This window comes from Manis pentadactyla, chromosome 10, assembly GCF_030020395.1.
Source record: "Manis pentadactyla isolate mManPen7 chromosome 10, mManPen7.hap1, whole genome shotgun sequence".
Taxonomy (NCBI): domain Eukaryota; kingdom Metazoa; phylum Chordata; class Mammalia; order Pholidota; family Manidae; genus Manis; species Manis pentadactyla.
In genome coordinates, this window is record NC_080028.1 from 22854947 (window position 1) to 23344804 (window position 489858).

At 37.8% G+C, this 489858-nt stretch overlaps 2 protein-coding genes, 1 long non-coding RNA gene and 1 pseudogene across 6 annotated transcripts; 1 reads left to right on the top strand and 3 right to left on the bottom strand.

Moving 5' to 3' along the window:
• Positions 1 to 105306: 105306 nt before the first annotated feature.
• NEDD1 (NEDD1 gamma-tubulin ring complex targeting factor) lies at positions 105307 to 142640 on the bottom strand. Of its 4 annotated transcripts, none has more exons than XM_036891372.2 (15): positions 142535 to 142640; positions 140212 to 140355; positions 137721 to 137815; positions 133740 to 133856; positions 130583 to 130723; positions 122408 to 122637; positions 120808 to 121009; positions 120230 to 120425; positions 117008 to 117136; positions 114628 to 114675; positions 113518 to 113720; positions 112460 to 112613; positions 111412 to 111568; positions 107253 to 107319; positions 105307 to 106814 (listed from the first exon to the last, which is right to left on the bottom strand). In XM_036891372.2, exons 2-15 carry the CDS (start codon positions 140345 to 140347, stop codon positions 106710 to 106712), a joined length of 1980 nt encoding a protein of 659 aa, XP_036747267.2. In that variant the 5' UTR covers positions 140348 to 140355; positions 142535 to 142640; the 3' UTR covers positions 105307 to 106709. The 4 variants fall into 4 exon arrangements, with proteins under 4 accessions (XP_036747267.2, XP_057342478.1, XP_036747268.2 ...); XM_057486495.1 differs by lacking the exon at positions 142535 to 142640 and adding an exon at positions 142192 to 142301 and having other exon boundaries at positions 120230 to 120395; XM_036891373.2 differs by lacking the exon at positions 142535 to 142640 and adding an exon at positions 142192 to 142301.
• Positions 142641 to 173168: 30528 nt separating this feature from the next.
• Positions 173169 to 451554, bottom strand: CFAP54 (cilia and flagella associated protein 54). The gene is made up of 68 exons (XM_036891466.2): positions 450570 to 451554; positions 444029 to 444134; positions 440112 to 440255; positions 436451 to 436622; positions 432490 to 432548; positions 425713 to 425856; positions 423923 to 424036; positions 423701 to 423802; positions 418727 to 418925; positions 415363 to 415544; positions 415114 to 415279; positions 414020 to 414105; positions 405201 to 405335; positions 404359 to 404509; positions 389644 to 389720; positions 384032 to 384160; positions 383550 to 383676; positions 376306 to 376392; positions 376085 to 376206; positions 367876 to 368052; positions 364366 to 364458; positions 363920 to 364105; positions 356447 to 356583; positions 352760 to 352907; positions 350418 to 350573; positions 349429 to 349551; positions 343798 to 343926; positions 342007 to 342121; positions 340577 to 340666; positions 339788 to 339914; positions 328644 to 328755; positions 328201 to 328298; positions 323824 to 324054; positions 321569 to 321711; positions 320479 to 320660; positions 318739 to 318966; positions 310422 to 310645; positions 310194 to 310329; positions 306598 to 306706; positions 295555 to 295707; positions 293618 to 293812; positions 291870 to 291957; positions 291347 to 291556; positions 288406 to 288472; positions 286287 to 286469; positions 284038 to 284124; positions 279218 to 279340; positions 275001 to 275054; positions 270658 to 270865; positions 262423 to 262502; positions 260688 to 260857; positions 250864 to 250969; positions 248595 to 248742; positions 247612 to 247769; positions 247255 to 247434; positions 247018 to 247144; positions 242055 to 242210; positions 240613 to 240718; positions 239576 to 239669; positions 234220 to 234315; positions 233544 to 233685; positions 223536 to 223709; positions 221864 to 222087; positions 216926 to 217096; positions 206883 to 206989; positions 203160 to 203301; positions 195581 to 195655; positions 173169 to 173447 (listed from the first exon to the last, which is right to left on the bottom strand). The coding sequence occupies exons 1-68, from the start codon at positions 450974 to 450976 to the stop codon at positions 173310 to 173312; spliced, it is 9615 nt and encodes a 3204-aa protein (XP_036747361.2). The 5' UTR covers positions 450977 to 451554; the 3' UTR covers positions 173169 to 173309.
• LOC118915532 (uncharacterized) lies at positions 200337 to 203311 on the top strand. Its single transcript, XR_005026103.1, has 3 exons — positions 200337 to 200402; positions 202137 to 202243; positions 203207 to 203311. It is a non-coding gene; the product is annotated as an uncharacterized LOC118915532 (long non-coding RNA).
• Positions 313487 to 314212, bottom strand: LOC118915498 (translationally-controlled tumor protein-like; annotated as a pseudogene).
• Positions 451555 to 489858: the final 38304 nt, after the last annotated feature.

Below are 489858 nucleotides of genomic sequence, written 5' to 3' on the forward strand. Positions count from 1 at the left end.
GAACTGCTTTGGCCATGGAGAAGAAGAGATGGTTTCCTGAAAAGAGTGAAAACATGATTAAACTTGATTTCAGTAGGAGGGGAAAAACTCCAAGGCTTTCTACTGTATCACTAAAATCACACACATTTCATCATACAGTGCAATGGTTAACAGAGGTGTTAGTACCACACAGGTCTTGCTGGTAGCCCACCTTGCTACTTGCTAGTTCTGAAGTCTAAGACAAGCTCCTCTGTTATAAAATGGGGATAATAATGGCTCTTACTTGGTATGGTTATTATGTAAGGCACATAGTACAGTACCAGGACCATTGCAGGAAGTCAGTAAACACTACAGTATCACTGTGGTGGTGTTATCATCATTATACAGTAGGCCAATGCACCAAAAGCCATCATACTTAATTTCTTTTACAATATTTTATAATTCAGACTTTTAAAAATAATCCAGAATGTTTTCCAAGTGAGTTAAAATTAGGGTTTACTTTAGTTGATGAAAAATATTGTGTGCCCAAAATACAAAGTTCTGTTGAGCTATTCCTCCCAGGTTTCTGGCTGACTCCAGAGCTCACTATATCAATACTTAAAAAAAAATTAATGTAAAAGGAACCCCTTTTGTAAAGTAGAATCCCAGGACTATTTGATGAGTGTAAACCTTAAAAGCCATTTAGACTCACCACAATTCAGATAAGTGTTGATAAAATGTAAGGCTTAGGTTTTGTAGCTGGATTTGTTTGTTTTGTTTATGAGGTTAACTGTCTTTAGCAACTAAAATAAACTTAATTGTGCGCTTAATTGAATTTATACAACTGACTTTATTAAAGGATAGTGTCCATTGCATTCCTAGAGTTAGTAGCTTTAAAAAAAAAAATCACATTAACAACACAGGTAGCTTTCCTTTACAAAAAGCTATAAAATTCAAAGCCCTAAACTTGTAAAATAGAGAAACGGTGCCTATTAGCTCTTCAAAAGAGTTTGTTTCACAAAAAATAGCTGTCTTTCAAAATCAAGCTTTATGTGGTATTTTAAACAATTCAGTGATAAGAAATTTGAATTGCACAGACCACAGACACTGAAAAAAATTAAACATGCAGTTTCTGGAGTAAATAAAAGGCTCACTTTTTTCACTTGATAACATTATTTTAGTGCATCTTCTAGCAGATTCCTATAGTTTAAAATAATAATCAGTTTGGATATATTGGTCTTTATAATTTTAAAATGGGCCTGGTGATCATGCATACTTCACTACAACTGATATAAAAAAATGCAGTACCCTGGCAGCTTGCATTAAGCATCACCCAGAAAAAGTATAATTAGCATTTCTGTGCTAATTAAAAGTGATTCTGGGTTAGTTCCAAAATCATGCTTTTAAATAGCTCATGTCTCAAGAGAACAAAGTTGGGGGGGAAAAAAGCATTTAAAATGGAAAAACCCTACTCAAACTTTCTTAACTGATTCGGATTTGTAGCTGTTGTTATTTACATCTCATTATAATGGATGACTTCTTTTAATCAGTTTACCATTTTCACTTTCCCCACTTTACAAGCAGTAGGGAATTCAAGATGTTTTTCTGCATCTTTAAATTCTTTGACCGTCTGCTTTCACACAAAACTGATTTAGGAATTTCTAAACAGAGAACATACCATGAAAGAAAGAAGTAATTCAGGATTTGCAGTTTCTGTTTTGTACAGTGCAGCGTACACAGTGCACTCGGCCACTTCAGCTTCTACTAGTGAAAATTTTAACAAATGCCACCTCCCTAATCCAACGGTTTTTCAAGTAAACAGATGATTGCCATTGATTAAATACTTTTTTCAAACATACTCCAATTATTCAAAATCACAAAGGTTGATTTTAAATATTGTGTGTTAAATCTGATTTTCTTTCCAGATGAAATGTCGGAGAATCACTAAGAGGTGGGGAGAGAGGGAAGCTATTGTTCCACCACATTCCATTCCTGTTAAATCAACTTGATATACGCGATAAATTAAGTTTGCACTGCAGGTCAGTGAATTTCTATTAACTACTTATTATGGAAGAAAGGAAAGCAGCCCAGTCAAGAACTCTTACACATCAGCCAAAGCAAGTTGTCACTCTGTTTAACTTTTATAATAAATGTTCCTCCATTTCACACATGTGAAAGAAAAACATCATTTGGCATGTAAGCTCTTATTGCCAGCATACATTAAGGCAAAGAATCAGCCTAGATTACTCCTCCTGATTTAAAAGGCTAGGAAAAATTTTCTGGATTTTGCTAAAATTTGGGGGATTTATAATGGAACCATTTTAAATGAGCTTCTAGGGATTCTGACAATGTGGCAACCTTGCTCAGATTTGTTACAGCTGTCCTCCCAACTCTAGTCTATCCACTTTCTTGGGTCCAACAACTGTTGAGCGGAAATGAATTCTCCCCTCAGAGTAGGTACCCAGATGAGAAAACGGTTCAAGTTCTCCATATAGGGGCTAAGAGATGATAGGAGACCAATCTCAGAGTGTCCCAGCAAAAAGATCACAACTCCTAAGATCCTAGAAAGAGCTTGGCCCACAGAACTCAGACTATTCTAAACCCCAAGAGACTCAGACAAGAAGTAGTAAATCAGTGGTTAAGAAATAACTAAGGAGGTAGGTCCAGTGTTCCTTGTCTCTAGACATGCAAAGTCTAAGCAAAACTGGGGCAGGAGGCTTCTTTCCGGTGCCACCGTGGGAGACTGCAGCTGCACCAAACACCCAGAATGTAAAGACTGCATTGCTGGCCATCTCTTGCTTCCTGGAGTGCTACTACTTCAGGTCGCCAGCAACCAGACCTAACCCAGTGAGGATATCAAAAAATGAATGAAAAAAATGAATGAACACATTATATATATTTAAATTATAATGAAGCCAGAGAGAGTAAGATCATTCAGAGCAAACAGAACATATGCCTAAGAAATAGATTTGCTATTTTTTGTAAAGAAATATATAGTAAGAGCAATCACAATTAAAGTGAAGAACAAAAATGAACTTTCTGGAGAAAAATCAAAATGAAGACCATGATTTTGCAAATAAACAATGTAACAGATAAATGTGAAGAGTGAATGTTCACTGTTAAGATCCAAATTAAAGACTTGAAAAATCAAGTGTAAGAAACATCTCAAAACTCGAAGTAGAAAGACATGAAAAAAATATATAAAAAGATAGAAATATGAAGAGATGAAAAATACAAAGCATTAATAAGGGAAAGGAAAAAACATTGGAAGACAAAGCCAAGAAATTAGCCTTTTTTGCCATTAGGCAGGAAGAGATGACACAGATACAATGTTTAAACAAATAATAGAAAAAATTTTCTTTGAGCTTAAAAAAGAATTGAGTCTGCAGAATGATGGACAAGGTTCAAGCATAGATTAATAAGGAAAGACAGATATAAGACTATTCTAATAAAATTCATGAATTCTATGGACAAAGAGAAAATTTTACAAACTTCCAGACAGAAGCAAAGCAAAACAAGTCACCACAAAAGAGAAAGAATCAGACAGGCATCAGACTTCTCATCTGCAACACTTAGACCTAGAGGATAATGAAATTAAATCTATAGATGATTGAGAGGGAAGGACTGTAAGAATTTTGACAGGAAGAGATAGAACAGAAGGTAGGAAAGGGGGTAAATGGCATTGTTCAAAAGCTCACTTTATTGGGGTGGGCTAAATGGAGGTGAACACTGCCTCTTGGTAAGGAAATTAACTATCTTATTTTTAAAATAATATTATAGAAATACATGTAAGATTATAAGCACAGGGAAAGGAAAGTTAATTGTTGACGGACTGAAGTAGTGCAGTTCTTCCAAATAAGCAAGAAAATGATCAAACTGATTAAAATTAGGATAAAGGAAAAGCAGAACATAAATCATAAAGTAAGAAGAGTAGAATAAAAATAAGTCCTTATACCACAAACAAACAGACTGAATTTTCCCATTGCATAAGACTGTCAAATTGGACTAAAAGGGAACATGTTGATTTATGCAGTTTAAAAGAAAAATATTGTACAACAAAGTGATTAAGAAAGGCTGAAAGCAAATGTATGGACAAAGACAAATGGAAATATGACACTAATATTACACAAATGGAATTTAATATTAAAAGTCCTAGCCAGGAAATAGAGAGTCATTAGGTTTTGATTAAAAGCATATTAAGAAGATATAATTATAATTCTGTATAAGATAGGAGCTAAATATAAAAAGCAACAATTATTAGAAATGCAAGACCCTGGTAAAAATAAAATTTTAGCTTGAAACATCAATATATCTTTTTGAGCATTACACAACTCTAGTTTACAAAAAAATAAGAAGATCAGAAAGAAACTGAGTAGTGCAACTTATAAACTTTACATAATAAGTCTATGTTATTGGACTGAATTGTGTCACCACCACCCCCCAAATTCCTATGCTGAGTTTTAACCCCAAACTGCAGAATGTACCTGTATATGAAAATAGGACCTTGAACAGATAATCAAAATTAACTAAGGTCATATGGGTGAGCCCTTATCCAATCTGACTGGTGCCCTTACTAGAAGAAATTTGAATGCAAAAACAGACACGAGTGATGTGTGTGCACAGAGGAAAGACCAGGTGAAGACCCAGCAAGAAACCTGCCATCCACCTGCCAAGGAGAGAAGACTCAGAAGAAACCACACCTTGGCTCCAGAACTGGATAAACCACACCTTGGATCCAGAACTGTGAGAGAGTAAGTATCTGTTGCTTAAGCCACCTAATCTGTGGTATTTTGTTATGGTAGCCTTTCTAAACAAGCACGATCTATACTGAATCTCTTAATTCTCAAATAGTATGCATGTGTATGTGCATGTGCATGGGGGCATGTGTATGCTGGAAAAGAGAAATCTCCATGAGTCATCTATAAAATTTATCATATACTTAACCACAAAGAATACTCTTAATATACTAAAAAGGACACAAGTTGCATTCCCCAATTGTAAAATAACGCAATTAGAAATAAAACTAAAAAGTTCCCTCCAAAAAATATATAACTACCTGGATATTAAGACACACACTTTTAGAAAATTATTGAACCAAAGAGAAAATCAAAAGGGAAGTGACAAACTATTTTGAAAGCAATGAAAACAAGAATACTTCATTCTGGAATCTATGGGAACAGACTTTTAAACCTAAGGGAAAGAGATCCATTAGCACAGAGGTTTGAAAGAATAAAAAAATTTTAAAAACTATCCTTAGAAAGAAGCACAGAAAACTGAGGGATTCTCAGCTGAGTTTTTCAAACCCAAAGTTTTTAAGTGGGGGAACAATTGGCATGGTACAAAATAACATTAACATCTCATAATCACCAAGATGACCAAAACACCAGCACAATTATAAATGCTCTGCTGAACAAATAATTTCAGTGTTACTTAGCTACTGCAGGACAAAGAAAATGAAGGCAATCTCACCAGTTGAATCTAGCTTTACAGTATTAATAAATTGTCATGAGATAGTAGAAGAAAACCCACCAATATAATGTCACCTAAAAACTGGTCTGGGTTATCAGGAAGACACATAATGCCACAAAAAAGTGTCTATATAAATATCTACCTATATATATATAATTTTAATACAATTTCAACTAGAGTTCCAATATGACTTTTTTTTATTTTGGCTATAATGATCATACATTTTCTATGAAAGGATAAATACTTATGAACAGTAAAGAGAAAATAGACAAGGATAAAAGAAGATTTAGTTTATCAGATACCAAAACATGCTATAAAGAGAATATGGCATTAAATTAGAAAATTGAATCACTGGAACATGATAAAAAGTCAAGAATAACATGCTAGCATACGAGGATTTAATATATGACAAGGGTAGCATTTCATGTCAATGAGTAAAAACTTCTGGTTACTCATCTGAACAAAAAATTGTTTGGAATACCATCTTATACTAATTACTAAAACAAATTTTAGATGCATTAAAGAAAATGCATAAATAACATAAATGCATAATAACATAATGCATAAATAACATTAAAATATTAAAGAACACTATTTCAAGAAAATCTAGGAGGCTATGTATATTATTGAGTAATAGGGGAGACTGCCCACATGCAAACTGGAAACTGACTTTCTATAAAAGATAAAATAGCCATATTTGGCTAAGTGAAAACTAGACATTTTGATGGCAAAAGCTATCCTAAACAAATCCAATAGACAAACATCACATTTGGGAAAAAATTTCAAAACAGTGGAAAAACAGTTAATACATGATGTGTACATAGTAAGTTCCTACAAATTAACAGGAAGGTAAATAGTTTTCCCCCACAGGAGGAGAAAATTCACAGAAAAGCTGACATAAATGGCCAGAAAATATTCAAACGTGTTCAATTTAAGTAGTGGTACAGGAAATGTAAGTTTCCTTTCTTAATGATACATAAAATAATTGTGTCTTGACTGAACGGAATATGGTTTTACACCAATACTATATCCCTCAAAAAGTGCTTTTAACCCGAGTCAAAAATGGTACATCCAATTAAAAAGCAGAGCAGAGCTTTAAAAATCAGTCTTTTTCACATTTAAGTGAATTCGAAAATAAAAGTATGCAGGAGTAAAAATGGACCCATTAGAACAGTCATCTAGTATACAAATAATCTAACTGTTTTATTCTTGTAAAGGGATTGAAGGCAAAGAGGTTATCCCTTGAAATCTAAATTGGAAGGCAATTTACATGAGTATTTCACTGTTTCTTCTGCAACCCTTAGGCAGACAACCAAAGCAAGACAAGGAAGAGTTTCTTCAACCTCAATTACCATCTCACTGGCAACCTCCAGTCCTGATGGAAGATCTTTTTCTTTCTTCTAGAGGGAACAGGCCAGGAAGGCAGTATTTCTCTGTGTTGTAAAATAACTGAATACCCAGAGGAGACCAAAATTTGACCATGGGGCTTACTAAAGTAGAACCCATAGTTTGAATCCCAGTAGACCCATTTAAAATAGCAGGTCTTTCTGATTTCACCTGGGACTTTCCATAAATCAGCACTTAGCAACATGAAATCTTACCTACACAAATGTCTCATTTGCTTTAAAAATAGTCCCCTACAATTAATATGTACAAACAGAATGTATTTATTTAGAATCCTCCAATGGCCAAAACACTTCCACTCTTAAAATTTGAATACTCAGATGATTCTCAGACAATCTAAAGACAGTTTTTCTACTCATGACTCCTACAGTCATATTTCTTTCTCTATCCCCCTTCCATCATACTGACCAAGATCTCCTAATCTAAAAAGGAAAGAGACTAGACATCTGCGAGTAAAATTGCAATATTTCCAGAATCTCTCTCCTGGCCTTAGTCCATTTCCATATCAATAGGTGTTTACAAAAGGTGGAAAGAAGCCGGTCTCTCTTCCCCTCTGCTGTGTAATTGGTCTGATGCCTGTCAGTCACTGGGGACCCATCCACAGAGTTCCTCCCAGAAGGGGAGGACGGAGAGGCAAGTGTGGCCAGGACAGGAGAGGAACAGGGAGTGAGAGTGGCTGCCAGAGAGGGATGAACGGAGCCAGGCCTCTTGTAAGGATAAAAGAGTTTCTCCCATTTTATCCTTTCCCTAGACCTTTTTCAGCTTCACCGATTTCACTAGTTTATTTACCCCGGGCTGGGAACATGCTTCCCCTGGAGCTACAACATCTATCCCCACAAAGAGAAAAGCAAATACTCTGGCTGAAAAGACCATTGGTTAGAAGTCACCCTTAAATTTTGCTCCATATTTTAATGGTCTTACTAAAGGCCTGGTGTTGGCTCTGGAATATACAAAATCAGTATGTAACCCAATTCCAGAGCAAGGATGACTTATGATCAGGAAATATATCAGAGAATAATATATAGAATGTAGTACTTCTAATTGGCCCCTCAGTATATGCTATTTCCAAATATATCATTTAAACGAATGTCTTTTCTTCTCCAAGTGCTGCCCCCATCTGCTCTCCCCAACTTCCACTGCCATATATGCAATATCCAAGCTTTCCTTGGTGAACAGGACATTTATCTTCATCACCATCCTAGCCCCTCTTCAGTAGAATCACAAATATGCTATCATAGCCCATATAGAACTTGGAAAACAGTTCTTCACCCATTTAAAGCTCAATTATCTCAGTAACTATTCCTTACCAGTACACATTATCTTTAACTCATTTCCTTGCCTACTTTTTTCTAATGCTAATTGCTTTAGGAAAGATCTAGGGAAAGGTTCAAGCATACTATAATGTGTAATTTAATTTTGAAGAAGATTTTTAACTTCTGTGGCTTGATAAACATTTAAAACTTGGATGTTTTTAAAAGAGGATCAGATAATAATAATAATAAGGGAGAAATGTGGGATTCACATATAAATCAAGTGTAAAAATCTAATGAATAATCATATCTGACTTGATTGTTTATAGTTCATGATGCGTGATCAAAACTGAAAGTTTCTGTGATATGACTACCCTTGCACTGTTCACCATGTAAGAACTTATTCACTATGTAAGAACTTGTTCACCATGTAAGAACTTGTTCGTTATGCTTCAGAAGATTGGAGACTGTTGAGAATTAGGCTTGGGGTGGATTAATGATTGTGCATTGAGTCCCCCATACAGAATTTTATTGTTGTTAACAACCATTTGATCAATAAATATGAGAGATGCCCTCTCAAAAACAAAAAGAGGATCAGCACTTTTAAAATATTTGTCCCCAAAAAAGTTCCAAATTAGAAAATATGGTTTGTATTAAAACTGGGTCTTTTAGAAATAATACCTGTTACTTATATTGTCTGAAGTATGTTCCAGGAAGGGATTGGAGTAGGAAGATCAAGTAAAAAATAAGGTAATATTCAGTGACAAGTAATGGGAAGAGCTTTTTAAAATGGCCTGCGAAAGAAAGCCCAGGATCAGCCTAAGCCACATGATAAACAGTCATTTTCATTAAATGGAGTCAATCACAAGGAAAAATAAATAAATATAAGGAGCAAAGCTGAAAGCTGCATAGAGAAAGGTAGTTTTCCTTTTGATTTTGAGGCATGGGAGAGAAGAACTGAGAACCTAAGATTTACTGAGCCCAGGGACTCTGTGTGGTTGTGCAAGCTATGAACTGTGTACAAGGCTCCCAGTGAAGGTGTTGAGTAGGGCTGAATCCAACCTGTGTTCCCTGATATGGGGCAACATATGTTTGGAGAAAAGGGTAGTTTTTCTTGTCTGAAGGTAAGGGTCTGTCTGGGGGGACCATCTTTCTCTAATTTGCATGTGGTGCTTTAAAAACGGTTTCCAAATTCCTTGGTACTCCTCCAATCAGGAACTGGGCTCTATGGTCCATCGTCTCTGAATGTAAGCTTTTTACTAAGGGACAGACAAAGTGGCAGCTTCCTCTCCCTTTTTTCTGAAACATTCATTTTTGGAACCTAGCCACCAAGCCCTGAGGAATTCCAGGCAACATGGAGGTGCCACATGCAGGTGGTCTGCCTGTCGGTCTCAGCTAAGATCCTGGCTGATAGCCAGCATCAATCAGCCAACATGTATGATGTGAAGACACCTCCAGATGATACTCAGTTGTCATGTCATCTCCAGCCTTCCAGTCTCCCTAGTTCATGTTCCAGACATTGTGGAGCAGAGGCAAGACATTCCTGGCCCGTAATGTCCATGAGCAAAGTACATGGTTGCTTTATACTACTCTGCTTTGGCATGGTTGGTTATGCAGCAATAGATAACTAGGGCATCATCTACGAGGATCTTTTTCTAACTCACACAGAGGCTCTGAACAGACTAGCAGCAACCCTGACTTAAGCTCCTTCTAAATGCTATGCCAGGCTATGGCTACCCAATTGGATCCTCAGGCATGTGCTATCATATTCCCATTTCATAGAGCCAACTCCCCTTACTCTCTGAAGCTCAAAGTCCTCATGTCTTTTTTTGGTGTACAAGGCTCCTAGCTTATCTCTCTTGACTCATCTCTCTCCACTCCCCACTCCCAATCCCACACCAAGTTCCAACTACACTTCACACTTCTCAGGACACAGTTCCCTCTTGTCTCTGGGTCTTTACATATGCTGATGCCTCTACCTGAAATATCTTTGCTCCTTTCCTACCCTCCAAATCTACTGCTGTATCTCACCTTCCAAATTGGCTTTCAAAGCCAAAGTTGTCAGTAATGCAGGGGTTTCTACACTCTTTCATTCTGAACTCACCATAACTGAAAACTTTTTCCACCAAACACCATTCTCAATGGTTTCCCCTGCAGTGGAGCTTCCAGATAACACCTCCCTGTCCACTAGAAATGCCTGCCAGCAGTAGTGAGGGGGACATGGCTGCAAGGATCACCACCTTAATTTAACTTGTCACCATGTAGTGGACTCAGATGAAAAGTTTGGAGATTCAGACTCACAAAAGAATGATGTAAATTCCAAAAGCCATGAAGTCAATTCTACCCTATTTAAGCAAGCACATGCATCACAAAGGCTTCAGGATGTATAAATCTCTTACTGGCGAGAACCTTAGAGTAAGCAAAAGTAGAAAGTAGTCTAGAAATCACATGCGGCCTTCATTTCATTTGGCCTAAGAAGAGGCCAATGAGGTGGTGGTGAACTAGCAGTAACAAAACCCACAGTCTAAGCTGACTGCAGTGGGCAATTGAGATGACTGAGCTCAGAATTAAGACTGGAGGTTTAATGAGAACAGTTTAAAAGCTGTGAGAGGGAGCAATTCATTTCTTTCTGATGATTTTTTGCACTCTTAATTTTGGTTTCTTAAAACCCCACTATGAAACAATTAAAATAAAAAGTGATTGGATTTGAGAAAATGATAGCTTTGACTTTAAAAAGATGTACACATAATGAAGTGAATGGTCTCAAATAAAATTTTTCACATATTATGAAATGAGACAGCCCTAATCTCTCAAATAACAAAAATCAGGCAAAAGTGATAGAATGTGAATGTCAAAGAGACTCTCAGGAATAACTGGGAAGCTGATAGACACCCTGGAGTTTCCAAAATGTTTTTTAAAAACCTGAACACATTCTTTGACACATTACAAAATCCATGGCATTCCATGGGAAAATAAATGTTTATTTCCAATATAAGCTTTGAAATTCATAAATAAAAGCAGACAGTCTCTTTTCCCCAATGCTGAAGGCACTGGCATGCTAACAAGCATTTCAATGAAAAAAGATATGTATCTCTCTGAGTTAAAGAAAGTGATGTCTGTCTATCTCATTTTTCCCAGTCCATCTGCTTTTTCTTTTTTATACTGTCATCTCTATTTTCTGTCTAACCTATCTCTCCTTTTTATTGCATTACTGAATTTTTTTTGTTCTTTCTTTTTCCTTCTCACTATAAATCTCTTTCCAATCAAATGACCTATTCACTGTAGCCCTACTCTGTGCAAGTCAATTTGCTGGGCCTCAGGACAAATATGAATATAGCCTGGGGTTCTTGTCAGATTGGAAAGTACAATGGAGCTAAAAGATAAGGCTGAAAACCCAGAGAGCTGTAATACAAGGCAAGTTGCCTGTAAGTGCTAGAGTGTCTCAAGGGCTGGGCCTTGGAAGACAAGCAGACTCTAGCAGGAGGTAAGAACATTCAGTCAGGGAATATTGCACATGGGGAGAAGAGCAAGTATCTCTGCAAAGTTCAGCCCAATAAACTGTTTAGTCTTTTGTGGAGGGTTCACATAGTGATCAGTAAGAGACAGGGTTACAAAAGCAGATCAGATCCAAAGTTAGGTGACTTTGAATGACCAGCAAAGGGATTTAGACACTACCGTCCACCACAGAGGGCCAATGGTGTTTCAAAATCCCTATCCTCTCATTCTAGCTATAGGAAAAAATGGAAGTTCCAATGGCCACAATGCTCACCTGATCCTAATCTACTTGATGATATAATTGGCCTACTGTGTACACTTGCTAGTAATGAGCCATAAATGTTGCTATATAAAGAGCTCTGCCAGCTGCCTGCTGGGAAGGTGGGGGTGGAGGGGTAGTGGGGGTGGGAGGGTGGGAGGGGTGGGAGTGTGGCAGGGGCAGACTTGCCAGATACAGATGTGATTCTAGCACACAATCTGCCACAATGAGAATAAAGCTTGGTGTAAACCCTTTACCCACAACATTCTATTGTCATTATTTGGTCTCACTGAATCCAGAGAGAACTTGCCTGGAGCTCAGACCCTCCAGTGCAATGCTGGCCAACTGTTCTCTGGTTATTTGTTATATTTATGGAATATGTGACAGTCTTAATTCTACTCTCTATTATAAAAATAGGTGAACTAAGGTTTTATATTCATCTTTTTAAGTCACATATATTGCTTGGGTTTTTGTGAACAAGGAACCAAAAGAAAATCATGCTGAGTTCTGATTCTTTAGAAAAATGAGATTTTGAAGATTATCTTTCATATAAAAAGAAAAATTATTAGATAAATCCAAGTCCACTATAAAATCCAGGAAATACATCATTTGGGGTATCCAACCTACTCAATAGAGGTCTTCAAGAATTATAGCTTAGAGATTCAAGATGACGGCATGAGAGGTGAGAAAGAGAACTCCTCCCAAAAGCACATATAATACAAAAATATAGTTAATACAACTAATCCTAAAAGAACAACAGGAAAGAAGGCTGCATCAGACTGCATACACCTGGAGAAGAGAGCAGACCTCACCAAACAGACAAATGTACCAAAGCCTTGATCCGGCTGGACACAAGCCCTTCCCTCACCCCAGCTCAAGGGCAGGAGGAAGAGAAACGGTACAGGGAGGGGGTGGAAGCCTAAGGCTGCAGAATAACCAGCCCTGGAGATCTGCTTTGGGAGCACAAACCTATATTGCATGGTGCTCTGCAGATTAGCCTGCAGGGGGTTGGAAAGCAAAGACAGGTGGAATACTTGGAGAGACTGAGACTCCAGCAGTTTGTGGAGGACAGGGATACACATCCAGCTGCTCTGGGAGAAACAAAAGGCAGGCAGTCTGAGAGGCTTCCTAGCAGCCAGAGGGCTGCTGAAGGGGCGGAGTTTTCATGGAGCTTGCTATGCGTGAGAAGGGATAGGTGGAAAAGGTTGTCCACGCTTGCCTCTTCCCAACAGGTTGGGAACTTTCAGAACCTTCAGGTGCTCTATCCCCCTGGCTGGCTACTCAGCTCCAAGGCCCCCCACTGTGATACTCAGCCTGCTGAGCCTTCCTCCTGCCCTGCCAGCACCAGCTCACAAACTGGCAGTCCCTTCCCTGGCATCAAGCCAGCCAGAGGGAGGTCCCTGACTACAGGAGCTACAGAGGCTAACAACTGTGTGCTAGGCCCACTGGTTCTGACAGATGAGACAAGCATTGCAGCCAGGAATCAGGAAAGAACTCTTTCCTTCCCCAAGGCAGCAGTACCACTCCCCTGTGAGTTCTGATTCCTGACATCATTCCAGGGGCTGAGCAGCTCCAGAGACTAGAGCTTCTGGGCATTAGAGGGCAACACATACAAATATGAAACATCAGAGGAACCTGGTTCAAACAAAAATCTCAAAACACCAGAAAAAAGGGCAAATGAAACTGAACTCACCAATCTTCCTGAAAGAGAGTTCAAAATAAAAATGAAAAACATTCTCATGGAGGTACAGAAAAATATTCAAGAACTCAGGGATGAATTTCGGATGGAGATTCAATCATTAAAAAATTCCATATCTGAAATGAAACAGAATGGAGGGATTTAAAAGCAGATTAGATGTAGTAGAAGAGATGGTAAATAGAATAGAAATTAGAGAAGAGGAATAAAAGAAGCTGAGGCACAGAGAGAAAAAAAGGATCTCTAGGAATGAAAGAATATTGACAGAACTGTGTGACCAATCCAAACAGAACAATATTTGAATTATAGGGGTACCAGAAGAAGAAGAGAGAGGAAAAGGGGTAGAAAGTGCCTTTGAGGAGGTAATTGCTGAAGACCTTCCCAATCTGGGGAAAGAGATAGTCTCTCAGGCCGTGGAGGCCCACATATCTCCCATCACAAGTGACCCAAAGAAGACAATACCAAGACATAAAATAATTAAAATGGCAAAGATCAAGGATAAGGACAGACTTTTAAAAGCAGTTAGAGAGAGAAAAAAGATCACATACAAAGGAAAACCCATCAGGCTACCATCAGACTTCTCAACAAAAACCTTACAGGCCAAAAGGGAGTGGCATGATATATTTAATGCAATGAAGCATAAGGACCTTGAACCAAGAATACCATACCTGGCAAGATTATCACTTAAATTTGAAGGAGGGATTAAACAATTTTCAGATAAGCAAAACCTAAGAGAATTTACCTCCCACAAACCATCTCTACAGTGCATTTTGGAGGGGCTGCTATAGATGGGAGTATTCCTAAGGCTAAATAGCTTTCACCAGGGGAAATAAAACCACAGCAAAGAAAGTGGAACAATTAATTTCTAGGCAGATGCAAAACCAAATCAACTAGCCACAAAGTCAATCAAGGGAAAGACAAAGAGTACAGAATATGATACCTAATATATAAAGAATGGAGGAGGAAGGAAAAGGAGGAAAAAAAAGAAGAACCTTGAGGTTGTGTTTCTAATAGCATACTGAGTGAGTTAAATTAGACTGTTACATAGTAAGGGAATTACCCTTGAACCTTTGGTAACTACGAATCTAAAGCCTGCAATGGCAATAAGTGCATACCTATTGATAATCACCCTAAATGTAAATGGACTGAACGCACCAATCAAAAGACACAGAGTCACTGAATGGATAAAAAAACAAGACCTGTCTATATGCTACCTACAAGAGACTCACTTCAAACCCAAAGACATACACAGAATGAAAGTAAAGGGATGGAAAAAGATATTTCATTCAACTAATAGTGAGAAAAAAGCAGGAGTTGCAGTACTTGTATCAGACAAAATATACCTGAAAACAAAGAAAGGCACAAGAGACAAAAAAGGACATTACATAATGATAAAGGGGTCAGTCCAACAAGAGGATATAACTATTATAAATATCTATATACCCAACACAGAATCACCTATGTATATGAAACAAATGCTGACAGAATTAAAGGGAGAAATAGAATGCAATGCATTCATTTTAAGAGACTTCAACACACCACTCACTGCAAAGGACAGATCAACTAGACAGAAAATAAGTAAGAGACAGAGACACTGAACAATGTATTAGAACAGATGGACCTAACAGACATCTACAGAACACTTCATACAAAAGCAACAGAATACACATCTTCTCAAGTGCACATGGAACATTTTCAAGAATAGATCATATACTAGGCCACAAAAAGAGCCTCAGTAAATTCAAAAAGATTGAAATTGTACCAACCAGTTTCTCAGACCACAAAGGTATGAAACTAGAAATAAATTACACAAAGAAAATGAAAAAGCCCACAAACACATGGAGGCTTCACAGGGTGCTCCTAAATAACCAATGGATCAATGACCAAATAAAAACAGAGATCAAGCAATACATGGAGACAAATGACAACAATAATTCAACACCACAAAAATCTGTGGGACACAGCGAAGGCCATTCTAAGAGGGAAGTATATCACAATACAGGCCTACCTCAGGAAAACACAATCCCATATGAACAGTCTAAACTTACAATTAATGAAACTAGAAAAAGAAGAATAAATGAGATCGAAAGTCAGTAGAAAGAGGGACATAATAAAGATTAGAGCATAAATAAATAAAATTGAGAAGAATAAAACAATAGAAAGAATCAATGAAAGCAGGAGCTGGTACTTTGAGAACATAAACAAAATAGATAAACCCCTAGCCAGACTTATCAAGAAAAAAAGAGAATGGGACTAGTACAATCATTGTGGAAAGCCATATGGAGGTTCCTCAAAAAACTCAAAATAGAAATACCATTTGACCCAGGAATTTCACTCCTAGGAATTTACCCTAAGAATGTAGGATCCCAGTTTTAAAAAGATATGCACCCCTATGTTTATCACAGCACTATCTAGAATAGCCAAGAAATGGAAGCAAACTAAGTGTCCATCAGTAGATGAAAGGATAAAGAAGATTTGGTACATATACACAATGGAATACTATTCAGCCATAAGAAGAAAACAAATCCTACCATTTGCAACAACATGGATGGAGCTAGAGGGTATTATGCTCAGTGAAATAAGCCAAGCAGAGAAAGACAAATACCAAATGATTTCACTCATCTGTGGAGTATAAGAACAAAGGAAAAAATGAAGGAACAAAACAGCAGCAGAATCATAGAACCCAAGAATGGACCAACAGTTACCAAAGGGCAAGGGACTGGGGAGGATGGGTTGGAAGGGAGGGAGAAGGGGAAAAAGGGGCATTACGATTAACACACATAACTTGGGGGTGGGTCACGGGGAATGCAGTATAGCACAGAGAAGATAAGTAGTGACTCTATAGCATCTTACTACACTGATGGACAGTGACTGAAATGGGGTATGTGGTGGGAACTTGATAATGGGGGGAATCTAGTAACCACAGTGTTGCTCATGTGGTTTTATATTAATGATACCAAAATTAAAAAATTTAAAAAAAAGAATTACAGCTTAATACTTCTGATTTAAATGAAGTCCAACTGGCAGCCCTTGAAATGGCTTTTTCTGATTCCTAGCTAAAATACTTATAAAATGCAGAAAAATATAAAACCCATACCACCATCAAAAAAAAATGAGTTAGAGACAACATTTTACTAGACTCTGAGAATTATTTCAACTAAATATGGCTCACAAACATGGATTAAAATGCATGCTTGCAGGGCCTCAGAAACCCTGGTCTGAAGGACCACAAGCCTGAGCAGCCAGAGGCTGTTTTCCCCCCTCTGCACCACCTCTGACTCACCAATCTTTCTCTATTTCTTCAGACTGAAACTCCCAGAAACTAGACAACAAATGATCCATTACTTCCTTTATATTGCTGCACACCGTGGAAGACCTCTTCTCTTCCCCAAGGGCATTTGAAAAATCATATGGAAAAAGAGGAGAGAAAATAGCCAGTATCTCAGAGGAGGAGCACACTCCTGAAAATGCTTCACTTAGAGGAATCATAAGAAACTCTACAGATTAGTTTGGCAGCTTCAACTGGATGCCATCCAAGAGGCTGGGCCCTCTAAGATACCCCGGAAGAAACCATTAGAAAGAGAGGGTCAAGAACATAAGATGACAAGTTGAGTTTTGGAAACTTGAGTATAAAGGAAACTGCATGGACCTAGGAAGATTTTCAAGAACACTAAACTGTAATAACAAAATTAAAACTCATATTGAAGCTGGCAAAGAGTGGACTTTACACTGCAGAAAAATCAAACCAGAAAGAGGGGTGGGGAGAAAGTGAGTACCAGGTTCTCCTTAAGTGCCAGGAAAGAAGGCAGAATAAGTAACAGCCTGTGATTAGTGTGGCACTAGAGTGGTAACTGGTGCAAACAGTGGCCTGAGAGAGCAGCAACGTAGTCCTATGAGTGCTGGCTCTTCATGTGCATGAAGATCCTGTAAATGGAGCAGGAGTTCAATCAGGCAGCAAAGAAGTTAGGAAGGATGCTGATGACGACCTTAGTAGGAGTGTGACAAAACCAAAGGTATAACCTGAACCTGAGAGAGGTTACTTCCTCTAAAAGGTCTGTACTCAAAGCCACGTTTGGTCTTGGCTACAGCCCAGAAATTAATGGTATATCATGGTGAGTGAGCCTACACACACTCCAGGGCTGAAATCCTGGATCCATCACCACGTGACCTTGGTCAAGTTATTTCTTTTTGCCTAAAAAATTAAAATTATAATTAAATTATATGAGAGAATAATCATCATTCTTTTCCTCATGGGAATGAGGAAAAAAGCAATTTGTCACATAATAAATGCCCAATAAACCAGTTGTTGTCTTGCTGTTGTTATTCAAATCAGAGGAAAGGGTTACCTACATGGCCCTAGAGATGAGGAGAAGTGTATCAAAATAATTAAAGAAGCTAAAGAAATGCAAACTTCAAACAGGCAGTTTTGGAATTATGCACAATACTAGGGGAGTGCAAGATCCCACCTACTCAAATCAAAAGAAGAACTGCATAATTTAAGCCAGAAGGAACTAATCCCACCTAAAGGCAATGGTTAGGAGTCTCCTGCTGTCATAACAATAACCATGCTTTCACACCAGACCCTATGTATCCTGATCAAAATCTCTAAACAATATGCTTTCTCAGCCAGTTGATGGAACACAGCAACCAGCTGTTCCTTAACTGTATCTCCAACTTCTCGGCAATGGCAACAATTGATTTTAAATAATAAAATCTAGAGGGTAAGTGTCTTTCCCCTCCAGGAATGTTTGTGTTAAATAAAAAAGTAAACCAGACCTACAGAAGTAATACTTTTGTGGCAACTTTAGGAAAAGGTTTCTAATCATGGGACAATGCTTACACATGTAGTATGTAAAAAAGTTTAATGTTAAAGAGCATATGGCATATCAGTGAATATGACAAATTAGCCTTGATATTCCAATTTAAAAGGTATAATTGAGTAATAGATTTTAGACTTTTACCTTTGAGTGTAAAGATTTAGAGAATTTAATCAAGTTTATAAGTATTGGAATGGTTAGGAGAGCATGTGATTCATTATTTAAGGTTAATTTATTAGATTTACTGGAGTTGTTAAGATTTGGCTGGTAGGTCAATTATTTGAAAAGCTTAAAAAGAAAACTGAATGTATTAAATGTATAAATGGATTTTAAATACTTAAGGGGATTTTATTAACTATGTTGTAATGGGACATGCTTGGGAGTTAAATGTGCTCAACTTAAATTGATCAAACATTATTATTCAAAGGCTCCCTTGAAAGCAATTGTTAAAATTTACTAGAATCATAAATCAAATAATAAACTATGTAAGGTGAACTTAAAGGTTTGAGAAAAACGATTGCGAAAAACTGCAGCTTTAATAAGTGAATATTAGACTAAAACTTTGAAGAACAGCATAGCCTTTTTTCTCAGCACAAAAGCAGCCCTCAGACATAAAAAAAAAAAATCACAATTAACAAGGAGAGCCCACCTAAAAATCATTTTTCTGGAAACAAAACCCCTATAAATGCAACAGAAGCAACAATAAGACATGATCGAAAATTACTAAGCAAAGCTAGAAAAAAAATGACTTGAGTAGGCAGACCAAATGGGCTTACTATATTTTAGGAATTACATTAAGAATTAAGATTACATGCTAGAAAACAAACTCAAATTACAAGGATAAAGAAAATAAAATCATATTACTCTCCACACAGAAAAAAAACAAAACAAAAAAGGTGATCCGCAAGGGAAAAAAAATCAGGCTAGCTTCAGACTTCTTCTCCTCATAAGAAAAGGCTGGAGGACAACAGTTCAAGAGCTACAGGGTTTGAAGGGAAAAGGTTACTGTCTAAGTATTTTCTACTTCACCAACTTGTTATCCATGTATGAGGCAACTGACATTCTCTGATATGTAAGAGCTCTAAAAATATACTTGAAGATACATTCCCATGAACAAAGACAAATTAAAAATCGGAATCTAGAATCAGGCAGACATGAATAAGAGGACTGTGGTGAGCATTACGCACGAGTTAGAGTTAGGTTTAAAGAAGTGCACATGCTTTTCTCAGGCCAAATAGCACTAAACAGTCATTTAACTGCTTCCTTCCCACTTTCCCAATGCATATAGGGAAATTCTTTATCAGCAAGCCCTGCATAAGAGGAACAGTATTCACGTGGCAGAACTTAAAAAACTCTCTCATCCACTGAAGATAAAGCCAATATGAAAGAAGTCTTAGGATGTGTTCCATTCACACTGCCCCCTCCTAAGAAAGAACAGCAAGCCCAGGATGGAAGTGCAAGAAGCCCTGTATGAACATTAGTGATATTCCTTGATGCAGGCTTGGGCTAGCCTTGGCACAATGGGGGGCCACCTGCATGCCATTTCGTCCACATCACGAATGGAAAGCAGGCTGCCCCAAGACCCACATCTTCCCTTGGGGTGATTTCATTTCAGTCCCTGATGTGCCTCCCTCAAGTTGGCTTCCCCTAGGAACCCAGTCCATTCCAAAGCCTAAGTGCATTGATGGGCCTGTTCTACTTCCCCCCAGAGGTAACTCGAGGATGTGGCTGGAAATGTCTTCCACTGTTTCCAATTGTCCATTGCAATTAAGAAGATCCCTCATGCATCTGTTACCCACGGAGGCTGCTCTTCTCAGAGCACAGAGAGGACTTCGATGGGCAATGCTCCCATTCTCCACAAGCCAGCCACTTTTTCCACTACCTTTGAAATCAGATTTTTGTGACTGAGTTTTTCCATTTTATGTGAAAGACACCATTTACATGCATATGTGTACACCTTTAAGAAGTCAAAAAATATTTTTAAAATTGTAAACAGCTTCTCTGGGAAACAGAACAACAACACAAACCTCTATTATACTCCATTAAGAATAAATAACCAATGGAATTTTTATTCATCCACTTTACAAATATTATTTTTGACCTACAATGTAGATACTGCAAGGACTACTAAAATGAATAAAAGCTTGGTCCCTGCTCTCATGTACAGTAGAAAGAGGTGAGCAAAAACAATTTGATGCACTATGATATGAATTGTGATAAGAGTGGTACAAATAATGGAATATGATAGCTCACTGAAGGAAAAGGAATTTCAAAAGAATGAGCAATAAGCTTCATGAGGGGGTCAGCATTATAAGAAGCATAAACAGAAACAGTTCAAGAGTAGACAGAAGGAAGGTTGGGTTTCAATTTTTGCTTTTTTTTTTAAAGTAACCTAAAAAGCCTCATGCACTATTTGGTAAAAATTTAGTGCATTTTCTCAGCACAAAAGCAGCCCTCAGACGTAAAAAAAGAAATCACAATTAACAAGGAGAGCCCACCTAAAAATTATTTTTTGGGAAACAAAACCCCTATAAATGCAACAGAAGTAACAATAAGACATGATTGAAAATTACTAAGCAATTTAATAAGAGTCAAACTAAAGACTTAGTTTGACTCTTTTCGTTGCAAATCTTAGAAATCCAATTTGAACTTTTTGGCTTAGAGAAAAAAAGAAATGTATTGATTTTGGGGGGTAAGAACACTGGAGATGGTTCAGGTAATCACAGAAAGGGTTAAGGCCAAAGACCTATTATGGCGGATCTGGTTTATATCAAATGACCATCCAGGACCAATCAACAGAAGCTGAGCCTGTGGACATGTTTAATAAATGTGGTAGCTTCTCTACAGAGACCCACAAAGTTGAAATAAAGGAAATAGGGTTTACAAAAGGAGAGAGAAGACCATAAAACCCTGCAAACTCAGCTGTGTAAACTTTGAGTTCTTTATCTTGAGTTCTTTATCTCAGAAAGAATTCTTTCTGAGAATTATTCAGTATCATAAACAGATGGCTGGACAGCCAGCCGTCAGCCTGTTTCTATTTCAGGTTAACAAGCACCACAAAAATCAACAGAACAACATGTACTGTAAAGGGGAAAAAAAGAACACCTCTAGGCATTGTTGATAATCCTAATACTGAAAGTACAGAGAAATCTCAGGTACAAATTTTTCAGGAATCACCAAAAATAATAGGCTTTTGATGTGATCTATATCCTGCAACAACATTTAAAACAGATATTCACACCTCTCTTCATTTCACCAGTTCTATAACCAGGTCATGAAAAACACAGTTTCACACTGGCCTCTTCACTGGATGTCTGGACAGTTAAACAAAATTTTATTTAACATCCATTTCACGTGGTTAAAGACAACCGGCGTGGCTCCTAGCGTTTCATTGTTTCCAGGCCAAGACCTCTTATGAATAACTAAGATGCTCAGTGAGGAAGACTGATTAAACTGGGGTCTTCAGACCCCCCAGAAAACACAGAGCCTACTTATATTCACTTTTATAGAGTAAGAGGGCCATTAAAAGGTTTGCGTATCAGGGAACAGCAGGTTTTGCTCTGATGAATACCAGCAGTCGTATAGGAACATCCGTGGTGGGTAGGAGCATCCCTCTGAGTTTTCCTGACAGTTAAAGGGCTGAGGATCGGCACACAGCACCACAAACAACGCTCGGGTTGTTCCCACAGCCCTCCAAGTACAGTTGACAGATTTAGCAAATAAAAGTTTAGGACATCCAGTTAAATTGAATTTTACATAAACAACAAGTAATTTTTTTCAGTAGAAGTATGTCCCATACAGTACTTGAGATACTTCTACTAAAAATGTGATCATTGTCTGAAATTCAAGTTTAAGGTAGGAATCCTGTATTTCATCTCCTCCAAGGTCTCTTTGGTATTGCTTTCAGTCCTCTTCCTGAAAACCTAAAAGGTTTCAGCCTAAACAGCTTCCAAGAATTAAATGTCATCACGTTTTTTATCCATACCTTATAAGCACTTGACCTCTGCCATTTTATAATCACCAAATTCTGAATTCAGAGAAGACCCAAGGAATGATAGAAAAGAGGGAATGCAAGTAATAAATAAATAAGTTTGTTTTCTCTTTCAAATAATAACCTTTTCCCCTGTGCCACTCCACCCCAAAAGTAGTGGCAACAGTGTTGCTAGTGATGGGGGGGCATCCATCATAGGTGCAGGTCACAGTGCAGTGGGAATCTCCCACAGAGGCATGATACCTGGGAAGGTAACTGTCAATGCCAAATGCATACTGGTCAGGATCCATGTGGCAAAATGCCGCTGCCATGGCTGTCCTCTATCCATATATTCTGACCATGTGCACATCCTTTTGACAGGCACACTGCAAAGGGAGGAGGCCATATATTATCTCTCAACATCCAGAATTTAAACCTACCCTTGCAATGTCAGGTCTGGGAGGTCCTTGTATTAAACACAAATCATAAAATACTTGAAGAATGAACACAAAAATCATAACTCATCCTTCAACTCAATGCCTCTACTTGTCACTTCTATTTGAGAATTTTTACTTGTTCTTATTGAGGGCAAGGTATGTGTCGGGAGGTAAGAGGGTTATGTTTAGCCAAGAAAAGTAATATAATTCCAGGATGGGGGAACAAAAGCATCTCATCAATGACCCTAGCAAATAGATTTAAAAACAAACCCCCAGGTCAGATTTGTTAGGTGGCCACAAATCTGACTGCTGGGGTCCCAAAAAAGTGACTGATAAATAAAAGGAATGAAATCAGGCATCTATCCTGCTTTTCCTGTACTTTCTGGTGACACTTCCTGGGTTTCTGGATAATCAAACAGTTAATGAGAGAAATTTCTTCTTTTTGGAAAATTTCCACTAATAAATTCAGAAGGAATGAGAGAACTAGAAGATCACCTTTTGCAAGCCCTTAAATGAAATAGTGGATCTAGACAACAATAATAAAAGAACATAAACTTGATAATGGAGGGATGAGGCTGCCACACGTGTCCTTACTCATGGATCTTAGCATCCCCTGAAATGAAACCACCGGACCCTATGGCTCCATGACCTGAAGCAACAAAAAGTACAGTGAGCTGCCCAGGAAAGTTTCCTACCTAAGAGTTAAACTCAAACCTAACTGAAGCTCAAGACCATTCTATCACCCTCTCTACTTTTGCATATATCTGAAGGTTTTAAAAAACAGGCATTCAGAATGTCCTTGGAAACTGCCTCAACCTTTGTTTTAAATCTTTCTAAGATGCATTCTTAGTTCCCTTTCTGGCCTAAGTACATTCACCATGCTGCACCCAGCTGAGTCTTTCTTTGGTGACTAAAGTCATCATTTCAGGCTTATTAAAGTAAACTTCAAGTAGGAGTTTCCATAGCTACTGATTTAAATCATGTAAAGGAGATTGAGCAGTACCTATACGAATCCCAGAACAATTATTCATTGATCATAAATGGTTTTCAGGATCTTTCATATACTAATTATTGCCACCATCTATTTTCTTGATATCTGGTCTTTCCGATGAAATTTCTAAAAAAATATTCACAACTATATAGTGAGTGGCGATGGGAACTGGGACTACTAAAACACTGGTTAGTTGGATTCTGGTTATAGGCGGTAAACCACCTTACACAAAAGGACTTATGGCCGAGAATGGGAAGCTGGTTAATGAGAACATTCTGAGAGGGTGCTGCTCATCACACTGTGCAGGCCAGACTCCCGGATGAAACAGGACCAGTCGTCTGCATGCAAAACCAGGTGAGGTTAACTTCAGACCTCATGAAGATAACAAGCATATGCGAACAATGGGCTGTATTCACACACAAACGTAAAGGAAAGAGCAGGGTTCTAGAAGAAACACTTGTTCTTTCTTACAGAAATTGTGGCTGAAAACCTGTAGCCTTCAAAAGTAGAGGGCTGTGCTTCCGGTTTCATCTGCATTGCTCTTTTTCCTCCATCCTCACCATCCTATTCTCATTCCACCTTGGTCCATAGGGGTGTAGCTGCGTTTGTTATCAGTGCCCTTCTGTTAAATCTCTCTTAATGCACTTCAGAGTTCAACACTTTATGTGTTCTCATTGTCCATCATTTTGAGGAAGATACTTTGCTTCTGCCAATATCATCCGTACCATGCTGGCTGCCTACCTTCTGTGTAAACCCCTGGCAGACATTGTTTGTCTCTTAGTTTATGACGTGTTGTGACTTATTGCCTGTCTACTCTCTGAGTTCACAGTGGGGCTGTTCTGTAACTTCTGTCTGCCTGTGGCAAAGGAAAGAGAAGGGCTTGTTTGCTGTTTGTTTTTATGTTTTATTTGTGGGGAAGACAATTTCCTGACTGGAGTGCTTGCTGAAAACTGACTTCTTCCTCCCTTGGCTTATTTCTGATCCAGTGCCATTTGTCTTGGCATCCCATCTCCCCTCTCACTACCCTGGTGGGGAGGTATATGTTTCTTACTGTGCCATGCCCAACACAGAATAGACTCAATAGTAACCTTCCTGAGGTTGGTTTTGCTATTTAAATTTCCACAGACAAATTACTGCATCTTGGCTCATGGATAGAAGTAGAGATTAAGGCTCTACGAAAGAAAAGGAAATTCTACAAAACCCAGAGCTGAGTTTAATAGAAACGAATCCCTGTCACTGTGATTTTGGCCCTCTTCTGATAAAACTGAAATGAAGATCTCTTGCCTCTTTCTTCCTTAAATACTCTTTCTCCCCAAATCTAACCCCATTTCCTGGATACAATAAAAATTGAAGATTAAGATCACCAAGCATTGCTACTCAAGAAGCACAATAGGTAGAGGACTCAAGGTAAAAGCCTGAGAAAAACCTGCCATCTCCTGAAAAGGGTACGGTAAATTCAGAGGGAGGAGATGTAACTGATAATGGGTACCCTCTAGAGAAATGAGGGCAAGTAACAAGAGTCCAGAAGAATAACTAAAGACTTCATAAGAAGGCAAATCATTATACTGCAGATAGAGGAGGACAAGAATCTAAAATAAAAATGAAAGAAGTCCGAAACAAGACAATGGGTTCAAAACCAGGGACAGTCAACAGCCCGCTAACTATACTGAGAAGAAATGGTGGGAATGGGGAGGCAGACTAGTGAATGGAAAGTCACCCTAATACTGAGAAAGTTACTTTTCCCTAATCATCTAAGTCTGGCCACAGGAAGAAAAGACACTCAGAAGAAACTAGATAGATCATTCTCTTCCAGATGACAAAAAGGACGCTAAAGAGAGAAACAGCTCACCTTGGACTTACAGGTAGAAGCAGGATGAACTAACCAGCATCCATAATTAAAGAGGACAGAACCCAGAGAGAAGCTGTGGGCTGAAGAGGAGATAAATCTATGCTACGGTCAGTGCAGCAGGTGCAGGACGTAATGTTCTGAACTTGATGGTGGTGGGGCAGCAGGAAGAGGAAGTGGCAGGAGGTTGAACAGAATCCAGGCAGCTGTATTTATTCGGGGGAGGCCCTCAGGCCTCCTCACTCCAGGAGACCTCAGCTGGGACCCAAGCTTTCAGGCTGTGCTGAGCTATGGTGGGTGGAATGGGGGAGGGAGGTACCGCTGACATGGAGGGAAACAGTAGGAACAAGGTGGCCCAGGCAGATCAATTTTGAAGGAAAAAAAACCTTTCCTGACTTCCTAAAGTGAAAGAATTTGAGGTTATCTAAGAATCTAATGCTACCATCTGCTTGAACCTAGACTGATGGCCAACATTCTTCTAATAAATAGTTACTTATCTCCTACTATATTCAATGCACCAGCAGTCAAAGTAGAAATCAAAAGAAAATAATCAAGGTGACATTGAAAGGAATGGACTAAAAGAAGAATTAATTTCTAAGTTGGAATGCTGGTAGCCTCAGGTTATAAACAGTACTGGCCTTTATCATCTGATATAAATACAGATTCTATTCACCCACGCATATAGCCAAGTATTCAACCAACAACTTGCTGAACATCTACTGTATGTCAAGATTTGTACCAGATAGTGGGAACAGAAAGATGTCAGACATGATTCCTGACATGAATAGCTCTGCCCAGTAAGAAACAAGGGAAAAAAGTTAAAAAACCAACAGTATAGTACAACATAAGCACAAATTAGGTAGATGTTCAAGAAACTATAAGAGCCCAGGGATGAGATAACACTTTACCTAAAGATGGTAAAAGGGGTGTAAGGCATTCCAATCAGAGGGAACAGCATGTGCGAAGACTAGGATAAGAGAAACAGCATGGCATATTCACTGAGGGGCAAGTAAGTTCCCTGTAGCTGGAGTCTTGGAAGAACCAGAAAAATGAGCAGATTAGATAAAAGGAGGGCTTCTCAACCTCAGCACCACGGATGTTCCAGACTGTACACTTCTTTGTTGTGGGAGCCTGTCCCATGCTTTGCAGGATGTTTAGTGGCATCCCTAGCCTCTGCCCACTAGATGCCACCGTCATACCACCCCCCCCACACACACACACAACCACAGTGACAATCAAAAATGACACCTGGAAGGCAAAATTGACCTGGCTGAGAATCACTAGATCAGAGAGGGTCAGTTTATGAATGGCGTTATTGTCTTCTAAACACTAGAAATCATGGAAGGAATTGACATGATCGGAGAGGAACGTGAGGCATATCACTTTTGTACAGAAGATCTGCGGAAGGACGAAGCCAGAGTGAGGAGCCTGGTGAGCAGCAGCTACTACAATAGTCCAGGCAAGTCTGGGATGCCAGCCTGAACTGAGGCGGTGGCAGTGGCAGTGGGAGCAGAGAAAGGAGGGCAGAAGGCAGAGGGAGAAGATAAAATGATGACGTGTCTTCCTGCCCTCTCCGGCAAAATGATCACTGAGGAGCAAACAAGCTAAATCTTGAAGTGATTATAACTAGTAAATAGATTTACAATGTTAGTGATAGAAAAATGAATACTTCATGAAGCTTTCCTGAGAAAACATTACTGCTTTTTCAAAAATCACTTTACATTAAAATTAATACATTCATTTATTTAACAACACTGTTCACTTCTGGGCTACCAGAAAACAGGAGAAACTGTGTAAACATATGTAGGGTTACGTGTATGGAACAAAACCGTGAGACTCGGTGGGGTGGTGGCCCGTGGAATCTGAAGAGACCTCGATCTTCTCTCTCTTACGGCTGCTTCAGAACCTAACCCCATCCCAAGGACAAGAAAAAAATAAAACTTCAGCCAAACAACACTGTCTTTTTCAAGGAGATACTCTTTCTTGTACACACCCAAGCATATACTGTTTGTGAATTTATATAGTATTATTTGTCCAATAATTGGAAAGCGTCAAAGCATTACAGGAGCCAATTAATTGTGTTTTCTCTGAGAGCAGCTTTACATGAGAAAATTAAAATGCTTTTGTAGGGACAACCGTCAGATTGTGACATACAAGAACACTGACCACAGTCTTCATTCCTGCTGAGATGTTCAAGTGTCAAGGCAGACAAGGGCAGCTCATCGTGGTGCCATCACACCCGCACGCCCTGGGCTGTCACTCAGAGAGCACGCCCGCCAGGCCTCCCGACGCGGGTTCCCGCCTTCTCCCAGCACTCACCCTAAATCTCACAGCCACTGTCTTCTCCGTCTCGGCTCTGCATGACCAGAACACAAAGCCCCATGTTCACAGATGCTGTCATCCAAATTGAAATCAGAGTGAAACCCCTGACAGTGAGTTAGCCAGCCTTGAATATCACTCAGGTAGGAGAAGCATTGAATTGGCTAAATTAACATTTTCCTCCTTCAAAGTCTGTTTTATTCCCCTACCTCTTCTATTTCATTTTCAACATTCAGGTAACTGACTTATTAACCAATCTCTCTGGAGACTGCTGGTCTTTCCAAGGAGACTGTTACTGAAAAAGCTTATTCTGCTCAAACTTACTATTACTGGAACACCTCAGGAGACATAACATTTATAAACTTCCTGTCACCGAATGTGCTTTCGGAAGGCATTCATTTTAACTTAATTTGCAGGACTGAAAGTCTCAAGCTCACATGCAATATAAAAAGTGACTTTTTTACCTATTACCCATGATCATTTTGCCTTCTGCCAATGGTGTAAAGTTGAAAGAACACTGCAGAACTGGAAACCTTCATTTGTAGTTAAACAATGAGCTCTAAGACAGCCATTACCTGGACGGCAATCTTTTCTCTCCCCCTCTCAGAATCTAATATGCTATCAATATAGCAAACTACTGCTTTTCTTCAGGTGATACACTACTTTAGCACCAATGAATACTTCACAGAGATCTTTGAAAAATGTAGTTTAAGGATCATTTTTTCCTGCCTCCTAATCTTCATTTGTTTTTCTAATATTTATATGAGTTCTTTATTATGTACAGAAAACCAAAATGCTTACCCCCAGAAAACTGCTTATAAAAGTAATTTGTAATTACTTACAAAAGTAAAAGTAATTTACGATATGGTAATGGATAAACTAATCAAATGACTCACATGTCCTTCTCCTAGTAGATATTACCAATTTACAACTAAATACTTTTAATACCATTAACATCCTTAGTGGTATTTACCCCAGATTCCTGAAAAATAAATTAATAATCTGGGCAATCTTGGCCCATCTCATCTCTGGGCTGAGGTCACTGCCACCCACCTGGGACCAGAAGTGACAAATAATGGAGTAGACTGCCTTTGAGTAAGACCTCAAAACTGTGAAGTCACTATCCATTAAACTACATGGATAAGTTAGGATCATATATTTGGGATGAGATACAGGATCCTTTTCCACTAAATTTGAACCACTGAACTGATCTGCTTAAGCCAGATGGAATCACCTCATTTGGATATTAATGTTGTATTCACTCTATTGCTCCCCTGAAACTATTTTTGGGAAGATCTCCAATGGCCTCATTTTGGCTAAATCGACCCACAGGACACTTTAAAGTCTTCACCTTAATTGATCTCTATCTTTTCTCTCCTTTCATTCTCTTTTTGGGCTACTTTTATGGGAGGCTTCTTTAACTTTTTATCCCAATTATTACAGTGAATGTTTTATTTGAGCAATTATCTCTGATTTCCAACTGTTCTTTGTTCTTCTATTTTTCACATTCATAGCATCTTGTTCTCCTTTCATATAGGCAATAGCTTCCAATACCTTCTTTAAATCTCTTGTCATTGTTGTTTTTAAATTATCCTCCATACTGTGAATTCTCTGCTTCTTCAGGGGTCAGTTTTTTATGATTATCTTTTGCTGTCTCTTCTATCCTGTGAACATTGTCAAATACAAGGCTGTCTAGAAGCACAATTTGTCAACTTACAGGTTTCCCTTTAGGGTGACAGGGTGAGTAGGTGAAAGCCAGCTTTATTTATGTGCCATCAAAATGACAGAATATGAAGGGCTTTATTCCAGAGTGGTAATACTCACACTAACAGTCCATGTTTTTCTGAAACATTCATTCAATGTCTTCAGAAAAAAATACTCTAGGCTTTTGTTTTGTTGCCATTGTTTTTGCCTGGAGGAAAATATTTGGTTGCTAGACTTTCTGAAGAAGAAAGTAGACTATGTGTCCTTATTTAAACAAGTCTTTAAATATAAACCTTCAATTCTCTGCTTTCTGTAGACTCTCATTTCCACTCTGTTATCTGCTATCTCTGAGCTTGAAGTCTAGATTCTTTGGGGGATATTTTGGGCAGGCTGGCTCCTTTCTCAACTGCAACCTCCTCTGTAATTATTATGGCTGGAGATTTCTCCACTCTGCTCCAATCTTCACTTTGCTTTCTAGAAGTGGAAACAGCATATTTGTCTTTTGTTCCTTTAAGCTGAGGACTTCAGTATTATGTCTTTCCTAACTATTCCTCAGTCCAATATGAAATTTGAAATCCACGAAGTCTTATCCAGTTATTACTAAGTTCCTTATATGTCTATTCTCTCATTCAAGAGGTCACCAGCCTATATATCCTTAATAATTTTTCAGAAATCATTTATGCATGATAGTTTTTCTGAATTCTCATATATTGAGAATGTTTTCCTGTTGCTTTCACACATTAATAAAAACTTGGATGAACACTTTGGTCAAAACATTTTTCTCATGATTTAATTACTATCTAGTGCTTCATATTATAGAGATTACTCTATCACTATCTGTGATCTATCATGTGATTTGGACATGAAGTCTGAATTCAGCTTGATTTTTATTCCTCTCTACAAAATCTTTTGGGTATTTGAAGTTCTGCATCAGTGTTTTTATTTGTCTTTAAAGGCCAAACATTTTTGCCAGGACATGTCTGAAAGCAAGCCTTATTCTGTTTATTTTCTCCGGGAATCAATCATTAAGTGCTATGCTGACTCAGCCTTTCTTCCAATGGGAAAGTTTTCTTCATTATATCTTTTATTATTACTTCAATTCCATTTGTGCTAACTTTATCTTCAGGAACTCCTGATTTTTCATGATTTCATTATCTATTCTCTGCCTTCCACATTGATCAACTTGGCTATTATGTTTATCTCTTTGATCATTTCCCTGCATTCTAAAGGAACCTCTCAATTTTCTCTTCGTGATGACTGATGCAATTTTTTCAGTATCATTTATATTCTTTCTTCCTTCCAAAACGATTTCAAAAATATTCTTTTGTTTCCTTTAACAGGTGATTTTCCAAAGTATACATTCCATCTGTATCTTCAAGGCAATGGTCCCCTTCTCTCATGTGGCAGAAACTTTCCAAAGCTTTATGTGCTTGTTTGAGTGTTTATCTTTACTAACGAGTCTTATCCAGTTCCTCTCTTTTGATGGGTAAATTGCAAATATTTCCCTTAATTCTGACCTCTTCCCAACCCCCAATGAACACATTCAGCTGTCCTTATTACATGGATGCCAACAGAACTCCCCTCTCAGATCTTAACACGAGAAAAAGAAAGTGATGATTTATACACACATGGACACACACACACATAATCCTTGTGGTAGACTGTATTTCATTTTCCAAGATGACCATGACAATATCTACCCTCCCACATGATCTTTTGCAATGTATCCTTACCAACCCTCACAAAGAGGTGGAGTCTAATACCTCTCCTTTAAATACAGGCTGGCCTGAGGGATTGACTTAGGCCAACAGAATGCAACAAAAGTGACCACTTCATGATTTCTGAAGCTAGACTGTGTCAGAAACGGCCATGTAGCTTCCATCTGCTTGCTCTCCAGATTCTCCCTGGAAACCAGCTACTGTGCTGTGAGAAGCCCAAGCCATGTGGAAAGGCCATATGTGCGTGCTTTGGTTGACATTTTCAGATGAGCCCAGCCTTCAAGTCATCCCAGCCCAGGTGCCAAACACAGGAGTGAAGGAGCCTTTGGACGAATCCAGTCCCAAGGCATCTGAAGGCCCCATTCATTGTGGAGAAGAGACTAACCATCCAACTCACTGTCTCACAGAATCAGTGAGCATAATTCAAAGGTTGTTGCACTGAGTGTTGGAGTAGTTTATTACACTGCAATAGATAATGAGAATAAACTTCCCATCAAATTTCTTACATGACTTAGCCATTTATATAATATAATTTTGATAGGCTGAGAAGGAATCAGCTCTTGGTCCTGCTGTTTGATATACTATTATTACTAGAATAATTCCTTTATTAATATATTTCATTAGATTCTGAGAAAGAATAAGGAAGGCTTTGATGTCCCTTCTTATCTCCACTTCTTTCTATGGCTGACTTCACATCCAAGAAGGCAATGTTCCCCTTCCTTCCTGCTTCAGCTGTCAGCCCTTGGCATGACTGAGGAGGAATGGGAAGGCAGAAAGATCATGCCTATCTCAGAAAAGAATTCCCACATGCAGTACTAAGGAGTATTCAGGTTTTCTGCTGGTAGGGACCTCACGGGATATAGAATAGCCAGGGTGAAGCTCTTTTCCCATCTTTCCCTCTCTAGCCCTGCTAATCTGTTTCGAAGTTGCAAAATATACCCATCACTACAGTTGTTTCGTTCCCATCCCAGCTTCACTGTGTTAGTGAAAACAAGCCCCAGCAACTGAAAACCACGGGGCTTCAAGATGGGTGGGGAGTTTTGTTAAAGCAAGATGACCTTACATGGTGAAGAAATTGTTTCCATTATTTAAAATGTTTAAGGCACCTGATTGAACAACGTATTTCCTCCTTAAGGACATAAATTTTGTCATATTAGATCACCTGCGAAGTAAACATAGCTTGGCATTCTGTCTCATACATGATGCCAACCCAATACAAAATGCCAAAGGTGTATCACAGGGCAATATGATTCATTCTTGAAAAAAACATTGTGTTTCTCAACAACTCATAAATATATTACACCTTCTGGGAGCCATAATTATTTTCAACTGTATCTTGAGAGCGACTTGTTTCAAAAGTTTATGACTCACTGTGAAAACTAATGTTTTTTCTAGTTGTCCTAAATTTCTTCTCTTCCATGCTTCAAAGAGTCCTCCCCGCCCATTCTTGTGCTTTGGAATTTTGGCGAACACAAACATATTGATGCTTTTCATGACTTTTTCGACTTTGATCATCTCCCCATGCAGTCTTCATCTCTGTGAGCTGAAAGTCTTAATCTTCTTAGTTTGACCTCATGTTTTCAGCCCACATATTCCCTTAATTCTTTCATCTTCCCTTTGCTGGTCCTTCTAAGAATCTTATTTCTTTGTTAAGGGGTACTAACCACAGACACTATTTCAAGAGCAGGTGTTCCCAGCCTTATCTTTAACTCTCTCCAGTGGGCTGTTCAATCAAGCATGCTTACATGTTTTCAGGGAGTGGGGGGCAAACAGGAAGGGGGAAATATTTCAAAGTCAATGTCAGAGCACAGTTTGGAAATATCTTGTCACCTGAACAATGCAAGGGAAAACTACTCCCTCGGCTCCTCAGTATCTATTCAGACTTGAATGGCATGATTTCCAAAGCATGTGGGAGCTAAAGAGGTAGGCACCATAGGAAAATTAAAAGCCTATTTTTATACACCATGTTCAGTGGGGTGGGGGAGACACAAAAAACAGAAAAGCAACAAATATTGTACAAGGAGAAAAAATTAAAATACGATGGCAGCTTCATTTTGATATTTTGGTTCTTAGAAGCTGTTGTTTTTATAGAAATGGGGGAAAATAAACAAATGGAACAGAAGGTGTTATACACAGGAGGAATATAAACACAGACTTATGGTATGTTAGTGTTTAGAGGCAAATTGCAATGTTCCAGCACAATAGGGGGGTTCTAATATGGACCAACGGGGGCTGTGCTATGATATCTACCTGGGGGGCTTGTTACAAAAGCCCCTAGAGACCTTCCTGCTGGAAATCCTGATTCAGTAAATCAAGAAGAAGGTGTGGGAAGTCTGTATATACATATTTTTTAAATCATCAGGGTAATTGGACATATAGGTAGGTTTGTGAAATACTAGTCTAGACCAGTGGTCTAGGCTTTAATTGTTTGGGTTGTTACTGCTTTTTGTTTTAGCAGCAAAACCCTCCTCTGAAATGAACTCATACATGGAACCTAGACATAAAATCCATAAGTGTGGTTGCCCCAGTGCAGTGGACGTGGCAAGGCTGAGACTGGCTTTTCAACTAGACCTCCTCCCTCTCTAAAGGACCCAACAGTGTCACCAGGGAATTCTAGAGGTGACATAGACACAGCTTGAAGATGACTGCTCTTGTGTTAGTCCTTAATTACACTGATGCAGGGGCTGGAGGCCAGAGAGGCAGCATATCCACCAAGTACACAGAGTAAACTATAGTGCAGGTCAACTAGAATCTAGAACAAAACCCCAGGCCGGGTGTACAGCCACTCCCTGGGTGCCCTTCAGCAGCCTCTGAGCACACCAGGGTGGGCGCAAAGGCCCCTGGTCGGCCCCCTCACCAGCACCAGACCACAGTCCTCCCTCCTTGGTGGCTTCAGCCCAGTCTCCCTCCCGGAAGATGGGGCCCATCTCTCACCCAACGGTTGCCCTTCAAGGAGTCAAAGGGCCTGCATGCACGTATCCTCCCAAGGAAGGCCACCCCAGGGGCGACTCCAGGATTTCCTGTGGCCTCCAACAGCAGGGGCTCTTGCTAAACCAGGATGAAAGCGAAGCCCGCACTTGAATCCTGCTCACAGTCCCTTCTGTTAGTTACCTGCCTCCCTGGGATCAACTACCACTAGTTCTCTTTCTTTTTTTTTAACAGAGTATGTGTGTATCTAATGCAAATATGCTATATATATGTAAGTTATAAGTGAAGCATAATAAAACAAATTCCCCAAAACTCCTACCTAACTTGACAAACTTCCAAAACAACTTTCTATGTGTTCCTCCCCAAAGCCAATCTGGGGCTCCCACCCTTCTACAGCTGCATCTATAGTCCTGAACTTTGGCTCTTTATCCTTCTTTCATATTTACATAGACTTGCAGCAAATAGCTATACAACTAAATATTCTATTTCGTTTTGCTTGATTTTGAGCTTAAAGTAGCATCATACTGTAGTGAATCTTTGGCCTCACTTTTTGTATCATGATTCTGCCATTCACTCATGTTGATGTGTGTAATTCATTCATTATTCACTGCTGTCAGGTACCCCACATAATGGGATTATATAAATATTCCACATTCATTGCTAAACAAATAGTTGAGTGTTTACTATGTCCCAGGCATTATTCTAGGGGCTGGGGGTGAAGCAGTGAACAAAACAGACACAATCTCTCCCTTAAGTAAATAATAGAAGAGACATCTAATGCTCCACTACAAGTTATTGAAAAATTAGTTAGGAAATGGAAGTGTAATAAAGCAAGAAAGGACTAGGGCAGAGGGGGGAATATCTACAAACTCCCCTGAAAAGAGAACCCTATAAGGGAAAGCATTATAACCTCTGACAGCTACTACTAACAACAGATTAAGAGCTTAGAACCTCAGAAAGCAGTTCACAGCACTGCCACACATGCAAGAATTAGCGGGGCGCCCACAGCTTCGAGCTTTACTGGGGACTAGGGACTTTTCAAGACATCAGAAATCAAATTATTGATCATTTCACGGCCAAGAAAATAAAAGACAGCCTATTGTAGTAAAGAGAATAGAGACTTGGAAATCAGGAAAACTTGTTTAGCCTCCTGACATGGCACAAATTAGTAAAACAACTCTCCTTTTGAGCTGCGCTTTGCAAGTCTGTGAAATGGGAGTATTTATAATTCTGAGCTCATAGGCTATGGTAGTGGTGAGAACACCTTGCCAGTGATAGTTACGGCTCGCTTTGTTTACCTCATGCCAGGCACTGCGCTGGAGGCTCTGGCAGACCTCATCTCCCTGAGTCTAAGGTGGCAGGTGTTCTCTCCATGGCAGACAAGTGAACAGACGTGCCCAAGTTCCCACACTGGCAATCCACGATTAGAGCTCAAAATATGTCTGGCCCCAAACTTTGTTTCACCAGTTCCTAGATGTCTGCAGTGTGCAATTTCCTTAACCTTTCCAAGCATGGGTCTCCTCCTCTGTAAATTGCAGATACTAATAGTAACTACCACGTAGCATTGCTGCACACATTAAACGAGGAAATCCATGTACAGTATTCTCAAGAAACATTCAAAGGGCTCAAATAACCTTCATAGCTCTTACTACCACCACCACCACCACTACTTTCCTTGTGCTTTGGTTTTTTTAATTCCCTGCCTCATGAAGGACACCATCATCTGCCCAGCTGTTCAAGCCAAAAGCACATAAACAATTCTGGATACCATCCTCTTCCTCGATCTACACATCCATTCACCAAGGCCGGCCTGTTCCCCACTTCTTCCCATTTCAATGCCACCTCCACCACCTTGGGTGAAGGCCACTGTCATTTCTCACCTATTATCTCAAGGTCCTCCCTACTGATCTCCCTCCCACCATGCCGCCATCCTTTCAGATGCAACCTCCCCACTCCAAACAGAGTGACTTACGAGGACAAAAATCTTATCACCAAACTCTTCTGCCCAGAACTCCTGATGGCTCCATGTGTCCTTCAAGATAAAGACTTAACTTAGCACACAAGGCAAGGTTAGCCCTGTCTGGCTTAACTCCTCTCTCTGATCTCTCTGATAATAATAATCATCATCAATGTTATTTGCGCTGTGCTAAGTGCTCTACACACATTACCTCTTTTAACCCTGACAGCCCAGGCTCTGACTTTTCAGGACCTCAAATATGAATGTCTTTCCTGTATATGAATAGTTAGGATTTATAAGAGAATCCCAGTCCTGGCCCCACATCCACCAAGTTCAGCAAAGAAATCCACCCCCAACTACTCACGCGTTTATCCTTCTCAAAATTATAGGCCCAGAACCAAATGCTTGATTTTGCCAAAGACACAGCAAAGACTCAGCCCTATCTGAGGGAAGAAGAGCAGGTGAAGAATACCTGGATCTTATTCTCAGCGGGATATCAACCAGGTGTCCAGAATACATGGCCTATGACCTTCAGCTCAATGGGAGAAACTGCCCATTAGGGGACTACTTAAGGCCTCTGGGGAAAAATCACACTAGACATATGCATCCTCTCTCAAAGCAAACAATGCTGTTCCGGCGAAGTTGAGAATGTCTCTCTTTCCCGCCCAATATACTCAGAACCTCCTAACTCCCATTTTTCTTTTTAGACCATATGCCTCAGTGGGCTCTGTCTGGTGACACAGCCTCCACCATCTCCCAAAAGCAGACATCTGCCCTGCACCTTAGGACCACTCAGCTCTGAAATTGTAAGGCTGACTTTTGGGGAGATTCCTCCTCCATTCACATTTGCTTCATTGACAGGATCACCCTCAGCAGATTCCTGAACTGAAGCTTCTGAGGTTTGAGCCCCTGGCAGCCTAGAGACAACCCATATCTTCACCACAGTCTCTCCAACTCATTCATTTCTAAGCTTTTGAATATTCCCGACAAAGTAGCATTTCCACATGCAACATCTTCTGTTGTAGGATGGCATCCTCTGGAGTGTCATTTGCCTGTATTGCCTTTTTATCCCATTCAGTAAGGCTAAGTGGAATTCATAACAGCTTTAATTTCTTGAATTGGCCCCTTTCGTCCCTATTTACAAGCAAGTCTAGTATTGATTACTGAAATTGAATGTCTCTTTTCCTTTACTGTCCCTTTGTTTTCTGGCCAAGACATCTGTATTTCTAACTTGTTCTTCTAAAGAGTCTAGTGGGATCCCCCATACTGTGGGAGAGCTGGTAAGTCCATGAATGTTGAGTCTTCCACTAGGCTTCTTTGTTCAAACAAATCCCGTCTATCTTTTCTCTTTACTCTCCTTAATGGAATAATACCAGCTAGGAGGTATGCTCTCATCAGTCAACCAACCAACCCAGATTCAGATTCCACCTACCAACATCCAGCTGGCCCCTGTTAATGTCTCCTCTTTTTTGTGCCATCCTTATATTAATACATTTATTAATTCTATACATTTCTAGAGTATACAACCCATTAGCACCACATCACCTTGAAATTCATCTAGTAATCCCTTGAGCATCTCACACTCATCTCCCTGGTCCTCTCTCCTCAAATCTGTCCAGATTACCTGTAACCAGTTGGTATAGCTATCAAACAACTAACCCAGACTAACTCCTTAAGGGAGAGGAGAGAAGTCCATTCTCAATGACTTTTGGAGTGAATTCTGTAACTTTGAGAGTTTTTCTTAATGCTCTCACAGATACTGTCTCTCATAATATTGGAGTCACTCCAATTATCTATTATCTTGCCTCTCTTCTCCAGATATTTTGGGTCTCAGCCAGTATTTGAAGCAGTCCATCTCTGCCATCCAGCACACATCACTGAAAGCCAGTGCTTGGAAGGGACACAGGGAACTCAGCCACCTTCCCACAGTTTGAAGTCACCCCTGAAGCTCTGAATGAGAAACAGGGTAGATCCCTATCTCAAAGGGGTAGAGGCTGGGCCAGGGGTGCCCAAGTCCTCTCCTGAACTCACCTGAACTTTCCACTCCTTCCATGGGGAGGGGCAAACAAGGGAGCATCAGAGGCTAGGTAGGAACTCCACTGGGTGTTCCTGCAGATGGAGGAAATGTCAGGCAAGGTGAGCCAGTGTTTTCACCTAACCACACTTAATCACATAAGAGTAAAGGGGTAAATGGAGTTGACTGATCTAGGTGCACATCCCTGCCTGTCGAATATCACTATGTCTGCTGGGTTTTCCCTTTCATTCTTCAAATATGTAATTATTTTTTAGTGTTCTGTTGATACAGGAAACCATTAAAGACATCAGATCTGGGAATTTGTCCATTTGAGCCACCACCATAACTCAAGAGCCTAGCATAGCGCCTGGCACATTATTAATGTGCCACTTCATTACTTAAATGAACAGTTCAGATCAAATAGCTTTCATTCCAAAAAGAATAAAATCACTTTTACCTGACATATGCAAATTACTGAGGCTGCAGTACACACTTTGATTGTTATTTTATTATTTGGAGGCCCAAACTGGCCCAATATTTGTTGAGAGCCCCCCTTCACTTTGTGTCTGGAGACGGAAGCAGAGACTGTGAAACGGCAGGTGTTAAAGTTAATAAAAGAAACGACTGAAAGCAACGAGGCATCTGAGTGTTTTCTTGCTGATGCTTGTATTGTTTCAGAATATTCCTAACAATCTAAGATTCATTCATGCAAAGAAAAACTATATTTACAATTACCCCAAATATGCCTCCCACAGTGTTCCCACCATTTCTCCAAAATAAAAGCTCCATCCCCTTTCCCTGTGAAGCATGTGCCCTTTTGAATGGTAAAAATGGGTTTTGTCACTGCTCAGCACTTGACTGCTGGTTTTAAATTTAAGTTGTGCTTAGGATAAACTGTGCATTTTCATATCAAATTTGAAAGGGTGTTTCAAAAGGAGTTTATGGGACAAACTACACACAGCCATGCAATAAGATAAAGCTTCTGGAGAGCCACTTAGTTATGTAAAATAAAGCATATTTTAGAAAATACAAGCATAAAACTTGGATGAAAACAAAATGAAAATCTCAATTAAATACAGGGACTCTTCACTTAACATCCCATTCATGTCATCTGACTTACGTGAATTTTTCATATAGCTGAATTGATCATTTTTTAAGACTTTCTTTAGAGTGAGAGTTCTAAAAGCATCACATAAGTCCCTGCTTTCCAAGTATGTATATGTGTGTGTGTGTGTGTGTGTGTGTGTGTGTGTATACTTACGAATCCTCTTACGTTCTCTCTCTGCTGAGAACTTCTCCATGGCCTACTTAATAAGTTCTTACAGGGCTGGGAGGGGAGTATTCCTTGACCTAGCATTGCCCTCTGGCTACCATCCTCATCTTTACTTCGTACCTAAGTTTCTTTAAAGTGTGGTCCACGTTCACCTTCACTTTTGTTCCTTCCTGATTTGCTGAAGAATGACGCTATTTCTGCCAGCCTACTGACATGCACCTGCAAAAGTCCTCTGTTCTTGAACTCTCTGACTTTAATCAGTGAAGCTCCCTAGAAACTCTTTCACCAGACCCTTGACAATTACCTTCCCTGTTGTCTTCCTATCGGTCTGGCCATACTTCCCAGTGATCCTCACCAAAGCCTTGGTTTTTCTGGGGTTCTCTTCTGACTTTCCTACCTTGCCTTATTAAGCAAGTCCTCTCCCTCCCTGGCCAATTGCATCTTGATGAGTCCCAAACCTCTCTCTTAGCCCAATTTTGACATCTCTGCTTGGACACAGGTGTCTCAAGCTAACAGGACCCAAACTGAACTCACTGTCATCTCCAGATCTGCTTTTTCTCCTGTCCTCCCCATATCCAAAGCCAGAAGCCTGACTTCCATGCTTGCAGTAACAGGTCTAGGACTTCTAGATATGAGTCAGCTCTTGTCTCTTCTTTATCCCTGCTGTCTATGTCTTAATCCAGGTCACTATCCTTCCTCCTTGGAATTGTTGCAACAGCCTTTTAACTAATCACTTTTTCCTTCTCATCTTGACAATTTTACATCTACGCTCCTGCCACCAGCAAAGTTATTAAAGATCTAAATTGGATTATGTCACGTATACTTAAAAATCCTTCTCTGGCTTTCTAGCATGTGTGGAATAAAGGCCAAGGTCAACTGAAGGACATTTGAAGTCCACCTTGATTTGATCCCTGCCCATCTTTTCCCCATTACTCGCCACCTATCCCCACCTCAGAATCTATCTTTCAGCAATTTATACCTGCTTATAGCTCCCTAAGCACACATAACCACAAAGAATTTGTTTCATGATACACTTGAGAAACATCACATTTCTTTATTTTTCTAGATAAATTTAAAATGGGCTCAGCCTTTCCCTGCTAGTATTGATGAGAAATCCAAGCTTGGGGATTAAAGTACTGACCCTCGGGTGCCCTTCTGCCACTGAGCTCTGTAAGGATGCCAGGGCTCCCACAGGAAGAGGCCCTGTCCCAGGTCCACCTGGATGCCCTTCTTGTGTCTGTGCTTCTGCTGCTTAGTGTCTCAGTAAGGGCTACACAGGACCTGGTGCTACTGATCCCAGAGGGAGAAATAAGGAAGGCACAGACACTGCTGGCCACTGTTCCACGCAGTTTGCATATATTTACTCCCATAATCCACACTGCAACTTTATGAGGTAGGCACTATCCTTACCAGCCCCATTTTGCAGGTGAGAAGTCAAGACACAGAGCTTGAGGAACTTGCCTAGGTGAGTGGTGGTGCTGGGATTTGACCCATCAGCCCGATTCCAGACTCCTCCTCTCAACCACTGTACTCTGTGCCCTCTCGCAGTGCACCTCTCCATGGCCTGCAGGATGGCCACAGAAGCACTTGGTCATTGCTCCCAAGGCCCACTTACTGACCGGACCCACCCAAGCACCCATGTGCTCCTTTCCTGCCACATGATGCTTTCATATTCTGTACTTACAGAAATACCCAAATCCCTCTCTCTTTCTCAAATTCTAAGAAGCTACCTCACCCCTCTTGGATCACTTCCCTTTTCAAAGTACGAAGGACGTTCTCCCTCCCCTAGGAAACACTCCACATGAAATCCTTGATGGCCCTACCTTCTGTCCCACGGTTCCAGACATCCGGCTCTCTGCTCGCTATGCTCCCCTTACCTTTGCAGAGCAGCCCCCTGCCTCCTGCTGTTCCTTAACACACAAATAAGTTCATATTTCAAGGTCTCTGTACTTGGCCGCTCACTGTGCCTGTAAACTCTCTGCCTAAGATTGGCCTTAAATCACAAGGGCAGCAGGGCTGTTCTTGGGGCACAGGAGTGAGGCTGAGGAGATGTGTGCCAACACTTCGAGCCTACTGCATTACCGGGAATAAAGCAGAAATGAACAACTTCATAACTTACACTACCCCACAAATCTTGCTGTTCTCTCCCTCTGAAATGCCTCCTTCTACCCGAGAAGGGGAACCCTGTGAAACTCTTGTTCCTTATCCAAAATACAGCTCCTCAAAGAAGTTCTCCCTGCCCGCAGTTTCTTTTTTGGGGTGTGATCCATACCTTGCACATATTTCTATTGTTGTGCTTGCCACCACACACTGTAATCTTTTTAATATTTTTTATAGTTGTCTCTTTTATAAAACTGGGCTCCTCAGGCATAGGAACTAGACCTTATATACACTCAGTACCCCAGTTGCTAGCAAGATGCCTAGAAAATTAATAAATACCTGTTAGTCTGGGGAGAGGAAATCCCAGGGCAAAATACCTCTAAAAACCGAAATCAGTCAAAGGGAGAAATAAAGTTTAAAACCCATTTATTGCTCACAAACTGCAGTCGCGGGCAGTCATTCTCCTCTGCTCTGGAGGAAGCCAGCAAACAAGCAAGCCAGTCCCCTCCCCTTAACCTCTCAGGTTCAGACACACCCTCGGTTGCCCAGGTAATTATCCATTGATATGGAGATGACCTTCTCTCCACCCCTGAGGATATGCAAATGTACTAAAGCCAGGCGGGATATTCTGGAAATGTTACAATTTTACCCACAATACCCCAAATTGCTTGATAACTGAAACTGGCCATAGGTCAACATTGTACCCCTCATTATTTTACCACTGCTCACCCTTCACTGCTACCACCTGGCTCCAAGCTCCAGTCTTGCTTCTCCTGAATTAGTGCAGTGACCTGCCTGCTGGCCACAATGCTTCCACTCTTATACCCTTATAATTTATTTTCAACACAACAGCCAGTATGATCCTCTTAAAATATAAAACAAAAAATGTCACTCAAAACCTCCCAGCAGTCTCCCACCTCAATCCAAAGGTCTATAATGGCCTGCGAAATCCTATAGGATCTGTGCCCCTTCTCCAAAATGCTCTGACCTCACTGCCGACAGTGCTACTCATCTCTCCAGCCACACTGCCTCCTGTTGTTCCTCAGGCACACCAGGTATACTCCCACCTCAAGCATGTCTACTTCCTGTGCCCTCTGCCCAGAATATTCTTCCCCATATATCCTCATGGCTCACTGCCTCACTTCCTTCAACTCTTTATGTTAATACCACCTTCTCACCAAGGCTTTCCCTGATCATCCTATTTAATATGCCTTGCTTTATTCTGCTTTATAGCATTTTTTACATTCTACAAAATATAACATAATGTATATGTAATACACTGTAGTTTAATTAACTCATTTATCTTATTTATTGCCTGCCTCCTCCATACAGGATGTAAACTCCACAATGACCTGGCACATAGCAGTCCCCCATTACACCTGTGTTGTATGGCTGACTCAGGGACCAAGGAACTCAGCATCCAGTCTCATCTCTGCCTCTAACTGGACAAGGCATTCAACCTAACTGTCCTTGAATGCCTCAGCTCTGAAATAAGGCTGGACTGGAAGATCACTTAGAAGGAAATTTATAGGAGAATAAGAAAAGAAGATAAAAAATTTTACATTTTCATCTTTTGCACTCTTAAGGGAAAAGTGGAAATCAGGATAAAAATATCAAACATTTTTTTGTCCAAAACAAGTGCATAAAAACTTGACTGTGTTGATATGATGGAGAAAATGTGAACTATACGCTTTCACAACCTTCCTTCTGAGGAGAAGACTGAGTCTGAGCTGATCCAACAATGGAAGAAGGAAAATTGGCAGAGTGTAATTAATTAATTTCACTAGAAAGGAAGAGTTGTAACTGCTCTTGGGAAAAGACTAATGATCCAAAACTGACAGGAAGTAGCTCAGTGTGAGAGGGGATGGAGATGAGTGGCATTTTGAAATAAAGTATAAAGAAAAGGCACAAAGAGAGGGAGATAAACCTTTGAAATTTTGAAAAAAATCTTATATTGCAATGGAAAATTCGGCATTGCCTATAGCACACCCTTCTGGATTATATGATTGCGGGCTTTCATTGCCATTAAGCTATTTTACACCTTTGCAAATTGTAGATAACTGATGATAATTCAAAATAGTTCTTATCTGTAGACATGTAAATTTTATCTGATAGAAGTTCAATTGACTTCACTCTCCTATTGAAAAATACAGTCTCACCTCCATTTGTAAATTCAATATTCCTGATCCATAAATATATCCATTCTTTGGATTATTTTGAACTGGTTATAACATCTTACAGGTTCCCTCATTAATGAGTTAAAAAATCTTTAACAAATGTTCAATTTATATCTGAATGAGAGTCATGACTTTACCTTTCTAAAAGAAATCCTTTAATTAAATGGGTGAAGATAACTTTTAAGATGTTTCAGTTTGTATTATGCAATATGATCAAGAGAATACAATGAAAATTTAGTTCTGGTTTTTATTTTTTTTATGTGTCACTGTGTGAGAATGACCTCAGCGTGGTGAAATTGTGTTCAGATAAATGGAAATGATACAATGTCACAGAGTTTTAGAAAATTGACACTCCCAAACTTGTTTCACTGCCTTCAGATCCTTCTCTTTCAATCTAGCCTGGATAATTTTGCCAAAATGACCTAAAAAACTACTTTGATAATGTCTCTCCTGGTGAAAAACCATAAGTGGTTCTCTATTGCCTACTGGAGGAAGCTCAGAGGACTTCACCCAATATTCAAAACCCAGACTGTGATGAGTCTTAAGTACACTCCAACTTTCCCTGCCCTGACCCCTCACATATAGGAATCTAAACACTTTCACTCAAAACCCAAGAGCTTGCCCCCTCCCGGGTCATGTATATGACATCTCTTCCCCGCTTGGTGGAACGCCATTCATTCATCCCTCAAGGTTCAGAACATGTTTTACCTCTTCAGAAACCTATCCCAGAATGACTTTCTCTTTTGAATACACTGAACAACTTACCTATTTTCTCATTTATCATATATCATTCCAGTGCTTACATGAATGATCTTTTATACACATCTAATTACACTGTAAGCTGATGAGCACACCACACTTTATATTTTGTCTTTATTCCTCATGGATTTAACCATTAGGCATGTGGTAATAAGAATCTATTGATCCTCATACATAAGAATTAGCCTCTAAGAGAAATCTAATCCTTTGCACCAAGAGTGGCCTAATATTTGATGAGGATCCATACAAATGCACTGCACACATACCACATACACATGCATGCCCCCACCACATATGCACCTACACACACACACACACACACACACACACACACACACACACATGCACAACATACAACACACAACACAGTGAGAAAGTGTCACAGATACTCATCACCAGAAATCCTAGCCCCAGACTCTGGAATCTTTCCCAAGTTTCTGCAAATATCTATTCACCCAAATTCTCCAGGTGATTCCAACCTGAAATGCATTCAAGGAATTACACCACATCCAGAAATCTCCTGATCAGATCACACACACACACACACACACACCACACCACCCCAGCCAACTTCCTTCCAAGGCTTTCTAGGAAGGAATCCTCTATTCTGCTCCTATTTTCTGACTTGGTCCCAGGTGCCTCTAAGATGTTGCCACCTGTGCTGTTTGCCTGGAACTCACTAAGCTCCTGCCCTGACTCTTCTAGGCTCCACACTGGCCAGTGGCAAAGCTCCTTCACTTATGCAAATCCCTGCTGGGGGAGCCAACTGCTGACCTTAATACATGCAGGGCATTAGCTAGACCCTGGGTGAAATATAATAATGAATAAGACATTATCCTTGCCCTCTAGGTGCTTACAGGCTAATAATACCTATAGAACTAATTAACTTCAAAGGGGAAAAAGAGATACTATCTTCAGATGTCTCATTTTTGCTCACATTCAGGTTAGACAAAGCTACATGGATTGCCTGTTGGTCTTTGCAAACGAATACCAAGGAGAAGCCACTGCCAAATCAATACATTTTAATTGGAAGTGTTTATGAAACCCAGGAGAGTTTCCTAAATGTATTAATTGCTTCCCAAGGAATTATAAAATTCACAATTACTAGAACCATGAAAATTAATACAATGACAGCTCTAAAAGATTCCTTTGTAAACTGTCGCTGAATACATGAAAATAAACCAATTGACCTTTTAAACAGCTTTTTTAAAAAAGTTCTAAATGATCAGTTTACAAGAATTGTTTGCCTTGAGACTAACCAACTTACTTAGGGCAGTATATTAACACATTGCAATTCATTTAAAAGAGATTTTATCAACTGTATCATTAGTTTTAGAAAAGTTATTTCAACAAAGAAGGCAACTGAAAGGTTAGATGCAAATTATTCTCCCTTTCCTCCCACATGCTACAATATATTAACACAGGTAAAAAAAAAATTCTCTATTAGTTATGAACTTAAACTTAAAAAAGTAGTTTGAAGTAAAATAGCAATTAACTATATTCTAAGATTCTTTTTCATTTAAAGTTTCCACTGAATCACATCAGAAAATATGCTGAGGACAGGTTTTCCATAAAATGCCATAAAAGTCTTTCTCCATAAAAAGCTTTCGAAACTTGAAATTACATCCCCTAGAAAAGAACCTTCTTGTTTGCATAGTCACTCATGCAACAAACATTTCTGAGCAGTAGCACATATGCCTTTCACTGTGCTAGGCACTGGGAAACCAAGGCAGAAAGACCCAGGCCCCGGCCTCAGCAAGTGCACAGTCTTAGGAGAATAGGAGTACTTGCTCCGCGATACTGGGAAATGGGAGCCTAAGTGAAGGGACACTTGAGTGTTTATGGAGGATAAAGCCCTGTGACTGAGAACTGGAGGGTAAACGTGACACTGCCAGGCAGTCAAGAGGGGCAAGGGCATTCCACCAGAAGGACCAGCTTGGAGAGAAGACCCAAACACCTGAGGAAGTGCGGCAGGATCAGTGAAGAGCAAGCAGCCAAGACCAGACCTCACAGTTTGGGGGCTGTCAGACATGTGGGGCTCGATAAGCAAGCAGAGGCCAAATGAAAATCATGATGATTTTGAGCACTGACTGTGTGCCAGGCACAATAAGTGTTTCATGTGGACTATTGTATTATTTATTATTGTAAGATAATCTCTCTTTGAGGTAAATACTACTATTATCCTAAGTTCACTGATGAGGAAAGTGGAGCACAAAGAGGTTAAGTCACTAGCTGAAGGCCTCACAGACAGGCCATGGCTTTGAAACCAGGCATTCTTTCTCTCAAGTCCACAAGCTTAACCACCTTTCTAATCCTGAGGGACCTTGTACACCAGGCACAGGAGGTGAGAAAGTATGTTTTAGGCAAAGGGAAGCCACTGATGGATGCTGAGCATGGGAGTGACACCCCACGCTCAAATGTGTGCAGTGACATGACCACTCCGGTGATTTGGAAGATAGATTTTTCAGTTTTGCTTGTTTGTGTGTTGGGGGCAGGGAGGAGGCAAGAGGGGGGTCAGGGCACAAAGTCCAGAATCCCAGTAACAAACTGAATGTAATTCTTAGTTAAAGAGAAAACAGAGGGCTGCCTTGGGTGGCTGCAGTGGAGACAGAGGGGAAGGATACACAAGATATTTAAGAGAAGCCCTGGGGTGAGAGAAGACTTGGCAGTACTGATGGGCACTGGGAGCAGGACAGCTGTAGACAAGTATTAAGCAGAGAACACCACTTTCCCACCCCTGATGTTTCCTGAAACACGGAAGGACATCAATTAATATAAAACTCCTGGCCCCTCTCTGCCCTCTTACTTCCAGCCCCCTTGAGCTATAGCAATTTATCTGAATCAACAATGGTGAATCTGGTAGAGAAAGGAGACATGTATACCAGACCCTTCCTCCTCTGTCCACCTAGAGACCAACTTGCCCTTGGGAAGCACGCATTCTATTCTGCATTTCCATGGAGCAGGGAGGCTTGCAGTTTTAGGAAATAACCTCCACCTTCCCAGTAACTGGTCATTAACCAGGCACTCTGAGAAATAAAACAAAATGGTGGCAGTTGGGGTTGCATAAGTCACAGGCTTTTGGGGGAGCCTATAATTTGGGACTGTTTGGTGGTCAGCAGCTTAGTTGGTCCATGAGGTTGGTTTTGACAGTTGTGGAGTTGGCTTTGAACTGCTGGGCCTGAACAAGAGTCCATGTATGGTTTTCCCCTTGGCTGATCTTTGCAGGTTGTGGCAGCTCAGTCCACAAGCAAGTGACCTTCTCTAGAGGCCGAATGGCACACGCACAGGACCCGACCAAAGGGAAGAGCCTCAGTGCCTCAACAGGCCATGGAGGGGAGGGGATGGAGGATGGGGGGTGAGTGCAAAAATACTTACTCCTTTTAAACTGCAAGCAGCTGTATATGGCTGTATACAGCAGATATCCATAAAGTTTCAGTTTATATTTTTCGTGCCTTACCAGTAGGGAAAGGGCAAAAAAAATAAAGAGGTTTCAAATACCCAGGATAAAAAGGGGGAAAGAAACGACTCTAATAAGATCCAGAAACAGGCGCAACATGCCTACACTGCAAATTTTTATTCTTTTTATGAGGGCACCAATGTCTCAAATAGCATATTAAAGGGAGGATACATGCATGTAGGTGGCATTTTTCCCCAGGTAAGCGAAATACCCAGTGCTCAAACTAGCTGACCTCTTGGTGGCATATTTTTCTCAGAATGATTATGGTCACAGATTATGTGTTTTAGACCCCTGACAACAGCCAACCGGCTTTCTGATGAAGCCAAACTCTTTCTCCTCTGGGTCCCCTACTAGTTACCACTGTGTTCTGCTCTAGCCTTTGACAACTCTAAGTCCTAGGCTCTGAGAACAAGGTTTTGCCCAGGATACAGGATAACAACTTATAGGGTAGGGGTTGGCTTATTTTCTAAGCAATGATCTTGAGTATCCCATTAACTCTTTAGATTCCTGAAGTGTGATGCTCATGGATATGTGGAATTCTATCAAGAGAACTTCCAAAGCACAGAGGGATTCCCCTAATCTCACTGGATTCCACCTGGGCTACATAACCTGGAAAATCCCCAGATCTATCAAGAATCAAGAATACCTCTCATGAAGACTGATCAAAATAGCAGACTGAAGAGGATGGATTATGGATTTCAATTTCCATGGACTTTTATGTCACAGTGGCAATTTGATTTTGGATTTGAATTCCTCTGGATTTTATCAAGTCTTTAGATTTTAATTTCTCCCTAGACATTTTATAGGGAATTGATGCTAATTTTGGAGGCATCTTTAGACTACTGGGATTTTGACTTTTTGAAGTGTTATAACATTGTCATTTGATCTCATGGCAGGACATGGGTAATATGTCATCATCATGTATAATGGAAAATAGGCTAAGGGGTGAACAGTCAGCCTTGGGAACTGAAGAGCCTAGGAGTTAAGGGACTTGTCTGGTCCAGTTCAGAGCCTTTTTAGAGTAAATCCTCACTGCCCACCTGCGGTTCCAGGTTGACACCCACAGAAGCAATGGTAATCACAGAAGGACAGGCTGTAGGCAGGTGGCAGCAGGTTCATCTGACACGTTGCTCCCTTCCTCCCTGAGCAGGAGAGCCCCGCAAAATGCTTAATGATACAAAGAGAGCAAAAAGACAGCATTGAATAGGAAGGGAATAAATCTTCTTCACTCCTAATGTTTCCCTTTAAGTGAAGGACCACCAATTAGTATAGCAAACCTGGCATTAGTCCACCCCTTTACTCTTTTCACCTCAATCTCATCATAGACCTAGCATCAGAATCTTCTGGGGGTGGGTCCAGGCATCAGTATGTTTGAAAAGCTCTCCAGGTGATTCTAATGTGTAAGCAAGGCTGAGAACCAAAGAACTAAATGCTCTCTAAAGATACCTTCCAACTCTTCAAAAAATAAATTACTGTGATCCTGCCAGAAGTTAGAGGAAATGACACTAAGGCCCTTGGGACATGCTTTCTAGTAGCCCTGAGATTGAAATGCATGGTGTGCAATCAACCTTCTAATGGAAAAAAAATACATGAGCTTCATGTATTGGTCCCAAGGCTTGCCTCTTAGGGCTCCCCTACAGGGTCACTAGCACACAATCAATGGTAGAACTGTTCTGAACTGTACCTCGAGAGGGAAATAATCAGGAACAATCCAGCTACACCACAGCCTAATCACAATGACTGATATTTCTAGGGCTGTGTTAATCAAGTCTTCGTGTGGACAGACCCTTACGGTCAAACCAATTCTAGAATGATTCGCCTCCATGGCTGGAGTCTTTTATAAACTGAAATTCTCCAGCCAGCCTTCCTCTCACCTAAGTGCAAAATCCCTCCTAATGGTAGCATCTGTTGTCTGCAGCAAACAGAGTTGATTACAGATGCTCTGTATGGAATTTAAGTTCTTTCTCATGCTACTCAGGAGGTGACAGTGTGATGAGGAACAGTGACTCTTATAATTAAAAAAAAAATTCTGGCTAAACAGTGAGTGCAAGAATAAGGTAAATGATATATTGCTGTATAAAATATTAATATTTGTTAGGTTTTATCTCTTTCTTCAGTACTAAATATGGCCAATAACCATACACGCACTGTCTCTTACAGCTACGGAGCAGGTGTGCAGGTAACTGGTTACCAAGCAACGTATTGGCTGGGGATTAGAGCGCACAGTTGCATGGGCATAACTCTGAATAATGCAGACCTTGTTAAGTGATACATTTTTCATTAGCCTAGTATCACATCAAGTTCTATACCCTTTATTTTCTTCTTTAATCTGGGGAACATACTCCTATTAAGAACCTTGAAGAAATCTCACCATCAGATATTTCTTTTTTATTAAAAACAATGAAAAGAAGAGATTCATTATATCTTATCCATCAGACTTGGTATCTGCCTAAACATCTGTTGTTTTGTTGTCGTGTTTAGAAAGAATAATTATCCAACAGACCTTATAAGAAATGAATTCCAGTGAAATGAATGAACTTTACTAATGACTTGCATTTATAGCTCCTCAAGGAAAAAGTTACCTATTCTCATAATCCTGTTTATTCTTTTAAAATGAAAAGGTCTTTGGTGGTTATTTTAGATCTTAGAGGGTTTTTAAAAACTCTCAACAGCCTTCTGATCCTTAATAAATATGATCAAAATATATTTAAAATGCTTGTAGTTCCTCAGTCCTTAAGTATAGAAAATGCCTCTGCTCTTTACCTTTATTTTCATAATTTAAATACTAGCCTGCATGAAGAACTCAGAGTAGCAAATTTTTTGCTTACAGGAAAGTTCTCTGATACTTGTGATGACATCATTTTTTCTTCTTCTTAAAAATCACAATTAAATGAGGAAGCAGAGTTAACAGCTAAAAACAAGGGAGGAAGGGAGGAAGGGAGAAAGGAAATGAAAGGGAGGGAGAAATGAAAGTATTCAAAAGGAGTCTCTAACTCCCCCATTCTTTGGAAACATTAAAAAAGTAGGAAATCTTATTGTATATTACCCTTCTATATATTCCATAGTACTGCTCAGTTTTTAAAGGCTTCCTTGCATTTGTTTATGTGATATGTCTACTCTAGAGAAGATACTTCTAAATGGAAAGGGTATATGAAGTGATTTTGGTGCAAAGGAACAAAGTAAATATTCCTTGCCCTTAATTTTAGGGTTATGTGTCCATGACATTAATTTTTTCACAAGAAATGGACAAACATATTTTTCTAAACCTGAAAAGAAGCCAATGGGGTTTTGAGTACCAAGGAAGAAACATTTTAGCCCAGTTCTCAATAATGATGTCATAGTTAGGAATATAGAGAAAAATACAGTTTACACAGCCTTTTGGAGTTCATGCAAGGCTGTATACAATTGCTTGCCTCAGAGAATGGAGCAGTGGGAACTTGCTTCTGACCTGGTGGTTTATTGAAGCTCAAACTGGCAATTTTATAAAATTTCCAGCAGCTTTGTAACTGTGCCTATTATTTATGATTCAGCATCTTCAAATTCATCTAAAGTATACTTAACAGGAGCAGAACACTAAAAAATGACTAAGTAGACAGCTTCAAATTTCTTAGAGAAAGGAGCTATGAAAGCTATGCCATCTCCCCCTGTCTGCTCTCTTTTTAGGAAAGAAGTAAATTTTCTCCATATCTAGAATAGAACAAGGAGTCAATACATTTCTTGAAATGAAATGGACATGTCTTTTATTCACATTTAAAATTTATCTATTAATACCAACCTGTATCTAAATAAGTATCTAGAATCCGTATGCCTTCAAAAGGGCAAAGTGAAATAGCTGCTTTTATTTCCCAAGATGGTACCATAAGATACACATAGAGTAGCCCCCCTTATCCACAAGGGATACGTTCCAAGACCCCTAGTGGATGCCTAAACCGGGGGTAGCACCCAATCATATATATACTATTTTCTCTTCTACATACATACCTATGATACATTTTAATCTATAAATTAGGAGCATAAGAGATTAACAACAATAACAGTAAAATAAACCATTATAACAATATACTGTAATAAGTGTTATGTGAGTATGATTTCTCTCTCTCAAACTGTCTTACTGTGCTGTACTCATCCTTCTTATGCTGACGGGAGATGAGAAAATGCCTCTGTGATCAGATGACGTGAGATGAATGACGTAGGCACTGTGACCTAGAGTTAAGCTACTCCTGACCTTCTGACACTATCAGGAGACTGATCTGCTTCCGGACCACAGGGGACTCTGGTGATAAAGCCCAGGAAAGCGAAACCATGGATCAAGGGGGACTTCTCTAATAGTGTTTTCTCCACCACTGTTTTTTTTTTTTTTCCTGGTCTACCCAATTCTTTCCTGACAGGATTGTTGCCGCACTTTCTGGATGTGAAAAGGCCTGTTGACTAGGAAGTCATAAGAGTTGTTTTTAAAACACCACCAGTAACTATACACTACAAGATCTGTTTGGCTTTCATTTTGTTCTATGACTTTTCTGTTAAAACAGATATTGTTGTCAACTTCTCTTTACTATTTTGTGCAGTGGATTCAAGCATTATACCTATGCACAGAGTCTTCTTATAACTTTAGGCTAGTATAATGGTAATTTCCTCATAAATGTCATTTTAACCTAAATCACACTTGAAAGATACTCATTAAAAGAAATCATAACTTCTCATCACAGGAATTGTGTTGATTCAAAAAACACATAATCTGTACTCAAAAAAACATACATTCCTGCCTCTGCCCCCACTCATATAAATTATGTAATAATCATGTAATAATGACAAGCTAGGTAGAATTTTAAAACTAAATATTTCTAAAAGCATTAATCATCTATCTAGTATGACTTGACTGGTTATAGTCTTTATTACTATAAGGCATCTTTGTAAAATTGTTTGCCTAAGGCTGTCTCCATTTTCCAGAATTAGGTAATAAATGAAAGGGAGAGAAGATGGTCTGGAAGCCTATTTTCTTTTGTAATCTTTCATTTATATTTATAATTGCTTTTTTCTTCACAATGAAAAGATACCAGAATTTTAATTTGCAATATGTAAAATTTAGTAATAAATTCATATTTTATATCAATTTAAAAACAAAAAAAATACACGTGTGAGAACCAAAATGAATTAATGGCACCCCCTGTTAGTCCATCTGATCTTTTGAATCACCTGTTCTCTTCTTCCTGTCCCCCTGGAACTGCCTGAGAGTCACAGGCAAGTGTTTTTGGCTTTGTTCAGCAAAGAAAATGCTGGGGTTTGCCTTGAAATCTGAATTTATTAGAAAGTACAGACCTTCTACTCCAAACATCATTATCACCTCTTTTCCTCAAAAAAGCTTAAATGAAATCTAAACACTATTCTCAGAGTGGCCACCTACATAATTATATTTTCCATTTATTGAATTTTCTTATGCTGCTTGAATCTTTTCAGAAGTAGGGTGGGCCAAAATTGTGTTACTGAGAGAAAATTTATTAGAATGTCTACTATTCCCATTTTTAAAATGTCAGCCTCCTGATTCATTACCTTTGGTCAATTCCCCTCTGCACTTGAACATGGTAATTAGCAAAGTCTTTCTTAACAAAGTCTGCCAGGGTTTTGAGGGGCAGCAGTTTGGGAGACAGGCGGGATACAGGCCTGTGGCGAGGGCTCCTGAAGGAAGAGGTGGCTAGATAAGGTCACAGGACCAATGAATCTTTGAGAGAGGAGTGTAGCTCACCACCCTTACCCCAAACAGGCCTGGAGGGCCTGCGTGCTGACTACTGAGACAGGAGGGCTCCCCTGAGAAATGGGGAACCATATCAGAGTCCTGAGTCACCCCTTTACACTACCAATAGCACTATTTTGTCTTCTACTAATGAATATCTGGGCTATTAGGATATGTCCGTTTCTTTATCAACTGTAAGTATCTTCATATGTGGGTATCTAAGGATATACATAAAAGAGAACCAATATTTCTCAAGTACATTCTTATAGCTGATGCTTCACACGCATTTTCTTATTAATCCCCTCCACACCCATGTGGTTGTACTCTAGTCCATCTAGTGTATAGGAGACACACAACACCACACTCAGAACTTAAAAAGGTAAAGTAAGACCCCTGTGCAAAGGAACACACTCACAAAACCTGGTCTTGGATTCAAATTGAGGTCAGATCCCAAAGGTCCTGTTCTTTCTGCAATACCGTGGTGGCTGGTGAGATACAGATTTCCTCACAAGCTGAGGAAACTGAATTTGGCATTGAATAGCACCATCCAGCTCTTACCTCTGAAAATAGTTTTGGCAGCTCCTCAAGTAACTGATCTGTGTTTTGTTGTGCAACATTCATTTCTGTTTGATAACATTTCCAATATTTAAGTGCACTGAAGATTTTGTTGATCTGCTGACATTTAAATTAGTTTTTGCATGTCTTTCCTTCCAACAATTTCAGGTCACTGAATTTCAGAGCAGAGTCATAATTATAAAGAAGAGTTTCCTCCACATGTAAAAAACTACAATATTATATACAGAAAAAAGGTCAAGGATGAAAGTCCTGAAACTATATACTTCTCAAAGCAGAGTCCAACAAACTCCTATATCAGAATCACTCTGGGAGGTTTTAACATGCAGGTTCCTGACCCTCATGCCAGAGGTAGTGATTCCAGATATAGGCCCCTGTTACCTACATTTTAAACACAAAATTTCAGGAACCACCACTATTGACAATACACAGTGACAGAAGTATTTTTAAATCCAAACTGTGGAAGTTTTCATACCCCAAGAGTTCCAAAGAGGACCACTTCTAGTTACTGAGGTCTTAGATTTGAAATGGACATAGTTGAAATTGATTAGACACTCTATGTGCAAATGCATTATTTTTATGGAAAAAAAATGACTTCACATATGTCATTGTCAGTATGAAGCATGGAAAACCAGACTAGACTACTCACATCTTCACCACAAATCAACAAATTAGCACATACAAAAACTAAGAAGGGCCTCTGGGTCTATGGCAACTGTCCTACTGCCCTCCACCTCCCTTTCTCTTTGTATTAACCTTATTCCTTATTGCATGATTATAGGTCCTTTTGTCCCCAACCCTTGATGTTCCACTGCGATTATATTCAAAACCCAACATACCAACACAAAAGATTTTCTGTGTTATATATATATGACATGTCAGCCATTCCTCATCAGGCCCCTAACAACGTTGCCCGCGCCTCCCCTCTCACCATTCTTCGCTTCTCATTTCACTGTGGGGTAAGTCCCTACTGGAATTCCCTGACCCACACTGCATCCTTCCCTTTTGGTAAAGTGACCCTCAACCCACGGTCTTCTTTACCTGATTAATATCAATTTTCCTCTTAAGAATTGCGTCCTCCTGGAAGCCTTCCCTGATGCTCTGCAACCCCACTGTGCATTGTCAGGGGTTCTTATTTCTGACTATAGATCAGAATCACCTGAGGAGCTTTTGATATAAACACAGCCCCTCCAACTCTCATATGGTCACTGTTTGCATGCTGTATCATTTTTCCTACTTCTACTTTTAACCTAGTTGTATCTTGAATCCAAATTATGTTTTCTGAAGACAGCATATAGTTGGGTCTTGTTATTTTATCACATCTAACAGCTTTGCCTTTTGATTTGAGTGTCACTCCATTCACATGTGATAGGGTGGATATGTTTTTCCATTTAATGTAATGGATTTATTTGCTTTAAGATTTCATATTTTAAAATTTCCATGCAATTTTTGAAATCATTGGATTTATTTATTTTCAGTATGGCTCCTCTTTATTTCTCTGTTTTTCATTTACTGCCTTCTGTGTTAACTACTTGTAAGGATACCACTATAGTTTTTCTGCTGACTTTTTAGCCATTTGTTATTGTTGTTATTTTCTTAGTAGTTAGTTGCTGTAGGGTTTATCCTATGCATCTCTAATTTATCACAATCTACTTCAGGTTAATATTCACTAAATTCTGGCAAAATATACCAACTTTGTTTCAGTACAGCTTCATTTCTTCCTCCATACTTTGTGCTATTATTGGCAGATGTAATCTTTACATGTTATAAACCCAACAGTATAATGTTACAATTATTGTTTTAAATAATCTTAAAGCTTTAAAGAAATTAAGAGAATAGAAAAACAAAATATACAGATATAAACATATCCTACATTTACCACTTCGAATGCTTTTCTGTAGTGTTTTTTAAGCTTTAAGTTGCTGAGGCATCCATTTCAAAAGACATCCATCTTGAATAACCATATTGCCAGCTGCATGACACAACTACTAGCAAAACAACCAGATAAGGAAGGGGGCTGCCCGGCCCGAGCCGTGAAGGTCCGTCTTTCAGAAAGCCCTGATAAGCTAGGTAACTGCTCACTTGAGTGATTCCACTTCTCCCTTCCCACGCCCTAATACCTGCTCTTATGCTCTAAATTAGCCAATAAAGAGTGAACCCTCACAACCCTAGACATCCACCCTCAAACTCGAATAAAGGCAGAGCTCCAGGTGTGCTCTATCCTTCCTTCTCTCTCTGTCTCGGTGTGAGTGTGTGTCTGTGTGTGTGTGTGTGTGTGTGTGTGTGTGTGTCCTTCTCTACCTGAGACCACTGTGTGGCCCTCGGACATGCCATGTACCCTCCATGACCTGTGAATAATGAATTTCTCAGAGTTCCTGATGGTTTCTGCTGACATGTATCCTGCAATCATAATATGAACCACAAGAGCCAATCCAGTCACAACATAAATATATTTAAAAATATAAAATTGTATACACACATAGTTGACCTTGAACAATATGGGGATTAGGAGCATGTACCCACTGCCCCCCACCACACACACACACACAGTCAAAAATCTGCACACAAATTTTGACTCCACAAAAACTGAACTACTAATAGGCTAGTGTTGGCCAGAATTCTTACCAATAACAAAAACAGCTGATTTACACATAGTTGGTATAAGTGTCAGAAAATGTATACTTACAATAAAGTAAGCTGGAGAAAAAATGTTCTTTTCAAATTCTCACAAATCTCAAAAAGTTTTCCAAGATATATTTTTTAATCTATGTATAAATGAATGTAAGCAGTTCACACCCATATTGTTCAAGAGTCAAGAGTCAACTGTGTATGTACACATACACACACATTTATATATACCTCCCAAAAAACTCAAGCTAGTCCACAACCTAATACTTTTTCACTTGGCAAAGTTTTATATATAAACTATAAAAAACTTCTAGTATTAATAAATATAAGCAAAAATAAACCTCATTGGTACAGTATAAAGAAAATGTAACACAATTTTAAGAGCTTTTTTTAAAATGTTTCCTATACTGATAATTATAGAATGGCTCTCTGATATAGAAATGTGTAAGAATCAGTGATTACAGACACATTGAAAAGAGAAAGATGGTGGCATGAGAGGTGAAATAGAGGTTTCCTCCTAAAACCACATATAAAAAGAAAATATAATTAATACAACTAATCCTGAAAGAGCAACAGGAGAGAGGGCTGTGCCAGACTGCATACACCTGGAGGAAAGAAAAAACCTCATGGAACAGGGTAACGTACCAAAGCCATGGTCTGGTGGGACCCAGGCCCTTCCCCCACCCCAGCTCACCAGCAAGAGGTAGAGAAACGGAGTGGGGAGGGAGTGGAGGCCTGGACTGCTAAACACCTGGCTCTGGAGATCTGCTCTGGGAGCAAAGACATACATTTCATGGTGCTCTCGTGATTAGGGAGGTTGGAAAGCTAAAACAGGCAGAATACCTGGAGAGACTGAGATTCCAGCCACTGGTGGAAAGCAGGGATCCATATTTGGCTACTCTGGGACAAAAAAACGGCGGGCAGTCTGAAAGACTTCCTAACAGCAAGAGGGCTGCTAAATGGGCAAGGATTGTACAGAGCTTACTGCTAAGGAGAAAGGACAGGTAGACAAAATTGTCTGGGTGCACTCTGCCCAGCAGGTTGGGAACTTTCACAACCTTCAGACACTCCAGCCCACTGGCTGTCTATGCAGCTCCAAGCCCTGCTCCATAATACGCAGCAGCCTTCCTCCAGGCCAGCCCCACCTGGCTTGAAAACCAGCAATCCCTACCTTGGTGTTAGGCCAGCCAGAGGGAAGCCCCGCCTACAAGAGCTAAAAACACAAAGCATAGAGGCTTACACCAATGTGCTTGGCCCACTGGTTCTGGCAGAGGAGACAGGCATAGCAGCCGGGAAGCAGGAAACAGCTCTTTCCTCCCCTGAGGCACCAACACCACTCCCCTGTGATCCCCAACATTGCTCCAGGGACAGAGCAGCTCCAGAGAGTAGAGCTTATGGGCACTAGAGGGCACCATATACAAATATGAAACACCAAAGGAACCTGGTTCAAAGTAAAATTATGAATACAACACGTGAGACAGATTCAAATGAAATCAATCTCATGAATCTTCCTGAAAGGGATTTCAAAATAAAAATCATAAACATGGTCATAGAGGTACAGAAAATATTCAAAAACTCAGGAACGAATTCCAGGTAGAGATCCAATCATTACAGAACACAGTCTCAGAAATGAAATATGCAATGGAAGGTTTCAAAAGCATATTAGATATGGTGGAGGAGATGATAAATGAAATAGAAATTAGAGAAGAGGAATACAAACAAGCTGAGGCACAGAGAGAAAAAAGGATCTTTAAGAATAAAAGAATATTGACAGAACTGTGTGACCAATCCAAAATGAACAATATTTGCATTATACAGGTATCACAAGAAGAGAGAAAAAAGGATAGAAAGTATCTTTGAGGAGGTAATTGCTGAAAATTTCCCCAATTTGGGGAAGAAGACAGTCTCCCAAGCCATGTAGGTGCACAGATCTCCCAACATAAGGAACTCAAGGAAGACAACACCAAGACATATAGCAATTAAAATGGCAAAGATCAAGGATAAGGACATACTATTAAAAGCAGCCAGAGAGAGAAATAACATGACATAAAAAGAAAAGTCCATCAGGCTATCATCAGAATTCTCAGCAGAAACCTTACAGGTCAGAAGGGAATGGCATGATGTATTTAATGCCATGAAGCAGAAGGGTCTCAAACCAAGAATACGTTATCTGGCATGATTATCATTTAAATTTGAAGGAGGCATTAAACAATTTCCAGATAAACAAAAGCTGAGAGAATTTACCTCCCAGAAACCGTCTCTACAGTGTATTTTGGGAGGACTGCTATAGATGGAAGTGTTCATAAGGTTTAATACCTGTCACCAGAGGTAATAAAACCACAGCAAAGAAAATAGATCAGTTAATTACTACGAAAATGCAAAATTAAATCAACTATCCCCAAAATCAATCAAGAGATAGACAGAGTACAGAATATGATTCCTAGTGTATAAAGAATGGAGGAGAAAGAAAAAAGAGGAGAAAAAAGAACCTTTACATTGTGTTTGTAATAGCATACTAAGTGAGTTAAGTTAGACTCTCAGATAGTAAGGAAGTTAACCTTGAACATTTGGTAACCATGAATCTAAAGCCTGCAATGGCAATAAGTGCATATTGTTGATAATCATCCTAAAAGTAAATAGTCTGAATGCACCAATCAAAAGACATAGAGTCACTGAATGGATAAAAAACAAGACCATCTATACACTGACTACAAGTGGCTCACTTTAAACCCAAAGAAATAAACAGACTAAAAGTGAAGGGATGGAAAAAGATATTTCATGCAATTAATAGGTAGAAAAAAGCAGGTGTTGTAGTACTTGTATCAGAGAAAATAGACTTCAAAACAAAGAAAGTCACAAGAGACAAAGAAGGACATTACATAATGATAAAGGGGTCAGTCCAACAAGAAGATATAACCATGATAAATATCTATCCATCCAACACAGGATTACCTACATATGTGAAACAAATACTAACAGAATTAAAAGGGGAAATAGAACACAATGCATTCATTCTAGGAGACTTCAACACTCCACTCAATCCAAAGGACAGATCAACAAGACAGAAAATAAATAAGGACACAAAGGCACTGAACACCACATTAGAAGAGATGGACCTAACAGACATCTACAGAACTCTATACCCAAAAGCAGCAGAATACACATTCTTCTCAAGTGCACATGGAACATTTTCAAGAATAGATCATATACTAGGCAACAAAAAGAGCCTCAGCAAATTCAAAAAGATTGAAATTGTACCAACCAGTTTCTCAGACCACAAAGGTATGAAACTAGAAATAAATTATGCAAAAAAAATGAAAAAGCCCACAAACAATGGAGGATTCACAACATGCTCCTAAATAACCAATGGATCAATGACCAAATAAAAACAGAGATCAAGCAATATAGGGAGACAAATGGCAACAATAATTCAACACTGCAAAATCTTTGGGATGCAGCGAAGGCCATGCTAAGAAGAAAGTATATTGCAATACGTGCCTACCTCAGGAAAGAACAATCCCATATGAGCAGTCTAAACTCACAATTAGTGAAACTAGAAAAAGAAGAATGAGGCCCAAAGTCAGTAGAAGGAGGGACATAATAAAGATTAGAGAAGAAATAAATAAAATAGAGAAGAGTAAACAACAGAAAGAATCAATGAAAGCAAGAGCTGGTTCTTTGAGAAAATAAACAAAATAGATAAACCCCTAGCCAGACTTATCAAGAAAAAAAGAGAGTCTACACACAAACAGAATCAGAATTGAGGAAGGAAAAATCACTACTGATACCACAGAAATACAAAGAATTATTAGAGAATACTATGAAAATTATATGCTAACAGACTGCATAACCTAGAAGAAATGGACAACTTTCTAGAAAAATACAACCTTCCAAGGCTGAACCATAAAGAAACAGAAAATCTGAACAGACAAATTACCAGCAAGGAAATTGAATTGATAATTGAAAAACTACGTAAGAACAAAAGCCCCACACCAGATGGTTTCACTGCTGAATTTTATCAAACCTTTAGTGAAGACCTAATACCCATTCTCCTTAAAGTTTTCCAAAAAGTAGAAGAAGAGGGAATACTCCCAAACTCATTCATTTGACAAAATGTAACATCCATTAATGACAAAAACTCTCAACAAAATGGATACAGAGGATAAGTACCTCAACATAATAAAGGCCATATATGACAAACCCACAGCCAACATTATACTTAAAAGTAAGAAGCTGAAAACTTTTCCTTTAAGATTGGAAACAAGACAAGAATGCCCACTCACCCCACTTTTATTCAACATAGTTCAGGAGGTCCTAGCCAGGACAATCAGACAACACATAGAAATATAAGGCATCCAGATTGGTAAGGAAGAAGTTAAAATGTCACTGTTTGCAGATGACATGATATTGTACATAAAAAACCCTAAAGAATCCACTCCCAAACTACTAGATTTAATATTTGAATCCAACAAAGTTTCAGGTTACAAAATTAATACACAGAAATCTTTTGCATTCCTATACACTAATGATGAACTAGTAGAAAGAGGAATCAGGAAAACACTTCCATTCACAGCTACATCAAAAAGAATAAAATTCCTAGGAATAAACTTAATGAAGGAAGTGAAAGACCTATACTCTGAAAACTACAAGACACTCATGAGAGAAATGAAAGAAGATACCAGTAAAGGGAAACACAAGCTGTACTCATGGATCGGAAGAATTAAATCGTCAAAATGGCCATCCTGCGTAAAGCAATCTACAGATTCAATGCAATTCCTATCAAAATACCAACAGCATTCTTCAATGTACTAGAGCAAATCACTCTAAAATTCATATGGAACCACAAAAGACCCTGAATAGCCAAAACAATCCTGAGAAGGAAGAATAAACCTGGGGGGCTTATGCTCCCCAACTTCAAGCTCTACTACAAAGCCACAGTAACCAAAAAAATTTGTTACTGGCACAAGAATAGGTCCATAGACCAGCAAAACCGACTAGAGAGCCCTGATATAAACCCAACTATATATGGTCAATTAATATATGATAAAGGAGCCATGGACATACAATGGGGAAATGACAGCCTCTTCAACTGGTGCTGACAAAATTGGACAGCTACATGCAAGAGAATGAAATTGGATTATTGTTTAACCCCACACACAAAAGTAAACTTGAAATGGATCAAAGATCTGAATGTAAGTCATGAAACCATAAAACTCTTAGAAGACAGTATAGGCAAAAATCTACTGAATATAAACATGAGCAACTTCTTCCTGAATGCATCTCCTCAAGCAAGGGAGACAAAAGCAAAAATGAACACATGGGACTACATCATGCTAAAAAGCTCCTGTATGACAAAGGACACCATCAACAGAACAAAAAGGCATCCTACAGTATGGGAGAATATATTTGTAAATGATATATCCAACAAGGGGTTAACATCCAAAATATATAAAGAACTCACATGCCTCAACACACAAAATGCAAATAACCCGATTAAAAAGTGGGCAGAGGATATGAAGAGAAAATTCTCCAAAGAAGAAATTCAGATGGCCAACAGACACATGAAAAGATGCTCCACATCACTAATCAACAGGGAAATGCAAATTAAAACCACAATGAGAAATCACCTCACAACAGTAAGGATGGCCAGCATTGAAAAGACTAAGAACAACAAATGCTGGGGAGGATGTGGAGAAAGGGGAACCTTCCTACACTGCTGGTGAGAATGTAAGCTAGTTCAACCATTGTGGAAAGCAATATGGAGGTTCCTCAAAAAACTCAAAATAGAAATACCATTTGACCCGGGAATCCCACTCCTTGGAATTTGCCCAAAGAATACAAGTTCTCCAATTCAAAAAGACATATGCACCCCTATGTTGACCGCAGCACTATTTATAATAGCCAAGCTATGGAAGCAACCTAAGTGTCCATCAGTAGATGAATGGATAAAGAAGAGGTGGTGCATATACACAATGGAATACTATTCAGCCATAAGAAAGAAACAAATCCTACCATTTGCAACAACATGGATGGAGCTGGAGGATATTATGCTCAGTGAAATAAGCCATGTGGAGAAAAACAAGTGCCAAATGATTTCCCCAATTTGTGGAGTATAACAACGAAGCAAAACTGAAGGAACAAAACAGCAGTGGACTCACAGACTCCAAGAAGGGACCAAAGGTTACCAAAGGGGAGGGGTGTGGGAGGGTGGGTGGGTAGGGAGGGAGAAGGGAATTGAGGGGTACTACATTGAGTACACATGGTGTGTGGGGATCACGGGGAAAACAGTGTAGCACAGAGAAGGCAAATAGTGAATCTGTGGTATCTGACTACACTGATGGACAGTGACTACAATGGGGTATGGGGGGGTCTTGATAATATCGGTAAATGTAGTAACCACATTGTTTTTTCATGTGAAACCTTCATAAGAGTGTATATCAGTAATACCTTAATAATAAATTAAAAAAAAAAAAGAATCAGCAATTACAAAGGTTTCCCTTTCTTTCTGACCCTTGGTAAGGATGGCCTATCCTTTACCCCATGCCTGTTGCCTTCTAGTTCTGCTCCAAGGATGAATCAGCTTTCCCAAGAAATTCCTGTTCAAGAATTTCCAAACTGACTTGAGTCTCATTTATTCTCATTAGACAATGAGATTACTTATGCAAATTAAGGAATGCATTAAAAAAAGAACCTCACATTATCATAAATTAGAATACCAATCAAAATGAAATACACAATAAGCATATACATTTTGCATCTATTTATATTTCTGTAATAATTGTGTGCTCTGACCTCTGATCTTCTTCACCTACCTCAAAAGGGCTCCCTCCATCCTCTCTGGACGGCATATATTCGTAGGAAAAAAAAAAACAAACCTTAGAGCTACATTTAAAATGCACAATTTATCAATGGCCAAAATGTGAAAAGGGTAGTATTATGTTCATTCTGCCTCCACCTCTAGAAGGATGGGCAAGATTTACATACTGCTTAACTTCCTTGTGAAGGATTTTTATGCAGTAATTTAGTTTTGTTCAGCTCTAAGTCTTAACAAAGTCAGATTCTTGAATAATTGGCTACAAGGTTATGCGCTCAGTTTTAGTCCCTGTATCACACCCCATAATCTGTGTCTATGTCACCAGAATAATGTGGAGTTGAAACAAGGCTAATAACTGTACATGCTATCATGCTCCACGTAAAGTGACGGGCAGTTGGTACATTCCAAAGTATTGCTTTGATGTTCTTGTCTCCCTCTGCTCCAACACATTTTGAGAGATGGGAAATCCAAGTTGCCTGGTTTGATCTAACCTAACGATTGCATTGTTTAATTACTGTTTTATCCCCAAAGCATGATAGAGGGCATATTTCCGGTGTGGGAGGAGAAGGAACAAGGTATTGCTGAGGGAGCATTATTGTGCACCCACTGTTCTCACTTTTCCTTCCCTCCATAAACAGTGCTTGAGGCCCAGGAGAACCTTCTGACCTACAGGAGAGGCACCCAGAATCCCTTTACTGTGACAGTTAATGAGCATCCTCTCCAGAGAACACACACAGCAGGCTGCTCCAGATTAAAGATGTTCTTACCCTCACACAAATGAAGACAGCACAGCTTTCACGAAAAATGGCAATAAGGAAAAGAATCAGCCAACAAAACAAAGTCAGGCAATGCCCACAGCCTCCAGCCAATGAGTAAGGAATCCTGCTGATGCTACCTGCCATCCCTTCAGTGGTCAGGGCCTGTGATAAAGACTGATGAACAATTTAAAACTGATCTTGGCTACCTGTCCAGCCTCAGCTGCATCCCCACTTCTTTGTGTGTGGCAGCCTCCTACTCTCCCTGGCCAATTAGGATCTTCATTCTGGTGCCCATGATCTCCCATTTCTCTCTCTGTAAAAAAAAAAAAATTACCTGTATTTCTTGTCCCTATGTGACAGGTTCACTTCCTGAATCAGGATACTTATAGCTGATGGTTGCTCCAAGGAGTCTCCCTACCTAAGATACATGACTATTTTTAAAAGGGGTCTGTAATACCTTTACACAAAGACATAAGCAATATAAAAGTTCGAGAGAACCCAGCATGATGTGCTCAACAGGGGGAGAAGAAGAGTGTGTTCTGGGTCTCTCCAATCATCCCTTATATGCTTACACGGCATAAATGACACCCTGGTGCTGGGGTACTGCTGTCCTCCTCATATGCCCCAAGGCCGACCCATTTACTTACCCACTGCCGAGATCCCAGGAGGTTAAGGGGCCAAAGGAAGGCTGAGTGTGAACTAATCAGAGCACAAACAAAATGGCATGGTAACTGCTAATGTATTATCTACCCTGTGTGTGCTCCATTAAATTCAGTTAAGTGGCACAACTTTTGCCAGACATTCTTCGAAACTGTCACATAGCACAAATACCACACACTCCACAGTGTAGCACGAAATCCTGCCAATTACTCCCTGTGTCACCTCTGGCAGGCAAGTGCCCACTCAGAACCTCAGGTTCCCCAGAAATAAACTAGAGGTAACAATATCCGCCATCCAGGAATGTTCTGAGAAATAAAAGAGATGGTGCTTGCGAAAGTAGCATGGCACATAGCAAGACCCAATAAAAGCTCATCATCTTTACCCCAATTTCGAGATTCAGTTCTTATATAAACCCTTTTTAGATGAACCTGGATATCCACAAAAACACATATTTTTCTTCTCTCCATAACCACTCACCCTCCTCCTTGCACTGTCCGCCCTGCCGCGTGAGGAGGCCAGTCCAGAGACTTCCCTGGGTTCTTTCCATGGTGTCCATGGCCACGGACATGGAAGGTCTCATGTGAGCTCACACTTCATCAACAAGAACCTTCTAGAACAGCCTCCTCGCTCTGAGTTGGCACTGTGATTCCTCCACTCGGGCAAGGACAGGACCCAATCCACCAAAAGCTTCCCGCCCAACTGACAGAAGCACTAAACATATAAAACTGTTGCAAGACAATGTGAGGCCGTATATTTTTAGTGTTACATTACAGAATCTAAGTAATAACAATGATAGCTAACGTGATGAATGCTTACAATGAGGAGTGAGTGCTTATAATGCCACTGTTTTCGGTACTTATGTATATGTTTATATGGTGCTACTGTTATCCCCATTTTATAGATCAGGAACTGGAGGCAGAGAAAGTTTAGGTAGTTTCCCAAAATCATGCACTGGAAGGGCTACCATGGTCATTCAATCCAATAGAAACTACATAGCACAAGGCTTAGAGTATTGGCTTAGTGTGAGATTTTCTTAAGGGCAGGAATCACATCTTCTTGATCTTTATTTCCATGGTAGTCAGTTCATGAATGTGTGTTGATTAACTGACCGAATGAGTGAGAGAAGTGTTGTTGAATCAGATGGGGCTTGAAAAGTAAACTATAGAAGAGCAAAGCAAAGGCTACTCGCTGCGAGCACAGCAGGCCACGCCTGGGAGGCCGGATTTAACCTAACGAGAACCAGGACCTAGATGAGGACTGACCGAATGAAGCCCCGCGTGGATGGATGAGATAAAGAGAGATCATGCGGAGGCCTTAAAAGCTTAAGCAGGAAGCAGAGAGCCGACACCATGGGCAATAACGAATACCTGTAAGTCTTTGAGGAGTAAACAATTTGAGAAAAATGGCATTTAGAGAGACTGATCTGGAGCGAGTGAAACATTGGAAAAGGGTAGAATGATCCAGGTGTGCGATCACAAGGGGGTGAGTTTGCCAAGTGGCTGAATTAGAAGGAAGAGATATAAGAGCCACAGCCCAGGGAGGAAAAACAATTCAACAATGACTGAGTGTCTTTTATGTGCCTAGAAAGGTTCAGGGAGCTGATGAAAAAAAGAACAAAACATGCTCCTGGGTGGCTAACCACCTAAAAGAAGGAAATGAAGTTGAGAGAGATCTGCCAAAGCAGCATCCAGGTATGGGACCAGAAGTGGTGCCGTCCCAGACCTCAGATCAGAAGGGCGCGATACTGGTTACAGATGTGTAAGGTTGGGGGGTGGGGGACAGCTCACATCTTCTCTAATCCCTACATACATATTTATCTCCCTGATAAGATTTTAAGCCTCTCCTAAAAAGGACCCATATCATTTACATCTTTAAAGACACCGAGGACAGTACTGGAAATAAAGAAATCATATGATGAATACCTATGATCAACTAACTAAATGTCACGAAATCCAACAGGAATTTATTTTTTAAATTATTGCAATAACCTCATCTCTCTCTATTCTCTCATTATCATTTTAGAGTCCTTCCCACCTTTCCTCCATTCCTTCACAATTACCTCTCTACTCCTGACGGGATTTGCTTCCTGCTGCCCCAGCCATCTGGCACACTGTTTTTGAGTTTCAGAGCCTCTATCAATTTAGAAATATCATCTTTCTTATAGTTTCAAAAAAAATAACATGAGGAAAAAACTGTATATTAAAGCTGAGAAGTATTTTAGGAAATACCACATGATAAGAGTTAAGAAGGTACACCATGTTGGCATCAAAGCTTCGGAAGTCCAGGGACTCAAATTCCATTATTGACTTTCTGTCTCACACCCCTACGTTTCCTTTCTTAGTGTCTGAAAGTGTTCCATCTGTAAGTGAAAAGTGCTCTGGTCTGACAAATTCTCACAAAGAAGAAATCCAGAACCCAGCGCGAGCATCAGCACAGAGTGGGATTAATGGAAAAACTCCCTAATGGGTAAGAAGTAACCCTCCAGCATACCATCTTTATATGGCATCTTTGATTATAAGTGCAGCACAGGAAAGGCAGGTGCCAGGAGAATAACAGGCTGCCTGCTCACTAATGATCTATAGATACACAATGGGGGACAAGATGCCAGTCAAAAAGCTGATGACGTTCCTCAGAGCAACACTGCCCACTGCAATGATTCCACAAACAAAAGAAATGTGGACCAATGACTCTTGAAGAGATGAAATATGGGTTTCAATTCTCTTACGAACTCCAGTTGATTGACAGTAACTGCCCAGAGCCCAGTGCTAAGGACTTTGGGGCTGCTCCTGGACTCATTAGGAATACAGTGCTGAACTGACTGGTGATACCAAGCACAGGGAAGGCAGAGGTAATGATATGTGTGCTGTTAGGCTAGATCTGGTCATGGCGTATAGTCACCCTGATAGCATGCATAGTCTAAAGGACTGAGTGACATTAGGCTGTAAACCTTCTAGAGAATGCCAGTTAATCTAATCTGTGTTTCCTAAACCATTACTAGGTGTAGGACACCATACATCACACAGGAAAACCTTGTAGTGGAGGAGAAAGAGTACAGGAGAGAAAATCAAAAGATGCACAAGCCTACTGGAAGCAAGCTCCACAATGCTGGGCAAGACGCTTTATTCCCTTGGATTTCCATATGTTCATCTGGAAATGTGTGAAGGGCATGCACTGCCTGATAAAAAATTTAATGTTATTTTTTTTAGTTGCTATATTTACTATCTTTCTTCACCAAAAAAAAAAAAATTGGATCTCATTGAAACGTTTGTATCATTTTGGGGCAAACAAGTCTACCCTGAAGATGAAATGTGTGAGTGATCTTAACCATTCCATCTATATATTAAATATTCTTAAATCTAAACTTCTATCTCCTTATAAATCATGCTACATTTATCATCCTCAAATGCCATTGTTGAGAAATATAAGTAACACTGGCACTGGCTAGTGAATGACTGGCTGTAGGGTAAGTGCTGCGAGTGCTGCTGGAAAAAGGAATTTACTTTGGTTCCCAGATTTCAAATTTCATTGATGGGAGGGTGAGAAAGAGGGAGAAAGGACCTGAGGAGAAAAGACTCTTGGTTTCAGGTATTTTTATCAGGAGGTGCATAGGAAATATCTGAATAAAGCTGTCGAGTTGGATATGTAACTCTTAGGATTGGGAGAAGAATCTAGGCCAGAGATAACATTTGAGAGTCATTGATATATTGATGCTAATTGATATAATGAGAATGGATTAAATTAACCAGGCAGGAGAGAATGCAGAATGAGTAAAACAGTTTGTGTAGGATGAAAAAATGCCAGAATTTAACTGCAAAGCCGTAGGAGATGCCCGAAGAACCCCAAGAAGGGACAGTCCATGGGATGTCACAACAACCAGGAGTGAGGTTTGATAGATGCCAATGGAACAGAGATTTTGATGAATTCATGTCAACTAGCAGAAAAGTCCAGAAAGGTACTACAAAAAGGTCCAAATGATCTGGTGATTAAAGGACATTGGGGCTGTTAGCAAGGACTCTTTCAGCACAAGAGAGTAAGCAGGTGCAAACTGAAGAAAAGAAAATATTATTTTACTTTTATCTGAAGGAGGATGCAGGATTGTGTGGGAAGATCACGAATGATGGAAGATGAAAACCTAATTGTAAGTGCAATAAATTCTGAGCACTTGCTGTTTCCATTGGCTACAACTGTATAAAGGTGGGCTATCCTCTATTTACTGGCATGAGTCTATCAAAGGTTGATCTCAATTGACTCATTGCTGGGAGAACTGAGACCACACTAAGAAGAAAATAACTTAGCATCTCAGAAAGGGGAGCCTTCTAAATCCCATTCCCTGGCCTGCTGTGTTACATCTGTCAGATTTTAAAACAGTCATTCAGCCCCTTTGTTGATCCATTTCCTTAGCTGTGGAATGGGAAAATAATTCCCTTTTAATTGGATCTTGAAATGCTAAGGACTTTTCAGACTGCCTGAGACAGTACCCAAGACTCTGCATTGTTTAGAGACAGTATCAAAGCTCAGAAATTTCCCAGCTAATTTGTCTTACTACTGAAAGAGCCACTTTTCTCTTCATATGAAATCTACAATAATAGGTAATTTCTTCTTGCCAGTTTGTTTTGCTTTGGACCCTAAACTAACTAACTCCTTGTGTCTACAATATGCAAAGTTAAGTGGAGAACTGAGGAAATGATCCAGAGAATTCAGCTCCCAGTTTGAGGTTTGCCTCAGACTATACATTTCAACCAGAAAACTTTATAAAACTAAATTCCTACTCATAGACTAGGGCATAGTTTATTGGGTCTGTGCAGGTTCATTTGAATTCTCTGTTTCTTTCCACTTGAATTTCAGCCTCCACCAATTTGTGTGCCCCAGGAGCTGTCGTTAACAGCCATATATCCTCTTTTGTAAGTAAACCTCAACTGTCTATTGGAAATTTCCACTTGCATATCCAGCCATCTCACCAAATGCAACACACCTGAAATCAAAATCATCAATCTCTCCTCCAAAGCTGGCTCCTTCCCAGACTCTCCTATTTCTGTAGGTTGACATCACTCTCCTTGTCACCCTGGCTTAGGTCCTCAGCGTCATCTCTGTGCCCTCCCTCTGCCTTGTCTTCTGTCTCATTCCACAAGCCTTAAAATTTTCCACGGAAATGCTTGACCCACCTGCCCCTTCTGGGTCCCAGCGTCTGTGTACTTCCCATGTGCCAGACACTGCTGATTACTAACCTCACCTCACTTCATCCTCATGACAAACCAATGAAGAGGTTGATGGGATTTTCCCCATTCTGTAGATGAGAACAATTGTGGGTCAGGAGGCTAAGGGAATTGCTAGGGACTGATTGTCTATGTTCCCCCAAAATTCCTTTGTTGAAGTCCTGGCCCCCAGTGTGACTATATTGGAGAATGGGGCCTGTGAAGAGGTGGTCAAGGATAGATGAGGTCATAATCTAATCATGCAAGTGCCCTGGTAAGAGAAGAAACAACACTGCTCCCTCTCCATCATGTGAGGACACAGCAAGGTGTGTCCCTCCACAAGCCAAGAAGAGATCCCTCACCAGGAACTGAATCAGCCAGCACACTGACCAGCCTCCAAAACCATGAGAAAATGTTTTTCTATTGTTTAAAGGACCAAGTCAATGGTAATTTGCTAAGGCAAGCCAAGCTAAGACAGGGACCATGCCCAGCCAATACACTACTAGGGGACAGAAGTAGGGTTCAAAGCCAGGACCACCTCTCTCCAGGAAGCATGTCCTGAGCCACCGCCCTGCACAGCCCCCAAGCCAGGCGCCTAGCTCAGGCCCTCGTCACCACACAGGAAAGGCTGGGCAACTACCTTGGTGACCCCCTTGCTCCAAGTCTTCCTTGTCCTCCTCCAGTTAACCTACGCAATGTCAGATTCATTTTCCTCAAACACTCACTAGGTCAGATCATTCCTCTGATGAAAATCTTTCAGTGGCTCCCCACTGGGTACAAAGTAAGATTTAGTCTCTTTAAGCCTCCATGTTCTCTCCTGGTTGGCCCTAGTCTTCTAATCCAGCCCCAGGTCCCCTCACTGCCCACCCCAAAGGCAGCCATTCTGCTTATCAAAGTGGCATGAATTATAAGTCTGTGAATTCCAATGAGGGCAGGAACTATGTTAGTCTCATCTCTGTATGACCAGTTTCTGGCACACAGTGAGTGCTCAGTGAGTGACTGACTGAATTGGTGCATGCTCTACACGTGGCCTAGATAAGCTCCCAGTTCCGCAACCACAGTTCACTCAAGAGGACCAAGCTCAGATCCACCTCCATGGTGAAGGCCTCTTCCAGCCATCCCAGCCCAAAAGGATCTCACCCTTCTTCAGGCCCCTCGTCAAGGACTTTCTATCCCTATAGTTCACTTGACACACATCACTTACTCGCATGAACCAATATGATTATCCATGTTGAAGAATGCTCATTTTTGCAATTTGTAAAGGCAAAACATTGATTACAATTTGTTGCAGAAACTACCAGCTGCCTCCCAAAATCTCTTCTGTCACCCTTCTTTATCATAAAAGCTCTGATCTTTTGCTGCCCAGCTGAAAAAAAAAATATGTCTCAGCCTCCTTCTCAGTTAATTATGGCCACAGGAGTAAATTTTGGTCAGGGAAGAAGAGGTATACCTTTCTCCTCCATATCCTCAGTCCCATTGCCTGAAATTCAGATGTGATTCTGGTTCTCTAGCAGCCATATTGGACCATGAGGACAAGTACATGCTGGCAAGCACCTGTGTATCTACCAGCTTCATGGAGCTGTTAAAGCACCTCCACACTGCCTGCCTCTAGCCTTCCTTTTCATAAGAGAGAAATGAACTTATATCTTGTTTGCATCAGTGTTATTTCACTTTCTCTATTTAATCAGTAAAGATTGAAGACCCTAAAAATGCCTCTTGTGAATAAATAAAAATATGTAGATATGAAGGTAATTACAAGAAAAGAACTAGGTCTACCTATCTACCTACCTCCCTATCTATTTTGGAGGAAAATAAGCCATAAATGTGTTATGATTTTTAAGTAAAAGAAAGGATTTATGTATTATTTATATAAGAAATGACAAAAAATTTTAATCATAAAAATGCTAATGATTTCTACTTTGTATATACTTCACCTCCTCAATAATCTTTTAAACTTCCCAGATGCCGAGATAAGAACTGTTATTTCCTCCCTAGCATGTAATAGGTCCTAACATTTGGCTAAAATCTATAGGAGTTTTAAACACTGAATATCTGTACAGAAACCTAAGAGTAAATGGTAAGGTGGGGGTGGAGCTTAAAAAATGAAATCCCTCATCCTCAATAACTTTATAATATTTTATAGTCCAAAAGGTTGCCATTTCTCTTATCAGCCTTAATATAGAAGACTTTACACTCAATTAAGTATTAATATGTTTGACTTGTCTTACAGCTCCTACTCCCCAAACTCCCACCAACTTTAATTCACTTTTGTTAAAAAATATATATTTGAATTCAAAAATGAGAGGGAAATGGTGATGGTGAAGCTCCACTGTAAGAGAGGCTGAAGGGAGCAAAGTAAAAGACATCAAATGGAATTTCTTTATAATACATTGGTTAAGAGATATAATTAATTCTTATCCATAGATTTACCAGGTTCAAACTTACCCTTACCCTGCATATTTAGTAGTTATGCTCCAGAAGGTAAGATTTCTTTCTTGCCACCAGCGGTGAAAATCTATCCCTACTTTGTACTTTTCACCAGAAGATTTTGTTTGGGGCCCATCAAGAGGTAATAGAGCGCAGCACAGGAGTTTATTGGAAAAACCAGCTTTTGTTTATTTCATAATTATACACTTGACATTTGGAAACTCCTGCTTGTTACTAATCGCTTAATTAGGTGCTCCAAAGTTCATAAAAAATCATAGGTTTAACTTCAACTTAAAAGATCCTTTAACTCTTCTTGCTCTGAAATTCGATCTCATCCACTGTACATGCAATTACAGCCCTGACAAATGACTGCTGACCATAATAGACCTCATTTAAAGGAGAGAAACCTAAACATGCAATGACCTGATTTTTTTTTAAATCTGCGTCCATGGAAAGAACAGATAAATCAATAAAGGAAGGAAAAAAAATCATTGACTTTACATTCAGCAAATCATTAAATAAACCTGCATTAATATAGATTTACATAAACAGCCTGAATGCTGAGTGACCTTCAGGAAAATTACTATTAAGACAAACCTTTGCATATCTCTTCAGAGATTGTTTGACAAGGGAATGACTCTCAATTGCATGTCTTCATTATTTCAGGATTTTTCCTGAACTACAGATATCTCTTAGCTCAAACAAACAGCCTTTTTAAAGAATTTTGACAGTTGACAAACACACATACATACACACCCAAAATAATTACGTGTAGGAGTGAAAACTAGAACACACTATTTTTTTTTTCTTATGAACAATCTATGATATTTAGAGAAAACAAGGGTAACTTTAATGGTGAAAACACTTTTGATTACAAAGAATATCATTAAAGGGCATAATATTATTCCAAGTCAGTATTTCCTAAAATGAGTTTCTCAAAACCCTGATTCATCCACGTGCTTCACAAAAAAGAGCTCTGTGGTCAAAATAACTGTAATATGATACCTTCTAGATCCTCTTAGATATTCCATAAGCATATTTTAAAGGCTCTGAAAAGCCCTGCAATAAAGCAACTTACATGTGACCAGATATTTTTTCCCCAAAGTAACTTATTTACTATTCCACTTCAGGAGTCCATGCTCTAAATTAATAGTCTCAGACTGGGTTTTTATTATGCATTATAATCCTCAACTGAATGCTATTTATCATGAAGGTCATTTACCAAATGTTCAGTATGGTTAAGGCACTATAAGGAACCAGAGATGACTAAAGTAGAACCTTTGATCTCCAGGAGTGTATACTGCAGTAGAAAATTTAACATGCATATCCCAAACTAAATGTATCATGGTAAATGGTATATGCAGGCAACAACTGACACAGTTAGTTGAAAGGGGAGCTTTCAGAGTCTGTGGCATTTCAAACTGAATCTTAAATTTGGGAAGAAACGGGGTTTGGGTATATGAGGTACAAAGATAAAGTGGCAGGAAACCCAAGATGTGCTGGTAGAGATTTTAGGTAAGGGTCCTACAGGCTAAATGGCTGGAAACCTCCCCAGCACGTTTAAGGTCAGATTATGGGGGGAGCTTGAATGCAAGGCTGAGGAAGTAGGACTTCATACGTGGGCAGTGTGGATTAATTGCGAAGGTAATCTGGTTAAAGCTCTGTGCAGAACGGTTTGCAATGCTGCCCTCAGTATATGTGCAGCAGCCTGCGGTGTCTCATGCTCTCCTTGGATCACAGGGATATATAATTTAAGACCTTAAACAAATCTGTATTACAAAGGTTCAGAGAGCTATGCATTTTATCAAAAATGTTCACAAGCAACCAAGAGACTAGAAAATTATGGTTTGGGAACAACAGAGAAAGGTGATAAATTTCCACTGTCTTTCATAAATCCAACCTGATGGCAACACAAACAGGTAAACCTGAAATATCACCCTGCGTGATCCCTCTCTCGCCTGGGGGAGTAACCATGGAACCGCCCAGCAGAGCCAGAGACCAATTTCACCACTGCAGCTTTTATTGGTTTCAAGAGGCTACCTTTATCCCTCAAAAAGCCACACACCAATAAAAATTTATATGAAGCACAAGTATTTCATGTGAGGAACATGTGGGTTAAAAGCAAACAAACTGGCAACTTCATACACTTAAAGACTAAAACAGGAAACGCACAATTTGATCTTTAAAACCCAATGACTATTTGCTTTAGAAAACAGTTTTACTACTGCAATTGCCTTCGTATCTACTGGGGTAGTTCAGATAACTCAGAGTCTATAATGATGCTTGCTATGAGGGCAAAAAAGGTTGAAATGAGACATGGAGAATTTTCTTATAATTATAATAAAATATAGGTAATCAGTACCCATGATACCCAGGATGGCTGTCTTCCTATATGGGACATTTCACTGGGAAATGAAGCAGTTCTATTTATGAAGCACTCTATGGACTTTTAAAATAACTGAGCACAGAATATGTTTGACTAATTACAATGGTTGGTATAAACAGGGAGTTGGGTTCATCTATACTAAGTAACTAATGATCACTTTTTCTCTCCTAGTCCTTTTTGCTACAAACCTTTCTGAAATTAACTAATCCACACCCCCTGCTTTATCAAGCCAAATACCAAAGTGATTCCAGACTGGCTACATCCCAATCACCTGGAGAGCTTCTGAAAAATGCAGATTCCTGGGCTGCTTCCAGCTCCCCATCCCCACTCCCCATGACCTTTCTGATTTTCTGAGGGTCTAAGTAGAACTCCAGAGCTATTTCGTAATGACCCAGGTTTTAAAAATCACTAATCTAGATGATAGTCTGATGTTTCTTAGATGTTGCACAATATCAGAAGGCCCATAAAATATCAGGATTTTATGTCATGGCTGTGACAGGGAGGGACTGTGTTGAGTGGATTCCAAACTCTATTTCCTCTTGTTCCTGAGCACAGAGTTGGACTACTCCCAGCCTCCCCTGCAGCTAGGGGGGTCATGTGACTGAGCCTTGACCCTTGGAATGTGCACAGAAGGGCTGTGTACCACTTTTGATCCTGGCCCCTAAAAACTTTGCCAGAGACTCTTCCAGGTTGACTGCCTTTCTTTGTTTGCCAGTCAGGTTCCTCAGAGTCAGTAGAAACTGTAGGATTCTAGAGGAATATCAAAGCCACCAGGCAGAAAGAGACCAGGCATCTGCATGAGTGTATGGAGCACAGCAACCACCCTCCCCACCCCACCACTGACTCCCATGGCATTGAGGTGAATGAGAAATCAACTTTTATTAGGATGAGCTATTAAGAGGTAGGGACTCCTTGTCACATCCATTAGCTTACCCTTACTATGACAACCCCCTTAACATTTTTAGTGGACTTTGCTGTTGATTAAGCATTTCAAAATCATAAAGAAATAGACTCAAATTTTAATATATAACTAGACAAGTTAGGTATTAGGCATAGCATCTAAAAGGCATAGGACCAGAGGATAGATTTAAAGAGAATTCTGATATGAGCTTATTTTCCTGTGGTTTTCTTCTTCCTTCTAAAACTGGAATACAGGGGAAAAAAAGAAAAAACAAACACCTGGCTAATTGAGAGTTCCAAGTAGTCAGATTTCAATTTAATAAGGTTTTATAACAGTTACAGGAATAAAAATGAAATATAGCAACTCATAAACCTGAATCTTCAAAGACCAAATGGATACAAAATAAAAACCTGTGAAAATTTAAGACTTAATAGAACCACACAACCTAAGGAGTATTTAAAAGGTCATGGTATTTATTTACTTTTGAAAAAATCTGTAGGAAGAAATTCTGCCACTGAGCTCATCATTGTCATCACCTTGGAGGTGGTTTTTACAGTATAATGTGGAGAGGACAAGGTTAGGAGTTCGACAGAGCTGGGTTTATATCCCAGCAGTTCTGCCTCGTACTTGGGGAATCCTGAATAAACTCTTAAGGATCCCTCTCTCCACCTGCACAATGGTGATGATATTACCTACTTCATGGGTTGTTAGGGAATTTAAATGGGCTCTAAGGCAGTATATGGCACACTGTAAATGTTTAATACTTGCTGACAGTAATATAGGATTAAGGTAATACTGCAGTATAGTCACCCCCATTATTGCTGCTGCTGTCCATCTATAGCCACCTTTCCTGCAACATATCTTTTTGTCAACCAGTTATTGACTATATGCATAAGGAAGATCTTTGAGAACTCAGAAGCCACAACTAGTTAATTTTTATCCCAAAAGACAGATGAAGCTGGTGGTGGCTATGCCTAGCATTCCAGAGAGGTAAATACTATTCTTGTAAACTACTATTTGTTTGCTAATGTCTGTTTTTTAATCCTCTTCTGCCAACCGTGAAGAACAGTAAGTCCTGGTAGAGAATGGCTGGGCTGCCTGTCACGGTCATCCAACCTCTGAACTCTGTGAACTGCTGGAGCCCTTCCCATCTCAGCCCCCCTCAAAAATGCATGCCCACTAGAAGGAGCAGAGATCCCGTGGTGGGGGGGCACCACCCTCCCTCTACCTGGCCAGCCCCAGACAGCACTGGGATCCCGCCACCTCATTTCTTCTGATAAGCTACTGAAGAAATCCTCAGTTTTCTAAGTCTGAAAATTGAAATCAGTTCGGGAACTTGTCAACTCTGACAGCAGAGCTTTAGCATTCAGTTCAAAAACAATCTGCCTGTACTTTATAAAATCCATCTTCTGACTTCAGAGCAGTAGGACTTTTCAAAATCTTCACTATGTTGGGAATTAAAAACTTCAGTTTTTCTTCTTTCCAATTAAACCCAGTTCTTTTTTTTTTTAATTGTTTTTTTTTTTCTTCCTACCCTAGTTCTTCCCACCCTAAACTGTCTATTTGAGCAAAAAGAACCCATTCCTACATTTCAAAAGGCAGGGCTGAGACTTTTGTGTCATATGGGCCTTCCTCATTAGCAAAGGCTGAGGACAAACAACAGCCAACACCCGCGGCACTAATCTCAAATCAACCGTTCCAGCGCCAGGACTCGCTACTTTTGAGGTTTTAGAAATAATACACAGCAAGCCCAGTGGAAGAAATCACTCCATATCTGAAGTTACAAAAGCCACACCAGGTGTCAGAGAACTCCACCAGAGGCTGTATGGAGAGGTAAAACTACCAGGACCCAAAGGGATAGGATAAGTCAAAACCCTACATGCAACAGGAAACCAAGAGGAAAACCACGATCCAATGACAGAAGGCAGAGACCTGTCATGCCCGGGAAACTACATGGTGAAATTCATTCCTGACATTTCATTCACACAAGAACAACAGGACCCTGAAGTTAAACAATGACATTCCGAAAGGAAACACCCCCGCAGATGACACTGCTTGCCTAGTTCAGCCTCCAGGGCATACACCTGAACCAGAATTTCATCTAGTTCAGGTGCATGTGGGAGGAGGGGAGGTGAGAAGAGGAAGACAGGGAGACAGCACAGCACGCAAGAGGGGAGAGCGCCGATATCTAAGCAAAGGGAGGACACGGTGACAGTTCTGCTCCTTCCCGAAGGACTTGAACCTTCACTTCATAGATTTTTTTTCAGTGACATCTGAAAGGTGCTGCAATCAGCCATTCATCTGGGTTCCGTTTGGCCTTTAAAGGTAATATTTCAACTGAGAGTTCAAAGCTGGTGGGGGTCAGAGATGTTTTCATGAAAAGAACCAGGCCAGACAGTTCCTATTGTCAAGGAGACCCTGTCAAAGAGGAGAAGCACTAAAATTAGCTCCTCAGTCTAATTCTGTCACTCAGGCCCACAAGCACCAGGTTTCTAGATTATTCCATTCTTCCTAGCAAGAAGGTACCGAGGGGACACAATTCTTTAATTCCATAGAAATCTAGTATCTCTGGGAGGGAAGAGGTGAGAGGGAAGGGGTGTGTGTCTCAGAGCTGTTTCCATTTACTGATATTGGAAATAAAGGAAAATGCTTTGGAGTGATGAGGAACTCAAGAAAAATAGAGCTCCATTAAATCCGAAAGGCAGGCTCTATGGTTTAGTTGCTATTTTCTGCCTCATTGCCTTCCATGTGAATGAAGATCATTAATAATTATTTTTATTAAAATTTAGTTTAAATTTGTTTCAACAATGAGTTTTAAGTGATTGTCACTAACATACTATATTAGAAATCAATTCCTAAAGTATAAAAAGCGACAGAAAAAACATCTCATTTTACAATCTAACAAAACACACACACATCCACCTGCACAAACTTCACTCTTGTTTTCTTCTTTGGATAATAAACCCAACTGCTTGCAATTTCAGGTGATACTGAACAGCCCATCCACCTTCCCCTTACCCCAGCACATTGCAGAACTATTTCAATAAGATGATTATACACATATCTTATTTCCCACCTGAAACATCAGATCAGAGAGGCTGTGTTTCCCCAGTGAGTCTCCGAAACACAAAAGAGGATGTTTACATTTTCAAAGCAATTTACCAGAGACAAAAATTGAATACCATGGCATTTAACTGGCATCTTAAAAAAGAAACCCTCTCTGAGAAGTACAATGAACCTCATGAGATCACCGACACAAATCTTCTATTTGTATGTTCACATATTTTTATAATTTTGTTCACCAAAGAACAGTTGAACATATTCCAGTCCATGCACTTAGTGAAAGAGATGCTTCCAACCAAACAGGCCTTTTATGAGGCAGTCCCCAAGGTTTTGACAACCACCCACACTTGCCTATCCCAACCTCAGTAATCAAGAGACTCTGTTTCTTGCATCTTCTTAATTTAAAAAAAAGTTTCTCCTATTGAATGGAGTAGAGCGCCACACTAGTGTCAGCTAGTTTAAAATCTTTGAAGAAAACTTCTATGCCTGTGAGTAAGATACTGCCAGCTATGCTTCCACACTAAGAGGAAGTGTGAAATAAGAAGAATGATTTTTAAAAAAAGAAAGAAAAGAAATTATTCGTCAGCAGCCAGTGGCTTTGACACTGTGCACAGCAGCCCTACGAGGTCAAAGGCAGACATAGTTTAAAAACTAGTGGGTCACTTTTTTTTAAAAATCCTACTCTTTGACATTTGTTTCACTGCTGGGAAATGAGTTCTCAAGCTATCTGTTGGCCTACTGATTCTCCTTACCGTTGCAGTGAGAGGTCAGCACAAGAAACCTTAAATGTACGGGGCTCTCTGTCCTACTTCTGCTTGCTTTGACTTGACTCTCAACTACCAGATAGCTACTAACTAACCATAAGTAGGATTTTTAAGGCACCATTTAGTTATGAGGTGTCACTTGACACAAATACGTTAATGTAACTGTCAGTAATTCCACATTAACAGTTAGAGTTCTCTGATTGCAAGCAACAGAAAATTACTCTGGCTAATTCAAGCAGAAAAAGACTGTATCAAAGAAATATAGTAGTGTCACAGAATATATAAAAAGGCTGGAGATCTAGCACAGAAAAAAAATGGGAGCCCAGAAAGGTCTGAGGAGGTCTAGCTAAAAGGAACAACTTGACAGTCTTAACTATCCATTGCTACTGGAATGAATGGGTTCCAGTCACTCTCGAAGACTGTTGCGTATCACAACATCACCAATGTTTCGGAGTCTCAGAAGGGAAAGGCCAGTCGGCTTAGATTAGGGATTCTCAACCTCTGTGCTGCTGACATTGTGGACAGATAATTCTTTCTTACGGGGCTGTCTTATGTGTCATAGGATATTTAACAGCATTTTTGGCCTATACACACTAGATGCCAGTAGCATCTCTTTAATTGAGGTGACCAAAAATGTCTCCAGACATTGCCAAATGTTCCCCAGGAGGCAAAATTATCCCGTTGAGAACCACTGGCTTAGACTGAATCACAAAACTTCCCACCTCATGGCTTAGAAAAGGCCAGGTCCCTCGATGTACAATCCCATAAGACAAAAGGCAGATGGGAGTCTCCAGAAAGGAATTTAGGACAACACTCCCACTGGTAGGGGGATTAATGCTTGCCAGTCCATTCCAACACAGTAAGCAGAAAGTTGAAGAAGTTTACAAGGTTAAGTTTTCCAGCCCACGTATTCAGAGGACAAGAAAAAAATGCAGAAATTAAGAAATTCCTAAAGCAGATTGTGGAAAAAATAATCCCTCAGAACGCTGTATGAGTCCTTCTTCAACAATGCTGTGATAGTTAGCATTCGTGTCCTGGAAGAGCATAATCCTAGCAAAGTGGGTATTCTTTTCCATTTTCCTTCAAATTCTCCATGTTTCCCTGTTTTTAAATCCTGCCAGATCTTTTTCCAACTCTTAGTATCTATGGACTTGTGGTAATTGACATGGCTAATTTAAGGGAAACTGATTCCAAATCCCAGAGAGCACCCAATGCATCTCTGTATTAATTAGCTGGTTAACTCTGTGGTTCCAGCACGGTGCTAATGAGGCCAAAGACATGGATCCAATCCTCATGCCATATGGGCTTGTTCAACAGCCAGCCTGGAGCCCCATTCCACCCAGCCAATGGATAGAGAGCTGTGCATGGCTACTGGCAGGGAGAGGGGTCGAGAGAGGATGGATGTGTCCAGACAAACACATCTCCACTGTTGTAACACCTGTATGGCACATGCTCCCAGGAAAAGGGTTCTCTCCTCACGGAACACAGAGCCCCGCACACACCCAGCACGGCACCTCTTTCCAAACGCTCCAACAACTAATGACACATCTTTCCCTCTCTCCTTTCCAGGTCATACCTACTCATATTAGGTTCCTTTGCTGCTTCTTTTCCCTTCTGTTCATTAACATTGCTTTAAAATTGGAGTGCAGAACTTCATCACCAATCTGTACTGACTCCAAATTCCCTGATCCTACCAGCAGCAGCAAGACTGGGCTTGTCTCTTCTTCCATTATTATTTCTGACAGCCCCAAAGAAATCACTTAATATTCATTTCAGTCTCCTTTTTCAGACCGTCTTAAAAATCAATTTCAAAATTTTTCTTCTTGATCCTGCCATTTAGCACTGAAATGGCCCAAACTGATTACTTGGGAGCATTAGCGTTTCCCCCCGCTCTTTCCAGGATGTCAGCTTCACTTTGTGAGGCTGTTCTGGAATGATTTAAGTTGGCTTTCATTTCACAGTTGTTGTTTTTCACTGTGAAACATTACTTTTTTTAGCTATATTTGTAGAACAACTTCCAATTATCCTTTAAAAAAAAAACAGAAGTAAAGAATAGGCAAAACACATCAGCTCAGGAAAAACATCAGATTCAATGGGTGAAAAAAAGAAAAAAGACTTAAAATTGCAATTATTCTAAAACCTTCAAGAGTGCACTTTAAAGCCTCTACTTTCTAAATAGTAAATCAGTAACAGTAAATCATCTTACTTATTAATAAAAAGGAGACAATAAAATAGCCATTCACGATAAGATGCTGGAAGCTGCAAGGAAGCCAAGAACAGGAAGAAAAGAGTGGAAGGGAAGAAAAGGAAAGAGCAGCTTTTATAAAGAAGAAAAAGTTCTTTGTTTTTGCTGCCATTCTGTGAACAGGCTAGAGAATTCAGGTCATTGTTACTGAGGCTGCCCTTCTTCCTTGCTATTGTTTTGATTTTTTAGGTGGTCTTTAATTCTGTAAGCATTATTAGAGAACTGGAGGGGTCAAAATCCACCAGGAGGACCAAGATGGGGGGAAACCTAACTAAATGAAACATGTCCAGAGTGTTTCATTCCTTAGCCTGTAATCTCTCTTCTTAGTGAACACAGGATGATTTTTAAAGTAAGGAATGTTACAGTCGTGACATTAAAAAGAAGCTCTGGACCATGCAAAGCAGTCCTCCAGCTTGGTAACTGTAAACAATTTCTGTGCAAACCTCTAAAGAATCCCTCTGCTCTATTTGTAATTCCACCAGCTTGTTATTTATATTATTACCACACGCTCACATACCTCCCCCTACCATGACTCTGGCTTGAAAAAGAAAAGACCTGCTAAAATGATGAGGGAACAAAAGCCATGGACATGAACTGCAAGATAGAAAACAATTGGATTTTTCTCATAGGATCAGAGAGTCAAAAATCATTCTTTCTGGGACTAGAACATAATATTGGGACTTAAAAGTGTCACCTTAGGAATAACAAACACCAGAATGTGCATCCAGCCCCCTACCACTTTCTGAGGCTGAAGATAAATTATAGGAACCCATCCACATCACAGCACATGTAATCAAACAGGCTTGGAGAAGACACAATGTGACTGTGGAGACTGTACCCTGTACCTTTTATGCCTGCCAAACATGTGACCCTTCTCTGCAGAGCAAGTGTCCTTCTAGTGCCACCAGGAGGTCACCTACATTAAACACCATCGGACTGCCCTGGCTTTTAGGCTCCAAGGCCAGCAGCCCCACTTATGCACATCCAGGGATGACTACTTTTTGAGGGTCTTAAGTGTCACTCAACTTCAATGGTAGAGGATCTCATATAGGACAGTGAACATTTACAGATGAGTAAGTGATGTTGTACGATACATAAATGGGGGACAGTTCAGGGAAGGCATATTTTAATTTTAGATATCTCTATTCTGCTGAAGCTTTGCGTTCCTGACCCTTCCACTTCAAATGTTCTATTTCAATTCCTTCATTTGAATCTTTTCTACAATGCTTTTCTCATATTTATTATCTAATTCATAAGGATGGCAGCACCAAAAATCTCAAATATTTATGATAAATTTCTTGAAACTCACCTGTCAGCTTATAGTAGCACCTTCATTCCCCTAAGGAAATGCTGCCTTGGAGACACACCAGACAAAAAGCACTTTGGGTTTTTAAACCTTCATGAGTTTGGTATCTTTAACTGGGAGTGGATCCTAGTCAACAATTTCATAAGCTAACAATTCACCCATGTTTGGGGAAAGCCTTTTTGGTGTAACAGTGGTCTAGTTACTACAACAGAACAGAAACAAAGTATATCAGATGTGCCTCTTCACTACTGAATGTCTTCCATAATCTCACTGGGGAGACAAGACTAATAAACAAGGCCAAGGAATAAATCGTTAAACTAAACTTCAGTTTTTTAATTGAAATAGAAGAGGAATAATTCATGAATTTGCTAATTAGACCTTGGTCCCACACACATTAGCCCTGAATGACTCATCCATGGCTTACCCTGACTTCAGGGCTATTTCATTAAGGTCTGTGTTGATTTTTCTGCATGGTTAGCTGACACCATTTCCCAAGCATTGTTTCTTACAGAACACGCTGTTTTGCTGGTTGTTTTAGCTCTTTCCCATTTTATATGAAGCACACATGAGAGTTAAACACTTTCAACACCTGTCCTGTATTAGTTCCCAAAATATTCCATGCCAACATGGAAATAAGTTTCCAAAACCTAAAAAGTACTTTCATAAAAACAGAAGTCAAGCAGGTTTAAATACTTACAAACAGTCCCTCTCACACCCTGTTGCCAGTGTCTCTGTGTATGATGTCAACAAGAAAAAAAAAAAACAAAACAAGAAAAGAAAGCTAGCCCAAAGTGAGAAGCAAGTGAAAGCTTGAAAGAAAACACAGGAAAGAAATATATTGTAGTACCCCCTTATCTGTGGGGGATATATTCCAGGACACCAAGTGGATACCTGAAACCTCAGACAGTAGTACAAAACCCTTTATATATGGTGTTTTTCCTATACATACATATAATAAAGCTTGATTCATAAGTAGGCACAATAAGAGATGAACAATAATAAGAAAATAGAACAATTCTAACAATATACAGTAATAGAACTTACGTGAATGTGGTCTCTCTCTCCCCCAAAATATCTTATTGTCCTGTCCTCACCCTTCTTCTTGTGGTGAAGTGAGATGAGAAAACACCTGTGTGATGAAATGAAGTGAAGTGAATGATATAGGCATTGTGACATAGTGTTAGGCTACTACTGACCTTCTGATGCCATGTCAGGAGGACCATCTGCTTCTGGACTGCAGTCGACCTTGGGTAACTGAAACAGAAGATCATGAAACTGTAGATAAGGAGGGCTGCTGTGTGTAAATAATTTGCACAAAAGCTTAGTTCTCCATCTTCTTAGATTTTAGCTTTACAGGATTCAATTTCACACTGAACAAAGCAGAGATGGCTGAGACAAAGGAGGGAGAGAGTGAATCACTTAATGTACATTCTAGAAGAAAATAACTCTATTCTTTTCTGAGCAAATTCATGTCAACTTCCTCTCCTCTGCAGATGAACAAAAGCTTTTTATAAAAAAAAGTCACCATAAATTTTGATGTTGTGAAAATAAATCCCCCAGATGTTTTGTGTAGCTTCAGGTATAAAAAGCTTCCAAAGCATTTACTCTGCACAAAATAGTAGACTCTACAAGAATACATTGTGTGATAAATCCAAAATAATATTATATGGAAGATACAGCATATTCCACACTTTTTTTTTTAGGAAACCTGACACATTGAATATAATCTCTTGGGAATACAAAGCTATAAAATAGTAAATAAACTTATAAATGTGTTTTAAAAATTAAAGGGTGCTGCTTGAATCTGTCTGGAGTTAATACTTAAAACTGGGCAGAATTAGAAATATTTTTAAGTCAGGAGTAAGTTAGCAACTTGTATTTAATTCATTTTATAAATACCTAAAAATATTATAAATGTCAAGTAATTGCTGGAAACAATAAATACTGTAACACCTAAAGTAATATTAAAACATACTAAGTAAAAAATTTCACATTTGAATCCCAGGAATCACGATTACAGACTAGGGAGTCCTTTACTTGGCAGAACTGAAGGAACTTTAAAAATAATTTTTTTTTTTTGAGACAGCTGTGCCCTCTGGAGGTGGCACTTAGGAATTGAATAAATCTTACCTAAACCGGTAACAATGTCTTCTCTATAGAAATGAACACGCACTTGGAAATGCAAAGACGGCTTAGAAGTTTTCGTTCATGTTCCTTTCTTTGTGTCAAGCACAAATTTCAATGAATATTAATTTAGAATTTCAACTTAGAAGTGTTCAAATGGGCACAAAACATTTTGGTAGGAGGGATTAAGAGCCTGTGTTCAATATCTGGAATACAATGATTAGGGACATTATAAAAAGAAAGAACGGTAGCTGGCAATCAAATATTCTTCAACCTGTGAACTGCATGGGAATAGATGCCTTTACCCTCTTCATACCGTACTTCCCAGAACTCGGAAGAGAACCGAATTACCTAGATTAGCAAATGCATTTGTCCTATCTCCTCAGAATAGTTCATCACCTCTCCTTTATTTTTCTTTGGGCCTGTTTTTCTACTTCATTCCTAATAATAGGAGCTAAATTTCTCCCTCTAGGGAATATATTATTCCAGTGGGAAAAGTAAGAGATAAGTACTTCTTGTAGGAGTTATAAGAGACAGAAAATAATAAAGTTGGCTTTGTGTGTTTGGAAAACCAATAAACCAAAAAAGAACACAACCCCAGAAGTAGTACATACTTAATGTGAAAACTAGAACAAAGCCACCACTTTTGAAGATAGAATGAAGCCTCCTCTTGATTGTAAAGTTGCCTTGAATGGGGGTGAATATTGTGGTTTTTTTAAAAGAAGTGGGGACAAAACTAGAAGAATGAATAAGGCTGCGGCCTGGGGAAGGAGCATAATTACTATTCGTGAGAACGTCGAATGCACCCAGTATCAGTGGGAAGCGATTCTCTGAAGCAAACATGTTGCCCGGTGCGTGCTAAATGCCCAGCCTGAGGTTGCCAAGCCGGACTGGAGTGAAAAGTTCTGGAAAAGGGAAGCAAAGTCGGTCTTCCTCACTTTTAGTTAATTTGGGCCACACTTGCATCACAGGTTCTGGCTATCAGTCCAATGGCACCTTCACTCCCCAACTTCACGTCCTCCCTCTTCCCCAAAGGAAAGCCAAAGACCCAGAGTTACTAAAATCTCGCCCTTGCAGGCTTCCAGCTGCCCGCTGCCTCTGGTTCCAAGCCACTGGCGACTCCTCCAGTTCTCCTGCCCCTTGGGTGCGCCCCTTCTCCCCAGGGCGCCCCCACGCAGAACGCCATTCCTCACAGACGCCCACAACAACGCACACAGGTGGCATCCAGGTCCCGCCGAGGGAGCGCGCTCAGCACCCCAAAGTGCGACTCAAACACGTACGGACGCGCGAGCAGCAAGGGGAAGACGCGCGCAGCCCGCGGGTGTGCCCAGTCCATGCCCCGCGCGTCCGCTCGCGGGGCCGCTGCACCTCTAGTGCCGACAGAGGGCGCCCGAGGCCCGAGGCCTGCGCCAGGGCCCCCAAGGAGCCAGGGAGAGGGCACTGTGGGCTGATGGGTAAGGGAAGCTGGTCATGGGTCACAGGAGACAAGTTTCTTAACTTCTCTGAACCTTGGGCTCCTTATCTAATAAAGTGGTGATAACGCTAATCTCTAAGCCACAGTTGTCAGTTGTATTGATTCAGATACTCATTCACTCATTCGCAGCAAGCCCTGTGAGGTCCCCGATGTTCCAAGCACTGTAGAGGCACTAGGGATACCCTAACAATTGGACCCAACCTCTCTGACCTGTTGGGGTGTACTTTGAGTGGGATTAACCTGGGGCAGCACAAATGAGATCGCGCACACAGACCTCTTAGCCAGCTCCTAGCACAGGGCCCACCCAGCCTTTGGGAAATGTCCGTGCGTATTATTGCGGTGCCTGTGTCTGCATCAACTCCACTCTCCTCCTGCAGGAGAGAGGGCTGGTTCATTCCTGCGTTCCCTAGACAGAGCACAGACTTCCTTATATTAATTGCTCAATGAGAGTTTGATGAATGAATGAAGTGACAGACTGAACTCTGCCCTTCATTCTGCAGGAGGGTGGAAGTAATGCAAGAGCTGCCATCCCTGAGGCAAATATCGCTGGGCTGTTCTGGAGCCTAGGAACAACCTTCCTTCTGGGAAGGGCCTCGCAACTTTGTCAGACTCACCACTTCCCGGGAGAAAAAAGTTCAATCTCTCCCACTAAAGGAGGGGTGGGCCTACCCAGGGATCTCCCTCCAGCCCAGATCCTCCTCATTAAAAGCTTCCAATGGCATTTTGGGTGTTTGCTATCCCCTACCCATTTTATAGGCATATTTAGGAGTTCCCAATGGTTTCAGGGACCCAAAAAAACTTTCTCTCAGAATTTTCCCTCAAAGGAACTGATCAGAAATGTTAACTTACATCACCAAAGGTAGTCATGTCCTTGTAAAAACAAATCCCAGACAAATGGGAAAGTTCTTCTCAACTCTTTCTCAAAGGTGTTTTAAGGTTTGAACTCTTCAAAACACACCTGACTAGGAGCAGGGTCTGTTTACTTTTCCTGCATAGGCCAGCTGAGACTGATTTTTTTCTCTTAAATAAGTTTCAGGATGATGTATTAGTCCTCCATTGCTGCATAATCAATTACCACAAACTTAGTGGCTTAAAACACTCATCATCTCAGTGCATCGGCCATTCGGGCACTGGGTTCTCTTCTTCAGGTCTCACACAGCTGAGCTAAAGTTGTTGGCTGGTTCTGTCCTCATCTGGAGGCTCCAAGAGGGAAATTTCCCCTCCCAAACTCCCTTGGGTTGTGGCAGACTCTGCTCCTTGTGATTGCAGGACTGAAGTCCCACTGCCTTACTAGCTATTAGCCAAGGACCATTGTCAGTTCCTAGACACACTCTCCACATGATCCCCTCCACAGACCTTCTCATAGGTTCATTGTCTCTTTGAAAATTGATCTGATTAGATCAGACCCACCTAGATAATCTCCTTTTTTATTAACTCAGAGTCTATGGATTAGGAACCTAATAATGGGAGTGATATCCCATCATATTCGTAGAGGAGGAAGATTATACAAGTGTCTAAGTTCAGGCTGCTGTAACAAATACCATCGACTAAGTGGCTTAAACAAAATACATTTATTTTTCACAGTTTAGAAGAGTGGGAGGTCCAAGATCAAGGAGCTGCATGATTCAATTCCTAACCCTCTTCCTGGTTTGCACATGGATACCTTTTTGCTACATCCTCACATGGCTCAGAGAGAAAGATCATCTCTCTTGCATCTCTTCTTATAAGGGCACCCAAAATGAGGGGCTCCATCCTCATGACCTAATTATCTTCCACAGGCCCCACCTCCTAATATCGCATGGAGGATTAGGGCTTCAACATGTGCATTTTACAAGGACATGAACATTCAGTCCCTAGCAACAGAATATACGTACCAAGAAGGCGGCAATCTTACAAGTCATCTTAGAATTCTGCCTACCACAGAAGAAAATAGAGGAACATAAACCAAGAAAATACAAAGCTATGGGAATGTGCTTATTTACAGACATCCAATTCCTATTTAAAATAACTCATGTCGAAAGGCCAGGGGTACCTGCGGGATCCAAGGGACACCTCCTTCCATCTGCCTCGAGCCCCCAGCCCTCTCCAACTTTCTCATCCCCCCTCTGCTCTTTGCATGAGGGGAAGTAAGAAGCAACACTGCGGCTCAGAGGATAAAGGGCATTTCCTGAGGGCCCTGGGGAAAAAAAGATACTGATACCCACCCCGTGGTGCCTCTGACCTGGCAGCATGGCAGCAAGTAGAAGTGGAGGGGTCAAGAAGACATTCCTGGGTTCAGAGCCCAGCTCTGCCACTTATTCACCTTATAACTCTCAGTCAAGTTAATGACTCTCTGTTTCTGCATCTGTAAAATGAAAATAATAAGATTTCCCTCTGGGTTGTTATAAGCATTGGATGAGATGATGTACATCAAGCATGTAGCACAGCACCTGTGTGGTACGAATAAAATAATTGAAAAAACATAAAACCTACCTAGGAAGCCTCCTGGCAAGAGAGGAGTTGCTATTCTCATAGTGTCTAGGTGCCCAGAACAATGCTGAGAACTGTGGGATTTATAGGCAGCCAGAAATCATGATGTCTAACCTTGAGACATATGCAATCAAGCTGAAAGACAAGGTAACTTACCCAGCAAACAGGTACATATTCACAGAGAGATGGTGAGCGTAAGAGTTTTCCTTCTTAAGAAAGATTTTTTTGCCCAGTACCTGCAGCAGTTGGCCTCCCCAGGTATTCCAAGTCAAGACGTCAGAGGTCCGTGTGGCCTTAGAATCTGGCCTTGCCATGACTAGAACCCTCATGGTGACCATATCTAAGATCCCTGAAGTATAACACAGACAGAAAGCTACCCACAGGATCCTCAATTAGGGACACTCAGAATGCTCAGCTGACAATCATGGATGGCTCCATTTACTTCTGCCAAATAAGGGTAAATTTGAAATGAGACTGCCTTGGAGGAACTGATGGGAACAGAGACTGCAAATGGTGCTGTACTGTTCTCCTATGGCTGCTGTACCATTTCCCTCACACTTTGTGGCTTCAAACAACACCCATATATTCTCTTATAGAAGTCCAAAGTCCAGATCATTCTGTCCTGTGCTTCTGCTCTCACATCTTCTCTTAGAGAGTGATCCGGACCCATGAGATGCTGGAAAAGGCAAAGAAATGGGTTTGGTGCCACTGGTCCTAGATTTTACAGGAGGAATGCAGTCCTGCTGACACCTTGTTGTAGCCCAGTGAAATTGACTTTGGACTCTATCCTCTGCTTCCACTATCACATCTTCTTTGACTTCGACTTTCATGTCTCCCTCGTCCACCTGGATAATTCAAGACACTCTTCCTATCTGAAGATCCTTAACCTAATCACATCTGCAAAGTCCCTTTTGGCAGGGAGGGTAATATGGTCACAAGTCTGGGGGGTTGGGATGTTCAGATTTTTGAGGGGCCATTGTTTTGCTTACTACCAATACCTATCTCCCCAAGTCAGATGCCTCTGATCCTCAGATGTGAGTATATCTGCCTTCCCCAAATGACCCCGGAGAAACTACTCATCTCTAGCTATTTACCTGATCTAGCCAACAAAGAACTTGAAGATTAAACACATTTTCATAAGGTAAATTTGCTGAAGTTTGGTGAGAAAAAGATACTGTGCTTTCATCATTACAAGAGAATAATTGATCACTGAACTCTGCTTTTAAATACAACTGATAGGGCATCATTTAACAAGACTTGAAGACAGAACCTGTATTTTAGTAATGTTCTAACATTTTTCACTTCAAATTTTGCCAACTGTGCTGATCACTAACACCTATATTCCCACTACTTTGTTTCTATTATTTAAATTGACTTGATACTGCATGGTTTTTTTTGCAGTTCAGTGACAGGCACAAATTATTTCACTGTTACCATGGTAACTAAGAGACATCCAAATAGAGAAAAAATTAAGATAAAAATAAAAGGGGGAAGGAATTGTCCAAACTGGCATTAATGAATCATTGTTCAAGTGTAATCAGGGGTCAATTGGTCAAATTCTGGGAGTTTTTTTAGTAAGGACCCCTGAATCAGTCAGCCAGCAGGGGAAGTCACCCGTGTGAACAAGAATGCTTGGCTCCAGCAAGAAGCAATGGTTCAAAGTTTACAGAACCTTCTACTCTCCCTTCCTTATGCATCCCTTTTATTTGGATAATCTCCTTTGTTTTTCATCTCTTCCTGCTTTTCCCCTTCTGAACACATTAGTTACTATGGAAACACTGGTGTGAATGTCAGAAAGCTCCGCTCAGAAATGCTTCATAAAGTCAATTTATAGAATGATCTGACATTTATCTCATGTTTGAGAAATTTAAAGAGTTTGTGATATTCATGACCATGGATAGAGGTGGGTGGTAAACACTGTGCTATATATGGATTTTAAATTTTGTTTTGTATATACTGAGAAGACATCAGGTTTTGTCTTTTAGGAGAAGAAGAGCAACAAAAACCGGAATCTGGTTTGGGATTTGAAATCGCTTTCATTTTCCATCAGTTCAGGAAGGATTTCCACTTTCTAAGTTTGTAATGCTGACTGGAATTTCCTGTGCCAACATAATGCTTTTTGAAAAAATTATGACTGGCTTATTTTTTTAACTTTAACCTGACAATAAGAAAATGGTATTATCCATAATAATGTATGCAGGGCAGCAGCAATAGTAGTTACAGGCACAGGAATGTTAATATCCCACACTGTAAAAATTCTTACTTCACTATGGGGAATTCTAGCAAATGCTCCCCTATGGGATAATAACAGCTATCATTTACAGTGCCCTTACTATGTGTCAGGCTCCGTTCTAACTACTTTACATTTATTAATTCATGTGAACCTGGTAGGGTAGGTGCTATCATTACACTTCTTTTACATAGGAGGAAACTGAGGCACAAAGAGACTAAGTAACTGATTCAAGTAAGTGGTGGAAGCAAAGATTCAAACCATGGCAATTGGGCTTATATTTTTAACCATCATGCGGAATTGCTTCTTTATGAAAAAACAAAATCACATTAACAACATGTCCAGATAGAGAGCTTTGAGTTTTCAGTTCTGGACTAAAAAGATAATCTAGGCATCCATTCGCTGTATTGCCTCTCTGACACCCTTGCCTAAAGCCTTAAGCTTGCCACATTGTTGCTGAAGATACATTGAGTTTCTGGTGATGACAGTTTGATGATGAGTTCTGTTTAAATTTGACTTTAGACTTACAGGTTCTTACACATTTTGCCACATGTAAGAGAGTAATAATGTTTAGCTACATGATCAGCAAGAAAGCCATATATAGCTGGAAAGATATTAACATTAACTCTACTGTATCCCATCAAATTTTAATTACAAAGAAAATCCAGCATCAACCTGTGGATCTGCATTTATTCTTTGCCACCCAACATCTCCCATTTCCTCTGGCAACAGCTCCCAGTTTTTGAGAAAGTCACACCACATGGTTCACTAGCTTGAGGCCCCTAGGCAGCTTGGATCATGTGGCCCAGACCTAAGCCAATCAGCACATCTCTCAGTGATTGGTTCAAAGATCAACATGTGACCAGATTGGAGCCAATGAAAGGCCAGAAGATGTTTGCTAAGACCGCCCAAACAGGAGGAGGGGTTCTTTTCTTTCCCTGGCAAACTTGTGTGGAATGAGTTGCTCTAGCCGTATCTGTATCACAAAAGGGTTAGTGTAGAGCATACAGAGGCCACTAGACAGAGACTGAAACCTTTGGAACAATAAATGTGAAATATTAAGAGAAACTCAGCGGAATGGCATCATTTGAGTCCTGAATAGAGACAGCCGAGTCCAAAATCCACTAGTCTGGCCAATTATTGAACCATCAGCCACTCCCACCAACCCACCTTTTTCTTTTAACTCTAAATACATTTGACTAGCTTACCAAAAAAAAAAAAAAAAAAACAGAAAAGGCCTAATAGACAAAACATGAACATCTGTGTCCTTTGAAGGTAGATACTGTATCTTGTTCACTGTGTTTGTAAACAAACATTCCCTTATCAGATATTCCAAAATCCATAAACCTCTGAAAACCAAAAGCCCCTTTGTAGCTCATCTGGTGAAAAGACAGACATGCCCTGTATGGACATAAGGCTACTCATCACCCTCACTTATCCCATTTAATGTGAGTATTCCTGTAGTTTGCTAAGGAACAACTAATGTGTGTGATTATGCAGGATGCTACCACTAGGCCTGCCAAAAGCATCTGACTATAGGAGGTATATAAACTCTTATCTTTATTAAATCAAAAATTGTGAACTCCAGAGCCCAACAGCTTCAGATAAAAGACTATGTACATTTGGTGACAGGATAAACTGAATGAATGAATGGATTGAATAAGTAAGTGGTTAATCTCTGAATAGGATGGAATCTGAGTTAACTAATACTATTGTTCAGAACCACAAGATGAAAACATCCATCACCCCAAAATTGCATTGAAGGTAGAAATATGTTTGCATGGCAGACAACAAACCAGGCATCAAATCAAACTTCAAATTCATAGCACCAAAATAAAGTGAAAAATCACAAGCTCAGAATGAAAAAGAAGCTGAGTGTCTCATAGAATAGCATCAATAGCTTTGAGAGCAGAATCTGGAACAAATATAGAACCTTCTGCCTGACTCCATACAAAGTTACACTACACTATACTTGCTATAAACACTAACTCCAAGATATAAAACATTGTGATGCTGAGCACATGGGGTTATAACATTGGCTAAATGTTGTAATCCACACTCCATGTCCATGGATGATTTATTCTAAATCCTTCTCCCTGAGTACTCATATGATATATATATATATGCTTTAGTGTCATATTTAAGAATTTTTTTTTTAAAGAAATTGTCAAAGGTCAGAAAGATTTGCCCCTACAGTCTCTTCTAAGAGTTTTAAAGTCTTAGCTCTTAAATTTAGGTCTTTTGAGTTCTCATTATAAGTTAATTTTTTAAATAATGTGAGGTAAGGGTCCAACTTCATTCTTTTGCATGTGGATATCCATCTGTCTAAGCACTATTGAAGAGACTGTTCTTTCCCCCATTTCCACCTTTGTAAAAAATCAGTTGACCAGAGATATATGGAAACTTACCTCTTACACAGATTTCTCCTCTGAGCTCAAAACCCATGTGTACCCACCTCAACATTCCCTAACATTCTCTTGGCCTCCGGCCTCTCCAAACTTACTTATATTCCTCTGCTCTTCCTGGACACCACTATTCATCAAGCTAGAACCATTTCTCTCTCTTTCACTTTCTATAAACAATTCCTATCAACTGAGTCTCCATAATGTATCTTGAATCTGTCCAGTTCTTTCAAGATCCTCTGCCATTTCCTAGATCAACTTACTAGGAGATCCCTGCACCATTCAAGGTTCTCCTAACTAGACTCATCTTCCTGCTTGCATTCTTATACTCTTTCAGTCTATCACTCAGGTACTTTTTTAAAAAACACAAATAAAATAATCTCTTTCTACCTTCCCATTCCTGCTCCAAGGCCACCTTGTTTATTAAAGTTGCTTCAATTTCCTCCCATTATTCACAGAATAAAGACCAAAATGGTAATGTGGCCTGCAAGCTTCTGCAGAAAACATTCTGCAGTTTCCTCTCCAGCCTGACCAGATACTACATTTTACACTTCAAATAGGTTAACTCCTACTCAGCCTTCAGGTTTCACCTCAAATGTCACTTATTCAAGCAATCTCTGCTAGATCAGATCTCCTTGCTAATTGTTATTATAGCATACTGTACATTTCCTTTATAGACCTTTTCACAATTTGAAATTATGTATCTGTGAGATTGTTTTATGTCTATTCCCTATTAGATTTAAAGCTCCATGAGGTCCATATTTTCTAGCTTGGAAATTTCAAGACCCTGCATCATCAATCTGTGTGAACTTAGCCACAACTATTCTCCTTCACATTCCCATACTCATATTTTGATGACACCCTGGAAAAATTCTCACTGTATTCTGTTCACATTGTTGTCTTACTATTTCCCTTCATCTTCCTTCTACTATTTATTATTACTATAGCTGATTTTCACTCTTCAGTCATTCATGTAGGTTTAATTTATGAGGTATCTACTATGTGTCAAGACCTATACTTCAGATATACAGGACTAGAGATACAGAACAAACTAAGCCATGATTCCTGATACACAGAAAGAAAGGAAACAGGTCTATAAACAAATAGCTACAACCCCAAATAAAAGCTGATATGAAAAAGACTTCTAAAAATTATCATGGGAACAGAAGTTTTGCTTTCTGAGAAAGTCATCAGTACTACAGAATGTATAATTTTACCTAGGTCTTGAATTATGAATAAGAGAGGGAAAGGAGAGGTTTTCATGGATAAGCATTTATACAGTAGTTAAGTCATGCTGAAAGAGGGTGACATGCTTGGGAGCAGCAAGTGGCCCGAGTTGTCTGGCACACAGGGCTTGGGCAGAGAGTGAGACTGAAATGTAAGGTGTGCAGACTAAAAGCCCATGCCATTATATTTTGGACACAGTTTTCAAACACAGTATTGAGCAACTGTCTCTTTCCCCTACACTTTAGAAGTGTAGCTTTCTAACAAAACATTTATTTGAGAAATGTGTTATAAAATAAAAATCTCTGGTGGAAAGATTCTAGGGTGGCCCCAATGAATCCTGCTCCCTGCTGTTCACACACACCCTGTATAATCCCTTATCCTTGAGTGTGGGTGGGATTTGTAACTTACTTGGAGCCAAAACAATATGATAAGATGAAGAAATTTTGCTAATGTAATTAAGGTCCCTAAATCAGTTGGTTTTGACTAATTGAAAGGGACGTTATTCACGGTGGAGGAGGAAAGGGCTGACCTCTTCTAGTGAAATCCCTCAAAAGAAAGATTAGATGCTCCCTGAAGCAAGAAACTCCACTTTTGAGAATGAAGTAAACAGCCATGTTGGAGAAACCAACAAAGATCTCCATGTAGCTTTCAGCTGACAGCCAACAAAAAAGTCTCAGTCATGCAGCCATAAGGAAATGAATTCTGCCAACAACCTGAATGACCTTGGAAATGAATTCTTACCCAGCCAAGCCTCCAGATGAGAATGCAGACCTGGCCAACATCTTGATGGTAGCCCGGGGAAGACCGAGTTGCACCATATCAGAATCCTAACCTGGAGAAATTATACAATAATACAGTTAATAAATAATAAATATGAGTTATTTGAAGCCGCTGTGATAATTCGTTATACAGAAATAGAAAACTAACAGACTCTAAGCTAGTGGAGATGGTGTTGATGTTGTCAGGTGTTTTTCCATTTTTGTCACATTAGCATAAATATCTAGGGGACAACTGAAAGAACACATTGGTTAGAACAAAATTTAAATGCATTTCTAGCCAATTTCCCAGTAAAGTACAATGACAATGGAATGCTCCAGCTTGATTTGCTCTACTTTACACTAGGATCTGTAACTTTTTTTTTTTTTTTTGGTTTTTAGGCTTTCATTCTTAGTAGTTTCTTCAACTTTTAATGAACCAGTTACTCTCAGATGAAGGAAAGGGAAAAAAAGGTACAGAAACAGCAGCTTTGAGAACCAAACCACAACCATAAAGAAACACATGGAAAAACACACTTACTACGCAAGACACACCACCACACAAAACAGTCCACAGTCTGTTTTGAGCCAGTGAACTCCTTGCCTCTGCTGTTTGAGTCAGTATGTTCCCATAGGAATAATTTTATAATAGGGATTTGATGGCCCAGCTTCAGATGAGTCATTGTTATGACTGATATGGTCAATTTATATATAATAAAAGCAAAGAAGGGATTCAGAGTCTCTACAATAATTTAAAATGAAAATATTATGTGTCAAGTTATATAAGATAGGCCTACAAACCCTTAATCTTGATTATAAAATAAATTCAAAGTAGCATAATAAACACTGATATAAAATACAAGTTCATAGCATCATTTTTTAAATTTAACTGATATACTAGACACCTCATAAATATGTATCATTTAACACAATTTTTTTAAGGAGCCAAAACAGCCCCTATATGAAAACCTAGCAAAGATAATCAGAAACCTATATCGTCTATAAAAATAGAACTGAAACTCTGGAACAAAATACTAGGGAAAAAAATGCAACAGTCTATGAAAAGAGCAATCCGCTCTAACCATGTAGAATTTACCCCTAAAAAAAAAAAAGATGGGTCAGTATTCAAAAATAAATAACAACTCACATCTCTAAGATAATAAAGGGAAGAAAGCTCAATAGATGTTAGAAACTGTTAAGTTTTGGTTCATACCTTTAATGTTTAAAACTCTTTGAAAACTAAAGCCAAAAGAATAATTACTAAACATGAAAAAGCCTTCTCAAACCGATAACTCATCTAATGTTTAACAGGTAGCTTCTACATGCACTCCACTTTAAATCTACTATCTTTGATCAACCTTTGCTTATTTCACCTTCTAAATAGTTCTCTTATCTTTCGATGGTTCAGGCCTTCAGTGTCTCTTTCCTGGACAACTTAAGAGTCTCCTAAATGACTTCTGCTATGGTCTGAATGTTTGTATTCTCCCAAAATTCATGTATTGAAAGCCTAAGCCCCAGAGTAATGGTATTAGGAAGTGAGGACTTTGGGGTGATAAGGTCATGAGGGCAGAGCCCTACTGAATGGGGTTAGTGTCCTTATCAAAGAGGCTCCAGAGAAATCCTCACCTCTTCTGCAGGAGAGGACACAGTGAGAAGATGGTCATATACAAGGAAGAGGGCCCTTACCAGACATCAAATCTTCTAGTGCCTTGATATTGGACTTCCAGCCTCAAAAAATGTGAAAAATTCATTTCTGTTGTTTATAAGTCATGGTATTTTGTTATAGCAGCCCAAATAGACTGAGACAATATTAGACCACTGTCCTTGGTCTACTTTCTCTCAAAAACATTCTCTTCACTGTGGTCAGAACCATCTTTCTAAATTTGATCACGTCGCATCCATGACTAAAACCCTTTATTGGTTCCTCTTTGTCTTCAAAAGAAAATCCTAGTGCCTTGGCATGCACCCAAGGCTCCCGGTGACCGGACGTGGCTCCTCTGTGACACATATCCTGCCTCCCCTATCTGGTCCTTGCAGGCCCTGTGCACATAATTTTCAGCCTCCTGTCTGGGAGACACTTCCCCCTTCTTCATGAGGTGTATTTCTACTCATCATCATCCTCAGTCCATGCCTTTTATCCCCTGTTTCATTCTACTTTACCCCTATTACTTCCAAGAAGCCTTCTCAGATATTACTCTGCCTCCTCAGGTTGCAGCTAATGTCCCTTTCTGTTGCCTCTATAATGCCCTGTGAATATAGCCATTCACCACTCTTACCACAGGACTGTTTGATTTATTTATCTGTCTCTTCTTAGTAAGTGTGGTTTTTAGTACAATCCCTAGTACTTAACACACAGAAGATAACTACTGTTCACTGAATGAATGAATGATGAAAAAAATTGAAGAGGAAGCAAAAGCAAACCCTGTCAGTTGGGAACACCTCTACTGAAGAACAGGCTCCTGGAATTAAATCTTCTGTAGAAGTTGCCCAGATCGGGCAATAATGCCTGAGTGTATTATCTACCATTAAGTCTAAGAGAAACTGCTACAAAGCCAACCTTCCAGATCTGGAATATCCTGCAGACCTAGGAAAATCACCTCACACCCACACACAGTGGATGCGCTATTCCCTTTTCAAACTTAAAAAGCCAAGCTTGATATACAAAATGAAAGATCTGCTACATTTACCTAAGAAAATGAGCCCCCCTTAAGAATCTCTATACCTTCTAGCAAGAAGGGTAGGGACAGAAAAGTTACTCCCTTCATTCTGAAATCTATAGGGAAATGTCCCTCTGTTTATTGCATGAAGTCTATACACCCTTAGCCGTGTCTTACAAAGCCATTCCTGATCTGCCCCCGCCTACCTCTCCAGTTTCCTCTTTCCATAGGCTACTTTGTGACCTAAGACATAGCAGTTCATATTAAGCTTAGACAACTCTGATCTTTGCCAAAGTCAATAACTTCGTTATTTGAAGAGAGTTCAATAACTATAACAATATTTAGACATACAGATATTCTTCAGTCTCATTTTGGCAGATAAAGATTTGAGAAAGAAAATGTTTTCTCATTTCACTAGTATTCAAATAATAGAGTAGGTGTCTTTTGACATAATATGTGCTTCATAGAAATTTTGAAAAGTTAAATTTGTCTGAATGCAAAATGAAGCATAATTGATTTTTGACATTTTAATTTTAAGTGAGCTAGTTGTCAGATTTCACTTGAAAAGGACGCACAATATCTACATCAAGGGCATGTCAACCATACTCAGCCATTATTGTCATTTTCTATGTATGTTCGTAAGTTTATCCTACTACTACAGATGCTATTATCTGACATGTGTGAAGGATTATGGTTAATAAAATTTCCAGTTTATTGAAAACATCATAAACACCATACAGAAGTTTATAATTCATAACAATCCCTACATGTGTTCCACACTGTTCAACAACTGATAAAATTAGGTAGGAGATGATCTTGAACCTCTACAGAGGTCAAAGCATCATACAAGACATTGCACCCACAGAGAGAGAATTCAGAAATGGCCTCTGCCCAGTGGGGAGAGACCTAAAGATAAATCATCCCAATCTATGTAAGATTTGAAATGAAATTTTGAATGCACAGAAGATAGTATGATTGTTTTTAGTTCATACAAAAGACATCTGAGAAGTGTTCTGGAGGATCTATAGGAGTTTGTCAGGCAGAAGGAACAGGGGAGGTGACATAAAATGGCATGGCGCTCTCTGGAACTTAAGATTGGAATATCAGAGCAGGATGTGTTGTCCAGTACCAAGAGACAAGTCTTCAAGGAAGGTTCAAGGAAGGGTAGGATGCCGCATCAAAGACATGGCCTTTTCCTGCACACAATCAGATTTGCCTTTTGAGTGAAGACAACTCTAATAGAGGTATATACAACAGATAAGAAAGAATAAAGGAAGATAGAAATCTAGTGTAGGGGGCTCTTACAAAACTCTCAGCAAGGAATACTGAAACTCTAAGTCCCAGCAGATGGAATACAGTGAATCAAGAAGTTTATCAGATACCTACTGCTGCATAATAACCAAAAACCTCTCAATGGTGTGCAGTGGTAAGCATTTATGCTCATAGACCTGAGGTCAGATGGGCTAGACTAGGCTGGGTTTGGCTGAGCAGCTTGGTTGAGACAGCTCAGCTCACGTCTCATCTTCCTCTTGGGACAGGCAGCTGGCCCAGGCAGCTTGTGTATTTTTCTGTTTCTGCTTTAATGTTCACATTATAAGTACAAGAGTATTTCAAGGAAGTATAAGATAGCAAATTTCAAGACCTCTCAAAACCTGAAACTGCCTTGAAACTAGCATACCATCATTCTGCTTTATTGACCAAAGCAAGCCACACAGTTGAACCCAAAGTCACCAGGAAGGAAAATAAGCTGTGCCTTTCAGTAGTAAAAACTACAAGGCCAAATGACAAAGGGAAGGAATACAGGCAAGGCTGAAGGACTCAGGGCAATCATGCAATATACCACACTCTGCCCTCTGAGCTGCAATTATTCATGTTCCTCCTAAACGCATACATGCTCACCCCAACCACAGATTCTAAAATCACATCTAATCACAGAATCAGGCCCAAAGTTTAGGATCGTGTAATCTATATTAGATCCAAATGTGTCTCATCTTGAAAAGAACTATTGCCCTTTGTTCAGAGAACAATGAACAAAAGAAAGAGCTACCTGCCCCTATCTCATCTCACAGACACACACACACACACACACACACACACACACACACACACACACACACACGCACGAGTATAAACAATGGACAGGATAACTGTAATAAACACTCCCATTTAAGAAGAGTGGGAGGATCACAGTGGTCACTGACCCACAGCAATTCTGAAATCCCACTGGGAAAATGTTCTGTAGATGGGGAATGTTTCTTGACCAGGCCTGGGTTCTGCTCCTCAGCAGTGTCTCCCCAGTCTACTCTATACTCCTTTTGACTCTGCTCCTTGATATGTCCTTCCTTTTTCATCCTCTTCCTCAATTACTTCTGAAAAGGGCTTTGGAAGATTCACCATTTTAAGAACTGAGCAACTTTCTTGACATGCTTCCTGCATTAGAAAGTTGGGAGCCCAGAGATTTTTTATTATCTTTGAAGAGTCTCATCTCTTTCAGTCATGGATGGCAATCCTTTTGCTAATTTCAACTGTCTAAAACAATTTGATTCTAGTCTACTCTATGTGCCAAAAGCCAAAAGTCACACCCACAATTCTTTCCTAGGCATACTTCTCTCCCTTAAACTTGACTTAATTACTGCTACTAAGTGTGTATCAGAGTAATGTGGGACCATGCCCTTAAAGTTTCATAAGGGTCCTTTTTACAGCTAAAAAGGCATACTGCAAGCTGTCCATTTTCTTAAGTCTCAGCCCTCCTTCACAATATTAAGAATCATTGAGGACTCCAAAGAGTTTACCTTAGGAAATTCTAAAAAGTACAAGAATACACAAATGCACATTCCACTAACAGCAGGGCAATGATGTAATCTCATGTCATGTAACCTCTGGAAAACTTCACTCTATGCTCATGGGAAAATAAGGGTAGAAAAGACAATGTCTTAGCATTATTATGAAAATATTTTTAACCCCATTGGCCTCCAAAAGTATCTTGGGAATTCCCAGGACTCATCAAGCCACTTTTTGACAATCACTGACCTACTAAAAGGCACCCCCTTTTACCTTTCAGAGGTTCTATGGTAGTCTGTAGCCACAGCCTTGACCTTTCTACAAATAACATAAATTTAAACATACTGTATCTATCTTTGTATCTCTGTAGTCTTTAAGAGTGCCACCTAATATGTGGAAGTTGATAATTTAATACATAATTCTTGTAAGATCTTGTAAAGAAAATATTTTAGATAAGATACAGTGATTATCTATAGTACTAATTTGTCTTGCATTCTGTTAACTTCACCTGAAAAATAGTATATCCAAACATAAGTGAATTAAGAAGTAGAGCTTTGAAAAGACGAGGAGTTGGAGACAAAAATTTGGGTTCATGACTCACCAAGTTAAAATGTCACTGACGAAACCCCAAGGACTTAGCAGGAACTCTAAGGGATTGCACCTTAAAAATAATAAACCAGGGACTTAAACTCAACTTGGAATTACCTCAACCCCTAATTGGATTAAGGTGACAAGGGAGTGCTCGTTCTCCTAGCCTAGCTGCCTGCCATAGTGAAAGTGAATCTTCTCTAGGAGAAGATAACAGCATTCAGAGACTCAAAGCATATTTCATAACAATGTCACTCACTCCATAAAAAAAAAATCAAGAAGACCAGAAGGCAAAATGTGGGCAAAAACTGAGAGAAATAATATAAAATGGAAACAAATGCATGAGATTTCCAGATATTGGTTATCACACAGACCTCAAAAGAACTAAGATTAATACACTTAAGGGATTAAACTGTAAGATTTCAACAGTGAGTTAGAAACTGCAAAAAAAGAACCAAATGGAAATTCTAAGCTGCAAAAATGAAATAGGTGATATTAAGTACTTACCAGATTAGGTGAACAGTAAATTAGCCACAGCTAAAGAAAAAAATAGTTTCTGCTAAAATTGTTATTGGGATTTCACTATCTGTAAATCAATATGGGAAGAGTTGATATTTAATATTGAACTTTCTAATCCATTAACATTGCATGTCTCTCCATTTATTGTTTTACTTTCTCTCAGTAGTGTTTTGTGGAATTCAATGTACAGGTCTTGAATAACTTTTCTCAAATTTATACCTAAGTATGTCATATTTTCAATGCTACTGTTTAGTATCGATTTTTAGTTTCAGTTTTTGTCTTTTGCTACTAGAGGGCAAATTGATTTTTGTATATTAACTTATATACTGTAACGTTATTAAAACTCACTTTAGTTTCAGAATTCTATGTATTCCACAGAATTTTCTACAGAATTGAGTATGCCATCTGTGGAGAGACTTTACTTCTTCCTTCATAATCCAGACACTTTTCTTTTTTTGTCTAATTGTCTTGCCTAAAAACTCCAATACGATATTTATCTACTAGAAGGGGTTAGTGGACATCCTTGCCTTGTCTCTGATCTTAGGGATGAAGCATTCAGTCTGTCACTAAGTATGAGGTTAGTTGCAGGTTTTTCTCAAGATGCCCTTTATCAAAGTTGAGGGATGTTCTCTTTTATCCTCACTTTGCAGTTTTTATCAGAAATAAAAGTTGGATTTCATCAAATGCTCTCTTTGCATTTGTCAAGATGATTATGTTTTTCTTGTTAAGTCTGTTAATATAGTCTATATTCGTTTTCTGATGCTAGCCCAAATTTGCATTCTTGAGGTAAAACTCACTAGGTCATATGCATTATCCTTTTTACATACCATTAGATTCAAGTTGCTAAAATTCTGTTTAGAACTTTTGCATCTGTTTGTGATGAATATTGGTTGGTAGTTCCCTTGTGATTTTGGTATTAGGGTAAGGCTGGCCTCAAAGAATGAGTTGGGAACCATTCTCTCCTATATCCTGGATACATTTGTTGAGAATTGGGGTATTTTATTATTTAAATATTTGAAAGAATCCACAAGGGTAGTCATTTAGGTTTAGCATTTTGTCAGAAGTATCTGTAGAATCTGTACTGAAGCCACTTCTCTAATTACTGATATTAGTAATTTGTCCTTTTTTAAAATTCTCATCAGTCTGGCTAAAGGTTTATCAGTTTTATTCATCTCAAAAGACTAGCTTTTAAGTTCACTGATTTTCTTGATTGATTTTGTTTTCTATTGTATTTTCTTCTCTAATCATTTTCCCCTCATTTACTTATTTGGGTTTCACTTGCTATTGTTTTTCTAGCTAACATGAAGCTAAAGTCATTGAGCCTTTTAAGTACTGCTTTAACAGATTCCTACAAATTTTGGTAATGTTTCATTTGCAGTCAGTTCAATATACTAATTTTTTTTCCTTTTTAAACTATTTGAGTCATTTAAAGTGATTTATGTACTCAGTATATAGCTGGGTAAAATGATTCAATTTGATAATAATGGTAACTAACAACTTACGCCTAATTGATAATGCTGTTTAAATCTACCACCTGTTTACTATTTGTCCCACTTATTCTTTGTTCCCCTTCTTCTTTTCCTTCCATTTTCTTTGAGTAAATTTTATCACCTTTGTTGGCTTATTAGTTAAAACTATTTTTCCTTTTTGTGGTTGCTCCAGCGTTTACAGTACACATTCTTATCACAGTCTGCTTTCAGGTGACAGTATACTGCTTTACAGTTGCATAAAAACCTTAGAATAGTATACTTTCGTTTCCCTCCTTCCATCCTTGATAATGTCAGACATCACAGTTTACATATGTTAACCACACAATACCTTGTCATTACTTTTGCTTTAAATGGTCCGTTATCTTTTATTAAGATAATTTAAAATAAGTCTTAGATTTGTTCACGTATTTACCATTTCTAATGTTCTTTCTTCTTTTGCATAGAAGCAGATTTCTATATGGTACCATTTTCCTTCTGACTAAAGTCATTCTTTAGGATTCCTTGCAGGACAAATCTGCTTGTGATGAATTATTTCAGCCTTTCTAGGTCTGAAAGAGTTTTTGTTTCATTTCCTTTTTGAAAGATATTTTTGCTGGGTATAGAATTACAAGTTGAGTTTTTTTCTTCCAATACTTTAAAGTACTATGATCCACTGTTTCTGACACTCTTATCTTTGTGCCTGTGTCTTTTGACATTAGCTGCCTTAAAAATTTTCCCTTTCTCACTGGTTTTAAGGAATTTAATTATAATGTGCTTTGGTGTAGTTTTATTATTTCTTATTCTTGGTGTTCACTGAATTTCTTGGGTTTCATTTGTTTCCCTCTCTTGGGAACACTGTCCTGTATTGCCTTATATCCAATATTTGAAAACAGTTTGATATACGTTGTATCTTTTAAAAATTTCAGATGGGTAGTCCAATTCCTATTATTCTATATTGACCAGAGGCAAAAGTTCAATTTCAGGTTTCCCAAATTTACCTCAATCTGTTTTTCACAATTATTTAGCTTTTAAATCCATGATAAAAATGTTTCAAATATACACATAAACTTACTAAAATTGTTTTCTTTATCCTACCTCTTTTAATAAACATGATGTACATTTAGAGAAAAAGACAACAGGAAAATATTAATGATTTAAATACAGCATGTAGGCAAAACACTTTAATATTTTTTAAACCTGTTTGATAATGATATGCAAGGAACTTGTTACAAGTCATAATGCTTTAGTAATCAGGAAAAAAATCACATTAACACCCCCTTATGCTTCAGTACAAAGGTATTCTCAGAACCACACTGGGAAAAAGTAATCTTTCTGTTTTTATTTCTTTAAGTAATTAATGGTATGTTTATACCCATTACTAATATCCTTAAAGATTTCAATCACTTTGGAAAACATAAAGTTAGTAAGCCAGCTATATATTTATTTTAGTAAATATTTTCATCTCAGAAGTCAAACTGGGCAGGAGTACTATATACAAGGTACATAGCTTAAATCTTTGGGACAGATACTACAAGAAGGTAAACAAGCCAGTAACCCTCCTAATCTTATACCACTAAAACTGTAGATCACAGCAGGCAGATGTGCATCTCCACTATTGACAAAGAGGTGTAAATTCTTTTGACAATCTTTCTAAGTTTTACGATAAGGTCAATAATATATAAAAATATACACAGTACACAAAGAATTAGAAAGTTAATGATATAAACCACAAAACTAAATAAATCCACACTTATTTGGGAGGAAAAAAATGGACTAATACTGTAATATTTAGTATCTAATATGAAATTTTCAATGATTTTAAGTTGAATCATGTTGACTGAAATTTGACAGTATACTTTTGCACATTATTAATTCATGGGATAATCAGCAGATACGCAGTTCTGGTTGAGTCTTATAAACCCTTAAAAGCTTTCATAGGTAAAGTGAAGTTAGCTAAAAGAATACCAACCAGTAGAGATTTGTCAGAAGTACAATACAGTAACATAAATGCAATAGATATAATGTAATCTGTGCAATTCAAAACTTCAAATATTTTCTTATCAAATGTATAATAAATACTTAACTTCATCAAGTTAACAAAATAATTACTAACCAACCTTGTTTTATTTGTTAATTACTTAGAACAACTGCCATTTTAAAATTACTTTCCATAAAAATAGAAGTCATATCAAACTCTTTAATCCTCAAAAATCCAAAAAATTTTGGAAGGCCATTGTCAAATACATTGTTAAAAAAAAGGTGACAAAAAACACATATAACCTTTTTTTGCACAACTTTTTTATGAAAATATACTTAGTGTATAGCTAGAGCTTTCAGAAAATAAAGATCCTGTTGACTTTCCTATTAGGCAGATGACATGTACAGTTTTTAATATAAAAATATAAATATTTTTGACAGAGAAAATGAAATAGTGGTTGGTATAAAATCCGGTCACCCTTACTTGGAAAAAAAAAAATTTCCCCAGAGACCATGAAAACAATACTGATTGCATGTAGTTCTGTGTTGCCAAAGGCTTCCCAAATTACAAACATTAAGGTATTCACTGAAATTTCAAAAGTGGGCCCGTAGTCTTTTGTTTTCTTCTCGTAGTCTTTCAATTTCAGCCACTAAACCTTCATTCACTGAATACCTTTCCAGCAGAGAGTGCATTTCATTCTAGAAAAGGGGAAAAATGCTTTTTAAATTATTGGTATTTCATTTACTTGGCAAGCTGTTTTACATCATTTTAGCTATCATTTCTCTCATGTTCAGTTAAGTAGCTAAATGTTATTTCTTATACTTAGCCACCCTTACTATTTTGTTAATATAAATGAATGATCACTGGTGAAATGTATATATTTGGAAAGCTTGTATTTGCACTTTGGGAAGCTTTTTGCTTACTGGAAAAAAAAATTACAAATAAATAGCCTTAACTATCATAGGTTGAAAAGAAGAGTGACTTGTTAAAATCTATTTTTCTTATTAAATTTCTAAAACACCCTATTTATTTAACCTTAGCAACTAGATATAACTAAGTAAAAATATATCACCCTTTAATGGACTTTTTAGATCTATAACTCTATACTAATTTAAAATAAAATATATCACACATACCAACTGCATATGAAACTGTTTAATCATCTCCACTTGCAAATTCACAATGTCCCTATGGCATGCTTCTCTAGGGAAGAAGGTAAAATACTTGTTAGAATTATAATAATTTTATCAATTCTAGATTATTCAAGAAACTGGCAAAACTTTTCTCATTTCTTCAAATCATTGGATGTTAACAGTTATTATTACAATAATAAAAAAGCCAATGTACCTAGCATTTATTTCCTATGTGTTAGGGACTGTGTCTTATACTTTAAATGTAAGGATCTTCTTCACAACTAGGTACAATTATTATCTCCATTTTATCAATGAAGTTAACTGAGCCAGAAAAGAATTATAACTTGTCCAAAGTCCCACAACCAGAAAATGGTGATGTTAGGATATAAACCAAATCTGTGTACCTCCAGAACTCTCATACACTACATTCCTTAATATAGAAACTTTCATGAAGTGAAGATACTTTATTACAATGAAAATATAGATTATTACAATGAAATACAGATTATTCACTAGGTAACAGTATTTTAACTATTATCAATGTTATAGCTTTAAAAAAAATACTTCCAATAGAATGGAAAGGGGCTATTTGGGTGGTAATAACAGAGGTTACTCAATAAAATGCATTTGATTTACGCTACAAAAGAATACATGAAAATTAAGAAGTATGATAATAAAAGGAACACTCAGTCACCACCGCAAGACTGATGAGCTAGAACATTGCCAACATCATAGAAGCTTCCTGTGTGCTCCTCTCAGATTCTATCACTTAACTCTTGGGAAAAGTCCAAGAAAGAAGTCACTACTCTCAATTTGTAGGCAATATATTTTCAATGTGCTTGGTTTTGAGCATTACAAAAAGGGTACCATATCCTATGTATTCTTGTGTAGGGTATATTTTAAAAATAATCCAGTATCATATTTCCAAGATCCATGTTCTGTAGATCGGTTAATCCATTGACTTAGACTGGTATATACATTCTCCTGTCAACTGACATTTGGATTGTTTTCAGGTTTTTACTATTATAATGTTGTTATAACCAACATGTATGTATCTCCCAACCCACATATGCCAATTTCTACAGATGATCTGTGTTAGGGACTGTTTTATCCAAGAGTAGTTACAGATATGGTCCAGATGTATATTGCTCAAATTTACAAAATAATGCAAATTATTTTCCAAGGTGGTAGAATCAAAGGACATGCACATCATCAGTAGAGCAGAGTTCCTACTGCTCTCCATTCACACCAAGAGTTGGTGCTGCCAGACTTTTTACAGTATTTTCCCTTCTAATGGTGTGAATGGCACCCCCTTGTATTATCAGTTCTCTGATTAATTACAGGGTTGAATCTTTCGTTATGTTCACATATCATTCCTCTTCTGTGAAATGCTTGTCCATGTCTTTTAACTATTCTTTTATTGAATGTCTTTTTTCTTTCTTTCTTTCCTTCTTTCTTTATAAGAGTTCTTTTACATAATCTGATCCTTTATTGGTTCTATGAGTACTGCAGATTTTTTCCTTTCACTTTGTTATTTGTGTCTTGTGATGAACAGTTCATATTAATTCTCAAATTTATCAACAATGCAGTCAAATTTACCTATCTTCTTTTATAGTTAGTGTATTTTATTTTTTATTAACATCCCTACCCTGAAGTCATATATAAATTTTCTTATAGTGCCTAAATTTTGCCCTTTACATTTAAACTTTTACTCTGAATGGAACTGATTTAATAGCATGGTATAGAGATCTATACTTTTCCTCTGTCATATACCACATTTCCATATATGCATAGGTTTCTTCCTGGTCTGTTTGATTCTTTTGAGCAGTATGTCCATCCTGGGCTAATGCTACACTATTTTACTTATAGCTTAATAATTAAGCTCATCATCGGACAAACAAGTTTCTTTCAACCTTATTCTTCTCTAGAGTGTTGTGATTATTTCCAGTCTTTGCTTTTTTCATACACATTTTAGAATTATCCCATCATGTTCTTCCAAAAAAACCAGTTGGAATTTGATTGGAATTGCATTCAATCCATAGACCAATTTAGAAGAACTAACATCTTTATCATATCTTTCCATTTACTTAAATGTTAATGCTTTCTAATAAATTTTAAATAACTATTTTCTACAAAGATCTTTATCTTTCATTAGATTTATTCCTAAGTACTTTATTTACTCTGTTACAACCATAAGGGTATCTTTTTCCAATGTCCTCTTCTGCTTTCAATAAATGCAAAAACTATATTAGAACAAACTGAAGGCATCAGAGAACTAGTAATGCAGCCAGGATCTGATGAGCCATGGTCCTAACAAAGAAGGGAAGTTGACCAGGTAAACCCTACATTTGCCTCTTTGCAAGAAGTCTTTGATTTTTCACTATTTAAACTATGCTAGTAGTTTTATTAGGATTTGTTTTTGTTAGTGCTCTGGTTACAAAGCTGCATCATTGTGAGTGGTCTGCCCCAATCCTTTTTCCTTAAGTCCCATTATTTTATTTTTCTTTGTATTGTGGTAAGAACACACCATGAAATCTGCTCTCTTAGTAGGCTTATATATACAATAAAGTATTGTTAACTACAGGCACAATGTTGTACAGCAGATCTCTCGAACTTACTCCGTATAATGAAATGTTATACTCTTTGATTAGCAACTCCCTGTTTCCCGTTTTCCCTAACCCCTAACACTTCTAATTCTGCTCTTTGCTTCCATGGGTTTGGCTATTTTGGATATTTCACATAAGTGGAATCTTGCAGTATTTGTCTTTCTATGACTGGCTTATCCCTTAGCATTATATTCTCCATGTTTATCCACGGTGTTGCATATTACAAGATTTTCTTTTTTAATGCTAAATAGTATTCCATTATATGCATAAGCCACATTTTAAAATCTGGTCCTGTTATTTTCAACACACAGTTTTAATGAATATGAAGTTTTTTAGGAATGTTAAACTGTGCCTCTAAGAAGTGATGGTCACTTGATAAAAGGGCTAAGAAAAATACAAAGATTGAGGCTATCAGGCAGAGAGGCAGGGAAAAAATGCCCAAAGATGAGGAATAAATCACAAAATAAGTACTTCCTAACACAAAGCACACTGAGCCAAACCAAGTTAAGAGGAAGGGAACAGGAGGAGATGGACACTGATAGGTGGTTTGCAGCCTTCAGCTGTGTTCATGTACTTTGTTTTGGCTGCTGTTACATGAACCAACAATATTTCTTCATCCTATCATCACCACTGCCCTATTCCCCAAGCTCTAATGAATTAATTCACATTAAAGAAACACACATCATGGCAGGATATACTGTGCCTATCCCAACTAAACTCTGAGGCCTTTGTGGGCAGAACACTCACCTTTGTAGCCTTAATATCTGGCAAATAGACTAGGCATACTATGTTCAAATGATGATTTTTTTACAGTGTATTAACATTTAAAAATATATTTTCAAACAGCTTTAGCATTAAAAAGAAACATGCACCAACAAAAAAATGCACACCTCCTTCAACATTCCTGCTCATGATAATCCAAATCTGAGATAGAATACAAACTATTGATCAGAATAGACAAAAAAAAAAAAAAAAACCAGATAATAATTGAAAATAGCTTCCAAAATATATTGAAATGATTAAGTTAATGGAAGCAGCACTCTAAAATACAATTCTTACAGTGTTCAAAACTCAAAGGATGAGAAGACAAGCATAGATCTAGGCAAGAATTTTTTTAAATTCAGTATTGCGTTCTGATGCTTCCTACCTGAAAATATTCTGAATTCCTTTAAAAAAAATCTTTCTTTACATATTATTGCACGCACCATATTTAACAGGTAATCTATAAATACTGTACATATAAGAATCCCATTCAAGCTTATCAGAACTTGTCCACATTTTGGTGATTAAAAAAGCCCACAATGGCAAGCCCACCTGCTAGGCTGTCCTGCCAAGTTATCTAGTAATTGCCCTCAGGAAATGTGCCTTTTCCTAGCTGATAACGAATAAATTCAGTACAGCGAGAACAATAAAAGCTCATCATGTTTTCTATGTTTTATGGAGCCCAGAACCTAGGCATAAGTAGCAACCACAGTATTACTTGGAGTTCTGGTATTACACCTAATAAAAAAATGCAGTTAAAGTCTAGGTAGAAAGAGTAATTTCTCAATTACTACCTAAAGTCATCCAATGTTTCCTGTATCATGTTCTGAATAAAATGGATTTGAACAGATGTCAATGGTGCATTTGGCCGATTATTTCCGATGGTATCAGCTATTTTTTCTGATAGTGAACTAGCAACTTCAGCAGTGACACAGGATGCTATCTTTGGATCTGAAATAAAAAATGGAGAAAATATTAATAGTCAACTTGGACTAAGAGACATCAAACATTTCTAAATAAGATTTGGCATGAGGAAACTTGCAAACTGGTAAAGAACAGTGTTTCTGTGACATTTAGAAAAATTCACTGTCTGGAATACAAATCTTAGAAACTTTCCATGACATTATTTCTAATGTTCATTTATCTATATATATAAACTGCCAACTGTCTAATGTAATAACATATGACAGAGGGATTAATCTTGAAGAATCTCTGAACCATCTCCTCTTATAAAAGATGAATGTGACAAGCTGCACCACAAACTAGATAAACCAAGACTATTAAAAATAAACAGAAGGAATATAGCAGTAAAGTATTGCTACAGGCAAAGCCCTAGAGTTTAAGCTAATGCAATATATATCCACAGAAACCTTGAAGTACAGATATCTGAATAAAAGGCTTGCTTCTATACAAAGATAAAGATAACTCTCATAGCTGAACCTAATATCCCTTTAAATATGTTCAAGTTTTTCGGATCTGTGGCATGACTCTACAGATAGACTTTAACATGGGCAGGGGACAAAAATCCAGGTAGATAGTGACCCATTTTCAAAGGATCCTACACTACATTCCTGTATGTACTGTATTAGATCAAGATGTTTACATATCAGATTGAAAATGATATTCACACCAAAAGAGTATCAAAACAACGTGGATGAATTTAACCATTCATATACATTCAATTGTGTACTAGTAAGATAGCCACACCAGGAAGTGCCATAAATTCCAAACTCCTTGAACTTTTTTAGTCTATGATCACTCTATTTATTTATCCTTTTCAAGTTAAGTAGTGGGAGTTTTCAACTTAACACTTTTACACATCAGGAAGTTTCATGTACTTACTTGGAGTTGAGGATCCATTGACTGGGGGTTCATATAGTAACTGGGCTTCAGGTTCTTTCTCTGGCTTTTCAAACTTCTCAGGACTTCTTGTTTGGTTAGATGATGAAGAGGTACTTACATTTCCAGTTTCAGCACCGGATATCAACTTCGCAAACTTTATGTTTAAAATAAACAATTAATACATAAATTCTGGTTTCACTTGTATTATCCATATAATTTGTACCTATTTTTGTCTTTTTTCTAATATATACAGTCAGGAAAATGAAGAATAGGAATAGATATAGAAGGGAAAAGAAATTGCTGGGACTATGGCAAAATAAATCAAGTTTCCAATCAAAAACAATTTCAGTGATAACGTGATGAGGAAAAGCTCATTTACTGAGCATCTGCTATTGAATATCATTTAAAATGGTAATCACGGGTTAAAAAAAAACCCTCAAACTCCCATGTGGTAACTACTCAAATACTTGAAAAATACATCAAAAGACATTTTTGTACTTCTAAAATATCTTTCCAATATCATTAAAAATTTCTTTAAATTAACAGACATACTGTACAACAGACTCAGTCTTCCTAGTATTATATGATCATTTTAAACTTACATAACAAATTAATTTCTCTCTTAGATACTGTATTATAACAGAAAGTAGTGATGATGAATCACATTCTTAGCACCATTGATTTGCCCTAAGACTTAAGATAAATGACTCGACCACCAACTTGGTGTTTTCTGGCACAATAGAAGTACATTCTCAAAGAGCTGAGGTACAAAATATTCTTACACAGACAGTTGAGACAAGTATCTTGTCTTAGAAAAAAACAGTATAACATCTTCTGTTACCTCCGACATATCCAAAGACAGACTTCAAAAGTATGATGTAGTTTTTAACATGTGACATCAAGATTTAAGAATATTTTTCTACCTAGTAACTATCAGCTCTGTCAATAACTAGGACATATCCACTGCGAGCTGCCTGTTTCCTAGTGATGGGCTTCATTATGCTTGCTAGTGATAAACACACAGTGAGTTCAGTATCATTTTTCAGGCAGACAGATACCTGCTTGAAAGAGTCTTTAGGTTCCTGTTTTCCCAGATACATTTTCTTAGATTCAGCTGTCAGATCATGATTTTGATTTTCTTCCTTCCCTGGAGATCCCATGAAGACATTAAGAGGACTAGAATGTAATACTGAAGTGCTTGAAACTACTGGATTTTTTCTTGGAGGCAACACTGAGTTCAATTGTGGTAGAAAGTCAAGGCCTGAAAATGAAGAGAAAAATACTGCATATGCACATGTTCCCAATCTTGAATATTTAAGAAAAGCACTTTACATGATAGGTTAATGTGGTAGAAAGCCATCACATTTAGATTTAGAAGACAGGTTCATTTGCTGGCTCTACCCCTTACTTGATATGTATTCCTGGGTAAAAATCATAAAACTCTATAACTGTTTCTTGATCTTTATATATGTGAATGATGATATCCACCTTCCTGAGTAGTGAGACTTAAAAGAGGTATTGTAAGTAAAAATTCTTTGAAAACTGCAAAACCCAATGGACATTTTAGTCAATATCAAATTGAGAATTGTTAATTTGGTCTGTGTCTGTGGTATATCTTGACAAGCAGCCTCTAAGATGGCTCCTTCTGGCCTGGATCCATGTCCTCGGGTAATGCTCTCCCTTGGCATGTGAACTGGATCTAACAGCTTCCTTCTAACAAAGAGAATATAGTCAAAGTGGTGGGATGTCACTTCCAAGATTAGGTTACACACATGCTGTGGTCCATCTTGAGTGCCTTCTTTCACTCTTACTCATCAGCCCTGAGGGAAGACAGGTGCCATATTGTCACCTGCCCTGTGAAGAGGTCCACAAGGGAAAGAGCTGAGACCTTTGGCCAATAGCCACACGAGTGAGCTTGGAAGCAGATCCTTGCCTAGAAAAGCTCTGAGATGATGGCAGCCCTGTGGACACAGTGATTGAAGCTTGAGGAGAGAAATGGAGCCAAAGACTCCCAGCTAAGCCATGCTTGGATTCTTAACCCACAATTAGAAGGTGATAAGTGTTTGTTCTTTTAAGCTTCAAAATGTTGGGGTAATTTGTTACACAGCAACAGATAACACAGTATCACTTTTAACTCTTTCATAAAAATACTTCTCAATAGTTCTTACCATTTCCTTTGCCTATGGACTCATCACCTCCCTTGTTAACTACAGCATCTATAATAAAATTAGAAAGTCCAATTAAAAAAATTGTGAAAAAGACGCCATGGCAACTTAGACTTCCTATTCATGCCCCAACAAGTTCAGAGACTAACAATTTTAAGAAGGAAAATCTGAGTGAAGTTAAAGCTAGTACCCACACAAACTCGCCTTTTCCAGCTTTAAACTTCATGTGCATAGCAGTAGGTATGAAAAGATAATTCCATGGTATAGAGTCATTTAATGAGATAGCGAAGCACTGGAGCAGATTCCAAAGATCTGAAATCCTGTTCTGCCTACACCACTTAACAGCTTTAAGACCTTGGACAAGCCTTTAATACAATTAAGCTTCAGTTTCTGCATTTATACAATGGAGATAATGCCCTCATCATCTCCTAAGATTGTTTTGATCAACTGAAATGATATTAAAGTATTTCACAAGCAATAAAATGTTATAAAAAATGTAAAGTTTTATTAATATTTATTTCAATGGTAAAATATGCATAGAATATTTCAATACTGTATAATTATTCATTTACCAATTAACAATCAAAAATAATCTAACTCCATTTTATAGGATTAATACAAAAATGGGTAACTCATAAATATTCAGCAGAAATTCAAAGGACAGTAAATTGTCATATATGATGCCATATTAGTAGGACTCCCATCACACATCCATCCATGTGCTTATATGTATATATACCTAGTAACTGCACAACACACATATATTTCAGAAGATGTTAGTTTTCTCTTAACAAAAACCAAAGCATTAGTATTTAAAAGATGAAGGAATTGAGGCACAAGGAGATTAAACCTTTTAACTAAGTAGAGTTGCATCCTTGGGATTAAAACACAAATCTTGTAACAATGAAAATCAGCACTACATTTAGCATCTTTTTCTTATTAATAATATGAAACTTAAATAAATGAAGGGCATATGGTTCAAATTCTAATCATATTTTTAAAAAATAGCAAAAGTAATTAAAGAGGAATATTCATTTCCCTTAAAAATCATTAAAGAGGATTTCATTTATAACTCAAACACTTCAAATGGCCCCTTCCTACATTCTTCAATTTACTCCAGGGGTTCTCATAAACCAAGTAGCCCAACTAACCTCACAAACCTTTCTCAACCGTGGCCCATGCCACTTTTCCTTCTTTGCCCACATTTTTCCCCACCTTACTCTTTAACTATGTAGTCTGACCTCTTTGCATCTTTAAAGAAAGGAATCCTTCCTCTTTGATTAGGTGGAAGATAGGGGAATTTGACCTGGCAATTTAAGAAGTCATTTTCAGGCTGGAGTAAGGCAGAGGATACTCAATAATTCTGTACCATCATATATGTATTTATTCTTTCTGATTACAAAATTAACTGTAGAAATTTGGACAAGAGATCATTTTCAAGTAGAAAAATGAAATTTAATAAGATAATGAGTAGACTCAACAATTTAAACATCCTGCTGTTGTTGACATTTAGATTCACTCTAGTTTTTCACTATTACAAATAAACAGTAAACATTCAAATCTCTGTGGGCTTCTCTGAATATTTTCTTAGGTAAATTTATAAAGATGGAATTAACAGGCCAAAAAGTATGAATATTTAAGTCTGCCAAATTACCCTCTAGAAATTTACCCATATTGTTGATAATACTGCAGTTAGCAGTGAGACTACGCCATTAAGGAAAACAGTATGAACATTAGTACTGAAAAGCAAAGCCAAATGATGTGCCTAGTTCATATAGTGTGAACAACAATGATATGCAATATAATGTTTCCATTTATCAAGCTGGCCAAGTTTTTTGTGTTTTTTTTTTCTTTTTAATGGCAACATTTACTAAAAATGGTGTGTGTGCGTGTATTTTCATACATAGCATAAATGATGAGGCAATCCACTACCTAGCTGTATTTCTCCATGAAATAATTTAATAAATACAAATTAAATACTAATGATCAAAGAAACAAATTTTTTTAAGTAAGATAGTTTTGCCTATCTTGGATATCAAAATATCCAAGATTTTAGGAAGATTTATTTAGAAGTAAAAGATTTATTAGAAGTAAAAGATTGCTTATAGAGGCAAAACTTCCTTTAAGAAATGTCTGTGGAAATTAAAATGCTAACTTGAGAGCTATTTGCTTAAATCCCATGTAAAAATTACCAGCATATATTTTGGAATGGTAACATTTGAAATAGCAGGGCAAAGGAAAAGATACCACCCCAGGGATGAGAAAATTAGCAAACTGTCATGAATAGAGTTAGACTAAAGCTATTAGCTACACCTTTCAGCCAGAAAAAAAAAAGGTAATGACTCCCAGCAAGAGAACATGATCCTCTAATCTGAACACTTACCATCTCTGATAGGTGAGAACATGTCACCTAAACTACTCTTTCCAGTATCATCAAAGCTGAAGAAATCCTGTTTTTTTCCACTGTCTGTTTCTTTAGATAAAACATCTGTGTTTATGCTTCGAGGCAAACCTTACAGGAATTAGATATAAAAATAAGTGTTATTACATCTAAATAACTTACCATCAGAAGATAAGTTCTAAAAATGAATGCATTATTCATATTATTCATACTACAACTGTGAATATCAGGAAAAGAAAGCAGAATATAATAGCTCAGTTAACCATCATTTTCATGGGATGAAGGGCTCCTCAGTAGCAAATAACATTTATTCATATAATACCACCTTATTTTAGCTATTTTCATGGAATTTTTCTACAACAATTTGTATACTTTGCTTTCCTCTTAAAGTATAGTGAACACAACTTACTTTTTATACAGACTCACTCTTATCAACAACAAATGATTTTTAAAAGGTCTGTAAGGTATAGCACAATGCCTAATATACAGAAGTGTTCAAATAATGTTAGTTCCTTTCCCAATTTGAAGTAAATGGATTTCTTTTCTCCCACTTCTGTCCTTCCCTTCACTAACAGTGGAAGCTTAACTTTGCTGTCAGCATTATCGACCTCAACTGACTTCACTAATCTCCCAACAGTTTACTAAGAGGACAGAAACCAGAATACTAAACTTATGAAGAACAGTATAGTAGACAACAAAAAGAAGGCATGCAGCAGTTTATTTTTCTGTCAGTATATAATGCATGGCTTTAGGGCAGGGAATTTTAAAAGGAAATGAGCAGGCTCATTTTTGGGTTAAGGATTGAGTTTTAGAGATTCAACAGTTTCGATGAAATTCTTGCATTTGAGTTGGTAGCTTATTAATGTATTATATTTTAAAATAAATAAATGTATTTATAATACATAATATATTTTAAATAAAGTGTTTTATTTGCCATCTTGGTCCCAAATGAAAATCAAAAACCCTAGGATTAAAAACAAAGAACAGCCTATATAACCAAAAATATCCAGGCCTGGATAATGAAACAAATTTTTCTAGTAACACCTGATAGAAAGTTAAAATACAACCAAACATTTGTGTATCACCATCATTAAAGAATGTTTACACCAAGAGTTAAACTGTTTTAAAGAAGAAATCATCTATTCTTTTTCTAAGGCCCTTAAGATGTTTGCAGGTATAAATCTAGCCTCTGGAACTTTAGGTAACATAAGTTTAGTAACATTTGAAAAGAATGCTAAAGCCTGATTTTTCATATCCTAGATGGCTGTTTCCTACTGAAAATGAGCACTAGAAACAAGACTGCAGAGGTTCTTTTCAATAACTTAATCAGGAACCCTTCAACAAGAGCAACATGAAATTTTTTCAACTTTAGATTTATTTTACATGAAGCTTAAAATAATAGTAACAGTAAAGATGATGATAGTAACAACAATATTAATAACAGCATAATTTACTGAGTGCCTACCATGTACCAGGCACTTTTAATACATTTTCTCTGTCCTCCACAATAACTATAAAAGTTAAATATTTATCTGTGGAAGAGAAAAATGAGATAGAATGGTGAAGAAGACTGAACAAAGTCATCCTGGTAGGAATAAAAATCCTGGGATTAAGCCTAATGTTTCTCAATGTTTCAAAGCAGAGAGAGAAAGAGAGAGTATTTCAAAGAGAGAAAATGATGAAGCAAATGTGGAAAATTTACAAAATAGTAAATCTTCTAAAGGATATACTAGAGCTTGAGGTCTTTGCAACCTTAACTTTTCTGTAAGTTTTCAATTACTTCAAAATAAAATAAACAAAAATTTATATTTGTGCATACAGAGCAAGCATTTTGCCAGAAACTTTGCTAATCAGTCAAGATCAGCCAAGAGTTATCAGTGACCCTGCAGACCCTAGTCTTCCATTTTCAATTAACACTGTCACTGTTAACAAGAGCTTCCTTATTAAAAGCTAGCTGAATAACAGTAAGACTTCAGAAAGTTTACAGTAAATGAAGAGAATTCTTATTTCATTTAATTTTTGAAAATTATTAATAAAATTAATATAATAATCTCTGAAAATAATGACAATTTTTAACAGTTAATCCAATGTCTTAGCAAACATTTCTCAAAGTTATATTTCAAAAATAATTTTTTCTTTTTGAAGAAACAAATAGTACTTGTTTCCAAGAGTTCCTAACTAAGGACATAATTATTTTTCTATATAATATATAATGATTTTTATGTAAGGATGATGTAAATATTCACAGAAAATTTATAGTGAATATACTTATTATTAGTAAAAAGCTATTCCATATTATCAAGGCTAACAAATTAAAGTTTTGCTTCTACTTGCAAATAGCAAACTCATACTGACAAGGCACCAACAAGTATTTTTATCTAAGTCTTGTACCTGTCCTGAAAATTTTAAACGACAGGGATATACCCATTTCTAATGATAATATTTTGGAAGTATACTGGTATACCATGCTGATTTTTAAAAATATGTTGCAAGTTGACAGTATAGAGTAAGTTCTTAAAATAAAAACAAAAAGGTTTTCAGGGATTTAGGGAATATGATTTTTACTGTGAGTAAAGAATATTTTCTACAATAAGCATGGGGAAGCTTATTATATATCATCTTCACAAAGTCTAAATGAATTGTGAAGAACTATTTCATCATCATGATTATCAGAGTAGACAAAATTATTTAACATTACAACACTCATTTATTTTTATTTAACGTACTACTGATATACTGCTCATATGTGCTAGGCACTATTCAGCACTTAAATATATTTATTACATCGACTGATTTACTTTCCATTCTAAAATATGAAATAAAAGGAGCCATTAATAGCTTTTCTTAAAATTCAGATATCAAATCATAGTGACAGCATCAAAGTTTCACATTCTCTACCGATTAAAGACACAGTGGTAAGTCGTACAGTCTATAGCATCATTAAAGATGAATAATTTCTTAGTTAGCATTACTCTGTTTTTAATATAGTATTTCTTACAACAGAAGTTCAGCTATTGCCTTTCATTAATTTTTTAAAAATTAAGCTAAAGTTAAAAGTTTTACTTCTTCAGTTTTCTACTAATAATTTAATCTAAATATTGATGTAACATTTGAGTTCTAGGTTCTTAAAGAAATGCTAATGATATATATTTGGCAGGGAGGGCAGGGTTAAAACTCCCAATACTATATATAAGCAACATTTACCTGCTTTGTCTTGAACAGCAACTATTCCTTTCCCCACAGCTGCTGTCACGGGCTGTGGTACAACCGTGGCAATGGAAGTGGTGGCTGCTTCTCTCACATTTCCAGAATTCTGAACTCCTCCACTAGCAGCACTCACGTTAACAGTTCGTTTGTTCACAGCTGTGGGCTTATTTGAAGAGCCTTTATTTAAATTTGACTGAAATGCAATGGAATTTTTAAGAGCTCAGGTTTCTAGTAATCCACACTATACACTAGTATTTTATCAACTCCCGTTAGGTTAAAAATTGTGTTTTCCCTTACAAATCTAAAGCTTGATGGTAGATTTGAGAGTTTTTCCCTCTGAACCAAAACACTCTTTTAAGATATCTTGGGAGAGTAATATGAGAATTAAGTCCAAAAAAATATTTTTTAACTAAGTACCAAATGGGTGTGTGCTAAAATTATTTAAAATTCTTTTATATAAAAATGATTATCAAGCAAAATTACACTATGTTTAATTGTCAACATACAATTTCCATACTCTGAGCTAGATTTATTTAGTAAAACCAGAAATGCCAAAAAGAAAGAAAATACCTTACCTTAGAGAGGGCTGTGGAGTACTGAAATGCTATACATTGCACAGATGTCTTGTGAGCACTGATGGTTTTAACTGGTGATTTCAACATCCTTAAATCATATTGATATATTTTCCCACGGGAAGATCCAACAGCCAAAGTGGCTCCATCAGGCATGAAATCTACTGCAGTTAGAGGAGTGTCAGTCACTAAAGTTTTCACTAGTCTTTGGAAAGGAGAAGAAAGGATATATAGAAATGTGAGTATATATAGGTATATAAGCTTATATGACACATAAATAACTGTACCCCAAGACCAAAGTTATCTGAAATCCATCAAGGTTACTCAGAATACACATCTCAAATATTTGTGTAAAGCAGCAATTCAGAATTAGAGACATTTCTAATACAAAAGCATGTAAAGGAACTAGTGAATATTCCATTCTATTTTCTATTCACTTCCAATAATTACATTGTACATTTTCTAGAAGCAGCACCTATTTCTTTGAGCAATTACTATGTTGACAGTGAATGTGACAGAATCCACAAACAAGGGCTCTAGCCCCAGGGTTAAGATGGAGGCTCTCAGTATCCCCTTTCCATTTATTGACTAGCTTAGGCCTCAAGGGGACTATGACCCTTCACAGGGGAGCAGCTGCTACTTTGCTTTAGTTGTGCATCTCTTGACCAAAAGCAATCAGAATCCATGTGGCTTGATCCTCATGAAAGTAAAACAGAAATATGGACACTTATCTGCTGCAGCTGAGCTCTCTGCTGGACTGTGGTATAAGAGAGGAATGGCTTACTGACTCTTAGGGCCCTTGGTAAGTTCATTCAAAAAGGTAAGAGAGAAAAATTAAAAGAAGCAAGTGAAGTAAGTAACACTACACTTAACAAGGGCTGATAGTAGGTCCTTCCCTACTAACAGCACTACAATTTTCTTCCACACAATCTTTACATATTGTTAGGTGTTTTGAATACACCTGTAGCACTCTTGCAACTTTTTTTGTTTGTTTGTGTGTGTTTATTTAGCTCAGCAAGCAAACCTATAACTGTAAGAAGGGGAAAAAGGCACACTGGACCCAGATACTTAAGAGATTAAGGACCCGTTAGCTTTGGATCGTGGTTCTCAACTAGGAGAAATTTGCTACTTTTGGTAAATTTGTGAGCATTACTGCATCTAGTGCAGCTGAATACCCTTCACGGCCTAGAATAGCCCCCCCAAAACCAAGAATTATCCAGCCAAAAATGTTAATAGTTTAGAAACCTTGTTCTAATGAATCAATTTTAAAGCAAATTAATCATATTGCTTTAAATATATACATATTTAGTTGTATTCTGAAAAAGAGTAATATGCATGTGTGCTACAATAAAGATATAGAAATCATTAACATGCTATTTCTCAACATTCATCATCCAGAAGTGCTCTAAATAAAATCTATGCCTCATCTGGTATTTTTTTCTGCATGGGAAGAAAAAGAGAAAATTCTATCTTACTAGATATCACGTACACAGACTTTAGGTCTCCTAAACATTAATCAGAGGGCTATACAAATCACAACTATGTCTGCTAACGAGATAATAATACTTGTTATTAAATTAAGTAACGAGTATGTCACACTTACTTCTTACTTGAAGTGTCATAGAGAATGATTCTTTTATCCAAGCCTATAGTTACAAACAGCAACTCATTGACAGGAGAAAAACAGATGCCTGAAGCTGGAGCTTTATGTGTATTGTCAAAGTTATGGTATGGGCTCTGACTATTCACATCCCAGAGAGTTACTATTCCGTTATCCGAAACACTGCCCAGTAGTGATTTCTTAAATAAGGAGTACTTCAAGTGCCGAACGGACTACAAAAGAAGAGTAATTTTATATACTTGTAAACATTCATAAGAACATTCTATATAAACTATATAAATAATGGTCAACCACCAATCACACTATTCACAGGGGATGTAGGACTTCGATATACAGAGTAACAGGTTTCAGACATGACAATGCAAAATAATTTAGTGGGCTAAGAGGTAACCCCCAAGACATACCAAGATTCTAAGAACTGAATATTTGTCATAATTTTATTATCTTGGAGCTACCTCAATTTCCTCTTTTTCAGAAGAAAAATATAATACTTTGAGATTGTTAATTCATCAGGATTAGAACATCCACCATACATAAAAGGCTCAGTCACAGCCAAATCAAGGGTAAGTAAAGAGAATACTAGCAGAGAATAAGCAATAATATTTCTTTTTTTCCCCTATGTATATTTTAGATATTTGGATATATTTGTTTGAACCTGAGAATCTGATCTGGCAATTCAACACCTGAAGCATAATAAAAAATTAACTAAACCATAAAGGAGGAACTGGCAACACTCTAGACTGGGGATGGACTATATCCATTCTTTCAAAAGCATCAGCCTAAGGGCAATGCTGGCCTTTCTCTAAGCACTCATCCCCAGAGGCAGTGAAGACTTTCATGCTTTCTAGTTTCTGCTGGATCAGAATAAACAAAAACCCAGTTTGAGTAAACAGGTCTTGGATTAAAACTGGATGAATTTTATCTACCTTTACTAAAATGTTGCTTTCAAACTAATATTGGTATTTCCTTTACTATGCTGAGAGTTATGTTTTTTATATTTAAGCTATTTTTTTCCTGCACAGAAACAGCAACAGAGGTATAGAAATAAATATTAAATAGGATCTACAAGAGTGGGAAACTAAGACACATTCAAACACTTATAGTCTTAGTCAAGTGATGAATCAGGTTCCAGTAGGCAGGTATCAGCTATCCATATAGGTCCCAGACAAAACTGGCACAGAACAAAAGTTGATTCTGAGAGTCTTTTGTTTGTTTGTACTACCTAGTTTAATCTATCACACTCCAAAAGGATTTGAAACCACTAGCTTTTACATATGAAAAATTCATATTCTACATACTTCTAAGACATTTCAAAATAACATATATTAGGCATTAAAAACAAAAAATATTTAAGAATAACACAAAAATTCCGTCTAAGAAAACAAAAGAATTATTTACTAGATACCTAAGGTAAGATAATTACTATGGTCATCCAATAAACTTGCCTCCACATTTTCATATGGCTAAAATACAAACAGAAAATGTTGGTTTCTATTTTGCCATTTTTGCTGAGGAAAACTTTATCCATTTGAATAGACTAATCTTTCCTCTGGTCTACACTCAAGGAAAAATAAACTTCATGGCCCTTGACTATATAAAAGACATAGAGATCCTTAGTGAATTAAAATGCTTAAAATATAGTCATATATCAACCTGTCAAAACATAAACAAAACATTAATTTTCAAAAGATTTCTGCAGCACTCTAGAAGTTCATACTGTTATGGCCCCTCATATAACCTAAATTTGGATTAAATATGCAAGCAGAACGTAAAACACAACCCATAAAATCACAGCCCTCATAGATTCTCAAAGTTTATAAAGCTCAACTCTAAGCCACCGTAGGAAGTCACTAAAACATCCTTAAAAAATAGTCATCCAGAATCTGAATATAGAAGGGAACAAGTACCTCACTACTTTATATAATAAAACTTTTTAAGTTGTTAAATATGCATTTCTTGATTAAGTCAAAACCTAAATTCCATATATTGCCTCAAATTCTGTGGACCTATAAGGCAACATATTAGGAAAAGAAAAAAAGGAAAAGCTAACCATAGATCCTCCTCTCAGATAAATCTGGGTTCAAGTAGAGGCTCAGCCAACCTCTGTATGACTTAGGTAAAGTTCTTAAACCCTCCAAGCCTCAGTGTTCTCATCTACAGTACAGAAAACACTCTTGTTTGCCTGTCAAAGTTACTCTGAGAATTAAATAGCATTTCTGCCGAGAGCCAGGTACATAATAGCTATCATCACTATTCTTACAGGTTCAAGACTCTCATTCATATTTATCATTGTTTATATACCCATTCAACCATCTTTTACACATATTTTCAGAAAGACCCTGAGGTAGCCACACCTGATTTCTTTAAATCCCTCCCCTCGGTCTCTTAGATAAACGACCTTCACTTCTGAACTTTCTACATCTTTTAAATCATCATCTCCTTAAAATATCACTAAGAGAGTATCCAAAGATCCTGGATCAAAGTTTTAATCTACTAATTAAATAAAGTATTAATTCATTATAGCATCAGCAGCACTTATTAAGCCTCCATCTTGCTCCAGACTCAAGCTATTTCCAAGGAAAAAAAATACTGCCAAGAAGCTTATGAAAAAAAAATCCCAGCATTATAAGCAGCAATGCTATTTTTTCTTACAATAAATTATTACTATGTAAGAATGTGTGCGCTTGTAAGACAAGTAGTGACTACAGCATCTTACTATGTTGATAAACAGCGATTACATGGGGTGTGTGGCGGGGTGGACTTGATACTATGGGTTAATGTTGTAATTACAATGTTGCTCATATAAAATCTTTATAAAATTATATATTAATGATACCTTAATTTAAAAAAAGGTGTGTGCTTGTGGAGGAAAGAGGTTTCTAAGTATAAAGATTACATCACTCTATTTTCTTTAAGGGCCAGATAGTAAATATTTTGTGCTTTTGTACCGTAAAAAGTTATAGACAATACCTAAGTGAATAAACATGGCTGTGTTCCAATAAAACTTTATTTAGAAAAATAACACCAGTTCATGGGTCATAGTTTGCTGACCCCTAATATAAATATTTGGAAAAGATAAAAAATAATCACAAAGAGGAAAAGAAAAACCATCCATAATCCTACCACCTAGAGAAAAACTGGTTGACATCTGGGGGGATATCCTTTAAAGTACTTTTCTGTGGGTATGTCCGTTTGTGTGTATTCAGTAAAGCATCTACAGAAGCTTTAGATTGTACTTTATTATCATAAAGTTAGCCATGTCATTAATATTTTCCACTACATGATTTTAATAGCTGGATAATATATAAATGTGTGAGTATATCAATTTATCTAGGTAACCTAAATGGACATTGAGGTTATTTCTAATATCCAACTACCTTATCATTTTTAAAAATTGCTAATTTATGGAAGAATTTGTATATCATTGCTCACGCTTTAAAAGTTCTTCATAGAAAAATCCTAAGTGACCATTATTTGTTTTCCTTCTTTTGTGGAATTGCCTTTCAATCTAATTCACTTATTTTCTATTGTGCTACTAAGACTTTTAAGTACTAATTTGAAGTTGATCTTAATAAGGACACTAAAACTCTCTTCGTATTTCCTTTCGATTTTATTGATTTTTAAGTCTTGATTTTTGTCAGATTTTCAATTTTTATATTCTTAAATTTATTTAAGTTATCCCTACACCTTATGACTTTGTTCTTCAGCTTAGAAAGCCTTTCCTTCACAGAGATATGAATGTACAATTTCTTATTGCTTTATATATCTTATACTAGACACTACATATATGTATGTACATATATATACACACATGAACTTATACAGTAAGTATCCCTTCCACTCCATCCCTTCCCTCTTCTTGATGTCCAGTATCTTATTTCAAGTACTAATCTACTATTCACCTGGGCTACTGCTTATTTCCATTTTTAGCAGCTTACTATCCACCCTTCACCATATTGCAGCATAACCTCTTCAAAAGTGGAAATCTGAACATACCTGTCTTGCTTAAAATCCTTTTAACTAGCGTACTCTGAGAAGACAGTAGTTATGATGGTGGCACCATGGTGAATCTCCTTGAACTGCCAAGTGTGTATTTGTGTATATTTATGGATACAGAAAAGACTTAAAAAGCAGACCTGAGATTGTCTATCCTTAGAAAGTCCTGCTTTCAAGGTTGGCCCTTGGCTGGCATCTGGAAAGATTTGGGGAGGGTTCCCACCACTTTCTTAACAAGAGTAGCTCACTGTTCCTAAACTGCTCATGCAAAAGATACAGTTTATGACTGAAGCGTGGCTGAACACCTGCTTTGCTTCTGGGAATTTAGAATTTTTGTATGTGCTAGGCAGAGGGTGCCTGGGGAACCATCCTCAAGTAAAAGCCCTGGGCAATGAGTCTAATGAGCTTCCTTGAAGACAATGCTCCATACATGTTATCAGATTTGAGGCTGGGGACTCCAAGTATATCCTCTCCACTGAGAGAGGACTCTTAGAAACTCATGCCTGGTTTCCTAAAAAATTCACTGCACGTGCCTTTTCCCTTTGCTGATTTGCTTTGTATCCTTTCACTATAATAAATCATAGCCCTATGTATGACTAGTATGTTGAATCCTGTGAGTCCTCCTAGTGAATCATCAAACCTGGTCTTGGAGCTCCCCAGCACAGTAATAAGTGTATGAGTGTATGAATGTGTGTGTAAGAGAGAGAGAGAGAGAGAGAGAGAGAGAGAGAGAGAGAGAGTGTGTGTGTGTGTGTGTATGTTTAACAGACAGATGGAAAACCAGATAGCAAACCAAAATCCCATGAACAACATTTACAACAAAACTAGACAATCAGTAATTGCCAGGAACCCTAAAATACATGCTAGTAGGTCAAACAATTAATAGCTACAATTAACAGCTAACTGAAAGCTAATTTAAAAGGAATACAAGAATGTATAAATATAATAGATAATACCTTAAAAACAGGTAAAAAGGAAAGAATTTCTAAAAATAAGAAATAAGGAAAAAGTGATAAATGATTTGAAAGTAATAAATCATTGAAGAAGACCCAACAAGGAAAAACAAACATTAAGGAAAATAACAAATATTAAAAACTATAATTCATGAAAACTTTCCTAAAAGAAAAGATTTGAAATGACATATCAAATGATACACACCATGTATCTATGAATAGTAGTGCAGAATGACCAATACCAAGACATAGCCTAGTAAAATTACTGGATGCTAAAAAAAAAAAAAAAAAGTTCCTTTGGACATCTAAGGAAAAAGAACAAGTGACTGATATGGAAAAAACAATTATCATCAGACATTTGAGACCAAAAGTGATAGAGTAACACACATGAGCTTCTCAAGGAAAGAAAACGTGACCCTGCTGTTGAGTTACACTCAAAGACAGTTTGTAAACTCAAAGAAAACAATAAAAGCAGAAGATAATATACTTATGGGAACAATACTGACATATGTGCTTGTTGTGATTATAGAAATTTGGAAAATATTCCAAATATAGAAATGCTTAGATAACCTGTGGCATTTGATCAATGGAATATTATGCAGCCATTAAAAATTATGTTTATGAAGACTAGTAATATCAGAATTCTTGGGATAGAACACTAATGAGAAAAAAACAGAAAATAAGACTGTACCAACAGAATAAGTGTATGGAAGGAAAACAGAGCTATACATAGTAGCAGAGCTATACAAGAAAATATTAAAATAACTTCTCATTAAAGAAAATTTAGAAGAGAAAAAAATAGAAGGAAAAAAACTAGTCTTTAAGAAGTAATATATAGATACAGATTAGAACTTTATTTTATGCCAACATGTCATTTCTAAAATTGCTCAAGAACATAACATACAGACTAGACAAGTATACACAAACACTAAGGAAATACATCAAGACACTTAAGGACATATTATCATGCAAACACTGTATATTAATGCTCTTATATGACATAAAGGAGACCACTACTCTAGATATAAAGCTTTGCAGTCAGACTTTTTGTGAGTACTATAATTTAGGTATAACCATAACCAGTCAACCAAGTTAACCTAATTAGAATTAAACTCATTCTTGTTAAAATAATTATTCTTAAAAATGTAATTAATAATTATTTACATTTACCAGATCTTTGTACTCACACCAGCTTATTAATGCTTATAAAAATCTATGCCTAAAATATCAAAAATTTCACTGAATAAAATGGACTTAGGCAATATATACAGAAATACATTAAATTTAAAATTTTACAGAAAGCCTGCTACTTTTAAAGATCATTTTTAAGTCTAAGGAATCAATAAAACAGATCCACTCTTAACTGCTTTGAGAAAAGCTACAATTTGAGAAAGACAACAGAGGTAAACCTATTTGTGAGCCTAAGCTGCTGAACTTGCCAAATAGTGACCTGCAATTATAATCTAAAGAGTCTGTCAGCCCTGCCACTTCCTCAAAAACAGTAAGGCTCTTTTTCCCCAGCAGAAAGACACTGTGATCCCACACAAGACTAATATCTTCTATTCAGCTCAGACACTTCAAAGTAAGCTTCTAAATATATTCAGGCGATTTCATTTCTGATGTGAAATTCAGCACAATGTAGATTCAGTGACACACCATGATTTTGATTTTGACACTTAAGCTAAGAAATTAACTTGATAATTTTTAAAGATTTATAATTCTTGATTGTTCATAGAAACAAAGAAAAATTTTAATTTAACCATTAGAAGTGCCCTACCTACTATTTTCTCAAAAACCCAGTCCCTATCTATTGTAAAACTGATCAACACAGAAAGTGGGCTGGGTAACAGTATACTTGAACTGAATTATGTCACTTTTTTTGACAGACTTGAAATTTTTATGAGCATTGTTTAAATTTAAGAAATGAGTATTTAATACATTTAAGTTATAAGTGAATTTTGAAAAATATTAATAAAAATGTTTTTAATGAATGCTCAAGTAGTAATTCTATGCTTTCAGTCAACAATGGATAAAATAAGCCATTACAAAATCGTTTTTAAGGAAGAAAATTAATTTAAAAAACACTTCAAAGATTTCTATTGTGTTGCCTGTAAAAGGGAAACATAAGCATGCAGAATCTGGAAGACTATGGTTTTTGTGGCTCTCTTTTTGGTTACTTGTATTTTGATAACAGAGACATAAAGCCTAAGACCACAGATATTAGAACTATTGTGAACAAAAAATCTTAGTGTTCAAATGTCATGCTTTTTAAGGAAATAGAGTAATTTTCTTTATTTCTCTCCCTCCCTTCCTCCCCTTTCTTTTTTCTTTTTTTTAGCTTTTTAGCATAGTAGAAGCATGACAGATTTAATTTTACAAATTCTGGGCTGACTTTTCAGTAATATAAAAATGAGGGAAGATACTACTATGTAGATTCTTACTTTTCAGTTTTTATTGTATCTTGCTAGAGAGTTTTCTTATTAAAACCAGGCATGAATGAATAGTCCTGAGAACGTTAGACTTGGTTACTGGTCTCAGGCTTATTAGGTGTAAAATATTTAATTTTAAAAATTGAGATATAACTTACATATAATGTGTACATACCTCAAGTGTACAGCTTGATAAATTTTTATAAACATATATACCAGTGTAACCACTACCAAGATTAAGATATAGAACATTTCTGACACAGCAGAGGACACCCTCTGCATTTTATGGATGAGGGTAAGTGATCTGCCACAGAGAATGTATTAATACTGTAATAAAAAGAGAAAATAATACTTCGTTTACCCTGTGCCTAGACACACTCAGTTACCCTGTGTTTGCCAAGCAGACTATGAACGTAAGTACCTGTCCCTGAAGCTGACGCTGCATGAACCGAGCAACACTTCTATAACTGTAGTGTCACAGTAAGACTGATATCCATGTTTCAGGCTTAAGCTTAAGAACTACTTGTATTTTGTTACATATAGTTTTATTCTATGAACATGTGACCATTCAAAGGCATAACTGAACTCATGTAAGCAACATAATTTAGTATTATTTGAACATTTTTAAACACTACCATTAAAAAATAGCTAGCTGTCTAAGTTTCTTAGGCAAGCTACATGCAAACTTTAAAAACTTGATTTTAAAAAACTTGAAATTCAGTCTTATGTAAGACAATTCAAAATCTTTCCAATTTATTTTGTATAAATCCATACTGTACCTGGTTACTACCTTGACCAAAAGGAGTACTAGATAAATTAGTTGTTACACTGTGCAGAATAATTTCACCACTCAGAGATCCAGAAGCAATGTAGCAGTCATTCCAATTATATGTTACACAAGTTACTTCATTTTGATGATCCTGAAAGAAATGAAAATAAGTACAATGCCTTCAAACAGTACATTTTTTTGTAAATTTCATGTTTTGTGTTATGTATCTCAATTTAATATTTGCTCTAACATTTTCCTCAAGTAAACTAAGAAAAGTACTTAAATGAGTAGGAAACTATCTGATCAACACCAAATTGTCTTGGGGAACAGAGATTAATTTTTCATAACCATAACAATGATCAGGCACTCTGAAACAAGAGAGAAAAGGAAAAGGAATTTTCTCAATGGCAGTATGTCTATCTTAAGGAATTCACTTTCACTGACAAGTAACAGCTATTGCAGGTTGGCTATTATGAGAGTCCCTCCTCTTAAGAGTATTACTGTTCAATTGAGAAGACAGGGTGTTTAAATTAACATAAAATGGCAGAACAAATGCTGAATGAGTGGTAGAGGCAAAGCTCGAGGAAAGAGAAAGAGGTACTGTGAACTGAATTGACGGAGGAAGCTTTATGGAAGACATAAAGCTTGAGTTCAACCTTTAGAGAAAGGATAAGAGGTGTTAGGGACAGAGGAAAGAAATCAGACACTGCAAAATGGAAGAGAGCAAAAAAAGCCCCAAAGCCAGAATGAACAGGGCATGTTTGAAACGGTATCAGTTGCTTACATTTGCTGAGGATCTACTAAAGCTGGGAGGTTTACATGTTGTTATCAATCCTTAGAACAACCCTGGGAGCCAAGGTCATTTTTCCCAATTTTAAAGATGAGAGATTGAGTTTAGAGATTAACAAAGTAAGGCACAAGAAGGTCAAGAAACCTGAGCAAGCGCACATAACTGCTAAGTGGTAGGGCCAGGATTTAATTTCAGGTCAAATTCTAAAGCCTATTTTTCCCCCACTATCCTAGGCTATCTCCTAAATCCAAAGCAGAATCCACTTTGAGGATATAAAACTGTTTGGTTTTAAACAAAATTAGTTTGCCAGGACTGTGTTTTCCAACATCAAATAAGAGATAGCTAGAAGTATAGAAAAATGATCACGTTTAGGAGTAGTTTTTAACAGTTGGGTGTCATATCTCAGTAATATAAACTAACCTTTGCATCTACTACTTACTTAATGTGATACCAAGAAAAGTAGCTATAATATTCCATTTATATAACAATTTTTCAAATGGTCCTTCAAGCATGTCTGGAGATGTCTTTATATTTTTATTCCTTTTCTAAATCAAAGCTATAACTACTATTCTGAGGAAGAAAATATCTGATGAGAAGAAAAAAGAGTGGACAATTAATGCACAGTTTCCATTTGGGAAATTAAGAACATGGAGTCCAATACAATTTCTATGACTATAAAAAGACAGTTGCCTGTCTTCCATATTTCAACTTTGGAAAATAAATCATTCAGTAAACTTGTAAACTTAGCACCTACCAAGTGCCAGAAATTGGGTTGTTACCAGGGAGAGCACTGCAGAGAAGGGAGCCAAAGGTGAAAGATTAGATTTCACACTATCACATTGTCAGTCAAATACTTGTTAATTGAATGAACGAAGGAATGAAGTACTCTAACAGTTTCAAACAATGAGAAGAGAAAAAACTATGTGGAGTAATTGGGAAAGCTGAAGGTGGAAAAATGACTGGAATTTTGCCATGCAGTAAGGAGGGATGCGGGTGAGTGATGCTCCTAATATGTGGGATGATACGTGACAAAACTGGACATAGAGTTCTAATCTCATCTCAATTCCATAAAATATTCCCTGTTCATGGTAGGTATATCATTCTAAATAGGTTTAATTCAATTAATACATAATTGAAAAGATTAAACAATGAATAATATCTAGACTTGTGTATCATCTTTGCCATTAGTAGTTGTTTGACATCGAACAAGTTCTTTAACACCTCTTGAGTCTCAATTTCTCCATCTGTACAAAGGAATAGTACTATCTGCTTCGCAGAGTTGTCGAGATAAACAATAAAAATATGTTAAGCAGAGTGGCTGGCATATCAAAGAATTCATTCACATTAACTATCCTCACTATTGGCAGCTTTTCAATTTTCCTTAAGACTCTTCGAAGTTTAGCTAATACCTAAAACAATGAACTTCCAACAGCAATATTTTAAACAGCAATTACAGGACTATATTTCAACCTAGCTGAGAGTAAACCATTCTTCTGTATACCATTTCCCTAGTAAGAGTTAACTCAATGACATTAAAATATATAACAAGATGATAAATGATAATGATGTCTGCTATTTGCTTCAAAATAATTTGAGGGTGTGACAATCAGAATAGGTGAGAGCATACATAAAACAATGTTGGCCATGAGTTGATCATGATTTAAGTCAGATGATTAATACATGTGTATGTTTATACATATAAATATGTTCAAAATTTTTCATATTACAACTTTTAAGACATATTAAAATTGTAAACACTTTAAAGATGAACTTCCAAATATTAAAAGGATAAACAACAAAAAGCAGAATTCCAAAAAAATCATTGTAACTCAAAGACTTCATGTGATGAGCATTTTTATTTTCTGAAACTGCAGAAAACTAATTATTTAAAGAATACTAATTGTAAATGATAAATTATTTTAGAAAATATCTCATTATCAAGATGAACATACCCACAACAATTACACAAACAGCAGCAGCCAAATATATTCGTGAACTAAGTCAAATCTCTGACTCTGCTCATCAGATAGAGAACTGTCATCCCACAACCATTCATATTTTTTCAAATTCCATTAAAAAAGATCTTTGATGATAACAAAATGAAGGACGAGATTCACTCAAATAAGAGTAGAACTACGTAGAAAACGTTTTAAACACCAATAACATGCATTAATGACACACGAGGAAAAAATAGACAAAAAAAAAGTTTCTGGCTAAACAGCATCTTTATTTTACGTATACCACTCTTCAGTTGTGAGCCATTTTATTTTTATCATAAAAGCTCAAAATTTTTAAAAAAGTTTGGTAACTACTCTAAACAGATTGTGAGATACCTATTTCCACAGGGTATAAAATACAAAAAAATCAAGTTGCTTACCTTCAAAGATCGATGAACTCTTTTTGATTTTAAATCCCAAATATTAACAGTGTTATTTAGACCTCCGCTTACCAAATACATAGATGTGGAATTTAAACTGACACATGTCTGCTTTTGCTATTAAAGAAAAAAAAAGTTACCTTACTTTAATAGTGCCCAGAGCTAACTTGCAAGTTTCATCCAACACTTAAGAAGCACTTGATAAACATTTGTTGAATTAAATGCTATAAACATGCTAATACTTATACTAAAGATTCGCTTCTCATCATCTCCCATATGGATCCAACAGCTTGTAGAGTTCACAAAAGCTTCATGGAATTCAACCAGATTTCTGTTCTCTTCCACTGAATAGAGGCGACAGGAAGTTGAGGACACCAGCAAGCCTTGGCCTCCCACCAGGGCTTACTTGCCTTTAGTATCTCCCTTTGATAAAACCTGCTCTTGCACTCCCACAGAGTATCTTGAGTTAGAATCAACCCAGAGCTAGAAAACACTCAAGGTAGAAAGGAGTTTACAGATGGAGAAAGTTTGATAAAGAGGACAAGATACTTGCCCAAAGTCTCATAGCAAATATTTCCCTAAGGAACCCAAGTCAAACATCAGATCATCAGAACCTAACTCTTCCCAAAGTCTATAAGAACACAATGTTTCTCAAAGTCCAGAATTACCCTTGATTCCTCATTCCCATCCCCAATCTAAGGTAAATTCTCTAAACTACAACACTAAAATAAATGCCACATGGTCTCCCCTTTACCTATTGCTACGACTAGCACCCTAACCCAAACCCGGCCATGCCACACAGCAGCCTCCCAACTTGACGCCCTGCTTCCACTCCTACTTCCCTACATTCTACGCTCCTTAAGTAGGGTGGCCTTTAAAAAATGTAAATCTGATCATGTCCCTCCCAGTTAAAAGTCTTCAATGACTGCCAATCAGCCCTAGAATAAACTCCAAACTAATTAACCTGGCCAATATTCAAATCTTCAAAGCCCTACTCATCTGGTCCGTTCTTACTACATCGCTCAGCATTTTCCTCTTCCCCTGCTAATTCTTCAGCCACACTGACCCCCTTCCATTCCTTAAACATAACAACCCTATATTTGCCTCAAGGCTTACACACAGCTGTTCCTACCTGGAACACTGAATTCCTGACCCTTGGCTGAATGGCTTCTTCTGGTTAACAGACAGCAATTTAAATGCCACCTTTTCAGGAGACCTAATACAGCTTGCTATCTCAGGATCTTTTTAAATTTCTCTATATAACAATTTATCACTATCTGGGTAGTCTTGCTTACTAGTTTATTGTCTGTCTCTCATCGTAATGTCAGTTTCATTACAGTAAAGACCAAATCCATACTCAACAAATATTTGTAGAATAAATAAATGGCTAAAAATACAGAGGTCATCAAGATTTTTCTCTCAATGAGTATCTAGGAGTGTCATCTATCTGGTAGTGCCATCAGTAACTGCTACACAGAACACAATGTTTCATGGTATTTTCCTATATAACCTTCAGATACACTATGTAGTTACACTAATTATTCTCACCTTCAGCTGAATGCCATGAGGAAAAAATAGAGAAATGAATTCCAAAGGGCACATTTTGTGACTCAGTTAAAAAGGCAAGCTATGTAGGCTTAGCCAAGTCATCTCACCTTTCTGAGCCTACAATTCCTCATCTGAGAAATAAGAGATGAGAACTAGATCTACTGTTCTTTCCTTGAGAGACCATGCATCTTAAAAATATCCTCTGCTCAAGACAGCACCAGATTCTTAAAAGGGTGCACACAGTCTCCACCCCTACCCCCAAGCTTTCCTCCCAGCTCTGAAATTTTGACCAAGAGTCAAAATTACTAATGCATATAAAATACCAGGAGTATATTACATCAATATTTTAATACAGTTGCTATAATTCTCCTGCAGGCATCTTCTAGGAACTGACTTTGGTCTAAAAAGACTAATAAGATTCAGAATATGATTATAACTGCATGTCAGGACAGTCTGCTAAGAGCTATCTAAATAACCTTTAAAGAAAATAAACAAGAATGAATGTCCACCAAAGATCAACATATTAGGAACTAATCATCAAAACAACTTATTCTTAAGGACCCAAGAAAACCTATATTTATAGCTGGTTTACCTTGATGATAGTTCTTTTTTAATGTTAACATTTTTTAATGTAGGTAATGAGCTTAAATAATTAATGGAAAGTGTGTGGTTATTACAGGAATCCTGTACCCCAAAATAGAAGCAATGGGTGAAATTTTCAAATCTAAAAATAATAGCTGGTCAAATTTTAGGTTATACAGTAGCCTACCATATTCATTTTAATACTGATAATACCAATTTGCCTACTTTAAAGAGGTATAATACAAATTCAAACAAAATAAACAGGAACTTAAAATTCTACTCAAAAAATAATGTTAAAGTAGGATAGAATCTTATTTTCCCAAGTAGAAAAGGTCTATTATCTCAAATGGCATGTGAAAACAGGACTTGAATACTACAAAGCAACAGTTATCAACACACTTATATGTTCAAAGAGATTAATAAAGGCTGAAGAACCAGTACTTGTAAAATGTTCTTATAAGCAAATTAAATTAAAGCAGATTCAAATTATGACTATAATGATCTCACTTTCCCCTACCTGCATTTTGATGTGATTTCTTAACTATGGGAAAGAAAACTATAGCAGCTGATGTGTAATATTCACAAAAATCTCTAGAATTGTGTCACATTTGTGAATATCATGTTATTTCATAACAACAACAAAAAAATCCCAAACCAGTTCTAAGGCATAATGCATAAAAGTAGCAAAGTATATTGTGACAGAGGTGGAAATCCAAATTGTTTAGATGTTGATACTTAATTCAACCCATGTTTGTTGACTACCTTTGTACAGATTGAAAGATGACTCAAGATGTTTTGCTTGTTCTTAAAGAGTATAGTTTGGCTTTTATCAACGAGGGACACTCTCTACCTCAAGTTTATTTAACTGAGTTTAAATAGACAGAGTGCCTCAAACTCCATTTCTGCTTAGCGGATGGATGTTCTCTCTGCCCCAGCCTCCAACATCTGCAGGCTGGGATTGATGACTGGATCAATCCCACTGGATATCTTTAAGAAAGGATACCTCTAGGGAAGGACTGATAGAAAGCAAAAGTTCTTTTCAAATTAAATGAGCTCATATTCTATTGTACTGTGTTCTTTCTAATCGGGCTACCTTATCTATGCCACTGTGTAAAATTATGACAATCCATAATGATTTAGGTCTGCTAGGAAATCTTTGAAACTTAAAAGAACAAATTAACAACTACTTGTACCTTTCTATTTAGACCTTATGGAATTTTTTTTTAAATGGCATTCAAAGAGTGTGTGTGATTGGAAATGAGAAAGCCAGCATATCCTGAATTAGAGGAATTCATAAAAAAAAAAAAAAAAACAAGAAAATATGCAGTGAGAGCTTCATTTAAGTGATCTGGAACCAAATTTCATTTTGACAAAGCCATCCTGATCCTGAACTTAGGGAGGCTCAGGCAGGCTCCTCAATATCAGATAGAAGCTAAAACAGAAGGCTACCATCACACAGAGGTCTTTAGCTATTGGTCCTGAGACCAACATCAGTAAGAGCAGATATACCATTAGTGCTCTAATAGTCAAGCCAACCTAGTGACCTAGATGGAACTTGGTCCTAAAAAAGGCAGCAATACAAGGGGACATTCCACAGAGAGGAAATGGAGAAATTAAGTACCCAGTTGACAAAATCTAAGTCCTAGATTGCTCCCATAGGATCCAATATCATTTTACCTTAAAGATGTTTCAGTACCTTAGTTTTTTTTAAGTTATTGTATTATTTTGAGTTTAGGTTAAGAATAATGCTTTTAAATACCATTATATTTAGCTGCAAACATCATAATAATTAAGTAGTTACCACCCAAGTAGAACTAAGATTCTTTAAAGTTTTTTAAAAAATGCACTTACCCCTTCGCCAAGCTCTAAAAGTGGAACAGGTTTACATTTGCAACTTGAAACAACAATTTTGTCACCACTGGAAGATGCTGTCACTAGAAAGTTATCTAAATGAAGAGTTATGGAGCATCAAACAATCTATGAGCACTTCTAGCACTAGATTATTATTACAAGAAGACAAGTAAATGAATACAACTTAGACATTAGCTTTCAAAACAGCTCAGGTTACTAATTACTAATGCTCTTTACTAGTATCGCAGGGGAATCCTTTCCTGGCTATCTCTTGAAAGTTATTTAACCCTTGTGAAATACTACTCCATTTTCAAAGAGTAGACCAGAAGGTCTCATTTTATCCTTCACAAATGAGAACATGATAAAAGCAACATCAGCAAATATCAATCAACCTTTTCATCTATAAAGACTGTTCAAGATATTTATTTATTAATACAGTGCTTGGTACCAATCTAAGGTAGGACACAAATATCCACATTAGTGTCCTATCTGTCTACTAAAAAAATTAAGTCTGATATTTTCTTAGAACGGGAATTTTTGTAATAGGATGTTTCAATCTTAAATGTATACAGTATTATAGTAAATAAGTGTTACATACAATTATTTATGTTATGGAGGAGTTTTATTTAATACTTACTTTAAATTACTTAAAATGCAATTTTAAATTATTTTAAGACTTAATTCAAATTAATTTATATTTACTTTATTTTGCATAAATTATAAACAGATCAGTAAACACAAAAACAATGCAAGTTAAGTATTTTAAAACCAAAATGATTAAATGCAAAAATATAACCAAGACCAAGGGTCTGATTTTGAGTCGTAACAAATTAAACAAGCAAAGTCCTAACTGCATTATTTTGGGATGGTTTGCATAACATTCACATATTCTGTGACGAGACCATGGATTGTGACTTTATTATGATACATAATTCAAACAAAATCATTTCCACTTATATATTACAGCATTGAAAAAAAAATAAATCCATTTCTCTGTCCCTGGCTTCTTCCTCTGTTTACTGACATTTTTTTCCTTAGACTATAGGAAAGAAAGGACTGAACAAAGAAAATATGAGAAGCTAATTTAGTTAGTCCTTTTATTTCTCTTGTAGTTTTAGAAGTCATAAGAAAGGAACGAACATTACCTATAGGACCAAAAAACCAAAAAAACAAAAGCTAATTTTCCTGCCACCTCACCTGTTAGATCCGTTTGGAATCCATGCTAAAGTGGACCCTACATAGCTGAGTCTGGAAGTCTTTGTTCTTCAGTAACTAACCTCCATGGAAGGGATCAAAGCTTCATTAGGAATAAGACTATATGAAAGTTTCCAGAGCACATCTACTTGTACAAGAAGGCTATATAGAAAAATAAGACCAGTTTCCCAGTCACAAGACACTACCTCACAGTCAAGTCAGTTTTGTTGACAGACCAGTAAGTGGTTTATCAGCAAATGCTGACTCCTAGTAAAATTCCTTGAAATAAAAATAAGCCAAAAATAATAAATCTTATAAAGAAATGCTACTTTTCTCTTATACAGTAAGTAATGCGGAAATTAAGGTCTATACCTGATAAAAATCTAGTAATAGAAGCAATCTCACCTACTTGTTACTCTCTTGAAACATTTTCCTCTACTACACATCTGGAGAGCCCTTCAAAAATCTATTCCCTTCTCCCTTCACCATGAATTTGATTAGTAGAGTACCAAAGTAATTTATTTTGCTTCTTTAATACAAAATCAAGGAACAATTAATTCAGTAGGAAAATTCATCATTTTTATTTATTTGCAAGAATAGTTAGGTTGGGCATGCAACTTCTAATGGGTTTGTTCATGAATCAGTTTTATTTTAAAGCTTTGATATTTTTACTTTCATCAGGAAGCAGAATATTAATACCTTGATACTGATAAGCTCAGACATATGCTAAAACTTAATTTCTTGTTTAAGGAATAGTGTATATGTAGGAGTTCCTCAAAATAGTGACAATTTCTAGCATACCAAGAATACGGAACATTTTCATACAAAAGGTGATAAAAAAGTAGTCCTTTTTATCACAGTGGCTCTCAGCTGGGGGCCACTGGCATCTGGTGAGCAGAGAGGCCAGAAAGGCTTCTAAACATGGGACTATGTACAGGTCAGCGCACATAACAAGAATTATCTCACCCCAAATGCCAACAGTACAAGGATGAGAAATCCTGATGTAAAAGCTTCAGTCCCACATTTATCCTGTCCATATTTAGGAGCATACTAAGACAGGGAGGGTATGAAGTAGAAACATAAAAAGCTTAGGAAAAATCAATATAGACATTTCTCTGTTTTGGAAATTCATATAGTTCATATGAATATGTACATTCATATGATGTACAGTTTATCAAACTCCTATTTCACTCTATCTAGCTTTCATAGCTATCCAAAATATCCAAAAGATATCTCTCATTATGGGTCGCATACAAATGTTTCTCTGATACTGGTTGTTAAGAAAAAGAAAGGATACTATTGCTGCTCCAACATATTGAGCTGATTCCATGTGGTGATGTGTGTGGGTTGAATTTATCCACCAATGTCAAAGACGAAGCATCCCATATTTTAATATCATCTCCCGATGAAGCAAATTTGAGGTCTTCCTGCATGACTGCACCTACAAATAGTTTAAAACAATGTGTTTTAAAAACAGTTAAGGACAGCTCCGCCCACCAAAAAAAAAAAGTTAAAACAAGTCTCTAACCTAAAAAATAAGTGGCCCTTGTCCACTTTTCTTCCAGAGTGTGTTCACCACAAAGCAGCTGGAGTGATCTTTTTAAATACAGAAAGCAGATCACACTGTCTTTCGCAGACCCTTTCAACAGCTTTCCACAGCAGCTATAATGAAATCCACCCTCCTCGGCTTGCTGTGTGTGACCTGGCCCTGGGCGACTCTCCTACCTCTCTTCCCTGGGGCTCCCGGACTCACTGGCCTTCCTTCTTGCCTTGGTGTCTTTCCCTTCGCTCTCCTCTTTGCCTGGAACACTCTCCCCACATTCCCATGGCCCTCTCCTTCACATCGCTCCAGTCTCAGCCACGTCTCCTCCTCAGAAAGGCCATCCCTGACCATGGGAAGCATGGCTCCAGGTGCCCAAAAATCCATTAGCCTGTTCCACTTTCTTCATGGCATTTCTTGCTATCTGCAATTTTTATTTGTTCACACGGTAATGTCAACTTCCCCTGACTTGAACACAAAGATCCTGAGGACAGGGATTTTCTTGTTTACAATCAGTCTTGAAATGGTCCCGGCACGCAGTAGGTACTCAACAAGTTAACAGCGGGATAGGTAACTTCCCAGGATTTTTTTAATGTAGGATAAACTGTAGTATACCTCTGCAGGTCAGAATCCAGTGACTCCAGTTTTTCCAGCTAACTCCAAAATTAGTAAATACAGCCATAGAACATGTCACTCAGTCCCTAGACCAATACCTGATCTACAGTGCCCTCCCTCATATTATTTCTTTACAGCATATAGTTCGAACACATCCTCTGACAAACCGATTTCACAAACCAAGGCAAAACTAGAAGACAGAAGGCAAGAAACCTTCTCCAGGCAGATACTTTAAAGAGCAGCAAGTTCTAAGGGTCAGAAAAATGCTAAGAAATACATGGTCAAAAGGGGAAGGGAGCGGGGCATAGAAATGTACCCCGCACGCCTGCCCGATTTGGATAATGCAAGAGTATAACACAGCATTAGTGATGTCACAGCCAGGCTCCCAAGGGATCAACAAAACATCCCACTTATGTCCAGTTTACCTTATTTCGGAGGACAAGCTAAAGATATAATAATTATAGGGATCTTTGATTCTCAAGAGAAAAATCAAAATGTTTTAATATGTTTATAAGAAGGCTAAACTCTTGACTAGAAAAGTCACTTAAGTGATGCATTATGCTTCACTCATCAGATACAGTGCTACCAAAGACAGTACAGTCAGCTGAAATGTAGACACACAGGGTTTGGCTGCAGTGCCTTAACATGTGGTAACATGCCTTTTTAATTCCTACTTAATAATGAAATGCTAGAAAGGTGATTTCTAAACCCAGTGAACACAACTGAAAGAGATCTTCCCTATAACCTTACACTATTCACTGAGCAGTGTGGTGTAGCAGAAAGATCACTTAGGCCAGAGCTCTGAAAAAGTGGGTTCAAAAGATCTGCTCCGAAGTTAAGTGACAGTAACTGTGGCCCAGTCATTTAAGTGGAGCGGGAAAGCGTCCATGCGCCCACCTGCCTGTCTTCTGCAAGCTGAGCACACTTAAGGGAGAGGCTTTACATCAGCTCCCCAAGGGGGTCCCACCAGAAGTGAACTGTCAAGAGGGTACCAGTCGGCCGACCCAGGATCTGGGGACAGAGGCATGAAAAAATTCCCTAACACTTAGCTTAAACAAAAGTTCTCCAGTCTTCATTCACCAAAAATGCATGTCACCTGCAGAACTGCTCAACTGGGGTTACCTTATAATATGCATTCGAGTCGTTATTTGAGAGGTTTTACAAAAAGGAGACAGGCTGTGGAGAAGCGGCAAACTTTCCGGAGGCAGCGCACCGCCCAGAGCCGCCGCCAACCCGCCGCCGCTGACCCGGAGACCGTCACACGCCGAGGGGCGCGACCCCGGCCCGCGGCTCCCGGGCGCTTCCGCGCCAAACCCCCTGTCGCGCCCCTGCGCGCAAACGTCCGCAGCGCTGGACCTGCCCGGGCGAGCGGGACCCAGCGACCTCCGCCCCGCCGGAAGGGGTCGGGGGCGGGCGGGGTTCAGGAGTGTGCAAGGACGCGGCCCCCGGCACTCCGGAACCTCACCTATCCGCCGCGGAACCCCGACGGCCACGGCGAGGCCCGCTCCGGCGCTGGGCTTCCGGCTCCCGCCCGGACTGTTAAACTTCGGCGGCCGGAAGTCCTGCCCCGAGCGGCGTCACGAGAAGAGGCGTTTCCCCAAGTGGCGGCTCGGGTTGGCGGGGTGGGGCCAGGGGTCTGAGCAAGGGCAGGGGCGGTGCTGGGCCAACCCGGGGTTGGCGGGCCTGGGCGGCTCCCTCCGAGCCCCAGCATCGGCCCGCGCGCCGCTGGCTGATGCCCCTCTGTCTTTCATTTGTTTACTGACTGCCTACTGGGTGCCAGGCACTATGCTAGACGCTGGGTGCACCGTGGGGGGCTTAGCCTGGGAATACAGAGGTACAGTGAGCACTCGCATTCCTTGGCCTCATGGAGCTTACGTTTCAGCATAGGAGGACGTTGATAAGTAATTACATATCTAAATGAAAAGTGAAACTCTGATAGTTGCTTCGAATGAAAGGTACAAGATATATGAAAGGGAAATGAGCATCGCTGTGAGATCAGGAAGGGCTTCCCTGAAGAGGAAACCATAGAGAGCAGATAATACCCCATGCAATTTACAAATCAGGAGACATGGTGAGAAAAACTGAGAAATAAAAGAAAGGGAAAGTGTCTGAGCTATCCAACTTCAAAACCCGCTTTTCAATCTTGCTATGGGGTCAGGAACATCAAACACCATGTGGTTGGAACTTCTTTTGAAGGAGGTACTACTCTGAGTAAAGGGAGATGGCTGAACTGAGTTTTCTATACCACAGATTTTTCTTTTAAACTCTACTGACAATTTCTGCTGCGCATACTTATATAAAGGGTTTTCTTCTGCAAACAGTGCTATTATTCTTTCATCATGAGTCTATATGTAGAGTGTGTTTCTGAACTAGGTACATAAGCCCGTGTTATTTGCATCCACTTGGAAAATAACCTGGAAACCTAATAAGTGCAATTTTTCTGCAGAGCAGAAATTAAAGTCCTCCACAAATTTACACTTGGAGTCTCAAAAAAGATGGCAAACACAACTGCTTTAATTGTATTGTTTACAGTTCTTGAGGTTATTAAATCTAATTCTAGGAAGAATGGGGGCCAAGAAGTTGGTAAATGAGAAAAGAGAGTGAGGATGTGACGGCAGGGGAGAATTGGGGCAAATCAGTGAAAGATAATTAAATCTCTGAAAATTTGAAACCAGGAAGAAAATTGAGACTAGAATATATTAAACAATATACATATTATATAACAAATATCATAGGTATTAATAAAGTTTATTACTTAATAATAATAGACATTGCTTATTATTTATTACTACTTTTTCCATCCCTTCACTTTTAATCTGTGTATATCATTGGGTTTGAAATGAGTCTCTTACAGGCAGCATATAGACGGGTCTTGTTTTTTTACCCATTTTGCAACACTGTCTTTTGATTGGTGCATTCAGTCCATTTACATTTAGGGTGATTATCAATAGATATGTACTTATTGCCATTGCAGGCTTTACATTTGTGCTTACCAAAGGTTCAAGGATAGCTTCCTTACTATCTAATAGTCTATCTTAAATCGCTTATTAATCTATTTCAAACACAGTCTAAAGGTTCTTTTTGTTTCCCCTCTCCATCTTCTTCTTTATGTATTGGGTGTTATATTCTGCACTATTTGTGTATCCCTTGACTAACTTTGTGAGTAGTTGACTTAATTTCATATTTGCTTTGTAATTAATTGGTTGACTACCTTTATTATTTGTTACTTGACTAAGCACTGTATATGTATGTGCATATGGATATAATCTATATATAATGTGTATGAATATTATATATATGTGTATATATGCAATTTCATCTTTCTAAAATCATGTATTTTACACTTTACATATGAAGAAATAGAGGTTAAGTAACTTGTCCAAGGTATGGAGAGGAGTTAAACCAGAACCATAGACTACAAAGATTACACTTTAAACAATTATGCTATATAGTCAAGAGCCAAAATACAGCATAATGAGCTAAATGTTAACCTCCACTCCTCCCTCCTGGCAGGTGCCACAGCCTCATCAAAACTCACATGGTCCTGGACAAGTCCTATCATTCTTGTTCATACCTCTATGTCTATGTGTGTACTGTTTCCTCAGTTCTGTATAATATAGTCTACAAGCAATAGAAGCCAAATGTTAGAAACCTCACTAATATATGAATTATATAAACATATACAGTTTTCCAAAAGTAGACATCAAAACAAGGAACATTTCTAGAGACAAAGAGGGCTATTTCATAATAATAAAAGGGTCAATAAAACCAGAAACTGTATGAATTATAAATATATATGTGACTAATAACAGAAGTTTGAAGTATATGAAGAATAAATGTCACAACTAACGGGGAAAAATGTCATATCCAAAATCACTGTTAGAGATAGTAACAGAATTTTCTCAGTAATTGATAGAATATCCAGATAAGGAAAAAAAGAAAAAAGAAAAAAGATGTGGGAGCTCTTAAAACTATCAACTATCAACCATTGCAGGAAAAACTTTTTTTTTCAAATACACATGGAATATTTACAAAGACAGACCTATACTGGGCCATAAAACAAGTCTCAACAAATTTTAAAAGAATAAATCTTGCAGAGTATTTATCTGGTCATAATAACATTACATAGAAATCGAAAAAAATAAAGCATCTAGAAATCCCCAAATATCTGAAAATCAGACAACTTTACTTCTAAAGAACCCAAAGGTCAAAGAAGAAATCAAATCACAGATGAATTAGAAAATTTTAAAACTGAGTAAGGAAAGTGCAACATACAAAAATGTATGGAATTCAGGTAAAACAGTGCTTCAAGACAAATATATAGGTTTGTCTATATTATAAGAATGAAAGATCTAAAATCAATGATCTATGTTCTCTTAAGGAACCTAGAAAAAAAGGAGCAATTCAACATTCAATATTAGAATGGAGAGCAATGAAATTGTAAACAAATGAACAGTAGAGAAAAATCAATAAAACCAGAAGCTGATTCTTTGAAATGATTAATAAAATTGATAAACTGCTACCTAGATTTATCAAGAAAAAGAGAGAAAATACAAATTACCAACATAAGGATTGAGAGAGTGGCCATTGATACAGAACCAAAAGATAGCTTAAAAGATAATAAGGTAGCACTGGACAACTTTATGGCAATAAATTTGATAAATAAAATAGACAAATATCTTGGCAGACACAAATATTAAAACTGACACAAGAAGAAATAACGTAAGTAGTCCTATATGTACTTCAGAATCTGAATTCGTATGTAAGAAAACCCTCTCACAAAGAAAACCCCAGGATCAAATGGCTTCACTGTTGAATTCTATCAAACATATAAGGAAGAAATAATACCAATCAATACAAACTTTTTCTGAAAACAGAAGTGAAGGAAATATTTCCAAGACATAGTTTTTTAAGAACATTATTACTCCTATTTTAAAAACAAACAAGACATTACAAGAAATAACTGTGGATTCATATCCCCAGGGGTGCTCCAACAAACCAAAAGACTAAACCCAAGAAAGGAGGAGCGGGCATCCAGTCTGAGAATGGCAAAGGGAATCCTCAGAATGTCAGTGAAGGAAAAATCCCAGAATAACAGCTATGCTCTGAGCCTAAACAGGAAGCAGTCCAGACAGCAGGTCAAAGGGTTCCAGGAGTGTTACTGTCAAAAATACTCACACACACACACACACACACAAACACACATACACACACCTGACCTGTTTAATTGTATCAGGCAATTTACAGAAATGGAAGAGAGGAGGAGGTTAGGGGCTTAATTCATGGTCAAATACATAGAAAACTGGAAAACCCACAAAATATCAAAAAACTAACACTAGGGAAACAAAGAGTTATGTAAGAAAGGAAAAATGGAAATAAAAACTGTAATTATACCACATAACTCTGCTATGAATATTTACATAGTCATAAAAAAGTGAACATAGCATGTTAATTTAACCAAAAGTATGTTATAGCTGTACCGAGTTTATAGGAAGATGGAAAGTATACATTCTGTGTAGTTGGGTGCTGTAAGAACTGATTCCTTGTCTTCCATGGTAGAACGTCAGTAGATAAAGCCTAAAATTGAAAAAAAAAATCATAAATTAGCCTATTATTCAAAGAGATGGAGATGAATACCAGAAGGCACAGAAAGAGTTTAAAGGGTTGCCCCCAGGTCACTAGTAAGTGGTAATGGATAGGAGCAAAAGACTGCTTTTTTTTTTAAAGGCTTGTGGTTTTATGTACTTCTCTTTAACTTATTCCAGTGTGTCTGATTTTTTTAAATACACTAAATTTAAAAAGAAATAAAACACATTAAATTCAGTATTCACCCATTCATATTTTAAGGTATCAAGATTTATAAAGGACAGAGCAGCCAGACAATAAAACAGGTTTTATAGTGGCTTTCAGAGACATGCCAAAAAGTCATGCTGTTTATCATTATCTTCTATCAGTTTAGGTTTCCCTCCACAAACTGCGCTGGGTATTTCAACCACCAAGATGAACAACAGCCCTACCTTGGAGAAGCTCGGATTATACCAAGGTTAACAAAGACTAGTGACACAGAATGATACATGCTATGATATTTATCAAGTGCTGGGGACTCAGGGTGGAGGAAGGAACCAGTACTGCCTAAGGGGCTAGGCATTGTTTCAAAACGAAGCCCGATGACATATACTTAACAACTTAAGGTCTTCAAGTACTGGTAGGACCCTACTTTGTGGACATCTGCGTCGCTTTCCCCTTCCACACCTTCCCCACTACTGCCGCCCCTATTCCTTTGGGACCTTACTGCCGCACATGGTTCTTCCTCTCACATCCTTCCCTTGAACTTTCCCATGGTTCCCACTGGCACTTCCATCAGGTTTGTGCTCAAATATCACCTCTTCAAAGATGCTATTCTCTAAACTAACTTCTCTAAAATAGCCATACATTTCATCATGCTCTTGTCTTCTCACCTGAATTTGTCTTCCAGGCACACAGCTACCTGACATTTTGCAATAATAGACATTTATTTACTTATTAGTTTGTTTGTTTAGTCTCTTTACTGGAATGAAAGTGCCACAAGAATAGGAATTTTGTCCTTTTTCTTTTGCCACTATATTCCCAGTGCTTAGAACAGTGCCTGGCATAGTAGGCTCCCAGTAGCTATTTGTTGAATGAATGTCTCCAGTCTAAATCTCTCACCCGAGTGCAGACCCGTATACTCAACTGCTACCATTCTCACCGAGTCACGCAACTGCCAAACTATTGCCTCTTGCATAGCTCCTCATAGCATTCCAAGGGCACAAACCAGACATTTGCAAGCCAGTTCTGACTCTCTCCTCCTCCTTCCCTCTTTCCCACAAACTTCCAAATAGATAATCACTAAACCCAGACCACTTTACTGATGAATAACTTTCAAATCTGTCCACTTCTCCCCACACCCACTAATATTTTCTTGATTTGAATCACCCTTGAATCTTGGCTGAATTGTTGTAACAGTCTCCTCCTAATTTACTTTCCTGACTGCAGTCTGTTCTCCCTCCACCTATCCTCCAAACTTCTATGACAATGCCTTCTATGAAATGCAAATCTGATCACAAGACTTTTCTGCTTAAAGCCTAGGTTCATAGAATAAAGTCCAAACTCCTTTGCATAGCCCCAAAGGTCCTCCGCCACTGCCTTATACTGACATCCCCAGCTCTTCTCTGGCTGCCTGTCCAGACATCCTGACCAGATATCCCTTTTCCCATCCTGTCTAACTTTTGACCTTGCTGCTGCCTCTGTTTAGAATATGTCCCTCTGCCTCTCCCCAGTTTGATCAGATGGCAGGGACTGAGAAACTGTCGCTCCCTGGTTGCTGCCAGCAGCATCCTGGGCCCATTTCCAGGGACTGTAAATTACATATCTACTCACTGACATTAGTTACACTCATCTTGAAACTCGGGAGCACAGTGCCTGCCTATGAAAAATATGTCTTTGTGTCCCCACTTCTAGCATGATGCCTGATGCAAAGGAGATACTTAGTAAATGTTTGTTGCATGAATGAATGAATCTGTTTTTCACAATTTGTTCTGAGAATTTAGCCATAAAGTGAAAAATGGATTGCAGTAGGGAGTCTAACTTAAAGCGTGCAGACTAGTTAAGAGCTGATTGACATATTCCAGATGAGATGAAGAGGGCCTGGACTCAGCTAATAAGGAGTTGGAATCCAGAGACTTTTTTTCAAAAAACAAAAGATATTTTATGAGCAAAGGCAGTTGAGCACTGTGGATTTTCTGAAGGATAGCTCTAGTGTTTTAAATTTAGACAACGGGCTGGAAAGCCAGACATACCCAGTGAGAAGCAATCAATCAACAAACTTCATGAAAGTGAGAAGGGATGATTGAAGTAGACAGAGGTTAGCAAGGTGCATAGACTTTCTGATACAGAAATAAAAGTGTTTTAAGTGCCAAAGAATTAAGTGACTGACAAGGTGAGTGAAGATTTTACTGCAGAGGATGTAATACCTAGAGAAGTTTGCTTCAGTCCTTAATATAGTAACAAAATTTGCAGACAGCCTAGAATACTATACTCACTGCAAAGTCATACATTATACAAGGCTGCCTTCCATTTTGATGAGAGGCATAAAAATAAACAAATTTCTGGGATTTACTGGAGGGAAATAACTAACTTTCAGGGCAAATCACAGAATCAGTAGAGCCTCATCCATTTATAAATACTAGACATTTCTAGAGCCATAACATAAAGGTCACACTTAAGGAATCCCTGAAATGTGGAAGGATGCTGTTATGATGTCTGTGCTATTAGCCAAAGTGTGGGGAAGAGAAAAGAATACATATTTCCTAGGTGTCTACTATGTGCAGGACACTGTGGTTTACATACAGGTTTCCTCCACCTCCACTTTTTAAAAATAAACATGAATAATAAGGGTGTTGGGAAATTCTTTTTTTGGAGATCGCTTTCATCAAAGAGAATAAAAACCTGTAAATATTTTTTTCTGAATAGATAGTGAATACATATTGTAAAACACCTAATTGGTACAAAAAGGTACAGTTAAAAATAAATCTTTTTCCATCCCTTATACTGAGCTACAATCCCTTCTTTCTTGGACAATAACTAAAAATAATTTCTTGTACATCCTTCTAAGAATATTCTATGAATAGAATTTTACATAATTTACTCAAAATCCATTCAATATACACTGAACAAAAATATTATTCTACTATATAGCTGTTCCACGCTTTATTTTTTTCACTTAACAATATATATTGGAGAGTTCCCCCATCTTACTACATATTGGTTTCATTCCTTTCTCTCATCACATAATATTCCATTGTGTGGATATATCATGGTTTATTTAATGAAGGCTCTATCAGTGAATATTAAAAATGTTTTCAAATATTTATACATACATAATTCCTCATACATGCAAGTAGAACCATGTGTTAGCACAGTTCAGTAGTAATATAATGTGAACATCTTAATCCATATGTTTAGTTAGTAGGTGAGACTCTCCAAAATGAAGACTGGTCTACTGGGATTTATCTTAGTTTTTAAAGATCTGTCAGAGCTGAGTCTGAAAGGCTGACTGGGTTCCAACAACAAACTGGCTTCCACCATCAACATTCAACAGACTGTAGACACCTGTTGCTTTAGGTTGCCCCCACCACTCTTATCATACAGTCTGGGAACAACACCTCTTCCTCTTCCCTGGTGGTGTGACCATTCACAGTACCTACCTCAGCCCAGCAGGGTGTTTATGACCCTGACCTGACCAGAGTCCTTCTCGTCAAGTTAAAAATTCCAAAGTGGACAGAGTCACTCCCTCTTTCCTCTGAATTTATAAGGTTGAGGAAATGTAAGCCTGGAGCTGCATATAGTCTTGTCTCCTTCCACAGGCAGGAAACCTGTGTACAGTAGAAGAGAATGGGACTAAAACATTAGATGGGCAGAGATGTGTGAACAAGGGGTTTTGGGGAGAGATGGGGAGAAAATGGTAATATCATTTAAAACCTAGTTCCTTCCTTCTTCTCCCATTAATGTGAACCAGGCTTGTCCCTTTATAATATATGTTCCATACTATTACCAGAAAGATCTTCCTACAAAACAAATATGATCATTTCATTCCTCTCCTGAACATGCTTCAGGAGATGGCTCCCCATCACTTTTAGGACAAAGTTCTAACCCTTTAGTTCAGTATGCACAGCCATTTGTCAGTCGCCAAATACTTAATAAACACCTACTATGTCCCAAGTGTTGTAAATGCTGTAGTTGCCCCAAACAAAACAAAACATGGTTTCTGCCTGAAAGAGCTACTAGTTTTGCATATGTGCAAATAGATTTCAAGTTTTTTGGAGAAAGTTATGAAACATCAGTGACTTGATTGAAATTCACAAGTGCTGTGGTTCAGGCTTTCTTCAACCTTTCTAATTTTATGAAAAAATAACATCAAATACATGATGCAAGAGCCGGCAACCTCTGAGTTGCCTACTACAGACCCACTCTTATTTTTAGCCATTTTGTTTGAACTGTAATGAGGCTGTTCTAGAAAAGATTAAAGGAAGATTCAGCCCAAAGAGTGACTTTTTGCCCTTCTTGTAGCTACTGATAGGTATTAGCACTCAAGGGGATTTACGCACCACAGCCCTGTACCTTGATGGAGAATGCTTTGCATGCCTGTAGCCACGCAGGTTCACCTTTGGGTCGGATAGCTATCCTGTGCTTTTAAAACACAAAATAAAGGATGCTCTATATCACTTGATTTCTAATAATATGTCATAGACTTTGATGCAACATTATGGGGTTATAGTGTCTAATTGGTTCAGTGTGTGCTTCCCGTCTACTCCTCTAATAAAGGGAACATTAGGTGTGCTTTATGTGTATGGCTTGACTTTGAATAAGAACAGTTGTTCTCATTTTAAACTAGAGAAAAAAACTAGGAATTATATCAGAGGGAACAATCCTTCACCTGATAACTTAATGGATTTTTTTTCCTTCTAATTTCCATGAGTCTAGACACATCTTGTAAGGAAAAAATGCTTTCTGCCTGTTAATTTGACAGCTGGAAATTTTTGCTTTGGCTCATCTGGACTTTCAACACTGATTTCAGCTTGTGAGGAAGTGAGGATTGTCTCAGAGAAATTATTTTTGAAGGCTAAGTGGTCTGAGGGTGACTCATGATGCAGGAAAGCATGCACTAAGCAGACTGTTGAATAAAAAAATATTTGTTGTTTCATAGTTTTACTTCCCCCACGGAAGTATGGACCAGAACAGGGCTTCTTGGGTACTGGTGAAACCTCTTTTTTTAATCTGAGTGCTGGTTACTAGGTGCATTCAATTTGAGTAAATTCATTAAGCCTCATATACTGAGGATTTGTGCAATTTTCTGTATATATATGTTATAGGTAAACAGAAAGTTAAAAAAAAAAGAGAACTGTAACATTCCCCCCCAACCTGGAGGATAAATAGACAAATGTGCACATACACACACACACACACACACACACATTCAGGCTTCCTCTTCCTGCAAAGGAATTATTTTCCTAAAGACATCTTTTTATTTTCTATAATACTAAAAATCGTCTTTCTTGTTTATTAGACTCTAAACTCCTTGACAATAGGGTAAATGTCTCATTTAGTTTGTCCTCTTTAGTGGAGCTGGCACATGGGAGATACTTAGATTGAGTGAGTGAAGAAATAAATAAATGACACAATCAAAGAAATTAGAAACCGGCTTAATTAAATCATTAATTTTAATGCCTTAGAATAGGGATATAGAAAATTAGTGTTCTGTGCATTATAAATGACAATTATGTTCATGACTATCTTAAACATTGGCCAGGTTCTACAGGCAGCTTGAGTCTCACAGGTGTGGTAGGCATTAAATATGATGCTTGACCAATCAAACAAGCCTCTTCCTCAATATTATCAGATGAATGTGAGGAAGAGTAGGGTCTCTCTCACTCAGTGATTGTCTAAAGAGTGTTGTAACTGCAGTACTATAGGGCAAGGTGGGGATAGAAATGGGGCAGGGGACACAGCACTGCCCCTGTCACCTTTTAAAAAATATTCATTTCTGTCATGAGAAGACTCATTGATATTAGAGGAACCTGACCTGAATGTACAGTTTAGTTTTTTTGTTGTCTTTTTAGCCTTTATCTTGAAAAATGAAATTCCATGCTTAGACCACTGAAGAATCAATGGAATAGAACAACTAGAATGTTTCAGAATCTTTCCAGTCAGTGACTTTTACCACTGTTTATATTAAGTTTTAGGAAGTACCTTTGGAATAGTGGATATTATCCATGATTTGAAAAGCAGAGGTGAGCAATAATATACTATTTATGAATTTCTCTGTTATGAATTACACCAGAATGTAATGGCTTAACACAATAATAAACACTTATGTCTCATAGTTTCTGTGAGTCAGGTATTTAGGAATAGATGTGCTGGGCAAACTGAAGCTCAAAAAAAGGTGAACTAATTTGCTCAAAGTTATATAGCTAATAAGTAGAAGGGCCCGGATTTGGAACCACATTTTCTGACTCTTAAAGACCAAGGGTGATTCTGGTGGCCAATATACCTATCAGGAAGCTATTGCAATTGCCCCATTAAGAAATCACTTGGGACAGTTTGAGTAGGTAAGAGAAGTAGAAATATTTTGGCGGCAGATTATGGAACCAGGCTGAGAGCCAAGCAAAAGGGCCTCCTGCCCTGGACACAGTGCTTTAGAAAGCTGTATTCTGCCCACTCCCCTCCCACAGCCAGGCCCAAGGACTGGCCTACTGGGAATGCACACTCCTCCTTTTAACTTCATGTGCCCAGAGCCCTAGAATTCCCTGCCTAGACTGAATATGTTCTCTCCCATGTCCAGAACCTTCATGGGACTCCTCCCAGTTTCCTCCTGTTGGAGCCAGAACTTTCTATTTGTATACATAGCTTTTATGCCTGAGTAATGGCCATGGGTGGCTGTTTGGCAAGGGTTTGGATAGAGCTTTATAGTCAGGTAGGAGATAGGGAGGGTGGCGATTCACATGAATGTGTTTGAGGCTTCTCACAGTTCGGGTGGAGGCAGGGTGGAAAGAGAAAGGAGACAGGCCACAGTTGAGGGTGTCTCTCCTCATACAGCCTCTGCAGCATCCCAAGGAATCTGAGAATTCTGCACTCAGATCTGGCCTTCCAGGTCATCACAGAAATGTATTTGTCAGTTAAGATAACAGAATACATTTTAGTTTTAAAAAATTATAGCTTGATTTTTAAATTTTAAGTATTTGAATATATGCTTCATGTGTTTCTATTTGTACCCTGGTTGACTGAATACAATCATATTGAAAATTTGTTTTTCTGGCAATATTGTTGGCTAAATAATTCCCAAATTCTCATATTAGAAGGCCCTAGAAATGCTGGATAACTATAACATATATTCCTTTAAATTATAGCTGAACTCATGTGAAAGAACAAAAGATGTCCAGTGAAGGAAAGCAAGACATGAAATCCAAGGTAGAGAGAGTAGGAACTGATACTGTAGTCTCATGGGATGAAGCTTTTGGTTTTGTTAACCTAAAGGCACAGTTTTTATTGGCTGAGAAGCCTGGGACTACATAGAGCAGTGAGTTAGAACAAAGATCCTTGCGTAAAGCTGAAATCTTCAAAAGACTAAGTGGCTAGCTGAAAAAATGGCTCCCAGAGATCCACATTCTACTGCCAGGAACCTGCGAATGTTACCATATAGCGCAAAGAGAAATTAAGGTTGTAGACAGAATCAAGCTTAGTAAGCATCTGATCTTTAAGTGACGAGATTATGCTGGGTTATCTAAGTGGTCCCACAATCTTCACAAGGGCCCTTAAATGTGGGAGAAGAAGACCGGAGAGGTTGGAGTCATGTAGTGTGAGGAAGATGCCTCACCACGGTTGGCTCTGAAGATGGAAGGAGGCCATCAGCCAAGGAATGTGGGCAACCTCTAGAAGCTGGAAAAGGCAAAGGAATGAATTCTCTTCTAGAGACTCCAGAAGGAAAAAGGCCTGATGCCACTTTGATTTTAGCCCGCTGAGATATATTTTGGACTTCTGACCTACCCAATTACAGCCAGTTCAGGGTAGTTTACTACAGCAGCCATAGAAAACTAATATAGGCTTCACCCTCCTTAAATGTTGGACTAGAAAGAAAATCTGCTCATTAGCACAGGTAAAGAACACGGAATCTTATCTGATCTCCTGGGACTTTGGTTAAAAATGTCTCTCCTGAGAATTTATTACCATGGCCCTGCCCTTCACTATTTGTCAGGACTAGGGCTCCCAAACTGAGAAATTATCAAAATAATTGCTCCCAGAGAGAGGTTCCTGACAAATTCCCTCTGGAAATACCTGGCCTTAGCCTTAGCCACACAAGATTTACACTGATAAGGTTCTAGTAATACTCCACTCAGAAGGACAATCCAAACTAAGACCAAAAAAAAGAGAGAGAGAGAAAATAATCTAGCATAAACCAGATTAAACAGATACAACAAATAACAGAATCAATATCACAAAAGTATAGTATAAGAGAGAAATCTGACAGAGAAAGTAAAACAAGTTTGTTTAAAGTGATTGACAACAAAAAAGAAAGAATCAGAATCGTAAAACAAGACACTATAAAAATAGATCAGGCTGATTTGATACGAACCAAGTGAAGATTCTAGAACTGAAAAGATAGCCTTTGGAATTGAAAATTTTATGTTCAACTTAATCAGCAGATTTGATAGAATCAAAAAGAGAATTATCAAACTGAAAGATAAATCTATAAAGACATTATCCAGAACAACACCTGAATGCAAAATATAAGAGAGATTAAAAGTCAGAAGATAGAATGAGAAGACCTAAAATATGTGTAGTAAAAGTTCCCAAAGAAGAGATTAGAGTGAGTGGGAGAGAGGCAGTATTTCAAGAACATATTATATATATGTCTTAAAACCAATGTCAAGTAGGTACTGATGAAGAAGATGGTTATTAAGTACCAGTCCCTTCACTCTTGTTTCTGGAATGACTGAAGTAAATAATAACACTACACACTGAATAATTATTGTCATTTTCCTATATTGTATATTACAGGTTCCTCCCCTGTCAAAATATAATTTTTAAAAAGTTAAAAACATTATACTTATAAAAATATAAAATAAATAATGAGACCAAGACTTCACCCAACTCATTAATTAGGGAAGCTGTAAAAGGGTACGGCTTATTCAAAGAGCATTTTTTAAATGTTAGAATAAGAATGCTAGGTTAGACACAAAATGGACATCTTTGGGTTATCTTTCCATCACTGACATGCCTGTGAAACTAAATGTGTTTACATTTTTATTGGATCAGAATCACTTCCATTGCTACTAGTTTTTTATGAGCTAACTTCCACCTTTATGGAGATGTAAACTCTCCTAGTCAATAGTAAATAAAATGTCAGACCAGAGTTTATGCCCCTAGAGAACCAGATACCTACCTCAGGCACACAGTGCCCAGCACTCCACTGAGAGGAGACCCAATCCCCATAGCAAATTTCCAAATTTTGGATAATTTTTCTTAGTTTACCATAGGTTTAGAAGATTCCTAATAAACTCCATTTAAACATCTATTAACACCAAAATTAATCCTTCATTGTGCTTCATGGGTCTTTCTCAGAGTTAACTTTAAAGAGAATTGTACTTCAGATGGTAGCAGGAAATAATATAATTGGATTACCCAAATAAAATTGGTATAGCTAACATGTGACAGGCTACTTTCATTTTATCACAAAAATATCACCAATGCCAGAACTGTATTAGAGTTTGTGAAGATTAATACATCTTAATTAATACATCTTTTCTGCCCATTTTCAGTCCAGCCTCCTCATTCCAGTCAGAGTGATCTGAAATGCAAATCTGATTTTGTCATTTCCCGGCTGCAAGTCCTTCTGTAGCCTTCATGCCTTACTATGGCCCCTACAATATCTTGTGAGCGTATGTGCCTGTATCCGTCCATCTCATAATTCCTACCCCACCAACCAACCCAGGCTTATGATTCAAATTGAACTTCTTCCCATTTCTTGAAAAGCCACACTCCATGTCACATTTAGGGGTCCAAATATCCTAGTCTCTAAGTCTAAGCTATTTTCCTCCATTTTCAGAGGCTATTTCTTACTTACATTTCTATATCCAGTATTAGTTCAAACGTTGTCTTAGTCCAGGTTTCCTAGACAACCGAGCCTAAAGCGAGAAATCAGCACTGGTGCTTTCTGGAGAGGGCAGGGATGTATAATCCTAAGGCAAGGAAGTGTGAGAAAAACTTGAGTGAAGCAAGAAAAATGTGAAGCAATGTGAAATGTGTTACCACACTGGCCACTGGTCCATGACGACTCTGGAAGAAGTGTATCAGTTTGCTCAGCAGATACATTTGTTGAGTATTTAGGATTTCTCAAAACAACTGTACAGTGACACAATGCCTCAGAATGGGAGGAAAGGAGGAGGAGAATCCATCTGCCCCAATCCCACCTCCCTCTTGTTTCCCCTTGGACCAAATTCCCCCCATGTGGAGTCCATGGGCCCCTTCCTGTAGTTCATGCCGTCTGGCCCTTCCTGAAGCTTCTCAGCATACAGATGCCCTGTGCAATGGTGCAGTGTGTAGGCGATCGATATATGCCACTTACATGTGTCAAAATATGCCTCTTTGGCATAAGGTTTTTTTAAGTTAAAAGCACTTGAGACCCAACAGATGCAGAAAAGAAGCCTTACCAGAATTTCCCTTATCTGATAAAAAGCAAACTTATGAAAAATGGGGACTGTTTTAAATCCTCTCCCCCAGGTAAGTTTTTGGCTATGAAAAAGATGGAAAGTCAGCACTGAGTGGATCTCCACAAACAAAACATACCCCACTGGTTTCCCCATATATCATCTTTCCACAGTTTGCCATCCTTGAAATCCTAAGGCCTTTTTGTCTTGTGACTTCTTTATGAATTTATTGTTCTCTATTAAGATGCTATCTAGCCCAAGGTTCTAACCACCCCTTTGAGTTACTCATCACAGAGCTTCTCATGTGTATGTATGTCACATGTGTTACTAAACTGTTCTTCTCTTGCTCATTGGTCTTTTGTCAGTCTAATTCACAGGGCCCTAGCCCATGAACCTAGAAAAGTAGAGTTCCCTCCACAAGTATTTCCACAGTGAGGGGTGAAATGTGCTAGCTTGGGCCCTCTGAGAAGCCCATGTCAAGACTGGATTGGATGGCCAAGGTATTTACTGTGTGAAACAACCCTAAGGGAATTGAGAGAGGGATGAAGGGTGGAGAAAGCATGGAATGATGCCAAACCATGATGGACACAGGGAAGGTAACTCTAAGAAAATTTCAGTCAAGCTGATAGGGAATCCTCGAGTTGTCTCAAGGAATGAGTGGACCTGCCTTAGCATCCCTGTGTCACTTAGTCACTTGCTGAGAGCAGCCTGGAGAAGCTGGGTATCAGTACCAACACAGTGGTGATTCAGAGCATGGAAGCTGGGGTCACTTATTGCTCCTGTTCCCCTCGGCAGGTCTGAGTGGTGCATTTTCATGGCCTTAAGGAGCTAAAGTCTCTAGCGGGATGGCAGAGGCCAAGAGGGAGGGCCTGATACTCACAGTACCATTGGGTGTTGGGCCCCTGGTGTTGGCACACAGTTCAGTGTAGGGGGCTGAGAGAATCTGAGGTAGCAAATAAAATTTGTGTTTGACAGAACAGTCAAAGGGGCTCCACCTGGAGGCTTGCCTTCAAGCACACTAATCTTCCATCCTAAGTTCAAGGCTCCTAGGCTACGCTCTGTGATTCCTGTATCAAAGCACTGAAATACTTTATTGTAATTGCATATTTGTTAGCAGTCTTTCCTGATAGCACAAGCACTAAGGAGGCAGGGACCCCATCTGTCTTGTCCGTGGCCCTCAGAAGGAGCACAGCAAAGAGAGTTGAACAGACTAGAAACAGAAATCCTGATGTCTGCTACTGACATTTTCAAAGCTGTGTAATAACCCATGGCCTTTTTTATACCTAAATCTCTGTCTTTAAAATGAGTCTCATCTAGAGGTTGTAAAGGCTAAACTTATAAAAAGATATAGAATGGAACTTTTCTTGTTTTCTCAGAATTTTCCTAAGCCCTAAAGATGAAGCCAATGGTTAATAAGGCAATTTGCATTCTAAAGACAGCAGAAAAAGCTTCCTGCCACTCTCCCTTCAGGACTTGCCCCGGCATCTGCACCCACTGCCACCTCCCCAGCCATCCTCCAGAAGCAAAGGAGATTCATTGAGAAAGGGAATCTTCAGGGGAGGAGAGCTTTTCTCTTCTCTCCCTGTGGAGTGAGGGGTAATAGAGAAGAATGTTCTTTGCTGCAAAATGGAGTGAGCGTGGGAGTTCTGAATTGGTTCAGCTTGTGCATCCTCTTCCATGACACCCCCCTAGACATGGACCCGTCTTGCTCAGGTGTCCACGCTGATGGCTGTCTCTCACAGAAGGCATCTGTGCGTGGAGCAGAGGAAGCGGCTTTGTGTGTCTATTGGGTCTCAACCTTTTGCCCCTCAGGGCTCTTTTACAATTTCCCCTTGACATTGGTCTCCCCAAGAAATTAATCTCCCTTTACCTTTCCCTGTAAAACAATTTAGACCCTTACCTCTTACTCGCTCAGGGCCTCCGTTTACCTATACTTCACGTGTTCTGTAAACAATGGGCCATTTTCTCCGAAGCTTCCAGCTTGGGCAGCACGAAGCTCGGCTACCAGCCTTTGAAGTTATATAGCTGAAGCAAGAGATCTGACTCAGACGAAACTGAGAAATATTCCGTAAGCCCCCGAAGCCCATCCCTTCCCCATTTCCTTAGAGAGGTTGGTGAGGGGGCTTGGGGCTCTCCATCATGCTTGGGCTGGGTCTCAAGGCAAATTCAAAGGTGAAAAGGAGCGATATATTTCCCCTCTAGATAAACTATGTCCCCCACCCCTGCTTCGAAAGCAGATGCTGCTAAAGTCAATTTTGGTCTTAAATAACACATTTTTGTCCTCTTCATTTCACATCTGTCACATGAACTATGCCAGAATACATTTAATAAAGAAGTTCATGCTAATCATTAATTATGATACCAATATACCAGTTGTATCGTAGTCTAATGTAACTTGCACTTGTGGATTTCAAAGAGCTTCTCCACATTTAATTAATCCTCAGCCTTACTAATGAAAAGCATTGCTTCTACCCGGTGTGAGTTTGAGTTTCTAATCTGTTCCTTAAGGTCACCTCATTTTTCTTGAAAATGTACATTTCTAGTTTAACACTGCTGATCTTTCACATTCCCTATCAAGCAATTATTTTGATTACTTCATTATCTTTCATTTTTTTGCCGAGGCTATTTAGGTTGGTTTCTGCCTGCCGTGAGCCTAGTGTAATTCCGACGTTTTCTCTCTCTCCTTTTATTAGCATGATTTGCATTAGCAAGGGATTCATTTTCATTCTGAAGACTGAAAACAATTTCATTATCTGATAAAAATTATCTTCTCATACACTCTAAGAAGCAATTCTCCTCATTTATGGTCTCATTAGGCATTTCATCTACCCAATACATCTTCTCAATTCTTCCCCTTTCCGGAAGTAATCATTCTTGTGGCTCAACTAACAATATCTTGGGTGAGGGATTCTCATTTTTGCCTTCCTTCCCTCTTCTTTCTTTTCCAAATATAGTAACTGCAACATTTCTGTAAACCCTTGCTAATTTCCCTCTCTTCCTAAACATTTTGTTCAGGCTTTGTTCTAACATCTACACTGTTGTATTGTGAATTAAGTTTACATTTCTGTTGTCCTTAACAGACTATAAGCATCTTCTCGGCTGGGCCACAGCTTATGGATTTTGGTGTTTTCAGAGCCTGGGACTGTGTTCAGTGCCTAGCAATGATCAACAAATGTGTATTGAACAAATGAAGGACTAAGTACACATGCATACTCACTTTTATTTTGAAAATTTATGCTTTTCAAAACACAGGAGAGAGTGGAGAAGCCAAAATAACATGATAAGGAAATAGATCAGTTGGACAAACCTAGGGCAAATGTAAGAGATATACAAGATATTCTGTAAATAACAAGAAAAATGTAGTTAAGCTGCCCCAGTGGGAGCTAAAACACCCTTGAGGCTACAAGAGGCCAGTTGAGCAGAAGATCAAAAACTCAAAACAATATCTGGAGTATTTGGATACATCATAAATGACCAGATGGGGCAAGATCCAAGTCAGACCTAGAATCTTCTGTACAAGTAAGATATTGAATCATGGCTATTTCTTTTCACCAAATCTCCAAAAGCTAGCAGATATTGCTGAAAAATTCCTCAGTCTGATGTCACATTCTTGATTTATTTCTCAGTTTTTATTCATCCCTCCAGGAGGAAAGAAGAGTAATCAGAATATTTCCTTGTCGCCAGAATCATGTCAGAAATACAAGGAATGCTGAAGCATTATCCTGTAATTTTAGGGTTCATTCCATGAGAATGAGAATGACAGGTGCCTCTGCTGGCTGCTTAGAGCTGGGCCTACTTTTAAGGGAGCCAGTTCCTAGCAGGCTTTGATTGTTTAATTAAAAATGTTACTAAACCTCTAAATGGAAATGTCAAACAGGTGACTATAGGAGTTTGAAGATAGGGGAGCAATCTAGGTTGGAGATAAAAATTTGGAAGATTTTAACACCTAAATGATACAGATAGGGTTCTCTTGAGTGAGAGTATGGAGGAGAAAAAAGAGAGTATATGTCAGGAAGAACTTTTTTGCTTAAAACTCTGGTTGGACAGTCTTTCAAGTCAAGGGTCAACAAATTGACCTGTGTGCCAAATCTGGCCCTCTGCTTGCTTTTGTTCAGGCCTTGAGCTAAGAATGATTTAACAATTTGAAATGATTAGGAAAATAATCCAAAGAAGAATACTATTTCATGACACATGAAAATTATATGAAATTCAAATCAATAAACAAAGTTCTATTGGAACACAGTGAGGCCCCTTTGTTTACATATTGCCTATGGCTGCTTTTGCGTTACAATAACAGAGTTGACTAATTGCAATAGAGATGCAAAGCCTGAAATATTTACTATCTGGCTCTTTGTAGCCAAAAGTTTGCTGCTGTTGTGGGAGAATATGAGAATTGAGTTCTGGAACTGCTATGCCATTCTTGCTACCTTGAGGGAATATGAAATGTGTGAATATGAAATGTCCCAGGCAAGAGAGCTGCTGAGATACTTGCTGAGACATGGAGACAGAGCCCCAAGGTGGTTGTGCAACCTCCCAATTGAATCATACCTGAAAATCACTTTATCTCTGCATTTTTCAGTTACACAAGTGAAAAAATCTTTTTATTGCATGATCCAGTTGGATGTAGACTTTCTATTACCCCAAAGCAAGATTCTCAACAAATACAGTTATAAGATCCAGATGTGATTTCAATTATTTTTGTCTTTAATATACCGAAACTTCACTCAAATCTCCCATTTCTTTGCCTATGACAGTCCAAAGCCTTTCTCATGACTCCACCAAATTCCCAAAGACTTAACGTGTGAGCTCCAGCTGCTGTAACAGAATCGCATAGACTGGCTTAAACAACAGACATTTATTTCTCACAGTTCTGGAGTTTGGGAAGTTCAAGATCAAGGCGCCGGCCAATTCAGCGTCTGATGAGCCCTTTTTCTAGTCTGAAGATGGCTGCCTTCTTGCTGCATCCTCCCATGGCAGAAAGACAGTGAATTAGCTCTCTGGTTTCTTCAAAAGGCATTAATCTCATCATGACGACTCACCCTCATCACTTATCTAAACCTAATTCCCAAAGGCCCTGCTTCCATATACCATCATGTTGGAGGTTAGAGTTGCAACATATGAATTTGGGGGAGGCACATTCAGACCATAGTACTTAATGTTCTCATGGTCCTTGCTCCATGATACCACATCCATGACATCTGCTGCTTTTTACCCATTCTACATCATCACTTTCCCCAAGCCTACACTTTTGTGACTATCTTTTTGTGAGTTTAGTAATTTAACTTAAGGTTTAAGGGATCATTAGAAGGGGTTACATTGTCCACTATACAACCTTCTACTACCTCTTGGCTATCAATTCTGTTCTTTTCCTTTCTTTCCTCTCTTATTCCTCCATTTCCAAAGCTAATGAGTTTCTCTCTTTGTAAGATGAGTAACCATCTCAGATTGATTGGATGGTCTTGGTTTTGTAACTGTCCTGTTTTTTGCACTGAAAGTTCCTTGTCCCAAGAAACATCTCAGTCCTGGGAAAACTGGGAAGACTGGTGGCTCTCTGTCCTTGTCTCAAATAAAGTCATTTTATCTGCTTCTATGAAGCATCAAAGCCAACCCACATCTGAGGCTCACAGAAACTACCTCCTCTAAAAGACTTATCAAAATATTTTCCTAATCAAGGCAACCGTCTCCTTAAAGGGAGTAACTGTACCAGATGTTTAGACAATAAACATTTATCATTAGATGCACACACACTTAGGATTGTTATGTTATCCTACTGAATGCTTTAGTTTTTATGATATATTCCATTTTACCTCTGGCAGTTATAATCCATGTCTTGAATTCTATCTTGATATTAATAAGCCACACCAGATTTCTTATGTTCACTGTTCATATGACATACATTTCTATACTCTTTTGTTTTCAAACTGTCAGTGTCTTTTATTTAAAATGCATGCAACCCCTGCCTTTTAATTAGAAGTCTGGGTCCATTTATGTTTAATGTAATCAATTATATGATTAAAGGTAAGTCTAGTATAAGTCCTCTAGACTTCCACACTGACCTTTTTGTTTTTACTTTCAGCACTTTACAGAAGGCAATTCATTATCTTTTTTCTTTTACTATTATCTTTTAAAGAATACATAATAAAATGCACAAATCTTAGCATACAGCTTGATGGATTGTGACATGCATATACACTCATGTAACCATCACCCAGATTAAGCATTCTAATTTTCCCCCTTGATCTATTTCACCCATCCCCCCAAAGCAGTTCAATCTTTGCCTCCAAGGTTTCTGATGAGAATCAGCCTTTATTCTTATCATTGTTTCTTACCTTAGTTTGTTGTGTCTTTTTCTTCCGAATGATTTAATGGTTTATACCTACCTCTGGTTTTCAGAAATTTGACTTTGAAACGATTTCTTTTAATTTTGATATGAGTTCTTTTTTAAAAGGCAGAGATTGTTTCTGAGAGTCAGAGATGTAGGCTGGCTTTGATGTTTCCTACCCCATAAGTTTACTGTTTAATTTCTCTTCTGTGGTGCTGAATTTTCTGTTAAGTTCATCCAATGACATTTTTATTTCAGATACTATAGTTTTCAGGTCTAGGATTTCACTTTGGTTCTTTTTCCTAGCTTCCACATCTTTCTTGATATTCCCCATCTCTTCACTCATTATATCAATCTTTCCCAATAGATTCCTTTACATGTATAACATAGTTATTTAAAGACTTCATTTGTTAATTCTAACACCTGGGATTTCTGTGGATCTGTTTGACTAATTTTTCCCTTGAATGAGGGCCCCATTTTTCTGCCTCTTTGTACATATGGTAGTTTAAAAATGATATGCCATACATTGTGATATATGATAAATGATGCATTATCTCCCTGCCAAGAGTGTTGAGTTTTGTTCTAATAAACCGTTAAACTATTGATGAATCACCTTGACCCTGAGGGGGCTGGATAGGATGGCTTGTTGTTGTTTTGCCCTGAGGCTCAGTTGTTGTCTTTAGTCCTTTTTCTTCAGATATGGTCCTCTTAGGGTTTCAGAGAAAAGCACGAAGAATTTAATAAGCCCTTTTATTTGGCTGGGCTTGAATTCCAAAAGTCATCTCTCTGGCATCAAGCATCTGCTGAAATCTCTGCTCAGATCTTTTGACCTTCCAGCTCTTACTTTCCACCGGATTCCCTGCAGTCTCATCACAGGCATGTGCAGTTTGTCAGCCACACAATTTGAGGGGAATTTGTGCACACATTTTTGGGCTCCCCACTCTGTGCCCTTATTTTCTGTAATATTCCTCATTAATTTCAGCTACTCTGGCTTCTGAATCCTTAGTCCAGTAAATTAGCCTCTTCCTGCTTTGTACTTAACAAAATGAGGGGAGTCCTCAGGGAGAAAGCTGTGTAAATATGGATCTTACCTAGTTTGTTTCCCTTATTTCAAGGATCATGTCCCCTCCAGTTTCTTCATATTTTCATTCATTCCCCAGGGGCTTCAAACAGTTACTTTAATTCTGATTTTATAATTGTTTACATTGCTTTTTAAGTCCAAAGTTCAAAATTGTTATTACCAGATGGAAGTTCAGTAAGAGCTACTCTGTTATTCCCAGAAGTGAACTCCTCTTATAACTAAAAACAAAACAAAACAAAACCCAAATTCTGGTCTTTCTAAGCAGAACTGGACTTTCCTATAAGGTATAGGCAATAATGTAAGATACAATAATAAGAAGATACAACTGTATTGAGAATCCAGTATCTGCCAACCACTGTTCCAGGTGCTTTATCTATCTTCAATTTACAGAGAGGAAAACTGAAGTGTAGAGAGGTTAGAAACTTGCCAAGTTCATGTAGGTGGGAAATAGGAAGGCCAGAACCCCAACCCATATGACCTGATGTTATTGCTGGCTCTCTTAACCACGATACCATGATGCTCTTTAAGTTTGGACAACCATCCCTTAATGGAGGGGATTTAAACTTGTAGTGGAGAATTGAATTGAATAACCTTTATGATTCTTTTAAACCATGAAAGCATTATCCAATAAAAGTTATAATCCCCAATGAGCCAAAAATATTTTTATGTTGATAAAATTAGTTTCCCTCAATCAGAAATCCAGGAAATGGACACATAAAATGGTATTTCCTGGTATATTTAGCTCCTGCAGAGTCGCTTCTCTTTTCTCTCCCTTAGAATTTGACTTACAACACCCCAAGCAGAACTAGTTTTGCGGCTGCCTGAATCACTGTGGTGCTAGTTACGTATTGTGTTCATTCCAAATGCAGTGTCAAGGTTGATAAACCAACTTACATCAAGCAAGTCAAAGCATCAGCCTTTGAAGTTGTGAAAAATAGCTGTTTTGGTGTGTTTTCCATGCCACCCCAAATGCACTTGAAAAATATTTTTAACCAGTGAAAAAAAAGCCACACTCAGACAAGAAAACTGTTCTTAGTACCAATAAAAAATACCCCTTTCATTGTTATTCCTCCCTTGTTACATGCTTCCCAAATTGTTTTAAGCAAATCATAATGGATTTTGTTTTGCAAAAATTAATGAAAACTCTTGAAAGAAACTCTACAACCTACGATCCCTTGAAAGTCTACAATCCTTGAAATGATCTTGTAATAGGTTGCATTTTACTGTAGGCTGCTGTTGAAGACATGATTCATTTGGAATATATTCTCATGAGGACCTGCAGGAGAAACTCTCCAAAGTACACAGTCTGTTTTCTCCCAACACTGTTGATCCTGTAATGCACTAATTAACTTGTTAATACAGGCTGCCTATCTGTGGCTGACCCATAGTGAATGTGAATATTGTAACAGCATTTTTTTCAAGAAATTAACTCCTGGCTCCATGTACTTTCTTACCTTTATTTGTTTTCTTGGACTTATTTCCCTGATATGGTTTTAACTATTCTGACATCTGTATTGAGGGCACACTTGTAAGCTACCTTACATTGCTTTTTGAGCAAGTCTGTACATAACTAAATAGTCAAGATTTGATGACCCTAGTTTTAAAAACAGAAGCCATTGAAATATAGATTAAAAACTGAGGCAAATGAATACCTGAAAAAAAATCACCAATTACATAAAAAGGATTAATTAATTAATTCTATTCAGGGATCTTGGAAATCAATAAGAAAAAAACAGATAACGTACAAGTAAAAAACTTGAGCAAAGGTCCTGAAAAGACATGAAAATAGAAAAAATGCAATGGGCAGAAAATGTTCAACCTCAGTTGTAGTTGAAATGGAAATCAAAGCTTAATGCAAATCATCCATAAAAAATTTGTTTCCTTGAAATCTTCCTACCTTGTTCCCTGACCTCAAGAAGGGGGACGGACATGCAAATAAACATGTGTAAAAGAGAGTGGTATGACAGGAGTGTCTGTGTGTGTGTGTGTGTGGTACAGGAGGCACCAAGGGAAGCAGTAAAGTTGGGTCCCTGGTAGGGAAGATGCCTGGGCTGAGTCTGGAATGAAGAGCAGGCATCATTAGATGTGACTTTTTGAAGGAAGGACTAAGTGCCATTCCTCATGTGCACAATCTCTGGCATAGAGTGGACAGTTGAGAAATATTGTTTAAATAAAAAAAAATGAGAGAAGACATTTTCACCAGGAAGCAAAAGCACAGGGTAATAAATAAAATCTATCAAATGAACAAATGTATGCATGAATGAATGAGATAAGTTTGTCAGGGAAATATTGATGTATCTGTGAAAGAGATGTTAAATGACTGGCCTCCAAAGGACAAAATAAAGATTTGATTTTTTCCCCTTTCTATGGATCATTACCATGTACTTTAGTATTAGGAAGGAGAATTCTTCACAATTCCTTTGGATCTCATTACATCCTGATTTTTCTAACTGCATTTCATCCAGGCCTCCAGGTCTTAAAAGCTCCCAACTCAGACATTTTCCCAGCCAATAGGCTCTGAAAAGGCCCATCTGCACTACACCTTAGGGAATATGGATAGTTGCCACGTATCTCAACATTTTTCAGTCTGAAGATTGTTTTCTTCTGACTATTAGGAAAGACAGTATGATATACTATAAGCAATATATTTAAATTGTTAACTTGATTGTTTCACAGTGGTAGATTTCTGAGCAACTTGTATTTTCTACTTTATATCTTTTGTTACTTTGCAAATTCTCTGCATTAGTTCTGAGTTGTTTTTATAATGTCAAGAAAAGAAATAAGTTCAAGAAATTCTTGTGACTTGTGGGGGAGAATTAAAGTAGGACAGCTGTAAAACTTTTAGCAATTTTCAAATTTCTTTTGAAATCTGGGTTTTCACATTATGGCCAGTTTAAAGGGAGGGTTTAGTGTACTTTATACTTGAATGGAATGTGGTTATAGACCAGTTGCATTCTAAACTATTAAATACAAAATATGTAAGTATTATCTGAAAATATCAAACAGGACAAAAGGCAATTTAAGAGAAATGAATTTTGTGTTGTTGCCACAGCTCCAGTTGAAAATGTCCTTGTAATGAAATTCCTATGGCTCTTAAACCAGCATTTTAACTAATGAATTTAATTATGAAGAAAACTGCTGTCACTAAACCCTTCTTCTTAATCATGCTTGTGTTTATGACAAAAAAGATCTGTTGCCATGGAAATTTTAGTGTCAAAGTTGCAACTCATGAAGCTCTACTCAAGTGTAAAGCAAAAAATAGGAAAGGAGTCTTAGTAAAGAGAAACTTCTTCCTTAATATATATCTTAAAACATTGAAATTATGGATAATAGATGAATTTCAAAGTAACTTCATTTTGCACAAAAAGAAGTCATATAAAAAGCTCTGCATATGTCTGATTTTGGAAAATTAAATAATTTAAAGTACAACTAGGGAACTTGTAATTGATAGGAATTGCACAGGGAATCTGCCTCAATTTAAACAATTATGTGCTATCTTATATTAAAAATTAATATATTCCTAGATTTTTTTCTAAAATTGAGCATATATATAGTTTGACATTACTTTCAAAATGATTTTTAGTTGTCATTAAACCCCAAATAATGGAACCAGATGTGTAACTGATTCAGTTACAGTTGAATAATGGGACTTGGGTCAAAACTCACTAGCTATAATTATTTACTGACAGGTGAGCCAGTAACCACATAAAGCATGCAGCCAAAAAAGATGAGGTAGATAAACTATGTGTTTGTTTATAGTTGATGAAATATTTCATGTATGCAAAAGGGTAGGAACCAATATACAAACTCCCAGCTTAAAAAGAAAATTTTACAAATATAAATAAAATCTCTTTGGCATTCTTGCTAGATCTCATTCTTCCTCCTTCATCCAAGAGGTGACCACAAATCTGAATTTGGGATTGACCGTTAATCTGTGTTAAAAAATGTTTTTAGTTTATACTTACACATATATAAATACTATATATTATGTTGTTTTACCTGCTTTTTAAACTTTATATAAATGGTATCTTTCTATATGTATCCTTCTTCAACATTTCATTTTTTTTCTTTTGCCCAACCTGCCTTAAAGTGTATCCAGATAGATATGTATCTCCTTAATTATTTACTATTGTTCTTCTGTAGTCTATTGTGCATTCATTCATAACTCCTTATACTATCCTACTGTATGCTACACCATTATTTATTTATTTATCCATTTTCTACCTGAAAGATATGCTCATACATTCTCAGGGAATGAATATGTTTGAAGTGAATGGCCTTCATTATTAGTCATGCTTTATTTCCAAACCTATATTAAATGTGTAGAAGGTTGTGCCTTTTTGCTATTGCAAATAATGCATTGGTGAACATTTTTTCACATGTTTCCTTGGGCACATTGGTGGAAGTTACTTTGGGGTTCAGACATAAATTTCAAATATGAGAAATTGAGAAAAGGAAGTTAAACAGTGGACTTCTGGGTCCACTGATTTTCCCGTGACCCACAGTTAGGGGCATGTCTAATCCTATGCACACATAGATAATATTAAGAAGTTAAATAAAATTAACTTTCAATAGACATTATATATATTCCACCTAAGTTTCCAGGCTTTATGGACACCCTGTAGATTCCGAGCAATAACAGCAAACAATGATGTGCCCAGTCTCAAGCTAAATGAAACCCAAAGGAATGTGGGGAGGGCTCACACACAAGCTACCCCTGAGCTCAGGCTGTGAAACTGAAATACACCAATACAAAACTAGGTGCCAAAGGGCACTGTGAAGAGCCCACTGAGCCAGCATAAGGGTGTGCTTGAGGACTTCTGGGACCCCTATGCACTGTAATTTGAACTCAGATGGAGATACGTATGCTGTGTCCAAAAGGGGAAGGAAGGCAATGCAGACCAGAGGCAGAAACCAAAAGTTTCTAGCACTCTCCAGAAATGTGCCATTTTCCTCCTGCATGTCAGTGAAGGCAAACAGATCAGCTGGGGTGTGGAATGTGTAAAGCGCCTACACATGAAGCGAGCCGATGACTACTGCATTTATGTCTCTGTATAGCTGGCAGGTGGTCAATTTCTAAAGCAATCTCTTGGAGATTGACGTGGAGAAAGCTATGGGAAGAGCTGGGTTTCATTACCCATCACTGAGCTGCTGGCAGGGCTCCTATTCTCTTGCTCCCTGTGCCCCCCACCCTTTCTGCTCCCTTCCTTCCCTCTTTCAGCTTGCCTCTTGTCATTCTCTGTGATAATTAAAATAGAAAACTTTGCAGGTGTCTGCTATAAAGCATTTGCAGATAACTGTATATTACATGGGAAAAAAAAGCAGCTGCAAATTGTATAATTTGGTCTTTAAAAAAAAACACAAACAAACCCTGAAAGACATTTCTGGAAATAAACACATCCTTCATCCTGGCTGATGGTGAATTTTCTTTTTGTTTGTACCTCAGCCCATTTCATCACCGTTTTCTCACTGCCTCGTACAGCCAGTTTCGGCATTAATTAGTGAGCGCTGTTCCCATTTTGGAACAGATGGGGGATTTCTGGAATGATGGCTTAAAATGGGGTAACTGTGACTGCAGGATCTGGTGCAGTTTTAGACAACACTTTTCTCAGTCAAAACAACACCCAAGAATAACAGCATCTGTAAGTAACTGAGGTGGAGAAAAAGTATTATCTGTTATAGTTGGAAGGGACTTGCCTTCCCTTAAGGAAACCAATATATTGGTACAGATAACACTGGGGATCCCCCCCATACTTTCTTGGGGACATCCATTCAGGTCTGCAAGTTATTTTTAAAAGTCTGCTCCTAGGCCAGATAATAGATGTTCCAGTTTTAGCTTGAGGCTCAACTATGTCTTCCTCTCCCTTGACTTTTAAATTTCCCAGAGCCAGTGGAGTGGGTGCAAGGGCCAGGGAAGCTAGTCTAGCAACGAAGAGCTCAAATTGTCCAGTCAGACAGAGCTGGGAGATAAATCTCGGCTCTGCCTCTGACTACTGTGATCATTAGCAAAGTTATTTAACTGCCTAATGCTTTTGTTTCCTCATCAGTAACATGGGGTCAGTCATCCTATACACATCATGGTCATAATTCTTGTGAGGACAGGAGACAATGCATATGAAATCCTTAAGAGTCCAGCACCTAGCATGGTAAATGTTCCAGGACGGGGAGACCACAATGGTAGTGGTAGTGATGGAGGAGGTGGTGGAGATACCATTGCTTCCCCTCCTTTTAGAACCCAATAGTGCCATCTTGCCTGGATTGCATGCATCCATCCATGCACTCATCCAATAACTCACCAGTAATGGTACCCTATCACATATTGATCAAGCCCCAAGTCTTCATTCTAATGCCACTTTTAGAGTTTATCTTATTTTCCAAAATGACTGTCCATTTCAGATGGGTAGTAGAAAAGGCCTTTGCACATATACCATATTCTACAATGTGCCAGGCATTGTTCTAGGGCTCTACAAAACAGTACATGCCTTTATATCCATTAATGATTAAAATAAAGAAAAAAATGAAAAGCACCCAGTTAGTAAAAATTCAATAGTGATGAAGAATGGAAGACTGCATGTACATTTTCAGGAAATTAAAATAATGTTGAAGTGAACGACTTTAGTTATTAGTCATGCTGTCTTTCCACACCTATACCACATGTTTAGGTAACTTGTTGTGCCTTTTTGCCCCTGGTGGCTAAACTTTGCATAATAAATTGAACTTCCCTTTAGAAACACAATACCCTTGAAAGCATTCCCTACCCCAGTGGAGAAATTTATAAACCCTAGTCTCTGGTCAAAGGATTTGGAAGCCCTCATCACATAAGAGCCACCACTATCTGAATGGCTTTTCTGCTTGACTCAAACTTTACTTCATATGAGGGTATAGTCATTAGACAAAGTTTTTTCTGAATTCAGTGGAAAATATTGTGTTCCTTTCTCTCATCACAGCATAGTTTTCTATGGTTCTTGCCTTTGTCTTCCCTTTCCATTGTATACTGCATACTTGTCTTTTCATTCATTCCCTTTCTCAACATTTACTGAATGTCTCCCAGTTCCAAGAATTTGCCACTTCTCTCACCAGAAATGGTACCTTATCACACAGTGATCAAGCCCAAAGTCTTCACTCAAACGCCACTTCTAGAGTTTCTCTTATTTTCCAAAATGACTGTCCATTTCAGATAGGTAGTAGAAAAGGCCTTTGCACATATACCATATTCACTTTCACTTTTATGCCTCTGTCTTCCTACAGCGTCCTCCCTACCAGTAAATTTCCAACCACCAAAATCCTTATCATTAAAAGTCTTGCTCAAGACTCATTTCCTCTATGTAGTATTCTGGAATCAGTTCAAGCTTGGCTATTCCCAGACTTGGGAACTTCATGGATGTGTAAATTAAAAAATATATATACATCCCTGATGTATATAAGGCTGCTACTTTTTTCTTTGTTATAAAGTAAGACCATTAGAAAATATTCGTTACCACCACTCCATTTTTTTTTAAAGGCCATTTTAACACCATTCAGAAGCAGGAAATCCATAATCTCAGAATAAAGGGCAATTCATTAAACACATTTAGTTTTAGAAACACCCATTGATGTTACCCTGACTTCTTCATTTTACCATGATTGTTCACTCATGGGATAGCATGTAGGAAGCCTCAGGTACAGCATTCTTTGATGCCAAACAAAATGGGTCAGAGATACATGATCTTCCTCCAATTTGGCAAGGAAGGTAACTCCTGGCACAAAGACGATTACTACCTCAGTTATTGTGCTAAGTACCTTATTACATCATCTACTTGATTTAATCCACAGAGCAATCCTATTAATATTATCATTCTTCAGGTGAGGAAATGAAGCCTTAAAGAATTTGTTACTTTTCCAAAGTAGCAGAACTAGTAAGTAATGAAGTTACTACTATTCAAACTCAGGCCTATATAATTCCATAGCCCATGTTTTAAAATTTTATGTGTTACCTCTTGGAAGTCTAAAATATGAAATGTCTAATTTGCTACAGATTTCTTCCCAGGTCACATAGACCAGCTTCCAAAGTTGGAATGACCACGTGTTGAGGTTTAATCCAGTTTCTCATCCTTGGCACTACTGACATTTTGGGCCAGATAATTCTTGGTTGTGGGGGACTCTCCTAGGGAGCAAAGGATATTTAGCAGCATCCCTGGCATCTGACCACTAAATGCCAGTTAATATTCTCCTTCTAGTTATAACAATAAAAAAAAAAAGTCTCTAGACATTGCCAAATGTCCCCTGGGGTGAAAACTGCCCCCAGTTGAGAACCATGGGTTTAATTTAATCTTGTTGTACAGACATATCTAAAGACAACCTAGACATAAACTATATAAATGTGGGAATAGATGCATTGTATATAAACATATTTTCTATGAAGAGCTCTGTAAGACAGTTTCAATAAGCAACTCCATTTTAATTTAATTAAGTACATTTAATTAAGTACAATTTAAAACATTACTCAGAACTGTAATTTTTAAAGCAATTTAGTTTGTGTAAGAAAACAACTTTATTTGGTTTGTCATAAGAGGACAGACAGTTCCAAAAAACTTACTTCACACCAAGAAAAACAATAAGAATGAAATCCTTTATAAGGTTAACACGTAAAAGGTGTTCTGGGAATAACAGACACTATCCAGTTGAAAAGGCTTCCTCCTGATACAACACAACCATTAGCAAGATCAAAAAGTCTCTCAAGGTTGAATATAGATGGGAGCTCGATATCAAATGGGACCTGAGAAAAAGCATAAAGGTTTATGAAATGCATTGCTTCAAACAGTTGACTGAAGTGAAGTTCTCAAAATACACAAATACCAATTCCATATAATACCTTTATGTGAAAGAAATTTAATTCTCACCTAAGGTAAGATGCAAAGTTTTGCATCTCTGAACTGCCCAAAGGTCACATATAACACTTTGTATCCTAATAAAAATCAGATCAGCCTATAAAGCAGCAGATACTTCTAGAAATACAGACTATTTGTATTTATATAACCACTGTACATAATTGTAGATGTAGGACTCTTGGCCTGTTCATAATGAAATGCCTTCCTGCCTAACAGATCGCCCGGTTGACAAGACCTCCCGCTTTCATTCTGGACTTAAGTCCTGCCAGAGGGAAGCAAATCATGTTCGGAGCTCACTCTCTCTGAAAGTCACCGGCTGCCACACTGAGGACTAGTGTAGCCAAAGACGTCTGAGCGAACGAAACGTGGGAAATAAGACTGGCCTTGTGATAGAAGCACTCTTTATTTGACCGGGAGAAAGGCAGGAAGGAGAGAACAAGCACCAGAAAGGAAACAAGTGTTTACTGGTAACATCCTTCATGCAGATTTAGGTGCTTTTGAAAATGAATGAGCAAATGTTGTGTAGTGTGACTACAGTGAATTCGATCTTCACGGGCATGAATTCTAGTAAGAAACTAGAGGACAGGTTTTAGTAATTTCTTGACTACGTGTTAAACTTTTATTCTCGAGAGCATAATGAACCTAAAAATGGAGGCTGGGTTTTATCTCCTTTTCTTCACTTTATTGGACTAAAAACTGACAAAAAATACTCCAGTATTTTCTATACTTGAAAATAATGAAGAGGTAAAATAATAATAATAATAATAATATCCTCCTTTCCTGCTCAACCCTGAGGTAATCAGTGTCGCCAGCTTGAGGAGTACCTTTCCAAAACTTTTTAAATCCTCATAAAAATGTATATTCACGTGGGGTTTTTTTCTTAATTTTTTTTAAATAGGATAACTTTATTTCCATTATTTGCTTCTTCCAATGACTAATATATAAGAGAAATCCCTTCTTAGACAACTCAGAGAGGCAGAATAGATACATGGGGGTTGAGAGTGTGCATCCTGGAGTAAGACTGGTTCAAAGTAAGACCTCGCCACATACCAGCTACGAGAGGTGGGTAAAATATGTGATCTCTTTGAATTCTAATCAAATTTTGACTTCCTCATCCATGAAATGCAAATAATAGATTTTCTTTGTTGTTACAAGGGTGGATTGAGTTTATACATATAAAATAGTTATAACGGTGCCTAGCACACAGTAAAACTCAATAAAGGCTATGCATTATCGTTATTGAACACATTATTTTTAATGGCTACATAACAATGCATGGGAAGTCTGTGTCCTAATTTCTTCAATCATTCATCATGGATGTTGTTTCCAGTTTTCAGATATGCTTATCTATTTATGGACATACCTGGGTCAAGAGCTTTTATTTCTGTACTACTGATTCCCCCAAAGTGGTTTGGTTTAGTTAAAGGTTGTTTACATTTTTAAACTTTCACATTCCTTGCCAGATTACTTTCTAAATAGGTTGTGGCATTGTGGCAGTTAGCACTTCAACTAGAAATATATGAAGGTTTTCCCACACACAGGGAGGCAAATTGTTAAGAGTGTTAAACCTCCTTCTCCCACCATTTAATGACTATGTTTTTATTCAGAAAAAAATAACGAGAAATATTTTGGCAAGATAATACTAACTGGTTTATTAATATGTTGAAAATGTATGTGCTTTCCATGATTATTTTGGTTATGCTTCACTGATATTTAGTGCATTAAATATTCAGTCTATTATACGGTGATGAAATATTACATGTCTAATTTAATACCCTTCTGTGTTTCTTCTTGTGCTGTCTCTTTTATTACAGAATTATTCTTAATTCTTTAAAGAAAGGAATTATTTAAAAAATAAAGTGGCCAAGTTAGTTTTACTTAACATCAGAATTATTTTCATAACATAATTTATATACTATTCACCAATAGAGCACTTTTGCCTCTGACCCTTGACAATGAACCTGCAATAACAATTGGTCATTTGTCAAAGGATGAATATTAATTGTTGAGTTTATTTATGGAGGTCACAAGTGAAAGCTTCAAATCAGGAAGATTAAAAACATCCACGAGTTATTAATTTTTGTTCATCCTCAAGAGAGCATAGTTACCCTAAAATGTCTGGCCTCATCATTCTGTTATTACTCCTCCCTGACTAGACATGCAGGCACCAAAACCCTTCAGTGGACATGTCAAAGGCTTCAAATTCCAGCTATTTCTGTCACATTATCACCCAGTCTACATTTTCCTATAGCTAAAGATATTTCTTTACATAAACTTTTAATGGAAGTATAACAAAGACAGAAAAAGGAGAAACTGTAAGGGTACAACTAGCTACATTTGTTCTTCAAAATGAACACACCCTCACAACTATCACCCCATCAAGAAACAGAACACGGTTAGGTAACTACACTTATTGGGGAGCTTTTAATAATACAGATAACTGTCTAATCACTATGGGGTGCACCTGAAAACAATGTAATATTGCATATCAACTATACATCAAGTAAAAATAAATTTGTAAAAAAAAGAATATGATCAGCACTCAGGAAGTCCCCTAGGTCCTCCCCTCCTAGACACTAATCCTGCCCTCCTCCCAACAAAATAATTGCTATTCTGGCTTCTGTGCCAATAGTTTAGTTTTGTGTGTGTGTGTGTGTGTGTGTGTGTGTGTGTGTGTGTGTGTGTTTTAACTGTATTTAAGTAGAAGCACAAAATATGTACTCTCTGTGTCTGGCTTTTTTGTTCAACACTGTGTTCCTCAGAGTCATCCATGCAGTTAGATGTAACAATAGTTTGCTCATTCTGATGGATGCATTCTATTCCACTATTTTATGTATCAATATTCATTTTCCAGATACTGGGCATTTGGGTTATTTCAAATTTTTATTTCAAAACTTTATTTCAATGTGTCTGCTGCTATGAATCAGAATGCCTTTTGGTACACATGTACATGTTCCTGTTAGGTATATACATGAAAGTGGAATTTGCTGGGTCAGTGAGTATGCATATGTTTTTCTTTAAGCTGATTTTAGCAGTTTCTAAAGTGACTGGCCATTTTACACCCACACCACATCTTCACAAACTTTGGTCATTTTTACTTTCTAATTTTAAAAAGTCCTGTTATGTTTTGAGGTATCTTATCACAATTTAAATGTCATGTCCCTGATAACTAATATTATTGGGCACATGTGTATTGATTTCTTTGTTGAAACACAGGTCTGTTGACCCACCTTAGTACTGAGTTGTCTTTTTCTTACTGATAAATACAGGAATTCTTATTATAGAAACCAGTCCTTTTCTGGATATTTATAACATTTTCTTCCAGTCTGGCTTGCAATTACACTCTTTTAATGGTGTCTTAAAATACAGTCAAACTGATTGGTCTTTTCTCTTATGACTAGTAACTTTCCATGGGTCATATTATGGAAGCTCTGCCATGACCAGTCATGAAGAAAGTCTGTGATTTCCTCTGGCAGTGTTATTGTTTATTTTTTACATTTAGTTCTACAATCAATTTGGAATTGATTTTGTATCTATGTGAGGTAGGGATCAAAGTGCATTATTTTTCCATAAAAATAACCAACTGACCCAGGTCCATTTGTTGAAAAGATTGTTCTTTTTCAGTACTACAGAGCCATCTTTGACACAAGCCACAGGACTGTACAGGTGCAGAGCTCCTTCACAACTATTTCATTCTGTGGAGCTGTATCTATACTCCAATCCCACACTGTTGCTGTAGCCCTTTTTCTAGACTCGATAAGTAGAAGTGTAAGCCCATCATCTTTCTTCTTCTTCTAAATGATCTTCACTATTCCAGACCCTTTGCATTTCCATGTAAATTTTCTAATACTACTGTAAATAATAGCTTTTTAAAAAATTCATTTATAAATGTTTTTTCTTCTAAATAAATAGAATAAAATTATCATTTACATTCGTATTGAATATAGCAACTTTGCTAAATTCACTTATTCATTCTAAGAGTTTATCTAAAGACTATTTTGGATTTTCTGTATCTGTGAATAATAAGAATTTTATCCCTTCCTTTTCCACACTTACACTTTTTAATTATTCTTCCTTTATTTCATTGGTTAGGGATCCCCATACAACGTTAATTAGAAGTGATGACAGGGTATTATTAACATATGATTACTGACTTTTCAATTCAGGAGAATGGGAAAGGTTTACTTAATGAATGGTACTGTAAAATTGTCTACTACTAAAATTTATCCTTAATTTTCTTCCTGTACTATTTTGTTAAATTTATTCCTAAGCATCTTATAGTTTTATTATTGTGATGAAATTTTAAAATTTCCATTTAAAGTGGTTATTATTGGTAGAAAGTAAGTTATTAATTTCTATATCAGTCACTTCATCAGATTCTCTTAACCTAGTTATTTGGAACTGTTGGATTTTGCTTTTACAGTTATATCATTTACAATAAATATAATTTTGTTTATTAACATTTATGTTGCCTTACTGAAATAGTGAAATATTTCAATGTTGATTAACAGAAGTGCCTTATTATTTCTAAGACTTCTACTTAAATTAAATTAAGAATAGAAGGAACCACCTGAACATGTTCCTGGTAACTTATGAAATAAACATCTTATAAACAGTAAAATTGAAAAGCCACTATTATCAAGATCATGAAGTCCAGTATAAAAAAAAAATGTTGTTTTAGATGAAAATGCTAAATTTATCTCATAGCTAAAGTACATCAGTGCTATAAATATTAAGAGAATCTGAATGTTTTTTAAGAAGTCAGAGTTATATCTTCTTCCCAGAGTTTAAAATTTTAAAACAAAAGAAAATTTATAAGATTTCAAGTAAACTGATAGAGTTAAAAGGTAAAGTATTTATTTAGACATGTTTCCTGACTTGCATCTATTCAGTTTTGATTTATCTGGACATTTAAAGTCAGTCTACACAATTTTTTATAATGTGAATACCCCCATGAGGCTTAGAGACCTTAGGCGGGCAAGGTCCCTCAGCTAGCTGGTGTCAGAGCCAGGGTTTACACCCAGGCAGGCTGGCCCCTCAGAACCCCTTCTGGGCCACCCTGCTGCACCGCCTCTCCCCTAGGCCCAACTATCCACTCAGCTCCCTCCCGCCATGTCTGCTCACCAGGAAGTGCCCGCCCCGTGCAGCCTCTCCTCCCGCCCCCACCTGACTTCAGTCTCCTGCTCTTCCCACGGGCTCTGTGGCACTCTGGGCAGTTTTTCAGTTTTGGCTTGTGGAAGTATTATGGAAGATTCTAGGGCTTCCATAGGGAATTTCTCAAGTTAAGCTTAGTCGACATTAATGAATTGCTTTCTTTGTCATTCAACAGAGAAAAGATTGTCAATAATATAAGCAACTGGGGGATGGGGGAGGTCTTTCTTGTTTTCTGTAAATAGGTGAGTCCAAGTTATCCAGGATAAGGTTCCAAGGAATTGTGGTTTCTTTTCCTGGATCAGGAAAGGCTTTATGAAGAGAAAGGAAGAAAATACTGTGGCAGGTGGCCGACTGTAGATTAGTTCAAGCAGACTATGCTTCAAGAGCAATATTAAGGAAATGGTGATGATTTTGCCAGCCTAGAGAGAATGAAAGTCTGAATAGCACAAGGAAGAGAAAGTAAGCTAATCAAGTCGGGGCACACTGTAGAAGTTCATTGCCTAGATTTGAACTCGTTTGGGGGAGTTTTGAAAGCCACTGGAGAATTAAAGGTTCTTTGCCAATGCTACATTTTATAGGAGTTTCTGCAAGAAAACTAGATTGTCAGAATGAAAGATCTTATTAGTTCTCTTCTTTTGTTCTAATAACTTACCTTGAAAGAAAAATCAAAGAGTCTTCAAAGTATCTATGATTTTTCTCAACCCAGTGAGTTTTTATTGAGCACCTATTTGGAGAACTCTTGCTTCTCTCAGCACAGTATTAGTTGCATTTCATTGATTCTAAGTGTTAATGACCAAGAAAAAGGGGAGAAAGCCAAATTTCCATTAATCAATTAGGTCTGCCTACTTTTGGAAATGGTAAGTGGGATATCAAAAACTGCAGGCTTTGTGATATGGATATATTTAACTTTGCCTCCTTTCAAGAACCTTAAAATATAGAAATCCAGAGCCATCAAAAAAAATTCTAAGAGCTTCATGGTAGGAAAGTAAATACTGTTTTCATCTTACATTCTTACATGCAAGTTTCCATACCATGTTTTTGTCACTCCTTCATATATCACCTGAGTCTTTGAAGTTAATGATTTATTGGACTGTTTTTCAGACTGGAGAAAAAAACATTCCAAAGTAGAAAGAATAATATGGTAACAGTTTACTTGAGAATCATATCATAAATTGACCCACCTAATAAAAGTTATAGGTGAGAGGGAACCAGATATATTTAGTTTCACTGTACTTCATAATACCAAGAGAATCCCAACACCACCAATAATATATATTCTTCTCCCCAGTCTAACAGAAATAGCACCTGAATCTCAGGAAGGTGAGAAGGGCTTATACACAACTCTGCCAGACCACAGGAAATTTCACACTTTGCTGAGAAGAAGTTTATCTTTTTCATCACCCTAATTTTTGTGTTAATAAAATTTTAAATGTGACAGGAGACAGTTTTTTAAAACATCATATGAGATCAAAGGGTCATGGTGAGATGGTAGGAATCTTTTAAAATTAAATTTTAAAGAAATAACATTACTATAAATAAAGATATTTTTGCAGAGAACAAGAAAATAAAGATGGAATATGGGTGAGAAAGCATTTGCTCTGGGAATTAGTTAAAATGTTATACTACCTAAGAATAGGATAGGTTCTTCTTAAATTGTCATCGTCATCACTACCACTGTCACTGCAACTCTGTAACCACTGACCCCAGCCATGCACGGTACAACCTTAAGCTCTTGAGCAAAGTTCACCCTTGTATAAAGGACAATTCTTGCTCAGACACATTGTCTCACATGCACAGGAAACCAAATACTTCAGTCCAGCCAAAAACATTACAGCAACATTAAGGATCCCTGTCTTCCTTCTCACATCTAAGTAGATGCCGCAGTATTTTGCACCATGACTTCTTTATTGGGATTCATGAAAAGCGCATCCATGAGAGGATATATATATTGAGGGAGACTAGATTCACTGGGATGTATGTTTAATCATCAGTTTCAGGTTATGTTTATAGTTTTATAGTTTAGAGTTGTGATATAATAAAAAAAATAAATATCTGGTCTTTGTCTCAGGATCCTGGAATAGAGCTTCTAAAGCTGTTAGAAGTTTTCTTCTGTATGCTAGTAAGATGATTATGGTGGGGAAGGTGCTTATTTAGCTTCTGGATGGGGTCGGTCACTTGGAAAACCAACTGTGTGATTAACGGGTTAAAATTTCCAGCCCTATGCCCTGATCTCTGGGGACGTCAGAGGGGCTGGAGACTGAGTTCAAGCACCAATGGCCTATGACTTAATCAATTACATCTATGCAATGAAGCCTTCATCAAAGTCCCATAACAACAGGTTTCAAGGAGCTTCTTGGTTGGTGGACACGTTAATGTGCTGGGAGGGAGGCACACCCAGAGAGGGCATGGAAGCTCTGCTCCTCTCTCCCCACCGTATCTTGGCCTATGTTGCTCTTCTGTTTGGCTGTTCCTCAGTTGTATCCATTATAATAAACCAATAACCATAAGTAAAGCACTTTCCTGAGTTCTGTGAGTCATTCCAGTGAGCTACCAAACTTGAGGGGTTATCAGGAGATCTCTGAATCTGTAATCTGCTGGGCAGACGTGTGGAGAGCCTGGGCACCTCACTTGCAGTTGGCATCTTTAGTGGGGGCAGTCTTGGATTGGGTCCTTAGTCCATGGAGTCTGAACTAACTCTGGGTAGTAGTGTCAGGATGAAATTGAATTGTTTTGCCCAGGCTGTTGGTGTCAAGAACTGCAGAACAGGCTGGTGACAGGAAACAACCACACAACAGTCACAGCTGGTATTTTTACAAATGAGGGCAGTGCTTGCCTAGTGAATGTCTTTGGGGCTTGGCGCCTGTGGTGGCTTCTCCTACACTCCTCTTCCTCCTTGGCACCTATTCTGCACACACTGCCCTTCATAACTCATCCCAGGCTGAGCTAAGGCACTACTTGACGAAAAGTGTTAGAGCTGGCAGTGATATCTGCGTACAGGCAGACTATGCGTACAGGCTTCTTTCTCAATAGGGAGCTATTTAAAAAAACAATCCTTTAAGACCTAGAGACCCTTAAGCAAAAGTAAAAGTGTAGGCTGTACATAGCAGCTTATTCTGACTGCTTGAGAGTCTAAGGCCCAGAGAAAAGAGCCTTTGAAGTATGACACCCTATTGTGCAAAAAGAACAGCTGCTCTCTCTCCCCAGGAAAGTATTTTCTACCAGGTAAAGAACTAATAAAAAGGTCTCAAACTGGGCAAATCCTCTTTAAAATATCAAAAGGTCTAATCAGAATAGGAATGATGAGTCACATACCCAACAACGAAGTACCAGGGGCATAAAGGCCAGATGAAAGTGCATGACCAGTGGCTCAGTGCTGATAATCGGGCCTTGGCAGAAGGGTTAACAGAAGAGTTTTGTTGGATAGAGGATTTAACAGAAATACCTGGATTCAAATGTACTGTATATCTGAATGTCTACTCCTCATTATCTGTGGAGATGCAAGAGTATAAATTCTGATTAGTACTTTTTTCTGATTACAGTTCACTTTACCTCATTGCCTTTATTTTCAGAAGGTGGTTTTAAAGCTTTACCAAGTACTTGTTTTTATACCCTGGAAGAATATTTTCTCTGAGAAAGGAAGCCTGCATTTATTGACGATTGAACATGGGTTTGAGTCTTTGTTTCATGGAGTTTATCTCATTTGTAAATTAGCTGTTAAGTGGGGGGTCAAAAGAAAATCTGAGTGAACTATGGGTCACACTGTGGAATGTATTTTTCATCATGAGTGGGTGACATGTGTATGTTCTCCCTTTCCTTCCACAATAGAGGGAAATTATATTTTCTAGTTACTTTTGACTCTTCTGATTCCAAAACTCAAGGATTAATTGAGCATTCTAATGTATTCATCACCAGTCAGGGAGCTTTGTTTATTTTAACTCGCTGCAGTTCAGGATCTGGGGAGCAGACTCTGATAAGGATCAATACCCACCGGGAATGGAAAGACAGCTGATCAGGCAGAGAGGAGACTGGCTGCAATGCAGCCACAACAAGGGGCTCAGCCAACTGCACAGGCAGCTTTGAAGCTGGGATGGCCCTGCAGAGCTGTCTTGAATTGTGGTAGGATGGATCAGGTCTTTGCAACCTCATATCAATGCCTAACTGGATACACACTTGCCCCAGAATGAGGCCATGTCCTTTAGCCATGGACAATTCCTGGAGAGGGTTGAGGGTGGAGGGCTGCCAGTCAGACATGCCCAGAGCTAGGAAAATAAGTTCTTCAGTCCTGAAAGGGAGATCTGGGTGCCTCAGTGAGGGGGCCACAATAGACATAAACATTTAATTCAATGGTTAACTATAGATCCGGTAAACAAATGGCAAGGTGGCAAAACACACTCTAAGGTGTAACCAAAACAAGCTAAGGGGAACTTTAAAGTAATAACCAAGTAAGATTTCTTATGCCAAACTTCCAGATGCTTCTTTTCTGGGTCATGGTAAAACAAACTTAATACATTTCCAGTATCACTTCTATTTAGTCACTTTATTTGATTACCCTTAGGAACATTTCTGCCTCAAGAGTATGAGGAAGATAATTAGAAATTAGAGTAGGAAGGAGATTCTGAAATAATATCTTCCCTCAAATAATATCTTCCCATAAACTTAAATATGAAGAAATTCAATAATTTTACCTGAAACCTAAATTTATTTGAGAAATTCCCTATGGCAGCCCTAGAACCTTCCATAAAATTTCCAAAAGCTGAATCTGGAAAAGTATCCACAGTATCAGGGAGCCCATGGGAGGAGCAGGGGACTGAGTCAGGTGGGGACGGGGGGGAGGGGCTCTGGCACTTCCTGGAGGACAGACATGGCGGGAGGGAGCCGAGTGGGCAGTTGGGCAGCAGGGGAGAGGCAGTGCAGCCGAGTGGCTCAGCAGGTGTCCTGAGGGGCCAGTTGGCCTGGGTGTAAACCCTGGCTCTGACACTAACTAGCTGAGGGAACTTGGACGAGTCACTTAAATTTCTCGCATGTAAAATAAAAATAATAATAGTATCTACCCCAACTGGAAACAGAAATCTAAAGTCCCATGCTGAACTTTGGAATATATCTGTATATTGATTTCCTGTTGATGCTATAACAGATTTATGACAAAGCTAGTGGCTTACAGCAACACAAAGCTGCTCTCTTATCTCAGAGATGAGATATCCAGACTCAGTTCCACGGTGCTGAAGCCACAGTGTCAGCAGAGCTGATTCCGTCTGGGACTCTAGGATGAGAATCTGTTTCTCTGCCTTCTAGCTTCTAGGGGTCTCCTGTGTGCCTTGACTTGCAGCCCCTTTCTCAGTCTTCAGAGCACATCACTCCAATTGGCGTGTCCATCGACACAATGCCTTCTTCTCCTCTGTTGTCAAATCTCCTTCTGCCTCCCTTTTATAAAGCCACATGTGACAACATTTAGGGCCCACCAGGATAAGCCACGATAACCTCATCTCAGTATCCCTAACTCAACCACATCTGCAAAGTCCCTTCTGTAGTATAAGGTGAAAACCTTTGGGGATTAGGATGTGGACATCTCTGAGGCACCATTATTCAGCCGACCACAGTGTGGGATTAAATGAGATGGTTCAGTTCCTAAGAATATCACATTTATATCACATCTTCTCAACAGAGTTTAGGTAGTTGAAGTTATTAAATTATTTCCACTTAAGAATTCATGGCATTCCTGTAAATGCCTATTGTGCCAGGAGTTTTTAGTATTAACTAAAATATATATTTGTTCCTCTGCAGTTCTCCATATCCAGGCATGTTGAGGCTAATAGTTTATGAGCAGAAATGATAGCCATTCCATGACAGCTTTTAGAAATGGTTAACCTGATTTGTTGCCTAAACAAAGACACTTTTGAGAATAAAAGGAAAGTCTACTTTTCATTACTCCAAATCAGTGGGTACATGTTGTGACTACTGAAGGCAAACTGGGATGTATGGTCACCCTACTTAAAATATCCTGTGAAAGCTCCTAGGCCTCTTCCTCTGCAGTGGGGACCCTGGAGACTGTGTGGTCTGGACAGCAGAGTTACAGGTTGAAGGAGGTTGCTCAACCCTTCCTGGACTGTGCATGAGAAAGAAAGAAACCTTTATTGCCCCTGAGATTAGGGGCTTATTTATTAGGACAGCACAGCCATCCTAACTAAAATACATATGTTGTGGCTAGTTTGTTCTGCCCTTATCATATTTCTAGACAGGGGGAAATTCCATCAGAGGGAGTTTTAATTACACTTAAAGGTCAAGACTTTGAACCTCAGCAGCAAAGACATAGGAAGCAAGGCTCTCAGTGGGTATGTGGAAGCTGGGTTCCCTCCTGAAGGGCTGTGTTTCATCTGCCTGGGCTTTTGACCTGGGATACAGAAATGAAAACTCCAGAGTTTGAAGAATACTTGGCATTTCTTGATGCTTTTTTAGGAAGGAACTCACTGGGCTTAATGTCTGGCAACTAGAAACCGGGCTTCTTTAGAGCAAAGGCTTTATAAAGAACATGAGCTGAAGTCTGCATTCTGTTCATGGGACTTTGTTGCTTAGAATCAAAGCATGAAGGGCTTTGTTCACTGGCAGCTCCCACTGCAGTAGCAAACTGGAGGGCTGACCTCACGCGCACAGTGTGGAAAGAAACTGCTTGTGCTGACCCTTTATTCCCATCGTATACACCACAAGCAGCTGCAGACCATTCTCACAGTGCAGCTAACACTGACCAGCAATTTCTGATAGAAGTCTAACGGAGTTCACAATTTACAAAGAAATCTCACGTAAATTATCTCACTGAACTCTTTTTAGGATTCTAACTTGAGCAATCAGTCTTTGTCTGTCAATACTAATAAGAGGGTGTGGAGAAGACAGGGGCAAGGACAGAGGAGGAGGAGGAAGGATGGAAGCAGGTGGAGTGGGAATCCCTTGCTGAGCCTCCCTGAACATCTACTATGATTTGGATGTGCAGGTAGCATAGCAAGCACTTTTGTTGAATGATAATTCTGTGGCCAAAATAAAATGTGTCAACATTAATAAAGACTTTTTTTTTTTTATTCATCAAGAGTAGTTTAACAGCTCTCCAGGGAATTATGCTGAGTGAGAAAATGCTGGCCCCAAAAGGTTACATACTGTATGGTTCCTGTTACATAACATTTTAGAAATGACAAGATTATAGAAATGGAGAATAGATTAGTAATTGTCAGAGGTCAGGGATAGGGTAGGGGGTGGGTGGGTGGCTATAAAAGGACAGCAAGAGGGTCTCTGTCATGACAACATGGTCCCATATCCTTACTTTATTCACGTCAGCACCCTGGTTGTGATGCTGTACTAAAGTTTTGCAAGATGTTACCACTGGGGAAAACTGGGTAAAGTTTACACAGGATTCCTCTATATTATGTCTTATAATTGCAAGTGAATCTACAGTTATCTCAAAACAAAAACTTTAATTAAAAAAGGATGGTTGAAAATATTAATAATACATCTATAAAATATCCATGTACTCTTTGGAAAATTAGCAAGCATTGAGATAGGCAAAAAGCCATAATTAAGGGAGTTATTAATGGTCAAATGAACAAATGACTCATTTCACATTATTCTAAGGCTGGGAGAAATAGAGTTCCATGATGTATTGAATGCTTAGCACTGGCACTGCACTAAAGGTATTGCATATTGTTTCTAAAGTAATCTTACATGAAGAGTAGCTTTCACCAATGTACAAAGTAAGAAACAGAAACACAGAGAAAGTAACCTGCTCACAGTCACACTAATCAACAGATGGTGGCACCAAGGATCAAATCATATTTTTTATCCACTAACATACATTGGTCCCGTGACCTGCAACAGGATCTAACTGATCTGAGGTCTTTGAGGATTGATGACTGGTCCACAAAGGCGACACTGAACTAGAACTTGAGCTGACGGCTCTTCCCACCATACCATACTCTCACGGGTGATTGAGAAGAGAACATAGTGGCATTAGCTGCCTGGGATAGAGGTGGAATAAGGGCAAACTCTCTAAGGGCTTATGTCCAAAGTATTAACAAGGAAAATGGGTAAATTTACACCTGCTCCTTCTCTGAGTATTTATTTAAATATAAAGAACGTTTGTCCAGAGAATTTTCAAAGGCTTGCCAACAGACTCAGCTATATGAGGCAAAAGTCAACACCTCTTCAAATGAAAGTATAATCCCATTGTTAAGGATCCGGTTTTTTAATCAAGACAAAACTGTTTAGCAAAATGAATGAAGTAAATGAGACTCAACATTTAACTCAGTTTTCAGCAAAATAGAAAGCAATGAACAGATTTGCTGATGGTACTCCTGACTTTCACCTTCTTTGAAGTTATACAAAGTGACTAAACTTAGGACACTGTCCCTTTGATTCTGAAAGACAGTTATATTCCCAGTGAAGTCAAGCTTGCTTCATCAGGCTGTATTCACACTTCTCACTATTTTCACAGTAAATATATAATATCAGGTTCACGATTATATTTTGGTTTGACTTATACCCAAGTATCATTACACCCCCAAACTGCATGTATAACAAAAGTGGGACCAGTACTTGGAGCACAGATAATGCAAAGGCTCTCGAATCCTTAATGAATGAGAGCATATTTCACCTTGACACTGTTGCTGGCAAATCTCTGAGAGATGAGCATTTTGAAAACCCTATAAACAGCTTAGCCTTTTCTTAGCATTTTGAAGAGCACATTAATAGCCTGGCCTTTTCTTAAGAGCTTTCTTTTTCCCTTAGCCAAATTTGACAGTTAGAAGTGAATAGTGAGAGTATGGAATCAAAGTCAGCGCTGTGTTTTAACAGCAGTGTGGAACTGATGTCATCTGGCATTGTCTTCAAAAGAATATAAGAATATTAAGTAGATGTCTCATGAACTTACATACAAAGGGTACTCTTCACTCGAGGACAGAATGATAATGTCTCACAGAAGAAAGATGTAATTCTAGATGCCCACAAAATCTATTCAGATGGCTCTTGGGTGGTACAAAAAAAGAAAGAAAAAAAGAAAGAAAAGAATATCTGCAACTTTCAACTTAGCCCAAAGAAGTTATATTAATATAATTAATTTTTAAATACTTAGTCAACACCTTCCATAGAATATGTGGAACCTTGTGCCCAATGTTATAAAATGATGGTTTTAGCACAGTATTGTCATTGCCACCATTTGGGAAGTTTTGTTAAAAAGAAACCCAGAGGCATACAGTAATGTAATAAAATTAGCCAAAAGAATTAACGAGCCTGACACCAACTTCTAGGATTTAACAGCCTAAAAATAATGTGAAGTGGAAGTTGTCCTATACAAACAGGGGCACACGTGACCCCATCCAACACCTGGAAAAGCTGCCTAAGTTATTTCAAAGGATGCCTTGAGAATCCACCTCATTTATTTTCTACCCTCTGGGTGTAAACACACTCAGCAACTTCAGGACAATTACCTGGGGAGCGTTGCCAGGAGCAGCCTCTGCTCAGAGGAGGAACAGGCCTAGAAACTGGGAGTGTTTAATTGGCTGCTGTGGCAAATTGCACTTTCCCAGAATGGCTGCAGCCGTAACCCCCAACCCACATATCATTCTTACAATGTATACTCCTCCCATCGAGAGGCGGGGTCTGTGTTCAGACTTGAATCTAGGTGGACTTAGGACTACTGGGAAAGAGTCACTATGTAACTTGCAAAGCCAGGGCATAAACATGACAGAGCTTCTAGTTCTCCTGGAAGGCTCGCTCTTGAGACTCAGACACCACACTGCATGGAAGCCCACCAGCCACAGAGAGGTCTTATGCCCACAGCCCAATCTGTGTTTCCAGCCCTCAGCCCCCAACACCCAGCATGTAGCACCAAACCACATGAGCCTTTGACCCTCAGGGATATCAGCCCCCTGCAGCTGAATCATCTCCGAACTTGGAGTCTGCCCAGCTGACACCCCAAATGCCATGGGGCAGAGACAAGCTGCCCCAGTATGCCCTGTCCAAGTTCATGGCCCACAGAATCCTTGAACCTAATGAAATGGTGTTCATTTTATGCCACTAAGTTTGGGGTGCTTTGCTAACAATAGTAAGTGGAACCTATGAGAATAGAGAATATATGTGGTTAAGAGGGATACATGCAGCCATTCCCAGCACTTGTATTAGTCCAGCCTCTCTTCTGGGAATGTCCTCAGAGGTTTTCTCCTAGGCATGCTGTTGTTTGACTACACAGCCACTCCTGAGGGAAAGAAATCTACTTACAAGGGTCTAACTCCTGCTGAACTCAGAGAGCTCTTAGAGGATAATAATAGTAACTATTTTGCTTAGTATGTGGCCAGGCATTGTTCTAAGACTTTTACACAGATTACTCATGTAATCACACAACAAGCCTATGAGGTATGTACTATTTTTATTTCCCTTTTACAAATTGGGAAACTGAAGCATGGAGGGTGAACAATTTGCCAGGAGTGAGACAACTAGCAAATACCAGGGCTGGGCTGGGACCTGGAGCCAAGCCGTTCAACTCTCGGACCTGCCCTCAGCCCCTGCACATACCCCTTCCCAAATCCCAACTCGAACCCGCCCTCAGCGACATCTTGCTCAGTCCAGCCCTGCCCTGAATGGCCAAGAGTCCCCAGACAGAACGGGTGGGACAGTGCTGGCTTCAGTGTGCTGATAATGGTCAAGAGCCCAGGCTCTGTAGTCTGCCAGTCCTGACTGTGACGGTCACCAGCTGTGTGACTTCGGGCAGGTCTTTTAACCTCTGTCAACCTCTTTCTCCCCATCTTTATGCAAAACAATCATCCACTTTAAAACCACAACCACCATCATCTCCATGTGTGTAAGCTCTAGCCCCATGCCTGCTTTCCTTTCCCTCCATCAGCCTTTCCAGGACAAGGACTCAGCTTTCTCATCTCTGGTTCCTTTGGGGGGCCCAGCACAGTGCCTTGGATTCAGCTGCAGATTTTAAACTGAGTTTTTTTTAAAAAAACAAAAACGAAAAAACCCTCTATATTTATTTCTGTATCCAGAACTTGTGGGATTGTCCCATTCTTTCCATCCCCATGAACAAAACCGTAGGTCATGTTCTCACCACTGAACCTATGGCCAGAGCTGGGACCTCAGTTTTCTGCTCATCTTCCTAATCAGAGGAAAATGCTTTCACAGATGCTCTTGATCATGTTTACCTAAGTGTTCTCTACTGCCTTCCACTTATTTTCCAAAGTAATTAAAACTTTTAACCATGAGCCATAGGAGCTTCTTCTTGCTTGATTTTTTACAAGGAACCAGAGAACCTTTCTGAAAAGATACCAAAGGGAATTTCTCACCTTCAGAATTAAGCCAAAATATTATCAGAATATTAACTGCTATTATTACTGAGGAGTGGTGTTTGGCCCCCAAGTGTCTCTTGCACCCTGTACCGTCACTGCTGCTGTTTTTGCCTGTCTCCCCTCTAAACTGCAGGCTCCCTTTAAGGCAGGGACTCTGGCCTTTACTTCTGTATCCCTGCCTAGCGCAGCAGCTGGCACAGAGGAGACACTTGACAGATGCATGAAGTTGAGTTACAACCACCTGAGCCTCCTGCATGCTGTCAGCTCACTAGCGTCTCACACCACATGTCTCTTCTCGTCTCACATCTGCCTCTGTTGACGTTAACTCCTACACCCAGGAAGCCAAGTGCTCATGGAGAAAAATCACAAGCCAAGTAGCCCAGTGTCCCAACAAATTTATGACCTTTAAATCTCAGTGTGGCATTCATTCTTTTTGTCCTTCGTCAGCTACTTACCCATCACACATCATGACTGTGAGTGACCAAGATCTCCATCTCTCTCTTGACACCCTCAACTCTCTACCCCTTTCCACTAATAGGTAAACTTGTGTCCATTTCACCAAGAAAGTGAAAACCACTGGGTGTGAACTGCCTCAGCTTCTCCCACCCTTTTCTTACCAAGTTCTTACCTGAATCTGCTACCCCAAGACCTGGGGAGAGCGATGTCTTCCCTCCGCGTCTGGTCGGCTCTCTCACCTGTGCTGCTGATGTCTTTCTGTTCCTTGCCCTCTCCCGGAAGGCCTGGCTTCCCATCCATTCTTCATCCTCCACCCCGCTAGCTCTTTCCCCCTGCCGCAGCCCCTGTCCTAACAGCCCCCTTCACCAACTGTCGCCTCAAGCTGTCCCTCTCCCCTCTCCGATTTCACTAAAACCTTCCTAAAGATTCATCTGCATTTGCAGCTTTTACCTTCTCACCTCTCACTCCTCAATTCCCTGTAGCACCTGCTCCCCATTCTAATAAAACATCCACTGAGAGTGGTTTAGTTAAAGATGCAGATCCTAGATTGAAACAGAACGGTATTTGACTCCTGTCTCCTCCACTCGTAAGCTGCGAGGTCTTGAGCGTGCTGCTCAATGTCCCCGTGCATGTCTCCTCAGTTCTACAATGAGGAATAATACTAAGCAGCTGCATAGAGGTCCTGTGATATTAAATGGGATACTATAGTTAAAACACTGAGCAGTGTCTGCACATGCCCTGTGCTCAATAAATATTGAAATGATTACTACTAGTAGTAATATTTGCATTTTAATGATTATTATCATTATTGTTTGTCAGGTAGGTTTGGCTAAAAATCCTTAAAAGAAAATCATACTAAACTCATGCAGCTGAGAAAACCTAATTTGCAATCTTTGCATCTTGTGGCTTAGGATCACCTTCTCCACCTTCAAAGCAGGATCTGCTCCTAGAAATTTCCTTTCCATACTGATTCTGTATGAAGGAAGTCAGTTCAATTCACACCCACACAGAAACACACATTCACAGATTAGATAGACCTACTTGTATCATGTGAGCTGATAACAAAATATCTAATTCAGTTGAATGCAGGAATTTGAACCTATACTGCCTTTGTAGCAACAAAAGTATCTACACCAATGTTTTGCATGCAGTTGGAGTGAATAATTACTGATTGGCAGATAGTTGTATAAAATGGCTTAGTCTTCCCCATGGTCAGTCACAGCAAGAGCAGAAAGAATATTTTTAGCATCAGGTTTCAATCCTACCTGGCAACTTGGAAATCACAATAATTTGAACCTACATAGGCAATGAGAGGCTTGCTTTATTGTTGATACACCTAATAAATTATACCTAATGATCATTTATATTCTGTGATTACTCACTAAGAAGGTTAGCATGGAGCACTCACTCCCTTCCTTCATCTCTTTGTCACAAGCTGTGTGTGGCAATATTTATTTTAATTAGAAAGAGGCAATACAGGCAAAGGTGATTGTAATAGGTATGTTCAAGAAAGAACTAAATTGCAAAGATTTCACCCCAGTAATAAAAATAGCTTCGCCAAGGCATATAATTTTGTTTGTGTAAGAATTTATTTCCTGGAACAAGTCATAAAGGCCCATGTGCCATCCCAGCAGTACTAGGTAAATCTTGCTTTCAGTGCAAGCATTAGCATGGGTTTCAACCAGGAGGCGCCTTCTCTTGGACCGTGGCTCTCTCACCACTGGGATCTCATGTTGGGATCCTGCACACTGACTTAACTCTTCTAGCATGCAACAATGATTGACAGCACAGGCAAACATAAATGATTCCTGGTTCTTTCTCTATCTTTAATACTGTTCCTCTCCTTTTCTATCACTATTTCAATACAAATTTGGATCTCAAAACGCTGGTTTAAATTAGCTGATTAGGGGATGAAGAATTCACACATGAAGACGGGACTGTGGTAGGGATGAAAATAATGATGATTAAATAGCTAATAATTACTGAACATGTTTTTGCACGAGGCCCTATTCCAAATACCTTGTACACATTATTTTCTTATTCCTCACAATTGTGAAGGTTGATAGTTACATATGAGAACAAAAGAGACTTAAATTACTTGCCTAAGCTTGTACAACTAACAAGATTCAAGGCTGGGATTCCAACCCAGACTTACCAGAAGCCAAACCCCAATGATATCATAAAAATTCATCTTAAAATAACAAATTATTTTTCTGTTGACTTATTTTTAACCACATTTGTACAAAATTAGATTTAAGCTTGATTATTTATTATCTATAGTTCACCAGAGTAAATCTACATATTTCCATTATAAGAAATTAAGTTTGCTATGTAAAAAAAAAAAGGGAAAAGGACACAAATGGTCAAATGAAAAAAAAAATTTGAAGCAACAGCTACTAAATTCCAGGTATTTAAAACTAAAGGGAATTTAATTCAATTAGAGGAACAGTAACCAGGGATGTAGTATACAAGGCACTGTAAGTACTGAAAGCTAAGACAGCAGCACTTCTGCCCTCAAGAAGCTAATGATCTAGTGGGACAGACTCAGTGTAGCATTTCAGGTCTTACTAGAAACGTCTCCTTCTAAGAGAAGTCTTCCCTGACCACCTATCCAAACTGTCACCCCATTCCCTGTTACTTTCTATCACAGATGTCAGCAAACTTTTTCAGTTAAGGGCTAAACAGTAAATACTTAAGGCTTTGTGCGCTATATGGTCTCCTGTCAAAACTACCCAAATCTGCTCTTGTAGCTTGAAAGCAGCTATAAATCGTAAGTAAACAAATGGCTGTGTTCCAGTATAACCTTCTATACAAAACCTGCAGTGATCTACATAGAATTCACAGGCTATGGTCTGCTGACACTACTCCAACATATCACTGTTTTTTCCTCCATAGCACGTAACAAAATCTGAAATTATCTTGCTTATTGATATATATGCTATTTCCCTCCACAACAATGGCAGCTCCAAGGAAGTGGGATCCTTGTTGCTTGTTCCCAGCTGGCTGTCCAGGGCCTATAAGGGAGTTCCTGACACACGGACAGTTCACTCTAAATATCTATTGATTGACTAGATGAATGAATACTATTTCACAAAAGGAGAAACAGATTGCCTGCCAACAAATGTATGAACTATATTTGGCCTTATTGTTAATAAATATGAAATAATTGAAAACATCATTTTTCACTTGTCAGAGCTATCATGGTTAGAGGAAGAGGAGGTGAGGAAGAAGTGGGAGGGAAGGGAGAGGAGGAAAGGGGAACTGGTGTAGACGAATGTGTGGGTACACTGCCCTTCTCATCCACTGCTTATGGAAAAGAGAATTGATGCAACTTCTCTGGAGGTCTATTTGCAATTATATACCAAAATGTACGTGCCAAATAAAAAACGGGCAAGGAATTGAATAGACATTTATCCAAAGAAGATATACAAATGGCCAAAAAGCACATGCAAAGATGCTCAACGAAATTAGTTATTAGGGAAATGGAAGTCAAAATCACATGAGATATCATTTTATACCTATGAAGATGGCTATTATAACAAAAAGGAAAATAAGAGTTGTTAAGGATGTTTTTGAGAAATTGAAACCTTTGTGCATTGCTGGTGGTAATGTAACATGTACAGCTACTGAAAACAGTTTGGGGGCTCCCCAAAAAGTTGAATACAGAATTGCTATATCATCCACTAATTCTGCCCCTAGGTATATACCCCAAAGAATTCAAAGAAGGTACTCAACAGATACTTGTACAGCTAAATCTAGTGCAGCATTACTTACAATGCCAAAAGGCAGAAACAACTCAGATGTCCATCCACAAAAGAATGGATAAACAAAATAATGGACTATTATTCAGCCTTTAAAAGGAGTGAAATACTGATATGTAGTATAATGTGGATGACATTGGAAACATTATGCTAAATGAAATAAGCTGGCTATAAAAGGACCAGTATTGTGTAATTCCATTTATATGAGGTAGCTAGAATAGGTGAATAGTAGAATAGAGGTAGAAAGTAGAACAGAGCTTACCAGGAGCTAAGGGAAGAGGGAATGGCGAGTAATTTAATGAGTACAAAGTTTGTTTGGGATGATGAAAAAGTTCTGGACATGGATGGTAGGGTGGTTGCACAACTCTCTGAATGTACTTAATGCCAATGAAGTGTACACTCAGAAATGGTTAAGACTGTAAATTTTATATAATGTATATTTTACCATGATGAAAAATGTATGTATGCTTTTTCACTCCAAAATCCTATTCCTAAGCATTAACCCTAAAGAATAATGGAGAAGAGTGAAATATACATATACTAGAGTCCATCAACCTCAAGATCATGAATAAAGATCTAGTTATATAAATAGAGCTGCCATAACAAAGACTATTACACACGCATTCAATATGACAAGGAGGCTTTTCACATAAAAATATCTCCATACTATTATTGTTCATTAAAAAAACAGGCTACAAAATGCATAGTCAGTATGATCCAATTGACATAAAATTCTAAAGTTTATCTATACATAGAAAATTTTTCAGATATTTTCCAAAATGTTAGTGGTTATCCTCTGAATGATAGATTTAAGATAACTTTAAATTATCCTCTTCATAATTATCTGTACTATTTGATTTTTAACAGACTATTTTTAACCAAAGCAACATGCTATTATTAACTCATGTTTATCATGTTTTCACATTAATTAAGGAGGGTTAGGCCCTTGATACTTTCATAATAGATGTTTTCTGTATTTCTGTTTCCATAGCAACAATAATACTTGTGAGAGAACCAGATATAGTTTAAAAGAGGAAACAAACTGTGGGATACCAGGGGGGAATGGACTGAGGTAAAGGGAATTAAACTTCCAGTGATAAAATAAGTCATGGGGATGTAAGGTACAGCATAAAGAATATAGTCAATATATCATAATAACTATATGGTGACAGATAGTAACTAGACTTACCATGGGGATCATTACATAATTTATGAAAATATTAAATCCCTATGATATACACCTGAAATTAATAGGATATTGTATGCTTTTATTTCAATAAAAATAAATAAATTAACATATAAATGAATAATAAAAGAGTTACGTACCTCAGATAGTGGTGTTACCTCTCTATCAGTCAAAAACAGACTTATTATTTCAGAGCAACATTCAATAATCATGTTCTAGAAATAAGAAGACAATACAATGAGGTTGATCTTATTGGTAAAATATTAGATATTTTCATTATAAGTTATTTATCATTTATCTTCTCTTGAAACATCACCTAACCCTAATCCCCACAATGAAAGTTACAGGGCCTCAGAAGTCACAAACCCTCAAGTAATTCAGGTTATTTGGAAAAATACAGGATAACCACAAAAGATAATATTTAATAATGGATAATACATGATCTTAGGATTTAGGATTTTTTTGCCCTGGACATTCACTGTTAAAATTCATATGTTACAGAAGAATAACAAAGTAATTCACACCAGAACAAGATTTTGGAAAATCACTTTTCTTCAGAGAGGAAAGCCCTGAAATAGAGGTTCAGATTCAAGAAAGGAGTTTGATCAGAGAAAATGGTTGGGAATTGAGGGAGAAATGGAAAAAAGCAAATGAAGAGGAAACGAGAGCCAATATCATGTGTTGTATGGTATTGATGACACTGCCACAGCCCCTCCTGTAAGGACGCGGCTATGCCTCCATGTGGACCTCTGACCCCAGAGGGATCTACCCGTGGGCAGGGCTGAACAGTTATGACAAGTTAGAGGAGCCTAGAGGAGGCAGAGAGCAATGATAAACACCATGAACAGAGAAGACGTCCTGGAGGAAGGGTCATGTGACTGAGGCTTGGAAGAGTAGCAGGAGTTCAGCTGCCAGACAACGGGCACAGGGACATGCCAGACGCAGGGAGCCATGTGAGCAATGAAACCACGGCTATTCAAGGAAGGTAAAGGATCCCATGTGGTCTTTACTGCAGGCGTGGATGGGAAGCATAGCAGCGAGAGGGCTGAGGAAAAGGCTGGAGAGGTAAATTTAAAATAGAACATGTGAAAAGTAAGGAATTTGGATTATGTTGTGTAGGAAATTGAGAGGCACCGGGCTGAGGGAATAATCCAATTGCTTTAAAAAGATAAATCTGGCCACAGTTTAAAGGTGAACTGTACTGGGAAGAGAGAAGAGAAAGAGAATCAGCTAGGAAGCTACTCAAACTGGTTGCCCAGGGAGTGACCAGGCCTAGAAATAAGCCAGTGTCGATGGGACCAAAACGGATGGAAGGCAGGCAGGCCATCCGCACTGCTCAGGGCACACGGGTGTCCCAAGAGGCGCATTCCAGCCTCCTCCTCCACTTCACTAGGCAGGGGGGACACCATCCACTCCTATGTACTCTTTTTATTTATCCATATTTCTATATTTCGAATGGAATTCTTAGGACTGGTTAAAGTACGTTTTCTTTGTATATAAAGGCTTTCAATAACAGCCATGATGGGTTACTGTCATGATTTCAACAAGAGCTATCAAGCAAAATGACACAGTCTGTATCATTAATCATTTCACATAACAAATGAAGACAGCAGTGTTGCTGATGAATGCCTTCCATTGCCTGTCTCAACATTTGTAACACAGAAATTTCGTCTCAGCAACATTCTATTTCTTTGCCATTATTTGAGGTAAACCACATAGACACGTTGGAAATCGACTCGATGTTGGGCTGTGAGAGAGCCCACGTGACCCTGCTACGGCAGAATGCAGACGGGGCACGTCCTGAGCTCATCAGTCCCGAGCAGAAAGCTGCCAGAGGCGGGCTGCGGCTGGCGAGGGGGCCGGCAGGGCCCCCAGTGACCCCGCTCTATCTTTGCCTTTTTTACCCTGGAAGAGGAGCATTTGTTGATTCTATGACAGATGCCCTCTAAGTTACTTCACAAGTAACAAAGCCAAATCTTTGACTTAGCTGAAGTCCTTATCATCCTTTGCCTATTATTGGAAAAACTTCCTAAATTGTTTTCCATCCTCCAAACTCTTGCTTCCGTCATCCCTCCTCACATGCCACCGGGGCTATCGTAGTGGATCGTAGGGTGGGTCATGCGACGCCCTCCCAGGCGCTGTCCCCACTTTCTGCTGCTCCCAACACCCAACCTACAGTCCTTCCCTGCAGGGCAAAGTTCATTCACTTATTCACTCCACACCTACAGAATGCGTCCTAAGTGCCGTGAGTGGTGATGAACAAGACGGAAAGAGAGCCCTCAAGGAGCTCCTGGTCTAGCGGGAGGAACGGGAGAGGCCGACTCCTACAGCTGTGTGGTGAGACGGGAGGCAGGAAGCACTCAGTCCCACCCACCTTCTCAGTCCCACCTCCCCCCACCTGCACCCTGCCCTCTTCCCCAGCAGATGTCCCACTGTCCCCTGAATTCAGTTCCGTGACGTCACACCTCCTCCCTGCAGTATCTGTTGAGACTGTATCCTCAGTCGGCAGTGAGTGCTCCCCACAGGTCCCCAGCTAGAAGGGTCACAAGCAAGTACAAAAGAGGCACTCTGCTTCAGTTGCTGGGCTAGCTATTGGAGGCAAAATGATGAATGAGACCTCCAAGCAAAGGAATTTGCAGCCAGGAGAGAGGAACAGATATAGACAGATAATTGCCAAAACAATGCAGTAAGGACACAGGGTATTTTGTGGTCGAGGGAAAATGGCCTTTATTTCAGTTATAGGGGCTACAAAATGCTCTCTGAGCTGTTTAGGCAAGTACAAAGTCTAGCTCAACTTTCTCTCTCTCACTGTCACACACACACACACACACACACACACACACACACACACACCCCTACGTAAATGAGATTTAAAGGACAATAAATTAGAATACTTTGGGTTATTAGAATAACCCCACCATTGAGAAGGAAGGACTTTGCCATTTTATATAGGGTAGAATCCAGATAATGGTGGAAATAGGAAAACTGAAAGAAGTGAGAGAGACTACACTGAACTACATAATAAACAACTGAGCCAGAGCAGGCAGGAGAGAGGAAACAGAACCCTCTATGCAGGCTGAGTTGGGAGGGAAAATTTTAAGAGTTTTAGCCAAGTAAGATAGATCTTGGAGAGCAGCTGTGGATGTAAGAGAGACACTAAGAGCAAGACAGTTGGGGAAAAAAGATTTAAGAAGTTTTGCTGTGTATAATGAAAGGATTCCCTCTTAGATATTCTTATGAAAGATTTCGTAAAAATTGAGATTATCTTCAATGGTTTTAAACATCAGATTGATGTTTCTTCAAACCCCACACTTTGCTAGGAGGGGGCTTCCAGGTGGCTGGGCTCATTATGAATGATGTCTGGGTACCTATGGCCACATTCACACAATGATCATCTCCTCTAGGACAGAGACCTATTGTTCTGACTTCTGTATGTCATCTCCCCAGGCCTGGAAAATTTTTGTACATAATAGCTCCTCAAAAAGAATTTGTTAATTAATGCTAATGTCCAATTGTATTTTGTGCTGTGTTTTCATAGTACTTTGATATTTGTGATATGTTGACTGCATACTACTTTTAATCACCTCATACCATCCAGGTATTCCACCAATATTTGCTGAACTCAGCTTAGGTGACTTGGTAAACATATTTTAAGCTGTTCATGTCAGTATGCTATCATTCCAAATGTGGTGTTTTTCTCTTAAAATCAGGATGGTTTGCATCTTTCATGTTCTTTAAAGCACCTGGTAAGCTCTGAAGACACCCCTAAAACTGTGAATGACAGGTTAAAATAACTCAGTCATTCTGAGCCAGTGTTATTCATTTCAGAAGGACATACAAGGTTTTCAAGCCAGAAATGATAGGAACACCTGTTCTGTAGCCCTCCCAATACATCTTAAAATAATGTCTGTGTTCTGAATTTCTTGGCTTATTCTAGACCATAGACATTTTGGGGGAGGGAAAGAAAAAAAAGGAAGGGAATGAGAAAGAGAACAAAATTCACTACCTCCCATATCAACAAAAGGCAGATTTTCTGGACCCTTATATTTAATAACTCACCAAAAATCTATACACTGTGATAGAAATAAATATATTAGGTAATAGAGGTTATGAGGTCCTGTCCAATTTTGGACCAGAATCGATCGTTTCAAGTGTCCTTGTTAACTTCTAATTAGCGCCAAGTGAGGGTTGTCATGACAACGAATGGGCAGATTTAGTCAATGGGATTTATTTTCTGTAACAGAGCATCTAGGTGCTGGTTACCATGCTGGAAAAAAGAAAGCTGTGCATGTTCCTTCCATTTCTGAACTAATTTTTTTGCCTAACTGCCCAAACAAATATTAGTTTTTCTTTCATTTGGTGGCATTCTCTCATACATAGAACTAACAGAACTGGAACATGTCTAAAAATGCTCTACTTAAAGCTGAAGAAACACGTGAAGCAAGACACAAACCTTGGTTAAGGCAAGGAAGGTTCTCTGGATTCCTCCCTCTGCTTCATTCAAAAGCCTCCCCTCTCGCTCCCACTTATTCTGGATTTCTCCATATTCATAGTCAATCTCTTGCCTCAGATACTGGCAAGAGGTTGCGATGAATTTGATGAATTTGATACCTACATTGGATTCCCAAGGAAATTCTGATGACTTGCATTCCAAACAAGGAGACTGTTTTTCCATCTCAGAGTAGTATCAGAGTGAAAGAATCATTTTCAGATGAGAGAGGAAAACTAGTTCCATGAAAGGTTAAGTGACTGACCCCTAGGTAGTAAAGTTGAGTAGCAGAGAACAACCTAGAATCCCTCCTCTAATGGATGCTAAGTCACCTGCTTCAGATGATCAATCCTGAAAAAACAAATGGGTTCAGGAGAAAATAATCATTTTTCATACATGAATTCTACAGAAGTGGACTCAGGGACAATTTCAGCAAAGAATATTGTAGACTGTGGCTCAAATACAGCTATCTGGTAAGTTTGGTCTTATGATTGAAAAACTGATTTTAAGTGACCTACAAAAGAAGTTCAGAAATGACACAAGAGTGGAATTCTTCTTGAAAAAAGACATGAAAACAAACCATGAACTTTATGAAAGAAATTTATATTATATATACTATATGTATATGCATATATAATCTCATAGTTGTTTGGCATTTCTGATCTAATGGGAGAATTATAAGCACTCAGTATGTCAGTAGTATCATTAAACATCTGGTCATTGGTGCAGTAACATCTGAGGTCACCGAAAAGGAAGTGCAATCCACATTCTAAGACATCAGCTCTATCATAAATCTAAGCACAGGGCAGAGATGTAAATAGTGGAAAGTGCCATTTTGCAATGGCTAACTGTTCTTGCCCGATGAACCCTCTTATAGCTGGGCTTGTTGCTTTCACAATAATGAATACTGCATTCACTCACTCTACTGGCAAATTCAGATCAAAAAGACCACCAAGTATATTTTGAAATCAGGACGGTTGCCAACTTTCACACTTTACACAGTGCATGCAAAGATGAGGTAAACAAGGATATGAAAAAGAGCCACACCAATACTGTTTCTAAAGAATTAAAAACATTTTTTTTATTGGTAACCAGTGAAATATTAACCAAGTAGAAAGTGATTTAAGAAGAAAGACAAAACAGATAAATAAATGGGTGAGATCCTAGAAGCTTTCAGAGGAGAAAAACAAAGACAGGACCCAAGACGCTGGGAATTCAACCAGGAAAACACCACAGAGAGGTCTCAGAAGCAGGGTGGTGCTACAGCACTGCTGCCAACTGGTCCTCACTAGAGCAGGAGGATGGGGGCTTTCCAGAAAAAGCAAAAGAAATTGCGACTTTTTGATAAGCATGAACATCTGGAAAAAAAAATCTATGAATGAACATATGAAAGCTCTGATACACTGATCAGAAAAGAGGCAAGTCAAGAAAAAGCAAACATTTTACTTGATGGTGAACCGTGCATATGGGGGCAAAATAGCATAAATACTGGATACTGATTTAACTGAATTTTGTGTTGTAACAGTATTTAGAAGGGCAGAGGAAAGGAGAAGTTGGGGAGAAGCATAAGTAAGTTAATTCTTACATACAATAATCAAATCAATAGATACTATCTAAAATTGATACAAGGAAAAAACAATAATTATTTGTAGCTACTAGCATTATTCATCAGTATTTCTGTCTTTCCTCTTTCCAAGCTGGTAGCGTGTGATGTATTTGGTCAATGGAATGTTAGTGGAGGTGCAATGACAGAAACCTTAAGAGCTAGTGTGTGATTTGCCCCCTTTCCTCCTTCCTTCATAGGACACGACGTCCCGTATGGTGGCTGTGCTGCCAGCCTCGATGCTGCCACAGGCAGGCACGGAGCAGGGCTGCAGCTGACCCACTCAGATTTGAAGGTTGTTTGTTACCTTGATTTTCATGAATGTTACTGCATATTATTCATATCTGTGGAAGTAAATAACTAAAGAAACACCTTGAAGAGTTGAAAATGGTTGCCTCTGCAAGCAGCACTCGGCGTGAGGAGAGACTAGGCAGGAGATTGGCGCCTTTTATTCTAAGCCTTGTAGATCTACTTTATTTTTAAATAAATGGACAATAACTCAAGTATCTATACCTCCAGAAATTGGTCTAATGTGCAAATGTAAACTCAAAGAACAAGTGACATAGGCAGGAACGCATATTCCCTATTCCTCTCATTTCCATAGAAAGCAAGAAATTTCCACTCCACTCCTGAAGAAGAAGGGACACTTTGGGCTTCATCCAGACCCATTACTAATTTACTGACTGGAAAGGAGAGTGATTTATCTGATTGGTGAGTTTGGGAAAAGCAACAGAGCATGCTGGGCTCAACCCTTTCCGGGCAATCTTTGTTTATATCATTGGAGGTACCTGTGGGACAACCAGTGCCTGCTTCTCAGTAAAGAAAGCCTGGTGAGCACCGAGGGATAGAGGGGAAATCCTGTGGTCACACGAGTATGCAGATGACAGCGTGAAGAGGGGGACAGGTCTGGCTAATTCAGAGGTGAAATATTAGTCAACTCATTTGGTCACAGATCTAAAGCCATGTGTGCTAATCAGCTTCATCAGCAAGGAGGCTGACAACATTCTGATCGCCACATATCTATCTGCTGTGTCCCATTCTGCAGTGGGTTCAGAACTCAGCAGGGGAGAAAGGGAAACAGCCCTCTGTTCCAAAACACAAACATCAGTCATCACAAAGACCACTCAACTGGGTGCTCAATTTAATAATGCACCAAAATGATACTGCCTCTTTTGGTTAGAAAAAATATATTTGCATGGAAAAAAGTCTGAAAGATATAGGCATATCTGTATTTTCTAGTTTCTACACATTTCTTGGGTAATATGAATGCTCTAATATAGACTTAAGAGTAGAAAAAGTAGCAATAATGATATAAAGCTACAGAGCATTGTTTTTTAGATTCACAGTTATATCTGAATCATCTCCCTAGGTTGTCTTTGTTTTCATTCCCCATCAGATTCTTATAATTGGTATGCCAGAAGAGCTTTGAAGGAAGCACTATTTATGTGTCCAAAGTTGGGTCCTATCTGGTACTCTAAAGTAGATGAAAGAGAGGAAAGAAGAGTCACAAAATGGAAGTTTAGGAACATAGCTCTGCTTTGATGAAGTAAAAAATCATTTAAATCAGTGTGTATGATGACATCTCTCCAGCAATAGCAGTGTAATTTTCCATTATTTGATAACTTACTTCCATCTCTGCATCAATTGGTTTTTCTTCCTTTTCTTCTATTTCAGATTCACTTTCATTTGAAGTAACTTCAGGAGCTGATGGCAATGATATTTCAGCTATTTGCACAAGATTAGATAGTTTCTCGTGAATTGAAATAACTCTAAAAATAACAAATATATATATATATATGTATTTTATTTGAAACATTATGAAAGGCATTCATTTATTTCTAGAATTGGTAATACATGTGAAGTAAGTCCTCAGTTATTTAACACTTAGATCTCTAGCATTCCCAAACATCAGGCATTTATCTATTCCTTTATTCAAGAAACATGAGCAGAGAGACACAATTCTAACCCACATAATGTTTATGATCTAGTTATACACTTAGATAGATAATTACAAACTGGCAAAGTCACCATGAAAGAAATGCACACATATGAAACATTGCTTAAGATGAAAATACAGAAAATAAATATCTACTTGGGCAAAGAAACTCCAGGCAATGACAAAAGATTTAGTCCTGTGTAAACTTAATGCCATGCTATGACTATCTGGCTCTGACCTAAAGGCAAGAATTATGAGCAGTCAGCCACGGTTTTAAGAGGCCAGTCAGTAAGCCCACAACAATGAAGTGCATTGTGTGGAGGGCATGGGATAGATGGAAGAATCAAGATAGAAAGAAAAGCAAAAGCCAAGCAGAAGGGCAGAGGACATAGCAGCAATTATGCTGAAGATCGGAACCTTCAAGAACCACAGGCCTGTGAACAGTGGATGCTCTGAAAGCAGAGATGAATCAGTGAAAGGAATCAGAAGATGGAGGAGTATTTCAAACAGCTGAAGGAGGCAAATGGCCACCTGCGTGGCCCTCAGTGGCTCTACACTTCAGGCACAGCACATACGTGTGTGCATTGATGTGAGTGTCTGTATCCAGGGAAGGAGGGAAATTGTTATGAGAAAGAAGTAATGATCCAGAAAAACAAACTGACATCAGCAACATACGCAAGAATGTCAATTCTCCAATTTTCCATAGCATCTTCATCTGTAGCATGGTATAATACTTGATTATTCTAATGATGGTTCTCAGTAATAGATGACAAAAAATTCCTTTAATTATATAGAAGAGAGTCTGAAATTATATACTATGATTTAGAAGCTTTTCCATAAAAAAAGGAGATGGTGAAAATGTAAAGATCAGTTGCTAAAATGTTATTTGGAAAACTTTTCCATTAAAAATATGGGTCATTTCTCATAACGCTGGAAAAGTGCCTGATCCACTGGAGAGAGGACAGGATTAGAACTCCAGGCCCTGGGTGAATCATACTTGGCTCCATCGCAGACTAGCCACAGAGAAGTCACCTAACTTCACTGACCCTGATATTTCCTCTACTGCAAGACTGAAACAATAAAATCCATTTCTAATTCACAACACTTTCGTATGATGAAATGCATAACTACATACATTTTTTTTTAACCATAAGTATCCACATAAAGGAAAGATGATATTCTAAAATACCATTCTTCATTCTAACCGCCAGAGAAACAACTCTAATTTCTTTTCTAAAAATAGCATAGCTTCCCTTCATAATACCTGGAATTGCAGGAAGGACAACCTAGTCTTTGAGGTTTGGGTTGCACATAGTCAATGAATGTCCAGAGCTGTACTGTCTGCTTCAAAAATAAATGACCTGGTTTAGCTCCATAAAAAGCAGCCTGGAACTGGGCAACACAGCAGGGCCCTGGTGCAAAGAGCAACACCAGGGGACCTGGAGTGTTGGTTTCAGGCTCAGGTGCTCCACGCCCTCATCTGCCCCGCACCTCGCCTCTCCCATCCAGTCAATGCTTTTGAACTCCCACCTTGGCACCACAAATGTCAACATCCCAACTGGGCAAGACCAGCTCCTCATTAAGCCTCTGCTGTCATTTACTGACACATAGACATTCTCTACCCCCAAGTCTGCTGTGGCCTGGAAGCAGGACCCAACTGGTAGAAACACAGATGTCAGGAGACTTAAAGGCAGAAACAGTAGGTAGATAACTTGATCTTGGTCAAAAGAGCATAATTAGATAGAACTACACAGAAACTTCTATGTGTATTTATTGAGAATACTATCTTTTCCTTTGTTGCTATAAGAAAAAAAGCAAAGAATTAAAATGTTTTTCCTAAAGTAACTTAACTAGAAGATGAGGAAGTAAAAATGAATGATTAAAGGGGAATTGCCCAATTTGAAGGTTTTTCAAGTTCCTTTGCTGGTTCATTTTTTCTGACCTGTTTTACTCTTATTTTACCTTCTAAAGGATGATCAACAAGAGCAATTCCCCATGTATCGATTTCATTTTGGCCCTCATAAGAACACAAGGAACACCAGCGTAAGTGAGAGACCTAGTTCATTTTCACCGTGCCACCAAGATGAAAGACTGTCAGGTCCCCTCCTCTGTGATGGCCTCAATGACAGGGGTGTGTCCCTAACTTTAGTAACCCTACCACTGAGCATAAACACATCAAAAATCAGAATTTTTTGGAATAAAAAAGAATGCTGTCAGTTTTAAAACATTCTATTCCACAGACATTGTAATAATCATTTTCTTCATGTGATTCTGAAAAATAGTCCCACTGTGTTTCTGGATTTACAAGGCAAGTGCATAATTTCCTAACTTCATTACTTAGCTCTGCTGGTACATATTCTGTGTAAAGTATTTCTACCATATCACTGAAAAAAGTAAAATAAAATTGAGTGAACAATTAAAAGTGTGCAGCTCTTTAAACATCTCTTTTTCTATATGAGGCCAAAGAGTCTTTCAAAATGAAATGCAATGCATGGAGTGTGAATAAGACTCTTCAGGGAAGGACAGAGAAGTACCAAGTCTGTTCATTAAGTACTTAGCAGGTACCTAGCAGGGCAAAGAGAGACACAGACTTAGATAATGAGATTTGACATTTGCCTCATGCTTTTGGCCTTTCAAAGTACACGCATGCATATTGTCTGGCTTGATCCTAACAACAACCCCGAAAGGTAGGCAGAGTAGATATTATTTTTATTGTACAACTGAGGAAATGGAGACTGAGGCCACAAAGGCAATGGACAATGGAATCGTAACCAAATTACCTAAGCAATGAAAAAATTAAATGCAAACTACACATTTGCTAAAGTAAAATAGGAGAAAAAGACACCAGGCATGAGCAGAAGTTAGAGATATGCTCTGTTTGATGGAGAGGAAGGGAAACGACCTGACTCAGGCAAGATTTTTGACTTGGGAACAATATAAAACAGGATTGGATACAGAGGGAAGGCACGTGGTGGAGTCGGCACTTCGTTTTGTAACCCAATACAGGGCTACATTAAGTTTTTTTTTTAAACACACCCAAAATTACAGGCAAAATACAGCACAGACAATATCCCCTTACTCTGTATAATCCTTATGAAGTGTCAGGCACTGCCCCTCCAGCAACCCCAGGTACTATTGTTATTTCCCTTTCACTGATAAGGAGACTGAGGTACAAAGAGGTTAAGCAACCTGCTCAAGGATGTGAAGGTAGTAAGGTGCCCAGCTGGCATTTGAGCAAAGCAGGCTGGATTCTGAACTGCTGCAATATCATAATCTCATAAAGAAAAGGAATACTATTCTAAAAATGTCTTTTAAAAGTCCTCCTAGGACTGATCTTGTATGTTACTAAACAGCCTGTTCTTATGAAAACATCAGCCAAGAGGGTCAGAGTGCGGACAACCCATTTTTACTTACCTGCTCAGTGGAACCCAGAAAGAGCCAACATACACATCACTACACGTGGTATATATAACATCTGAAATCTTCAGGGGCTTCATATTATATGCATACAACAACAAAACCTATAAGAAAATTGAAAGGCACGTAAAATGTGACATCAAAAGTATACTTTGAGAATGCAGCATCAGTTCTCAAAATAGTATCATTAGCATAATACCCTCTAGGGACAAATACCATGTAACTTCACTTACCTGTGGAATCTGAAAGCAAAACATAACAAAATGAACAAGACAGCAATAGACTCATAAACACTGAGAAGTGACTGATGGTTACCACAGAGAAGGGTTTGAGGTGGGTCAGGAGACCGAAGGCGGTAAAGGGGCACAAAAAGTCTCAACCATAATATAAACTGGTCACAGGGACAGTAGTACAGCATGGAGAATAGAGCCAGTGATTCTGTACCATCTTCCTATGTTGACAGATAGCAACTGTACTATTTGGGGTGAGGATTTAATAATATGGGTAACTGTTGAACACTGTGTTGTATACTTGAAACCAACCTAAGACTGTATATCAACCAGACTTCAATAAAAAAGGGAAAAAAATATCATTAAACTTTGAAAAGTTTTTCTTTGAAAGAGAAGAAAATTTTCAACTTACTTCAAAGAGAAATGATATGAACAAGAATTGTGCAGTTTATGAGATGAAAAGAAATGCTATTTGATAAAAATATTATCTTTTTGAAGAGTAACACTTCTTACTACAACTAAGTGTAAACCACAGTCTTTGAAGGCCCTCTTCAAGAACTAAATACAGACCTGGTGAATATCCCACTTTTGTATCTTGCTACTTCTCAATAGTACCTTTCCCATCGGTGGTCAAAACCACTTCTCTGTGTTCACTTATGCTGGCCCCTTCCTCTTCCCTCCATTGTTCAATCTATACACAACTTTCTAGTCCCCAGCTTCTAAGATGAAACTTCTCCTAATGATTCATGCTCTACTAATTTCCCTGTTGTTTGAATTCTGGCAGTCACAGAGTCATAGACTTTGACATTCATAGAACCTTAAGGATGATCTGGTCAAGTCCCTAATTTTAGATACAAGAAAGCTGAGGCCCAGAGTTGCCAGTCAGAATTGGCTAATTAAGTGCACATATTTATCTCATCTGCCTTGTCACTTTAACTAAAATAAGAGTAAAGGGATTTTTGAAAAGGCATAGATCCATAAAGACTGACAGGACCAGAGAGGATGTGAAGCAGACAAGAGATGTTAGCAATACACTGAAATATGGAAAGCATTTGAAAGAGCCTTAGCTCACTCAGAAGTCAAGAAGGGCTGTGTCCCAGTGGCCTGCAGGGGAGTTGCCAGCAACAAGCATGACCCTGAGCCCTGAAAACGCTTGGGGCTGGAGGCGTCCCCAGACAACCTTCCTCCCATCCCTTCTCTGAGCCCATGCAACCGGGAGACTTCCCCACTTCCTTTGTCTCCTTTCTGCCAGCTGCAATTCTTCCGTTTTGCTTCTGCTGATGTTAAATCTAAGATCTATGCTCAGGGACATTAGGTACAGGGGTGAGATGCTGAACCAAAGCCACTGGAATTCAGTGAAAGTCTGCCTTCTGAATAAGAGACATCCCTTTGCCCTACTCCAGCCCCTGCCCAGAATGTAGGAAGCCAGACAGGAGTCTAAGAGAGTCCTCTTTGGCCAAGCTGACCAGAATAAGAGAGAAGACCTGTGGATCCTGACATTTCAGTGCCTCCAGTGAGACAGCCTCTCCTGCAGTCACCCTACAATGAGGCCCAGGAATTGATAAGCCTGACACAACATGGGTTTTAGCCCCTCCAAGCATGGATAGGCAAGGGTCATTACACATGAAATGAAAAGTAGAGACCAAATCTAGTGTGAAAAAGGAACTTGGAGAATCAGATATAAGACAGCAGAAGAGAACTTCGGAGAAACCATAATTAGTATCCTCAGAGAGAAGACAGACAATATTGCATCTATGAAACAAGAACACAGTGCTGTTCAAATGGAACAAGGAGTGAATTCTTAAAAATTAAAAAATATGATCACAACTAAATAATCAATAGAAGATTTAAAATACAATGTTGAACACATCTCCCCAAAAGGCAAACTTAAGTTTTTAAAAACATAGATAACAGGAGACAAAATGTGTGAAAAATTCTCAATCTAAACAGTTTCAATATCTGAATAACTGAAATTCCAGAAAATGCAGAGATAATCAAGGGAGGAAATTATGAAAGAAAAAAAATAATCTCCCTGAACAGAAGAATATATTTTCCAAAGGGGCAAAATGGATAAAAGATCCACACCCAGACACATTATGGAATTTCAGAACACAGGGCACAAAGGGAAGACCCCTAGAACTATGGATGGAAATAATCAAAATAAATAGCTAGGAATCAGAATGGGATCAGACTTCTCAAAGCAATGCAGGATTGCCAGAGACAGTGGAACAGTGCCTCCCACATTTTGAGGGAAAATAATTTTCAACCTAGATCTCTATGCCTAGAAAACAATGAATTAGCTTTTTGCCAAACACTCAAGGTCTTTTTATATCCTGTGTAAGTACAGGGCCAATCTCAGTTCATCTGTTGCAATCTGCTAGCATCTCAGGGGGCTAGAGTCATGATATTGGCCTTTGGACAAATACGAGTGGAATGTACTAACTAGTGACTAATGTAGTCCTGTCCTCAGGTCTGAAACACACTGGGGGGCATTCTGTGCCATCTTGTCAGAATTGTTTTTAGAATACGTGAATATTGATGATTTGTATCTGGATTCCATTACTTTCATTTCTATCATGGAGTCTGGTCCCCTGCCTGGTTTTGATTATATGAACAGAGAGTTACCAAAAACTGCTCCTCAGATAAGACAGCACTTTCTTGAGACCAAGATAACTCATGATCCATAAATGAAGTGTGTCCTGTGCAACTGAACAAAGACCCTAGAAGCTACTCCTGGGCATCTGGGATCTCTCTACTAGTTATCTGTGCTGCCTTTATCCTGCCAGGCCTTTACTATAGAGTGACATTTAGTAAAGACTAAGATTTTCCTAAAGTCTTCCATGGAAATGCTCTGTGGAGTCTGGTGGGTCTTTTGAGTAATAAGAACTTCCACATGCCATTTCTCAGAAGCTGGAAGATATGTTCATTTGACATAAGATAGAAACATGGACCCAGGCAACCCAACTCAGAGAGAAATGAAGAAACTCTCCGGAGAAAGTTGATGGGTTCTTCAGGTGATATTTGAAGCATAAGAGCCATCAGTCCAGTTTGGAACATATCTCTAAAGAGCAGAGACTATCAGATGCCAGTCTCTGCTTCATTTATGTGGCCTTTGTCTTCCTCAGCTCCTAGAAGCTCGATATAATTTTAGGCCCCATCTGAAGGGTGCACCTCAGAGGGAAGCACTGGGCATCTGTATGATGTCTGAGTTATAGAACTCCTGACATCCAAATTGATAACATTGGGCTTCTGCTTTTATTACCATGTTAGTTTTCCCAGGAACCCTAACTTCTCCTTCAGTATCTGCCAGGACTGAGTTTGTGTCACAGCCTGCTTATCTAGGACCATGAAATACAGTCTAGCTCTTATGTGGCGTATGAAGACCTCCAGAAAAGAGCACCAGCTCCATATCTCCTGTTCCCAGACTGGCTGCGGTTCAGCACTGAATAAACTTATCTCCAAGAACTATTTTGATTCTCTCCAAGTTTGTGTTTCCACTTGCCAGATGGAGTCTTTATTTTCAGTGCGTTGCTTGATTAGACTTTTTGCACTTCATCAGTCTCATCTGCCTGATTCTTCTGTGACCTCTGAATACCAGGCCTTGGACTGTCCAGCTGCACTCAACACAACAGCCTCTGCAGCAACTTGATTTCCTCTAAAAAAAGTCTTACAGGCCAAAAGGAAGAGCTGCCACTGATGCTTTGTTGCTCCACAATCTGCTCGCTCTGTGTTGCATTCCATGGGTCTGATCAAGTTATAAGCGTAACTCAAATCTTATTCTGAACCTTGTATGTGCTGGCATGTGATCCTGAGCATCCTTCTGGGAAGCCTGGATGCTAAAATTAGCATGAAAATTAGGTAGGATAAAACTAAGGGTTCTAAAGTGTAATCTCAGGACAACTTTGGGCCAGCAAATCTTTGGCTGTGGTTACATCTTTTTTTTTCTTACTATTGAAGTATAGTTGATGTAGAATATCATATTTGTTTCAAGTATACAACATAGTGATTCAGCAGTTATCTACATTATTAAATGCTCACCCCAACTAGTGTAGTTACTGCCTGTCAACATTGAAAGATGTTGCAGAGCTAATGACTATATTCTCTATGCTGTACTTCTATCCCTGAGAATAACTTACTTTATGATTGAGATTTTGTGCCTCTTTATCCCCTTCATCTATTTCACTCACCCATTCAATCAGTCCCTCCCCCATGGTACCAATCAGTCACTTCTCAGTGTCTGTGAGTCAACTGCTGTTTTGTTTGTTTTGTTGTATTTTTAGATTCCACACATAAGTGAAATCACATGGTATTTGTCTTTCTATGCCTGGCTTATTTCACTCAGCATAATATCCTCTAGGTTTACCCATGTTGTTGCAAATGGCAAGATTTCTTTCTTTGTATGGCTGAATAATATTCCACCATGTATTGGTACCACATCTTCTTTATCCATTCATCCATTGATGGACACTTGGTTGAGTCCTTATCTTGGCTATTGTAAATAATGTGGCAATAAACACAAGAGTGCATATATTTTTTTGGGCCAGGAATTTTGTTTTCTTTGGGTAAATTCCTAGAAGTGGAATTACTGGGCCATATGGTATTTGTATTTTTAGTTTTTTGAGGAACCTCCATATTGTTTTCTATCATGGCTGCACCATTTCACATTCCCACAAAAAGTATAGCAGGGTTCCCTTTTCTCTACATAGTCACCAACACTGGTTATTTCTTTTGGATAGTGGCCATTCTGACCGATATAAGGTGGTATCTTACTGTGGTTTTGATTCGCATTTCCCTGATGATTAGTGATATGGAGCATCTTCTCATGTGCCTTTGGCCATCTGTATCTCTTCTTTGGAAAAATGTCTAATTCACCCATTTTTTAATTGGGTTTTGTTTTTTTGGTGTTGAGTCATAAGAGTTCTTTATATATTTTGGATGTTAGGCCCCTACTGGATATATCATTTGTAAATGTATTCTCCCATATCATAGGTTGCCTTTTTGTTTTGTTGATGGTTTCCTTTGCTATACAGAAGGTTTTAAGTTTGATGTAGTCCCACTTGTTCATTTTTGCTTTTATTTTCCTTGCATGGGGAGAGATACCCAGAAAAAAATTGCTTATGTTATGTTCAAGAGGTTTTCACCTATGTTTTCTTCTAAGAATTTTATTAAGATCTTAATCCATTTACAGTTTACTTTTGTGCATGGTGTTAGACAGTAATCCAGTTTCATTCCCTTGCATGTAGCTGTCCAGCTTTTCCAATACCATTTACTGAAGAAGCTGTTTTTTTCCCCATTTTATATTCTTGCCTCCTTTGTCATATATTAATCATATATATGTGGGTTTATTTTTTGCTCTCTCTTCTGTTCCATTGGCCTGTATCTCTGTTTTTGTGCCAGTACTAAATTCTTTAATCACTGTAGCTTTGTAGGATAGCTTGAACTCAGGGAGCTGGATACTCCCAGCTTTGTTGTCCTTTTTCAAGATTGCTTTGGCTATTGGGGTCTTGTGTGGTTCCATATAAATTTTAGGATTATTTATTTTAGTTCACTGAAAAATGCCATTGGTATTTTGTTAGGGATTGCACTGAATCTTCAAATTGCTTTGGGAGGGATGGCCATTTTGACAATACTAATTCTTCCTATCCATGAGCAAGGGATAGATTTCCATTCATTTGTGTCTTCTTCAGTTTCTTTCATTAGTGTCTTATAATTTTCAGAGTACATATTTTTCACATCCTTGGTTAGGTTTATTCCTAAACATTTATTCCTTTTGATGTAAAAATTGTAAATGAATTTCCTTTATTTGTCTTGCTAACTTGTTTTTAGTATATAGGAATGTAACAGATTTCTATATATTGATTATATATCTTGCAACTTTACTGCATCTATTTATTAGTTCTAACAGTTTTTGGTAGAGTCTTTAGGTTTTCTATATATATTATGTCATCTGCAAATAGTGACAGTTTTGCTTTTTCCTTACCAATTTGGGTGCCTTTTATTGTCTATGACATCCAGTACTATACTGAATAAAAATGGTGAGAGTGGGCATCCTTGTCTTGCTTCTGATCTTAGAGGAAAAGCTTTCATCTTTTTGTCATTGAGTATGATGTTAGCCATGGGTTTGGTGTACATGGCCTTCATTATGTTGAGGCATGTACCCTCTATACCCATTTTGTTGAGAGTTTTGATCATGAATGGATGTTGAATTTTGTCAAATGCTTTTTCAGCATCTATTGAGATGATCACATGTTTTTTTTCCTTCCTTCTGTTAATGTTAATCATACTGATTGATTTATGAATATGATACCATCCTTGCAGTCATGGAATAAATCCCAATTGGTTGTGATGGTTGATACTTTTGATGTATTTTTGAATTCTGTCTGCTAAAACTTGGAGGATTTTTGCATCTATATTCATCAGGGATACTGGTCTGTAATTTTCTTTTTTGGTTACATCTTTTTAAGGCTAGCCTGTAGCTGTATGTCTCCCAGCCATTCTGCACAACTATTTTTAATGCCTGTATCTGGGAGGTCCATTAAAATGCTAGCCTCTGGCAACTTCTTTAGTGTCTGTCTCTACAAGACACTGAATTTTTCAAAAGATGCTTAGTTTGTAACAAAGTTCAAGTAAAAAGCTTATAAATTGGTTCTCCTATATTCTACTAACAATAATTTTGTCAAATAGGATAATATAATTCCTAGCCCTTAGAGAAGTTGAACTTTTCCAAGTTATAAACTTTACTCTAAAAAGTCTCATGGCAGGGAAATATTTAGCCCTCTCACTTATCTAAACTTTGTTTATCAAAATCCCTAGTCCCAGAATTGCTACTCAGCTGCCACCAGCATCTGTACTTCCCACAAGCATTTCTGCATCAGTGTAGTGGATAAACTGAGTAGACTGAGTAGATGAATCAAATGATGTTAACTTGCATTGTTATCTAATGAGCCTCTAAGTCCTTGGAAACTCCAAAGCCCTAAGTCTGATATTAACTTCAATTACAATCCTGCCCAGAGACTCAAATGCCTGCATCCAGGACGACTGTCTGAGGATTCAACATAGCACCGTGCTTAGAAGTGCAGACTTGGAGTCAGACGGCTCCAACCCTGATTTCCTGCTGTGTAAAAGCATTTCTCTGTCTTTTGTCTCAGTTTCCTCTTCTATAAAACTGGCTAATGAGAGATAGTACCTACCTCATAGGGTTATTGTGACGTTAATAGAAATGAAGTGCCATGTACCATACTAAGCTCTTTGTAAGTGTTCGCTATTGCTATTGTCTTGTGGTTTCATGAGCTTCAGACAGTTATTTAGTATAGTTAAACTCTACACTGAAGGTCTAAGATAATGAGAAGAAAAATGCTCAAATAAACCAATATTTAAGCCATCAAGCAAATTTCAGTGTTATCTTCTGAAGAGATACAAATCTTAGATTTGAGAAGAGCTTGTCCATCTGAGTCAGTGTTTTCCAATTTTTGGCTGATATTTATGGCAGAAAGTACATCTTTTTGACTGGTTAGCCAGAGACGGGTAAGATTCCTCAAGGGAGGAACAACCTAAGACAGGCACAGTCACAGGGGGGCCATCAGGTGAGAAATTGGGGATCAACAGAGGGGAGGCTTAGAACCTCACCCCCCCTGTTTTGAGAGAAATCTTCTGCATCCGTGGATGTTTTGTTGCCCTTGTCTAGCTTGGATTAACACATAGTCTACAGGCACATACCTGATCATCTACCTTTGCTCCCTTACAACACTAAACTATGTTTTCTACCTTTATCTTGTATCTACCTACCACTTCAGCATTTTATTTAAAATAATAATAATAATAATAATAAGGGAGAAATGTGGGATTCACATATCAAGTATAAAAATCAAACGAATAATCATAATTGACCTGATTGTTGATAGTTCATGATGCGTGATCAAAACCGAAAGTTTCTGTGATGACTGCCCTTGTACTGTTCACCATGTAAGAACTTATTCACTACGTAAGAACTTGTTCACCATGTAAGAACTTGTTCACCATGTAAAAACTTGTTCGTTATGCTTCAGAAGATTGGAGACTGTTGAGAATTAGGCTTGGGGTTGATTAATGATTGTGCATTGAGTCCCCTATACAGAATTTTATTGTTGTTAACAACCATATGATCAATAAATATGAGAGATGCCCTCTCAAAAAAAAAAAAGAAAGTACATCTTTTATCAATACATACTTATTATCAAAGGCAAAAAATGCTCCTGAACTAAGAAATGAGAAAACTGGATGTTCTGTGTCTTTGCCTGTGGCATAAGAAAATCACTCAAGCACCCTGTCTAAATCAGAATTTGTTAGTTGATGCTCTCCCTTTAATCTCTGTTTGACACCAGTTCATGTTTCCATATCGTCAGATATGATCACTGATGGATGAAACCTTGTTTTACTAATTATCAGCCACGGATGCAGTCATGGCATGAACTTCTCAGATCATCCTGTCCCAGGCTGATATGGATGTGACATTACCATGACTTTGTGAAGTGAACTTTATATCTTTTCATTTTTAGAAACTGGCTGCTTAGGTAATCATTCTGTTTCCCAACTCTCTAATCCTTCTGTATCAATCCCATCACTGAATGGATATACTGTTTTATCAATTTGTTGTTTCCCTTGAAAGTAAGTAAATAAATTATGACATATGCTGAAGATCAATCCATCTAAGAAATTTTCTTTTTAATAATATCTATCACAAATAAAAAGTTTCAGAGGAGGTTAAAAGGGCACAAAAATTCTCAATCATAATATAAGTTGGTCACAGGCATGGAGAACATAGCCAATGATTCCGTAACATCTTCCTATGTTGACAGATGCTAAGTGTACTAGCTGGAGTGAGAATTTAACAATATGGATAACTGGTATGGAGTCAAAATATTTTAAATTTATTTGACACAGGTACTAACCCATTAGAACAGATATTGGGCCAATCAGAACTGATACCAACTCTGATAACCAGGACACTAGTACAGGTGCTTAAAGAATGCCTTCAACTACTGAGAATTATATTACTAGTCTTACACTTTGGCACAAAAGAAACACTAGGACCAGATGGCCTTATTGATGAGTTCTTACAAAATATTTGAGGATTGAGGAAAAAAGTTTATTCCAAACTCACACAAACTTCATCAGATATAATTAACATAATTATATTTATCAACTCATTTTATGAGCCTAGCAAAACTTGATAAAAAAATATCTGACAATGATAATATGAAAAGGAAAATGTATCATCCAATATTATTCTTAAAAACAGTGGCAAAAATCCAATATAAAATATTAGCAAGCTGGATCCAGTAAACTTACTACATCATGACCAATTTGAGTTTATCTCCAGATTGATTTAACATTAAAGATAAATAACAAGGTTGAAAACAAAGATTAAGGTTAATAACAAAGATAGATAATGTTGATTAACATTGAAAAAGCAATTATTAGAAGGGAAAAATCATGAGGTCATCTTGATACAGTAAAAGATTCATGATACAAATTCTTAGCAAAGTGGCAGTAGAAAAAAACTTCCTTAATGTGATAAAAAAAATAACTACAAAAAAAACCTAAACGTCATGTATAATGGTGACACAATGGAAAATGGAAAATGGTCAACTTGACTCAGACTTTCAGGATTTCTTAGTTATTTTCAGATCCATCCTACTGGACAATATATTCTGTACTGCTTTATATTTTTGTCTGCATGATAAGAGGATGTTCTCTACTATTCAAGTAATAACAGCCTAGTTAAGAGTTATATCTAAATGTAAGATTTAGCTTTGTCATTATGTTACATACCATAGGTTCGATTTCCTTTGGTGGTTTCTCCAGGGGAGGAATGTACCATTGAAAGCAAAGTTCTTTGTTTAAAGCTTGTATTGCCATATCTGATGATATCCAGTCTCCACAAGATGGGCTGGCAAGGAGCTCTGATGATGAACTGGAGTGTAAAGCACTGTCATGACATAACTAGGGAACAAATATGACCATCAGTTTAATTGGTGGTAATGAATTCATTCAATATTGGCCACACTGGAAAGCTGTGGGGATTCTCTTGGCTCATCTTATGGATGTACACCTTAAAAGTGCCGTGATTGCCCTAGAGAAGATTTTCCTACAGAAAAACATACGGTGGACTCAAAATCCAGTGGACTCAACAAATATCTTCCACATTGGTGAGCCTCCCTGAGTAGAAATCTAGAGGGGAAAATGTCCATGCTATCATTTTAGTCTGAAGGTCCCCACAGATTTTAAGAACATCTATTTTTTTCTGGTTACTCACTGGTGAATATACTGGGAGTGTGATTATTATGGACTTGCCAATAACATTTTTTTGGAGTGCCATATGCAAAATAAGACACATTTTTTGCTCTAAAAGGTTAAAATCCATTGCTTTCTTTCCCTCTTTAAATGAATGTGGCTGATTTGTAAGTTCAGTCTTGGTGAATATGGGCCCAGCTTCTTTGATGGAACTTGAGTTTTCAAGAAACATAAATGTGCAGAATAAAATTGTCTATTTATAAATTTTATTTACATTGTTTTTTAAGGCAGTTAAGAAAGGAAAGCATGATTTCTATCAACAAAGTAACAGATTAGCCAGAGAGATAATAATTGTGATAATATGTCTCAAGTCTAAAAACAACCTTCTTCAATGGAATGCAAGCTATTTTCAAAATTAACTTGTTATTCCTTAGATTTTGGCAATGGTAGGTGGGAAGCAATTCTGCTACTAAACTCCTGACATCTAAGCTATCCCAAGGCTTGATGAGCAATGGGAACATGTCAGTGGACCGAAAGAAATGCCTGGTGTTTCTATAAGGCTTTGTACCTCCCATTATTTCTGAGCTTATTCAAGATACAAGATTGTCAATTCAAGTCTTCAAAATAAAAAGAGAAATAAAGACATTGACCTTTCAAGTTGTCTACTGATAAAAGAAAAAATATGTCGTAACTGACAGGTAATATTAAGGGTGAAAACTTCTTAAAAAATGTCTAGAGACTGTCCTAAAAGTAATCTAGATCCTCATTTATTGACACTATGATAGTAAAAGCATAGCTAAAATGAATAAGGAGCAATATTACTAGATTTAATCATTTAAAGTACTTAATTAGTATTAATTCTGTCAGGCAGTTCACCAAAAAATCAGGTAAATACTTGATTTAAAAAATTTTTTCATACTTTTTTCATATCTGAGTGCCTTATAGAGGTTCTGACAACTACTTTAGCAAAGAATTCTTATTAGTAACTAGCTAAGTAGAGAAAATAGAAAGCAAATATCTACTATTTCAATAATACAGTGCTTATCAGCATGACGGTCTAATAATGGTAAATCGTAGCAGAAGTCAATATCAAAATAGGCATTTAATTTGTCTTTATTTTAAAAAATCATAGCACCTATTTGCTAATGGATTAATTATATTGCTAATTGATGGGCTATACACTGAGTACTTGTGATATGTTTGATTTCTTCTTTGAAAAGAATGAAAACAACAGACTTACCAGGAAAACTCTTGTTTGCAGCAGTCCGTATAAACAACAAATCTCTTTGCACTAGTCAGATATTTGACCATATGCAGACTGTGCCAGGCACCCAGTCTAAAACATGAGTAACTCGTCACCATGTACAATTGTAATTATATCCCCTTTGGGGAAAATTTTTAATGTAATTTTTGGCACCTTTGTTTTTCCATCACAAAGCTTCCATAGACCTGACAACATGCAGACTCACACGACTGCTAAGCATGACACAGCAATGATCATTCTGGAAAGGCCTCTACTTCTTTGAGGGGGGGAAGCAGGTTTAAGTATCAAATTACGGAAAAAGTTCGATTGAAATAGCCTCCTGAGTGATTAAAGGCTCAAAAACGTTATTATAAAAATCAGCCAAGCTTGGAGTTTATTTTTTTAAAAACTCCAAAAGGCTTTATGCTCGCTCATTAGCTGTCTACCCCCATGAAACGAGCACATGATTAGGTGGCTTGCACCTGTCAGGCAAGTAACAGTGATCTCCAGAGCTGATTATCCTGGGAGAGTGTTACACTAATTATATATTTTAAAAAGAGCAAACAGGGTAAAACAACTCTTTGATAACATTTCTGCCATTAGTAATGACACATGCACACACCAGGTATTCAAGGTCATACATGTGTAACATGAAGCTTAGGAACTAGGTAATGATAGGGTGGCCTCAATACTAAAATACTCCAGCAGAGTTCCTTTCAGAACAGTATTTACGAAGTCACACATACTAGTTTCCAAACTCTTATAAAATATTCACAAGAACACATCCATTTAAACTGTAGTTCCCAGCCTTCCCATTCTTTTCCCCCTACTTCAAAACCCCTGAGGCATCTGGGACACGTGGCAGTAGTCCTCAAATGCAGTCTTCCTTCCCAGGAGGGCTGAATCAGAATCTGGTGTTAGCTGGAAATGATCTCGTCCCACTCCTACTGTGTCCTTCCCCACAGAAGGCCAGACATCAACACCACTTTCCTGGCCCTTGCACCTCCTCTTCGTTCCCAGGGAAAGAGTTACTACATTAGAGAATTTTGGAAAAAAGATTTTCAGATATGCATAGGCCTGCTCTTTCTTCTTGGGAGCAAATGTTTTGCAGGGAATGAATATTGTCTGCTCCTTCCGGCGACAGATTTTTAAAGGGGGCTGTGTCCCCACAGATTTTAAGGAGGCCTATAATGACCAAAAAAAAAAAAAAAAAGATACATGACTGGATTAGTAAAACCTGTCTACTTTGCTATTCACTATTAGGATGACCATTGACCAGTAAATACAAACCATATCCCACAATATCAACTTTATGACTCATAAAGGTAGGTATTGTTCAATGCCAATCCATCTTACTCTTCTTTTTCTCAAATGATTTAGAATCTGAGTGGGAAAATGAGGGTGCTGAGTATTGGGTATCCCAATACTCCAGTTTCTGGGAAGTAATTTGAAAAGTTCTCCATGTGGATTCCAATACACTGCCCTGGGGGCAACTCCAAAACCTAACTGAGAATCACTTCCTTCATGGAATTCTTAAATACTCCTGAGTGTGTTTCCACTACTTTTTAAATCACAGTTTATTAACAGTTAAGTCCACTCTCTTGTTCAAAAGAGCAATATTTAAAAAAAATTATTATCTACTCAAAACATAAAGTTACTATCTTCCAGTAGGAAAAGATAAACAAAAGTTCCCAACTTGGAATAAGCCACATTTTTCAGGTCACTTTTCTGGGATAGTTGACAACAGAAACACAGACATGTCTGGTAAGGGTAAATTAATCATTGTAGAAGTTAGAGTGCTATATGTGAAGGCCAAAGTCAAGATAATTCAAAATAAATGGGTGACCTTTTCTCTAGTTGTGAAAGAATTCTAAGCAAATGACTTGAATCATTCATTTCACAAACACATTGGAAACTTACAATACATTATGTTTCCTGAGCTTTCTACTAGAATCTCAAACTCTGTATCTACACAACAGAGTATACCAGCCTCCTCCATGAACATTTTTGTTCTCCTGCCCCCATTATAACTGCTAATGGGGTTACCATGCTCTTGTGATCACAGAAAAAAGTTCCAAATGGTGGAATAGACTGATCATTTCCTCTTCACTTTCCATCTCCAGAGGGTCTCTAAGTGTTTTGTTTTGTTTTCAACTTCACATAAACAGTATCTTTTACGGTCATCTCTTCCTTCCCATTCCTATGGCCAGAGCTTTCTTACTTTATCATCTCTCTTATCTCTCCCTTTCATCTACCCTTTGCCAATCAGTTCTACACACTTTCACATTCTTTCTGCTGTTAACCTTGCTGTTTTCTCTTAAAAAGCAGCTTGAAAGTACTGTAATTTTCTTTTGTCCTAATTCTACCAATGTTTCTATACACCACATGAGTGTTTCTCTTCACTGCACCAAACTCTGTACAGGGACTTTATCTAGGCCTTACCCACCCTCTTTCTCCACCAACTAAGAGTGTTGTTCGGATTCAGCATATGTTTGTTGAATGTACCAAATTTCAAACACATATTCCTATTGTTAATAAAACCCTTTACTTTTTCAGTGTCTCCGGATTTATCCATTTTGGCAGTTTATTGAAGTATTAATACAATTCAAGACCCTAGTAGCTTTAAAAAGAATCTTCATTCATGCTTCTCTTTTCATGTCTCTTCAGTAGGTAACTTTAAAAAAGCTTCTATAGCACATATTTTGGGAAAGTCTGTCTAGTCTAATGATATTTTCAAAAAAAACCCTTTCAAACTCTAAATTTATTTTAAAATGTTATACTTACTATTTATTGGTACACATGACTGCAAAAGAGACACAAGGAATTATTTTTATTACACACTTAAAACAAAGGTACAGAAATTGGGCATAGATTTAGAAACTCTCAGTCTAGTTTTCTTACACTGAAAATTTTGTGTAACTTCTTGGCAAAACAGCTGTCTGAGAGATGATACTGTTATGAGCAGGAATACAGAATATCCTGAGACATTTTTGAAGATTTATGAGAAGAGTATAACAGAACATTTGAAATATGAACTGTCCTAAAAATCCAAGATGTTTGGCTGGCCTCTCCATATGGTAAAATGTAAATGAGCATTCCCAGGAAATCTGAGGGAACTAGAATCTTTGTGCCAGAATTGAGGTTAATATGCTTCCTTCAGAGTTACAAGGATTCTAAGTAGCTCTTACATATATTATAGACTTAAAAACACGTATAATATTTTAAAACCTTACCTTGGCTGATGAGTCAGATGAGCTGTTTTTTGAAAAATGTGGATTTTCCAATCCTTGTAATAGTTCTTTTGGAAATTCATCAATACAAGAGGAAGAATACAGCTGTAAGAATCTTTTAAGGAAAAAATGCATTCCTTTTTGACGCAAAATCAATCTAGCATTGAAAAGCGATGTAAAAAGTGTATCATCTGGCAAAGAAATTCCAGATCTTGGCTTTGGAGATGCTATGGAAGAAAAAATTCCTTAATTTAGAGTCAGGTCAGATAACAGGATGGTCTCAGTATTTGCTCATTACCCACTATCCCTGTATAACCCTGCCTCAGCCCATAGGTGCCAATGACCTACCTCCATTTTTAATCTTAACACTAATGGAATTGCTTCTTACCACAAGAACAAAAGAAAATCTCAGAAGCGTGTCAGGATATTGCCTCAAGTTCCAAGTCTTAATGATGCAAAATATTCTATCTGTCATATTTGGGCTCTCCCCATGAAGAGATCTTAAAGCAAGAACTTAGGTGGAGGTAGTTGATTGGAAACGTGATCTCCAGGAGCGCAAGTGAGAGGATGGGCAAAGCATGACAGAGAGCAGACCTGATGAGCGCGGTGAGTGTGGGCCAACTCTACGGACAAGGACAGTCCAGCGGAGGACATGCTGAAAAACACATGTAGGATTGGCCCGTCAAGGGACTGGGAGGCTGGAATGTTTACCTATCTCTACCTCCTTAGTGAAAGGTCACTGTAGGGTGTGTGGAATCCCTGGCACCCCTGGCTGTCCTGCCTGTGAGCTGAGCAAGCCTAGCAGCTTCAGGGAAAGCCCCAAGCAGAAAAGCAGTAAAATGTGGGTGCTTGACATGGGAAATGCCAGCAGGGGAATTCAGAGGTGAGCTGGGGGGATATGGGCAGGACGTATCAACTCCTTGCCCCGTGATGATGCGCCTTTCACACACGACACCTGTATGAGTGCTCTTCTGTGCCACTGCTAAGTCCTGATAACTATTTAACTACCCTGTGATTCATGCTATTTGCCTTGCTGGCTTCTCCACCTCTAGGCCCTGACAAGGGTCAAACTGTCTTTTCTGATGCACTGATGAGCAACACTGGGTCACCGAATTCATAGGCACAGGTAAACACAGTAATATACATCATCACTAACACAAGTACTGATGTGAAGCAGATTTTACCAGTTTTTCTGGATATTCTTTAGACAGCGTCAATGATAAAACAGAAACAAAACAAATTAACTTCACAGTTACATATCCTATCAGAAATCATGTATTTCTTCTTTGTTACATACTGGATACTGGACCACTCTCCTTAGAGCCAAAATCTTTTGTTTGTTTTATAAGCTGTTAGTTACATTGTGATCATTCTGATTCTTAACTGTTTTGAGCCATGGCCACTTGGCAGTCTTGAGAAGCTTCTGGATGTCTCCTTATAGTAACATACTTAAATACATGAAATAGAATATATAGGATGTCAAAGGAAATTAATTACAGTGAAACACCATTCTATCCAAAGACCTGTGTATCTCAGGTTAACCCCTGAAATGTTCATTTCCTGATGAGAGTTCAACCAGAAAGATGTAAAAAGTTATTTTATAATTCCAAACAAGAGACATGACTTAAACAGGAACCAGAAAGGACTGTGTTTTTTCTTAGCACATCATACCTACCTAGAAGTTTGCTCATATTATTAATCCTCTGCAGGTGAATATAGTAACGCAGTAGAAGAATCCACGTAATATCCACTTTATTCTGAATCTTTTTTCTAGCATCTGTGTTGTCATTCATGTCATCACTGTGGTAAGAAAATGAACAGCCAGTCTGGAAGACAACTTGATAGTTATCTGAAAGCAAAAAAAAAAAAGTTTGTAATATAAATATTATGCTTTCCTTGATAAGTAACCATATATGAATTAAAAGCACAACTCACAAAGGAAAGAATGACACAAGGGACTACATTTGATTAGAAATGTACTTTTTGTACTACAAAAGATACCAGACAAAGAGTTAAAAGATAACCCATAGACAGAAAACATATTTAAAACACATATGAATTATTTCTCTAATATGAGTAACACCTGGTACCAATCAATAAGAAAAAATCAAACAGTCCAGTAGAAAAGTGGGCAAAGAATTTCAAGTCAATACACAGAGAGGAAACACAAATGGCCAAAATTTAGCATCGCTAAAAATCAGAGAACTGAAAATTAAAATGAAATAACATTTCACATTCCTCAGGAATGGACAGACACTAAATTCTGGAAATAATAAATACTGGCAATAATATGAGGAAACCAAAATAGAATGCTCATACATTTCTTGTGAGAATGACTTCTTGGGAAAACAATTTGGCAGGATCCACCAAAATTAAAAATGCAGATACTCATCTATGTGCACCAGAAGTCTTGTCCAAGATATTCATGGCAGAATTGCTTATAACAACCAAAAATTGGAAACTTGGAAAAATAAACAGAAGTCTATTCATTGGATGGCATTAAAAATGAACTGATTAGATATATAAAGGAGAAAATAGAGCGTGGTGTTCTCTGTTCAAATTCCAGATGTATTACTTACTAGTGGGTGACCTTGAACACTTCTGTTCCTAGGCCTCTCTAGGCTTTTGACTTTCTGAGTTTTAGTTTTCTTATTTTTTAAATAGGCATGAAAAGAGTGTTCTGGATACATCTGGACAACATATACTGAGTGAACAAGCAAGCTCCAGATGATATATCGTGTACTACCATTTGTGCAAAGTTGGAAAAACTTAATGCAGTATTTTGCATTATTTATGTACAAATACACACACACACACACAATATATTGTTAAAATAGTTCTTGTCTCTGGGAAGGAAGGGAGCGAAAATGAATGGGATTTTCTATGGTTAATTGCCTATGTATGTTTTCTTGAATAAAGTGAATCGCCACATACCGACCACACAGTTTAGCAATCAGAATATTCCCAGTGCTTTGGAGTACTTTGTAAACCTCTCTCTAATCCCATTTCCTTCTCTCTGCCTGAGCCCATCTCCCAAAAATAACCACTATCTCAAATTTCGTGTTAATAATCCCATTGCTTTCCTCAACCCTTTAGTCATATGTTACATTTCATTCAATAGTAATGCATTGCTAATTTTATAATTTTGGACCTTTGCAGGGAAATCATTTTACATGTACGTTCTTTTTTCACTTGACATTATGTTTTAAAATTCATCAAGACTGATGCATGTAGGTGTAATTCCTTAATTTTTTTATTGTTGTATCACATTCCATTATATGAATATATCACAATTCACTTACCTGTTCTTCTGTTGATGGACATATGAATTGTTTCTAATTTTTTGGTGTCTTGGTTGTGTTTTTGTCTTTATTATGAATAAGGCTGCTATGAATATCTGAGTACCTACTGTCTAGTGCATATGTGCATCATTTCCTGGAAGTAGAGTTACTAGGTTGTTCTTTCAGGAGTCTTTTGATCCATCTTGTCTTTTGCTCTTCCATATAAATTTTAGAAACAGTTTGTCGAATTACACAAAATAAAACCCACTGAAATTGTAACTGAAGCTACAATAAATCTGTAGATTGTTTTGAGAAGACTTGGCATCTTGTGATAATATTGAGCTTTCTTAACTATAAACATGGTATGCTTTCTTATCTTTCAGTAGAAATTTTTATCATTTTGTTTTATAACTTTTGTTAGATCAATCCCTTTTAAGACACCTTATATGTTTTTATTGCCATTGTAAATGATAACTTTTAAAAATGCATTATCTGTTAAAGGTGTACAGAAATAAAATCTTACATTCTGCAATCTTGCTAAATGTTCTTTTTGTCTGTAGTTTTTGGGAACTGTCCATTTGAATAATCCGTAGCTGATGACAGCTTTTTTCTTGTTTCCCACTAATTGTACCCCTTATTTCTTGATTATTTTCCTTATTACTGTTTAGCATAGAACTTAACAGAACAAACTTGAATAGAAGTGGTGATAGTAATCTTATTTCTGCTTTGAAAGAGAACAGTTTTAGTATTTGAATATTGAACAGAATAAATCCGGGAGTTTATTTTCCCCACCTTAATTTTTTCAAATTAAGGGTATTTTTAGTTCTTAGTTTTAAACTCTTGAATCATTGTTGAATTTTATTGAATTGTTCTGCACTTTTTTAGTTGATTATTGGTATTCTCTTTTAACCCATTAAATGTAGTGATTTAATTTAATACATTTTCTAATGTTGAGGTATATTTGCACTTCTGGAAATAATCCAGTTTGACATGATATATCTTTGTGTACTGTTTATTTTGATCACAGGTTTACTTTCATATGACCAAAAATAAATTTTCCTAGCCCAGAAGGCAAGCATTTTTAACCATGTCTATTTTAGTTCTTTTAATGGTTAGTTCTGACTCTTAAAATAATTACCTTATTGCACTCTCCTGGACCATAAGTTTTAGAAAATATATTTATTGATTTTCTTCTGTAACAAATAAGGTATTGTCTCATATAACCACTCCTCTTCACTTCAAAATTCTTATATATATCAACCTTTTTGTTTCTCCCATTATTTTTATGTCTATCAATGATATCCTAAAAGCTCTTTTGTGTTCATATAATATTAGCATGTCCCCTTCTCCTCCTGGAAATCATCCCAAAACAACACAGAAAACAAGTACGAAGAACACCAATTTTATTTTCAATAAATCAGGAAAGAGCTAAAACCCAAACCATAAGATACATGGAACTGCGCCCGAAACAACTGCCATCAAGCAGAGGCTTGACAATGACAGAGGATGACACTAAGATGTAAATTTCAAAAAGAAAAACCAATGTATACTATCTGAGTTGTATACTTTTGGATTAATTGTATCTTTTTAAAATATGCAATTCGTTATATTTGGGAACTGCTCATTTGAATAATCCATAGCTAATGACAGCTTTTTTTCTTATTTTGAGTATTATGCCATTTGAGACACCTTGAGACCAACTATTCATAATTTAAAGAAATAGGAATAGAAAACTTTAAACACATATGTGGTGAATTCTAAAAGCCAAAAAAGTTACAGCTTTCCAAATGAAAAAGCTAGTGAAGCATCATATAGAGTATGTTATCACATTGTGTTGGTTAGAGAAATGCACACAAAAGCCTAGAGACTAATAAAGTCTTATGCATTGCTGAATATACTTCCTGAGATCTAAGACCTAAGTGTCCTATTTGTAATAATCACCTCTGGTTTAGAATTCGGTAAACAAAATTATGGCACTTTCCAATGATAAAATAATTTGTTGAATTAAAGATACAGCTGCAAATATGAAGACTCAGTTAATAACACATCTGCAGAATTGTAATTTTGCCTTACGAATGCTCAGACCTACAGACATTGCTGGACTTGGAGTTTTGCTTATATCTGTCTAATAGTATCAATACCAACTATTCAAAGAAGATCTCCTTTTATGTGAATGATTGGCAATAGTGCAATTGAAATATGCAAAGTGTTAAATAAGTTTATGAAATCCACTGGTTTATCCTGGAAAAACTATGTTGACATTTGCACTGATGGTGCAACAGCAGTGGCAAATAAAACTGTGCCTTAGTACAAATCTAGGGAGGCAGTGACCCCAAAATGTACTAGTAGTCCTTGCATTCCGTTGTTTGCACTCAGAGTAAAATGGATAAGTTAATTAAGAAGCCAACTTCACTCACTTCCAGCCCTTGATGAAGAGTAAAAATCAATGTTACTAACTACCTCACCCTGAGTACACATCTTTTGCATATTCTGTGTGATAAAATGGGAAGCACACATGAATACTTCGGCTGCCCACTGAAGCAGTCCAATGGCTGTCTTAAGGAAAGGCGCTCATGTGATTGTTTGAACTGCAAGCTGAATACACTGCTTTCTTTCCCCATGGAACACCATTTTTACCTGAAAGGACAACTGATAAGACAAACTAAGTGTTTTCTGACTTAGGTGTGGCAAACATTTTCTCAAAAACAAAAATAGTAAGCCTGACTTCAAGGAAACAATTGACAGTATGTGCTGCTAATTATAAAATTCAGGTTTTAGGTAAAAATTTAGAATTTTGGAAAGCTTGTATTGCCACCAGAGCTTTCCAATACATATACTTTTCTGATCAAAATGATGGTGACAGGTAACTTTAGTCTATTTAAATTAATTGATATGAGAGGTTTGATATTACCATTTATCATTTTATAGTATATGTATAATAAATATATATAACAAATATAAACTATAAATTATATATAATATGATATATTACATATATAATGTAAAATTTTGTATTTAGGCTGGCATAGCTATTGGACATATATCTATCTATCTATCTATATATATATATATGGCTGTTTATAGCAAAATTTTATGTAATAACAAGAGATTGGAAACAACCTAAATATCAAAGGGAGACTAATTAATTATAATGCATGTCTATAAAGGATCATTATACAACAATAAAAAAGAAGCTATATATTGATTTGGAAAAAAAATTGCCAATAGATACACTTATATAAAGTTGAAATAACAAAAGCAAGAATATCATTGTGTGATATTATTATTATTTGTTATAGTCATTTATTATTATTTGTATTTCCATAGGGAAAAATGTGTATGAGTGTATTAGTGCATATACCAGATGGTTTACTCAACACCCTTCCTAAGCTCCAATTGTGCTTTTCTATACTGAAGAAGTTACCAAGATAAAAATCATGTTTACAAGATTTCCTTGCAGCTAGGGCCCTGGATGGGATTAAGTATAATGAATTCAGTGCATTCACGCAAGAACTGAAGTTGGAACAGTGCTAAGTGGTGCAGGTGACAGGATTCAAAGCATCTCTTTTGCTGGCATGGATTCTGACAGAGGCAGTGTAGCTCTTAAAGCTGTAGCCAGAACAGAGGCTTCCTATTTTGCAGGCAGATTTTTTATTTTACAGCTTCCTTTATGCTTCTACAGTTTTCCATATGCTATGGTCTGAATGTTTGTGTCTTCCCCCAAATTCATATGTTGAAATCCTAACTCCCAATGTGATGATATTAGAAGGTGAGGCCTTTGGGAGGTGCTTAGCTCACAGTGGAGCCCTCATGAATGGGGTTAGTGCTTTATAAAAGAGGCTCCAGAGAGATCCCTAAGCCCTTCAGCCACGTGAGGACACAGCAAGAAGGTGCCATCTGTGCATCAGAAAGCAAGCCCTCATTAGACCCTGAATCTGCTGGAGACTTGGTCTTGGACTTCTAGCCTCCCAATCTGTGAGAAATAAATTTCTGTTGTTTATAAGCTACTCAGACTTGATATTTTGTTATAGCAGCACAAATAAAGATACTTTATAAAACAAAACATGCCAGTTCCCTTGATAGCCCAGTTGTGTGTGGCTTAATCATTTCTGGACATTCAGTCTAGAAATTGTTTCTTGGGGCCTCACAAGGATTTTGAAGGTCTCCTAATAACCTACCTCTGAGTCTTCAGGATAGCATCCCATTGTGCTCATTTGGCAATGTTTTCTCACACATGCTTTTTGTTGTTCCCAATTTTCCAATGTTAAGTCTGTCTAGAATAAACAGTGTCTCTTCCTGCTTAGTGTGTGACAATAGAGAGTGGAGAATGTATGCTCTGATCTTGGTCACAGTACTGTCCCTTCTCAGATTTCAGTGATGGATGTGCAAAACTCTAGACTCTTGCAGGCACTGGACCAGGACAGCTCAGCTTCACTGACAGTGGTTTTCATCATATCACAATTGCTTCAACCATTAATATGCTGAATTGATATAGTGTGAGTGCACACACACACACATATCACTGGTGCTAGCATGAACAATATATCTCCATTCTCACATGTGAATAGTGTAATTATTTGGGATTTGAGGATGTAAAATGAGTCCCCCTGGCTCCCCTATTATAAGGAATTGTGTCTCAGAGGAATAGCAAAAATCAAGACAGTAGTAGAGGAATGACACCCTAGTTAGTTGGCATTGACCCCATGTCTCTGAACCAGGAGCAAAGCTGTGAGGGAGGGACGGATTATATTTTTTTCAGGCTGGAAAGTTTTCTGTTTCAAAAGGAAAAGCATATATTAAGGGTCAGTCATGATTCTCAGTTCTGCTTCATAGATCTCTTTTTATATTCTGACAATAGGTTCACTGACATTAGCACAAAACACATAGATATTTTTCTATATATTAAGCATATTTAGTTATAAGAGGCTGCATCCATGACCACTAATTCTAAATGTTACTTTTAATTCAAAATATCTTCTAATTCAGAATTTAATAATTTTTATCCTAGCTGAATTTTTTATTAAGGCCAGAGGAAAATCAAGACAAAAAGATGGAGTATATTTGAATATAACTGGACCCAAAGTAGACATCTAATAAAATATTTTTTCGATTGAATCCCATACTGCCAGTATACCATCATTTCAGGGTCTATTCCTACAGGACAGTGCAGAGCAAACCTCAATAAATGGGGCCAGTTGCACCACTCTGTTCTTTTACTGTTCTACAGATACACAATTGCTCTCTGGTTCTGGCAAGATGATCTATATTCCACCCTCCACACATGACTAGTCTATTCTGTCTTCATGCTTCTTTAAGCATCAATTGCTCTGATGAGAAAATGTGCTTCCCCTACCTCTGGTACCCCATTGTCTCTGGTCCATTTACATCTGACCCATAATATACTTCTTACAGAAAGAAAAGTTCCTAATTAACTCATATGCTGCCTGTGTCCAGCTTTAGCTTAAGATATATTAATCTGCCTCCATTAATATGGTCTTCTTAAACAATGCATTTAGATAACTTCAAGGCATAAGCCTGTTCTGATTTTCAATGATTGGAAGCTCATGGAAGGCAAGACTCCCTCCTTGGTGGGTTCTGTGACTCCTCTTTCCCTTGGAAAGAAATATCTGGCACATACAATAACATGAATATTGTTTACCATCTCATGTACAGATCAGGGATAGTGAAGGTAAGACTACTGAGGAAGTTTCCTCTTATATGCTGATTTATGCTAATGCAAGGAAAATCAGACAAGTATTATTTGGTTGCTGCCCTTTAGCAATTCATTATAATATGAACCTCACTGCCATCTGGGTATTTGTAAGGCATGCAGTACCTCCTTCCAACCCAAATACTGAAGTGAGGGAAATCGTCAGCATGAATAATTATCAGTCGGCTGGGAAAATACTGGAGGGCAAAATTATTGTTCTCAAGGCAAGGCAGAGTGAAAAATGGATTGAACTTTAAAATTTGGTAATTTTAAACTATATTATGATAAAAGAGTAAAGGAGTGCTAATGGTACAAAATGAAAAATGGAAAATGAAAATTGGAATATGCTATGAAAACCACAGAAGTAATAAAGGAAAGCATAAATGCTAGTATTCAGCATAGCTGAGATTATGCTACCTGCTCAACTAGATCAGCTAAGATCATGTGGTTAGGGGACGTCGTTCCCCATTGCAGGTGCCTGGGGGTAACATCATGAGTTGATCACTGCAGCACTTTTTCATACCTTTCTATACAGGAGCTCAGAATTCTTTTTGGGTAGCTACCAGCCATAGATTGAATTTGTCGCATGTGGCAGCTTGGATTATCACTCAGCAAACATTCAAGCCCCTCTCTCTTCCTACAGGCAGAGCATTTCCCTACCTCACTGATATTGGACTTGGCCGTAAGACTTGGAATGACCAATGAGAGGGATGTGCAGGGAGATCCTGAGTGTGCTTCTGTGATCTGGCTTAGCTGTCCTGCTCTGGTATATACCAGGAGAGGAGCATGCCCCAGGTAGCCACATCCTCTTTAGCCTGGGCCTTATGCAAATGTACATGGAGTACACCTGAACGCAACCTTCAGCCTGAAGCAGGACACAGAGAAGACAAGTAAAAGAATGAATTTTTCTTGTTGCAAGCCACTGAGTTTTAGAGTCATTGGGTATACAGCATAATTTTGGCAATAACTGATTAATACAGCATTTTAGATAAAACTTGTTATCTCTGCTTTAAAAACTGATAGAACATAATAAAAATGTCTAGGATAAAGTACACATATCTTCTAGAAGATATGTGTAGAAGGGGCCAGTATGAAAAAGAAATAGCCATGTTGGAAGTTGGAATCCTAGACTTAAATTTTTCAGATTTTAGTCCTATCCCTAAGTAAATCTGATTCTCTCAGGCTACAGAGTAGGACAATAAGGCTAAGAGAAATTAAATGGCTTGACAGGATCAGAGTATAAATCAAAATCTCTTCATTATTAATATTGCATTCTCTTTATAACAAAACAATAATGTATGCTTCTAAAAGGACTACTACAGTCCTGGCATTCTGAGCCAGGGAGAGCTGAGCTGCCAAGCAGTGTCACATGAAGGGAGTGGTGACCAGCCCCTGCTGACTGCCAGGCTGCCAGGCTGCCCTCTCTGTGTCCTTAGAGAGCCCACCAACGGGGACTCTAAGGAAGACCACGCACTCGGTCTGAGTTCCAGGCCATGGTACAGAAATCTGATGAACCAAAATCCCACCAGGCATGGAGGCAATGAAAATAAGCCAAAAGGCCTCAGCATAAAAAATCCATCTAATGGTTTAATCTCAGGCAAGCCATTTTTAGGTTGGAAAATAGTCTGGGCCACCTATTCTTCAGAAAAGAGCCAAGGAAGGGGATGGTTCCAGACACTAACTCTTTGGCTAAGGTTGACACAATGCTTCAGCAGAGTAAGCTGCTCCCTGCAATTGTTACTTCAGAGGCTTTAAGAAGAGCACTCCCAACTCCATCAAGTAAGTTAACCCTTTTCAGTCCCTCCCTTTGGCTCACTGCTCACCCAGAGCCTAGCAAAATTAGTTACTGCTGTTACTGAAATGTCAGTCATGAAGACTCCAGTACCTTGCTTCTTAGAACTATCCAAGTGCTTAACACATGAGAAGAATTCAATTAAGTATTTTTCAAATGAATGAATGGACAAATACATAGATGAGTGGTAAATATTGCGGTACTGCTGATCTGACTTAGAGGTTTATGTTACAGTTTAATAACAAAGGAGTCATAAATAAGAAAAAAACATAAATATTACTGAGGTGAAGTTTAAATTCTGCTAACCTTTCATTCTTCATTTAACAAACATTAATATTGAGCACCTGCTATGTGCAAGCAATGTGTGAATTTTCTGTAGATAGAGCAGCACATAAAAAAGATAAAGTCCCTTCATTCAGGAAGCTGGTGATAGTTTAATGAGAGAAAGAGCTGAAACACACATGTGCTTCACACACATGCACACATACAGACACATAAATAAAATAAATGAGTAAAAGAACAGAGAGCTCTATAAGAATGAGTGTGAGTATATATTTTAGAGGATCAGAGAAGTTCCTTGAAATAAATATTCCCAAAAAGGTCTCATTTGATATGTGTCAACTGAAAATAAACAAATGTAAGGAAATACCATTTTTAACAGAGCCCTCCATCTGAAATGCAGCAGTTGACTGAGGAACTCATGTGTATGCATGCATAGTGAGCTGAGGCCCCTTTGTTTTGGCAGCGAAGCCCTAAGACCCCTATCCTCTCCCAGAGGTTCTCCAAACCATTACCCTCTCTAAGTTAAAGCCTCACATATCGTTACCATTAAACCTGTGACACTTGATTACACATTACATACATCAAGCTTTTATAAAATACCTACACATTCAAACATACCAAGCAAATAATCTGTGTATGAAGATAGAAGATCCACAGTGGCAAACTCGGGGATATTTGGTAATGCCCCCTGGCTAACTTTATCAGTTCTGACATTCTTCTTTCCAGTAAGTAGGTTAACTGCCAGGACAGCTTCACTGACCTAAAATTAATGCACAATTAGAATTCATAAATGTAAGCTTTTTGATTTATAGATTATCTATTAGGTAAATAATGTGAAACAGTAAATTCGCAAAATAATATTCAATATACATTGGAAGAAAAAACAAGGATAATCTGAAAACAATATGTGATCTCCAACATCTAAGTGTATGTATCATAGTCAAACAAATCCTTATTGCTGACAATTTAATTAATGTGTAAGTCACCTTAAATAGGCTGTCTCACCTAGCTATTATGGGTATTTTCCAAACGTAAAGTATGTACACACATGTATCTGCCAAGATTTTCATTAAAGAAAAGTTGAAACAAAGCTAGGCCTACCTAATAGAGATGGAAAATACTGCACATATAAAGAGTATTTCTAATCTTCCCGAAGAAACATCATTGGCACAAATCCTAAATAGTATGAAATTTCCTTTCTCTTGTATGGATACACTGTGCTGCCTTAATAGTTGGTGGGGGGAGAATACTGATATGACAGTAAAAAGAAAGATTAAATAAAAATCACACCAACCTGTGTAGCAGCTCTAACTGCAATCCAGGCCAATGAATTGTACATTTCAAATACATCCACTGGTTCTTTAACAGAACTATTCCTTCTGGAAACAGCCTAAAAATATGGTAAATATTTTATGATAAGGATATATAGAAATATAATAAAGTTTCACAATTTTTCTCATCTTCTGAAGATGACATGTCAGTGGAATATTATTTGGCCATTAAGAATAATAATGTATATGTATCTACTGACATAAAAACATGTTTAAAGTATATTGGAGACAGAGAAGTATAGGTTGAAAAATAGTATGCAAAAAGAATCCCACTTTATAAAAAATATGTACACACATCTATTTTTTGTACATACAAGCAGAAAAAGTTCTTAAGAACAATTATCCAGGTTTCAAGGGTGATTAAATTATGTTTGACAATTTTTTCTGATTTTCTATAATGATCTTGTATCATTTGAATGACAAAATATATACAAATGACATTTTAAGTGAGTTATTTATTTAAAATGGTATTAACCATTTTAATGGAAAACTATAAATCAAATACATTATAAGTAAAGATGTCAGAAATAAGATTATTACTTAAAGGATTTTGATAGGTATTTGCTATCATCTTTCTAGCTAGAAACTATTAAAGGGACATATAATCATAAAGTTCCATAGAGCAGCAAAAAGTTATTTTTACCATGGTGTAAAGTGTGTGTGTGTGCGTGCACGCACATGTTCAGTTCCCAAACATAAAGAAGTCAATGTTACAGAAGCAAACAGAAATTTCACCAGCAACATAGTACCTGTCGATTTTACATTTTCAAAGATAGCTAAAATAATAGTTAATTCCTTAGATTTAATTAATCTGGACAAAACTATTCAGTTAAATTGCTTGGTTCTAATTTTTTGAAACTTATGTTTTGTTCAATTATTTAATCTTCAATAAAACTATGGAATAAAACAAACAATAACAAAAGTACATTTCTTTTACTTCTGGCCGGAAGACTCTCAAAGAAAAGGAAAGGCAATGAATAATGCTGATGTCAGAGCAGGAAATACGATGTGCAAATGTGGCCTGGACTATGCGGAGTGCTAAGTTTGGAGACGGATGATACCTGATACCTGGAGAGATCTGCCTATGAGGAATCTAGGCAATTCTGCCCTCTTGCAAGATATGAAGACCCTAGTCTATGAGATGTAATGAAACCACTCAGGCTCTGATGCAGCCCTTGCCAGCTTACTAGCTATGTACATTTGGACAATCTACCTACTTAAATTCTGGAAACAAGACTAATAGATATTAAATGAAGAATACAAAATAACATTAAGTAACTATAATGTAAGAACACTCAGTGAAAAGACATTCAAAAAACAGCTCACTTTAAATTGAGCAGAAGGCTTTATTGAGGTCAGGCTTGAACTCAGGATGGAGGAATTTGGACAGGAAAAGAATATGATGGGCATTTTTTAGATGGGGAAAGTGTTCAACATTGCATAGGAGATTCTAGTCCATGCAAACAGGCAAGAAAAAGAAAAAATTCATCTAGGCTGGAAATAAAGAAGTAAAAATTGCCTTTGTTTGCAGAAGACATGATCTTATATGTAGAAAATCCCAAGGGACACAAACACACACACACACACACACACACACACACATCCCTCTAAATTTAACGTGTTTAGCAATATCACAGGATGCAAAACTCAATACTCATAAATCAATTGTATTTCTATGTAACAGCAATAAGCAGCCTGATAAAGGAATTAAAGTATTCCATACACAGTAGAAATAAACTTAACAAAAATGTATAAAATTTGTACACTGAAAAGCAAAAAACATTATTGAGAGAAATTAGTATCTAAATAAATGAAGAGACAGTTCATATCCATGAATTAAAAGATTCAATATTGTTAGATGGCAATTGTCTCCTCGTTGAAACTCGATTCAACCCAATGCTTATGAAAATTCTGTTAGCTTTTTGCAGAAATTGACAAGCAGATTCTAATTGTCTCCTCGTTGAAACTCGATTCAACCCAATGCTTATGAAAATTCTGTTAGCTTTTTGCAGAAATTGACAAGCAGATTCTAAACTGTGTATGAAAATGCAAAGGACTCAAAGTAGCCAAAACAATTTTGAAAAGGAATTACATAGCTGGAGGACATGAGCTTTGTAATTTCAAAACTTACTAAAAGCTACAGTAACTAAGACAATGGCTATTCATGTAAAGATTAACTTACAGATCAATAAAATAGGATTGGGAGTCTAGGAACAAACATTTACATTTATGATCAATTAATTTTTGACAAAGGTGCCAAGGCAATTCAATAAAGGATCATCTTTTCAACAAATGGCGGTGGGACAATTGGATATCTATGTGCAAAAGGAAGAATTTAGATCTTTATCTCACACTTTACACACATGTTAATTCAAAATAGATGGTAGACTTAAACAAAAAAGCTAAAACTATCAAACTTCTAGAAGAAAACATAGTAGAAAACCTTCAACATCTAGGGTTAGGCAAAGAGCTCTTAGATATGCCACCAAGCACACAATATATAAAACAAAAAATGATAAATTGGACTTCATTAAAATTAAAAACATTTTGCCCTCAAAGACACCACTAACAACATGAAAAGACAAGTCACCAATTGGAGAAAATATTTGCAAATCATATATCAGATAAAGGACTTGTATCTAGATCATATATTTTAAAAACTCTTGTATCTCAATTATAAAAAAAGACAACCCAAATGAGATTATGGGCAAAGGGTCTGAATAGGCATTTCCCCAAAGATACACAAATAGTCTATAAGTACATGAAAAGATCTCAACATCATTAGCTATCAGAGAAATGCAAATCAAAACCACAATGAAATACTACTTCATACCCACTAGAATGGCTGCAATAAAAAAGACAGATAATAACAACTGCTAGCAAGGATGTGGGGAAATTGTAACTCTCATGCACTGCTGATAGGAATACAAAATGGTACAGCCACTTTGGGAAACAATCTGACAGATCATCAAAAGGCTAAATATACTGTTGACATAGGGCCCAGCAATTCCATTCTTTGTTATACATCCAAGAGAATTGAAAACACATATCCACATAAAAACGTGTATATGAATGTTCAAAGCAGCATTAATCATAACAGCCAAAAAGTGGACTCAATTCATGTATCTATGAACTACTGAATGGGTAAAGAAAATGGGCATATCCATATAAGCAAGTCCTACTCATCAATAAAAAGGAACTACTATTACATGGATGGGTGAACCTCAAGAGCATAATGCCAAGTAAAAGGAGCAGGCACAAAAGACTACCTATTACATGATTCCATTTATATAATCCAAAAAAAGGGTAATCTCTAGAAAAGGCAAATCTACAGAGACAGAAAACAGATCAATGGTGGCCTGGGGCTAGGGGTGGAAATGGGAATGACTGCAAATGAGCACCAGGCATCCTCTGGGATTGATGGAAATCTTCTCAACCTGTATGGTGGTGGTAGTTGCACGACTCTGTAAAGTCACTGAACATCTGTGAATTGTACTCTTAACGTAGGTTAATTTTATGGATGTAAATTATGCCTCAATAAATCTATTTTTTAAATATGTGCTTGCTGATCTCTCTCTTTGGACTATTTTTCTTCTTTTTAACTACTTGGAAAACTTCTATTCATCTTCAAAAGTTATCTCACCTGTGCAGCTTTCTCCAGAATTCCCTCAAAGCAGAATTAGTTTCTACTTTGCTCCACTTCCCTATCTTTACATATTTTTATTTACTGAAGTATAGTTGATATACAGTATTATATTGGCTTCAGGTATACAACATAATGATTCAACAGTAATCTACATTATTGAATATTCACCCCAACTAGTGTAGTTATTATCTCTCAACATAGAAAGATGTTATAGAACTACTGACTTTATTCTCCATGCTGTATTTTCATCCCTGTGACTAATTTGTTTTATGACTGAGATTTTGTGCCTCTTCATCCCTGTCACCTTTTTCACTCACCCACTCCAACCCCTCCCCCATGGTAATATACCTTGATTATAGTCCTCATGACATTTTGATATAATTATTTCTCTCCCTTGCTCCTCTGCGCTCCTTAAGAGAGTAACATGCCTGGCATATTTTAAGCATCAGTAAGTGTCTGGTTAATGAATGTATAATAGACACCACAAAATGTAAGTTTTCTATATAAACATTTTGATGAAAAAATAAAATAAAATAATAGCTGCTATCCACCTAAGGCATCTACCATAAGAATAATTCAACTGAATGAAAACCTATCTGCTTAAAAGTTTTAAATCATGTTTATGCTGTCTCAAAAATTAGAGATTTGACACCAACATTTTCTGAAAAGATCTCTTGGTGGGTCAAAGGACTCTTTAATTAGGAAATATAAAAAGCCTGCTAAAATAAAAATAATAAAAACTAAAAGTTACTGGGTTCATATAGCTTCAACCCATTCAACTTCCTGTCCATAGGATCTCCCTCAGTCTAGGTCCTTGGTACGCACATGCGGCCCACAGACCAGCAGGGTCAACATTACCCAGGAGCCCCTTGGACACACCAAATCTCAGACCCCATCCCCAACTTACTGAATCGGAGTCTGCCTTCTCAGAGCATCCCCAGAGATGCTTCTGCCCCTTAGTTTGGAAGCTCTGCTGTAGATGAGTGTACCTCTGCAACTCTTTGCATGGCTCCCTCCTCATTCATCAAATCCCACCTTGAACGTCAGCTCTGCCCACCGCAGTCATTTGTCTCCCAGCCCTAAATTTCATAACATAAATCATCCTTCCTTCCTTCTCTCCCCTTACTCCCTCCGTTCCTCCCTGCCTCCCACTTTCTTCCTTTCCTGGTTTATTATCAGCCTCTCTCTACTGAAAGGCAAACTCCATGAGAACAAGTACTAAGTTTGTCTTGGACACAGTTTTATCACCTTCCAGAATACTGCCTGGGTCATCACAGGTGCTTAATAGATAAGTGATGAAGGAATGAATGACTCTTATCAAAAGACGATCTGTTTGTAGGCATATCAGTAATGAAAACCTTACTTGTCCATTTGCCTAACCAGTATGTCATTCCCCACAAATTCCTGATCAATACTAGTGACATAGATTATTTACACACACCTACATTTCATGGGTATCATTTTAACAGGCAAAAATGTCTACATGAAATCTATTTCCAGAGCCTTATATAAAATATCCCACAGAGTATCTAAATATGAATGTGACTCTAAAGTAATGAATTAATTTCCCCAAGTAACAAAGGAAAATCAGTCTCATTTCAATAGCATACTGTTGCCAAAATAACAAACTCAAAAGCAATTAACTTAAAATTTTTAATAAAATAGTTTATTACCTTAAGTGTTAATGGTGATACTGAAAGTTTGCTCTTTGGCTCCCTCATATGTAAAAATAATAGGGCCATTTCAAGGTAGGAGCCTCTTATCAACCTAAAACAATATGACATTGTACTTATTATAATAGCTTCACCACTCATAATCATTCTGCATTGTTTGCCAACAATTTATGAGCTAATAAATTAAATAAATTTTAAATAAAGTAAAAACAGGCAAAGCCAGCACCTTCTCAAATGCACACCCTCTTTTCATGGCACTGTTGGTGTGGACACTAGCATCTTCTTCCCTACTGAAAGTGGAGGTTCTTGAAGAAAGCTGAGCATCCTACCTTGTCCTGTGCTGGCAGCACTCCATGGCATGACTGCTATGAAACAGTATCAAGACTGTTCTGGAGTATTCCAGCACATAAGCAACTAAAGAAGTGAAGGTCAGGACTGGAAACCTGCCTTGAAAACCAGGCCTCTTTCTAATCTCCTATATGAACTAAAGGCCAAAGAGACACATAGAGTCATGCAAAAGTGGTGATTGGTTTAGGTTAGGTCTGTGTACTCACAACCAAACCTGTCTGTTTAGATCAGCTCAGTTGTAAGAAGGGAGGCTTATTCTCACTATCAAGGTGATTTTTATACAAATTGAGATGGCCAGCTGGGGTACTGCTGACCAGACTGAACATCTACATAAATCTCTCCTAGAGACAATTTCACATCCAGGGGAGGCCCCTGTAATCCTGGGACAGACAGGAGATTGATCTGAGTACAGAGTAGAAGCGATTCCCAGGCCAGTATGCCACCATGGTACCACGGTAACTGCCATCATCAGCCGCCACTGTAAACAAGGCCTTGGGTCAGAGTCAAGGGAAACAGGCTTGGAAAGAAGTCAGTGAACCTGTTGGACAATGGAACCCAGCAAACTAGCCCTGATGTGGGAAGAGGTCTCCCAGTCATTCCAGCCTTGAATATTCAACTGTACTCCCAGAACACAGGGCTTTAACCACATCACACACTGTTATGGTAATGGAAAGGTATATCTTTTTTACCCTGAGTTTTGGTCACTTCTTAAGCTTAGTTGTACAGCTTCAAATAAACTCTCAAATTGTGAACTTGGAAATTTCTCTTCAATCAATATTTGACGTTCTATTTTTCCTGAAAGAAGAAAAAGACAAACAAAGATGGTTTTTCCTTTTTCTATCATTTAGAACTTCAGAACAAATATTTCACACTGGAAATTCAGAAAACTGAGTGGGCTGTCCTTTGTCTGTCTGTTTCTTGCTGGCAGGTCAGCCAGTGGGGAAGGGTCTTTTGCTTTGTCCCCAGGTGTCTCAAGGCTCTCCCTGCCTTCCCTGAGCAACACTAGTCAAAGGCGCCTTTGGCTTTCCAGACACATTGCTCTTACCACCTGACTTTCCTCTCCATTTCCTTCCTGGTGCTTGCCTTCCTCCTGTAGCACTCATTCCCTTTTCCTACCTCCATTTTCCTCTGGCCTCTGCCTACTATTGCAGACATCACAGAAAACATCTCTGCGAAAAACAAATCCTAAAAACTCTGCAAATGCTTGAAAACCACCATGTATATGCAAATGCTTTAGTTCTCACAGCTTCCGGCCCTCATGGTGAGAGGCAGCCTTCACAAATGTAGGTGCTGGAATGGTACTTCTATAGCAAAAAGAGCATTAAGGAGACCTTACAACACTATGAAAAGGATTCACAGTTTCATGCAGCCTGTGAGGAGGGCACAGAGCCACCCAGTGTTAAGTTCACATCTGGGCACTATCATTTAGTAGCTGCTGACTTGTGGAAAGTTACTTAATCAGACCATAGCTCATTTCCTTCATCTGTCAACCATCATGACCATCAGGACTGGTCATGCCCATCTTGTAGAGCTGTTGTAAGAATTGGCAATATGAGATGCAAAACACTGACTACAGTGCCTAGCATCTAGTGGATGCTCAATAAATGATAGCAGTCATCACTGTTTTTCTTATGGCTAAAATGACTACAAAAATTTTTATGAATATATTACATAAATATGTGTCTTCTGGAAGTAATAAATATATGTATGCCATAGCTATTTAATTGAAATGGCTAAGGATCTTTTATCAAAATTAACAAAAATGCTTAAAGTAATGAAATCATGCATAAAAATGTTTTCTAAGCATTCTTTAAGTAACCTTATTTATAGTTAAATGGATGATGCTGACATATTTTAGTCAAACATGAAACTGTGTAAGGAAGGGCAATTATAATTACAAAAGAAACTAAGAAGTAGTATTTTGCCTCTGCAGATATAAACTTAAGATAAGCAGTACTCTCTTTATCTAAAACTGAGTTTGACAGAGGTACCGATGTGTTTGTCATTACTACACCCTTTATAAAGTCTGAATTTTTTTTATAGTCAGTGACTAGATATTCAAGAAGCCTGTGTTAAAAGGAAAAGGAATTCCACAAACTTAGTCATAGTTCTGACCCCAAATACATCTTACCCTTTTGAAAAAGAATTTCAGCCTCCACCTCATGTTCTTCTGTTGCAGATATTTTACAAAGCCTCAATGCTACTTCAAAAAGTTGAAGGGCAGGTAACCATTTTGACGGGTCCTTCCTTTTACTGCTATAATAGATTTGCTTGGCCGCTGTATGTCCTAAAGAAAAGGCAGTTAGATGGGGAGGGAACAATAAAATACGCAGTGTTCATAACAAGCCTCCAAGTTACCAGACTCCTCTCACAGTAAGTTTTATTAAGAACTCTGGTGGTCTCTAGTCTTTAGCATCTAAGAAATGTTTTAAATAAACTCAATACCCAAATATTTCAATGAACTATAGTATCATCCCTTTGAAACTTTATGTTTGATAAATTTCAATGTTTTCTCATTTTTAAAATGAAGGATAATCTCAACAATCTTTCAGTTCTAAAATTTCAAGATGCTCTACAAAACAGCTTCCATGCTCCTAAGACAAGGTTGTTAGCAGGGAAACATCTGGAAGTGTCATGAAGTTTTATGTTGTTCCAAATACATATATTAACAAGCAGTAATTTTGTTTCTATTCAGCCCTACAGGGGTTCCTTGCTCTGCATGTTTTGTCATCCAACTAGACGGCAAATCCATTATGGTCAAGGGTCACGTGCTATACTTCTTGTGTGGTCCCATCATCATTTAATATAATGAAAGATTGTTGTATTATTGAAGAGGCATTAAATTTAATCTGTGTGGCTTCAAAGACAGGTGGACAGACATTTATTCGGCAATTTTCTGAATGCTAGATGAAATGAGATGCACTGCATAAAGATGAAAAAAGGGAAAAATAAAAGCTAAGATTTATTAAGTGCTTTCTATATGCCAGGTATCATCCCAAGTACTTAAGCATTATCCTCCCAGCTCTGAGTAGATACCCCTATTATGCTCATTTTAGAGGAGAAAGCAGGGGAACAGTGAGGTTTCAGTAACGTGCCTGAAGTCACATGACTAGTAAGTAGCAGGGCTGCAACTGGAACCCAAGTAGTCTGGCTCCCAGGCCCACACCCTGAACTGTGAGATTGGAAAACCCTTTAAGAGAGAACATGAAGCATAGTGTTTAATGGGGAATGAGAATAGCCAGACAAGGAAATCAAAATAAGGTGTGATCAGTTGTGTGGCAAGGAAAGCACAGGGCGATCTGGCAGCAGGTTACAGGAGCCCTGGCCCAGACCTGGGAAAGGTTGAGGAGGTTTTCCCCAAGAAGGCGGCTGTCAAGGCTGGCAGCGAATAATCACCTTGTTTTTTGGTAATTTTACAGAAGAAAACCATTAGGATAAAGTATAGAAGGCAACTGAGGGAAATATTACATTGATAGGACAGCACAACAGAGGAACATGAGCAGAAAGGCAGGTGGGAGAGCAGGACGATACAGATGCTGGGCTCCAGCTGACGGGCGGGGTGGACCAGTCACTGGTGTTTGAGTCCTTTAGCCTCCACATGCTTCTGGGCATTGAAGTGTCTTCCTCTGAAAATATGAGGCAACAGAAGTAGAAAATATCTGAGGTCCCTTCCAGTACTGAAACGTTTCAGTTCCAAGATGCTACTGTGGTCTACAAAGAGTTTACAAGAAACCCCAGACCTTGGCAATTTTTTGTTCAACAATGTCCTCTATGAATGGGAGGATCGTGGGGAAAGTGTCTCTTTCTCTTTCTCATACCAGGAGAAGTCATCGAGCCCTCACTCTGGACAAGCCGGGATGATAGCCCACTGCAAAGAAGGCGGAGATGAGGTAGCCAAGACCTTGCTTCCAGGGGCTCACAGAGAATACGGAGGCCAGGCACAGAAGAGTGACAACAGTTAACACCCGCACAGCTCTTAGACAGACCAGGTGCCCTTTGAAGCACATTCCACTCACTTCATCCCACCACAAGTCAGTGAGAGGGTACTTTTCGTACCCACATTTTATGGGGGAGGAAACAGAAACACAGAGAAGTTCAATGACTTGCTCAAGGGCATTGGAGCAGAATTCTATCTCCAGAGTCCATGCTCTTAAACCCAACAATCACCAACTGTGACTAGATCCCAGGCACGAAGTTTATGTTAATACCATTTGTCCAATACAACCTCGTATTTCAATACACCTCCTACTTGAACACGTCTCGCTTATTGTTTCAAATTAGGCTATAGCTGTTTATCAATATAAGACAAAAATATTAAATATTCATGTCATCGAGGACATAGGTAAATGTGCTGTATATATTCTACATATAATGTAGTACTTATAATGGTAGTACTTGAATTGTCTCCCAGAATTTTGTTAAAATTAGAAAAAGCACTGTTACCGAAATTATCAACACTTTTTTTCTCTTTCTCCCTAACTAGATGACAGGCTCTTTGAGGGCAGCTTCATTCTTGCAGCATTCCTCACTCCTATTATATAGTCAGTAATCTACTTTCTTGTGTGATAAGGAAGCTCAAGGTTCATGGGAAAAATCATCGTAAATAACCATGGTGCTTACTTTTTGTTTTACAAAAGTAATCTCAAAACGTCTTTTTCTGTCAGAAGCTTTCACAAAGAAAAAAACTTTTAAGTGGCTCCATTCTTGAGATGTGATCTATACTATCACTATAAAAGAAAACTGTCTGAGAAAGCATCAAGTCAGATGATTTTATGCTTCATAATATTGAAGTGCTCCTTTTTCCAATAAACATCAACTCTGCGAAAAAGAAGTTGTGAAACTGATGTTGTTTTGACAGAAAAGCTGCTCTTGGTTTTGTTTTTTAAGTCTGTATTTAATATCATATAACAGAAAGCAAGCTGTTCTGCTTCAAGTGAGTCTAAAAAACAGCAGCAGAATTGCCACTGAGTGGTGACACATCTTCAAGATTAGTAAGTCAGGAAAGCAAAGAATACATTCAATTTAACACAATCTGTACAATTTAACGCAATCTGTACTTTAAGCTCTTGTAGAAATCAAATATACCGATAATACACCAAATGGTAGACTAAAAATGCAGAAAAAAATAATTCTCCTGGGATCATACGACTGGAAGGAATTCCAGAGTTAGCTAAGCCAGCCTAACCTCATAAATGGGGAAACTCAACAGTGTAGAGGTGAAGTGATTTACACAGAGTAATATATACATATCTGATGATGCTGATGAAAATCATAGAATAATAATGATTACTAATAATCACGGTGGGGGGAGCAGATGGGAAGTAAGAGAGAAGATTCTGGATGGATGATGGCTTGAGCACACCTGTGCTGCCTCCCTTGCCTGATCTACTCTAACCGTCAGCTTCTCCTGAGCTGAGAAGGTGTTGGTGCAGGAAGCAAATGGGTCCCAGGAGGTAAGGGGTAATGCTTTAAAATGTAAGTTTTAACTTCATTTAGGTATGACGAGGTCAACAGATCAGAAGATAATAGCTGTTGAAAAGATTGTCTGTTACTCACAGTTTCCTGCACACCATGCCAAGTAGGGACAGACAAGGAAGCACCAGAGTCAGTCAGCAGGTAGAGGGAACAAGGAAAACATGTGGATGAGAACCCACATTGTGGTTTCTGTAGGAAGGAATGCATGAGGTAGGGCCAGCAGGCTAGGCAGGTTTAGGATTGGCTAGTGTGAATAACTGCAGTGGGCTCTGCTACTGGTCTGATGACACCAGTCCCTCCAGTGATTAGAGCAGGAAAATAGTGATCTAGAGTGTAGGAGCCCGGCAAGGACAATAAAGGAACCCAGTGGAGGATGGGGTATAGGCGCTGGAGTAGTTAGTTTACATGTGAAAAGTATACTTCCAGGAGAGTGGTTTCTTAATCTCTAGGAATTGGCTAGCTCTGAGGGCAGAAGGCCCCTGAAGTCAAAGCATCAGAAATACAGAAAATAAAAAGGCATGATTAATACAGGTTAGAACAGAGAGCTCTGATACAAGATTTTCTGCCCTCTGAGCTGGATAAGAGCCTGGGTCCTAGAAGCCGGCAGCCTTGGGTTAAAGGCAGAGAATGTGTCCTGGAGAGAGCTACAAACAATGTCTGTGCGCTCCTGAAAGACACAGTGCCAGCTGGTTTCCCCTTGGCTTCTGAGTCACTGCACGTCTGCTACTTACTGACCCAACTGCTCCTATCGGGTCTACTACTGGCCAGCTCCAGCCTTCCCTCCAATCTATTCTTCACCCAGCATCCAGAGTAATCTTCTGAAACATAAACTTTCCCAGCTCACCTTCTCCCATTAGGCTGCCTCTCTCCCACTCTGCTCTGGGTATACTGGTCTCCTTGCAGTTCCAGAACATGTTAAGCTTGTCCTGACTCAGAGCCTACAATTCATTGCCCCACCCCCACCCCCATCCCCCATCTCCACTATGCATAACTAGTCACTCACATTTAAGGTCTAGAATTAAATACCACCTCCCCAAGAGAGGTCTTCTCCAATGACTCTACTTAAATAGGCACCCCTCCATTCTTGTTTATCAGTAGATGTTATCTGCATCTTCACAACACCATAATTCATAATTATATACATAAACATAATTCATTATTGTACATCAGGTTTTTATATCCTCAATGACTTCCTATCTGGTTGTTATTAAATATACATTTCATTTTATACCACATTTATTTTTATAAATTTTATTAATACTTATATAATTTTAGAAATATTTTATAAATATTAAGATTTATTTTAGACAATATTTATAATATGACATTGTATGTGATATAATATGTGCTCCTATATATGGTCTGTTTTCTAGTTTATTTCTGACTCCCATACTAAGAGCAGGTACTATATCTGTTTTAATCTCTAGTAACTCCCCAATACATCACACAGAGTCAGGTACATGGTAAATGATCAAAAACTATTTGTTAAAATAAATGGAGCCTGGGTATTCATAAATATTGCCCTATATAAATGTACTCCTCTGATAGCCTGTCTGACAATAACTTAAAATTTTTCATCTGTGACTTAAGTGTAATTTTAAGTGTTTAAGTGTTCTTACCAAGTCTCATTTTTGTTTTGACCAATAACATGACATGAGGAAGATAGACATTTTTCAAAGGTTGGCATGGACTTGCATAGTCCTTGTTTCTGAAAGGAAATTCAATTGTTTCTCCAAAAGTTAGCATCTGTAAAAGAAAAGTTGTAATGAGTAATTAGCTAATGTGTCTGTGAATAAGAAAACGACTGAAAAGTAAGTTTCTGAGTCTTGTGGACGCACACAAAAAAGCACCCTCACCTGTTCAATAAGAACGTTGTGAGACTGAATCAACAAATTCAATTTTTCAGTTTTTGAAGAGGAAGTTTCCTTCAATTTCTCAGCTTTTGTTAAGTCATCCAGCAAAAGCATGCTCTTCACCAAGGTTAAGTAAGATCGAGGAGAAATAAATTCATGTCCTTCGAGCAAATGTATTATAGCCTATTAAAATAAAATTATTCCTTTTGATAGTACCATTTCCAATTCCCTGAAACAGGAGCTGGCCGTGTTGACTGTTATGCATACATTCAGCACCTAATGGAATTTAAAATTCTCTCCATTTTGTTCTAACTGAATTGTAGGTAAATATCAATGTGAACGAATTTTCTTCCTTCCTACCTGAAGGTTTGTTATGATGTCTGCCTTTAAATGCTTTTCTTGTAGGCCAATGATTACAGCTTGCATCAAGAATTCAGCCTGTAGCTCTCTGTCACCTGCATTTTTTGCTTCCACACACACTTCATTGATGAAGCTTACATAATCTGTTACATCGTTTTCTTAAACAAACAAATACAGTTATTTAAAATGTACTGAGAATATAAGCAATTATATATGTATAATATCCCCAATGTTCATCACAGGAATATAGTACAATATAAAATAATAGGAAGATATAAAGACAGAAAACAAGTAGGCTCTATATGAAACATTGAAAATAAACGTGTTGTAATTTGGGGGAAGGACTTCAGGTTATCCCAATAACACAAAAGTAATTATGATATTACATGAAATAATTTAATTTGGGAGATGGACAGAGATGGGCCGATAGATGGATTTACAGATAGATAATTTTTAATCACTGCAAGAACTAACATTTATATATATGCCAGGCTGTGATTTAAAAACTTTATAAATTTAACCCATTTAATTATGACAACAATCCTGTGAAGTAGGTACAATTATCTCCACTTTACATAGGAGACAAGTGAGGCGTAGGGGGATTAAGATATTTGACGCAGATCCCACAACAAGGCAGTGGTAGAGAAGCATTTGAACACAAGTGGGGTGGCTCCAGAATCTGCTCTGATCCTCTACACTGTGCTTCTTCTTAAATTATGGGAAAACCTGCATGTTAGTATTCTGAAATTTCCTCACCTGTTTTGTATACATCAGTAACATACATGCCATGTTCAGTGATACAAGGGACTGTGGAAAATGATTGTTCTTATTTAAGAACCTGAATTTTTTATTCGGGTAACAGATCAAACTATAAAGTTATAAAGCGTTAATGTTATAATAAAATGTATCCAATAAAACCTCCATTCCCTAAACAAAATTAATTTTTATGAAAACGTTGATTAAGAAAAATAGGATATTTATACCTTTCACAATTCCAATGCCACGAATCTGCAGAACAAACGCAGTTACCAGTGCTAAACGGCACCTCAACCACAGATGAATGTTGAAATATTCTCGAGAATTTAGGGAAATAGGATCTAGAAACTCATTATCATCTTTATTTTCAGTGGCCTAAACAATATTAAAATGATGGTTATTTTCCCATTTAATAATGTCAAAGTTCCAGCCTAAAGATAAATGGAATGTAAGTTAAGAAAAGAATCACTACCATGTAATAGTATTAAAGTTTCAATTTTAAAAATTATTTTTGCACATTCTGTAAAATATAAAAAATACACACACACAAAAAAACCCAAATAAATAAAATCACCTATAATCCCACCAATCCTCTATTAGCATTTTGGTATACTGTTTTTCAGCTTTTCTTTTCCTTTCTATACTCACTGTTGAAAAACAGTTTTTCAGTCTGAATTTTTCATTGCAATTTATATTATCAGTAGTTTCTCCATCTTCAAAAATGTTATAAATATCATTTTAAGGCTGAAAAATAATAAATAATACTGGCTAATATTTATTGACTACTTATTATGTGTCACTGTGCTACATGCTTTATATACTTTGTCTCATTTAATCCTCCTCACAAGCAAACCAAGGAGGGGTTCTTATTTCTGTTTTACAAATAGAAGAATTGAGATTAACTATTGGCTTAAACTCAATCATGTTTTCCCGGAGGTTGGGGCTCAAACTCATGTCTGTCTGAATTTACTGCCCAGAGTCTTAATCTATTGTGTTACATTGTTGTATGCTGCTCACATTCCAGATACACATGAATTGATTTACCATCCACATCATTACACTTTACAAAGGGGTGCACAATGACAGAGCTATTGGGAGGGAGGTGCAAAGGGAGCTTTATCCAGGGGGAAGTCCATCTTGGGACTGACACTTGGGAACTTGAAAGTCATCTAGGACAATGCCCATTTGTTCTAGGTATTCCCTGCTACACTTCTCTGACAGTTCATCATCTCCAACCCAAAAGCAACACCTGCTATCCGGGAGTGCCTACTGGGATTTGAAGGGGGCTGGAATGTGGATAGACAGGCTGGAAGCACAGGAAAGGAGAGTAGCCATTCCTAGCTAGTAAGAGGTGAACAGAAGTCCCGAGGCAGTATGGTGTCTAGAATGGGCACACCAAGTACTCCAGGAATCTAGTCTTTAGATCAGCAATCCAGAAAAATGCCCATCCACATACTTTAACTTCTCAGTACCTACATTTCCTGTTACTATTGAAAAGCCAAGTCACACTTACCTAAATCAGGGTTTCTCAACCTTGGCACTACTGACATTTTGGGGCAGATAACTGTTGTGAGTGACTGTCCTCTGCATGAGAGGGTGTTGAGCAACGTCCTTGCCCTCTATGTAGTAAATGCCAGTAGCACACCCGAATGCAGTTGTGACAACCAAATGTCTCCAGACATTGCCAAATGTCCCCTGGGAGATGAAAGGGCCCCCCACCCCCCCCACCCCCACCCCCACCCACCCCCACAATCAACAACCATTCCTCTAATTTTTATAATTAGATTGATTTTTAACATTTTTATTGATTTTAACATAGTAAGAAATGAGTCTCTAGGATAATTACTTTTGCTTACTTGTTTTGGCACTGGATATTAGTAATTTTATTAGTAAATCTTAAAATAATAAACAAGAATTCTGTGATAAATCTTTATGTTTTAATCCTAAAGCAACCCCAGATTATTAAATTACTTGGTTCTATCACAGCCCAAAAAAAATTTCAAAGAATTTGTGACACCAGTTGTCAAATAGATTTCAAAGCTTAAATGTGGAAGAATCTATGAAAAATCCAAAGTAGGAGACAGCACAGGTGCCACACTGATAATGCCGAAGTAATAAATTCAAGGGAAATGGGCAAAATAAAGTGAAGCAACTTGATTTGCTAGTGAAATCAGATCTAGAATATTGGAATGATAGATCTGGTGGGACTTTAGTGATTACTTTCAATTCTATCATCCACAAATGAGATTTTAAAATTTTTTTTAAATTTTTAAGTTTAAGGGTCTTGTCCAAGGCTAACCAGTTAATAAAGAGCATAAACAGGTCTTAAACACAGATCTTTCACTCTGAATTCAATGTTTCTCCACTTTGTTCCTTTATTTCATCCACATAATTAATTAGACAATTTCCTAGCATACCATCTAAATAATTAATTGGACAATTTCCTAGTTATTATATAATAAGTATTATAAGGATCAACATTAAATTCATACATACGGAAGTTTCTGAGGAGATGGAATTCTCTGTGTCATCTTGTACTACCTTCTTTTTAAAAAGTTTTGAATCCTGGAGAAGTTTAAGTGTAGAAAATACTATTGCAGCACTAAAATAGAGAATATATATTTTAAATATTATTTGTATTATACTTCTGATGATGTGCTATTTCTTCAGTCTTTTCCTCTAGAAATGCTTTCCCACACTCTTATGCACCCCAAAACTGCTAGGTTCCCCTTCTGTGTTTCTTAATAGCTTCTGGTCTTTACCATACAGTAATATTTATCACACTATTTAATTGCCTGTAAACTGCTCCATAGCTAATTTTTCCTATTTTCTGCTGAAACCCAGCATCTAGTGGCTGGGACACAACACAAGCTAAAAAAAAAAAAAATGCTTTTAAATGAAAGTGAGTGAGTTAAAGGATAAATGATTAAATGTTTCCAACATCTAAAACAAAATTTACTGACATTCTCACTAATAAAATGAGCACATATGCATTTGATATACATTAGAATGTGGTTCTACAGGTTTTTGAGGTTATGGAACTGTGTTATTTAACGTTATATACTTAGAAACTCTTAAGCTAAATTATTGTTTAATCAGTGCCTAATAGTGCCAGAAGAGACATGCACTAAATTAAGAAAAAGAAAAAAAAGCCAGGAGATAAGAACTCTCCTTACTTCTTATTGTCCCATACAGATTTATATCTGTCTGTACTTAAAACCATCCTATCCTCCTCCCCTGTAAAATGGTAAATTTATCATTTGAAAGCACTTTTTCAAAATATTTTAATAATATATATTAAGAGACTTCTTCTTTTGAAAATCTTTTCCAAAACAAAACTTAAAACACAGAGCATGCCATATACTTGAAGATGCTTATGATAGCATTTTTTTATAATATGGAAAGATTAGGAGAAAGCCAAATGGACAATGTACCCGTCTATCTAATTCCCTACTTGATATTTCCTCTTGAATAGTTAAGAGACAATCACATTTAACAGGTGTTATGGGTTGAATGTGAATCATGTCCCCTCAAAAATAGGTATGCTGACCCCTGACTTTCAGCACCTCAGAACTGTAGTAATCTGAGGCAATCAAGTTAAAATAAGGTCATTAGCATAGACCCTGTTCCAATATGACTGTGACCCTAAACAAAGGTGGAACTTGGACAGACAGACTGACATGCACAGAGGGAAGATGTCATGAAGACACACAGGGAGGAGACAGCCACGTGGCTGGAGTATGCATCTACAAGCCAAAGAGTGCCAAGGATTGCCGGCAAACACCAGGAGCTGGAGGCAGGGAAGGACTCTTCCATAGAGACCTCAGAAAGAGCGTGGCCCTGCTGACACCTTGATTTTGGACTTCCAGCCTCGAGAACCATGAAACAATGAAATTCTGTTGCTTTAAGCCACCAAAGTTTTTGGTACTTTGTTATGGCAGCCCTAGAAAACTGGCAGAATAGGTTAAATTCCCTCCCTTCTGCCTCCTCCACCAAACCCATCCCCTCCCCTGTCCTTTATCCCAGAGGCAGAGCCTGATCACCATTGCTTCCTCTGGGACTCACACTATGTTCAATCCACTAACAAGTTCTGTCAGTATCACCTTCAAAACATGGATACCGCCAGCAGCGACTCACCTCTCCACTGCTCATACCTTCATCCAGACCACCACCAGCTCCAGGCTGGACGGCTGCTGGAGCTCCCTGACCCCCTTGCTATGGCTCTTGCCCCTGTAGTCCTGTTCTCCACATATCAGCCACAGCCATCTCATCAAGACGTACATAGGATCACGTCACTTCCCCCACACATTCCAGAGGCCTCCCAAGTCTGGACTGTGGTCGGCACCCCTCTGTTATTGAGGTTTCTGTCCTAGTATATGATCCGCTCCATCAGTGGCCATGGGGGCCTTTGAGCAGGTGTAGTCTCTGTAGGCTCCCACAGTATGTACATATGCTTAACTTTTAAATTATATTTTAAAGCCTCTCTTTTTTCTACATGTATTAAAAGCTGGAAACATTGTGCTAACATTGGCCACTGAGATTTTCTCATTTTCCCCCCCACAATCCTTTTCTTAAAAAATGGTGACGATTGGCTTTTACTGAGTGGTTTACCACCGGTTAGGTGCTGTGTGAAGTGCTTCCCATGAGTTAATTTACTTAATCCCCATCACCAAACTACAAGGTAGATACGATACTATTATCATCCTTATTTTATGGATTAGGAATGGAGATACAGAAATGATAAATGACTTGCCTAACATGACACGGTCAGAAAGAAGCAGGATCAGAACCCAGGCAATTAGCCCCTCAGCCTGAACTCAACCATCACGCTATAATGTGGCCTCTGTCTTTTCACAGTTCTAACAAGTTTGGTTTTGTTTGAATGGGTATACAGTTACTCCATACCATATTTACAATTGTTAATAGTTGTTGACTGAATGATTTATCAGTGAAAAGGCCTTCTTTGTCCAGGTTAATATCTTCTGCCTTGCATTCTACTTAATAAAAGTAGAAATGAATAAATAGTAGAATGAAATTAACAATGAGGTATTCATTCTTTCATCTGTTCAGAAATATGAATTATGCACCTACTATGGGCCAGGAACAGATCTCAGGCTGTGGGTACAGTCGCTGCCTTCATGGAGTTGACCGTCTACTGAGAGTGGGGTGTGCTTAGCAAACAGAAGTAAATAGATGGCATTCACTGCATGCTAGCTGTTACTATTTAGTGTACTGAGTAGGCCAGGGGATATTGGGTAGGAGGGGGCTAAACTGATTTCTTTCCAAGTTATTGTCCAAAATCAAAACCTTTCTGCAACTACTGAATTTTAAATTCCCAAGATTCTACTGAGTCATTAAATAGTTTAAATATTTGTAGAATATTTTCTAAGTTATTATTTGTGATTGTATAACCTTACTGGTTTTTATTTAAAATAAAACTAAGCAAACAAGCAAGAAAACAAAAAATGTAGCACCAATTCAGTGTATACAGGTATGACATTTCATTCCCCTCACACCCTTCCTCCCCCAAAGATACACACCCGTTTCTAAGGCACCTTGTTTACCATGTAGCTTCAGAGGCTAGCACAGGGTGGCTACTAGAGGATCCTGGAAGAAGAAAGCAGTGCCCATCCCTGATTCTGAAGCCCAAATTCTGATCTCAAGAGAAATGATGTATGAGGTTTGGAATCTTGCTAATCCCAAAACTTAATGAATAAAATATAAACATAGTAGTATGTCCTAACCCACCTCATACTGCTTAGTTGCACAATGGAAAATTTCTAGTTTCTCCACTCTACTCCAGAGACAGAAAGTGTAGGAGGATTACCCAGTATAAACAGCCTAAAATCCCAAAAGAAGGAAATTTCATTCTGACACAAAATTAAAGGGCTCAAATGTTATCCCACTTAGACAATAAATTAAATAGACAGGAGAACAGAAAGGAACACTTACTTAAAAAAAAAAAAAGACAGGCTTCTAAAAGAAGAGGCAGCCCTAAAAGAAGTAGAAATACAGTTTGAATAACTTTGATCCCATTTATTTCTTATTAACATTCATGACAAAAATGGTCAGTTTGTTCTCATAAAATCCATGCGGCTCACTCTACCTGTCACCCTAGGGAATGTGCTTTTCAATTTCCTTGACACGTAGTTTTATTAGAGGTATCATGAAATGTCAAGCTAACCATCATTTGGGAAAGGGACCATCCAACACTCTCAGCAGTGCCCGAACAGAAGCTTGTGGGGGGTAAAGTTCATGTAAGAAAAACTCATTCATCTTGACAGTAGGCTTCCTCAAATGACAACCCTGCTGCAAAATGGCAATAACATCAAAGTTTCTGCAAGTTTTTATCCCAAGGGCCAGGTTCACGTGCTTAAAATAGGAGCCATCCTGAAATACTTGCACATTATTTACGTATGCTTATCAGGTCTTCAAATTAAAGCCCTATTATGACCCTCCTTTCTGTGACCATTTTTTAATATTTAGTTTCTTGTTTCCTTCTTCCCTCCTAAAAAAAAATTCACTTATATCTTCCATACCAAAAGGGTGTAAGAAATGGAGAAAAAATGAAGGTCAATGACAGGAAATATTTTCTAGGGCTGCTGTTGCTCTCAGAGACAGCTTTGAGGAAAGAGTTCTATAATCTTTTATAAGAAATCATGTAGTTATAGTATATATATATATACACACACACACACACACAGAAAAGATATCCTAAATAAATAAGTTATATGAGTTATATATATATATATATATTTAAATCATATATTTTCTATAGGAATGATATAATAAAAGTCTCTTCTCTCTTCAAACTTCAGTGAGAAAATGGTATATTATCTAAGCCTGTTTTACCATCAGCTAGTATTGTTTTCTTAACTAAAATGTGACAATACTCAAAACTAGTGTGTCTGATCTTTTTTATCTCAGCACCCATTTACACCCTAAAAATTATTGAGAACTCCCAAAGAGCTCCATCAGTATTTATCATATCAGAATTTAAGCTAAGCAATTTTGAACTTCATTAATATTTATTTATTCATTTTAAAATAAAAACATAAACCCATTCCATGTTAATATCAGTAATGCATTTTTATGAAAAAAAATTTATTTTCCAAAACAAAAAAAGTGAGAAAAATGCCATTATTTTTGCATTTTTACAAATCTTTAATGTCTGGCTTAAGAGGAGAAAATCCACTTACTAGAAAACTTTCATATCTGCTTCTACATTCAGTCTGTTATGACATTGTTTTAGTTAAGTATATGAAGAAGACAAGGCTCATACAAGTTGTTGGAAATGGAAAGAGTATTTTAATAGCCTCTTCAAATAATTATGAATATTCTTTTTTGGATACCATACCAAAATGTGGTAAGTTTCCACTAGCCATCTGGAAAATGTTAGCTCCCTGAGTTATGTAACTTCCCTTAACATTGAAACATCTCATTATACAATTTTTAAAAATGGGTGCTTATTAATATTAACATCAACCTCATAACAACAACCTAAGCATTAGAAGACTGTTGAGCTCATGGTGGCAAATACAAATTTTTCAAAATTCTAATATTCTCACAAAAGTTCAGATTTTTATCACTGGCAACAAATACTATTAATTATTTCCCTAGAGGCACCATATTCATTGTGCTTATTTTCAATAAAATGCAGGTCAATACCCAAGTCTGAATAACCATGATTTGTCAGTTCTTCTTTTTTCCCAAAGAAAAATTGTGCTTTATGAAAACAAAAAAAAAACAGCTTGTTCAGCTCCCAGTTCAATTGTACATGAGTTCTTCCTCAAGACAACCTCAGACATTATACACAGCAGAAGTCCTCTAGGTGTTGTTTGCCATTTCATATTCCCACCGAATATTAAAACTATATTCAAGGACAGAGATTTACACATGTACAGATTCTATTGCTCCACCAAAGGCATTCTTAAATGAAACTGGCACTTTTTTTAAAAATCACCTGTGTACAGCAGTGAAGAATGTAGTTACCCATATGGGTTGGTGCCCACCACTTCAATTCATGGTGAGAGTCTAAAAGTCTCACCACTGCTGCTTCTGTGGCATCAGAGCAAAGAGCAACACCACAAAGAAAGCAAATGACATCTTTGTTTTATTATAAAAATCGTTCTGATTTTACAGACCCTTCAGGATCTGTAGACCATACTTTGAGAATCACAGACTTTATGGGTTTTAATTGCTGCTTAGAAAGCACAAAAATTTCAAATTTTGAGAAACCTATACTGTCTCTAGCATAAGATCAGATTTAGATGTGGTTAATCATGGAACAGCTGCCAGACGAGGCTCACACTGATGAGATGAGGGAGTGTTTCCAATCAAAGCAAGCAGGAATTTCTGCTGAATTTATTTTCCCTTTGCAAAAGCTACAGGTGGGTTTCTCCTGTTTAAAGAGAATGACTGTTTAAAAACTAACTCCCCCTTCAAATTCTGTATCTAATGCATGGAGTTTAATGCATGGAATTTCAGTATAATGAAGACAGTTAAGGAGAAGAAAAAAATATTTTTACCTAATTTGATCATTTCTTCTTTTCATTCAGTGATTGTATTTTTCTTTCCTTTTTTTAAGTGTTTTTTAAATTAAAGTATAGTTGGTACACAGTATTACATTGGTTGCAAGTATAAAACACAGTGGTTCAGCCGTTACCCACATTATTAAATCCTCAACCCCACTAGTGCAGTTACTATCTCTCAACATAGACGTTACAGAACTCACTGTAATCTCCATGCTACTCTTCCATCTCATGACCAGCTTACATTATGATTGGGGTTTTTGTGCCTCTTTATACCCCTCAGCCACTCCACCCATCTACCTCAACCCCTCCCCCATGGTAACTACCAGTCACTTCTCAGTACCTCTGAGTCTACTTCAAGGACTGTATTTTTCATTTCTAGAATTTCTATTTGGTTCTTCTCTAAATTCATCAGTTCTCCTTTTATGTTGTTGACAGTTTACAGATCCTCTTGCTTTATAGGTTCTCTTCCATCCTTCCTATCTTTTTATTTCTTGGGCTGTGATATCTGCCATTTATCATATCTGCTAACCCTCTTTATGGCTATTTCATCATTTGGTTTGTATTTGGCTGTGTAGTATCTTTAGGATGAGTTGTTTTCCATGGGAGTCCTGCAGTTTCTAGGTTAATCCCAATGAGAAAGTCTGGTTTTGCCTCTGTCCCAGCTCTATGACATCAGGACCAATTTAAAGGCTAATTTCTCAGGGTTTCTGCACTTAATTGTCAGTGCCAATTTGGACCCCACAATTGCTAATGGCAGAGGTTGAGGAACTAATTTCTCTTGGGTTACTTTTTTTCCATCTATACTCTGGGTGGATAGCAAGTTTCGTTGGCTTCAGAGACCATTCTGGAATCTCATAATTTTATTCTGTAGTAGAAAAACAAAGACTGGACTGGGAACCTACTCTACTATGTACTAATTACATCAGAGAATCAAAGTTTCCCTCTCTATGAGGCCATTGTCATTAAATACAATATATTACCTCTTCCATCTCAAGAAAACTTGTCTTGACCCTACTTCTACCAACTGTTTTCACCCTATTTCTCTACTCCCCTTTACAGTTAATCCCTCAGAATAATCATCTTTACATATGGACTCCAATCTCTCTCCTCCCATTCTCTCACAAAAACATTATAAACGTACTCTTTCCCCCATCACCTTCTAAAATTACTCTTGTCAAGGTCACCAGTGACCTCCATGTTGCTAAATCCAATGGTCAATTCTGTCCTCATCTTAATATTTCAGGAGCTTTGGCACAGTTGATCATTCCATTCTCCTGATATACTTTCTTTACTTGGCTTTCAGGATTCCATCATCTCTTGGTCTTCTTTTTACTGGCCATTTCTTCTCTATCTCTTTTGCTAGTTCCCCATTTTCTCCCCAGTCTCCAAAGTTAGAGTACCAAACCCAGGGCTCAGTCCTTGGTCCTTTTCTTCCATCTACTCACATTTCTTAAGGAAGCTAATTCAGTATAAAGACTTTACATACTATCTATATTCTAGAGACTATAAGAATATTTGACATCTTCAATTGTGCATCAGAGGGGCATCTCAATCTAAAGATGTCCAAAATTTAACTCCTGATCTTTCCCCTAAATAAGCTGCACCCCCACAATCTTCCCCATTTTGGTTAGTGACAACTTTTTTAACTCTTCCCTTCTTCTCACAACTCTACATCTAATGCAATGGCAAATTCTAATGGCTACACCTTCAAAATATACCCAGGATCCAACTACTTAGCACTACCTCCAGTGTCACCACCTGGTCAGAACTACTAATATCTTTCTCCTTATTACAAAAGCTTCCTCAATTGATCTCCTTGATTTCAATATTACAATATCTTCCCTGGTTGATCTCAAACCTTTCTCTCTTACAATCAATTTTCAATCTAACAGCCAAAGTCATCCCTTTAAAGATAAAATCAGAAGAGAGAGAGAGGAAAAGATGGTAGTGTGAGTAGGGTGGTGGAAATCTCAGCCCAAAACCATATGTTTTTTGAAAATACAGCAAATACAACTATTCCTAAAGTTAAAATCAGATCATGTCATTCCTCTGCTCACAACAGTATAATGACTCCCTAATGACTCCCCACTTCACTAAGCGTAAATATCAGAACCTTCATCCTGGCCAAAAGGTATTATGTAATCTGCCTCCTCTATCAGTACTTCTTTGAACATTTCTGTTAGAACAATTCCCCTTGTTCATTCCACTCTAGCCACAAGAGCACTATCCTTCAAACATATATCAGGCATGTTCCCACGGCTTGTAGTACTTTATCTACAGATATTTGCATGGATAACCCCCTTGTTTATTTTAAGTATTATATGCAGATGTCACCTCGTCAACGAGGCCTACCCTAATGACTCAAAATTTGGTTCTAGTGTCAAAACTGATGGCACACATATGTTGAGGGAATATGGAAAGGTTTATTACTCACATAATGAGGCTTTCCAGGAAGAGCAGGCTGAAAAATGTCTTGAGAGAGCAGGGAGCAGAGACTGGCTTAGGGTTTATGGGGGTTAATTGGTGCTGCTGGGGTAAGAGTTCCCATGTAATGGACCAGGGGTCTGTGTGGTTTCAACTTCCTGCCATCAGCAAAGGAGGGAACAGCTGGGCTTTCTTATCTGCTTGCTGAGACATGAGCAGAAGGAGAAGGGGGAGGCAGTGGGGCTTGAAAGCTGTCAGCCATTGAACCCCAAGACAAAGTCATACTCTTTACTACAACTACACAATTTTAAAATTGTGTAGTTGTAGTAAATACAACTAGTAACTCCTCCTTTTCCCACTGCCTCTAATCCTGATATTCTCTATAACACCGTTTTTTGGCCACACTATATAATTTACTCATTATGATTACAGTTTACTGTCAGCCTATTTATTATCTATTATAATATAAACTCCATGAAGGTAGGATTTTTGTCAATATTTTTATATATTTTGCCTATATTGTATATACCAGTATTGGGATACTGAAGTATTTCAAGAATTTAGAACAGTGCCTAGCATATTATAGGTGCCAAATATTATTTTTGAATGAATTCATGAGTGGTCAGATAATAAATTTGTGCCTAATTCAAAGAATCCTTTTGAAAATTTCACAGGGCCCCATGATAAAGGTGTATATAAAAAATGACATGGGAAATTCTTGAAAGCATATTTCCATATTATTAAATATGAAAACAATCAGTGAAATATATATTTTTGCTACGCTACATAATTGCCTATACTCTATTTATCTTTGTATCCTCAGTGTCTAGATTAGAACCTGGCAGTGTGGTAGTTAACAGATACTGATTGCATAAATGAATAAATCAGTAAACAAGTGAAATGAAAGATTGGACACTAACAAATGCATCACATTTAAAGAAATTGTAACAGTTTTTTCAATAGCTCAGCACAAAATAGTTCAGAAAATGTAACTTTTTCAAACTAGAGTTACTTTTAATATTTTTATTGTTTGTTTGGGGGAAAAAAACACTCCACGGGTTTTGTCTGTAATAAACTATAAGAAATTTAGATTCCCTCTTTTAAAATAAAAATTAAATAAATGAACAAAACCCTATTAATTCATTCATTTTTATATGACATATAACATTCTAGCTGTGTGCTTTTGTAAAGCAATTTGTTGAGAACTGTAGCTTTAAGTGTAATAATGTATGAAAATAATGTAATGGAAAGAAGCAAATAAACTCTATTAATCTAGGAATTTATAAAACTTACATAAAATTTAGGTATATTTAACAAGTTAGGATGAGGAAGAAACTTCCTTCTGTGCATAAAGAGACTCACCTATATGCTGCCTGGTGTCTCTGCAGGGCAACTGCAGCCAGCTGAAGCCTGGCCTCCACTATAATCTCCAACTGGCCAGCAAAGCACTGAGAGAGGTCCTTGGGGCCTAGATACTCCGTCTCTGACACAAGAACATTGAGCCTGTCTTCAGCTTCTATCAGTAGAATTGACTAAGAACAAAATACAATCATGTAAGTTCAGAAATAATACCAATAATGTCTCATTCTTATTCATCAAAATATTTTCCATATACTGAAAAGTAACAGTGAGTGGGAGACCAAAAATGAAATTTCAACATAATCCTCAGAGAAGAGACCTCAGTGAACAGAAACAGAGAATGAAAAAATAATGGCAAGAGGAAGCATGTACAACAGTTACCCTTTATTGGAGGCGCAGCCCGTTGCTCACTATTCATAGTTGTTATGTTCTATAAAGTTGCTGCAAACACTGAATTAGCACATACTGAAGCAGTGCTCTTAGGGGAAATATAGGGATAGGTTCCTTCAAGCTTCTCATCACATTTTTGTCAACTGGCCAATAACCTTGTTTAACATGTTTTCATTTAAAGACACATTATTTAATATATATTATAAATTCATCATTAACCTTGAACTTACAGCTAATAACTCTATAATTGATGCCTGACTGAAGTTTATCTAGCACCCTTATTTTCTTCATGAGGATATCGCAGTCTCTTGCACTTAGAAACACTAGACAGCACTTCAGCACTCTGCTTAGGGGCCATTTCAAATAGTGAAATCATCAACAACAACAAAAAAAGACCAAAATGAAAAATCATAATAAGAGACCATGGAAAGGATACTTGTTTACAGTCTGAGAACAGAAACAAAAAGTCAGAACATTGCCTTGTTCAGCTCAGCGGGGAATATGCATGTTGGACAATTCAAATTTTTCTGTGCTCTGCAATGTCCCGAGATTACCACAAAAGAGCCATGAGTACTGATTTTAGGGTTAGATTTAACGTTAGCATATAGGAAAATTATCAAATACTGAACAAGTGAATAATAGGGATTGACTGAATTTCAAGTTCAACTGTGGTCACCTAACTGGTAATTGGAACATAATGAGATTCTACGGTGGACAATCAATAGTAAATAGCAACCAGACCTGGCAAAAGAGAAAGGGGCCAACCAGTATTTAAAGGGACAGGTATCTAAAAATTTGTTTATACAGAGCAGTATTAATATGTAAGCACTAGGGCAATTTACTATAATGCTCAAGAACATGATCTGTATTCTATTAGTTGCATTATGTTAGTGAATTTCTTACTCTCAAAGCCTAAATTTTCTCATGGTTCAGCAACAGATAGTTCAAAAGTGATTAATACCTGCATCACAGATTTGTGAAAATTAAATAATCATGCAAAGTGCCTGTCACGTAGGAAGCACTGAATAAATGGTAGCTGTTTTAGTTTCTGTTATCATCACTATTATTATAAAGAAATGAGAAACAGAGCACAGAATACCCAAATCCCATGGAATAATGACTCATATTTTCTACACAATTGGGTTGTAAAGTCAAAGTCTGACACCTCTGGGCATCCAATTTTCTCATAAGGGACAGACTCCATCTCTGGCCCCACCTAGGTTTATGCAAGAAAAGTCACCCAGTCTTCCAAAAACAAGCACAACCCTGAAAGTGAGTCTGTCCAGGGCCTGCTAGAGGGCATTTTGGTAAGTGATATACTATGATTTGAAAAAGTTTTCAAACTTACCTTTAGTGTGCCAAGAGTGAAGTCATCTTTCACTTTTGCAGACTGACAAAATGAGCCTCCAGCATCCTTTAAACATAGCTCTGTAAGACACAAAATTTTGGAAGAATCAAGAACATCTGTGGTAGTTTAAATATTAATTCTACTTTATAAGAGTTATCATTAGTTGCGAAGCTATCCACAAATTCATGTTAAAAAAATATCACAGTGATAATTAGAAAGGCATTTCTATATCAAATGGTCCCAAAATATACATTAGAAGACTGAGGCAGATTTTTACTACAAATAAGACAATTCTGAAAGGATCTTATGGATGCTTAGTGATGTTATTCAAGTTACCAGCTACAGATATAAGCATGGCTCCTTTCCCGGGATCCCAGACCCTTTAAGGTCTTCTAAGTATTTGGGGTCTTCAGATATTTATAGTATTTCAATAAGATCTCCTTGGAAGTGTCAGTTCTGCTGGTTTGCAAAAGCCCCTCACTCAAAGAGCAGAGAGTGGGACCGCTTGGAACAGCACAGTCCACCATCCTCAGATATCTCAAAATACCCACCCACAATCTGATGTCTGCCCTTATTCTGCACCAGGGACAACTGAGAGAATTCATATCACAGACTTTGCCTGCTTTAGTAAACTCAGCTTCTAGACTACAGGAGAGAGAGAAAAACCACAAATCATTATTTGACTGAGAATTATTGCAAAAAAATACCCACCTGGGGAGACTAAGTTTGTCAAGTGGAAAGAGGGAGTCTAGAATAACATGGAATAAACATACCTTACTTCTCCTCTTCTTCCATTTCCAACATACCTGGCTCTTCTGCTAAATTAGAAGGCTCTGAAGCTAGGAGAGAGCTGAGTATGAGGGAGGGCATGAGTACTAGGAAAGGCCTAGCAGGAATATCTGGGACTGGGTTTCCTCCCTTAAGGGAGAAAATGAGAGAGACACAAAGATAGAAAACAAATGCCTGGAGATTGGTATGGAAGAATCCTGGAAGGGGTATCAGAACATGAGAGATCCTAGGAAGAGTATGACCCACATTTTTCCACTGCTCTCTCTACCTCCTGAGTGACATTGGTACTTCTGTGTGACCATCTCATACCCCTAGTCTTGGAGGGTTAAATAACAAACTATGTTTTCAATGCCAGTCATCTCCTGATCTGTTAGCCTCACCATACTTGAATAATGATTAAACTTACATTTTAAAACAGAGGTCAGTATTACTCTGATACCAAAACTAGAAAAAAATATCATAAGAAAAGAAAATTACAGGAAGGGCAGAGCCAAGATGGCAGCGTGAGTAGGACAGTGGGAATTTCCTCCCAAAAACATATATTTTTGAAAATACAACTAATCCTAAAAGAGAGACCAGAAGACACCGGACAACAGCCAGACTACATCCACACCTGAGAGAACCCAGCGCCTGGTGAAAGGGGTAAGATACAAGCCGCAGCCCAGCAGGACCCGAGGCCCCTCACCCCAGCTCCCGGCGGGAAGAGAGGTGTTGGAGCGGGGAGGGAGACGGAGCCCAGGACTGCTAAACACCCAGCCCCAGCCATCCACACCAGAGCACAGACACAGTGCGTACGTGGGGTCCTGGACACTAGGGAAACAGGGCAGCAAGACCTTTGAGCGGGTCCTGAAGCCGGCGCCCCTGTGACAAAGAAAAGCGAGTGCTTTTTGAAAGTCTTAAAGGGACAGGGACCCCACAGGGGACGGAAGCATCCCGGGTCACAGTTCAGCAGTTGGAAATTCAAGGGAACTCCGGGTGCACTAACCCCCTGGTCAACAGCTCTGAGACCCCTCACGGAGGTAATCAGCCAAACAGCCCCCAGTCCATTACCCCTCTGGGGTCCCGCCATAGCAGAGCAGCCTGAGGCTGGCCACGCCCACAGCAAGGTAGCTTCCTGTATACCGGCCGGGCAAGATACAGAGACCCAGTCTACACGCAATTGCCCAACACAAGCCACTAGGGGTCGTAGTTGTCCCAGTAAAGAAAGGCCAGGAGCCAAGTGGAAAGAGTCTTGACTCTCCCAGCTGATAGATGCGTCAATAGCTCACCACTGCACCTATCAACATGAAAAGGCAAAAAATTTTATCCCGACAAGACTAACCCAGACAGCTTCAACATCTTCTACATCTTCCCCTGAGAAGGAACCTGGGGAGATAGATTTAACCAGTCTTCTTGAAAAAGAATTCAAAACAAAAGTCATAACCATGCTGATGGACTTGCAGAGAAATATGCAAGAACTAAGGAGGGAGAATACGGAAATAAAAAAAGCTCTGGAAGGACTTCAAAACAGAATGGACGAGATGCAAGACACCATTAATGGACTAGAAAACAGAGAACAGGAACACAGAGAAGCTGATGCAGAGAGAGATAAAAGGATCTCCAGGAATGAAAGAATTCGAAGACAGCTGAGCGACCAATCGAAACGGAACAAAATCTGCATTATAGGGGTACCAGAAGAAGAAGAGAGAGGAAAAGGGATAGAAAGTGTCTTTGAAGAAATAATTGCTGAAAACTTCCCCAAACTAGGGGAGGAAATGGCCTCTCAGACCACAGAGGTACACAGAACTCCCAAGACAAGGGATCCAAAGAGGGCAACACCAAGACACATAATAATTAAAATGGCAAAGATCAAAGACAAGGACAAAGTATTAAAGGCAGCCAGAGAGAAAAAAAACATCACCTACAAAGGAAAACCCATCAGGCTATCATCAGACTTCTTAACAGAAACCTTACAGGCCAGAAGATAATGGCATGATATACTTAATGCAATGAAACACAAGGGCCTTGAACCAAGAATACTGTATCCAGCACAATTATCATTTAAATATGAAGGAGGGATTAAACAATTCCCAGACAAGCAAAAGTTGAGGGAATTTGCCTCCCACAAACCACCTCTACAGGGCATCTTACAGGGACTGCTCTAGATGGGAGCACTCCTAGAAAGAGCACAGCACAAAACACCCAACATATGAAGAAGGGAGGAGAAGGAATAAGAAGGGAGAGAAATAAAGAATCATCAGACCGTGTTTATAATAAATCAATAAGCGAGTCAAGTTAGACAGTAAGATAGTAAAGAAGCTAACCTTGAACCTTTGGTAACCACAAACTTAAAGCCTGCAATGGCAATAAGTACATACCTTTCAATAATCACCCTAAATGTAAATGGACTGAATGCACCAATCAAAAGACACAGAGTAACAGAATGGATAAAAAAGCAAGATCCATCCATATGCTGCATACAAGACACTCACCTCAAACCCAAAGATATGCACAGACTTAAAGTCAAGGGATGGAAAAAGATATGTCATGCAAACAACAGAGAGAAAAAAGCAGGTGTTGCAATACTAGTATCAGACAAAATAGACTTCAAAATAAAGAAAGTAATAAAAGATAAAGAAGGACATTACATAATGATAAAGGGCTCAGTCAAACAAGAGGATATAACCATTATAAATATATATGCACCCAATACAGGAGCACCAACATATGTGAAACAAATACTAACAGAATTAAAGGAGGAAATAGAATGCAATGCATTCTTCTGGGAGACTTCAACACACCACTCACTCCAAAGGACAGATCCACCAGACAGAAAATAAGTAAGAACACAGAGGCACTGAACAACACACTAGAACAGATGGACCTAATAGACATCTACAGAACTCTACATCCAAAAGCAACAGGATACACATTCTTCTCAAGTGCACATGGAACATTCTCCAGAATAGACCACATACTAGGCCACAAAAAGAGCCTCAGTAAATTCCAAAAGATTGAAATCCTACCAACTAACTTTTCAGACCACGAAGGCATAAAACTAGAAATAAATTGTACAAAGAAAGCAAAAAGGCTCACAAACACATGAAGGCTTAACAACACGCTCCTAAATAATCAATGGATCAATGACCAAATCAAAATGGAGATCCAGCAATATATGGAAACAAATGACAACAACAACACAAAGCCCCAACTACTGTGGGATACAGCAAAAGCAGTCTTAAGAGGAAAGTATATAGCAATCCAGGCATATTTAAAGAAGGATGGACAATCCCAAATGAATGGTCTAATGTCACCATTATCAAAATTGGAAAAAGAAGAACAAATGAGGCCTAAGGTCAGCAGAAGGAGGGACATAATAAAGATCAGAGAAGAAATAAATAAAATTGAGAAGAATAAAACAATAGCAAAAAATCAATGAAACCAAGAGCTGGTTCTTCAAGAAAATAAACAAAATAGATAAGCCTCTAGCCAGATTTATTAAGAGGAAAAGAGAGTCAACACAAATCAACAGAATCAGAAACGAGAAAGGAAAAATCACGACGGACCCCACAGAAATACAAAGAATTATTAGAGAGTACTATGAAAACCTATATGCTAACAAGCTGGGAAACCTAGGAGAAATGGACAACTTCCTAGAAAAATACAACCTTCCAAGACTGACCCAGAAAGAAACAGAAAATCTAAACAGACCAATTACCAGCAACGAAATTGAAGCGGTAATCAAAAAACTACCAAAGAACAAAACCCCCGGGCCAGATGGATTTACCTCGGAATTTTATCAGACATACAGAGAAGACATAATACCCATTCTCCTTAAAGTTTTCCAAAAAATAGAAGAGGAGGGAATACTCCCAAACTCATTCTATGAAGCCAACATCACCCTAATAGCAAAACCAGGCAAAGACCCCACCAAAAAAGAAAACTACAGACCAATATCCCTGATGAACATAGATGCAAAAATACTCGACAAAATATTAGCAGACCGAATTCAAAAATACATCAAAGGGATCATACACCATGACCAAGTGGGATTCATCCCAGGGATGCAAGGATGGTACAACATTCGAAAATCCATCAACATCATCCACCACATCAACAAAAAGAAAGACAAAAACCACATGATCATCTCCATAGATGCTGAAAAATCATTTGACAAAATTCAACATCCATTCATGATAAAAACTCTCAACAAAATGGATATAGAGGGCAAGTAGCTCAACATAATAAAGGCCATATATGATAAACCCACAGCCAACATCATACTGAACAGCGAGAAGCTGAAAGCTTTTCCTCTGAGATTGGGAATAAGACAGGGATGCCCACTCTCCCCACTGTTATTTAACATAGTACTGGAGGTCCTAGCCACGGCAATTAGACAAAACAAAGAAATACAAGGAATCCAGATTGGTAAAGAAGAAGTTAAACTGTCACTATTTGCAGATGACATGATGTTGTACATAAAAAACCCTAAAGACTCCACTCCAAAACTACTAGAGCTAATATCAGAATTCAGCAAAGTTGCAGGATACAAAATTAACACACAGAAATCTGTGGCTTTCCTATACACTAACAATAAACTAATAGAAAGAGAAATCAGGAAGACAATTCCATTCACAATAACATCAAAAAGAATAAAATACCTAGGAATAAACCTAACCAAGGAAGTGAAAGACCTATACCCTGAAAACTATAAGACACTCTTAAGAGAAATTAAAGAGGTCACTAACAAATGCAAACTCATCCCATGCTCCTGGCTAGGAAGAATTAATATCGTCAAAATGGCCATCCTGCCCAAAGCAATATGCAGATTCGATGCAATCCCTATCAAATTACCAACAGCATTCTTCAATGAACTGGAACAAATAGTTCAAAAATTCATATGGAACCGTCAAAGACCCCAAATAGCTAAAGCAAACCTAAGAAGGAAGAGTAAAGTGGGGGGGATCTCACTCCCTAACTTCAAGCTCTACTACAAATCCACAGTAATCAAGACAATTTGGTACTGGCACAAGAACAGAGCCACAGACCAATGGAACAGAATAGAGACTCCAAACATTAACCCAAACATATATGGTCAACTAATATTCGATAAAGGGGCCATGGACATACAATGGGGAAATGACAGTCTCTTTAACAGATGGTGCTGGCAAAACTGGACAGCTAAATGTAAGAGAATGAAACTGGATCACTGTCTAACCCCATACACAAAAGTAAATTCGAAATGGATCAAAGACCTGAATGAAAGTCATGAAACCATAAAACTCTTAGAAAAAAACATAGGCAAAAATCTCTTAGATATAAACATGAGTGACCTCTTCTTGAGCATATCTCCCCGGGCAAGGGAAACAAATGCAAAAATGAACAAATGGGACTATATCAAGCTGAAAAGTTTCTGTACAGCAAAGGACACCATCAATAGAACAAAAAGGTATCCTACAGTATGGGAGAATATATTCGTAAATGACAGATCCGATAAAGGGTTGACATCCAAAATATATAAAGAGCTCACACACCTCAACAAACAAAAAGCAAATAATCCAATTAAAAAATGGGCAGAGGAGCTGAATAGACAGCTCTCTAAAGAAGAAATTCAGATGGCCAACAGACACATGAAAAGATGCTCCACATCACTTGTCATCAGAGAAATGCAAATTAAAACCACAATGAGATATTATCTCACACCAGTAAGGATGGCTACCATCCTAAAGACAAACAACAACAAATGTTGGCGAGGTTGTGGAGAAAGTGAAACCCTCCTACACTGCTGGTGGGAATGTAAATTAGTTCAACCATTGTGGAAAGCAGTATGGAGGTTCCTCAAAATGCTCAAAATAGAAATACCATTTGACCCAGGAATTCCACTTCTTCCACTTCTAGGAATTTACCCCAAGAATGCAGCACTCCAGTTTGAAAAAGACAGATGCACCCCTATGTGTATCGCTGCACTATTTACAATAGCCAAGAAATGGAAGCAACCTAAATGTCCATCAGTAGATGAATGGATAAAGAAGATGTGGTACATATACACAATGGAATATTACTCAGCCATAAGAAAAAAACAAATCCTACCATTCGCAACAACATGGATAGAGCTAGAGGGTATTATGCTCAGTGAAATAAGCCAGGCAGAGAAAGACAAGTACCAAATGATTTCACTCATCTGTGGAGTATAAGAAAAAAAGAAAACTGAAGGAACAAAACAGCAGCAGAAGCACAGAACCCAAGAATGGACTAATAGTTACCAAAGGGAAAGGGACTGGGGAGGACGGGTGGGAAGGGAGGGATAAGGACAGGAAAAAAAGAAATGGGGCATTACAATTAGAATGTATAGTGTGGGGGGGGGGCACGAGGAGGGCTGTGCAACAAAGAGAAGACAAGTAGTGATTTTACAGCATCTTACTATGTTGATGGACAGTGACTGTGAACGGGGATGTGGGGGGGACTTGGTGAAGGGGGGAGCCTAGTAAATATAATGTCCTTCATGTAATTATAGATTAATGATACCAAAATAAAATTTAAAAAAGAAAAAAAAAAGAAAAGAAAAGAAAATTACAAACCAGTATCTCTTATGAATAAGAATGCAAACGTCTTCAACAAAATACTAGCAAACAGAACCTAACAACATATTAAAAGAATTTATACACCACGACCAAGTAGGATTTAGCCCAAGAATGCAAAGCTGATTAAACACTCAAAAAATCAATTAATGTAACATACCATATCAATAGAATAAAAAAATATATAGAATCATCTTAATAGCTGCAGAGAAAAGCATTTAATAAAATCCAACACCCATTCATGATAAAATAACTCAATAAGTTCCCCTACCTGATAAAGAACATCTTTATGATAAACCCACAGTTTACACCATACTTAAGAGTAAAAAACAACCATTTTAAGGCAACATCTAATACATTTGAAAAATACCTATACACTATGAGCCATAAATTCCATCCATGGGTATCTTATGCCATAGAAACATAGTACATTATACAGATATGTAGCACTTCAGCCCTTCCCTAGAAACAAAGTGAATGCATATCAATAGGTGCATGATTGAATACACCATGGAATAGTCACAACATAGAATACTAAACAGCCAGTATAGGCAATTAAAGCAAAGCAGTTAACTTGGAGGGATTGCAGTGAATTTTTTTTCTGCATGAAAAATGCAAAATGTAGGAAAATGTAAAACATGCCATTTTGTAAATGAATGACAAATCCTATTTTGTATGTGTAGACATGAAAGTGTATGAATATAGGTATATATAGATGAATATGGAATTTGCAAATACCTAGACATAAGCATATATGTGTGTCATTAGTGAACTTACAGAAAAATATGAAAGAATATATCCTAGATTGTTTATACAAATCATTGGGAGTGGAGTGGGGAAAGTTGGGGAAAGGAAAGAGAAAGGAAACAAGCAAAAAATGAAAGATTACCTTTCAAATTTGGAAGGTTTGCTCTAGTCTTCTCAGAAAGAAGTCCAGGGTAGTCTGTTTTCATTGTATTTTCTGGGACACAATTTATTGTTTCAGCCACATTTATTAAAAAATATGCTTTAACAAAAGAAAACTTATTTAAAAGATGTTGTTGGCCAATTGTAACCAGAATTAGAGGTAAGCCTTTATGTATCAATTCATCAAGTGCCTTAAAAAATGAAGAAAAAAAAAAGGCAAATTAGTAAAATATTGTTTTCAGATAGTATCAGCTTCAGTCCCCTTTTACATTCCCCATTTGGTGTTGGATAAGGGAATACAGAGATGGGCAGGGGGTACATAAATGTCAGGTCTACCGAGAGAGAATGTAATGTCAGAACCAGCCCGCCAATTCCTCAGTACTTCTTAGCCCAGCACTGCCACTCGAGAGTGAACCTGGTGCAGAGTGAGGGAGGGGACGCCTTATCAAAATAGAGAAACTGTAAAAGCTCATCAGCCATGCATGCCAACGGTTCTGTAAATTAGAGCTTTGAGGACAGGAACAGGGGAAGAATGGGTGGACAAGCATGCTCCCTACTCAGCTTAGATTCCATGCTCAACCATTAGAACTCCACCCGTGTACACCCTCAATTCCCTGGCCCCTCTCCCATGCACACCCACTTTCTTGGCAAAATCATAGCTCTGGTAAAATCCGACACTGAACCTTCTTGGGGCATGCAGCCTGCAGGTGCAGAAGGCTGGAGAAAACCATGCGATCATAGTTAGCGGTCCCACTTTGAGTTCCTGACCAAACCTCGGTACCGCCTCGTCATCATCCCACGTTTTCCCGGTCCACTGGCTATCCCTCTCTCCTAGGCAACCATTTTATGTTTTTGCCACTTCTAAATTCTAACTCTTCTTCCCCAATGCCCCTCCCAGCTAATGACCTTGTTCATTCTACTTAACAGAAAAACGGAACCAGTCAGAGGAATGTCTGTAGACCCCACAGCTCCATCTCCCACCTACCTGATCATCTGCCCCACCACTCAGCTTATCCTTGCCATTTATGCCACTGACTCTGCCCCCACTGGTCTTACTCGGCCATCCTCTTACATCATAAATGCTCCTTTTCAGCAGAGACAGTCTCATCAGGACACAGTCATGTTTTTTCCATCTTAAAAAACAAACTCCCTGTGCCTTGATTTCCCTCTCCAGCTGCTACCCCAATTCTCCCTCTCCTTTATAGCAAAGACTTAAAGAGTTGCCCATATTCCAATTTCTCTCCTTTCATTTGCTTCTAAACCCACTCCTTCCCTACATTGAAACCCTCTGGTCAAGGTCACCAATGGCCTACACTTGGCTAAACCCAGCGGTCAATTCTCAGTACCTCATATGCTGTGTTACTTTTCATCTAAGACACCATTATCTTATATGTCAATTAAATTGTCACATTCCTCAACTGTAAAATGTATTCTAATTTCAGAGCTGTTAAATGTGAAAAAAAAAAAAAGCATGTTTAAGACTCAGCGAATTGTGGTGCTGGATTCATCAACAAAATTTGACACTATTACTGACTTTCTCTTCTGAGAATGTTTCTCTTGGCTCTCAAGCCGCCGCACTCCCTTGGTTTCTTTCCTACCCTATTGCCCGCTCCTTTGCAGTCTCATCGGCTGGTTTCTCTTCTTCTCCTGTACCTCTGAATATGGAAATATCCCAACCCTCGGTCCTCTTCCCCCTCTTTACTCCCTCCCCCCAAAATGATCTTAATCAAGATCATGGTTTTCATTTTATCTAAATGTTCATGAAATCCCAAGTGTCTCCAGCTCCGATCTCTTTTCTGAACTCAAGATTCATATAATCAACTTCCTATTCAAATATTGCACATGGATGTCTAACAAGATATCTCAAACTCAACATGTCCAAAAATGTTTTCCTAGTCTCCCCACAACCATACACACACACACACACACACATAAACTCTATGAAAGCTGGGAATTTGTGTTGTTGTTTGATTGATGTGTTTGACTGACAGCACCAGAACAGTACCTAGCACACAGTAGGCTCAACAGATTAACCTAAGTGACCCCTTTAAAACATAAACAGATTAGGCCACACTTCTGCTCTAAACCTTCTAGTGCTTCCTCATTTTGTTCAGACTAAGAACCTAAGTTTCAAAGACCCTACATGGCCCTTCTCAAATTGGCCTCCTGTTCCTCTTTGACCTTGTCTCCTACTGCTCTCATCATTCACATGCTCTAGCCACACTGACCAAGATGTCCCTCACCCAGCAATCCTGCCCCAGGACACCTTTTCACTCACTGTATTCTCTTCCTAGACTATTCTTTTTCCAGTGTTCATATGACTTACCCTTTTACCTGTTTCAGTCTGTACACAAACATCACTTCAGTGAAGACTAACCTGATCACCTCATTTAAAATTACAACCCCAATTTAGACACATGACAGAATCATGCCTTGCACACCATAGGCTCTTATTAAAACACCTGTTAAATTCATATAAAAGGCAGATGCTGGGACTGTCTATTCTAGAAAAGAAAATTATTTGCCTTATGTGAACTATAAAAGAAAATCTACTTGTTTGGGAGAGTTTGAGGCAATATCGGCAGTGGGGACATGTATTGCTATTGTTCATTCTTCTGTCTTAACCCCTTCTAAAGGATGGACATCAACACATGCAGAAAAGCCAGCCATGGAGCAGCGCTGAGCCTGAGCTGGTAGCAAACTGTCGTGCTAGGAAAATAGTTGACATTTCCTGTCTATGGAAGAAACTTCAGATTGGTTGGGGGGAGGGGGAGAACGGAAGGTTTCTCTTCTCTTTTCCATCCACAGCAGTGATTTAATGAGCCTTGACTATTACAAACACTCAAGGATCAAAAGAAGATTAATTAGTAATGCTGTTTAATACTCCTTTCTCTCCCTCTATACAGAAAATATAAAGCGTAATCTGAAGAGTCTTAAGCAGACCAACAGTTCCATTTTAATTAATTAGCTAATAGAAATCAGTTTTCCATTATACTGTCAGTCCCTTTTTGTTTAAAAAGAAATGATCAGACAGACATTTCTTTTGTACTAAAAATCACTCCTTAAAGAAGTGTTTTTAGGGCACCTTGGCATTTGTGACTGGCAAGAAGTAAATCTCCCAGGTCTGGGAACACTAAAATGAAATATGAATATATTTGTATCTTCCTAATACCTGTCCTTTTCAGGCAACTTGCTTATAAATTAAAACAAATTTTAAGGCAAAAGCAGTGAATCATCTGAAGCACAATTACAAGTCGGTAGAATAAAGTGAATAGAAAAGGAGTAAGTTACATTTAATAAAAAATGAATATATTCCTATCAAAATTATGGAAGAGTAAAAAAGGAATTTTGAGGAAATGTCTTTCAAAATTATTTAATAAAAATAAATACTTAATGAAACAGTAAAGCAGAATGCTGTTTCCTAGCATTTAGAAAAATAAAAATTATGTATACCTGTCTAGACTCATTAACGGTCACCTGGTTGTGTGAGAGTTACCCACCTGTAACCGCCTTTAGCAACAGTTACACTGATACTCTTCTGCACTGACATTTTTTCCAGTGGACAGACTGACAATACTCTTAAGATTTTTTAAAACATTTCATGATACTTAAATGTTACTAGTTCATCAAAAGCTTAGATCCTAATCATTCAACTACTGACAAGAACAAATTTATTAAGAGGGGTAGCCCACTCCTATCTTTGTAAAAAAATTGGGGAGGTTATTACAGCAGTTAGGTGCTCATGAAAATGTCACATAAAACCTTCCGTTAGCTAACACGTTGGTGATAATCACATTGCAGTATATGAACGTATTAACACATTGTACACCTTAAATTTATACAATGTTCTACATCAATTCCATCTCAATAAGCATGTTTTTAAAATGAAAGAAAAGATAACTTTCGAAACTATAGGCTAAGAGGCAGTCTCAGACTGAGGAAAAGGACGTGAGTAAAAGCAGTGTTGAGTAAGTGGACAAAACATAGAAAATCCTTTTCTTATAAAGTCAGCCATTATCACCTAAGTAATCAGTATAAATATTAAAGTTAGATATTTGATATGACTAGATAAATAAACTGAATGCACATGTGCAATTGAGAACTTTAGGAACAATACTGATATTTGCCCAATCTGAAAACAAGATCACTTTGGATCCAGTCCTACCTCTGGCCTCAACATTTTGAGACAAAATCCCATTATTAGAAAAGAGGAGCATAATATGTAGCAGATTTTCAAAAACAAAGATTATACCTACCAAACAGACTGAAATGACTCAAAATTGTCCATGCTAAATATCTATATTGATAAAATATTGTTATCCTTACCTGTATATTTTCTTTACTAGTAAGAGGTTTTCCTGAATCAAATGATTGAAATGCCTGTCAAGATGCAAAACATTAACATTAAAAACAAGAATACTGGGTGTTCTTGTAAATGAAACTGTTTATGTGCTCTAAGGGTATTTTAAATACCACTTTTATTATAAAAGTATACATGCTCTAGTCAGAAAAGACAAGTATAGTATAAAGAAGAAAGTAAAATCACACATACAACTACTTTTTTAAGTGGCCAATGTTAATATTTTGGTGTCTTTACTACCAACTTCTTTTCATGTATTTTAAAATTTTTGTATTTATGGATTTGCATTCCTTTTCATTAAACATTACATCATAATTATTTTCCACATCACTAAGTTATATGCAAACCTCAGTCTAGTACCAGACAGTATTATACCCTATGAATTCAGCTTAGAAATTTAGCTTCTTCTCTATTGTTAGAAACAGCTAAGGGGACTCCTTCCCACCTCACTCCATCGTTCAGCTCTAGTTTAAATAACACTGGTAACTATTTTGTCTGCATTTCCGATTACTGCCTTTGGTTCTGCCAGGTCATAAGATAAGAATATACTGAGAAAATCAAAGGGGCTGGGTCAGTTTATACTTCCAGCCATGCTATATAAAAATACCAGGATTACGGCACCTTTAACAGCATCGAGTATTAGCACTTAAAATCAGCTTTGCCACTCTGAGGTAAAATTGTATTACTCTGCAAAATGACGATTGTTGTGGTTCTTTTCCTTTTTTGTGTGAATTACCTGTTGATATGGTTGACTCTAAATACAACGTTGCATTAGGAAACACCCCATTTATTGTCACAGCGGATTGTTACACTGTCTGTAGAGTGCATCCTCTTGGTACAGAAGGCCATTTTAAAAGATGCCCATTCGTAGATGTCAATGCTGATGCCTCACCCAGATCTCCTCAGGCTCCTGGAAGTCATCAGCAGCTTCCAGAAGACAGGTCACCCACATACAGATGGTCTCTACATCAAGTCCCTGTACCTCTTTGCCTGAGGGCATTCTGTGGCCACAAGAGCGTTCTGGAGAAGCAGGAAGCAACTCATGCCAATAAGGGACAAAAGACTGCCCTCCCCAGTCCCTCTGAAGGCCCAGCTGTTCCTGGCAGTCACCTCATGAGATGCTCTGCAGCATGGTTTCCTCCCTTCCCTGCTGACTTTTCCATTAACTCCCCGTTCTTTCTGGAATCACCTCCCGAACACACTACTTGCTCCCAAATCTGTATCTCATGATCTGCTTTTGAGGGACCCCTAAGCCAAGATATCACTTACGGCCTTTATTAGAAGGAAGTGTTGGTAAGTGTTTTAAAATGTTTCCCTTTTTGAAGATATTCTTTATCTCCTATAATGCACTGAAAGTGAGTAACTGAACACCTGGGGAAGACCTTTGGTGATACAATTTAAAGAGAGTTGATGATGGAACTTTGGATTTGGTGATGAGAGCAGAATCCTAATGTGAATATAATGTCAAAGGATAGAATTTTTTTAAAGCCTGTGAAAAGTCCAATAGTAATCTATAAGACCTTTCCAGTTACTTCTTTTACAACTAAAATCTAATTCATTAATCCTTTCCTTAAATAACTAGCCTGCAGCCTAATAACTCTGGCACTCATTTAATTATAAACCCTGAATTTTAATTACACTTTTTAAATTCTCAACTGAAGCTGGAAAGCTGCAAATTAACTCTTTGAGAATGCAAAATACAAAGTCACCCACACTTTTATCTTATGAAAACTAGTTAGGAAAAAATGAAGTTTGGAATTTAGCTATTAAAAATTAGTCTCAGACTGGTTTGGCAAAAGCAGAGACCATTGAAAACATTCCTCATTCTGCCCAACCAGCTTCTCTTTCCTTCTTGCCTTCCTGGACTCTCAACGTGGGTGACCCTGAGGATCAGTACTCAGACCTCTACTTTTCTCTATCTGCTTTAGTCTCCAGCTAATTTCATCCAGTCCCATGATTTTAAATCTCAATACTAATACTCCCAAATTTACCTGCAGCGCTAACGCTCCCCTGAATTCTAGATCATTCAGCCTCTCCACCCACCTACGCTACATCGCCACCTGTGTGTCTTACTAGAGATCCCATATTAACAGGTTCCCTCCCTGCCTGCAGTAGTAAGGTTTCACCGCGGCCTGGAGTAGCATTCCCATCCCAGTTAATGACAGTCCCTCCCAACTCCTGTTGCTCATGTTTAACACTCTGTAGTCATGCTTGACTTCTCTTATACCCCACATCTGAACTATCATCAGGAAATGCTGTCAGCTCTACCTTTGCAACATACCCAGAATTTAACCACTTCTCATTCCTTCCCCCACTGTTATTTTAACCATGGTCACGTCTCACTCAGATTGCTTGCAAAGGGCTTCTAACTGGTCTCCCCGGTCATACTCATGCTTATCCACACTTTATTCCCCAAACAGCAAGCAAAAATTTTTATTTCTATCCTGTCACTCCTCTGCTCAAAGCTCTACAAGCTTTCCCATCTCATGTAAGGAAAACTCCAGCCCTCACTGAGCCCTGTGAGGTCCTACATGACTTAGCTCCTGGGTTCTGCCCTCTTTTCCTCTTACTTGCTATTCCAGCCTCATTTGGCCTCCTTAGTTTGCCACAAGCACATTTTGCAGGCATCCCCCTCAGGGCCTTTGCCCTTGCTCTCCTCCTATTTGGGATGGCATTTCCTCAAATCTTTCACCCTCAAAACTCTTATGAGACTTCCCCAAACACCCTGAATCAAACACCCACTGTTCTGGGCACTCTCTGTCCAAACAGTTTGTCTGTCTCTCATGGCACATCATCACCTGACATATATTTATGTGCTTAATGTGTATATTGTTTGTCTCTTCACTGGCCTAACAGTAACATGCCTTCAGGAAAGGCATAACTCCAGTGATCTTTCTACTGTTCTTTTCCCATGCCTGAACAGTGCCTGTATTCAGTAAGCATTCAATATATTTTAAATGAATTAAAATGCAATTTTAATAACAAAATGCAAATCATTTACAATAGGGAAAGGCTCTCAACTGAGATGTGAGCACAAAAATACTGCTAATTTAACCCATGTAAGAAAATAAATTAGTGCATGCCAGGAAAATGAATAACAAAAAAAAAAATCCCCGACTAACTCCTCTCCTCTAGACAGACAGGCAGATGTTCGTTCACACACGCTCACAAACATGGGTCCTACTGCCTACCAAATGGTCCTTTCAGGGTTTTCTATAGGTAACTCCACACTTTCCTGCTATAACAAATCATACTGCTGTAGCCATCACACTAAGAAATAAGCAAGTACATTTTAGGGGAATTCACTTAAGTAATGAATATGTTATATATACATATAATGTCAGTTATGCAAGTAATTTTCAAGACTTAGAGCATATTTCCCAGCTTCTTTTAGGGCCTCCAAATTTGAATCCCACTAGCATGTGGTGTGTCTGTGTGTTTCACTCCTCACACATACACTTTCCCCGGGGAAACTATCTCGTTATCTCCTCCTATTCCTTTATTCCTGGCCCATGAGTGTCCAAGCATCTGCCTACAGCAAGATCATTCAGTGATTCCCAGATCACCGTGAAAACTGAAGCAGAGGAAAATAATAGCTCCTCTGATTAAATATAAACACCAGTGTTCTTTTCAAGAATGCTTCAATTATCCAATTTACAAATACAAATTAAGCAAGCCAGGTGTAACTATCTCTCAAAATCAAAAAAGACTACACAAGATAGAGGAGTATTCGCTCCTCACAGAAATCTGAAATTTGAACAACACATGCTTAACTCTTTAGTATAAAGTACATAAATGAGAAATACATATTTCTAAAAAATGAGGAGACACTGTTTTGACTAAGAACATTAATGAGAAATTATAAGATTAGACCCAAAAGTCTAAGAAAGAATGGCTGGTAATGTGTTCTGGCATGGACTGAGAGCTCCATGATAACTATAACACAGCCAGAATTCCATCAAAAACGTCTACTCCAAGACCACACTGGCCATGCTCAGTGACACCGTTCCACTCCAGACAACAGAAACCCTATAAAAGTCTGATGTTAGTTATAACCAGGCTTACCTTAGAGGTCTGTAGTACCAGCGACCTGTGAATACTTTTGCAGAAACCTTCCCTAGATTTCAGGCAGGCAGGCTTCAGAAAGTAAAGAAATAGCTTTGAATCAAATCAAGAGGTTTACCTGCATTTTTCTGGTAGCTTTACAACCAGTGGGTATTGAGGAAGGCATATTTTTTCCATAAAAAATCTGCAATATTTCATGAAAGGCTTCAGAAAAGAATCTTAAATCTATCAGGACTTCTATCTTTAAAGAAAAGAAAAAAAATCAGATTTTAAATTAAAGTTTGTTTTACTTACAAAAATAAACTTTAGAGGAAAAAATCAACTTTCTGAGATACAAAATTTCTGCTTAATGCTGGCAAAGCATTCATAAATGAATGTTTTTTAACCGAGAGTGGACAGAGAGGCATGGGTTTGCGTGTAAACCAGTTTGCATGTGGACCAGTAAGCTAATAAGTGACAGCAGGCAACTCGAACAATGGACATTTATCAGATGTGGCTCCTCATCTGAAGCAAACATAACAATATGACAGGAATGAAAGAGTTAAAAAATAATTGAATTTATCTTTTTGTTCCTATGGTGAACCATGGTTTAAAAGAAAAACAAAACAAAAACACCCCCTGACATTCTCTGACATGCTGAGGAAAGTGAGACAAGCCAGGAGATGAATTCCACAATGTGTCAACTTACAGACAGCTATTCATTTTCTTACCCATAATTAATGGACACTGTCAATTTTAAAGACATGTACTTAATGATACTCATCATTTGGTAAATATATATTATACATGGCTTATTTTAAATACAATCCAGCAGGATCTCCAATCAGGAAATTATAGGAAGAAAAGAAAAGGTCCTGATCAAATTCATTCATTCCTCCAACATGTTTATCAAGCACCTCTTATGCACCAAGCCCTCTTGGAGGTTAATTCCGGTGGGATGTCCATTTAGCTAAATACAAGTGATACATGAGGAAGTGCATAGGATGAAAAAGGATAGGGATACTGACAAAATGTTATTTTTGAAGTTGTGGTCAGAGAGGACTTCTCTGAGGAGAAGACCTTCAAGACAAGATTTGGGAATGACATGAGGGAGAAGGACACCTGAAAGTCTGCTGAGGGGACCTTGAGCATAAAGGTAAACGGCAGCGGGAGCAGTCAGGGGGTCTTGGTGCACCCAAGGAACAGCCTACGTGGCAGGAGCTCAGGGAGAGGGGGCAAGAAGGTTAGAGACAGCTGCGAATGGCAGCCTGTAGAGCAGAGTCAAGACGGTATTTTATTCTCTGTGTGATAATAAGTAATTAGAGAGTTTTGACCAGGACATAGTCCTAACCTGCCTTACATACTGAAAACATCTCTTCATAGAGAAGAGAAAAGGGTAGATTGTGCAAACAGGGAATGCAACCCAAAACTGGATGGAGATTTGATATATATGCATAACATAGAAAAAGAAAATTCAATTTATTCTCAACATATATACCCATCTTACTCTCTCTTTTCCTTTAAGCACTATGCTAGGAACCTCAAGAGTGTATAAATTTTAAAGAAATAAAAAGAAGGTAAGTTAGGGGGAAATAGGATGTGACAATAACATGACAATAAAACATATACATCAGGAAAATATTTTTAATGGAGAAGACAAAACTGTCTGTTGAGTTGTATACTTTGGTCCTTGCCTCAGACACCTTGGGTTCTAATCTCCCTAGTGCCATATAATATCACTAGGCATGAGGGGGTCATATGACCTCTTTCAAACTTCTAGTCGAACATTTTTCTCATTACAACTTGGAGGAGACCCTTTTCCATATCTGTACCTCCTTGGCCTTGACTGTAAGATTGCTATACATGGACAACCTGTAACTGTGAAGGCCCCTGTGGTTTCTGTTTATCATACCTATCTGACCTTTTAAAAAAGCAATGGTGATAATAGTGGCCATGTGTTTTCAGAAATGACCAACACTGTGAACATAAGAAGCCAAGTGGAAGAAAGAACCACCCATAAATCCACCCTTCACTCACACAACTACAGAAACATCAGTACCCTTCCCAGGAATGTCAGATACGTGGAGAAGAATAAATCTTTCAAGATGTTGGCAGTTCTAATATGAAGCCAGACCAGCTGATTGTCAAGAGGTCTTAAAGCTTTCCACGAAAGACACCAGTGCACTACAGAAACTTAGCAGCATGATCGATTGCTGTTTGATTTGTCAGAGTGCCTCATTGTTTGCTATTTCCCCATCTGACTTTTCTCTCTTCCCACTCACTGACCCTAGTTTACTTCTGAAAGGTCAGGCAAACTCTGCTTACAAGGGCTGTCATTCCTTCCTCTGTATGAACCATCAGCTGCCCTTTTTCACTGCCTCTGTCAAAACCTTAGTGGGGGTTGTCAGCCCTGCTATGCCAATAATATCCCTTGTCAATCTCACTCTGCTCCTGACACTGTTGCCACATATATCTGATCATAATCTATATCCTTCCCCTGATCAAAATTCTAGAATAAATTTCCCCTCCCAACCCACAGCCACAGAACAGAGCCCAGTTCTTCACGGGCTGTTAAGCTACTCTAGCACAAAAACAGTTGCCAAATGTTAACAATTCAATTTAAAAAATAGTCATTTAATCAAAAACTTTGTTCCAGATTACATCTTTCAGTGCCTCTCTGAACCTCCTTCTGACATGATACTGGTGGTCACTGCAACCCTTCATGTTTCTTGCCTCCTAATGACAGACCAGAATAAAATGGCTACCCAGTTCTGACTCCACAATGCCCTCATTTCTGCCAGCCTCCACATTATGTCTCAGTTTGTAATTCAAGACTGAGCCCCTGGTATTTTCCACCTCATGGGACTCTAGTTTTCTCATGTTATCTTCTCCAAGCTCCCCACTCAAAACTCCAGTCTCACTGAACCAGCCCTGCCTCCCCAGAAACGAGTCAGTACTTTCTCACCTGTTTTGCACACTAGTGTTTGCATGAAAGAATGTGCCCTTCTTCCTCTCTCCTTCCTACTCTTTTCAATCCTAAATCTTATCTACTTAGTGAAGCCTAGAGACCCAAAGCCATTCTCCCTCTTCAGACTGATGAGAGAGTGCTCACCATACTCATTTCGAAATGATCAATTGGCAGGTGCATATGCTATTGTCTTGTGTGTACCCTGTGTCTCTTCCCTATTTTTACTTCCTCTAAGCAAGGACCATGGGCTCCATTCCTTTGATCAGTTACTCACATGGTGCTTTTAGATAGGAGGTACTCAATAAATGTTATATCAGAAGTAAAGCATTATTTACTAAGTATCTTGTAGATGAGTCCCCACTAAACACCGAGGAGAGTGTGGACTTGATAAATGTCTAAAGATTTCAAATTCAGCTCAATAATTAATTACTGAATATCAAATACATAAATTTATTAACCAAGATGCTATAAGAAACTAAAATGAATAAGATACAAGCCCTAGTCTCAAGAATTTTGCATTCTTGAAGGAAGTACTGTTTTGAAAAAGAGAGAGAAAAAGTTGTAACAGTTTTTAAAAAGTTACTGGAATTTAACTCTTAAGAATTCAGTGACTCAGAAAGGGTTATCCAGAAATTTTCATGATTGATAACAAACTATTTATTCTGGATCAAAGTATATTATCTTAATAGCACCAGAATTCCTCTTAGGGAGGATATTGTCTTTATATTTAGAAGTAGAATGTGATGAACTATTTTGGGTCTGAAAAGATAAGCCCAAGGATGGGGTCTGAATGGAGAAAGCAGTTCAAAGAGAAGTCTAAATATCTCTTATTAGAAAATGGGGAAGATGTAGAGAAGAAGGGTACAAGGTATTCCCAAAAACAGAGAAGAAAGGTTAAGTCAGTGGTGTGTTGGAGCCTACTCCCTCCCAAGTGCAAGAGCTTATTGTGCCCACCTTGTCCCAATTCCACATTCAGTACTGCCCAGAGGAGCAGGCTGAAATCAGCTACAGTGGAGGTATTTACACCATGGAAGCTGCAAATGCTACAGCTCGGGGCTTGTTTTTAGAGTGAGTTATGCGACATTTACCAGCAACACTTCTGATCAAGCCATGGGATGGGAAACAAAAGCGTGAAATTGTTGGCCGAGAAACATTTCAAGCTCAGAGGTGCCAAATATTCTATTTTAAAGTGTTTGTTATGCCACAACTTAAATTTCCCTGTGCTCCCAATTTTCAGTAAAGTCCAATATACAAATGAAGGCCTTTGTGAATGTGCTATGTTTTTTTACATGTAAGTGAATGAGTGGAGTGTGTGTGTGTATGTATATAATACAGAATGGTGTTGATTCCACGTTAGAGATGAGGAGGTACAGAACAGGGAGGAAATTTTCTGGATGTTGAGAAGATCCATGCACAACAACAAATTCCACAAAAGTGGGAGCCTGCAACCATAAGTGACTAGGAAAAGGGGCAGAGCAAATGAGGTGCTTGAGGGAGGTTCCCATGCCACCTGGGGTTCAAGCCAACTGCACATGAATCTTGAAAGCAGAGAACCTCAGCTGACTTCTAGATTAATCGTAATCTAGTTTTGTGTGTGTTGTCACTTTGCCTGTGCAATGAAAAATTCTTGTATACCATGGTACGCATAAAGCTCCTTAGCAAAAAATTCACAGAAACTTCAAAAAACTGATTCATTAGTCACATCAGGAAATTAATTGTGCAGAAGTGGTGATTTCCAGGCTGACTAGTATGGGGTGAGCCTTGTTACTAGGTATAGCTGTTCACTTTACTGTAGCCCAGCATAAAATGATCTAAACCTTTCTAACTGGCTCTTCCTCATACTTTATTACAATGATGGGTAAGTTTTTTTATATCAGTAGACCACCATATTATTATTGGCTTATTATTATGAGTGTAATGAACCAAATGAATTCATGATGATATCTTTAATGGTTCAAGAGTATCATATGTCTTAAAAGCTTTTAACGTACCTTGAGTATTCTTGCTTCTAGGTTTCTGACTAAATCTTGGCAAATTCCAGAAACAAAATATTGGTACAATGAAAGGAGAGGCAGAATCTACCAACAGAAAAAAACCCTGTTTTAAAACATATTTTATTTATCAAGTTAGTGACCTAATAATAAAATTTAGGCAAATATTAATGAAGGTGATGTTATGCGAAATAGTGATTGGTGTTTTTATACTATGAAACAATACTCTTTGGTATAAATGAAATGATCTGCCTAGCATATACTTCATAATTTTACCAGAACTCTGAAGTTCTGTCAGGGATTTACAGTTACAAGCAGATGTTACTTAGCACCCAAAACCCAGGATTCACATCTCTTTAAGCATGGAAAAGTGAAAATCCAATGAATTACCTTCCTTGAAAAAAATTAATTCAACATATATGCATGAATTACTGAGGACTGTAGAAACATTCTAGAAAATGAGCTGTCAAATAAATACAAAATTTAAAGCAAAGGAACTCATATCTATGTCCCTTACTCACTCATTTCAATGTCAGTTGCTATTTGTCTTTAACTGGAGTATCTCTATTTTCTGATTAATGAGCAAAAAAAAATTATAACATGCCTATTACGTGTCATGCACTGTTGAATAAGAACAAAATCTAACAGGTCCCTGTCTTCACAGATCATATATTCTACTGACTAAAACCCAACCTTACTCTTAGATAATATTTTTATTTTCCTAGAATTAACCCCAAGTCAAGTCTTCTTGAGAACTCATGGATATATGTGAAGGCTTATCAATATTTCAATCAACCTAGCCACCATCCAGCCAGAGACAGGCTAGCGGATGATTTTGCTGAGATTTCCAAAAGACTCCTGGCCTCAAGTCAAAACTGAAGCTCAGTTCCTACAACTGGATCCTGCCCCACTAAGAGGAGATAAAGCAAGAACTTGGATTGGGATCCCCATTATTTAGCAAACTATTTCCCAATGGGTCCCATAGCAAATTTCATATGCGACAGCTATCTCCTTAGCCACTGGGCTTCTTTGGGAAAGTAGTGTAATACAAAGTCGATATTGTTTACAGTTGCAAGTTCAGCTAAAAAACCTCTAATTGTCAGTCAACTGGCAGCTGCTAATAGCAACAGCTTTTAAAAAGGATTAAAACCGGTCTTAAATGATTTCAAACATAATACATTTTTCTACAATTTCATACTACAAACATAACACAATACCTTTTCTACAATTAATGCAGCACAAAACAATAAGAGTTGGCTATTACCTTTGAGATTGTTTCTTTTCTTTCGTGAGAAATAAAAGCATACCATTTTATTGCTGCCAATTGCTCAATTATTCAGAAAAATGTTCTCAATTTCTTAAGCTTCAGAGAAAAAAAGTCTCATTTCTTTTCCAATGCAGTGATATGTATTATATATGAATATGACTAGGCAGCTAAAGGTTACCCAGGGGATAGAACTACCTTCTAATTCCAGAAATGAATCCTCTCAACAATGCAAGGAGCACAATTTTGTTATTTTTTTCTAATAAACAATTTCTTGCCAAATCTGCCAAGTGTTAAAAGCATTTATCAATCTCTCCACTTTAACACATGGCTTTATAATTTAACAACTCATATCAATGGGCAACAAATCTGTTCAATATAAGGAGAGAGAGTGAATTTAGAATAAGACAGTAGAAAACAACAGATGAGGAAAAAAAGAAAGTAGAAATGAAAATTATGGAGGAAAGGGGAAGAAGCAGAAAAAAGAGAAAGAATAAAAATAAATATGACAAAGCAGCCATTGAGGAGGGGAGGAGAAACAAACCAGGGGAAATAGCGTAAAGGAAGAAAACAGGGGGAAAAAGATAGAGGAGAAAAATATAAAATAACTAATATTTAGAGAATACTAATTTACTTTTTAAAATGCAACCAACTTCAAGTTCATGATATATATAGTAATTTAGTTCCCCAAAGGAAAAGGGAGTTACATTTGAGTTTTTGAATATCCTAGAATATTAAGAAGTATCTCTTTTATTTCACGGTCAGAATCTGTTGTCCTCTTAGACCTACCCTTAACAGAGAAAAGACAAGAGAGACAAAGATAAATTTATTTCAATAAAGAAAGACTCTCATAATTCCAAATTTAGAGTTTAAAAGTTAAACAAGAACTGACCAAAAGAACATTAGCAAAATTTGAGAAGTCTGAGGTAGATAGGGAAAACATACCAGAGTGAATTATGATTTGCTGATTTTATAAAATACTTACTATTAGATTTTGCTTAGCAAAGTGTAGTTCACGTATAATGTAATACAGACTTGCAGTTACAGAGCAAATGTCAGCCCTGTATCTATCCGAGAAGAGCTCGATGCCAGGGAGAAGCTGAGTGATTTCATGCTGAGCATAGCAACGTTCAGCTTTGGGGTGTGCAAGTGTGGTTCTAAGCAAACCCTGAAAATGAACAGAGGTGCAATAAAGAGCCATAAATTGCATTGCAACAATGAAATGGAAAGATAAGTATATGTGTTACTTCCTAAAGTGCTTAGCATATGCCTCACACACTGTTCCCTGTAATAAACAATACTTACAATTAATACTATGATCATTATAAGTTCCAAATGATTTTATCACTTCAAGATGGGCCTTTTAGATCCCTTTAAAACTGGTCTTAAATTATTTCAAACATAATACGTATTTTTACAATTTTATACTACAAACATAACACAATACCTTTTCTACAATTAATGCAGCTTATACATTAATTGGGAATGCAGGTAATGGGAAGCTTATTATTTGCAGAAGAAATTATCATTATCATTTGTTATTTATAACAATGAAATTATATATGAAATAATTATCATTATATCATTTGTTGGGGTCAATTTTGTATTGGGCAGTATTGGTAAATTCTTTATAAACATTATCTCATTTAATCCTCATTTAATCTACCCCTAGAAGGAAGGATTATTATCTCACAAATGATATAACTGAGGCTTAAGCAATTAACTATCTGAGGTCACATAGCTAATGCTGGCAGAAAGAAGATTCAAAGTCATGTCTATTTAACTCAAAAATCTAAGTTCTTTCCACTATTCCAACCTGTAAGTAGAGAAGATAACTTATGAGAAGTCTAAATCAAACAGAGTTAATTCTGAAATATTAACTGAACTAAGTGGAAAGGTAATTTGTTTAATCTGACCAATATTTGTTAGGTAATTTTTATGACCAACATGGTACTAGACGTTGGGAAATGAAATTAATACGTAAAATCAAGTTTCACATTTAGGAGAGCTTATCTTAAATAATATTTCTTGGTGACAAATGCATTATAAAATTATTCTAATGTACATAACAGGAAAGAATTTTATTCAGATTGTTCATTAAAGTTATAATGTATTTGCTCTAAAATACTCTGCAGTTATTTAAATTTTTAATTTGATACATTTCCTTTAAAAACATTAAAAAGAATTAACATAGTTTTAAAATAAATCCCACCAGCAAATAATAATTTTAGGTATAGTCTTCGTAGGAAATTGTGAGCACATTAAGCAAAAAGTTAAATATTTTTTTTAATTACTTATTTTCTAAAACATAAACAGCACTACCTTCGAGAACAAGGGGTATCAGAAAGTAAAGAACGCCATGCAAGGAATCACAACCAGATTATCATCCCCTCTGCACCCCTGCTTCTTCCAGTTCTTCCCTCTGAAGCACAGGGAGGAGGTGTATGCAACCTAAGAAAACTGAAAGTCTGGTCTTACATTCAGAGAAGCCTCTCCCAAAGATCTTATCTATCCAGACTTCATAAGCTATCAGACTCTCCTCTGACACACAGAACAAGGGTGTCCATCCTTCAAAGGAATCGGAACCTTTAGCAGATTGCAAAGGCCCCTGGCTATATGCCTGAATCTCAAAATGGCTTATATTTCAGATAAAAGCTCCTTTCTTCTTCAGTAAAGTCAAATCGAAATCCTGGACACTGCAAACACTTTAATTCTGTAGTCTTCAACTTACTCCTTGCTTTCATTATATGGCATGTTTTATGCCATGCAACTGAGAAAAACTTTATTTAGAACCTGAGGCAACCTTTCGGAGTCAAATAGACTGGCTTCGCTGCCCCCTAGTAAAAGGATCTTCCTAACATCAGGAGACTCAGTTTCCTTGTCTGTAAAACTGCTCCTACAGTCCAGTGAGAAAATTCATTCTGATGAATATTAAAGGTGAAAATACCACAGGGGCTCAGCCAGCGAAGGAAAGATGAGCTTATGATATTTAATCAAGGTTCATGCTATTTTCCTACCTGTGAGTTTTATGCATATGATAGACTACTGCACTTTTTTTACTGACTGACTGAATTTACCGTGGAAAGAAATACATAAAGTATTACCTGAAAGAGTAATGCAGACAAAATGCAACAGTTGGTTCTCTTTTCAACATCCAATGTCTTAATAAATCTGAATAAATATAAGAAAAAGAAACTGATTCACAGACAACCTCCCAAAAATATTTTATATAAACACATCTCTAACACCCATAGCTTTTTCCAAAATTAAAATAGTCTTCTTGATTCTAAAAGTGCTAAATACTCATCTAAGATCTAGAACACAGGAAAATGTCAAAAGTAAAGTGAAAAATCACCTAAACATTAATGGTAACATTTTGGCCAATTTCCTTCCAGACTTTTTTCTGTATATAGTTATACACACACACAATTAAGATTTAAAATTGTGCAATACATATTTTATAAATAAATTATCCACTTATGGACACAATGAACTATACCGTTATTTTACACTACACAACTTTAATATTCTTAGCATATGAATGTGCCATGATATAAAAAAGATTCATCTCCACTTTGTTTTTTTCCAAAACTTTGGAAGGTTTTTTTCACTTCCAAAGCTGAAGTAAACTTTGCTGCACTTATACTTTTGAGCACTTATCCTACAGTTCTACTGGTAATCCCTAGGAGTGGAATTGTTTGGGAAAAGGAGGTACACAATTTTAAAGTTTTTGATGAGTCTGGTTAAATAATTTCCTCCAAAAGATTTAAAACAATGTGTTTTCTCAGCAGCAGCATATAATGGTCCCACTGATGATACTAAATCTCTCCACCAAAGATTAAGGAATGCCTCTGTATTTGCTACTGTCTCATTTTATGTCCCTTAGAAAAGTTTGGGTTTTTTGACATGGGTCTTGAAACTTGTACTTGCACCTATAAGCCACATTGCCTTCTTCTAAGTCTCAATTACTTAGATAAAATCAGTCAGCTTCACTGTATTAATCACAATATCTGAGTTCAGCATCTCTTTGTGGATGTTTGAATGTGGTGTTCTGTCCTTCTAAGCAGTGGGAGTCTCCAAGAACAGCCAAAGTCCCTGTGGTGCCATATATCCTGTGGAAGTTAGACGTGCAGCTGAGGAACCAGGATATGACTTTCTGTTGGTTGACAGTCGCTAGGTAATAGCTTCAGTGGCTCAGAGAAGCCTAGCTGCCCTCTGGCAGAAATGCTGTAGCTGCTCTTTTTCAAGCTGTGAGCTTTCCTCAGCTTTTCTATTCGCTGCTGTCAAGCTCTACTAAATCGTAAACTCAGTCTTATGTGCATGTGTGCGTGTGTGCGTAAGGATGAATTCCTTCCCAAGAGTGCATAAAAACAAACCTGAATTTTTATAAATCCTTAATGTTTAATACTTCTTGAGTGGTAATTTCTTACTTCCCTTGCCCAAAGATGCTAATTTTCTGAGAACAGTATGATTATTATCTTAGGAAAGTTATTATTTTTTAAAATTTTCTCTACATATCAAAATACTATACAGGCTTTTCCCCACCACACAATCAAGCTAAAAATACACTTGGACAGGTGAAGGAAACCTCTGTCTCTACTTCCCCCATACTTTTTAAATTTCTCACATTAAGTCTTTCACAAGATGTTCAGTGGTAACTAGGTATAAGACATTGTGAAAGACTTTCACATACATGTGCATAGGCAGAATAAAGATAACCATGTCCTAATCCTCCAAACCTATGAATATGTTACTTATATGACAAAAAAAAAATACTTTGAAGATGTGAATAAATTAAGGACCTTGAGATGGGGAGTCTCTCCTGGATTCTCCAGGTGGGTTCAATTTAGTCAAAATGGTCCTTATCAGAAAGGCAGAGGGTCAGAGCCAGAGAAGGAATTGTGAGGACAGAAGCAGGTGAGAAAGAGAGACAGAGAACAATGATAGGATGCTGGTCCTGAAGGGAGAAGATGGAAGCTTGAGCCAAGGAATGGAGGAGGCCTTTCGAAGCTGGAAGAGGTGAGGAAACATTCTTCCCTAAAGCCTCCCGAGGGAGCACAGCCCTGCCAACACATCAGTTTGGGGACTTGTTGACCTCCATAATGGTAAGATAATAAATTTATGTTGCTTCAAGGTACAAAATTTGTGGTAATTTGCTACAGTATTAGGAAGCTAATACAATATGTGTTATGGGCTAAAGTAGGCACCCCTCAAATTCCTAGGTTGAAGTCCCATCTTCCAGGAACCTCAGAATGTGACTGTACTTGGGGAAAAGGCTTTGAATGGGGTAATTAGACTACACTGAGGTCATTAGGGTGATTCCAACACCAGTTCCAATATGGCTGATGTGCTGGTAAGAAGAGGATATCAGGACACAGTCAGGCACAGAGGGAGGACCACACGAGGACGCCGGGAGGAGATGCTGTCCAGAAGCAGGGAGAGAGGCTTCCGAAGGAACCAGCCCCACCAGCACCTTGATCTTGGACTCCAAGCCTCCAGAATAGTGAGACAGTGAGTTTTTCACAAATTGGCACTTTTGTTATGGCAACCCTAGCAAACTAATACAGTAGGTCATGTAATTCTCATCACCATCGTTTACAAATGACAACACTGAGGCTCAGAGAGAATGAGTAACTTGCCAAGGGTCCCAGAGTCATTAAAGGGCTCTTGAATTAGGCCCAAACTGGCCTGCCTCCACACTGTTATTCTTACTCCCATACTAACTGTTCATCCCTCATTCATCCATTCCACAAGTAGTTATTAAATGCCAACTCCATGCCAGGCACTCAGGATACACTGGTGTACAAAGCAAAGGCCTGCGCCCATGGGTGCTCACATTCTGTGTGGGGGGGAGTGTTACAGGAAGAGGAGATGCCCATTAGTAATAAGCATCACAAATGAGCAAGTTGTTTAGCCCTGTATGACAGGGATGCAGCCTCCTAAGAATCCAGTGCATGTGAGGCACGGCGCCCTAAATAGCATCGGTGGGTGTCCCACAAAGGGAAGCTATTAGCTATTATGCAGGTCATTCATCATCACACTCACTGTGCTATCTTTGCTGATATGACTGCTCCTTGCAAACATCCCCAAATGCCAATTTTTGACAGAAATTCTTCACTGTAATCTTTGGAACCTGGAGGTGAATAGCTATTGGTGGCATTAGTGAGTGACGTGCCAAACTCTTTCCATGTATGCAACACGTCTTCTTTTCTGAATATGTCATCAAGAGCTTGACACCAGCATTTAAAAGCAGCCCTAAAACAGAAACAGAGCATCAAGCAGTGTGTTTTCTGAAATCCAAGTTATTAAATACAACTTCCATAAGGGAAAGCAAGTGCACTGAAGAAATATTTTGATAAAAATGCTAGAGAATGAATCTATGCCATTTATTGCTCATAACTGTTTCACTCAGGTAGCATTTGATGAATAAAATATAGCAATAGAATATTATCAAATAACTAAAATTTGTGAAAGAAAATACTTCTTCACAATAATCAAAAGTTTTTTCAAACAAACCAACAACAACAAAAAGTTTTCCCAGGTTCTATTGGCTCCTAAAACGATCTACCTTTTCCTTTCTGCAAAGATGAGAAGACTCCCAAGTTCATGCAATGCCTGAACTTTAAGACTTCTTTGATTGCTGGCTTGAAGTACATCTGTATTTTTAATCGAGTAAAAGAACAAATATCAGTTCCTGGAAAATATTACCTTTATATTTGCAAGAATATTTTAAACTGCATGATTCCTTAACTGTGTAGATAAGCAAACATCAAGCTAATAGTGCCTTCAAATGTCACAGTATATACACAGAAAGAGAGTAAACGACATTCTGTTTGAACACAGTGGAGTGGGAAATTAAGTCCAAGAGATAGGAAACAAGATTGGGTCTAGCAGGTAGAAAACAGGGAGAAAATAAAACCAGACAAGTAGAGATGATCAAGAAAACAAATTCAGAAATGGTGTACAAGGGAGAACGGCTCTGCATATATGGAAATGATGTGTATGGCTGAAGGGTGGCTTTCCTGGAGGGTAAGGAAAATTATGGAGGTGTCTGAATGCCTCCTAGAGAAACGTGAACATGATTCTATTGTAGAGAAGAAGCCTCAAAGCATTTGGTTTTGAGCACGATGTGACAATATCACAGGATAACAGATTTTTCTTTACCTAAATGCAAAAGAGTACATCTTCAGTATCATCTCAAATTTGGCAGGTGGGGAGATTGCTGATAAAAACATGAATTCAGTGATGTCTACTTAAAAAACCCAACTGACATGGCAGTGGTTTCTATTGAGAGGAGTACTCCCACAGGGTATAGGGTATATTAGAAACCTGAAGAAAGGCTTTTTTGTTAGTTGTCACAGTGTGGCATTTCGCAGGTAAAGACATGAGATACTGGATGGCCTTTAGTGCAGAGAACCTTCCCCCACAGTAAAGAAAAGTGTGAGAACCTGTTTATAATGATCTGAGTTTGACGTCTAACTTCATTTTACACATTAAAAAAGAGTATTTTTGCATGTTTTTAGAATGCTCTGAATTTCCATAAATGCAACTATTCAATGGAATACTGTGTTTTGTTGAGAACTATACCTAGATTTATTCACCATTTAAAAAAATCACCATCACCAAAATGAGCAGTGTTCATATACCCACACAATAACCTGTATCAGCCTTCATTCAGAGGTCACATTCACGGGGGTTCAGCACAGGATCTGAGCACCTGATTGCTTCACTAGACCTTCCAGTGCCTGAGCACTTGAGTGAAAGGAATAGATTCTTTCATTGTAAAACAATTATTTATCTGTTATATTTGGAGTTTCATGTTGATTTTTCTGGAAATAATGTGTGTAGAAAGAATATATTAAATATAAATTATATTTCAGGGAGTAAAGAGGGACTTACAAAATGTCTGTCATAACAAAGGGGGATGTTAAGTCTTCAACATGGGTTAAGTGTATACTTCTGAATTTGTACAAAAGTCAAGTCAAGCCATAAGACAAGGAAAATGGAAACAGCTGGGAGAGAGCAAAGCAACACAACAGCAGCCTCAGCCAGCCAATTGGTTCACAGATTCAGTTAAAGGGGGAAGGACAGAAGGGTGGCCTAGAATCTCACAACGCTGACGTCCAGGCTGGGAGAGCGGGTGATGGGAGCAGCTGGAAGCATCTTTTCTCAACCCTGCTTTGCAGTGCTTACAAGATTCCACATTCACGCTCTTTCTTCTGACATTTAAAGGTAATATTTCCAAGACCAAGCACAATCTCAACATTAATGTGGAAAATCCATATTGAAAATCAGTTTTGAATAAATAAATCTTACCAACAGTTTCGTGATAAGAGGAAATCACGAGTCCAAGTTGTGAACAGGGAAGTCTGCTTTTCTCTACTGAACTAGAAACTCTGAAGGGTTCCTGAGAAAGGTCAGGGGGTGTCGGCATATGCATCTCTTCTGTCCCCGGGCAAAATTCCACCTTTCCAGTAGCAAATTTTGAGTTGTTTATTCCTCCTTTGTCTCCTAAATTCATGAAAAAATAGAAAGGGAATTCAGCATGGGGAAAGAAGAGAAGTTGATGAGGAAAAAGGTAGAAGACTTTGAATAGGAGAAGGCTTTTATATACAGCTGAGACTTCTTTGCAGTTTGAGGGACACCGTTTCCCTAAACTTTGTGTGTGGGATCATGTCTGCAGAGCCCAGGTGAGTGTGGAAGCACCCAAGACTCATGTTATTCCCTGAAGAACACTACAGAGGGGCAGTTTGCCAGAAAGTGAATGTTGAGATAATGCTTTGCTTCTTGTGGGGATTGGTGGAAGTTACACAGTCTGGGTTTGCCTTTTTTTTTTTTAAGAGTTTCCAACCGTAAGGCATTAGCTTGCCTCTGCCCAGAAGGCAGAGACCTCTGGGATCCTAGAAACACATAGTTAGTTCTGACCTGAGGGAGATAAAAAGAGGAAAGAACCTGTCTCTTTATAAGATCAGAGAACACACAGAAGAAAAGGAAAAATATTCTAGGGGGAGTAGTCAAAAGCCACAGAGGAAAGGAAGCTAATAGGGATTTTGAAATCTACAGCCCCAGGACTGGGGATAAACCGCTGAGAATATTGTGATACCAGCGGAGGAGATTCAGAGTGAGTTGGTGTAAATCATTCTTAGGAACTGCTTTTTCTATTCACGCCCTTAACCACTGTTAGTGTGTGCTACAACTGAAAGGAGGGTAAACATGATGTGGAGAGCTAATCTAATGTCTTGTGAGTCTATGGACAACTCGGCCAGAAACTCTAGGAGCTTGTCATAACAAGTGCTGTTTTTCTTCGGTGGGGGAGCAGCAACAGTAAAAACATGCATACATATATACAGACATGAAAACTGTCAGTAGTTATAAAAAAAATTTTGGTCAGATTTCTAAAAGATCATCAGTTCAGTGAATATTAGCATCCTAGGTATAAGTTAAATCTATTTTTAATAGCCTAAAATATAATTATTTTACGTTTATTGATCTATTTATTCTTTAAGCTTATTTTTATTCTGATGAATTTAAACAGCAGAGATCATAAACATAAATTAGTATTTTTAACAAATTTAAAATTACCTAAATATAGATAATTTAGGATTTTTCCCAGCCTACATCTGAGTATACTCTTTCTGAGATTAGTTACTACATAACCACTCAAAGAACCTGCTTTGATTGAGTTCACAAAGTGATAGATGTTGAGAAGGGACAAAATAAATAAATGAAATAAAACCAATGAATCTCTTGTTTTAAGTTTTAAGCTACAAGAAATTTAAGATCGAAATCTATGGTACTAATGAGACATCTCTTTGATGCTTATATTAAAATGCATCCATATCTTTGGCACTGATAAAATAGTGTTTTTGTAAAAGGTTCTAGTTGATATGGTATGAATCAATTCATCTGCTTATGAAAATAACACAAGACTGTAGCACCATTCTTGCAAAGAAAAGGGTAAGAACATAGATGTGGAAAATCAAAAAATTAATAAATATTGTCTTCATATCTCCTCTATTCAAGAGAGTATGCTAATTTCACAGCAAGCATAAAATCAGATGAGTGAGACAGTGTGCTGTTGGAATAAAGTGCGAGAAAGAGATGTTTTCTACTAGACAGGAAGAAACAAGTGAAAAGCAGCAGGGAGCGAACATGGAAGTGGGAAAGGAGGATCCTATGGCAGAATATGGTAGATCCACAGAGTGGCATCCCCACATACATAAAGAGTAAGGGACATAGAACATATATTTTACCTTGTGTCTGTGCAAGGAATAATGAAAGCAACTTTCTGCTGTGTCGGATTGACTTGTTATGATATTTGGATTTTTCCAAGGTCTCCCTGAAACATCTCAGAGTGTCTGCCACATCCACGGGCACACAGACGAGCCCCTTGGCGTGGCTGTATTCTGAAAGGCAAGGGAAGAGGAGCGGGGTGAAATGCTACAGCAAACCAGCCAAGAGCAAAAGACTTTCTAATTCAGAGAATTTCTCAGTCCCAAGCTAAAGCTGCTAAATTCAAAGCCCCCAGGTGTACAGCAGGTGTTTCAATGTTCAGATCAAATTTATTTTGGTGTGTTTGAAAGTTCCTTAAAAAAAAGAAAAAAAAAACTTAGAAAACGTTTGATTCCTAAGAAATGCAAATAACTTTACATCTTGCCAATTTCCCTTATGAAGCCTCCTTTTTTCTTCTGCTGATCATAAAAGATGAAATAATCTACTCCTTTTCAGCAGCCTCTTCAAAGCAAGGATACATTGGGAAGGAGAGCCAAGGGGAAACAAAGAAGCTTGAAGATGGGCAATGACTTTCTTAAGAGAAGGAACAGACAGGTTTCTAATATTGAAGGAAGCAGAAGAAAGGAGATAGAGCCACAGAGAGATATGGAACTAAAAACAGTCCTGAAAAAAGGCCAGAATGGAGAGATGGTGACCGAGAGTTGCTGAAGTCTCTGGAGAGGGACTGACAGTCCCAGGAAAGAGGCTGCCGGTTGGCCGCATACGACATGAAGCAGGTGCACGGGAAGAAGAAATACAGGTATCCGATCCAATGACAAAGGAAGTTACTTTTTCAACAAGTTGAACAGGTCAAAGGGCCCCTGTAAAAATCTGAGGTCTTGATAGTACAGGAATTTGCTAAGGAACAGGGCTGCAAGAGGTTAACAGGCATGACCTTTGCTCTTGAGAGTGCACAGTCTCGCAGGAGAAATGAAGCATTCTGACCCTGAAGTATTAAAACCACATTTACAGAGAGTTTCTGGTTACACACTAAAGTGGGGGAAAGAGAGGAGAGAGGTCAGCATAGGGAAAGTAGGATGAGCAAGAAGATATGCCAGCTACATCTTAGGGGATAGGGCAGATTTGGTTAGGAAAAAAGAGACAAGGGATTTTAGAATAAGAATAGCTGAAGTTGATCTAAAAACAAAACATATGATTGAACAAACAAAAAAAACAGACTCATAAATACAAACTGATAGCTGCTACGGGGTGGAATGGAGGGATGAGCAAAATAGGTGAAGGGGATCAAGAGGCACAAACTTCCAATTATAAAATAAGTAAGTCATGGGGATGGTAAGTACAGCATAAGGAATATAGACAATAATATAATAACTTCACATGGTGACAGATGGCAACTACACTTAGGTGGTGAGAGATTCATAATGTAAGTGTCAAATCACCCTGCTGTACACCTGAAACTGGCAAGATAGCATTTGTCAATTACAGTTCAATTAAAAAAGAAAGAATAGCTAAAAGTTTATTGAATCTTATACTATACCAGGAACTATTTGAATAGTTTACTCTGATAGTCTCATCAAATTCTAAAAACAGTGTAAGAGGTATGTACATTATATCTTCATTTCACAGATGAGAAAAATAAGGCAGAGAGGAGTCTGGTAGCTTCCCTTGGGTCACAAAACTAGGTTGTGCAAGGAGAGTATGAGAGCTGGAGTGAGGGTGGTGGATCAGGAGACAGTGAGATGACATGCCAGTCCTACTGAACAAAGAGGGGCCCTCACAGCTTTCATCCTCTTTAATGGGGAGCCAAGGAGGGGTCTTGAGCAGGACCCTGACAGGAAGAGATTGGTATTTTTAGAAGAGTTAGCCAACAGCTCTATGGATAGCAGCCTGCAACAGGAAAAGGTTGGCAGCTGAGAGACTGTAAAGCTATAATACTGCAATTGTGTGATTTGAACTCTACTAAGGTAGTAGCAATGTCACCAGAGGGGAAACACAAGGAATGTTCCAATGTTGGAAGCCATGGTGCATGGTGAAAAGGCTATGTGTCAAAGAAAAAAAGGGAATGGGAATTACCTCTTCCCCATCCTTTCAGGGCGATAACCTTGCTTCCCATCTCACTGGAAAAAAAAAAGTGAAGCAATCCAAATGGATTTTCCACAAGACCCCACACCACCATATCCACCCATCCCCCAGCACCTGTGCCCATTTGGACCTCAAGGTCATCACTTGACCAGTTCTCCTCTCCATCTCCAAATCATCAATTTTCCCTCATCCCTAACAGTATATTTTGTTCTATTTCTCCTGTTTTTTTAATTAAAATTTCATGTTTATTACAGCATTATTTATAAAAGCCTAGACAAAACCACCTGAGTGTTCATCGACAGGTGAATGGGTAGACATGGCACACATCTATGACAGAATATTATTCATCCATAAAGAAGAAAGAAACCCTGTCATTTAAGACAACATGGGTAGACTTTGAGGGCATTATGCTAAGTGAAATAAGTCAGACAAAGATAAACACTGTATAATTTCATTTATGTGTGGAATCTAAAAAAAGCAAACTCATAGAAATAGAGAATAAATTGGTTACCAGAGGTAAAGGTGGGATTGGAAAAATGGGTGAAAATGTCAAAAGGTACAATAAGTTCTGGGGCTCTAATGTACTGCAGAGTGACTGTATTTAAGGTTCTAAAAGAAAAACGTTCTAAATTTTTAAAAATTAAAAACCTTTCTCTTGACCTCTCAAGCTACCATCCGGTTTCTCTGTTTCATTTTACAACAAAACTCCTCAAAAAGTTCTATATTCTTGCTTCCCATTCTCTTTTGAACCCATTTAGACAGGATTTCCCCCCATCATTCCACGCAAGGATCTTCATGTGGCTATAACAAATGTTCAATTTTTAGACTTTATCTTACTTAAATGTTCAGCAGCATTTGACCCAGTTGGTAACCCCCTCCTCCTTGAAACACTTCCTTTACTTGGCTTAAACATCCTTTACTAACTTCACTGACCACTGCCTCTTAGTCCTCTTTTCTAATTCATCCTCAACAACCCAACCTCTTAATATTGGAAACCTCAGGGCTCAATTCTTTTCTTCTCAGTTTATACTCACTTGTCACAAGGTTCTAAGTATCATCCTTGTGCTGGTGGCTACCCAACTTATGTCTCTGGTTCCAACTCTCCTGAAGCCCAGACTCATCTGTCCAATGGTCTACTCTACTGTGCATCCAGCAGACATCTCAAATTGACAGGTCCCCAACCAATACCCCAATCTTTTACCCCTAAACCCACTCCTCCCTTAGTCTTTCCCCATCTCATTAAAGGGTGGTCCCATTTTTCCAGTTGCTCAGGCCAAAAGCTGCAATCATCCTTGGCTCCTCTCTGTGCATGCCCCATATCAAAGCCACAGCAAATCCTATAGGCTTCCCCTTCAGAAAACACCCAGAGTACCACCATCTCTCACCACCTCCACTCTCCACTATTATTTCCACCATGTTCCAAGACCTCATCATCTCCATTTGAATTACGGAAACTGCCCTCTTAACCAGTCAACATGTTTCCACCCTCACCAGTCCTACTATGTGCTCCCAATGCAGCAATCAAAGACTCTTTTTAAAATTAAGTTATCGCATGCCATGTCTCTGCCCAAGACCCTCTTTTGGCTCCTCCGTCACCTAGAGCAAATACTAAAGCCCTTAGAAGATCTGTAAGGCCCTACGTAAGCTAGCTCCCCATGACCACTTTGACCCCTTCTCTTACCATTCTCCCCACGCCTCACTCCTTCCCACGCCAGGCATGTTTCCAACACAGGGTTTTGGTCTAGAATGTTCTTCCTTCAGCTGGCCCCATGTCTTGCTTCCTCAGCTCCTTAAGGTCATTGCTTAACTGTTAACTTCTCAGGGCGCCTGCCCTGATTACCCTCTTGAAAACTGTAGCAGTCCCCCTTCCCAACTTTTCTTTCCTCTGTAGCATTCGTCATCTTCTGACGTACTGTGTGTTTTGTCTGTTTATTTTTTGTTTCCTGCCACCAGAAACCAAGTTTCATGAGGGCAGGGATTTTTGTCCATTTTGTCCACTGCTATAACTCTAGCCTATAACAGTATCTGTTACATCGTATGTACTCAATAAATATTTGTTAAATGACTGAATGACAAGTTTTCAAAGCTAAAGAGCTGGGATAAACTTTATTAATAATCATTTCTATAGATCTTATTCTCAATTGATCCTCACAGCACCTTACCAACTAGGAGGGGTAGATATCACTCACTTTAAAAAGAGGAAAAGTGAACTCAGGGGACAGTAACTTTCTTTACACCCTTATAAGAGATAAGAGAAAGAAACAGAGCGCAAGCCCAGTGCCTTTCCAGGTGGTCAGTGAAGGGCTTCAGATCTTGGATGACCACAATGACCCAGATTTGAGGCTTGCTAATTTGGCTACAGAGACATTTTGAGAAAAGGACAGAACCGGACACAAGAAGAGTTAATGAGAGAAGAATCCTGGGTTCTGATGGAATTAGTAACAGGTTACATTCTGTAGCCATAGAGACGACATCTTTCAATACACCCCTAATTGTCTAGAAATCTTGGAGGCTCTCGTCAAAGCAGGAACATGGCTGCATTGAGAGGAGCACTTGTTCCCTCAGCAAGTTCACTCTTGACACACTTGCGTATCACGCATTTAAGAGAAGCAGATAATTAGCCCACAGTAGTTCTTATTAACTCCCAGGAGCCCTCCTCTCCCTTACCCATTTCACTCTCCTGTCCACCCCATCCTGTCCATCATCTCGCCCCCTCAACTCCCCTCTCCTCCAAGCCTGCACGGTCCTGCATGATCCCAGACCAGGCACACCCCGATTCCTCCCACCCCCACCCTTATGCACAAAATACCCTGAAGAGTATAGGTTTCGGCTCTGTTTTTATGTTTTTCTTACAAGAACTCATGAGCTTGGCTTTATCTTTTTCTCCTTAGAGACTGAGATCAGGGAAGGAAGTTAAGTGAGCAAAGGGAAGAAGGCAGCTGCAAGCCCTCACATGTTAATATTCTGAAGCGGTCAGCTACTTTCTCTAGGCCTTAATCTCAAATATCTATTAAAATTGGGATGATAATATTCATCTTTGAGGGTTATTGTATAACCTGTGTGTGAAGTGCTCAGTGTCGTGGAGTAGGCATTCAACAGAGGAGACTTACATAATGACTGTTAGTTATATATATTTTAAATACACAGAGTATTTGCCAGTCCTAGGTGCCATGCTTGGCACTAAGGAGACACAAATGAGCAAAACAGAGACACTTGCTGCCCTCACTGAGTTTACATTCTAGAATAAAAACTCACAAAGGCGCCAGTGACTGGGGGCAACAAATGGGACAGGAAGAAGGAAGGGGAGATATTTGTCATCCTTAAAATGTGAGGTCTGAATAAAATTATCCAGCTGCATTTTATCCAATACCTTATAGATATTCCTCTTTATTTTTTTCCCTCAACTCATGTTCCACTTTCTTTCTTCCCTTTTTCAAGCCATAGGATACCTTTTTCCTTGTAGCCTAACTAGGGTTCTGTTGGTGTTTTTGTGGCTATTTACGTGAGATAAATGATGAAAGCAATGAAGAAATATCATTAGTTTCAGAGGCTTATCCTTCTATCTCTGTCTCAAGGGAGCGTTCTCTCTGAAAATTTCCACGGATAATTCGAGAAGCTATTTCAAAAGCACTAATAACCTCAACAGTTTGAAATAGATCAGAAGGAGGAGGAGGAGGAAAAGGAAAGAGAAAGAAAAAAAGAAGGGAAGGAGATGAAGGGGAGGGAGAGGGGAAGGAGGAAGGAGAGAAAAAAAGAATTACCATGTCTCTCATTCCCCCAGTGCAGACATTAAAACTGAAATGCCAATGACTCCTGAGAGATGGGTTGGGAATGACGCAAAGTCGAGGCTGCTTTCTACATACTTGGTCACATCAATCCAAATGCCAGGAGGCAGCAAAACACACCTGCCTAAGAGTTGAAAATTCAACATGCCAGAAGAGTGAATAACCCTATCAGAGAGAACTTAAATACCAATAAGGTAAAACTTCAAGAAACATCCCAGACAGAATGCAAAAACAGCTACAATAAAAGATATAGTCATAGAGTTATCTCCCCTGTGAAGCTTAACAAGCAGGCAAGTTACTCATCCATACAAAAAATAATCTATAAAGTGAGCTATTCTCACTTCTCCAAACCCTACAGAGACTATACAAAATTACATATGCATTATTAAATAGTTAGAGGGGAAAAGAGAATGCTGTTAAATAATGAGAACACCAAATGTTCCTAGGCACTGGAGCATTACAATATCTATTCTGAGGAATTAAATGTACCAGGCATTACCACCAAATGCTGTTATGCCAAAAGAAAATGTATGATGTTCAAAAGCAGTGATCTGGTGTGGAAACCATCAAGAGCACACGTGGTCTTTTAAAAAAAACTTAAACATGTCATGGTGACAAACGTAAGACTATCATGCTTATAAACATGTTAATGACTGAGTTCAGTATACTGAAAATATTCAGCTTCCTAAAAACTGCCACATAAGCCCAAAGTGTGGGCCAAAATATCTCCTAGTCACAGAGGTCCTCAGGTCTCATAAAGAGCTATAAATTGGTTGCCAAGATTTTAATGACGAAGTCTCAATGTAAAACCTATAATTAGTATGCAGCGTCATTAAAAACTACTGCATTATCACAGTAAGTCAGAATAAAATATGTGTCCCCCCATATCACTGATATATAGCACTTTTTTTTTTCTCAATTGCTGTAAGTTTAGAGGAGAGTATAACCAGAAAGGGGAGAAGTGGTGAACAGGTCTGCTAGCTCAGTGGAGCACTTATAGGCTGAGCAATCAGACAGACCAGGGTGTGAATCACAGTTGCAGTACTTACCAGTAAAATTTAATTTTCTCATCTGTTAATAGAGTCATAATAATATCTACCTCCTAAGACTGTAAAAATTAAAGCTAAGGGTTATGAAGTGCTAAATATAGTTCCCAGCCCAATTAAGTATTGCTGCCATTACAATAATTTTTAGGTTTTATCCATTCAAATATTCCTGCTCTAATCACTTCTCAAACCGGCTATACCTACACCACCCTTTAGAACCAACCCACTGGATCACTGAAGCCTAATTATATCTACCTTCCTTTTTGTCCCATCACCCACCATCTTGCCTTTCCAAGTGTTCCTTTAACAACTGGAAAGCGAAGTGCTTTTCTGACATACAGTATCCACTGTCAATAAGACCTACTGGTCACATAGGTCTAGAATCTTGCCAGGTATGTTTTTCTTATACATTAAGTCCTAGTCATCACTTTGATAACAAATGTTTTTGACACATTTTCTCTCATTTGTTGTCAGCTTTTTTTCAGATGAAAAGGAGAATATAAATACATTCTGAGTTATGGCTCCCAAATTGGGGGCCTCCAGCAGCTTAACAGATAAGATCAGGAAAAGAAGAACACAACCAGGAAGAATCACACTCTTTGATGGGAATGTCCATTGTTTAATGACTATGAGGGGATAAGTTGATTTTTCATTGGCAGTAAAGCCTGCAAGTTCTTGGTCACCAAACTCACTCAACTGGAGCCTGTCCACCACTCTATAGCCCTTCTTCTTCCCTTCTCCTATTTCCCTCAGGGACAGTCCACTCTAAAATTCTTCCTGAAACCTCCTGCCCTATCAACCCCGACCATGCTTTCAACCTCTTGCTTCATTAAGAAAATCAGTAGCCAACAAGAACGCCTTCAAACTCCTACCCCTTCCACTGACAAACTCTCCTGCATTTGGGTCTCCTCTCTCCTCCTCGCCTTCTGCCCTAGCAGCAGGGGTGTTCCATCCTCTCGCCTAAGGCTAGTTCCCCTGTATGCCATTCTCTGCCCTTTTTCTCCTCAAGGTCCTTGCCTATCAAATATGTTTCTCTCCTCTTGCCAAGCTCTCCCTCTCTACCGGCTCTTTCCACTTAATATAGAAATATGCTCCTTCTTTTCTTTTAAAAACAGACACACAAACAAAACAATGCCCTCCTGAGCTCCACATTTCCTTCTAGTTGCTGCCACAGCCACTCGGTTGCTTGTCACTGCTCAGTTTCCTAAAAGGCAATTCTCCATTCAGTGACTCTTTGTGGGTACAGCTCATCACTACTGTACCCACCAATCAAAACACTTCCCATCCCCTCCCCACCATTTCTTTGAAGCTACTTTTATTAAGGTCACAAAGTCACTCATTTGACAAATAGATATTGAGTTCCTACTACGTATCAGACAGCAGTTAAGGCATTTAGGTTATATCAATGAATGAAACAATGATCGTTGCCTTCACAGAGCTTATATTTTACCAAGGGAGACAGACTAATAATCACTAAATGAAATAAAAACTGAATTACACAGTATGGTCAGTGAAAAGTGCTTCAGAAAAGAAGAAAACATTTAGCAGAATAAGGGGAATTGGAAGGAAGCAAGCAGAGTGCAATTTTAAATAGAATGGATAGGGTAAGCCTCAGAAAGATGAGATGTGCACAAAGACATCAAGGAGGGGAAGGGTTTGTCAGACAGATATCTGGATTGAGAAAGAACATTTCAGGATGGAGATCAGCCAAAGCAAGGCCCTAAGGTAAAGGGATCATAGGAAGAAGGCCAGGGATAATGACCTCCCACATACAATAGACAGTCTGTCCTCACCCTGGGTTACCTCTCTCTGCCTGTTGACTGCTTCCTGCTCCTCAGACTTTTTCTCACCTTGGCCTTGTGTACACCACTCTCAATCTGTGTACCTCCTACCTCTGAGGCCATGTGCCCATCACTTTCAGATGCTGTTCTTCCTCTATATGGTCCTGTGACAGTCACTAGGGCTCTTCACATATTCTATGTCTCTTTATCCTCAGGAACACATTTGTAAAGTTAAATGTGGCCATGTGACTTTAGCCAATGAAATGTCAGCAGAAGTGACATGTGTAGCAACTTTAAGAGCCAGCATGTGATTTATGTATAAATCATGGACATAAAATTATAAAGTATAACCATTTTCCTGCCTGAAAAATCAAGATAATAACAAACCTACCAACCACACTAGAGAGTTGTAAACTAATACAAAGCACTAATGTGAGTGCCTGGTGTTCAATGTGTAATAGTAATTCTTTTATTTAGTATATGCACATGTGGTCTGGCTTTAAAGGCTGTGCCCTTAACCATTCACTACATGCCTCTCAGTATAGCTCCCATAGAGGGTAAATTAGCATTGTTTCCTGTCTTGGATATGATCACAGAAGCCTGTGACAAGATGGAGATTCCATCAACCCGTGATGTGCAATAGCTCGACACTCCACCACTGTCAGCATGGCAGCGTGAGCTTGTGTCACGACAATGAGATTTGGGGATGCTTGTTACTACTGGATTGTCTAGTCCATTTGACTGACAAGGCTTCCAAAGGGAGGCCTTCCTCAGGTCTACACACTCCACATCACTCTGCCTGGGTGACCTCAGTCAAGCCTCTGACTTCAACCACTACTCATATATTGGTGACTGAAATAGAAATCGCTGCTGAGTGCCTCACAGATATACCCAACTATATGATAAACAATTCTACTCAGTCACCATCCAGGCACCTCAGACTCACTAATTACCGGAGTAACCTTCTCCTTTAATTTTCCTGTTGAGTGAAGACTCCACATCTACCTAGCCACCCAAGCCAGAAACCAAGACAACTTGGATTCCTCCCTTCCTCATCTGACCTGCAGAGAGCACAGCCCTGTGGATCTCTCCAGCCTTTCTCCCACACCTGTCTGCTCCTCTATTCTCACCACCTACGACCAGGGCCATCTATATACACAAATCTGGAGTAGCTGCTCTCCTGCTTCCTTACAGTCTCCTTTCAATTAATTCCCCATGCCGCTGCCCCAGGTTCTCTAAGAGCACAAATAGGATCGTTTAACTTCCTTCTTGAAAGCCTTTTAACTAGCTCCCCTCAGCTCTCCAGATATCTGAATCTCTTTATCCTGCCTTCTAAGGACCCCTTATTATCTACCTCCTGCCAACCTTTCTGACCTCAGCTTTTGCTCTTTTCTTTTACGTTAGCCCCGCTAAATTACAGGCAGTCTCTCAAAAGCCATGCAAGCTGTTAACTATTGTTTACAGCAGCAGTCATGATATTACAGATCTTATCATTCTATACTATAATCTTTGGTTCATCAACCACCTTCAGTGAGCTGTCAACTCCTGGATAACAAATCTTTACCCTCATTTATCTCTGTATTCCCAGTACCTAGTACAGTACTGAATACACAGTAGAAACTCAGTAAAGGTTTGCTGAATGACTGAATAGCTGCTTGACTGACTCACTAAATGAATAAATGATTACATCCATACACACATATATAAATAATACGAACAGATAAATAAATGAGAGAATCCTAACACTTCAAAGGGAAGACTTCATTTCTTTCCTATGCTAGAAACAGAGACACATGAAAATTGCAAATGAAGAAGGGATAATCTCCACTTTCATCTTATTCCATTGCCTCATTCCTACAAACTGCACCGCCAAAATATTCCGCGAGGGCTTATCGGCAAAAAGCCAAGGAGTCATGATGTTCCCGAGCCTTCTCCTGTGCTCTAGTTAAAAGGCCTGTAATTTAATCATGGTAAAGCCAAGAGGAGAACAATCTATATTGATTATGGGAGTCAAGACAGAACAAAGAAAATAGCAAAAGGCCAATGTGAAGGCTTCCCAAGTGAGATAAAAACAAGGGATAATGTACAAAACAGTATTTTCCCACTTATTTTTCCTATCAATTTTCTTTCTCCATTTCTTTTACTCCCATTTTCTTAATTTATAGATTAAACTACTGAAAACATTTGTTTTAATTTCTCTTAACTGACATTTATAGCAATATAAGATGGCAAATATCAAATGGATTATTTTCAGCCAAATAAACCTGCAAATGAGATTTTGCCAACGTTTTAATTATAGGAGAATTGACATGCAGAACACAACAGCAAACCATGCTTTAAAAGAGCTTCAAGCTAAAATTGGTTCTGACCTGAATAAATAAGCTTTTTTAGGAAATCTGTATGGTTTCCTGTATCTGTCATTTTGTTGGTTCGAGGATTAATCTTGAGCTGCTTTCCAATGAAATTTCGGCAGGTTATCTTAAAAAGGAAGAATGAAAACAAATATTACTTAGGTAGTTATGGCTAAAAATTTGGCTTACTTGAAATATTTCTCTTACTTTTCATTTGTCAGAAAAAGAGATACAAAAGGATGCCACAAATAAAAGCTAGCAGAACAGCACTCAATCATGAGAACTTTCGGGAAAAAACTGGCTACATAATTTTTCATATTTCTTTTGTACAGCACAGCTGGAAATGCATTAGGCAAATTATATAGAGCAATTAGAATATGATTTTCTGAGAGTCTATAAATTTACTAGTCTAAATATATCTTCCATTATGTACACTGAAATATTTTTAAAATATAGGCTGCTTTTCCAATGGCAGATTTTTCCACCCTATTCATGATTAATGCAATTTAAATTTCCCTGGTGAAGTTTTTCGGAACTAACTTCCTCTGTAGTATTTCAAAATTTTCTTTCTAGCAGGTACTTGAGTCCTAAAATTGTAAAATACTGCAAGTAACATCTTTAGACAAAAGGAAATGCTTTTAAAAGGTCCAAGATCCTCTTCTCTGTTTACCTACTCCTCTTCCTTGAATTAACCTATTGCTCAAAATGCAGCCCTCCTTGAACCCTAGTCTGATGTAGATGCTGCTTTTTTATTGTCTCTTGTAGGTACTTCTACAGTGGGATGTCAACACAGCATAATACAATGCAAATTCCTTCCCACAGCCTGATAAGCCCCTATTTGATCTAATTCCTCCCATCTTTCCAGCTCATTAAACAAATCTTTTTTGAACACCTATATGTGCCAGGTACTGGTCCATATTCTTATGGAACTAGTTCTAGTGGCAGCAGAAAGACAACAAACAAAACAGGGAAGTACAATATAGAGGATATTAAAGAATTTTAAGTGCCATAGAGAGAAATAGAGCGAACAGCCACATAATTTTAAATAGGGTAGTGAGGTAAGTCCTCATAGAGAATGTGATATTTAACAGAGTGGAGAAAGGGAAGGAAAAAATCAGTATGGATATTTGGGGGAGGAGCATTCCAAACAGGGGAGTAGTGAATGCAAAGACCCTGAGGCAGGGACATTTTAAAGAACAGGGCAACTGAAACCTACAGGGGAATAATGGTAGATGAGTCACAGAGTATCACAGGAGGATAAGACATATATGGGGTATTAAGGCTGCAACAAAGATGTTCACTCTAATTCTGAATCAGACATGAAGTTACTATGGGTTTAAAACAAAGAAAGGATATGGTCTGGCTTAAGTTTTTAAAGGTTCATTCTATCCACTGTATCGAGAAGAAACTATAGGTTAGAGGCAGGAATTCAGGGAGACTGGAAGCAATAAAGCCTAACTAGGAAGTCATTGCATTAATCCAAGCAAATATAACAGGGGCTTCGATCAGAGCAGGAGTGGTGGAGAAGTGGTCAGTTCTGAATACATTTTGAAAGTAGAGGATTTGGTAACCATTTCAAAGTGAGGTGTGAAAGGAAGAAAGGGATCCAGGGATGTTTCCAAGGTGTCTGGTCTGAGCAGTACGAGGATGGGGTTCTCACCAATTCAAGTAGAGAAGCCTTGAAAAAACAGGTATGTTTGAGATATATTAAATTTGAGAAGTATATTAAATATCTAAGAGATGATGTTGATTAGGCAGTATGACAGTTTTTTGATAGGTCACATTGGTTAGGCTGAATTATGAGGACAAAAGAGAGAGAAGCATCCTTTTGTAGCATACACACACCTCATTCCAGCTGCTCAAACACTAATCTAGGTGCTGCTATGCATGGATTTTGCAGATATTAATTAAAGTCTCTAATAAATTAGCTTGAAGCTAAGGAGATTATCCTTGGCAGGCCTGACCTAATGAGGGGAATCCTTGGAGTGCTGGCAGTCTCCAGACTCTAAATTTCAAATAGCATAAAGGTCTATGACTGTTTTCTCCTCACTGGATCCTCCCTCACTGACCGCCCGACGATAAGAGCTTCCAGCCATCCCTGCAGGGTTCTTCCTGCTTGGGATGCTGATTGCCCACCCTACAGATTTTGGACTTGCTAAGCTAGTCCCCCACCATCACATAAGCCAATTCTTTGTAATGAGTCTTGATAGACTGATGAATGGACAGATGGATGAGTAGATAGATGGAACTTATTAGTTCTGCTTCTCTGACTGAACCTCACTGCTACAGGCAGTTAGAGAGATATACCAACATATAATTTGGGAGAAAGGTCTAGACTGGAGAATTTAATTTCAACAGTCCTCATCTCAAAGATGGTCCTTAGGACCACAGACTGAATTAGATCACTAAGAGAGACTATGTTCAGAGCGAAGACAGAAGGACTAAGAACAGAGTCCTGGGATGAACTAACCTTAAGACACTGGGGAGAAGAGGAAAACGCGACAAGAAGACTCAGACAGAGCGGCCCCCTTCTCTACCCCCTCCCTTGTCTGCTACGCCCCAGCCATTGGGGCCTTCCTTCGGCCCATCTGAGGGCCTTTGCCCTGTTCCTCCCTTGGACTGGAATGTTCTTTCACACTGCGTGGCTGGCCCCTTCTCATCAAATGTTACTCTCTCCAGGAGGCCTTCCTGATCCCACTTGCTAAAGCTTCCTCCTACCCCCACCTGACTCCAACCCCCTGACTTACTCTATTTTCTCCAGAGAACTTACAATGATCATAAATCTTATTTATTTGCATGCTTATTATATGGCCTTATCTCTACCCCTCCAAAATGAAATTCCATAAAGCAAGAACTCAGACTGCATTCTCGTATGTAGAATATGCAGGAGGCAAGACTATGCAAAAATCTGTAAGGAACCTTTGTGAGAAGAAGAAAAAGGAGCCCTCGCTGTGTGGCTGCAACTCCAAAAGCTCTCAGACTGGTATACAAGGCAGGGACTGGGCTTCAGCCCCCATGAAGGCCAGGGGCCCTTGGGCAGCCCATAGACTGTCCACTGTATACAGTGGCTCTGATATTAGGGAGTCAATACATATTTATTAAATTAATAAATGAGAGAATTTATTTCAACTTAAAAGCAACGTCATAACTTTTATGGGCCTTAGATAATTTTGCCTTCCCAGGCTCACACTCCCATTAAAAATACTAAAAATTATACTTGATAATTATGTTCACATACATATAAACATATTAATAGGAAATTTTAAAACATTTCCTTTGAGCTAAAAAAAACTTTTTTCTTCTTTTTAAGAAAGAATTGAAACATTTAATGAGCCCCTAAAAGGATTGTGGCTCTAGACACTGTCCCCACTGTGTATAATGGATAAATCAGCCTTGACCTGAATATAAGTTTTTTGTATACAAAGACTTAATTTTTGTTTACCCGGTGTCTAGAAAATACTGCCACATAGCAGATTGTCAATAATGTTTGTTGATTTGAATGATAAATGGCCTAAGTGCAAATAACAACATATGTCTGATTCCTAAATCTTTGTATTTTATGTTATGTACTAACGAAAAAAATCCAACTGCATTATTAGTAGAGCCAAACTTACCTTGTCATCACGTTCAGCCTCGTATCTTGCACAAGGCTGTAGGGTAATATCTGGGCCACTGAACTTGGATATTCTTAGAAGAAGCTGGTGCTGTGCATATACCAGGAGTGGTGTCACTTGCTCTGTATATCTCTCACTAGACAGGGGGTTAAAAATGCAAACATTAGTTTAAATACTTTTTTTTTTCAATGAAATCTGTCACTTTAAATTGCCCAGAGCTGTACTTACTGTGAAATTGTATTGAACTGAATGGCAAGTGATACTAGTGTTTCCCATTTTTCCACTTGATACAAAAATTCCAGAGATTTTAACACAAAGTCATGGATCCATTTCAAATCAACCACATTTACATCATCCAAAGGATGCTCAAAAGTAAGGCTGGCACCACCATTATTGTTTTTAATATTTCCATAACAGCTGGGAATATTGAATTCTCCTTTTTCTTCAATAATCTGCAAGTAAGACATTTTTTTAAGTTTTTGTGTAATTTCAGATTTTACTACACAGTTTTCTGAGAATTGGGTGTGATAGATAATAGTATAACATGGAAGAGAACCGAAGAGAAAAAGAATTAAAATGCTCGTATTATGCAAGTCAAAGCTTGATAATGCCATACAACAGAACTTTATGTGATGGTAGAAATATGCTGTATCTGAGCTCTTCAATATAGTGGCCACACTAAGCACACATGGATACTGAGCTGTTGAAATATGATTAGTGTAGCTGAATTTTTATTTTATTTGACTTTAATTATAAGCTTAAATATAAATAGCCACATATAGATGCTCCTTACCATATTAAACAGCACAGACTGAGGTCTATACTTCTTGTTACATAGTCACTATCTATTTAAGTAAGAATATTAAACCCAAGCTTCAGTATATACAAATAACTAAGTTTCCCTAATGTGCCGGTTACATTCATCAGTTGGTAGAATAATATTGTCCAGTCTTCTAATGCCAAGGTCAAACCTATGGAGAAGGAAGTCTAGAAAACCCTTTTTTGGCCTAAGTTAAAGAATTACTGTATAAGAAATGTATTCATTTCCTGTGAGTCCCTGACGCATTTGTGTATATACCCCTAGAAATTCTTGAGGCAAGGCAAAGCCTCTTAGATGTACCTACAGGCCAGGCTGTCACCCTGGTTGGGTAACTCAAGACCAGCCCCTCTTAACCCAGTGTTACCATTAAGGGTAACCCATGCATAGGGGAGGGAAGGTATTAACAAAAGTAAAGGATAAATATCCTCTCTAACAAGATTTGTAGTCCTTAAAGTTGGAAGAGACCTTGGAAGTTATCTGGCTGTGAAATACAATATGAATACCTCACATCAGGCTGCATAAGTGTGAATAAGAGGTGTGCCATATGTGACCTCTGTGAATTTGCTCAATAGGTGCCATTTTACTGGTATTATGAGCACCATCCTGCTAATCCACTGCACCTACAGAAAGACTTCCAGCAGCACATTGTGTAAGGGGGTCTCTCCATTTCCTCCACCTCAGGTTTCCAAGTGGAGGTGCTCCTGGCCTTTATTCAGTTCTCTTGGTGAATGTTGAAGAAATCAAACCTGCCTATTCAACCATTCCCAGATAATTGTCCCGTCAGAGCCTGCCTGTCTATAGGATCACACATTCTTTCTTTGGACATAGGTAAGTTTCCTGGGCCAGATTGAAGCAAGGTTCCTGGACCATCCCTGAAGAAGAGGGGTATCTGCTATCATTTAGTCATGCCTATTCCTATGTGGTGAGCTTATTTCTGGGATTAAGGATGAGGAAGCTCTCTGTGGTTACTGTATTTTCCATTATAGCTCTTTAATCAACACCAAAGCTGACACTGTATCTCCAACTACCTTATTCAGTGCCCATCTCTCAGTTGATTCCAACCCCAAAGAGGGAAAAAACTAAAAATTATTATCTATTCACTTCTTAGTTTTGGTAACATTACATGGCAACATTGAGAAAGAAACAAGACTGGCATTGTGGGATCAAAATAGCACATGGAGAGTGAAATTTCTGGCATGGTCAGGGCCAGAGTCTGTAAATTTTGAAGACTTAGTATGGGCCCTATGCAATTTTTAATAAACTTTTTATTAAGGAAAATTTCTAATACTCACAAAAGTAGAGAAAATAATATAATGATGTCCCATGTACTCACGACCATTTCCATAATTATCAACTCCTGGGACCTATTTTGTTTTATGTATACACCTCCCGACTTCCCCCATTATTTAGAAATATATCCCCAAAATTATTTTAATTAATCCCTAAACCTTTCAGTTTGTAAAAAGACAAGAATTATTTTTTAAAAAAACATAACTGTAATATTATAATCCCACCTAAAAATAGAAATTAGAAAAAAGTCCTTAAAATCATTGTTGAAAAATTATACTGAAGAGTTACTGTTCACATTTCCCTTAATGTCCTATAATTTTTTTAGTGTGTTAGTTTTAAATGAGATCAAAATAAGATCCAAACATTGTAATTGGCTATGTCTTTCAAGTCTTCTTAATCAATAGGTTCCATCTCTCCTCTTTTTTTATTTCAATATTTTGTTAAGGAAACAAGTTGTTTGTTCTGTAGAGGTACCATAGTCTGGATTTTATTGATTGTATCCCCATGGTTGCATTTCAGATGTTCCTCTGTTATTGCACTTGTCAGAATCTCCAGAATGATTTTGAATAAAAGTGCTTTGGGCCATCCTTCCTTTTTTCCCAATTCTAGAGGGAAGCTCATAATATTTCACCATGAAGTATAATGTTAGCTGTAATACAACTCTTTATCAGGTTGAGAAAATTGTCTTCTATTCCTAGCTTGCAGAGAGTTTTTAACATCAGCAGACATTGGTTTTTGTTTTTATATTTTCGTTTTCAACTGTATTAACCTCTTCTCATTCTCTTGGTAATCTTTTCCAGAGTAACTACTTCCATCTGTAAGTGATGAAATGTGTAACAATCCATTTCAAAGTGGGCATTGCTGTAAACATGGTTTCTTCCCTTACTTCAACATCAAACTGAGACTTGTAATTCTTGTTTTTATGTACCAGTCCCAGAAGTACTTTTCACTGTAGAATTAAACTAAAGATAGTCTTATGCTTTCTGTTAGTAGTCTACAACAAGTCTCTAACTTCTCCAGGAACACTCTAGGATGGGATTAGTTTAAATATACATTAAATAAAGAGGCATTGACTGAAATAAGTTTAAATGCATTTTATTTTTAGACAAGTTACACGACATGTTGTTTTCTGAAAAACAGTACCTCTACTCTAATTAAGTCAAAGTCAAAATAAGTGAAAGGCTCAAGATGACATCAGTCCCATTTGTCCAATTCCTGGTGTGTGGATGGATGAAAAGCAGCAGCCACATTTTTCCATTTCTAAACCATTCTTAAAGGAAATCATACTATCATCACAGTAGTCTGCCAGAGCAACCATGCCACCCAGATTCATATTTTTACCAGTAAATAACGTAATTTTTGAAATTAGCAAGGATGTGCTTGATTTGCTCTACAGCATCTGTTATCAATGGTTTTACTCTTTCTGGTCTCTGTTCTTCAAGTTTGCTTTTAACTGATTTCATATGATCTCTTTTATGTACTTCCTGTTGACTTCTTTTGCAAAGCTGGTTTTCTACAAGTGATGGTTCCTGACAAGAACAACAGTGATTACTGTGCTTCCAGTCCTTTTGCCTTGGGGACCTTCAGCAGAATACATATTCCTCAGTGTTACTGTCTGTCCTACTGTCTTCTCCTCCATCTTCAAGCACAACCCCTTTATGACCTCAAGGATCCTACAGATATTGGGGAATATCTCATCATGGCTGATGAGGTCCAAGTAGATAATCATGACAGCAGCTGGGGAGAGATAATGGAGGCCCATGTTTACAGGAGCCTGGCACTCACAGCAAGTGCAGTGCAGCCAGAGCAGTGCTCAGGGGAGGGAAAACAGATGGAAAGAGTGGTGTCAAATTTTGTAAATGCTTTTGTTGTATCTATTTCAATGGCTGTATGATTTTTCTCCTTTATACTGTTAATATGGTGAATTACATTGATTGATTTTTACATGTTAACTTTACATTTTCTAAGAAAAACCCTACCTGATCATCATTTGTATAGTTGTATATATATATATATACCTTATTTGCATATTTCATATGTTGGATTGGTTTGTTAATTTTCATTAAGGAATTTTATGTCTGTGTTCATGAGGATATGGATTTATACTTTTTGATAAATGTGTCAGGGTTAAGCTGGCCTCAATGCTAAAAAAATTTTGCTATATGATTTATTATTTCTTCCTTGTATGTTTGCTGGAACTCTGCAGGGAAATACTCTGAGTCTGGCCTTTTCTTTTGTCAAAGTTTCAGATTATGTATTCAATTTCTTTAATATATTTAGGGCAATTCAGTTTTTCTATCACTGTTGTGTCAGATTTGTTAAATTGTGCTTTCCAATAAACATGTCCGTTTTACCTAAGTTATCAAATTCATTAGTTAAAAATTGATCATACTAATGATGAACTAGCAGAAAGAGAAATCCTAAAAACAATTCCATTCACAATTGCATCAAAAAGAATGAAATACCTAAGAATAAATCTAACCAGGGAAGTGAAAGAACTATACTCTGAAAACTACAAGACACTCATGAGAGAAATTAAAGAAGATACCAATAAATGGAAACACATCCCATGCTCATGGATAGGAAGAATTAATATCGTCAAAATGGCCATCCTGCCTAAAGCAATCTACAGATTCAATGCAATCCCTATCAAAATACCAACAGCATTCTTCACTGAACTAGAGAAAATCATTCTAAAATTCATATGGAACCACAAAAGACCCTGAATAGCCAAAAAATCCTGAGAAGGAAGAATAAAGTGGGGGGGATTACCCTCTCTGACTTCAAGCTCTACTACAAAGCCACAGTAATCAAGACAATTTGGTACTGGCACAAGAACAGAACCATAGACCAGTGGAACAGACTAGAGAGCCCTGATATAAGCCCAACCATATATGGTCAATTAATATATGATAAAGGAGCTATGGATATTCAATGGGGAAATGACAGCTTCTTCAACAGCTGGTGTTGGCAAAACTGGACAGCTACATGCAAGAGAATGAAACTGGATTATTGTTTAACCCCATACACAAAAGTAAACTCAAAATGGATCAAAGACCTAATGTAAGTCATGAAACCTAAAACTCTTAGAAGACAACATAGGCAAAAATCTCCTGCATATAAACATAAGCAACTTCTTCCTGAACGCATCTCCTTGAGCAAGGGAAACAAAAGCAAAAATGAACAAGTGGGACTACATCAAACTAAAAAGTTTTTGTACAGCAAAGGACACCATTAACAGAACAAAAAGGCATCCTACAGTATGGGAGAATATATTTGTAAATGACATATCTGACAAGGGGTTAAAATCCAAAATATATAAAGAACTCACATGCCTCAACACCCAAAAAGCAAATAACCAGATTAAAAAATGGGCAGAGGATATGGAGACACCTCTCCAAAGAAGAAATTCAGATGGCCAACAGGCACATCAAAAGATGCTCCACATCACTAATCATCAGGTAAAGGCAAATTAAAACCACAGTGAGATATCACCTCACACCAGTAAGGATGGCCAGCATCAAAAAGACTAAGAACAACAAATGCTGGCAAGGATGAGAAGAAAGGGGAACCCTCCTACACTGCTGGTGGGAATGTAAGCTAGTTCAATCATTGTGGAGAGCAATTTGGAGATTCATCAAAAAACTACAAATAGAAATACCATTTGACCCAGGAATTCTACTCCTAGGAGTTTACCCAAAGAATACAAGTTCTCAGATTCAAAACACATATGCACCCCTATGGTTATTGCAGCACTCTTTACAATAGCCAAGATATGGCAGCAACCTAAGTGTCCATCAGTAGATGAATGGATAAAGAAGAAGTGGTACATATACACAATGGGATACTATTAAGCCATAAGAAAGAAACAAATGCTACTATTTGCAACAATATGGATAGAGCTGGAGGATATTTTGCTCAGTGAAACAAGCCAAGTGGATAAAGACAAGTCCCAAATGATTTCCCTCATTTGTGGAGTATAACAACAAAGCAAAACTGCAATAACAAAACAGCAGTGGACTCACAGGCTCCAAGGGACTAGTGGTTGCCAAAGGGGAGGGGTGTGGGAGGGCGGGTGGGGAGGGAGGAAGAAGAGGATTGAGGGGTATTACTTTTAGTACACATGGTGTGGGGAGTCACAGGGAAGACAGTGTAGCACAGAGAAGGCAAATAGTGAATCTGTGTCATTGTACTACACTGATGGACAGTGACTGCAATGGGGTATGGGGGGGCACTTGATAATATGGGTAAATGTAGTAACCACATTATTTTTCATGTGAAACATTCATTACAGTGTATACCAATAATACCTTAATAAAAAAATATATATATAAAAACTTGATAATAATATCCCTTACTTTCTATTAATATCTATAGGAACTATTGTTATAGCCCTCTGTCATTATTAATGTCAGTAAACTGTGCTCTTCTTATTTTTGTTCTTCATCAATATTCTTAGGATTTGGGCAATTTTAATAAACTTTACAAAAGATTAATTTATTGACTTTATTAATTTCTCTGTATTGTGTTTTACATTTAATTTATTTCTGCTCTTATTATTTCCTTCCTTTTTTTAAGTTACTTTGGACTTAATTTGTTCTTCTTTTTCTAGCTTCTATAGATGGATGCTTAGATAACTGGTGTTATATCTTTCTTCTTTTCTATTAAACATTTAAAATTATGAAGTTCCGTCTAAACACTGGTTTATTTGTATCCTAGTTTTCATATGTCATCATCAGTTTGAATCCCCTTGTGTTTTCTTCTTTGACCCATGGATTATTTAGAATTGTGTTGTTTAATTTCCAGATATTTGGAGCTTTGCTCCCTAAATTGTATTAATCTGTTTACTACATAGTAGCCAAAGAACATGCTCTTTAAGACTTCAGTTCTTTAAGTTTTCTTATAATTTTTTCTTTAGTTCACCTTGGTGTAAACACCATGTGCATTTGTACTTCTAGCCCAAATGGATGTACTGCACTTCAATTCTGACACTAACTAACCAAAGTTAGAGTCACACTCCACAGGTTTAAGGACTCACGCCTCCACAAGACTGATCTTACTTCAGATGCCAGCCACAAGTCTTGGTCACTAGCACTTCAGACTTACTAACTATACATTCAGGGGCATCAGGTTCAATAATTGGCTAGATCTCACTGAAAACATTATACTTATGATTACAGTTTCATTATAAAGAATATAACTTAGGAATAGACAAATGAAAGAGGTGCATCTGGAAGGGTCCTGGATGAGAAGCTCCATGTCCTCCCCTAATGCAGTCAGGGCACAACACCCACCCAACCTATCAATGTGTTCATCAACCTCATCTCATTAAATGTCTTTCTTTAGTTCTCAGAATACTTCTTGATTTGAATGTTTTTTTATCTAATATTAATATAGCCTCACCAGCTTTTTTATCTGTACTGTTTTCATGGTATATCTCTTTTCACTGTTTTCAATATATTTCTTTATATTCAGAGTGATTCTCTTGTGGACAAGTATAGGTGTCTTTCTTATCTAGACAACCTCTGCCTTTTAATTGGGGTATTTAATCCACTTATATTTCATATAGTTATTGACATGATTAGGTTACATTTATTATTTTTTATTTGTTTTCTGTTTGTCCCCTATGGTTTTGTTCCTTTGTTCATTTTTTCCTGCCTTCTTTAGTTAATTGACTACTTCTTAGCTTTCCATTTAACTGAAATGGCTTTTTAGATGTACCTTTTTATTTAGTAGATACTCTAGAGATAATCAAATGCATCCTTAACTTACCACATTCCATTTAAAAAGTTAATATTGTACCACTTTACATTTATACAAAGAGTAAAAAACTTATGAAAGTTCAATTTTATTTATCCTCCCAGTCTTTTGTGTTATCCTGGTTGTCATATATTTCATATCTGAAAATGTTATAAACCCCATGACTCAATATGTTTATGTGTTTGCTAATTTTCCATATGTTTAAGCTATACTATGTTTACATTTTTTTCTACTTTATTTTCATGCTTGAACCCACAGTTTGGTAAATTTCAAATGACTGCAAATTCTACCAAATCTGGAATAATGGAACAGGGACAGATAAAGCAGTGAAATAAAGATCAACCAATAAGCTATATCATCTCTCTTGCAGTCTATTTCTTTCTCTGTCATAAAGATTGCTATCAGAGTTAAATGCATTAAAGTGAGTTTACATGAAAGCTGGAGCTCAGCAAATGTTGCTTTCTGTTCTCTTTAAGAAATTGAATTTTCAGGCTAAGATGTTTGTAATTACCATCAATCCAAGTTATGCATTGTGGACCAAATAATGAGAAGCAAATAAAATACAAACCAAATAAGAACTCAAGAAACACATTAATTTCTACTTATCCCAAGGTCCATGATACAAAAATATTTCTTAATTGAATACAATAGGAATAATTACCCAAATGACCTTACCTCAATGGAATTGACATCTTGTAGTTCTATTAACATGTCAATAAGTAATTCTGCTCCCAAATAGAATGGTAAAACCGAGATACACAGGAAACCATCCTGGCTAATAGGAAATGTTTTATAGAGATCCACTGCTTGTTTAAAAAGTATTTGTAGCTCCTGATTAAAGTTCCAAAGGGCCCGACAGCTGTTCTGAAGCAGAGTCCAATAGCCACCACGATGAGCAAGGACCTAAGACAAACACAACATTCAAAAGACCCCAAAGTTCCAAAAGTTAGAGATCTCTGAACAACCTCATCTTTCCACAAATACTATATATCAATAATAAAAATAGCTAACACAATTCTTATGTGCCACTTGTATGTGCTAGATACTGTAGCAAGACATTTATGTGCATATCTCAGTTAATTTTAATAATAACTTCAATAAAGAAAGTGTGCAATAGTATTCTACTCAATTTGCAAATGAGGAAATGGAGGCACGGAGCTACCTTGCCCAAGGTCATGATCTACTAAGCAGGGAGCTAGGATTTGTGCAACAGCAGTCTGACTCCAACACTCCCACTGTTCCAGGTACTGGGATTGTGGCAGTAAACAGGAAGCTCAGCCTGCTCTCATGCTGCTTCGGTTTATTAGGATAGACCAACACTAGGTAAGTAGACAAATAAAAATATAACTCAGGGGAATAGTAAGTAATAGAAGAAAGATTAATTAGAAATGGATTAGAACCTGTCAAGGGTGAGAGGACATGTCCTTTTAGACAGGGTGGTCAAAAAAGAAGTCCACTCTGAGGAGGTAATATGGAGCAGAATGCTGAATGTTGAGTTGAACAAGCCACGTGAAGGTGAGGGTAGAGGGAGGAGAGAGAGCATCTGAGGCTAAGGGAGCAGAAAGTGCAAAGGCTAGAAGGCTGAGCAAGAGGAGCTGAGTTCGGAGAGGTGAGCAGGACCCAGATCGTCTAGAGTCCAGAAGCTGGTGGGAAGGAGGGTCAGATGTAATGCTCATGGTCAAGGAGGATGACATGGGTTTACTTTACATTTTTTTTAAAGGCATTTTTTTAAAAATCACTCTCTCTGCTCAGAGAATATGAGAACTTAAATGTTCCCTTCTTGCCTAGAAAGGTTAGATTTCCTTTCACCTCTTGAGAGGTTTGAGGTGGATGCCCTTCATGCTATGAGAAAAAGGAAACTAATTTCTTTGTAGCTAATGATTCCAATTCTGAGTTTAATAATCTATCATGTAAAATTTAAGAAGATAAAGAGAAAAGTATTTGAGAGAAGACTGGGGGCCTATAGGAGAAGGAGATCAGGGGACAGGGTTTTCCTGTGGCCTAGAAAGATCTTCCCTTGTGCTAGAAGGAAGAAGGGGGTCTATGGTACCCCAAGAGGGAGCAAGACCACAGAGTGGAACCCCTGCTGTTCCCAAAGAAGCTCATGCTCCAAGTGTGGCAAGAAAACATTAGAGACTGTGCAGACAAGGACAAAGGCCATCTCAGCTCCAGGTGAGTGGACGCCTGATGGCTAAAGTTGCTCACCCCTCTCTGACAATTTGAGAATGCATAAGTCCTCAGTACCACTGCAGGCAAACCTCAAAAATGACTGACATGAAATCCAGCAAATTTAGTCTCAAAGATGAAACTAAAATCACAAATAGTAAGTAAATAAAAACAATATACCTTTCATGCCCAAATTTATGGGCTGAGATTGATGCCTACTACATTAACAAATAAGAAGGACCACCTTACCATTGCTCTCCTGCAATATAAAAAGATTTTCATAAAATGATCCAATAGACCCAAATTTGCTGCTCGATCCTTTTCTTTAGAACTAAGACCCAACTGAGAGTCTGAGTCATAAGCTGTTTGTGTCTTGGAAGCATTTTCATCATTCACTTTGGAACTAATAAATGTTGCAAATTCTTCAGCATCTGTAGTATAAAAATAAGGCATAACATTGCTGAAAACAGAGAGTTAGGTTCCAGAAAACACAGTAGGTGATAAGCATCAAATGAGTAATTCAGATAACTAATGCCACATAAATTTGGAGAAAGGACAGGATTATGGACACAATAAACCAGGGAAAGTTTCTAGAGAGGGAGATGCTTAGATTTTGTTTCAAAGGGTGGTCATGATTTAGTTACACAGGAAGACTACAGAAAAGAACATTCTAGGCAAAGGTAAAGACCAAAGGAACAATGCAGAGGCAGGAATATCATGGTTTTTTGAGGAAACTTAGACAAGATCCCACAGTTCCTTTATTTCTTCCCCAACAGGCCATTCCCAGGACATATACACTAGAAGGTGGGTAGCATCCCATGGAATTAGGTAGTGTAACAATCCTGCACTCATTTTCTTGTTGGGTGATATAAAAACAAAAAGTATTTCTCATTCCACAAACCTTATCTTACAACTCTGCATTAAATAATAAGTCTCAAGCAGAATATTACATTGCCAATTTCAAGGGAAGTAATAAGGAGCTAGTTAAAAAAAAAACCTCAAGAACCTATATATTATAATCTACATACAAAACTCAGACTCTATGTCTAGGGAATTTACTTTCAAACACTTCAATATGCATAGTATGACATGCAGGTACCAGTTAAAATTAATTATACTCTAGAAGGAATTAGAAAGCATGTCAAGTCTCTCAAACATGAATCAACACTCAAGGGGCAGTTAACCAGCATATGAAGTTTCCTGATCAGCAATAAGTTACATAGCACTTAAAATACCATTATTAAAAATTTACATAAGAGCAGGTGTAATAGCCTAAGATACTAGAAATTACTTTATGTTTGTGGAATGAGCACTATTTAAGATAGGTGATTTCTTTTACCTGATGGTAAGTTGTCCTTTCTTTTTTTAGCTGTAAGAAGGAAATCAAGCAACATTTTGTAGTTTTCTAGAGTCAATTTTCCTGTTGGTAATACTGTTCCTGAATTATATAGTGAGAACATATTAGGATCACATGATCTGAAACTGAAAGGGGAAAAAATCTCATTTAAAAAATATATAATCAAAATTGAATTAAAACTGCCAAATACAATCTATTTTAATTTTTAATATATTTGTGAGTTAGTACTCCCAGATTTTGGATCATAACATATGTTGGAACTTAACCAAAGCCAAACAATTTCCCATTAAGTTTTAAAATTATGCAATATAACATTGCTCTTAGGAATTTTAACACCAACATCTACTTTCCTGAAATGGCCCTTGAAAATGGGAATGGTAGACCTGCATTGATTCTATGAGTTCTGCAACAATAATACATGTCAATTTTAAAACAACCTGATTTAAACTCAACTCAATGAAGGTGCCTACTATATAGAGCAATGAATCCATAATCAATGTTATTTCTTTTTCAAAATAATGTCTAAGCAGTAAACAATCATAACTGGTCATTCATGATTGGAAGTTCAGAGAAGGTATCTCAAGTGTTCAGAAGACAGTAAGGAAGCCCATCTGATCAGAACCATTTTCCTTCTCATGCCTCATGAATGGGTCCCTTTGCCAAATGCTTTCCCTGTTAGTCAATCTAACTGCTTAAATGCAAGTCTGGTCTAGTCCATACAGGAAAGGGTTCTCTCTGGAGATATTTTTGTGAAAGTTCAGTCTAGTAATGATTTTAGCCAAAATTCTGGAGAAAGAGAAACTGGGACCAAGTTCATTGTGGATTTCAACCTGCCTATTTGATCAGTGGATTATTGAAATAAATACCCTCTTAATTCATATCCCTGTTATTAGTCCTTCCTTTCTCCAATTCACTTGACATGTTGCTGCCTGAAAATTTCTTATCATAGCCCTGCTCAAAAACCCTTAATGATCTCCCACTGTATGTAAACAGAAGTTCAGATTTAACAGACAGTTAAGAACCTCCACGATCTGGTAGTGACCTACTTTGCTAATTATTTCATACCACTCCCTTTCTATGCCCTAGGTTCTAGTCGGACCACCTGGGGTTGTCACCCTGTTTCCTACCTGGGTTCTGATTCATATTCTTCCACCTATCTGGGATGCCTTTTTCCTGATCTGCTCATTTCTACATCTTGCCTATCCATTGAGACCCAGGCCTAGTGGCCCCTTTCCATGAAATATTCCTTTTAGTCTTTGCCAAAGGAAAGTTTCCTTCCCAGAAGCAAAGAAGACTTTGTGTCCTTAACCTTCTACCATTATTTACAACTATTCATGAACATTTGTGACCTACCTACCAAGTGTTAGCTTGTATATCTTGCTCATCTTTGTATGCTCATTGCACCTTTTCAGTACCATGTATCTAATAAGTACTCAAGTATTTTTTAAATGAAAGACATTATACATCACTTTTGTAAAGGTTACACAGTATGCCATGATATTTATTTATCTACTATTTTTATCACCAATAACACTTTAGCCAAAAGACAATAAGAGCTCAAAGATGTTTTCTGAATTAATGCTAGAAAGTATATATCTTATGAGTGTGGGTAAAACTTCAATATTTCCAGAATCTCTCACCTGGCCTTAGTGTACCTCCATATCAATAGGTGTTTCCAGGGGGTGGAGAGAACTATTAATAGCTGGTTACAAGGAGGAGTGAGGGCCTATCTGGACCAGAGAGGTTGGGTGGGATCCCTTTTTTACAGCTGGATCGTGAGAGACACAGGTGAACAGAAGTGGATGATTGCTTGTAAGCAACAAATGGGTTTCTCCCATTTTATTTCTCCTTTTGACTGATTTCGGCTTCAGTGGTATTTTGCCCTGGGCTGGTAACTTATTTCCACCCCTCCCCCCGAGTTACAATGAGAAAATATGATCTTTGTTTACAGAGACGTAAAATATACCTCTAAATGAAATAGATATTTACTTAATGCCTACTAACATCTGCACTTATTGTACAATATTAATTTTCTCTTGGATTACACTCTCTCCTTTCACTGGAAGCTGTCTTAGGAAAGATTCTAAGACAAAATATTAAGTAATATACCAATGTACAAGACAGAAGCATTCTGAAAAACCTCTTTAAGTTATTATCAATATCGAAGCACTGAATACACAAATACAACCCATGTTCATGAGAGTAAAGAAATATTATTCATTGGTAATATACTATACCTGACCATCGTATGCGAAGTGCCAAATTTCATTTTCGTACATTCCCCTAGCTTTATAAAAAGTAGGTTGAAGTGTGCGCTTGCTAGACACAGGTTCATCTGAGCTTTCCAGGGCATCTCCTCAAGAAATATTTGATGGAACCTCTTCTTTTTAACATGATTTAATATTATAGGAGTCAAGTTATCCACCAGGAATTGAAATGCTAGTTTTCTAACATCCATTCTCTTATTTCTACCAAGGGAGAAAGAAACTTTGAAATTACACAAACTTTTAGATATTTAATAAAGAATATTTAATAAAGAATATCTGATTCCAATTTGTACAAAATACTTCAAGAAGTCACTTGACTGCCCTTATGCAAATGTTTCTGGCTTATTTATCATTTCCTTAATGGGGTAAAAATGTGAAACAGAGCAGTAAAGAAGGCACAGGGACAAAGACTGGGGACAAAAACATTACATACTGACTGAAATTATCTCTGATGTCTGTGTCCTAAGCTCAAACCAAACAGGGCACTTCTTTTCCATAACCAAAGGCCACTGAGATTAGAAAACTAAATTATAACATAATGTTCACATTTATCAACTAACTTCAATATTAAGCAAGAAAATCATTTCTCTGTATTGTTCCTCAAGGAAAACAACAATGGAACAAAATTTTTCTATGATTATTTGACTATAAAGGAAATAAAATATCAGTCAACTATAAATGAAATAACTTCATAAATCCATATTCATATGCTCTGAAGAAAACTAATATTTCATAATCAAGCTAATAGTTCAGATTTAAGTGTGACATATATTCAATTTGTTTAAAATTATTCCTATCAAAATCTCAAAGTAGACCAACTACTTTCAATAGTTGCATAGTTGTTTATATGGCATGACTTCATTTCTTCAAAGTAGCTCATCAATTTTTTTTTTTACTGTTGATAGTATTGCTGCTCCCTGGGTCAGTGCCAATCTACCTGATTTATATTAGAGAGGGAAATAAAAGATCTCAGCTGGTAAGGTAAAGTATCTTGTTCATTTTAATATATAACACGTCTGAATCTGAATCTACACCACACACACACACACACACACACACACACACACACACACACACACTGAAGAGAAGGAAGAAAAGAGAGGTGGAAGGAAGGTAGACAGACGTTGCTGCACCAGAGGAGTGGACATTTTGAAGAAGAAAGGAAGGAAACTACCTTTTGATGTGTAATGTGTACATTCTCATTCAGTACTAAACATTTTGTATTTTGTTGATTTCTTATAAATCCAAGGTGTTTTGAGCTTTTTGTTGTTGTTTGGTTGCCTTGGTGATGTATTACTTGGTTTCCAAACAATCAGAAATGTTTTAAATAACTCTATCTTGAAATTAAAAACTTAACTTCCAAAATAAAAATCAGTCTTGTTCCTGTGTGAAGAGGTCAAGTCTCCTCAAATGGCCAAGGGGAGTATGACAGGATTAACTGAGTCTTCCCTGCCCCTGAGGGTGAGATGGCTCAGGGGGATCAGCCAGAGGACAGCCTTCCTCCACATAACTTGTCTATGTAGTAACAAGTGCAGGTGGCCTGGAAGGGGGCTAACTGCCAGTCCACAGAGGTAGAGAATGGTTCATCTTCTCCCACCTGAGCAGTTTGTTAACATGTAGAGTACTCCACAAGCAGCTCTACATCTCTATAAGCACAGATGTGAGGGGTCCTGGCAAACAGAGAGGAAAGTCAATAAGGACAATGAGTATAAATGCTCAGTGATACGGAATCATAAGAGGAAGCAGACGTAAACCTGAATTAGGAAAATATTAAAGAATCTAGAAACTACCTTCTGTGCATTCTAGCTTGAGCAAATGAGTTAATATATTGACATTAATAGAAACAGGACTGTCACTATTAGGGGAAATGGTTGCAATTAGGGAAAGAGAAAAGACTGGAACATATCCTATGGTGTTGAATTGAAATTGGAAGGAGTAGTGTGACCTTATGATTTTAGATAGATAGATAGATCCATTAATGTGGACATGTATGTTTCCTAGCTCTGTCTGTTCAGAGGGTCTAAAAGCAAAGATACACCAGTAGCCCACAGAACTTGGATTCTAAATACCATTTTCCATTAAAAGGAATCAACTGATTTCAGGTCCAGGACAGGAAAAGTACAAAATGAACATTTGTTGTATTTAAGGAGCTCCAAAAAATGATGTGGACATGTCAAAAAGACAAAATTGCCAGCCTGAGAGGGCCCCTGCTAGCCAAATTTGGAACAATATGAGAATCAAAATAGATGTTAAGGTATTTGATAAAGAGTATCCGTAAAACAAACCTACCACAAACATCATTCTTAATGATAAAATGTTAAAAGCTTGAAAGCTTTTCCTCTAAAATGGGAATCAGACAAATATACACACTAACATCACTTCTTTTCAGCATTGAAATAGTGGGCTTAGCCAGAACAACTCACAGGTCCATAAAAATTTGATAATATCAAGTATTGGTGAAGATGTTGAATAATGAAAACCTGACACACCACTGATGAAAATTTAACAGCAACTTAGCACTATCTAGTAATGTTAAACATGTTCATATCTTGGGAACTACACTCCTGTGTATTCACCCCAGAAACTCTCATGCATGCATATGGAGATACATAACAGAATGAAGGGGATAAAGAGGTATAAATACCAAATTATAAAATAATTTAGTCACAGGGATTGAAATATAGTATAGGGAGTTCAGCTCATAATATTGTCATCTTTGTGTGGTGACAGATGATAACTACACATAGCATGGTGAGCATTTAATAATGTATACAATTGATGAATCACTAAGTTGTTCATCTGGAACCAACACTGTACATAAACTATATTTCAATTCAAAAAAATTATTATTAAAAAAAAGTCTACAAAGAAAGAATGACCATTGTAGTACTGTTTACAATAGTGAAAAACTGGAAACAATTTAAATGTCCATTTATAGGGGACTAAATAAACAAATTTTTATTTATTCATATAGTGTTATATTATACATGAGTGAGATGAATAACTAGACTTTTGTATAATCAACATGAAAGAAATCTCACAAACATAATATTGAGGAAAAAAAGCAAATTGGCAAAGCCAAGTGTGAAAAAGAATATCATACATTATTTAGGAATACATATATGTAAATATATGTATTTTTATATAAATATATAAATAACTAAAATAAAAGTCACTCATAAGCATGATAAATGCTAAATCTAGGGTAGTATTACTTCTGGAATAGAAAGTGATGGAAATGCATTCCAAGAGGAATGGATGGAAATGTTAACGGTGTTTGAAATGTTTCATATGTTAAGTGCATATTTGGTACATGTTCATTTGTTATATTATTTTTCTATATGCATCTAAAATATGTCTTAATTCAAGTAAAGAAAATGAAGGAATAGTCAGATAGTAGGCAAATGCAAACAAAAAGCGAGAGTGGTTCTATTAATACGTATTGCTATTAAGAGCAAAATCACTGAACAAGTGAACAAGGATATTATATAATGAATGGTAGTATGAAGGTAAGATATATAAAGAATGTATAAGAATTGAAAATGCATAGTCATAAAATAGAAGCTAAAATTTTTGCCATGATAGGTTTTATGGTTTAAGTTCTATGAACAAGAACATTAGGTCCTATGCAAACATAATTTACCAGTTGGTCTCCTGACCATCCTATCTGAACTAATGCTGCCAACACCTCCACCCCAGGCCAATTACTCTGTAGCATATTATTCTGCTCATTTATTTCATAAATTTATCAAAATTGTACACCCTCTTAGTACCAAATGATTCCCCTCACTTGTGGAGTACAACAAAGAAGCAAGACTGAAGGAACAAAACAGCAGCAGACTCACAGACTCCAAATAGGGACTAGTGGTTACCAAAGGGGAGAGGTGGGGGAAGGTGTGGAGGGAGGAAGGGAGAAGGGGACTGAGGGGTATTATGATTGGCATGCATGGTGTTGGGAGGGTCACAGGGAAGACAGGGTAGCACAGAGAAGACAAGTAGTGACTCTGTGGCATCTTACTATGCTGATGGACAGTGACTGCAATGGGTCATGGGGGAGACTTGATAATATGGGTGAATGTAGTAACCATGGTGTTTCTCATGTGAAACCTTCATAAGAGGGTGTATCAATAACACCTTAATTAAAATAAAATAAAATAAAAAATTGTACATTGTCTTGTTTGTTTGTTTACTTGTTTACTGTGTTCCTTCCATTAGTATGTAAGCTCCCTGATGGCAGTGATCTTAGCTGTCTAGACACCAATGTATCTCTAGGTCCCAAATAATGCCCAACACTTAGTAACCTACAAGGAAACATTTACTGAGATTAATTAATTAATCTATTAATACCTTTCATGTTGTGTCATTTCAGAAATAAGTGGATTTCTGGAAAAAAATTCTCTTAGAGTTTCCTTTCTTTTGTTTCTTTTTATTTCTGTTTCTGCAGTCTTAGTATGGGAGATAACAAAAGATAATAAGTTATAAATTAAAATTTAAACTCTGAACTAATACTTTAATCTACTCACACTCTAATATTTATCTCTAGATATTGAAATACAGTGGTTTCTTTATACTCCTCAACTAAAATTACTACCAATCCCTGTAGGCAAAAATTATTTTTATAAAAATATCCAGATGATAACTTAGGAATTAGAAGGTATTATATAATTATAAAATTATGTTTGTTGTTATTCCTGTTTCATTTATAATAAATTATAACATAGCCCATTATCCCTAGATACAAGAATCTCTTAATTTCATTAACTTAAAATTCAAAGCTCATATAAACTTACTCTTCCAGTCTCCATTACTGCAGCTTTGAACTTCACAGCTTTGGTCTCTTTTTTGCATAAATCATTTTCCTTATATTTAATTTTTCTTATTCCAAGTAGGGATTCATTTCTCCTAAAACAAAGAGATAGTTAAAAGGATCTGCAAGAACTTATAAAACTAACCCAGAGTGCTCACAAACACTGAGAAGTGACTGGTGGTTACCATGGGGAGGGGTTTTGGTGGAGGAGGGAGTGAAATAGGTGAAGGGGATAAGGAGGCACAAAATCGCAATCATAATATAAATTAGCCAAGGGAATGCAAGTACAGCACAGAGAATACAGTCAGTAGTTCTGTACTATCTTTCTGTGTTGACAGGTAGTAACTACCCTGGTTGGGGTGAGGATTTAATAATGTATATAACTGTTGAATCACTACATTGTATACTCAAAGCCAATATAATATTGTATATCAACTATACTTCAATAAAAAGTATACCAACAACAAAAAAGAATGAAATCTTGCGATTTGCAACAATATGGATGGACCTACAGTGTATTATGCTCAGTGAAATAAGTCACACAAAGACAAATGCACATCATTTCACCTATAGGTGGAATCTAAAATATTTAAAAATGAAAACCAAATGAACAATACCAAAAAAAACTAACCCAAAGTAGTAAGTCTTTAATAAATGTTGGCACTGAAATTATCCAAGAAGAATAGCCAAAAAACAGCTGTTTGTGTCCCTTACACAAATTAGACTGTGATATTCCTGGTTATGAAGGAATAGTTGGACTCTATTAAAAAGAATAAAATGTAAATCATACCATAAAATGTAATGATAGCTCACATATGATATAGGAGGAACAGAACGGGACTGAAAATAAAACAACATGAACGTGTCCCTTTAACTGAGAGGTAACCACATAAGTAACCTGAACGAGCTACCTTGCTTCTGACAGATTTCAGTCTCTTCAGGTCCATCATGTGCAAGCTCACAGTCAATATCACCTTCCCGATACCGACAGCAGCTAAGCATTTTAGATGACTATTAAACTTTCTCCCTTCCCCCCAGTTGCCTCCAAGAGTTGTTAGCCTTATTTTTTTAATCTGCCATGGACCCCAGTGGTAATACTGTAAATTCTCTCATTATCCTCCCTCAATTGATATATATCACCTATTTTCCCCCAAATTTATATGTTTCCTAAAATTTATATTTTCTTTTGGTTAGTACCTGCTGGGGGTAGCAAAACTGTGCTATCACATGATAAACGAGAACGAAAAACTTAAATTGAATACAATGTAGGGCCCCATCAATGCAAAACTAATGAAATGACTGGGTGAGTCTGGATAGCTAGTTCCTGGGATTGGGGTTCTGAATTCATCTCATTGGCGGTTAGCCTCTCACTTTAATTTTGATGAAGATGGTCCTGGGTTCTGAGATTGGCTGGGACTCCAGCCCAGCCTCAGCAACTCTAAGAATCCCTCAGTTCCTTGGCATTCATTTTGGCAAATGGTTTGTCTACATGAACTTGGAAGCAGGACCAGTAACCACTGGGGACTTGGAGATCCATCCCGTGCAATTTGTACCCTGAGATTGGTTACCTGCTGTTTTCCAACCAGCTGGGACTTTTCTCTTCCTCCTCCACCTTCCACCACTAGAATCCTTGGCCTGGTTGTTGTTATTCCAGAAAGAGATAGGAAAGGGAAGTGGTCATGCATGAGCATGGGCTATCTTCCCAGTATCAGCATCTCCTCTACACTCTGCAGAACTCTCACCCTCTAAATGAATTACATTCCTCCACTTCCTGACTTCAATGCTTCCTCCTAGCTCTGACTCCTCTTCATTTTGTTTCTGATATGTTATGAAAATTGTACTTTAAAATTTTTATGTAATCAATGTTTTCTGATTTTTGATGTCATGGGTTATTCATTGTTTTGGTTCCTTATATTAGTCCCTGGTTCTGAGTGGAAGTATTGAGTCCACACAGCTGTCAGTCCATTATTTCACAAACACTGTCATACTTTATCTGACAGAACAAATCTCTCCTTTTGCTCTTATTTATTTTTCAAATATTTTTCATTATTTTAAGCCCATTCTATGTAAACTAACCTGATTGGAATTGCATTAAACCAACAAATTAACTTGAAGATAATAGAAATCTTCATGATACTCCATCTGCCCATTGAGTAAGATACTCTATCAAGCCTTCTTTTTTTTTTAATCTCTTAGTAAAGATTTCTGGTCTTCTTTATATTAACCTAAATCCTCTCCCAATTCCTGATAAATTTTAATCCTAATCCAAAAAAATGGGATCATTTTTCCTTTATACTTTCTAGTTGATATAAGAAAGCTATTGATTTTATATCAAGCCATTCTGTGGAATTCTATTATTGGTTCTGACAGTTTTCAGGTAAGTAGCTTGTTAAGTTAAACAAAGTAATTATTTGCAAGTACCTAAATAATTTTATCTCTACTTCAGAGTACTTCACTGTGGCACTCATTTGACAAACATTCTTGAGACCCTATTACGTAATGATCACATAAATTCTAATCCGAATTTCTATTTCCTATTTTAATGCACTGGTAAGAACTTCCAGAACAATGTTAAATGATAGAATGAATAATAAATTTCCTTGCTTTAGAGCTTATTTTAACAGAGATATTCATCTAATCCTAATTTGCCAAAAATGGTTGTTGAAGTTCATTAAATTATTTTTTAGCATCTATTCATGGCTCTTTGATTACCAGTGATAGTTATATTTGGAGATTTCCTTCTATTTTATATTGAAAATAAAATCTACATTTTTCACTGTTGAACTTATTTTATTTTGGATTTTTGTTTCTATTACTACTAAGATTGATCCAAAATCATCTATTTTTTTATTTGCTTTTTATAAAGATGTATTCAGAGCTTGCTGTGATGAATTTACCAGGAAGCTTTATATGCATGTTCTGAAGTAGCTTTATGGAAAACAGAAATTATTTTTTCCTTTAAAATATGAAAGAACTAGCCTAAAAACAATCCGAACTATCCAAACATTTTTACTGCTTCAATCAAATCTCACAATTTCAATTTTACTAGATAATCATTATTTTCAATTAGACTTTCAAATTTGTTCATATTAAATTTTACATACTGTTATCTAATTTGTTTAACTGCTTCCAAATTTATGATTATTTTCTCTTTGGATTACTTGTATTTCATTTTTTCTTATTATGCTGGCCAGAGATTTACCTAATTTTACTTTCTTCAAAGAACTAGCTCTAGCAGTTATCAGTTGGACTATTGTTATAAAATTTTAGTTTTATTATACTGTAAAAGAATGTGGTCTTTACAAATTTTAGTCTGAGTGATCTATTGATCTCTGTTTTGCAGGTTAAATTTCACTTTTTTCTTAACTTGATGACAGCTTTAAATGGTGTTTGGTCTCAATTGGTTATATATATGAAATCGATTTTACTGATTATATTATGTGTATTTTTATGTCCCTTTTATTTTTGCCTTTAAGTAGCATGTTAAGCTCTCTCAAGATTATTATGTTTCTGTCAAGTTGACCTTGTCTTCTCAGAAATTATTTCCATATACTTTGACTTTTTCTTATGCAGAGCATGAAAGTTCATGAAATACCTGAATTGTAATTTATAAGCATTATTGGTAGAATCACCTAATTTGAATGTGAAAAGGTGGCATTAAAAAGTAATGGACTTTCTGTGAAAGAGATGGCAGAATAGGAAGGCAAGGCAGATACCTCCTCTCACACATACACCAAGGAAGCAGATAGAACAAATATAATTAACCCTGAAAATGACCAGAAGATTGCAGAACAGACCATCTCCACCTGGTGAAGAAGAGAAGACCACACAGAGAAGGGTAAAGTGGCAAGGCCATGATCTATCAGGACCCAAACCCTTCCCCAATCCCAGCTCATAAGCTGGAGGGAGAGGAACAGAGTGGAGAGGGGCTAAGCACTCAGGAACTCTGCAGATATGGCCCTGGAGATCTGCTCTGGGAATACAAGTCCACATTGCATTGCTCTTTGGTGATTAACAGGGCTGAACAGCAGGGAGAGTTGGAACTCTTGGAGGCTGAGACTCCTGCTGCTTATGGATGACAGGCACACTTGGTTGGTTCACTAAGTACTAATACAGAGGCCACAGTATGAAATATTTGCCAGCAGAGGGAGGGGTGCTGGAGAGGTGGGGGCTGGATGGAGCTCTCTCCCCAGGAGAAAGGGCAGGTGGACAATGCTTAACCAGCATTCCCTCAGCACAACTGGTCAGAAGCTCACAGGAGCCAGCCCCAAACACTCCACCTGCTTGATGGGAGCTCAGCTCAAAAGTGCTTCTCTATGTGCCTACCCACCCATCTGCCTGGCCTGCTGAGCACAGCAGTGATCAGACTTTGCTGCCTGGCAGGCAGAGGGAGGCTTTGCCAGCTTTCCCAGCCCTCCCTCAGCCCAACTGGGAGACACCTGCAGGAGCCAGCTCTAAACATTCCTTCCTCCTTACTGGCTGCCCAGACCCACACCCAAGCTCCCCTGCAAAACTGCCCCACCCACTCCTTCAGCCCAACAATTCTGCTATCACTGCAGGGCAGGCAGAGGGCAGCCCTGCCCTCAATGATCCCAGTAAGAGTGCTGCTGCACAGCTCACAAAGGGCCTGCTGAGGGAAGCTGCCAGCCACCATGGACTGAGACTAGCCAGTACTAGCAGATGGGCAGAGGGACAGCCCCACCCACAAGGATCTCAGCAGAACCACCACTGCATGGCCCACAAAGGGCATCTGCTGACAGACCAACCACAGTTGTCATGCAGGCAGAAAAGCAGCCCCACTCACAACCCACCAACAGCAACTGTGGCTCCAACACAAAGGAGAAACAGGCACAGGTAAGTAAGGAGTCCTGAACTTCTGGGCACCACAGGAAGCTTCCTTCATAAGCTATTACTCTCTAGACCAAGAGGCATAACATCTATCTAATACAAAGGAAGAACAACAGAAACTCTGACAAAAAGAGGAGGCAGAGGACTATCCTCCAAACGAAAGAACAGGATAAGACACCAGAAAGAGGGCTCAATGGAATAGAGATCATCAAACTTCTTGATAAAGATTTCAAAATAACAGTCATAAATATGCTCCCTGATTTGAGGAAAATTATTGATTATTTCAGGAAGGATTTCAACAGAGATAGATGATTTGAAAAATAGCCACTTAGAACTGAAATATACAGTAACTGAAATGAAAACTACAGTGGATGGAATGAATAATAGATTGCTGCCAATAAAGGAGACAATGAGATAGAAATTAGGACAGGAATAAAACAAAGCTGAGGAACAGAGAGAATAACAATCTCTAGAATCAAGAGGATACTAAGAGAGCTGTATGAAAATTCAAAAAATATGTATTAACATAATAGGGGTACCAGAAGAAGAGGATAAACAAAGGAGTAGTAAGTCTCTTTGAAGAAATAATTGAAAACTACCCCAATTGGGAGAAGTAAATAGATACCCACATCCTAGAAGCACAGAGACCTCCTAATAAAAGGACCCCCAGGAAGACAACACCAAGACATAATTAAAATGACAAAGATGAAGGATAAGGAGATGATATTGAAAGTAATCAGACAGAGAAAAATATTATTTATAAAGGAAACCCCATCAGGCTATCAGCAGACTTCTCAGCAGAAACTTTACAGACCAGAAGGGAGTAGAACGATATATTTAATTTCTATATGAAATAGAAAGATCTTCAATGAAGAATCCCCTACCCAGCAATATTATCATTCAAATTTGGAGAGATTAAACATTTCCCAGATGAATGAAGACTGAAGGAATTTACAACCACTAAACTAGCAGTACAGGATATGTTACAGGGATTGATGTAGATGGAAATGTTTCTAAGGCTAAATAATTTTCACCAGTGAATATAAAACCACAATAAATGTAATAGACCAATTACTTATCAAGAAAGTATGAAATTAAAACAAAACCAACTATATACAAACCAGTCAAGGGATACACAAAAAATGCAGATTATGACATCTAATACATAAAAGTGTGGAAAAGGAAGTATAACAAAGAAGCACCTTTAGATTGTGTTTGAAATATAGACTGTTATGTAATTAGGAAGCTATCCATGAACCTTATGGTAACCACAAATCTAAAGCCTATAATAGATATACAAAATATTTAAAGAGAGAAATCCAATCATAACACTGAAGAAAAACATCAAATAACAAGAAAAGAGCACAAGAAAGGAAGATCAGAGAGGAACTACTAAAAAACCAGAAAACAATTACTAAAATGGCAAAAGTACATACCTATCAATAACTTAAATGTAAATGGACTGAATGCACCAATCAGAACACAGGGTGGCAGAATGGATAAATAAACAAGATCCATATATATGCTTACTAGAAAAGATTCATTTCAGACCTAAAGACATACATAAACTGAAAGCGAAAGTATGGAAAAAGATATTTCATGTAAATAATGGGAAGAAAAAAGGAGGAATAGCAGTACTTGCATCAGACAAAATAGATTTCAAAACAAAGAAAGTAACAAGAAACAAAGAAGGACATTATATAATGATAAAGGGATCAATCCAACAAGAAGATATAACAATTATAAATACCTATGCACCCAATATAGGAACACCTAAATATGTAAAACAAATATTAACAAAACTAAAGGGAGAAACAGACTGAAACTCAATCATATAAGAGGACTTTAACACACCACTTACATCAGTGGACAGATCAACTAGACAGAAAATAAATAAGGAAACAGAATAAATGAACAACACACTGGATCAGATGCACTTAAAAATAGATACACAGAACATTCCACCCAAAAGAATACAAATTTTTCTCAAGGAATGCATAAGGAATGTTCTCCAGAATACATTACATATTTGGCCAAGAAAAGAGACTCAATAAAGTCAAAAAGGTTGAAATTATATCAAGTATCTTTTCAGATAACAATGGTATGAAACTAGAAATAAAACAGAAAACACCATAAACACATGGAGGTTAAACAACATGCTTCCAAATAATCAATGGATCAATGAGAAATTCAAAGTAATCAAGCAATACATAAAAACAAATGAAAACAAAAATGCAACAGTTCAAAACATGTGGGATGGGGCAAAAGTGGTGCTAAGAGGGAAGGAAGTACATAGCAATACAGGTCTACCTCAAGAAACAAGAACAAACCCAAATAAATGGTATAAACACACAACTGAAGAAACTAGAAAAAGAAGATCAAATGAAGCCCAAATTTAATAGAAGGAGGGATATAATAAACATCAGGCTAAATAAATAAAATAGAGAAAAATAAAACAATAGGAAAAAATCAATAAAACCAAGAGTGGTTCTTTGAGAAGATAAAAAAATAGACAAACCCCTGGCCAGACTTACCAAGAACAAAAGAGAAAAGGCACAAAAAAATCAGGAATAGTTAAGGATAGAATAGAAAAGGAATAGTTACAACTGGCATCACAGAAATACAAAGAATTATTACAGAATTATATGAAAAATTATATGCCAATAAATTGGACAACCTAGAAGAAATGCACAAATTCCTAGAAAAGTACAACGTTCCAAGACTGACCCAGGAAGAAACAGAAAATCTGAACAGACTGATTATCAGTAACAATATTGAATTGGTAATAAAAAATTTCCCAAAAAACTAAATTCCAGAACCAGACAGCATCATAGCTGAATTCTACCAAACATTTAAAGAGATAATACCCATCCTCCTTAAAGTTTTTCAAAAACAAAAGAAGAGGAAATACTTCCAAACTCTTTATATGAGGCCAGCATCACTCTAATGCCCAAACTGGGAAAAGACACTACAAAAAAAGAAAATTATAGACCAATATCCCAATGAACACAGATGCAAAACTACTCAATAAATTAGCAAACAAAATTCAAAAATATATCAAAAGGATCATTAATCATGGCCAAGTAGGATTTATTCCAGAGATACAAGGATGATATAATATTTGTAAATCAATCAATGTGATATGCCACATTAACAAAAAGAAGCATAAAAACCACATGATCATCTCAATAGATGCTGAAAAAACATTTGACAAAATTCAATACCCATTCATGACTCTCAACAAAATGGTTATAGAGGGAATGTACTGCAACATAATAAAGGCCATATATGACAAACCCACAACTAACATCATATTCAATGGCAAAAAGCTGAAAGCTTTTCCTTTCAAATCAGACATAAGACAAGGATGTCCACTCTCACCACTTTTATTCAACATAGTACTGGAGGTCCTAGCCATGGCAATCAGAAAAGACAGAGATAAAAAGGCATCCAAATTTGGTAAGGAAAAAAAACTGTCACTATTTGCAGATGACATGATACTATATATAGAAAATCCTGAAGACTCCACAAAAAAAACCAGAATAACTGGATTCAGCAAAGTTGCAGAATTCAAAATTAACACATAGAAATCTGTTGCATTCCTGTATACCAACAATGAACTAGCAGAAAGAGAAATCAGGAAAACAATTCCATTTAAAATTGCATCAAAAAGAATAAAATACCTTAGGAATAAACCTAACCAAGGAGGTAAAAGACCTGCACTCTGAAAAACAGAAAACACTCATGAGAGAAATTAAAGAAGACATCAATAAATGGAAATCTATCCCATGCTCATGGATAAGAAGAATTAATATTGTCAAAATGGCCATCCGGCCCAAAACAATTTACAGTTTCAATGCAATTTTTATCAATGTACCAATGATATTTTTCAATGAACAAGAGAAAATAATCCTAAACTCATATGGAATCACAGAAGACCCTGAATAGCCAAAGCCATCCTGAGAAAGAACAACAAAGATGGGAGGATTATGCTTCCTGACTTCAAGCTATACTATTAAGCTACAGTAATCAAAACAGTATGATACTGACACAAAAACAGATCCATAGAACAATGGAAGAGAATAGACAGCCCAGATATAAACCCACACATAAATGGTCAATTAATATACAATCAAGAGCCATGAATATACAATGGGGAAAAGACAGTCTCTTCAATAACTGGTGTTGGGAAAACTGGACAGCTACATGCAAGAGAATGAAGCTGGATTACTGTCTAACACTATATACAAAAGTAAACTAAATGAACCAAAAAATGAAATGTAAGACAGGAAACCATAAAATTCTTTGAAGAAAACACAGGCAAAAATCTCTTGAACATAAGCATGAGCAATTATTTCCTGGACACATCTCCTCAGGCAAGAGAAACAAAAGCAAAAATGAAAAAGTGGGACTACATCAAATTAAATATCTTCTGTACAGCAAAGGAAATTATCAATAAAACAAAAAGGCAACCTATGGTATGGGAGAATACATTCACCAATGATACATGCAATAAGGGGTTAATATCCAAAATATATAAAGAACTCTTCTAACTCAACACCAAAATAACACAGCTGAATTAAAAAATGGATAAAGGGCCTGATTGGACATTTTTCCAAAGAAGACATACAGATGGCCAAAGGCACATGAGAAGATGCTCCATATCACTAATTATCAGGCAAATGCAAATCAAAACCACAGTAAGATACCACCTTACACCAGTCAGAATGGCCACTATCCAAAATACAAAATATAACAAGTGTTGGTGAGGATATGGAGAAAATCCTCCTACACAGTGGGTGGAAATGTCAATTGGTGCAGCCACTGTGGAATGCAGTATGGATTGCCTCAAAAACTAAAAATAGAAACACCATACAACCCAGTAATTGCACTTCTAGGAATTCACCCAGAGTGAACAGAATCCCTGATTCAAAAATATATATGCACCCCTATGTTTATCACTGCATTATTTACAATAGTCAAGATATGGAAACAACCAAAGTACCCATCAATAGATATGTAGATAGAGAGTATGTGGTACATAGACACAATGGAATATTATTCAGCCATTGAAAAGCAAGAAATCCTGCCATTTGTGACAACATGAATGGATCTAGAGGGTATTATGCTAAATGGAATAAGCAGGGCAGAGAAAGACAAATACCATATAATTTCACTTACTTGTGGAATCTAAAAACAAAAAACAAAACAAAATAGCAGTAGACTCATAGACACTGAGAAGTGACCAGTTGTTACCATGGGGGAGGGGTTGGGGTGGGTTGGTAGGGAGGGTGAAGGAGACAAGGAGCACAAAAATTCCCAATCATAATATGAGTTGGTCATGGGGATGTAGTACAGCATGGAGAATATAGCCAATGATTCTGTAAAATCCTCCTATGTTGACAGATAGTAACTGCACTAGTGGGGGTGAGAATTTAATAATATGGGTAACTGTTGAACCAATGCTGTATACTTGAAACCAGTATAAGATTGTGTATCAACTGTACTTCAGTAAAGACAAAATAAACAAGGAAAAGCTTATTCTTTAAATTTTATTGAGAAAATTGATAAACTAGGGGACAGTGGGTGGGCCAGGCAGAGGGAATCTAAAATTTAATCTAAATCCCATACCAAAATTAATTCCATATGGATTAAATAAATGTAAATCATGAAGCCATCAAATTGGAAAAAAATACAGCTGCATATCTGTCCGTTGAAGTCTGGGAAAAATTTCTGTGTGTAAAAATATGCTAAGCATGTGAACATAAAAAGAAAATAGATATCACTATCATAGTAGAAATCAACATATTGCATCTGCCCATCCTCCAAAGTCCCTGGTGCAGAGAAGAGCATCTTAAAACATTTGCTCAGCCTTGCAAATTGAAATTATTTACTTTTGTTTTAAATGTAGTTATATTGCTCTATCCCCAACCTTAGCTCTTTTGTTATCACTGGTCAATGCTTCTGAGCCACTTACTATGTTTTCTTCTCTCAGAATACCTATTATTCTTATGTTGGACCTTCATGTGAGCCCTCTGAATTTCACTACACATTGAAAGGGTCTTCTGATTTCAGTTCAGTTGTATAAATGTTTTGATGTTTGTTTATTTATTTATTTATTTATTTACACATGCAGACATAAATCCTCACTATTTCCCATATGGATGTTTCAAAGGTATATACCCAACCTTCTTTTTCATCCATCTTGCACATTCTAAAGCAACAATATTACTCGTTTTTTAAAGCTATCAATACTAATAAAACAGATGTTACAAGTACCTTTTTAAGAAGTCATTGACAGGATGTGTTATCTCCACCATAAAATGAAATTTTTCATCATGCATACATTTTAGCAAAACTTGCGTAAAGAATTCCAGGAATCGAGGTCTCTGCTTAAATTTCATAACTGTGAAAACAAGAAAGTTCACCTGTAGTTACCCATACACTTAGTTATTAGTACTGAAAGGATACTATTGCTAATGGCCATTTTGTTCCAATGAAAGTTTATTAAACTGCTATTTAATTTCTCTTTTAAAAATTAAATATGGTAGTAAACATGGCAAGGATGTTTTTCTATGATCAAATAACCCTTTACATAATCTGTATTTCATTTATTTTCTAAATATCTCAGTGATGAGAAAGAGTTCATAAAAACTGCCTCTAATGTATAACTGTTGGGAGAAAAATTGCTCATAATTATCAGAATAACAAGTGATCCTAATTTTTGTTATATTTCACTCTGAGTTAAACAATAATGTTGCTCTTTCTTGATAGCCAATCTCAAGGATCACTAACATTTTCAATTCCTTAGTTTTTGTAAACCTGATAATAACATCATTTGCTATGAAAATAAGCCACCATCATATTCTGTCTTTCCAGATTTTAAATCAGGGACCTATTTCGTTCTCTTTCATTACTTGACAATCTGCATCATTCTGAAAGGGCAAGAACCCAAAATCTTCTGCCTAGAAAGGTGAAATCTCTCAGTAGGCAGCAACGGAATCCACAGAATAAATGATCTTCAGTAGTAAGTTGAGTCAACAGCATGTATACATTTAGCTCACCTACCTTCTTTCACAGCACCTTTGACCGACCAATTTAAAACTATAGGGTAAAGAAATATAGGGTCCTCTGTTCCTGAGAGTTCAGTTGTAACACCTATAAAGAAAGTAATTAAGTTGTAGGTTCTGTTTAACATGAATAACCAAAAATGAAAATTCTTTGGGGGTATGAAAAATAGGAAAATACTCAAGTATTCATTCTAAATTATGCTTTAAAATATCAATTATGTCATATTTTGGAGATTAAAAATCCAATAATCTCAATGATTTTTTTCGTATTTTCCCCCCTAAAACCCAAGAAGTCCACCACCAAATAGGTGAATAGTTTCCAAAGCCTAAGTCCCTCTTATTTAACAGCTATCACATATCAGTGAACCCCGACTCAGAAACCTACCCGTTATACTCCATTTTTGTAAAATCATTTCTACAAGACAGTAGAGAATAAGGAATAGCAGAGCAACAGGTTCAAATTCTAATCTTAACACTTTTTAGTCACAAGAACGAACATACTGAAAAAGAGAGAGGACTCCAAGTCAGGGAATTCTGAAACAGTACAACCTCCCAGATGGAACTGTGGCACACAGTAAGAAAGATGAGGTAGGGACACAGAACTCTACAAAGACAGTCAGTTCCAAAAGACCAAGGGGCCAGAAGTGGAACCTTCTACTTAAGAGAAAATTAGGTACTGTCTCCTGTTTCTTTTAGAAGATTTAAAGTACCTGCTTTTCAAAAATGTGATAATACTTATCATCACCAGAAACTAAATGAATTTCATAAGCAGATGTCACCACTGCAAACTCCAAAACTCCAATCATTATGTTAACATATTAGTCCATTATGAAATTATAGCACAATGACCTACAAGTAAACTCATCTTTCAGTTGAGCAGACCATCCTGATCCCTCACACATTAACACCCTTCATCCTATCCCCTTATTCCTCAGTTACATGTTTGCCTTTAGAGCAGTGATTCTCAGTTTTGTTCCCCTATCCCCAGTACACACAGCAAAATTTGCGTCCCAGCTGATGGTCACAGACGGGAATGATGTGCATGCACCTGTGGTTGTGCCAGGGATGCGGCTCAACATCCTCAATACCTAGGACAGTCCCCACAACAAAGAACTGGCTGACTCAAATCAGCAACGGTGTTGAGGCTGAGAAACTCTGTTTTAGAATCAGGAGATTTAGGCTCATATCCAAGATAGCCATGTAATCCTAAATAAATCACTTAATCTTTATGAGCCACATCTGTAAAAAAGCGGTTAGCAATCCCTTACTAATAGAGTATTGTTAGGATTAATGATGTAATGTAGAAGCACTGAATAAACATTAAACGGTTTACCAAATGCTAATCTCATCTTAATCCTTTTAACAAAGTATTTTCTTATTATAAGAAAACATCATGCTAAACAGAAGTATAAAGAAAAGAATGACTACATTGCTTTGTCAGTCTGAGTAGGTGCGTCTCCAACAAGACCAGCTGTTCATTTATTTTTTCAGGTAATAATATCTGCTGTGGCTTCTTAGACTTGGAAGACTTCTTAGAAGAACCCTAGAAACATTGATTCAATGTCAGAATGTACTTCAACATGTTCCAGTGACTGTCATTTTCAAACAACATTCTTTAGATTATATTTTCATGCTTTCATACTTGGTAGGCAAAACTTTGATCTACGAGGCTAAACAATATGAATTAATAATAATAACAGTCATTGCGTTCTAACTGAATGATGTACACAGTACTCAGTATTGTATGGAGGTTAACCAAAATATTTCTTCTCTTCTTCTTCCTTCCTTCCAGTAAGTTCTATCTCCCTAAATAGCGCCCCCCACCCCAATATACACACTTCTGAAAGCTGCTGAAGATAGGACTCTAAAAATCTTAGAAAGAAAATTCCCAGCCTGCCTTCAGAAATGTATCACTTCTTCCTTTTTTCTCTTTTTCCCAGAAGGAGCTCCTTTACATCTAAACTAACTGCCTTTGCTGCTTTACCTTTTGTTGAAACACAACAGGATCAGTAATTAGTGGATTAAGAACTGGCATATCTGTGTTCAGCCTCCTCACTATGTTTTCAATGGTCTGAACCTGGGAACTGACACATTTTGAGTCTCCAGTTCTCAAAAAAAAAAGCTCCCAATATTCTTTAGACTTAAAGGGAACTTGAGTGGCTATAATGATTTCTGACTCCTATAAATTAGATATCAGCTTCTCAAGTCTCTACAGTCTTAGTCAGAAGGAAGTATCACAACCTTCTGCTGGATTAGAGGCTCCATGGAAACAGGCATGGGGGTCCTGTTCACAATGACATGAAGGGACAGATTCCTGAATCAAGGACTGAGTGACATAAAGGGGCTGTTGATGGACTCTGAGAATGTACACCTGGGATAAAAACTCTAAAATTGCTCCCAGCTTAATCAAAACTCTCTCTGGACAAAACAAACCCTCCATGCCCCCAACAAAAAAGTGTTATAGCTAAAAAAAAAATCATCCAAAAAACAGTGGTGATTTTGAAGCTGTTCGTGGCAAATACTTACTTGGAAAGTCAACATAAAATAGAGAAACAGAGCCACTCCAACTGTCGCAGTCATAGGTAGTGGGGAGGCATAGTCCACCCACCCCAGTCACTGAGGGGGCTTCATGGAATTCCCAGTGCTCCCCAGAAGCCTGATACACTAAGCAGCATTTCAGAATCTGATATACAAAAACATTTAACCACACAGTTCAAGGAAAGGAAATAAAACAGGTTCTAGTAAGACTCATCCTTGGGAAGCAGATACTAAAAAGTAGTCTCAAACATTAGCAGACTCATAAAGAAGAGGATGTAGTTGTCACAATGAGTTCAGGAAATCCACTTTGAACAAAGTCAAAAGCTCTGACGTGTGTTTACTACAATCAGTGACCCACCCAGAATAATAAAATTTTCCATTTAGGAGAGACTTGACAGGGCTTCTAGTCTAATGTCCACTGGGTGCAAGAAGCTCTCTCTCACTGCCTAACTAATGACCGGTACTGGCGATAGGGGACTGTTCAATATTCTAGCACGGATTCCTGTTCATTTTCTTAATCACAATTAAGAGGAAAAAAGAACAAGAAGATCTTTATTGTACATTACTTTTATGTATGTGACAAATTAAAGCCTGATTTTCTAACATGTTTGCTAATACTGCATGACCCTTAAAAGACTCAATTAAATATATGTTTTAAAAGGAGAAACAACAAACACTTACCTCCTCTTGCATTTCTTCTTGGTTGCTATTACCAAATAGAGATTTGCATCCTGATGTGACATCCAACATCTTTTTTCCATAATTTATAATCATTACTGCCAGGTCATATTCCTTCCATGAACGCAGAATCTAATTTAAAATATCTATTAATTATCTCTGTCAGAAATACTTGTCGATTTTCAAGTGTCATGCACCACCTTTCATAAATCCAAAAGTCCCATTAATGTTTTGAATCTAAGAACTCCAATGTTTTTGTTAAGGGAACTGGAAGTTTACCTCCAGATTATATTTCCCTAGAATTAAAACTGCATGATTCCACTACTTTAAATAAAGGACAAATAGGAATCTTATCAACAATGATTCCCCATATATAGCCATTTATATTTTGGTAGAGTAAGTCAACTATCAAGAAAGTATTTCCCCTTAAAAGACCCATGTTAAAACAAAATCATTCTTAAAGGCCGCATCAACATCACCTCTTCTCTTGAGATGCTTTCTATGTGGAACGGCACAATTACTGACCTCATGAGATCCTGGTGGGTAGGGGGCACATTCATATCAGTAAATATTTACAGGACATTCTCATAGTGGACTAGACTAAAGATGACATGTTTTGGCATATTCTCCATGAGTCCTAGGGGGAGAAGACACTATAATCATAAGAAGGGGAGAGGCCCACTCTGCCACTCTCATTCATATTCCCTGCAACTACTTGTTATTCCAGCCTGGCCCTTACCTACCTCTCTAGCGTAATCTTCCACCACTCATCTCCTTGTACTTGAAGCTTACAAAATACTGAGCCAAGTATAAATTCTGACCCCATGGTTTCAAGACTTCAAGCCTTCCTTCTAGAGCTGAGATATTCCTCAGAACAGTCTTTTCACTTTACTTATATAGCTTTTCCTGGTCATTAAAACCTGACCTCTAGCATCAACTCCAGGAAAGTTTCCCGGCCAGCAAACTGATTTGCATATACCTTGCTGTAATCAAGGGGCATACGAAAGGGACACATTCATTGCGAATCACGTAAGGCGATTCTCTAAGAGTGTAAATGAGTGTATGAATTTGTTATATGTAGATGTATTCTGTTAAGGTGAAAAACTTCGTTATTTAAGGCAAGTAACAACTCTTAGTTCCCATACATGCAAAGGATACATAAGGTGGCTGAAAAACACTGAGTAGCTGCTTAAACCTGGTAAGACTTAGTGCAAAGAGCTAAGAACTGAAAATATTTCTGTAGACAAGGGCGATAGTGTTAAACTAATGCTGACTGGAACAGAATGTGGGAAGGAAAATGGTGACATATATTGTGAAAAGGAGTTAGGTCAAGCAGGGCCTTAGATGCCAGGCACAACAATCTCATTATAAAATCGATATGACAAGGAGTGAGTTTTTATTAGAAAACAGAAATGAGCTAATGTTTACTCTTCATCCAGCTTTGCTTTCTGACATATTTAGGTACTGGGCTTGGAGAGAACTGTGTACTCTTTTCCCCTTGTTTTAATATGTCAGTAAAAATACTAAATGATAAAGAATTTTTCCAATTAAATGAAAAATGGAGAACCAATTTTACTCAATACACCAAATGGTAAACAGAAATACAAAGACTGTGCCAGATGTTTAGCATAATAATTTTTAAACAATGCAAAATAATGAGACCTTTAAGATGATGTGTCTCAGAAGTGGCATTTTATTTGGGATTCTCTCAACTGTTAGAAAAAATACTGCTACTTAAAGAAGAAAGAGCCATCTGAAAAGATTACCAATTTGTTAAACAGAACAGAGAAAAGAAGCAGAGCCATTAGACTAATTGGGCTTCCCATGTCCTAAGAGAAAATCCATATAAAAATGTGTTTATAAATAATGAACACCTGCAATCTGGGATTCAGGGCTAGTTCAGGGTTCTGAGACTGAGAGTTGGTCAGGCTGGAAGAAGTTTCTGAAACAACAGTCTCGGCATATCAATTTGGGATAAATGGTGCTAAAATTAAAATCTTGATATTAATATATACTTTTTTTTTAATGTCCAAGATACATTCAAGGTCATTCTACCATAATATCACTTGTATTTCAATATGAGTCCTCAAGTTGGGGGGAAAGGAGAGGAGTCAGTGATGGCAGGTCAGGAAGTGCAGAATCAGCCCTAAGCTGCTGTGTGCTACGTGAGAAAAAGCTCAGGAGGCTGAGAGGATGCGTGTGAATCTAAGGACTTGAACCTCCACTGGCCCCAAATGAGGGTTGGAAGCCATAAATTTTCAAGGTCAGCATTCTCTCCCATGTTTCACAGAGGCTGTCACCAAAACCCTCCTCTTCCCGAATCTCTGAAACCCACCCTTACTCTCCAACTCTCCACTCTCAGCAAATGACCTTGCTTTCCTTCTACAGAAGAAATGTAGGGAACTAGCTTATACATTAAGTATAAGCTACAAACCTACCTGTACGCTCACCTGTAACTACGGCCATCCTTCCCACCTATTAGAGGGGAGAGGAGACTCTCCTGTCCAGACTAGTCCCTCGCACACCTGCTATGATCCCAGTACCTCCTGCCTTCTCAGGGATGTTGCTCTGGTGGTCACCCCTTCTCCTGCATCCTCACCCTTTCCCTCTCCTGGCTTCTCCCCCATTAACAGCCAAATATTGTGGAGTACCTGGGTAAGCAGAATGGGCTGGGGGTTGGTTGGTTTTTAGAAGAAGTTGCTACTGGCAAGTTGCAAGTAACAAGCTGCTAAATATATTTCGGTGACAGTAGGTCTTCATATTCAGGAACTTTCTGTAGCCTGCCATGTTTTCAGATCTTATTTTGTGTCCTTCAGCAAGATCTCACAGTTCTTTTACTTAGGTTCTTTAACATTTTGTGAAGTTTAAAATATTGTATATTTTAAGTGGTATATTTTCCCCTCTCCATGTCCAACTGACTATTGCAGATATGCAAAAAAAAATCAGTTTATAAGTTTCTTACATAAAATCACTTTATAAATTCCCTTTTTAATTCTAGTAATTTTTTACTAGATTATTATGGACTTTTAAGACATCTATAATTACAGATAAATTATACTTTTCTAATATTATAAAATCATTTCATATATTCATCTATTGCATGGGACAGAATCTTTACAAATAATGAATCATATTTTGAACAGTTAGCATCTCTTGTGCCTGAATTTTAGGGAAATGTCTTCATAAATTTGTCATTTAGTGTGACATTTGCTGTAAAATATTGGTAAATGTCTTTATCATTATTCAATAGCTTCCTTCCATTCCTAACTTACTTAGTTTTTTTAAGAAAGGTTGCTAAGTGTTATCAAATGCCTTTGCAGCATTTTTCATATAATCTAATTGTTTTTCTCCTTTAATTTGCTGTTATTTAAAAAAAAATCAAGTTTTGTTTTGGTTCAAACTTGATCTTTAATACCTGACAGTGAGATTGACAGTGAGATTGTCCTAAGACCAGAAAGTGACCAGTGCCATCCAGGAGCAGGAAAGTGTGATCAGACAGAACAGATTTGGAGAACACTTCATAATGCCCCTCTTTGTCCCCATTGTTTGGGCCCTGAATTCTGCTTTTTCAAATATGAAAACTCCCATTCCTTTCTTTTTGTTTGCATTTCCCATTACCTCTATCTCCCCACTTATTTTTCAACCAGTGTTTGTCACTTTGATTTACAGGTGTTACATGAAATAATATACATCTGAACCTGACTTTTTAGCCCCTCTGTCCCTCTCTGTCTCCTGAGTCCACTCACACTTAGTGCAATAATTACTATACCTGATTTTATTCCTTCCATCTTAAACACTGTCTTTCTTTTTACTTTTGTTGAATTACTCTTTTTTTTTCCCACTGTCATTCTCTGTTCATTTTTCCCTCCTGTCAGTTTAGAAGCACTACTGTGCTTTAAAGTTCTGCTCATGGCTACACAGTCCTCTGAGTCATCTTTATAGTATATCAAGAGATAATTTTATACTATATATATATATATTTTTTTTTTACACCACACAACAAGGCACCAAGAATGTCTACCTGCTCATACCTGCCTTGACCCAGAAGAGAATGGAAGTTATAGTTCTAGGTGACTAAGTTTTTCTTTCAAGGATGACTCTTATATTTCAAGAATCCCTACTTAATATTTATATTACAAAGTCCTAATCACATCATTATTATCCATTGAATTTTAATAATACATATATTGCAAGATTCATAACTCCCACTGTTCCTCTCCTTTTTGTCTTTCCCTGTCTTGGGATTTCTTTCTGAATCAATTGTCATTTCACAGAGTTATTTCCTCAAGTGTTTTCCTCAGATAAGTACATGCACAGAATATTTTCTCAATGTCTGCAATTCTGAAAATGTTTATTTTGCCCTAACAAATGAATGATATGTTTCATCGTTATTAATTTTGGGACCTTGGTCTTTTTCCCTTAGGATTCTACAAATGTTGCTTCATTATTTTATCTACCAGTGCTGCTGATAAAAAGTCTGAAGCTAATTGAGTCTCTTTTCATTACAAATAACATGTTCTTTCAGTTTCAAAACTTTAAGATTTGTCCTTATCCTTGGACTTCAGGAATTTCACCAACATGTAACTACACATCTGTTCTCACATTAATCCTGCCTGGGACTCAGGGAGACTTATTTTGATTTCTTTCTTTCCTACCTCCAGAACGCCTTTTATTTCATATTACGACTTCTGGACCTGCTTTCTGAATTCATCTTTAGATCATTCCATTCTGCATCATCAGTTACTTATTGGGCTTCCAGATTTGATTAAAGAAATACCATAATCTTCATCTGTTTGATTTTTAAAATTTTTTTTTTAACCATCTAATTGCATCACCTTAAAAGTTTTCTTTTTCTTTTTTATAGTCATCTCTGGTTTTTCCAATGTGGTAAGAGTAAGTAACACAATTATTTTCATGTTTGGCCTGCCCTGCCCACCTGGGGATTCTGAGTCCCCTCAGGTTGAGTTGTTATTTTTCTCTTCCTGCTAATGGCTTATGCTCCCTGAGCATCTACACAGACCAGGTCCTAGAGGTCTCTCCAATGGTGGTGAGCAGGGAGCGATAGAAGAGAGATGATTTTTGCTCCTGAGGTCAGGCCATGAATAGCCAGCAAATCATGACCTCTTTGTTAAGGTGGAGTGTAGAGGGCTCTCTGTTGCCAGACCTCCACAAAAGCAAACTTAAGTCCCAAATAAAGTGATGGAACAAATCAGCTCACCTATGCAGTTTTCTTCCCCTGAAAAAGATCTGTGAGGACCACATAAAATAGGCAAGCAAATATGACCCTTCTTTGAGGAGATTCACTGGATTCAGTCAACTAAAGCCTTTGAAGAAACACAAAATGCTGGAAGCAAAGATAAATAAGCTTACTTCTCTACCTCTGGTCTCTTCGTTTTCTTATTTCCAAGGTGAGTAAAGTCACATAAAATGCCTTCTTTCCATCCCCTCTCCTTAGCCTAAGATACACCCTCTAAGGCTTTAGCAATTGGCCTGCTCAGGCTACCTTCGATCTAAAATGTTTTGGGGGTGCTAGTTTTAAAAGTATTCTAATTACTGTAATTAATAGTAGCTTAACTTTCTAAATCATCACTGCCACTAAATTTTATGATACAAGACAAGGAATGAGATAAATACCTTTGTTATGTAGAAAATACAACAAGCTATCATATGTTGTACACTTTCAAAACTCGCAATATGTTTCCTTGAGAGGATCACATTTGGAAGCCCTTGCAAAACCACTACACACTTGATCAAGATCTAAAAAAATAAAAGCACAATTGTTGTTGTTGAAAAGTATCATTCTTCCTCATTATAAAACATTCTGTTCAAATTATGCAAGTTTTAGGCCACCAAATTTCATTATCAATAATCATCAGTAAATTGCTTATCATGTATAAAGAAGTATACTCTGAGATAAAATTGATATATTCAATTTTCAGAGGAGTCTCTCATCTAAAATAACTTGAAAGCTAGTAGAAAGGATAAAATAAGTATACAAAGCATATTTTAACAAGCACCATAAAGGATGTAGGCAGAATGTTACATGTATACAAGAAGCTAAAGATCACAGCCAGGCTTAGGAGGACCTTGCAACACCATATGGGGAAGGATGTATCATATTAAATATATAGTGATAACACGTACTTGAAATAATAGTTTCCTTTAAAATTAAAACCAAGCTTTCATATCCCAGGAAATCAATTAACATTGATGTTTTACTTCCTATTCTCTGCTTCATATTATATGATCCTGAATTTGATCAGGAACTAGATGATTAAGCTTTGCTTTCAATACTGCTGCAAAGTTCTGAGAAATACTACTATTGGCAAAGTAGATCTGAGATTGTATCAATATATTCATCATTCAGGTTATCAAGGGACAAATTAGTATATGGATGTTGGTCCTTTGTGGGCACATTAATTGCTTCAAGCCATCATCCGAACAATATTATTACTATTGTTGCAGTATACTTATGAGTTTTTTCATGCTTCCTTAATTCCTCCCTTCTACCGTCACCCTCTCCCACCCTTCCACATATATCCCCACATCATGTTAACAACCAAAATGCATTGTTCAGTTGCCTTTGTAAGAATACCCTTATGTGGGGGAAAACATACCCTTACCTGGACAACAGGTACCAAAACAATATTGTGATAGATTATAGGAGCAAGGAGGCCATAACACTGAGTCACAGCTTGAAGGGCGTAACTGGAATCATTTAGGTAGTTGCTAAGTTCCAATGCCACTAATACTCTCTCGCATTCAATTAGTCTAGCAATCTGTAAAGAAACAGGTATTGTTACTCAAAGTGAAAATCAGGTGCTTAACTAATGTGTCTCTATGGAGAAGAAAGGGTAGGAAATGGGATTGTTGTGGCTTAACATGAATGTTGTTGTGAAGAAAATCTGCATTCACGAGCAACTCTCACTCCTTAATAATGCTACGTAGGGATAACATAATCTCAGAATTTAACTTCAGAATTTTTTGTAAAAAAATGAAAATACACAAAACAGCAGCAGACTCACAGAACCCAAGAATGGACTAACAGTTGCCAAAGGGAAAGGGACTGGGGGGGCAGGGTGGGAAGTGAGGGAGAAGGGGAATAAGGGGCATTACGATTAGCACACATAATGTAGCAGGGGGCACAGGGAAGGCAGTATAGCACAGAGAAGACAAGTAGTGATTCTATAGCATCTTACTTTGTGATACTGAAGTATTTGCTTTAATTCCAAATAAAAATTGATATTTAAATAAATAAATAAAAATTCTACCAGCAATGAAAACGGAGCCAGTCTTTTTTAATCAGTAAGATAAAATCTTAGCTGTATTTTAAAGTTGGAAAAATACCTAGCTTTTTCAAAAACATAAATTATAACAAATAATAATTAAAACATAATATTTCTGAAGTATTGCCCCTCCCTACTTGATTAATAGAGTCCCATTTCTCTTCTGGATTTATGAGACAATGGTAAATTTTCATTAGACCAAACTAATCTTCTGTTATACTTCTGCTCCTTAAATAAAAATGATAGTAAAATGTAAAGTTAGGCTTTGGGGATTAAATGCCACATTAAAAAAGGTGGGGGGGAATCCTATCTTACTCTTCCTTTTTCTTTCCTGGAGAAAGATTTCTTCATTTTTTTTAAGTATATGTACAAGATTATATACAAAGAAAACTGTATGAGTGGCAACCAGAAATTTTCATACAGCAAATCATTACTAGAATGGTAATCTAGAATTCTGGAATTCACTGAAGTACTTAAAGAATGTCTTTATTAATATTCAGTTTGGATGCTGAAAGAAAAACAATGCAATTCAGCAGAAAGAACAGGTTGATGGTTGTGAGTGCTTGGGCTCCGCAAGATTATAAACTTGTCCTGGTTTTTTCACTTTAATATCCACAGGTCCTGGCACAGTCTCACATAACAATTATTGGTTAAATAATCAATAAATAAATGGATGGTTAGGAAAAAGTGACTATTAAAAAGGGGGCAAAACAAATGGGAAAAGCCTCCATATGTCTAATGGAGTAAAGAAGAAGAGAGAGAGAGGGAGAGAGAAAGAAGAGTGAACCTTGATCTACAAAGAAAACAATAGTATAGGATTGTTTTTAAAAGCAAGAGCATTTTAAGATTGCAGGTGGACATACAGCTATGTTTATAACTACCCTGAGAACTGATCCGTAGGAGAGAGGTTACTTCTTGCCTCTGTATAGGAATGATATATTAAAATTAAAAAGAATGTGGTAACTTGATATGTACCAGCACAAAAATATGTCCAAGATAAATTACGTAAAGTGTTAAATAGGCAAACAGCAAGTGGATCATGATCGTGGTTTTGTTAAAAATATTCTTTTTTATTATTATTAAAGTATCATTGATATACAATCTTATGATGGTTTCAACTACACAACACAGTGGTTCAACATTCACCAGTATTATCAAGTCCTCACCCAGTCCAGGGCGGTCACTGTCCATCAACATAGTAAGATGTTATAGAGTCATTAGCTGTATTCTCCATGCTGTACTACTCTCCCCGTGACCCACCTATATTGTGATTGTGAATTATTGTGCCCCTTAATCCTCTTCTCCCTCCCCGCCACCCTCCCCAACCTCTCCCCTTTGGTAACCACTAGTCCCTGCTCAGTGTCTATGAGTCTACTGCTATTTAAAATCATACTATTCTCAGGGGGTGGTAATATTACAATGGGTTCATATTCTACATTATACATTTTTTAATATTTGAACTTTATACTGCTTTTGTAAAGGGAAAAAAAGGTAAATTGAAAAATACATGAACTCAGGCCTGTGAAACCTATGTGGAATATCAAATAAACATGTACAATCATTCAATGGCCTCTCAGTCCATTCACAAGCCAGAATATGCAATCCCAAAAGAACATGAACTTGAAAGCTCAAGAAACAAAAAGAAATTTGCACATTTGCATTCTTTTTAGTTCACTTACTTGTTGAGAGGGAAAAATCTCATTGCCTTTAATATTATCACAGAAAAGATTTTCTTCTTTAATTTTAATATCACTTGTTACAAAAATATTTCTAAGAAAAAGGTATAAGAGGATTGAAGAAGTCTCCGCTAAAATGTCTAAATATAATCTGTAAAAGGACAAAAATGATGTTCAGATATAAATATAAAATGTGTTAGCATGTGAACTCCCCTTTTTAGACAGATTTGTTCTTAATGTCTACACAATGATCCCAAGATAGCAGCAAAAATGTGTGAAACATCTCTCACACAGCTACCTAAACTAAAAGTAAAGACTGTATTCAACAAGTTCACAACTAAGAAAATCAAGGTGCTGACATCTTATGTCAGAGATACATAAAATAACTATTAGCAACATTTTCTGGTTATAATATATAAAGTTATTTTCTATCAATATAATGAAATCACTATAGATATTCAGAAGCCTGGGGAAATTTTTCAATTAATTATTTCATTTTAAAATTATTTCAATTAATGAACTTTCTGAAAATGAGAGTCATGAATAGCAAAATCAGCCACTTAAAGAAGTGGTGGGCAAAGAGAGAGAGAGAGAGAGAAGCAGAGTTTTAATAACCCATGAATTATTTCTAAGTATCTTTTCTAAATTGCAGTGCAGTCAACAGTGCCAGCCATTGGCAAAATTGTGAAATTTAGTCTTCCTGTGTCCACTACTCCCTTCCTTGCCCTTAGCCTTACTTGATGACAAACCCTCCCGTCTAAGCTTCAAATGCATCTACTCTCCATAACCCTTATCCCTAGAAAACAGGAAAGGATCTGACATCAGTAATTCACACTTGATTATCTCTTCACCACTACGTTAAACTCTGAAATTACCTTTGCCAGGAGAATTTTAGTTCTTCCGCTCCTGCAACTCTTAACTAACTGCTCTGCCTTAGTGACGACTGTCAGTCCCTTGACGTTTGCAATGAACCCAGGCTCTCACCTCCTCCTGGCTCCATTTCTTTGCCTATCCAGCTCAGACTCTGGCCAGTCATTTCAATAGTGACTCTCTAGTACTTTATAGAGTCTGTACCCCTTATTTTATACAATAATCAATTTGCCTAACCTTGCATGGATGTAATTGGCTAATTTTTCCATTGCTGCCACAATGGTCAATCACTTATTCACTTATTTATTCTCTTCATTCATTCTTTTCTTCATTCAAATTAGCATTTGCTAAACACCTACCATGTTTATGATGCTATTCTAGGCCCAAGGATATAAAGATGAATCAAATGTGGCCCTTAGCCACAAATTCATGTTATGTGACATCAGCTTAGTCATCAGTCCTTCTCAGCAGCACTTGAGCTTATCCCTGATGTCTCCTTGCTCACATTCCCTACAGCAAAGCAAATGTTCTAAAGCCCCTGTTCTCCACTCCATGTGCTCTTATCTCCTCCTGGCTCTACCACCAATGTCATTATCACATGAATTTTTTTGTATCCTCAGTTTCTCCCAGTCCACTGTCTCCCTTCCTTCCACCCTCCAAAAATCTTTCCTTAAACCTGCATTTCCCCCTTAAATTTCTATCACTTTCTTCTGCTCTTTACCACCAAACTGCACATAAGTGATCTTTGCTTGTTAGAATTCTCCATTTTTATTTATACCTTAGCAAACTGAAAAGGGTTTCTGGCCCATCACAACACAAAAATGGCTCTCTTAAACTCACCAATGGCCTCCTAAATGCCAATTCTGAAAGTCTCCTCTTAGTTTTCATCTTACGCAGGCTCTCTGTAGCACATTTCTGAGCAACTGCTCTGCCTGACCTTGCTCTAGCATTTAATATCGCTGACCGGCTCCTCTGGAATGATATCCGCACTTCCCCTGGCAATGCACTTTCCCCGACTTTCACCTCCTGGACTGCTCATTTCTGTAGCCCTGATGGTCGTTTCCTCTTTTGTGTAATGTAACTACCTAACTCAAGCTTTGAGAACTGCAGCATCCACTTTAAAGGTGAGTATCTCCAACAAACACATTGCCAGCCTCGTGACTAGAAAAGGAGCCAGGCCACCTCCTTCCACTGAGGCTCCTTATTTTAGAGATCTTGGTTGATAACTGGCCATGTAGGTCACTTGTTTTTTCTCTTCCCATGCTTTAAATTTCCACTCTGAAAATCATCTTTTAAAATGAGCACTAAAGAATGAGCCTCTAAAAACTTAGGCTCCCCCACCCTCAAGCCCCATAGAAGCAGAATCCCAGGCTCATGTACTCTTGGGTGCAGGCGACTTCACTAACGACTTCACTGTGTGGCCCCAGGTGTGCTGTGCAATTTCCAGGTCTTGCAAGTAATAAATCTTTATTTTTTTCAAAACTTTCTGATGGTTGTTACTGAAGGACATCTTGCAATCATATTAAGAACCATAAAGGCTGACCCAGCCACACTGGTTATTGATAGGCTAAGACTGGCACAAACCAATTTCAATATCCTCCCTTGGTTTCATACATCCTGCTTTTGCCTCTTAAATGTAAGCAATGCCCAGGGTTGAAGGCTGGCTTCTGTCATTTCTGCGAACAGTCATTCCCTGGGGGATAGCACTCATGTCCGAATTTCCTTGATGACCTCAATGGACAATTTCTAAATCTGTATCTCTAGCCTTGATCTCTCTCCCAAGCGTCAGCACTAAATATTCACCTACCTCCTAGACATCCCATACCGCAAAGGCATCCCTGCAGGAAAACTAAACTCAGAATATCCCCAATCAAACTCATTATCTTCCTCTAAAAACTTATTCCACCTCTCGCTCCCTTAGTAAATGTCATAGCTTCCCAGTCAGGTAACACTGATAATACCAGCCAACTTCTACAACTTTCACTCTCATATCCCCAAAAGTCACATAAAGCCTTCCAAGTCCTATCTCTTCCTCCTCTAAAATGCCTCTCAAATCCATCCCACATGGCACCTGGCATCCTTGTACATGACAAATGCCAAGTTTACATTTTTTTAATTGAATGGAATTATACCTTTCTGTGAATAAGCATTATCAATGCCTTGGCTCAACCAGCATGTGCATTTTAAGCCCATCTTTGAAGAGTGAAGGGTTTTGTCTTCTTATTAAAGAAATTTCAATCATTAACAAGCAGGTGAAGGAGACTGTTGTTTTTGAACTTGCTGAGACAGCCTGAGATCACACTGATGCTCATTTCTGAGGCTGCTCTTAAAGGGAAAATGGCAGTAAAGCAAAGGGAGGCCTGTGGTTTCATATGGCTTCTGCCAGCCTATTTGCAGTTGCTAATGGTCTAATCCTGGAAACCTCTTCAAGCAAAGGAGAAGCCTTCTTACCCCAAACCCATCAGACCATAGCCTTAACCACAACCTGACCTTTCTCTGTTACAAAAGTCCTCAATACATATTTATGTTTTGTAGTGTTAACTGACATTACCTTGGTTAGTATTTAGTATTTTTTCCATAACTTTCATTACCTTTAATTCAGAATGCATCCATAAGCCTCCAGTGTTTTTTCTGACTCCAGCAAAGAAGTTTCCAAATCAAGACCTTGGAATGCATACCCTTACTAAAATAGCTATTAGAAATAGTTTTACATGGACTATCTCAACATGACATTGAAAATAAATTAATTCTAGGCTTCAAAACACCAACATTCATATTTTCAATAGGCAAATTAATATTTTAAAGAACATTTCTGATTACCTTCTCTGTGTGACAGTCATTATATTGCTTAAACAAATAGAGGACTGCACAACGTGAAATGGCGAAGCAACAAAATAATCCCAAACTGGTGAGAAAACTTTCTTAGCCAACTCATAATCACCAATCTGATAGGCAACCTACAACAAAAAGTACATTATCTTATGTGACATATTTACTTGTGAAATACATTTGTTAAACAACATTTCTGATGATGCCCTATCATATACAATTTCATATACAGTTGTTCACATTTGCTGGGTTCTGTTCCACAGTGCCACAGTAAGGTAACAACAGCCACTGGCAAGGGAGACAGACACTTTTTAAATCTCTTTTATTTCTAAATTGCATGGAAATTTGAAACTCTATAAGGATGTTTCAAATTCTCATAAGCAAAACAAAGATCACATCTGAGCCAAATTAATTTCATTTCCATCTATCTCGGCAGTGCACTCCATTTATTATAGACACTGTTATAATGAACAATCTGTTCCAAGAGAAACAATCAGATTTCCCAAACCCAAAATATGAAATAGACTTCATTCTTTTCTGTTTCTGACTGACACTTTCAGAGCTTTTGTGCAACAAAGGGTTCACAGCTGAAAAGAGTGAAGAATAAAATAGAAATGCTTCCAAGAAGCCATGATATGTTTTAAGTTTGACATATTCAAGATTAGGCAACATAACTGATTTCAATGGTAAAACCTAGAAGCTCAGGAGAAAAGAGAAACCATTGACTTTTTTTTTACCTAATTATTCCTAATTCTTTTGGAGGAATGTATATCTTTAAAGATATTCCTAAAAGTCATTCTATTCAAAGATGTATAACAACATGAAATCTCACCATGTGAGTTATGTGCTGCTTCAAATCTTTAATGGAAGCAGGTAGGATGTACAGTAGAAACCAATTCATGAAATTAAGCATGTAAATGACATGTTGTTAGAATATATTTCATTCAAGGGAATAGCTTACAGGGCCACAACTTTTTTAATCTGCCAAGTCAGTATCCATAATCAACCATCCAGTAAACTTTTATGGAGTTTCTACTCTAGGTGAAGCACTGTGAGGACAGATTCTTCAAAGCTTAAAATGATCTCATACTCCATTAAACTGTAATCAAGTTACAGACATAAAACACATGAAATCACAGCAAAACTACAAAGAATAACATAGTGACTGTGGAGGCTTACAAAAGGAAAAATAAATACTCCAAGGAGGAGTTAGGGCTTGAGTTTGAACCCTAAATCGGGGATAAGATTCAGATGGGCACAGTTTAGACAGAATCTGAAAAAGGTCCAGCAATGGAAATCAGCATGGGGCACTTAGCATAGACTGGAAAGACAGGTCAGAATTTAAAGAAAATTAGGCAATATGATTGGACAGTGGGACATGATTTCAGAAGGCCTTGAAAATCAGGGGGAAGTATTTAAAGATACCAGGTCAAACGCATTTTACATGCATTACTGTATTGATGCCTCATTACAGCTCTATGAAGTGAGCTCTATTATAACCATCCTTATTCTTCAGATGAGGAAACAGGGTAACTGAGAAGTTGTAGTAGTTACAGAGCCTGACACAGCCTAGACTTAGAGTGGTAGATGAGATCACTTCTCTGGGCTGCATTGGTCAAATGAAGAATTTAGACTAAGTGGTCACTTAAACTCCATAAAAGTCTAAGATTTGCCATGGAAAAAAAATGACATATCATGTGTAAGGGAGTGGGTGAAACTATAATCGAATGTTCTTTCCTTTTAAAACATATTCTTTTTAAAATAACATTTACTCAATAGTGGACACTGCAAAACAAGAGAAGATACCATGATAAAACTAAGGTTTATAAATTCATGAGTTTCTGTGAATTAACAGTGGAGTGTCAGGATAGAAGCAGGTTCAAAGATGATTAGCTGGTAGTGATGCAGAGAACAGATTTTAGAGGGGGAGAGGTTAAAATGAGAAAGAAGCACTAAAAGACAAGGGGAATAATTAAGCACAGTAGGGCCTTCCTCCTTGACACATGACCCTCACTTGGCTCCCAGAACTCTGCACTTGGGTGTTCTTTTTCCCTGCATTCCTTTTCAGTTGCTTTTGCAAGCTCTCTTTTCCCCAATCTCTTCATATTGGCATGCCCCAGGGCTCAGTCTTTGGACCTCTGCTGTTTCCTGTCCACACTCAGTTGTGTGGTAAAATCATCCAGCCCCATGGCTTTAATTGTCACATGCCTACTCTCAAATTCCTCTCCTGCTCAGACCTTTCTCCCAAACTCCAGAGTCAGACATCTAACTGACTACTCAACAATTATCTCTGAATATCTAATAAACATCTCACCTCAACATGCTGCAAACTGAATTTCTGATCTCTGCCTGCCCCAAATCTACACCACCCACAGCCTTCCCCAACTCAGTCGATGTCAAGTCTATCCTTCCAGTTAGTCAGCTGAATAATTTAGAGTCATTTTTTATTTCTCTCTTTACATTATTTCCAACAGGAACTCTTCCTAACTTGTCCTTGAAAACATATCCAGAATCTGACCCCTTCTTACCACATTGGCGGCTATCACACTGGATGACCCGCCGCCATCTCTCATTGGATCACAGCAGCAGACAGGTCACCCTGCCTCCACCTTTACCTCCTTCGGGTCCATTCCCTACACAGCGATCAGAGCGGGCCTTTGAAAAGAGAAGTCACTTTATGTCATCCCATCACTCAAAGCCCTCTCCAGTGGTGGCCCATTCACTCAAGGTAAAAGCCGAAGTCGTTACAATGGCCTACAAGTCTTTCCATGGTCTGCTCCCCCACCCACACACTCACTTTTTATCTCTCTAACCAATTCTACTGTCCAGGGCTGCCTCTGCATCAGCCATACTGGCCTCCTTGCTGTTCATCAAACATACGACCAGGTGCACTTCTGGAAACCTTACGGCTTTTGCTGTAGCTTCTGCAGAATGCTCTTCCTCCGGGGAGCCACTTCCTCACCTCCTTAAGTCACCACTCAAATCTCACCTCCTGGATGAAGCGTTCCTTGATTACACTATTTAGTACTGTAATCTACCTTACACTCCCCCACTTCACACTTCCAGTTCCTCTGACCATACCCTACTTTTTTTTTCCGTAGAACTTATCTTCTAACACACTAGATTGTTTATTTACTATGTTCATTGTTTATACCTAAACAACCAACCAGTAACCTCCTATAAAGTTTCTACTTTGTGCAAAGTACTCTGTACAAAGAACTGATGTATTTCCCTTTGACTGAACAGTGGTTCTCAAAGCATGGTCCCTGGACAGTCCACATTAGCATCACCTAGGAATTCATCAGACATGCAAAATTCCAGGCCCCACCACAGACCTAGTGACTCACAAACTCTGGCAATAGCACCCAACGATCTGTTTAACTGATGCTCCCGATTATTCTGACGCACACTGAGGACCACCAGCCTGGAACAATGCCTGGCACAGAATAGCCACTCGATAATCTTTAAATCATTTTTAATGAATTGAATGAATTTTAAAATCCTCTTTCCTGATACCTTTCCTCTACCCACAGAAGAGGATACCCAGCAGTTGTAAAGTGCAACAACATGGCTGACTAGCTCAGGATGAGCACCTGACCCAATCTGGGTGCTTCATAGCACCTCTTCCCCAAAAGCTAGAACTCCCACCCTAAGCATGGTTCTTATGTAGAAGCTGATGATACTACACGCCCCAGGAGAATTTGAGAGAAAGTTAATTACTCACACAAGGGACCCCCCAGAGCATTAGGCAAACACAAGCGGGTCTGGGCTGGCTTGGACCAGAGCAACGGGTTGGACCTTGATTTAGGGCTCAGGGGTAGGAATAGGGAAAGTTCCTACAAGCTGTGAGATTTAAATTACCTGCTGGCACCAAAGGAGAAGGCAAGTTCACATACCTCCCTATCAGGCTGCCTAGATATGGGACCAAGGAAAAGAGAGGGGTGAGGTTTATAAACAAGAAGGTGGTCAATCAAAAAAAATTAGGTCAGACTATTAAATCTGGTGGGCCCATCAGAGTCTCTTTCCCAGGAATTTGGAATCAAGATTAGGAGCCAGCTAGCCAATCTCTGTTTATTGCTGAAACTGAAAGACATATAAAAATGCAGAGCTGCCATTTTCCCTCCAGAGATGGAAAGTAGAGAAAGTCAATCTTTAGAGACAGAAAAAGGAAGCAATGTGTAGAGAGAACCAAAGGTGAGAGACCTAGAGTGCCTGTACTCTGCCGCCTTCTCAGACTTGGCTATGCTCCCCCAAGACGGGCTGGCTCCCTGACTTGCAAATCAGAGTTGTAGCTAATACCATAAGCCAAAATTAACTACACGAGGGTTATTGTTGTGGTAATGGGACTAATTTTTTTAAGTTGAAAGAAAGAAGACATCTAGCATAGAACCAGGTAGAAAACAGACACTGAGTAAATAATTCATCAATAAACAGATGAGTAGAGAGAAGAGCAATATTCACTTAGAGGATGAGAGGGGAAAGAAGAGTTGAAACTTCTTAAGGAGCTTTAAATGGGGATGACTATGTTTCTACCTGGTAGTTTTCTTTTTTGTTTTTAAATTTGAACAGTCATAGACAAAAGACAAACCTCTATTAATCAAAGACTTTCAATGAATTCATAAATGAAGTAGAAAAAAATGTATGAAGTTCATTCTTCTGCCACCATTGTGATTACTGAGAAGGTATTCATGCCCCAGCCTCAAACTCTACTGCCAATATTGATCATCAAAACCTGGGAACAACCACCCAGGCAGAGAATAGATGGTAGAGCTATGAACTCCAAGAACTTGACACATGGCGGATGTTGAACATATGACTTCCTGGGAACCTGGACAGAACAGTACAAAGGTACGAGCTGGTCCACGTGTCAAGCTTACCATCTACCACCCAAGTAACCTTGGGTAAATTAACCTCCCTGAGACACCCTTTCTGGAATAAAATGGATTGGCAGAGGAAGGACTACATTAGTCTCAGCTTCCTCAACTATAAAATGAAAGTGATAACACCACCTCACTGGTTTGTTGTAATAAATGAAATAATGAACTTTATTAAATGATATTCCAAATTTCCTTTCCCCAGTGAGCCATTGTGCCCATGCACTATTTGATTTGGTAGTTCAATAGTCCAGCAATATATGGCACTTGGTCTATTATCCATTTCACAGATAGGGAAATTGAGACCAAGCAATCTGCCTGAAATCCAAAAATCCTGCTCATAGACATCTAAATTTCTACATTTTTATGTAACATTATCTAGCCATTCCTGACTTAAAGGGAAAGAATAGAAAGAAACGAGGCTATCAAGAGGGAGAAATTGGAAAATACCTGCAAAAAATACATCGCTAAAAAAGCTCCCTCAACATTTTTTCCAATTAGCCTAAATTAATAGTTATCTACATTAAATGAAAACCTAATAATTGTTATCTAACTTTACTACTGTCTATAGAATCATATTGAGCAAAAGTACAAACTAAAATCCCAAGCCAAGTCAATCATAGGCATTTAGTGAAATATTTCTGTAACTTACTATATTTATATTTTTAAAGAATAAAATTTTCCCCAAAATAAAAACCAAACACTCTCCTGAAAAATAGACAGCAATTCCAAAAAAGGGGTACATTTTCTTGCAAACTTAAAAGCTTAAACTTAAGTTGTAAATGAAGGAGGTTTACTGAGAAAATTTTGCTTTAGTCACTTAACAGTATGAGAGAAAATGTTCATATACCATCATAAATGAACTCCAGTACTGCAAGTACAGTGTCAATAAAGAAACACAGGTCATTCCTTTATGACACTTCTCATTATCCCAGCAGTATAGCTTGGACTTAGTTTTATTAACTTTCAATGAAAGTTCTGCCAAATGAAGCCCAAAGTTTGAACCACTCCCTGGAGAAAAATCAGGCCTTGATATAATATTTGGTTCCTCACTTCGAAATAACTCCATCACTACAAATTAGGGCATATATTAGATTCCAAAGAAATGAAAATATCAGAAAACCATGAGCCAATATGACATGCTAAACCAATGCTAGACAAATCCTAGCAATTCTCTCAATTTAATTTTCACTGAAAAATGTGATGATATAAAATACCACTAAGATCTTAGCTTATAAAACTAATCAACTATCAAGAGAAAAAAATGGCACAGTAGAAATGTCATCAAATTTAGAATAACCATCAGCTCTACAGCCAACAATAGATTTAAAATCAGATACTTGAGACAAGTCAATGAGTCACTCTTTCTAGCACCCTGTTCACTGGTGACATGTGTTAAGTCAGGCAATCATTTCAGCACAAATGTTAACTCATGATATTCATAACTCAAAAATGTTAATAATATTTATTAAGTGCCTACTATGGCATAAGTGCTTTAGTTAAATATCTGACATGCATAATTCCACTTAACACTCAGTACCTCTGGGAGATAGCTACTATTACTATTGCTACTTCACAGATGAAAGTTACTTGCCTAATATCTCACAGTTAGTGTGAAGAGCTGGAACTTGAACTCAGGACTGCCTGTCTTTATTTACCCAGAAATTCCACTTCTATAAATTAATCCCAAGAAAATTACCATGGATACAGACAAAGATACATATACATATATAGAAAGGTATGCAGAAAATATCTAAATATTCAACACTGAAGAATTACTAAATAAACTGGTCTGTATATAAGATGCACTACCATGAAACCATTGAAATTATGTTTTGGAAGAATACTTAATGGAATAGAAAAAATGTCAATTATATATTAAATGAAAATATCAGGGTGTAAAGTAATATATATACAGTGATCGAATTACATACTGCAGATAAATTCATATATGTGTGTTTATGTATATATATGTATCTATGTATATAAAAATATGCATATGTGTATGTAAATGTATATATACATACATATATATACATACACAAATGAAAGGCTATCTCTGGATCAGGGTTTCTCAACCTTGGCATTCTTGACACTTTGGGCTGAAAAATTCCTTCTTATGGAAGGCTGTCCTTTGCACTGCAGGGTGCTTATCAGCATCTCTAGCCTCTACCCAGAGATAAAAATAGCACCCTTCTAGATTATGGCAAACAAAAATGTCTCCAGACACTGACAAATGCCCCCTCGGGGCTGAAACTGCCCCAAGTTAAGAACTGTTACTCTGGATAATAGGATACCATAACATTTATTTTCTTCTTTGAGCATTTCAGTTTTTTCCAAATTTCTAAAATTAATATGTGTTACATCTGTAATCCTGGAAAAAAGTTGTTATAAAAAGGAAACTCACTAACAAGAAAAGGAATAATTCCTATTTTATGAGACTAAATTGAAGTAATGGAAAATATATATTACAGGAGCTTTGGAATATCTGCTGTGATTTTTTTTTTCCCATCAGAAATTACTTAGTAACTGCTTAACAGAAAAAAAAAAAAAAAAACGTAGAGCAAAATTTAGCAGAAATCTCTTCTACCTGCGTCAAGAACATCCGAGCAGTAACAGCAGAAAGAGGTGGATAAACCAGAACTGGTTTCGTTGTCTCCCCAACGGCGTCACCGATAAGCTTCCCATTAGAAGAATAAGCAGCAATTGCGAAGACATATTTCTCATTGGTTTCCAAACCTTTCACTTCAAAAATGCTTTTATCATCAGCAGGTATCTATTAACAAAAACATTCCACATTAGGTATGGAAAATTAATGAGACTTTAAAAATATAATTAAATAAACCTTCTATACAAAAAAATAATAAAACCTTCTGCATTTCCTGTTGGATTTTTGTTATGACTCAAGTGGAAATTAGAGAAATTCACTGGTATAATGACTTCATGGGGGGGGGGGGGGAACCACTCCATTGTCTTTAATGAGACTTTTGGTAAGATTTCCTGACACTGAAAGGATTTTTTTTTTCTTTGACATACCGCTTCTCCTGAGTTTGGGAGGTGATTATTGTTTAGCCTTACTTTTCCATAGCTCCCTTCTGCTTTGCAACCCAAAATGCAGTACCAGGAGACCTGCGAGGGGAACAGAGGAGCCCATCATGTCTAGTCATTTAACAAGATACTCAATTTCTGTTATCATGATGCAGCAAAAGCAATTCTTTACTGAATAAAAAAATGCACCTGTTGAAGTTTTAAAACATGAAATCAAAGTTTACAGATATACTTAGTTTCAATCTTAGAAATCTTGACCTTAAAAATAAAAAACAAATATTTACTTGGACCTGTTTACCTAGGACTATCAAGACTAAAATATTATTCAATAGTGATTATTTTAACTATCATTCTTTGAGCAGTTCCTAGGTGCTATGTATTGTTAGGAAATTTACATATACTTTCTAATATTTACAACATCCCTATGAGAAAGGTTGTTCTTGTCATTTTGCTTTAAAGGAAATGGGAGATGTAGAAATGTTCGATGACTTGCCCAAAATCAGACAGCGGCAGGGAATGGCTCCAAAGATGACTTAATCTCAATGGGGGAAAAAAAAGACCAACACTGAAATGATATCTATATTTTATTTAATAAAATATGACAAACAAAGCAAGCGGAAAAAGAAACAAGAAACTAAATTACAGTATTTAAAATAAAATGGAAAAATAGATATGAAAAAGCCTGGAAGAAAATGTTCCTAAATAAGAATAGTGGTAGAGTTGGGATGGTCAAATGGTTAAGATTATGGGTGATTTTTTTCTCTAGTTTCAAAATTTTCTGAAACATAATGTTCCTCTGATAATTCTTAAATATAGACATAAGCCAAATGTAAAATGTGAATTCCACAGAAACAACCAAACTTACACATAATTAAATGGTTAAGACAATGGTCCTTTTGCCAAGATGTCAAAATAATGGAGATTCCTTCGTGGAATGAACTACCCTCACTGTAGGGAAAAAGAGAGTGACTTGATACCCAGAGAACAGCATTATGAAGGAGCCATACTGTCTGAAGGTTGAAGTTGAGGGGTTCTCATCATTGTGGCATTCCCCCCACGCAGCCTTCAGTCTTACAACATTCACCTCCTATATTGTAAGAAAAACTGGAAAGAAGGGGGAAATTTAATTGTCTGTAAGAAGCAGTTGCTTCTTACATCTTTGCCTGCTCTTTCTTCTTCCACATCAACAGAAAAATCCTACTGGTATCTTGTCTGCATATGTAGTTTTTAACCCTGACTGTGCCAGAAAAGTCACTTCTTAAAATGATGTTTTCACAGAATCAACAATTTTTCCACCCCAAAATTACATATACCCAGGCCTGCTTAGCCTCAGTGAATTAGGATTTCTGGTGCAGGTGTTCAAACCTTGTGTCTCCAAAGAAAATTTCTCAGGTGATTAAGAGCACTAAACAAAGGCAGAACCCCAAGGACAGAGAATATTAAAGGAATCTGGAAGCTGGGGGCAGGAGGAAAAAAATCAGATGGATCTCAAAAAATTTAAAATTAACTTTGCTTCACTTCCCATGAAAAAAAGTAGCATTTTTCAAAGAGGGGGAAAAAAAATCCAGAAAGACAGTTATATGACTTAGATTATCATTCCTCCAAGTTAATTTCTATATATAAACAGAATTTTAATGGTAAAATTCTCTCTAAAAGCATTTTTACAAGTAGGATTTATATTTTTATTTTGTTCCACAAAGAAAACATCTTACTTAGTTTCACAATAAGAAGCAATGTGTAATTAGAATCTACATAAGACTAAAAACACCATGAACAAATCACCACTAACTTCAGAAGTAAAAGTTTATCAATAACATCAGCATTTTCAGCTATTAAAAAAGATTTTAATGAAATGAACGCCTTAACAAAAGATTTTGATAAAACAAAAGATGGCTGAAGCCTCATTCTGGAAAATGTATTTAAGCCTATACTACCATCTAGTGTTAATCAGCGGTACCAGATGGTTTCCTGGAGCATCACGACTGCTAGTAGAGAATATACATGAACTTTATAATGTGCTAAGTGACAAGTCCTACTTGTAAAGGTCAAATATAAGACTCTTATGTCTTCCTATTTGTAAGCCTTATTAAATAAAATAAACTAATCACTAGTTTGAAATATATTAAAAAATAAGATTTTGGGTAAATAACCCAAAGCATTTGAATAAAAACAAACAAAAAACTCTTAGTAAATGATCCATTCTTAGTTCTGTGCTGAATTCCCAAAATTAATGAATCCTCATTCCTAAACAGATCCCCAAAAATTCTAAAGCTGAACTTTAGAACTGCTGGCAATTGCAATAATGCCTTTATTATAGTGCAGTTAGGTATAAGATGAATGTTACTTCTCCTGCCCCAATTATAAAACATATGAAGGTAATATTACCTCTCACTGATGTCCATCTCCCATTAGTTTGATTACCTCACACAGAAATCAACAGATAAGAAACTCTCAATAATGCTCACTGAACAAAATGTGTTCTTTTTAATCATCAAATAACATAATCACAGTTTATAATGTCATTGTTTTTAGCCAACTTTACTGCATATGTTTAATACAGGAGATAGAGGCACATCAGTTAATATGCCAAGAATATATTCTCTCATTTAATTTCCACAGTAATCATATTTTACAAATGAAAACAGTAATGAAATGCTTCAGGAAGTATATTTAGATTTCCTGAGGTTATGCTGTTAATAAGTGCTAGAGCTAAAATTTTAGACCTATGTCTCTATGACTTTAAAGCCTATACCCTTTCCAGTATACCAAGTTGATATAAGTTTAAGAAGAACATCCTAAAGAGAGTTAAAGATAAACTTTTATTTTTCATACATCAAAGAGCATGTTGTTGATCATGCAAAAGAGGAAAGTGTAATATTTAAAATATAAATTAGGTGGAACCAAATGCTTGTAAGGAAATTCAATCTCAGGTTGCAGTCACATTTAGGCCAAATTTGAAGGCACTGCAGTATGGGAAAAATAGTTCATTCTCAATAAATGCATAAAGATTTATGATTTACAACATGGTTGGAATTGTCATTTGTTTGCATTAAGAGAATCCCCATTTACATGGAAGAACTCTGGGAAGAACCTCTAAATTCACTTTCTCAAATATTTTCATCTCCCTCATTAGCTCCTTCTATCCTCTTCAAATGTCTGGTTCTACTTCAACTGAGACTGTCTCAATCTTGAGTATACTAGGACGTCAGTATATGACTGTGTCATGGACAAAGATACTTAGGAAGAAATGTTTCTCTACTGTTTCTCTTTACTATATATTTGGGGATAGTAAGGCTATATGGAACATAAAGGGAAATAATATGAAAGGGGAAAGGTCACAAGCAAATGAAGTATAATTAAAACATTAGAATATTAATTTCAGTATTCAGTGCTTATAAATAAGACTATTCAAGTCCTAAAAACAATAAAAATATCAGTCATTACTCATAGGTCCTTATGCTGCTTTGTCTGAGGTAAAGATCATAATGGATAACATACCTTCACATCTGAAACAAATGGAGCAGGTTTCAATGTCACAGAACAATGAGTGCGAGATAGCAGAATAGGTGGAGGAGGAACTTTGCTTTTCTTTCTTTTTGAACTTTCCAAATATTTCTGGTATGAATACAGGGCATTTTGTTCTGCTTCATTCTTCTCAATTAAAAAATATGCTTCCTATTAAAAATTATGAAAGTAGAAAAATACATTTCAAGAGCTTGAATTTCAGTTATATTTGTAGAATCCTGGTGATGTTAAACATCTAGTGATAATCCTTCTACGTATAGTTTTTTGAGCCTCAACAGTATACAAATTTTAAGGATTGAGTGATTTTACAGAAGTGAAAAACAGCTACTAAATAAGGTTAAGTAAAATAGACATTAAATAGGGCAATGGCATCATGTTTTATATGTCTAATGTTTATCATTATTATCATATATTAATAAGAGACATTTCATTTTCTAATCAAACCCTCTGAATTTCAACATATTGTATTGTCCTTAAAAAGTTCATAACACAATCATCTACATATTGTACTGATAAACTGTATACACCTATCCTTAATGTAACTTGAAATTCAAAGCTCACTTAATGAGACTATCAGTATATGGGGTTTATGAAGTGAATATTATTGAGTTTCTTATCAGCAAGAAATAAAATAGACAAAAACACTTATTCTGTAAACCTGAAGAAAAGGCAATCACCATTTTAAATGATATCATCATTTAGACATAAAATAAAACCAAAAACCAGATCTAAATATTTCAAAAGTAAGGCTAAATTTATCAGCAATAATAATACATGCAAATGGGTTAAACTTCTCTTTTAAATTAAATTAAAAGGCAAAATCTCTCTAATTGACCTCCAAAGCAAAAACCCATGTAAAGATTAAAAAATGAAATGGATGCTAGAGAAAGAATAACCCTGCAAACAAAAGGTGTTGGGAAAATTAGATATCTACCTGCAAAAGAATAAAATTGTACCTTTATATCACATCATATATAAATACTAACTCAAAATGAATTACAGACATAAATGTAAAAGTTAAAATTACAAAATTCTTATAAGAATATGTAGGAGTAAATTTTCAAGACTTTGGGTTAGACAGTGATTTCTTAGATATGACACCAAAAGCAAAATGACAAAAGAAAAAGTAGATAAATTCAACTTAATCAAAATTTAAAATTTCAAACAAAGCATTAAGAAAGTGAAAAGACAATCAACAGAATGGGAGAAAATATTTGCAAATCACACATCTCATAAAGGACTTGTAAACAGAACATATAAAGAATGGTTAGAATTAAATAATTTTAAAAAATAAATAACTCCATTAAAAAATGGGCAAAGGGTTTGAACAGACATTTCTCCAAAGAAGATACACAAATGGCCAATAAGGAGAAAAAGTTGCACAACATCATTGGTCATTAGGGATGAAAACACAAAATCAGCAAACTGATTTAAGAAGCAGAAAATTTGAACACAGGATAAAAGAAGAAACATGATGGAAGAAACTGGGAAAGATATCCAAAAAATTCTTCTAACAAGTGTCACGTACAACTAATTTCATTAAAAAATTTTTTCAAATCTCAAGGAACTGATAATTCCCATACCATTTAAAAATTTTCTAACCACAGAGAAAGACAGACAGCTTCTTATATAATTTCACAAAATTTTACTTTTCATCACAAAATCTGAAAATGACTACATGTAAACACATAGAGCAACCTCCTTACAAATATAAGTCTAAACATCCTAAATAAAATATAATACATTGAATCTAGCAACATATTAAAGGAATTATGTACTGTAATTATATTGTCCCTCTTCCAGTAATATAAACATAATTTAATATTAGGAAATTTATAAACATCTGAAAACTATAAAATTGTATATCAACTACACTTCAAGACAAAAAAGAAAACAAATACCATATGATTTCACTTATTTGTGGAATGTAAAAACAAAACAAAATGAATAAAATAGCAGTAGACTCATAGACACTGAGAAGTGACCGGTGGTTACTATGGAAGAAGGGTTGGGATTCTTGGGTGGAAAGGGGAAGGGGGATAAAGGGGCACAAAAATTTTTAATCATAATATAAGTTGGTCACGGGGATGGTAGTACAGCATGGAGAGTACAGTGAGTGATTCTGTATCGTCCTTCTATGTTGACTGCTAGTAACTGCATTAGTTGAGATGAAGATTAAATAATTTGGATAACTAGTGAACCACTGCATTGTATACTTGAAACTAACATAAAATTGTATACCAACTATACTTCAATAAATAAATAAAGGAAGGAAGTCTATGAATATAATTTAATTTATCCATAAATCAAATGAGAAATATAATTTAATTTATCCATAAATCATATGATTACAGGCTCAATGGCCAAAAGGACATTTGAATACTTTTAACATCAAATACCAATTTTTTTTAAAGTAAGAAACCAAAGGGAAACCAAAAAATACCTTAAACAAATGAGAAAGCAAACACGACATAAAAAAACTTAAGGAATGTGGCAAAAGCAATTATAAGAGGGAAGTTTAGAGCAAAAATATCTACATTGAGAAAAAAGAAAGATCTCAAATAAACAATCTAACTTTACACTTCAAGGAACTAGAAAATAATCAAAAAAACTAAGTCCAGTTAGTAGAAAGAAGGAAATAGAAATGGTCAGAGAGGAAATAAATGAAATAGAGACCAGAAAAATAATAGAAAAGATCAAGTATAATAAGAGCTGGCTTATTGAAAAGATAAACAAAATTGACAAACTTTTAGCTACACAAAGGAAAAAAGAAAGTCGATTATACCTCAATTTAAAAAAAAGAAAGTGATTGGAGGTTTTTAAAGGGAGTTCCTCAAATAGAAAGAGGAAATACCACCAGAAAAGAAGTCCCAAAAATCAAGAAAGAAAAATACTCATGAAATCAGCTCTACACAATTGTAAAAAAAAGTGTTATCAATATGGACATGACTGTTGCCTATATAACATGTCAAACATCTGAATGTAAATCTCTGCCTATAATTTCCACTAAAAAAACTGAGGCCTGCCTCTTTTTAGCAGGTACTCAATGCTTATGTGGACAGACTGACATTAAATACATTTGACAAAAGCTTAACATCCACAGTAGAGCAAAACACTCATGGAACGACTTAATGCAATTTTGAAGGGTATGATTAAGATATACATAAGTAATGATCGTAAGACTGCAATGATTAAAGTGCCATATTTATTATTTGCCCAGTAGATCTCCTAAAGTACAGTCTGGGTTCTCAACACTACATGTACATTGCAGAAGGAGATGAAAAGTCATATCTAAGAATCCTGGTGAGGAATATCTCTGAGAATAAAATACATAATTTATAAAATCAGTGTGAAAGGAACAGAAGTGTGTAGTTCAGTAGAGAAAAATACACCTAAAACACCAAAAAAATAGTTCTGATACGACAAAACAGAATGTTCTAGAGTAGTGAAAGTGGAAGATAGAGTACTAGTAATAGTAATAATGACTAACATTTATTGACTGCTTATTCTACGCTAAACACTAATCATTTTATATACAACATCTTATTGAATCTTCCCAAGAACCACCATTTTACAGATTTAGAAATTAAAACTTAAGAGAGCATAAGTAACGACCTCGGTCACACAGCTAGTTCAGGGGCAGAATCAAAACTCCAATCCAAGACCCTTATACTCCCAACCACTATGCTGTCTTGTCTTAATGCAAAGCTAACCTAAAAAGGAGCATGAAGAGGCAGCCTACAAGAATTTTCCAATACAATAACCTTACAATGTTTAAAGGAAAAAAAGAACATAAAATATAAATATGCTAAATTCTTGTGTCAGTAGTCTGAAATCTGGGAGTTAAAACATGACTTCATGGGAGAGGGTCAGAGTCAAGAATGGGTTTATTCTTTCTGAAGAAGACTTCAGCACAGAACAACTAAAAAGAACTGAGAAGATCGCTGGGAAAAAAAATGTGGATCACATATGTTCTACCCCCGAAAAAAGCAAACAGAACTGATTTGACTTAAATGCTATGAAATAGGAAAAATAATTACATTTAATAATCCAATTATTACTAGCACAGTTAATAGGATGATATTTAGGGAAAATCAAGATGTAAATTCAGGAAATATTAAAGCCAAGAGTTACTAGAACTTCTAGGGGTCTGTGCTGCTTTATTAGTTCTGGTTCCAAAATAGGACCATAAAATTAGCTTCTTTGTCAATTATAAAAAATAACTTCTAATCCATAATGCTCCTTTGCTTAGTTTTGAAGCACTATGACTGGATTTTTGAACTGCTAAGCTCATCTCAATTATCATTTTGCTTAGGTTCCAATAAAAGTATTAGGAGAGAATTAGCTATATCAGATTGGGGTTCTTTGCAAATAAAAGCAACAGTAAAAATAGGCTTGGAACTATTTTTTTTGAACAGCAGGTTCAAAGGAGTAGGAGGAAGATAACAATCTTAACAGTCTGATTAGGACACAGGCATTGGAATGAATGAAAGCCAAGTAGTTTCAGTTTTTTTAACCCTCTGCTCAAGATTCAAATTCCAAGAAGAGAGCAATCAAATCAGCCCGGTTTGCATCACAAGTCCCCCTCTCGGCTAGCAGAGAAGAAAGCCCAGCTGATTACATCTCACTGGGAAGAAATTCTTCAAAAGGTGATGTTTGGAAGGGGAAATGGATGCAGGACAGGAAATAACAGTACACACCCCTGCCCTTGTAACTCTTAGCACTTGGATTAAGGAGTATTTCTACCTCTTTCAATGACAAATCCCACTTGCAACGACACTGAATGTTTGGCTGGTGGGCTCTGAAGTGGACCAAGAGCAATGATCACAAGCCATACAATGACTGCTCCATTTGATCAGAAGCAGATTAGGGACAGCTCCGATTACTTCTAAGTGCAATCCATTAAAGTGAGATCTATGGTATAACGTGTAAAAAGTTTATATGGACTTTCAGAAGTCAAACAACCAAAATAGGAAAATGGGGAAAAACAAATCTTTGTAATCAAGAATAAAAAGCCAGTTGTCTCATTTGGAAAGCTAACAAGTTACCATCAAAGTTATTGTCATTCATGGCAACCAGTTGGTCCACCTTCAACTGATATGGAATAAAACAGACAACTGGTGAGACCATCCAGCTCCACAAGGCCAGGAAATATTTGAAAAACTAAAACAGGATATGAATTATTTAAGAGTTCTGAAAAGACCCAGGCTTTTCAAACTTTTTAATGGTATCAGGCGACACATCAGTCACTGATCTGGGGATAATTTTATTACAAGATCATGATAATGTAAAACATTCTGCAATATACCCGGGTAAAAATGATAGTCAAGGGAAAAAAATGTATTTGTCTTCTTTAAGGAAAGAAAGTTTGGCAATTATTTGAGCCATAACATCATTTATGGGGGTATCCTGAGGACTGATCATTAAGCCTTAACTTGGAGAAGAAAACTACCACTGAGGAGCAGAGGTGGCTATAGAAGATTTCAGGACTTCTAAATAAATATTCAACATGTTCCTAGTGGGTGAAAATCCTTGTGGAAGCCCCCTCATAAAAAGTAGAACCTCTAAATGCATCTCATGAGTCCATCCTAGGAGGACATTATACTTATAATTTTTCTTAAGTTAATATGATTTCACTTAAGAAATGGAAGGAGGGGATACTCAAGGAGAAGACCATAAAACCTTTAGCCGTCTCAGATCTCCAATATGCTCCTCCATCTCTGTGGGAGGACTAGAGCTACAAGGGAGCACATTCTGACAGTACAAACAAGACGGAGTCATCATAAAACAAAAGGTAAAATCCCAGAGGTTTGACTCTCTCCAAGCTCCGAGAGCCCATGAGATTAGTCCTGAGAGAAACAGTTCTAAAGAAAGGTAAGCTTTACTTGCCATAGAAACAGGACTGAAGCAGCAGTGTCTGAGCACTAAGAGGCAGTGAGTGGCCACAGAAGCATCTACTGAGAAAATGGACCTGGACATCCTCCAGAAGTCATCCAACAACGATCAGATAGCACTTGGCCTTGTCAGCTGAGCCCGTCCAACACCATCATCAAAGTCCTTCATTCAAATGCTGGAAATTCAAATTTAATGAGGTTCTTCCTCATTAATACTGCCAAGATAATAATACTGCCAAGACAGACTTCTCCACCTTGAACATGGATAGCATGTGTCCATCCAAAATCCTTACGTGAACTAGACTCAACTTTCTCTCTGGTCTCACCTCTTACCATCCTCTCCCAGCACCTACCTCTTCCCTTTGCCAGTGCACTAAGCTTCCGTGACCCTTGAATGACCTATAGGACTACCAGTACTCTATGACCTTTCTAGGCTTGGGACCTCTGCATGTGTTCTCTCTGCCCAGAATGTCTTTCCATCTTTTATCTTCCTCTTTCTCTGACTACTCCTCCGTCTTTCAGTGTTCAACTTCATGTCACCTTTTCTGAAAGTTTCCCTAAACATTCCCCACGTTGGGTTACGTACCTCCCTGCTGACTCCCCCGGCACTCTTGCAGTTAAAGCCCCTATGACATTGACCCATAATTACCCACTTACTTGTCTATGTTTCCATAGACTGTTTATCTTGAAGGCAGGGACAATAAAGAGTAGGCAATCCATCAATATTTTTAAATAAATAAGGGATTTTTATTTGTTTTTATCTCCTGTACACAAAATAACACCTGGCACATAGTCAACTTGCAATAAACATTTGCTGAGTGGATCACAGATTCTCAGAAACATTTGTTGAATGGGCGAAGTGATGGTCAGATGACCAGGAAGTGTTACATATCAGATATCTTAAATTCCCATAGTTTACTTTCTGACCTCAAACACCTATCCTTCTCGCTCTCTGAGACTCTGATTTTCTGGTCCCTGACCTTGTAGATATGTCCAGTCTCTTGACACCTCAATAATCACCACATCTTTAAACACCTTGATGGTGTCACTCCCTTCCCTACTCAATCTGCACCCATTTTTTATTATGAACTCTTAAGCTGTACTTTCATTCTTAAAAACCCAGCCCTGTACAAATCTCTGCTGTCACAAATATCCTGCTGTCACAACTACTAAGAATACCACACCAGGAAAATGTCATACCACCATGCAGATGGGGCCCCCTAAAAACTTGTAGTCTTCGATTGCAGCTAGAATTTCATGACACCAGTCCTCCAAGCTGGAGCTGGTTACCCCATCCATTCCTCTCCACAGTCCCATCGTCTTCTCTCTCCTCAGGCCATCTATGTCTCCTAGCTCTCTGTTATTAGAAGATAGCCCTGCCTCCTACTTCATCAGATGACTGAGGTAAGAAGCCATCAACTCAACTCTCTACCTCCACAGTCTTACTTAAATCTACTTCTCTCTGTTCGCCCTTCCCTCTATATCAGAGGATGAGGTGTCTGCCCTGCAACCCACCCTCAGCTGAAGATGAAGCACTTTGTACTTTCCAGCCTCACCTCCTTCCCTCTTCTGCAAGGCTCCACTCATAATTAACCTCTCTCTCTTATTTCTTCAACTTCTTTTTTCTGGCTCTTCATCCTCAGCATAAGAATATGTTAACATTTCTCAAATTCTATATCCCTCCCCTAGCTTGACTTACTCTCTTCTTTCCCTTATCAGCCAAGGTACTTGTAGCATTATTCTCTACCTCATCATGTGCCATTCATTTAGCCAATACAATCAAACTTTTGTGGGTAATACATAGGGGAAAAAATTAAAAGATCCCACAACTGGAAATGTGATTGTCCTCAGGAATTTAAATTCTAAAATCAATCAGCAAGAAGTCAGAACAATCTCCCTGCTAGAGTGAGACAACAACAAGGCAGTAAGTCCATAAATTAGCAAAATCCAGCTGTAACCACACAGTAAGGAATGCATTATGTTAGCATATGTCATTTAAATTCTGTAATTTCCCTCATTTTGAATCCTTCTGATTTATTTGGCTTCCCATGTAAACTGCCTCTACAAAGAAAGAGTCCCTCATTTCAGGGGAGTTCAGGACTGGAGGTAGAGATTAGTCCCCATTCTCAGAACTGCCCCACTTCTCAAAGAGAAGAATAGATACGGTGGTGAACCTGAAAGTTTGTAGTCAAATGTTAAGGGAAACACATTATTTTACCAAAGGGAAATAAACCATTCATTCACACAGAGGCTGTGTGTCAGGACTAAAGGAAAAAATAATGTATTACCATCAAAAAGTTTTGTGAGGATGTTGAGTTTGCATCTTTCTCATATATTAGAAGAGCTTTCTGCATCAAGTAAATTGCTTTGGATAGCTTATTCTTCCTTATTGTATTCATTACACTTAATTCTGAAAAAGCAAACAAACATTTTACCGAAAGAGTGACATGAAAAATATCCTTAAAATTTTGGGGGAAGGCAGTTTGTCCCTTGTCCCAATTTTAATTACCTGTAAAACACTCACTGCTTCCAGGTTGCTTTAGCTTTTCTGGACCTTTGGTAGATGTGTTTTTGCTAACAGTTGGAGTCTGCAAAACTGAAGAGGAAGAAGAAGGGGAAGGAGGAGAAGGGGAAGGAGATTGCCACTTCAATTAGTTTTGTGTCCAAGAAAGGCAATATTTTCTAAAAATTAAAGAGTAACAACAATCTATTTGTAGAAGTATGGCTTCCTCTATCATATGCCAACTTTCTTTTATTAACAGATAAAAATTCAAACAAATCTACTATAATGCAATTTTATAGACAAATTCTCTTTAATTTGCCACAGTATACCTGAGGACATTGAGAATTTTCAAATTATAAGAACACTTGATTTTCTATCTTATCTCAAATAAATAGGATCCAACCTACTCGAAGGTTGTAAATAGGACCCAACCTACTTCTGTTAATGTTCTCTTTTTTATAAACTTTGCAAAAACTGCCTCATCCAGGGTCCCTGCAAGAGTTCTGGGGTCCATGTGAAGACCTCCACTCTCCTCTGGCTGTAGTGATGAAATCAGAGCCTCCTTCAAGACTTTCATCTAACCCACATAATACTGCCAGTTGATTGGGGGCAGTGAGAGATCCTGGTGAACCATTAGGACTGACCATCACGGGGGTCCAGAGAGAGAGAGAGAGAGGCTGATGAGGGAGGAGAGGATAAAGACACGCTGGCCTACTGGCCCCCAGAGATGAAGAAGGTTGCAGAGATTCCTGAGTTCCAGGTCTAGTCCTCAAGAGACCTGGCAATATTTTGTTTCTGTTCTTGGAGGTACATATGTGTACCTTAAGAAGCAAACTTAAAATAAACCCCTTTTCCTGAGGTTTCATTATTTGTGCTACTGTGTGGAATGGTGATCTACTGATGAAAAGATGCCAACAGACACCATTAATGGATATAAAGATTTTTTAACAGTGAAGAAAAAGAGAGTTTATCTGTATGGAGAGAGCAACACAAAACGGAAAATAATGTGACATTCTCTCTGTACCTGGGGTATTGTGGATGCTAACTGATAGCTCTCATGATTATAATCATTGGAGATAAGAAGGATGGGGTTAGGTTGCAAGAAACTCTGAATGTCCAATACAAATGAGTCATATTTAATGCCACTGCCATCAATAGCTCACAATTGTAGAGTTTTTGAAAAAAAATGTAAAAATTAGTATTTAGGTACCATAGCCTGCCAGTAGCATACAAGAGTGAAAAAAGACAGGAGGGGAAAAGTGATAATCCATGCTAAGGTGGCTCTTCAATACAGCAGAGAAACATCAAGGAGACCCAGAGATATTGCAAAGGAACAATAACTAATTCCACTTAAATTTGAGCTCAGATCTACCATCAGTATCTTTAAGTGGTCTCTGATAAAAACTCACAGGATCACTTGACTTTCAAAGATTAGTGGATGGCAATTGGAGACTGACGTATTTAGTAACTCCATGAGTAAACAGACCCTACTTCTCCACTAAAAAAGATAACACAGCCACTAAGTGAAACTCATGGGCTAGTTTTCTTAAAGAAAACCTGACACATAAATGCCAATACATTTCTCATCCAAAACTTTTCAAACTGAAGAGTGTCCAAGGTTATTATTCTAATTAACCTCATTTATGTACTAGAGAAACTTTATCAAAATTTTCAATTTATATATGATGACACAGATATTTCAATACTATTTGCTTCCCTCCATGCCCAGCAGGTCCTTAAAGAAACAGTTTTTGAAACAATGTAAAATTTAAATAAAATGTAAAGGGATATAATAATGAAAAAAGTGAAACTTTTAATAAATAGAATGCAAATACAAACAAATGGTCCGAAGTGCATATCAAATTGGTAACATTACCATACAAAAATACAATTAATTAAAGTTAATATGAACACAGTTCCTTGATATATGATATAGACTAAAGACAAAATGAACTGCAAAGAAATCCTGAATTTACTTAGTAGATTTGTTGTTAATGGTGGTATTGGTTTAATTCTGAAAGTTTTATTTTGTTAATATGAAAGTTTTATTTGTTAATGCAGTAGGATAAAGTAAAGGAGATATTACACTGATATTGTTAGGAACCACAGTTCTCAACATGGGAGAAGGAAAATACAAAAATGAAATGTAGAACTTTGGACTTTCAAAGTGTTGGACTTTAAATTGGCAATATCAGAAATAATTTATATATATCTGTATCTATATATTTTATACATATATTATAAATTATACATTATATAAATTATATAAATATATAAACTATTTCTTTGTTATTTATTTTACATGTATAATATATAATAAATATATAAGCTTACATTATTTATTTTATATTTATATATTATTTATAATTTATTTATAAACATAAAAATATATCTACAGATATAATAAATTACATATATACATATATAAAATACAGAGAAAGATATATAGATTTTATATCTTCTATTGAATAAAAGGAGCTATTTTACATCTCAAGAGCAATGAGTACCCTAACTTACAGATCTTGGTTTCTAAATATTATTTCCTACCAAAAGGAGCCAGAGATTCTTAGAAAAATGGTCAATTCCAGTTCTGGGATAGATAAAGCCTAAGGTAAGTCTAGACTATACTTCTGTGCAGAAAGTGAGAAGTTGCTCAAGAATAATAGGGACATATCATAAGAACACAAGATCCTGTTTAAGGTCCCCCACTGGCAAAATGTGTGATTTTGAGCATCAGAAAGAACAATGATAGTAACTGAATTTTTACAATTTAGCAAAAAACAATTTACTCCATAATATAATTTAATAAATCAAAAGGGCAAAGTAGGGACAGGTCTTCTTTATAAAAGGATGTCAGCAAATAAATGTAGCAGGAATTGTTCAGTAAGAAAATCACCATGTACAGCCATTGGAATAATTCTGGAAGGTCACCAATAAAAGGTAAAACCATTAAGCAAAAATCTGCTGGGGATAGGACATTCATTCCATCTCAAAGCATCACTTAACAATACTAATTATTTTTTCACTATAAAGAGGGAAAGTACCTTACAATGGTGATATCTGGTAGACACCATCTTAACAAAATAATAGTATTTTGCCTCACCAATAATAGGACAAATGGACAATATGGACAGCTTTATATGATACAATGGATGCACACACATAACCTATGTAATCACCAGAAAAATTCAAATTGTAGGATGTTCTGGAAACATCTTCAGAAACTTGTAACAAAAGAAAAAAAGATAGTTATTGTAGATTAAACTAGACCAGAGCAGAGGGGTGCTGCCATATCATGGCAGCATAAGACAGCCCTCATATTTGTCCTCCCCAATCCCCAAGAACAAAACTTCAGCATCCATTCATGAACAAAAGTGCCTGAGAAAGAAAAGCAAAATGGGAAGCTCAAACTTTCTGCTTTCAAACTATACCACAAAGCTATTGTATTCAAAACAGTATGGTACTGACATAAAAATAGACACATAGACAGACTAATGGAACAGAATCAAGAGCCCAGAATAAACCCATGCATACACATTCAAATAGTATTTGACAATGCAGCCAAGAATACTCAATAGGGAAAAGATAATCTCTTCAATAAATGGTGTTGAGAAAAGTGGAAATCCATACACAGAACAATGAAATTGGACCTCTTCTGTATTACACCACTAACAACAATTTACTCAAAATGGGTTAAATATTTAAACATAAAAACTGAAACCATAAAACTCCTAGAAGAAAACACAGGGAAGATGCTCCTTGATATTGGTCTTGGTAATTGTTTTTTGGATCTGACAGTAAAAACACAAGCAACAAAAGAAAAAATAGTCAGTGGGACTACATCAAACTAAAAGGCTCTGTACAGCAAAAGAAACAATCAACAGAATGAAAAGGCAACCTACAGAATGCAAGAAAATATTTGCAAATTATATATCTGTAAAGGGTTTAATATCCAAAATATATAAATAACTCATACAACTCAGTAGTAAAAAAAAAATCTGATTTTAAAATGTGCAGAGGAGAAAATATTTTTCCAAAGACATACAAATGGCCAACAAGTCCATAAAAAGATAATCAGGATCACTAATCATCAGGGAAATGCAAATCAAAATGACATATCACCTCATACCTGTTAGAATGGCTATTATCAAAAAGATAAGTTATAACAAATGTAAAATATGTGAAGAAAAGGGAATCCTTGTGCACTGTTGGTGGGAATTTAAACTGATTCAGCTTGTATGGAAAATACTATGAGGTTCCAAAAAAGTAAAAATCGAACTATGATCGATTGATCATATGATCCAGCAATACCACTTCTGGATATATGTCCAAAGAAAAGAAAACAAGATCTCCAAGAGATATCTTCACTCCCATATTCATTGCAGAATTATTCACAATAGCCAAAATATGGACACAATCATGGATGAACATATGCAGAAGATATGGTATATATATATTTATAATTCTAGGCATCTTATGTAAAGCATGGTGATTATACTTAATAATACTGTAGTATATACATTTTACCTCGTTATTAGGTAAAGTGGTCAAAACATTTTTTAAAAGATGCCAACAGTAATACTGCAATATTGGTAATACTATGTGCATATAAATAGTTCTCACCACTAAAAAGAAATGGTAATTATGTGACATGATGAAGGTGTTAGCTCTGATGGTAATTATTTTGCAATATACTAATGTATCAAATCAATGCATTGTACACCTTAAAGTTACACAATGTTATATATCAATTACATCTTAATAAAGCAGGGGAGAAGTATGCACTCAAAAATTAATTAATTAACCAACATCTGACTAAATCTATTTAGCTGTATATATGATGTGACACCTGAAAGGTTTAGACAGAGATCAGAGGTCATATTAGGTTGGAACACTTAATTATATTCTTTTTTTTTATTCAAGTATCATTGATATACAATTTTATGATGGTTTCACATAAACTACACAGTGGTTTCAACATTCACCTATATTATCAAGTCCTCAGCCACTCTATTATGGCCACTGTCTATCAGTGTAGCAAGTTGTAGAGTCATTAATTGTCTTTTCCATGCTGTACTACTGTCCCTGTGACCTACCTATATTGTGATTGCTAATTATAGTGCCCCTTAACCCCACCCACCCACCCACCTTCCCCAGCCCCTCCCCTTTTGTAACCACTAGTCCCTTCTCAGTATCTGTGAGTCTACTGCTATTGTGGACCTTTCCCTCTAGACTTACCTGTGTCTTTCCGCTGTGTGCTCTCTGTTCCAGCCATAAGAGAATCCCAGTAGCTCCTAAACTGCACTACGTTTGTTCCTGCCTTATTAAAGGCTGCTTTCTCCACCCAAAATGACTGCCTCCTTTCTGGTCTTCTTCATAAAGATATTTGCTAGCTTTCCAGTCAACTATCAGCTCTTCTAGTAAGCCATCCCTGGTTTTCTTGTCTATTATATATACTCCTCTTATGTGTGCCCATCACAGACACTCTAAGCCCACTCTATTACATTTATTAATCTCAAAAATGTTTTGACCACCCTACCTAATGTTCGGATCATGTTTTTATACTCCACAAATGAGTGAAATCATTTGGTATTTATCTTTCTCCGCCTGGCTTATTTCACTGAGCATAATACCCTCTAGCTCCATTCATGTTGTTGCAAATGGTAGGATTTGTTTCCTTCTTATGGCTGAATAATATTCCACTGTGTATATGTACATCTTCTTTATCCATTCATCTATTGATGGACACTTAAGTTGCTTCCGTATCTTGGCTAATGTAAATAGTGAAGACATAAACATAGGGGTGCATATGTCTTTTCAAATCAGGGATCTTGTTTTCATCGAGTAAATTCCTAGGAGTGGGATTCCAGGGTCAAATGGTATTTCTATTTTTAGTTTTTTGAGAAACCTCCATATTGCTTTCCACAACAGTTGAACTAATTCACATTGTAGGATGGTTCCCCTTTCTCTGCACCCTCATCAGCATTTGTTGTTTCTTGTCTTTTGGATATTGGCCATCCTATTGGATGTGAGGTGATATCTCATTGTGGTTTTAATTTGCATTTCTCTGATGATTAGCAATGTGGAGCATCTTTTCATGTGTTGTGGACAATCTTCTTTGGAGAAGCATCTGTTCAGATTCTTACCTCATTTTTTAATCAGATTATTTGTTTTTTGGGTGTTGAGGCATGTGAGCTCTTTATCACTTAATTATATTCTATAATGACTCATAGTAGTTAAATGAATATTGGCTATATAATCATTCCAAGAGTAATTTCACTTTATCAAATTTTGATCTCAAATAAAGGAGTTTTTAGATACAATCATGTTAAATCTTATTTTGAAATTCAAGTAAATGTGATATTTGTGTGCATGCAGTATTAATAATACTACAATCTTACTATTAGCATCGTTTAAAAAAAATGTTTTGACCACTCTACCTAATAATAAGGCAAAAACAACTCAGATCCAACTCCTCTGTCCTCTCACACTGCTGTCAGAGATGCCATCCTAAAGCTTTTCATTAGCTTCCAGGATAAACTATAAACCCCCCAGATCCTCAAGATCCAGCTGGAATCTTTCCCTCTAGACTTACCTGTGTCTTTCCTCTGTGTCCTCTCTGTTTGAGCCATAAGAGAATCCCAGTAGCTCCTAAACTGTACTATGATTGCTCCCACCTTTTTAAAGGCTGCTTTCTCCACCCAAAATGACTGCCTCCTTTCTGGTCTTCTTCATAAAGATATTTGCTAGCTTTCCAGTCAACTATCACCTCTTCTAGGAAGCCTCCCTGATTTCCTTATCTATTATATATACTCCTTTTATGTATGCCCATAACAAACACTCTGAGCCCACTTCTATTACATTTATTAATCTCAACTGTTAGGGTTGGCTTACTTATCTAGAAGCTCAAATTAGAGTCTGTGTTATCTTATTTGTACCAAAACTAATATGGTTCCAGATCTTGTAGGTACTCAATAATTATGTTTGCTTGATTGAATTAACAAAATACCGATGATCTACTAAAACTCAAACATAATTTAATTTTTTTAGAAGTTACTGATTTACTATGCTGGTCTAAGCAAAGGTATCTATTGACATTAATCAGAGAAGTAAAGAATAATAATGAGATTATGAAATTTATCTGGAAAACACCCAGTAACAAGAACATAATTTACAAATTAAATTGATTTGATACTTGAATTAATATTAAAATAGATTCAGAACAAGTTATTTGCTTTGATGACTATTACCTTGCAATTGGTCAAGAAGTACAACAGCTATTCGGTGCTGGGCTTGAATTAGTTCAAGGTGCAAATCCATTATGAAACTATTTGGTGTGCCTGGTTTGTAAACTTCTCCATTTATATCTTGGGGGTACTTTGGTAGAATTGAAGTAAAAACAAAAAGAAAATACAGTTATCAAAACATACTAAAAACAGCTCTATCTTATTATTACTCAAGTTATCACTTTACTCTTAGCCATTTAATTTCCTCACTTCTCAGCCCTTTGCAGCAGCTTATATGCTATTAATCTGCTTTTCAGTTCATCAGTGGGCTATCTAATGATAAATTCAAAGACTCCTCACTCTCCTGGACTTCTTCTGAGAAGAGGGGAATATATTTCTGGCCTATGAGAGGGAAGTCACCACAAATCATAGTTTAGTTACCTACTTGCAAAGCCAGCCCTCTTCCTAGTTAAACCTTAAATCTAATGTAAGAGTTTCCTTCTTACCTTGGTATAGCAATGGTCAATCACTGATGGTCCATTTGACAAAGCAGTTAACATGCAATTCGAATTTAGTCTACCAATTGCTTTGCCAAGAAGTTCATAAGCCAAAAATAACTGTTCCACAGGTTTTTTCTAAAGTAATTTTATAAACAAAATGGAAAAAATAAAACTTAAGGGAAAAAAATCATATGTAATATTCTGAACTTCACAATAATTCAAAACCAAATAAAAATTTAAATAGTCTATCCAACACCAACAATGTTACATTTCTTACTAAGTGTATTTGTCTTTAATTAAATGTGGGATACTATTAATAAAGATGAAATAATAATACAGTTCCTCATTTTTCCAGATATAAGTTAAACTTTTGACAAACATGTATATAATCATCTTCAATGGCTTTCAAAATTCTGATTGTATGAAATGTATAGGTAAGTTTTAAAAACTATAACACATAATTTATCATTTGCACATATTTCATTTTCAAAGTTAATTTTTTTTAAATCTCAGACTCTCAGAACTGGAAATTTAGACTTAGAGGCCATCAAATCCAATGGTGTATCCAAGGGTGTACACCATAATTTTCAAAAAGTAAATACTTTTTCACTGTAATTATTCTCACAGAGAGACAAATATAGAGAATAACATAAGGAGCAACCAGCTCTGTTTAAACTTCCTAATTTTCCACATTTTCTACAGGAAACATTCAGAAAATAAGGCAAACACATACATGCACATAACTGAGATCCCTATGTATATAAAACTGTCTGCAATTACATTTATTCCTCTTCTCTGCCCCAGAGGTAGCCACTGTCCTTGAATTTGGTTTTTACCATTCTTTTGCATGTTATTAAACTTTTACTACATGTGTATGTTTCCATTAACAATCTGCAGTGTTGCTTCGCATCTCTTAATTCTGTCATAAAATTCTGCTGTTCACTTTTTTCATTCAACCATATGCTGTTGAAACTTTTTCATGCTGGTATATGTAACTCAATGTGTCAGTAAGGGTTTGGTTGGAAACCAGACCAACTCTAGAAATTCCAAATAGATAAGGATTTAATACACAGAACTAGAGGTATCCACCACTACTGGGAGGCCTGGGGAGACAAAGATTTAAAAAGCTGCCAGTGACAATTTCACTGCATGTGGAAGCCCCTGTGAATCTAAGAGCCTAGGAGGCAGCTGGTAACAACCTCAAGTGTCTACTACACTGAGTCAAATGAATTGCAAGAGTTTGCTCAGCAGGGCTGCTAAATTTTCTTCCATCTGGCACTGCAGAATGAGAACTCTCCCATCCCTCTGCATTACAAATTCATGCAAATGCTCCTCATTGGAAGACTAATCTAGACCATATGGAAATGAGATGCTGGGAAATGTTATTCCAGGTTTTCCCCTATAATGCAAAGTTGATTATAGAAGGGGATGGCAATGATGACAAGCTGACTCTAGTCCAAGCCCACCCTAGATCATTCATCAACAGGGCTACAGTGAAATGATGTTATGCTGAGGAATACGTCACAATTTATTTGTCCACTCTCCTGCTGATGGGCATTTAAATTGCTATTACTAAAAATGTGCAGTGCTGTGCCAGTCTGTTGATACTTTCTCTAGAGTACCTATGGCTTTTTTTCTGTTTCATTTCTTACTCAGCTGTCTAAGACTTCTAGGATATGTTGAACAGAAGAGTGACAGATATCCTTATGCTGTTACATTAGTATAAAGGGACTGCTTTTAATCTTTTATGATAGGCATAACATTCATTGAAAATCGTTGGATGATACCGCTTAAGGCACACAGAAGTTCTAGCTAAGCTATTTTTACAAGACGGCTAAATTTCGTCAAATGTGTTTGTTGCATCTCTTTATCTAGTGAGAAGATCATGTTTTCCCTCTCATCTGCAAATGTGGCATATTGCACTATAGATTTTCTAATGTTAATTCATCCTTGCATTTCTGGAGTATACACAATTTGATTACATATATCTATTCAAGATATATAGAGTTATATATCTCCATTCAAGAATCACAGATTCAGGGAGGTTTCCAAGTGACCCAAGTAGTGTAAACTCAAATAACAGACCTATATGAGGGTGACCAAGATTATATATCATTAGAAAAAGAGACTTCCTCACTTCTCAGTGCCCATGTTAAGATACTTCCCTATGCAAATAGGTAGATGTTATCCTAGTCTACCTTTTCCTAGAAAGTAGTCTTGTAGGTTCTAACTTTTTGTGTGAGTCTCAGTTCCAAGGCCCCATCTTTCACGGGCCCACACCTCATCGCTTGTCCCCAGATAGCTGTCAATCTAAGCTTCTTTATAGCTGAGCCCGTCAACTCACTGCAGCAACTATTCATAAACTTACCATTCTGATTTTCAGCTCCCCTTTCTATTTTGGCCCCTGAGATTACCCTTTCTTGTGAGCTGTGAAATGTGCTTGAGGATATTTGTTCAATTCTGTCCAAAATTTCTACACACGGCCACATTCTATCATCATAATCACCACCACCATCATCTTTGTGCCCATCTTTGACATCATCACAGCTAACACTTAATTAAAACACGTTGCAGTACTGGGCTAAATGCTTCATGTGGATTAATGTTTTAATTACCACAGTCTTATATCCTATTATTATAATTTTATAATCAAATATGTTGAAAAAATAGCTACTATGTACTCAGCAAAACTTTTAAATAAGTTTTTCATGTAATCACAATAGTACCTCATATATTTTTCAAATAGTTGCATATATATAATGTATCCTACCTACAGACTCTGCCAGGTAAGCATGTGGATTTTGAATTCCCCTATAATAAATTTTCACTCTTTCTCTCCACTCCACTCCCCTCCATATGGGCCTGTGACCCTAGGTCAAGAGTCAGTGCTCTATGTGAAACAAGAGAAAAACTAAGTAGCTACCATGTGCCAGGTGCTGGTTTACATAATGTTAACAATATCTCATTTAAACTGTATGACTTAAATAGTACCAAGAGAATAGGTACTAATGTTATAATTTTACAGATGAGGACACTAACATTCAAACTGGAGAAATACTTGATTCAAGATCACACAAACAGTCAATATAAGAGTCAGGATTCAACTCCAGGTCTTCCAACACAAGTTACTGTGTCCTTAGAACACACCAATGAATCTTGTTTACTAATCTACCATATGACCCAGTACAGCTGGGTAGTTTATATATGGCACAAGTTTATGGGGTACCATTCACACTGTTGTCATCACAGACTTGCATATTTACTTTGAAAATCTCCCAGCAGATGGCAATAAATCATCCTGAGGAAAGGATGCATTTTCTTATTTAAATAATAGGAGTAATAATTCATAAATGGTCTTCAGTTTCTTCATTGTGGGATAACTGCTACCTTCTAAGAAACCCATTTCATTTAGTGACTTTAATTGTCAGATCTTCCATATCAAGTCAAAATCTAGTACTTTGTAACTTCTACTAGTATTCCTATTCCTGCCCTATGAAGTCACAGAGAGTAAGTGCAAGCCTAATAAGCAATAATTCTCAAATTCTAGTTTCCTTAAGATTCCACTTGGGGAGCTTTTAAGAGACAGATAACCTGGAATTAAGAAACTTTTATGAACTTCACACCTGAAATTATGCTTCAATATGTCTAGAGTGGAAAACAGGCAGCTATGTATTTAACAAGCACTGTACGTGATGTCTGGAAAAAACATTTGCAGACAGCTGTTATGCCTCCTCAATCTTATGTAGTTCAAGCATGCTCTGTTCCCAATCTAAGATTTCTCAACTCTAGCTCTCTCCAAAAGATGCAATATAGCATAAAGAACTCAAAATTGCATTCCCTGAAGCCTATAATTAGAAGGTAAACATTTCATAAAATAAATGCATATTGACCCCCCCAGTCCTCCAGTACATAGGATATTTGATCAGTACCCAGTTTTTCAGGACTTGCATGAGTTATGCATTAGAAAATGTCTTTTATATGAATATACTGAAAACACTTTTTAAAAATATCAAGAGGCAACATCACACAGTGACTACTAAATGCCTAGACTTAGAAGGCAACACACCTAAGTTCAAATCCACTTACTATGTGACCCAAGCAAGTTGGATATAATAGTGAATGATCCCTAGGACTACATAAATCAACTTGAGTGAATCTCACAAACACAATACTGAGATAAAAAGCAAACTGCAGAAGAATGCACACGGTATGATGCTGTTTATGTAAATTTTAAAACAATACCCTCTACTGTCTAAGAATACACACATATGTAAGAAAAGCACTAAAATGCTTGGAATTTACAGTCACTATTTAGAACAGCAGTTACACTAGAAACTAAGCAGGGTTAGGGAAAGGTGACATGATCAGGACGGGTTAGTGGAGATGAGTTTCAACTGTACTAGTAATGTTTTGTTTCTTAGGCTAGCAATGGGGAAAATGGATCTTCATTATAATTCTTTACATTTTTATGTCATATATTTCAAATTGATTTTTCTGGGAAAATATACTAATCATGAGTATTAACATTTAGCAACAGGAAAAAATGCTGATGAAATAACATTAAGGAAGAAATTACTATGCTATGTTAAAAAATGTGAAGGAAACTAGGAGAGAATACAGAAAATGATAATATTCAGGCCTATATAGTGAAATTGCAGATTTTTATTCATTTTTTATACCTCAAAATGTTCTGTAATGCTAATACAATGTTTGTAATTTAAAAATTCTAGTTTTTAATTAAACAGACATACCAAAATACAGACCACTGGCTTCAACTACAGTCCATGAACACTAGTGCCGTAAGTAGGTATTCTATAGGAAGTAAAATGGGTTTTACTCTCAAATAATGGGACACATGGTATTCTGTATCTCCTTCTTGAAATATCACAATGCTTATATGCAAATGAATGCCTTCTGGGAAGTCTTATAGTAAGGAACCTATTGCATTTAATCCAAAGTCACCCAAGGTTACAGGAACCTGGTATCCTTTTATGAAGTATAGTACTGGCATCATATAGAACACAGTTCTCAAAATGCTGTTCTAGCTCTTGCCTATAAATAAATGAGTGTTAATTCCATATATGAGACAATTCCCTAGACCCCCATTCAGATCTAAAGAACAATACAACCCATTATGTACAGAAATAATTTAAATATTGTAAGAAAGATGTAATCAAGAAAAGGAATGGTCATTTATCCCTCAACATTCGTGTTTAAGCTAACATTCACCAAGAACTTGCCATGTGTCGGGAACTGCTCTAAGTACATTTTAAACTGATAATAACTCATTCAGTCTGCCAGAGGTCTATGCTGAGTAGGACTTATCCAGTCTATGAGTCTGTGAATCACAACACATTCAAAATATTAATAGTAATCTAACTATAAATCCCTGTAAAATATTTTACTAGCTTATTTTTAAAGCTGATTGGATATTTTTCTAGAATAAAAGGAAAAGGAAAATGTTTCTGTAGTTCTCAATATGAAGAAATCATAAATTCTTAAGCATTAAATATTCTAAAACATTTCTATAGTTAACCAGTATACATTTACAAATTTAATATTATTTGAAAATGAAAATTCATGTTTTTAATTGCATTTTCTAAAGTATTTTGTAATACCTTTAACATTGGAAGAATTTCTGGGTTCCCTTCTGGAGTTCCATGGAACTCATCAGTCCCTTCCCTTAAAGGTATATCTGGAAATAAAAAATAGGGAAGGAAGGAAGGTAGGAGATGGAGAAGAAAGAAGGAGGAGAGGAGAAAAAAGAGAAAGAGGAGGAAGAGAGAGGAAGAAGCAAAGGGAAAAAGGAAGGACCAGAGGAAAGGAGGAAGGGGGAAAATGAAGTAGAGCAGTGAATCATAATCATAAAAAAGTTATGTAAAATTGCTTACCTTTTTAATTACCCAAGATTTTATAAATGACTCAACACTTAGAATTTGACTAAATACCAAATTATTCCTTCTACATTATTCATTTGTCCTTATATAACTTAATTTAAAAGCACCTTGCATTGCAACAAACCAAATCAAAAATCTTGATTATCACAAGGTAATATATGGTAAAGAGATTGGTCTTTCTGTATATTCAATAAAGTCCATGGAAAAGCATTTAGAAAGTAATTGTGCAGAAGCCTCTGAATTTGGACAAAGAGAATAAGGGAGAAGATGGGTTTGAATTAAAGGAATATAAATTATAAATATTTATAAGGCAATGCTAGCTTCTATTTTAAAAAATGTATTCAATAATTCAAACTAAACAATGTATTACTTAATAAACAGCCTAATAAACATCTTGAAACAGATTGCCATAATTCTTACACAAGAATGTCTCGTACTTTTTGTTTTATGTGCCAATAGGATAATGAGAATAACATTGGAAAACTAATAAAAATGTATATATCTAACTGAGGACAACCTCTCATTACATAAATGCAAACATTTTCAAATTTATAAATGGACCTTGCTCCTACATTGATTAGTTCTTTGGAAATGAAACATATTAACAAATAATCAATAAATTGTATTTACACCATTCATAATTCAATAGAGTACAAAAAACAGTCTCTCAAAAGTAACCTGTAAACAAACAATAAAATTGAATAAGAAATCAACTTTTTGAAAAAGTAATCACTTTTCCCATAACAGGTAGCCTGGAAAAATTATCCTGGTTATAGACAACTAGAAAAGCTGGAAAATACACTTTTTTTCAGCTACTAGCTAAGAAGGTAATGAAAATATCTATACAGAGTCAGGATCATGGGAAGGAAGTGTTACCTTAATCTTAGAAAGAGAACCCAGGGTGTATAGAATGACAGTAAAGCTACTTTTCCTACTGAGGGCCTTCATCCATTCTAAAGTAGGAAGCTGAGAAGCTGAATGGTGCTTTTTGTAGCCCTGGGGGGCTAACAAAACAGAAATTGGTATCCAGGGACCACCAAGGTGAGAAGCTAGAAGGGATGGCATCCTAGAGTTAGGATAAACTGAAAATAGGTCTAAGAGAGAGTATCTCAGCTTCAAATGATCTTAATGTCTCAAAATGGATTCATGGAATCCTGGAGTGGTAATGCATCCATGTATCTAGTAAAAGCAAGCATAAATCTTCTATAGAAAATTATTAACACCACATAAAGCTTCAAATTATTTCTACATCATGCTACAAAATATTAGCAAACATAATGTCTACCACACAATAAAAAATAACCACAATAACCAAAGCTGATGAAACAAATGCTTCATTTAAGAATTCAATGCACAAAGAAATTCCTTCTGCACTGCAAAGGAAGCCATCAACAAAACAAAAAGGCAACCTACTGAATGGGAGAACATATTCACAAATGATATATCCAATAAGATGTTGACACCTAAAATATATAAAGAACTCATACAACACAACACCCAAAAAAAAATTAATCCAATTTTTAAAAATGGGCAGAGCACCTGAACAGACTTTCTAAAGACAGACAGATGACCAATAGACATAGGAAAAGATGCTCCATATCACTGATCATCAGGGAAATGCAAATCAAAACCACAATGAGACATCACCTCATACCAGTCAGAATGGCTAATATCAAAAAGACAAGAAATAACAAGTGTTGGTGAGTATATGGAAAAAAGGGAACCCTCATGCACTGTTGGTGGGAATGTAAATTGGTTCAGACATTATGGAAAGCAGGATGGCAGTTCCTCAAAAAATTAAAAAGAAACACCATATGATCCAGTTATTCCACTTCTGAACTTTTACCAGAAGAAACAAAACACCACCTCAAAAAGATACATGTACCCCTATGTCATTGCAGCATTATTTACAATAGCTAAGATATGGAAAAATCTAATTGTCCATCAGTAGCTGAAGGGATAAGAAGGTGTGGTATATATACACAATGGACTATTACTCAGCCATAAAAAAGAATGAACCACTGCCATTTGCCACAAGATGGATGGACCTACAGGGTATTATGCTAAATGAAATAGGTCAGACAGAGAATGAAAACTACCATATGATTTCACTTATATGAGGAATATAAAATATAAAACAAATAAACAAACAAAAATCTAGAAACACACTAAAAAATACAGAAAGCAAAGTGGTGCTTCCAGAGGGGAGAAAATGGAGGGAGAGGTGAAATAGGTAGTGAAGGATATTAAGAAGCACAAACTTCCAGTTATAAACTAAGTAAGTTAGTATGAAAGGTACAGTATGGAAAATATAATTAACAATATTATATGTTACACTGCCTGGTGACAGATGATAATTACACTTATCATGGTATAAGTATTTTGTAATGTATATACATGTCAAATCACTATGTTTTACACCTGAAACTATTATATTATTATGTCAGCTATACTTCAATTTTAAAAAAAGAATTCAATATTATAAAAGCAGAAGGAAAGATAGAAATTAGAAGCCCCTCTGGCTTCTCCCTCCACTTCTCCAGTAGATTTCAACCAACAACAGATAACACTTGTATAAATACCCCAACCTCCCAGCTCTCTGAGGCCTGCCCTATATGTGGAAATGGGAATAAGCTCTACACCCACAACAGTAGCCTTCTCATGAATTTACTATACCTTGTTTTGGCTTCCTCTCCCCTGTCTCACTTCTCCACCCCACAACTCTGCTTCCCTGGATAATATCCCAAATAAACCAATTCTTCATAGTGAAAGCTTTAAAATGGAAAAAGCATTTTAAGACAGGACATTTCAATAAATACAACTCCAGGAAAAAAAGGGATTAAAGATGGCAGCATGAGAGGTGAGACAGAGGCTTCCTCCTAAAACTGCATATAATACGAAAATATAATTAAAATGACTAATCCTGAAGAAACAACAGGAAAGACAGCTGCACCAAACTGCATACACCTGGAGAAAAGAATAAATGTCACAGAACAGGGTAAAGTACCAAAGCTGTGGCCCAGTGGGAACCAAGCCCTTCCCCCACCCCAGCTCACTGGCAGGAGGAAGAGAAATGGAGTGGGGAGGGAGTGGAGGCCTGTGACTGCTGAATACCTAAGTCCCAGAGATCTGCTCTGGGAGCACAAACCTACATTTCATGGTGTTTTCATGGTACTCTTGTGATTAGGGGGTTGTAAAGCTAAGACAGGCAGAATGCCTGTAGAAACTGAGATTCCAGCCACGCATGGAAAGCAGGGATCCATATCCGGCTGCTCTGGAACAAAAGAAAGGCAGGCAGTCTAAGAGACTTCCTAACAGCAAGAGAGCTGCTAAAGGGGCAAGGATTGCACAGATCTTACTGCTCAGGAGAAAGGAAAGGTAAACAAAATTGTCCAGGTGCACTCTGCCCAACAGGTTGGGAACTTTCACAATCTTCAGGTGCTCCAGCTCCCTGGGTGGCTACACAGCTTTAAGGACCCCCCTCCATGATATGCAGCCTATTGTGCCTTATTCCCAGCAAGCCCCTTTATCCTGGCTCACAAACTGGCAAACTCTACCCTAGCATTAGTCCAGCCAGAGGGAAGCCTTGTCTATAGCAACTACAAATGCAAAGCATAGAGGCTTACACCTGTGTGCTCAGCCCACTGGTTCTGGCAGTGGAGGTAGGCATAGCAGCCGGGAAGCAGGAAACAGCTCTTTCCTCCCCCCAGGCACCAATACCACACCCCTGCAACCCCCTGACATTGCTTTAGGGGCTGAGCAGCTCCAGAGAGTAGATCTTCTGGGCACTAGAGGGTGCCATATACAAATATAAATGCCAAAGGAACATGGTTCAAAGCAAAATTATGAATACAATACCTGAGAAAGATTCAAATGAAATCTACCTCATAAATCTTCCTGAAAGGGATTTCAAAATAAAAATCATTAACATGCTCGTGAAGGTACAGAAAAACATTCAAGAACTCAAGAATGAATTCAGTTGGAGATCCAATCATTGAAGCGCACAATGGAGGGTATTAAAACCAGATTAGATATGGTGGAGGAGATTATAAATGAAATAGAAATTAGAGAAGAAGAATACAAAGAAGCTGAGGCACAGAGAGAAAAAAGGATCTCTAAGAATGAAAGAATATTGAGAGAATTGTGTGACCAATCCAAATGCAACAGTATTCATATTATAGGGGTACCAGAAGAAAAAAAGAGAGAAAAGGGGATAGAAAATGTCCTTGAGGAGGTAATTGCTGAAAACTTCCCCAACCTGGGGAAGGAGATAGTCTCTCAGGCCATGGAGATGCACAGATCTCCCAACACAAGGGACCCAAGGAAGACAATACCAAGACATATAGTAATTAAAATGGCAAACATCAAGGAGAAAGACAGACTATTAAAAGCAGCCAGAGAGAGAAATAAGATCACAAAAAAGGAATGTCCATCAGACTTCTCAGCAGAAACCTTACAGGCCAGAAGGGAGTGGCATGATATATTTAATGCAATGAAGCAGAAGGGCCTCGAACCAAGAACACTTTCTCTGGCAAGATTATCATTTAAATTTGAAGGAGGGAATTAAACAATTTCCAGATAAGCAAAAGCTGAGAGAATTTATCTCCCACAAACTGTCTCTACCGTGTATTTTGGAGGGACTGCTATAGATGGAAGTGTTCCTAAGGTAAAACAACTGTCGTCAGAGGTAATAAAACCACAGTAAAGAAAGTAGAACAGTTAATTACTAAGCAGATGCAAAACTAAATCAACTGAGAGGAGATTAAAGATGGCAGCATGAGAGGAGAGACAGAGGCTTCCTCCTAAATCTGGATACAATTAGAAAATATAGTTGGCGCAACTAATCCTGAGAGAGCAACAGGAAAGAGGACGGCGTCAGACTGCACACACCTGGAGAAAAGAGCAGACCTCAGCGAACGGCATAACGTACCAGAGCTGTGGCTCCGCAGGACCCGAGCCCTTCCCCCACCCCAGCTCACCGGCGGGAGGAAGAGAAACGGAGCAGGGAGGGAGTGAAAGGCCTGGGACTGCTGAATACCTAGCTCCAGAGATCTGCGCTGGGAGTACAAACCTACATTTCATGGTGCTTTCATGAGACTCGCATGACTACCGGGTTGGAAAGTTAATACAGGCAGAGTTCCTGGGGAGACTGGGATTCTGGATGCTTGTGGAAAGCAGGGATCCATATCCGACTGCTCTGGGACAAAAACTTATACCTGTGTGACCGGCCCACTGGCTCAGGCACAGCAGCCAGGAGGCTGGGAACAGCTCTTTCCTACCCCCAGGCACCAGTACCGCTCCCCTGCAACCCCCCACATTGCTTCAGGGGCTGGGCAGCTCCAGAATAGAGCTTCTGGACACTAGAAGGTGCCATATACAAACATGAAACACCAAAGGAACCTTGTCCAGAGTAAGGGAAAGGGACTGGGCAGGAGGGGTGGGAAGGGAGAGATAAGGGCAGGGAAAAAGAAAGGGGGCATTATGATTAGCATGTGTAATGTGGGGGGGCATAGGGAGGAATGTGCAACACAGAGAAGACAGGTAGTGAGTCTACAGCATCTTACTATGCTGATGGACAGTGACTATAATGGGGTTTGTCGGGGGGGGGTACTTGGTGAAGGGGAGAGTTTAGTAACCATAATGTTCTTCATGTAATTGTAGATTAATGATAATAAATAAATAAATAAATAGAACTAAATCAACTATCCCCAAAGTCAATCAAGGGATAGACAAGGAGTACAGAATATGACACCTAATATATAAAGGAGGAGAAAGAAAAAGGAGGAGAAAAAAATAACCTTTAGATTGTGTTTGTAATAACATATTAAGTGAGTTAAGTTAGACTTTTACATGGTAAAGAAGTTAACCTTGAACCTTTAGTAACCACAAATCTAAAGCCTGCAATGGCAATAAGTGCATATCTATCAATAATCACCCTAAATGTAAATGGTCTGAATGCACAAATCAAAAGACATAGACTCAATGAGTGGATAAAAAATCAAGACCCATCTATATGCTGCCTACAAGAGACTCACTTTAAACCCAAAGACATACACAGACTAAAAGTCAAGGGATGGAAAAAATTTCATGCAACTAATAGTGAGAAAAAAAGCAGGAGCTGCAGTACTTGAATCAGACAAAATAGACTTCAAAACAAAGAAAGACACAAAAGACAAAGAAGGACACTACATAATGTAAAAGGGATCACTCCAACAAGAAGATATAACCATTATAAATATATATGCATCCAACACAGGAGCACCTACATATGTGAAACAGATACTAACAGAACTAGAAGGGGAAATAAAATGCAATGCATTCATTCTAGGAGACTTCAACACTTCACTCACTCCCAAGAACAGATCAACCAGACAGAAAATAAGTAAGGAGACAGAGGCACTGAACAACACATTAGAACAGATGGACCTAACAGACATCTACAGAAATCTACACCTAAAACAAGCAGAATACACATTCTTCTCAAGTGCACATGTAACATTTTCAAGAATAGATCATATACTAGACCACAAAAAGAGCCTGGGTAAATTCAGAAAGATTGAAATTGTACCAACCAGTTTCTCAGACCACAAAGGTATGGAACTAGAAATAAATTATGCAAAGAAAATGAAAAAGCCCACAAACACATGGAGGCTTAACAACATGCTCCTAAATAACCAACAGATCAATGACCAAATAAAAACAGAGATCAAACAGTGTATGGAGACAAATGACAACAATAATTCAACACTGCAAAATCTGTGGGACACAGCAAAGGCCCTGCTAAGAGGAAAATACATTGCTATACAGGCTTACCTCAGGAAAGAAGAACAATCTCATATGAACACTCTAAACTCACAATTAACGAAACTAGAAAAAGAAGAACAAATGAGGCCCAAAGTCAGTAGAACGAGGGACATAATAAAGATTACCGCAGAAATAAATAATATCAAGAAGAATAACACAATAGAAAGAATCAATGAAAGCAAGAGCTACTTCTTTGAAAAAATTAACAAAATAGATAAACCCCTAGCCAGACTTATCAAGAAATAAGGAGACTCTACACACATAAACAGAATCAGAAATGAGAAAGGAAAAATCACTATGGACACCACAGAAATACAAAGAATTATTAGAGAATACTATGAAAAAATATATGCCAACAAACTGGATAACCTAGATGAAATGAACAACTTTCTAGAAAAATACAACCGTCCAAGGTTGACCCAGAAAGAAACAGAAAATCTGAACAGACCAATTACCAGCAACAAAATTGAATTGGTAATCAAAAAACTACCTAAGAACAAAACTCCTGGACCAGATGGATTCACCATTGAATTTAATCAAACATTTAGTGAAGACCTAATACCCATCCTCTATAAGGTTTTCAAAGAGTAGAAGAAGAGGGAATACTTCAAAACTCATTCTATGAGGCCAGCATCACTCTAATACCAAAGCCAGGCAAAGACATCACAAAAAAAGAAAATTACAGACCAATATCCCTGATGAACATAGATGCTAAAATTCTCAACAAAATATTAGCAAACCAAATTCAAAAATACATCAAAAAGATCATCCATCATGATCAAGTAGGATTCATCCCAGGGATGCAAGGATAGTACAACATGCAAAAATCCATCAACATCATCCACCACATAAAAAAAAAAGGACAAAAACCACGTGATTATTTCCATATATACTGAAAAAGCATTCAACAAAATTCAACATCCATTCATGATAAAAACTCTCAACAAAATGGGTATAGAGGGCAAGTATCTCTACACAATAAAGTCTATATATGACAAACCCACAGCCAACATTATACTTGAAAGCAAGAAGCTGAAAGCTTTTCCTTTAAGATCAGGAACAAGACAAGGATGCTCACTCTCCCCACTTCTATTCAACATAGTACTGGAAGTCCTAGCCATGGCAATCAGACAACACAAAGAAATAAAAGGCATCCAGTTTGGTAAGAAAGAAGTCAAACTGTCACTGTTTGCAGATAACATGATATTGTAAATAAAAACCCTAAAGAATCCACTCTGAAACTACTAGATCTAACATGTGAATTCAGCAAAGTTGAAGGATACAAAATTAATAAACAGAAATCTGTTGCATTCCTATATACTAATGATGAACTAGCAGATGGAGAAATCAGGAAAACAATTCCATTCACAACTGCATCAAAAAGAATAAAATACCAAGGAATAAACCTAACCAAGGAAGTGAAAGACCTATACTGTAAAAACTGCAAGACACTCCTAAGAGAAATTAAAGAGGACACTAATAAATGGAAATTCATCCCATGCTCTTGTGTAGGAAGAATTAATATTGTTAAAATGGCCATCCTGCCTAAAGCAATCTACAGATTCAATGTAATCTCTATCAAAATACCAACAGCATTCTTCAATGAACTAGAGCAAATCGTTCTAAAATTCATATGGAACCATAAAAGACCCTGAATAGCCAAAGCAATCCTGAGAAGGAAAAATAAAGCAGGGGGAATTACACTCACTGACTTCAAGCTCTACTACAAAGCCACAGTAATCAAGAAGATTTCGTACTGGCACAAGAACAGAACCATAGACCAATGGAACAGACTAGAGGGCCCTGATATAAACCCAACCATATATGGTCAATTAATATATGATAAAGGAGCCATGGACACACAATGGGGAAATGACAGCCTCTTCAACAACTGGTGTTGGCAAAACTGGACAGCTACATGCAAGAGAATGAAACTAGATTATTGTTTAACCTCATACACAAACATAAACTCAAAATGGATCAAAGACCTGAATGTAAGTCATGCAACCATAAAACTCTTAGAAGACAACATAGACAAAAATCTCCTGAATATAAGCATGAGCAACTTCTTTCTGAACCCATTTCCTTGAGCAAGGGAAACAAAAGCAAAATTGAACACATGGGACTACATCAAACAAAAAGTTTCTGTATGGCAAAGGACACCATCAACACCATCAACAGAACAAAAAGGCATCCTACAGTATGGGAGAATATATTTGCAAATGAAATACCCAACAAGAGGTTAACATCCAAAATATATAAAGAACTCACACACCTCAACACCCAAAATGCAAATAACCTGATTAAAAAATGGGCAGAGGATATGAAGAGACAGTTCTCCAAAGAAATTCAGATGGCAAACAGACACATGAAAAGATGCTCCACATCACTAATCATCAGGGAAATGCAAATTAAAACCACAATGAGGTATCACCTCACACCAGTAAGGATGGCCAGCATCAAAAAGACTAAAAACAACAAATGCTGGTGAGGATGAGGAGAAAGGGGAACCCTCCTACACTGCTGGTGGGAATGTAAGCTAGTTCAACCATTGTGGAAAGCAATATACCATTTGACCCAGGAATCCCACTCCTTGGAAATTACCCAAAGAATACAACTTCTCAGACTCAAAAAGACATATGCACCCCTATGTTTATCGCAGCACTATTTACACAAGATATGGAAGCAACCTAAGTGTCCATCAGCAGATGAATGGATAAAGAAGAGGTGGTACATATACACAATGGAATACTATTCAGCCATAAGAAAGAAACAAATTCTACCATTTGCAACAACATGGATGGAGCTGGAGGATACTATGTTCAGTGAAATAAGACAAGCAGAGAAAGACAAGTGCCAAATGATTTCCCTCATTTGTGGAGTATACCAATGAAGCAAAACTGAAGGAACAAAATAGCAGCAGACGAGGAAAACAGTGTAGCAGAGAGAAGGCAAACAGTGAATCTTTGGCATCTTACTACACTGATGGACGGTGCCTGCATTGGGGTATGGGTGGGGACTTGATAATATGGATAAATGTAGTAACCACATTGTTTTTTCATGTGCAACCTTCTTAAGAGTGTACATCAATAATACCTTAATAAAAAAAGAAAAAAGAAAGAAACCCTATAGAAAAAGAAAACAGGCATAGTTGAAAAAGAACTAATTACATCTATACCAATACTACTATGGTAATGAAAATAAACTCATTGAAATTAATAGTTTAGTGAATAAATTAGGCAGCTGAAGAGAGAAACAGTGAACTGAAAAATAAAGTTCTGTCATTGTTCAAAACACTGGAAAAGGTGCCTCCCAGACCTGAAATAAAGGCCCTTTTGGCCTCATCCAGGAGCAAGTCCAACCCTCACAGGATGACTGGCACATGCCAACTCTGACTTCAGGCAGCAAAGGCGACCATGTCCTGTGCAGGGAGGCAGAGGGAGTGAACCCCATAGACTCCTCCTCGGAGGGGTGCTGGTTAGTAGTACCCCTGAGTGGAAGCCCCCAGTGGACAGGAGGTCACAGTTAAGGTCAGGTGATCTCTGGTGATTTCCATGGTGCCCATGATATTGGTGTCATTGTAGGGCACCGACACATGGAGTACCAAGCAGAGCAAGAATGTAGACCACATGTTCAGGTCTTCCCCAATCCCTGTACTTCAGACACTTGAATTGAACTTCACACACTGCCCCCTGAGTGATGGGTGTGAATGTGAACTTACTTCCTGGTCCACCCCCACTCTGTCCAGGGGAGGTTCCAGCAGCGACCCCAGTCACAGACTCAAGGTCACCAGCCCCATGGTTGGCCTGAGCCCTCATCCACAGACAGGCAACACAGTCAGGCCTGTCTCTGTGTGACCACCACCCCTTCCTGAAAGACCCCTGAGAAGCATATGGGCACACAAATCTTAGTCTGGGTACATGTGCCATTGAAACCCAGACCACCACTGGACTGAGCAGCAGACAGCATGGCTGTGGTGTGCCCTGACTTGTGTTCCCAGGATTCCATAAACAGTGGCTGTGAACATGTTCACGTGACACCCACAGTGACCAACACAAGGAGAGAGGAAGCCTTGGACAAGGGAGATGCCAGGACCCTGGTGGACAGCAGTGGAAATCCCTGAAGCAGAAAAAAATGGAAAATCAAGAGATAGGACCTCAGCTGGAACGTGGCCCAGCACCTCTTCCCTGGTTGGCCCTCATACACAGAGAGGTTGGCTGCAGGGCCAGGTAGGGAAAGCAATGCTGGCCTCCCCTCCCCCACCTAAATGACCTGCCCTATTATTAGGGCCCCTGTTGCCCTTAGCGATGGAACTCTGCAGGGTTCTGAGCAGTCCTCTTTGACCACAGACACTGGCACTCGGAGGCAGAGCTGTGGAGTGCCCGTAGCCATGGAGGGCCTGCTGCCTGCCACCAGACTCATGTGCCAGCTGATCCTGAAGTGCCTGTGGGAGACTCTTTTGGCGATTGCTGAGAGCTGGGGATGCCTAACAGGACTCCTTGTAGTCCCCTTGGGGACCCTGGGATGTGTGCACATGCTTTTCATGGTAAGGAGAGCATGGAATTCACGACACACCGAGGCTCAGGGCTGAAGCTGTTATGCCCACCAAGAAGTACCTGGAAACCGTGGTGACACTACGGAATGAACGACTCCAACTGATGACACCAGCAGGCCACCTGCAAGGGAGGCCAGTCCTCCCACCCTACACAGCCTGAGCCTGGCAGTGGTGGCCACACACCTGAGGCTGTCCCTTCAGATCACTCCAGGCCTTCTGTCAAAGGGATCGGGGAGCCAGCCTCCTACACTTCCCAAGGCCACTGATGAGAAACCAGCCCTCAGGGCATCACAGAAGGATGGAGAACAACTTGGGAAGAAAATGCCGGATGATTGGAAAGGAAACACTGCTTTTCCAGAAAGGGCAGAAGTCCTTGCCCAGGACATCGCAAGATGCCGGCAGCAGCTGAAGGAAAAGGAGGAGAAGAAGGAAGGACTGTTGCAGTCAAACGCATGTGCAGAGCAGGACCTGAAAGAGGGAGTCAGCTGATGACTGTCAGTGGCTGAGCCCCTGCTCCATGCTGTCCTGCACTTGCACCCCCAAGACATCTCCTGGATGGCAGGAGCCTGGAAGTCAAGCAAAAGCAGGAAGTAGGAAACTGCAAACACCCCGTCCCCAGGTCAAAAGCGGCACTGAAGGCTGACATGCACGATGCTGACTCCCTGGTGTCCCCTCAAAGTCCTGAGAGAGTCAGATCATTGAGGGAACAAAAGCAAGTGAATGAAGAGCTGAGAAAACAAACAGACACCCTCCAGGCAGAGGAATCTTCTCTGAGGTGTAAAATCCTACAGCTGGAAAGTCAACTACTTCAGCTGAAGCTCCAAAATCTGCTTGAACTACACCAAGAATGTACCATGCAATTCGAGAGCCAAATCGCTAAGGAGGAAAAGAGGTGTGCAGAAATTGAGAAGAAGCTGATTAACTTGTGCAGAAACTGGAACTCCAAGTTTCAGATTCTCCAGCTGCACAACAAGATAGCTGAAGACATGGGCAAAGAACTGGAGAGAACCAGGTCCTTCTACCAAAGGGAGTTCCTCTTGCATGAGAAAAGGGCTCAGAAAAGCTGGAAGGCAGCGGTGCAGACTGAGACCTCAAGAAGCTAAGAAGAGAAGGCGACTGCATCAGACAAATGCTGGCCAATGCCCCGGCCCACCTGCAGCCTTTCCCAAGTGGCCCTTCTGCTCCTGTTGCTCCACCTGCAACCCACGGAGGCCACAAGCTGTCCCAGGATCTCCTGAATCCTCAGGCCCCCTCCAGGAAGGAGGAGGGTGTCACCGTGAGGGCCCAGGGAGAAGGAGTGACCAGCAGGTGTGATCAGCTCATGGCAGCCGGGTCCTGACCACCCACAGCCATGGCACAGCTCTGCAGGTGTTTCTGTCTTTAAGCTAATTTTGATTTCTCTCTTTTAGGTTTAGCTACTGTTATTTAACTGTTATGACAATTCCCTTATCCATGTAAGCATAGCATTATAATCTTAAGAGTATTTTTCAAATAAAGTTTCATTTAATATAATTCTTTGGGATACATTCTTTCACATCATAGGAATCTCTAAAATTAGAAGTACTGTATTTTGATTTACATAAAAGCTCCACTGTTCTTTAACTATCATTGACATGTGGCAATGGATACAGACATAGGAAATAACATAGAATTCCTTTCTACGTCAAGAGCATATTGCATGCCATTCTGAAATACGTGAGCATGTATTAGAAATTTGTAAGATAAGTAAATAATGTTTACCAGAATAAATTTTGATTGATCTTTAAGGAACAATTGGGGAAAAAAAGCACTAAACACCACCACCCCATTCACTTCTTGAGGGCTTGCAAAGGCATACAGGTGGCATGAGAAGGCACCGGGAGTCAGCCTCTGCCCCACCATAAAAAAAAAAATACAACTTCAGGCCATTGAGTATGTTAGCTAGCCAGAGACTTCAAACCAGTGATTCTCAAACTTTGAAGTGTGCCAACATCACCAAAGGTTGCCTAGCTGAGGTAGGATAGGGTGTGGGCTCTGTTTTTAACATGTTCCCAAGTGATTCTGATACCAATCAAAGTTTGAGAACCATGGCCCTAAAATTCCATCTGCAAAGCCCCACAGCTGCACGCAGCAGCTGGGAAGAGGCAGAGCCAGATGAGCAAATCTCTGCGGAAACAATTATTACAATAATCACTTTCTTACAAAGCCCATCAGATGTCATACATACTCTGTAGGTGGGGTGAAACAGGAAAGTAAACACCCACCAGGGACATCCCCACCTCATTCCCTATGTATGGGTGACTTAATCACACAGATAGTTCTGGGGTTCAACCACAGTTAGAAGAAAGAACAAGATCAGAGTGTAAGGTCATCCTTTGAAAGAAGGCACCTTCTCGCGGGAGAACAGAATGAGGGCAGAAAGGTGGTGGGACAGGGAGAGCAGGGCAGTGGGTGCAGAATATGGGCAAAAAGAGCAAAAGATAAGAAGAAAGGGAGAAAAGAAAAGAAATACAGCACATGAACAAAGAATAATAATTTTAAAAGGAGAGAATTAAAAAGGAGATGGAAGGTAGAAGGATATTTGTCCATTCAGCAAACACTGATTTGACCTCCTGCTCTGCACCAGGCAACATGGTGGGGCCCGAGAATATAAAGGCAACCAAAGCATGCCCTCTTCCTTCAAGAAACATACACTCTATTGGGAAATGGAAGATGAGGAAATATTTTAAAAGGGGGACAAAAGGGAGGAGAGAAAAGGAAAAAGGGAAAGGGGAGGGGAAAAAAGTCAGTTGTAGTGAAGAATGGAGAAGGGAAATGTGTGAGTGAGGAAGACAGAAAGCGTTTTATCTGCCATTGAACCACAGAGCATACAACCACTTTTTTTTTTTAACATCCCCCTGGTTAAACCTCTTTTGTATCTGATCATAAATCATCAAAGAAGAATAATATTGACATGTCTAGTTTCCATTAACAGAAGTTATCCTGTATTCCAATTTATACTTACATATTTGTGTGTGTGCGTGCGTGTGTGTGTGTGTGTGTGTGCGTGCGTGTGTGTGTGTATAAATAACTTCATACTTTTTCATTCAGTATGTTACCTAGAGATTTTTTTAATTTTCTTCTTGGGCTTCCTAAAAACTCCAGTATTTCACTTAATTGTAATGTGACCTCTGCCACCACCACAATGTCAATGTCTTCCATTTTAGAGCAGTGAATTACTTCATTTATCTGCCACAGAAGATAAATCCACTAAAAAGAGAAAAGTATACAGTAAAATCAATTTAAATTATATTACATTCTATAAAAACAAAGCAAAACACCAGGAAAAAAATAGCGGTATACTCATAGATACTGAGAAGGGACAAGTGGTTACCAAGGAGGAGGGGTTGGGTGGGTGAAGGGGATAAAAGGGCACAATAATTCACAATCACTATATAAGTTGGCCACGGGGACGGTAGTAGAGCACAGAGAATACAGTCAGTAGTTTTGTAACATCTTACTACATTGATAGATAGTGACCGCACTAGAGGGGGTGAGGATTTAATAATATGAGGAACTGTTGAACCACTGTGTTGTACATTTGAAACCAAGGTAAGATTGTATAACAACAATACTTTAATTTTTAAAAAGTATATTACATTCTAAAAAGAGTCACATTTTTAAAAACTCAGTACTTCCTTGAAATCACTATCTTCTAATCATATGGAAGTGTTATAAAGGTATCCCCTTGTGATTAGTGCACCTTAATTATAATTAATATAAATATCAATGACCCTAATAAGATATTTAATAATTGATCTGTTTACATAAATTCATAAAGATTCCCTTAAGCTCATAGGAGGGACTACTTATACAAATAGGGAAAATTTCAATTTGAAATATATATCAAGACTTTATTATCAGCAATAACAAACAAGTGAGAAGAAACAAAAAGGAATACCTTATTGGTACTGATATTCTGGGTGAATTTTACATAGTCATTTCTGGACATACTGATCTTCTGAATTCCTAATTTGCATTTCTGCCATAGGAACATTATCAAGTCCACAACAATTTCTTTATCAGGCTGAACACTCTGGAAACAAAAGTGGTAAGGTAAATTGATACAAATAATAAGAGCTACAGATATAGATATATAACATTTAATATCTGCCAGCAACATTCTAAGTGCTTTACACATACTGCAATGGGCTGAATGCTTGTGCCTACCCAAAATTCCTGTGTTGAAATCTTAACTGCTAATGTGATGGCATTTGAAGGTGGGGCCTTCAGGAGGTAATTAGGCATAAAGGCAAAGTCCTGATGAGTGAGGATAGTGCCCTTATGAAAGGGACTGCCAGTCTCCCATTCTCTTTCTGCCAAGTGAGGACACAAAGAGAAGACACCCAGCTATGGACCAGGAGGCAGAGCCTCACCAGACAGTCTGCTGGTGCTTGAACTTGGTTTCTCAGCCTCCTGAACTGTCAGTAATAAATGTTGTTTAAGCCATGCCATCCGTGTTATTCCTGTTATAGCAGCTGGAACAGACGAAAACATATACCAACTTATTTAGTCCTCCTAACAACCCAAGAAGTGAGTACTATTACCATCATCCTCACTGCACAGATGAGCAACCTGAAGCACAAGAAGAATGAGTGTTTTTTCCCTATGTGAAATGAACAGAAAGTAGCAGAGCTAGGATTCAAACCTGAGCAGTCTAGCTTGAGTCCTCATTCAATGAATGCTCTAGGCTCTTTCTGCCTCTCTAAAACAAAAAGTTCCAAACATTTTTAGGCAAGTTAGGTAAACCAATTTTATGCATCCAAATTTTAAATTTATATAACTCTTTCTTTTTAAAATTTCTTTATTAAAATAATAAGGAATGGGGAGAGGGAAGAACTAGTAAGGAGAGAAGGAATGGGGAGCTGGGAAAGGACAGAGACAGGAAGAAAAGAGATGAAGAAACCACCATACAGAATGTCAGATGGTTTATCGACAGATGGGCTAAAATGAGCACATCTCCTCTCAAATCAGTTAGTTGGCTCTCTGCAAGAAAATGAAATTACTCCTTATATCTGAACTAGAAAGAAAATGAGTATTACTGAAATATCTCAAACCTTGAGTTCCTTTGGGGCAGTTCTAAGACTTAATTGCATATGTAGTTCCTTAGTGCAGTGCTTGGGGACATAACAGAGATCAACAAATGTTTATTGAATTGAACTGAACTAAGACATACATGATTTTTTTAAAAGCAGGTACATGAAAATTATTTGCCCTACTCAGCCATGATAGGAAATTTTTTGTTTAACTCTCCTACTAGAATCATTACATCTGCTACCAAATACCTCTCCTTCAAAATTAAATAGTTATCACAGGCTATAACATAATCTAATAAGTCCAGAAGAAATAGAAAATACCGTAACAGTGAAACCTCTCAAGTCCTTTACTGTGTTTCACTTAACAGAATAAAAATTAATACAATGCTCTACAATTGTGGTTTTCAAAGATTTTTTTTAATAATAGTAAAGCCGATTTGGATTAAAGATGGCAGTGTGAGAGGTGAGACAGACACCTCCTTCCTAAACCACATATAATATGAAAATATAATTTAATACAACTAATCCTGAAAAAGCAACAGGAAAGAAGGCTGCACCAGACTGCATACACCTGGAGAAAAGAGCAGACCTCATGAAACAGGGTAACATACCAAAGCTGTGACCCGGAGGGGCCCAAGCCCTTCCCCCACCCCAGCATACCAGCGGGAGGAAGAGAAACAGAGTAGGGAGGGACTGGAGGCCTGGGACTGCTGAACACCTAGCCCTGGAGATCTGCTATGGGAGCATGAACGAACATTGCATGGTGCTCTGGTGATTTAGTGTGGTTGGAGGGCTGAGATGAGTGGAGTGCCTGGAGAGACAGAGATTCCACCTGCTTGTGGAGGATGGGGATTCATATCTGGCTGATCTGGGTGAGCAGTCTGAGAGACTTCCTAAAAGAGAGAGGGCTTCTAAAGGAGCAAGGATTGCACAGAGCTTATTGCTCAGGAAAAAGTGCAGGTAGACAAAATTATCCAGATGCACTCTGCCCAGCAGGTTGGGAACTTTCATGATCTTCAGGTGCTCCATCCCCCTGTCTGACTACACAGCTCCAAGGCCCCCCACCATGATACACAGCCTGCTGTGTCTTCTCCTCGGCTAGCCTGTACCTGGCTCAGGTTCAAAAACCAGCAGCCCCTACCCTGGCATTAGGGCAGCCAGAGGGAAGCCCCATGACAACAGCTACAAACACAAAGCATAGAGGCTTACACCTGTGTGCTTGGCCCACTGGTTCTGGCAGTGGAGACAGGCATAGCAGCCGGGAAGCAGGAAACAGCTCTTTCCTCGCCCCAAGCACCAACACCACTCCCCTGTGACCCGCAACACTGCTCCAGGGGCAGAGCAACTCCAGAGAGTAGAGCTTCTGGGCACTAGAGGGCACCACAAACAAATTATGAAATGTCAAAGGAACCTGGTTCAAAGCAAAATTATGAATACACCTGAAAAAGATTCAAATGAAATCAACCTCATGAATCTTCCTGAAAATGATTTCAAAATAAAAATCATTAACATGATTTATTCAAGAACTCAGGAATATTAATATTCAAGAACTCAGGAATGAATTTAGGACAGACATCCAATCATTGAAGAACACAATGGAGGGCATTAAAAGCAGAATAGATACGGTGGAGGTGATAAATGAAATAGTAATTAGGGAACAGGAATGCAAAGAAGCTGAGGCACAGAGAGAAAAAAGGTTCTCTAAAAATGAAACACTGAGAGAACAGTGTGACCAATCCAAATGGAACAATATTCGCATTATAGGGATACCAGAAGAAGAAGAGAGAGAAAAAGAGATAGAAAGTGTCTTTAAGGAAATAATTGCTGAAAACTTCCCCAATCTGGGGAAGGAAATAGCCTCTCAGGCCATGGAGATGCACAGATCTCCCAATACAAGGGACCTGAGGAAGACAACATCAAGACATATAATAATGAAAATGGCACAGATCAAGGATAAGGACAGACTATTAAAGCAGCCAGAGAGAGAAATAAGATCAAATACAAAGGAAAACCCATCAGGCTATCATCAGATTTCTCAGCAGAAATCTTACAGGCCAGAAGCGAGTGGCATGATATATTTAATGCAATAAAGCAGAAGGGCCTCAAACCAAGAATACTTTATCCAGCAAGATTATCATTTAAATTTGAAGTAGGGATTAAACAATTTCCAGATAAGCAAAAGCTGAGAGAATTTACCTCCCACAAACCATCTCTACAGTGTATTTTGGAGGGACTGCTATAGATGGAAGTGTTCCTAAGGTTAAATAGCTGTCATCAGAGGTAATAAAAAGGGATAGACAAAGAGTACAGAATATGATACCTAATATATAAAGGAAGGAGAAGAAAGAAATGGAGGGGAAAAAAAAGAACCTCTACATTGTGTTTGTAATAGCATAATAAGTGAGTTAAGTTAGACTGTTAGATAGTAATGAAGTTACCCTTGAATCTTTGGTAACCACGAATCTAAAGCCTGCAATGGCAATAAGTACATACCTATCAATAATCACCCTAAATGTAAATGGTATGAATGCACCAATCAAAAGACAGAGTCACTGAATGGATAAAAGAACAAGACCTATCTATATGCTGCCTACAAGAGACTCACTTTAGACCCAAAGACATACACAGACTAAAAGTCAAGGGATGGAAAAAGATATTTCATGCAACTAATAGTGAGAAAAAAGCAGTCATTGCAATACTTGTATCAGACAAAATAGACTTCAAAACAAAGAAAGTCACAAGAGACAAAGAAGGACATTACATAATGATAAAGGGGTCACTCCAACAAGAGGATATAACCATTATAAATATCTATGCACTGAACACAGGAACACCTACATATGTGAAACAAATACCAACAGAGTTAAAGGGGGAAATAGAATGTAATCCATTCATTCTAGGAGACTTCAACACTATACTCACTCCAAAGGACAGATCAACCAGACAGAAAATAAGTAAGAAGACAGAGGCATTGAACAACATATTAGAACAGAAGGACCTAATGGACATCTAAAGAACTCTCCACACAAAACAAGCAGGATACACATTCTTTTCAAGTGCACACAGAACATTTTCCAAAATACACCACATACTAGGCCACAAAAAGAGCCTCAGTAAATTCAAAAAGATTGAAATTCTACCAACCAACTTCTCAGATCAGAAGGGTATAAAACTAGAAATAAATTGTACAAAGAAAACAAAAAGGCTCACAAACACATAGTGGCTTAATAACATACTCCTAAATAATCAATGGATCAATGACCAAATTAAAACAGAGATCAAACAACATATGGAGACAAATGAAAACAACAGCACAATGCCCCAATGTCTGTGGGACACAGTGAAGGCAGTTCTAAGAGGGACATATATAGTAATCCAGGCCTATTTAAAGAAGGAAGAACAATCCCAAATGAATAGTCCAAATTCACAATTCCTGAAACTGGAAAAAGAAGAATAAATGAAGCCCAAAGTCAGCAAAAGGAGGGAGATAATAAAGACCAGAGAAGAAATAAACAAAATTGAGAAAAATAAAACAATAGAAAAAATTAATGAAACCAAGATCTGGTTCTTTGAGAAAATAAACAAAATAGATAAACTCCTAGCCAGACATATTAAGAGAAAAAGAGAATCTACCCACATAAACAGAATCAGAAATAAGAAAGGAAAAATCATGATGGACAACACAGAAATACAAAGAATTATTAGAGAATACTATGAAAATCTATATGCTAACAAACTGGATAACCTAGAAGAAATGGATAACTTTCTAGAAAAATACAACCTTCCAAGACTGACCCAGGAAGAAACAGAAAATCTAAGCAGACCAATAACCAGCAATGGAATTGAATCAATAATCAAAAAACTACTCAAGAATTAAACCCCTGGACGAGAAGGATTCACTGCTGAATTTTATCAGACATTTAGAGAAGACATAATACCCATTCTCCTTAAAATTTTCCAAAAAAATAGAAGACGATGGAATACTTTAAAACTCACTCTATGAAGCCAGCATCACTCTAATACCAAAACCAGGCAAAGACACCACCAAAAAAGAAAACTACAGACCAATATCCCTGATGAACATAGACGCAAAAATACTCAACAAAATATTAGCAAACCAAATTCAAAAATACATCGTGAGGATAATACACCATGATCGAGTGGGATTCATCCCAGGGATGCAACAATGGTACAACGTTCGAAAATCCATCAACATCATCTACCACATAAACAAAAAGAAGGATAAAAACTACATGATCATTTCCATAGCTGCTGAAAAAGCATTCAACAAAATTCAACATCCATTCATGATAAAAACTCTCAACAAAATGGATATAGAGGGCAAGTATCTCAACACAAGAAAGGCCATATATGACAAACCCACAGCCAACATCATACTTACCAGTGAGAAGCTGAAACCTTTTCCTATAAGATCAGGAAGAAGACAAGGATGCCCACTCTCCCCACTTCTATTCAACATAGTACTGGAAGTCTTAGCCACAGCAATCAGGTAACCCAAAGAAATAAAAGGCATCCAGATTGGTAAGAAAGAAGTCAAACTGTCACTGTTTGCAGATGACATGACATGGTACATAAAAACCCTAAAGAATCCACTCTGAAACCACTAGATCTAACACCTGAATTCAGCAAAGTTGCAGGATACAAAATTAATACACAGAAATCTGTTGCATTCCTATACACTAATGATGAACTAGCAGAAAGAGAAATTAGAAAAACAATTCCATGCACAACTGCATTAAAAAGAATAAAATACCTAGGAATAAACCTAACCAAGGAAGTGAAAGACCTATACCCTGAAAACTACAAGACACTCCTAAGAGAAATTAAAGAAGATACTAATAAATGGAAATTCATCCCATGCTCTTAAATAGTAAGAATTAATATTGCTAAAATGGCCATCCTGCCTAAAGCAATCTATAGATTCAATGCAATCCCTATCAAAATACCGACAGCATTCTTCAATGAACTGGGACAAAGAGTTCTAAAACTCATAATGAACCACAAAAGACCCTGAATAGCCAAAGCAATCCTGAGAAGGAAGAATGAAGCAGGGAGGATCTCGCTTCCCAACTTCAAGCTCTACTACAAAGCCACAGTAATCAAGAAAATTTGGCACTGGCACAAGAACAGACCCACAGACCAGTGGAACAGAATAGAGAGTTCAGATATTAACCCAAGTATATATGTGTTGGGAGCGAGCCTATGGACTTTAAGCAATGCCAGTTATGTAAGTTAAGACAACAGCAATCATTTCTGCAGTATCCTAGAAAAAGCAAAGCTGCTCTCCTAGCCAAATCAATATAGATCTTGCAGTCAGATTGCTAAGCAACGTTTCCTCCTCTGTTCTTTCCACTGGCCTTCTAACCCTGCCAACACCCTGCTTCTCAAGAATACCCTCTGCCCCAGGGGAAGGCCCCACCCTTAAAACCTCCCTCCCAAGGGCCCGCGCCCACAAAATGGCGAATTTCCCGCTTCTCTTCCGGGTTCTCTGCTCCCGCCGGTGCCAGCCAAGGCCCAATCACCCCTCTACACCTTCCCGCCAGCGCCATCTAAGGTCCAGTAATCTTCTGACCCACCCCTTCCTTGCTAACCTGTATAAATTGAGCCTGCAAACAATAAACTGTGCCAGCTTGATCAGACATCCTGTCTTGCTGGTCGTGCTTTGTGTCCCTTGCTTGTTTCATTTCTGCAGGCGTCTCCGGCGACACCCCACGTTTGTCCCGCAGGCCGGGGCATGTATGGTCAATTAATATACGATAAAGGAGCCATGGATATACAATGGGGAAATGACAGCCTCTTCAACAGCTGGTGTTGGCAAAACTGGACAGCTACATGTAAGAAAATGAAACTGGATAACACTCTAACTACATACACAAAAGTAAACTCAAAATGGATCAAAGACCTGAATATAAGTCATGAAACCATAAAACTCTTAGAAGAAAACATAAGCAAAACTCTCTTGAATATAAACATGAGCAACTTCTTCATGAACATATCTCCATGGGCAAGGGAAACAAAAGCAAAAATAAATAAGTGGGACTACATCAAACTAAAAAGCTTCTGTACAGCAAAGGACACCATCAGTAGAACAAAAAGGCATCCTACAGTATGGGAGAATATATTCATAAATGACAGATCCAATAAGGAGTTGACATCTAAAATATACAAAGAGCTCATGTACCTCAACAAACAAAAAGCAAATAACCCAATTAAAAAAGGGCAGAGGATCTGAACATACACTTCTCCAAAGAAGAAATTCTGATGGCCAACAGGCACATGAAAAGATGCTCCACATCGCTAATCATCAGAGAAATGCAAATTAAAACCACAATGAGGTATCACCTCACACCAGTTAGAATGGCCAACAAACAAAAGACAAACAACAATAAATGTTGGCGAGTATGTGGAGAAAGGGGAACCCTCCTACACTGCTGGTGGGAATGTAAATTGGTTCAACCTTTGTGGAAAGCAGTATGGAGGTTCCTCAAAAAAGTCAAAATAGAAATACCATTTGACCCAGGAATTCCACTCCTAGGAATTTACCCTAAGAATGCAGGAGCCCAGTTTGAAAAAGACATATGCATCCCTATGTTTATCGCAGCACTATTTACAATAGCCAAGAAATGGAAGCAACCTATGTGTCCATCAGTAGATGAATGGATAAAGACGTGGTACATATACACAATGGAATATTATTCAGCCATAAGAAGAAAACAAATCCTACCATTTGCAACAACATGGATGGAGCTAGAGGGTATTATGCTCAGTGAAATAAGCCAGGTAGAGAAAGACAAGTATCAAATGATTTCACTCATCTGTGGAGTATAAGAACAAAGAAGAAACTAAAGGAGCAAAACAGCAGCAGACTCACAGAACCCAAGAATGGACTAACAGTTACCAAAGAGAAAGGGACTGGGGAGGATGGGTGGGAAGGGAGGGGTAAGGGGAAAAGGGGGCATTATGATTAGCACACGTAATGTGGTGGTGGGGGCACGGTGAAGGCAGTATAGCAACCACAATGTTGTTCATGTAAGTGTATATTAATGACACCAAAAATATAAATAAATAAATAATAAAATAATAATAGTAAAGCCAATTTTTCCAATGAAATTCCATCAGAACCTCAAAATTGTATGCAAAACTAATAAAAATAGTTTAAAGTGTTACCACCCAAAGCCAGGCTTCTGAAAAACCACAGAGAAGCCCTGGTGATCCCTGGAATTCAGTTTAAAATCAGTGCTTGACTAGTTTTAATTATATTTTCAGACCCACAAATTGTCATTTCTAAATACTGGTCATTGCATACAAAGTGACTCTAAATAATAACTAGACTTTGTACTCATGGGATAGATAGCAACATTTCATTAAGAATATTAACTCTCATTAAAATCACTGTCTTATTTCCTTCCCTATTAGAAATATAGCTAGCCTGGGAATTTCCCAAAAAGGAACAGACTGACCCTGCAAATGATGACAATAATAAATAGAAACTTAAAATTATGAGTCAAGATGTAATTCAATATTATTGAATTGTATTCTTATTCTAGTGATTAAACAATACAGAATTTTGGCAAGGTGCAATTCCTGTGATAATTTAAATCTGACTTTAATTATAATAGGCTCCTTCAACACTATTATAAATTATCCAAAACAGCTATTTCACCTGAGGAGAATCACAGACACAGGAATACAAGGTTGTTGCCAGGTGGAAAATGTCTTCTGAATATCCATACATCTTCACACAAGAATCTCAATTCATAAAGTAAAGGAAAATGAAACAGGCAAACAAAAAACAGTTACAAAATTTCAAGTAGAAAAGGCACAAAAACACAGAAATTCTACAAAAATGACATCTGGGCAAATTTCTTATCAGTAAGACACTCTGCATTCTTGGCCCCAGAAATCCTACAAAAATGACATAGTCAAAATATCTTCTCAGTAAGACACTTGAATATTTTACAAGTTCTAGAATATGAAAACTACTCTAAGTAGGCTCTAATTAAATTAAAATAGACTATCATCATTACCATTAATCTATAACCGGCACTCCAACTATGTCCAAAATGGAACTGAAGAGCCTTAAAATATTAAAACACATACAAAATACGTCAGTTGGAAAAATAATAACAAAAATATCTATTCAGAAACCACTAGAAGAAAAACAATGTGCAGTTACTTGGTACAAATTATTTATTGCAATTGAGCAGCCATACAGTGTCTAACATGATAAAACACTTAAAAAATATGAGTAAGTCATTCTCATTGGTCAAAATAACAGAGGCTGCAGATTTTCAATTATATACACAATAACTCTCAAGATTTAAAAAGTCTAGAATGTAAAGAGAGAGGAGACCACCAAACCTTCCCTTACCAAAGTGAACTGATTGCTTTTGTTTTACTGTCCTCATGGGCTCTCACTTACTGACAAGGCAGCAGCTAAATTTTCTACTCAGAACTGTCACTCAGAACAAAATCCAGCACTCTTACAAGGCGTAAGGGCTTATAAGATCTGGAGCCCAGCGACTTCTCTGATGTCATCCCCTATCGCATTCTCAAATTTCACCACCAGTGCCAGTGCACTCCAGCCATGCATGCCTCCTTGCCATTCCCTCAACAACAAGGCTCACTCTCACCTCAGGGCCTTTGCACTTCCTGCTCCCTCTGACTTTAACAGTCATTCTCTCATTCCAACTATAGGAAGCATATTTTATTAGACAAAATTACCTTAATTTTTCATAAAAGTAAATAAATACTCACCATTAAATGCAGGTTTTTTTACATAAATTTGAGCTGACCGTCCTTCTTTGTAGTTTTCCAGAGGAAAGATCGAGCCTTTGTTTCTCTTTATATTAATTAAAGGTTCTACTGCAATAAGAAGAATTAAATCCTTCTCTTCTTTCTTTGACTCTGGATCATCCTGCCTCTAGGAGAAGTGTATCCCACAAGTTAGTAATTCAATGTCATCTTAGCAAAATAAAAACAAGTTTATGGTTTGGCTTATATTACCTGGAGAAAATCAATAACATGCCCAGCTGTAGATTCAAATAAACTCCATTCCTCATAAGTAAAAGCTAATTTTACAAATTTCACAGCAGCATCTAGAGAAATAACATTTTTTCTTTTTATAATAAGTTGCAGAAGAGATGTTTTTGGAAAATCAAGCATTCCATCTGCACCAGAATTTGACACTAGAAAAGGAAATAGAGAAGTTTGAATGTCATCCATGCAAAGAAATATTTACTAAATATTAACTATCAGACACTGCCAGGAACTAGGGAAATAAAGGAAAAGAAGTAAACACAAATACAAGATTCTGTGGGGACATATAGGAAGGACATTAAACATGGGGTTGGGGTAGGAGAGTAGTGAGGGAAGGCTGCCAGACCAATGAAGATGAAATCTCAAACATAAAGAATTAGTAAGAGTTAATGAGTCAAATAGCAATGCAGTACTACAGACAGAAAGCTCCACCTTAAAGATGGACATTGTAGCCAAGTCAGCTGACTGTTCCAAGGCAACAAAAGGTAAATTGATGTGGAAATAAAATTAAAAGCATAAACACCTTGAAACAAAGACCACAAATGAAAACATCCTCTACCAAAGAAATCAGAAAAATGGAACAAAAGGAACAACTTAAATTTAATAAGTATTCTCTCAAGGAAATAAGACAGGATATTAGAAACATGAAGCAAGAATAAACTGCTGTGAAAAAGAATCATATTGAGACTGAGTACAAAGTATATTATTGTTGAAATAAAAAATTCAATATATGGACAGAACAGTGAGAATCAAAGAACAAATTAATGATCTGGAAAATCAGATTGAAGAACCTTCCCAGAAGGCAACAGGAAGTAATAAAGATATGAAAGTAATAAAATAAATAAGATACCGAGAGTGGATGTGTTAACATCTGTCTATTACAACCCTAGGGGAATTTTTTTAAAGTAAATGTAAGGGAAGGAATAAAGAAGTAACATGAAAAAGTCAAAGAAAAATATGTAAGACCTCAAAGTACCCACTCCTAGGATCCAGTATGATGATATGCAAGAAGATCACAGGAAAGAGAAATTAGAATGCCCATTTAAATCTATAAAACAAGAAGATTTAAACTGATGGACTTCTCAATACCATATGTAAGACTATGGAGAAATATCTTTAAAATTTTAAAAGAAACAAACTTATAGGCAAAATATTGTATCTAGCTAAATTATTTCAAAGTTCTTAGAGTTTGTATTTGAGCATAAAGAAATGAATTTAGAAAGAAGCAATGAAAAATGGGAATAAGGATGAGGAAAAAAGCTTAGTGTGTTTACTGTCTTAAAAAGCAATGACCAGGACTTGTATCTAGAACATACAAAGAACACTCAAAATTCTCTAAATAATCCAGTTAGAAAAATGGGTGAAAGACACTGAACAGAAAAAGAATGTGAAAATGCTGACTAAATACATGAAAAGATACTCAGTATCATTAGCCATTAGGGAAAAGAAAATTAAAGCTACAATGAAATGCCACTAAACACCTCTCAGAATAGCTTAAAAAAGAAAAAAAATGATAACACTAAATACTGTCAAGGATGTTACAAAACTAGATAATTCATACATTGGTTCTGGGAATGTAAAACAGTACAGTCACCCTGGAAAATACTATGGCAGTTTCTTACAAAAGTAAATACACACTTACCATATGACCCAGCAATTATATCCTTGAGTATTTCACCAGAGAAATGAAAACTCATGTTCATACAAAGACCTGTACTCAAATGTTTATACCAGCTTTATTCCTATAATAGCCAAAAACTGTTAATAATGGAAATGTCCTTCAATAGATGAATGGTTAAACAAACTGTGATACATTCACACTATGAGCTACTACTCTGCAATACTGAGAAGTAGTCTATTAATATGCACAACAACTTCGATATATCTCAAAGGAATTATGCTGAGTGAAAAAAACACAAATAGTCACCTAGTTTATGACAAAGGTACACTATAGTCAATGGGGAAAGGAAGGTCTTCAACTGGTGGTGCTGTGTCAACCAGATATTACATGGAAATAAATAAATCTTGATCTCTACCTCATACCAACAAAAAAATTTTAATTTAGACCTAATGTGAAAGGTGAAATAATAAAGCTTCTAGAACAAAACATAGGAATACATCTTTATGACATTAAGGTAACAGAGATTTCTTAATATGACACAAAAATGGTTAACTAAAAGAGTGTATTGACTACATTAAAATTAAGAATTCCTACTCCTTATCAGCTACAATTCAGAAAGTGAAAAGACAGGCCACCAAATGGAAAGAGATATCTGCAATGTGTGTATTCAATAAAGGATGTATACCTAGAATCTATAAAGAATTCCAACAAAACAGTAAGAAAAAGCAAATAGTCCAAAAGAAAAATGGACAAAAGATCTTGGTTTACCAACTGGTCCCCATACACCCAGGAAAAGGAGAGACCAAAAAAGAGAGTCAAACCACTCCAGATTGGTAGGAAGCAGGTTTTAATAAGCAAGGGAACTTACATACAAGGCTTGTCTTTGGAGGCTGAAAGATGAATTGATCTCCATACCCACCCGCCAGAATCTTAAAAGATTATATAGAAGCCTTAACTGGGATGTATTCACTCCAGATGGTCTCAACAACACTGTACTCTCAAGGCTACATTCTTGAAATGGCCAGTAATATGCAAACAGTAGGCAAGACATATATTCGAAGGACAGAGGATGGGGTAAGGAGCCTCTGAATGCCTGAGTCCAGCTCAAGAGTCAACTGGTGGTCAAGTCAGGGTGGTTAAAATTAGGTCAGTAATCAGTGTAATTGACCACATTAACAGAAATAAAAGAGAAATCTATTTGACCAACTCTACAAATCCAGAAAAGGCTTTTGATAAAATTCAATAGCTATTCAGGATTAAAAACAAACAAACAAAACTCTTAGCAAACCAAGAATGGAAAGACATCTATAGGGTGAAAAAGGGCAATCTAAAAAATTCCTTCAGCAAATATCAGCATTAATGGTAAAATGTTGAAACCTTTCCATTTGAAAACATAAATGAGACAAGGACATTAGCTATCTCCACTTCCTTTCCGTGTTCTATCGGAGATCCTACCCAGTGCAGTAAGTCAAGAAATGCAAGAAAAAGAGTAAGGACTGCAAAGAAATATAACTATCATCATCCAGAAGTGATCATATACTAAAAAGTCCAAAAGAATATCTACTAAAATATTATCTGAATTATCAAGTTTAGCAAAGTTGCTGAATTCAAGAGCAATAAAAACTGGATGTCAGTTTCTTATGTATGGACTACTGTGGAAAAATTTTTGTTAGTCATGTTCTACCATAAGACATTATTTTAACAACTCACTTATTAAAAGTTCTTTTCCTGCTGCAAATAGTTCTGAGACAACATCACGAACTTCTACTTCATCTGTAATACCAAATCCAGTTTGCAGTGTTCGCCTATTTGAATTAGAAAGAGCTTCCAAGACAGCCAGAAACCGGGATGCAGTGCTATCGAACATTTCCTCCAACAACCGTTCCGTGGCAGTACGTGGCCATGGCAACTGGAATTTTAAAAAATATATATTGTCCTTTTTTTTAAGTTCTATCAAGTTTGATATTGTAAGGCATGCTTCATGAATGCCAAAAGAGAGAGGGGTGGCCTATCAGTGAGATGGCTGGTTTAATGGTTTTCATTTTTTGAGGTGTCACCACAGTCTCCATTAAAGTTTATGTCATAATGCCATTATATCAAAGTCTTTGTAAATTCTTTATATGTTTTGTGTTTCCAAGGCAGCATAAAAAGACTGTTTATTACTGCCATTTTATTAAAGCAGCATCAATCTCCATATGTTTTGCAGTACCTTAATTACAGCCTTTAGGAACTGATATTCAAACTTTGCCTAAAAATGTCTCAGGAGTGCTTTTTAGATTTACAGACCGAATCTCAAGATTCAGTGGATCTGGGTGGGGCATTTTTAATAAGCATTGCAGGAAATTCTAATGCAGAAGGTCTTTAAGCCCAAATGTGCAACAATATTTTGTAGTGTAAATTAACTGGTCTTGTGGTAGTTAACTCTGTCAAAAAGTTAATCAGCTGTATACTAATCAGCTAGAGATTGTAGAGTCTTGTGTGAATTCCCAACCGCTCTGCTTTGGGTCAGCCCAGTGATTTCACCTCCTGCAGATGGCTGGTCTCTGCACAAATGACCTGTTCTCTGTATTGAGCTTACTGGTTACTAGGAGAGGTAGCTCTGGTTGGCTTTTCTAGAACCCATGTCCAGTTGGAAAACACCTATCATATTCCCCATAATTCCCTTGCTTCTTTCCTCTTCTTGGGGCAAAGTCAGTAAGACAGAAAAACAAAAGCAAGGATAAAGATGCTTTGGACTATTTTTCGCCACACACCAACTTCCCCACTCATTAGCTTCTATGCTTTCAGTTCACAGGTCAACTGATATGTTAAAAACCTCAATAAATCTTGAATATCATGTCCTGCCCTCTCTTTCTTTACAGACAGAGGTAAGGTTTTCTTATAAGATTTTTACTGTAGATTAAAATAAGCTTTACACTAAGATTTGTGCATTTTATTGTACCTAAAAAAAATAATTACATAAAAATATTTAAACAGCATAATAAATTTTCTAATAATTAGAAGTACTCAAAAATGAAATGATAAAACCCAAATAGATTACAGTGAAATTGTTTTTAGAAATATCACAGAAAAATTAGCAAAAAGTGGAATAGACTATTTAACAAAGCCGTAGATGAATACTAGGTAAATTTTTTTAATATAAATATCTAAAAGACCCGTAAAAAGACTTAGAGCAATTTTTAAAAAGTCTTGCTAAGCATGACAAGCAAAATATTAATATCTATAAAAACAATGAGCCCATTCAAATATATTTTAAAAGTTAAAATCTCTAATACATAAATGGTCAAAAACTGTGAAAGATAAATCACAGCATTAGGAAATAAAGAGAGTAAACACAAATGTAAGATATAGTTAAACCAAAGAAATAGTTAAAATGACAAGCTATTTGATGAAAACTGAGTTATTAAAAAAATGAAGAGTAATATCAAAATGATAATAGCCTGTGGTGAAATTGCTACATGAAGGTTGTTACCTCTCAGTACCTATTTTGCAAATCAACCTGGCAATACATATCAAAAGAAATAAAAGTGTTTATATGCTTTGACTCAAATCCTACATCTTGAATTTTATCCACAAGAAATAAAAGAAGGAAAAAACAGTATATGTGAAGATGTTGATTATTTCAATATTTATAAGAGCAAAGAATTAGAAACAAATTTATTACAAAAAATAGTAATAAAAATATTAGACAAGTTGTGGTACAAATACTGCATAAAATATATTAGACCATCTTTTAAAATGTCAGGATGGATGAGAAGCTAAAAAACATGTCCCCTATAGTCTGTTCCGTGACATCAACTCCATGAGATAGATTACGTTAATTCTCCAACATAATATACTGTCTTGCCAATGGGTTTCAGCCCCAGGCAAGTTCACTATGGATTCAATGTGACCAAAGAAGTGACAGTAGAACATTCTTGGGGTGAAAGGGTTATACCCAACTTTATTCCCACGGTGGCAGGTCAATCACTAGAATCCCGTCCATTTAGAGAGAGTCATCATGCAACAAGCCAGTCTCTGCCTCTGGGCCTCTCTACCTGCACAGCCATCTCAGTCTCTGTCCTCAGCGCTGCCACCACTCCAGCCTCTGCTCTGCTCTCCTGCAGCCTTGCAGCCGTGCCACCGTGTCGCCCAGAGCACTGGGCAGGGCTCTTTATATAGAGTCAATAATGACACATTGCCCACACGTGTGTACTGAGCTAGCCAACCAGCGCCAGGTGAGAATCCTGGCCACAGGAACCTTCACTTTATCCACATAAAAGTGATGCTTAGTTTCTCACTGTCCCCCAATAAACTTTGCTTACTCCTGCTTCCAAGCTATGATCATTCTCTGGTCCTTTACTAAGAATATTTTCCCTTGTTCTCCCTTTCTAGTCAAATCCTGCTCATTATTCCAAAGCCATTCATAAGACAGAACTACAACTTAGTCTTTTTTACATCCCCCACACTTGAAACGATGGTAGGACATCCACTACATGGTTATTAAATGAATGAATGTAAAATAAGTAACAAAGCTGTTACCTGGGATTTACTACATGCCAGGAAAGTACTAGCTTTACATGTAACTCATTTCATTTCTACCATTATTTCCTCCATAATACTTACCACAAGCTATAATTTATTTATTTATTTATTATACAATTTCTTCACTAGAATGTAACCTCTATTTTGTTCACATAGCAGGTACTTTAAAAAAATGTATTGAATGAATCACTAAACAGTCCCTCAATAGGTGTCTGAGTTAGTAGTCCTTTTAAAGAATCCTTTGAAAGTCAAAATTATTTACTGTGAGTTAATAACTGACCTACAAACTCATAAATATTTTATAAAATAGATTTAATGCATATTAAAATTAGACACATGGCAAAATTATTTCATACATATTAAGCAGGACATTCTGCAAAATATGTCAAAGTAATATACTATGACTTTACAAAAAGGGTTGGTTGACTATTCTCTGTAAAAACTAACCACTAAACCATTATGATTTTTTTCTAAAAAGATAGACCACCAGAACTTTCCATATAATTATTGTCTTTAAGGAAACTAGAAATAAATGAGCTTTTAATGTAATGTTACCTAAAATTTTGAAAATACATTTACTTTTTATACCAGGAGGATTATAAATCAAGTCTTATTAATATGCTAATTACTGACAACCTTACAGCTTTAGATGCTTAAATTTGGTTTGCTTAGAGGAAAAAAAAAATGCTAGTGAGAAAAAGAAATGTCCCCTCTCTCTTATAAATACTATTGCATTATTACTTACCAATACCAGATAAAGACAATTTAACAGATCATCCAAGGACTTATTTACAATTTGGCACGTTATCATACACACACATCCCCACCACCAGTTATACACCACTGGTCAGTAAGGGAGGTGATTTAAGAGGTGAAATTAAATGTACTTATGGGCTCCATAGTCGACATACCATAGTCACACTAATAGCAAGAGAAAGCTACCATGCCCAAATAATATTTGTATTTATACATTATGATTTATTTAAAAGAAAAGAAAAAGAACTACTCCTAAATGTTATAAACAGAACTGAGTTAAGAGAACAGCATTCATTGTATTGAGAAAACACTAGACCAGGGACCTGGCTTCTGGCCCCAGTGCTGCCAGCAGCTGCCTTTGCAACCGTGAGCTTATAATTTAAATACCCCAGGCTGTATTCTCCCCACCTGTAACAGAGAAGGACTGAACCACATAATTTCTAAAATCCCTCACAGGTTCTGAGACTCTACTTCTCTGTCAGAAACTGCTTGTCTTTTTCCCCCTCACTTTCATTTTCGGTCCCTACGGAAGGGACCGAAGCTCACGGAAGAGAGTTTATGGCCTTCTAGAACACTCAGGGAAAGCGTCAAAGAAATATGGAACCTTCCGGGGTATTGATATTCAGAAAGGCAACGGGGAAGGCAGTGAGAGAAGGAAAAGGCAGGAGGGAGAAAGGGCAGAGGATCCCACAGGCATAATTATGCCCCAGTCCCCCTCCAAGAGCCTTACTGCTATTGGCCGGCTTTTGACATGTGAGAAGAGACCACTGTCATTTCCATGCAGGGCCTCATTGCCTGCGTGAGGCCCTCCAGAGTTCTCTTATAACCCCTCTGCCAGAACAACCAGCAGTTTTCAAAATGAGGGCCGCTCCTCAACCTGGCCCTGACCAGCAGCCATGAGCCAAGTCCGCTGATCACTGTAACGACATCTGACTCCAGTAGGAAATAAATAGTTATTTTAAGCCACTGACATATGGGGGCTGCTTGTTTCTATGGCATAACCTAGTTCCTAACACTCCCAAAGGGGAAACCTGAAGCTGATGAGACAAGGTGCCTCCACCTTCTTTCCAGCCTGGAAGCCTTCTAAGCTAACACCAACCAGTCAGGGACAAAAGCCTCTGGGGCACCACTCCGAGGCCTGTGCATTTGAACCTTTCCCAGGCTCTTCTTCAGCATCTTGCCCTTTAAAGTTACAAAACGGGGATTGTACAAAGATACAAAAGCTTTGTGAAAAGGATGAAGTGAGGCCATGTCCAAATTGGGAAGGCATTCTTCTATTTGCCGTCGGTGCAGAGAATAGGGGGCAGGATTTAATATTTGGTGACCAGGCAGAAGAGATACAGAGCTATAACACAATACACCACAGGCAGCGTCTGAATAAAGAGAAGTCGTTCTCAGACTTACAGTTTGTACTTCCTTTAGGTTAAGTCTTATCTTTGGTCTAAAGAAAGTTTTGTTTCTTCGTCTAGATTCAAATACTCCTCTTTTGAAGATCATCACTGCCATCTGTCTCAAAAAGAAGAGGTAACACAAGGTAGCATGCGGTACACTTCTCAAATACTAATATTAAGGACTTAATCAACTATAGGGTGCAGTAACTTCTTTGATTTCATGAAACTGTTATACCTTTATTGTGGCTTCTCTATAATCTCTTCTGGATTCTTCCTGTGTTTCTGAGGAACTCATTAATTCCAGTTGCCTTAACTCATCAATTTTGGCTAGACCACGTCGAGCAAATGCCTATATGCAGTAAAAATAAATTTAATTCCTAATAAGTAAGAGTATAGTGATTAGAAATGTATCAAGACAGTATGTTTTATTCTCCCAGATATTTGATTAATTGGTGAATTAAACTCTTGGCTGATGCTAACTCCTAACATGGTAGCTACCCTATCATTTCCTATAAGCACCGCTAAATTCTACAGGTCTAAGTTAACAAACTGTCAGCTATGCTAACTTCATGAATCAAGAAATTCAAAAAAGTAAGCAAAGTTGAATTCTGGGTTAAACATCAGCTTCATATAGATGATCATTTCTCTGGTATCATGCACACATGCACACCCACACACACACTCCCTCCTCCATGCTCTTCTCCAATACTAACCTTCCTACCAAACCACGCTGTTCATACTGCCTACTAAACTGTGAGGTACTTAAAGGGACATGTTCATTTTTGTATCTCTAGCATCCAGCATATAGGAAGTATTTATTAATATCTGAAGAAGAAAAGGAAGGAAAGAGGCAGACTTATTTAATCAGATCAGCATTACTATAATTCTTAAGAATTAATAACAAAAAGAGTTCAATTCATGTAATTTATTTTACCATTTCTTTGAAATATTTTGTTTATAACTTACAATTTTCATGAAGATGCTTCTAGACCACAATAGAAGCATATATGAAGGGTTAAATTTTCCAATAAGGAAAAATCCCAATAGGAATCAAATGTCCAAAACTATGTAAATGTTCCATTCCCTGATAATTTTAATAGTTAATAGCTATAATGCCACCACTAGTACACTGTAATTAACTATACATATATGATGTGTAGTTTAAAGAATGTAACCCACAAGGGTTGTACTAGACTATGCCCCTGACTATGGGCCAGTACTTATGCAACCCTTCAGAATAAGTTTAGGCAGGAAAAATGAAATGTAAAGGAGCCAATAAGTGGCCAGCTGATTTTTCTATGGTTGTGATCAGGATATGAACAGGAATTCGTATAGCTGTGCAGGCTCTGGCTTGCACCAGACTTCTAGCCAAAGAGGTTGAGTGAGGGCTGAAATCCAGCCCTCACTGCACTCACCAGGCCGTGCACACCAGTGCAGGAATGTCTTGGCCCAAAGGAAGGGGTGCCTGTTTCTAATTCTCACCAGGACCCCTCCACTGATAAGCCAAGTACCATGTATTGTAAAGAGGGCACCTTTTCCACTGAAAGAGAGGTACTGGATAAGCCAGTAGAAGCCCCGAGCAGTTAAGCTATATTTCAAGCATTCAGCCCAAAAGATATACAAGAAAAAAAAAAAAAGAAATAGAAGAGTGTTAAACAAATGGTGCCTGGAAGGAAGAAAAGCAAAACAAATGGATAATTGTTGACAAAACTAAAGAGGGAAGAGGGGTTTGCATATAAGAATACAATCAGGAAAGAAAGATATCAGAAATCTTAACAGAACAGGAGCAAAAAAGGGAGAAGTGAATAGAAAATAAGGAGAGAGCAGAAAGTAAACCAAGAGGTCAACAGTACAAAGAAGCCAAGCAAATTCCTGCAGGCAAAGCCTGGGATTTCTGTCTCAGCTTCATTGCAATTATTTGGGTTTTACTTGTTTGTGTTTTGCTTGCCAGGCTTCTGAAGAACAAAATGCTGGATAAGTTGTATTTTAAAATATCGGAGTCCTCAGAATTAACGAGCAGCATACCTCTCCATGAACACCAGCTTGGCAGTCATAGTAGCACTGGCAGACAGCAGTGTAAAGAGTAGCTCGCCAGGTCAAGTACCTGACAGACAGGAGTGGCACCGAGGATTCCATACACATACTGGCCCACAGGAGATACTCTAAGGCCTGAGAAAGAAAGGGCACAAATGAACGTGTTTTCATTTTAAGTTGATAATGACTTTTACTTGACATAATCACATTATAAGCGTGAGCACACATTGCTGACTACTTCCACCAAAAATACCATAAATAATGAGTTAAGAAAAACAAGCATTTAAAAAGTAAAAGAATAATTTAGAGAACTCACAATCTCAAGTTAGCCATTTTAGGATATATGTTCCTTCTCAGCACCTGAAGCCCTACGAATTCAACTCATTTTTATTAATATCCATCAAGTGTCAGCAGTTCTCTAGGAGCTAATTCCAACAATAAAACTGTTATTAGCTGGCCTGGAGGCACTGTATTATTCTGAAAATACACTGGTATAGCAGGGTAAGGAAAATGGAAAAAGCTTAGAGTCTGGGGCCTGTGATACTTAGTAGAAACAGTCCAAGATTGGAATTAAGTAGGCCTGGGTTTCAGTTTCAATTTTATCATCTAGTAAATGCGTCTTTTTCCTCTCCAAACCTCAATTTTCTCATCTGTAAAATGGACATTTTAGCACATCAGAACAGTGCTATTATGGAGAAGGAGTCAATGTACGTGCTGTTCTAGGATGGTATTCGGCACATTGGTGTAAGCACTCCATAAATGGTAACTATTACCTGTGTAATTATTCCCAAGGTACAATTTGAAACAAAATGGCAGGGAAAAGGTCACCACTGTTAGTGGCCTGTCTGTAGGAATACATGTGAGCTTCTCGTACCATTCTAGCTGAGTATGTTTTCCCCACAAACCCACTGATAATCCTTTTTGGACATATTGTTCCCACAGACCCTACACTGGGAAACACTATTTGACTATATGCATTTCTGCAATTAACTTTTGCAATCTTCTTCCTTTCTTCAAGAATATTTCAAAAGCTCAAAGGTTTATTGGATGATATTGCCTTTCACTTGATTTGAATATAAGAAATTGGCCTATGCTCTATATACTATTATAAAAAATATTAGTGGGCTGAAACTAAGAATATGAGCCACCAAATATCTCAGAATATCATATTTTACATTCTATCCATGAGAATATCAGTTTTTACCAAGCAGGTCCTCACATGTCTCCCTGGACTACTAGAATACTTCCTCACTTGTCTCCATTTTTGGTCTCACCATCCCCCTTCCCTTACACACACCCCTTCTTTACACAGCCTTACCTCCACCAGAATTATCTTTTCAGAATGTAAGTTGTGCCTAAAACCCTTCAGTGGCACCCTATTGCCTGTAGAACAAAGTACAAGCCCTTTACAGGGCATACAAACAGCCTTCATGGCCGAGGCCCTGCCTCCCCTCCCCTATTACTCCTGACTACATCATATACTTAAAGCTGGTCCAAAATGCCTTCCATTCCACAAAGCATCTCTTTGGTCCAGACATGTGTGTCACTGCTCGCTCTGTTCTCTCCTTCACCACCCCATAAGATGGGGCTGAAACACGACCTCCACTACTTGCACGGGTACCTTGGACAATTTACTTAAGATTCCATGTGCCTCAGGTTCTTCATCTGTAAAATAGGTGTAACAATAACCATCTCATAGGACTGCCTGAGGATCAAATGAGTTGATACACACTAAATTCTTAGAACATAGTAAATATGCATGTAGCAAATGTTAGGTTTAGTAATGACAATGAAGAAAAAGGAGAAAAGGGAGCAGGAGATGGAGGAACAGGATGAGGAGGGGGTGGGGGGCAGCAGGGGGCAGAGAACTGGTTGTTGAGGAAGACTTTTCTTATGTCCCTAGAGAGAATGACCAGTGCCTCATTTCTAGCTCTACTGTAACTGTGTTATGGTGTATTTATATTATTTACATTTATTTTTATACATATATATGTCACATCCAATTGCATTAATATGCTCATGTGTGTGACTCCAAAACTAGGTTGTGATCTCTTTGCAGACAGGAATAGCCCCTTATGTGTTATTATATCACCAGCACCCAGAACAGTGCCAGGTATATCAGACATATTCCTAAGTGCTACTAAATTAATTCAATTAACACCCCTAAAGTCAGAAGAACTAATCACAGAGAGCTAACAAATATTCTGGATTCTCAAGACAATAATGATAATAAATTTTGACAACAGAATAAAGTGTCTCTTCTAATAACAAATTCAACCTTCACTAATAGAGGAGATGATGAAGGAAAAAGATGTCTAGAATAGACAGACCCACCTGGAAAAGTCAAGTCATCAAAAATGTCCAGGAGCTTCATATGTACAAAGCAAACCCACCATATTGACATATTATTTAATAGAAAAAAATAGATAAAACATCGATGACCTTCAGACCCCATTACCACCTCTGGAGCCTTCAAAGACAGTGTACATAATGTGCATGCGAGCAGCTCAGTGGACACCTAAAAGAAAGCAGCAGCCTGAAAGGCCAGAATCCAGTACTGTGCAGTCAGTTTTGATGCCAGAAGAAGAGAGACTTTTGCAAGTACAGCAAGTCAAGGTAGAAGTGTAATATTCTTTGCTAGCCACTGAAATGTAAGCTCATCTCACGGGAATGTAAATTCACTTAGGAAAGGAACCGTGTCTGTCTGGGTCACCACTGTAGCCCCAGTAGGAGACATGTAATGAATATTTGTTGACTGACTGAACTTAATTTAAAAGTTTCAGTTCATAGTGCTAAATATGTTACTATTTCAAGTATTCATAGAATCAAAGAGCTGAAGATCAATCTAATTTCATTCCTACCAACATCACCCATACCACGTGATGCCCTACACCTACCCTACCCAACAGTTCCCACCTCCAGTAACAACATGCCTTGTAGCACCAAAAGGTGATTCTAAACATGACAAGCGCTTGCTCACTCTGAAATGAAATCCACCTTGATATACGCATTGCTCCTAGGTATGCGTTCTGCACACACACAAACCGTCCAAAACTCAGTTCTCAATTACAGCCTTCCAAGCATCTGAAATACCTTTGTAGCCCATAGGCTCCCCCTATCCCTCCAGGATACAGATCCCTGAGCACTTCCCTTCTCTGTCACAGTTAGTGCTCTTGGCTGTTTCCAGGTTGCCCATGTCTGTTTAGAGTGGCTGACTAGACTCCAGTAACGAATCTCTCAGCGCCTGGTTCTGGACCCTCTCTCCCCCCTAGGTCAGCCTGCGGTGGCTTTATTGCCGTTTCTGTTGCAGCTGCTGTCGTCAATATCTGCCGACCCTGCAGCAGTGTGAACTGACAAGGAATTAACAGCCATCAAAACTCAAGTTTTCACAAAGCCACTGTACAAAAATCCTATTGTGGATTTTTGCATTTGGATTGTTGTGGTTTGAGTTGGGGGCAGGGGTATAAATTTTCCTACTTCAAATTTACTTGTCTTTCCAAAAGCCCTCAGGATTCCTGGCATTACATTTCAAAATAAAAATAGTTTTAGTTACCAAATGTTCACATCATATTTGGGTTAAACTTCAGACTTAGAATAAAAGACCCTAAGTCACAGACGTTAGTGCCAGAAGGAACCATAAAAGTACCCTAATCTGAACTCCAAGAGGATGCTTATAAGCAACAGCGCTGGGGCTGGACTTCAGGCCCTCAGACTCCCAAGGGCAGCAGCATTCTTTATACCACACGGGGCAGATTCGACGAAGGGGAGCTTGGAAAAGCCACCATTCCACTTCCGGTTCTGAAAAGCCATCTCTCAGGTTCAAAGATGAAAAAAAGCCAATTCCCAAAAACAAATCTTAATTTGTAGCATTCGTCTTGCCCCTGAAGGCTAAAAAGAACTATTTCTATTAATTTTTTTAAATGATGGTGTTTAAGTAGGATTATTCTCTTCATTGGCGCCGGGATTGGGAGGGGGGGCTTTGAAAAATACGATTAGAGGAGTCCAGCAAGAGGGTGGCTCAGGTATCCCAGCAGGAAAAACACACAATCAGCTCAGCCACAGGATGGCACTGTAGCATCATTTATATCAGTTTATAGCTCTTCAAGAACACACTGTCAGATATTTCAAAGTTTGGATTTGAAGTTTATGTAATGGTATGTGGAGTAACTTCACAATTGCTCACTTTACCAAACTCATTTTGTAGTAACATGAAACTGAAATCAATGTTTTCTTAGAATGTATAGCTTCTGCCCTATTCTGCATTGTTTGCTGAGTACTATACTACCATTTTAAGTGCCTCAGAAGAAACAGATTATACCCTAAACAAAAACAAAGTTGTCCTATGTCTTTATGGAAAGAGATTTCAGAAATTTGGCCTCCCACCTTTCCCTAAGGTTATGCGGTGACCTGCCTCGGCACGAAAGCAAGTGTTTCCCTCTGGGGAAGGGCCCCCGGTCCGTCTTGTCTTCAGAATGTCTTCAGAAATCAGAATCATGTTGAAAACATATTAAACCGTCTCATACAGTTCCTCCACTTGAGTGGATGAAACAAAATAGGATGATCATGACAGGATTTAGCAACAGATATGTATTATTCTAATGGAGTTCAGAGGCAGTACAGTGAGTGCAGCATTGACTCTGGCCTTACCTACACCTCTTGCTAGATGTAGGTCACTGAGCAAATTAAACCCCTGAGCTTCAGCTTCTGCATATCTAAGATGAAGGTAGTAACAGCACCTTCTCAGAGTCATGTGAGGATTAAATGAGATAATATGTGAAAGCGCTTAGAAGCATAATTGATAGATGGCAGGCATTCATTCAACAAATGATGATGATGATAATAGTGCCCACCTCATAAGGCTATCATGAATATTATGCATGCAAAGCCCTTCACATAGTACTAATATATAATAGGGATTCAGTAACAGTAACAAATGGTAGCCATACCCTGCCTAGATCTTGCAGGAATAGGAGTTTAGATTGCTGTGGAGTAACACCAAGAAAAACTCAAAGATCCCACATCTATTTCTCCTTCTGTCTTATGAGCACAATAGACTTGAACTCGAACAGCTACAGAATCCCTCAGACTGTACTTAGGTATGGCTGGACTTCCAAGGACTTGTGCCAATTAAATAAACCCATTTCACTAATGGCCTCAGTGGAGGAATCAATTCACCAGCTGAAAGTAGGAGAATTTCTAGGAGAAAACTATTAACTTCCTTGAAACTTATTATATTGAACAAACTGGAAGAATTTCATCCCAATCTTCAAGTGCCAACTGTGCAAACACCCACCACCCCGGAATTCTTGCATCCCTCACTCCCCCTACTCCCATCCCATAAGACATGGACCACAGAACTATCCATTCTCCTTCAGCCCTTATTTTGGCAGAGAAAGTCCAGTTCTATGAGGGGTGGAGAGGATGTCTTAAGTAAGGTATCAATAAAAAATTATTTTGAGATGACTATCACATTAAACTAAAATTCTTTCAGCATTAACAATTACAAACACAAACAGTTAAATTTGGCACAGACATCTCTGCCCTTCAAAGCTTTGACAGATCAGCACTATAGCAGACCAATCTATGATGGCTCTGTGAAGCAGTATTTCTTGCTACAGCAAATGCAACAGAAGTATGCAAGCTCTTTTTAGGAAATCATCTGAAACTGAATGTAGAGTTGCTGAAATAGTCTGCAAGCTGAATTTCTACATGGGACAGTCTCCCCTCATTTCAATTAACACTCAAGACATTTGCACAGAGCTCATTCAAGTCACTGTAAGCACTAAAGTTTTTATATTTAAGGAACAAAACAGAGAGAACACAAACTTAGTGTTATCCATTGAGCATGCAAATATGTTTGCTTCCATTTTTATATTTTTGGTATTGTCATATTTTAAGGTACTTAGCTATGTTTTGAGGAAATATGGGAGAAAAAAGTATCTGTCCAGAGTTATTCAGCACAAGGTTTTACATGCGATGAAGAAGAATAAAGTAGTCATGTCTCAGATGCCAGCGACAATTCAAAGCATGGCCTCAACAGGAGTATATATATATCCCTTCCTGGCCTATATTCCAATGATTTTACAATGAACACAGGGAATAAATAGATCTCCTGCAGACAAAAGTACTACAACGTTATAGAGAAGTCTTAAGTGTCAGCTACCTCTTCCAGCTAAAACTGAGCAATGAGTATTAGTAAGTGAGAACCTTTATTTAAAGTCCCCTTATCCTCAGCTTGTAATTGGGACATAGGTTAGGTGTTCATTCACCCAACTAGCATGAGGACCTGAAGCAAAGTCCCTTCACTTCAAGCAGAAGGAAGTCCAAGCTCCATAACATGACATAAGCAGGGCAACCTTAGTTTATCATACAAACCAGAACACATTTAAGAGTGAAAGGAAGCACTGTTAATAATAACTTCAGGACGAAAGGCATAAATCAGGACTGTTCTGGGCAGGCCAGCATGGGCTCTCACCCTACCAAGAGCTATAGTTACAGATGGATGTTCAGTATCCAGTTGGCAAGTAATGACTAATCTGAGAGACTGAGGGACACTGGAGAACACCTACCAATTTTAGGAATTCTTTCTTTTATATTAATAGTTTATTGTCTGCATTTTTACATATGATCACATTAAAGTAAAACTAAAAACCATAAAACTATATAATACATATTCACTAAATTTTGTTTGTTTACCATTCGATGCTAACAGAAGTCTTAAGAAAATATGAAACACAGAGGAAGATATTTTGTCAGTAAATTTCATACCTTGGAAGACTGACCTATGATCATCAGTTTTCTGCAAATGGTGTAAATGTATATGGTACCTAAATGGAGAAAAAGATTGTTAACATGTGTGACTGTCAAATGTTGGAAATTTTACATTCCAATTTCTGTAATTTAAGCCTGTAGTTCCTAAAACAAGTGCTATCATAAAAAATCTGATGAGTAGAGAGTCACAATCATTATAAGACTTTTTAACTTGTAGCCAAAGCATTAAAAGAACTAATATAAACGTATTTTAAATATGTTAACACAGGAATCTGTTAAGTCTTATCGTAAAGGCAGTTTAACTTTTTAAATACATTACATTGAACAAATAATATTTTTGTGGCATATTTAGTTTTATTAATTCATATAAAACATTATTGGTTTCCATGGTTTCTTTATGGTTGAAAAACTAAAGATTTATCTACAAATAATATTAGAATACATATTAAATCAGCATGGCACAATACTCAACAAGGACACTCATAAAAATCACAAGGCATAATTATTTGCATTATATTTATTTTCAGTCTCATCCAATATTTATCCCATTATTAAGTTGTGCCCTATAAGCACTCATGAAAAACAGCATTTCCAACTTCTATTAAATATTATTCAAGTATTATTTCCTTGTCAGGCTATTCACTAAATGAGGAGGATAGAAGGCTGGTGACAGGGTTGAGGGGAGGGGAGAGGATCAACTTCATTATATATCTCTCTATATACAAAGGACATTACTGTGCTACAAACACACCCAAAAGTTGGCAACACACTTTTAGAAGGCACGTAATTATAATGACAAGTAGTCTAAATATGTTCTATAAAATATCTGATCTAAAATTCATAGCCACCAAAATTCAACAATCATGAATCCTATTTTCACGTTTAAATTTTAAAGACTTTTGAGAAAACACTATCTGATCCAAAACACACAGCACTTTATTAATATGCATTTGTAAGCATAATAAACATTGATTATATAAATCAGTGACAAGAAGTATTGCATATAATCTTAAACACTTATTGCACCATCAACTTCACAGAGAATGAAATAAATAGGTCCTTAACATCAAGGACTCAGCCTTCTTAGTGTGACTGCTCCCAGGACACTGAGTTATTTCACAGAAGATCCACTTGGGAAGAAACCATTCAGTTAACAGGAGCTCAAGCTGAGTATTCTTAGCTTGGCTTTGTTGACCTCTGCTCTTAATCTTTAAGAATGAAACTTTGTGACTGTGTTTCTTAAAAGTTACCAAGAAAGGATATGCTTAGGAAACACATGCTTCTCCATAAACGTGTGATCCAGGTTTACACCAAGAACCTATATAAAACATGTTAGCAATGGGAACTGGGGGATTTAGAAGGCCCCAGGAGACTGCCCTCAAGAATGACAAGGGCCCTCTGTATTTCAAAAATGCGCCTTTAACCTTGCCAGCCCAACACATTCTGACTGTAACTGATGCCTTTGATGGTTCTGGATCTTGGTATGGCTTAAAAATCCCCACTGCAGAAGCCTGGCAGAGAGAGTAAATGGTATAAAATGGAACACAGACTGACCCCATACAATCTCAAGATATCTCTGGAAGTTTGCTTTGTTTTACTTTTAACCACACTCCTAATATGAGTTTATTGCCTTGTCCTGTAACTCCTTTTCTATTTTTTTTTTGAAGTATTGCTGATATACGATCTTACATTGGTTTCAAATATACAACTCAGTGGTTCAACAGTTACCCATATTATTAATACCCTCACCCCCACTAATGCAGTTATTATTAGTCAACATAGATAGATAACCTTGTCATGTAAATTCTTCTTATCAAAGACAGCCACCACAAAAATAATCTGAATATTTGAAGGTTGAAAGTTAGGTTCAGGTAGGTTGAGAAGTGTTATCCAATATTCAAGCACCTAGTTAGATTTTGTGAAAGAACCAAGATTGGTTAAATAACCTATGAAACCAAGGATGTGTATGTATAATGGTCAAGTTAAAGTAAAGAGAGTGTTAACATCTAACTAAAATGGTCAAATGTATTTTGATAAATTTATTATAGGTCAATTTATTTTTTTGCTATTTAAATTACAAAGTTTTAAAACTACAGGGTCTTTGCACTTGCTAATCTCCCAGCTGAAACGCCCCTTCCCCAACTATCCAGATACCTCTTTCAGGTGTTTACTCAAATATCATCTGACCATTCTATTTAAAATTGCAGCCCAGCCCCAGCCAAGCCTCTGGCTCCCTACTCCCTTCTCAGCTTTAGTTTTCTCCATAGCACCCATCACCATCTGACACACTATTTAGTTTATCATCTCCCTAAAACATTAGGTAAACAGGAGAACAAGGTTTTTGTCTGTTGTCCACTCCTATGTCCCTCACACCTAGAACAATGCCTGGCACTTAATAACTTTTAGATAAATTAATTAAAACAGAGACAGTAGTTAGTGAAACTAAGTATACACATCTCCCACAACCCAGCAATCCCATTCCCGGGCAGAAATCCCAGAAAACTCTCACATAGGTCTATAAAAGGACATGTGCAAGGATATTCACTGCAGAATTATTTGTGCCACTAAGGCGGTAGGGCAAACCAGGTGCCCATCCCTGGTGATGTACGGATATCTGGAACACAAATCAGCAGGCAGAGTTAACAAACTAGATTTACATACAGGAAACTGGCTAGATGCTGAAACCACAGTATTGAGCAGAAAAATATTTAGGAAACAATAAAATCTAGAGCACAATATTATGTGTATACAAGAATGCATATACCAAGAAAAGGATATAGAAGATACAGAAATCTTTTAATTTTTTTTTTTTTTAAGAATACTGGGATTTGGGTGTGCGTAATCTTAAAAGGACTGCAGACAGGAAGTCACGTTGCATCATTTCCACCTCTCAAGTAAGACCTCACTGCAGTGCCCAACCATCAGGCCCATTACTCCTGGAGCACAGAATCTCTCTGCTCCAGCTAGACTACAAAAATGTGTCAGCAGCTCAGGTAGACAGATGGCAGTGATAACTCAGGAAGTCATGGGCCCTTTGGAGGATAATCATACACAAAAGCTTAACAGCCACTGGACTGAAAAATTTCTTCCAAAGTCAGCCTTATCTGTGACATCACATGCAAGGTCTAATTTCAATCAAAATGTCAAAGAAGCATTTGGGGAGGGTAAAGAAGGAAAAGGCTAGGAAATGTACTTTCAGTTGCCATGGATGAGGGAAAATCCAGTGTTTTCTTTCAAGTCATTTTATCCTGATCTCATGCACATGAAACACACTGTCATTTTCCTTTTAAGAATATTTTATCCAGAAAACAGTATAGTAGATGACTCCTTGTAACTTCAAATTGTAACTTTAAAGAGAATTTGAACTGTAACTCTTTGAAGACAAAAACAAGTGCTATACTTTGATAGATTAATTTTATGAGACATACATAATGTGTATAGATATGTGTGTATATCTATAAATGTGTATATATATATGTACATAAATAAACCATACACATACACATACAAACAAATTTTCAGAGCTTCTCACTGAAAAACAAGTAGGAGGAGAAGGAGAATATATAGAAAGCCACAGTTATTGGCCAAAGTATTTCAGGGAAGGATCAACAAATGAATGATGCTTAGAACCAACGCAACCTGCAGTGGTCCTTTGAGATCCTTTACTTATATTTACTTACTAACTGTGGCTCCTGCTTTTTATACACCTGAAATTGATTATCCCCACAGCCTCTGACCCTCCCTTGAGCGGAAAACCCAAAAACCTTCTTCATTAGTCCTTGCTTAGGAGGACAAACTAAAATGTAATAAAAATGTTTTAAAAAACCACAATCATCCTAATAGGAAATGAGTAAGTTTTAAATCACAAGGTCATCAAGTTACCATCAAATCTGGCATTTAAATAATGCCAGAATTATTTGCTGAAAGATATTGAAAAATGAAATACATTGGTCTATACCATTGAAGACAATCCAGCAAAGGTGCTCCTGTGGCAAAGCCACCTGCATGATAAGTCTGAAGGAAGACAAGATACGCAGGCACTGGATTACAGATTCTTTGCTCTGCAGGTTCATATCACTGTTGCAGACCAGCTGGTAGTTGCAAATATTTTTGCCATTTAAAGCATGAAACTGGAACACATGGGAAAATATAGATAAGAATATAAATTAGCTTTATACAACTTAGGAAAGCATTTCTTATAATCTGAAAAGCTAAAATGGAAACAATTCTGCTTCATTTAAGAGATTACTATAGTTCTAAAGACTGAATGTTTGTGACCCCCTAAATTTGTATGTTGAAACCTAATCCCCAGTGTGATGGTATTAGGAGGTGCGGTCCTTGGGAGGTGATTAGGTCATGAAGGTGGAGCCCTCATAAATGGGATTAGTGGACTTATAAAAGAGACTCAGAGAGCTCCCTAGCACCTTCTGCCTGTGAGGACCCTGTGAGCAGACAGCCATCTGTAAATCAGAAAGTGAGCCCTCATAAGATACCAAATCCTTCAGCACCTTGATCTTGAAGTTTCCAGCCTCAGAACTGTGAGAAATAAATGTTGCTTTAGCCATCCAGGCTATGGGGTTTTGTTATAGCAGCCTGAGTGGACTGGGACATGTGGAAAGAAATGTGGTAAAATAGTTTCCTCAAAGCATCTATTTAGTTAAGATTACCTTTCCTTAGTCAAAAAAAAAAGAAAAGCAGAAATAAAGCACAAAATCCTATTTCTAGAATATAGAATTGAATCAATTTGTAAACTACCCCCTCCATGGTATTTTGCCTTATTAATTCAGATGTAATTATTACATTTTGCACAATTCTTTCAGTAAATGTTTATTGAGCAGCTTTATGCCACAGCTATCTGCTAAGCAATAGGGACTCAAATATGAGGAAGACTTGGCCTCAGCTCTCGGCAGAGAGAAAAGCATTCCAGGTGCACATGTTAGGAATGCTTAGCAGTTGCAGTGGTAGCTAAATTGAAAGTCTTTCCTAAGGTTAGATAAGAAGGTTTAAGAAAAAGAAATATAGGCTATAGAGGTGGTCCATGATCAGGACATGGAGTATTCCATGGCATTCCAAGGAATATGGACTTCAGTCAACAGGTAGTAGAGTAAAATGACTTGATTTATAGTTATTATAATATAAATTAATTCTGACAAACATACAGAAGATAAAAAGCAGAGAATGGAGAACAAAGCTACATGCAGGGAGGCTAGGAAAGACCAAACGTGCAGACATACTAGGGTACTGAAATGGAGCCTTGTAATCAGGGATGAAGAGAAAGGAAAGATTTAAATCTTGTCTGAGTCAGTGGGATTTAGTGGCCAATTAGATGTGGGAGGTAAGAGAGAGGAAGAGGTCTGCAAAGATTTCCTGCTTGGAGAGTGGCTGGAGCCAATTATGTTGGAAAGATGATGAGTTCAGTTTGGAACATGTGGAGTGTGAGATATTTATGACACAACTGGATAGACATGGGGTTCAAAAGAGATATTTTGGCTAGAGAATCATCAATACAGTGAAAGGTGTGGGAACCCCAACACTTTTAATACAAATGTGTATTACTCCACTACATAGATTTCCTGCTTGGATACATGTTTACCATTTCTAGCCATCTGGTAGTTGGTATCACACAAGAAGATATTTATTGAATACATCTATGTGTCAGAATAGTTATGATCTTCAAAGTGGTCTCTCTTTTGGAAGCAGATAATGATACCGAATATTTTTTTTGAGTGTCAGGCCCTATTCTAAGTCTTTTATTATCTCAGCAGCCCTAAAACAACCCTATGAGGTGGGTCTTGTTATTACTTCTGTTTACAGATGAGGAAATTGAGACTTAACTTCTCCAAGACCCCATCATTAGGAAGTGGCACAGCGGCTCTAGACAGCAAATTCTTACCAACTCTGCCATAATGCCTCTCTATAGTACATACAACAGTGATCTTTAAATAACATGACTAGGTATCTTTGCACAGAATTTTGCCACAAATATTTTGACAATAAATTCTTCATCATTACCATTTCATCTATGACCCTTATGCATTAAAATTAAATAATTAATTTAAAATTAATTTAAAATCTATTTCTCTAACAAAATTTAAGACTTTCAGTTCTACATTGCCAAGTTCCTACTGGGCTAAAACTTCAATTCATTCATCCTCTTACTCACTCACTTCATACATACTTGTTGAGAACTACAGTGGGCCAGTGTCATGCCAGAACCTCAAATTTAGCATGTGAAAAGAACAATGTCTCCTATCTTTTCACACCCATCACAGCAGCCCTGTCAGCTTTATTGCTCTGCCTTCTGTCCTCAGTCTTTTTCCTCCTAATCTATTCTGTGTACTGCTTCTAGATTAATAATTCTGATTATAGCAGCTCATTTATTCATTCAATAGAGCTTTATTGAGCATCTATTGTATGTCAGGCACTCTTCTAGGCACTAGAGATTAGAGATTAGCGCATTAAGTTCAAAAGGGGAGACAAATAAAAAATACTGTATCAGGTGATAATAAGTGATGTAAAGAAAAATAAAACTGGGTATTCAGGAGACCTGAAGGAAGCGAGGGATGAGCCATGCAGATATCAAAGGTATAAGCTTTCCAGACAGTGGGGCTCACCAATGCACTGGTGCTAAGCCAGGGAGGCTGGATGAAAGCAGAATAATGCAATATGAGAGAGAGAGAGAGAGATGGGGGCCCACACCAGCGTAGCAGATGATGGACATTACAAGTCCAAACTCCTAAGCTTTTCATTCAATACTCTTCCCAATGGGGTGTCTACTTATATTGCCCGGTATTCTCATTCATGCACCTATGGTACAGCCAAATTGAACTGCTCAATGTGCCACCAAACATGCCTCGAGGTTTTCAGCATTTAAACCACATGCTGTCTCCATGGCCTTCAATAATTATCAGGTTTTAAATAACATAGTTTTGGAGTCAGACTGATTAGGGCTCAAACACCAACTCTGCCCAGAGCTTTAAGTAGGATGGGTTTCTTAGTCTCTAATAAGCCTCAGTTTCCTTACCTGCAAAAGAGGCATAATAGTGCTCACCTCTTTGGACTGTAACAAGACTGAAATAAGACAATCCACATAATGCATAGAGAAGAGTATGCAGCACATGGTAACTGCTCAGCCAATGACTCAACAGTAGCCACTGACATAACAGTACTGGTATACTAGAAATAAAGCATAAAATTTTTGAACCAAAAATCTGTTTGATCTCCAAAGCCACTAGTTACCCTAGCTGTGTGACTAGCTTTCTTTTTCATGTTTGTAAAATAGGGGTAATAATAGTATCTCACTCATAAAGTTCTTATGAGGATGAAGTATGTTTTCCAAAGCACTTTGTAAACTAAGAGCACTCTACAAATATCAGTTATAATAATAACTGTCTGCTGGATGAATGAGTAGTTACAGTGACACAATCTCCAAAGCATCTTTACAAAGTGTAATGAATATACTTTCTTATCCAGCACTGAAAACATTTCTTAATCAACTTAGAGCACACAAGTAAATGCTATGCTAAGCAAATGAAAGACATTTAGAAGCTGTCAACTAAAGGAAATATCGCATAGCTAATCATAAATTGTAGCTATTTTAGCTACGGCCTCCAGCTTACTGTATGGGCAGCAGTTTTGTCTCCAAAGCCTTTTGGAAAAAAGACAGCTTTGAGTTGATTCACATCTGCTTTATTCTCATCAAACTTGATACTGAACTGCTGAAGGTATCTTCCATAGCACTGTAAAAGGGCCAATTTATATTCCTGGAATAAAAAAAGAGAACTTGATGAAAGTTTCAAAATATCATTTGCTTATCATTATTAAAGCTAAATAATATTCATGTTATTCTTACCAGTATCAATGTGGATTATTACTATGACTACTATTACTACCACCATTGCATTATTACTACCATCATCCCTACCATTTCTAAATAGATATTATGTGACAGACTCTGCTAGGCAATTTATGTGCATTTCATTTAATTCTCCTCACAAAAAGCTAATTGTGAGATAAAACCACCGCAATCTGAAAGATGAGAGTACTTGCTAGGGCAGTGTATGAGGTAATACCTGCAAATACTCAACACCCAAAAAATGCAACATCATGGCAACCCACCTACTGAGTGAGATGAGCTGCTCACTAGCCTTGCTTCTCTCCTATCCACTAAGCTCCAAAAAAGGAAAGATGTGGGGAAGAGAGAAAAAGAGGGAGGGAGGGAGGAAGAAGGAAGGAAGGAAGGAAGGAAGAAGGAAGGAAGGAAGGAAGGAAGGAAGGAAGGAAGGAAGGAAGGAAGGAAGGAAGGAAGGAAGGAAGGAAGGAAGGAAGGAAGGAAGGAAGGAAGGAAGGAAGGAAGGAAGGAAGGAAGGAAGGAAGGAAGGAAGGAAGGAAGGAAGGAAGGAAGGAAGGAAGGAAGGAAGGAAGGAAGGAAGGAAGGAAGGAAGGAAGGAAGGAAGGAAGGAAGGAAGGAAGGAAGGAAGGAAGGAAGGAAGGAAGGAAGGAAGGAAGGAAGGAAGGAAGGAAGGAAGGAAGGAAGGGAAAGAAAAAAAGAAGGAAGGAAGGAGAGAGAGAAAGAGAGGAGAGGGGAGGACAGGAAGAAGAGAGAGAGGAGGTGAGAGAAGGAAGGGAGAGAGAGAGGAGAAGGGAGGGAGAAAGTCAGGGAGGGAGGAAGGAAGAAAGGGAAAGGATTCAGGACAAGTTGCCAAAACGTGTCACATTGGCGTGTGGACAATTTTGAGCTGAAGGCAACCAAGATCAGGCAGGTTCAAGAAAACCTTTTACCCTTCCCTTAAACTACCTGAAAGAATTAGATCCAGGCCCTGGACCAGAAAGAAAACTACAACCACAGATAACTTTTATTTGAATGACCCATCTGTACGGCAGCAAACATCTGATTACCAAACATGTGCTCTTCTTATCCTGTGCCTCACCCTCCTCCCCTTGGAAGCCCCAGGCCCTACCCCATTCCTTCTCTCAAGCTGCACAGAAGCCTAATTGCCCAGCTTGTCCTTGGGCCTCATATTCTTATAGCGCCACTGTACATACCTAGTTAAATTTGTCTTTCTCCTGTTAATCTGTCCTATGTTTGTTTGTTAGAACAGCCAAAGAACCAAGAAGGGTAGAGGGAAAAAAATTTCCTCCCCAAAAGAAGGAAGAGGGAGAGAGAGAGAAGGGAGAGCAAAGAAGAGAGAAAAGAGGAGAGGAGAGGAAAGAGGACAAGAGAGGAGAGGATGAGAAAGGAGGGGAAGGGAGGGGAGGGAAGAATGTGGTGCTGGGCTCTCTGTCTCTCATCTGTCAAGTCTCTGAAGCTGCACCAGGACAAATCAAAAAAAATCTGAGTTATTGTTAGTTATGATTCTTGTTAGTTCTAATTCATGCTTATGTTCCCATTACAAAGTCAGATGCCTCATTTCTGTAGCCCACAAGGCACAGCTGACCCAGAGTTTCAGGGCCGTGGACGTGAGCAGGGCTCTGTATATGAGTCAGATGCAACCCCTCCTCAGCTTTCTCTGCAAATGTGTCTCCAGAAAAAGCAGTTGCCCTGGGTGTGAACTGCCTGTTGGGTTGCCTATCCCCTCGGGAGGCAGTCACAGTCAAACACTGTTTTGTTTCTGTTTCTGTTGACTTGTTTGTTACTTGTTCACTAATTAATGCTGAGTCTATCCTTTCCAACTTGATTCATATAATGAATTCAGATCTAGGTTCAAAACAAGAGATCTAGGTTCAAAACAAGAGTAGCCCAACAAAATGACCTTTATTGTAACTAATAAAAATAGATTCTAGAACCCAAATAACATCTCAAATTCATTTTCAGGATTATAAATACCTTTATTGGCCAACTTTCCCATCAGTGAAAAGTAGATAAAATGTTTTCTTTGTTCTTTTAAGTAAATTTTAAATATCCCATCTGGGCTTTTCTATCTGAAATATTCTGAATCCTTAGTCACTATCCATCAACAATCTGCTTTATCAACTAAAATTCTCCTTCCTCTTCCTTCCATCAATATCCACTCCACCCATCTGGATACTCTTCTCAACAACCCCCACCGGTACTGTGTGTCACCAGTGTCTGTGGGAACTCATCTGTGTGTTTTTATAGCTTTCCAAACTGTATTTCCAAGTTTCTAAGAATCATGGTCCAATTACACAGAGCTAAGGCAATTCTCTAATTTTGGTAGCAGAAAATAGATCTTAATCCTTCATTATGCAAGTTCCTTCACGTCTTATTCTCTAGTTGATAAATATCCCTCCCAAACCAGAATGATTCAAGTCCAGAAATTAGAAATGGAGGAGGAAACTAACGCTCAGAAACTGAAGGTGGAGAAAACACTGAAGCCTCCCATGTCTGACCAAAAAACACTTTGGATAAAATAACTCCTGGTCCAAGAATCCTAGACGTGCCAAATGCTCATATTTAACTTGGAATAATATGGGCCTGTGCTGGAAAAACTTAGATTACCATTAACTGAATATCCAGCCATAATGTGGTCTTATCAAACCAAGTCCTTGAGTCCCCAGAAATCCAAGACCTGGGCATTGATATGCAACTAGAAATAGGGCACAAATTCAGTTTGGAATACAATACTGAGCAGGAAACAGGGCATGCAGGGCATGACTTGTTAAAAAAAGAAACAAGCCAAAATGGAGTCATTTGCCTCCCAACCCAAGACTTAATTATAGTGTCAACCTATTCCAGGAATGTGACCTTTTTACAGTCGATCAGGAATGTTTTGGTCAGCACCAATGAGGTAATCCATCACATGGGCCCTCTCCATCTCCCCATAATCTCCCCAAAAAGGATGAGGTAATCTGTATGATAGGGCCCCTAGCTCTTCTCCCTAAGGGAGGATGACCTTGCCTAAAACAATCCTTTCTTTTCTTTTGCTAATAATTGCCTTGCCCTATTCTCCTTCCTATAAAAACCTTCCATTCTGTACAATTTCTCAGATCATCTCTCTACTTGCTAGATGGGATGATGCCTGATTCATGAATCCCTTAATAAAGCCAATTAGATCTTCAAATTCACTCAGTTGAATTTTGTTTTTTAATAGACTGCTGTAATTACATACAGCAAAATATTAAGAAGGAGCTGAAAGTCATTAAAACAGGGCACTGGGAACCAGAAAACATAGCAGCAAGGCCAGGAGCCACAAGAGTTGTCCGCTGGGCAAGGCCAGCTATGTGCAAAACAACAGGAAGTGGTGTCTGGGCTCCTTTGTGTAAGGTAGGAACATGATGACTCCGCATTTCCTGTTGGGCACCTACTACACCCTCTGTTAACTAGGGCTTGTGCTCCTGCCCATCCCCGCCGGCTGTCTTTCCGTTCAGCAATCTCTCACCTCTGGAGATTTTCAACTATAAAATTTAAAAACAAACACTTTTTTGGTTACTGTGTCTCATTAAAATTTTATTGTATTCATTTATATTTGGCTGAGGAAAAAATCATATCATGTCACATAGGAACTATATCAAACCAAATAATAATAATTAGCCAAATGAGTTTCACTTGGGCTCTTGTTACTCCAGCGGCACTTACTTTCATTTCACGAAGGCTATCTCCAACCTTCAGAAGCTTTTCATTGTAATATGCAACTGGCAGCCGGGGGGCGTATTTAGTCCAGATATTAAACAAAGAGGTGGCACTGCAAAAATCATAAAATAAAATGGCATCTTCAAATAGTCAACAGGAAACCTCAATTAACAACCAATCCTTAAAAAACTTTTATTGTTCTAAGTTTTTCCATTGTGCTTTATTGTTAATGTCTAATTATCAAAAAAGGTAATTATAGTTAAAATTCTTTTTTGTTTATGCCAAGCACTGATCAAAATGAAAGATGAAGCTCTTTACATGTATCTTCTATTAATAGACTTTATTTTTTAAGGGCAGTTTTAGTTCACAGAAAAATTGAGTGAAAGGTATAGAGATTCCCCATATACACCCTGCCCTGACACATGCACAGCCTCCCCCATTATCAACCAGAATGGTACATTTGTTATAATTAATTAACCTACATTGACACATTATCATCACCCAATGTCCATAGTTTCATTAGGGTTCACTCTTGGTGTTCTACGTTCTATGGGTTTAGACAAAGTATGACATGTACCCATCATTATGGTATCAAACAGAATTAGTTTCACTGCCCTAAAACTCTGTACTCTGCCTATTCATCCCTCTCTACAACCCTGGCAACCACTTACCTTTGTACTTTCTCCACAGTTTTGCCTTTCTCAAAATGTGACATAATTGGAATCATACAGTATGTAGCCTTTTCAAATTGGCTTCTTTCCCTTAGTAATATGCATTTAAGGTCTCCCCATGTTTTTTCATGGCTTGATAGCTCATATTCCATTATCTAGATATATCACAGTTTATTAATCCATTCACCTACTGAAGGTTATCTTATTTACTTCCAAGTTTTAGCAATTTGAATAAAGCTTATATAAACATCCACATGCAGATTTTTGTATGGACCTAAGTGTTTTATTCCTTTAGGTAAACAGTAAGGAACATGATTGCTGGATTATATGATAAGAGTATGTTTAATTCTGTAAGAAGCCGCCAAACTGTCTCCAAAGTGGATATACCATTTGCATTCCCACCAGTGATGAATGAGAGTCCCTGTTGCTTCACATCCTCAATAGCATGTGGTGTTGTCAGTGTTCTGGATTTTGGCCATTCTAATAGGTGTGTAGTACTATCTTCACTGTTGTTTCAATTTGTATCATCCTGATGATATATGGTATGGTGCATATTTTCATATGTTTATTTGCCATTTGTATATCTTCTTTGGTGAGGTGTCTGTTAAGGTCTTTGATCCATTTTTTAAAATCAGGTTGTTCCTTTGGGGTTGAGGTTTAAGAATTCTTTATATATTTTGGATAATAGTCCTTTATTAGATATGTCTTTTGCAAATACTTTCTCTGTGGCCTGTCTTTTCATTTTCTTGACTGTGTCTTTCACTGAGCAGAAATTTTTCATTTTAACGAAGTCCAGCTTATCAACTCTTTCTTTCATTGATCATGCCTTTGAGATGGGTAATATCAATAACCATAAATACAATTGAAACTGAGGATCAGTGCATCCAGGCTCTCTACTAGTATATTACTGTGCCTTTCTGTCCTCTGGAATGTAAACTTCCTGAGGGCAAGGACCTTGACTATACTATTCATTGCCCAGCCCCAAAAGTAGTGAATATCTAGTATATGTACATACTCAATAAATACTTGTGGAAAGAATGAATGAATAAGTACATAAATGTTAGGAAAAAATATCCCTTGTTCTTATTTTATTCTTTTCTATAAAGGGCACAAGTATGCAATCAATCTGTTTAGGTTATGCTTCCTTCTACCATGCAAAACAAAAACAAAGCATACAGTACTCTTGATATTTCTAATTAGTTTCAAAGGGTAGCAGATCACTGTTTATTTTGTTCATTCATTCAGTTAACACTTACTCCTTCCCTCTCTCTTAGGAATTATAAAATGCCTTTAAAAAAAATCCAAATTTCCCTTAAAAGTTGTTTAATCCTCTCATAAATTTCTAGAGGACAGTGTTATGTACTAAATGTGTTTATACTCTCAAAATCCTATGTTGAAGGCCTAACCCCAAGTGTGGCTGTATTTGGAGAGGGGTCCTCTATGGAAGTAATTAAGGGTAATGAAGTCATATGGGGGGATTAATGACCTTCTAAGAAGACACACTTGGTCTCTCCACACTTGCAAGCCAGGAAGAGTACTCTCACCAAAAACTGACCCTGCTGGAACTTGATCCGGAACTTCTAGCCCCAGAACTGAGGAAATAATTTCTGTTGTTTAAACCACCCAGACTACGGTATTTCGTTATGGTGGCACAAACTGACTAATTATTATTCATTAGTAGCCCATGCTTTCTAATACAGACAGGAATCTAAATTTAAGAACTGAAGAGGGCTCTAAACTAAAGATGTACATGCTGGGATATTAATGAAACAGCCTCCACAGAAACGTGTGGATTGATTCATTCAGGTAATTAAATGGTATTGATTGCGAGACAGGGGAGGGCTGGAAGACAAGGTATTCCTGCCTTCATAGACTGATAATAATATCTTGGGATAAGAAAATATCCATGTACCAAGTAGTAAATAACCATGCCAAGTAAACAATGTGGCAAATACAGCCCACAGAAGTTTAAAAAGGGAGGTTTTCGGTTTGCTGTTTTTTCTTAATCTTTTTCATTTCCTTTTGCTGCTTCATGAAATGCCATAGTATTAGAATAAAAATAATAAATCCAAGAATTTCACCAAATCCTGCTAGAGTTCTTCAATTATATAGATGAAAGAGTTAATTATTTCAAACCTTACAGATGAGATAATAATGACTAGGTTTGTTACTCATAAAAGAAAAATACCAGCTTTGTTAAATCAATTAAGGTTATATAAGAAAAAAAAATTTTTTTTAAATAAACCCTAAGTTCATGTTAAGACTGCTCAGTGGGAATGACTTATGTAATGATTAAACTAGGAAAATATACACTATACAATATGCAATCATTTAAGTACATTAATGGTAATATACTTTGGATTGCTGATCGATTATAGCTACTGCTGGATATTTAGACTTTTCTAAAATAGAAAATCATAACTATATAAACAGAATATCTAAATCTTATGTACTTATAACAAATGCATACCTTTAAAAAATGTATCACACTCTAAGGATATAGCTGGTATGATCAAAATCCATATTTAGATACTATGAATTTTTATGCTTATGGAAGTTCCTAGTGTTATAAGAAACAATTTTTATTTTAAAAAATAACCATCTGTCAAATATGTTATAAAAGCAAATCCTACCTCTTGTATTCCTAACTGATCTCCATATTGCCATTCTTCCTCTTAGACAAGATCATTAAAGAAAATTCTTTTAATCACATAAGGTTAATCCTTTGCCAAAAACTATCCAATGGTTTTCCATTGCATTTGGAACAAATGAAAACTATATAAACGGCCTCTAAAGCTTTCCAAAGCCCTATCTACTCCTCTCATCTCATCTCATACCATTTAACTCACACTCACTAAGCTATGCTTAATGGCCTTCTGTCCATTCCTCCAAGTTTCTGGCTGTTCCCTGCCAAGGACGTGCTTGTTCTCTCTGTTTAACCTCTCTCCTTGCCTGGTCAACTGCCAGGCATTCATCTTATTTCAGCTTAATGTCACCTCCTCCACCATTCATTTGAAGGCAGGTCCCCACTGTGTTCTCTTTAAGTCTCTGCTCAAATATCATCTACTCTGACCACCATACTGAAAACTACAACTCACTATCTCTCACTGCATAACCCTTCCCCTCTTTACTTTTCTCCCTAGTGTTTTTCACTTTCTAGGTCACCATAAAATGAACTTATCTAATATGTTTATTGTCTATTCTCCTCTAGAATATAAGCCACAAGAGGACAGGGATTCTTGTCTGGTTCCCTGCTGTATCCCCAGCGCTAAGCATGACACTTGGCACATTTAAGTTCTTGGTAGCTTCTTCCTTCATAGCACTTGTTTTTCATATGCTAACTTAATGCCTTATTGAAAGCCTCTCTCTCTCTCTCTAGACCATGAGCCCAATGAGCTCAGATTTCCATATTTATTTTATTCACCACTGTATAGCCCATGACTGTGCAATGCCTGGCACATAGCAGGCACTCAATAAAAAATGTTACATAAATAAATAAGTAAATTTTGTGAGAGGTTAGATTGTTAAGGTCTGTGTCAATTCTTAATGTTTGTGATTCTTTTATAGTCTATTTAAAGATGGTACAGATACTGTACTTACCAAGAGGCCCAGCTCTATTTATAACATTATCAATTATTGAGAATACAAGAATAATCCTTGAATTCTTTCAATACCAAATATTCATTGAATGTTTACTATGTCCCAACCCCAGGCTAGGTGCTAGAGATAGAAAATTAAACAGAGATGCATTATCCAAAGTTATCAGGAAGCTTGCTTTCTAATGGGGAAATACAATATACAAGAAAACAAATAAATAAAAAATATAAATTGATGGGCAGCCTGTGCTAAATAGGAAAGGCTACTCTAAGGAGTAACAGCTGAGCTAGGACCTAAAAGAAGAGCAGGACCCACAATTTTGAAAAGCTGAGGAAGGAAGAACATTACAGGCAAAGAAAGTAGCAAATGCAAAGGCCTTGGAGTGAGAAACAGGAGGATCCATTTCTCTGGAAATGAGACAGGAAAGGCAGGCAGGGCCAGATCTTCAAATCCTGAAGAACACCTGTGGGAGTATTAATTTTATCTAACAGCAGTGGAAACAATATAAAGTTGTGATATAGCAGAGAGGATGGTTTTTTTGTAAAAGCCACCCTGACTACTATGTGAAGGACAGATAGATTTGAGACTCGAGTGGCTACAGGGAAAATGCAAGATGGTGGTGCTTTGAGCTAAAACACAGGTAACAGAGGTAGAAAGATAAAGTGCTTATGTGAGGCACAAGCACAAAAATCTTTTAAATATAAATATATATTGCTTAGGGATGTACTGTGCTTTCCTTGGTTAATTCTTTGTTCTTTCTTTATCGGTCCATCAGCAGGATTTGCTGCAGTTCATCAGTCTAGTCATTCTTTCCACCTTTGAAACACTACCTCTCCCTGGCTTCCAGTACACTACACACCCGCTGGTTTCCTCCTAGCTCTTTAGACTCTGCTTAGTCTTTGCCTGTTTCTTCTTATCTCCCTCAATTGTCAATATCAGAGCATCCTAGGGTTCAGTCCTTGAATCTCCTCTTCTCCATCTATACTCCATATTAAATCAAGTGTCATGATTTAAGCATCATTAATATGCTAACAAAACCCGAATGTGTATCTCCTCTGACCTCCAGACTCAAATGTCCAACTACCTACATAACATCTCAGATGTTTAATTACAGCTCAATCTTAATATACCTAAATTAAACTCTTGAACTACCTTGATCCTGCCAGAAACTTGTTCTTCCCACAATCACAATCCCACCCTAAGACCCTCACATTTGTCATTCTCCCTGGGTGGCCAACTCTTTGTATAGAAATACTCATCACTTGCTGCTGCCATATCTCCCAGACTTTCTCAAAGACCACTCCTCCTGACTTTCCCTGACCAAGGTCGCAGCCATCCCATTTTACATTACAACACCCAGTCCATATCTTCCACCCCCATTTCCTGCTCTAATTTTCTTCCTAGCACTTATCTCCTTGCAAAATAATTTGTTTTGTAGCTTCTGTAGAAACAAAAATGTATGTTCTATGAGGATACAGCTTTTCATATCTTCTGTTAACTGGAAGTTTCCTAATTACTAGAATGGTATCTGATACCTTCTAGTAGATGCTCAATAAATAGTTAAATACATGAATGAACAATAAATATAAAAGTACTTCTAAAGAATGAATGAAAAATATAAGTTGAAATTATTCACTATTCTGGGATTCTCTGCCACTTGTTTACATTTATATGTGTTGAATTTGCAATGTATTTTGTCTGGGAAACAAGGATGGTAACCTAAACAAGAAAGAACCTTAAAAATAGGTAGTTCGAAGTTTGCAGTAATAACCTGGTGATAGAACCCTCCCAAAAAAGCAAACAGATGAGCAAAATGAGTCACAAAATCAAGAAAACATCGGTGTGATCCTAATAACAAAATTAAAAGTTGTTAAAGTGCACGTGCTCACAGAATGACATACTTTATGACATAGAGAACTTTTTCAAGAACCTAGGATACCTCAGTTACTCCTTTTTCTCCATGTACAAAATTGTACCCCTAACATGGAAGATTGTGAAATCCGAGTCACAAATTTAGTGGCATATAGTAGCAATTAGGATGCAGAAACAGAACAAATGGTGAGTTACAAAACATTTCTATGCAGATTTTTTATTTTGACCAGAGCATGACGTCAAGATATGACATTTACCAGGAATTAAGGGTTGTCATGACGATGAGTCTCCACTTGTTAAACTTTGTATCTCCAGGCCGCCATGCGGACCCCGCCCCAGGCCCACCGCTGCATCAAGGGCATCTCCGCCTCCGGACCGCGCCCTCCCCAGAGCCCTGCCTCGCTTACCACCGCCGGTTGAATTCATGCTTTTGTTCCTCCGTTGTCGCTAAAACCTTCTTTCTCTTCATAAAGCCTAATAAGTCCCGGATCTCATTCTCGCAGGAGGCCAGGAGCGGGTTTTTGGCGTCCAGAGGCCCATAAAACACCGCGAGGGGCAACGAGTCCTCGCGGCAGGTCGTGGTCCTGAGATGCCGTGGGCTCCGGGAGCTCCCCCTCGACTCCGGGGACGACTTCGCAACCGCGGTCGAGGTCGGAGGCGGGGTCGGCGGCAGTCCTGGCGGCGACAGGGACTGCGGAGACACGCTGCTTGGAGAGGTCGTAGAGGGGCCCTGCGCCGCCATATTGACGGACCCGGGTCCGACCCCAAGTGTGTACACGCGGTTGCCTGGCGACGGTCGCGCGGCAACCGGCATCTTGCGTGCTGTCGGGGAAAACCAGCGCCTCCTGCAGGAAGAGGAAGAAGAACAAGGTCCAGAAAGAAGGGTGCTCCTGAGGTGTTTCTGCCCACTTGCTCAGTGGCGCCGCCATAAGAGATAAGAATGTAAAAGAGGTTCCAGACAGAGAGCCAGTGAATAGTAGAGCCAAAAAGTTAGGGTCACAGATTCAAACTATGCTGTTCATCCAATTAGACCGCTTAATAGTGATGATGATCATTAATATGTGCCAGGCATTGTCCTAAGCATTTGGAACATCTCACTGATCCCATTTAATCATCATAACAGCTTTACAACTTAGAATGTTATTAGTATCTCCATTTCACAGTTTAAGAAACCAAAGTTTACTGACCAAGGTCAGTGGAAACTGTAGTGTAGTTACTTGGGATTTAGCTAGATCAGATCCCAGCTTTACGACTCCAGAGACTGTGCTCCAAAAGACTGGGCTATATTGACCATCCTCGAAAAAGCTTATTATCAAATTGAAATTAGAAAAATAACTGACAGCAGTTTTAAGAATCAAGTACAAGCAAATGATCCATTCCCCTCCCTCTATTAGCACCTTGAGGTCTGTATGTGTTAGGAATGATGATGTCTGTGCCTTATGATTAAATAATTATGATTAAAGTATATTTATTCATTTGTATTTCAGTCTTATCCTAATAATAACTATATTCTAAATACAATTTAGAATATAGTAAACAAATTACTCAACCTTAACTATTGGACATTAATGTCTACTTGTATCTTGAAATATTACCTCCCAAAATACTTTTCATTTTAAACAGGGATTTTAGGAGACTTTCCTTCTGATGAGGAAACTATAGGCCTCACAGGAATTATTTGTAGGCAAGGGAAATTCTCCTTTCCCTGCATGTTATGGGCAGCAATAAGTTTGTTTAAAGCATGAGTTTCCAACTAATAGGGAACCTGCTTTTTTATTAATTACGTCACACCAAAAATTATGAGAAAAGGACCAGAAATATTTGATGGCTTGGAAAAATAGGTCTTTAACCCTGAAAACTGTTACTGGTTCTGTCACACTTAGAAACACTTAAAAATAAATAAAAGACAGTAACCGAACACCCTTGTGCCCAATTTTCCGTTTAAGATTAAGAAGCTTATCAGACCACAGCCTGATTCTTTTAGGTCTGACCTAATTTCTTGCAGGCTCTGTGGGCCTGTGCTAATTTATGAAGCTGGCCTAATATGTCATGTGTATTATAGTCTAATATTCTTTGAAGGAAAATGCTGATGATTTTGTTCTTCAAGACAAGTGATTATGACTTGAGAACTTTTTTGGCAAGCAGTGAGGTTCTCTGACACCTCACTGCAGTTCAATTCTCCAGTTGGAATATAGAAATCATCCTTTGATCAAGATTTTGTCTTGTCTCTAAGTGAGCAATAAATATGTTAAGACTAAAGAATTTAGACCTAAAGAAATAATTCATCCCTGGGACGTTTACAAAAAATTTAAAATAGACCTTTTAAAAAAAAATCAGCTTGGTCATTTCTTCCTGTTCTCATCTCTTTGTTCTCACATAACAGACTTGTCTACCTCAGATCAAAACCTGGTGCAATTTACCACTGAGTGCTATCTATTATACTGATGAAAGTGAAATTGCAGGATAAAATTGAATTAAAGTGGCCAGAGAGGAGGAGAAGAAAAAAAACAGTTAAAGTGGGTTATTCCCCTCTGATCTGGCTGCTCTCACAAGCAACCTTACTAATAATGCAGGCACTTATATTTCAAAAGTCACTGGTAAAAGAAAATGTTACTTATAAAATTCAAATACTTAAATTATGAAACATTGCACCTTAGTTATTTTCCTCCTTGCAAATACTACAGTTAACAATGCTTACCTTTCAGTAGTTTTTGAAAGCTTGTCTGAATATTTAAATGGCTGCTATACTCTGAATCATCATCATGCTAAGATGGAAGTTCCCATTTTGTTCAGTTTAAATTAAATTTGAAGCATTTTTAGAAAACATTTTAGAGCGGTTATCTTTCTTGTAATGAGATGCAGCTATTCAATATCTTTTATACTTCCTTGTCACTTTGCTTTATTCTTTTCACTGTAGTGGAAGAATGGAGCTCTGCAACTATTGTGTCTGGCAAAGCTAATGTAAATCGCTTCCTTATAAATAATGTAAATTGCTGTTGTCTTATAATTAGTATCTTTTCAGCCTGCAGGAATCCCTTTAATCCACTGAAGAGTCTTTATCATTTAAAGATACTGTTAGAGAAAGAATAAACAAGGTTAGTACTCCTTCTATTCCTAATTTAGTCGTTAATCATTTAGACTGTCCCAAATTCTTACATGTATATGTCCTTAAAAAAAAGCCTAAAGATCTCCCCTTCCTACCTTATCACCTAATATTTAGACAGTTTTTAAAACTTCATTCTTCATTAAGTGAAATGCAAGCATTGTGTGTTCCATAATTCATAGATGAATCCACCACACATTTCCTGTAATCAGATGTCACACAACTATGATTAAAAAGGTATGGTGTGAAATGTACTGTGATAAAGGATAAAAAAACACTATAGGAGTCCCAAGATGAAGCTTGGAACTGGAGAGAGAACAGAAGATTTTAGATGAGGTGATGTTTTAGCCCTAAAGTATAAGTGCCCCTCATTAACAGAAAGACCCTTACAACTGAGATTTGCCTATTTACTGTGATAACCTAGCACTCAAGCCTGGTGCCGGGCACAGAATATGACTCAATAAATCTTTGTTGGAATGAGTGAATGAAAAGAAGTGGAAAAAAAAGATGAAAATACTTAAAGGATATTGCTGATGGAGAGAAAAGCTTGAGTAAGGTACAAAGTCATAAACATGCACAGCAAGTTAAATAGTAATCTGTCTAGTGTGGTTGAAGTAGAGCAGGGACATGGGACAAGCACATGATGAACTTTTCCTGCCTATGATGAAAAATGCTGAGATATAAATAGTATAGTCAGGACAGGAAGGACTTCTTCCTGAGGCTAAGATTCCATTTTAAACACCAGGGAGTTAGGAGGTATGATTCCTAATGTATTTTATGGTAATTAGCCAACAAAGTACCTATCTTAAGGCAGGACAAGTAGTTCTTGGTACATATATACATTGGAATGTTATTCAGCCATAAAAGGAAAAGAAATCCTGCCATTTAAATGCAACATCATGGATGGCTCTAGAGGGTATTGCACTCAGTGAAATAAGCCAGGTGGAGAAACACAAATAGCATATAATTTCACTTATTTGTGGAAATAAAAACAAAGCAAAACAAAAGGAAGAAAACAACGGTAGACTCATAGACACTGAGAACTGACTAGTGATTACCAAGGGGAAGGGGTTGGGGGCAGGTGGAGGGTCGGGCAGGTGGATAAGGGGGCACAATAATTCGCAATCACAATATAAGTTGGTCATGGGGACCATAGTACAGCATGAAGAATATAGTCAATGATTCTGTAACAACTTTCTACATTGATAGATAGTAACTGCACTAGAGGGGATGAGGATTTAACAATACAGGTAACTATTGAACCAGTGTGTTGTACATTTGAAACCAATATCAGATTGTATATCAATGATACTTTGATTTAAAAAAGAGATACATTTCCACTGCTTAAGGGTATGCATTAACTTGGAGAAGAACAGAATCAATAAATTCCTTGTTTAAGTTTGTCTTATAGAACATCCAGAGAACTGACCATAGATGGTAACCTGATGTTTCTCACCGATGATGGACATTATGAGGCCACATGTCAAGCCTATTTGCACTCCCCTGCCACGCACCCTCCTCCTGGGCCTTTATTCACATTCTTGGCAATCCTTAAAAGCAATGACTCCCAAGCCGTTGAGCACACCTCCCCTCTGAGGTTGCCTGCACTCCCCTTTCCTCGAGTGTGCACTTTGCCTTAAGTAAAGCCTTCTCACTACTCAACTTAATTTGTTTTGTCTCTGTGCTCTTCCAGTAGTCTTTGTTACTTTGCTATTTCATTCAATTTTCTAGACTTAAGCATTAGCCTTCTCTCTGTTCTACTTCAGACAAGGAAGGAAGGGCTACTAAAATCTCTGATTTGAGTTTGCAAGTTCCCATTGCCTGGGTGACCTGGACAGGACTGCAGCCATACAATCATGCTCTATAGTAACCTGCCTGAAAACCTCCTTTCTTTGATTTGAGAAGTTCTCAGAGCATAATCTCACTCCATCCAGTGCTCCATGGATCCCCAAAATCCTAGGGTGGTAGAGCTTAGTTCCTACACCATGAAGATTCAAGTGAACACTAGATGCCAGGTGACCCTGGCTTCAGGAATTGGCAGGGGATTTGCCTTATGCCAAGCAGGAGTTCAATGAACTTCCCTTTTCTCCCTGTGCTCTCTCTTGCTCTCTGCTGCCTGCATGGCTGCTGCCACTCACTACCACTCTTGCTTTAATGAATTCCTTCCTTACTCACACTCATCCAACCCGTTTGTGAATTCTTTCCTGATCAGAGTCAAGAACCCTCTCCTGGGTTGATGTCTCACCAGGCATGCAGGGAGATCTCCCCAGACTGGATTGCCTGACAACATAGTGAGCCAAAGACTGCAGTGATCCAGAGGGAGAAGATGAGGCAGGAAGAGAAGCACAATAAAATCTAATGGGTAGTTGGAAGGCATGCTAAGAAGTTTTGACTTAGATTTGTATTCAGTGGAGAGTCTTGGTTTGAACTGTAGAAATTAAAAGCCCAAATTCTGGGGCCAGAAAGCTTGGTTTGAATCCCCAGTCCTTCTAAGTTACTGTGTCTTGGTTCTTCATCTGTAAAATAAGGGTGAAATAATACTATGTACCTCATACTTTTATTTTGTTTAGAATTAAATGAGTTAATGTATGTAATACCCATAAAACAGTACCTGGCACATAATAAATGCTATTAAATACTTGTTATTATAATTATCAGTTGGGAAACATTTAAAGTTCCCAAACAGAAAAGAACATGACCCAGTATGTATTTTATGTATTTTAGAAGAGAAAGTATTATGGCAGAATGAAAGATGGATTGATGATAAAAAGGGTATATCTAATCTCAGCTGCACAGATCATCACAATTATGTGCAGTCAACAATAAGACAGAAATAGCCAAACTAAAACCATTGACAGACACTGAAGAGAATCAGTAAGGAACCAAATTCTAATCAATAAAGTAAAAGGAAAGTCATGGACTAATGTGTAATTATATAACAATTTAAAATATAATAGGTATTTTATATAATCTGTATGAAATAGTTGTAAAAACAATAAATAAAATTCTAACAATATATTTATGGTCTTGTTCCTAAAAGCTGCAAAGGTAATAGACAAAATAGAAAATACTGAACAACTTGAATGAATACATTAAAATAAACTTTTGGGACAATGAAAGCTGTCACAACAAAAGTAGAAAAACCACACACTGGAAAATATATTTGTAATACATAACTGTGAAAACACCATATTGATAAATATTAATAGCAGGCTCAGATTAATGAAAAAAAACAGATAAAGATACTGCTTGTGTAAGTTGAACAGGTTTACTTATTCCAGACTACTAGTGGAAGTCAATATAGTCAGGTTATACAACAGAGAGATCAGCAACATTATCCATGAGAGAGGGGACTAGAAGTTTCCAGAACCTGAAATCTGCAGGTAATGTCCCTGCATCTTTCAAGTCCCTGAGGCTTGACCCAACATCTGCAATTCTTCTGGAGTGCAGTATTGCTTCTAAGGCAACATTTTGGTGTGGGGAGTTTCAGATATTTCCACTCAGCCCTTCCACCCACAGCAACGTTAATGCAACAGGTTAGTGAGCCAGTGCTAGGGTTCTACTAAATACTAAGCCTCCCCTGAAATCAAAATTTTTAGCTTTATCAACTCTGTGAGGTCTGGAAATTAGATGAAGGACCACAATTTTCCGTTGCGGCAACTAATACCGGACTTTTGCTTACCATTTCTTGGAGTTTTCTGATTATACATATTGAGCACCACCCTTTTGGCCTGCTCATCATTCTTGCCCCTGTACACCATGATCTATAAGTCAACACCAGCTATTCCTATAGATAATGGGGCTATTTCTGCCAGCCTGAAGGGCTCAGAAGAATCTAGGGGCTCAAAATTCTTAGACTTGTCAACTGAAATATCTCCACTTCAGGTCTTTGAGTCGTTTCCTTTTCATGGAATCTCTGCTATATAATCAGATCCTGGGCCTGATTTTCAGCAAAGTCTACTCTGCAGTTGCCCTGAGCTTCAATAAAGGCACTCTGATTTGCAGAGCATGACAGAAGTTGTCTATTAACTGTCCCAGGACTACATTTTTTTTCAAGACTTCCAGTGTCTTCAAAAGAAACCACACCAATCTCTTTAATTAATATTGCCCCCACACTGACTAAGCACAATCGCATTCCATCTCCCAATATCCTGCTATCAGCCACCTCATCACAATTAAACTATGGGTAAAATCATTGCATGCCAAAGGTTATTATCACCCCGCCTTACCACTACAATTGGCTCTCTGTTGCTTTCAGACAATGGGTAATTCAACTCTAAAATCCCATCCTAAGGGTCCACCTTTTACAGCTCACTCCTACTGTGTTAACTTGGGTTTTCTAGAAAACAGAGTTTGAGCCAGAAAACTTAAGTGCTGGTGTTTTGTTTGGTAGTCTAACTCCCATGAAGCAAGAATGAGGGAAAAGGGAAGTGATACAGGGACTGTGATAGTTAATTTTATGTGTCCACTTGATTGGGCTGGTGGCCAGATAGCTGGTAAAACATTATTTTTTGGTGTATCTTTGTGGGTGTTTCTGGAAGATAGCAGCATTTGAATTGGTAGACTGAATAGAGAATATCACCTTCACTGATGTGGGTGGGTATCATCCCATCCTTTTAGGGTCCAAATAGAACAAAAAGGCAGAAGAAAGGTGAATTTGCTCTCTCTGCTTAAGCTGGGACATCTGTTTTTTTCCTGCCTCGGACATTAGCACTCTTAGTTCTCTGGTCATGGTCTTTGGCAGCACCTAGTTCTCAGAACTTTGGACTTGGACTGAATTACACCTCTGGCTTCCCTGGTTCTCCAGTTTTCAGATAGCATATCATGGTACTTCTCAGCTTCCATAATCACATGAGTCAATTCCTTATAATATACATATATATGTTATATATATATCAGTTCCTTATAAAATATATATATATATTACATACATATATGGGAGGTTATATATATTATGTAAAATCTCCTATTGGTTCTGTTTTTCTGGAGAACCCTGACTAGCACAGATATTGGTACTGAGACATGGTTCTGCTGTATAAATACCTTAAACTGTGCGAGTGGCTTTGGAACTGGGCATTGAGTAGAAGCTGGAAGACTTATGAGGCACATGGTAGGAAAAACCTACAATGCGACCATCAGACTTTGAAGAGGAATTCTAGTGAGGGCTCAGAAAAAAAAAGCAGAAAACTGTAGAGAAAGCTTTAATTTACTTCGACAATATCTAAATAATCCTGAACAGAATTTTGGTAGAAATATGGATGGTGAAGGTCATTTTGAGAGATCTTAGGTGGAAATGAGGAACATTTTACTGGACAATGGAAGAAAGGCCATCCTTGTAAAATGGTGAAAAACTTGACTGAATTATGTTCATATTCTAGTGTTTTGTGGAAGGTAAAACTTTCAAATGATGAGATTGGCTATTTAGCAGAAGCTATTTCTAAGCAACGTGTCAAAGATACAGATTGGCTTCTCCTGCTAATCATGAAATGTGGGAGGAGAGAAATGACTTAATACAGCGTTGTCAAGCAAAAAGGAAACAACTTAGAGATCTGAAACATTCTCAGCCCTATTCACACTGTAAAAAATGAGAATGAGTGTTTGGAAGACAACACTAAGAGTGTGGCCAGGCAATTGTTTCATCAGGAGATTAGTATGAATCAGCTATCTGAACAGAAGCCAAGAATTATTGTTCAAGACAATGGAATAATGTCCCCAAAGGCAATTCAGGATCATCAGGGCTGGCACTATCATCACAGACTCAGCGTGCAAGGGCCCAGGGGTGGGGCAGAATGGTGGTCAACACCACACCCGTTGCAGGCACCTTGGCGGCCCCAGGTGCAGCTCCAGCCTGTCCTGGTGGCCACCCCTCCAGAGAGGCAGGCAGCAAACTTTGATCGTATCTGTGTGGCACCATCTCTGCCAACATCCTAGTGCAAAGGCCCAGGGCACATGGCTGCCACCTAGATTTCAGGGAATGGGGTTGTCCAGAAGAGTGACAGGCTTGGGACCCCAGCCCAGAAGAGATGCCAGCCTATGACAGAGAACAACCATAGGAAAGCCACTGTGGGACTATGCACTGAGCCATGGGAATGATGTTGCCAGTAGGCTTGGAAGGCAGAGCATTGAGCCAAAGGATTATTTTCAAGCCTTAATGTTTAATATTATTGGTCCCATTAGGCTTTGGACTTACTTAAGACATGTCACTCATATCTTTTTCGCTTATTTCTCCTTTTTGGAATGGGACTGTTTATTCTTTGCCTGTCCCACCATTGCACATTACTTGTTTGGTTTCACAGGTTCAAAGCTGGAGAGGAATTTGCTTCAGGATGAACCATACCTCATGTGTCACCTATGTCTGATTTAGATTATATTTAGATGAGACTTTCGATTTAGACTTTTAAGTTGATGCTGCAAAGAGTTAAGATTTGAGGGAGCCATTGGGATGGAATGAATGTACTCTGCATGAGAAAAGGATATGAATTGGAGGGGAGGGGTCAGGGGTGAAATGCTGCAGACTGAATGTTTGTGACCCCCACACACAAATTCTTTTGTTAAATCCTAACACTTAATGTGATGGTATTAGGAGGTGGGGCCTTTGGGAGGTGATTAAGTAACGAGAGTGGAGCCCTAATAAATAGGATTAGTGCCCTTATAAAAGACCCCAGAGTGTTCCCTCCAGCCTGTCCTCGTGAGGATACAGCAAGAAGACCACCATCACTGAATCAGGAAGTGGACTCTCACCAGACACTGAATCTGCTGGTGAATTATCTTAGACTTCCAGCCTCCAGAACTGTGAAAAATAAATTTCTGCTGTTTAAGCCACCCAGTTAATGGTTTTTTGTTACAACAGCCCCAAAAGACTAAGACAGGGACAGATGGAAAGGAAGTACAGTGTTGGCCATTGCACCACAAAGAAACACAGAACCAATTGCTACCATGTGGGGTATCTCCCAATAGTCTATATAGATTTTTATATTCTGTATCTTGGAGTAGTCTATAAGAAAGAGGGGTAGAGAGAAAATGTACCTGATATCTTCCTCCTGTCTTCTGTACCCCACTGGCCAAGACTCACCTCTGTACTTCAGGTTGGATCACTGGGCCCCGTAGGCAGCCTGGGTATGCCAACCTCAAACCTTGTGATACAGTGTCATCCTCGTTCTTCAAAAGTGGTGAAAAGGAGAGAAACATCAAATGGCGGCATCAGGTGGTAGAAATAAGCAGGCCAGCACAGAATCAGTCCCACAGAGCTGTGAGAGGCAGCGAGTCAATTAGGTTGAGGGCCCAGTAGACAAGTGAAGACAAGGAAATCCAAGGCAGTGCATATAGGGTGCCCAAGACATAAGCCCTCTTGGACCCTAATGAAGACAGAGAAGCAAATTGGAAGGACCTAAATTTAACATAATCCATACTAGACATGAAACTTTTCCAGTCTACTCCTCTCCTGCTTTCTCTCTCTCAGTAAATAACAGATGTCATTAGTGGAAGCACCGGAATTTTTATACTAGAAAAGGGTTGGTGTGGCAATTATGTTAGAAGGAAGATTTAGGAGAAGAGTTTTGAAGCTGCCTCTTCCAAGCAAGCACACTTACGGTCAGTTAAGCTTGCTTGAGGAAATTGACATGAATTGGCTAAAGTGTCCCTCAACTCTCCCCCTTGCTCCTACCACTGGATACCACCATTGCAGTTACCCAAACAGGAAACAATATTATCTTGGAGTCTGCCTGTCCTATTTCCAGTTTAATTTCTTCCAGTCCCAATTTCTATACCTGCACTGTCCAATATGGTAACTACTAGAGATACATGTGGTTTTTAAGCACTTGAGGTGCAACTAGTCTGGATTAAGATGTGCTATAAGTGTAAAACACAACAGACTTCAAAGACTTGGTAAAAAAAGAAAAAATATAAAATATGTCATTTTTGTATTGATGACATTTTGAAATCATAATATTTTTGATACATTGCATTAAATAAAGTATATTATTAAAAGTAATTCCACTTATGCCTTTTTACCTTTTTAATGTGGCTGCTAGGCAATTAAAAATTACATATGTGGCTCTCATTTGTGGCTTGCATTATATTTCTTTTGTACAAAACTACCCTGGCTGTCTTTTCCTCTTTGTCACCATAGTCTCAGCCTTAGCTCAGGCCTTCATCCTCCTTCAGTGAGGTTTCTGCAGAAGCCTCCAAACTAGTCTTTCTGTTTCCAGTTTGGCCTCTCTCTGACCTATTCTTCAAATTGGCCAGAATGATCCTTCAAAATGCAAATCCAATCATGCAAACTTAAACAGTTCAATATTGTTCCGTAAGTCTCCATTGCCTTTAATTCCATAGTTCCCTAGGTAAAGCCTTTCCTGATGACCCAGGCCCCTGGTTTTCAGCCTGGGATCCTTGTAGGCCTAAGAATATACCAAGACATTCCAAGGGTATGGACATATCTGGTTTTAAGTGAGTTAATTTCCAGATCCTCCATTTTCATATTTCCACATACGTATGTGCTTTCAAGGCACCTGCGGTCAAAATTCTCTTCCCTTTTCACCATCACTCTTATCCTCTTGACAAAACAGAGGTACTAAATCTTACTATGAGGCATCTATGGAACAACTAAACAACTCCTTTAAGCAAAACACCATGACAGTCTCCCTTCTCATTGAAAGATTTACTGCCAACACACTATTCACAACATGCTATACATTTATTTTAAAATGCAAGAAAATACAGAATTTTTGGAAATTGTTTCAGGGAATAAGTAAACATGGAAGTTTGAAAACCACAATCTAACTAATCTCTCTTGACACCCACCCATATATACACCATTCCCACTCTGCCTCCCCAACACACATAACCTTCCGAGCTCCAGCTCTACTCAAGGGCTCAGCCTATCCAGCCTTATCAGCCCGGGCTCCTCAGAACATTCTCCTTCACCCTCTTCCCCCAGCTAATCACTTGCTACAACTCCTGCTTATTTGAAGGCATCCTCAGAAAAGGTTTCTTTTTCAGTTTTGCTATGCAGGGACTTCCCCAAATTTTCTTCTATTAGTGAGATCTGACTTTCACTGTGCGTTGTGGAATGACTTTGAAGGACAATGCAAACAATTTTTTTCTGTTCAGTTTTCATTATCATTATAGTACTCTTTGTCAAGGTTTTTTTCACTAGTCAAAAAAAGCTGTTTTTTCTCCCTAATTTGCATGCTTATTTTTAAGTGTTACTGCAAAAATAATTTCAGGCAGTTATTACTTGGGTGTCTTCTTTTTAAAAACAAAAAACACCAAGATTCAACAAGTAAACATAATGAATAAACATGTGTGCACATCTTACATTGTTAAGATTGACAACTGCTACTTGTTGTTGATTGTTTCATTGTGGTTGTCATTGTGCTGTCACCAAATTCACCGTCAAGGTCTTTGTGTGAATGGTTACAGGGGATGAAAGAAAGTGGTTAGGGACAGGGCTCCAGGGTCAGACTACCTGGCTCAGCCACCTCTTAGTCGTGCGACATTGGAAAATTCATTTACCCTCTTTGTGCATCTGTTTTCTCATCTGTAACAGGGAGATAATAAGAATAGCAACTCCTCCACAGGGTCGTTGTAATAATTAAATGAATTAAAACTACTGATGTGCCTAGAATGCAAGTCATTGGTTTTCTTAATAATTAATATAAAAGAGCAATTGGTAAGGTGACAAGCTCACTTTTTCAAAAGACTTGTTTGGGAGAATCTTCAAAGTCACAGGGAAATCTTATATTCCTGCATACCCCCTGAAATACATTTCCAGTTCTCATCTCAGTAGTAAGCCTTCTTAACAGTATCATGAGTGGAATTCCCCGTCAACAAATTTCTAGTATTTTTCCAGTTCCTCACGTCATAATGAATTTCTTTCACTTCTCTTGGTTTTACACACATACACACACACACATACATACATACACACACAAGTACATAGACAAAAGAAAGTGAGATTCTGCTGGTTTTGTTTGCACGTAAGTATAGTGAAAATTTTAAAAGCCCCAAACTTCAAAACATCTTCTCCCCAAATATCTTCAGGTAATTTAATTTCTTAGAACATGACTGGCAAACTTTTTCTGTTAAAACCAGGTAGTAAATATTTTAGGCTTTGCAGGCCATAGATCTTTGTTGCCTCTACTCAGTTCTGCCATTGTAGCCTACAAACTGTCATAGATAATAGTAAATAAATGAATGCAAATTTGTTCCAATAAAACTTTATTTACAAAAATAAGCAATGGGCCAGATTTGGCCTGCAGGTGATAGTTTTCCAACCCTGTCTTAGATGTTACTCATATTTATCTTGTGACTTTGATTCTTTCTAGTACATAGTAACATACCTATGGTGAAAGGAGTTTAATTTATGAAGCAATAAACTACAGAAAATGACATATGGAGTATAGTATATAGGAAAATATATAGTAGAGGAAAAACAGAAAAGAAGCTTCTGCAAGTGAGATGATACTTCAATTCCCCAAAGTGATTCTTCAGCAGAAACACAGATTAAAACAAGCCCAAGTTTTATGTTCTGCCTCAGAGTGCTTACAAATATACATACATAGATTCATCTCAACTCTCAATTAACCAGTCAGAGACACACATCACTAAGACAGTTTCTAAAACTCTGTGCCCCAAATAACATCATCAGCCCACTGAAATAACACATTCCTATTCCCAGGGCTCACCAGTGAATCATTCATCATCATACCTAGAATTCCCTTTTGCATATGTCTGTATTTCAGGAATAAACAGAAACTATGTATGTTGTTAAGAAAGTCTTCCCAACATTTTAGGCCCTTTGATCTGCTGGTTGTACTTCCAAAATTAACGGGTACTTTCAAGTTAATCAATTATATATGAATCTCAAACTCCTTAATTATGATTCCATTAAGCCGTAGGAATCAACCACAATGGACCTAAATCAGGGGTGTGGTTGACTAAACTGAAAAGTGAAGATAGAAACAGTGAAAAATTGATGAACTAGTTAGTGAGGCCAGGAATTTTTTTTTTTCTTGATGTGTTAATTGTTGAATTCCAAGTGCTTAGAACAGTGCCTGACACTTAGCAGTCACTCCAAAAGCACTTGGTTAATTAATTAGTTAATTAATTAATGACCTAGCCAGTGAATGGGCAAATAGAGAGCAGGGAAGTTGGAACTACAGAATATCATACAAGCAGTGAAATGCATGTTATCTTCTAATCAGTAGCTTCAGCACCTCTTCACAACACCTTGAAAAAAGTCTGCAAATTTCAAACCACATCTTTGCAAATTGATTTGTTAATGTCACTAGGCTCCACACGTTCACAGCCCACTCTCTTTCAGTTGCTAAGTGCACTGGATTGTCACAGTATGTTCCAGAGGTTCCAGATTTCTCTCAAATGTAAAAGATGTGCTTGTAATTGGAAGCAAAGTCCTTGTCTTTCAAACACAATATTCTCTAAAAAAAAGAAACAGTACTCTTTAGATTTTAACCAGTTTAAATTAAAACTGATTTCCTAAAGCTCTAAAATTCAGTAATATTATTTTGCCACTTAGAACTCAAAGATGATTTAGAAAATATTTTTGCATTATGAGTTTTACTTTATTAGGAATGAAAATCATAACATACCACTAAATATATTTGTTCCTAACATGCATTGATAACTACTATTGAGGAAACATATTATGAAAAACTTGGAGTTTTCTAAGCCAATAATGTAAACAAAATTTTAGACAAAAATTTAAGACCATGATTTAAAAAAAGTGGGGGGCCTATGGCAAGAAATAAGTAAGAACATTTAAATTCAGTGGGTATATATATATAGATACATTTAACAAATATTCATTGAGAGACAACACAGTAAGAGGGTAGGGACCAATGAGATGTAAAACGCCATCCACAGACCTGAAGAGCTTAGAGACTTATAGAAGAGATTGGTCATTCATTCATTCATTCATTCACTCAAGTTTTCATAGCTTTAACATAAACAAGATTCTTCACTGTTTACAAAATCTTAATGATACGTTGTAGCACTGGATCACTTTAACATAAGCCATCAAATTTAAACTTTTACTGTAAGATTTTATGTTACAAAGAATAACATTTTTTTTTTAAAGATCAAACCACACAGAAACAAAAAGTGAAAGAATCTCTCTAACCACAACCACTGGATGGGGTAACCACTATTTCATTACAAGGTTATCTTCACCCTTCTTAAGATAAGCACATACAAATACACAAATATTTGGTATGGGGGAATGAAAAAATAGTATCATACTATTCAAGAGTCAGTATAGCATATTGCCTGAGAGCATGGGCTTTAAGCAATAACACCTTAATTCAATTCCCAGCTGTACCACTTACTAAGTTACATTCTGCAAGTTACAGTACATCTTGATGCCAAAATTTTCTACTCTTTAAAACGGCAATAATATTAATACATACCTCATAGCACTGTTGTGAAAATCAGTATTCATAATCACTTAAAACAGAGCCTGGCACATTCTAAGAACTCAACAAATGTTAGCTATTATTATGCAATTTGTGCTATCTTACTGAAAATAATATTGTGGACCTTGTTGTTCCACCTCATTTTTTATCAAAGACTGGCTTGTATCATGGTATGGATTTATTATAATTCATGTAATACATTCTCCTGTTATTATATATACAGATTGCTCCAATGTATACAAAAGCAATGTTGCAAATAATATCTTTGTGCTTATACTTTCAAAGAGTAAATGCCTGGAAAAGAAATGGATGGGTTAAAGGGATAAGGGTTTTAACTTGTATTTGAGATACTTCTGAATTTCCCTTCTGAAATGTGCCAATATATATTCCCATTATAATTTATGGAAGTGATTTTTTCCCTATAATGGTTGTGTGTGTGTGTGTGTGTGTGTGTGTGTGTGTGTGTGTGTGTGTGTGTGTGTTAGATGAGCTGAAAAGTGATGACAGAAAAATTCTCCTATATTTTCTTATGGTACTATTTTTTGTGTTTGATGTCTAGGTTTATAATAACACAGCTATTTTGGTATGACATGAAGTAGAACTCTAACTTGATTATTGTTCATATAGTTACCCAGTTGTTCCATTACCACTTGCTGTGCAGTGTATCTATTCCCAACATTTGAAACAACTCTTATTGTATACTTAATTTCCATATATACATAGTTCTACTCATTATACATAGTTCCTACTCACTATCTCTTTCTATTGAAACATTTATCTTTGACAATACCATGTTACTACTTTAGTTACTATAATGTTGTGGTATATGTCAATAGTACCTACATATTCTTTTTAAACTTATTTCTGGACTTACTGTTGCAGATTAGGGCAAAGATAGCCAGGCCTCCTTCATAATGCGGTATTGTTGCCAGAAAGCAGCTCCCTGGCTGGGAACTGCATTTATCATCATCTGCTCATTACCTCTAGCTAGGGCCATAAGACTAGTTCTCACCAATGGAATATAAGCAGACACAGTGTATATTATTTTCGGGTCAAAGTGATGGGGAAGCAGGTATGCTCTCTTAAATCATTGTCCTCATCCAAGGATTCCAAGGACTTGACAGGAGTCCAGAGGCACAGAATGGAAGATGTCTGACTTTCAGAATGATCTTACAGAAATCAACTTGACTGAGAATGAGAAATAAAACATTTATTGCAATAAGCCACTAAGGCTGAGAGTTTTATCTATTACCCTAGCTAATATACAGATGATATATTACAAATGGCATTTTTTAAAAATTCAGTTAGGATTTTAATGGAGATCACATTTTATTAACAGAGTAAGTTAAGGAAAATTGATCCTGAGTTTTCATATCTAGGAGAAATCACATGTTTACAATTGTTCTAGTCTTCTTTTATAGCCTTCAATAAAGCTTTATTGTTTCTTTATGCAGATCCTAAACATTCCTTGCTAAGTTTATTTCTATACATCTTATACTTTTGTTATAGTGTGGCTGTAATCTTTTTCCATTATATTTTCTATTTTTCTGTTGCTTGAGCATAGAATGTTTGCTTGTGTAAGATTGTCTTTTTTCATCTTACAGAATCTTGTTCATGTCATTGGCTCATTGGTTTCATTTCTTGCATTATTCTAGTAAATAGTGACAGCTTTGCCCTCTTCCTTCCCCATATTGATAATCCTTAGTTCTTTTTTTTTAATGTTATTACATTACCTAGAATCTTGAGAATAATATTGAAAAATATCAGCAATAGCTGCCTTTTTCTGTTTCTCCTTCTAAATAAAACCTCTTTAGATATTTTACTAAAAAAAATAGTATGTAAATAAAACTAATTTAAACCATTAAATATGATGTTTCATAGTGATTTCTGATAAATACCTTTTACCAAATTATGGGAATCTCTATTACCACCTTTAAAAAGAGTGTATTTTTGTTGTTAAATCAGGGTAAATCTTGAATTTTATCCAAATGTCTTTCCTCTCTATATATAGATAATTTATTATTTTATTTTTTAATATAGCATACCATATTAATACCATTTTATTTTTATCAATATAAATTGTTTCTCTGTTTAATGGACACTTTTTGCATTTGGAGCAGCCATTGTTAAAATGTAACCCAATTTGCCAGCAGATTGGTCAAGGGCAGGTACTTACTAGCTGGGCCAATGGTCTCTTCCTGAGCATCTCTGCTTGGGATTGTGAGACTCACCAGTGATTGAAGTGGTAACATGTACAACACAGACGGCATGGGCACCACCACCAGCTGCGTCAAAGAAACTGAACAGCAAAGAGTTGAATGGAGCAGATGCAGAGACACACAGATACCAGACTGGGAGAAGGTTTCTTAGATACTGTGTGATTCTGAAGCCCATCTGCATTCTATTCTTTAGGCTTCTGATGAATTCCGCTTTGGCTTAAACTAGTTCATTCATCCCATAAGTATTTATGGACTGCACAGTATGTGCCAAGTACTGTTGTAGACACTAACAAAAGTCTCTACCCTCATGGAATTTATATTCTAGTTGCCACATACAACAAGCCTGCCATAGAGATGGGGGGATGCTATTTGGATATCAGGGAAGCCCTGTCTGAGCCAAGTGAGAGTAAGTCAGGTGGATATCTGGGGGATGAGCACTCCAGTAAGAAGGAATAGGAAAGGAAAAGACCTTGAGGCACAAAAGGAGTTTTTAGCATTTTCAAGGAATGGCAAGAATCCCCGGAAGGCTGGAACTGGCTGGGTGTGGGAAGATGGAGGGAATGAGTGTTGGAGAAGTACCCAGGGGCCAGCTTGTCCAGGCGCTTGTAAACTTTGATAAGGATCTTGGAACTGGAAGCTACTGGAGGGTGGAGACATGATCTGGTCACATGTTAAATGTACCACTTTAGCTGCTGAGGAGGGAAAAGTAGACCATAGATGGGCCAGAACAGAAGCAGAGAGGCCAGTCAGTAGGTTCTGCTATAGCCAGAGACATTGGAGTCTAAAGTGAGATTGATGGACGTTTGTGGTTGGAAGGGGATTGTGGCTGCAGTCTGGATATATTTTAAAGGTACAGCACATAGGATCTCTTGATTAGGAATATGAGGTGGGAGAAAAATAATGGAATCAGGGACTTCAAGGTATTTGACATAGACAAAAATGATTGATTACTAGTTTTCAATATTCTGGTATTCCAATATACCTTGCTATAACTAGGTACAAAAAAATATCATTGTTTCTTGGTTAAATGACAGTTTTTCAGCATTTTTGAAAAATACAAATTGTTTATGGCTTAAGACATACCTGTATGTATATATGTTTATTATTCAACTTTTCAGCCATATCCATTCTGTTATTCAGCCTAAAAGGGACACTGAGAATTAAAGGGCCTTATTTTTTCATATTCAAGAGAGGAAAACATGGTTCTTTGGTCAAAGTCTCAAATTGTGAATAAGCAACCACCACTGATGATGACTTCAGATGAGTGGAAATGCTCTGAAAATCAGCTAATCAACAATAGCCTCACTCCCCTTCTGAAAGTTGGCACCTTAATGGCAGTACCTGGTTTCTGGAAACCAGCCAATCAATGATGATGAAATACACAGTCCTTAAAGTCAGCCAATCAATTACAGCTCCGCCTTTTCAGACAACAGCCAATCAGCAAGTGCTTCAAAGTCAGCCTGTCAACAACAGCCTTGCTCCAGTGACCACAGGAACACACCTGAAAATCTGTGAGGCCCCAAACACACCTACTTCTAAAAGCCCACCAAATCATTAATGCCAGGCTTCCCAAAATCTTATGTAAGAGAAGATTTGGCTTTGTTTTGGGAGACTGTGCTTATGAGCCCAGCACTCCTTGCAAGCAAACCAGAAGTTCGTTTTTTTGTGTTAGATACAGAGTTCGGTTTATTATTAGTCCATTAATCTTCAACTCTTTCAAAGGTTCAGCTCTGTTTAGGTGAGTTGAACTTGTGAGTGACAGACACACTGAAGCTGCTGTGAGGTATCAAATCCAATTCTGGTAGTCGTTGACAATATCTATTTTTTATTTGTGTATATTTGTGTCCCAAATTCCAAAACCCACGTGTAAATTTTGTAATAAATTGTCTAAACAGTGGACCTTTATTAGATAAGGAAAAAGTCATTTTGAAGCTCTCAGTATGCAATTATTTACTCAGTATCAAAAATTGTGGAAATTCAGATATAAACCAGTAGCATATAATAGCCAATTGGACCATTTGGACCATTTACTCAGCTAGTACCAAAGATAGTGACAAAACAATTTTTTATTAAGAGAAATTTAGATGGGGAAGGTAAAATAATAACAGCAGAAGTTGTAATGGCTTTCCACACCATCTATCAGCATGAATGTTTCAGCTCAAATGATTTAGCAGAAGTACCCCATTGCTTAAAAGAACTGGTTGAATGTATTTAAGAAAAATAATTTATGTCTTTAAGTGTAAAGGTTATTTGTAAAAGAAATAACATTAATTATGGATAGGAAGAGAAACTCCAACTTGAAGTGGATAATTATTATGGCACTTGCCATGAAAATTTCTTCCCTTGAAGAATTCTTTCACACAGATGTTACTAAATACTCATCCAGAATGGCAATAAGAATCATAATGTGTAGTGTTGCAGAAGAAGAAATAAAAATTGATGATAGTACTCTTTGTCAGTGTAAGATTGGAATTTATCTTACAGTCAGTTTTTAATGTTTCTAGAAGTTATTGATCAAGAGAAAAGCAAGTTATGCCTGAAATACGTGATTAAGCGCTTCAACAAAATCAGCTTTAAGGAGCAATTCTCAAAGTTGTTAACCTCATATCAGAATGTTCAGTACACTGGCTCACATTACCAATGTTGAGCATATTTTCTCATTAATGAATGTTCAATGGACAAAAGAATGAAATAAGCTGACCTCTGTAAAAGCTGTTATGTTAGTGGCACATAGACTGCATCTGCAAGAAATTCTGTAAGTAAATTCTGCAGAACAACGAATTATTAAGGAGAGACAAAGGAAATGTAATTAAAGGGAGAGGTATGAAATTTAGATGCTTAGAATTTATTTCAGATACATAAGTAATTTTTAGCATAATTATGCCCGCTGCAATATTTTTCTATTACTCAATGTACATTTGCACAGGCAATTAGAAATAATTAAAATTTAACTGTCCTTTATTTTTATTTGCTCAATCCAGCAATCCTAAGGGAGAGGCAATTCTGTTTTTAATTTCTCAGAATTTAAATTGCTTCTTTTAAAAATAGCAGCCCATTCTTCTTTTATGTATATAATGAATTTGTATGGATCTCTGCTGCATTAAATCTGTTTCCTCATAGGAAATTATTTTTGTTTCTACAGTGAGGTGTCATTCTTAGAGCTGTTGATTTTCTGCAAATGTTCAGGAATTCTTGCTTATCTATTTATTGTTATAATTTTAGGTTTAGATTGACCTATTTAGGTAGTGGAAGTGTTTGAGCTCATGAAATCCTTGCTTTCTTGGCAGTCTATACAATTCATGGGTAGGCGACGGAAAATGTGGCCAAGTGGGCTTTCCTTTACGGGTCATAGGTAGCTTGCTTTCCTGTGCGGTGCTCTCCATCCTTATGACCAAGGGAAATAATATCGTGGTTGGCCACAACCAGGGATGGTCACACTTCTTATTTTGACAGAATTATTAATAGTGCTTGCTCTTATTCAAAAGTGTCCCAGTTTAGACAACAAATTACATTGTCATCCTTCTTATGACTGATAGAAATTATCAGGGATATTGTCCCATTTCTCTCTGGTCCCAGCACCCACCTTGGGAATGTCCGGTGGCAAATATCTCGGTAAATTTAGAAGGCAGAGCTCATGGCTTTAACCTTTAACCTGGGTGCAAATGTTCCTGCAGTCACTTTGAGAATAAAATACCGATGCAGTTACTCCACAAAATGGAATTAATTACTCTACCAGCTGCCCTCTTCTGCCATGATGACTTAGCATCCTAGGTTTCTTTTTCAGGGATCAGAGCTGTTATCTTTCACTTTAATAGGTTTATGGGATTTTTTATCCCTGGTGGATGATATCATCTATGATTAACCCCATCTGCTTTAATATTCAATACTAAACTTATAGTAGCACCTATAATAACAATAAGCACAGGGAGATGTGAAAATGTTGTGTGTCAGGCTGTGTTCAAAGCACTTTATTTGTATTAATCCTCACAGCAACACTCTGAGGTAGGTTACTGTTGTCTCCATTTTCCAGATACAGGAACTGAGACAGAGAGAGGAAAGTAATTTATCTAAGGGCTGGAAGACCCAATGAGGTCAAGCAGTTTACCAAGAACCCAGCAATTGGATCTAGAGTTCGTATTCTTAACTACCACCTAAATCACTCATATCACACAACAGCCCTCTTCCTGGCTTTCTAAAGGTTTAGTGCTCTCTATATAGTCCTGCCATTAGTGTGGGGTTTTCGAGAAGGAGAGGTTAATTCAGGAGGTCTGTTAACTATTTTGAACCAGAAGCTTATCAAACTATATTTTTCAGACTTGGGTGTTCTGTCATATTGAAGAAGGGCTTCTGGTTTAAATGATTATTTATTGTCATATAGTCAGTCTAAACCTTATAGCAACCAACACTTGCACACTACTTCGCACTGCTTTATAAATCTAAAAGGCTGGATGAAGATCTGGCATAAAAGTAGGAAACACAGGGACATGGAAATTTCCATACAGCCCTTGGACAGTCCACTATAAGTACATTAGAGGCCATTCCAGGATCAGGAATATCCTGATACCCTGTAAACAAGCATCCCTTTACAGTATACAATTCCAAATTGTATTATTTTAAATGAGAAGAGGACAGTAACAATCAAAGCCAATCCCATTATTTTGCAAATAACAAAAATAATGTCAAAGAGATCAAGTGACTTACCCATCATCTCACAGCTAATTAGCACAATTAGTGATAAGGCCAGACTTACCACCTGGTATAATTCTCTTCATTCTGTTTCAGTGTCTCTCTATTTGGTTGCTTTGGGAACAGAAAAAGAAAATCATTAAAATCATGTTATTATATGTCTAGAAATAACTGTTTTGTGTAGGTTTGATCTAAATGTTCTGGACCCATATTTTTGTGGAAATGACTGTCTCAATTTTAAAGGAAACCGTTACAATTTGATTGCTGTATCTGTCATGGTTCCCTACAATACTATTCAGGTTTTTCTGTGATATACAGGCTGGTACAGTAAACCATGCTTCTTTTCACCCCCAAAGAGCACTGACTCATATCTGTTCAAATATGTTAGCATTTTCATCTCAACTGACTCACTTGCTAAGAGCAACAGGCTTTTCTGCCAGTTCCTAGCATAATCCACATCACCCCTCTGCTGAATAAAATAGAGAAATATTATTCTACTTTATGGTTAATGAACTTTGAGAAGTGAAAGCTTTTCTTTTTTTTTTTCCTGGTAACATTTGGTTTTATGGGTTACAGATATGTTCTAGAAATTGCAATATTGGAAAGGTTAAAAAGGGGGGACTTGAAATAAAGGAAAAGGGGGAGAATTAAGAGATATTTCATGATTTATCAAGAGATGAATATTTTACATTCTAAAGGAAATAAAAATGGCCTTTTATTTAATAAAAAAAAAATCCAGGACCAAAAGATGTTATTGAAAGAAATAAAAAAGTAAAAATAAACTGTTAAGTTTTTATCATTTATTATAGAGAGAAATAGCTATTGATATTCTATAATCTCTGTTTAGAAGCATATTAGGAACTAAGTTCTAAAACATCTGTTGCTCAAAAGCCTTAAGTTCAAGATAAAAACAAGTAATTCTTGTCAATTAATATCTCTGTCTTCTCTCCCTCACTGTCTCCAGCTAAGAAAGCAACTGAACACAATGGAATATTATTCAGCCATAAGAATAAAACAAATCCTACCATTTGCAACAACATGGATGGAGCTAGAGGGTATTATGTTCAGTGAAATAAGCCAGGAGGAGAAAGACAAGTATCAAATGATTTCACTCATCTGTATAAGAACAAAGCAAAACCTGAAGGAACAAAACAGCAGCAGACTCACAGAACCCAAGAATGGACTAACAGTTACCAAAGGGGAGGGACTGGGGAGGATGGGTGGGAAGGGAGGGATAAGGGGGGAAAAGGGGCATTATGATTAGCACACATAATATAGTGGTGGGGGACATAGGAAAGGCAGCATATACAAAGACAAGTAATGATTCTATAGCATCTTACTATGCTGATGGACAGTGACTGTAATGGGGTATGTGGGGGGAACTTGATAATAGGGGGAGTCTACTAACCATTATGTTGTTCAAGTAATTGTACATTTACGATATCAAAAAAAAAAAAGAAGACAGCAACAGAGCTAGAAAATTGCTAACACCGTCTCCAGCTTCAGGAACACCCATGTTACCTACCCATAATTCCCTCAGTGGTTGCATTTCCTTGGAATCAGCAAACCCCCTATCCCACTCCATCCCCAATCATCTGGCCAGCCATATCATCTACCTTTTGACACTGATGTCTCTAACTGCATCTGTTTGGGGGCACCAGAGTAATAGCCCCTACACTCCTGTTAATCCTAGCTAAAACAGCATCTTCTCCTGATTTGTTTTTTTAATAGCTCTTTTTGCTATCACAAGTTATCTCATTTGTTTACACATCTGTTGTCCTTCAGCCCTTTTTAGAGAAGATTGTGTCTATCTTACTCAACATGCAAATCCGGTTTCTAGAACAATGCTGACACATAGGAGGTGCTTGAAAATATTTGTGGACTGAATAATTCATTTGGCTCCAGTTGAAGTTTCAAAGCATCTTGGACTCTGAATCTAAGGGAAGCTATCAACTCTGACACTCTGTGTAGTTCAGTCATCACTGGGAAATGTCCCACCACTGAAATTTTAAACCCCATAGAAATTTGCCCCAATTGCTCTCCTCTTTCTCTAAGACATTCTCTAACACTTTATTCCCAACAGCTCTGGACTCTACAATTTTAACAAAAATGCTCACTGATTCTATCTAAGGCTTTACTTCTCACTTTCTTCTGAACTTAGTGAAAGAGTAGTTCACATCCACTAGCTTGATTTTATCACCCCTCGCTCTGTCTCAACCCGAGCTCCCTGGTCTGTTTCCACTACTCTACCAAAACTGCCTTTGCAAAGGTCACTACACCTCATGATCTCATTAGATTGTAAATACATCTTTTAAAAAAGAAATCTCATATCAAATATTAGGCATATGTAGGAAAACAGGAACTGTCTTACAGCTGGAAAAAAATATATCACAACCATTTTGGAGAGTAATTGGTAAAGTCGAAAATATGAATTACCAACACATTCCCCTAGCGAAACTCTCCCACAGAAGCACAAGAAGATATACATATGAAAGTTTGTCACAGCATTATTTAAAAGAGCAAAAATTTGGAAATCACCAAAATATCCTTGGTGGTTGAGACTTGTACTTGGTCCCCCAAATCCACCTTCCCCTTCTTCATCAGTAATTGAACAACCAAATTTTAAACATGTGGTCACTTAGAATAGACTCTTTTTCCCACTCTCCTTTACAGATAGAATCATGTGATTAAGTTTTAGCTGATGGGCTATAAACAAAATCGGGGAATGAGGGTCTGCCCTTTCTTCTTTCTACTGTAGAAATGTGATTTGGTCCAGTAGAGCTGGTGAAGACATTTTGAATTGTGAGATGACCTGTATATAAAAGGCCATGAATAGTGAAGTTACAAGATCATGGGAGCCTGGGTGCCTGAACCCATGGCACTCCACACCATTCCTGGTAAAGTACCTTTGGACTTAAACACAGGAGAGAAACTTTCCTTATTTGACCCTGTTTTCTTGTTTAAGACACTGTTATTTTGGTTTTTGTTGGTCATCTTTAGCCAAATTTAATCCTAACAATCAAAACAGTATATTCATTAAATGGATGCCCATACAGCAATAGACAAATAAGGAAAATCTACCAACATGGGTAAATCTCAGAAACATAATATCGCAGGATAGTATGTAGAAAATAATACTATTTAAAGTTAACAATACAAAATAACATTATAATGTGTATGGGCTTATACACAGTTACATAAAAAATACCAAACTTATATGAAAATGATTCACAACCACTTCAAGAGAGTGGTATCTGTCGAGCAGGGACTTTTCTCATTCTATATTGATTAACCAGCTACATTATTGACTATCTTATCAGTCAGGATGGTCAAAGCCAAACCAATTAAGAACCTCTCAGTTTGTCTTGTCAAGAACTTTCAAGGTTGATCTCTCCACCCTCCCCTGCCTTTCACTGCCACTGAAACAGAGTCCTGCTCTTCAGTATCTGAGGCATTCCTGAACAAAGAGAGGTGAAACAAGCCATTTCTGGGACAGGACTCTGTGAAAATCAAGCCAAGAAGATTTCCTGCTAAGCTTCAGTAGCAAAAGGAGTGACCTTGGCTAATTGGCTATTGTGGATGAACCATAATTTTTCATATTCACCAACTCTTTCTGAGTCTATACTGAGCTAGGGTTAGGAATATTGACCCTATAAAATAAAGTGAGTGACACTCCAGTTTGAAAAAGACAGATGCACCCCTATGTTTATCGCTGCACTATTTACAATAGCCAAGATATGGAAGCAACCTAAGTGTCCATCAGTAGATGAATGGATAAAGAAGATGTGGTACATATACACAATGGAATATTATTCAGCCATAAGAAAAAAACAGATCCTACCATTTGCAACAACATGGATGGAGCCAGAGGGTATTATGCTCAGTGAAATAAGCCAGGCAGAGAAAGACAGTACCAAATGATTTCACTCATATGTGGAGTATAAGAACAAAGAAAAACTGAAGGAACAAAACAGCAGGAGAATCACAGAACCCAAGAATGGACTTACAGTTACCAAAGGGAAAGGGACTGGGGAGGATGGGAAGGAAGGGAGAGATAAGGGCAGGGAAAAACAAAGGGGGCATTACGATTAGCATGTATAGTGTGTGGGGCGCACGGGGAAGACAAGTAGTGATTTTACAGCATCTTACTACGCTGATGGACAGTGACTGTGAAGGGGTATGTGGGGAGGGGACTTGGTGAAGGGGGGAGCCTAGTAAACATAATATTCTTAATGTAATTGTATATTAATGATACCAAAATAAAAATAAATAAATAAATAAATAAAGTGAGTGACATAGAGCTGGCTGCATTATTTTTTACATGTGAAAGAAATCTCAGCTTGAGATGAAGGGGAAAATCAACTAGTTAGCCATTTTCAAGTTTCTAATAATAATGGTGAGAATAATAACCACCATTTGTTGAGGACCCAACGTGTACCGGCATGTTTTATATATATGTGTGTGTGTGTGTATATATATATATATATATATATATACTGCTTTTTAAAATAATTTTCACAACAACCCTATATTATAAATTTTAAAACTGAGAATTAGCAATAGTTAGCTAGGTGGAAAGGGGTTGAACCCGGATTCTATTTAAAGCGCTGTCTGCATCCAAAGTCTATATTCTTGAACATCATTCCACACCATTTACCACTACTAACAGTATTTATTGTCATGGACTAATCACACTAAATAGTTGATTACACTGTGCAATTAAAATGATGACTACATTGCACAAAGGCCACTGAAGGATGAACCTGTCCCCACACAGCTTCTCTGCATTCTGCAAAGTTGCTATCACTTATGTCACTTTGAGGATTAAGTAATGTCGCACAAAATTTGTCTCCTCTGAGGGAGACATTATCACTAACTAATCCATAGATTAATCTAACAAATTAAACTACAATTTAATAACAATCTATTAAAACTAGATTCCCAAAGGAATGAAAAACCTGTCACATACACTTATAATGGATGAAATTAAAGTCTTTTACAGAAGAAGTCCTAGGAGGAAAAGCTGTAATGGAGGGACCTGGACAGTGAAATAATACCATAAAGGTGCTGTATGCCCTAAGGATTTGGTATCTCAACTGGAAGTGGAATTTTGGAATTTGAGGATATCTTAAAGATTATCTATTACTGTCTCCTTCAGTGCCACATCTACCAAAATACACCCTTTCCAAAACAGGAATCTTAGCCCAGAGAGGTTCCTCCGTTTGTTCATAGCTATAGAGGGAGATTTTAATTGTGCCTAGACTAAATCATAAGCCTTTGAACTCCATTATTATTTCTCTGTCAAAAATTGGGGAGAAAAATGCCAAAAAGCAGAAAATAATGAGGAGACAAAGAAAGAAATAGTTGGCCCAGTTCATAATTTTAACCAGCACAAGCCTACACATCCGCCAACTGCCTTAATCTGGTTTGGGATGGGAGGAAGGGAAAAGACAGGGGATGTAAGGAGATGGCTGGGTGGGTGCCAGAGCCATTCTGCCTCTCTTTGGGAAGAAAGCTGTGCAAAGATCACTGAAAGCTGGAGCTTTGATTTCTGCTCCCTCCTTCCTTCAAGCCCAAAGTTGATCAGAGGAAGAAGGAAGGGTGGCTTCAATAATGGGAGGAGAGGCTGCTGTAATGGAGCCAGAGGATTCATCGGATGGAGCTTCTAGCCCAGGGTCTGTGGTTCTCATCCACTCATCCTAGTCCTAGCAATGCCTCTGGAGACACACTTTCAGGTCAAATCCCTTCTCTTACAGGTCGAATTCCTTCTCTACAATAATCCTTCACATATCTGATGAGTCAAGTGATAATAATAATAGCAAACACTTATATATGGTGCTATGTGGCAGGTGTTCTTCAAAGTGCTTTATTTATATTAATTCATTTAAATTTTACAACAACACTGAGTAGTATTATCATTAGCCCCATAGAAAACTGAGGCATAGAGAGATCAGGAAACTTGCCCTGCCCTCACAGTCAGTGTGTATTCGAGCTAAGATTTGAGCCTATACACTCCATCACTGTGTTACACAAACTTTTCTTCCCCATTTTTTGTTCCCCCTTTAGCCACTCCTCATAAAACATGATTCTCCATCCCTTTCACTCTTTGCTCTGACTCACTCTCCAGTTGATCAATGCTGCTTTTAAACAGAGTTACTGTCGTAGATGGAGTTCATTGAGAAACAGGCTCTGCAATAATATATAGCATGCATGATATTTATTAATGAGTGCCCTTCATGTCAACAACTGATGAAGGTGAACAGCTCAGGGGGAGGTGGGCCAAGAAGACCTAAGACATTTCACAATTTTTGTAGACCTATGAGGTAAATATTATAAAATATTCATAGATTACCCTGAAAATATAAACTATTTTCAGTGGACTAGATGTAATATCCGCAGAAATTTTGACTCCATTACATTAATCACATGCCTTATTTTTGTCCCAAATTTTAGCTAGGCGGGTTCACCCAGAACCTACTATTAAATAGAACCTAATGCTGTTTATGAATGATGATAATGGGCTATCATCATTCAGTGGATAATTTACTGATTCAAGCTAATTAAGTAAAAACTTCTGGATATATTCTCCAATTCACAAATATGACTTATCTTTAAAAATAAAACATATGTTCTCATAAATGTTAAGAAAAAGTCTACAGATAACCCTGAAAAGATTATTAGACCCCTTATTTGCATGCAAGTTGCAAGTTTATTAGTTTAAAATGCTACTGCAGGTTGATCAACCAAGTTGTTTTTAAGAGCTCCACAGTGTTTTAACAAGTCTGTAAAATAATAGATAATTAGTCCTTAGGAAAAAAAGGAGTAGAATGCCACAGCCCCCACAAATCTGTTACTTGTCAAATGCCTATGACAGTGGCTGCTCCAAATGCTATTAAAGTTAAACCTTGAAGTCTTACCTTATTTATTCTTACGGTCAATCAACTGTTTATATTTCAAAACTCCATGCATTTGTATTCTTGTTTTTATTACATTAACAATTTCAGCAATCACAGCTATTATAACTTAGCTAGAGGAATTTCTACAGTAAATATACTAAAATTCATGCAAATGTATAAAAGAGAAACTTATGGGAGTGTTATTTTAATAACTATGAGTACAGAAATGAGGAAGTTTCAAAAGGAAATTGAAAGCAGGTAAGTTAAAATAACAGGAAATAGAATGTGATAAGGAAGACTCATTCACCTGCTAAATTAATATACTCTCACTCAGTGTGAGCTCCTATGCAGCATTGTTCCTCCACATTGTTAAGTGTGTTGAGAAGATATTTTAAATGGTAATTCCATTCTCAAGTTGAATTACTTCTACAAAATAAGGCAGTCACATTCCTCAGACACCGGACTCTTGATTACATTTTTGAGCAGGCTGTAGCCTCTCCCTCCCATACCCAGCAAAATTCAGGTTACCTCCTAGGACCCCAGACATAACATCTTGCTCTTTGGAATAGCCCAACTCTTCTTCTTTCACAAAATGAACTCAATTTTTTGTTAATTTTGCATAAACATTCTCTATGGAAGCAGCTCCTTGTCATACTGAGAAAAAAGCAAAATAACTTGTTTGCTGGATATATCCGTTAGAATATCTGTATTTGGTTTAACTCCCCTGAACTAATGAGTTTGATAGAATTCAAAGGAGAGTGAAAGGACTGTCAAATAAACTGTTCTATATGAGCAGGTTTCCCATGAATGAACCCAAGCTTTCCTATAAGAATTACATAATATGTGTTACTCTCTTTGCCCCAAGTCCTTATCTTGCCTATGATATAAAGCTGAGCTGGTAGAGAGACACGTCTAAAGAGAAGGGTCAGCCCGGGGGCCCTGAACCAACTTTATGGCTACAAAGGGAAATTGACTAATCTTAGAAATTTGCTTTTCCTTCCTTGTCCTAGGCTTGATCCAAATGAAGGAAATTGACTGGTATTTCATGATTTTCCTTTACAATAAGCTGGGAGCAAGCTGCAGAGGAAACTAGTCAGGTTGGAGCAGAAAGGAAACTGCCTAGCACCTTCATCAGTTTCCTGCTGCATCCAACTGATAGCAGAAAGACGAGGATATGATGTTATAGGTGCTGGCTTTAGACTCCCAGATGCTGCTGATAAATGCTGTCACCTTCCATTCAGTGGCCAGTGATTCAGTTTTCTTACAACTAATCAAGATTCAGACTTTAAAGTCTTCCCTTTAACTACTCAGAACTTTAAAATGCTTATGATATGTAAGACATAGAGAGTCAATAATTAAAATATTCCCTTTATAAACAGCCTCCTGATGATTACCAGGCTCCAGAAATACACAAGATTTGTTTCCAGGAAAATTAGTTCCTTCAGACTTCAGTCAGCTTGTTACAGACGTTTCCATGTTAGGGTAGGGAGAGTGTGCTCTGATGTAATCAGGGGTAGGAGTGTGTTGGAGACATTTTATTAGAACCTCTTTCTCATTAGGGCACGTGACTGCTCTACTCAAAAGTTCCAATGACTTGCCATTGATTACATAATAAAATTCTACTTTATTTCCAAAGAATTGGAAAGCTTTGCACAACATAGCCCCTACTTGCCTTTCCAGAACTTGTCTCAAACCACCCCACTATTATTAAAAAATAAAAAAATAAAAAAATCAGTCTACACATGGTGTCCCAGGCTTGAGAACTTGGGCCTAGGCCAGACTGTCATCCAAAATGACCTCACTATTTCTATTCACTGTTCCAAGTCTTATACTTAATTCAGGTCCAGTTCAAGTTGCTGTTTCTCCATCAAGTCTTCTCTACTCCAGGTACAAAGAAATTACACAAGCCTTGCAGCATTTATTGTATCTACTTCTCACTTGGCCATTAATCACTTCCCCGATGGAGAACATTCTGTACTGTTGTGTTGTGCAGTACAGTTTCTTAATTCTTGCATTCCTGTTTAAGTCTGCATGCTTTTGTAATGATTTTAGGAGAAAGGTGATATATTTTACTCCTTTATATGCCTGCATGCCACCCAAAATAGTGTCTTCAATTCAGCAGTACATATTTTATATTAATTTATTGAAAGTCATGATATTAAACAGGACTGGGTACAACTATGGATAAATAACTGGAGTCAAATAATCTGGCTTGACAGTAAGATAATCATGGGTTTGGGGGATTTCAATAGGTTAGATTCTTATAGACTCCCAGATTTACAGTTTAATAGGAAATACCTTGAATATTTTAGTCAATCAAAAAAACCTATCAAACAGACAAAAGCAAATAAAAAACTCTAGAGTTTGGGTGGCAATGACATAGGTTCATGACTGTAACAAATGTACTACTCTGATGTTGGTGAAGGGTTTATGTAGTACAGGCAGCAAGTATAGGGGAAATCTGTTCTGCTCAGTTTTGCTGTGAACCTAAAATGGTTCTAAAACAATAAAGTCTATTTAAGAAAAAAAACACCCTTCTGAGCATCTATCATATTGAAACCGTTTATGTGCCACACCAGGGTGCTATGTGACACCCTTCCACTATGGAAGTTACTGTGTACAGTGTCACTTGACAAGAAGGGACTACTGTATATGAACACTGTCTGGATTGGACCCCTAGAGGCTCCGCCTTCATCAGAGGATGCCTAGCCTGGCTGTAAATCACATAAAGACAAAAGGAGTTAATGTCCCCATGGGCTGACTTTAACTGGTGAGAGACAGGAGCCAGGTTGGGGAGGGGAGGGAACTCACAAGGTTAAACTCTCTTTCACCCTATCCATAGGCTATTCTTGTTTCCTAGGGCCTTTCTGGGCACCAGACAACAAGCTGTGTTTTGTTGGGAAGCTGTGGCCAGCTCAGTAACACACCTCCTGGTATTCACTCTCCTTCCTTCCCTGAACTCACTCCCTTTATTCTCTTCACTCTTAGTTCCCCAGGATTGCACCTCTCTCTAAAATGAAGGATATGGAAACTCTTATCTCAAGCTCCGTTTTCTAGGGAATCTGAACATCTGTCAAATGCCAAACCCTGTACTCAGTGTTAGGGAAAAGACATAGTGTTCCATAGTTACAAATGCTCTTTTTGTGCTTTGTTTTCTTTAATAGGTAATGCATTCACATGGTTCAAAAAAGTAAAGGCACAAAAAGGTAAACAGCGAAAACCTCCATCCCACACATGTGGTCCTGGTACTTCATGCCTTCTGTGCCCTGTTCCTCTCCCAATAATATATCTTGGAAATTATTTCAATCAGTATATTAAAAATTTCCACAACCTTTTTGGCTGCATAGTATTCCAACAGGTGGATGTACCACAATTTACTTACTCATCCTACTGCTGAAGAAACTTCAGGCTGTTTCACTCTGATTCTATTAAAAATAATACAGAAGTAAATAACATTATATGTCAGTTGTTCTGCACATTCCCCTGCATATCAAGGCAAAATATCTGGAGTTGATATTTGAAGGTCAAATTGTATTTGCATAACAGCATCTGTTATTACATATCTTCAATAGCACAATGTGTTAGCAACGTTTTTGCCTTTTGTCTATTTAGTTAGGGAAAATTGATATCTCAACAGATATTAAAATTGTACTTATTATGAGTGAGGTTAAATATAATTTCAGATATTTGAGAGTCATTTGTTTTTTCCTTTTCTGTGAACTGTTTGTTTTTTTAAGAAATCTTCACCAAGGCAACAATCTTTGCATTTAAAAATACTTTTAAACCCTGCATACCAGACTAAAAGCAAGTTGAGGACTTTAACAAAACTCTCACTAGGTCTGCTTGAGGTGTTATAATTTATATCATCTCCAAGTTGCAAAGTCTGGGCCCCACACTCAGTGAGTTCACAGTCTAGCAATAAAGGAAGATGTGGGGAGAAGGAAGAAAATCAGCCTAAAGAATATCCAGCGAGTCTCCCAGTGATGATGTTCAGAGAGGCAGGACACACTTGGCTGATGAGGTCTGATGCTGATGTCGGTACCCAAAGGCTCAAGCTGATGGCTGGGTGCACTGCAGTGACATCTCTCTGCAGTATCAGGGCTGAGTGGGGAATGAGATGTTCTAAGAACTTTCCAAGGGTAAAGTCTGACTCCAGCCAGCAGTGGGTAAGGCTGAGACTGGCAGGGACTGAGACATCACAAGCATTATGGTAAAGCTATTTACAAATTATTATGGAATACAGAGAACAGGAAGTGAGGTCCATAAAGGTCATACATTGAGATGACTTTTGAACAGGGCCTTGGAGGATAATGTAAAACAACCAGGCAGAGGCATGGTCCTTCTATGCAAAGGGAATATAATGAGCAAAGTTATAGGGTCTGAGACCTTTTCTCTATGAATGATGACAGATCCAGGGTGGCCACGGAACAGGGAAGACACATACATGTGTGCGTGTGTGTACACAGGTGAGGGGTGTGAAAGATGGGCAGAATGAGAGATCAGGTCACCCTTTAATGAAAAGCTTTTTTTCCTTAGAAAAGCTTTTTTTCCTTAGGGTTCTTTTCAACTGAGTTCAAATTTTCTTATAAATTTTATTTGGCATAAATGAAAAGCTCTAGAATAACATGGCTTGGGATGATGTATAAACAACCTATTTTAGGAAAAACAGAGGGAGAAACTCGCTAGGTCAGAGAGAGTTGGCCCCTACTAGTCACCAGCCCTATTTTTCCTCTCAGATAGAAAATAAATCCTAGGGCATGTAGGCTAATAAGCATGTTTTAAGGACACAGCAGCACAGTGTAGGGGGTGGAATGAAGCAAAAACTTCTAAAAATATAAGGAAATGTATATTCCTTTCATATTTATGGTAATTAGAACTGTTGGAACAAAGAACAATAAAAGGGTAGATGCAAAGAGAGGTCAGTGTAGTGAAATTAGCTACATTACAGAATTCTAATGATACCCATTTCTAGACACCCAGTAGATTTTACTAATGAATAGAGCTGTAACCATTTAAAAAATCTGCTTGGCTTTAACAAGAAAAAAAATACATGATAATTATTTTTTCAAAGAGACATTGCCAAGGTTTCTCCATGCCAAAACACTGAGTTAAATTTTAATGTGAAGTGAACCACAGAAAAGAGATGATAATAAGAGAGGCTTACAAAAGCTCTGTCATCGGCAGACTCATTGGCACCCTCTATTCTTTCAGCTCCTCCTCAAAGTGTTCTCCCCTAATCCTTGTTGTTTATATTATCCACCCCTGTAAAATCCAACAATTTGCAGACTCCAGGGATTAAAAATAAAGGAGCTAAATCCCCAAATCTTCACATATAAGGGAAAAGTGGTAATGGGTTCAAATGACCTCACTAATGTCCTATAGTGTCCTCATTCAGCCTTGCCCTGCAGACCTAGGCAATGGCCTGTCTAGTCAATTCTTCTTTTGTAATGACTCCTATCTGCATCTTGCTTGCTTAAGAACTCAGGCCAAATAAGGTCAAGCACTTCCCACTTTAGTAGTAGGGGAAGTAGGAGAACGGATGAACTAAGGTTGTGGGGTTCCAAGAGCTGGTAGAGAAGTGATACCAGGGCAGGCTGGGATAGGCAGGCTGAGATTCTGTACTCACAGTTCAGGGCAGACAACTTAAGTTGCCTGCCTCAATGCCATTCCCCTTCTTGTCTGTTAATAAGCCTCAACTTTGTTCAGGAAAAAATGCCCAGCACGCAAAATGAGTGACGACTGGTCCAAGCCAATCATGGTGAACCCATTCTTCTTTGCCAGTGGTTGGTCTAGCAGTGGGCACGTGACCCCGACTAGACCAGTTGAGGGCTTGTAGGAGAGTCAGTTGAGGGCTTGTAGGAAAGATTTTCTTCCTGATAAAATAAAGGAAAGGGAGGAGAAAACCCTTTTGACTCCCTTCCTTTGCCTCCAGCTTGAATGCCTTTGTGTGAGGGGTGTTTCCTAAAGCAGTTGCAGCCTTTTGACAATTACAATGGGAGTCACTGCTGACTCACTGGGTAGGCAGGGTGAAATCTGCCTTCTTGATAACATTGTTGAATTACCAAAACAACCTTGAGACTTCTTCTTAAATAAGCAATAAATATCCTTATGATCTTAGGCCACTATTTGTTAGGCTTTCTGTTTCTTGTAGCTTGAAAAACATCCTATACATGGTAGGAACCATATCAGTAACCAAGGAAATAGTTCTGGGGTAAAGCCCAAAGGGTAAAGTGGAGCAATAAGTGGGAGAAAGGAGTTGGGAGCACAGTAGAATGGAGTATGGTATGGGAAATAGGCTGGGAAAATGTTCAGGACTGGGAGTGTGTCAGTGTGCTCCTGGCTATGTGAAACAGGGATGGCACTGACAGCTTAAAGAGTCAGTGCAGAGCTGAACATCTCTAAAACCCATCCCTTCCCTCATTTTTCTTTAAAGCACAACTTAGCCCAAACCCTTGTTGCCTCATTCTTGGAACCATTTGTTTGCTGATCGGGTCTCCTACCTTTGGTCTCCCTGCCCTCTAACCCATCCTAGACATGGTAGCCCAATTACCCACCCATCATGTCACTCCACACCTTGAAACCTTCCATGACACCGCATTTTCAAACTCCACCTTTCTCAGTCTTGTACTTAAAACTCTTTACACTCTTGCCACTCACGGACATCTCTAAGAAGATTGTAGTTCCTTAAAAACAGTTCCAAGTCATAACTTCTTGCCTCACATAGTTCTTAGAAAAACATCTTACATGAAGCAGTTTTCAGTAACTCTTTATTCATAGACATGGAATTTTTTTATTTCATTCTTTATCTTGTATCATATACTTCAGAAGAAGCAATATTGACTTGTGACTGGATGCTATGGCAATATCTACTGATCCCTATACAAATGAATCATTTTAAACATGCAATAAATAGCCATAAACTATGTCTAGATTAATATTTTTTCATGGTACCCAATTATCGTTTGTATAATCTTATGACTTTATGGTGACAATGAACACCAGTAAAAACGGTCATTAGAAAATGATCATTTGTGCTATAGATCTTAGTCAATTAACAAATTTGGACAACCACGATATTTTGAATTTGAGTTTCTATAGTTACAATTGCTTTTTAAATAATTTTAAGCTCATTCCACCTTTTTAATGTCATGGCCAGATTTTTTTAAATTGCAAAAACAGAACTTGATTTCCTCAGGAGCTTTATTTAGTTCCCCAGTAGCCAGCTTCCTGGTTCATAGCAATATCCTTTCACACTTTGATTGCAATAACCCCAGTAGGTATTTTTGTATCTCTTGCATATTGTTGATTCCAAGATTTTGCTCTTATCATTCTGTCTAGAATGCTGTCTTGTCCCCCTTAACTTCATCTTAAACATTCTTCAAAGCTAAATCCAAGTTTCACATGTCACGTGAGGCCCTTCCTGACCTGTAATGCATGGTGGTTTCTCTTTCTTTTCAGTTCCAAAGCACTCAGTATCTGCATCACTCATGCATGTTTGCTTGCACTGTTAGTCTTCTTCTTAAATGCATACGTTCCAAAACTCAACCTTCCCTTTAGTATTAAATAGAATAAATCAAGCTCCTATTGCACAGAGCTCTGCTCTCCTGAGTAGAATACTTGAATTTACTGAGTCTCTCACCTCTTGCTCAAAACCTCTACTCCCAGATCAATTTTTGATCCTCTCTCCCCATCTTGCCTCCCTCATTTACAGTACTCTCTTAACACTCTTTTCCCTAAGAGACACAAGCTCTTCCCCATTCCTTAGGCATCACTAACACAAGGCTGTTCCATGTAATGGACTTTTACGAAACACTTGGGAATAATAGAGAATAATTGAGCTTAGAACTTAAAGTCAATAAAAGTTCTATATGATAATCAAAATAATTACCAATTATTGAGCACTTAATCTGTACTACACATGGTGCCAAGCATTTTACGTGCATTATTTTATTTAATATTCACAGCATCCTTATACCAATAATCACACAGTCATTAGGCAAATCCAAGTCTTTCTAGCTCCAGGGTCTGCCATATCTTTACTGTTCCTAAAGTCCATGACCCTCAGAGAATCTCTTACTGCATATGATAGATTTTGTTGGTCATCTATCCATGTTTACTTTATTTCTCTTTCTTCCTTCTTATAGAACTTTAATTTTGTGCATGAATCCACCCTCTTTGATCCCCAACTCCGAGAGCTGCATCCTGATTCTTCTTAGCAATTACAGTTGGCAGTGATTGGCTTGGGCATGGGTATGTGGTGCCTTTTGGCCAATAAGAAGTGAAGGAAATCTTCTGGGCTGCTTTAAGGAAAAGGCTTGGTTTCATCTGTCAAAGGGGAATAATAATTGAAAGGTTGTTGTGAAGACCAGATGACATCCACACAATGCCTTCATAATAGTGCCTGGTACCTGTGAGCATTCAAGATAAAATGTTGATTGGAAGTAAGGAAACTGGTTAAGTTAGGCCAAAAAGGAAATTTCCATTCTGCGCATTAGTTCATGGAATGGAAAGCCGAGCTTGATAACTAGGCTTAGAAGAGACAAGGACCAGGTCAGCATTGTGGATTCAGATAGCAAGCAGGAAGTGATCTTTCTCAGTCTTTCCATTCCTCCCTCAAGATTGAAATTCCTGACAGCAAGTGTCTGATTGACTTGAATCATGCCCACCTCTTGGTTTGGCTGAAAAGGTTCTTTGGTTGACAGTGTCACCAGACTGTCTCCCAATAGAGCCCCAAAGCAAACTTGGAGTGTTGACATTAGAAGGAGTAAAGTAAAAACAAACAACATTACTACACTGTTACTCTATATTTGTTACATTATGTTTATGGGACATGATTATGTCTTTTCTACTATGATAATAACCTAATATCCTAATTCAACCATTATCAATGGTCGAGATTTATTGGCTGATTTTTCTCATATAACTTGACTTGCAACACTAATGGTGGAGTATTTTTTTCTCTTTTAAAGTACTTTTTTTTTTTGCTATCATTAATATAAAATCGCATGAGCAACACTGTGGTTACTAGATTCCTCCCCATTACCAAGTCCCCATCCATACCCCATTACAGTCACTGTCCATCAGCATAGTAAGATGCTATAGAGTCACTACATCAGAACATGAGTTTGGATAAAGAACCCCTTAAGCTTTTAAATTCAAAATGTGGACCTGCACTGCAATACGTTTCAAAGAGAGAGTTCCCTGCTTCAATGCAGTAAAATTCCTTACATAATATTTTCTGGGTTTTAATGTAAGATAGCTTCCAATAGGGAATTGGTTCATGAGTTCCTGGTTATTTCAGACATTCATCAGGAGAATTTACATTGTCTAATACTTAAATTACTGCATTCTCTATTAGCCAAGATTGCTTTTGCATTGTTACAGAAATAATTTAAAGAGAAGGGAATTACTGGAGTTTACTTCCAAAGCAAATGCTATTTTTTAGTGGGGATTCTATGTTTTGTCATTTATGACAAGAGTTAACATCGGTGCTAGTAAGAAAACTGGATTATTAATATATCAAGAACTGAAAAAATTGCCAAAAACTATTTGTTTCCCTTCACCAAAGCTACAGAGGCAAGAAAGCTCAGTAGAAGAACCTGTTTCAGGAAGAAACAAAGCCACAGAAGGAAATCCTCCCAGGGCATTCAGACTCATTTAGTGAGAGCAATAGCTTTTCATTTGCAGAAATAACAGGTGTTTCCCCAGGAAAAAAAAAAAAATACTACACAGAGTCACCTTGCCAAGCCATATAGGATTGGAAAACAGCAAAAGCTGTATTACTAAAGAATAATTCAAGTAGAAAGTGGAATATCCACACATCTATAGCACAGTATGTTTTGCTTATCTGTCACTAAGATTGCTCATCTGTCACTCAGATTACTTGATAAAATTATTAGGGGCTTGAAGAGGGAAAAATTCCAAAAGAGAAGAAAATTTAGCTCTTCTCTCTTTCATTTTGGAAGGGATTAGTAGAAAAAACACAAACTGACTGCAGCATATTATCAAAGTGGTCAGGAATCCAATGAACATATTTTTGTACAGTCAATGGCAGTGGGAAAAATATGCTTTCTAAAGATAAGACAATGATGGCATAAGATGGTTGCAAAAAGACTCAAGAGACCAAAGGGACTAGAAGATATGGGTAAGTCCTCACCACTGAGGGCTGCACAATACAGGCACATGCTTATTGAAACAAAGGTTTGCCATGCAGGAGTCACAAGATGGATCTGCCTATTGTTAAACCCTCTACTGTTAATGGGACAGCAGCTAGTGGAGTAACCTATTGGTTTTGGGTAAATATTTCTCCTGTAGCTCACTTCCAACAAGGTGCTGGGTCTTAGAGTCTACCAACTCCATTT

Excerpts from the sequence above, each read along its gene's own strand:
- NEDD1 (XM_036891372.2), bottom strand. The coding sequence starts at position 140,347 with ATGCAGGAAGACCTCAAATTTGCTTCATCGGGAGATGATATTAAAATA. Across the intron at positions 121,010-122,407 it reads TATGACACTTCAAGTAAGAA|ACTAGTGAAAACTTTAGTGA; the intron begins GTAAGTGTGACA and ends TCCTTTCCAAAG. Across the intron at positions 114,676-117,007 it reads GTTCTCACCTATCAGAGATG|ATGCTGTAGTTAACAAGGGA; the intron begins GTAAGTGTTCAG and ends ATTTTATTATAG.
- CFAP54 (XM_036891466.2), bottom strand. The coding sequence starts at position 450,976 with ATGCCGGTTGCCGCGCGACCGTCGCCAGGCAACCGCGTGTACACACTT. Across the intron at positions 364,106-364,365 it reads TCCCAAACTCAGGAGAAGCG|ATACCTGCTGATGATAAAAG; the intron begins GTATGTCAAAGA and ends TTTTGTTAATAG. Across the intron at positions 324,055-328,200 it reads GAAATGACACAACATGAAAG|AAATAAGAGAATGGATGTTA; the intron begins GTATTAATAGAT and ends CTCCCTTGGTAG.